Source organism: Girardinichthys multiradiatus, chromosome 3, assembly GCF_021462225.1.
Source record: "Girardinichthys multiradiatus isolate DD_20200921_A chromosome 3, DD_fGirMul_XY1, whole genome shotgun sequence".
Taxonomy (NCBI): domain Eukaryota; kingdom Metazoa; phylum Chordata; class Actinopteri; order Cyprinodontiformes; family Goodeidae; genus Girardinichthys; species Girardinichthys multiradiatus.
In genome coordinates this window covers 12,348,239-12,924,954 of record NC_061796.1, presented here as the reverse complement: position 1 = coordinate 12,924,954, position 576,716 = coordinate 12,348,239, and the positions used below count along the sequence as shown (strand labels likewise).

Here is a 576,716-nt window from a genome sequence, read left to right as displayed (position 1 = left end):
TACAGAGAAGCAGCACTGGACTGTTGCTCAGTGGTCCAAAGTACTTTTTTTGGATGAAAGCAAATCCTGCATGTCATTCGGAAATCAAGGTGCCAGAGTCTGGAGGAAGACTGGGGAGAAGGAAATGCCAAAATGCCAGAAGTCCAGTGTCAAGTACCCACAGTCAGTGATGGTCTGGGGTGCCGTGTCAGCTGCTGGTGTTGGTCCACTGTGTTTTATCAAGGGCAGGGTCAATGCAGCTAGCTATCAGGAGATTTTGGAGCACTTCATGCTTCCATCTGCTGAAAAGCTTTATGGAGATGAAGATTTCATTTTTCAGCACGACCTGGCACCTGCTCACAGTGACAAAACCACTGGTAAATGGTTTACTGACCATTGTATCACTGTGCTCAATTGGCCTGCCAACTCTCCTGACCTGAACCCCATAGAGAATCTGTGGGATATTGTGAAGAGAACGTTGAGAGACTCAAGACCCAACACTCTGGATGAGCTAAAGGCCGCTATCCAAGCATCCTGGGCGTCCATAAGACCTCAGCAGTGCCACAGGCTGATTGCCTCCATGCCACGCCGCATTGAAGCAGTCATTTCTGCAAAAGGATTCCCGACCAAGTATTGAGTGCATAACTGTACATGATTATTTGAAGGTTGACGTTTTTGTATTAAAAACACTTTTCTTTTATTGGTCGGATGAAATATGCTAATTTTGTGAGATAGGAATTTTGGGTTTTCATGAGCTGACATGACATTATGGAAAATAATGAACTTTATCACAATATGCTAATATTTTGAGAAGGACCTGTAATGTTGGGCTTAACTATATACACCACAGGCAGCAGCTAGCTCAAAAGCTTGAGAAAAACAAATTGCGACTCAGTTTTTAAGTGTCATGCTTGTCACTATGTGACGGGACTTAATAAAAGCCACAACTTTGGGTCAATGAAGCCCAGCTCACTGTGTGCAAATGATGGTCATAGCCTCTGGGTTTAAACCTTGAAGCAAAAGCAGAAGTACCTTAGACTGAAACCCCGCTGAGGCCAGTGAGGAGTTTACTCAACATAAAAAAATCAATGTTTGTAGTAGACTCTCATTCAAAAGCACCTGCTTCTTTCATGATAAACTAATAGTTGGTTTTCATTAAATGGTTCAGTCCGCTGTGGCTTCTACTGTCTTTTGTTGCCAGGCTTCTTCCATACACAAACTTTAGAGCTTGCTTATCATAACATTTCATCTTAAAGTCAACTGGGAAACCTCCACATCACGTGTAAAGCTTTTTGCCTGCTCCTAGAAAGTGTAGCTCCCTTTTTGCTGTTTTACTTCATTAGTAGTATATTTGTTTGTGTCTTCATCCATGAGCAAGATTCTGTATGTTAATATTTAATATTTAAGGGTATTGTTTGCCGCTATTGATGAAATGTCTGCAGACCTGAGCCAACTAACTGCTGGCTGTAGACCTGATAATTTACAGATCTGAAACTTCTATGGATTTTCTCATCTTCTTTTCGACAGGGCAGTGAAAAGGGCATTTCTTAAATGTCACTAAGGTATTTTAAAGTGAGTCAATAAAATAACTAACAGCTACTTAAGTTTGAAAAGGATTGCTGAATAGTGAACACTCAAAGATCATCCACAACTTCAGTTTTCCTCAACTTTCTCAAACAAGTTGTTGCCCTATAGGTTACTGTTTCGATTTTAAGGCCTACAACATCTTTAGAAATTGTATATCAGGTTCTTACTCCTTGTAGAAACTAAATTTGTTGTAAAATAGTATTTTTTCCAATGAAGCAGACTAATCAGCATTAGACATGGATATCGTTGAGATTTACTTATGTAAAAACATCACCTAAGTTGTTTTTCCATTAGTAGTGTTAACTAAAACCAACAAATTAATGAAACTTGCTTCTTAGTGTCGATCTCTCAGTGCTTACGAGTCCCTCTGACAAAAGCTGACCCGGATGTTCACTATGCAGAAATAATAGTGGGTTTTTTCAAGTGCAGCTTTTCAATACTCTTTATTTTTTGACTTGCTGCTTTGAAAAGTCATGCAGTTTTGTGTCCTACTGTTTTCAATTATAATTATAAACTTGGTGAAATAGAAATGCAGCACTGCCTTTTATTAATTTATTAAGAGTAATGAGTGGTGCTGATTTAGTTTTCATGCAATTTCTACATTTTTTGTAACCAGAAATAATTCAAACACCCATACTTTCTTTTCGTGTTCGATAGGGAAAGTACGGTAGTCGTGTTTCAGCCAGCGGCAGTGCCCAGCCACAAATGGGGGAGTGTTTACCCTCTACTCCATACAGACAGGAAAACACAGGCTCAGTCATTGTGTTCTGCTCGGGCAAGATACTTTACCCACCTTGCCTGCTGATGGTGGTCAGAGGGTCTGGTGGTGCCCAACTAAGGCAGCCTCACTTCTTTCAGTCTGCCCCAGGGCAGCTGTGGCCACAAGGTAGCCTACTACCGTCGGTGTGTGGATGTGTGTAATGGGTGGATGGCTAATTGTAGTGTAAAGCGGTTTGGAGTCCTCAGACTTGATAAAGTGCTGATTTACCTTTTTCTGTTGGCGAGGAAAAAGCATGAGAGCCTTCTTTCAGTCACCTAACTGTCAGCAACAAGTGAGGGAGGGGCAGCTCTATGTCGACTCTATGATCCATACAGCTCTCTGGCATCTTATTAAAAAGACTTTTAACCATAGGAACATTATGATGGAAAGTTTAACCTTTTTAATACCTTGATACCAGTAACTGACCCATTCTTGCTGAGTATACTGAATTTGTTAACTTTTTTTTTAGAACTACTATTTCAAAAACTTTTAAGCTTCGTCCTTTTTTGTTGACTTTTCAAAATTTCCCCACTAATGAAGAAAACGAGGATATACAAAACTGAGCCATTTATTATAATTCCTCATCGTCCTCCCTCTGTTCATTTTAAGTCTGGTGGTGCCAGGTTGCCCCGGGTGCAGTGATTGATGGGCCGCTCGTGACCTACAATAGACAGAGCCACAATTAAAGGGCGACTTATCTACCAGCTGTGAATCTCAAAGATAAATGCTGATAGCACTCAGCCCTTTGATGTTCAATCATGCACTCCACACCTCGGCCTCAGCTTGTGTCCCCAGATTGACTGATGCACATTTGAATATTTCTTTCCAGCAGGTAAACATTAACATTCAGTTCACCTCCTCGTGCACTCCTCCTCACTCTCAGTGTAATGTCGTCTGTCTGTTTCTCACAATGAAAAGCAGTACCTAATTTAGGTGTGTTCATCCCCCTACTGCGTGCCAGGATGAGTAAAGTAATGAACATCCCATTATTTTTGAATTATTCATTTCTCTGTATGAGATTTAGTTTTTTTTTTGCTTTATTTCCTTTTGCTGTCTCTGCTTAATGTTTAATTATTTTTTTGCTCCTTTTATTCCCTTGGCTGTGTCCCAAATGCCTTCGATCTCTTCAGGAGATCACACTGTTGCTTGCTATTTCCTCTGGGGACATGTTTGGCCTCAGATTGTTTTATTTGTCCATTTGGTTGTTTGCATCTACTGCCATTTTAGCACAACTACTTTTTTTCCAAGGTGAGAAAATTGATTTGGATTCTTTCACTTACTTTTACCAAACCAGTGCAGTGTCAGCGCTGAATCTCGTCCTCGAGGGAAACACTTTTTTTATTCAGAACCTTTTTCTTTTATTTGTAGATAGAGAACTTTTTTAGACATTTGGAAAAAAACTTGTTTCCTTTTGCTATACATCTACTATTCAATCCGAGCAACACGCACACATACTGATTTGATTTTGTACCTTTCAGCTTGTTTGACATAGTGTGCTGGTTAAACTGGTCTTTTCAGTTATCTTCACTAATAGACATGTCCATTTTCACAACTCCAGCACTAATGTCAAAATGTGGCTGAGGTGTTGATGCCTTTGATTTCAGCAATATTCAGACTCAATTCAGACTCAGTAATATTAGAGTTCAAGGTCATACTCATAGATTGCCTGCTTTACTGCAGCACACTGATAAGTCCAGAGTTCAGATCGATAAACAGTGTTCACACAAGCAGAAAAACATGTGCATCATCTACCAAACAGAAACAGGTATAAAAAAAAAGATGTCTGGTGCATGTTTTACTGATAAACGAGCATGCATGCACATACTGCTTTTACTAAATGTGTTTACGGCTGTCAGATTCAGCTCCCCCTCACCCTACCCCTAGGCATACAATCAAGTACCCAAACACTCCCAGTTAGTCCGTCCTGCTTAAAACTCAAACTGTTATCAGCTTGACCTATCAGAGACTTATAGACAGAAAGATCATTGATCTGTAACCAGTGTGAAACAGCAAGTTTGACTGTTTTCATCACACGATAGCTCCTGCCAAAAATAGGATTAAGAATGCTCTTTTTGTGTTTTCACTGTGTTTGGACTGTGAAAGGAAGTTGGAGTACCCAGAAACGTACTCTAGCTTACAAAGGGAGAACATTCAAACCCCAAGCAGACCCCTGGATGGGATTCAAGCCCAGGACCTTCTTCTTGCAAAGCAACGTTATTAACAGCTGCACCCCATGCAGCTGTTTTGTACAATCTCAGTGTGCAGTTATCCAATTGATCAGGTTTGATCAATGTGTTTTAAGTTTTAAACTATAATGGTAAAATACAATCAGAAATACAATCAGAAAACTTAATAAAAACTTCATAAAAAACTGAATTAGATCCCAAATTCAGAACAGCTATATTTTCTTACACTGTGCACAAGGGGTTGTGGATTTACCATTGACTTGTGATGCAAATAAGGTAACAGTTAACTTATATTTTCTTTTTTTGTCTTGCCACAAGTGCTTGCTTCTAGCAAGACTTTTATAGAAAGTTAAATTTAGATTATAACAAGGTATACAAGGTTTCTCCATAAAAATATTCTTTGGTGGGTGTGAGGAGCCACATACATGCCTCCCAGGACCCCAGATAGACACGGAGAAGATCGGAGCCACATCCGAAGGCCCCCCAGAGCACAGAAGCCCCAGGAGGACCACCGCCGGGACTACCACATTTGATTGGGGGCCTAAGATGATCCAGGAAAGGGGGTAGCCCCAGACTCAACCTGACTATTCTATTCTATTCTATTGTATTCACCCTGTCGTTGTTGACCATATTTCTTGCTGAAAGACTAAAACTCAACTAACTACCTATCAGATAAAAGGCTAGTGTGAACAAAGGTCATTGGAACATCCCACTGACATTAACATTATTATTCAGCACCATTTTCCCACCTTACCATTTGCTATTTCATCTTGAGGAAAAGCTTCAGTGAAGACTGATGAGGTCCTTGTATAATTTCAAAATTGTGGTCTGGGAAGAATGATGACATTCCTTCTAGTCTCTTTCTCCTCACATACTGTGCCACAGTTTTTGACCAAATGTCTGGTTAATTATCCAACTCCTGTCCCACCAAGATAAACCCAACATTTGGGTTAAAGAAATGACCCATCTGTTTGTTGTGTTTATACTTCTCCCAGGGTTTTTTTTTTCTCTGACTATTTTTGATAATCTCCTTTATGTTTTTCTTAACGCTGGTGTTCTGATTTCAGGACTGACTCAATCAAACTTTGCACGTTCTTTATATTTTCCTTTCTAAAATTTCCAATGACTGCTGTCACTTCACATTCTGTTAAATTGCTTCTGCTCTCTGCTTCTTCTTCGCATGGCTTTGCCCGACGACAAGTGGCTCAAATAGACTTTTTGTATGAAAATGATTAATTGAGGAAGTGTCCACAACCGCACATGGGTAATAATGAGAGCAAAAATCAGGCTATAGCACAGAAGTACAATTTCACAACCACTGGGATTTGAAAAGAAAGAACACTGTGCACCTCTGCTGAAATGAGCCTGTCTGTGTGAACACACACAGTTTTAGACTAACATCTGCACATAGATTTCATGCATTTCGAATAAGCAAATAGGGTCCCTTGGCACATCTGTTTTTCTATTTTTCTCATGATGTAATTTCGAAAATCCAGTAAAACATCATTAGGCATCTGAGAGAGAAACATGTGGGGATGTCATTTGCCTTATTCAATTGCAAACCACTCAAAAGGGGAGGCTCTCAATTATGATACTCCATTTGAAAGGGTAATGAAAGTACTCCTCCATTAGTATCTTTTGGGGAGTACTACAAAGTTCAATGATCATCTTTAGCATTGCAATGCCATCTGAATGCCACTGAAATGACTGTATACAGGGGCACGTCCGATGGAAAGCGCTGATCACATCTTTAAATACTGTACGGTTAATGCCCTGTCTTTTACTATTTCTACTTTCTGCCTTCGGATTTTCATCTGCTTATCTCTTTTCATTTATTTATGAAGCATCAAACTAGCATATTAGCAGAATTGAAGAGTTTCAGTCCCTCAATGGGTGTTATGTTTTGCTCTGTTTTCCTTCTGACAGAAATAATAAAAGCACTGTCAGTTCAGATCATTTTTTGCATGCAGTGATGTTAAGGAAATAAAGAGTTCCCACTGACCTTTTGGATGAATCCACAACATTATCTAACAGCTTGAGAGGACAGATTATTATACATTTGAACTAAGATTTACCTATTCCCCAGTTAAAATTTTTGTTTCAGTTTTCTCCTTTTCTCTCACTCAAGGGTCACATTTTAACCATAACAAATGTGGATACCCACGCTGAACTTTTTCATTTGCCTCAAAATTATTTCCTTTGGGGGTTGCATCGACTTCACTGACATTCAATCACATTATTTTTCCACAATGATTTGCCAGCCACCTGTGACCTGAACCACACATACCACAGTGCATGACAAATGCTGTGTAAATCAAAGCCCCAGGATGTCTCATACCTATCTGCCAACTGCCGCTCATGTTGAGAAGCGCTGTTCGGCAGCAGAGAGGGTCGCTTTTCGGTAAACAAAGCAAATGCTGTGGAACATGCAGCACTGTGCTCTTACTCCCTCCTACAATATTTTTTAAATGTGATTTCTTCCATGCCACTTGCGGGGTGATGCTGCAGCACCGAATGCAGCTGATGACCTGTTACTGTGGGGGTGTGATAAAGAGTAAGCTTATAGCAGCCGTAACAGGTTTTCTGTTAAGGGCATAAATGCCTACAGGTAAGTGATTTACAGAAAATCACGTTGACACTCTTGAATCCCCCAACTGGAGAGGCATGGGCCAAGGACAAGTGCTTGTAATTTTTTTGGAGTGTCAGCATTTCTCCAAACAGTTTAGCGTGGGCTCTGCAGAGATAAATTCTCACACAGTTTTCCAAGCTGAAATTGCTTAATTCAAACACATCTTTTGACTCCAGGACCTTTAAAATTGTCAGAAATTGCTGTTTGTAAGCTTGTCTCAACGTAACTTCCAACATAACCTCCAGCCTTATACGTTTACAGTGTATGATTGTTTAACCCTGTTTATATTGGACCGATTACAGTGTACATGGCTGATTTAACACAGTTTATAGACTTACCTTTATGCACTTGCCTATATTTTACACCAAGTTTATCATGTGAGATCATTCAAATTACTGGACAATTCCCCATGGTTATGAAGAAAGTGAGAAAAATCCAGCAAAAAATATAACAATGTGATCATAATACACAAAATAACATTTTAAAAAAACTTAAAATTCGAATATTTTTTCACAAAGTAGATACAAAATGTATAAATTATACTAAGGTGACTAATATGACTCTTACAATACAATTAAGCTCAGAAGTATTTGGATTTAGCAGATTTAGATTTAATTATTTTCATTCAACCACAAAAGTTGTTTCTGTTAATGCAACAGGCACCTCTCAAAAGATAATAAAACAATGTAAAAAATGACCATTTTAAAAAATCTATTTAAATTTTATTTAAAAATAGCATTTCAAAATGTTTAATACCTTTGCAGTGATAAAGAAAAATCTTTATTTGCTCCAAGTCTTTAAGCATGGAGGGCCTTGTTGCCATCACCCTAATCTTTAGCACCCTCCAAAGTGTCTCTGCCAGATTCAAGTCTGGACTCTGTCTGGGCCACTCCAAAATGTTAACACTAATTCCAGTCAGAAAAAAACATGCTGGTAAAATCTTTAAACCTAAATCTGCCATCTCTGAATAATTCTCGACTTAATCGTACATGTGTTTATACTAAACGGTTATTGTTATTCACCTCTAGGTTTTGCACACATGTGTACAGAACAAATATAGCTTTGCTTTAAACCCCCAGAAATGCAGAGTTTGTTTGACACTTGACTGTAAAAGGGCTTCACAGGAAGTAACACAATAATGAAAGAGCATGGAGAACAAAGACAAACCAGAACCTGCAGACCCCCTGCTAACATTAAAGTCGGCTGCTTGAGTTCCTTAGAGCTTCTCAGTCAACCAGATTGATGCTAAAGAAAAAGAAATGAAAGCTATATGTTGCCATAGTTTAACGGCAATAAGTTATGTAGATGACTCTATGCTAAATCCAGTTACTTTCTTGAAATAACATTATGCTAGTTTAAACATAATTGTAAAAAAGTATACATTTTAAATCTAATTTTGGGAATCTTCATTTCAAGACATTAAGATTTTATTTATTAAGAATAATCTTATCCAATCCAACAGGGCTGGGCCTAACAATAGGCAGTAAAGGCAAATGCTAAGGGTGCCGTGGATCTATAGGGGCGCAGTGAGGGTTGAGGTTGATGTCCATACTAACAGCACACTACTTTATATACTATTTTGTGTTATTACCAAAACCTACTACAACTTATATGAAGTATATTAGTCAAAAGGTACTCCTTCAGCAGTGTGTAGACTTCGGCTGGCCAGACAGCACACAGAGTACGCTGCTCAGTTTAACAAACGCTCAATGGCACGTGCAAACAAGAAAAACACACAGGTAATGGTTGTCTGTTAAAAATCAATACATAACATTCTCTTGCTAGGTAGCGTAATTGGAGCAGATGGTGGAGTACGCATAGCATTACATGCAGCAAGTGACTGATTAGTTAAAGCTAGTTTACTTTGGAGGACAACAGGGTAAACATCGCTAATTAAAAAATAACAGCAATAGTTTCCATCAGTGACTACCACCTTAGAGGAAGTTGGAAATAATTCAGGCGTAGAAATAGCCGACACTTTTTCTCCTATGTCCTACTGGATGTCTATCCAATAGGACATAGGATACCACCAGGTATAATGTTATGATTTTATCGACCAGTAGACATCCAACATTAGACTACTATGATCCGTAATCATATTTCATTTGAGGCTGGGGGTGAGGTAGCCTGTCATCATCATGTTAAAAGCACTTTTATTGAAACAAGACTGATCAAAATAAAAAGATGGTTTCATTGCCAAGTTAAATTTGATTTTGCAACATATTTACATAATGACATTTTTGATAAATATTTATCACTAAGGTTGATTATACCCATAATACAATAACTTTCCTGTCTCAAAACAGCTGTCTAATGATGATGTTATAGATAACTTTGCTGCAACAAAGGCAAGACGAGTGAGGCTGTAGATTAGAAGTACCAAGTCAGTTTGAGGCCTCAAGACTTCTCAAAATCATCTGAGGGAGCTGCACATGTTTAAGGAAAGGGCTTACAGCAGTGGGAACCGGGCCCTAAGCAGGCCAGGAACAAATTGACCAAGGAGATCAAAGCAGCAAAGAGAAGCTACATTGAGAAGCTAAAGAAAAGCTTCTCACATGGAGACCTTTCTGCTGTTTGAAATGGTTCGAAAAACCTGACAGCCTACAAGAGACCTTCCACCAACCTTGAGCAGAATCCTCTCCTGGCAAATCTGTTGAATGTGTTGTGGATTTTCTTATCAAAGTGGGAGAGAAGTCAACTCATTAACAAGAGAAAGACCGGACTTTGTCTTTATAAGTTTATTCAAAGGCATATCAGCATTTGAAGACCCTGTCACTGAGCAAGTCAGTGAAGCAGAGCCCCAAACAGAATTTACAGACAGTATTTTATACCAGTAAGTGGGTGTTAGCTCAACTTAAAAGAGTTTGGAAATATAGCCCCTTGACCCTCCCCGGGTCAGAGGTAACAAAGTTATTTATGAGGGCACCGATCTACCATCCCTTTAGATACAACACTTCAGGAAGTGTTTATCCATAAAACTCCTGATAATGAATTTAGAGCCCTTCTGCTCTTAAGTAACCAAACACTGAGGTCACAGGTGAGAGAGGTAAAGGAAAGGTCACCTCTGAGTAATAAAACACAGAGGTCAGAGCATTTTAAAAAGAATTTTCCATTACAAATGGCAGCAGTTCACACCTCAACCCAGCTCCTCCACATCCCATTCAGGCATAAATTCTTGCCATGAACCAACTACCCCCCTACCTTCAGACCCCTGCCTGCACTTAGGATCTCAGAGGAAGATGTGAATAGGATCTTTTCGCCTACCAGCGCCTGAAAACAAAGAAGGCCGCAGGACCTGATAATGTCTCCCCATCATACCCGAGAGCCTGCACTGACCAACTGGCCCCCATCTTCACTGAGATCTTCAACAAGTCACTGGAGCTGTTTGAGGTTCCCTCCTGCTTCAAACGCTCCACCATCATCCCAGTACCCATGAAACCCACCATCACTGGATTAAATGGCTACAGGCCGGTCGTCTGTGGTCATGAAATCCTTAGAGCGACCTGATGTTGAAGCACCTGAAGGACATCACAGGCCCCCTGCTGGACCCCTGCAGTTTGCTTACCGGGGAAACAGGTCGGCAGATGATGTAGTCAACCTGGGACCACACTTCATCCTGCAACACCTTGACCACCCAGGGATGTACCCCAGGATCCTGTTTGTGGACTTCAGCTCGGCCTTCAACACCATCGACCCAGACATCCTTCACCAGAAGCTCATCCAGCTCATAGTTCTGGCCTCCAGCTGTCAGTGGATCACCTGCCTTCTGAAGGACTGCTAGCAGTAGGTGAGCCCGGGGAGCATATTGTCTTGCACAAGAACCATCAGCACCGGCAACTCCCAGGGGTGTGTTCTCTCCCCGCTTCTCTTCTCCCTCTACACAAATGACTGCACTTCCGTGGACCCATCTGTGTAACCCCTGAAGTTTGCAAAAGACATCACTGTTATTGGACTGATCCAGGACAGTGATAAGTCTGCATACAGACAGGAGGTGGATCGGCTGATACACTGGTGTGGTGAGAACCACCTGGAACTTAACCCAGTAAAGACAGTGTAGATGATGGTGGTATTTTGGAGAACACCACCCCCACATACCCCCCTCACCATCCTCAACAACACAGTGTCTGCTGTGGACCACTTCCAGTTCCTAGGAACCACCATTTCTCGAAACCTGAAATGGTCTTCACACATAGACAATGTTCAGAAGAAGGCCCAGCAAAGACTGTACTTCCTGAGGCAACTCAAGAAGTTCAACCTTCCACAGGAGCTGTTGGTCAACTTCTACACTGCCATAATTCAGTCTGTCCTGTATTCATCCATCTCAGTGTGGTTTGGCTCATCCACAAAACAGGACAGGTCCAGACTGCAACATACAATCAGGGCTGCAGAGAGAATGATCAGGGCTGACCTTCCCTCTGTCCAGGACTTATACAGGTCTAGGGGCAGGAAAAGGACATCTGAAATCTCTGCAGACCCCACACACCCTGCACACAAATTGTTTAGGCTTTTACCTTCAGGTCGGTGCTACAGAGAGCTGTTTGTTAAAACCAGCCAGACAGTTTCTTCCCCGAGGCTGTTTCTCTGATGAACAGTCAGAGTTCCAGAACAACACCATGCATACTTGGACTGATCTCACTCTACATTCCATTGTAAAGTCAATTGTGTAAATATGTACATTTAAAAAGATTTCCTTTATTATTGAGAGCAAAGTGTACCGGAGTCATATTCCTTGTTCATCTGTAAAAATTTGGCTATGAAGCTGATTCTGATTTTGAAATGTAGACAATGTCAAGAGTCTCTGATTTCTGATCATAATGTTATCTCCAGGTTATCTTGTATATAGGGCCTTTAATGTAGGACATTGCTACAATATGCATATTATTGCATTGGTTTTTTTGACCAATTCTCTTTTTTGTTATATTTATATTTTGTTATGTCTACACTAGGTTACATTAGTTTATATTTTATTTTGCGCAATAATGTATTGTTTATATTGGGGTTCATTTTGTGTAAATGTTGCATGTTCTTTATTTGTACTGTATTTTGTAATATTTATTTTTGATTGTTATTGTCTTGATATTTTCTTTTTTGGTATCTAAATGTAAAATAAAGTGCAGTTGGATTGATATGGAATTGTGCCACTTTATTAAAACTGTGTTTTCATTTTTGTATTAATAACATTTTTGGTATTTAATTGCATCTAACATGGAGCTGTATTTACCCATGTGTGCTGTCGAACAATGCTGCATGATTTATTATATACAGTTTTTTTGTTTTTAATATGCTTAGTTGGGGGTGCAGGGATCGGTAGGGGGGCACCACACATAATTTTGCCAAGGGAGCCAAACGGTTAGGGCTGCCTCTGCAATCCAAGATATGTATTGGACCTGATACTGATGTCATGCATTCACAGATCCATCCATGGATCCAAATGCCATGGGTCTGGGTTGCAGGAGGTGATATTTTGAAGGATATTACACTAGAAGATTGCTCTCAGACATATAGTCAAGGCCAGTTCCTCCAAGACCAAGCCAAAGACTACATCCTTCAAACCCAAGACTGGACCTTCCAAGACCAAGGCCAAGGCCAAATCTTTAAAATTAGACTAATGTTTTTGGTCATTGTTTTTCTTATCCAAAAAAAAAATCTACACCCCAAAAAGCACAAAGTCATGAAAAACTGTTAATTACTCAACCAAAACAACTTCTTAGTGTAAAACTAATAATCATCATAATAGGTTATTAAATGCTGCCACACTTTGATACACATTCTTTGAAGTAAATTTATAAGATTACGTTACACAGCAGTTGTATGATATATTTAAAAAGCCAAACTGCATATTTGAGGGTTAAAGCTGCAGTGGGTAACTTTTGTTAAAATGTATTTTTTACATATTTGTTAAAACTGTTACTATGTCCTGCCATTAGAATATGGACAGATAATCTGTAAAAAAAAAATCAAGCTCCTCTGGCTCTTCCCACTGGTCCTAGTGTCATTTGCAGAAACCGCTCCGGACCCGGAACCAACTAATCAGAGCCAGGAGGAATGTCTTAACAGTGTCAGTCAGGCTCGTGTAAGCACTGCTCACAGGGCATGCTGTCTTTCTAGCTCAAGATTGTAGGTGGGCTGCAGATGTTCTAATGGTATGGGCAGGTCATAATCAATGTAAAGCATATCATGCATGTTTTTGTCCCTACCAGTGAATGTGCCATAGCACCCGCCACCCAAACAGAGGACCCAAAACTCCTTCCCTGAGACCCCACTTACCTCTCCTATCAGTGCAGACTCCTTTCTCCTGGATTTCACTGACAACATAAAAAACCTTTTTGAGATCGAAACCCAACTTTTGCCACATCTAAATCTAACATTTCCTCCACATAACCCCCCGTCATCATCCAGCCCCTGGCAGTATTATTTGATTGAAATAATAAATTAATCTCTTCTGTCAGGAGTTTTCCTCCAGGCCTTAAAAATGGCAGTTATCAAACCACTGTTGAAAAGAAACTGTAAACATACAAATGCAACAAGAAGTCACTGTCATAAGGTGCCATCTCTTTTTTCTGAGATGGCAGCATACAGCTGTGCTTTTATCCCTTCTATTGCTTTTTTCAAGATGTGGTCTGCAGGTGAAAATCAAAGGGAGTTATGTTTTTGAATATTTGACAAACTATAGTCCCCAAACGGTCTTGACCCAGGTTTCCGAGCCCCACCAATACAAGAGTGAGCCCATAACTGAGACATCACATTCCAAGACCAAGCCTAAGACCAGGAAAAATCTGTCTCAAGATCGGTCTCAAGTCCTCCATCCCTGCTTGCTCCACACTTAAATAATAAAAAAGTTATTGTGTCTCAAAAATTCAAATATTAATAGATGTTCTATTCAAATATTAATAGATGTTCTATTCAAATATTAATAGATGTTCTTCTATTTGTCAAGTTGCATATTACTTAAAGCTTAAATATACAGATGGAGCTTGTTGCAGAAGCCTGAGATTTTGGGCTTCACGGTGGTGCAGTTGGTAGCACTGTTGCCTTGCAGCAAGAAGGTCCTGGGTTCAATTCCCAACCAGGGGTCTTTCTGCATGGAGTTTGCATGTTCTCCCCGTGCATGCGTGGGTTCTCACCGGGTACTCCGGCTTCCTCCCACAGTCCAAAGACATGCCTGTTAGGTTAATTGGTCACTATAAATTGCCCTTAGGGGTATGTGTGTGTGGTTGTTTGTGTGTTGCCCTGTGATGGACTGGCGATCTGTCCAGGGTGTACCCCGCCTCTCGCCCATAGACTGCTGGAGATAGGCACCAGCTCCCCCGCGACCCACTATGGAATAAGCGGTAGAAAATGACTGACTGAAATACAATTAAAGCCATGGACACAAATTGCAACAGTCTTTTTTCTACTTTGCCTTTGTGATTTTTTCATGTTTACTTACAGACCTTTGAAAAAGTGCTTGCCCCTTTACAGATTTCCTCATTTTTGCTTTTTTAAAATCATCAAACAAATGTAAATATTAGACAAAGATAACCTGAGTAAATTTAAAATGCAGTTTTAAATGACAATTTAATTTACTAAGTAACTGTTTTTTCCAACCTTGGTGGCAACAGCTGCCATCAAGCATTTTTAACAACTAGCAATAAGTCTTTACATCACTGTGGAGAAATTTAAGCCTACTGCTCATTGCAGATTTGTTTTACTTAAGCCAAGTATGAATGGCCTGTTAAAGGCCATGCCATAGCTTCTCAATCTGATTTATTCTATTTTTTTCTGGGAAGAATGTGGATCATTGTTGCTATGGTTTACTGTAGTCTCAAAGCTTTAGACATTGTCACCCTTTGCAGACTGATGGATATGAATGTCTTTGTCACCTTTTCTTGAATGTCTTTAGATTGTCAGAATGGTCCCATTTAAGGAATTTCTTGATTCTGCAGGTCAGGCAGGAATCAGGCCTTGTTGCTGCTATTGAAATTAAAGCAGATAAAGGTGGTTAATTAAAAATGAATTTATACTTTTCACAACATTTTTATAGGCCCAGGTTTGTTTGGATAGCTTTTCAAACGAGCCAATTATTAATAATTTTTTAATGATTGATTCATTTGAAAACTACTTTTTGTACTCTGGTTATATTTGTCTGATATGAAATATGTTTGATCTAAGTGTGACACAAAAAAGGAAAAGCGGAAGAAATTTAAGAAGCAAAATAGCTTTCAGATAACTTTTTGCAACACCAGGTTGAAAACAACAATATTAGGTACATAAATATATTTCCTAAAAAATACCAACCAGGGAGCAACATGCGCAAGATGGTGCCGCAGATGGTCGCCTCGGCGTGTTGGTGCGCATTGTTTTGTTTTGTTTTTTGCTTTAAAACGGTCTTCTGTGATGGTACCCGGAGCTCTCTCACCAGAGAAGAACTCATGAACATCAGGGCTACTACACCAGAGGAGTTATTTCCAACTTTTCTGCCTACTGCTCTGGAATTTTTGGACATTCTGGTCAAAGGTGTGCTCACCTTTGTTCACGCGGTGAAACGCCGGAAGAGAGGGAAACGGGCTGGGGTGCTGGTACGACTTCGCCAGCGTGGACTACGAACACCGTTACCTGGAATGTTTCTCTCTAACGTGCGCTCACTTCCCAACAAAATTGAGGAACTACAACTGCTGTTGGGGAAAAACAGGGACTTTTATTCATCTGTAGTTTTGTGCTTCACGGAGACGTGGCTGTGTGGATTAATACCGGACTCTGCGCTGCAGCTGGCAGGATTCCAGCTCTACAAAGCGGACAGAGACACGGAACTCTCCGGCAAAGCGAAAGGTGGAGGAATCTGTTTTTACCTCAACAGTGGTTGGTGCAACGACGTGACAGTGATTCAGCAGCACTGTTCTCCAGACCTGGAATCCTTCATCATAAACTGTAAGCCTTTCTATTCCCCCCGTGAGTTCGCTTCGTTCATCCTGGTCGGTGTTTACATCCCGCCGCAAGCTAACGTGCAGGTCGCACAGCGCATGCTCGCCGACCAGATACTGAGTGTGGAGCGGACCAACCCGGACTCCTTAGTAATCGTCGCTGGTGACTTTAACAAAGGTAATCTCACCCACGAACTCCCCAAATATAGACAGTTTATAAAATGTCCGACCAGAGAGGACAACATTCTGGATCACTGTTACACCACCATCAGAGACGCTTATCACGCCGTCCCACGTGCTGCACTGGGCCAATCCGATCACATCATGGTCCACCTGATTCTTGCATACAGGCAGAAACTAAAGCTCTGCAAACCTGTTGTGAGGACAACAAGGAAGTGGAGCAGTGAGGCTGTGGAGAATCTCCAGGCGTGTTTAGGCTGTACAGACTGGGATGTGTTCAGGACTACAACCAACAGTCTGGACGAGTACACAGAGGCTGTGACTTCCTACATCAGCTTCTGTGAGGACAGCTGTGTACCATCATGCACCAGGGTGAGTTACAACAACGACAAACCCTGGTTCACAGCTAAACTCAGAAGGTTAAGACTGGATAAGGAAAAGGCCTTCAGGAGTGGGGACAAAGACATATACAGAGAGGCAAAGTACAAGTTTGGCAAGGCAGTGAAAGAGGCCAAACGACTGTACTCTGAGAAGCTCCAAAACCAGTTCTCAGCCAACGACTCTGCATTTGTCTGGAAAGGGCTCAAGCAAATCACCAACTACAAGCCGAAAGCCCCCCACTCCATCAACGACCGACGCCTCGCCAACAACCTGAACGAGTTCTACTGCCGCTTTGAAAGACAAAGGGACAGTCCTGCAACCATCCCCCACGACACCCCCCAACAGCTGCAGCCACAATCCACCACCCCCATCTCTCCAACCTCAAGAGGGGCCTTGGCACCTCCAACCCCCACCCTGAAGTTCCCCCCCACCAGCCCCCTACCCACGCCGAGGACGGCTCTTTCCATCCAGGAGAGGGACGTAAACAAACTCTTCAGGAGACAGAACCCCCGGAAAGCTGTTGGTCCGGATTCTGTCTCACCAGCCAGCCTGAAGCACTGCGCTGATCAGCTGTCTCCAGTCTTCACAGACATTTTTAACACCTCACTGGAGACATGTCATGTGCCAGCCTGCTTCAAGTCCTCCACCATCGTCCCTGTTCCCAAGAAGCCAAGGACCACAGGGCTTAATGACTTCAGACCCGTCGCCCTGACCTCTGTGGTGATGAAGTCCTTTGAGCGCCTTGTGCTCTCACACCTAAAAGACATCACCGACCCCCTCCTGGACCCCCTGCAGTTTGCCTACAGAGCCAACAGGTCTGTAGATGATGCAGTCAACCTAGCCCTTCACTTCATCCTCCGGCACCTGGACTCCACAGGAACCTATGCCAGGATCCTGTTTGTGGATTTCAGCTCTGCCTTTAACACCATTGTCCCAGCTCTGCTCCAGGAGAAACTCTCCCAGCTGAGTGTGCCCGACTCCACCTGTAGGTGGATAACTGACTTCCTGTCTGACAGGAAGCAGCGCGTGAGGCTGGGGAAGCACGTCTCTGACTCCCTGACCATTAGCACCGGTTCCCCCCAAGGCTGTGTTCTCTCTCCTCTGCTCTTCTCCTTGTACACCAACAGCTGCACCTCCAGTCACCAGTCTGTCAAGCTTCTGAAGTTTGCGGACGACACCACCCTGATCGGACTCATCTCTGATGGTGACGAGTCCGCGTACAGATGGGAGGTGGACCATTTGTTGGACTGGTGCAGCCAGAAAAACCTTGAGCTCAACGCTCTAAAGACAGTGGAGATGGTTGTGGACTTCAGGCAGAACCCAGCCCCACCTGCCCCCATCACCCTCTGTGACTCCACAATTGACACTGTGGAATCTTTCCGCTTCCTGGGAACCATCATCTCCCAGGATCTCAAGTGGGAGCCAAACATCAGCTCCCTCATCAAGAAAGCCCAGCAGAGGATGTTCTTCCTGCGGCAGCTGAAGAAATTCAACCTGCCAAAGACTATGATGGTGCACTTCTACACAGCCATCATTGAGTCCATCCTCACCTCCTCCATCACCATCTGGTATGCCGCTGCTACAGCCAAGGATAAGGGCAGGCTGCAGCGTGTCATTCGGTCTGCTGAGAAGGTGATTGGCTGCAGTCTACTGTCACTCCAGGAACTGTACACCTCCAGGACCCTGAAGCGGGCAGGGAAGATTCTGGCTGATCCCTCCCACCCCGGTCACAGACTCTTTGAAACTCTCCCCTCTGGCAGGAGGCTGCAGTCCATCCGGACCAAAACCTCACGCCACAAGAACAGTTTTTTCCCATCTGCCACCAGCCTGGTTAACAAAGCCCGGAAACCACACTGACACTCTCCCTTTCCCCCACACCCCCCCTTTTTTTTGCTGACAGGACACTTGTAAACTGTAACTCTATGCGTTACATTAACGTTCAGCTTGGACTCCTGCTTTACTTGCACAATGATCACCTGCACTGTTGTATTGCTCTTGCATCTTATACTGCTCTATACTTACTCTCACTCACTTAAAACTGTGCACATATATTTATATTATATTGTAGATATGTTTATACTGTTTAATTTGTACTGTATTGCACCGACTACGCCAAAACAAATTCCTTGTATGTCCAAAAACGTACTTGGCAATAAAGCTTTTCTGATTCTGATTCTGATTCTGATTAGCAGGTTAAAACTACCTTTTATTTGCTCTCCTGACATATTTGGCTGCTGTATAACACAAGTCAGAGGGAAAAAAACATGTTAGTGTTAAAGTCCTCTAAAAGTACAGCCTGTATTGTCTGTGTAGTCATACACAATGAAAGGATATGAAAACCTTGTTCTACTAGTTGTGCATATTTAATTGGATTTTCTGTAATTTCCACATCTAAGTCTGCTGACTACGTATCAGAGTTAACCAATAATGTCTCATTTATTTTCAGCCTGAGTTCCACACATAAGGGATTGAAGGGGTGAAAAAAACATGACAAGGATTGAAAGTCTAAGTATAAGGATTTAACACTTAAAGCACACATATCAGGTTAAAGCTATGAAAGGACAAAAGAACACAGAGTTTTTAAAGAGCCAATGCACATCTTAAAATGAATTATGTTGACATTTTAAGTTATAGAATTGATGGCCTAACCAGAATGTGAGGAAAAACCAGCTGGAGTAGGCTGTGTGCTTTAACAGAAAGAGCTGAAAAGCACTCAGCCATAAGTCTGGGTCTGTCCAAATGAAAAGAAATTCACCTTGCTGCACCTCCAACACAGACCCGTTCTAAGGCAGAGAGCTGCTATTTAAAGAGTAGAAGAACGAGGTTGGTGGGAGAATTTCAAACTGCCAAAGGTGTGATTGTAAGACACATGGACTGCCCCCCCCCCACCTGTGTGAGAGAACCATCTGCAAACATGGAAACACATCAGGCCAGTGGTGAGGCCAGTGATGGGTACATGCAAACAAAAGGTTTAAGTTATACTTTAAGTATAGTATACTTTAAGTGTATGATTTTATATTGAAGTGCTAGGTTAAATCAAAGGAGACGAGCATTTGGTGGTGACCAACTTTTTTTTTAACGATGACCACAACAACATGTCATGCTTGGTATGTTGAAGGTAGGACCAAATTGCAGACAGGAACATGGGAAGGGCACAGTGAAGGTTATTTAATTAAAACAGAAAATTACAGATTGTCCACAAGGAAAACAGGACATGGAGCATGGGTAGCATAATGGGAGGAACAGCAAAGAACAGCGAAAACCAGGGAGCTTATAGACTGAAGGAATGGTGGAGAATGACATTAAATGCGGGTGAGGTAATCAGGGGAAGGTGGAACAGCAGGGAGTGGAGAGTGTTGAGCAGTGGAACTGAGGGAAGGAGACAAATTAACACAAAGGAAGCTGAACTAGACACAAAGAAACTGCACACCAAGGGAACAAAACACTGATCTAAGAGAAATAAATCCAAATGCACAAAGATCAAAACACAGGAATGAACTAAAACAACTAAACACAAAGGACTGAACTAATATGGCAACATGTTAATGAACAGAGAAATTAACTGAATAAATGGATACAGCAAGACCCTTTGAACAATAATGAAGAACTTAGACGTTATCAGAACACAAACAACAAAGAAAACCAAAACCCAAACACCCAAGGATCATAACACAACCTAAAGAAGTACTTTACAACATTCAGGACCATGCAATGGGTTATGATCAGTGGCAGCTCGTGGTGATATTTGTAGGCTGGGCTAAAAGATATATAGTAAAACACTGCAGATTAGATTCCAACAACAGAAGCATCCAATTTGAAAAAAAGAAAACCTGCTTTAAAGTAAAGGTATGTACTCTTTAAGCACAACAACAATCAGACCTCCAGCAAAACCAATCTTACACAGAGCCTCTGTCACATTTGTCCAATACTTAACTTCCTTGCATAAGGGGTTTGAACTCTAATTTATTCCACTGATGTCTCTCTATCAAAAAGCTTTGTGTTGTGATTAATATTATAATTATATTATTTAATATTAATATTTTATCAAATAATTATTTGATCTGTTAAGTATTGTCCTGTGAATACCAGTCCAATGAGGCAGTGGTATTAGGACAATAGTGAACGGGGTGAGCCAAGCCTTGACATTACTGAACAGCAAAACTCTGCACACACATGGAATAAATTCACACAATTTCTTAACTGAAAGTCAAACATATTTGAATCGACAAACTCTTTGCTAGAAAAATACAACCAAAACTACCAAGCAAAATGAAAGAATAGAGAAGAATGAAAAATGAACTCTATATACAATATGAACAAAGATGGTTAAACTTAATGACCAATAAAATGACATTATCATTCAATGTTATTTATGTTTGAGAACCAAAGAATATCTTGAGGACTCTGGAAATCATGTTATATTAGTCTTGAAACTAATTTACACAATAATTGGTACCTTTAAATCACCAATCATACTGCAACAACAGATAAAACATTATTTAAAAAAAATAATACTTCAAAAAATGATTTGCTGAATAAACCAACCTTTTAGGTGATTGTCAGTGGTGAAAAATTTGCTGTCTTTATTTAGTACAATAATATTTAAAGAAATCGTAAAATCGTATTTACGGAAATACTTAGAATTAAACCAACATCCTAACTGAATAAATGATTCTTAACTGGTATTTAATTAACTATCACATTTAGGAAATTAATATTTGGGGAAATATTATTTTCCTATATTAGAGACTAACAATTATGGATAAATGATCCCTAACTGCAGTCCGGATACCTCTCCCTACGGTCGTTGGGGAAAACTGCTTCAATTACAGCTGGTGTGGGGAGTTCTCAGGAGCACAAGTCGCTCCTGTAGGCCTCAAAAGAGAATATCAAGCTTGTCTCAAGTACCCCTTTTTTGAATTAATGCTGGGTTCTCGAACAGCAAATCATTACTTAACTCTGTTGCATACGATCGGCATGTTTTAATGCAGCTTGAACCACAGGCATGGTATCCAAAACAGTGGAATATGTTGAAAGAAGTTGCACAGGATGGCACACTGACTTCCAAAAAACTGAGCGCAACGACTCATTCATTTCAGTCTTTGTTAGGTCCAGTAATGGTTTCACTTTTTCAGGGTTTAAAATGTTCCCACATCCAGGGCCCAGTTCTCCCAAAGCTTCCATATACTTGTGATTCTGTTCCGTGAAACGCACAGCCATCTCTCCAAGAATACAGTCGATAATCCCGAAAATCTGCCTCCTTGCATCCTGTTCGGTATCCCATTCTAGATGACCGAGTGTCTCCTCCACCACGTAGTGCTGCAGTGACGCAGGTGCCTGGCGCTGTCTTTGGGGGGAAACACAGTCCCTGCGTCGGCCATACTAGCGGACAAAAGTTTTAGAAACTCTTCTTCAGACCTCAGATTTTCAATGCAAACAGATGTGCTTTTGATAAGATGAACTGTGGTGATGAGGTTGGTGATTTGAGCTTGGAGCATTTTATTTGATGGACCCATCAGTCCCAAAAGTGTGTGTATCACATAGGCCTGAAATCTGAATGTCGGCTCTGTAATGGCTTGTACTGGCTTTATGAAGTTCGACAATTTTCACATCAGTACTTGTTTTCCAAGTGCCAATCTCATGCAGAAATTCCACGAAAATTGTGTATGACTTCAGCATGACAGAAACGGTCTCAAAGTGTTCACTCCACTGTTGCTCCAACGGTCTTTTTCATTTTTCTCCTTTATACTGTGCAGCTACTGTTGGCTTTTTCAGGAATTTGAGTAGCTTATTGCATACATCAAAAAGTCTTCAACAGTGGGCTCTGATGAAATGGCGAGTACGATAACCAGGTGCAGCTGATGATTAAAACAGTGAATGTACGGGATTTACCTCTGTAATGCATTTTGAATCAGTTTAAGCATACCTCTGCTCTTCCCAGATATCACGCTGGTACCATTGTAACACTGACTCAGTATTTTGCTTGTGTCAAGACCAACATTTGACAGCTCACCATGAACCAGATCAGTCAGTGATTGGACATCGCATTTGTCAGTTGTCAACAGTGACAGCAGTCACTCTTTGACGGCGCACATTTAATCCACATATGGAACAACAATAGACTTTTTCCTGGCCAGTTGGATCATTTGTTCCATCCACCTTAATTGTAAACCATCCTTCACTATTTCTTTTATGATTGTGCTCATCTGTTCAATCAGGTGGTTTCGTATGTCATGTGATGTGTATGTTACGTTTTTGGGAATTGTCCTGTAAGCCCAGGCAAGGTCCTCATTCTGTCTTAAAGTGTAGTCAAGGACATGAAAGGTCCGCTGCCTGCTTGATCTCTGTCATCAACTGAATCTATGGATCCTTTCAATGGTAATTGGTTTGAAACAAGAAATTCAATCACATCGATGATAACTGACACATATAGACGGTTTCAAGAGAGCTGGTCAAAATTAACCAGTATTGAAATTTCCTGAACACCGCAGCTCTCTTTCCTTCCATAGAGCTATGCATATCTGATGTCCTTTACTGTTAGTGTGTCTGCTAAAACCCTTGGCCTTATCTGTGGCGTGCTTCCAGTTGTTAAAGCCAAAGGAAGTAAATACACCATCACTTCCTTTATACTTTCTGCATGGATAGCAAAAAGCAGAATCTGCTTGGATGGGATATTTAAGCCAGTCTCTCCCACTGTACCAAGACAATAAAAAAGATTGATTACAGTCATTTTTGTATTGGCTGAGCTGGCGCTTCCTTACCAAGGTTTCCCAGCTGATCAGTTTCATCAACGCTGGCCTGGATATGACTGGGCTCTGTATTAGTCGGTAGCTCTGTGGAGGATCCTGCCATCTCTGCGTCATCAGCGGCAGCTGGTTGGTCAGAGATTGAGCTTGAAAATCCAGTATCTTCGGAGGTATTTCTTTTCTTCCATTTTTTAATGTCCGTTTTCTTTGAAAGCATACATGGTGCTAGCTTTTAGTTTGTTCTTTGCTAAAAGGCCAGGAAACGATAAGCTAGCTTATGATCCAACTAACCGATTTTGTGACGTCAAACTTGGTAGTTGGCCTGCATCGACCAATTAGTGGATGTAATGTACGGTTTGAAATTTTACCTGTCAACATATATATAGCATAGATATTTGAATATATTTGTTTGAGAATGTTGTTGTTAGGTATTAATTAGTCAACTCAGAGGCAAGAACGATACAGAGTCAAATTTACTTGCAGCAAGGGTAGCTCACACTGCAGTGCAGACTACAAAGTGTTGGCACCCCTCTCTCTTTATTTATACATGCTGGGGCACACACAGTTCAACAAACATTCAGGGTGTGTGTGTGTGTGTGTGTGGGGGGTCAGAAAGGTTAGGGTTCATGTGTCTTGATTTTAAACAGAGAAGGAGTGAGGACTTGGTAATCATAACTCACTCGTCTCCCACATATCCCTTTCTGTGGCATGTAGGAGGGAAAAGCACTTAGAGCAGACTTGAGTGATAAACAATACAAATGTTTTCAAACCCTAACAGTCCCCCCTTTTTTTATCACGAATAAAGTCATCATGATTAGATACATGTAAAAGAAAACACTCTGCGTGAGCGAAACACCCACGGACGGTAAGCAGATTATATTATGGGAAAAATACTCAGAGTACAATAATAATATAATAAATCAAAGAAAACAAAATGTAAGAAAAGTAAAAGAATTAAAACAAGCCTTGTTCATGTCATCATTGTACTTTTTCTCATTCCACTTAAATAGCAACTTCTTTCGATTTTCTGCTATAAAGTCATTTTATGAAGTACAATTATGAGTACACTCAGGCGTCAAAGATATTTTCATTTACAACATGTCATCATAGGAGTAGTGGTCTTTATTTTGTAGCTCGGTAAAATAAACCTTTTCTGTGTCATCATAGTCATCTGTCTTTGGGTTCAGTGTGCTGTCAACATTTACACACAGTATTTAAAGAGTATGTTGGTGTTATCTCAACTTAAAAGAGTTTGTGCTTTATGGCCTAGATCCTCCTCGGGTCAGGGGTAACAGACCATCTGCTTTTCCTGAGACATCACCCAAAAGGAATGGGTTTTAACCATCAAATGTCTGATACTGGTTGTTACAGCTTCCTCCTCTAACTCTAACACAGATGTTCTGAAGAAAGAGAGGTCACCTAAAGGTCATACACTTTGGAACACCTTAGAGCACCTAATACAAGAATTTCCATTACAACTCCTTTCTTCTGATTACAAGGTAATCACAATTAAAAGGAAAATTCTTCACAACCATCACCCCTCTCAGCTAACAGATAATCCAAAGCCATCCTACTTTGCAAACTCATGTTCTAAGAGCCTGCTGCTCCTTGGTCAGAACAGTGAAACCTTCGTCTCTAATAATGGGCTGATTGAATTATAAGTTGTGACTGTAGGTAGTAAATGAGCTAGATAACATACTCCAGACCAATTAGCAGGCAGATACAGATATGATGTATTTCTACACATCCAAACCCTATTCTTAGGACATGAGTACCAATCTCTACTAGGAAAAGTAACAAGAACCCTGGTTAATTTACCTGCCTGGCCATACAACTTTACTTCCATTTTGTAAGGCTGTAAGATTAAGAGTTAACACAAAGGGATCTGGGACCAAAGATCCTGAAATAGTATAAGCAGCAGTTCCAATAGGACATGACTCAAATTTATGTCTGTTGATTAAAGCACATGAAACAGATATAATAGTTTTGCAACCTTCTGTTTTTCCAAAGAAATAAGGCGTGTTTTCCTCCCAAGTACTGAGCCCTGTGTTAATCCGCAATTAACCCTGGAGTTTAAAGATGATTTATCATTTACATGAACAAACTGGAATCTGTCAGACAGATAAGATTTAAACCAGCCTAGTGCTGTTCCCCTGATCCCTACAGCATATTCCAGCCTTTCTAAGAGAATTTTGTGATCGACTGTATCAAATGCAGCACTGAGATCTAACAGAACCAGAACAGACACAAGTCCATTATCTGAGGCCATAAGAATATCATTAGTGACTTTCAGCAGAGCTGTTTCAGTGCTATGATGAGCTCTGAAACCTGACTGAAACTCTTCAAACAGGTCATTGCTGTATAAATGCTCACACATTTGATTAGCAACAATTTCCTCAAGACTTTTAGATAAGAATGGAAGATTGGATATAGGTCTGTAATTTTTCAAGTCATCTCGATCAAGCGAAGGTTTCTTAAGTAAAGGTTTAATTACAGCTAACTTAAAAGCCTGTGGTACATATCCATTTACTAAAGATAGATTAATCATATCTAAAATGTGGCTGGTAATCAGAGGGAACACTTCCTTAAATAATTTGGTTGGGATTGGGTCTAACATACAAGTTGAAGATTTAGATGAAGCTAATATTTCTGATAACTCAGGAAGCTTCACAGGATCAAAACAGTCCAAACACAAATCAGGTTCTACAGTTATTTCCAATGTTGTCTCACTTGCTGAGGATGAAGTAATCATCTTTGGGAGTATGTCAAAGATTTTCTTTTTAATAGAATCAATTTTATTTAAGAAGAATTCCATAAAGTCATGACTGCTGAGAGCTAAGGGAATGGATGGCTCAACACAGCAATGACTCTGTGTAAGTTTAGCAACTGTACTAAAGAGAAACCTAGGATTATTCTTGTTCTCTTCTATTAATGATGAGAAATAAGCTGTTCTAGCTTGGCGACGTGTCTTTTTATACAACAGTAGGCTATTTTTCCAGATTAAGTAGGAATCCTCTAGGTGTGTAGAGCGCCATATTCTCTCCAATTTTCTAACATTATGCTTTAAAGTAAATCAGGTCACTAACTAGCAATGTCTTTGAAGAGAGAGATCTTATGTTCAGTAAGCCACATTTAATTGTTTATTTTTCTTTTTGGTCTGAGTTGTGTTTATTTTTATGAGATTTTTCTGATTTCCTCCTTTTAGATTATTTTTTAATCTATTCAATTTTGGCCGTGGGCGAGACACTGTCTTAATAGGGTAATGGGTGGGTAGCAGTACAGAAGCTGCAGAGAGGAGTGTTAAACTACGACCATGATTCCTGGTCTGAACCCTGGGTTGTCAGAGTTTTGGAGAACTAATAAATTCGGCCAGATTCCTAGAAAGAAGAGCTGCTCCATCCAAAGTGGGATGGATGCCGTTTCTCCGGATCAGACCAGGTTTTCCCCAAAATGTTCGCCAGTTATCAATGTAGCCCACATTGTTTTCTGGACACCACCTAGACAGCCAGTGGTTGAATGACAGCATGCGGCTAAACATGTCGTCACTGGTCAGATCAGGGAGGGGACCAGAGAAAATTACGGAGTCCGACATTGTTTTGGCAAACTTACACACCGAAGCAACACTAATAAATGAACACAAGAGTAATAAAATACTTGCAATACCAATCATTAGCATCAGAACAGACCATCTTCCATATAGCTGCATCATGACCTTGAAGTGGAATGTCCTTTCTTCTGATACTGAAAGCAAACTGTTTTTTTTTTTTCAAAGCAAACAAATCATAAACAAAACTCAAAAATCCTGCTGCCTCTCCTGAGTGGCTTCTGTGCTTCAAGCTGCCCTGCTATGTTTAGAAACAGGAACTCTAACCTGCTGGTAGTTAGGCTTTCATAGTCCAACTAAACAACGGTGGAAATTAACACATTTCAAATTTGTACCATAATGATAGATATCAAGCAATAAACATAAAAGTTAGATAAAAGCATCCGAGATTTCCTCCTCAGAGTCAGTTTTGCTGTCAAAGTGGGAGAAAAGAATTTGGCTGACCTTTGCTGTCCAGGCAAAGGAGCGCCTAGTAGCCACCAAATGTTAAGAAATTAAGGAGAATAAGCATCATGGCGCATGTTTGACTGTCTCTCTGTTGTAGACGTCGCCAGTCCATCATCCAGAGAAAGGTTATGTGCAATGTGTAGAGGTCTTCCCTGTATGTTTCCTATGTGTCTCTCACTGTGGTGTGTGTGCAGTGAGGCAAATGACCTTATGATTTCTAACTTTCAGGCAATGCGATGGCCTTAAGTAGTTTCGGAAATAACGTTGCACTGCTCAAGGGATTATGCCCTTGTAAGAACAGTGTTCTTCAACCACCTCTTCAATCACTCGCCAGTGATCAGCTTACAGTTCTTTGTCTTGTGGTGGTCCGCAGTCCTCACACCTTTCAGGCCGTGGATGATCCAGTTGGAAGACGACTTGTGTCCTAGGTGACTAGTAGGATCTGATATGGGCCATTCCAGCGCTTGGGCTTCCAGTGTTTTCTCCTAGATTCTCCGACCAAAATCCAGTCGCCAGGAATAAAGGACTGGAGGGTGGAAGTGGCTGTGCCTGGTAATGCAGCCTTCACCGTCTGTGAAACTTGAGAAAACACAGTGGACAGGTTTTGACAGTAAAACAACATCCTATCTTCACACAAAGATGTGGAAAAAAAAAAAGATCTTGGCAATATCCTCATGTTACTTTATTCTGACATTCCCCTCTTCTGGCGCAGGGTCCAACCCATGCGACAATCCGGCAAAAGGTTTAAACAAAAATGTTCTAGTAACCAAGACCACATTACATAGAACCAAAGAAATGAATTCTGACATAACTATGTGTCCCTATGAATTTAACGAAAGCAACATAAAGAAAATCCAGATGTTTTTAACTGCAATTCAGTTCCATTAACAACAAAACACAAACTTTAGTTATTCAGTTCATCAATATTTCACTTAGAAATTAATCACATATCATCCTGATTTGTCTTGTATGAAGATAAGTATTAGATTAATGGAAATCTAATGTAATTCTGATGCATACACTCTACAAATTTAATCTAATAAATAATTCCTGTCAAGTATGAAATAATAACTCTGATTCTTTATCAAAAATATATTCCTTACTTTTGGCATATCTTGGACTGTCAGTTAGCTTAATGGCACCAGGGAAAACTTTCAATCTAATAAATCACCAATGATTCTGTATGCAAAACAAACAAAAAAAAAAAACGTTTTAACTATTTCATTAACCTTTTAAATAGTAAAACACACAAATGTAAATGTCATGCTACATGACTTTATCATTATACAAAAAAAAACAACAACATGTTTTTAAGGCAACAATCACTACAAACATTTTGATTCTATTGTCTCTTAAACAGTGTTAAAACTCAGGAAGGGAGGTGCTGAGCGTCACCATGAAAGTGAAGGCATGAGCCAACCTGGTAGGTGGGCGGAGTCAGGCAGAACTAACCTCTGAAGGGCAGCCTATGGGCAGGACCCACAGTTTCTTCATTCCAACCCATCTTAGTGCACCTTAAACTGCAAAACTGTTAACATGCACCTACCTCAGAAACAAGCTGCTTCTTAACTCTCCTGAAAACTTAAAGTTTTAATCAATCTGGGATTTAGAAACATTATTCTAAATATGGATTATTGTGTCATGCAACAAATAAACAAACATTCATTCCAACAAAACAAAGACAAAACATCAAAGACAAAACATCAAAGACAGACAAATGGCCAAATTTGAAGCTTCAAGAATTAAAATAAATTTTTAACAATCTCTTTTCAGAATATGTTTTCTCAGCCATATCTTTTAATGCTATAATTGATCAATTTTGTTATGACAATCTTCAGGATCCTTTTTAAAATGAGTGCACATAGTCCAAATAGATCTCAAACTATTTAGAAGCACAGCAACTGTTTTCTCTTAAATGAATCCAAATTTACTGATGCTGAAACCTTTTGCCAATTCTTTGTACTGTAACTCTGTAATAATAATAACTACAACCCTGAGAGTTGTTGTTATAGTTCTCTTTTTGTTTGGCTCAATTTGATCACAGCTGTATTACAGAATTTCTCTGCTCAGGTTAAATGCAAAGAAGTATTTTAAGCCGGCATTGACATTTTTATGGTATACCCAAACAAAACAAAAACTGCAGTGTTTGACTTAAGAAACTTGACTCCAAACTGGACTTTTTTCCACATAGCGTTTCAAAAGGAGGACACATATAATTTTCCTTAATTTGGGCTATTTAAATTTTGAGAGTTGGGGAGAAAATTATTACTACAACCCCTCTTTAATAATCCAGATGCTGATAAATGTTCCAATATTTTATGATTTAGTAATCTGAAATTACCTTATGTACCTTTGTACTCCTATATATTCTTTTAATCTTTAAACCCTAAGAAATCAAACAAGGAGACTGGAGTTTGAGCCAACCATCCTCTTTAGTGTTGAGAGATCCTTTATTATTATTTTTTCCCTAAAATGAAGGATTTTACTTGTCTTTATTCCGTTATAAAAATCCTAACCTTGGTTCCAAAACAAAACTCTTCAGCCCCAATCTGTGTCCAGCAGAGTAGAAATTTTGAGTATTATTGCATTTCAAAGCCACCAAATGACTGGAACCCATCATTGGCTTAGATCTGTTTTAATCTTTTGTGTGGTACCACTGTTCAATTAGATTCTTTCTTACCTTCAAAAATAACCCATTTTTTCCCATTCTCATTTTAAAGGTTTGTTTTACCAAGGAAAATGTGTGTAACAAAACCAATTACTTTCAAAAGTTTTAGCTGGTGATATCTTAGAAAACAACAAGTGTTTTAATATTCCTATGCAACACAGAACTGATTAGGTTTCCTTTCCTTCTCCAAAGGGAGAAAAAAGAACCTGCAGAACCAAGCCTTTCATAGTTTTTGTCAGGACCTGATATAAGGTACAGTGTAAATCAACACGCTGCATGAATCAGAAGAGGGAAGGATAAAAAACTAATAGAACCTCTTCCCAGCAGCTGCTGTGAAAAACAATGAATTTGTACTTTCCATAAGCGTCAGTTAGCAGTTGCGGACAAAAACTGCACCAAACTGTAAGTACTGTGTCAGAGACTGTATGAAGACCATCTGCAGTAGAACTAAGCCTGTTTTAATGAGGTCTCTACCCATTAGATTTATGGAATACAAAATCTGACAACAGAAAACAATGCCTGAAGGAGAAGCCCATCAGATGTTACGCATGCAATGGGTTTTGAAAATGCTCCTTCTTGAGATCTGTCCTGAGAATAACATAGAAACACATGGTTACTGCTGAGTTTTGGAAATGTTGTAACTTCCTCTGCTTTTTAATAACTTTTAATAACTAGAATAATTTACCCTGAATATTCCACGACAAAAGAGAGCTTGTTTCTCTAAAAGTATTAACTGGAAAGTAAGCTAAGTTATCACCCTTTTTACGATACTTTTCTAACCCTAAAATAATATTTTAACCCACTATATCTGTCAACGTCAAGCCAGCATGTCACATGAGCAGCGGTTAATAAGCGTTCTTCGTTGCAGAAAATAGGAAAAGATTTATGCAAATGTGTGTGTGTTTGTACGTTACCCCCCTCAGTTTCTTAATCGCTCCAGAGTCAGTCATGGCACACAGTCCTCTATCAGTCCAAAAAAACAACCCAGGCCCTTCCCAGGTCTGTTGGTGGGACATTCGCTCCTTTGTCCACTTTATCTTCTCCAGGAGGGAGAAAGAACTTTGATCCGGCCTGTTTCTCTTCTGCCTGCATAAATTGTGCTTTCAATATAAATCCAGTGTATTGCTCTTCTGGCTCTGACAAACAGCATGGATCGTTGTCCATCTCAGTTTGTTTGGGGCCAGACTTCTTCTGAGTTTCGTTCTGGTGGAAACTCACACTGTGATTTGCAGCAGGCAGGCAGACAGGCAGGCAGGCTCCCTCTCTTTCAGGCCGTGCTGAAGAAGCGTCTCTGATGGAGTAGCCATGGGAAGGGCAGGTTTCTAAAGTCCAGACTCAAAAACGCAGATGTTGCACTCAAATCCCATAAATGTGTGTATGTGTGTGTATGTGTGTGAGAGAGGCAGAAAAAAGTTTAGTATAGGTTCAGATTTTGCACACAGAAATATTATCAGTCAGTCAGTCAGTTGTCCACCTGCCTGTCACTTCCTTTCATAACATGCACTATACTCCTTTCTTTTCCGACTGATCGCAATATTTAAGACAAACGAAGCTTCCTGCAGGAAAGTTTTAACTCTTTAACAACTTAATTGATGCACTCTGTGCTTTTTAATCTTTTTCTTATGTTTTTTTTTCTCATCTCCATCCATCAACTGTTTTACTTGAAACTATTTAAACTATTTAACCTATTTACACTCAAATGTCCACTCTGTGAAAAACCAAACTTATCTTCCCAAATTAAAGCACAATTAACACAATCATCCCCACCTTTTCCTTTCATTTTTTAGGAGATGATGGTTAATGTGTATTAAAATAAAAAATAAAAAATAATAATATACATTATATCATACAGAGCAACTTCTCACCCAGATATATTTGTAGACAAATAGTTCGGATCCAATCGGCCAGAAGCCACAGGCGGGCACTAGGACTCCCCTCCGTAAAATGGAGGTGAACTGAGGACAACGTCTCCAGGCTGGCCAGGCGTCCGTGTCCCCTCCTGCGGTCTCCTCTGGCACGTTAAATCAATTATAGTATGAATGTCCCAGATAAAAGGTCACTGGCATGAGACTTATGGGGAGGACATTAATACGCCCATCTACTGCGACTAGTTCGCAGCGGTGTTAATTTTCTGGAATGAAATCCGACCTGAATCCCCAAAGTCACCAGTACGTAGTTTTAATCTGGGCAAAAGAAAACGCAGGACCAGCAGAATCTTGCTATGATTCTTCCAAAATGCTTAGTCCTCCAAACACACACAACAGCACTCACACAGTTAATATTTTGACATATTTATGTCCCTTCAGCATATATGTGGTTGACCTAGCTTAGTTTATGAGCTCCCTTATTATGCAACATTTAATTTCATTTCCTTTTCGGCAAAATGCTACCAACCAAATTATCCAGTTCCCTTACGGCGGAACTACCTAGTCGTTTCTGATCTTGCGGCGAGATCCTACCCAAATTTATCGCTATTTCCTTCCGGCAAAATAAAACCTACCCAATTGCTGTCTCCTTACGGCGAGACACTACCAACGACTTTTTCTTATCTTAGCGCTTATTCTATTTTAAAACTGTCTCACCTCGGAGTTGACTTCTTGGTGACTCTCTGGATCCTCTGAGAGTCTCTGTTAAAGCAAAGAAAATAAGGTTATTGAAATCTCTCCGCTCGAAGGACCAAGTTAATGTTAGGTATTATTTAGACAACTTAGAGGTAAGGAACGACACAGAGTCAGTTATACTTGCGGCAAGGGTAGGTAACACTCTGCAGTGCAAAACTACGAAGTATTAACTCTCCTCCCTCTTTATTTATACATGCTTGGTCACACACAGTTCAAACAACATTCAAGGTGTGTGTGTGAGAGAAAGGTTAGGGTTCATGTGTCTTGATTTTAGAGAAAGGAGTGAGGATTGGTGCCAGTCCCTAGATGTTGCTGATAATAGCATAACTCACCCTTCTCTCTTATCTCTTTGTCTATGGCATGTGGGGGAAGAAAGCACTTAGAGCAGACACAAGTGATAAACAATATAAAAAATCATAAAAACCCTAATAGTTCCCCCCTGTTTTATCACGAATAAGTCATGAGTAACTACATGTAAAATGAAACACTCTGTGTAAGCACAAACCCACAGGATGGAAAACAGATTATTTTGTGGGAAACACTTACACGGTCCCTCCGCCCAGGCGACCACCAATCATGGCAGAGTAAAACAATATAATAAAACAAAGAAACAATGTAATAATTAAAAATAAAAGAATTAAAACAAGTCTTGTTCATATCATCATTGCACTTTTTCTCATTTCACTTAAACAGAAACTTCTTTTGATTTTCTGCTATAAGGTCATTTTATGAAGTACAAGTATGAATACACTCAGGCATTGAAGATATATTTATTTACAACATGTCATCATAATCATCTGTTTTTGGGTCCAGTGTCCATCTTGTCCATCTCTTCTCGTGTGATGCTACATCCTGTGGCTTATCAGTCCTGTCCACACGTCACAGAAAGCCATGCTAAATTGGGCACAGGTCAGTTGTTTTCTTTGCCGGTTTAAGATGTTGGGCCATATGAGTCCAACCCCTTTGTACCCGGTCATTCCCCTGTTACCCCATCGGTTGGTTTGGCTCCTGTAACGGTGATATTAGCTTACAGTGGCTCTTGTGGATCCAGGATGGTCTCTCTGCGATTTTCAGAGCTGTCGGTGTGGTCAGGAGAACACGGTATGGCCCTCTCCAGCAGGGGGTGCTCCAGTCCTTTCTGTGAAGTGTCTTAATCAGGACCAGGTCCCCAGGCCTCAGGTTGTTCTGTGAAATCGGAGCAGAATTTACTGGCAGACTACTGGACAACTGTACTTCTTTTGTTTGTAACATCTTATTCATCCATTCAGCTAATGATGTTTCCTGCTGTGCTTTTCCTATGTCATCCATTTCTGATGGCAATGGAAAAGGTCTGCCATGTACTATTTCAAATGGAGTGAGACCAGTTTGATTTGGAGTTATTCTCATCCATAATTTAACCAGAGATAGACATTCAGGCCATGGCCTCCCTGTTTCTTCCATTGTTTTCTTTAATCTATTTTTTATTGTTCCATTTGTTCGTTCAACCAGCCCAGCAGATTGTGGGTGGTAAGAACAATGGTTTTTTAACTGAAACCCTAATGCTTTAGAGCACAGTTCTATTACATTATTTACAAAATGAGTCCCATTATCTGATCTTATGATTTGTGGGATACCATATGTAGGGAAGAAATGTGTCACTAAACTCTTCGCCACTGTGAGCGCATCACAGTGTTTGGCCGGGTACATCTCAACCCACTTTGAAAATACATCTATGACCACTAAACAATATTTCTTTCCCCCTGACCATGATAACTCTATGAAATCCATGTGTATCGTGTGAAAGGGATGAATTGCTGCTGGGAACTGGCCTCTTTTGGGTCTCATGTTCCCCTGTGGATTATGTTTGCAGCAGATAATACAGGTCCTTCTCAAAATATTAGCATATTGTGATAAAGTTCATTATTTTCCATAATGTCATGATGAAAATTTAACATTCATATATTTTAGATTCATTGCACACTAACTGAAATATTTCAGGTCTTTTATTGTCTTAATATGGATGATTTTGGCATACAGCTCATGAAAACCCAAAATTCCTATCTCACAAAATTAGCATATCATTAAAAGGGTCTCTAAACGAGCTATGAACCTAATCATCTGAATCAACGAGTTAACACTAAACACCTGCAAAAGATTCCTGAGGCCTTTAAAACTCCCAGCCTGGTTCATCACTCAAAACCCCAATCATGTGTAAGACTGCCGACCTGACTGCTGTCCAGAAGGCCACTATTGACACCCTCAAGCAAGAGGGTAAGACACAGAAAGAAATTTCTGAACGAATAGGCTGTTCCCAGAGTGCTGTATCAAGGCACCTCAGTGGGAAGTCTGTGGGAAGGAAAAAGTGTGGCAGAAAACGCTGCACAACGAGAAGAGGTGACCGGACCCTGAGGAAGATTGTGGAAAAGGGCCGATTCCAGACCTTGGGGGACCCGCGGAAGCAGTGGACTGAGTCTGGAGTAGAAACATCCAGAGCCACCGTGCACAGGCGTGTGCAGGAAATGGGCTACAGGTGCCGCATTCCCCAGGTAGAGCCACTTTTGAACCAGAAACAGCGGCAGAAGTGCCTGACCTGGGCTACAGAGAAGCAGCACTGGACTGTTGCTCAGTGGTCCAAAGTACTTTTTTCAGATGAAAGCAAATTCTGCATGTCATTCGGAAATCAAGGTGCCAGAGTCTGGAGGAAGACTGGGGAGAAGGAAATGCCAAAATGCCAGAAGTCCAGTGTCAAGTACCCACAGTCAGTGATGGTCTGGGGTGCCGTGTCAGCTGCTGGTGTTGGTCCACTGTGTTTCATCAAGGGCAGGGTCAATGCAGCTAGCTATCAGGAGATTTTGGAGCACTTCATGCTTCCAACTGCTGAAAAGCTTTATGGAGATGAAGATTTCATTTTTCAGCACGACCTGGCACCTGCTCACAGTGCAAAAACCACAGGTAAATGGTTTACTGACCATGGTATCACTGTGCTCAATTGGCCTGCCAACTCTCCTGACCTGAACCCCATAGAGAATCTGTGGGATATTGTGAAGAGAACGTTGAGAGACTCAAGACCCAACACTGTGGATGAGCTAAAGGCCGCTATTGAAGCATCCTGGGCCTCCATAAGACCTCAGCAGTGCCACAGGCTGATTGCCTCCATGCCACGCCGCATTGAAGCAGTCATTTCTGCAAAAGGATTCCCGACCAAGTATTGAGTGCATAACTGTACATGATTATTTGAAGGTTGACGTTTTTTGTATCAAAAACACTTTTCTTTTATTGGGCGGATGAAATATGCTAATTTTGTGAGATAGGAATTTTGGGTTTTCATGAGCTGTATGCCAAAATCATCCGTATTAAGACAATAAAAGACCTGAAATATTTCAATTAGTGTGCAATGAATCTAAAATATATGAATGTTAAATTTTCATCATGACATTATGGAAAATAATGAACTTTATCACAATATGCTAATATTTTGAGAAGGACCTGTACATGATCTACAAAAGTTTTTTGCATAGTCAGAAAAATTTATGGTATGGAAATGTAGATTTACTAAGTGTATCATTCCCCCTCTCGACACATGGGAAACCCCGTGTGTCGCATGGGCCGCCGTCTTGTATAAATTCTTTGGTAATATTGGCTTATTTCCCAAATGATAAATGTCATCTTTCTTTATGGCCCCTCTATTCAGCCAAGGTTTAACTTCTGCAGCTGGTGCAGATTGTTGTGAATCTTTCAGCACATCTGTATCTATAAATATGAGATCTGACATTTTCAAGTCTCTAAGCTATTTTAGCAGAAATATCAGCAAAGGTGTTCCCCTTCGTTTCCATGGTTTCATCAGATTGATGCGCTTTACATTTACAAAGTGCTATCTTTGCAGGTAGCTGGATAGCTAACAGCAGTCGTTTTAACAGATTTAATTGTGTCAATTATGTTCCAGCTGATGTTTTAAACCCTCTATTTTCCCATATTTTAGCAAAATGGTGAACAGAACCGAATACATATTGGCTGTCTGTATAAATGGTTAGGATTTTTCATTCATATAATTCACAGGCTCTGATAACAGCATACAGCTCTGCAGTCTGTGCTGAGCATGTATGGGGCAGGGCCTGTGATCCTATAATTTTAGTTTCAGTGGTTATTGCATAACCAACTCTGTTTTTTCCATATTCATCTTTTGATGCTGATCCATCTACAAAGATTATTTGTGAGTTTTCCAGAGGTGTCTGAGATGTATCTTGCCTAGGTTTTGTATCTTCCTCAACCTTTGTTTTGCAAGAATGTGGTTTTCCATCTTCTGCTGTTGGAATTAGCGTGCTAGGGTTCAGTGGACCACATCTTTGCAGAGTTATATTTGGTTGTGAGAGTAACAATGAGGTCAACGTAATATGCCTTGCATGACTCAAGAAAGGAAGTGAAGTTTGTAGCAATACAAGTGACACTGAATGAGGAACTTTCAGTGTGAGCGGGTGGAACAACACAATTTCAGCTGTCTGCTTCACAGCTTCTACTGCGGCGATGCAGCTCTGCAGACAATTTGGAAATCCAGAGGCCACAGAGTCCAATTTTTTAGAATAAAATGCTAAAGGTCTGTTTTTGGAGCCAAATGGTTGGGGTAATACAGCTTTCATATAACCCTTACATGCATCTACACAAAGTGTGAAAGGCTGGCTATAATCCGGCAGAGCTAAGGTGACTGTTGTTTGAAGCAGATTTTTTAGCTCTGTGAATGCTACTTCTCCTTCCTTAGTCTATATGACTTTGTCTTTTAATGTCATGTCTTTGCCATAGATCATAGATTGCAAGGGTTGTACAATGGCTGCATAGTCTGGTAGACATTCTCTGCAAAAGTTACACAGTCTCAGAAAGGACATCATTTGTTGTTTAGTTTGTGGTTTTGGGGCTTCCTGTACGGCTGTTTTTCTACTACTTAGGAGGGAACGACCATGTTGTGATAACATATGTCCCAAATAAATCACTTTCTCCTTGCAAAACTGCAGTTTATCCCTAGAGGTTTTGTGCCCCGTCTGGTAGAGATGTTTCAAAACTGTTATGATAGCTTCCTCACAGTGTTGTTGAGTGTCTGAAGCTATAAGAATATCATCTACATACAACAGGACTTGACTATGTTCAGGCACCTCACAGGTGCTCATAGAGTATCTTAAGGCTTGTGTATATACATGTGGACTTTCACTGAAGCCTTGTGGTAGTCTGGTGTAAGTGTATTTTTTCCCTTTAAACTGAAAGCCAAATAAATGCTGTGACTCTTCATGCAGTGGTACTGTAAAGAAAGCATTGCTAAGATCTACCACTGAGAAATATTTTTTATCTGGAGTTAATGAATGCAGTAATGTATGTGGATTCGGGACATCTGGAATCGCATGTCACACTATTTTATTTATCGGTCTAAGATCCTGAACCATCCTCCACTTTCCTGTGCTGGCTTTCTGCACTGGAAAGATAGGTGTGTTGCATGTAACATCAGGTGCTTCCCTTAATATTCCTGACTTCAACATATCCTGTATTACTGGCTTAATACCCTCTTCAGCTTCTGGTTTCAAGGGATACTGGCGAACTACTGGCCGTTCTTCAGATATTAATTTAACCTTATAAGGTGGAAACCACTTTATAAGTCCTACATGAGTCGATGATTGGGACCACAGTTCAGGTGGGACAGCAGCTAAGGCAGGGTGCCTGTTGCTCTCTTTGCTTTCAGCTAGGCCCTGTATCTGTCATTTTGCCTCATCCAAATGTGTCTTTGGATGAACTTTGACTATCCACCCTAGAGTGAGTTTCCAGATTCCTGTGTTAGGATTACTTTCCAGTCAGAGCTTGTTAATGCCTCATATCTCCCTCTTTCAGCACGCTGTATAAAGTTTTCTAATTCTTTCCACTGACCCCCCACAGGTTTAGTTAATGACAGATGAGGTGTACTGCCTTTAAACTGTTGAAGCTGTCTTCCTGACAGTATGATTGAGGTGGCGGATTTCTCTGTTTTGGGGTCAACATACAGGTGCTGTATGGTAACAGTCTGATTATTTTCTCTGTGAAAAACAGTGTCATACAGATGATCTGGCCCTGCAGTATTTTTATATCTCATGGTTACATGGAGCTCAGTACCTGGCATGTACTGTGCCTCCTGGGAAGTTTGTTTTTCTCTGGTTCTCCTCAGTAGTTCTCGAGCCCGTGTGGGGCCTAGATCGAGGGACCAGTAATAATGTGGCTGTGAGAGTTCATTTAGGATTAGGGCGCCTTCTTCCACTACAGCTTTCATACCTGTTTCTGTTGATACTATATTTATATGCAACTTTTGCATAAGATCTCTTCCCCAACAGGTTTACTGGACATTTTGACTTATCAGAACGGGAGCCTGACGAGTAAGTTTTGTCTCAGGTTCTGTTATTGTTACTGGTGCATTTAGGTAATGTACCTCTGATGTGCCAGCTGCTGATCTAACATGCACTGCGGTGTTAGAATATTTTACTCTGGGTGGAGGTTTAGTTAGCACAGTTCTACATGCCCCTATATCACACAAACAGCTATATACTTTGCCATTTATTATTATGTTTTTATATGGCAAATCTTGCATCCTACTTAGTGCTATAAGTTCTAATGCAGCTTGTATATCAACTTCTTCCATTTCACTACTGTTTTTCTCTGCTAGTGGGGGAGGAGGTGGGGGCTGTGGCTGTAATTGTCAATTCTGGGTAGAGTTGGGGTTATACACCCGCTTTTCATTACATTCTCTTGCAAAATGTCCTGGCTCATTGCAGATCCAGCAGTTTTCATCTCTTGCACCAGGGTTTTGTAAAATTGTCCTACATTCTCTAGCATAATGCCCTATTTTTCCACACCTCAGACACACATTGCTCTGTGTGTAGGTGTGTCGTGGCCCTCCTCCTCCTCCTCCTCTGTGACCTCTAAATCCCCTCCGTCCTCTTTGCCCGCTTGCCCCTGAGCGATGCAAAGCCATTAAACTGTCTTGCATTCCAAACGTATCTGTCTTCCTATCTTGCTGTGTTTTATGAGCGTGCTGCGTGTATTCTAAAGCTTGTGTAACAGTTCCTGTATTTTGATGAACCCAGTGTTTATCTATATACCGTCTGAGTTAAATTTTAAGGCCTTGCAAAAAGGCTCTCTTCAACTGTTGCTGATAGGCTCCTGCCTCTGCTTCATCATATGGTATAGCAGAGTTTGCTCTAAAAACACGTCTCATCCTATCCAATAAATCTTGTGGGTCTTCCTCCTCCTGTTTGCATTGTGAGATTTTACCATAATCTGCTGTCTGTATATAAACTCTTCGAATTCTTTCAAAGAGTAAGCATAAGGCGTCCCTTAAATCTAGTGAATTATGTGCCAATATGTCACCATTATCATCGCATCCAGTGAAACCTCCTGCTACTCTGCACCAGCGGTGGCCAAACAGCTGGGTAAAACACTGGAGCATCTCTCTGCCATTGAGATGAAAGCTTCCTCTGAGTTCTGTAATAGCTTCCAGAAATTCTTCCACGCCTTCTTGTATCGATGGGATACCTTTTAAAGCAGCAGTTCTGTCTTCCTGTGTCCATGGTCTATATACTAGAATAGTTGGCGGCTGTCGGTGATTAGCGTCACCTACATTTGGATTTGCTACCTCAACTAGAGGGAATGTGTCTCCCTCTAAATTTATTTCAGATGGATGAAATTTCTGTTCGTGAGCCATTAAGGCTTCGCCTGGGTACATGCTAGAAATTGTTTTCTTATCTTTACTCCTAGTTCGCACTCCTGTGTCCCACCAGGAATTAGGAGACCAGGGCTCACTAGAAGAGCTCTGTTCTTCTGTTTTAGAAGGATTGCTTAATTTTTTTTGCTTACTTATAGGAGTTGTAGGAACTGCTACAGCTAATTTTATCTCTCCTCCAATGTGTTGTGCTCCAGCCTCCTGTCCTGCTTGCTGCACGGCAGGGGGCCGAACACCTCGCTGTCTGGATGCGACCACTGTTTCCTCATGTGGGCGCACCAAGACTGCAGCTGTCAGCTTCTCCTTTCGTTTCTCCTTCTTATCTTTCCTCTGAATGTTTCTTAATTTACTTTGTTCCAGCCATTTGTCTGAGAATTTATACTCAACCTTTCTCTGTTCCTTTTTAGTTGGTTTCTTGGTATTCATTATTTCTAATTTCTGTCGGACCTCCAGAGTCACCATGGCATCGAGCAAGACAATAATCCACCGGCCAGATGCGAACGTCACACACCGGGACTTTCAACCACCAGGCCTAGATGCGGCTGTGCGGCAGCACTTAACTCAACGTCAGGCTGTTCCCGGAGATCCGCCAGTCACTGCAAAGGAAGATAAAATCAGTTTAGTTCTTATAATATCCGGCTCGAAGGACCAAATTAATGATAGGTATTATTTAGTCAACTCAGAGGTAAGGAACGACACAGAGTCAGTTATACTTGCGGCAAGGGTAGGTCACACTCTGCAGTGCAAAACTACGAAGTATTAACACTCCTCCCTCTTTATTTATACATGCTTGGTCACACACAGTTCAACAAACATTCAGGGTGGGGTTGTGGGGGTGTGTGTGAAAGGTTAGGGTTCATGTGTCTTGATTTTAGAGAAAGGAGTGAGGATTGGTGCCAGTCCCTAGATGTTGCTGATAATAGCATAACTCACCCTTCTCTCTTATCTCTTTGTCTATGGCATGTGGGGGAAGAAAGCACTTAGAGCAGACACAAGTGATAAACAATATAAAAAGTCATAAAAACCCTAACACCCAACCAAATGCAAGCTCCGGACCAGCATAGGCACATGCACACCCCCCAGACAATCGAGCCGAAACCCCCCGGGGCAGCCAAGAAGTCAAGCAGTCAAGCAGACAGACCCCGTGATGCACCACCCCGCCCACCATTGTGCTCAAGGGAAAGACACCAACCTAACAAGCAGAAGGGCGGCAAAGAAAGGCCACAACATGCACAGCAAAGAGGCCACACTCCCCCCTGAGATACAGAACCACCAACAGCCATGCCAGCCAAGCAGGAAAGACAGAGCCAAGCCAAGCTGCGGTTCCCCCGAGCCAACACCACAGCAACACCACACATCCTTCCATACCTGGGTAGGGGCATGGTGAAAACCATCAACCCCAAGCACGCACCACCCACCAGGAACCCCCCAGCAGACAAGTAAACCCCACCTCAGCATAAGGCTGAGAGGCCCGATGCAACTGTCGAGCCCAGCGACGCCCGCCCTGCCGTACAATACATGGAGCCCAGAGCCGCCACGCACCCATAGCATCCAGGTCCAAGAACATGCCTCGCCCCCCTCTCTGCCAGCAGAGTGCACTCCTTGAAGGAGAGAGCACCTGCAATGAGATGGTACCTACCCGCCAGTTTAGGAGGCCCTTACCCCCACCAATGCACCGAAGGCCCTCGGGCCGGTCCCGAATGCCAGAGCATGTGCCGGCCCAAAACCACGGTGACATCCCAAGTCCATCCCAGATCCGCCCAGCCACCAGGCCAGTAACCTATGTCTGCCGGTACAGGCTCCCCAAAAGCATCGCACGCAGCCACCAGATGCCGCCCCAGAGAGCTACCAAAGCCTCATCCCAGTTGGGGCCACAGCCCCCGGCGCCAGACCCCCCAGACAGCCCAGCCCAGGGACACCCCAAATGCCCTAAACCCAGACACCCCCCTACATCCGCCACAATGCCCCACCCCCTCTAGGTGATGGAGCTGATTAAAGGACCCCAGAGAGATTGATCTGATGAGGAGGCGGAGGCTGTCTCAAGACTTATATAATCCAACTGAAAGTTTCTGTACTGGTTAATATTAAGAAGGTTTTTATTTTTCCAATTCATGAGGATAGTTTTCTTAGCAATACATTAGGCAGTGAAAACCATGTGAGCTGAATTTGTCTTTATGGTGACATCATCTAAGTTGCCCAACAAGCAAACTGAGGGGCAAGGTGAAATATTACATCTCAGACACTTTGAAAAGTCTTCACATATCAGGTGCCAGAACCTCTGAACTAGTGTACATAACCATAGTGTGTGGATGTAATTGTCAGGTATATTCCCTGTGCAGTATAGGCAAGTATTAGATGGTGCAAAACCAATCCTGAACATCCGTTGACCTGTATAGTATACTCGATGAAGGATTTTATATTGTATTAATTGTAGACTGGTGTTATTTGTCATTTTAAAAGTTCTGGAACATATCACAGACCAAAATGTTTGGTCAAAGTTAACTGATAAGTCCACCTCCAATTTCATAATAGGAAAGGAAATTGATTCGTCTATATTAGACAGTGTCCTGTGTATCTTAGACATTAATTTGGGGGGGTTGAGTTTTAGGAACTCTAGTACATTTGTAACCCAATGTTTTTAAGCCTAAATTGATTTTTTATTATAGATTTAATTTGTAGATATTCTAAAAATGTATTCTTGTCCATCCCATCTTGTATAATTAATCTGTTAAATGGGATGAACTGAATTCTTTCAAATATATGTTCCAGGTATTCAATTCCTTTACTCCTCTAATCTGGAAAGTTTATCATATTATTTTTTTGTAGGTTGTCAGGGTTGTTCCAGATGGATGTGCGTCCGCATGAGATTAGTCCAGACCCTGTCATTTTTAGATATTCCCACCATGCTGTCAGAGAGGTGCTGTTATCGAGGCTTTTAAAGCCTTCATGTTGTTTTATATTTGAGCTAATAAATGGTAGATCTGAAATCTTAATATTATTGCATAATGTCTGTTCTACGTCTAGCCAGGGTTCATCTAGAGGACTGTGTTTAAACCATTTTGATATGTATTGTAGTCTGTTGGCTAAAAAGTAATGATGAAAGTTAGGCAAATCTAGTCCTCCTTGATTTTGGTTTTTACAGGGTTTTTAAGCTAATCCGCGGGGGTTTATCTTTCCAAAGAAATTTAGTGATGGAGGAGTCCAGAGATCTAAACCAGTCATATGATGGTTTATTTGGGATCATTGAAAATAAGTAATTGATTTTTGGCAAGACCATCATTTTTTCTGAAGCAACCCTGCCCATAAGTGATATGGGTAGAGATTTCAATCTAGCGAGATCATCTTCCACTTTTTTTAAAAGCGGGATGTGGTTTAAGTCTGCCAATCTAGGAGAAACTTTAATATCCATGTAATATTCCCTGACTGTAGTTGTATATTTAGGGAATTGTGGAAAGAACAGTTAATGCGAAGAATTGTCGATTTCAACCAATTTATAGAATAATCCGAAATTCTTGAGAAAGAATTGATCAATCCAATTACCTGAGAGACAGAGGTTTGCGAATGTTGGAGAAAGAGTAATACATCATCTGCATAAAGACTGATTTTATGTTCAATATTAATGCATTTTATGCCTTCAATGTCATTAGTTTGCCTGATTGCTGCTGTGAGCGGTTCAATAAAAATTGCAAATAATGAGGGTGAAAGTCAGAGGGGTACCAGGCATCCCTGCCTGGTACCCCTCTGAAGAAAGAAGCTGGAAGATGTTTGGTTATTGGTCCTGATATGTGTCGTTGGGGAACTGTGTAATATGTTTAACCATTTTATGAAAGTGCTTCCAAAACCAAATTTAGACAAGGTTGCAAACAAGAATTTCCAGTAAACTCTATCAAATGCTTTTTCTGCATCTAGAGATAATATATTGGTCTCAATATTTTTACTGTAGGAATAGTCTATTAAATTAAGTAATCTGCATGCATTTGTGGGTGAATGCCTCCCTTTTATGAAACCAGTTTGGTTAGGATGTATTATTAGAGGAGTTATCTTTTCTAGTCTTTTTGCGAGGGCTTTACAGATTATTTTGAGATCAACATTAATAAGGGATATGGGACGGTAGCTCGTAGGAAGTACTGGGACTTTTTCTGGTTTTAACAGGAGAGTTATGTTGGCAGAATTCATTTTTAGCGGAAGTATTCCATTTTCTTTGGTTTCCTGCAAGATTCTTTGGAATGTTAGAGCGGAAATATTCCAGAATTCTTTGTAGAACTATGTTGGGAATCCATCTGGGCCTGGAGCCTTTTCATTTATCTAATAGCCACATCTTTTAACGCCTCCCTTTCGGGTCTGGTACTGCCAGCAGAGACACCTGCTTTTTTGGTCAAAAGCTTTAGATTTAAAAACCCAAGACTTCTAATTTGGAAAGCTTTCAGCCACTGCGAGATACATTAATAAAATATGGTTTTATTTTGCTTCATTTTAGATTATTTTGTATATTGTATATATTTGAGCACATCCAGACCTTGATGGATACTAAGGCCCTTTCCTAGGTAGTAGATGAAACAAACATGCAGAATTGGTGTCAGCAGGTTTTGTTCCTGAAAAAATAAATATTAGCTGAGCATGAGCTGATGAATAACTATTCACAAAACAGCACACATAATATCATTACCAAACAGACCTCACACATGCTTAGCTATTTTTGATCATGTTAAGCCTTTTAAAGAACACCTGTTGGTTTTTGTGCGTTTTTGTGGCTTTTTGCCACCTTGCCATGACACTTGGATGAAAGATTCAGCTGTCATTTGGCACTGAGGTAGGTTATGATTTGTTTTTCTTCAGGTTAGCTGCCTGCCAACATTTGGAGAAAAAAAAGAAAAACTCATCTTGAGCCAGCCAGCTTAAAGCTTTTTTTTTCTGTGCAATAGAAAATTTGATGGCACAGGTGAAAACCTGTTATGTTTATCGACTGATATGAGCGATACTGATCTGAAAGCCGTTATTTTCTATCCACCAGGCTGTCATTTGGCTGGCTGTGTGAATTCAAACCCATGCGGGATTCTATTCTTTTTCTACCAGGTGGCTGGGTGATTTGTGCTGTGGCAATCCGAACTAGGCAGCTCAGTGCTATTTCCTGATAAAGGGGTCAGGCTCAGCCTCACACCCACCACCGGCCCACAGTGTCACTTAGTAGTCTGTTTCCTGTCAGTCTGCTCCCGATGAGCAATGGGTCACTCTCCCACCTTTTTCCTTACCAGGTCTTCGACAGTGCTGCTTGTCCATTAACTAAACCCCTTGTGCCACTGATTTCTCTTCCTGTGCAGAGCACCCATCCACTGCTAGATGACATTTTTAACTTGTTGATTAATCTGAGTCAACGTCAGAGCCAGAGAGCCAACTAAGCTGCTGTAGCTGCACTTTTTCATCATCTGCAGAGGGACATGAGACCACACAGAGGAGAACAAGGGTTTAGCTAAATAGAGACTGCATCAAAAATTTGGATCAGCAGAAAAAAAACTTTAATAGGTAAGAGTGCAATTGCAGAAGCATTGTGAGATAAAGCAGTTTTGATTGTCGCCAAAAAACAGATTTAGAGAGCCTAGAAAGGTTTTCAAAAAAAGGTTTGAGATTGGAAAAAGAGATGAGCTTCTTACCTTTTACTTCAAAAAGATAATTTACCACTGAGATATTGTTCTAGTCAGATTTCACTGGAGCCTGAAAGGCATTTTAACATCAGAATTTGAAAAAGGACAGTCTTGAAGCGGAACTCTAAACCACAACATGCCTGCCAGCTTTTATGCTGTCGGTTTCCAATTTAAAACTTTCCTGTTGATTCTGCTATATTTTGACTTCTTGTTTTCTCCATTTGAGCAGAAAGGCAAATCTTTATTCTAGAATGAAAAAGAAATATGTAACCCCTGTAAACTGTTGATCTCTCTGTAAATTCTTTTTGTAAGTTTAAATTTGTTAGTACCTTAAATGCCCAATAGAGAGCACTATAATCACACACCTGCAGTGTTGGTCTGAGACCAAGAGAAAAGAACGTAAAGCAGAAGGTGGAAAAAAGTAGGTAGAAGACTTCGTAGAAGGAGCAGGTCTCAAAGGAAGCAAACGATATAAAGTTTTCTTGGTTGAAACTTTCATAAATGGATGCGGCTGTGATTTGGAAATCCTGTTTATGAAGAGAAATGAGCCAAACTGGATGTTTGTTTTTTCCATTGATATCATGCACTTGGGAATGAAGGAAAACGTACCTTTCTTCAGCTCTACGTTGATTCACCTCATGTCCACCTGAAGAAGCCCTATAAGCATCCTGTTAGAGGTGCCTTTGTGACCTGTAGGATATCCGTACAGGTCACAACATAGGATATCCCCAATTCCAAACGGCACTCTTGTCAAGGGCAAACATTTACTTTAGCCACATGCAGGATAATAACGTTAAAAAGCTAGTGCTTCGGGTGGGTCTGAGGACTGAACAGGTCCATCGCTTTGAATGACACATTCTAACAGAAGTTGTACCAACACCACACTTCTCTAAGGCAGCATTAATCTCTCTGTTACATGACAATGGGCCTTCTCTCAACCCTGAACCAGGTCTTGAAGTACTTATTGAAGGAGCTTCGTGCTGTGTACACCAAGAATGAAGGAGTTGCAACGTATGCTACTTGCTGGAAGGCTTTCCATCTGGAATTTGCTCTGGAAGATAGGGCTGAGCGATATGGCCTAAAAAGATGCGATATATTAAGCAGTCATCTCGATAATGATAAATACATGATAAACACCCCCCCGAATAAAGAATGTGATAGGCCAGCATATATACATCACAGCTAGTTATATTGATGGTATGAATCCCCTGGACAATTATTTTTATTGCCACCTTAAGGGACTTTAAAACTACAGCGCCTGGATTTAAATGAAGTAACAATCACAATCACAGCTAAAATATCTCAATAGATGCCGCACACAATTACAGAATATAATAGCCAGTCACCCCTCAAAGATATCTCAATTAAGATGTACACACTTACCGACTGCCAGGTGCAGCCTGTGCACAAAACACTGCACTCGCATCTACCTATTTAGCTCCGCAGCTTTTACTATGTATGTGCTGTTGTCTGTAGTAATGGCAACATACAGAGGTTGGACAATGAAACTGAAACACCTGTCATTTTAGTGTGGGAGGTTTCATAGCTAAATTGGACCAGCCTGGTAGCCAGTCTTCATTGATTGCACATTGCACCAGTAAGAGCAGAGTGGGAAGGTTCAATTAGCAGGGTAAGAGCACAGTTTTGCTCAAAATATTGAAATGCACACAACATTATGGGTGACATACCAGAGTTCAAAAGAGGACAACTTGTTGGTGCACGTCTTGCTGGCGCATCTGTGACCAAGACAGCAAGTCTTTGTGATGTATCAAGAGCCACGGTATCCAGGGTAATGTCAGCATACCACCAAGAAGGACGAACCACATCCAACAGGATTAAGTGTGGACGCAAGAGGAAGCTGTCTGAAAGGGATGTTCGGGTGCTAGCCCGGATTGTATCCAAAAAACATAAAACCGCGGCTCCCCAAATCACTGCAGAATTAAATGTGCACCTCAACTCTCCTGTTTCCACCAGAACTGTCCGTCGGGAGCTCCACAGGGTCAATATACACTGCTGCTATAGCCAAACCTTTGGTCACTCATGCCAATGCCAAACATCGGTTTCAATGGTGCGAGGAGCGCAAATCTTGGGCTGTGGACAATGTGAAACATGTATTGTTCTCAGATGAGTCCACCTTTACTGTTTGCCCCACATCCGGGAAAGTTACGGTGTGGAGAAGCCCCAAAGAAGCGTACCACCCAGACTGTTGCATGCCCAGAGTGAAGCATGGGGGTGGATCATTGATGGTTTGGGCTGCCATATCATGGCATTCCCTTGGCCCAATACTTGTGCTAGATAGGCACGTCACTGCCAAGGACTACCGAACCATTCTTGAGGACCATGTGCATCCAATGGTTCAAACATTGTATCCTGAAGGCGGTGCCGTGTATCAGGATGATAATGAACCAACACACACAGCAAGACTGGTGAAAAATTGGTTTGATGAACGTGAAAGTGAAGTTGAACATCTCCCATGGCCTGCACAGTTACCAGATCTAAATATTATTGAGCCACTTTGCGGTGTTTTGGAGGAGCTAGTCAGGAAACGTTTTCCTCCACCAGTATTACGTAGTGACCTGGCCACTATCCTGCAAGAAGAATGGCTTAAAATCCCTTTGGCCACTGTTACAGGACTTGTATATGTCATTCCCAAGACAAATTGACTCTGTATTGGCCGCAAAAGGAGGCCCTACACCAAACTAATAAATTATTGTGGTCTAAATCCAGGTGTTTCAGTTTCATTGTCCAACCCCTGTAGTCCTCTTCCTTGATATCCCATGCAGAGAACATTGTGCTTAAAGCTTGTTCGACCATCTGCCCTGTATGAACGGCTGGAAAATATGCCGTGTCCAGCACTCTGGTGGGCAGTTTCCATTTGCTGCTGATGTGATATACAGTCAGACTAATATTTTCTTCCCATTGGACGAGGTGGTTGGATGTATTGCTTCGGTTTGTCGCCACAGTCTTTTGGCACAGTTTACACTTGACATTTTTTTGTTCAATATCATTCTAGCTGAACCCAAAATGTTGCCAAACGATTAATTATGCATTTTGTTTTCAGATTCAGCTGCTCCTCTTCCTCCTCGACCCACCCTACCGCCACCGTCTATTATTTCAACCTCTCTGTCTCTTTCACGTCTCCTCACAGACTGGATAGGGTGGAGTCACGTGACTACAGAATGTACATGTAGCGCAGCATCTTAAAGGGACCTGAGCACAGCCAAAAATAAAAAATTAAAACACAAGTTTTCTTTTAATTTTTTTTTTAAATACCGAAAATGCCAACGTGGGCAAAATGATGTCGGTTATTGTTGTAAATAAGGTATTGGTAAATTTTCTGTTCATTGCCCAGGCCTACTGGAAGAACTGCTCTTTGGGTGTCCTCTCTCCACTGCAGACTACATGCTCAGTGTAGGTTTGGGCACAAACACTGTCAACCCAAACAGTTTGACACACCCTAGGTTGCATTGGGCTTGCACCCTACAAAGCTGTAAGCGCAGGTGAAAAACCTCCGTTGCTAGATCATTGGACCAGGAATGACTTACAAAAGCAAGCATTCAGAAGATCTTTTCTTTATGTCAAACCCTGGAAGCAGCACCCTCTGTCACTGGTGTGGCTCTGTTGAAGTTATTGCTGTGTTACATCTTCAGAAGAAATACAGAGATTCCTATTACTGCTCTCTGTTAAGACGTTCCACCAGAAAGACTTGCAGGATCCCAAACTGTCGAAGTCCTCTGCAAAGGTCTGAGCACCAAGAAAAGCTTTCCGGCACCTCATACCTTTGGAAGGGCCCGTGCACTGCTCATAGAAGCCGAAAAAGATGTCCAACAGTGTCTACTGCAGGGGTTAATCTCAGAGAAGTTGAAGTTTTTTCCCTTCCATCAAGTTCAGAGACCTGAATGAATTACACAAAATCTTCTGGAACTGCAAAGACTACAATGTATTTTAAAGTGAAGATAATCCTACAACATTGGCAAGGGTTGCTTCAGCTACCCTGCAAGTTTGTAACAAGGTTGAGAAGAGGTCTCCTATGTACTCCAGAAATCTTGAAGAGTATAGAGAGAACTGAATGATGTAGATGGAGAAAGTTTTGGAAAGATTATCTTCAAAAACGAAAGTACATCTCCATCTGAAAGTCAACACGTTTTTCAGCTGTGTTGCACTCATAATTAATGGAGACTATGTGGATTACCAGCATCTCAGATGTCTTCTGGAAGAAATCAATCTGCCGGTGTCACAGTACTTTGTGGACGTGGCAAATTTTGTCAAACTTTAGCCGCCTAAAGTTTACAACTTCCTCATCTGGAAGGTCCATGAGGACATTCCATGCCACGTACAGTCAAAACCCAAATTCGCTGCTGTTGTCAAACCACCAGAGGCAAGAGAAGAAGAGTAAACATATGAGTGTTCAAGCAGTCGAGGTTCAAGATGACATTCAGCCCATGGACAGATCTCAAGCCATGTCATTGCCTGCTAACAGCAGAAGGACATGGACCAAGGAGGAGGATCTTTTCATTGTTACAGATCGAAGGGTTAAACACAAGTGGGCACATAATATCTATGTCAAGAAGGGCCATGAGACCAAGGCTCTCGTTCAAGAATTTTTGGCCTTTCGTAAATTTGGAATCTGGTAAGGGGTCACCTATACTATATTGACAATACATTTTTCATCATTTTACTGTAGATTTTTGGAGATAGACTCAAAGTCTATCTCCAAAACTGGTAATGCGTACCCAGGAAATTCCTTTGTGCCATCTTCAGAAATAATTGTTTCTCCCAAATCCTAAGAAAGGACAGCATATTCTCTTTGGATTTTGGTAAAGGGTTACCTATACAATACCCAGAATAAGTATTTCCTCATTTTACTGTAGATTTTTGGAGTTAGACTTAAAATGCTTGGTAATGTTTATCCAGGATATGCGTTTGTGTCATTTTCAGGAATTTTGATTTCTTCAATAAATTTATTGTGTTATTTTTGGCTGTCTGCTAGCTTAAGTGTAATGGCTATATAGCTAGAGCCAATGTTGCTCAGGTTTTTGTTTAAACTGGGAAAAATAAAAATAAAAAACCAGTGCACGATGTGTAGCTCTGTAAGTAACTTAGGGCTGTAAAGCGAAACTGTGTGTTTTATTAAGATGTGGTAATTGTAACTGCATCAACTAATGCTAAGTTGGTTAGCAATGGTTACACTTGGTCATAACAATGGCAAGGTCTTGCTGATTCCTATTTACCTGCATGAGGCATTACATGGTCTGCAGTAGGTAACTTTTGTAAAAATTTATTTTTTACATTTTTGTGAAAAGTGTCACTATGTCCTTGACAGTATAATATGAGACAGATGATCTGTGAAAAAATTAAGCTCCTCTGGCCCCGCCCTGTGGTCCTTCTGCCATTTGCAGAAATACCCCAACCTCAGTCAGAAACAACCAAGAGCCAGGAGGACTGTCTTAGCAGTATCAATCACGCTCGTGTACGCTCTAGAAAAGACTTGATAAAAGAACCACCCTGATACTTAAATATTACTTTCTTTTAATTGTAAGGTTGGACAGTTCAAGTTGTATTTCCTTGAGTGTTTGGTGAAAACAAAAGTTGTTAAACTTATATGTTTATCATCCTAATGACGTCTTTTGCATACTTTGCTATGTAGTGGTTACAAATTGAAAAAATCATGACACATATTTTAATACACAAAACAATTCCCCAGACAGTTTTGTTTCATTCTTTTCTATTGCTTATTATAGTAGTTAATACATTTTGTAACATAGAACAACATTTTTATAACAAATTGCAGTTTTTAATACCTAACAGTATGTCTTCAAATTCCTGAAGGTCACTTCAAAGCATCCAGAAGAACCGTTAGAGCGTTTTGTTTAATCTGTTTTTGTTTATCGTCCTCGTCTTCATGAACTCACAAACACACCATGAATTTAATCACATGCTTCTTCCGTTTGACGTGACAATGACAGTTGCTGTTCACTCCCTGAAGAAGTTTTTATTTATTTATTTTTTTTTACTTTTGGCATCACTCACAAGTGGGGAAATGCATCAAGTTGCCAGCCCGTTTCCCCAAAGAAAAATACGTATTTCAGCTCTGCTTTGAGATTCAGTCAGAATTCAGCCAGATGTAACTCCTCCAAGAATTAATTTTACTGTTTCATTCTCAATCATGCACAAAAACACCAACACCAAGGGATGCTTGCAAATGCTGAAGCTCCCTGGTTTCAGCTCTGCAGGCTCTTCAGAATGCATGGTTAGCATTATCTAAAGCTACCTCGTGCTTCTTACTAATTGATAAGGCAGTCACTTCATTATTTTTGTCTCCCTTGGCTGCTCAGATATCTGATACATACAGACACTTTGCATTTATTTTGCCTGAAGGCAGAACTGTAGAACGAAATGTAAGGATCTAAAAACATCAGTCCTTTCATATAAAAGTTGTCAATAACACATAATTCTTTGTCAATAATACTTTAGGGTTGCTATTACCCTTTGCACCAGAGGTTATTCAAAGAAAGACTGAAAGATGCAGTAAAATAACATGTTATATTTTGCTCTTTTTTTATTGATATTTTATTTATAAAGGCTACATGAGCAAATGTTAAGCTACAACATCATGTATTTACTTGTATTGTCAGACCACAACCAGTATATTATATTATCATGGCCTGTAATCCCATATAGAGGGTTATAGTTAAGAAGTTCCCATCCAAAGACACCCTTCTCATCAAGCAGATATTATTCCATTTTAGCTTTTACAAGATGCATAAAAAAAGAGCACAGAGGTGATAAACAATCGTGTGGCCCGCTAAATAGGAGCAGTAAAGTCCAGATACAGCAGCCAGTAATATGACCCTAAATGAAGCAAACTCCCCAGCTGTTGGCGACACATTAAGGACGAAACCAAAAACAATCATTTGGTCTTTGCCTGAACTTTAGTCGTCAGCAGCTATCTGAGGGACGTTTTCTACATCACATTACAGGCATGAAATCCTGTGTATTTAAGTGGGATTTTATTACATATGCCAAACTAGAACATAGGACAAAGTAGAGCGTAATTGTTAAGCTGAAGAGAAAATGATACACAGTTTTACAAATGTTCTAAAAGGTGTGAAGTACATCTGCATTCCATACTCTTTACTTTGATTGCTCTAACGCAACCAACACCTATCTAAAGTCACTGAATGCAGGTTTCCTTTTCCTTTTACTTCACAATTATGCATCACTTTGGGAGTGTTTGCCACATAAAAATCTCATTGACATTGAAGTTTTGTCATGATTTCCTTGCGTTTGGGTTTTGATTTTTTGGGGTTTTTAGATCATGAATTCTTCAGTTCCCCGTGTCCATTGTTGTTAGGTGACTTTCTCAGTTTATTCTTTGATGTCTTTACCTTTAGTATTCATCTGTCATTATGTTTGAAATAGCTCAGACCCACATACAGAGAACACTCAGGAGGAGGAAGTAAAATAAAGATTGTTTATTGAAGATATAGTCAGGAACGGAATGGACGAAACATCTCACTGTAAGGAGAGAAGTGAAGAGAATGGAGGAGTACAGGTAACGGAGGGAAAAACAAAACTAAGAAAAAATAGTTATTTTGATACTGAGATCAGCTTACTGAGTTATGGTGGTCAGGTCGCCAGGGGGAATGAGATTCAGGGTCCAGGTCTTAAGCAGGTATATCCGTAGAGAGTTCACTTGGTGCTGTTCTGTGGAGCTCAGGTTACAGTAAACAAGTTCGATGTGCGGTGGCTTACGTTAGAGGGTGGACAGGGTACACTTGTGGCTCGGCTCAGGAGACGAACAGGACAGGAAGCTGCCAGCTGGATGTGAATCCAAACGAAGGTAGATCACAGGATAGGAATCCTCAGAATCAAGACAGGCTTGATCATCCAGAGTAACTTTCAGAAATGTAGTCCAGAAAACTCAGTGACATAGATCCAAAGCTTAGGCTTTCAAAATCTGCAGAGGAGCAAAAAACAAAGTTAAACGAGGTCAAAGTACGAAGCATAACTTGGAGTGTGGCTAGAGTTTGTACCACTGTGGCAAAAAAAAACTCTCACATTGAAGTGCTGGCAGCCTCCTGCTTAAGTACTCCTCCTGGCAATCAGTGGAATAAGTCGCACCTGTCACCCAGAACACCTGAGAGCTCCAGCACCACCTGAGAATGAGCACATGTAGCAAGCACAAAAACACAAACACAAACCCAGATCCTGACATTATCTACATTTCTTAATTATGATTCTGCTGGATTTCCTCCCAGCACTTCTTCTTATTTACTCTTCTTCCTCATCCTCAGCTCTCTCTCTTCATTGGTCTCAGCTGTTCCTCATCTCCTCCTGATAACACTCACCTGTTTACCATGCTTTCTTTCCACATTTCCCTCTGTATATATTGCTGTCTTGTTGTCGGTCTTCGTTGCGTCCATTTTTGTTACTTGCCGCACGCTCTGTTCATCATGCTTCTTGGTTCCATGGCTCTGCCTGGATGGCTACCCTTGTTGCAAGCCTGTTTCTTGTTTGTAAGTTTTTCAAAGTTCTTCGTATTTTATTGTTAAATTACTTTATTTTGCCTCTACTATGTTCTGCTTTTTGGTCTTCCTTCAAACACATCATGACAAGTTTGTGGTTGTAAAATAATAAAATGTTAACATGAATTGAAGTTTTGCTATACCCTATACCTTTTAGTGGCAGACAAAGTGAAAATACCTACTCATAATGTGTGTATGTCTGCACAACGCGTCGCAAATGATGTATTGAAATTGTACAAGTAACTTTGTCAAACCTATGCCGCGGGCAAAATTTCAGTCAAGCAAAAAAGACTGTGTAAAGCTGATAAAACAAATTGCAAACATCAGGGATGGCACAGAATAGCTCAACCACACTGCCTCATCCAAAAGACATTAACACAGATCCTTTCATTATTTTAAGTATAATGACCATCTCCCCACCCACGCGCACCCCTACGAACTGCCAATATACAACGAGCAATGAGAGCATGAGGGGGAATTCATCCAAGCATATTCTTCAAACACATCAGAGCACATTGTCAGATTATGTGTAATAAGATCAGATGGCAGTGGTGTTAATTAATCTTTATTTTGTGCCGGTTGCTGTTTGCACCATTTTATCAGTTTGGTATTTTATCAGACTTGGCTAGAGAGTGTTTATAGATTGAAAATGTCATCCTCTTTGGTGAAAAATGACCTAAAAAGGATTCAGCAAGCAGGTGATGGAACAAAGCACTTTTATTTAATAAGACAAAACAGTGATGCTGCAGAAGTGGTGGGACCAAAAACACTGTGAAGGTACCAACACAGGTAATGTAGGAACACTCTGACAAAGAAAATCTGTCAAAGGAAACATAAACACTTTTGAGCATGAAAAACTAAGTGCTAATATTGTCTTTTAATCAAATGGAGACATGGGGATTTGGTCAAAGAAACCAGGGAACAAGTACATAATACCAAGCAATAAAGCTAAATACTAATAAGAAATTTCCAAAACTTGGAACAGAATTACAAACTAAAAGATCACGAATGGCAAAACCCCCCAAACAAACTCAGGATCAAAAATAACAATGAACCCATGAGATCAGGACAGAGATATCGCAAATTAAAATTAGTCACAATACAAAAGCTCTGATCTCTCAGGGATTTGTTAGAATAAATACTGACAGATCTTAGCGGCAAATTGCATCTAAATACAAGAACTACAACAAAGCATGAACCAAAAAGACTGACAAACTGTTTTACATTTTTTAAAGGTTTGAGATACTCCTGAGGCCTTGAGTACAGTTCAAGTCAGAAGTTTATGTACACCCATCAAACACAGGAAAATCATGTCAGTTTTGGGCTGTTAATGAATTGTTTGAACTGTTCTTCTTTTCTGGGTGGAATGACTATTCGATTTCAATTTATTTTAAAGACAAATACTAGGTACACATGTTTAAATTTATCATAAATTAGCCCTAATCAATACAGGGTAGAAAATGAACGCTTTCACTAAAATCTCATAAGTGGTGGTAATGGTTATAGAATGCCTTTTAAGATGACCGGACCCGAGTTTATTTACTTCTCATTTGGGATCATGATTGATTGCAGCTGATGGTTTCTCATTGCCAGGATCAAAATGATTTGTTTGAAAGCACTTGTCAGATTGACCAATACTCAGAAAGTGCAAGGAGATAATTTAAAGTCTTCTTAAACAACTATGGATTCCCAGAACATCAGTTCAAACAACTGTAAATAAGTACAAATTAATTAAATGAGTTATTACTTTGACAGCATCTAGAAGTAAACCCGAACTCTCACAAGTAGAAGAAAGGAAACTGATTAAAACTGACCCAGAAACCATTAAGTTTCAAGTCTATCATAAACTAAAAACTGCTGGAACACCAGTCTCATCATTGCACTATTTTGCCACAGTGACAAGAAGTATGTGTGAGGCTTTCAGACGTAAAAGCACTATACCACTGTCAAGAATAGTAGCAGTAGCATCATGCTGTGGGACCATTTCTTAGTGATACTGGTACAATGGATGGAATAATGTAGGAGGAAGACTAAATCCACATTCTTTAAATTCATTTTAGATCAACGACTGGATGGTTGATTTTTTTTTTCTTTTACACAATTATGTGGTTCTAAAGAAATATGATCCCAAACTTACTTGAAAACTGGTTTCGGAGAGGACAAATCACACTAACAATAAGCTACAGGAATGGCTCTTCCAAAACTCAACCCTACAGAAAATGCATTGAATAAGTATGAATAGGTGTGTGCATATGGCAGCAAAACCAATCAGTTTAAATGAACTCTGCCAATTCTGCCATGAAGGGAGCCAAATACCCAGCCAGAATTATTATGACCCTGAATGATGGATAACAAGTGTGTGGTAAAGGTACAACTAGATGATGGACTTTAACCAAATATGACTGGGAGTGTGTAAGGCTTCATGGATTATACAATTCTAACCTCTGGTAGAACCCATCTACAGGACTACTATGATGAAAAAGTTTTACTTCTAACTTCTCTCAGGTGTCTGTTTTTGTAAGAATTTCCCCATAGGCATTATTAAAACTCTAACTCTGATTAGAGAAAACACAATAAATTCCAACATGTGCACCCTGCTGTTTTCAGTTTTCAGTGAAGTTGTGTGTTGTAGAATCAGTCAACTGTTTGGAAACTACCTTAAATAAACCAATAAAAGCTCCAAATTATTGTCATTCATTGCCATTATGAGTATATGTAAAGTTTTGTTTAAAACATTAATGGGCAAAATGAAAATAAAGATGTGGTTATGTTAGAACTACTATATATATCCTCTCTCATTTCAAATCATGATAGTTCCACCGCAGGTGTTATACACTCGCATCCATACAGACATGACAGTCTCAAAGGGTAAATCCTTCATCCTTTCTGTAAGGTAACAGTACAGACCCAACACTGCAGTATAACTCACAGTTGTGTCAGTATGATGTAAATTTGTACGTCCGTGTGTTAAATCTGTATGTGCATATCTGTAGGGCTTTAAACTAAAATCAAGTGGATCGTATATAATGATAGGAACAGCTGTGAGTTTGGTGTGCCTGCAGTCGTCTCTGTATCTAGACAAAGTATACAGTTTACTGCAATTGCTGCATAAATAAAGCAGATTTATGCTCGGTAATTGCAAAACAAACCCCCAACCTCCTTCGAACTAAAAGTTTTTAAATTCCCCATGCAACATCCTAGTTCATTAATTTCTAATTAGTTAGCATCTCACAGCCTTAGAAAATGCAGTGCACTCTTATTGGGTAACTGATCAATTCAAAGACAAGATATACACACAAGGTATCTGCACAAAAAACATTTTTTTATTTTACACCAGTAGAAGATTTTGAAGAAGTGCAAAAGTGGTCGTTCTTTGCTTACAGTGCCGACCATATGTGCAGATAAATCATAGAGCAAAGCAAACTAAGAACTGAGAAAAAAGAAACAGTTTAACAGGAAAAAAAAGCAGTGACACATGGTCTGTATTTTTGTTATAATCTCTTTTCGAGGCCTAAAGATAAAGATAACTTATACATAATAACAGCTTTTGAAATCCAATCAAGCCGCTTCTTACTAATGTTTATATTTGAAATAATAATTGTAATTGATTTAAAGATGGCTGCTGACCTGCACATTTTTAGTTTGTATTGATTGTCTTTTAAATAGCTTTTGTTTTGTTCCGACTCTAAAGCTGACTGCAAAATTAGGATTTATTTACTCCAGTTCTTTGATTGTCTCAATCAGCAATTCAGAGACAATGTGCTTCTCGTTTGCTGCTGTTACTTCATCCCTTCTACTAATCTACAATGCAAATAGTGTTTCAATATATTTCAAATTAGTTTCTTTAGTCACTTGTACCTGAATAGGACAAAAAAAACATACACACACATTAGTTCAAACATGCAAAGCATACGCATGAGTTCTCATTTTTATTCATTTGCTGTATAGAGCCTCTACACGTTTCTGCTTTCATACATACTAACGGTTTTATCCAAAATGGTAAAATTTGTATGCATTTCGACCTCTAGAGTCAGCTTTCAAGCAACATATATGCAGCCAGACATGTCCTAATGGCAAAGATCGAGTTACGTTAAGTACCCTGATGTTTTTTTTAAAGTACTACTTCTCATTTTTTAATAAAGCAAAGAAGCAGGGCCAAGTTCATTAATTGCTTTTGGCTGCCTTTGCTCTGACTCTGAAGGTGTGTATGTTCTGCCAAGATGCAAAATTCCACATTGATCACTTTAAAGGCAAATATTTTAGGCAAGACGTGGAGCAAAGTGCTTGGATCATTGAATGTAAAACCTACAGACCTTTGAAGAATTATGCAGCAATTAAACCAAGTCACATAATGCAAGCGCAATTATCAGAGAGCATAGCTATGCAGCCATGTAGAGATAACTTGAAAATGATTACACAGCGGTATCTGTCCTTAGCATTTGTCACGATCAGAACAAGTGCCGCTGGAGAGTAATTATAGAATGAGTGAGCTTAATGAGTGGAGGTGACTGCTTAAAATGTAAGGCATGTCTCTATATACTAGTGATGGAAAAGGTCACTTAAATAATAAAGACAAGTATGTTCTTGAGGCATGCTCCAGTTCCAGAAGAGGGGATTTGAAATTTGAATAAAAAAACTAAAACAGGGTGGCGCTTATCAAGCCTGTTAAACATTTGAACTAGTGTGGGTAGAAAGGAAAGCAGGGGTTTTGTTTTTTATTTGTTGAATTTCTCCTAACTTGCGATATTATTGCTGTCTGTGCACTTAAAGAACAAATATCACACAGGTTGCTACTGATTTTGTAATAAAGTAGAGCTACTTTTACAGCACAGCTTCTTGGATGGAATCGAGACATTTTTAATACTAATGGGAAAATCCTGACCTATCCAGAGTTAGTTACTGGTATGTCAGACCCAGCTCATCCAGCTGCATGGTGTGCTGTGGAGTAATCCTGTTGTTCTCACCTTTTTCTTTTCTGCTGAGTCAGCCAAAGCCCAAAATCTCCAGCGATAACCTGTTATAGCTGTGACCAAAGTGCTGCAGAGCTCAGTGCTTCTCTGCACAATGGCTCATTGAGGACACCTTGAAATTTTTGTGACTCCCACAGAAAAAGGATTTTTTTTAGGGTCCTTGAGGACATTCTTGCTGTTGTCAGTAGCTGCTTATCTTATGAAGTCGGTTCATCTGCACCACATGACGCATAAATACGACTTTACAGTAATGAAATTTCTTGCTTTTGTGTACGCCTCTAAGCACAAGGAGTTCAAACATTTTCCAGACGAACAACTCAGAGAGCAGAGCACTCTTCATGCCAGGCTTGGCTAGAATGATTAAGGGAGAGTGTGACTTGGAGAGCGATGGAAAAAGCAGGTGCATGACTGCCACTGCCTCTCTGTGTCTGGGACACAGATGGACGTCATGAGAAGGGAACGTGAGCACAGCTGAGGCCTTGCAGCATGGAGCATTACAAGTCCGCAAATCAGAGAGCTCTGAGCGCTGTACTGATGACTCTGGCTTTTTGGGCACTCTGATCTCACCAGGAACCTAGGGGACGCGACACACTGGGCACAGTTGCAGCAGGATTAAAGACACTTTCCCCCTCTAAGATCAAACGTTTGCTTTGCTATGCTAAAAATGTCTCTGCTGAAGTTCGGATGCTATACTTTGATACGTACATAAACCAAAGTCATTGAAAATGCAAAATAATAAATTCAAGTGAACTCACAGCACATCTGAAAGGTTTGTTCTGTTTTAATTAAGCCTTTACAGAATGAGCAGAAGATATTTGGCTGGAGTTTTGCATTCAAACTTTTGCCGCATTGAATTACAATCATCATTACCCACTTTACATCAAGAGATTTTCAAAGAAAGAACATGTTATTTTTGCTTGTTACACAGCTTTGCAAAAGTACAGTACACCTACACACTTCTGTATATATTATTGGAATTTTATGTGAAAGACCAAAACAGAGTAGTGTAAAGAAAATGATAGATGTTTTTCTGACAGACAAAAATGAGAAAAATATAGTGCTGATTCATACTAGCCCCTTTTAATCTAATACCCTTAAATCCAGGTCAACTAGTTGCATTCAAAAGTCTTTTATGGAAAATAGAGTCTACTGGTGTGAAATTAAATCCCAGTTTAAATGCAGCTGTCCTGTGAAGGCCTTAGAGAATGAAGGTTAACTTTATGGAGATGGTTAAAGAATGGATAGGTTATAGAATAGTTTTTTCATAACTTCTCAGAGCATTGTTAAATCATTCATCTAAATAGGGAAAAAGTACAACTACAAAGACATGGCCATTCACTAAAAACCGCAAAAGACTTGATCCTGGCACAGAGGTTTACCTTTCAGGAGGAGAACGTCTCTAAACATACAGCCAGAGCTATAATAGAATGGTTTAGATAAAAGCATATTTATGTTAGAATGGGTCAGCTTAAGTCAAGATCTAAATTCAATTGACAATATGTGACAAGACTTGAAAATTGATGTTTTCACACACTCCGTCCAATCTGACTGAGCTTGATGGATTTGCGAAGAAGAATGGATAATATTTTTGCCTACATTATTGAGTAAACAGCACAATGAAAACAATCCTTACATTTGAAAAAAAAACCTTACAGACATAAACATGGGTTGTCTAGACCAGATTCATTTTAAGAACATTGGTGCTAGATGAACAATGCAAATGACATGACAAATGTCAGTTATGTTGTTAAAGTTATGTTGTTCAAAGTCACTGTAAAACAAAGGACAAAACATTTTCTACCTTAGCCCTGGAGTTTTGAAAACAACTAGTAATCTTCCACTGGGGCTTCAGCAGGAAGGAAAAGGCAGCAGACAATAGCATTATCCACTTCTGATCCATTTTGTTATGGGGAGAGAGTGAGAAAAGAAAATGAACACATTGCCTCGGTGGCTCCCCTGGATGGGAAAAGAAACCGAGAAACAACTTGACAACTGTGAAATTCCTAACGAGTCTGGTCCTGTGGATCTGCTGCACAATAACCTTTCTGTGTGTAATGCTGCTAATAAATTGAACTAGGAAATAAACTACATACAGCATTATGCATATGCATTGGTACTGATTTTCTGATTGCAGATGAAACTTAAAAGCTAAAGAGAATTTTATGGAATTTTTGGATAGAGCATTTCACCACTCTATTCATTTGGACTTCACCTCATCACCTTTTTACTCCTTTCAACTAAGCAACTTTCAGGTAGGGATTGTGGAACAATGTAAATCCAGAGACCAGAGCTCGTTTCCAAGGTAACAGCGAGCAGGCCCTTTTGGATCGAACAGTTAATTTTCACACCTGTACCCTCCCTGCATCTGCAGAGCTATACAGTACTTCAACAGGCTTTATGTCTGCTCGCCTCAAGCATTCTGTGGCCAACGAGTAAAAGATGAAATATCTGAACAGCACAAGGCCACCTCATTCTGAAAGTAATATCACAGTGACATGAAATATTGGCTATTTCTTCTTTACTAATCACTGACATGATCTCAGTTTGTGTTATGTCACTCTTTTCTTGGGCTTTCTGTCATCGGTATGATTCCTGATTCGAATTGTCTCTCTAGGGGTTCTTTTCTCACTGTCAGAGCAGCCTAACTTCCCAGTTTCTCAACATAAAATCTTATCACTAAGACGTCTCACTAAATACTAAAAGAGCTTCTTACGTTTACCAAATTTAAGATGTAGTTAAATGATAATTCAAGGTGCTATTTCAAATAATCAGATAACCTTGTGGCATTAAACAGATGTCTTGATATCTTGATGTCTTGAAAGACCAAAACAGAGTAGTGTAAAGAAAATGATAGATGTTTATAAAGTTTTTCCGACAAAAATGAAAGAAATATAGTGCGGATTCATACTAGCCCCTTTTAATATAATACTCTTAAATCCAGGTCAACTAGTTATATTCAAAAGTCTCTTAATTGGAAAATACAGGGGTTGGACAATGAAACTGAAACACCTGTCATTTTAGTGTGGTATCATGGCTAAATTGGACCAGCCTGGTAGCCAGTCTTCATTGATTGCACATTGCACCAGTAAGAGCAGAGTGTGAAGGTTCAATGAACAGGGTAAGAGCACAGTTTTGCTCAAAATATTGAAATGCACACAACATTATGGGTGACATACCAGTGTTCAAAAGACGACAAATTGTTGGTGCACGTCTTGCTGGCGCATCTGTGACCAAGACAGCAAGTCTTTGTGATGTATCAAGAGCCACGGTATCCAGGGTAATGTCAGCATACCACCAAGAAGGACGAACCACATCCAACAGGATTAACTGTGGACGCAAGAGGAAGCTGTCTGAAAGGGATGTTCGGGTGCTAACCCGGATTGTATCCAAATAACATAAAACCACGGCTGCCCAAATCACGGCAGAATTAAATGTGCATCTCAACTCTCCTGTTTCCACCAGAACTGTCCGTCGGGAGCTCCACAGGGTCAATATACACGGCCGGGCTGCTATAGCCAAACCTTTGGTCACTCATGCCAATGCCAAACGTCGGTTTCAATTGTGCAAGGAGCGCAAATCTTGGGCTGTGAAACATGTATGTGAAACATGTATTGTTCTCTGATGAGTCCACCTTTACTGTTTTCTACACATCCGGGAGAGTTACGGTGTGGAGAAGCCCCAAAGAAGCGTACCACCCAGACTGTTGCATGCCCAGAGTGAAGCATGGGGGTGGATCAGTGATGGTTTGGGCTGCCATATCATGGCATTCCCTTGGCCCAATACTTGTGCCAGATGGGCGCGTCACTGCCAAGTACTACCGAACCATTCTTGAGGACCATGTGCATCCAATGGTTCAAACATTGTATCCTGAAGGCGGTGCCGTGTATCAGGATGACAGCAAGATTGGTGAAAGATTGGTTTGATGAAGATGAAAGTGAAGTTGAACATCTCCCATGGCCTGCACAGTCACCAGATCTAAATATTATTGAGCCACTTTGGAGGAGCGAGTCATAAAACGTTTTCCTCCACCAGTATCATGTAGTGACCTGGCCACTATCCTGCAAGAAGAATGGCTTAAAATCCCTCTGACCACTGTGCAGGACTTGTATATGTCATTCCCAAGACGAATTGACGCTGTATTGGCCGCAAAAGGAGGCCCTACACCATACTAATAAATTATTGTGGTCTAAAACCAGGTGTTTCAGTTTCATTGTCCAACCCCTGTAGAATCTACTGGTGTGAAATTAAATCCAAGTTTAAATGCAGCTGTCCTGTGAAGGCCTCAGAGAATGAGGGTTAACTTTATGGAGATGGTTAAAGAATGGATAGGTTATAGAATAGTTTTTTCATAACTTAGTAGTTAAATGATAATTCAGGGTGCTATTTCAAATAATCAGATAACCTTGTGGCATTAAACAGATGTCTTGATATGAGGTTTTGGGTTGGGTTCTGTTTCGATAGTGTTGTGACTGTTTACTGCACTAATCACACTATAAGGTGATATGAAATGCTAAACACACTTTACAATGAAAAAAAAAAAAAAATCTTGTGTTATCAGAATCAGAATCAGCTTTATTGCCAAGTTCGTATATACAACAAACAAGGAATTTGACTACACTTTGCTCTCTGGGTTTCTTTTTTTTTGCGTTATAAGATATATTCTGCATTTATCTTTATGTCCTTAAATGCATATATACAATATACCAATATACACATATACAAGGTGGAATTGCGACTTCAGTATGAGGTTGTTCGATACTCTATTAAATGTTCATCAGAGAAACAGCCTGGGGAAAGAAACTGTCTCTGTGGCAGCTGGTTTTAGTAAACAGTGCTCTGTAGCGACGGCCTGAGGGTAAAACTCTGAACAGTTTATGTGCAGGGTGTGTGGGATCTGCAGAGATTTTAGCAGCTCTTTTCCTGACCCTAGACCTGTATAAGTCCTGGATGGAGGGAAGGTCATCCCTGATTATTCTCTCTGCAGTCCTGATTATTCGTTGCAGTCTGGACCTGTCCTGTTTTGTGAATGAGCCAAACCACACTGAGATGGATGAAGACAGGACAGACTGAATGATGGCAGTGCAGAAGATGACCAGCTGCTCTTGTGGAAGGTTGTACTTCTTGAGTTGCCTCAGGAAGTACAGTCTCTGCTGGGCCTTCTTTCGAACAGTGTCTATGTGTGAAAACCATCTCAGGTCCTCAGAGATGGTGGTTCCTAGGAACCTGAAGTGGTCCACAGCTGCCACGGAGTTATTGAGGATAATGAGGGGGATGTATGGGGATGCTGTTCTCCGAAAGTCCACCACCATTTTCACAGTCTTGAGTGGGTTGAGTTCCAGGTAGTTCTGACAACACCAGTGTACCAGCCGATCCACCTCCTATCTGTATGCAGACTCATCACCGTCCTGGATCAGACCAGCGACAGTGGTGTCATCTGCAAATTTCAGGAGTTTCACGGACGAGTCCGCTGAGGTGCAGTCATTTGTGTACAGGGAGAAGAGGAGTGGGGATAGAACACACCCCTGGGGGGCAGCAGTACTTATTGATATTGTTCAGGAGAAGATGCTCCCCAGTCTCATCTGCTGCTGTTGGTCCGTCAGGAAGCTGTTGATCCACTGACAAGTGGAGGCTGGGACGTTGAGCTGGGTGAGCTTCTGGTGGAGGATGTCTAGTATGATGGTGTTGAAGGCCGAACTGAAGTCTTCAAACAGGGTCCTGGCTTACGTCCCTGGACGGTCGAGGTGTTGCAGGATGAAGTGTAGGCCTAGGTTGACAGCATCATCTGCCAACCTGTTTGCTCGGTAAGCAAACTGCAGGGGGTACAGCAGTGGGCCTGTGATGTCTTTCAGGTGCTTCGACACCAGCCGCTCAAAGGATTTCATGACCACAGACATCAGGGCTACAGACCTGTAGTCATTTAATCCTAGGATGGTGGGTTTCTTGGGCAAGGGTATGATGGTGGATCGTTTGAGGCAGGAGGGGACCTCACACGTCTCCAGTGGCTTGTTGAAGATCCGGGTTAAGATTGGAGCGAGCTGATTTGGGTTTCAGGCATGATGGGTAGACTTTATCAAGTGCTCCAGCTTTCTTTGTTTTCATGCGCTGAAAGAGCCTATTTAGATTTTCCCCAGAGACCTTTAGTGCAGGCAGAGGATCTGAAGGTAGGGGGCTGGTTGCTTTATGTGAAGAATTTGGTCCTGAATGGGATGTGGAGGAGATCGTTTGAGGTGCAAACGGCAACTGTTATGTCTGCAGTAGAAGCCATTCAGACGGTTCGCCAGGCGAGGATTCTGTTCAGGATGGGTGGGGGAGCTCCTATAGGCAGTCAGGTTTCTCAGACCAGTCCATACAGCCAAAGCATTACCAGTAGAAAGGCTGTTCTTAAGCTTCTCACTGTAACTTGTCTTGGCTGCTTTGATCTCCGTTGTTAGTTTGTTCCTGGGCTGCCTGTAACGTGCCCAATCTCCACTGCTGTGAGCTTCTTCCTTATCCCTACGCTGGTTCCTGAGATGTGAAGTAAACCTTGGCTTGTTATTCCCAAAGGTGCAGAAGGTCTTGGTCTGCACACACATGTCCTCACAGAAACTGATGTATGATGTCACCACATCAGTTAATTGGTTTAAGTCAGTGGCTGAAGTTTCAAAAACAGTCCAGTCTGTGCAATCAAAGCAGGCCTGTAGCATCTGCTTTGATTCCTCAGTCCACTTCTTAACAGTGTGAACTGTGGGTTTGGAAGCTCTTAATCTCTGCCTGTAAGTTGGGATGAGGTGGATAAGAGAATGATCTGAAAAACCCAGAGCAGCCATGGTAACAGCATGATAGGTGTCATTTAAAGTTGTGTAACAATGGTTCAGTGTGTTTGTGTCTCTGGGGGGACACTTAATATGCTGTCTGTATTTGGGGAGTTCATTGGAGAGGTTTGCACTGTTAAAATCTCCCAGTATTATGATGAAAGAGTCAGTGTGTTTTTTCTCATCTGTAATCAGCTCAGCGAGATGTTTTTCAGCAGCAGAAGGGCAGCCATGCGGTGGAATATATGAGCAAATTATGATAAAAGAGGAAAACTCTCTCGGTGAATAAAACGGTTTACAGTTTATGGAAAATTACTCCAGATCAGCACTACATCTTTTCCCCAGCACTTTTATGTCTCTGCACCAACCTTCGTTTATATAAAAGCAGATTCCGCCTCCTCCCCGATAGGTCCGCGCTATGATCCGCTCTGAACAGCTGGAAGCCCGGCAACAGCAATGCGCAGTCCGGGATCTTTTCACTCAGCCATGTCTTGGTAAAGCAGAGAACCGCTGAGGTCCGTGTTTTTACAGGTGAGAAGAAGCAGCTGGTCCATCTTGTTACTTAGAGAGCGGAAATTTGCCAGATGGACTGAAGGCAGTGGTGTGCGAAGTCCTCTTTGGTGGAGCTTTATCAGCGCGCTTTCCCCTCCGACGTTTTCGGTGCAGTATTCCGTAGAGTGCCGTGGCTCCGCTCGTCAAGAGTTTGGTGAAGCTCGGATTGATGAATGATGGTAAAAAAATCCCAAGAGAGGACTCTCTGATGTTGAGGAGTTCTTCTCTGCTGAATGAGACCACAGTACTGTGGCTCGAAAAACATACAAAATACACAAAGAGAGAGCGAAGCTCCTAGGCAGCCATCGTCGGTGCCATCTTCATTCCAACTTATACATTATAAAGTGTACAAAAAAGTGAGCTGTGTGGTTGTTCTAGTAAGGTGTTTTTTGTACAGATTTCTCTGTTCCATAACATGATGGAAATTAATGTATTTCTTACTGTAGAGACCACTCTGTAACTTTAGGTTTATTTTAAGAAAATCATTGTTTTAATGTGAAGGCGGTTAAAGTTTCAATTTATTCTGAAAGTAAAACAAAAACACTCTGTTTTCCTCTATGTTGGTATCCTGTGTGACCAAGCTCGTGACCAGTATGAGGAGGAGGTGCCAGAATGAGGGAAATAACAATATAAGATTAATAGCCAAGAACATTGTTACACAAAAAATGACCTAAAACAAATTTCCTCAGTTTTTGTGCAGAGTAATTGTATATATTTACATAACAGTTGTTTATCTGTCAGACCCCTTGTCTCTTTAGTTATTGTAATTTTCCCCTCTTCTTCCAGCTTTATTAAAGTGACTGAGATGTTACATTCTTCCCTACTGTCCTGTTCCTGTGCTGGTGAGGCCAACAGTAATAATCTCAGCAAACAGATATGTTTGCGTCAATAGGCAGAATGTGTAGGCAAGGACAAAAATAGCATTTTAGTGTGGTAAACATGTACTGGAAAACAGTGCTGGAAGTCTTGATTTGGATATTTTCCTTAAAAAAAAAAAAACTAAGATAGGGGTTACACTGAAAATTACTGTGAGTTCGTAACAAGCTCTAAAATTGTAACAAGAGAAAAAACAATATGTTCCCAGATTGACAGTCAACCTGAACTAGAGCTCACCAAGATATTGCTCAATCAACAGTATCACCCACTGGTATTGGTTGATTGGTTATCTTGTTTACTCATAAAAATACAATAAATACATTTGTTCTTTTTGTAGGCTGGTTCCCTATTCATTCTCTAGCCATTACTTGAGCATAAGAATTTTAAAAATGTTTTGTTTCTCTATTTATCATTTAAAGGCTCCTAACCAGTGAATCATTCAACCATGTAAAGGCTTGTAAACCCCAGGTATGAACGTGTATTGTCCTCACACAGTGGAAATTCTAAGAAAAGATTCTCATTTTACCGTTTTGTTATTGGATTGGTGCAAATAATAATTTATTCAAATTAGTTTATGTGTATATCGTTAGCTACACAACACATCAAACCTCAATCACCATTGTAATTTCAATATGTGCAATACTGCAATTGAAAATGACAGTTTGGTTGCAATATTTGGTGGGCTACAACATTTCAGGAACTATGCTTTCAAACTTTGCTTGTCGGTAATATTTTTGGCCAGTTGGACGAGCTTAAAATTCTTTATCCCCACACTTGACCCACGTGCTAGAGTTAAAGGGCAGTGGTGGAGACATTGTGATCAAAAAAGATAGTGGCAAAAAACATATTGAGGAATGTGTGGGTTAAATGGGGGAGCTGCTGGGTTGATGAGGTGGGAGCTGCTGGAGGAGGTGATGAGCTGGTGAGAGTTGTGCATAAGTAATATGGTGGTATACTGGTAAACAAACACAAAACTAAGGTAAAACAAGCCAATAAATTAAAGCAGAACACATAAACGAGTAAAATACTAACCACTGTCTCATATTTTCCCAATAAAACAAACAGGACGAGGAAACCTTGGACAGCCTGGAGAGCTACGTGGACAACATTTTGATAACATTGTAATGGGCAAGCCACAAAAATCTCCAACCATGGCCACACCAACATCAAAACACACCCGTTCAGAGTGCTCGGCCAGCACCTCCACTATCTCCCCAGAGAAAAGCTATGCTGATGTCCTGGACACTACCAACAATAAGCTAACCAGCCTGGATGCTCGTCTCGACCTGGTGGAAGTTCTCGACAGGGAATTTCAAGCTCTGAGGGAGTCTCTGGAGTTTAGTCAGGAAAACCAAACACTGAGGGATAGTGTAAAAACACTTACTGATGGAATGACGCAGCTGGCTGGAGAAAATAAAAAAATTAAGGAGACCATCCTGGATATACAGGCTCGGGACGTGCGGGACAACCTTGTCTTCTCCGGCATCCCAGAACGGGCAGAGGAGGACGCCGAGTTCACAGTCCGTGAATTTCTCCAACGTCAACAGAAACTCCCAAGTGACGAGGTAAAAAACATCACTTTCCATCGTGTTCACCAGCTCGGAGGTAAGAAGCCCGATCACAACCAACCTCGGTCAATTGAAGCAAAATTAGAGCTCTATAAGCAAAGAGAGCAGGTCGGAAGTCGGGGCAGAGAGCTGCAGGGAACAAACTTTAGCATTAAAGACCAGTTCCCAAAGAAGATCCTTGATTGGAGGCGAGTTTTATTCCCAATCAGGAAGAAATATATCACCGAAGGCACCAGAGCTACAGTGGCTGTAGATAAACTTTATGTCAATGGTCAGTTGTTCAGGGACCGGGAGATCACTCCGTGGCTTTATTAGGAGCAACATGTTGTGACTATGAATCTGAATATATTATTTAATATTTAATATTAATACTTTAATATTTTATCAAATAATATTTCATTCTGTTAAGGGTTGTCCTGTGAATACCAGCCCAGTAAGGCGGTGGTATTAGGACAAAATTGAAAAGGGTGAGCCAAGCTCTGACATTATTGAACAGCAAAACTCTGCACACACATGGAATGAATTCACACAATTTATTAACATTCAAGAATTTATTAACAAAAATAAGTCAACTCAAAGTCAAACATATTTCAATCAACAAACTCTTTACTATGCTAAAACAATTCAACTAACTACCAAGCAGAATTAAAGAATAGGGAAGATTAATGGGCTATGTGCAATATATACAAGTTGATTAAAGATGGTTGAAACCATGACAGAAAAAGTGATGCAACATTACCATGCAATGTTTATGTTTGACAACCAAGGATTATCTTGAAGAATCTGTAAAAGAAGTTAAGTTAGTCTTGGAACCAACTTAGGCAAAAATCAGCAAACGTTTAGACAACCATTCACAAGGCAAGATCTGATAAAATATTATTTAATAAAATAATGTTTTAAAGAATGCGCTGCTGAATAAAACCAACCTTGTGGATGACTAATTCTCAATTCTCAAGTCTCATTAGCTGCCTTTATCTATTAAAATAATATTTAAAGAAATATTATTAAAGAAATAGTAAAATATTTAAGGCAATATTTTGGAAAAGAGCCAAATCTTTCTGGAGAAATGGGACTTAATGGTGTGTTTACTTAGTTATATAGTTATATAGTAAAATAATGTTTAGGGAACTATTATTTACTGGATTGAAAACTAACAACCTTTTTGGGTAAATATTCATTAGCAGGCAAGCACGTGTTCTTAGCTGTTAGCAGTTAAAGCTAACAAAAGAAGCTGATAGCTTAGCACCAGAATCAAACACACACCTTTAAAATACCGTTAATAAAAGGGTTAAAATGAGCGTGGACAGCGCGTTATGATCAATCTTCTGTGTTTAAAATCACCCTTCAATAAAGTTTGTCTTAACACACAAACTCAGAACACAAAACTGAGCACGTGCTGAGCAGATAGCCTGCTAGCACCAAGATAGCTGAGTTCAACACAAACAAAACCAAACTTTATAAAATTAAAAATGTTTAGATTATTTAATTCAAAATCACTTCTATCACTCTGCCCAAACCCTAACCTCGTATGTGAACCGTGCTGAGGAAAGGTTTTCCAGGCGATGACGTAGCCTGAAGAAAGCTCTGTGAACAAAGGGTTAGCTCCGCAGCTGTGGGTGAAGGACGGCTCGGCCGGCCAACTACACAGTTACTGTAACCACGGTGATGCGGTCTCTGTTGTCCTTCTTTCAGACCGGGAAACTGCTTCACTCGGCGTCGTACAGACAGCGTCTCTGCTTGGAACTCTCTGGAACACAGTTTGCTTCTGCAGGCCTCAGAGAGAAAGTCAAGCAATGCTTGTACCTTTATTATCCCGTTCATGAATGAATATACCAGATACACAAACAGTAATTCATTCGTACTCAACTTAGTGCATATGATCGATGATGACACTCTTGGATCCAGATTGAAGAGTTTTTGTCTGTTTGCCAGCAAAGAGACATTAGCGCGGGTGTCCCAACTGTCCCGGTCATCACTGGCGTGGAAGAGATCGATTCATTGAAAAGGTGGCAGTTTTATACGGACAGGGGCATCATGGGAAGTCCGCTGTTACCCCCCCTTCCTAATGTGCTGGAAGTCAGTTAATGTAATTTATTTTGAAAGTTCCGGAAAAGTCCGTACTGGCCTTTCATGTTGTAACCATGGCTGTGGTCCCAACAAACAGCAGGTTAATCTAAAACATGTAACACTGGTTAGATAAGAGGTTGATAATTGGCAAATGTAATCCAATGTAAAGCACAGCTCAGCATGTTGTTTACACTGTTTGATGTGGGCGTGGCCAAGGCTGGGCTTTTGGGTATCTGCTCCTTTTTTGTCTCCTCTCATCTTCCTCTCATTTACCGCATCTCTCTGTCACTCTTTTTTCTTTCTGTCACACACAAACATGCACACTCACACATAAACATTTCTTAACATAGCCTTATATCTCTTACCCCCAGCACCTTCTTAAATGTCTGTCTTTTTCTCTGCTATGTCTCTGCTTCTGGACTTTATATCAGGCAACCAAAAGCATTAACTATGATTTCACTTGGGTCTATCTGTTTCTGTGGTGACATGGGCTGTCCAAATTTAGCAACACATGCTCAACTATGGGTACACTAAGGTTTGTCACATGGAATGTGCATGGAGCCGGCACCAGAGAGAAAAAGTTAAACAGCTTAAAAGACTACAGGCAGACGTTGTCTTATTACAAGAGATTCATAAATTTTCCACAGCTGCAAATGATTTTAAATCACACGAGTTTCCTAATTTGTTTTCTGCCTGCTATAATTCTAGGCAAAGGGGAGTAGCAATCATAATTCACAAAAATGTTAATTTTACAGTATTAGACACAGTTACAGATCCAGAGGGTAGATATATAATAATGAAAATATCTATACATAACCAAAAGATATGTATTGACACTATATATGCCCCAAATGTTGATGACCCCCCATTCTTTCATTCTTTTTTTTCTATACTATCTAAACACTTGGATTGCTCACTTCTTCTTGAGGGCAATCTCAACTTTGGTCTAAATGAAGAATTAGACAGGTTGACCACAACAAGGACTCAGCGCATTTGGCATTCAATAACTATAGTTAAACAGTACATGAGGGATTACGGACTTTGGAATTTATGGTGATCTTCTCACCCTAATCACAGAGAATATACTTTCTTCTCACATGTCCATCACTCTTACTCCCGTCTGGATTATTTCTTAGTCAGCAGCTCGTTGTTGACTGACATTTCAGACACTGAGATACACCCTATAGCTGTCAGCGATCATGCTCCTGTCTCTTTAACTCTAATAAATAAGAAAGAAAACCCACAAAGCAAAAACTGGAGGTTTAATACATCATTGCTTAAGGATGAAGAATTTATCAAATATTTTAAAGAAGAGTGGACTTCATATTTGGAGTTTAATGACCTCCGGGGACATCAACTTCTGTTCTCTGGGAGGCAGGGAAAGCTGTGATGAGAGGTAAAATAATCTCATTCTCATCGCATAAGAAAAACAAAGAAAACAAACGTATTCAAGAATTAGAAGAAACCATTAAACTGTTAGAAGCTTCCCAGGAAGAGGAAATGCATAGTAAACTACGTAAAGCCAAACTAGAATTACATGAAATTATAGACAAAAAACCCAATTCTTAGTGCACTAAGTGCAGACTTTCAATAGAAAACTTTAAACATGGCAATAAATCAGGTGGTTTTTAGCTAACCAGTTAGAAATAAATAAATAAAAAACAACTATATTTGCTGTTAAAGACTCGACAGGGAATGGAGTTTATAATCCTGAAAGAATAAACAACACTTTCAGAGATTTCTATCAAGCTTTATACTCACAACAGATAGACCCGTCAGATAACAACATTAATCAATTCCTGGATAAAGTAACACTTCCTAATTTATCAGATAATCAAGCGATGGCCCTGGCTGTACCTCTGACTGTAGCCGAAATCCAAGAAGCTCTCACAAGCATGCCCAATAAAAAGGCTCCAGGCCCAGATGGATTCCCAACAGAGTTCTACAAAGAATTCTGGAATATTTTCACTCCAACAATCCAAAGAATCTTGCAGGAAACCAAAGAAAATGGAATACTTCCGCTAAATATTAATTCTGCCAACATAACTCTCCTGTTAAAACCAGGAAAAGACCCGGTACTTCGTACTAGCTACCGTCCCATATCCCTTATTAATGTTGATCTCAAAATAATCTGTAAAGCCTTCGCAAAAAGACTAGAAAAGGTAACTCCTCTCATAATACATCCTGACCAAACTGGTTTCATAAAAGGGAGGCATTCATCCTGTTGGAAAATATTTAAAATACTTAATAGGGTCTGCATTGCTATGCTCAAGTTAGGTTTAATAATGTGTGAAATGAAATGTACTGTGTAACTTAGTGGCTTGCTCAAAACAGGTGTGTGTGTGTGTTTGGCTTGGCTATAATCTGCCCTGCAACTGTGAAGATATTTCTGTACATGTCTGCAGAATAACAGGAATGTTGTGAAGGTCCAAAAGTAGAATAGCAGGAATGTTGGAAAGGTCGAACAGACAGCTAAATGCCAGGTGTAAGAGTTCAACAGACACTCGCTAAAAATATGTGTTTTTTCTTTGTAATTGTACACGCCTTGCTTTTGAACAAAAACCCTGTCTTTCGGGAGGAAAAGTCAGAAGTGCTCTGGTGACTCAGTTGACACGTATCCCAGGCCGGGCGAAAGAAACTGTGTTTCCTTTTATTATTTAGTTTTACTAAAACAGTAAAGCATAGGACTTAGCTTTACCAAAACAAACGAGCACGCAGGAGTTTCTGGGAACAACTCCATCAATCTACAAATGCACGCAGATTACTTAATTTAATAGACTATTCCTAAAGTAAAAATATTGAGACCAATATAATATCTCTAGATGCAGAAAAAAACATTTGATAGAGTTAACTGGAAATTCTTGTTTGCAACCTTGACTAAATTTGGTTTTGGAAGCTCTTTCATAAACTGGTTAAAAATATTATACAGTTCCCTAACGACACATATCAGGACCAATAACCAAACATCTTCCAGCTTCTTTCTTCAGACGGGCACCAGGCAGGGATGCCCAATTTCCCCCTCATTATTTGCTATTTTTATTGAACCACTCACGGCAGCAATCAGGCAAACTAATGACATTAAAGGTATAAAATGCATTAATATTGAACATAAAATCAGTCTTTATGCAGATGATGTATTACTCTTTCTCCAACATTCGCAAACATCTGTCTCTCAGGTAATTGGATTGATAAATTCTTTCTCAAGATTTTCAGATTATTCTACAGGGGTTGGACAATGAAACTGAAACACCTGTCATTTTAGTGTGGGAGGTTTCATGGCTAAATTGGACCAGCCTGGTAGCCAGTCTTCATTGATTGCACATTGCACCAGTAAGAGCAGATTGTGAAGGTTCAATTAGCAGGGTAAGAGCACAGTTTTGCTCAAAATATTGAAATGCTCACAACATTATGGGTGACATACCAGAGTTCAAAAGAGGACAAATTGTTGGTGCACGTCTTGCTGGCGCATCTGTGACCAAGACAGCAAGTCTTTGTGATGTATCAAGAGCCACGGTATCCAGGGTAATGTCAGCATACCACCAAGAAGGACGAACCACATCCAACAGGATTAACTGTGGACGCAAGAGGAAGCTGTCTGAAAGGGATGTTTGGGTGCTAACCCGGATTGTATCAAAAAACATAAAACCACGGCTGGCCAAATTAAATGTGCACCTCAACTCTCCTGTTTCCACCAGAACTGTCGGTCGGGAGCTCCACAGGGTCAATATACACGGCTGGGCTGCTATAGCCAAACCTTTGGTCACTCATGCCGATGCCAAACGTCGGCTTCATTGGTGCAAGGAGCGCAAATCTTGGGTTGTGGACAATGTGTAACATGTATTGTTCTCTGATGAGTCCACCTTTACTGTTTTCCCCACATCCGGGAGAGTTACGGTGTGGAGAAGCCCCAAAGAAGCGTACCACCCAGACTGTTGCATGCCCAGAGTGAAGCATGGGGGTGGATCAGTGATGGTTTGGGCTGCCATATCATGGCATTCCCTTGGCCCAATACTTGTGCTAGATGGGCGCGTCACTGCCAAGTACTACCGAACCATTCTTGAGGACCATGTGCATCCAATGGTTCAAACATTGTATCCTGAAGGTGGTGCCGTGTATCAGGATGACAATGCACTAATACACACAGCAAGACTGGTGAAAGATTGGTTTGATGAACATGAAAGTGAAGTTGAACATCTCCCATGGCCTGCACAGTCACCAGATCTAAATATTATTGAGCCACTTTGGGGTGTTTTGGAGGAGTGAGTCAGGAAACGTTTTCCTCCACCAGTATCATGTAGTGACCTGGCCACTATCCTGCAAGAAGAATGGCTTAAAATCCCTCTGACCACTGTGCAGGACTTGTATATGTCATTCCCAAGATGGATTGACGCTGTATTGGCCGCAAACGGAGGCCCTACACCATACTAATAAATTATTGTGGTCTAAAACCAGGTGTTTCAGTTTCATTGTCCAACCCCTGTATAAATTGGTTTAAATTGACAGTTCTTCCCATTATCTGTTATTTCCACAATTCCCTAAATATACAACTACAGTGAGGGAATATTACATACTTGGGTATTAAAGTTTCTCCTAGATTGGCAGACTTAAAACTAAACCACATCCCGCTTTTAAAAAAGGTGGAAGATCTCGCTAGATGGAAATCTCTACCCATATCAATCATGGGCAGGGTTGCTTCAGTAAAAACGATGGTCTTGCCTAAAATCAATTACTTATTTTCAATGATCCCAAGTAAACCATCATATGACTGGTTTAGATCTCTGGACTCCTCCATCACTAAATTTCTTTGGAAAGATTAATCCCTGCGGATTAGTTTAAAAACGCTGCAAAAACCAAAAATAAAGGAGGACTAGATTTGCCTAACTTTCATCATTACGTTTTAGCCAACAGACTACAATACATCTCAAAATGGTTTAAACACAGTCCTCTAGATGACCAAACATTTTGGTCTGTGATATGTTCCAGAACTTTTAAAATGACAAATAACACCAGTCTACAATTAATACAATATAAAATCCTTCATCGAGTATACTATACAGGTCAACGGATGTTCAGGATGGGTTTTGCACCATCTAATACTTTCCTATACTGCACAGGCAATATACCTGACAACTACATCCACGCACTATGGTTATGTATACCAGTTCAGAGGTTCTGGCGCCTGATATGTGAAGACTTTTCAAAGTGTCTGAGATGTAATATTTCACCTTCCCCCTCAGTTTGCTTGTTGGGCAACTTAGATGATGTCACCATAGAGACAAATTCAGCTCACATGGTTTTCACTGCCTAATGTATTGCTAAGAAAACTATCCTCATGAATTGGAAAAATAAAAACCTTCTTAATATTAACCAGTACAGAAACCTTCAGTTGGATTATATAAGTCTTGAGACAGCCTCTGCCTCCTCATCAGATCAATCTCCCCACTGCAAATCTACCAAGACCTGGCCGTCCCTCTAAACTTTCATCTCGAACAAGGAGAAGACTGATCAGAGATGCAGCCAAGATGCCCATGATCACTCTGGATGAACTTCAGAGATCTACAGCTGAGGTGGGAGAGTCTGTCCATAGGACAACAATCAATCGTACACTGCACAAATCTTGCCTTTATGGAAGAGTGGCAAGAAGAAAACCATTTCTCAAAGATATCCATAAAAAGTCTCATATAAAGTTTGCCACAAGCCACCTGGGAGACACACCAAACATGTGGAAGAAGGTGCTCTGGTCAGATGAAACCAAAATCGAACTGTTTGGCCACAATGCAAAACGATATGTTTAGTGTAAAAGCAACACAACTCATCACCCTGAACACACCATCCCCACTGTCAAACATGGTGGTGGCAGCATCATGGTTTGGGCCTGCTTTTCATCAGCAGGGACAGGGAAGATGGTCAAAATTGATGGGAAGATGGATGGGGCCAAATACAGGACCATTCTGGAAGAAAACCTGTTGGACTCTGCAAGAGACCTGAGACTGGGATGGAGATTTATGTTCCAACAAGACAATGATCCAAAACATAAAGCCAAATCTACAATAGAATGGTTCACAAATAAACGTATCCAGGTGTTGGAATGGCCAAGTCAAAGTCCAGACCTGAATTTAATTGAGAATCTGTGGAAAGAGCTGAAGACTGCTGTTCACGAACGCTCTCCATCCAACCTCACTGAGCTCGAGCTGTTTTGCAAGGAAGAATGGGCAAGAATTTCAGTCTCTGGATGTGCAAAACTGATAGAGACATACCCCAAGCGACTTGCAGCTGTAATTGCAGCAAAGGGTGGCGCTACAAAGTATTAACGCAAGGGGTCTGAATAATATTGCACGCCCCACTTTTCAGTTTTTTATTTGTTAAAAAAGTTTGACACATCCAATACATTTCATTCCACTTCACGATTGTGTCCCATTTGTTGTTGATTCTTCACAAAAAATTAGAATTTTATATCTTTATGCTTGAAGCCTGAAATGTGGCAAGAGGTTGACCAGTTCAAAGGGGCCGAGTACTTTCGCAAGGCACTGTATATAGAATCCAGTTCAGTCTAAATTCAATTGAAATTAACTCAGTTAAAAGGTCAGATTCAGATCCAATTGTATATGACCCAATTCAATGCAAATTATAATGCATAGTCCTTTTCAGTCTAAAGTTTTTTATCTAAAGAGGCCCAGAAAATTTCATAAAGTTTTTTTTTTTTTGCAGCAATCTTCTAACCAGGGCAAGCATGTGGTAACAGCGGAAACCAAATAATTTACCTTCTGTTCCTTTAGTTGCATCTCTAAAAACTGCTACATACTGTAAGCAAAACAAAACATTGCACCAATAAGGTGATTCGTAGAGGCATTTGCAAAATAGGTTGGTGTTATCCAAACAAGGACAAACAGAGCTGGCCAGAAAGGTATTAGTCACTACTGTCAGATGATGGTAACTTATTTGTTTATCAGGACAATAGCAGTCAACAAAAGACCAAGATCCTAGTGGATCGTTACATACAGACACTCAAACTTGACCAATTGCACATTTTGGTAGTTGAATAAAAGAAGAATAATGTCGAAGTGAAACTTACAAAGCTTTGAATCTGCTGCAACATCAAGTATAGGGAACAAAGGGTTTCAAGCAGATAATGAAAACACTGTAGAAAGTCAAAGCCTCAGTGGTTGCCAGTGGTCTTTGGAGCACTTTGGGTGATGACTGCCAAACTGGGAGTGAGGTTCCAGTAAATTCGTTCCTATTTTTTCCTTTTTACTTATCTCATGACTTTCAAATACAGCTTATCAGTGTCCAATTTTCCACTTGATTTATACACTACTGATCAAAAGTTTTAGAAAGCCTTTCTCATTTATTGGTTTTATTTATGATTATAACTATTTACATTGTACGCAGATTCTCACTGAAGGCATCAAAACTGTGAATGAACACATATGGAATTATGTGGCAATCAAAAAAATTGTAAAAGAACTTTGAATATGTTTTAGATTGCTTAAAGTAGCCGCCCTTTGCTGTGATGACTGAAATATTAACTTTGGTAATCTCTCAATGAACCTCTGGGACGTTCTTCCAAGACTCTTTGGAAAACCATTTCAGGTGACCACCTCATGAAGCTCATGGAGAGAATGCCAAGAGAGCAAAGCAGTCATTAAAGCAAAGGGTGGCTATTTGGAAGAATCTAAAATATAAAAATGAGTTATTTCACACTTTTTGTTTGCTGCATAATTCAATGCATGTTCATTCACAGTTTTGATGCCTTTGGTGAGAATCTACAATTTAGTCATGAAAATAAAAAGACCCATTAAGTGAGAAAGTGTATGTAAAACCTTTGACCAGTAGTGTATATTTTAAGAATGTATTGCACACTTTTCAAAATATATGTCAGTTAGTCAAGTGTGAAGAGTACACTGAAAATAAATATAAGGGGCATGAACTTCAAAATTGAAAACTTTGACTGCCCTTGAACGAAGCTTAGAGAGCTACTTGTTTGGAATACTTCAAAAGACACGCTTCACTCTGAAAGAGAACGCAGTGAAATAGTTGATGCCTCAAGAGTTTTGCAACATTGCTCTATTTAAACTAACCAAAAAACACTATAAAATTCTCAGGGTTTGGTTAGTCAAATAGTCTGTGATCAAAATAGACAAATATTTAAATTCCAAACTCATCCTTATGTCAGTTCATTAGAAGTTTACTTGCAAAAGTATTCACACCCCATGAATTGTTCCACATTTTGCCACCACAAACTTAATTTTATTTTACTTGGATAATATGTGACTGGCCAAAAGCTGGAGCAATTTTGCAAAGAAAATAAAAAACAACAACAAATTATACTCTCTAAATGTGCAATGCTGGTAGAGGCCTACCCCAAAAGACTCATAGCTATAATTGCAACAGAAGATGGTTTGATAATGTTTTAACACAGCACGGCTAAATACAAATTGCACACCATATACTTTATACTTATATTTGCAAAAATCTTTCAAATACTATTAGGTTAATTGGTCTCTCAAAATTGCCCTTAGGTGTATGAATGAGTGTGTGCGTGGTTGTTTGTGTGTTGCCCTGCGATGGACTGGCAACCTGTTCAGGGTGTACCCCGCCTCTCGCCCATAGACTGCTGGAGATAGGCACCAGCTTCCCCCGCGACCCACTATGGAAGAAGCGGTAGAAAATGACTGACTGACCTTTCAAATACCATTACATACCAATAATTTTATTTCCATTTCACAATAACGCCTACTTAATGTTTGTCAGTAACATAAAATCCCATCAAAATATAGCAAAATGTTTGGCAATGATATGACAATATGTGGAAAAGGTTTAAGGAAATACTTTAGTGTGGCGGTTTATTAAATACCTGGAAAGTAGTTTTAAGAGATTAATGGTCTATGGTTGAGATTCAAAATGATTCCAAATGGAATGAGTAAAATCACTATTAAAACATGTTTTGTAAAAATAAATACAGAAATAGAAAATAAAGATAAAAATATATAAAAACATTCACATTCCCACAGGAAACCATCAAAATTGAAACAGAAAGCTAAAAAGAGCAATTAGCCTCCAAGTGTTTAAATGTTTTGTTTAACCAAGACAGTTTAAAGAGAACTCTATGGAGCGTTTTAGTTTAATTTTCCTCAGGTTGAGTGCCCATCCTCCCAGTAACCACACACAACCTAATGGCACTGCAGATGTTCTAATGTGTGTGCATCCTAATGACTGCTTCGCCAAGCTTTTTGCTGTTTTCCTACAAGCCATGTAAAGGCCAACGTTAAAGGTGCATTCAGTTATTGGGGAACCTGAAATTTCAACATACAACACTCCTCATGTGTCTCAACCTTTTATGTAGGCCATTTACACTTAAAATTTGACATATTTTCCTCATGTGCACCTTTCAAGCACAGTAAAATAAGCTTGGACTGTCTGTCATGAGAATTATATCATATTGCTTTCACAAACAGGATGTAAGATGGGTTATTTTCTTCAGACAAGAGAAATGTGTTCTCCATACCAGGAAAGGTCCTTCTCATTTCTCTGGCATGCAGCAAACAAGGCTTTTATTCATTTTAGGTGTTGCACTGGGATCGTAAATTTTTATCACACTGGATGTGTATCTATCAATGTAAGTCATAACCACATGTTTAAACACATCTGGGAAAGTGCAATTAATATTATTTTTGGAACAAATCCATTCCCTTGTCATGAGTCTATTCTGCCTATAGCTCAGAAAACTTTTCCTGACTTTATGTTCCTTTTGTCACAGCGGGAAATCAAACAATGCACATGCTGAAAGGCTCCCTAATCAAGAAGAAAGAATTGGATATGGAGGTCCTCAGGTCAAAACTAATCTTTTGTGGTATTTTTTAAATATTCAAGCCGCCTAATTTAGATTAGGAAGACCAAGGTAGCAATGAAAAGTCACAGTTGCCAAATGGAAAAATGACTGCAGACATAATGATACAATTCTGCTCTAATTAACCTTGCATTGATCTCTTTATCCTGTAAGCGGTCCATTTGATTTAAATAAAAATGATGCATCTTTCCCTATCCTTTACTAAATTATAAGACACAAATGTTTTTCACTCAGACACAAGACCCTGCTCTTTCACATAATAAATAGAATGGTATAATTTAAAACTACATATTTACATATTTCAAACCTTTTATCATAATTGCTCACAAAATATCCTAAATGTATAATTTTACAGAAACTGGTCTACCTTGACTTTTTTCACTACCCTGGGAAGTAGAGGTTCCAGCATTTAGGGCCCCTCATTCTTTCCCCATTTACACAACAAAGACAGGCCTTAAACCCATCCAGCAAAAAATTGTTTTTTATTATCTAATTTATCATAAACATTAAGAACTTTGAAACATTGATCTAATCAAACTCAATGGTTGGATAGAGTTACCCAACATCAGCAAAAGATAGGAATTGGCCAGTTGTACCTTTTTTGATCTGGCAAAAAAACTTGATCAGTTTATCTCTACCATGAGACCCAGTTGTTCCTTTTTTAATAGAATTATAAACTGTTTTGAAGCATCTGTAATATAATTCTGCCCAGGCTTGGCCAATCAATGTTTTCTCAATCAAAGGTGTTTTTGTCTTGTGTGTGTGTGTATGTGTGTGTGTTTGTAGTGGTGCTCCTCCCTCTCCAGACTGTACCTGTCATAATCCACGGATGTTTAAATTTGTTGTTGTTTATTAATTGTCATTTAGATCTTTCCATATTAGTTTATTTATTTGTGTTAGTTTATTTATTTTCCTGTGTTCAGTTCTGTATATTTTAGTTTAGATTCTTATTTGAGTGTTTGTCCATTTCCTTTGTTAGTAAAACATTTGGTCTGTTGGTTCAGATCCTCCTAGGTACATGCTGTGTTCATAATTCATCTCTCTTCAGTGACTTTCTCCCCACTCAGCAGTCATTCATTCTGATGTTTATACTCACCTGGGGCCTCGTACGAATTGTGCGTACACACAAAAACCTTGCGTCGCAATATTTTACACACAACTTGGCATGTACAAAAATCCCATGTCAACTTTTTCAATTGACAATAAAAAACTGCAGAGCTAAAATTTACCTAAATCAGAATCATAAAAGCCTTATTGCCAAGTACGTTTTTGGACATACAAGGAATTTGTTTTGGCGTAGTCGGTGCAATACAATACAAATTAAAAAGTATAAACATATCTACAATATAATATAAATATATGTGCACAGTTTTAAGTGAGTGAGAGTAAGTATAGAGCAGTATAAGATGCAAGAGCAATACAATAGTGCAGATGATCATTGTGCAAGTAAAGCAGGAGTCCAAGCTGAGCGTTAATGTAACGCATAGAGTTACAGTTTACAAGTGTCCTGTCAGCAAAAAAAGAAAAAGGGGGGGGGGGGGGGGTGGGGGGGGGGGGGGGGGGGGGGGTGGGGGGGGGGGGATGTGTCAGTGTGGTTTCCGGGCTTTGTTAACAAGGCTGGTGGCAGATGGGAAAAAACTGTTCTCGTGGCGTGAGGTTTTGGTCCGGATGGACCGCAGCCTCCTGCCAGAGGGGAGAGTTTCAAAGAGTCTGTGACCGGGGTGGGAGGGATCAGCCAGAATCTTCCCTGCCTGCTTCAGGGTCCTGGAGGTGTACAGTTCCTGGAGCGACAGTAGACTGCAGCCAATCACCTTCTCAGCAGACCGAATGACACGCTGCAGCCTGCCCTTATCCTTGGCTGTAGCAGCGGCGTACCAGATGGTGATGGAGGAGGTGAGGATGGACTCAATGATGGCTGTGTAGAAGTGCACCATCATAGTCTTTGGCAGGTTGAATTTCTTCAGCTGCCGCAGGAAGAACATCCTCTGCTGGGCTTTCTTGATGAGGGAGCTGATATTTGGCTCCCACTTGAGATCCTGGGAGATGATGGTTCCCAGGAAGCGGAAAGATTCCACAGTGTCAATTGTGGAGTCACAGAGGGTGATGGGGGCAGGTGGGGCTGGGTTCTGCCTGAAGTCCACAACCATCTCCACTGTCTTTAGAGCGTTGAGCTCAAGGTTGTTCTGGCTGCACCAGTCCAACAGATGGTCCACCTCCCATCTGTACGCGGACTCGTCACCATCAGAGATGAGTCCGATCAGGGTGGTGTCGTCCGCAAACTTCAGAAGCTTGACAGACTGGTGACTGGAGGTGCAGCTGTTGGTGTACAGGGAGAAGAGCAGAGGAGAGAGAACACAGCCTTGGGGGGAACCGGTGCTGATGATCAGGGAGTCAGAGACGTGCTTCCCCAGCCTCACGCGCTGCTTCCTGTCAGACAGGAAGTCAGTGATCCACCTGCAGGTGGAGTCGGGCACACTCAGCTGGGAGAGCTTCTCCTGTAGCAGAACTGGGACGATGGTGTTGAAGGCAGAGCTGAAATCCACAAACAGGATCCTGGCATAGGTTCCTGTGGAGTCCAGGTGCCGGAGGATGAAGTGAAGGGCTAGGTTGACTGCATCATCTACAGACCTGTTGTTGGCTCTGTAGGCAAACTGCAGGGGGTCCAGGAGGGGGTCGGTGATGTCTTTTAGGTGTGAGAGCACAAGGCGCTCAAAGGACTTCATCACCACAGAGGTCAGGGCGACGGGTCTGAAGTCATTAAGCCCTGTGGTCCTTGGCGTCTTGGGAACAGGGACGATGGTGGAGGACTTGAAGCAGGCTGGCACATGACATGTCTCCAGTGAGGTGTTAAAAATGTCTGTGAAGACTGGAGACAGCTGATCAGCGCAGTGCTTCAGGCTGGCTGGTGAGACAGAATCCGGACCAGCAGCTTTCCGGGGGTTCTGTCTCCTGAAGAGTTTGTTTACGTCCCTCTCCTGGATGGAAAGAGCCGTCCTCGGCGTGGGTAGGGGGCTGGTGGGGGGGATCTTCAGGGTGTGGGTTGGAGGTGCCAAGGCCCCTCTTGAGGTTGGAAAGATGGGGGTGGTGGATTGTGGCTGCAGCTGTTGGGGGGCGTCGTGGGGGATGGTTGCAGGACTGTCCCTTTGTCTTTCAAAGCGGCAGTAGAACTCGTTCAGGTTGTTGGCGAGGCGTCGGTCGTTGATGGAGTGGGGGGCTTTCGGCTTGTAGTTGGTGATTTGCTTGAGCCCTTTCCAGACAGACGCAGAGTCGTTGGCTGAGAACTGGTTTTGGAGCTTCTCAGAGTACAGTCGTTTGGCCTCTTTCACTGCCTTGCCAAACTTGTACTTCACCTCTCTGTATATAGCTGTGAACCAGGGTTTGTCGTTGTTGTAACTCACCCTGGTGCATGATGGTACACAGCTGTCCTCACAGAAGCTGATGTAGGAAGTCACAGCCTCTGTGTACTCGTCCAGACTGTTGGTAATAGTCCTGAACACATCCCAGTCTGTACAGCCTAAACACGCCTGGAGATTCTCCACAGCCTCACTGCTCCACTTCCTTGTCGTCCTCACAACAGGTTTGCAGAGCTTTAGTTTCTGCCTGTATGCAGGAATCAGGTGGACCATGATGTGGTCGGATTGGCCCAGTGCAGCACGTGGGACGGCGTGATAAGCGTCTCTGATGGTGGTGTAACAGTGATCCAGAATGTTGTCCTCTCTGGTCGGACATTTTATAAACTGTCTATATTTGGGGAGTTCGTGGGTCAGATTACTTTTGTTAAAGTCACCAGCGACGATAACTAAGGAGTCCGGGTTGGTCCGCTCCACACTCAGTATCTGGTCAGCGAGCATGCGCTGTGCGACCTGCACGTTAGCTTGCGGTGGGATGTAACCAAGCTGAACGAAGCGAACTCAAGGGGGGAATAGAAAGGCTTACAGTTTATGATGAAGGATTCCAGGTCTGGAGAACAGTGCTGCTGAATCACTGTCACGTCGTTGCACCAACCACTGTTGAGGTAAAAACAGATTCCTCCACCTTTCGCTTTGCCGGAGAGTTCCGTGTCTCTGTCCGCTCTGTAGAGCTGGAATCCTGCCAGCTGCAGCGCAGAGTCCGGTATTAATCCACACAGCCACGTCTCTGTGAAGCACAAAACTGCCGATGAATAAAAGTCCCTGTTTTTCCCCAACAGCAGTTGTAGTTCCTCAATTTTGTTGGGAAGTGAGCGCACGTTAGAGAGAAATATTCCAGGTAACGGTGTTCGTAGTCCATGCTGGCGAAGTCGTACCAGCACCCCAGCCCGTTTCCCTCTCTTCCGGCGTTTCACCGCGTGAACAAAGGTGAGCGCACCTTTGACCAGAATGTCCAAAAATTCCAGAGCAGTAGGCAGAAAAGTTGGAAATAACTCCTCTGGTGTAGTAGCCCTGATGTTCATGAGTTCTTCTCTGGTGAGAGAGCACCGGGCACCATCACAGAAGACCGTTTTAAAGCAAAAAACAAAACAAAACAATGCGCACCAATGCATGGAGCATCAAACATGATGTTTTTTCTTGTGTTTGGGTTTTTATAGTTAAAATCCAAGCCATAAAACTGAATCACACTGAGCCTCATACAATAATGTAACATACCTCAGAAAATGATGGAAACCACCTCAGTCAGATGTAAACTTCCTCTGTTTCTGTCACCTGTAGATAGAAATGCGCATCGGTCTGTGCACTGAGGTGCATATAATGCATGTGAATTATCTTGGGCATTTTCATTCTCACTAAAAAAGAAAATGGTGTTGGATAAGCAGAATAATTCCTAACAAGTCAGGTTTGATGATTCATAAGGTGGACAAGATGTAGACAATCACACATGTCCATAAACAGCTGCATAAAGTTGCGCGTAATTGTGGAACGATGGCAGCTTTGGCCCAGCTGGAGGACATCGCCAATGGAAGTGGTCAGAGGGAACGTTTTTTTCAGAGATCATATTAACCTGCTGGCACACGATGGTTGTCCAGGGCAATCTCGGAGTTCTGCATGGAACTGACCCCAGTGTTACTGGGGATACCAGGAGGTACTGTGCATTGCTGATGCCAGTTCACGTTTTCACTACGCTGCGGTCCTTTCAACCGTAGCTTTTCAGAGGAAGCTGGCTGACAGGTCGGGTATTTAACAGTCATCCCTGAACTGGGCCATGCCAGCCATATGGACGACCTCATCTGTATGCTCCTGTGATATATATTGTTCCCCTAAGCTGGTGCTCTCATTTGGAGCAAGGAGCCGATATCTGAATGTAATCAGAGCTATGACTGCACTCATATTGCTATAAGGGCGCAACCTATTTGTGATGCGCAAATGTGTCTTACAAATGCAATGGCACATTGGCCTCATCAGTTCATGATTGCTTTATACTATAATAATTATTAGAATTGTTCTAACTATAATAGTTGTGTTGGGAACGAACCTCAGGCAGGCTCCGTGCACGATGGCTTCTAAGTAATTTTTTATTTATTTAATGTGATGTCCTGAATTGTTTTAAAGATTTAAAGTATTTCAAATAGTGTGTGTGGTGACAGTCTTCCTGTTAGAAATAGAGGAGGCATATTCATTCATTCATTCAGCCTTTTTAATGGTCAGCACTGAGCTGTAATTAAGCTCCATGCAGCAGCTAGACAGTTTGGATTTGATACACGCATTGTAGAACAAAACGGGCATGAGCCGACAAACTTTTTATTTTCAGCCAGGTTTGAGTCGCTTATGTCATTTGCATACGTATTTAGGGGCAGGGACCAGGTGGTTCAAGAGCCTGGTACAGCTGCGCCCATTTCACTGCAAAATGGGACATATGAAGCGAACGTGCGGCGACAAGTCTACACATGGTTCTATACATCTGAATTTTGTTTGTGCACCACAAGTATCAGAATTCTTCCCTACTGGCAACTCTTAGTATGAAAGCTGCGCACTATTTTGTACATGAGGGCCCTGTCGTCCATGTCACTATTCACACCTCCACAGTATTTAAGCTCCCCAGTTTCTTCATTGATGAATTCTAGTTTTGCTCTCATCATGGTTCCAGGTTCTCGTTTCCCTCTATGTTTGCTCTGCAAGTTGCATTATTATTATACAATCTTCTCACCACCATGCACTCGCTGGTGTCCGGTCTGCATTTGTGTCCTACAAATCATCAATATACCAAAACCACCATTGACCCTGGGATCATCTGAGATTGGATTTATCCCATAGCGTTTGCTACAGATACTTCATGTGTAACTTAGAAGTTCAAGTATATTGCATTTGCTAATTCTATTGAAACATGACAGTAACATTAGTATTTTATTAACTAATGCCATTTTGATTAACAAAGCGAGACACGTCAATGGCAAATGTTACAATCAGTTATTCACACATTCACACACTGACAGTGATAGGCTACGCTGTAGCCACAGCTGCCCGGGGACAGACTGACAAAGGTGGAGCTACCATGCAATCAGCGCCACCGAGGCCTCTGACCAACATCAGGAGGCGAGGCGGGTGAAATGTTTTATCAAAGGGCACAATGACTGAGATGGATGGCGTGGGGGGTTCGAACTGGCAACCCACTGGTACAAGTTTACAACAGGCAGCTGCTTGCTTTGAGCCGTTTTGACTGACAGACTTGACTGACTGGGTAATCTAAGACTGGCTTTCTTATTCAACACTATTTTTCAATAAAAGCTTTGGTTTTTCTAGTAGTATTAGACGTCCGTATTTGTGAAACTGATTCTTGCTGTCACGGTTTACTTGGAATTGGACCCCGGAATGCAGACGAGCAGGCAGCGTGATGGTAAGTGAAAAAAAAGAGGTTTAATTACGAAAACTCACTCACAGCAGGAGGCAGGAACAAAACAAACGGGCAGGCAAGACAGGCACGGCATGATAAAAAAAACAAGACTTGGTTTAAAAACAAGACATGAGCATGAGAATGAAAGATGTTTCCCTGAAGACTAACAGAAGAGGTGTGAATATATGGCGTGAAAACCAGGTGGAGTAAGGAGACAGATTAACTTGAAGCAGGTGAACTGAATTAACTTAATTAAAAGAACAAATCGTGACTGGAGCAAAACAGAGACTCTTGAACACAAACTAGAAAAACATGAAGCAAAAGCATAACCAGATCCGAAAGCCAAACTTGACAAAACATGAACAAGACGACAAAACAAAAGCATGACCAGGAAAATAACAGAAGCATGATTCAAAATCTAAGAATAATAATAACAAAAGAACGAGTTAAAACCGTAACTGTGAAAAACATAAGAAGAAACCCGAAACCAAAAACCAAACAACCCTACATCATGACACTTGCATCGTCTTTGTGAAATGTATGGAGGACCGATCCTGACAAAATTAAAAATAAAAGCAGAAATATATATATTTTGTTTTTCCTTTTCCTTAGACAAGCATTTTCATCAAGAAATGTATATATTTTGTTTTTCCTTTTCCTTACACATGCGTTTTCATCAAGAGATGTAAATGTTTTCTTTTTCCTTTTCCTTACACATGCGTTTTCATCAAGAAATGTATATATATTTTGTTTTTCCTTTTCCTTAAACATGCGTTTTCATAATGAAATGTAAATGTTTTCTTCTTCCTTTTCCTTACACATGCCTTTGTTCTTTTGACATTTCCTCGCCTCTCTTTTTCCTTTACCGTATGCATTTCTGCTTCATTATGCAAATGAGGGCCAGTTTATTAAGCTCAGGAGTGAGAACCACCACCTTTTTACTGGAGCTAAAAACTCAGCCACCGTGGCTTGGAGGTACAATAACAACATTCTTTGCAGTCAGTTTCTGTCCAGTTTTAATAACTCCTATTTTTCTAACTTTCATAAATATCCATCCAGTGATTAACATACTTCTTTTGGTTTTCCCTTTTTCCTTTTGCTTGTTTAGGACAATTCTGGAGAAGATGGTCCAACAGGGGAAGGTCAACCCCTTGCAGGCCAAAAAAAAGTGGGACAATATGAAAAGGAAATATAAAGTATGTTCAGAAGTTCTCATGTCACACACAAATAAAAAATATTTCTAAAAGTCTTATTGGTTTCTCTGTTTAGTCAACTCTTATTTTATTCCTTCTAACTTTAGGATTGCAAGTATCCAGGGTCAGGAGAGGGAGTCAGTGAAAAGCCCACTGCTGCTACTTGGCCCTGGTTTGTCCTTATGGATGAGGTGTTGGGACAGAGGTCTTCCACAACACCTCCTGTCCTAATTGCCTCCATCCCTGAGGACACTCCGGGGCCAAGCGGAGCGGTGGGCAACCAGACGGAGAAGGAAGACAGTGAGCCAGCAGGAAGGGGTCAGAAAAGAAAGAGGGACAGAGATGATGGATTTGATCAGGGAGGACATGAGGGCACAGAGAATGGACAGACTGTTTTCCATCTTAGAAAGAATGGTACTGAAATAAGGTGCTATATAAGAAATGTACAAGTATTTCCAATGGTGACAGCAGGATCAACCTGTGTGACCGGTTCCTGGAAAAACCTCTTCAACAGAACAAATAGGCAGATTTATTTCTGAACAGAAAGTCTCTGGCGGTGTGGCTAAATCTCTCGCAAGGTCAGAGACATGGATGGGACGCTGCAACTGAGACCTGTGGTTTATCTTTCTGGATGGTGAGCGAAGCATCACACAGGTGGTCTGCAGATATTTGTGATTCCTCTTTCCGCTGTCCACGTCATCAAGTTTAAAGGGCTGGCTGGACCACATCACAAAGATGTAATCAGAAATATGCAGAATTAGAAGATGGTGCTCACAAAATATTACAATTAGTTATACCCCTCAAACATTAATCACATCTATTCTATTCTATTCTATTCTATTCTATTCTTTCAAACTTTTCACTTCTTTACTGAGATTTGCTTGCATTTGAAAGTGTATTTCTCTTCAGCTGTACCTGGAATCACGAATTATAATGCTAGCTGAATTATAAATACACTTTTAAAAACACACATAGCACATTTCTTCATCAAAAATGAATATTTAAAAGCTTATTTATTCTCAATCACTCTCCAGCGATACGGTAAGATTACATACAATTGTCCATTTATTCAGGTTAACTTTAATATCACCTGTAATGTCAAATCGACTTACATGAACAAATGACACAATGCATTAAAATAATACTAACATAAACTGTTAGAAATCACTTGTGTTTAATGTTCACTGTGATGACTGCCAGCTGGAGCTCAGTGCCAATAGTCCGGTCAGATCTCTACCGGGTCTAGCTCGCCCCACCGCCGGTAGGGCTGGCGAGGCAAGCCGGCAGTTACTACAGTGGGAGCGGAAATCTCCGAACACGTCGGAGCACGTTTGAAATTAAGTGATGTCTTGATGAATCAAGCTGATTTTTCACGTCTACACAGTTATATTCCCGCACTAAAAACATTGTAAAAGTTCATTTGTATCACAGAAAGTGTAATTTTCACAGTTTACTCACAGCTTTTGCCAGTGTGGTCCGCCATTGCTGCCCCTGTTTGACCAAACCGCTTCGACCCGCAATGAATCATGGGAAAAGATGGACCGTGAAGGATACTCACAACTCATCCTTCAAATTGGGCAGAAGAAGGACACATTTGTCGGCCGCATTTCAGAGACCTTACGTGCGCTGTGACGAAATCAGCCCACAAGTACGGACTTGGAAGGATCCAGTCCCTGAATTGGGACACACCCTTGGCCTGCACATGGATCCTCCTCCTTCCTGTATATTGACCAATAGGAGAGGAGCTGGAGAGAAGAAGGCAGCCCTCCTCATTTGCATAATGAAGCAGAAATGCATACGGTAAAGGAAAAAGAGAGACGAGGAAATGTAAAAAGAACAAAGGCATGTGTAAGGAAAAGGAAAAAGAAAACATTTACATTTCTTGATGAAAACGCATGTGTAAGGAAAAGGAAAAACAAAATATATACATTTCTTGATAAAAATGCATGTCTAAGGAAAACGAAAAACAAAATATATATATTTCTGCTTTTATTTTTAATTTTGTCAGGATCGGTCCTCCATAGAACACCTTAGAAGTAAGTCAATGATAAAATATCCCCACAAGCCTGCACAAAATAAATGTTTAATTTCTGTCACATTTATCACAAATGCACCCAATAAGGTACAGAATCTGTCTTTGGGGTAAGAGGTGCACACAAAATTAAAAACACAAAACTATCCGACAACTAATGGTACACAGCTGCATCTTGAAAAATGTTAAATTAAAGACATAAACAGGGCTCTTGGTTTCTCATGTGAGGCTCTTTGAAGTACCCTTTGGCCAGTGTTTACACAACCACACATGTAGAAACCTCTGCTTATTTCAAATAGTTTACATCAGCCAAAAGGGGAATTACACACCGTGCTGGAGATTCTTTTCCAACATTGTTTTTTTGTTCAAAGGAAGAAAGCTCAACTTTAGAGCTGACTCAGTCCTATACGTCCAGTCAAAGCCCCTGAGAAACAAAATACTTGTCTGCTTGAACTTGTAATCAATAACAGAGCAGAGGGACAAGAAAACAAGCTTGGTTCTGACTGACACAAGACTTTCACGTTTCTTGTTTTGTTCTGGTTTAGGTTAAACTGCATTCACTTGAAAATCATAAATGCAAGTAAGGGTGACAGATACACACTTGCCAGGTGAAAAGGATAACATCACTCTGTGGCTTATGGTAATTTGACTGAGCTAACAGCTGGGCTGACCTCTGCTGAATAGGTGCAAAGCAAAGTGCTGCATGGCATTGTTAAGCCTATAAAGTCTAACAATGCACTGGATAGTCATGCTCAGAGGTGTTTGGTGTTTATTTATAAAATTTTGCAATGTGCATGGCTGCTTTTGCAGTTAAAAAGCTGTTTGTGGTGGTAATGGATATGTGCACAGTACAATGTTGAAGGCTGATGATTAGACATGGCTGTGTTGCAAGTGTGCATACTTATCCAAGGACAGTATTTGCAGTGGGGTTTTGGAGATAGGGTAGAGAATACAATAATCTAAGCAGTTGAATTGGCAGCTTCTCTCCATGGCTGCTCTGAACAGACTGCTTAATAAGGACTCTGTTGACCAGGAAAAGAGATGGAGCGTGGCAAAGAGTAGAGAGCAAGAGAAAGGCAGAGAATTGGTTACTGAGGAGGGTTACTACAGCAGAAGGTTAAAAAAGGAATAGGTGAGAAAGATCGAGAGACAAGGAGGTAAAAGGGAAGACAGGGGAGATGGACATAGAGCACAAAGCAATGAGGACAGTGAAGGATAAGGAAGGGTGAGAGTGTGAGAGTTGTACCTTGGAAAATCGGGCAGCCAGTCGATTCTCCAGAGAGGCAGAGAGCCTGGCTGTGGCTGACTGATCCAGTGCTGTGCTGCACTGTGTGAAAGGGGCCAATAACGGGCTGAGTAATGGGATTGTGCTATTGCAGATTGTGTGTGAACAGGTTTGGTTCTTGGGTGTTCCCTTATGTCATGTTAGCAGTGGCCTGAATAAGGCTGGACTGAAGAGCTCCTACGCTCAACATGGGAGGCTTTAAATAAAGATTGGTTGAAGAAAAAAATATTATACCAAAATGTATTACAAATGCTGTAAAAAAACAAGGTTCCCTTTCATTATTGTTGGTTGAATAATGTATGAAGCCTTTTAGTAGAATCAGAAGATCTCCATTGTTCATTTCAAATCACTAATGCTTTTGCATTGTTTTACTCCTATCAATTTTAAAATACAATTTGTTTTTCTATTTAGTATAATAACAAAACGTATTGCACAGATGTGAAGTGGAAAAAAATTATATATATTAAAAATTGTGCCGTACAGTTATATCCTGCCCACTTCTACCTGTGTGTAATTTAGTCCCAGTATGAATCCAGCTGTTCTGTGAAGGCCTAAGGGATTTGTTAGAGAACATCAGCGAACAAAGGAACACAGCAGACAGGTCAGGGATGGAGATGAATAGAATTTATATCCCAGACTTTGCATTTTGCATGCAACACTGTTTAATCTGTTGCCCCAATAACTGCAAAGATGTTAGGATATGGCTAACTACTTATGGTAGTTGAATACAAATACTAATCAAACATTTTTGTGAAAAATTTCAAAACCTTGAATCATTTTTCTTTCACTTAACATTTATTTTGTACTTTGGTTAGTCTCTCTCAAAATCCTAATCACAAACATTCTTGTTTGGATTATGACAAAATGTGAAAAGTGTTTGCTTATTTTAATTACATTCACAGAACAGAAAGAGCCCAAAAATAGCAATCAAAACTTCAGAGGTAAAAGTGATTTCCAGGAATATATACTTTGCATGTCCAAAATATCTGTTTCCTAAAAAACCTGCATAAAATACTTTTGGAAAAAGACAGGTTCAGTAAATAAAACGGGTATAGAGAAAATCTGTCATGGTAAAAGTGCATAATTTCCAATTTTTTGATTTTCAAAATGAGAGTATTACCACAAACAGATGCCTGATCATGCCTAAAATTAGGCCGATGTAACACATTCACACCATCATTATTTATTTATCAAAAGCTGGGAGGCAGAGGCAGTTAGAGGAAAACCAAATATGCATCAAGGTTCAGTAGCTTCTACAACTGCCCTGAGCTGCAGTACCTTTGAGGTAATTGTCTTTCGAGTGACCTTATCAGTCTCCCTCATCATTCTGGAGGAAAATGGGAAACGTCACTTCAGTTCCTTGAGGTTTGCCAATTCTTTTGTGGACAGCACCCTTAAATTCCAACCTAAGCAGTGTAAAATGTACTTTGAATCATTACTAAGCATGAATAGCCTGTGTTTGTGTTTCACCAGACTTGCTACTTTGTGATATAGCCATCTCAATTGCAGTGCTGCAAACCTAAGTTGCATAATGTTTTTTCCTGGCTTCCTAACTAGCTCTGTCATTTAACATGCTTGACCTGCAGAGTCTGTGCATATGGTTTCATTTCTCTGAGCATTTCAAGGCTCCTGGCTGATCATTTGTCTCTCTGTATTCCTAAAAACCCATAAAGGTTGTATTACAGCACAAACCCACCAAGACATGGCTGTTCACCTAAACTGACAGGCTGGGCAAGAATGGTGTTAGCCATAAAAGTAGCTAAAAGGTTATGTTAACTGTGGAGGAGCTCTAAAAATCAATAGCTCAGGTGGGGCAGTGTGTCAACAGGACAAATACAGTCATTCATCACAAATCTGATCTGAATGGAAGAGTGGTGAAAACAAAGCCATTCATAAGCTGTCCTTTTTTGCAATTTTCTTCAAACATCTGGGAGAAGGTGCTCTGGTCTATTAAGGCCAAAACTGAATTTTGTGGTCAACAAAGAAAATGCTATGTTTGGCTGAAAACTGCACATAGCTGAGAACACACCAACCCCACAGTTTAACATGGTGGTAGCAGTATTATGCTGTGGGGTACATTTATTCTGCAAAGACTTTAAAGCTGGTCAGAGTTGAATACAGGTAGACATATGGCAAACAAGGAAGGGAATCTGTTATATGCTGCAAAAGACTAAATAAGTAGAGGTTCACATTCTAGCAGGATAACCATACATCCATACAACATACAGACAGAGCAACAATGGAGAGGTTACAATCATAATATTTTCAGATATTAGAATGGCCCAGTTTAAGTTCAGAACTAAATTAAATTAGGAATCTGTAGCAGGACTCAAAAACCCATGTTTAAAGAAGCTCTTCATCCAACCATACTGAGCTTGAGGTCATTTGAGAATAAAAATTGCTGGTCGTCAGGTTACCCAAGCTGGTAAAGACATAGCCAACTTGTAACTGTAATGTTAGCGTAAGGTGAATCTACAAAACACACAGGTCAAATACATATTCACACTTTCCAGATGTTGAACGTACCATTTTCCTACTACTTTCCAATTATGCACCACTTTGAGATGATCTATCATCAGTCCCATTAAAATCATTGAAGACTGATGTTTACCGTGACAAAACGTGAAAGCATTCAAGGGGGACACATTTGCAAGGTACTGGCACTGTGTACTATAACTTGTATGAGGTTACATCTGCCTTATCTGTGACCTGAGAGAAACCTGTTGAAATTTTGTCTGTATCCCAGCTATTTGCAAGCTGTTCATCTTCTGCTCCAGGTGGATATTGAGCTTCAACAACCGCAGCTCATCTCTCCATAAATCTGACCACGTATCGAACCTACTCACCTGCAAATCGTTGTTCCAGTGGTAAACGCTCACCCATAACTGCTGTCAGGTCAGTTTTGAAACCTTGTTTGATCTTGATTCACTCGACCTTCGCTTTCTGTGCTCTATCCCTATGAATCAGGCCTACCTTTCATTTTGCCACTGAGATTCTGTCTGGCCTCCTAAACACTCTTCCAGAAATACTAATCTTTGTTGAAATTAAATCCCTGTACAGATCCACCCTGCCTCTGCATCTTCTGCAGGATCCTCCTTTTTGGTTTTGACAGAACCCAGTTATTTGTTATTACTATTTTCAGTTTAATTAAACCTTAAAGCTGATAGAGAGTAAAAGTCTCACATTATGACTAAAGTTAAAGCTGGATTGCGGTCTTCACTAAATGAGTCTGATCAATTATGAAAATACTAGCCTCTGAGCCTGCTCTTGAAAGATTCCAAAAAAGGAGTGCTAACTTACTTGTGCAAAAAAGTGTTGTGGGTCATCTACAAAAATTACATGTGCAATGGATAAAAGGTGCAAAAGTGATGCAGACGGCTGGTTTATACTAAGCAAACTAAATGGTGACTTGCTAACGGACAACCATGCAGCAGATAAGTGTTTTAAATCTAGGAACACTGTCTAGAATGGGCTAGCTTTGTCGGGGTTTTGGGTTCAGTGTGTGTGTCTGTGTTTTTGTCTGCACTGTTGATGTCGGTTTCCAGATGGTGCTGGAGTTTCTCAGGTGTGCTGGGTGACAGGTGCAACTGATCTGCTGATTGCATTGGAGGAGTATTTAAGCAGGAGGCTGCCAGCACTTCGATGCCAGAGTGTTTGCCTTCAGTGGTAGCAAGCTCAGCCACTTCTAAGCTATGCTTCCTTTGTCTCTAAGCTGATGTTGTTTATGTTCCTTCGCAGGCAGAAAACTGAACCTTTTGATGATTCTTCATTGAACTTTGACTTCGGTTCCAGAAGTTTCTGGACGATCAAGATTACCTATGTTTGGTGGATTTCGTTTCCAGGTACCAAGCTGGCAGCTTCCTGTTATCCTCCGTCTCCTGAACCAAGGCAGAACCGTACCCTGTCCACCCTCCAACACAAGTACCTGAACATTGAATTAACTCCTGAACTCACCAGAACTCACTCTACAGCTCAAGTAAAACCATCTGGATTTCTCCGCTTCGCACACCTGCGTCCCAACTCCCTCTACCCCTGGCGACCTGACTACACTCGCCTAGTAAGCCGTTCAACTGTTAATCATAGTTATTTCTTGTTTATTCCACAACATTATAGTTCTTGTATTCACCAGTTCTCTTCCCCCTCTTTTCATACAGTTGGCGATTCTACTGTTCACGTTCCAGTTTCACTTCTTGTAAATAAAACACCTTTTACTGATTCAGTTGTTTTTCTGAGTGTTCTTCTGTATGTGGGTCAGATCTATCTCGAAGAAAATGACAAATTTATCTTTAATGCTACATTACACAAGGTGGATGGCGTAAGCTAGGAGGACTACCTCCAATTTGTTTTATCTTACATCAAAACAACAGCTAGACAACTTGTTTATATCAGCTAGAAACTCTTGTCAGAAACCTGGGTAGAGTTTGTGTTCAAACAAGACAGTGCTCAAAAACACTTATTAAAACGGATTTTTGGAATGGACAAGCCAGTCTAACATTAAGCTCCTGATGTCTGCCCTTCTCCAGAACAACTTCATAAATCCTGTAGTAAAGGTGCACTTTCTAACATAATCAAATATTATTGGGGGTATTTTGACTTTTTGAGGATAAATTCAATCTTGTACATTAGGTTCTTCAATGTAAATGACATTTAAGCCTTATTTTAGTTTAAATACATAATTAAAAGCCCAAACTGAACTTGACCTTCATAGTCATGATGATGTAAAACTTTGACCTTAACTATATACCATTAATGACTGGGTAGGTGGAATTTATGAAAGCTTCCAGTTTTTATATTTTGATCTATATCCTGTGTCAGCAAATACATGGTCTTAAAAACAGGTTGTCAATGAAAAGGTTATGAAATAGCTCTCTAGTCGTCTACTGTTGTGATGTTGACTGATATTTAAGAATATTTTGTTGCGTACATCAAGATAGTAATGTCTTAATTGTGTTTGTGTATTAAAGAGAATTGTTGTACTTTTAACCTTGTCACAATAAATTGGGCTTTTGGAGGACTAATAGTACGTTGTTTCCTGGAATTAGGCTCACCCTCTTCCATCAAGGGACAACAAGGAAGAATATGTATTGCCCATCACTCTTCTATCAGTTAACTGTTATCAGTATGTGCTGTGTTCTAGTTGCGTATCTGAACAGCAATCTAATGTGTAGTTGCCAACCTAGGTAATATGTATTGAAATATACCTGTATTAAGATTTTAGGCCCTCCATGTTACTTTGCATTTCAGTGTGCCTGAAAGAATTATATCATCTAAAGTCTGATACATACTGAATGGCTTAGTTGCTGCAGTTTACACAGTGTCACTTTGGATTATACCTTCCACTTCTCCACAGTCCTGCTATAAAGCCCTTCTGCTTAATGTCCTGTTGGGGCTTTAGCTCACATTTACCACGTCCCATCACATTAGTCTCACTCTTCCCCTTACCTTGTGGCTTGGACCAAGATGGTGGTGCCCAACTGTAAATCTCTGTCAATTGCTTGCTTTGACATTTGATATTTCTGCTGCTTCTTTTTTTCCTTGAGAGGGGCTTTAGTGTGTGTCAAGAGTACACGTTTTAATTGTTAGCAAGACACGTCATCAAGGCTTACAGCTGCATTCAGTCAATTCATTTGGAAGTTCAAAGTGTTACTAATGCTTCTGACTCACAGCTTAGATCAAGGAGGCAGTGTGCAAACAACACAACAAGATGAATGTTGCCATGTGTGAGGCAACATGTCTTTTCTGCTCCATCACATAAAATAAAGACTTAGTGGTTAGCAGTTAGCGTTAGCTTCCGCAAATTTTGTTTTCTGTTTAGCGCTAGTGAAGCTAGTGTTTTAGTTAGCGGAATATGGGTTAGTGAAGCTAACGTTTTGGTTAGTTGTGCCCACCACTGCTGGCGAGCAAATAAAGCCACACAGCATGTCTTTTATCCTCATATTGATTTAAAAAGCTCTTCTTTGACTGCAAGCTGCGAAGGTCAATGCATGTCCAATCACATTTTCTCATTCGTTGTATGATTCTAATGGGTTGTGTGGTAGCAAGTGTTACTTTTAGAGCAAACATCAGAATCAGAATCACAATCTGATTTATTGCTACATTTGTACAGACAAACAAGGAATTTGACTCCGGTACTCTTTGCTCTCAGTGAGATTATTTTTTTTTTTGGTATATATAATACTGGAAATAAAGAATATCTTTTTTAAATGTACATATATACACAATTGACTTTACAAAAAATATAATGTGAGATCAGCCCAAGTATACATGGTGTTGTTCTGGAACTCTGACTGTCAAGTGTTCATAAGACAGCAGACAGCGCGCTGCAGGGCCGACCTGAAGGTAAAAGCCTGAACAGTTTGTGTACAGAGTGTGTTTATGTGCATGATAGAAAATGGGTTGTTTTATACCAACTGAATGATATGTGATTGTGTCAAGGTATTCAGCCAGGTCTTTGTTGTAAATAAAAACTTGTTCTTAATAGATGCACCTGATTAAAAAAAAAAGATCATAGAGCAGGGAATACAGAGTTACATCATTACAACCAAAGGTGTAATACTACATCCAACTCATGAGATGAAAAGATAAACAACACTAGTGTCCCAATTTTGTTTTCACAAACTGAGTAAAGGTTTAAAAAATCTCAAGCTGTTTGAAAGACTCTAATGTTTGTATAATATAGTCTGTTGTCCTTTTATTGTTGTTTTTATGCTTGTCCAAATCTATGACGATCCTGATACAAACCAGAGTAAAGGTTTCATAAATCTCAAATAGTTTGAAAAAAATCCATGTTCAATGTAAAAATATTTGATTCAGGTTTGATTAGGCTAAACATTTTAGATTGTGAATCAGCAATGCAAAACAAGTATGAAATATCCCTTTAGTTTGCCACAATAGGGAGCTATGAAGCAGCTAATGGTTTACCAGTCTAGCCAAGCATCTCACAGCACATGCAAATATCACAGCTTCTTTTTTCTAATAAGAACCCAAACGAACGAACGAACGAACGAACGAACGAACTATTTTTAATGTTGTTGATGTAACTCTGTACTAAACAGCCATACTTGAACCGATTTTAACTTCTGAATTGTACCCTTTCCCGAATACCCCGTGTACCTGTGTATGATTTCCAGAAACTATTTACAAAATGTTGCTCTTCTGACCGTGGGACAGTTTACTACTTCAGGTACTCCAGTTAAGATTTAAGATGGAGTTCAGAAAAGTGAAGTAATATGAGGAAGTCTGTATCCAGCAGGTGGAGTCTGTAGTAATTAGGTTCATAGGTGGATACATTTCATTATGCCCACTGAGTGACAAGCCTAAGCCCTGTGTTCCCATGTAATCCGTTCACCACGCTGCCCATTATGACTCATTCCCAATCCTCAGCACAGAAAGACATCTCGTTAGTCTAGTCGCAGCAGGCCGGATGAGCCGGGTGCTTTAGGCTGACTGACACCGGTCCAGTCCCTGGTGACTGAAGTCCCCTCAACCCAAAGTTGAAGTGGGCTCCTCTCAAGCTGAATATGAACAGAGGCTGCACGGCTAAGTTTCCCTTATTTAAAGATAGGATAAGGCTAACGAGTGTAATAGCTCTGCAGGGAAAGGGATAGTCAAGATAATTGAGATCTACTTGAAACATTAGATATATTGGACTGGGCAGAGATTTCTAGTCTGGAAGAAGTAGAGACTGTTTTGTATTTCAAGTGACTGTAACAACTGCAGTAACATTTATAAAGCATAGAGAGGAAATGTGACCACCTCTGAATTCTTTTTCATTTTGACTTGGTTTCTTGTACATTTCTGTTCTACTCATTGAGGGAAAAAAGAAGATATAATGAAAAAAGTGATATCAAGAGGCCCTGTGTGGTAAGTTGAGTCCAAATCGTCCCTAGTCTTTCTGTTCTTTCTCTTCATGAATCTTCCATAATAACAAGGTTCATTCTGAAAAGTCAAAGCTCTGCTAACAGTGTGGTGTGGAGACTCTCTGGAACACAAGTATAAATCTAGGATGAAGGTGTATCTCACCAAATGCCAAAGGGCTCAGAAGTAAATGAATTATGAAGCACTTGTTCCAGGTGACTTCTGTCTGATTTTTACTCCCCTTGCCTTCATTTGAGTTCAGAGCCTCTAAAAGACTTGCTAAATCAAGTAGGTCTTCTATGGTCATGTTTGCACTGTTGATAAAAATAGGCCTGTTGTATAGCTCCTAACAACACCTTTATAAATAATGAGTCAAACCTTGCCTTATATGTTATTCTACAGGGTACTCTTTTTTGGAATATTAATAAGTGAAAATGTTGCAGAGATAGCATGGGAAATAATAATTTTACCACATAGTTATTACAGCAGGTTTACCGCAAATTGCAGCATGGACATATAGGGATTTTCTAACAATCTTTGGTAGCAACATAAAATCAGTAAAGATTTGCAGATCACCACAGCACAGAAGCAAAGGAGATGAACAATCATCTAGCTTATCACTTTTTTGAAAGTCCTTTATTCAAAAGGTTAATAAAATACATATTGCTGTCACCTCTGCACTGAGTCAATAATTTTAACTTTTATATCCTTACAAGTTTATATAAGATTCTTTGTTTTTAGTTTGTATAACCTTTAGAGAGTAAATGTAATTATATATATGATGATTAGAGATGGAGTGTGGATTTTGTGTTTGATTTTTAATTGAACTATCAAATGTAGACCCTTACCTGAACTCTGCGCTTTACAAAAAGCTGCAAATATTTTAAAATCCAGAATGTTCAATGACAGAGTCTGAATGCTTTAAAAAAAACAACAGAGCAACTATGTATCTATGAACATTTACAATGGCTTGTAAAAGTATTCATACCCCTTGAACATTTCCACATATTGTCACATTATAACCACAAACATAAATATATTTTATTAGAAGCTTATGTGAGACCAACACAAAGTGGTATACAATTTTGAAGTGGAAGGAAAATTATACATGATTTCTTTTTTTTTTTTTCACAAATAAAAAACTGAAAAGTGCGGTGTGCAAACGTATTCAGCCCCCATTAACCAATTGCCTTCAGAAGTTGCCTGATGATTGCTACTGACTAAATAGAGTCCAATCTAATCTCAGTACAAATACAGCTGTTCTGTGATGGCCTCAGAGGTTGGTTAAGAGAAAATTAGGGAGCAACCAGCATCATGAAGTCCAAGGAACACACCAGACAGGTCAGGGATGAAGTTGTGGAGAAGTTAAAGCAGGCTTAGGCTATACAAAGATTTCCCAAGCTTTGAACATCTCACAGAGCACTGTTCAGGCCAAACAAGGAGAGCACTGAGATGCAGCCAAGAGGCCCATGGTGACTCTGGATAAAAAGCAGGGACAGGGAAGGTGGTCAGAGTTAATGGGAAAATGGATGGAGCCAAATACAGGGCAATGTTGGAAGAAAATCAGTTGGAGTCAGCAAAAGACTTGAGACTGGGATGGAGGTTCACCTTCCAGCAGGAGAATGACCCTAAACATAAAACGAGGACTACAATGGAATGGTTTAAAACAAAGCATATTAATGTGTTAGAATGGCCCAGTTAAAGTCCAGATCTGAACCCAATCGAGAATCTGTGGCAAGATCTGAAAACTGCTGTTCACAAACACTCTCCATCTAATCTGACTGAGTTTGAGCTGTTTTGCAAAGAAGATTGGGCAAAGTCTTCAGCCACTGGATGTGCAAAACTGGTAGAGACATACCCTAAAAGAATTACGGCTGGAATTGCAGCAAAAGGTGGTTCCACAAAGTATTGAGTCAGGGGAACTGAATACTTTTGCACAATACCCTTTTCAGTTTTTTATTTGTTAAAAAATCCATCTTAGTTTTAGTCTTAGTCTTTTGGACAAAAATGCTTCTTTAGTTTTAGTCACATTTAGTCATTTTTGTATATTATATTTTCTGTCCAGTTATAGTCGACGAAAACTCAAAAAGGTTTAAGTCTAGTTTTATTAAAAAATATAGCACATGGATACATAACAGTCAAATGTATGTATGTTTTATATATATATATATATATATATATATATATATATATATACACAAACACTACCGGTCAAACGTTTTGGAACGCCTTTCTTACTTTCTTACTTAATGCTTAATGGGTCTTTTTATTTGCATGACTATTTAAATTGTAGATTCTCATCAGAGACAGCAAACCTGTGAATGAACACACATGGAATTGTGTGGTAAACAAAAAGTGTAAAATAAGTTTAAACATTTTTATATTTAAAATTTTGTTATATTATATAGATTTTTACAAAATTGCCACCCTTTGCTTTGATGCCTGCTTTGCTCTCTTGGCATTCTCTCCAAGAGCTTTACGAGGTGGTCACCTGAAATGGTTTTCCAAAGAGTCTTCCTAGACGTTCATTGAGAGACAGCTAAAGGTTAATATTCCAGTCATAACAAAGGGCGGCTACTTTAAGGATTTTAAACTATAACATATTTAAGGGTATTTTACAATTTTTTGTTTGCTACATAATTTTAGATGTGTTCATTCACTGTTTTGATTCATTCATTGAAAATCTACGTACAATGTAAATAATCACACACAAAGAAAACCATTAAATGAGAAAGGTGTTCTAAAACTTTTGACCGATAGTGTATATATATATATATATATATATATATATATATATATATATATTCATCTCATCTTCTATTTCTGCTTCTTCAATAGTGGGTCGCAGGGGAGCTGGTGCCTATCTCCAGCAGTATACGCGTGAGTGGCAGGGTACACCATGACAGGTCGCCAGTCCATCGCAGGGCAACACAGAGACATACAGGACAAACAACCATGCACACACCCATTCACACCTAAGGGCAATTTAGAAAAACCAATTAACCTAACAGTCATGTTTTTGGACTGTTTGAGGAAGCTGGAGTACCCGGAGAGAACCCACGCATGCATGGGGAGAACGTGCAAACTCCATGCAGAAAGGCCCCCGGTCAGGAGTCGAACCCTGGACCTTCTTGCTGGAAGGCAACAATGCTACCAACTGCACCCATAAGAGGTGGAACCTGCAAATTTTACAGATATGATGAAAAACATTCAGCTGTCATGGTCATAGGTAAAACATTTGTTCTCTGATCCATTATGGGAGCCAAATGTTTTGTCAGAAAGGAATTTAGCATTTTTTTCTTAGGTGCCCTAACAGTAATTTAAGTGAGGATCTAACTTTTTGTGCTTTGTACAATACCAAACAAGTTTTTGTTTTGAAATTTTGTTTTAAACTCCAGCTTCACCCTTCCTTGAACCACCACCTTAACGTGGTGGAGTCAATGACGATTCTGGAGGCTATGTTTTGTGGGGCTTAAATGCCCCTGGTAGGGGCATCGGGGGTGCATGAGATCCGCCCTGAGTACCTCAAGTCTCTGGAAGTTGTGGGGCCTATCATGGGTGACACGCCTCTTCAACATTGCATGGCAGTCGGGGACAGTGCGTCTGGACTGGCAGACCGGGACGGGCGTCCCCCTTCATTAGAAGGGTGACCGGAGGGTGGATTTTAACTATAAGGGGATCACACTCCTCAGCCTCCCTGGTAAGTCCTATGTCAAGGTATTGGAGAGGAGAGTCTGGTCGACAGTCGAACCTCGGCTTTAGGAGGAGCAGTGTGGTTTTTGTCCCAGACGTGGAACACTGGACCAGCTCTACACCCTCTGCAGGGTACTCGAGGGTTCATAGGAGTTTGCCCACATGTGTTTTGTGGACCTGGAGAAGGCATTCAACTGTGTCCCTTGTGGTGCCCTGTGGAGAGTGCTCCAGGAGTACGGAGTTGGGGGCCCTTGATTGGGGGCATCCGGTCTCTGTACAAGTGGAGCAGGAGTTGGTCCGCATTGCTGGCACTAAGTCGGACCTGTTCCTGGTGCATGTTGGATTCCGACAGGGCTGCCCTGGCTATCACTGGTCCTTTTCATAACTTATGAACTTATGGACAGGATTTCTAGGCACAGCCAAGGGCCCGAGGAGGTCTGGTTTGGGGACCAGGGGATTTAGTCTCTTCTTTTTGCAGATGATGTGGTCCCGTTGCCCTCCTCTTGCCAAGACCTACAGCATACACTGGGGCAGTTTGCAGCCGAGTGTGAAGTGGCTGGGATGAAGATCAGCTCCTCCAAGTCCGAGGCCATGGTTCTCGACCGGAAAAGGGTGACTTGTCCTCTTCAGGTTGTAGGGGAGTTCCTGCTTCAAGTGGAGGAGTTCAAGTATCTTGGGGGGAGAATGGAATGGGAGATCGACAGACGGATTGGTGCGGGTGCCACAGTAATGGGGAGGCTGTGCTGGTCCATTGTGGTGAAGAGAGAGCTGAGTTGAAACGCGAAGCTCTCGGTCTACGTTTCTACCCTCACCTATGGCCATGAACTTTGGGTCAGGACCGAAAAGACGAGATCCTGGATACAAGCAGCTGAAATGAACTTCCTCCATAGGGTGGCCAGGCACTCCCTTAAAGATAGGGCGAGGGGTGGCGTTTCGGCTCTCTCAGGATCGATTGGATTTCCTTGGATCTCGGTCCCTGGCTTTGGTGTCCGGTCTGTCGGTTGGGAGGGACGCCGGACTCTGGCGAGGGGGTCTTGGCTGGGCAGTGTGTGGTGTTGATTGGGATGTGGCTTTGCTTAGGTGGAGGGGCTGGCCGGCCAGCCTGCTTGATGCATCGGGGTGTACCGTGTAGGAGTGTGGGTGGCCGGCATGCTGGGGTACCTCTGGAGTTTGGGTGTGGGGTTGGCAGGTGCCTGGTCCTTGGCGTGCTGTGGTGGCCTTCGGCTAATGCTTCTTTCTGTGGCTCTGGACCTGGCCGGGCTGCCAACCGGGCTGTATCAATTAGACCTGTTTGTAAAGTGCCTTGAGATGATGTTCGTTGTAATATATCACTACATATATATAAACTGAACTGATACATCCGTATCCATATATTCTTATACATAAAAAACTTCAAAGTTACTGGAAAAAGGACCTGTCAGATCACTGTATGATAATCTCTCTGGTAGTCTTGCATTTCTGCACTGACTGGTAAACATGAAAATACTGGAGACATGGAAGAGTTTCACAATGTTCTAGAAGCAACAAAAAATCCAAAGCTTTTGAGGAAGTCTTCATTAATGATTTAGTGCCTCGGTGCAATCACCCTGATTGTATGGGGGCCTGCTGTGAGATTTGTGGACCCCCTGACCGCCAACCTTTGTGTTATATAAACTAAAATGTCCTATCAAACCCAATGTTTGATGGGTCTCTTCCCTGCTGGATAAATACCCAGACAAGAACACACTGAGATCGACTTTTTTATAAATAAAAAAAACATAAATGTTATGGACCTCATTTTAACAAATAAAATATCTGTCTAAATACTCTTTAAAAAGATTTCAAAAGATATATGTTTGCATCGGTGAATAATTCTATATGCTTAAACCTATCCCTGGTTGTCTGTTTTCACACATCAAAGCCTCCAATGGTAGCAGAACACAACTATGTTTAGTATCAGCTTCGTGATTTTGACCCCAAATAAAGAGTTTTCCCCTTGAAAATATGAACTAAAGATGTATTCTGACTCTGTTTCAAAGTTTCAAAAGAATCCAGCTGTTTTGTGAGGTCATTGAACTTATTATTTACTTTGATTATGTTTGAATGGGAAAATTTAAAAAAAGGTGAGAATCACTTAATTTGCATAAAACCCCAATGCGCAAAGTTTGGAAGTAGCAGCAGATCTACATTTTCATTCAACAATGTTTCAGAAGTAGTAAATAAATCCAGCAGCCTATAAAACTAAAACAAGCCTCAAGGTCTGAATTCAAAAGGACCACTTCAGGCTGTTCTTTAAAAGCACCCACACAAGGAAAAAGCAAATTCAAGCTGCAATTTTGGCGAATTTCACAACTACTATTGGTTTTGTTACTCATTCATGTCAGTTAGGCAGACTAAAGTAGAGAGGAGAAAAGTGAGCAATTTTTCTCTTTCAATATCAAGAGTAGGGAGAAGGTACATTGTACAAAACAGTAAAAAATATATAGAAGAAAATGCAAAAGTACTTTTTGTGCCAGTAAATATATACTTGCATCAAAATTACCTTTTGATAAACTCCCCAAGTGGATCAGTTATCAGAGTACTGGGGTGTCTGCATTTTAACAGAAATCACAGTTATACAGCATGTTGAATATAGTAATTCAATAACGGCTTTAGGTTGTTTATTAGTGGAGGAGACAGAGACCATACAGCATTTTTCATACTCTTTGAGCTGTTTTACATTTTGTAATGTAATTGAGAGCGTCGGTTTTAAAGTCTTGTCACAGAGTCTCAATTAGGATTTCGATTTTGACTGGGCCTTTAAGCATGATCATTTACTGTTCACTAGAAAGATTGTTTTTATTCATAAAATGGTGAACCAGACTACTGTTCTCAGAATACAGTCAACTGGCTGAAGTAAAATACCACAGAATTATTCATGCAATAATCATGCATTGTTTTAAAGGATAGTTGAGTTTCTGTTAAAGGTTATAAGCAGTTAAGATCTTAACTACAGCAGGTAACTATTTCGGCATTTTCATTTGGTTGTAATTCAGATTAATTGGAACTATTCCTTCAAGAATTTCCCTCAGCCCTACATTTATACCAGCTAACACAATAACTGGGTTTATTCTCGAAACATATGCAGTATTAAATACTATATCGCTGTGACAAAAGTAAGTTTAAATATAGGCAGAAAATTCTCTACTGTTTGCAAACGTTTTCACAATAAAATCACAAAGTTACAAGTGTGAAAACCATTTGGCACATATACATAAAGGCAAAAACTTTTTCAGATTTAAATTTTAAGTAATATTTTTGAATTTGACCAAACAGTCTCTCCTGGTTGGAAGTGTTGATAATACAATTTTAGATTCAGGGACAAAATTGGATCTGATAGAGAAACCTGTTTTTTTCAAACAGAAACGAAAATTTTGTTTAAATGAAAACATCCTTAAATCAGGGGTATGAACAATTGAGGGGCCAACTAAATGTTTTTCCCTCTCTTTTCTTGTTTATGGTGATTTATCCGATAAATTAATTTATAATCCACCTAAAATATATTGATTTATAAAAGTATTTTCATCCATTAGTTATTGAAACCAAAATATATATCCACCCTTTATGTCTCTAAAAGGAATTAAAGGCCTCCTCTTGTGTTGATTTGTAACACCAGGCAGCCATGAACGAGTCCTCATGTAGATTTGTCGGAGCGGGTTGTATTCATATACATCACCTAGAAACATTGTACATATTTGTTCAGTAAATTGTTATTGAACTTCTGACCCCAAAGCACCACAAGACAAGTGTCTTCTTCCTCCTCTTGAATTCAAAAATGAAGACCTTGATAATAATCTTCCCATTTTTAAGCTCGATAAAAGGCTTTAAGGTAGACTGTATATTACTGATTACATACAACAGCAATGGTGAATTTACCTGGTCCACGGGGGAGTGATGAGTCTGGTGGGAGTCTGAGCAAAGCTTTGATCACCACAAGACACTTACAGCAGTGGGCATGTTCCCTACCTTTAACTCTGGCTATACTCCAGGAATATATTTGCATATTTTGTTTTAAAAAAGCAGTCATGTATGACTGCATGGCTGTAGGTTAACAATATCATCAAACATTTTTTAATTTATTGCATGAAACCAAAGACAGTTGTGTTTAAGCCTTCTTAGTTAGCGCAGCTGCTTCAAACAGTGTTGCAGCTTACTGTCTTGAGGGCCAAGTTTTGATTTAAAGCAACACGCATCAGCTCAGATCATAAAAAAAAAAAAAAACAGTGCAGCGATATTTGGCAGACTTCTGTTTCTGTTTTTAAAACTTATTGCAGCCAAGTGGGTCTTGATTTAAATTTTTATATAAGAGCTCAGAGTGGAATTGACCTCATACCCACTAACTTGACACCTACAAAATGGGCACAGACATCGGCAACAAAGGCTGTAAAGGTTTGCATGTTGGGTTCATAAATATGCAAGTTTGAAGCTTAAAATCTTTGCCCGAATGCACCGCCTAAAGCAATGTCAAGTTTATTATGCTTTGTTGTGTGTGTAAGGGTTCGGGTGACACACAAGGTTTGAGGAGAACCTCCTGAGGCTTTGATTATATCCGCCCATTCTTTTTGAAATGTTTGAAAAGTTTAGAAAATTTGGAACAATTTAAAGTTCATGCTGTCAGTGCTGCACAAAGCAGTTCATAGTTTATTGGAGGAGATTACTCATGAGACTTTTGGAAGAGAACATGTGTCCAAATGTCAAGAGCATCAGTGATTAGCCATTGTTCAAACACCTCATTGGCATTTCATATACCTGGAAAATAAAATAAATATGAGAGATCTCTGTAGATTCCGTCAAATACTCACATGATATGTTATTGGGCAATTTATTTGACTGGAGCTTTCACTCCTGCAACTCAGGTGGAATATCTTTATCCTCTGCATTGTTTAAAGGCTAGTGTTTAAATAGCATTGAGTAAGATCATTTAACGCCACATTGGTCATATTGTGTGATTGATCAAATGCTTATCTTAAGCAATGATAATCTCCTTTGCTGCAGGACCATAAACCGTGGAGACTCTAGAAATATTCACAGCCACACAACTCACTGCATTTGCACTTGAGGACATTGCTGAATCATGCAATTATGGTTTGGATGAGGAAAGTCGATAAGTCCCCTGGTGAATATGTGCTGGGATGGCTAAGGTCACACCTGTAATCATGTGGGAGCAGCACTCTCCTTTGACACAATGATGAGACTCCGCAGACAGGACTGAGACGGGTGCTGATTGCTCCTTATTGGAAGATTGAGCCGGGCTGTCATGAATGCTGCTGTCGAACAGATGGAGTTATGCACCGGCAGTCAAATGTTTGCACAGGTCAGGCTTTGACACTTTGCTGGTATATCTCATGGATCAGAAGCTTCAAGGCCATCCTGAATAGCCAACAGTTAAAGGAAGGGGGAAACAAGAAGGATTTTTTTTTGTCAAATAATAAAGAAATGTAGCTTTTTCGAGTTGTCAACAGAATTTGACTTTAAGTAAGAAACACTACACCAGAAAACAATGAAACTTTATAGTCTAGCAATTAAAATATAATTTACCTCTTAGATATATTATACAGTGCCTTGTGAAAGTACTCTGCCCCTTTGAATTGGTCAACCTTTTGCCACAGTTCAGGCTTCAAACATAAAGATATAAAATTCCAATTTTTTGTGAAGAATCAACAACAAGTGGGACACAATCGTGAAGAGGAATGAAATTTATTGGATGTGTCAAACTTGTTTAACAAATAAAAAACTGAAAAGTGGGGCGTGCAATATTATTCGGCCCCCTTGCGTTAATACTTTGTAGCGCCACCCTTTGCTGCAATTACATCTGCAAGTCGCTTGGGGTTTGTCTCTATCAGTTTTGCACATCGAGAGACTGAAATTCTTGCCCATTCTTCCTTGCAAAACAGCTCGAGCTCAGTGAGGTTGGATGGAGAGCGTTCGTGAACAGCAGTCTTCAGCTCTTTCCACAGATTCTCGATTAAATTCAGGTCTGGACTTTGACTTGGCCATTCCAACACCTGGATACGTTTATTTGTGAACCATTCCATTGTAGATTTGGCTTTATGTTTTGGATCATTGTCTTGTTGGAAGATAAATCTCCATCCCAGTCTCAGGTCTCTTGCAGACTCCAACAGGTTTTCTTCCAGAATGGTCCTGTATTTGGCCCCATCCATCTTCTCATCAGTTTTGACCATCTTCCCTGTCCCTGCTGATGAAAAGCAGGCCCAAACCATGATGCTGCCACCACCATGTTTGACAGTGGGGATGGTGTGTTCAGGGTGAAGAGCTGTGTTGTTTTTACACCAAACATATCGTTTTGCATTGTGGCCAAACAGTTTGATTTTGGTTTCATCTGACCAGAGCACCTTCTTCCACATGTTTGTTGTGTCTCCCAGGTGGCTTGTGGCAAACTTTAAATGAGACTTTTTATAAATATCTTTGAGAAATGGCTTTCTTCTTGCCACTCTTCCACAAAGGCCATATTTGTGCAGTGTATGACTGATTGTTGTCAGAGAGAATTTAAGTGCACCCTTCCATCAAACATTTTGACAGGTGGGCGGGACTTCCGGTGAGGGCGGGACTTCCGGTGGGGGGCATATGGGCGCCATGTGGTTGCCATGTGGGCAGGGGGGGTGTGTCCAAGGGGCGTAACAGTGGATGTTGATTGGTTGTCGTCATTAGGGGCGATACCTTAAATGAGTCAATTAAAACACAGGGGTGTGTTTAAGGGTGTTACGGGGAAGGCCTTAAATGAGCCAATTAAAACACACAGGGGTGTGTTTAAGGGTGTTATTAATAATCTGTATGTTTTTTTTTCAGGCGTTAATACATCTAAAAAACAAAACAACAAAAAAAAGACATGCATCCTTTTATATTTTTAAAGGTATAATCAACTTAATGTTGACCTATCACATGAAATCCTAATAAAGGAACTGTGTAACCTGACAGAATTGTAAGTTAATTTTTGCTTTACAGCAGGACCTATTTGTTGAATATATAATTTAAGTTACCTGTAGCTTTTCTAAAAAACATTTTTACTTTTTCATCTTAGAGTTACAGGGGGTTACAACTGTTAGGGGCAATGTCAAAGACATGCATCCTTTTATATTTTTAAAGGTATAATCAACTTAATGTTGACCTATCACATGAAATCCTAATAAAGGAACTGTGTAACCTGACAGAATTGTAAGTTAATTTTTGCTTTACAGCAGGACCTATTTGTTGAATATATAATTTAAGTTACCTGTAGCTTTTCTAAAAAACATTTTTACTTTTTCATCTTAGAGTTACAGGGGGTTACAACTGTTAGGGGCAATGTCAAAGACATGCATCCTTTTATATTTTTAAAGGTATAATCAACTTAATGTTGACCTATCACATGAAATCCTAATAAAGGAACTGTGTAACCTGACAGAATTGTAAGTTAATTTTTGCTTTACAGCAGGACCTATTTGTTGAATATATGAGCCAGTCTAAATCCGTTCAAAATAGAAAAGACCTAAAAAAGTAAATAAAAAAAAATTGTGCTTCACTACATCGATGGAACGAGAAAAACCTTCAGCTTCTGCGTCAACATACTGGAAAAGCAGCTGAAAATAGGTAAGACGAATATCAGATTAACAGAAAAAAAAAAGAACATCAGTATACTGTTTCCAAGTTACAAATTGACTAGCAATGATGTGTTTGTTTTTGAATCATGAGAGACTCCATTTTAGGAAAAAGGAATGATAATTTAAGTTACCTGTAGCTTTTCTAAAAAACATTTTTACTTTTTCATCTTAGAGTTACAGGGGGTTACAACTGTTAGGGGCAATGTCAGGAAAGGGGCAGTTACGTCTGTTTCTTAGATAACATATCACCTTTGAACTCAAGAAGGGTTTTGGTCTTAAAAACATAGGCAGCTGAAATAGGTAAGACGAATATCAGATTAACAGAAAAAAAAAGAACATCAGTATACTGTTTCCAAGTTACAAATTGACTAGCAATGATGTGTTTGTTTTTTGAATCATGAGAAACTCCATTTTAGGAAAAAGGAATGATAATTTAAGTTACCTGTAGCTTTTCTAAAAACATTTTACTTTTTCATCTTAGAGTTACAGGGTTACAGTTATTCTATATCCCAACTGTTAGGGGCGATGTCAGGAAGGGGCAGTTACGTCTGTTTCTTAGATAACATATCACCTTTGAACTCAAGAAGGGTTTTGGTCTTAAAAACATAGTCTTTGCAGTTGAGAGATAGAGGGGAGTACAAATGTTTCTGTACCTCTTAAAAAATCCAGATTGTCGTCATCCTCAAGCATTGACAGTGGATCAAAAAGGTGGTTTCAGGTTTCCAAGACTTGAGCTATCACCAAAAAAGTAATAGTAAGATCATTTAAACCCTCTAATATGCACTCAAACACAATCTCCTAAAGCAGTATACATTTCAAACTATGGCTCTATTAAATTTAATAGAATATGCATGGTAATCTCTGTTTAACTATAAATGACTTTTTTAAAGAAAATGAAATTGGAGTGCATCAGATTGTTAAAAAATTCTTCAAACTGTAAATAAGATAAATGTATACTATTAATAATGAATATTGTTTTGTACATAGTCCAGATTTATTAATCTATTGCATCACACAAAAGCAGAGGTCATTACAAGTTACTTTATTCTTTTAAATGTTTTTGTTTTATTATTATTGAATGGTTGTTGCATAGTCGTAACCAGGGTCTATTGAAAAGAAAAAACATTATAGTTGTTTTGTAGACAAATTCTTTTTATACACTCAAGCACAATTTTAATCAGTTATCAGTTTTGTATCAGTACAAGGATGTTTTTTTCTATGCTTCAATAGTACTCAGTGCAGAATTCTGTTTTTGCAGTATAATTTTGACAACATTCTGAAGATTCGCATTCTTGTACATAGTATAATTGCAACGACAATCGTTTTGGAAATTCTTTGAAATGCTGTGTGTACTGATTGCTGTCGCTTCATTTAAGAAAAAATTGTATCTGCTAAATTTCTATGTCACTGACAATAAACATTTATTTACTTTGTGTATTTTAAACTGGTTTCTTATTCCTGTCATTTTTACATCTTTACAGTAAGTAATCCTCTATATTTAATTTCATTTTGAAACTTTGTTTTGTATAGACACCAACTTTGGTCATGTTGCAGTCACTTTGTAGTGTCATCTATTGTCAAAACAACTTCTGTGCATTTAGAAAGTTGTATACAATTGATTATATTTCATAGAGTGCATAATATTTTGGATCCATGCTTTTGTGTGCATTCTGCTAAGTAAATGCAATAAACAGATTTCTAGAGTTTATTCTTGTTTTTAAACTTGATTTACAATAACTCAATTGACTGTGAGAGTCAGTTGAGGTATTAGTATTTTTTAATGCTATTACAATTTCTTTACACAACTATTTAGCATACACTAAATTGCTAAGCAGATATATTAGAATGCACATGCAGTACTTTTACATAACACACTGGGATTTTAAAAACAAAACAGCAACCCACACATGGCTTAATTCTTCCCTCTCAAACTTTTAAGTTCTAAGGTTTTTCATATTTTGTACATATCTAGTAATTATGGTGTATGTTATTTTTCAAACTTTTTCACTTTGAATTAATATTTGCTTAGTAAAATCAGTGGTCTAACTTTTTTACGATTAAGGTTAGATTTCAATTCAATTCAATTTTATTAATTTTAGGAATATAGCACCAGTTCAGAGCAAATGTCATCTCAAGGCAGATGATAAAACAGAGAGTTCTAAGCATGTAGCTACAGTGGTAAGTAAGGACTCCATATTAACAAGAAAAACCTCTAGTAGAACCATGCTCAGTATAAGTGGCCATCTGCTGTGATTGGCTAGCTTTAGAGGGCAGAAAGTAAACAGAAAAAAAAAAAACACAGAAGCACCAGTCCAGGAGTAGTTTATTTGGGAAAGAATACAGCACACACCGTTAGTGACATCACTAATACCATTAGTAGTTCCATCTAAGAAACACAATAAAACAAGAAAGCACTGAGCCAGTAGTAGTATCAATGGGATAAGAAAATTAAGAGTAAATACCTGCAGCAATAGCTCACTGGCATTATCCTTGAAAGAGACAGTTAAAGACAAAATCCCTAGGCAGAGTGTATCTTCTATGAAAACAACAAGAATGAGAACATACACTTTATTAGATTATGACACACAACACAAATACACCACACAAAGGTTTCTATTTACTGCTGCAATTTCTAGTTATGATTAAAGTTCCTTGTCAGGTTAAACACAATTTTGTGGCCTCACACATTTAAGATAATAAAAGGAATAGAAGTGTTGCACATATATTTATTCTGAACTTTTGTTATTTTATTTAGAGAGCACTCACATGTTGCATTTCTAATTTAACAAATAAATATTAAAATCGTTTAGAATTTCTTCCTTTAGGAATTTCTTTCTTTAGGAAGTGGCATAGAGAAACACTTTTAGAATTTTGACATTTTCTTATGAAGAGATGGTAAAAAATATGAGGACAAGTAGAAGGAAAACTGCAGAAACAGAATATCCACATGCTCTTTCTAGTATTTTTTTAAGGAAACATTGAACTAAAGCAGAACCATCTGCTGGAAGAGGTATGGACAGTAGAGGCAGACAAGCCATTTGGGTGCTTTCTACCAAACTGGTTTGTGTGGCTTTAAAAATGTTTTTTATTGTTGGCATTTGCCCTTTGCTTAGCTAGATGAAAGAACAATGAGCAGGTTAATGGAGACCATTAACATATAAAAATATAGTGACAAGCATGTTCATGTTATTTTTACTTGTAACTGTTTTTTTTTTTAAGATGAACCTAATAAGCTATTAAAAACAAAAGCAATTCAACATAAATATAATGTCAAATAAACATTGGTATAAGACAAAATTATTGTCTCTTGTCCAACTGCTGTTTATTTCAATGCCACTTACCTCATAGTGTATATATATGTCAATAAACTGATCTACACTTCAGAGTTGTGCTGATTTCAGTTTAACCTTCTTGCTCATCACCAACATTGGATATTTTGAAACCTTATGAAGTTAATAAATACTACTTGAAAAGGTGTGTGTTACTCTTCTGCAGTGTAGTTTGACATTTTTAATCAAATGTTATAAAAGCCGATAAGTGGTGTTCTCAAACGGCACTTGTGAGTTGCTCAGTAACAAAACCAATTACTATTTCTTAATTCTATTTAGAGTTACCTTCACTGGTATGACAAAAACGTGTTTTTATTATTGAAATGTCATTAGTTCTTGACTAATTCTACAAACACATTCTGAAGTTTCAAATAATTTCTATAAATGAAATATACAACATTTGCTTACAGTTAACTGACTACACACCAGAATCAGGACATCTCTTCATAGCTTATAATGTTAGGCATATGTTGTACGCAGACCATGTCAATTACTATTTTCACTTAATATTAAAAGTTCTAAAAATTACATTAGCTTAGGAATTACCCTAGCTAATCAGCAACATTCACATTTGCCAAGTTATTTCTTCGTAAATAAGAATCATGAAAATGTGTTTTTTCAAAGATATCACACCTTATAATCCCATCACACTATTGAGTATGAGCCTTTTGTTTTTATTGCGTTAGAAGACATGATTCCACAATAAAATAACACTAACCAATCCTCTTCCTTACAGTTGGGCCAAAAATTATTCATATCCTGGAAAGTATAGATGTATATTTTTTTTTCATTTAACTGAGAAGTTTGTTTCTCACATAAAAGGAAAAAGGCATCTCTCCAATGACAACAAAATAATTAAAATCTTTATAAAAAAATTGGCATGTTAAAATTTTTTTATGTTCTCAGTGTACATCCACAATGCTGAAAAGGAGTGTTTAAAACGTGGCAGAAGTAGTGGCAGAAGACATTTTGATGTATCCTAAAATCTCTTTAATGGCCTCATGTTTAGATTTACCTATCACGTGAATAGGATCCCACTACGGAGGCGAGAGCTGGTGTAAAGCAGCTGGTCTCCAAGCACTCTTTCTTCTCTGCCCCTCAATGTGTTGCAGTAGCAGGGCTTGTAAAACAAACCAAAAGTGTCTGAACCAATATAATCAGCACCTCTCTGACAGCATTCGTTTTTACTTCACTGTATGGCCATAAAAGTCGCATCTGAATTTGAACACAGCAATAGTGAATGACATCCGTGAATCAGTAATTCTGTGTTTAATTAATCTGTGGTTTCAAGGACTTTGATGTGTGACACAAAAAAAACGGAATTTTGGAACTGGAATTGAATTTTGGAATAGAAAATGAAAGTTATCAAATGGAATTTTCAATACATAGCAAAGCAATTTTCAAAGCAAACAAATTCAGTTTAAAAGCCAAGGAATTCAGTTTCAAACCATTAAGTGAACTGGTTGGGCAAACTCCCATGAACCCTCGAGCACCCTGTAGAGGGTATAGAGCTGGTCCAGTGTTCCACGGCCGGGACAAGAACCACACTGCTCCTCCTGAAGCCGAGGTTCGACTATCGGTCAGACTCTCCTCTCCAATACCCTGGCGTAGGCCTTACCAGGGAGGCTGAGGAGTGTGATCCCCCTGTAGTTGGAACACCACCCCAGTCTTTCAGTTTGAATTTTCGTCGAAACTCCATTTCAAAATGCTGTGCAGAAATATTTATGATGCAATATGCACGGCTGCGGCGGAATACTTCTAATCTGTGGAAGCACCTGCAGTGTTTCACCTACCACTATTCAAGGGGGGCACCCCGCCCTACCAACCAGACCGCCGTGCCCCCAAGAGGATCACAGCATGTAGTAATAGTTTAACAGTTAATGTCATTCGTTTTATTGGATCACGTCGTGAAGGATTTCTGTCCCTGTGTTGTCACTACTCTTCTTTCTATGGCCAAACATGGCAAAAGCTGGACGAAAACACACTCATCATACTCTGTGTCACCAACGGTGACACTGACACACTGAGTTAGGTGCACTCGAACGGAGGTGAACACATGCTCCTGACAGCGGACAGAAAGCCATGCCGCTAAAACCTAGAAAGCACGCAAGGATATCTGTGGTTTTAAAAAGCGGCAAATTTAGTTTTGATGGCAGCACTTCATCTCCTGCGAGCTAACTCTCCTACTCTTGGTACATTTGGCGAAGATAGAAGTAAACAAAATAGACCAAGTGATTCATGCCCTGACTCTGACACACAGCTAAAGTCCAGTCTCCACCAAATAAAAGTTTTTTACCTAGTTTCAAACCATTAAAATGAATTTAATGGTTTGAAACTGAATTCCTTGGCTTTTAAACTGAATTTGTTTGCTTTGAAAATTGCTTTGCTATGTATTGAAAATTCCATTTGATAACTTTCATTTTCTATTCCAAAATTCAATTCCAGTTCCAAAATTCCGTTTTTTTTGTGTCACACATCAAAGTCCTTGAAACCACAGATTAATTAAACACAGAATTACTGATTCACGGATGTCATTCACTATTGCTGTGTTCAAATTCAGATGCGACTTTTATGGCCATACAGTGAAGTAAAAACGAATGCTGTCAGAGAGGTGCTGATTATATTGGTTCAGACACTTTTGGTTTGTTTTACAAGCCCTGCTACTGCAACACATTGAGGGGCAGAGAAGAAAGAGTGCTTGGAGACCAGCTGCTTTACACCAGCTCTCGCCTCCGTAGTGGGATCCTATTCACGTGATAGGTAAATCTAAACATGAGGCCATTAAAGAGATTTTAGGATACATCAAAATGTCTTCTGCCACTACTTCTGCCACGTTTTAAACACTCCTTTTCAGCATTGTGGATGTACACTGAGAACATAAAAAAATTTTAACATGCCAATTTTTTTATAAAGATTTTAATTATTTTGTTGTCATTGGAGAGATGCCTTTTTCCTTTTATGTGAGAAACAAACTTCTCAGTTAAATGAAAAAAAATATACATCTATACTTTCCAGGATATGAATAATTTTTGGCCCAACTGTAAGGAAGAGGATTGGTTAGTGTTATTTTATTGTGGAATCATGTCTTCTAACGCAATAAAAACAAAAGGCTCATACTCAATAGTGTGATGGGATTATAAGGTGTGATATCTTTGAAAAAACACATTTTCATGATTCTTATTTACGAAGAAATAACTTGGCAAATGTGAATGTTGCTGATTAGCTAGGGTAATTCCTAAGCTAATGTAATTTTTAGAACTTTTAATATTAAGTGAAAATAGTAATTGACATGGTCTGCGTACAACATATGCCTAACATTATAAGCTATGAAGAGATGTCCTGATTCTGGTGTGTAGTCAGTTAACTGTAAGCAAATGTTGTATATTTCATTTATAGAAATTATTTGAAACTTCAGAATGTGTTTGTAGAATTAGTCAAGAACTAATGACATTTCAATAATAAAAACACGTTTTTGTCATACCAGTGAAGGTAACTCTAAATAGAATTAAGAAATAGTAATTGGTTTTGTTACTGAGCAACTCACAAGTGCCGTTTGAGAACACCACTTATCGGCTTTTATAACATTTGATTAAAAATGTCAAACTACACTGCAGAAGAGTAACACACACCTTTTCAAGTAGTATTTATTAACTTCATAAGGTTTCAAAATATCCAATGTTGGTGATGAGCAAGAAGGTTAAACTGAAATCAGCACAACTCTGAAGTGTAGATCAGTTTATTGACATATATATACACTATGAGGTAAGTGGCATTGAAATAAACAGCAGTTGGACAAGAGACAATAATTTTGTCTTATACCAATGTTTATTTGACATTATATTTATGTTGAATTGCTTTTGTTTTTAATAGCTTATTAGGTTCATCTTAAAAAAAAAAACAGTTACAAGTAAAAATAACATGAACATGCTTGTCACTATATTTTATATGTTAATGGTCTCCATTAACCTGCTCATTGTTCTTTCATCTAGCTAAGCAAAGGGCAAATGCCAACAATAAAAAACATTTTTAAAGCCACACAAACCAGTTTGGTAGAAAGCACCCAAATGGCTTGTCTGCCTCTACTGTCCATACCTCTTCCAGCAGATGGTTCTGCTTTAGTTCAATGTTTCCTTAAAAAAATACTAGAAAGAGCATGTGGATATTCTGTTTCTGCAGTTTTCCTTCTACTTGTCCTCATATTTTTTACCATCTCTTCATAAGAAAATGTCAAAATTCTAAAAGTGTTTCTCTATGCCACTTCCTAAAGAAAGAAATTCCTAAAGGAAGAAATTCTAAACGATTTTAATATTTATTTGTTAAATTAGAAATGCAACATGTGAGTGCTCTCTAAATAAAATAACAAAAGTTCAGAATAAATATATGTGCAACACTTCTATTCCTTTTATTATCTTAAATGTGTGAGGCCACAAAATTGTGTTTAACCTGACAAGGAACTTTAATCATAACTAGAAATTGCAGCAGTAAATAGAAACCTTTGTGTGGTGTATTTGTGTTGTGTGTCATAATCTAATAAAGTGTATGTTCTCATTCTTGTTGTTTTCATAGAAGATACACTCTGCCTAGGGATTTTGTCTTTAACTGTCTCTTTCAAGGATAATGCCAGTGAGCTATTGCTGCAGGTATTTACTCTTAATTTTCTTATCCCATTGATACTACTACTGGCTCAGTGCTTTCTTGTTTTATTGTGTTTCTTAGATGGAACTACTAATGGTATTAGTGATGTCACTAACGGTGTGTGCTGTATTCTTTCCCAAATAAACTACTCCTGGACTGGTGCTTCTGTGTTTTTTTTTTTCTGTTTACTTTCTGCCCTCTAAAGCTAGCCAATCACAGCAGATGGCCACTTATACTGAGCATGGTTCTACTAGAGGTTTTTCTTGTTAATATGGAGTCCTTACTTACCACTGTAGCTACATGCTTAGAACTCTCTGTTTTATCATCTGCCTTGAGATGACATTTGCTCTGAACTGGTGCTATATTCCTAAAATTAATAAAATTGAATTGAATTGAAATCTAACCTTAATCGTAAAAAAGTTAGACCACTGATTTTACTAAGCAAATATTAATTCAAAGTGAAAAAGTTTGAAAAATAACATACACCATAATTACTAGATATGTACAAAATATGAAAAACCTTAGAACTTAAAAGTTTGAGAGGGAAGAATTAAGCCATGTGTGGGTTGCTGTTTTGTTTTTAAAATCCCAGTGTGTTATGTAAAAGTACTGCATGTGCATTCTAATATATCTGCTTAGCAATTTAGTGTATGCTAAATAGTTGTGTAAAGAAATTGTAATAGCATTAAAAAATACTAATACCTCAACTGACTCTCACAGTCAATTGAGTTATTGTAAATCAAGTTTAAAAACAAGAATAAACTCTAGAAATCTGTTTATTGCATTTACTTAGCAGAATGCACACAAAAGCATGGATCCAAAATATTATGCACTCTATGAAATATAATCAATTGTATACAACTTTCTAAATGCACAGAAGTTGTTTTGACAATAGATGACACTACAAAGTGACTGCAACATGACCAAAGTTGGTGTCTATACAAAACAAAGTTTCAAAATGAAATTAAATATAGAGGATTACTTACTGTAAAGATGTAAAAATGACAGGAATAAGAAACCAGTTTAAAATACACAAAGTAAATAAATGTTTATTGTCAGTGACATAGAAATTTAGCAGATACAATTTTTTCTTAAATGAAGCGACAGCAATCAGTACACACAGCATTTCAAAGAATTTCCAAAACGATTGTCGTTGCAATTATACTATGTACAAGAATGCGAATCTTCAGAATGTTGTCAAAATTATACTGCAAAAACAGAATTCTGCACTGAGTACTATTGAAGCATAGAAAAAAACATCCTTGTACTGATACAAAACTGATAACTGATTAAAATTGTGCTTGAGTGTATAAAAAGAATTTGTCTACAAAACAACTATAATGTTTTTTCTTTTCAATAGACCCTGGTTACGACTATGCAACAACCATTCAATAATAATAAAACAAAAACATTTAAAAGAATAAAGTAACTTGTAATGACCTCTGCTTTTGTGTGATGCAATAGATTAATAAATCTGGACTATGTACAAAACAATATTCATTATTAATAGTATACATTTATCTTATTTACAGTTTGAAGAATTTTTTAACAATCTGATGCACTCCAATTTCATTTTCTTTAAAAAAGTCATTTATAGTTAAACAGAGATTACCATGCATATTCTATTAAATTTAATAGAGCCATAGTTTGAAATGTATACTGCTTTAGGAGATTGTGTTTGAGTGCATATTAGAGGGTTTAAATGATCTTACTATTACTTTTTTGGTGATAGCTCAAGTCTTGGAAACCTGAAACCACCTTTTTGATCCACTGTCAATGCTTGAGGATGACGACAATCTGGATTTTTTAAGAGGTACAGAAACATTTGTACTCCCCTCTATCTCTCAACTGCAAAGACTATGTTTTTAAGACCAAAACCCTTCTTGAGTTCAAAGGTGATATGTTATCTAAGAAACAGACGTAACTGCCCCTTCCTGACATCGCCCCTAACAGTTGGGATATAGAATAACTGTAACCCTGTAACTCTAAGATGAAAAAGTAAAATGTTTTTAGAAAAGCTACAGGTAACTTAAATTATCATTCCTTTTTCCTAAAATGGAGTTTCTCATGATTCAAAAACAAACACATCATTGCTAGTCAATTTGTAACTTGGAAACAGTATACTGATGTTCTTTTTTTTTCTGTTAATCTGATATTCGTCTTACCTATTTCAGCTGCCTATGTTTTTAAGACCAAAACCCTTCTTGAGTTCAAAGGTGATATGTTATCTAAGAAACAGACGTAACTGCCCCTTTCCTGACATTGCCCCTAACAGTTGTAACCCCCTGTAACTCTAAGATGAAAAAGTAAAAATGTTTTTTAGAAAAGCTACAGGTAACTTAAATTATCATTCCTTTTTCCTAAAATGGAGTCTCTCATGATTCAAAAACAAACACATCATTGCTAGTCAATTTGTAACTTGGAAACAGTATACTGATGTTCTTTTTTTTTCTGTTAATCTGATATTCGTCTTACCTATTTTCAGCTGCTTTTCCAGTATGTTGACGCAGAAGCTGAAGGTTTTTCTCGTTCCATCGATGTAGTGAAGCACAATTTTTTTTAATTTACTTTTTTAGGTCTTTTCTATTTTGAACGGATTTAGACTGGCTCATATATTCAACAAATAGGTCCTGCTGTAAAGCAAAAATTAACTTACAATTCTGTCAGGTTACACAGTTCCTTTATTAGGATTTCATGTGATAGGTCAACATTAAGTTGATTATACCTTTAAAAATATAAAAGGATGCATGTCTTTGACATTGCCCCTAACAGTTGTAACCCCCTGTAACTCTAAGATGAAAAAGTAAAAATGTTTTTTAGAAAAGCTACAGGTAACTTAAATTATATATTCAACAAATAGGTCCTGCTGTAAAGCAAAAATTAACTTACAATTCTGTCAGGTTACACAGTTCCTTTATTAGGATTTCATGTGATAGGTCAACATTAAGTTGATTATACCTTTAAAAATATAAAAGGATGCATGTCTTTGACATTGCCCCTAACAGTTGTAACCCCCTGTAACTCTAAGATGAAAAAGTAAAAATGTTTTTTAGAAAAGCTACAGGTAACTTAAATTATATATTCAACAAATAGGTCCTGCTGTAAAGCAAAAATTAACTTACAATTCTGTCAGGTTACACAGTTCCTTTATTAGGATTTCATGTGATAGGTCAACATTAAGTTGATTATACCTTTAAAAATATAAAAGGATGCATGTCTTTTTTTTGTTGTTTTGTTTTTTAGATGTATTAACGCCTGAAAAAAAAACATACAGATTATTAATAACACCCTTAAACACACCCCTGTGTGTTTTAATTGGCTCATTTAAGGCCTTCCCCGTAACACCCTTAAACACACCCCTGTGTTTTAATTGACTCATTTAAGGTATCGCCCCTAATGACGACAACCAATCAACATCCACTGTTACGCCCCTTGGACACACCCCCCCTGCCCACATGGCAACCACATGGCGCCCATATGCCCCCCACCGGAAGTCCCGCCCTCACCGGAAGTCCCGCCCACCTGTCAAAATGTTTGATGGAAGGGTGCACTTAAATTCTCTCTGTTGTCCTATGGACAGACTCTCCCACCTCAGCTGTAGATCTCTGCAGTTCATCCAGAGTGATCATGGGCCTCTTGGCTGCATCTCTGATCAGTCTTCTCCTTGTTCGAGATGAAAGTTTAGAGGGACGGCCAGGTCTTGGTAGATTTGCAGTGGTCTGATACTCCTTCCATTTCAATATGATTGCTTACACAGTGCTCCTTGGGATGTTTAAAGCTTGGGAAATCTTTTTGTATCCAAATCCAGCTTTACACTTCTCCACAACAGTATCTCGGACCTGCCTGGTGTGTTCCTTGGTCTTCATGATGCTCTCTGGGCTTTGAACAGAACCCTGAGACTATCACAGAGCAGGTGCATTTATACGGAGACTTGATTACACACAGGTGGATTCTATTTATCATCATCAGTCATTTGGGACAACATTGGATCATTCAGAGATCCTCACTGAACGTCTGGAGTGAGTTTGCTGCATTGAAAGTAAAGGGGCCGAATAATATTGCACGCCCCACTCTTCAGCTTTTTATTTGTTAAAAACGTTTGACACATCCAATAAATTTCATTCCACTTCACGATTGTGTCCCACTTGTTGTTGATTCTTCACAAAAAATTTGAATTTTATATCTTTATGTTTGAAGCCTGAAATGTGGCAATAAGTTGACCAGTTCAAGGGGGCCGAGTATTTTTGCAAGGCACTGTACATTAGACTGTTAAAAAATGAAGAAAAATTAATATCCCTACTTGCAACTTTGACTGTGTCAGTCTGCGCTATTTGTAGCAAGTTGGCACAATAATCTGTTAGTAAGAATAGAGTGAAGACAGGATTTTGCAGGTGTGTGAGGGGACCCAACCTGACCTCAGTCACAGTCAGATATTCATATTTGAATTATTTAGCCCAATCTGGACACAGTTGAGTAGTGTGAAGTAAACACTGACCCAACTCCACATATGTGTTGCTGACAGCCACTGAAAAATAGAGGCTGAGATACGGAAATAGCTGTGAGCTAAGTTAAAAAGATAAAGAAAATGTAACTGTACATTATGACCATAAACACAAAGAGTACTGGGCATAATACAAACTATCACCTAACTAACTACAATTATGTAGCAATAACAAACAAAAAAAAAATAAAAATGGAAAGATACCTTTTTTGAACTAAAACACAGTAAATAATCAAAGGCTTTATTGAAATACATCAAACAATTCATATTTTGCACATAAAGTTAATGGGACTTAATTTAACGAATTGACATCAGTCAATCAGTCATTTTCTACCACCTACTCCATATTGGGTCGCGGGAGAGCTGGTGCCTGTATCCAGCAGTCTATGGGGAGGATGGGGGGGGTACAGCCTGGACAGGTCACCAGTCCATCGCAGGGCAACACACAAACAACCATGCACACACTCATTCATACACCTAAGGGCAATTTAGAGACCAATTAACCTAACAGGCATGTCCTTGGACTGTGGGAGGAAGCCAGAGTACCCGGTGAGAACCTATGCATGCACGGGGAGAACATGCAAACTTCATGCAGAAAGGACCCCGGTCAGGAGTCGAACCCAGGAACGTGCAGCCCACAAATTGACATTTCTAAATAAAATATTTTCCACATAGAATAAACCTATTTGTCATAAATCCTTAATGTTTATTTGCACAATCCACACTAAACATTGTATTGTTGTCCTTAAAAAGAGAAGTAACATTTTTAGATGACAGCCAACATGGACAGTCATTCTAAAACCCACAAACAAATTACAACCTTAAAAACATGTTCCAAACTCACCAGTATCAGTGTTACCAGTGTTTTAAATTGAATCTCTTTAATTTTATGAGGGAGTGGAATAGAAACATAACCCATCCGAACTCTGAGAACATCCTTTATTACTGCCACCTACTGGTATTTTTGTCACTCTCTCGGGAGTTTCCATGAGTTTGATGCGCTCAGTTCGCTTAAGTTGGTCTGATAAACTGGTAAAATCCTGTAGTGTGTCCCCACCTTAAAGATCAACTAATTGCCAGTGAAGTTGAGCACTACTTTTTTTTAAATTCAGTGTACTGTATTCTGGTTCTGCTGTGTATTGCAGTGGTCTCTAAAATGTGTAATTTAAAATATGTTTAGCTTTCAAGGTACCAGCAGTATGAGTATGGTTAAAAAATAAAATAACATTCTATGTAAATGTGGAATATACATGTAAGAACATCAGTAATCAAAACTCTATGCAGTCATATTTAAACTTTCTGGTAATTATAATGGCTAACATTTATTACACAGGAAAGGAAAAATGCATTTTACGCTGATGATACTCAGCTTTACTTAACCATAAATCCTGATGAGCCCAACCAGTTAGATAGACTACAAGCATGTCTTGAAGAAAAACTTGGATGACTTTACATTTTTTGCTTCTAAATTCAGACAAGACAGAAGTTGTCGTCTTTGGACCGGAGTCTTTAAAAAAGAAACTGCTTAGTCAATCACTTAACCTGGATGGCATTAAATTGACCTCTAGTAATAAAGTAAAAAACCTTGGTGTTATTTTTGACCAGGACATGTCATTTAAATCCTATATTAAACAGGTTTCTAGGATTTCCTTCTTTCACCTCCGGAACATTGCCAAAATTAGAAATATCCTGTCCAGGAGTGACGCCAGGAAGCTAGTCCATGCATTTGTTACTTCAAGGCTGGACTATTGTAATTCTTTACCATCAGGATGTCCACAAAATGCAGTTAAAAGCCTTCAGCTGATTCAAAATGCTGCAGCAAGAGTTCTGATGAAAATTAAAAAGAGAGATCATATTTCTCCTATTTTAGCTTCCCTTCACTGGCTCCCTGTTAAATCTGGAATAGAATTTAAAATTCTCCTCCTCACATATAAAGCCCTTAATGATTTAGCTCCATCATACATCAGAGATCTGATGGTTCCATATGTTGCTAACAGAGCACTTCGTTCTCAGACTGCAGGTTTACTGGTGGTTCCTAGAGTCTCTAGAAGTAGAATGGGAAGCAGATCCTTTAGTTATCAGGCTCCTCTCCTTTGGAACCAGCTCCCAGTTTTAGTCCGTGAGGCAGACTCCCTGTCTACTTCTAAGGCTAGGCTTAAAACTTTCCTTTATGATAAAGCTTATAGTTAGAGTGGCTTCCTCCCTCCCTGTTGGTTGGAGTAAGGGGGAGTCAGGTTTAGCCTAAACCGGCTCAGTTATGGTTGAGGTGCAAATACACCCTCCATTTCTGCTACCTGTATGACCCCTTCTCTTTTCCGATGGTTGTGATCAGTCTGACAGAGAGAGGTATCCCAATCCTTGTGGTTTTTAGTATAACAATGACCATCAGTGGGACCCTGGCGGGGTGCCTTGAGATAACATTGTTGTAAATAAGCGCCGTTTAACTAAATAATCTGAACTGAAACTATCTGTGTAGTTATGCTGCTATAGACTTAGGCTGCTGGAGGACATAATGACCACTTTCACCCTCTTCGCTACATTCTTACACTACTCTCCAATTTTGCATTATTTGCTGTTATTTCAGCTTTTAACCTTGTTCTCTCTATTCTCTTCCTAGAAGCTACACCTGGCCTGACTCTGTCTACCTGTGACACCTTTCTGGAGAGGGGCATCTTCCGAGCTTCTGCTGGCAACAACTTAATGCTCACCCTCTACCGATGATCCACATAGCCCTGTCTTTTAGTGTTTAACCCTTTCTCTCTCCTAGACATGGCGATTGACTGAGCTTAACTGTAACAAACTCTATGTGCTCTCTTTCAGACTCTAACCTTGAAAACTGGCTCAGAGTTTATCTGTTCTTTCTTTCTAGGTGAAACGACTAAAGGAGCTACATCCATTAACATTTACTTTTCCTTCCCATAGAAAGTACTCCTGGATCAGTGCTTTTGTGTTCTTTTTGTGTCTCTGCTCTGTTCTCTCAAACCCCCAGTCGGTTGTGGCAGATGGCCGCTCATACTGAGCCTGATTCTGCTGGAGGTTTCTTCCTGTTAAAAGGGAGTTTTTCCTCTCCACTGTCGCTACATGCATGCTCAGTATGAGGGATTGCTGCAAAGTCAACGCCAGTGACTGTCCAATGTCTCTACATGCTCATCCGGGAGGAGGGAATGCTGCAAGTCACTGACTGGATGCAATCTCCTGGGTTTCCTTAGATAGGAAAACTTTTTATCCAATTTGAATAAAAAGCTAACTCCGACTGCACTGTTCAATTGTTAGGATTAATTGGAATGTATGTACCTGACTGTTGTGAAGTGCCTTGAGACAACATGTGTTGTGAATTGGCGCTATATAAATAAACTGAATTGAATTGAATTTTCTTCCCCTGAGTTTTCTTTGACCTAAAGTTAGCTAGCTATACAAGTAAGCTGTGCTAAGTTCTGCAATGTCCCTCTGCAACATTGGGGCCAGATATTTTTGACCAAAACAGCATGGATACAGCATTGTTTGTCAGTAACATTCCATCCTCATCAGTTGCCCAAGTTCATTGATTGGCACTTAGGTTTTTATAATGCCCTCCTGTCAGCTTATCTTTCTATGTAGAAAAATTGTCCATTTGAAAAGTCCTTTTTCCATGACTCAGTCTGAACTCATTGTGAGAGGATTAACATAATTAGTTTTTCTTTCTGTAGTTTTCTCTTTATTTGTGTAAGTAGAAATTGCTAAAACAAACAATCACATCAGCAACATTGTGTCCATAACAATTAAAGCTTTTTCAGTTCATCTGGAACCATCAAAGAGTCTCAATATTCTATAACCTGGAAGACACCAAAGAGAAGGTTAATTAACTGACAAAACCACAAATGTCAAGTTTCTTCTCTTATATCTCTTACACAAAATACATTTTGTTGGAATATTGTTATTAGATTATCAAAGGTGATCTATAATGTGTTTTTAAAAGCTTGCAAATGATTTGTTTTTGTATATAAACCGTAGCCTATCCTATCATTTTGGTGGAAACATCTTTGTTCACCTTTTTTCCTGGGTTACAGACTGCACAGAGCTTCATTAATTTAGATCGTCAACATGTCTGTAGATGGAAACAAAAAAAGAGATGAAGACTTTTAAAATGTTGTTTGTAGGAACACACCGCAGTAATGGTGGACGGGTTCTGTTTATTAGCTAGCAAGTCTGTGAGCAGTGTTACAACAGCGCAAACATCAAAGTCCGGCTGTTGCCATGCAGGTAGCAAAAACTGCAGGCAAAATGTATTTTTTTCTAATGGCTGGTAGCACTGGTAGAATGTAACAAAGGTTTTCTCACAACAACCTCAATCAAAATAATTTTAGCCACTTTATTTTTCTGTGTCCCATAAATCTAGGTGATGGCGAAGCAGACCCCTGTGGGCGTTAGATGTTTCCAAGACCTGTAAAAATTTAATTGGTTCTTACTGCTAATAAATGTGTAGGAAGACACTTGTCAACTCATCAGAAACTGCTGTGACACTTTACAACCTCACTTGGTAAATAACAGTTGGAAACTGCTTAAATGTACACAAGGCACTGGCAGCTTATTTCTATTTTGAATTGTGCATGTGTTCTGTTTGTTCAGGAGCCAATGCAAATCCTTTATCTATTGTACTAAAGTACATTGAGCCTAACAGCCTGAATCTACCAAGCGTATTTCAGGAGCTGTTGTTTCACTTGGATGACGGTCCTCCTTTGATCAGAGCAATAATCTGTCTCTCACAGTCTTGGAGCTATTTACGGAGGGGATTTATTTCACTGGTTCTCTGTGTACAATGCAGCATTTGCTGCCAGCTCAGGTAGAGAGGGTTTCTTCAGGCAAACACTTCAGTGAATATTTACTGGTGCCTCTCTAATACAAAGAGAGGTAAAAAAACAATCAAAAGTCCATCCAGTGTCCTCTGCATGCTTGATGGTGTGTGTAGAGCTGTGCTCAAAGAGTTAAAGTGGGAGCAAAACTTCCCAGCGTGAACACATCCCTCTTTTTATCTTTTGTTGTCAGCACTATAGCAAAAATACCTCAGGAGAAAACTTATATTCATTTTCTATCGATGGTGGATCCAGCCATGTTTTTATTCGCACCACAGTGACAACAAATAAATGAAAAACCTGAGAGGGGTTTTCCGTTGGACTTGTCTTTGCTTTTTATCTCTCAGTTCAAAAGTGAATTGCAACAGCCCTGAGCAGTGTCTGGCAGGCCTTCAGAGAATACCAGGCCAAAACCGCAGGGGTCAAGGTGTGAGAGCAAAGCCATAAGCACGACTTGAAATTCTGCCAGTGTTGACTCTCCCACAGGCTTTTACTCACTTCTCCACTCTCTACTGCTCTGTCTCTCCCTCTCACTTTCACATCTCTCTCCTGTGCACATTCCCTTTCCATCTGTCTCTCACTCTGTCCCATTTCTTATTAACATCTCTTTCACTTTCTTTTCTTCCTTTTTATTTCCTCTCTGTACAGGTGTAGGAGTCAGTGCAGTCACAGGACATTCTTAGGACACCATCTCTATTTGATTTTCTATTCTGTTCATAAATAAATGTAGGTAATTATCCGTATTAACTAGGCAATTGTTTTTCTTTGGGCTATACGGTGTCACGTTGTTGCATTGCAGCAAGAAGTTCCCGGGTTTGATTCAGATCCTGGGCTATTTTTCCATGGAGTTTGCATGTGCTTCATGTGCTTGCTTGGGTTCTCACTGGGCACTCCGGCTTTCCAAAACAGTCCAAAACATGATTGTTAGGGCAACTGATCTCTCTAAACTGCCCTTACGTATGAATGTGTGTGTGTGTTTGTGTGCATGTTTTTTTGTCCTGTGACTCTGTTGTGGATCTGTGTGTCTCCCAGGATGAACCCCAACTCTCACCCAGTAACCACTGGTGATAGCCACCAGCTCCCCTGCAAGGATAAGTGGATACAGACAAATGGTGGATGTTTTTCTTTCTTCTTTGTACCAGCTGATGAAAGCATATTATTTGTTTTTTATTGCATCTAAACCTTGGACCCTGACCTTTCATCTTTAAAGACTCCTTCTTCTTCTGCTTACTTTAACAGCCCGGTTAATCTTATGATTGAGTGGAAATTAACTCTCATATAGGTAAATTAAAGCATTAAAACAATTCACTAATGCTCTCAAATTAATGAGGTTTTTTCTGACATTCCCAGCTTTGGTTAGTGAAAGCCATCTGCAACTGGCTGGACTCTGTTATGAGACAAAACAAGAAGGTTAACCACTTTATTTCCTGTGTAATTAAACTATTCATAATTACTTCTCAAAAAGTTCAATGCAGAGTGTTCATTAAGTCAAAATGACGGCAGGAAAACGTATTTTATTTAGCAGAACAGTTAAGTGTTGAAATTCATTGAAAGTGGGAAACAGCACTCAGGAGACAGTTTGTTGTAGGTAAAACGTTTTTTATAAAGTCTTACATGTGTGAAGCTCCCTGATGAGAGAGAAGAACTCTGACTGGCTAACTTCAGGCTCTGTTTAGCTCAAAGGCCCAATGACGTCACATTGGTTAAAAATCTGCTCCTGACTGACTGCCCCACTTTTGAGAGTGGGAAAGAACCTCAGAACACAGCTTGCATCCAGGCAAGGATTCTGGTGTTGCAATCACTTTCATGGCTGCTGGTGTAAAGTTTGGTTTGGAGAAACTTGACTGGCCTGCACCTTTTTGAACACCTTTGGGATGAACTAGGGCAGAGGCTGCAATTCTGTTTTTCTCATCTACTGTAACTATGAACACACTCTTAAACCTTGAGAAAGATGTTTATAGAATAGTTAAAGTTTTTAACGGTGGGTCCATCAACTAATTGTACCTCAATGTTCATGTACATGTAAAAGTAGTAAACAAATACTTTTGGCAATATAGCGTTCATGGCAGATTTTCTACATGACCATACATCTTATTTATGCTTTGTTTACACTCAATTTAAATACATTTTATTTTTGCTCTGATCAATTTTTATGAACAGTAATTTTAATATGATTACCCTTGCTTTTAATTATGTTTACTCTTGCTATTATTTGTTTTTCAACAGTACTTTGACTGAAAGAGCTATTCAAATTTATTCACCTTTATTTCAGACAAAATTAGTCCATATAAAAACATATATATAAAATGAATCTATTATTACTAATAATTAAAATATCACTTTTCAATTTATGAACAAAATTAATTCTTTATACCATTAATAATTAAACAAACACTAACATGTGACAAAGTAACAGTTTTATTGTTTCTGTAATCTCATGGTAGTTTATTTGTTGGTTTAAAGGAAACATTACATGTTTTAATATCTGGGATTCTACAGTCATTTTAGCTTAATGCTGTAACTGATGTCCATTCTTATGTAATTGTTTGAAAGTTGTGGTTTTACTATATCTTTCTTTAAACTATCAGCGATATTAACATAAAAGTTGACATATTTACTTGTCCTCTTTACAGAAATCAGTTCCTTGGACAGATTGAATGAAACATTTAAGTTTTTTTCCTCAATATTATCATAGAAATTAGTTTGACAAACTATTAAAGAATTAACCATGGTGCACTATGTTGAATATTTTTACATATATACTTTCTAAGCACCTTGTCACAATGCTTTCTATGCTATGTTTCAATCTTTCACTTTTTTTCAAATCAGAGCAGATCACATATTGCATGCAGGCTGCCTAATAACAGTGCCATAAGCTGGTGATTGTGCTCTGAGTCATGAACTCCTCAGCAGGAGATCTTTGTTCATGTGCCATTATGAAACAAATGAAAAATTATTACATACTCTTTAGACACTCAGAGCCAAATATGTCAAGCAGTGAAAGACAATACATATTGGAAATCGCTCTCTGAGCAGCCCTCAACACCGAGCCTCACACGGCTAATAGGAGTTTATGAGTTTAAGCTATAAAAAAATGCAAAAGTGACCTTTGCTTTATTCAGCTTAGTTCAAATACAATGTTTAGTTATAAAAATAAGTATTGCACAAGAAATAGAGATTCCTAACACATAAATGCTTCCTCACTAAGTATCCTTACTATATTATACAGTATACAATATTTTATACACATACACATTTTAGGGGACTAAAAATAACTATTGTTTAAAAACTTCATTCCAGGCAGTTAATTTAAGAAACTCGTATTTAAGTGTTTGTCTTACTATAGGAGATTGTCTTTGACAGGAGCATACTTCTTTTTCCTAATATCAGGACAATAATGGATATCAGTAATCCTGTGTCAGTTCTAACCTTCTCATAGGACTTGCTCATGAGAGATGATACAGAAGAACATATCTACCTAATCTTTCATCAATCTTTTGAGGAAAAGTAAGTATCCCCGTTTTTTTTCACAGCAAGGGTTTCGTGATTCATAAACTGTGTTTCAAATAACTTATAAGTTTAAAATAATTCAGTTCAGATTTTACCCTTTTATGTGTTGCAGTTTACTTGCTTGTCCATTCTAAGGTGTTGCTAATGGCGGAAAAAAGCATACAATGTTTTAGCTGTAATTAAATTTAGACTGGTCAAACCTAGTAGCAAGTGAATAATAAAAGTAATAAAATCTATTTATGTAACACCTTTACATTTAAAAATAACAAATCTGTTAACAAAGAGGAAGCATAAAACAAAACAAAACAAAATATATGAAAAAGACAAACAGGGGGCGCAGCGGTGGTGCAGGGGTAAAACGCGATATCATATTTTATTCAGAGGCCTCAGTCCTTGATGCAACCACTGCAGGTTTGACTCCCGGCCCAGGCTACCGTTGCTGAATGTCTTACCCCATCTCTCCACCTCTTTCCTGTAAACGTAATGTTGATAAAGATAAAGATAAAGGCCATGAGTGCAGCAAAACTAAATAAAACCTTTAAAAGAAAAAGAAAATGAACCAAATATTAGGGATAATTGAAAAGTAAGATACTGTATTTAGGAAGATTTAAAGTTAATTCGTGGTTGAATAAGAATTAAAACCTCATTCCATAGCCACGGTGCAACACGGCAAGAGTGATCCTCTCACGATTTATATCTGCTTCTTGGGACTGCAAGTAGATTTTGGTTTGGGGACATGAGGGCTCAATTTACAATATGTGGCTTTAACAATTTACTGATATAAGAAGGAGCTTAGCCATGCAGATCCCTGAAAGTGAAACCCAGGATTACGGACAGGATGAGGAAACAATTATTCTCCATTAAATAGAAACTATAAAAAATTCAAGACTTTGAAAATGGGGTCTCAAGACTGGTCTTGGTCTCATGTATCGCAACACTATGTTTAAATATCGCAAGATCTCATTAAGCTTCCACTAGCTATGTTTGCATGCACAGATGTGTGGATACTCACAAACTGCTTTCACAACACTTTCAGGCCAAGCCTGAGACACCTTCTCACAGTGTGACTTTTTCAAGGACTTTATAGGGATCTAAAGTTAATCTACCAGAATCACGGCTCTGAGCCGCCAATGAAAGTAGTCACAGAGATAAATTAATAAGTAGGTGTGAAGTGGGGAGCAGAATTGGAAGCTCTCTGTTACAACCAACTGGTGTCACTTAGTCCACAAAGCCTATATATTAAGCACACATCAATGCAGGATATGGTTGATTTGTCAAAAACATCAAAAATGTGAAAGAAAGGCTGTTTGTTGGGCTATTACAGAACTTTATTTTACAGTACAAGTATGTATCGAGGAACTAAGCCTTCAGCTTAGCCAACAGGGATTGAATCAAACCCCCAGTTGTTGAGACAACTCCAAGAATAAAGTTCTTTTTCAGTTTTAGAAGATGAAGAACTTGAGACAGTCAAGAAGTTTATTTGAAATACTCTATCAGTGTGTCGTAAAGGTAATGGCACACTAAAACTATTGAGCATGTGAGAGGAGATTATATGCTATGGGGAAGGCTTTTGCATTTACAAGTGAGTTGCAAACTTGGAGTGAATTAGGCTTGTGCTCTGTGTAAATACAGACAACTGTGTTTTATGTTCCCATAATAAAAGAGAAGCTTTTTGTATAAGTAGGACATTTTGTGAAAACAAAGAAGCGAAGTGTTTAAATGCCTGTCAAAATACTATGTTTATGCCCTATACATACTATATATAAATACTATGTGTAGAGGCAACTGGGAAATGGAAAGAGTAGCTGTCTTGCCACCTCAAGTTGCCTACTGATCTGCGTATCGGTGTCTGAATGTGTGTGCGCTGGTGAGTGCGAATGGGTGAAAGTGGCTCTAGTGTATAGCACTTTAGGTGGACGGTACGACTACAAAGGCGCTATATAAGTTCAGTCATTTACCATTTTGTTTTCAATGGTGTAGGAGGATATAATGCCACAGGACGATAATACTTCAGCATTTCCTTACCAAGCATTCAACACTGTTGCATACAGTTTGATCTCCAGAGAAGCTGACACAGATTTATTTGGCGTGTCAAATCAAAAAAACAAAAACATTTGTATGTGTGGGTAAAGGTGAAAACATATCAGATGTTAGTTCTCTGTAAACTCCACCTTGATGAAGCTGCCAAACCAGAATAGGATATTATTTTTGTTCTAAAATGAATGCAGTTCATTTTCTAAATTGTTAAACAGAAAGTGTCAGTATGAAAAAGCATGTAACTCTAAATCTCTGCCACAGAAGCTTTTTAGGCATGTTGTGCATCAATGCAGATTAAGCCTTTATTTGTGGAAATCGGTGCGCATTGTCAAAACGATAACAATGTTTGATGATGAGAAGCAACACCAAACATCTCCCCAAAATATGTCATCAGTGTCACAGCTAGAATCTGAAGAAAGATTATTTGTAATTAAAAACTAAGTTGCTGAGAAGCAAGGCTTACATTTGTAGGACTATATTTACCTCCACCCTGAACATCTTTTATGTGGGGTGATTGAAGGTGCATCAAGTTAACCACTTCTATTAACTCCCTTGTACCTTGCAGTGGTAAATACCAAAAATAAATGGTGTGCTTCTGGAATCTGAGCAACTCAGAATCTGACATGTTTTATTTAGTTTTTCTTAATAACTAAAAGCAAATTCCTACTTTTGCTATAAGCAGCTGGACATTTTTTTTTTTTAGAATTTATGCCTTTATTTCTGGTGATATCTCCAAAATGTTTGGGTTCTATACCCTGAGCAGCTCTATTTATAACAATAGTTTGTTTATCATAGCCATCTGAACACAACCTGTACATAAGCAAGTTGTTGAGCTGAATGCAAGAGATAAATGCAATCCTCTATGCATATAAACGTAGCTACGGCAAGTGTTTTGGGTACCAACTGTTATCAGATGCTATTTTGGACACATTTTTCCTTAAGAGAGGGAATATGATCTTACTTGTGCAAGAGCAATGTCATCAACATCTTTTTTTTTAGATGTATTGTTGTTTCCTCTCTCAAAGAGTCAGCTTTTTAAATGCAGAAACAATTAAATGCAATAACTGAATATGAAAATACCTGCAACCTTTAGTGAGAATAAAAAGTAAAAACTTTTTATGGAGGCTAAGAAAATAGGTTGTTCTTTTTGAAAGGTCTGGTTTACTCTGAGTGCAGAGAGAAGACAAAGATTAAATGTTTATGAAGAAAAGTTTAATCTTATCCCTTGAGAGACATAGTTTAAGCTTTATTTTTAGTTTTTCATTCTTGCTAGAGGGAAATTACATGATAGTTGAGTAAATGGAGTACATTGTTTATCATAAGGAGAAGCAAAACTGTAAATCAAGAACAAATAAAACTGTATTATAGCAGCTAAACATAACATCATCAAATGCATATTGAATAAAGTTATATAAACATGTCAAAAATAACCACAGAAGCTCAGTTGTTTTACAGGAAATAAAAAAATAGAGTTCTGCTTGTGAAATATGCAGTCAGTGTTCCTGAGAGGAGCTGTGTATGAAGTATAAAGACTTAATTTAGTGATGCAAAATGCACTAAAATACAGCAGGAAAGTGATGAGGATGCGTCTTTCATGCTACATTGCACTAATACAATCAACAAATATGGTGCATGCTGACTTGATAATGTCCCTGTCAATAAACATTTACATTAGCTCTAACCATAGTTAGATACCATGGTCATATACAGTGTAGTCTGATATTTAGTTGAGGAACAAATGGTATTCCTTTTGTTTTTAAGGACCCTTCATTTACAGGATAAACTTGTGAAATTTATTGTATTTATCAGGATTTTTGGAGTCAAGAGTCGTTTAGCTCCAATTTAAAAGTTGTGTAGTCTGTCCCCAGCTTTAATATAACATTTTACCTTTGAAATTCAAGTACAAACCTCCAACGTTCTAAAAACTGCCCAAGTTATCAAGGTATTAAAAGCAGTTACATTCTGAAAATTAAAAAGTGTAAAGGCTTCAAGTTATGCACAGTTAAGGACGCAAGCACGTTGAATGACATTGATTGACACATGATTATCAGAATCAGCTTTATTTTCCAAGTTCGTGCACTCAAACAAGGAATTTGACTTCAGTTCCACTTTGCTCTCAACGATGACATTTTAAATATAATTATAAAAGAAGGGAATTGAAAATGAAAGATTTTTTGTAAATATGTGAATATGCAGTGTTTTACAAAAGCGAACGGCATCCATCCATCCATCCATCCATTCATCCATCCATGTATTTGCGTCAGGACCGGGTTGGGCCCTGTTGGACCCATGTACAGGTCCTTCTCAAAAAATTAGCATATTGTGATAAAGTTCATTATTTTCCATAATGTAATGATGAAAATTTAACATTCATATATTTTAGATTCATTGCACACAAACTGAAAAATTTCAGGTCTTTTATTGTCTTAATACGGATGATTTTGGCATACAGCTCATGAAAACACAAAATTCCTATCTCACAAAATTAGCATATCATTAAAAGGGTCTCTAAACGAGCTATGAACCTAATCATCTGAATCAACGAGTTAACTCTAAACACCTGCAAAAGATTCCTGAGGCCTTTAAAACTCCCAGCCTGGTTCATCACTCAAAACCCCCAATCATGGGTAAGACTGCCAACCTGACTGCTGTCCAGAAGGCCACTATTGACACCCTCAAGCAAGAGGGTAAGACACAGAAAGAAATTTCTGAACGAATAGGCTGTTCCCAGAGTCCTGTATCAAGGCACCTCAGTGGGAAGTCTGTGGGAAGGAAAAAGTGTGGCAGAAAACGCTGCACAACGAGAAGAGGTGACCGGACCCTGAGGAAGATTGTGGAGAAGAGCCGATTCCAGACCTTGGGGGACCTGCAGAAGCAGTGGACTGAGTCTGGAGTAGAAACATCCAGAGCCACCGTGCACAGGCGTGTGCAGGAAATGGGCTACAGGTGCCACATTCCCCAGACCTGGGCTACAGAGAAGCAGCACTGGACTGTTGCTCAGTGGTCCAAAGTACTTTTTTCGGATGAAAGCAAATTCTGCATGTCATTTGGAAATCAAGGTGCCAGAGTCTGGAGGAAGACTGGGGAGAAGGAAATGCCAAAATGCCAGAAGTCCAGTGTCAAGTACCTACAGTCAGTGATGGTCTGGGGTGCCGTGTCAGCTGCTGGTGTTGGTCCACTGTGTTTTATCAAGGGCAGGGTCAATGCAGCTAGCTATCAGGAGATTTTGGAGCACTTCATGCTTCCATCTGCTGAAAAGCTTTATGGAGATGAAGATTTCATTTTTCAGTATGACCTGGTACCTGCTCACAGTGCCAAAACCACTGGTAAATGGTTTACTGACCATGGTATCACTGTGCTCAATTGGCCTGCCAACTCTCCTGACCTGAACCCCATAGAGAATCTGTGGGATATTGTGAAGAGAACGTTGAGAGACTCAAGACCCAACACTCTGGACTAGCTAAAGGCCGCTATCGAAGCAACCTGGGCCTCCATAAGACCTCAGCAGTGCCACAGGCTGATTGCCTCCATGCCACGCCGCATTGAAGCAGTCATTTCTGCAAAAGGATTCCCGACCAAGTATTGAGTGCATAACTGTACATGATTATTTGAAGGTTGACGTTTTTTGTATTAAAAACACTTTTCTTTTATTGGTCGGATGAAATATGCTAATTTTGTGAGATAGGAATTTTGGGTTTTCATGAGCTGTATGCCAAAATCATCTGTATTAAGACAATAAAAGACCTGAAATATTTCAGTTAGTGTGCAATGAATCTAAAATATATGAATATTAAATTTTCATCATTACATTATAGAAAATAATGAACTTTATCCCAATATGCTAATTTTTTGAGAAGGACCTGTAATCCTTAGAAATTACAGCGTGGAAAATCTTTCCTTCCGACATTTTTTTAACTATCTAGTTGCGATGAGCACACTTGTTATTTTAGTAAATTGAAAGTGTATTATGAGCACTGAAATGTTACTTTGCAGGGTTTACAAATTGCCCCCCCACCCCAGTTTTCAGAAAAATTGTCATTCTCATTTCAGCTGCCATTTTATTCACTGACTTGATTTTATTTACTTTCTTTGTGTTCTGTACAATGAAAAACACTTCAGGAAAACAATGTTTTGCAACTCACATTGGAAAAGGATAATGCAATTCATTTCCTGGTCCCCTCTGTATGAATAAATATCAGTCTCAGTCACTGAAGCTGTGGTTGTTGTCAGAACATCGTGGAACTTGACTCATCATTATAATGACATGCAAACAGGCTGCTCTAACAGTGTACTCACAATGTAAAGTGAGTATGACTAATGATTATGGGTGATGGACGATGAAGCTTGTCCATTTGTGGCACGTAATTTTCTACCTTGTACCACCTTATGTTTTATGAATGTTTCCTTATTTTATGTATATCTGTAAAACCAGGTTGCACACCTTAAAAATGTCTTTGGGTTCGCAGATGAATCTATCTATTTCCTTTATTCATAATTCATAACTCAAATTGTATCTTAAAGTGCTTTAACTGTGACTCAGGTGTGCCAGTTTTTTTTATGTGCATGCTTTACTTGTCATACCCATTAATATGCCAAAGTATAGGCTGCAGATTTCAGATCAAGCTTTCATTAGTAGATATACAATAGTTATACCCAGAAAAAAAGAGTGCTGTACATTTCAATGGTTTAGATTGGCAGAGGAAGAAAATTCAAGTCCTAAAAACTTATTATCATTGCTCTATGAAATCTGTGCCATTCACTAGTTCAGACAAAACCTACTATAAAGCTATACTAAATGCTGACTGATGAGGCACGATAGAAAGCTTCATTTTTTGTTGACTGCTGCTTTCCAAGAACAATACTAAGTGATAGTTGCAAATGTTCCAAATAAACCACTAGTGCTGAAAATCTTTGCATTTGATCACATTACAACCTTAAACCTAATGTGTTTTGGAGGGATTTTATGTAATAGACCAGCACAAAGGAGGGCATACTTGTGAAATGAAAGGAAAATGATTTCATGATTTTATTGTTTACGAACAGAAACCTAAAAAGTAAGGGGCTTCTTTACTCTGATGTGCCTATAAAAATCCAGTCCTGCCAGTTGCCTTCAGGAGTCATCAAATGAGTAATATGTGAAATTGTGGAGATGTTTAAGCAAAATTAACAGTGTGGTAATCTTTAAACATCTCAAAGAGTATTGTTCAGTTCATACTCTGAAACTGACAGGTTGGAGAGCATTAATCAGAGATGCAGCCATGGTAACTCAGGAGGAGCTGCAGAGATCCACAGCTCAGGTGGGAGAACTACTAGATTAGATTAGTTTGTGTAAGGGTGGCAGGAGGAAAGTCCTTATTCAAAAAATGAACACAGAAGTGTGTGATGTGTAAAACTAGCCTCAGACATCACTCAGAGCAAACCATCTGCACTGTGGAAAACATAGAGTATACTGATTTTTATTTCCAAAAAGGTTTCAAAACCACATACCATTTTACTTCCTATTCATGATTCTGCACAACTTTGTGTTGGTCTGTCGCAAAATGTCCCAGTAAGATGTAATGAAGTTTGTGGCTGCAATTTAGCAAAATATGAAAAGGTTCAAAAGGTATAGTATGTGTTTGCATACAATGTATGTTTGAGGGGTTCAAAATAATGTAATTTTCAATTCAGTTTGTAGATAACATAAAATCTGCCACATTCTACATCAGAACTGGACATGAAAATATTTGTCTCCCCAGGATTGCATCTATCACACTAACGGTACGATTTAACCAAACATCACTAAGAGTAAACTGCAGTAGTTGTGAAGTTGTAATGTCCAAAATTCAACATTTGTTCCTATCTATTTAACACAAACTTGACCTTAGGAAATGAAAGGCATTTAATTGTCTTTTCTGTCCTCCTTCACACCTTGTTCTGCTCTAAGCTACTACATCTAATTTCCACCCTGATGATTATTATGTAGTACATGCTAATAGAATAATGGTGCAAGAAAAGGAGAGTGAAGATGTAATTAGGAAGCAGTGGGTCACCTTATTTGCCCGGGGGAAGATACAGAGTAGGGAATTACCAGGTTCGTAGATGAATGGAGGAAAGAACAAAGAAAAAAAAGAAAGCTGAGAAACAGTCTTATTTAAATGTGCTGGAAATGGAAAAAATATGAATAAACAGAGAAGCTCATGAAACTAGGCTAGAGAAGAGAGAGGCGACAAGAAGAAGAGAAATATTAGACCTTTTTCTCTTTGACATTATAGAAAGAAATGTGTGCCTCAAAGTTCTGTGCAATAGGCTGTCTTCTGTTCTCGTGCTCTGAAGGAGAAAGAAAAGGAACGAGGAGACAAAAGAAAGCAACAGAGAGCAAGAAACTGAAAGTATGTGTATGCATGTTTGTGTGATTGTGTGTGTGTGCTCATGTGGGTGTCTGTGTGTTTGTTTGTGTGTCCAACCATTACTTCTAAAAAGAGCATTAGTCCGCCTACTTTGCTGCATTCAGTGCTGTTTCTATCAACTTCCAGCACGACTGATTATGATTAAAAAAAAAAAAAAAGATTAGAAGATGGATCTGTATAGTCCTTTGTTGAAGAGAAATAGAAGCTGATGAAGTTCTCTTATTCATGTAAAATATTTTGTTGTTTCAATTAATCTGTGCTCCAGCTTTCTCATGTGTTGATTTCTTATCTGAGTATATATTTAGATCATTTGTTGAGTTCTTATTTGGACCATAAGCACATTAGCTATGACAAAGTTTTAACAGATTGTTGGATCTGGATAAAATAAGCAAGGCAGCTCTGTTGCACTGAAAACCCTAAGCTGAACTAGAAGTTTCTAGTTGTGTTATAGTACACTTATTTGTTTTAAAGTTTTTATTATAAGCATTTTGATCTCTCAATCACATGAAGCAATCAAATATAGCTTTGTTTTATGAACTGCCATCTGCAGAATGTTACTAATAAAAGTTTCTTTTTGGGAATATACTGTTTTTCCAGTCAACTACAGTGACAATAGAGATGACTAGATCCAAACCTTAATGTTGTCATTGTTTAAACAGTGTGTAGCACATTTTAAGTAGAACGTTTAGACATGACCTGAAAGGGCAAACCCAGATGCATGCAGTATTCAAACAACAGTACTTTGTTGTTGAAAACACTAGTTTTAAACAAAAATAAAATTTTCCAGAGTTCCCAGTTGTAAGAAGACTGAAAACTGCTGATGTGATTTCAAGCTCAGTTCCGTTTGTTTTTGTTAGTTTCTGCATGCTTTTTTTCTTTTTTTTTAAAATACAGTTCAAACTTAATACTACTTACAAAACATTTCCTATTTAGCTCAGTAAAGATTCTATGTGCTGAAGACCAGAATAAAAAATTTTTCAAATTCAAATGATGCCTTTAAACAATTTGGGAAAGCGCAGATGAGGACGTTATAGATTGGTATAGATGAGGAAACTTCTGAATTTTTTGAGGCTAATTCATTGAGGTAAATTATGTCATTTTAAGGCACAACTTCAAACACACTGCTTCCTTGTGTCACATCATGGAAAAATGTAAAGAAATCATGAAAGAAATTAGGAAAAGAATGATGGACCTCCACAAGTCTGGTTCATCCTTTGGTAAAACTTCTAGATGTCTGAGGATGCAACATCCATCCGGTCAAATAGTTATATGCAAGAATAATCCCCATAGGGATGTCCAATCTTCAGACCATTTAGGAATGAGAGGTTCTGCATCCCAGAGATGAATGTTTTTCTGTGTGAAGTGCGCTTATCAACCCTGGAACAAAAGCAAAACACCTTCTGAAGATGCTGGCAGAAGGTGGTAGAAGAGAGGGACTGGTGCACCTTACAAAACAGATGGCATCATAAACTAAGAACATTATGTGAAAGTATTTAATCAACATCTCAAGACATTAGCTAGGAAGCTAGTCTTGGGCAAAAATGGGTCTTCAAAATAAACAATGCTCCTAAGCATACCTAAATTAGTTGAAAAAAGACTTCAGGACTGAAGATCAATCTTTTGGAGTGACGAGCACAAAGCCCTGAGCTCAGTCTCATAGAATATTTGTGGGCAGAAATGGGAAGGTGTGTGTAAGTAAGAAGGCCTACAAACCTGACTCAGTTAACTTAAAATAAGAAAGATCTAGCATGATTTATTATTAGACAGACAGAAATTAAAAGTCTTGTGTCCTTTTCAAGAATACGCATAAGCATCTGCTTTTGTGTATATATACTGCACATTAGAACTATGTTTTTGTGTTTATGTATAGCCAAAGGCTGCTGATACCCAAAACAATTTATTTAGTTAGTTGATTTTTCTCTTTCAAGATGTAGTTTATTTCATTTTTTGAAATATCTCTTGTTTTTTTACTTTGTATTCAGTTCGCTATGTCATGGTTAAATAAAAAAAAGGATATTTTTGTTCATTTCCCTAAAGATAACCTTTTGGTGTGTGCACCAAACTGTGTTTTCTTTGTGTACAGTTACAGCACTAGATTTCACGGTCACTAATCTTGCTCTCTAATTCAAACTCAAGATTGGTTAGATAACTTCAGCACAATGAAATTGGAAATTTCTCCATTGATAAGCAATGCAGATATAGTAGTCCAATCTCATAAATGGTAAATGGCCTGCACCTGAATAGCGCTTTATGAAGTCCCCAGGGATCCCAAAGTGCTTTACACTACAATCAGTCATCCAAACATTCACATACTGACAGAGGTGAGCTACAATGTAGCCACAGTTGCCCTGGGGCAGACCCACCGAAGTGAGGCTGTCATACACAAGTGCCACCGAACCCGCTGACCACCATCAGCAGGCAACCTCACCGGTTAAAGGACAAACGTCTACCACTGCTGCCACCATCGCCCCAATATGTGTACAAAAAACAACGCTATAAAAACCCAATTCAAAAGAAGGCTCACTTGTGTCATAAAGTTGCCTCATTATTGGTTCTAATTTTGCTGATTTGAAGTAGAAAGAGCAGATTGTGTGGAATCCCAGCCAAAAAAGATACACCTGTATATTGTGGAAATATAAATGCCTTATCATTAGTAGCTAAAGCTAAGATATATTTGGGATTTGCTGCTTATAGATTGGTTATTATTAGGAGTTTTTAGTTATGCTTTTGAGAGTTAGAAAAATCCTTAAACAGTAGCTTCTAGTGTGGTCACACAATAAGTGTTTATTATTCAAGGTTAAAGCTTGCAGGTGTTTTCTGTCTGTATCGTGAGAAGCCGGCAGTGTATTAGGGAGGCATGGTACTCCTCTCCCTGAAGCTTCCTGAAGACGTGTGGGAAACAATTCTTTAATTAAATGATGAAATGTATCTGTTTCTTTGATACTGTTGCTGGGGAGACATCCACAGACAGAAGGATTGTGTATGTGTACTGCATGGCAGCGAGGGGTATATAAAGGTATTGTGGCGCACCCCCAAAGGAGACAACACACAGACGTTTCCAGGTACCCGTGTAAGTGTGTGTCTCCTCCCTTAATTCAGATTGGTTTTAATAAACTTGTGGAAACGTACAACTGATCTCTGACTGAGGATTGTCCTTTGGGGTGCCAAATAAAAAGAATCGATGAGGAGTAATGTAAGAGTTAACGGACGGCCAGTAAAGTTTTCCTACCTCGACAATATAACCAAATATCTATACCTTTATTATTATTATTTCTTGAGGACTGCATCTTTTTTGTTTTCAAAAATTCTGAATCCAGTATGTGTACATCTCCACATGCACCAAAAAATCCATATAGAGCAGAGATTCTCTCGCTGCCTCCAAAACAGCAACTCTGAGTTGAGTCCGTGGGAGACCGAGCAATGATCAAGGCTCAAACTACATAGATTCATTCCAGACCTGCTGTTTACCACAGAAAAATAACAGCAAGAAGCTCAAGTCAGAAGCATCAGAAAAAAAACCCAACAACTTTAGAGCATTTAAACATTTCAGGTTGTTGGTTCACAGAAGCCCAGAATGAAGCTTGTTTTCTTTGACTAATTGCAGCAAGATGAGCCTAAAGTTGTTTTTTGTTTTATTTCACATTATCCTGCTTGAAACCTCATTCTTGTTTATTTCACAATAACTTTAATGAAATGTCTCCATGTGAATTTCACAACTTCTTAAATACAAAGGTTTGAAAAGCTGTATTAAAAGTCTTCTTAACTAACGCTAACATTCAGGACATAAATTGGGATTTGTTGTGTCTGGGCGGTCTATGGTTTCTAAGCTGCAAATTAGTTGCATGATGCTGACAACAGTTGGGGATAATACAACTTTTTTGGACTGCTAGAAAAAGAAGTGTTTAGCAAGTCTGTTGAGCTTTCAGTGAGACTCTAACAGGGATTTAAATGGCCAATTTTCTATACACTAGAGGCTTTCACAACATGGATAATGAGGAACAAAAGCTTGAAAACAAATAGGTTTTAAAGTGAGAGGAAATACATAAATACATTTTGCTGAAAAAAATCAAACTGAACTCTGGCATCTAATTAAATTCCTGATGTAATTTGTAATCACTTTTCCTAAAGTCTTTTTTTCCTCTTTGATGTATTTTTATTTCTACAGTTGTAAACAGAACATTGAAAGCATGGTTAGTCCTGTTATTCACAACTAAAATTAAAATTAGTCTTTTTAACCACTTTTTTGACAGTTTGTCTTTTCAAACTGTCTGGCTTCTTGCTGTGACTTTAACCTAAGCTTCCAGGAATGTAGTTTTAAGTTTTCCTTTCCAAACATTTGTATTGTGTAGTGATTTTTTTATTGATTACATGCCAAATAAGATTTATTTTTCAAATTAAGCTAAACCTTAAACTTAACAAGCAAAACAGCAGCCCTAATTTGGACAACTGTAAACAGATAATTCTCATCATGCTTTTTAAAGGACATTAAACACATTTATCTATTTTAGACAGAAAAAAATGTCCCGTTTTTACTGTTTTTTGCCTTTCAAAGCACTGATGATGATACCTAAGAGGTCTTACCAAAGTATTTTTACTCTTTAAATGTCTTAACATATAGTCACATTACCATCTATCTATTGAGATTTTATGTGGTGGACCGGAACAATGAGCTACATAATAGTCAATTTGAAGAAATGGATGCATAGTTTTCAAAGATTTTAAAATTAAAATCTGAAAAGTGTTGCATGCAATATATTAAGCTCCTCTACGTAAGTAAGACTTTATTTCTATAGCACCTTTCAAGATATGAAATCACAAAGTGCTTCACTTTGTGAATGGATGAAAAACAGATTATGTAATCTTTGTAGAACCACCTTTAGCAGTTGCAGCAGCAAGTCTTTTGAGGAATGTTTCCAACAACAACTTTGCACATCTAGAAAATGAAACTGAAACGTGTCTATTTTTCTTGCAAAATAGCTCAAGGTCAGTAAGATTGGATTAAGATGTGAATTTTGACTTGGCCATTAAGACACATAACCCATTTTGATCTAAACCAGTCTCAAGTCTTTTGCAGTCTTTAACAGGTTTTCTTCTAGGATTGACCTTTGTTTAGCTCCATCTAGATTCCCATCAACTCTGACAAGCTGTTTTATGCAGCTGATACTAGAAACATCCCTACAGCATAATACTGCCACCATGTTTTGCATGTCTGGTGGTATGTTCAAGGTGATGAATAGTAGCACCTTTTAAGCACACATAGCATTTTGGATCTATGCCATAGTTAAAGGTCGTGACATGTATTGGACTTTATTAATCAAGTTTGGGTAGTTAAGTTTCTTGCATTTTGAGTTGTGTTTGGATTATTATTAGCTTCCTGTTTTATTTTGGTTAGTCCGACCTTTTCTGTTTTGTGTCCTTTTTACTTCCTGTTTTCGTACTGTTGCTGAGTTTCCCAGTTTCCTGTGTGTTTACCCTTTTCTTATTTCTTGTTGTTTTCTGTTTTTATTAGTTTCTGGTGTGTTTAGTCCCTGTTCTACCATTCAATCTCTGAGAATGAATGACAAGAGGTAGTCACCTGAAATGGTTTTCCAACAGTCCTGAAGGAGTTCCCAGAGATGCTTAGCACTTGTTGGCCCTTTTGCCTTCACTCTGCGGTCCAGCTCACCCCAAACCATCTCGATTGGGTTCAGGTCCGGTGACTGTGGAGGCCAGGTCATCTGGCACAGCACCCCATCACTCTCCTTCTTGGTCAAATAGCCCTTACACAGCCTGGAGGTGTGTTTGGGGTCATTGTCCTGTTGAAAAATAAATGATGGTCCAACTAAACGCAAACTGGATGGAATAACATTCCGCTGCAAGATGCTGTGGTAGCCATGCTGGTTCAGTATGCCTTCAATTTTGAATAAATCCCCAACATTGTCACCAGCAAAGCACCCCCACACCATCACACCTTTTCCTCCATGCTTCACGGTGGGAACCAGGCATGTAGAGTCCATCCATTCACCTCTTCTGCGCCACACAAAGACACGGTGGTTGGAACCAAACATCTCAAACTTGGACTCATCAAACCAAAGCACAGATTTCCACTGGTCTAATGTCCATTCCTTGTGTTCTTTAGCCCAAACAAGTCTCTTCTGCTTGTTGCCTGTCCTCAGCAGTGGTTTCCTAGCAGCTATTTTACCATGAAGGCCTGAGTCACACAGTCTCCTCTTAACAGTTGTTCTAGAGATGTGTCTGCTGCTAGAACTCGGTGTGGCATTGACCTGTTCTCTAATCTGAGCAGCTGTTAACCTGCGATTTCTGAGGCTGGTGACTCAGATGAACTTATCGTTCGCAGCAGAGGTGACTCTTGGTCTTCCTTTCCTGGGGCAGTCCTCATGTGAGCCAGTTTCTTTGTAGCGCTTGATGGTTTTTGCGACTGCACTTGGGGACACTTTCAAAATTTTCCCAATTGTTCGGACTGACTGACCTTAATTTCTTAAAGTAATGATGGCCACTCGTTTTTCTTTACTTAGCTGCGTTTTTCTTGCCATAATACAAATTGTAACAGTCTATTCAGTAGGACTATCAGCTGTGTACTGTATCCACCTCCTGCACAACATAACTGATGGTCCCAACCCCATTTATAAAGCTTGAAATCCCACTTATTAAACCTGACAGGTCACACGTGTGAAGTGAAAACCATTTCAGGTGACTACCTCTTGAAGCTCATCAACAGAATGCCAAGAGTGTGCAGAGCAGTAATCAAAGCAAAAGGTGACTATTTTGAAAAACCTAGAATATAAGATATATTTTCAGTTGTTTCACACTTTTTTGTTCAGTATATAATTCCACATGTGTTAATTCATAGTTTTGATGCCTTCAGTGTGAAGCTACAATATTCATAGTCATGAAAATAAAGAAAACTCTTTGAATGAGAAGGTGTGTCCAAACCTTTGGTCTGTACTGTATGTTTTCAGATTTATTTAGTTTCATGATCTTCAATTCACATTTTTGGGATTTTTGAAGTCTGGAGTTTGTTTTTGTAAGTTGCTTTTTGTTTTAATAAACATATTTACTTTTGCCACTCATCTGCCTTTCTTTTGCCTCCATTTGGGTCCTCCACAACGACTACCCATTTTGTGACAGGCCAGATATTTGAAGTCTACCAAAATGTGAAACAAAAATGTAAACAGCATGATTTAAGTGGTTAAACACATACATGATTGGGAAAACAGTAAGTACTTGACTGAAACAACCAATCTCTTATAAACACTACTAAAATTAAAGCAGGAGCATTCCCCTGTTATCTACAGAAACAGAAATCAGAAGAAGTGGAAGCATGACAGTGAGAGAAGAGTCGATAGAGGAGATGATGGAGGCAGAAGGAGCAGAAGCACCATGAGGGAGATGGCCAAACTTATCAAAATGAAATCAGTGAAAGACTATTCAAAGTTGTCACAATCCCTGGAGAAACTCTGCGGGAGGCTGGACTGAGAGTTCAGATGAAATAGGTAAAATCTCAGAAGTTATTCAGTGCCTTCAGGCATTTGAACATTGAGTAAAAAACACAAAAATAAATATCTTCCACATACACCAGTTCTGTGTCCAATACAGTATTCATCAGCTTTCTACAGCACAAGATTTACCAATTCCTATAACACAATAGACTGAATGTTTAAAGGGTTTAAGAATGAAAAGAAGTCCAAGCTCAAATTATCAATGAAGTGCAATTAAAACAGAGAGGTATTTTACAAAATTCAGATGAACATGAGTATTTTTACTTCAAAGTGGCATTATAAATTGTCACAGTGTGGTTTTGGGTTGGACCAAAGCGCAGACAAGAGCTTGGTAGCAGCATTGTGAAATCCAGAGCTTTATTCAAAGTATCAAAACGTAACAAAAACACACTGCAGGTACTGACCAGAGTCTGGATCCAAAAACTTACAAAAACCTGTAACACTGCAGGAACATGGCATGAACGAGGGTAGCGAGCATGAGCGAACAGGCAGAACAGAGTATGAACAAATAGAGGAGCCAGCAGAAAACAAAGAGCACAGATCAACTAATATACAGGGAGACGTGAGAGGAGAACAAAGGACAGATAATCAAAAAGACACAGAACAGGTGTGGCAAGGAGACAGGGAGGCTGAAAGGACAGGTGGAACTGATTAACCAATAAAGAGAAACATAGACCTAAGCAGAACAATAGACTAAGATAAAATAGTCAAAACATTAGAAATCTAGAATAACCAAGAGGTAAAGGAAACAGAGGAACTGGAAGGAACAGAAGAATAACTAGAACCTAAGGCCTAAGCAAAAGGAGACCATAAAGAAACCCTGACTACAAAAGTAAACACTGATAGACGAAACTGAGAATGAAGCTGAGGAAATGAGGACTAGAATAAAAGTAAACAGTAACTAAAGCTAACCTATAAAAGGAGGGACTGGAGAATAAAGATAAATTAGAGGAAACAGAGCTAAGAGGGACAATGAATGTAAAGGGGACAAAAACTGAGTAATTAACAACTAAAAGAGGAAAACTAATGACGAGAGGAGAACACACTGGGAGGCAAAAGGAAACCAGAACTGTCAGAACACAAAAAGCAATAAACATGAATACAAGCCCTCAAACAAGAAACATCTAGCAAAACAAAACACAAAACCACAAACAAAGTCCAAAATGTGACATATTGACAATAAACTGTAAGAGATGATCGGCAGATGTTGTTCCTTCTCCCACAGTTGCTGTCGTCCTGTTAAATATAATTATTATTTGTCTTGATATATATTTTTCTTATGCTATAGCAGTAAGAAAAATGAATATATGTCAATGTTAAATAACTTGAGCATATAGTAATAAATATAAATGTTCAGTTGTCAGGTGTCCTTCTGCATTCTCTAAATGCCTTACTTTTGACAATAAGAAGAAAGTGTTATTGGCGAAGTATAGTTTTTATAAGCCGGTGAATATTTTATTTGTCACTTTAATTTCCCCAAATATTTGGTCCGTTCTGCTAATAGGTTTGCGATTTCTAAACTGTCCTGAAGAATTCATAAAAGTGTAAAATACCAGAACTAATCTAGTTGGAGCTCAAACATGTTTAAAGCTTTTTAATTTTTTGGGAGTAATTTTTTTAAATTCCTTTAAATAAGTTCAGCATGTTTCTAAGAGTCTCACCCAACCTTTAGAGATAAATTACCTGTAAGGAGCCTGTTACTTATGACTTAATTTGAAATTAGGTATCAAAGTGTTCAAGCAAGAAAACTTCTTCAACATGAATTCTAATAATCCCTCAAGAACCAGGGCTCTGAAAATACTGATCTATATGTTAGTCAGAATCTGAAATAGCAGAAAACAAACATCCCTAAATGTTTTAGTGCACCAAAATACCAAAACATAAATTTCTCTGGAGGTATTAAAGGCACCTTAATAAAGTATTTGCAAGACTAGGAGAGCCGTTCTAATAAAAAAAAAAAAAAAAAAATCTTACATAAATATGTTTTTTGGAGAAAGTCACACAGCAAATTCAGGTTGATCTTAAAGAGACAGTTACTGGGAAGCTGAGTTTTTATACACCAAAAACGGCTTAGTTATTCGTACTCGTACTCGTCATCTTCCGCTTATCCGGACCGGGTCGCGGGGGCAGCAGACTCAGCAGAGACACGCAGACGTCCCTCTCCCCAGACACCTCCTCCATCTCCTCCGGGGGGAGCCATGGCGTTCCCAGGCCAGCCGAGAGACATAGTCCCTCCAGCGCGTCCTGGGCCGTCCCCTGGGCCTCTTCCAGGTAGGACGTGCCTGGAACACCTCCCGAGGAAGGCATCCAGGAGGCATCTTGTATAGATGCCCAAGCATTTTCAGCTCAGCTCTCTCTTCATCACAACTGACCGACAGAGCGCCCCCGTTACTGCGGCAGCTGCACCGATCCGTCTGTCGATCTCCCGCTCCATTCTTCCCTCAATTGTGAACAAGACCCCGAGATACTTGAACTCCTCCACTTGAGGCAGGAACTCAAGGCAAAAAGAAGAGACAAAATCCACTGTTCCCCAAACCAGACCCCCTCCGGCCCTTGGCTGCATCTAGAATTCCTGTCCATAAAAGTTATGAACAGGACCGGTGACAAAGGGCAGCCCTGCCGGAGTCCAACATGCACCAGGAACAGGTCCGACTTAGTGCCAGCAATGCGGACCAAACTTATTAAACAAAATTCAATTCAATTCAAAGATACTTTATTGATCCCCGAGAGGAAATTAGAATTCCAGTACAACCCATCCAAACATACATCATGACACAAGACAAGGGGGGGACGGGTCACCGAGGCTTTGCTGCCCACTCACAGGCGCTGCCCTTGCTAGGAGGCCACATTAGGTAAGTAGAGGGAAAAAATCATATTTCACACTTTATCCTTAGAAGGATACAGTTTGAGATTGCAAAACACCTCAGCACAAAGAAGCAACAAGTTGACAAAACAACATCATGCCGGGAACGGTGAAGGTGGTGTGAGGGGTGCATATGTTTATCTTGAGCTTGTGTGTGTGTGCAAGTGAGTGTGTGCAAGTAAGTCCATGAAGCACTGTCACAGAGGCCATTGTCCTTGATGGTTCGTTGGAATGTTCATCAACCGGCCACAAAGTTCTGAGCAGGTCCACAGATGTCCTCAGTGAAGGGAGGGGGCACAGGGAGCAGAGCATCATGTTTACATAACTTCCAGGAGAAGTTGAAGATAGCCAGCCATCAAGGCCGTGCAGGGGAGCCAGATTCAGAAAAACAATAATTATTTGGGTTAGGCTGACTCTTAATTTTCGGTCAGCCTTGAGAGTCTCGCTGGTGCTTCTCAAAGGCGAATCCAAACAGCCAAATTCCTGGTCTTTCTGCCAGATCCGAGCAAACAACTTTCTCCAAGATTTAATCCATTTCACCCCTGAGTCCAGGAACCGCAACCTGCCTGGGATCCTGTGTAAGAATCACATCCACTCTGCGATTCAGCTCACGTAACATCTCAGTCTGAGTGTTGATCGCTCTGAAGATCATATCACACATGCCAGGCAGCCTTACAATTGCCAGAACAGCTGCAGACATTCTCCGAATTTCTCGATATGCCAGGTAACCGCTGACTCCAAAAAGCAGAAATCCTGATATCAAACATCACAAACACAAACACACAATCCTCCACTTCTGCCAGGAGTCCATCGTGTATCCGGAGAAAAATGTCCTGTCTGGGCAAGTGGGCTCTCCAGACCCCTGTCTTCTCGTCGAGAAAATTTGATTAATTGCATTGAGAGACCAGCTGACCGAATCCATATTTTGGAAGAATTTGGAAAATATGCAAAAAAGAGGCTCCAAAAAAAGACAAGACACAGAGCTGAAGCAGGGCAGATATGGGAGGGGTGCGGGAGACAGAGAAAAAGCGTCCACCTCCACCGAGAGCAGGAAAAAAAAAAAAAAAACTAAACTAAAATACGGAAAAAAACTCGATCACTCTGAGGAGTGTGATCGACCTGTAGTTGGAACACACCCTCCGGTCCCTCTTCTTATGAAGGGGGACCACCACCCCAGTCTGCCAGTCCAGAGGCACTGTCCCCGACCGCCACCCAATGTTGAAGAGGCGTGTCAAACATGACAGCCCCACAACATCCAGATATTTGAGGTACTCAGGGCGGATCTCATCCACCCCCGAAGCCTTGCCACCGGTTAAAATGTTTTTGTTTTTATCATTTTACAACCAGGCTCCCTTAACTAGGCTTGAAACCGCAAAAGTGAATTGAAAAAATAACTCCAGAGTTAGTTTTAAAAATGTTTTTTTTTTCCATATTTTAGTTTAGTTTTTCCCAAAGTCTGGTTTTAACATTATGGCTCAAAATACAGGTTCCAATGTTAGTTGACAGTCTACATTAACAGTGGACAAAAAGAGGCACTGCAAATGTAGCAAATTTACTGTAGTGATTTATTTCAAACAAAGAAAATCTTACATTTACATTCTGCCCTGACGGGAAGTTAATCGGCTTGCTTTGGCTTCTCTCATGCATGATTCATTTGTAGTCTGGTGAAACTGAGAGGTATTGCTATGCAAGAATCTGGAGTGTTTTGGCAAAGGAAGAGGTCCATTGCAGCACTCACCAGAGATAGTGACTTGTTTGAGACATGACTTGGACTCTTTGCCTGAGACTCGAGTCCCAGTTTGTATCTTATGTAATGAAGAGTAAAAGGAAGCCAGTGTGTGAGCTACAGACTGCAGCTGCTTCACATGTTTTACTGATTTGATTATATTATTATTAGCCTGTGACATTTGTGGATTATGGGATGTTAATGGCTCATAACAATCTGTTTATGTTGGCTGTAGCTTCACAATAATGACCACATGAATGCCTTTCCAAATCACACAGTATTAAATCACTTTGGAACGTTTGGGAACAAAATAAATTTAATTTATCTGTGACCTTCTTTCGTTGTTAAGCTAGCTGCAATGTTACAAGGACACTTCGGTATGAAAATATCAAAATAAACGGACTTCCTGTTTCATTTATTCTGAAGTATAATACTCTTTCGTTCTTTACTTATGACACTTTGCCTCCTTCAAGATGTTGTAATCTAGTGAAATCAGGTAAACTTTACCTTGAACTTGAACATCTTTAATAATTTGATTTGAAAACAATGTTTTCAAATGCAGATTTGGAAAATCGCTTCTGATAATATTGCAAATTCTCCAGTGATGAATGATGAGAAGAAAACCATCCAAACCCTATTTAGTACAATATATAATGAAAAAGTGACTGGTGTTAACTAAGTCAATACAAGGACAAAAATAACTTTGTTTTGATTCATTCAGAAATGCCTATATTACACTTGATTTTCTAAATATTATAAAGGAGCCTTTCTCTGTTTTTTGTGATGAATAAAAATAATTTTAATGAATACACGACCAAAAAATATTTAAAAAATGTAACATAATCGGGGTGTACGGTGGCACAGTTGGTTGCACTGTTGCCTTGCAGCAAGAAGGTCCTGGGTTCGATTCCTGATCTGGGGTCTTTCTACATGGAGTTTGCATGTTCTCCTCGTGCATGCGTGGGTTCTCTACAGGTACTCCTTCCTACCACATTCCAGAAACATGACTGTTATGTTAATTAGTCTCTCTAAATTGCCCTTATGTGTGTGGTTGTTTGTGTGTTGGCCTGCAAAGGACTGGCAACCTGTCCAGGGTGTACCCCACCTCCCACCCATAGACTACTGGAGGTAGGCACCAGCTTCCCCGCGACCCACTATGGAAGAAGCGGTGTGGAAAATGACTGACTGACTGGCTTTGTAGATCCACCTTTCACTGCAAGAACGGCTCAAGAATAGCTTTAACTAGATTGGATGAAGATTCTAAATTGGATTTATCTTTGGACTTCTACTGGTCCAATTCAGTAGAAGTGCAAATCAGAACCATTTAGTTGATCAGAAAAATTTTATTCTAGCTCTGGATGGATCTTTAGGGTTGATGTTTTACTGAAAGGTGAACCTCTGTTTAAGTGTCAACACTGTTGAAGCTTCTAGCAGTTTTCTCCTGGGATTGTGCTGTAGTTTGCTTCATCTGTCTCTACATCAACCAATTTCCTGTCCTTGATGATAAAAAGAATTGTGTCTTTAGAATGTCATAGAGGTTCCTCCATATGTTCACAGAAAGAAGAGAAGTATTTTTGCTAAGTCTTTAGCTTAAAGTGAAACTAAACCAGATGTATAAGCTTTACCCCGCCCACAGACAAACTTTGAAAAATGCCACCAAAGTGGGCAGTACCAAGAGACACCGTGAGGCACGGCCAAGTGTGAGGATGAGCGGAGGGGCTTAAACAGGGGCGTGTGTCTGAGTAGAATGGTTTTATACCCGAAATGTAGCTGTGATGTAGACATGTACCAAGCTGTACCGTTTGAACCAATAGGAAAATTCAACTGCAGTAGTCACCATTCAGCCCAAAGAGGGCAGCACTTCGATGGTTTTAGGACAAATTGCTGAATTAATAAAACAGAGCCCTACAAAATGACCTCGAGCAGGCCACTTGTGTGAATGTTTCTCACTAAACCATTAGAAACATTAGAAGCAGACTTCATAATGGTGGCCTGAGGGCCCGACATCCTCTAGTAGGCCTAATGCTCATTGGCTGGCACCATGGAGCTCAACAGAGAACACTATAATTGGCAGGTTCGGCGCTGGTGCCCTGTTCTTTTCACAGATGAGAGCAGGTTCACTCTGAGCTCATGTGAGAGATGTGAAAGGGTCTGGAGAAGCTGCGGTGAACATTATGCTGCCTGCAACATTGTTCAGCATGATCGTTTTGGTGGTGGATAAGTGTTGGTCTTGGGAGGCACATCCATGCAAGGACACATAGACCTGTACTGGATAAATGATGCCACCCTGCCATATCGGGATGAAATCCTTAGATCAATTGTTAAACCCTTCGCTGGTGCTGTGGGTCCTGGGTTCCTGATGTATGATAATGCTGGGCCTCATGTGGCAAGAGTATGCTGGCAGTTCCTGGAAGATGAAGGAATTGATAGCATTGACTGGCCTCCAGGGTCCCCTGACCTAAATTAAATAGAACATCTCTGGGATTCCTCGCTTAGGTCTGTCCATCGCCACCAGGTTGCAGCTGAGACTGCCCAGGAGCTCAGTGATGCCCCTCTAAGGATCTAGGAGGAGATACCTAAAGACACCATCCATCATCTTATAAGATGCATGCCCAGATGTTGTCAGGCATGCATACAAGAATGCGGGGGCCATACAAACTACTAAGTACCATTATGATTTGCTGCAAAAATACATTTCAGCAAATTGGACCAGCCTGCTGCATCAGTTTTTCAGTTTAAATTTGTCTGTGACTTCAGAATAAGCCCTCTGTGGGTTGATCATTTTCATTTTCATCAAATGTTGTGGTGTCCTTTTGCTCATTTCCCATTCCATATCAGTACGGCTATCCAGCATGATTATTTTCCAAATGAGAACTGATGTGTTTTCAAAGTGTTCCTATAATGTTTTTGAGCAGTATTTTTTTTCATTTTAGTGCAATATTTTCAGTTGCCAGTATGGCAGATGGAGAACAAAACAGCATTACAGCTACACTCAACAGGAAGAGACCAAAATGCAAAGTTCACATACAAAATAAAAAGTATATAAAGTTATGGTGTGCTGCATGGTGGCACAGTTGGTAGCACCGTTGCCCTGCAGCAAGAAGGTCCTGGGTTTGACTTCCGGGCGGGGGTCTTTCTGCATGGAGTTTGCATGTTCTCCCCGTACATGCATAGGTTCTTTCCAGGCATTCCGGCTTCCTCCCACAGTCCAAAAACATCGCTGTTAGCTTAATTGTTCTCTCTAAATTAATTGCCCTTAGGTATGAATGGGTGTGTGCATGGTTGTTGTCCTGTGTGACTCTCGCCCTCGGACTGCTGGAAATAGTCACAAGCTCCCCTGCGACCCATTATGAAGGAAGTGGGTATAGAAAATGAACGGATGTAATGATATGCTTGTCAAATTCTGATGCTCATCTTAAACACATGGGTATGGCTGTTGTCTGTGGCGCATTGACGCAGATGCAGATGCTGAGAACCTCTTGATCACATGCAGCATATTTCCTACTTACCTAATTGTATGCAGTTCTCAGTGTCTTTTCAAATACATTTAGCTAATTTCTCAATAACTATGTTATTGGTCCTCTGCACAGCACTTTGATGACCTTCGGCTATTGGCTACAGAAGCCTTTATCCTCTCTGGTGAAATAGCTTCCCTTGTGTTGGAGCTATTCTTTAAAGGTTCCGTGACACTGAGAAAACATTGGATTCAAGTTTCGGATTTTGAGCCTTTTACACAGCAAAAGATAAAAACCTAAAACAGATCTCTATGGCAGGACCACATTAGTATTTATTCGTAAAGACAAACATATCTCTTTGGCTTTCTTAAAATACTTTTATCGTTTGGAGGTCAAGTCTTGATTTCTGAATCTGATAGTAAAGCAAACCAGAAGGTGAAACTTCATACTTTTCAGATTACACACTTACTTATATTGGCTGAAGGTGGAACTCAGTTAAATTAAATTTACAACCTAAACAATACAAAGCAATATTCTTTAAACATTTTGTTGCTTCTCTGGTAAGATTCTGAGTAGTACGAACATGACTGGGAGGTCAAAATTATCCCTATGAAGAACTCACATTATGCTTTGGACTTTTTTCTCCTTAGAATACATTTCCTCTCACAGCAAACACTTTCTCTGAATAATTTCAAATGTCTAATTTGTACGCTGTGCTTTTGTTCTCTCTTCTGTCTGCGCCACCATGTCACACAATTTTATAATACCTGCCTACAGTTTGTTTTGAATCACTCAAACAATAAATGAATTGCCGCCTCAAAGTTTTGAACATTTAATTGACCACAAAATCAGGCTGAGCCTTTTGGAAACAGAAGCTATAGTGTAGTGATGTTTTTTAAATGAAAAACTTTTAATGCACAGGTTAAGAAAACAAATGTGTTTTTACACACTAAAGAGGGAAAATCAAATAAAACCAAAAAGGTGGGAATTCATCTATCAAGCACAAAAATGTCAAAACATTACCATCAGAAGGGAGAAGCGAGAAATAATGTGTTTCTCAAGGTTATGTTCACATTTCTCTCCATTCCTCTTACAGTTCATTTAAGCTCTCTCTGTCTGCTGCCTAATCTTGCCATGGTCAATGGTTTGTATATGTCTTTAGCTTATCTTTATTGCTTTTTATGGTTCACTGGTGTCCACAACCTTTCCATGGTGTTTGTAGTGTATTTAGTTAGTATGTACATGTATTTTTTTGTTACTTTCCTAGGGCATTATTTTTTACTTCATTTTGTCTTGTCTCTAGTTCATGCGGCTACCCGTTGATGGTGTGCTGTCCATGAGTTTGATAGCCACACCAGCAGCAGGTAAACAGCCAGAATTTGCTATTTAGAAAGCATGGCTTTTTAATTTTTTGTTTTACATTCTGTATGTTTTTATAGCGAGTAAAACGGAATTATAAGTCTTGCTCAGTATTTTGCCAATCCATGTGGTTTTTTTTTTTTACCTTTCATTATGGCATTCAGAGTGGAAGAAAAATGGTACTGATTGCTGCTCTATGTTGTGTAACCCACCTAGTCATTAAATTTATGATGTTCAAAGCAAGGTGTTGTTTACGAAGTAAGTGAAGAACCTTTTCTGTAAGCTTTGTGTGCACACATTTAACTGGAATGGCAAATCACCAGGGAGTCATATCAAAACAGACCACAAACATGCTAGCATTAACTTCCCTTTGGCACGGTGGTCATCATGAGACATCGTGACTTTATTAAAGACGTGACTTTATTAAACACATTCAAAGTTTTTGTTGAGTCGGATATACTATACTGTATGTTAAAAAGTTTATTTTTAAGATTTACCATAAAGATACTGGACAAGCTTAACTTTCATGGAAGGTTGCATTTGCTATCGATGAAAGACATGAAGATAATACAAAATTTGCCAGAGAGAACATAGTCAATGACAAATTATTGGGTAAAAATGTGTTAGTGTGTAAGTTCCCTCAGTCTAGGATTTGGATCCATGAAAAAATTTAAATTCTTACTTTTCAACCATGAAAAACATGGTTGACATTCAAATATTGTGACATCAAGTCTATTTTTAATTTAATTTCTTTGTAAAGCTATAAAAGTAAATCTAAAGACTAAAATCCCTATCACTGTGATTAAGCTTCTGTTTGCATCACACACACAAAAGCAGGTCGTCATTCTCTGTCATTTGGAGTGAATAGTCACTAGTACACAAAATAAGTGCATTTCCATAAATAATGCCCATCTAAAACATATTCATGTGTTTTAGATTATAACTGCTTTTAACACAACATTTTATCATGAACCATATGAAGGTTGCCTGTACATATAGAGCAGTACTAACTATGGTGGCGAACTCATTTCTGTCCCCACACTACAGACGCATAGCAGGATTTTGTGGCGTCAAGTCCTCGTTTCATCTATTTTGGCAACTTCACTAGAACATGTTCAGCTGCCACCTGTTGAATTTCAGGCACAGATGAATTGTTTCTTCGTGAAATGTTCCGGTTTGTACACGTTCTAAATTTACTGAAATCTGCATAAATCTAATCTGTTAGAAAAACCAACCACAGTTTTGGTCAGCAGTGTGCATTAGATGATACATCCGGACTGATTACTGACTCACTCCCCACTCGTGCAATCACCAAAAACTCTGGCACTCAGAAGCTTTATTTAAGCTGGGACTTTTTAAAACCTCAGATTCATCTTTAAAAAGAGAAACTGAGTTGCATTACATAGAAACTTAAAATAATGACTTCCAAGTGAGTACATGTATTGGCTTCCACAGCTGCATTTTTAGCAGTTTTATCAGGTCTCTGTCTGCACGTCTTAGAGAAATGTAGTGGAATTTTCTTATCAAAGTGTGAGAGAAGTTGACTCACAACAAGAGAAAATCCGGACTTTGTCTTTATAAGTTTTATTCAAAGGCATTCAGCGTTTGAAGACCCTGTCACTGAGGTTAGTCAGTGAAGCAGAGCCCCGATCAACATTTACACACAGTATTTATACCAAACATGACAGTGTTATCTCAACTTCAAAGAGTCTGTGTTTTATGGCCCTAGACCCTCCTCGGGTTCAGAGGTGACAAAGTTATCTAGGAACAAACCATCGGCTCTTCCTGAGGCATCACCCTAAATGATGGGTTTTAACCATTAAACTTCTGATGATGGCTTTTACGGCTTCCTCCTCTAACACAGATGTTCTGAGGAGTGAGGTAACCTAAAGGTCATACACTTTGGAACACTTAATAAAAGAATTTCCATTTCAGAAACCACACAATTTTTGTAGCCATCGTTAAGCATATTAGATGACTCTTCTTGGCAGAATAGGTAGAGCTCATTTAAATATGTTGGTTTCCTGGCACAAACCTGTCTTTTAAGCATAGTTAAAAGATTTTCACTAAGGTTGAGATCTAGGCCACTTCAGAAGTTCAATGGTATTCTGCTTCACCTATTCCTGAATCAGTTTTGATGTGTGCTTGGGGACATTGCCCTGTGGTTCATCCAATGTAATCATTTTTTCACCCATCTCATTCGAACTGGCTGCCTTTGATGAAAGGAACTTGAATAGGACTTTCAAGAACAACCCAGGAATCACCTAAGTTCAGGCCTGACAAAAAGTGGAAAACGGTAAAACACTAGAAAGCATCTTTGTGGTCAAGTGAGTTTTACATCAACATAGACTGAGAGGGGGCCTGTTCCAAAATCAAAACCTACAAGGTTAACTGAAACGTGCAGCTGCCAACAACAATAAAGGTTTCAGAAAGGTTATGACAAGGCGTTTCAACCAAAGAACACTGTACCTACTCAAGCATGGTGGTTGAGGCAGTGGAAAATTTTTTCATACACTTTAATGATAAAAAGAAAGAATACCTCTAAATTTTTCAACTTCACTTCAGAACAACAGCTAGATGGGTTAAATGGACACAAAATAATTTTGACATGCTGGCTGCTAATTTATATACATATCACATTAGTATGTTTGAGTAGAAATCTGTTGTTACTCGTCATATTCAGTTATTGCATACAGTTGTAGTCTGTTCAATTTACTAAAGACTTGTTGTTTTTGTCTAGTTTTCCCACAATTGTTTTCCCCTGTGTCATTCTGAATTAATTTTTATCCACATTTCTGCTCAAGGAATTAAAGAATTGAATTTCCTTCACAAAATGACTTCTTTAATCACACGTGAAGCTGTGGTAAACATGACTAAGCTTGTTCAGGATAAGCCAATGCAATATCACACAACTGTTCTTGCTGAAAGCAGGAAAAACATTTTTATGATGTAATTTCACAGAACTATTGATTTCCTTCTTTCTCACCTGATATTACCCAATTTCTGAGTCACAGGAAGGATGAGCAAAGCGAGCACATTAACGACAACAGAAAGGATTGAGCTGAAAAGAAAAGTATAGATGGGATGCAAAGCTGTCAAGCCAGAAATACATACTTTATCCAGCATGTGGAGTCTGAGGCTCAGGTATGACATTGAACCACAGAGTTTGTACAAAGAGCTATTCTCTGACAGGCGGAGAGCAACAGATAGCCAAACTTGTTAAGCTGCTTTGCAGGACCCTTGGTTTAATTCAGCTTAAGAGCATGCTTGCAAATGCAATGATATTTCTATAAATAAACATGTAATATTTTACTTTTTTGGGATAAATGCTTAAACATGGAAGACTTCATGTTTTACATACTGTCAAAAGATTCCTTGAAATAATTGTTAACTTTGTGTGTGCCTGGAGAGAACCCTGAGGAGCTTTTTTTTCTTGCATGATGCAGAGATTTAGGAATAATCTAGTTTTTACACTCAGTTTTATAGAACTATGAAAGTATGGTATTTTGCAATGTTTAGGTTTACAATAGGACACCATTTTACTGTTTATTAAATGGTCAATTTCCCCTTTCCACAGATAAGAATAAAAAAAGAACTGAATATAAAGCGCCAAATGCATTACAGCAAATGTTTTGTATTAATGATACATACATTTTTCTTCAATTTTTCACTATATTAAAGGTATTTTTAAAGAATAGCAACACTTCAGTCAGTCTAGGTATGCCTGACATACCACACTGTGATTAGAAATCCTGTGAATGAATAAAAGATTATGTTGTGGAATATCTAATATGAAACCTCTTCCTCAATAAAACAAGATCATGTTTAATACTACTTCTGTATTTCTTTGGATCTGGTGTGCACTGACAGTCAAGCTCAACCAAAAGAGAAGGGGTTTAGTGTTATCTTTTCCTTGCAGTGAAGTGATTAAAAAAGCCAGTCTTTGCTTATTCTGTCATTTCTTTCAATCAGCAATTTCTTCCTTTGATCTTTTATTCTCATGATTAAGTGTTTGTATAGCCAGACCTTTCATTCTACATTTTAATGTATTATGAAAGCATCTTTGAAGTTGGGTGTGCTGGAGTCACTTTGGCAAACAGCTGTGTTCAGATTTTGTTAGGATGGACATTTTTGTTATTTATTCAATTCAATCTGAAATGACTCACAAAGAGAGGGATGGCAATTAGAAAAGTAATGATGAGAAATTACATGGTTATTTCTATGGCGCTCGGACCTGGGAGGAAGACATGAATGCTGAGAATGACATGAGCTAAGATGATCATTTGTAAGGCTTAGATTTAAATATGTCTTCCCCCTGATCCGACACTGGTGGTGGATTGCCGGCCAGGGAGCGAGGAAGCCAGGGGTAGATGTGAAGGAATATGGTGGAGGTGGGGTGGAGGAGGGATGAGCTCAGCTGACAAGCGAAGATGAACACGGTAGAAGCTCCTTTAAAAGCAAGGCGTCGGAAGGTGATTGGATGAAGAATCAGACGGACAGGATGCTGATTGGAAGGCCGGGAGACACACAGAAGAGTCATTGGAAGGTGGAGGCGGTGAAGGTGAGTCTTTCATTCTGGATTTTCGTCAAAACTCCATTTAAAATTATTTAAACCCAAACTGTAAATATAAAAATCAGGATTTGCCATGAATTTTCTGCGTTGTGATTAGGTTGTTTTCCCATATCAGCCACAGGAAAATGAAAAAGCTCCAGGCTTTCTAACAGGCTTTATCAGCTTATGTATGTGTCATTCACAACACTGTATCATTTTGTAAACAGATTTTTTGGTGTCCATATGGTTTAGAGGTGGATTACAGTTTCTTCTGCAAACTCTACCTCACAGACCTTAACAAGAAAATATAGAACTGCGGCACCTAAAGGAGGTTTCAGCAACTGATTTACTTTGTTGCAAAACAAACAAAATACAGATACAGTTAAGCCTAAAATGTACCATAGCCCTGGCAGATTTAGATTTATAGTTTTTTTCATTCAACCGAGAAGTTTGTTTCTGTTGGGAAACAACATCTTCCAGGAAATTATAAGATAATGTCTGAAGGGTTATAATTTTTGAAAAATATATATTAGCAGTTTCATTTACACATAAAAAGAAATATAAAAATTGACATGTGGAAAAATGCCTTCTCATTAATCAAATGCAAAATCTTTATTGGCTTTATAGCTATGTAACACTTCTTAAAATTGCAGCCAGCTTTTAGTGTGTCTTCAATGGTATTTTGGACTGTTTATTTTATGCCAAAAGCTCTACGTCCACGTGGCTAAAAAGCCTACTTTCCCCCATTCTAATCATCAGCTCCCTCCACAGTTTCTCTATCAGTTGGGAATGTACAGGGGTTGGACAATGAAACTGAAACACCTGGTTTTAGACCACAATAATTTATTAGTATGGTGTAGGGCCTCCTTTTGCGGCCAATACAGCGTCGATTTGTCTTGGGAATGACATATACAAGTCCTGCACAGTGGTCAGAGCGATTTTAAGCCATTCTTCTTGCAGGATAGTAGCCAGGTCACTACGTGATACTGGTGGAGGAAAACGTTTCCTGACTCGCTCCTCCAAAACACCCCAAAGTGGCTCAATAATATTTAGATCTGGTGACTGTGCAGGCCATGGGAGATGTTCAACTTCACTTTCATGTTCATCAAACCAATCTTTCACCAGTATTGCTGTGTGTATTGGTGCATTGTCATCCTGATACACGGCACCACCTTCAGGATACAATGTTTGAACCATTGGATACACATGGTCGTCAAGAATGGTTCGGTAGTCCTTGGCAGTGATGCGCCCATCTAGCACAAGTATTGGGCCAAGGGAATGCCATGATATGGCAGCCCAAACCATCACTGATCCACCCCCATGCTTCACTCTGGGCATGCAACATTCTGGGTGGTACGCTTCTTTGGGGCTTCTCCACACCGTAACTCTCCCGGATGTGGGAAAAACGGTAAAGGTGGACTCATCAGAGCACAATACATGTTTCACATTGTCCACAGGCCAAGATTTGCGCTCCTTGCACCATTGAAACCAACGTTTGGCATTGGCATGAGTGACCAAAGGTTTGGCTATAGCAGCCCGGCCGTGTATATTGACCCTGTGGAGCTCCCGATGGACAGTTCTGGTGGAAACAGGAGAGTTGAGGTGCACATTTAATTCTGCCTTGATTTGGGCAGCCGTGGTTTTATGTTTTTTGGATACAATCCAGGTTAGCACTCGAACATCCCTTTCAGACAGCTTCCTATTGCGTCCACAGTTAATCCTGTTGGATGTGGTTCGTCCTTCTTGGTGGACATTACCCTGGATACCGTGGCTCTTGATACATCACAAAGACTTGCTGTCTTGGTCACAGATGCGCCAGCAAGACGTGCACCAACAATTTGTCCTCTTTTGAACTCTGGTATGTCACCCATAATGTTGTGTGCATTTGAATATTTTGAGCAAAACTGTGCTCTTACCCTCCTAATTGAACCTTCACACGCTGCTCTTACTGGTGCAATGTGCAATCAATGAAGACTGGCTACCAGGCTGGTCCAATTTAGCCATGAAACCTCCCACACTAAAATGACAGGTGTTTCAGTTTCATTGTCCAACCCCTGTAGCTAGGCTACTACAAAACATAATATATCTTCTGATCAAAGGAAACATGTTGGTAAAATAAAAAGATTAGCTTAAATATAAATCTGTCGAGGATATGAATAATTTAGGCCTTAACGTTGCAGTAGAGAGTTCTGATAAAATCATGGACTTAGCCTAAAAATTTGAACAAGCACGCCTTACAGGTCCCTACCCTTTGCTCTCTATTGTGCTGCCACCAATGGCGACAGATAAACATCTATGGAACATTCATTGGTAGGGAAGAAACATCAACATTATGCTCTAGATTGACTACGGTCTGCCCAAACTTTGACTACAATCTTGGTCCTCAAATCATTAGCACAGGGTTAGGGTTAGGCAGTATTAACACAGCTGGAGCACTCTGGCAATCTTGATCTTGGACAATGATACGCGCTGAGCAGGACATAAATAAGAATGATTGACACTGATAAGACATTCCTCCTGGCTCTTATTGGTTGTTTCTGACTGGGAGGGATGTGTTTCTGCAAATGGGAGTAGGACCACCTAGAGGAGCAGGAGGAGTTTGGTTTTTTTTCACAGATCATGGTCTCATAATGTACTGTCAGGACATACTGACAGTTTTAACAAATAAAAAAGACATTTTTACAAATGTTACCTACTGCATGATATAACACTTGGTGAAACATTCTGGGTTTGTGTAACATACTTCCAAAAATAAAACAACGGTTTTATGTATTGAAACATTTGTTTCATAACGAGTTGTAGAAAAATTATTAAGTAAAACTCACAACTAGGTATTTTTTTAATTGTTGATGACTTTTCTGAAAGCCTAAATTCTTTGACCATGGTCTTAATGAAACACTACTCTTTACCAATCAGTTCCCAACATTTTTATATAGCAGTTGATAGAGCAAAACTTTTCATTTTCAGCTGAGATCCAGACTGCTGGCCGTGTCATTAATTTTGTCTGCCTGTCATGAAGAAAAGTTTAAATGCGTTTTGCTTGGTGGACAGTTTGAACCAAAACTACTTTTGATTGGTGAACTGAGAAAATGTTTATGTCCATATGCACATTCCCTGTAGAGAATCTCACTTTCATCCAATTATCCACATGACTGCCTCTCTTTAACCCCCTAGAACCTTGCTTTTTGCACACTAACAATAAAAAAAGAGCTGGAAAATTAGGTTTTACAAAATATGTAGTTTTTAAAAAGCACACTAAAGAACAAAACAGCTACCTCTGCTTTTTGTGTATGTGGATTGGTGACATCACAAGAAGCACAAGAATCAAGCCGATCAAATGTTAGAGTGGGGGATTTCTAATGGATTTTGCCATAGATGTTGAAGTATTTGAGTTGGATTTGAGTGGTAAGGGGTTCAGGTCTGTGTGCCTGAGAATGACTTTGAATCTGATGACCCCCAAGAAAATATGGCTAAAACATAGATGCCAAAGCAAACTGATAATTACAATAATAAACAATTAAATACAATGATATAAATATATTTAACTATCACTGATACAAGTTTGTTAATGATGGCAGCCTTGGAGCTTATGTGCGTTTTTATGTTTTTCGAGCCACAGTACTGTGGTCTCGGGCCACAAATCTGTGGTCTCATTCAGCAGAGAGGAACTTCTCAACATCAGAGAGTCATCTCTTGGGATTTTTTCACCATCATTCATCGATCCGAGCTTCACTGAGCTTCTGGCGAGCGGAGCCGTGGCACTCTATGGCATACTGCGCCGAAAGCATCGGAGGGGAAAGCACGCTGGTAAAGCTCCGCCAAAGAGGACTTCGGACACCACTGCCTTCAATCCATTTAACAAATGTCCACTCTCTAAGTAACAAATTGGACGAGCTGCTTCTTCTCTCCTGTAAAAACACGGACCTCCGTGTATCAGCGGATCTCTGCTTTACCGAGACATGGCTGAGTGAAAAGATCCTGGGTCGCGCACTGCTGATGCCGGACTTCCAGCTGTTCAGTGCGGATCGCAGCGCGGAGCTATCGGGGAAGAAGCGAGGAGGCAGAATCTGCTTTTGTATAAATGAGGGTTGGTGCAGAGACATAAAAGTGCTGGGGAAAACATGTAGTCCTTATCTGGAGTCATTTTCCATAAAGTGTAAACCGTTTTATTCACCGAGAGAGTTTTCCTCTTTTATAATAATTGGCTTATATTTTCCACCGCATGGCTGTACTTCTGCCGCGGAAAAACATCTTGCTGAGCTGATTACAGATGTGGAGAAAAAACACACGGACTCTTTCATCATAATACTGGGAGATTTTAACAGTGCAAACCTCCCCAAAGAACTCCCCAAATACAGACAGCATATTAAGAGTCCCATCAGAGACAAAAACACACTGGACCATTGTTACACAGCTTTAAAGGATTCATATCATGCTGTTACCAGGGCTGCTCTGGGATTTTTAGATTATTCTCTTATCCACCTCATCCCAACCTTCAGGCAGAAATGAAGAGCTTCCAAACCCACGGTAAGTAGACTGAGGAATTAAAATAGATGCTACAGGCCTGCTTTGAATGCACAGACTAGACTGGTTTTTGAAACTTCAGCCATTGACTTAAACCAATTAACTGATGTGGTGACATCATACATCAGTTTCTGTGAGGACATGTGTGTGCAGATCAAGACATTCTGCATGTTTGGGAATAACAAGCCATGGTTTACTCCACATCTCAGGAACCAGCGCAGGGATAATGAAGAAGCTCACAGCTGTGGAGATTGGGCGTGGTACAGGCAGGCCAGGAACAAACTAACAAAGGACATCAAAGCAGCCAAGAGAAGTTACATTGAGAAGCTTAAGAACAGCCTTTCTACTGGTGATGCTTCAGCTGTATGGACCGGTCTAAGAAACCTGACTGCCTAGAGGAGCCCCCCCACCCATCCTGAACAGAATCCTCGCCTAGCTAACCGTCTGAATGGTTTCTACTGCAGACATGACAAGAAGCCGTTCACACCTCAAACGATCTCCTCCACATCCCATTCAGGACCAAATTCTTCACATAAAGCAACCAGCCCCCTACCTTCAGATCCTCTCCCTGCACTAAAGGTCTCTGAGGAAGATATAAATAGGCTGTTTCAGTGCATGAAAACAAAGAAAGCTGGAGGACCTGATAACGTCTCCCCATCATGCCTGAAAGCCTGTGCAAATCAGCTCGCTCCGATCTTCACCCGGATCTTCAACAAGTTGCTGGAGACGTGAGTTCCCCTCCTGCCTCAAACGATCCACCATTATCCCAGTGCTCAAGAAACCCACCATCCTAGAATTAAATTACTACAGGCCTGTAGCCCTCACGTCTGTGGTCATGAAATCCTTTGAGCGGCTGGTGCTGAAGTACCTGAAAGACATTACAGGCCCCCTGCTGGACCCCCTGCAGTTTGCTTACCGAGCAAACAGGTCAGCAGATGATGCTGTTAACTTAGGTCTAGCAGCAAGTGAGAATGGGGGAGCATCTTCTCCAGCAGCAGATCAATAAGTACTGGTGCCCCCCAGGGGTGTGTTCTATCCCCACTCCTCTTTTCCCTCTACACAAATGACTGCACCTCAGCGGACCCGTCTGTGAAACTCCTGAAGTTTGCAGACGACACCACTGATCACTGTCTGATCCAGGACGATGATGAGTTTTCGTGCAGACAGGAGGTGGATCGGCTAGTACACTGGTGTCGTCAGAACTACCTTGAACTCAACCCACTCAAGATTATGGAAATGGTGGTGGACTTTCGGAGAACACCATCCCCATACATCTCCCTCACCATCCTCAACAACACCGTGTCAGCTGTGGACCACTTCAGGTTCCTAGGAACCACCATCTCTGAGGACCTGAGATGGTCTTCACACATAGACACTGTTCAAAAGGCCCAGCAGAGACTTTACTTCCTGAGGCAACTCAAGAAGTACAACCTTCCACAAGAGCTGCTGGTCATCTTCTACACTGCCATCATTCAGTCTGTCCTGTCTTCATCCATCTCAGTGTGGTTTGGCTCATCCACAAAATAGGACAGGTCCAGACTGCAACGAATAATCAGGTCTGGAGAGAGAATAATCAGAGCTGACCCTCCCTCCATCCAGGACTTATACAGGTCTAGGGTCAGAAAAAGAGCTGCAAAAATCTCTGCAGACCCCACACACCCTGCACATAAACTGTTCAGAGTTTTACCTTCAGGCCGCCGCTACAGAGCACTGTTTACTAAAACCAGCCGCCACAGAGACAGTTTCTTCCCCCAGGCTGTTTCTCTGATGAACATTTAATAGAGTACCAAACAACCGCATAATGAAGTTGCAAATGCACCTTTGTATACTGTATATGTATATTTAAGGACATAAAGATATATGCATAAATATATTTAAAATATATTCAAAAACCCAGAGAGCAAAGTGTACCAGAGTCAAATTTGTATGTATGAACTTGGCAATAAAGCTGATTCTGATTATTGTTTGAATATTTCTATCTGACTGGTCATTATCTGATTAGTCAGTACAATGGCTGGCTCTGCATGCAATCTGAAGTTGTTCTAATTTACCTTATTACGTTAACATAAGCACTTCTTTCTGACTGCCACATGATTCTTCTTGCCTCTTATGGAATGATGGGGGTGGTGTAGGCTGTAAATCAAGGGCAGTCAAAGTGAGGCTAAATGGTAGGATTGAGCTTATTATATTGTATGCCTACCTAGATAGTTTTCAGCAGAAGATGCATTTTTGTAGGAAAAATAAATGACACTTGAAAATCTTCATGGAATGTCGACTAGAGTATATAGTTTTATACCAACTTGGCTCTAAGCGATCGCTGAAGAACAGTCTGCCCCCATCCATTTCACAAACAGCTTTGTTGTGTTTTATTGCTGCAAAATGTTCCGGAAATATTCTTAAACACGGCTCAAATAATTTGCTGCTGCTGTACAGAATGTAGGTCAACACAATGGATGAATTTGAATAAAAGTATGACCAAAAAAAGGACATTTTAAAAAGAATACAAATAGACATTCTCAAAGTAGCTAATTTATGTGATGTCATCAAACTCATTTAAATGTAAAAGCTTTTTATGTGTGAGGGTAAAGTTTAGTTAAATAAAATAAAGACTTAAAACAAAAGATTAAAACAAATGGAAAAACTGACCATGACATGTTATCCTATAGGTTATAAATTCTTGCTAAAGTGAATTTGATTGATTTCACAGAAGAATCAGGCTTGTAGCTTTAATATTTACATTTTACTTTTCTGTACATTAATCCAATATCCTTCAGATCATTGCTCGCAGTTTTCTCACATACATTGACTCCTGTTTCTGTCAGGATCTGTCTGTGTTTTCTTCTATTTTGGTTTTTTCAGCAGGTTCAGTTGGAGATTGGAACTGCGTGCTGCCATCTCACACCTGTGAGCTATCGGGCTCATTAAGGTTTTTTAAGGAGTGGGTTGCTGAGCATTTGATGCCTGAGTGTTGTCCTCTGTGGAACCTCAAGCCCTGTATCCTGTCTTTGACTAAAAACCTTGTGAAAGATTCTTGTAACCTAAAGCTCTGCTCCTTCCTTAAGTTGACTCTTGAGGCAAGCTCCCTGGGTCCTCCTGGTGATTCCTGTGCAGCCTGATTCCGTTTACCTCCTGAGTTCCACTTTTGGATTGCAGGCTGAATGCCACCGGCTTGTAGACGCTCAGCCACCGAAACCTGTCCGCCCTCCAACGAACTTCTTACCTCTGGGAAAAACACAGACCTGTCCACCCTAAAACTGACCTCCCCTTCCAGACTCCTAATCCTCCTGCAACAGTAAGCTTTCCTCACTCTGACTATTCCTCCAAGTTCATGAAGCCAAGCTCACAGTCTGCTTTCCTTCTTCCCCAGAGGACGAACCGCCGGCACAGCCCTGAGTTCCTCACTCATGTTGTTGTCTCTTCTAAAATAAATATCTTAAACTTCCCTGGTCTCCTGAAAGTTTCTGCATGTGGGTCAAAAAGCTCTGAAAACAATGACGGTTTCTGCCCATGTGTCTTTTTCTTTCTTCTGTTGTACATTTAAGAATTTCAAAACATTTGAGTTTGAGTCTTCTTTCCTGATACTTTGTTTTCCTTCGTCTCTGTCTGTCTTTCCACTTTCTCAATTTTTCCTGTTTTGTTTGTATTTTCTGCACATTTAAAACATTTAGTTGCTTGCAAACATATCTTAAGACAATCTGCAATAAAAGGTTTGCTAATCCTCATGCTTTCCATTGTTTCAACTGAAAGCTCTCTTACATTGAATAATTCTTTTGAATCTACTTAATATGAAAAGAAAGGTGAACAATTAAATACCACAAAAAATTGTATTTCAAATTATGTTGTATATTTTGTCAAAAAGGAAAATAATAGACTTGGCCTCCAAGAGTTTTTTTTTTGTCCTTGCTCCTGTATTTTTCACCTCCTCTGTTTTAAAGAGCCTGCAACCTTCATTTACCCTTGTTCTGTCCTCCTTCCTGTTTGCCCTTACCTATCACTCCCTCAGTTCACATCTGTTTTCTGTCTGACACCTTTATGTTTGCCATCATCTCTCAGTCAATTCCCTTAACCCTTGTTTTCTCTGAACTCCTAGTTCTCTTATCTCCCATTCCCTGTAGCCTCTCTCATATTACTATTTCAGACATTACTCAGAAGATAAAAGCCTTAAAAATGTTTAATGTCAAATGCATGAACAAAGCATATGAGCGGGTTAAGATCGGACTGGAACTTTCATAAAACTTAATGAGAAAGAAGAGATAGCTTTATGTGTGAAAGCTAAGCGTACTAACTTAAATAAGTGTGATTTCTAAACAAGATGCACATTTTCATGTGTAAGTAATATGTTGCATATAAAAAACTACAAATAAATCAGACATGGTTTTTAAGGAATTGTTGTCTCTTTTTTTTTCATATTTACTCAGACTCAAGACTTTGCCATGACTCATGACTCTGAGTGTTGCCCTGAGCAGTGCTTAAACCATGCTAATGATGATCATACTAAATCTGTCAGGAAATCTGTCATTGCACAATTCTTTATTTCACCTCCAAATAGCCACACACAGCGAGGCATAAAGGAGTGATTTTGTTTAATTATCTTAAAAATTACACCTCACAGAGGTTTCTGTGCAAAGGGAAATGCCTGTCTGCATTTCAAATCCCACCTGTGTCTTTCATTTTTTCTGTTTCAGTCATAATCCATTTATGGCCTATCATCTCAAATCCCTGCAGTGGGGTAAAGGTCATCTAGTGAGGAAATGTGATTCACAGCTACTACAAATGTGAAGAAAAATATAAACTAAGACAGTGCCTTGCAAGTATTGACATCTCTTGAAAAATGTGAAATTTTGTGTCACATTACAATTTGTGCTTTAGTGTTTTTTTTGGGGAATTGTTTGTTATAGACAAACAAAGGTCAGTGCAAGATTGTGAAGTGGAATAAAAAGGATTTACAGTTTTGATTTTTGTTTGAAGTAAAAATCTGAAAATTGTGGCATGCATTTGTATTCACCCCCTTTAATATGAAACCATAAATGACCACTTGGATTTAGAAGACACATAATTATGAAAAAGAGCCTAGCTGTGTGTGATTTAATCTCATTATAAACATAGCAGTTCTGTGGACATTAATAAACAAAAATTATTATAGGGACCAAGGACAAAACCAGAGAGATTGGGAGTAAGGTTGTGGAAAAATTAAATGAAGGATTAGGATCTAAAACAACATCTCAAGATTTGAACATCTGACAGAACCCTGTTCAATCTATTATCTGAAAATGGAAAAAGGATGACACAACTGCAAGTCTACCAAGACATAGCCCTCAATCTTAACTGACAGGTCATATAGATACATCAAGAGGGTCATACTAACGCTGAAGGGGCTTAAGAGATTGTAAAAATTAATAGTTGGCAAATTATCCCACCTGAGCTGTGAAGTGGGATAATTTGCCAACTATTAGTTTTACACTCCACAAGTCATGTATTTAGGAAGCCATTGCTAAAAGAAGGACACAAGAAGTCCACTTTGCATTTTTGCAATAATAATAAGGGAGATATCAAACATGTGAAAGAATGTGCTCTGGTCAGAATAGACTAAAATTTTACTTTTGTCCTACATGCAAAACTAACACTGATGCATACCGCTCTGAATAAACCATTTCCACCATGGAGAATGATGGTGGCAGCATTATACTATGGGAATGCTTTGTTTAAGCAGTGACAAGGATGATGGTAATAGTTGATGGGAAGATGGATGAAGCTAAATACAGGGCAATCCTAGAGGGAAACAAGTGAGAGGCTGCAAAACACTTGAGACATGGACTGAGGTTCACTTTCCAACTGGGAAACCTAAAAATACACCCAGGACGACAATGGAATGGCTTAAAGTATGTGCATGTGTTAGAATGACCCAGTCAAAGTCCAGACCTACACCCACTTTAGAATCAAGACTCTCCTCATTCAGTCAGACTGAATTGAGATTCTGCCAAGAAGAATCTCCCAAACTTTCAATCTAGATTTGCAAAGATGGTAGAGACATATTGCAGAAGATCTGAAACTGTAATTGCAGCAGAAGGTTGTTTTATAAAGTACTGCCTCAGGTGGAATTAATATAAATCTATGACAAACTTCAGATTTTTATTTGTGAAAAATCTTGAAAAACAATTACTCTAATTAAATTTCACAATTAGACATTGCTTTTTGTACATAGAATACATGTTTGACAACATGTTAAAAGGTTCAAAGGATACAGAGAGTAGTGTTAGAAGAGGTGTCTCTTACGTAACCACGGTTTGTCCTTGGCACAGAAGTCAAGGGTTGGATTCTCAACCTCAGGACCTTTGCTCCAAGTCTTTACCTTTTGTTGCACCCTATTTCCTTTCTGAAGACTTAAAATAAACATAACTAGTACTACAATCTTGAATATAAGTTAAATGACTATGAAAACTTTTTCAAGGTCCTTTTAGATATTTATTTGAAATCATGGGCTTGAAACTTTAATTTGAAGAATCCTCATTGATTTCCAGATGCTCATTTCCTTCTCTCTCCTTTACATTAAATTTACCCTTAGCTCCTTTAACATATCCCCCACCATTTACCCTTCCTCCTTGTTTGCTGCATGCAGGTAAGTCGCAGGTAAGATTATGTGTGTGTGTGTGTGTGTGTGTGAGTGAGTGAGCAAGAGAGATAGGGTTAGCGAGGAAGAAAGGCCACTTTCACACAGATTCCACAGAAAACGAGTCATCTAATCCGACCCTACTGCTTACTCTGTTAATCCCACACCAGCTGCACTTTGCCCCAGAACTCCAAAATAAATAAACACACACAAAATGTAACTCATGTGTAAACATTTCCTTTTCAGTGTGTACGCCAGAGCATATACCACTGCTGCATGTGTTCATGAAAACAGACTTGTTCATGAAAACCTACATTAAGGGCCTCCAGCGTTGCAAACACACAAATAGATGCTTTTATTCATTCATTCATACACACACACATTGATGCTCACCATGCAGCCTCCATACATTTGAAGACTACTGTTGAGTGGGAAAGCCCCCTCTGGGAAAATTCTATGTTGGTCCGTTACACAGAAATGTTTCCAGCAAACATGGCCCCTGCTAATCAGAACATACCAAACAAACTCACAAGAGGAACCTTCTGGGACCCAGGGGGAAATTCAGAGTTAGTAGAGTCACTGTAGCAGTCTGACCGGCTGCTCGGTTGGTTGTCACATTATCAGGCTAGTTAGCTGACCAGTTATGTTCATTTAAATATAGAGATCAATGTTTCAAGGTGAACTAAACAGATGGCTTCTGATTCAGTATGAGGCACAACATGCAAATGATAGCAAAAATATCACACTGAACGACAGACTATGCATGCACATAGGGATGGGGCAGTAGCATTATGTTTAATTTGGATCGTATGAATTATCAACACAGACAAGGAAACACAGTTTCACATATATCAGCATGAAGGTCAAGCAGGATGCTGTCCCATTGCTCATCAAGCATCAAGTTGGAGCTGACAAATGGCATCAATACAGCTAGAGCCCACTCTCCTGGGCCCACCTGTCGATTACACTGGTAAAGACAAGCTGCCTGGTGCCTCAATCCATCGCCAGCAACTTCCACCGGGCCTGTAGACACCTGAATAATTCTGATATCAGGAGGGAATAAGGGACCTTCCACTTCACACTGCCGGATACACTGTGGCTCGCCTCTGCTGCATAAACCATTGTGATAAACAGCTCTTCAGAGGAATGGAGCAGGGATACAGATGTATCTCTATGTGGACAGTCAGTTTGTGCGCACCAAATGAGCTAGATTGATATCAAGCTGTTCAGAGAGACACGTAAAATGCGATTTTCACTAAGCTCTGAAGAATATTTTTTGAGCTGCTAAGAACTTAATGAATAATGAATAAAACATAAATCTGAGAAAAAAAGTTTCAGAAGTATTTATGCTCAAAAGGTCCTACGTAAATCTTACAGTATATCCCTCTTACAGTAGGTGTTCTATTTATTACTGATATTATTGTTTCTGACTATCTGTCAAATGACAACAATTCCATTGCTTTCTGCAACCTTTTTACAGTTCCCTACAAAAGTACTTATATATCTCTTTACGTTACATCATGTTACAACTTTCATGTGGCATACATAAAGTAATGCATATTTATGAAGACAAATGTGAAATCTGAAAGGTGTGGTGTGCATTTGGAGTAATTCCCTTTCAATCAACATTGCAGTAAGAGCTGCAAAACCTTTAGAGAACATCTCTACCAGCGTTGCACTTGTAAAGACAGATGTTTTGCACAGGGCACCAGTGCACTTCAATTTTCAAGACTTGTCACAGATTCTCAATTGGATTTAGGTTTGCTCTTTGACTGAGCCAATATACCACACAAACATGTGTGGGCCTAAACCATTCCCCAGTAACTCTGGTTATGTTTTGGGTCACTGTTCTGCTGGAAGGTGAACCTCCACTCCAATATTAAGTCTGCTGCCACCTCTAAAAGATTTTCTTCTTTTGTCCTTTACTTAGCCACGTCAATCACCCCACATACTGTAGTTTATTTAGCAATAACATTTTACAATTGATGCTACCTTTCTCATCTGTATTTTGTATTAAATTAAGTTTCATTCTCATGACTTGTTTTTGAAAACATGTCAAATTAATAAAAACAGAACTATTTCTTCACTGGTTCAGCACCCATGGACAGCTTCTCTGCTTCTTTTAGGATGTTTCATCACCACCACTCTGTAAAAAGCTACCCAATTACAGACTCTGTATGAACTACTCTTTGCTGATGTGACACATAAATCTTCCTAATAGAGCACAGGATATTGATTCCTATGAAGGTAATTTCAACTATAATTATTAACTGGGCAACATTTAAACACGAGGTAAATGGACAAAAAGGATTTAGTTCTTATATGGTATCATCTGCACCTCTCAAGTGGTAAAACCTTAAATTCAGACCTAAATTAAATTTATTTTTACAATCTCAATAATCAGCAGCTAACAAGATGAATTGAAAACAGAAACACTGAGCATTAGAGCTAAATAGCACTTGGACAAACTACAGAGCCTTGCAAATGTTTTCATAACCCTTGAACTTTTGAGACAGATTCTGATGAGACCAAAGTTGAACTTGTGGAAATCTAACACTAGACATCAGCCTGTATGTAGCATTGTCATTGTAAAACATAACATGGTGTTCACATGGTTTTGTTCATTTGATTTGATGAATGTAGTCATACACAAGGCAAGAAAACTTGTATGTAAATCTACGGCTACTCCGAAATCTTGCAGCTGGAATTGCAGCAAAGCATGGCTCCATAAAGTGGGATCTGAAAAATAACACCATGTATCATTTTATTCCACTTTCATGTGCCACTTTTTATTTGGTTAACAGAAAAATCCCAATGAAGTACTTTGAAATTTCTGCTTAGAGTGAAAAAATATGAAAAAGTTGAAGAAGTATGAACACTTTTGCAAGACAGTGTATCTGACTGACCGATTGATGCTTATATATGAGCAATCAAGACTTCACATCTGTCTGCCTCCCCCACCGTTTAGTTTTTACTCCCCGATTCAAAGCAAAGGTCGAAGACTCTTCTGAAGCTAGATGGCAGAAGAGCCACACAGCAGCTGAGCCGCGCTTCTTTGCGCCGTCATCATTCCATCTTTTGCATTGCAAATTGCCCAGCCCCATCACTCTCAATAAGGGATCCGCTCGATCTCCAAGATGGAAAAAAATCTGAGTTATGGCGGGATTGCAAACGAGGCGGATTTCTGATGCGCGTCTCTGAGTGTCACCTAACAGTCCGCTTCCTCCCCTGACACGCGCTTACATATGAACCACATGCTGCCATTAAACAGGATTCATTTCTCTCTAAAGGGTTTACATTCTGCTTATAAAGACTCCCTCCTCCTTTCGTTTTCCTCGCCACCCACACCTCACTGTTCCCACTTCATGATTTGTTACCCACAACCAGCCAACTCATACTTACACAGGACTCTCTCTCTCTCTCTGTTCCCATAAGCCCCCACCCCACCATCACAATTTTCCTAACTCAGACTCAGCTTTGTTCGATTACTGATCGATAAAGGTATAAGCCTTCATACTGCCTCAGCCGCTTTATAGGAATAAGAAGAGGAGATGCTGAAGAGCAAGTGTGAGAGCGCGCCTTCAGAGATCCTCACACTTGAAGCCCCTCTCAGCAGAGATGGTTGAGCCCTTGTCCAGGTTGCTGTGGTCCTCTCCTAAAATCCAGACTCTCTCACTCCTCTGCTCTCAGCTGACACAGCGCGGCGGGCGGCTCTGTCTGCTGCTTCTCCTCTGAGGAGAGAATCCACTTCCACCAGCCGACCGGCCGAGAAAAAGCAGGCTGAGCAGGCTTACATGCTGTAGTTGAGAATATGAAGGGGATTTACAGGGAGGGATACTACGGCGGATCTATTGAGCTGCGGGACGTTTTCAACAGGAGATGCGTTAAATGTGGCCGGGGGCACTTTGTTCAAGCCAAAACGATGGGGATTAGGACCGGAATTGTTTTCTGGAATCTCGTCTTTTCCTTGATGTTCACTTGTGTGAAAGGTACGAGCCACTGCAGCAAATCTCTGTATTTTCTAATGCGCTTCTTTAGTGCGTATGTGTGCACGGACATGTGCGTGCGTGCGTGCGTGTGTGTGTGTGTGTGTGTGTGCAGGCGAAAGATCAAAAGCTTAAATGTTCCAGACGTGCGCAAATGAGGCCACGGCTGCAGTTCTGGATCGAGTTTTTTTAAAGGGCGCAGTTTGGCGGATTTTGCGCTCAATGCGGGCTTTGACTGAAGCGCTCAATAGAGATTCTTGCGGTAGCCTACGCTTCTTCTAATAGCCTACGTGAGCTGCTTTGCTTAGTGGGCTAACTAGTGAATTGTTGGGGCTCAAGTGCATGCACTGCAGTTTTCCATTCAGATTCCGTATGATCGGTAGAAAAAAAAGTCTTTCCTACGGCACTGAGTTTTAAAGTATTTATACCTGATTTGCGAGAGGCCAGTGACACTGAAACCATGCGGTGGCTGAGGCAGTAAGTGGAACCAATTTGTCGGATGCTGTGACTCTCCACTGTAGGCAGGTGAAAGGTGGGCTCTTTAGTATTCAGATGGCTATTTCCAAAGCAGCTTGAATGTTTGCTGTGGCTGATGGCAAAACTACCGGGTTGATTCCTCAAACTACATAAATCATACAAATATTAAAAGATACTTCAAATATCCCCTCTGATTTATCCAGTGTCTAAAATCCAGAATTTTCTAATTTCCAGAAAATTAAGAAATCCAAATAATCCAAATGTCTAGCCTACTTCATCACTTTAATAACACCCCAGAAATGTAAATCTAGCTATTTACACACAAAAATATCTGTCAGATTGACAAAAAACAACTGTTGCTTGTATATGTCTAGCCAAGGACATCACTTGGATTGAAATACTTTGGAGGGGGAATGGGGGGTGGGGTTTGTTCGGGTGTGCTTAAAGAAGATTTGTACATGTTAGGCTTGACCAAAATGGTTGTGTTAAACCTAAAGCTTCATTAATTGTGTTACTGATAGTTGAACAATTGTGGAATAATTTTTCTGCTCTCTCTGGAAGACCTCTACCTTTCCTCTGCATTAATGGCTCCCAGGGTTGGCCCTTGCATTTGCACCCTTCTTGTATCATTTTGAATGTATATACAGTATTTTACAATTCAGTTAAGCTTGACTGGTCTAAATATTGCAGTTTTTATGCTTTTGTCAGTCTGAGGTTGTTATGCTAAAAAACAAAACAAAAAAAATCTTCCGTTTTGGTTTTCTCACATGTAGAATAAATTAACCTCAAACTGTGTTTGAATTTATTTTAACTGGAAATTGTATCTTATTAAGTTTAAGATTTTAGATTTTAAACTACAAATCACAAATCACATTGTCCTTATAATCCTTATAATCAGTGAAATATCCATTTAATTTAATACTTTCAATGGTGGCCATGAATCAGATGCCATTTTCAGTATTATTATTATTCAGAGTGCAACTAAGTGCTATTGCTGCCCCCTGACAGAAGCTCACCCAGGGTGGGGAGCCATGTTGCCTTATCAAAAATCGCTACTGCTCCTTAGTCTTTAGAATAAGAAGTCTAAATTAGCCCATGAGGTAGTATTATTTAAAAGTCTATATGTTTGGTTGGTTTTTATGAAAAGACAATGCTAACATAAACAGTCATGATAAAAAAAGCATAGTACAGCCTGTTTCAAGTCCAGGGTTTTACCTACTGAACAAAAATGTGCACAAAAAACACACCAGAATTCACAATTACATTATTTATTAAACAGGAGAGAAAACAACAAAACTGACCATCTAAATCAAATAACACAATTAGTATAATCAAATAACAAAAAATGAAATTATATTTATTTGACATCATAGTTTTGCTTCTTTATTTTATGTGCACATCTGCACTGATTTCTTGCATATAAAAATATTATAACTACAGTTATAGAGGTTATTCTGAACATTTTAGAGGGACTGTAGTTCAAGTTTTCAAATGTGGCAATACCTAACTGACAAAAACCTAGAAAAAATGGTTTTCATCAGTCAGGAGAAGCCTGTGTGTGCACTTGTGATGGCTGGTGTGAAAAGACTGGGTATAAACCAAAAAGGAAAGACAAATTCAATGACTGTTCCTCTTAAGCTTTTTGCATCCTCTGAACATGCGTGTGTGTGCATTCAGATGTAGAGAGAATGAGAGTGAATGGCTACTTATCTGTTGCATGCCTCTATCTGTTTAGAATATGAGCGCAGATATCAATTTACATGCAGATTTCTTTTTTTTTTCCTTGCTGTGAGTAATTCTCGTGTCTGTCTATTGGGGGTGGATGTGCAGCATAACGGCGCCTACCAAGAAAGAGCCAAGTTGAGTCGAGCAGAGTCAGGCACTGTGCTGTTTCATCACCACCCACATTGAGGCAATGTCAAACCTTGAGGCCAGTGCCAATCCTCCTAGTTCTGTTACTTATTAGGGAGGCAGCCAGCCGGGAACTGGCTAGGGAAGTAGGGGGAAAGGAGGAGGTGGAGAAGGCCTGGGTCCCATTTTTCTCAAAACTGTAGGAAATAGCAAGCAGCTGTTGTTCCTCTGCTCTGACAGTTGACACAGTGTTTGCAGAGTTAAAAACAATATAGACTAGATCTGGCCTATGACTCACTTTTCCTGCTAAGATAATGATGCCATTAAAAAAGATTCCTATGGAGCCGAGTTTGTGCAGTAGCATTTTTCTAGAGGATCTTTTTTTTTTCCTGAGTGGGAATGAAAGTAGATGAGGTGGGATCCTGATGCATGCTTTCAATTTGGAGTTGACAAAGTTATCGTCATCTCCGCAGGAATATTGCACAAAAGTGATACGTCCAATATCTCGTAACTCTGAATATCACTGCGTCAGCAAATCGTTGGTAGATTTATGAAACTGCTTGAACAGAAGCAAGGTACAGAAGAAAAACTGAATTAAATAGTATTTTTATTGACCTAAAAACCCTAAAAAAACAGCCAGTTTCCTCCATAGTATTTTTGGTAATTGGATCTGCCTCCTACTGAGTACATGATAGGGGCGCTTTCAGAAAGTTTTTCCAAGGGTTGATCAGATGGTAGGCCAATAAAATTCTTTAGGAGATACTCTAAAACCAAAAGCCTGACATATTTTCAGGAGTTTCATTCGATATGTTGCAGAAATCCAGAATTCAGGTGGAATAATCTTCCGAAGGGACAAGGTTATTTTTCGCAAATCTGGTTCTTATGGAAGTGCTCAAAAGAAAGCTCAAAAGAAAGACATTGTTGAATGTTTACCCCAAGCTAATTTAATAGACACAGCAAACATGTGGAAGAAGGTGCTCCTGTCACATCCTGGTGTACATGCAAATACTATATGTGAAGGAAAACATCTACTACTAACAGCCTAAACACATCATCCACACCCTGAAACCTAGTGGTGGCAGCATCATGCTGTGGTAATTATTTTCTTCAAAAGGGACAGGGAAGCCTGTCAGAATTGATGGGTAGCTGATAAGAACTAAATGAAGGCTAATTGTTGAGGCAGACCTGTTAGAGGCTTCAAAAGAGTTGAGAAAGGTCCAGAATTTCCCTGTAGACATAACCAGAGCTACAATAATGTGGTTTATAATAAAGGATATTTGTGGCTTGGATTGGCCCGAATTGGCCCGATCCAAAACCAGACCTAAATCTAATTGGGACTCTGTGGCAAGGCTTGAAAAATAATGTCCACAAAGACTGTCCATCCACTCAAACATTTCTTGAGACATATGGGCAAAAAGTTCAGCATCTTGATGTGCGATTCTGGTAGAGACTAGACTGAAGTAAATGACAATCATTATTAGGGTTGCACACTTTGAGGGATGAAAAATTGTGCATCATCTTTAGTATTAAATAAGTAAATGTGGCAAATGATCTTAGCTTGTCTTTTCACTAATAATATCATATTCATAAAATAAATTATGCACATAAGACTGTTTGGCCAAGGAGGCAGTGGGGAAGTGAGCAAGGTTGTATAGATGGCCATTGTACCCCTGGAGGTTGGTGGAACCATCAGAACATGAGCTGCAATTATTGTTGTTTTTTATGTTTATTTTTTCAGCTATATTGTAATTATTTAACACAAGAAAATCTGTCAGATTTTCCTGAAAAATATCATATATAGTAGTGAGTCCTTTATTCTTGATGGTGGCTATGGTTAGTTATCGTGGTCAAAGCCTTCTGCTTTGTGTATCTAAAAGGAAGCAAGACAAAAACCAGCTCAGTCTTCATGAGGAAGGTACCGGGAAAGTAGGTTCAGAAAACTCGTATTTCTACCAGTGAGCATAATATCAGTAATATAACACCTAAACTTTATCTTATACATCACACCACTTGGGTCATCACTTGTTTTTTTTTTTAAAGTGGGTTAATAGAAGAATTGACCTGATCTGACTTGTAGGGACTAATTTGTAGTTATCAGGTGAGTTCTGAACAGACTGGTCTGGTCAGTGAGACACTGATGAAGACTTTATCTCAGTGTGATTATGTAAACAGTCTGGAAGAACTACTGAAGGTAATCGGGATTACAGTTTGTCTCTGTAATTATACCCAATCTAAAGGGAATGCAAGGCCTTATCCCTATGCCTTTAAGGTTCTTGATCTCCAGACTATTACTAGCAGAACAGAAAGAAAGGAAGACAGAAAAGATTTTCCAAAAGAATCATAAATGGAGCTGTGGCCAACATCAGCCACCATCTCACCTGTTCTCCTGCACTTCTTATGTTTCGCTCAGTGCTAATACCTTCAAGAACAGTCCATATGGACTTCCAAAGTACAATTCAGCTCACTCACTGGCCTCCTGCCCATGCCTTTAGGCCTGGGCCAAGCTCTAAGATGTTGCTGATGGGTCCCAGTGAAGGTCGGATAGAGTTTACTGGCCCTGCTTAAGTCAGTTTGAATATAGGCAGCTCTCCTGGCGATGAGATATTGGCAATATCTTGTTTTCGGGAAGAAAAATAGCAGTTTGCTGAGATTAAATGTAATAGGTTCACTGGAGGCTGCTTCCAAAGACAAGGCCACAGATTCAAAGTGGATTGTCTCTTACACCCCAGGAGCCATTTTTGAGTGGATTAGACTGAGGCATATCTGATAGTAAAAACAGCATGTTCAACCTCAATCAAGCACTGCTTTAAAGGCAACACAGGAATATTTTAGGGCTACTTTGCTGGGACATAGTCTTCAAACAAACATTTCCTATGAATACAAAATGCAAGTTATACTTTTAACCTGTAATATAAATAATGGACTAGAAACTAATACAATACTAGACATGGCGCCTAAGATGTGTGAAAGCTTTGAAAAATGTATGTTTTTTTGCATTGGCATTTTTTTATTTAATACTTAACTTATTAAAGACAATCAGACAATCCAAAATTTAAATACAGGGCCCACATGAGAAGGGAAATAGGCCCAAGAATGAGTGGTCTGCGGTTTATTTAATGTCCCATGCCATTTGCCTATATAGGTTAATGCAGGACAACATGGATAAAAAGTGTGACCCATATGGGTCCTAAAAGTGCAATCTGAACTGATTGTCTTAATACCCCCTTAAGTCCCAGCTTAGACTCATGTTGGAGCTTGACTGGTTTTGCCAATACAGGTTCCTTTTTGTCAACCCAACTGGGTCCCATACAACAAGCCTATTGTAGGCACAGGCCTTAAGCACCCATCAAGCTTGTGCAAAATCTATGAATTTAATGGAAGTCCTAAGGACTAAACTTAAATGCCGGGGTCAGTGAAATTTTGGATCTTCGTGCCATCATCAAACTGAGCCTTTTTAAACCCAAATTGAGGACGTATTTGTTCAGAAAGGCTTTTAATGTTCCTTAGCACATTTCTTTTTAACTACATCATTTAGATTTATGTAATCTTTTTGAGCGCTTTTGCAGTTTTATTGTTATGCGCTTTGGTCCAATTTTTTGGTGTTTTAAAGCTCTCTATAAATCAATAAATGAAATGAAAATCTTTCTGTTTCCCTGGAATATGAATATGAAATGTGACAGAGGCCCATTTCTTTTAGCCACTAGGCTGAACACAGAAGCTTGTTTTTTTGTCACCATGAACAATAAGCAGGATGGTAAGTGAGGCAAAGAAAAACTTACTGAAATGCAACAAAGAGTGGCATCTTGGGGCCATGGCCACCAAGTTTTCATAACAACAATTAGATATAGAAAATGCCAAAGAGTGGTTTGGGAGTGATCACAGAAAATATATAATTTTCATATTTACTTAAAAATTTAAGTATGTGGAGTTTACAAAAGTCTACTGGCACTTTACTTGCCCCCATATGTTTTGGTCAGATGTGAATAAAATTGAGCTTTTCAGCAACAAATACTCTAAGTGGGTTTGGTATAAAAAAGGAGTAAAGGCACCTCAGGTCCATCAGAACCATAAGTCAATTTTTCTTACAAGGGCCCTTGAAACCTTGTTAGAGTGCATATCACAGTGAAAATTCTTTGAAATACTGGATGTTAAATAAAAACCTGATAGCCTCTGCAAGAAAATGTTATATCCATCATCACTGGGTTTTCAAACAGCATAATAATCCAAAGCATATAACCAAATCAACCAAAAAATAGTTTGGCAGACACAAAATCAACATTCTTCCATCGCCATCTCACTCTGTAGGGGGCTAAAAGGGCATAATGAAGGAGCTGGAACTCTGGATGATCTAGAGCGATTGAGCATAGAGCAATACTGTCAACGACCCCTCTCTCTGTTTGCTCCAATCTTGTGAAATGTTTTAGGAGAAACATAACTGTTCTCCTTTTGGCAAAAGGGGGTTGTACAAAATATTGACATCAGGGGTACCGATAATTGTGCAGTCACTGTATTTGTTCAACACAATTATTCGTGTATCTTGGGAATTTTAAAAAACTGAATAAAGGTCCTTTGAGATTGAAGTTTTTCAAAAAAATGTCAGTACCACTGCAGTAAAATATTAATTTATTTTAAATCTTTCACACATCTTTACCAGGGGTGCCAACAAAAGTGGCCGGCAATGTGTTTGAAAGTCTAACTGAAGTGCAACAAAAGCCACCTCATTACATTGCTTTTCATCTTGGTAAAAATTGCATCTATTGTATGCTATATTTTTTGTCTTATTTCGACATCCTGTAAATATGCAAATTCATGCAGCCTCATAAATCTTCCACCACAGAGCTCACAGCTGCTCTTTTTTGTTTCTGTGGCTGCTGGCTGTCGATTTGATGTGTGACAGGACAGCAGCCAGCGCCAGAGTATGGTCAGGGAAGCAAAGTGAGCTGATGCAAAGGTAACCAAGGAGGGAGATTACAGTTCAAGGTTCAGTGATTCCACAGAACATATCGGAATCAGTTGAAATGATAGGTGAGGATGACAGATACTATCTGAGACTCTCAACTAAAGCTGCCTCTGTGGTTTGTTTTGAAAACAAAAATTAATTATTTACAAAAATATTTTTTTCTGCTCTTTTTTTATGCCACTGCTAATCATACCCAACATTTATTTTATTTAACATTTAAACATTGTACCAACCAAAAATTGGACAAGAACTGACGAACACATATTTTTAAAAGTATCAAGGCAGCAATCAAAATGTAAAAAGAAAGTTTCTGGTATTTTTACATCAGTTTTCATTACAATTGTTTAGGTGATTTGGTCACATTGTCACAATAAACTGTCTTCTTGCAAAGCAGAATCAGGCAGGAAAAGGAAGGTACATCATGTCATCTTAATGGTTTTTCAGTTGCATACAGAGCAACATTTTGAAAAAGTGGTGATTTTTTATCGATGACACATTGCTTCTAATTAAATCAAGTCTTTCTAATTTTCCTGTGCTCCACCGGAAGGACGAAAGTCTTTTGTAACATAGTTAAAGTGTTTTTTTTCAGCCGAGAAAACAGTCAGACTTTTGCTGTGAGCTTTGAAAAAAAAAATCGATCCACTGTTAATGTGGTTTCAGGGTGCCATGCTGCGCACATTAGCCTTTCATCTCTGCCACTGGAGCCACATGTCTTAGAAGCACAGGCGTATCCAACCCTGTCCATTTTCTGCTAAAACCCCCAAAACAAACAGGTTGCTCTATTCACCTTCCTGCTGTAATTTATTAGCTAGAAATGTATCTTTTGGAAAGGAAATTTAAATCCCAAATCTGTATCACTATGCTTCACTTCTCATTTTCTGGTTGAAACAAGGTCTACCTTTGGTCATAGGAGCATAAACCTGGAGATGCAATGTCACTGGTACAGAGAGGCTGAACAACAGTCTAACCACTATCATCTCACTGCAGACTCCAAATGAATGTTAGAGCAATCATAGAGCTGTGCTTCCAGTCCAACCTTTGGAACCTTTAAGCATTGCAGCAGCAGCCGGTTGGAGGAGGAAAATAACTCCTTTTTTATTGTGCTACATATAGGAAGAAGAGAAAAGTAACAAAAGTAAAGCAATTAATGGTTGTGCATTTGATTTTTTATTTATGTGCAATGGCACTGCAGATGGGAGGTATATAAAGTCTCAGTAGATTTTAATGGAGTTCATACGTGGAACTAAAGTTATCTGGTTGAGGATGCCAGGAAGAGATGTTTGTGTGTATTGAAGCAGCTGAATTGAAGGTCACATTGAAATTGAAGCAACAGTGCACTATACATCAAAGTCAGTTAAACTAAAATGCAATTAAGTTTTTAGTTAATAAAAAAAAAACACATATTCATCAAATTATTTTAAAAAAGTTTCTTTACACCAATCATTGTGACGATATTTCTACATTGTAAAAAAAAAAATTGATCTACAGAAAGAGTTAGCGCCTGTGCTTTGAGGTCAGTGGAACTTGTAAATGCAAAATAGGAACTTGTGGTGACCATTACAATGTTTAATTGCTTAGATGCTGAAGCTGCTCTGGAGGGAGAACCTGTACTTCCAGGATTAGAAAATTCTAGTTAAACTAGCTAGGAACTGATGTCCCTGGGAAGATTTATACAATGCCAGTTTAAATTTACATTTTTAGGGAGGACATGAATGTCACATTCATTTGAGGCTTTTAAAGTTGTTTTTGAACTGTGGAGTGATAACAAAACACACATTTCAATGATTTTCTATAATATGTCAAAATAAGGTGAGATCTTGCCATGTAATCTATGCAGCATTCATTAACTACTCACAGTTAAATCAATAAAAAGTAAAAATAGGTATCTTTTTGTGTAATCCATGCAACAATAATTAAAGCACACAGTTGAAGCAACAGAGAGTCAAACAAGGATACTCTCACATTCTGGGACTGAGAGACTGGAGAGGCCTGTGTGGAGTCACATATTAACTGTCTTATCTTTTACAGAAGTATAAAGAACAAGCGTAACCAAAGTATGATGTATAAGTATAATGACTTTCTATTTTCTACATATATTAAGTGTAATGAATGAGCTTTGTTTATCAAGTCAAAACATGGTTGAATTTATTGTGAATATTCTTTAATTCACACAGTCAAAACTGTAAAAACAAGCTCAAGTACATACTTACACCTCCACTAATATTTAGATAAATGGCCCTTAGTTAGATGCGCCTTGACCACATACAGTATTTGTAGCAATCAACAATTTTCTGGCGTAAGTCTGGCTCAATGTCTGACCGTCTGACCCAATGCAATGCACCAGTACCACCAGCAGCAAAACAGAACTTTAGCATCTTGCTACCACCACTACGCTTGAGAGTTTGTGTTCAAAAGTGTGATTGCCTCACCTTGCCTCCTCCAAAACATCATGTCGTATTGGCCTCATAGCTCAATCTTTGTTTTTTCTGACCAAACATTTTTTTTAACCAAACAGTTATTCTCCAAAAGGCATTTGTAAATTTGAGTGGAGGATGAAGGGGTTGATTTTGGAACAGGATCTGATTTTTTCATTAGTACCCTCCCAGACTATGACGATGCAAAACTTGTTTTGCTTAACTTAGTTTAGGTGTGTGTATATATTTTGGTCTGTAATCCACATGTAATTCAAACAAGTGCATTCGAAGCTTGCTTTTTAAATTCATTTGAATAGTTTATTCCATGATATTTCCACCCAGGGAAAATAATGATTTCAAGGCACCTTTAAAGGGCAAAATTAATTTTACATTTAGGCCAATGATGAATTTTTGTTCACCTATGCCTGGAACCACACCTATACAGTAAATTTGGCATCTATATGTGGTCCATATTCTGCGAATAGGTTACAGCAAGTTTCAGATAAATCCTCCTATATTTCTTGAATGAGAGATAACAGGTTATGGTAACATTTTCAAAATGTAAATACTTGAAGCTTTTCTCTGCAGTGATCGATGGCACATAAAAATAATATGGGTTAAAAAATATTTATTAATGTTCGATTGATGATTATTTTTCAGATTTAAAAAATGGTTGTTATTCTTATTTCTATTACTCATGAGAGGCCCAGGTCAGCTGTCAATGAAAAGTGTTAATAGTGTAAAGGTTTGGAAAATAGCTATTTATTGCATTAGACTTGATACAATGGTTTTAAAGACCAAGAGTTAAAAACTTAAAGTAAAAAACTTAAAAAAGAGAACATTTTCCCAGCTAAACTTGATGCTTCAGGGTCCGAATTGAACTCTATTGAATTAATTACACAATAATATTCAGTTTTTACTATACATTTTATGAGGCTAACACACTCATGCAGTTAAACACAAACCGTACATAGGAAGGTTTTTAAAGGATTCATGGTAACAGTAGCCTGCAGGATGAGGAAGTGTTAAATCTGCTGCAGCTGTTACTTTTTTGCATGGGTGATCTAAATCTGCAGAAGTAAACTGCTGCCTCCATTACTTTTCCTTCCTGGAGGGGCAGCAGGTTGTATACAAATGGTCAAACAAATTAAGCAGAATATATAAGCAGCTAAACATTAACAAGGGTCTGTTTTTAGCCTGGAACAGTGTTTCCAGCAAGCTGAATGAGAAAACATGTCTATTTTTTTCTGTGAACAGGCTTTTAACTGGAAGTAGATGTTTACCTGGAGAGTAAAAACCGTCAAGTAATGCTTTAGCCTCAGCAGTTGCTTTCAGATAGAAGAAGATAGATTGTTTCAGACCTTCTTTCTTCTTCTCTTTTTCAGGGAAAAGGGAGAGTTGGTGTTATTGTTTGTTTGGGATATTGGAGGATAGAGAGACAAGCATCCTATTAGATGTGCTGTTGGCTCACAGTTCTGTGTTGTACAGCAGCTCTCACAGCGGTGGTCTGGCATCGGTTGCAACACAGCTCAGTACCACTTTGAGGAGGTGTTGGTGTCTAGCCACAACACACTGTATCTTTTGGGAAGTAGCAAAAGCACCGGGCAGCAAACAGACTTTGGGAAATAGTCATGATACTTGGCTACCCAGACACAGGACCTCTGTTATTTCCATGCAGTGGTGAGCACTCGGTGTGTGTATTTGTTTATGTGCCAGCTGTGTTAAGCGTGGCAATGTATTTGATTTTAGTATTTTTCACCTCAGTGGTTGGCAATTTAAAACCACCAAATGGAATATTTCTAAACCCCTTTTCCAAATTGCGCTGACACACTCATGAGGTAATAGCCGTTCGCTGGGAAGCCTCTTTTCTGTTTTTGTTGTGTGAAGCCCATTTCCCTTTCATCAAGCATGCAGACAAGCGTGGTGAGGGGCTGCGATTATGCACATTCTATCACAATGAATTGTGAGGGTGCAACACGCTCATGCAGATAAAATTCTTTTCTATGGGGACATCAGTTTAAGATTTCTCTCTACTAAGGTTGTTGATGCGGCTGCTGAAGTCGTCACTTTTGTGTTCCTGGTTGTGAGAGTGAAAAATAGTTTTCTCTTCCATCCTCATTTTATGTCTACGCCTCAGAGCATGATTTGTCAAAAATGTAAAAAGAAAGTTCTTGGGCCTCTAAAACCAAGGTTTCCATTAAATATAACTTCTAAGTGCTGCCTGACTGTAGCCCTGATGGGAACAAAAAGATTAATGATCTAAGGTCTATAAAAGTATTCATACCCATTGGAATAAATTCTCTAATATGACAACCACAAAATTCTATTTATTTTTCTGAGAATTTATGTGCTTGACCGACCCAAAGAGGTCCATACTCGTAAAATGGAAGGAAAATGATGCATGGCTTTCAACATTATTTACAAAAGAAATGTGAAACAGTGGGGTGTGCATTTGTATTCATACCAAACTCATTAATACTTTGCAGAACCACCATTTGCTGCAATTAGAGCTGAAAGTCTTTGGTGGTATATCTCTTCCAGCTTTCCACATCTAGACATTGAGTTCCATCAAATTAGATGGAGAGCATCTGTGAACAGAAATGTTCAAATATCCCTTCAGGTTCTCAGTTTGATTTACCTCTAGACTTTGACTGGGCTACTTTAGCACATGGATATGATTTGATCTAAACCTTTTAATTGTAGCTCTGGCTGTATTTTTAGGGTCTTGGTGGAAGGTGAACCTCCAACCTAATTTAATGTCTTTTACACTCTAATATGTTTTTCTCCGGGATGTTGTAGTATTTATCTCCAACCATCTGCCCATTAACTCTTATCATCTTTCCTGTCCCAGCTAAACAAAAGTATCCCATATCATTCATGTTTTGCAGCGGAGGATGGTGTGTTCAGGGCCCCTGCCCCAGCCCCCCACCCCCAAAAATATGAAACCTATGTTTCTCTTTCCACCCACTTCCATACTGTTCACTATGTTGTGATAGTCTAAGACATTAAACCCCATCAAAATGCAGTGACATTTGATGTGGTCATGTGACACAATGTAAAGAAGCAAAGTATTGGTAAGAAGGAAAAAGTTGTGAAACTCTGCATTTGCACTAGAGTATTCTAACTGGAATCATCTATATTATTAATTTCTCTTTCCTATTGTTTTTAATATTCTTATGAATTGTAGTGTGTTGTGCCTAGCTGACATTATTAGTAGAAAGGTGAAATGTCTTTGTTGCGTTTCTTAAATGGTGTGGATGCAACAGTGAAACAGCAACCTTTGCAAAAAATAAAGCCCACCAGCCTATGTGTTGACCTTTGTTTTGCTAAATAAGGGTTCTATATCTCTTTGTTTTGTATCCAAGGTTTCCTGATGGATATCTCTGTATTGGCTGAGTCAATTTTTAAGGTCAGGTGCAAATCAATGCAGCGTTTTTGGTTTTTTTTCTTAGCTTTTCTTTTCTGGTTTATGGCACCATGGACAGGAGAGGTGCAAAAATCTACCTTAGTATTTCTGACAGACTGTCATGATAAATCATGAAGAAATGCCATCTAGAGCACAATCTGATTAAGGATACACCACTATCGGTCTGGAGAAGGTGAAGTTTGAGAGAGGTGTATACACGAGATAATACATCCTAAATAAATAAGAAAAAACTAAAAGAAGACAGAAACAACAGCTTTAGCTGGAAAAGGACAATAAAATTGATAATAAGAAAATGTGTATTAATCTTGAAATGCCATCGAAATGGTGATTTGAGCACCCGTCTTGAATGCCCAGGGCTCAAAATTACAATATTTTCTTTCTAAATCTAAATATGTGCATTTTAGGGTTGTTTAGTTGTTCATATGATTTTCTATCATCATGTTAAACCCTAAGGGTTTTAGAAATAATTTCCCCCTAAAATTACATGCCAGAAATAAATCAAGTATAGCTCCACAGTTATAAGGTCTACATGCAAACATTTGGTACCTGTGTAAAGGTAAGACATAAAATAATATTTTTCAAGTGGAAGCACTATTGCAACTGTTGCTCTGTCTTTATTTGTGATCAAACTGCTGTGAATATGTATCTATACATGAACAGTTTGCATACATGAAGTACAATTCTCTCTCCCTCCTCATATTTATTACTGTTGATACTGTGATCCATTGTATTTTGCACAGTCAATATTAATTTAATTATCAATAAATAGACTCATGGATTCTAAGACGGGCAGATAAATTGACATCGTTGGTTTCAGCGATAGTAACAAGTTAATTACTGCAAGTTTTACCCTAAGCTAATAAGGCAATGGATGTAAGCACTTTGATCTTAGAAATGCGAACAGGCAAATATCAATCTTAGCTCCTTGCACAGATGAAAAAATGGCAAAGAATTGTAAAGTTAACTTTAACAGATCATTTAAAAAAAAGTCAAAGATCATTAGAACTGAGTTCTTTATACCTTTGTGCTGCAAGAAAGCATTCGGTAAAAGCTCAGCCCTCTCCAAAACTATGTGTAATAGGGCTTGAAACATCTTGCAAGAAGTCAGAGCTCATAGACGAAAAGAGTTCATCTCACCCATTCTCAGCTGCATGGCTCATGACACATGCACACAGTGCCTTCAATAACTCAGCGTGTGTATTTATGTGGAAAAAATGTCCCAGCATCAACCAAATGACTGTTATTTGGCATCGATTCTTCCAACATTGTAGATATTTTCAAGGGCCCATATTATGAAAACATCAATTATTTTGTGATTTAAATCACATTTTTTGGGGAAACCATTTTTAAGTCAGAAACTTACAAAATCCACAATTCTTTTTTTATTTTTATTTTTTTAAATCTTTTAGATTAGTAAAACATTTTCTCCATTCATAGAAAAACAAACACTATTGCAAAACATGATCTCTTCCCAGTGTTGACTTCAAATTGGGGTGAATTTACTACTTACTGTTATTCTGTGGTGGGAATTAAAAACATTTTTGGTTATGCTGTTAACTTCGCAATTATATGCAAGTTGTTATTAGAAGAATTCGGTTTCATTGTTTAGGTTAACTGTTTGAGATCAAATCTTGAAAGAGAACCCAGAGGGACTGAACAAAAGTGAAACACTATGTAACATATTTAATGAGTAATGGGTTGCTCCTCGCAGGACCCGGCCGGGCCAAGCCCGAACGAGAGATGCGAGGCCATCCCCCAGTGGGCCCACCACCTGCAAGGGGAACCGTGAGGGACCGGTGCAAAGAGGATTGGGTGGCGGACGAAGGTGTAGACCTCAGCGGCCCAATCCCCGGATGCTTAGGCTGGCTCTAGGGACGTGGAATGTCACCTCGCTGGGGGGGAAGGAGCCTGAGCTTGTGCGGGAGGTCGAGAGATATCGACTAGAAATAGTCAGACTCACCTCCACGCATAGCGTGGGCTCTGGAACCCATCTTCTCGAGAGGGGTTGGACTCTCTTCTACTCTGGAGTGGCCCACGGTGAGAGGCGGCGGGCTGGTGTGGGTTTGCTTGTTGCCTCCCAGCTCAGCCGTCTCGTGTTGGGGTTTACCCCAGTGGATGAGAGGGTCGTATCCCTGCGCCTTCGGGTTGGGGAGAGGTCTCTGACTATCATTTCAGCCTACGGGCCGAGTGCTAGTGCAGAGTACCCGGCCTTCTTGGCGTCCCTGTTGGGGGTGCTGGATAGTGCCCCTCCCGGGGACTCCAATATTCTGCTGGGGGACTTCAACCCCGCTCTTAATCCGAGGGGTGTTTTGTTATTGGACTTCTGTGCTAGTCACGGATTGTCCATAACGAACACCATGTTCAAACATAAGGGTGTCCATCAGTGCACTTGGCACCAGGACACCCTAGGCAGGAGGTCGATGATTGACTTTGTTGTCGTATCATCAGACCTTCGGCCGCATGTTTTGGACACTCGGGTGAAGAGGGGCTGAGCTGTCCACTGATCACCACCTGGTGGTGAGTTGGATCCGCTGGAGAAGGAGAAAGCCGGACAGACTTGGCAGGCCCAAGCACATAGTGAGGGTCTGCTGGGAACGTCTGGCGGACCCCTTGGCCAGGGATGTATTCAACTCTCACCTCTGGGAGAGCTTTGACCAGATTCCGAGGGATGTTGGAGACATAGAGTCCAAGTGGACCATGTTCTCTGCATCTATTGTCGATGCTGCTGCCCGTAGCTGCGGCCGTAAGGTCCGCGGTGCCTGTAGCGGCGGCAATCCCAGAACCCGGTGGTGGACACCGGCAGTAAGGGACGCTGTCAAGCTGAAGAAGGAGTCCTATCGGCTGTGGTTGGCTTGTGGGACTCCTGAGGCGGCTGACGGGTACCGTGAGGCCAAGCGTGCTGCGGCCCGGGCTGTGGCAGAGGCAAAAACGCGGCCCTGGGAGGAGTTCGGTGAAGCCATGGAGAAGGACTACCGGTTGGCCTCGAAGCGATTCTGGCAAACCGTCCGGCTCCTCAGGAGGGGGAAGCAGTGCTTCGCCAACACGGTTTATAGTGGGGACGGGAGACAGCTGACCTCGACTGAGGACATTATCGGGCGGTGGAAGGAGTACTTCGAGGATCTCTTCAATCCTGCCATAACGCAATCCGTGGTGGAAACAGAGGCTGGGGACTCGGGGTTGGACTCTTTCATCACCCAGGCCGAAGTCACCGAGGTGGTTAAAAAGCTCCGCGGTGACTTGAGTACCTCAAGTCTCTGGATGTTGTAGGGCTGTCATGGTTGACACGCCTCTTCAACATTGCGTGGCGGTCGGGGACAGTGCCTCTGGACTGGCAGACTGGGGTGGTGGTCCCGGAGGGTGTGTTCCAACTATAGGGGGAATCACACTCAGCCTCAGCCTCCCTGGTAAGGCCTACGCCACGGTATTGGAGAGGAGAGTCCGACCGATAGTCGAACCTCGGCTTCAGGAGGAGCAGTGTGGTTTTGGTCCCGGCCGTGGAACACTGGACCAGCTCTATACCCTCTACAGGGTGCTCGAGGGTTCATGGGAGTTTGCCCAACCGGTTCACATGTGTTTTGTGGACCTGGAGAAGGCATTTGACTGTGTCCTTCGTGATGCCCTGTGGGGGGTGCTCCAGGAGTATGGAATCGGGGGCCCTTTATTAGGGGCCATCCGGTCCCTATACGAGCGGAGCAGAAGTTTGGTCCGCATTGCTGGCACTAAGTCGGACCTGTTCCCGGTGCATGTTGGACTCCGGCAGGGCTGCCCTTTGTCACTGGTCCTGTTCATAACTTTTATGGACAGGATTTCTAGACGCATCCAAGGGCCGGATGGGGTCTGGTTTGGAGACCAGTCGATTTCGTCTCTTCTTTTTGTGGATGACGTGGTCCTGCTGACCCCCTCTAGCCAAGACCTACAGCATGCGCTGTGGCGGTTCGCAGCTGAGTGTGAAGCGGCTGGGATGAGGATCAGCTCCTCCAAGTCCGAGGCCATGGTACTCGACCGGAAAAGGGTGGCTTGTCCTCTTCAGGTTGGAGGGGAGTTCCTGCCTCAAGTGGAGGAATTTAAGTATCTCGGGGTCTTGTTCACGAGTGAGGGAAGAATGGAGCGGGAGATTGACAGACGGATCGGTGCGGCTGCCACAGTAATGGGGGCGCTGTGACGGTCCGTTGTGGTGAAGAGAGAGCTGAGCCGAAAAGCAAAGCTCTCAATTTACCAGTCAGCCTACGTTCCTAACCTCACCTATGGCCATGAACTTTGGGTCATGACCGAAAGAACGAGATCCCAGATACAAGCTTCCTCCATAGGGTGGCCGGGCACTCCCTTAGAGATAAGGTGAGGAGCTCGGCCATCCGGGAGGGGCTCGGAGTAGAGCTGCTGCTCCTCCACATCGAGAGGAGCCAGTTGAGGTGGCTCGGGCATCTATACCGGATGCCTCCTGCACGCCTTCCTCAGGAGGTGTTCCAGGCACGTCCCACCTAGAGGAGGCCCAGGGGACGGCCCAGGACACGCCGGAGGGACTATGTCTCTCGGCTGGCCTGGGAACGCGTTTAGCTCAATCTACCTTTCCATATAAACTGACTATCTTATCTGCACTAAAGAAAAGTATTGCTAAAACATGATGCTTCCACCACCATGTTGTGTGTATTCAGAGTGATTACATGTTAATTTTCAGACATAGCATTTTCGATCCGTTTGGGTAAACAGCCACGTCTATATTTGCCGTTGTACTGAAATATTTCCATTTTCAGATGATGTATCAAACAGGGCTCTGTGAAGTGTTCAAAGGTTAGGATATTATTTATCAATTAATCCTGCTTTAAACTTCTCCACAACCTTATCCATGACTGCCCAGGCATGTTCCTTGGACATCATAATGCTGTTTGAATTTTCACAGTTTCTATACTAATAATATATTATGCTTCTTTCCACATCACAATATTGTGGTCATTTGTGTTCCTTTATCAAATAAAATCCTTATACAATAAATTATAATTTGTGGTTCTAACTAAGAAAAAAAGTGGAAAACTGAAGGGTTATGGTTGTTATCGTGAGCATTTTATCACAAGTTTGTCCTAAAGTGTCCCAGAGTATTTGGTTTGTTGCGGGTCCTCATTTGAGATGTCATGCTGAACTTTGAAGGCACTCTTCAATGGTCACAGTTTTATTTGTAGGTGTACGATGTTCCACAAAAAACAAAAGTGAGGCAAAAAAAGAGGACAAGAATGAGGGCAAGTGTCATACTAACTCTTTGAAAACCATCTGGAAAGACAGGTTTTATTGGAGTGCTTTGCTACTGAGATCCTGTTGGATAATTGACCAAAGCATATCACACTGATTTCAACAAGCCCTCAGCAAACTGTCAGCTGGTGAAAATGGGGGGATAATACAGGGGTTGGACAATGAAACTGAAACACCTATCATTTTAGTATGGGAGGTTTCATGGCTAAATTGGACCAGCCTTGTAGCCAGTCTTCATTGATTGCACATTGCACCAGTAAGAGCAGAGTGTGAAGGTTCAATTAGCAGGCTAAGAGCACAGTTTTGCTCAAAATATTGAAATGCACACAACATTATGGGTGACATGCCAGAGTTCAAAAGAGGACACATTGTTGGTGCACGTCTTGCTGGCGCATCTGTGACCAAGACAGCAAGTCTTTGTGATGTATCAAGAGCCATGGTATCCAGGGTAATGTCAGCATACCACCAAGAAGGACGAACCACATCCAACAGGATTAACTGTGGACGCAAGAGGAAGCTGTCTGAAAGGGATGTTCAGGTGCTAACCCGGATTGTATCCAAAAAACATAAAACCACGGCTGCCCAAATCATGGCAGAATTAAATGTGCACCTCAACTTTCCTGTTTCCACCAGAACTGTCCACCGGGAGCTCCACAGGGTCAATATACACGGCCGGGCTGCTATAGCCAAACCTTTGGTCACTCATGCCAATGCCAAACGTTGGTTTCAATGGTGCAAGGAGTGCAAATCTTGGGCTGTGGACAATGTGAAACATGTATTGTTCTCTGATGAGTCCACCTTTACCGTTTTCCCCACATCCGGGAGAGTTACGGTGTGGAGAAGCCCCGAAGAAGCGTACCACCCAGACTGTTGCATGCCCAGAGTGAAGCATGCGGGTGGATGGCGTCAATGCCAAGGACTACCGAACCATTCTTGAGGACCATGTGCATCCAATGGTTCAAACATTGTATCCTGAAGGTGGTGCCGTGTATCAGGATGACAATGCACCAATACACACAGCAAGACTGGTGAAAGATTGGTTTGATGAACATGAAAGTGAAGTTGAACATCTCCCATGGCCTGCACAGTCACCAGATCTAAATATTATTGAGCCACTTTGGGGTGTTTTGGAGGAGCGAGTCAGGAAACATTTTCTTCCACCAGTATCATGTAGTGACCTGGCCACTGTCCTGCAAGAAGAATGGCTTAAAATCCCTCTGACCACTGTGCAGGACTTGTATATGTCATTCCCAAGACGAATTGACGCTGTATTGGCCGCAAAAGGAGGCCCTACACCATACTAATAACTTATTGTGGTCTAAAACCAGGTGTTTCAGTTTCATTGTCCAACACCTGTATGTCTCTCTTTAAATTGAAGCCCGTAACAGTGCACCGATGACCTGTATCTTTCATTTCTATTTTTATGAGCGGATTGATTCATGTGTCATCTGCAATAAAAACATGGTATAAAAAAATCAGGAAGAAAAAGAGAGCAGCTTTTAGATGCCCATGTGAAAGGGAGCCGTGGCTGTGTCTTTCTGGTGCTACTTTCTCCTTGTGTCATCATGACATTTAGACATGTTTTTATTAAAGAACCACAACACTAAACCCACTAATGTGTCTTTTGGAAATGCTCAATTCACAAGCTAATTAACACGGATTTTAAAGTGCTATTTACAAATTTGCAAACACTGATGCCATAGTGGGTGTAACAATATTTCTTGATTTGGCAGTCAAATGAATTCTATTAAGAGCAGAAAATGTTTTCACAAATTTTCTTTATGATAGCAAATACTGAAAAACAAAAGGTTTTGCCAGATATATTGTATTGCCTTACACAGGATTGTACTTAAAATAAGGAAGAATAGTTAACTGATTGAATACAAATGGTAGTGGATAAAATAAACGCACTCCAGAGACCTATAGAAAATATACCAGAATGAATATTCTGAAGTGCTGGTCTCTTTTATTAGATTTGAACTGTTTGATTGCAGACTAGAGATTGCTTAATGACTTGTGGGGTCAGTCAACAGTAAAATTAGATGAAGATGTCCTCAGATTTAAAGCCAATAAGATAAGGTGTGTGTCTAAACAACAGCTTTATGGATTCTAAGATGGGCAACTCTTATACAAATTTCAGGTGTTTCATAGAGTAGGAGTAACCACTGCAAATGAAATGATCAGCTTTTTTTTAATGTTTTGATTTTGTAAAAAGCTGCATAGTGGGACAGTTGTTAGAACTGGGTAACAGTTACTCCAGCTTCTGCCTTATATTCAGACACCATGTCTGTAAGGTTAATTGGTGGCTTTCAATTACCCTTAAGTGAGAGTGTGTCTGTGTGTGGTGGTCCTGTTTACCTCTGTTGGCTCTGTGATTGACTCGCCACCTGTCAGCTGGTGGTTGCTGGGATAGATTTGAGTCCCCTGTTATCCATTTTAGGATGGAGTAGGTGAATGAAAAAGGATGGATTTTGCAGCAACTAAGAACATCTCAGCATCATAGCAAGGAGAAAAATGACATAAGGTCCTGTAACAAAGCTGGAGCCAGTTATGGCCTACTGTTAACAATGATATCTTAAAATATATCTCATAATACTCATATCCCAAAACAACTTACTAAAAGATAACAGTGTAATTTATATATATATATATATATATATATATATATATATATATATATATATATATATATATACATATATATATATTTTAACTATGTGTTGAAATCAGAGCAGATGTTCTTGTTCCAGCTGCAGCCAGTGAATCAATGAATGATTCAAATCCACAACATGGAACTGCAAATATCTAGCCAGGAGAAAACAGGAGCATGAGTAACTTTAACATTTCTAAAAGAGAAATAAGTCTTTGTCTTGGCTTAAGGACCTCTCATAAAACAGCTTTTGATTTAGTATTTTCAACACTAGTGACAATGTTTATATATTATTTTCACTGAAATTAAAACAATAACAATATATCCAGGATTTTTTTAAGGGTAAATTTAATCTTTAAGTGCATTTTTAATCTATATTCACATTCAAAGCAAAATAGGATTTTCTACAGTAGTCTTACAGCCAATGTTCTCAGAGAAAGAGACAGGCCAAGAATAAAGCTTTGAGGAACTCCATCTGTCACCCTAAAGAAGAAAAAAGTACATTTGAAAGGAGAAACTCCTGCCTGTTAGATAATACCTAAATCAGAAAAGCGCTCTTAAGGTAAACAGAAGAATTTGATGGACTAATACTTTTAAAGATATTTTGTTTGGCACTAGTGTCCTTTATTTTTTTATTTTTTTGACAGTAGGCAGACAGGAAAGAGGAGTAGAGAGAGGGGGAGACATTTGGCAAATGTCGCCGGGTCTGGGACACGAACCCTGGACAGCCGCTTTCAGGACTATAGCCTCTGCATATGGTCGCATGCTTTCGCCCCTACACCATCAGTGCCACGCCCCGATGGACTAATACTTAAAACAACTCGTACTCGTACCCGGCCACCCTCCGGAGGAAACTCATTTCCGCCGCTTGTATCTGGGATCTCGTTCTTTCAGTCATGACCCAAAGTTCATGGACATAGGTGAGGGTAGGAACGTAGACCGACCGGTAAATCGAGAGCTTCGCTTTTCTGCTCAGCTCTCTCTTCACCAAAATGGACCGGCACAGCGACCCCATTACTGTGGCAGCCGCACTGATCCGTCTGTCAATCTCCTGCTCCATTCTTCCTTCACTCGTGAACAAGACCCCGAGATACTTAAACTCCTCCACTTGAGGAAGGAACTCCCCTCCAACCTGAAGAGGACAAGCCACCCTTTTCCGGTCGAGAACCATGGCCTTGGACTTGGAGGAGCTGATCTTCATCCCAGCCGCTTCACACTCGGCTGCGAACCGCCACAGCGCATTCTGTAGGTCTTGGCTAGAAGGGGCCAGCAGGACCACGTCATCTGCAAAAAGAAGAGACGAAATCCTCTGGTCCCCAAACCAGACCACCTCCGGCCCTTGGCTGGTAGGGGGTAGTCCTTCTCCATGGCCTCACCGAACTCCTCCCAGGTCCGAGTTTTTGCCTCTGCCACCGTCCGGGCCGCGGCACGCTTGGCCTCACGGTACCCGTCAGCCGCCTCAGGAGTCCCACAAGCCAACCACAGCCGATAGGACTCCTTCTTCAGCTTGACAGCGTCCCTTACTGCCGGTGTCCACCACCGGGTTCTGGGATTGCCGCTGCGACAGGCACCGCAGACCTTACGGCCACAGCTACGGGCAGCAGCATCGACAATAAATGCGGAGAACATGGTCCACTTGGACTCTATGTCTCCAACATCCCTCGGAATCTGGTCAAAGCTCTCCCAGAGGTGAGAGTTGAATACATCCCTGGCCAAAGGGTCCGCCAGACGTTCCCAGCAGACCCTCACTATGCGCTTGGGCCTGCCAAGTCTGTTCGGCTTTCTCCTCCCCCAACGGATCCAACTCACCACCAGGTGGTGATCAGTGGACAGCTCAGCCCCTCTCTTCACCCGAGTGTCCAAAACATGCGGCCGAAGGTCTGATGATACGACAACAAAGTCGATCTGCCTACTGCCTAGGGTATCCTGGTGCCAAGTGCACTGATGGACACCCTTATGTGTGAACATTGTCTTCATTATGGACAATCCGTGACTAGCACAGAAGTCCAATAACAAAACACAGCTCGGATTCAGATCGGGGAGGCCATTCCTCCCGATCACGCCTCTCCAGGTGTCATTGTCATTTCCCACGTGGGCGTTGAAGTCCCCCAGCAGAATAATGGAGTCCCCAGGAGGGGCATTCTCCAGCACCCCCGACAGGGACGCCAAGAAGGCCGGTTACTCCACACTAGCACTCGGCCCGTAGGCTGAAATGATAGTCAGAGACCTCTCCCCAACCCGAAGGCGCAGGGATGCGACCCTCTCATCCACTGGGGTAAACCCCAACACGAGACGGCTGAGCTGGGGGGCAACAAGCAAACCCACCCCAGCCCGCCGTCTCTCCCCGTGGGCCACTCCAGAGTAGAAGAGAGTCCAGCCCCTTTCGAGGAGATGGGTTTCAGAGCCCACGCTGTGCGTGGAGGCAAGCCCGACTATATCTAGTCGATATCTCTCTACCTCCCGCACCAGCCTAGTCTCCTTGTCCCCCAGCTAGGTGACATTCCACGTCCCTAGAGCCAGCCTAAGCATCCGGGGATCGGGCCGCCAAGGTCTCCACCTTCGTCTGCCGCCCAATCCTCTTTGCACCAGTCCCTCTCGGTGCCCCCTGCAGGTGGTTGGCCCACTGGGGGATGGTCTCGCGTCTCTCGTTCGGGCTTGGCCCGGCCGGGTCCCGCGAGGAGCAACCCAGCCACCAGTCACTCTCCGACGAGTCCCGACCCCAGGCCTGGCTCCAGGGTGGGACCCCGGCTCCGCCGTACCGGGTGATGTCACGTGCCTCGATTTTGTAGTCGTCATGAGGGGTTCTTGAACCGCTCTTTGTCTGACCCGTCACCTAGAGCCTGTTTGCCATGGGAGACCCTACCAGGGGCATTTAAGCCCCAGACAACATGGCCTCTAGGATCATTCGAGCACTCAAACCCCTCCACCACGTTAAAGTGGCGGTTCAAGGAGGGGTACTTAATGTACTTAAAACAAGAACATAAAAAATTCCTAAACAACAATAAAAATGTTTGAGCTGAGTCTTCAGTAAGGCAAATGGATGGTATTTGATAAATGTTTTTTGTAACCAGTTTGCAGCTTCACAATATTGTCTAAAATAAAATATCAGAGAGAATATCAGAGAAAAAAATGTTAGTTGTTTTTGAATGTTAATGATAGTTATTATATCAATGTTTAAAATGATAAATGAAAGCATCTTGCTTTCTTATTTTACAAGATGCTATGCGAGATAATGTTTAAATTAGAATGCAATAGTCATGGTGTCTTGTTCACAAGTGACGGTAGCATGGAGCGGGAGATGGACAGACAGATTGGGGCCTGCAGTAACGCAGGGATTGCTTTAGTCTTTCTTGCTGTAGAAAGACTGAAGCAAAGATCTCGACTTACTCGTCCTTCTACACCTATCGTCATGAGATATGGATTGTGACCGAAAGAACAAGATCCTAGATACAAGTGGACAAAAAGAGCTACATCTGTAGGGTGGCCAAACACAGCCTTAGAGATAGGCTGATGAGTTCTGTCATCCAGTGTAGACTGAAGTGGAGCCGCTGCTTCTCCCCATCAAAAGTAATATACTCAGTCTTGACAACGCTGAACACTGTGAAACCACCAGGTCCCCCTACCTAAATGAGGTTCTAAATTTTGGCAAAACCCCAAAATGAACAGCCTTGAAAGATAAAATCAACTCAACATCCACTTGAGAGTTCCACACCTATAGACCTTTTAAATGTCCTTATGTGCTGGTTGTGGCTTGTGGTAATTAATTTCCTGTGGAAATGGTTAGTAACTAATCCCGCAGGCAGTCCTGATTCATAATGTAAAATTGTTTCAGTTAAAACAGCCATTTTCCTCAAAAATCCTAAGCTCAGTTCCAGCTGTCTAAAACTATTTTCTACCTCAGAAGATAAACTTTCTCTTTTTTTTCTTTTCCATCTTGTCAAGTACCTGTCAAATTATAATAGCAAACTTCCAATTTAGCTGTTTAATGTTTTCCATTATATTTAGGCAATGATTTAATTTTACACAGCATATGACACATTTGTATAATCAGGCTGTCTAATCTTCAAAGTAAGCTGATGAAGTAAAATCACTCATCAGATATAACTTACACTAAAAAAATCATGGAAAATCTTCTGTTACTAAAAATAATGTATCTCAAGTACGAACAAATCATCCTGCGACACAGTTTGATTTTCTCTGCTGCACCGCAAGTTCATAAAGACATGAGTTTACCTGCATGACTAGACTTCTGGCATGGGAATTGAGCATATCCGACACTCAGATCCATATTATGACATTCTTGATACCAAAATTCTGGATAAACATGACAGCACAGCCATTTTTTTACCATACACATATATGATAAATGAGGGCTTAAGATCCAGAGTATCAGTAACAGACTCAGACTCAAAGAATGAATCAGATTCAGCGAGTCTTTGAAAAAGGTTTCCTGTCACAGTAGTGATGTTTATTAAAACCATAGACAATTAAAATATGTTTTTGTAAAGTAAACTTTATGAAGAAGTCCACTGAGTCATGTGAAAAATTATTGTTGGACTTCAGTGGACAACAAGCGTTTGCACACAGCAGAGAAGAACACAAGCTTATTTCAAGTAGCTGTAGTTCAGAGCTGAGGATATAAAATGTGACAGTAGCCCTCCATTTATGTCAGATGAATGAACAGTCCAAAAGAGGAAGTTAAGAGAGAGCTATCGCCTCGCCATCATTAAGCCAAGTTTCAACTGGACAAAGCAGTTTTTCATACTTACTGCAACATCAATCATGAGCAGTCTGTGGTCTATTTGCTCATAATAATTTGAATAGCAGTCAACTACTGCTAACTTCTGCTGCTGCAAATAATCGTTACTCCTTTATAGCTGAATATAATTCTTCAATGAGAAGTGTACCACATATTGGTGGTTTGAATATTTTATGCCTTAATGTGTGTAAAACAAAGCAAAAATGCTGTCTGCGTTTCTGTTCATGCTTTAAGTAAACCTTAAATAACCAATTTAATCTCAAACTAATTTGTTTAGGACTTGCAATTAAAACCATTCCCTCTATGATGCATAATGCATTTTGTTTACGAAATCCATCTTATTTCCCTTCCACACAGCACTGTGGTTCAATAACTGGTTCATTCTGCCCCAAAATCTCTATAGTCTCTGCAGGAGGATTGAGATCACATTCAATACTTGTGCCTCACCCACTGATTTAGCTGGAAGCATTCTCTCAAACAAGAACACACCTCCAGTTTAAAATGACACAAATCCTTAGACACGTCATTACAGAGTGGGAGATGAATTCTGTTATTTCTGATTGGGAGTGGCTCAGTGGTAATAATAATCTGTTGTCATCATCAAACATGTGATGTCTACAAATACTATTATTTCTGCATATATCCAAAGGAGCAGGGATTAAGGATTTCATACATACTTTTCAAGGTGTTATAGAAATAAAAATACAAAAAGTGTGGCGCATGTTAGGATTCAACCCCTTTTATTCCACTACCCCTAAATAAAATTAACTGAAACCAAAAGATTTGCAGAACAGCAAACCTACCAAGACACAGCAATCTAGGGCAAAGAGGGCATCAATCAGAGAAACAGCCAAGAGGGTTATGCTAACAACAGAGATCCAAAGATCAGGCTGGTGAATCAGTTGACACGACAACTACTATGAGCATTTGTTAAAAGAAAGCGATAAGAACTGCAATTTTCAAGCTAGAGGACACAGCAAACATGTGGAAGAAGGTGCTCTGTTTAGTTGAGACCAAAATAGGACATTTTGTGCTACATGCAAGACACAATGTTTGGTTGAAAACGAATACTGCACCTTATCCTGAACACACCATCACCACAGTGTGACATAGTGGTGGTAGCATCATGCTGTGGGGATGCTTTTCTTCAGCAGGGGTAGGGAAGCTTGTTAGAGAATGGCAATTTAGATTTTTTGTCAAGGGTTGAAAATTTGTGTTTAGACACACTCTCTGTCCAAGCTGACTGAGATAGGGATATGTGGCAAAGAAAAATTGGGTAGGAATTTCAGTTTTTAGATGTGCAAAGCTGGTAGAGACATACCCCAAAAGACGTGTAGGTGTAACAGCAGAGGCACATTGCAGAATTTATTTAAAAAAAATGAAAAACGTGTTATTTTCTTTTCACTTCACAATTATACCCACACTGTTCCTCCAGCCCATAAATCCTAGTAAAATACATGGAAGTATGTGGCTGTAATATGACAAAATGCAAAGAAGTTGAAGGGGTATTGATACTTTTCGAGGCACTGTTTTCTATGAAGCTTCCTGCTAAGGGGCTTTGTCTCTGCCTGACTCCAATAATTCAATGGCAATTTATATTTCTAAACCATATGTTCCCTACTGTGCAACCACAGCATGTTGTTAATTTGGTTTATAATCACATTGTGTGGACAGTAAGCCACTAACACAAGGTCAGAAAAGACTCCAGAGATTGGGTTTCACTATTAAATGACAGGTCAAAGTGTGCTCCTGAGTGGTGACGGCAGTATTTGAAGAAGAGATACTGTGAGTATAAGTGTCAAATTAATTTAATCCACATCCCCTCTAGCTTAAAAGGTAGCAGATGGTATCTCTATATTGTGCTTTATAGGGAAATAATTAATGTTTACGGTATTCTTTTTATAGATGCAGCTTTTAGAAAGCTGACAACGCATAACACATTACAAGCTTGTATGAAATCATAGCATTTGAAAAGATGGTTCAAATTCATACTAGAAAAACAAGTAGTAGGAAAAGGCAGTTTGCTTGGAGGTAGTGTTTCAGAGCATGAAGCATTGAGGAAGATAAAGATTCTGGAAACAATAGACCAAGCTGGCAGTAAGAGAAAGGGTTGAGTCAGACAGACAGATGTGAGGAAGAGGAAATAAATGCAGTTGGCAAGACAGTTGGCAATGTTTCCAGAGGGAAGATGTAGAATCGAATAATTCTGTTTATCTAAGGATGAGAAAGTTGGAATAAAGGAGACTACATTTTCACAGTGAGCATCTGCTCTGTTGTCTCTTGAACATCGTCACAGTCAGCCCCACAACCACTGGAGAACAGTTTACACAACAGGTTGCACCCAAATATTTAATCTGCATTCATCTATTGTTAATTACTATGACTTGCAAAAGTGTTTATACCTCTTAAGCCTTTACACATTTAGCAACCAAAATTGTTGTGATTTAATAGACTGACACAAAGTAGCACATCAGTGTGAAGTGGAAGGAAAACAAAACAAAACATTTTTATACAAATAAGTCTTAAAAGTGTGCAGTACATTTCAGTTCAGCCAGAGTCAATACTTTGTTAAATTACCTTCTAAAATAATTACAACTGCACGTTTTCTGTAATGTTTCTTTGCAAAGCTGAACACTAAAGTTAAAAAATTATTATAAAATAATATACCGTATTTTCCGCACTATAAGGCGCACCGGATTATAAGGCGCACCTTCAATGAATGGCCTATTTTAGAACTTTTTTCATATATAGGGCGCACCGGATTATAAGGCGCATAGAATAGAAGCTACTGCAGTCAAACGTTTGACTGGGGTTGCGTTATGCATCCACTAGATGGAGCTGTGCTAAAGAGAATGTAAACAAAACAGTCAGATAAGTCAGTCAGTCAAACTTTATTAATACACTACAAACCAGCGTTCTGATAACTCCATTCACTCTCATGGTAAGGTCTCCACTACATAGAATTCTATTGAATAGAGCCAACCGCACGTTAGGAATGCATTGGAGTCTATGAAGTTGAAGTTGAAATCAAACGTTAGTTAAAACATGAAAGGGAACTTTTCCCTGATTCAGTAAACACGTAAAAGAAACAGTTTGATGCACTAAATCAAACGTTCGTACATTCACAATATAGTAGCGTTAACTGTTGAATTCTCTCGCTGCTGCTCTATTCCCATGTTCGACTGCGTAGCTGACAGCCTTGAGTTTGAACTCAGCATCGTAAGCGTGTCTCTTGAAAGGTGCAATTTTGGGGTCGTTATACACACACAAGTGGTGTTGGACTAGGAGTAAGCACAGTACAGGTGTTTACCGCTATTACTTCGGCAACGCCCCTGACTACGGTAGCCATAATGCTGCAAGCGGTGCGGCTTTGTAGTTTACCAGTCGTACTGAAACATTTTGACAGAGCGTCGTGTACAACCAGTATGGATCAACCAATTAACCAATTGATCCATATATAAGGCGCTCCGGATTACAAGGCGCACTGTCATTTTTTGAGAAAATTAATGGTTTTTAAGTGCGCCTTATAGTGCGGAAAATACGGTATATATATATACACCCCGAAGCCCTGGTGGATGAGATCCACCCTGAGTAGCTGAAGTCTCTGGATGTTGTGGGGCTGTCATGGTTGACACGCCTCTTCAACATTGCGTGGCGGTCGGGGACAGTGCCACTGGACTGGCAGACTGGGGTGGTGGTCCCCCTTCATAAGAAGGGTGACCGGAGGGTGTGTTCCAACTACAGGGGGATCACACTCCTCAGCCTCCCTGGTAAGGCCTACGCCAGGGTATTGGAGAGGAGAGTCCAGCCGATAGTCGAACCTCGGCTTCAGGAGGAGCTGTGTGGTTTTGGTCCCGGCCATGGAACACTGGACCAGCTTTATACCCTCTACAGGGTACCCGAGGGTTCATGGGAGTTTGCCTAACCGGTCTACATGTGTTTTGTGGACCTGGAGAAAGCATTCGACTGTGTCCCTCGTGAGTCGGACCTGTTCCCGGTGCATGTTGGACTCCGGCAAGGCTGCCCTTTGTCACCGGTCCTGTTCATAACTTTTATGGACAGGATTTCTAGGTGCAGCAGAGGGCCGGAGGGGTTCTGGTTTGGGGACCAGAGGATTTCGTCTCTTCTTTCTGCGGATGACGTGGTCATGCTGGCCCCCTCTAGTCAAGACCTTCAGCATGCGCTGGGGCGGTTCGCAGCCGAGTGCGGCTGGAATGAGGATCAACTCTTCCAAGTCCGAGGCCATGGTTCTCGACCGGAAAAGGGGGGCTTGTCCTCTTCAAGTTGGAGGGGAGTTCCTGCCTCAAGTGGAGGAGTTTAAGTATCTCGGGGTCTTGTTCACGAGTGAGGGAAGAATGGAGCGGGAGATCGACAGACGGATCTGCCACAGTAATGGGGGCACTGTGCTGGTCCGTTGTGGTGAAGAGAGAGCTGAGCCGAAAAGCGAAGCTCTCGATTTACCGGTCGGTCTACGTTCCTACCCTCACCTATGGCCATGAACTTTGGGTGATGACCGAAAGAATGAGATCCCGGATACAAGCGGCTGAAATGAGCTTCCTCCACATCGAGAGGAGCCAGTTGAGGTGGCTCGATCATCTATACCGGATGCCTCCTGGACGTCTTCCTCGGGAGGTGTTCCAGGCACGTCCCACCAGGAGGAGGCCCAGGAGACAACCCAGGACACGCTGGAGAGACTATGTCTGGCCTGGGAATGCCTTGGGCTACCCCCGGAGGAGCTGGAGGAGGTGTCTGGGGAGACGGACGTCTGGGTGTCTCTGCCGAGTCTGCTGTCCCCGCGACCCGATAAGCGGAAGACGACGAGTACGAGTGTATATATATATATATATATATACATTATAAGTGTATATATATATATATATACACACATATGTATACAGTGCCTTGCAGAAGTAACACCTTGAACTCTTTCACATTTAGTGCATAATTATGAAGTTAGAGGGCACAATAAATCTGAAAATATTGGAACAAAAGTGTGATATGCACTTGTTTTCAGCTGCCTGATTAAATATTTTGTGGTAGCATTTTTTGAAATTATAGCTGCAAGTCTTTTGTGGTACAGCTCAAGATCATTCAGATTGAATAGAGATTGTCATTAAACATCAGGCTTTAAGTCTCGCAATAGATTCTCTTGGAATTAGGTCTGGACTTTGATTGTGCCATTTCAATACCTTTTCTGTTTAGAATGGTCCCGTATTTATCTTCATCCATCTTTCCATCAACTCAGGTAGCTGATTATGTTGCTTTCTTCACAATGTTTTACTGGTCTAGAGGTACCAGTGGTAGGTATCAAAGTAAAGGGGACTGAATGCAAATGCACACCACACTTTTCGGCATTTAAATGTAAAAAACAAGGAAAACCACATATCACTTTCCTTCCACCTTACACATATGCACTACTTTGCATTTGTCTATCACATAAAATCCAAATAAAGTACATTGAAGTTCATGACACAAAGTAGAATAATTAAGCGGTATAAATACTTTACCAAAACACTGCAGAAAAGTTTCAGAAAGTAATTAAGCTCCTTGTGTTGTACTTATTGTATACTAACTAAGCTTCAAACCACTAATGCTTTTCACGTTTAAACAGACTGTTTAATTAGGACTTACAAGCTTTTATTTTCTGATTCTCAGACTGGATCATCTAAACTCTATGTTACTATTTTACTCCACAATGGTAAGCGGCGTTTACAAAACTGTGGTCACACAAGTCAGGTCTGGTGAATTGGATTTGCAGTCATGAATGTGCATTGGTAATTAATATTGCATGTATCTGGTTTCATTTATTTTTTATTTGGCTGTTAACACTGCCTCACTCTAATAGTAACAGTGGTAGCCATCCACCAGAAGTTGTCATATTGGAGCTGGAGTGATTAAGCATACCTTGTAGGCTAGGAAATTCACAAGAGATACGAAGTGTGTAGCATGAAGCAAGAAAGATTAGTTAGCAAGGTACTGGCCTGAAGGCAGAATTTTTCAATGTCACATCACCACGGTTACCTACACTGTAGATTTGTAATGCCTCTGATCAAAGCTCTGCACAAAAAAAAAGGAATGCTTAGAAACCTTTATTTCACATAAGCACAGGAATTTTGGATGCATTCAGGTAGTGATAGGTTAATGCATCAAAAACTCCCTTACCACCACTGAAATTCATAATTTCCCCATTTTTAGTTTTGCAAATCCAGCACACTTTATTCATTAATTTTTCATTCCAAATCCAAATAATATGGTATAATACGTTCACATGTTCTTGATTAGTTCAGGACAAAGTATATAAAACAAAATATTTCATGTTCTATAATAAAATGAAGTTTCATGTTTCAAACAGTTCAGAGCATTAAACTTTAAAATTTCATCATATGATACAACCACCATATGTGTCCGTAATTCTAAGGGTTCAAAGATTTTATGAAATCATATTAAAAACACAGTGCTGGCCACTTTTTTTGGTACTCTGGTAAAGGTGTGAAATACGCCATAGAATAATAATAAATAGGTTGTATTGCAGGAGCATAATCTAGAAAAACCTAACAATAAAGGTAATAACATTTATTTTATGGTAGGAAAATCCAGTGGGAGAATTATGACCACTGGAACCTCTAACAATACACTTAAATAAATGTGACTTTTTTAACCTGTTTTACGTTGAGCCATGTTTCTTGGACATCCTACTTTGTAAATTCATGACTTGTTTCCATGGGGTAAAAATATTAGGCTGGAAGAGGATCTATGTTTGTCTTGCCACCACACAGTGAGGAGGATTGCAAGGAAGGTAAACAATCTCCAAATGTCACTGTTAGAGATAGTGGCATCTGGGAGTCAACAAGTCTCCATTGCAATATGTCTAGATGCCAAGCTGTTGTTTAAGAATGATGCTAGAAAAAAAGCGTCCTGACATCTCAAATGTATGTGGAGTTTACTAAACTCTAATAGGACTTGAACTGAAACATGTAAGTTTAGTCCAGGACTGGTGATGCTGTGGGCCTTTCTTCCCAAAGTCTGTGGGAATCCTTTTAGGGCACATTACATCCAGAAACTCAGGATAGTTTGGATACAAATCTGATGGTTGTCATTGAGTCTGTCAGCAGGATAATGTTTCAAAACATATGGCTAAATCAACATTGGACTGCATCACCAGATACCGAGCTTCTTCCATGGAAATGTAACTTCACAGACCTAAATCCTGCTAAAAACTTGTGGGTTGAGCAGTACAGGAAACAATATAAGACACAACCAAGCACTTTTGAGGATCTATACATTTTGCCCACAATAGAATGGTCACCTTGTGAAACGTTATGTGAACCTTTTAACCTCTAAATAAATGCTCTCAAATGAAATTATAATTAATTTGATTATACTACTGCAATGGAATATTTATTTCAACACCTTTACCTGAGTCAGGGATGTACTGGGCTTTGGGCGTAGCGGGCAATGCCGGGTATGGGGTATTTGTGGTATTTGTGGTATTTATATATATTTATACACTGCTCAACAAAATAAAGGGAACACTCAAATAACACATCCTAGATCTGAATGAATGAAATATTCTCATTGAATACTTTGTTCTATACAAAGTTGAATGTGCTGACAACAAAATCACACAAAAATCATCAATGGAAATGAAATTTATTAACCAATGGAGGCCTGGATTTGGAGTCACACTTAACTGCAGCTAACCTCTGTAGCTGTGGGGAGGGGCTGTTCTGTCGGCTGGCCGAACTGCACGTTAGTGCTGTAGCCATGGTGATGCGGTCCCATTGTCCCTCCTTCAGACCGGTAAAACTGCTCCACTCGGCGTCGTAGAGACAGGGTCTCTGCTGGGAACTCTCTGGAACACAGTTTGCTTCTGTAGACCTCAGAGATAAAGTCAAGCCACGCTTGTACCTTAATTACCCCTGTTCATGAATGAATACTGGATACACAAACAGCAATTCATTCGTACTTAACTTAGTGCATACGATCGCATGATCATATGACACTCTTGCATCCAGTTTGAAGAGTTATGTCTGTTTGCCAGCAAAGAGACATTAGCGCACTGTGTCCTTCCATCCAATTGCGCTGGGTCCCTGCGTGGAAGAGGTCAGTTTGTTGCAAAAGCTGGGTTTTTATTCAGACAGTGATGACACCGGAAGTCCGTCATTACCCCGTTTCTGGCTGTGCTGGAAGCAGGGTAATGCGATTTCTTTGGAAGTTCCATAAAAGTTCTTACTGGCCTTTCATTTTGTACCCATGGCTTTGGTCCCAACATCACTTCGTGTAAAAATGGATGCAAGGGGTGTGTGGAGAAGGCATGAAAAAATGCTCAAAAGTATAGAAGTGGACACGGCAAAATGTGCAAAAATGACCGACATGTTTGGCACCACAAATGCACAGGCTGCTGGAGTGACACACACCTGTCGCACAGAGGAAGATGTAGCTTTTGAGGCTGCATTCAAGCCAGCCTCCAGTTTAAGAGGAGGAGACAGAGATGGGAGACTAGACACAGCAGGGCTAGATAGAGGAGGGGGTCATGTTAGCTACTAACAGCCCGGTAAGATATAGCTGAAAATGCTAGAACTAGCAGAATAAATTAACCATGAAATACACAATTTTTCGTCTCATGATGAGACATTTCACCGTTACAGTAGCAAAAACGAGCTGTCTTCATGCTATAAGAAGATAGCATTTGTCACCATTTTGTAGAATTAATACCAAAGGCAGCTGTTAAATCCAGGCAGAGGGCTGTTGTAGCTATGTGTGAAGGGAGGGAAGTGAGTTCAACTTACTGTGGTATTTTAGCTTGCCCTAAAGTTATTTTATTTTATCATTTTGATGCAGAGGTGGATAGAACACCCAAAATCTGTACTTATGACAAAGTAGCTCTGCTTCAACGTAAAAAGTATTTGGTAAAAACGTTACTCAAGTACTGCGTAACTGTTTGATCATAATATCTGATTTAGTATTTAAAACTATGTAATCAAACAAACAAAAATATGAAGTTATTTACAAGTACTGGTTTTTTAAGGCCTGAAAAAAAATAGTACAGATGAATAAGATGATTTCAAAAAAATTCAGCCAATTGGTAATATATACACTAATGATCAAAATCTTAATTCCAGTAAAAAATTAGAAATTGGATTTTGCACAGTGTCAGATAAATCTGACCTCACCTGTCTCCTTCAGATTCCTAAGGTACATGCAGCCTTTTGTCAGCATGTGTAAGTACAAAATAAGCTATAATCTCTCTGTTCACGTAAAGCTTACTTAAACTATACTTTAACCGATCTCTTCTCTTTCTTTACTTTCTTTACCACATTGTTCTGTGGTGACAACCATGCAAAAATCGAGATTTAGTTAAGTGTGCTTATATTCATGTTTATAAAAATGGAGGAGATAGCTTTTAAAGGAAAGAAGGTGGACATTGGTATTCAGATAGCACCCCATTCTTGCATCTCAACCTCCCAGCATGTGAGTGAAGTAAATTAAGTCTAAACTGAAGCTGAACTACAACAAGGCAACTACAGGTGGACTCACCTTCAAAGGTGAAGATGTTTTCTTCAAATTTACATTAAAAGGCCATTTTTATTCACTATGGGTGACATCATTAGGTCTTTAGAACTTAAAGTGCAAATAAACTCTCTGAATGTTGATTGCTTTAGGTCCCAAATATAGATGTCGATTACTCTTTTGCAGACATGTTATGAAACTAACAATTAGACTATTTATGGGCAATAAATTTAAGATTGTCTAACTCGAATATCACATTCTGTATGCAATGATTTCAATTTGCTTCCTGTTCTTAGATCCATATGTTCTTTTTTATTTATTTTTTAATATTTTGGTTTAATGATTGATGAGTTTTTTCTTGAGGTGGAACATTTTAAAGAGTTCCTAAGGTGAGCCAAAGTGAAGCAGCACAAAACAGGCTTCTAGTTCTTGTTGGTCGTGTAGACTTCATGTCAGAAAGGACAAAATTTGCCATGACCATCCTGTTTGCTCTTTGGAGAGGAACCGATCAGAGCTCAGATGTGGGATTTTTGTGTCTCCCTCAAAACTATTATAAGCGTGCCCTATATTTGTAACGCTACATAGAAGATGAAACAGATGAATACAGCAAAGCAAAGTGGACTGGGAAAGTAGCAACAATCTAAACAACAGATGGAGGTGTACATTACATTCTCAGTCTGAGATTCTGGGTCAAGACCCATGTGTGTTAAGTTTGGACATAGAAATATAAATGCGTTTTTTTTTTTTTTGTTGTTTTCCAAAAATCTTGACAAAAAAAGGGTTCAGTTTATCTGCAAATTTTAAAAATGATCACTTTTTTGTCATTAGTTTACAGAATGGATGTTATTATGAAAAATTGCTACCATCTGTCAAGTTAGTGACCGTTTAAGTTGCATAGCTGGCCAAGTGATCTGTGTATTTTGTCTCCCTCCCCCATACTCCGGTGTGTGTGTGCGTTTGGCCAACTCAATGCAAAACATCCTTTACCTACCAAGTGTGAAAACCTGATTACACAAGGAGTAAATTGTGCAGGCAAAACCATGCATCTTAATTAAGTTCTGATTTCATTACACAACATGCAAGATGGATGAAGATAAAAAAAAAAAAAAAAAAAAAAACAGGACACAGCTTTTTGCACTGTGACGCAGTGTAAATGGGAGCATGTTAGAGTATTGTTTGTCTTAATGTGCCAATATAATGGATGTGGACGTGTAGAGGGAAGTAAGGTTTTTGTGAGAACAGGATTGCATATATTGCCTGGCAAAAAAATGCATACCTTTTCCGCGTTTTGTCATTTTACAACCACATATGTCAGTGTCTATCATTGTGATTTTATGTAATAGGTCAACACAAGATGGTTCATAATTGTGAAGTGGAAAGAAAAGACATGTTTTTCACTTTTTTTCACAAATAAAAGTCTGAAACATATGGTATACATCGAGATTCTGTGCCTTCTTCTCTGATACCCCTAAATGAAATGTTCTCCAAACCCTTTAGAGGTTGTGAGAAAACATTAGTGAATAAACAAAATCTGGAAAACCAAAGACATCACACAGAAATAAGAGGGATTTGTGGACAAATTTGAAACATGATTGGTTAAATGGCAATGTTCCAAACTCTGAACATCTTGACACCACTCTTTAATTCATCTGAAAATGGACAAACGGCCAAGAGGCCCACGGCAACTCTAGAAAAGCTGCAGAGATCCACAGCTCAGGAGAAATAATTTGTTGACTGAATAACTATCAGTCAGTAATAGTATAAGATAAAAGCCAATGTAGACAGAAAGGTGTCTGGAGTTTGCTAAAAGCCATGCAAGGAACACAGCAGACATCGAAGAAGGTACTCTGGCGAGATGAAACCAAAATTGAACTTTCTGGCTTCCGTGTTAAATGCTGTGTGCTTTGAAAATTTTACTCTGAACATCACCCTGAACTCAAAATTCAAAATGGCAAACTTGTTGGTAGCAGCATCACGATGTGGTTATTTTTCTCTTTAACAGCAACAGGGAAGCTGCTCAGAGTTAGTGGGAAGATGGATGGAGATAAATACAGGGCAATCCTGGAAGAAAAACCTAGTAGAGTTGGTCTCTAGATGTGCGAAGATGGTAGAGACATACACTCAAAGACTTGCTGCTGTAATTGTTGTAAAAAGTGGTTCTACAAAGTATTGACTCAGACGGATTGAATACAAAAGCACACCACAATTTTGAAATATGTGTTTTTTTGTAAAACATTTTCAAAAACATGTATCATTTTTCTTTTCACTCCACAATTATGCACTACTTTGTGTTGGCCTATTGCATAAAATCCCAATAGACTACATAGAAGATTGTGGCCGTATTGTGACAAAGTGTGAAAAGGTTCATAGAGCCACTGTAGATATATTTTTTCAGGAATTTGGGTTGCTTAGCACATATGCACAGTTCCATCAAGCCAAGCACTCAGATTAGTGTAGTTTGACAGTGATTGTATAATGTCAAACCTAATACGTATGAGGGTATTGATTTTTAGCAAGCTAGTGCATTAAGCTGCAAATAGTGTCTTGTAGGTGAACTGTTAACAGCTTGTGGAAGCAAATTGAAAGGCCTGGCTTGTTGCTTTTCTCTAGAGCTTTCTGATATTCTACAGAAAAATGAGCTGTAATAATGTATCTCCAGCTTTTTGTTTAATAAAATATATTTATGAAAAACTGCTACAATTATGCATCTTTCTCACATTATCACAGCAGCAGGTGTTCTGTCTTGTTTCTGTTTAATTTGAAGGGAGAGCAGGGAACGTAAGTGGAAATAAAAAACTTGGCAGACTACCAGCTGGTTGCCAGATTCTCTTCACAGCTTCTGCTAGCTGAGAGCTATGTGCATTTTCTGAATAATTTGTTCTTGTTTGAAGAAATATTGCACCTGAACTTTACAAGGTGTATGCAATTGTCTGAATAAAATCAAGTTTTGCAATGCATTCACACATCAATGTTATTTTATTTTGTGCAGGCTAGGTTTATTGAAATGAAGTATATATCTTGTAATGTTTCCTGCATTTTTTATGTATTCAGTAATAACCTAATGTTTGTTTTTTTTCTCTCTCCAGGTTTTATCCATACCTGTGGAGGCACACTAAAGGGGTGGAATGGGACTATTGAAAGCCCTGGATTTCCTTATGGATATCCAAATGGAGCGAACTGTACCTGGGTTATTGTTGCCGAGAAGGGGAACAGGATTCATATAGTTTTTCAATCTTTCGCCGTGGAGGAGGAATATGACTTTTTATCTTTGTATGATGGGCATCCGCAACCAGCTAACTTCAGAACGAGGTAAGGAAGCGGCCCTGAAGTCAAGTACCTTGAAGGATGCATTTAAAAGCTGGGAGGCAGGGATGGGCGAGATGGGAGGAAGGAAAGTCTTCAGTGATCATTTCTGACGGAAAGGTCAACCTTAATGTACACATGACAGAGACTGTTTATTCTTGTCAGGGAGGTGTCAGGCAAATCCGCTCAGTGAGACGAGCCAGGTCTTCTCTGACACAGTCTGGTGTAGACTGAGCTTCCTCCTAAAAAATCCATGAAGACGTTCATTGGAATCTCACATGTGAAATAACATGTTATGATTTATATTATGCTTTTCAGCCAAAAACAGTCTTGAAATGTAGCATATTGACTTCAGTTTTTGTGTGCTGAATTGAAAGTCTTAGGCGGTGTGTGTAGTAAATGTAACTTGTACAATAGCATGAATAAAAGCCAGAGACGCCACTTTTATGAAGAACACTTTAAAAAGTCATGTCTTTTGATTCCAAGATTCCAAAGTAAAGAGTCGTACCCCCCCCCACCACCCCCCCCACACACACACATAAACATGTTGGTTTGGTTTCAGTGATGGATGGGTCAAACTCTGTAGCTATCATCTTTTATTCTAATACTTCACAGGAGGAGACAAAGGTGGAGACATGTGAACATCAATCACAAAAAAAAAAGCTATTTCTTTGATTTGGTTACTGGATAGGCAAACAACTGATTCATTCAAAAGCCTGACATTTAAGTGCTGTTGGATTTTGGGGCACTGCATTGTCATGGCACCTTTTCAGTATTAGTATTTAGGATACTGTTTTGTGTTTTTTGTCTGACACTATAGCAAAGCAAAGTGCATAACTGAATTTTATTATTGAAAACATGATATGCAGATAGAAATATAAAAATTTAGTAACAGAAAGGACAGTTTTTTAATAACATCTCATCACAAAAACAGAATAAATACATATTCAGATCCAACTAATTAATTTACAAAGTTTCTGTGGTTACTACCTAACCAAGCAGTCAATAGGCTTTAGATGGGATATACCCAAAATAAGTCGCCAGAGGAAGCCAGAATGAACTGAGATTTAAATCTGTGATTTCTTGCTATGTGATAACACACCACACCACTTTTCACCCTGCTTATCAAATAATTTGAGGATTTTTGCTTAATCCAAGATATTCAACACTGACACTTCTAAAACACTTTCAAACTCCCTCAGTTTTTACCATTCAGTCACTTGACTTGTCAAAAAAGAAAGTACCCCATAAAACTTTGTACCTTTTAAAATTTTTGACATTTTGTCACACTATAGCTAAAGTATCAGTGTATTTTATGGCCATTTTTCAACACAAAGTTATGGTAATTATGAGGTAAGGCAAAAAAAAAATCGATGGTTTTAAAAATGTTTATGGATTATTGTTTCACATGCATTTGCTTTGAGCTCTCTAAATCAGTACTGTATAGAATCAGATTTTGGTGGAAATACAGCTGATAGTATTTTGAGGAATTTCTTCTTTGCAATATAGCTCAGGCTGGGTCGGGTTAGATTGAGAGCATCTGACCTATCTCAGATTTTCTGTTTGGCATAGGTACATGTCATGTGATGTGGTTTTCTGCCATAATGTTTTAAATGTAAGACAACATTTTCAAATGAGATCTTTTCTGACCAGAACAACTTGTTTCACATGTTTGTTGTTTCCCTTATATGGCTTGTAGTAAACTGCACGCTTGTTTTATTATGACCTTCTTTCAGCAGTGACTTTCTTCCTGCTACTCTTCCATCTAGGCCAGAATTGTTGAGTACATGGTAAACAGTTGGCTCACTTGTTTTTTCTAACAAATCTCTGAAGACTTATTATAACCTTTGTATTTATACTAAGGTAAACTTACACACAGATAGTCTCTATTTACTAACTGGATGACACTTTTAAAGACAATTGGATTGCATTGGATTTTATGAATAGGTGTCAAAGTAGAGTTAATCTAAATGTATGCCACAATTTTCAGATCATTTTTTATATAAAATATTTGAAAACTATGGATTGTTGTTCTTAATTTTCCTTCCATCTCACAATTTTCTACATCACATAACATATTTAAAATAAATTACACTAAAGTGGTACTGCATATGAATATTCTGTTGCTACCAAAAACTGAATGTGGAATTCAAATTTAAACTGCCACAGAGCATCCATGGATGGCTTTTAAATAAAAAAGTAAATAAATGTGTTTAGCTTTCAAAGAAAAGGCTATATATGTTTGAAAATTTTCCTTGACAAGTCAAACTGTTTTACAACCCTAACCCTTAATATTATATGTAATGTATGTTCCATCAGTTACAATGAAATGATCCAAGGTAAAAGAGAAATATGGATGCATAGTTTTCAAACCTGCAAACGTCTTGGTACTAAATACATCCTAACATGTACTCCAAGGTATGTGCCTCCAACAGTGCCTCGTGATTTCTTTGATATCTTATCTCTTCTGGAGCTCCAATGCGATGGAAGTGGGCTGAAGTCACAGGCTACTACAAAGATGGACATACTGTATAGTAAAGAATGGCAATAAGCAGCAACAACTCAAAAGCTGAATCACTGTTGATACTTCAATGTAGGAGATGAAACATATCAGTTTCTAAAGAGACTGCGCTATTTTGTTGCATAACACTTTCCTTTAAAACACAGGCTTGCCAATGTGTAGATTTAGTTCAATAAATCTCACTTAGAAGTTTCTAGTCTGAAATCTACAAGGTATTTTCAAGAACGTACAGCACTTTCTGCTAAAATCAACCACTCCATATGAATATTTTTAATTCTCTCTGGTACTTGTGGATGTGCAAGTTGTAGGATATAGCACACTCATAAAGTAACAGCTACTACTTGTCAAACTTCAACATTTCCTGGCAGATTAGGTAAGAGCTTTATGCATTTAATACCTAAATATATAAAGAATTATACCAGCCATTTTTTTCATCTTACATCTGTCAAATGTGCGATTATTTTATTTAAAAAGTAAAATCATCTATATTGCCATAAATACTCAACATGATGTTGAGTATCTATAGCAAATAAAAACTGTTCAGTTTCTATTCAAATCCCAAAACAGCTGTGAGATAGAAACAAATTAGATTTTATAAAATCCAAACCATGATATGTGATTTTGTGGAGGCAAGTTTAATGAGAATACAAACATTTCCCTGTTTGTCCAAATGCAGCACAGCTTCACTAGTCAGCAATCAGTTTTCACCAAAGAACTGCAGAAATGGTAGGAGTGGCAACCTCTGTTAATAACAGTGAGTCAGTTTATTTAGTTCTTGCAGTGTCTAAGTTATTTTTGATGTGTGTACTTATTTTACAGTGATAATTCTTAGTATTTTTTCTGTATTTTTTGAAAGTTACCTTTAAATTGGTCCCTTTAAAATCCCTTGCTGTTATTGGATATTAGTTTAATTCATGTTCCTCTTATTCTTTTTATTTGATTTTTTTTGTCCTGCTTCTTGGTTTGTTTCTTTGAGTTTGTGCCTTGTGCTCGCCATCGCACACCTGATCCTAGTTAGCTAATTACTCAACTGGCTCTGTGTCAGACCTCAATGCCTCTCAGTACAAACATGCCCTGATTTTAATTTGTTCTCTCATTTCTTCTCGTCTTTTTTTTTTTTCTATTACTCATAAATAATATAATTTGTGGTAGGAAAACTTGCACTTGGAACTTTCTACAAGAAAAAAACAATTTCCTTCAGTATTGACTTTTTAGAAATAGAACCATGTAAAATTTACAACATCATTTCAAGTGATAAAAAAGCTATTTCACGCAAGAGAGACACATAGTTGTCATATGTGTTCAGAAGTATAAACTGGTTTTGTGTCAAATGAAAAGTTTTTCGGATTTTGGAATTAAACTGAAGTGATATGAAATGGTGGACCATAGAGTTAAAATGGTGGAATTTACTCCAAAAATAATAAAAGTGATTAAAGAAATGATTGAACCATCCAGTACAGTGAGTTGCTCTATGATTCTCCCATTGCCTACAATCTAGTGAAGATTGCTAATTAAATTTAAGTGCATTATGAAATTTTTTCTCAAGTAGATATATACCCACACATCATTTAAAAGGGATATTGTTTTTTTTTTATACAACTATTGTTTTGTGGATTGAAACTGGACCTTTAGGCTGCAGTGTCCCTCTTCATCAGTGTTACATTTTCTGTTTCCTAAATGACTATCATCTAAATGTGGAACTATGCTATATCCTGCCTGAAAGGGAACATTTCATGACTGTTGTTACAACCCCTGGTGTCAGACAATTAATCCTCCCCCAAAAAACAAACTAGGAAAAAAACACACAGTAGGATGGACAGTATTTATTTTGCTGTTTTTCCTCTCTTTCCTATTTAACTTAATCATATATGATGCTGCATTTTGGGTGCATTTCCATCAAACCGGTTCCAGTGGTAAACTTGTGCTATTGCTCATCACCTACTGTTTGCTCTTATGTTATCACAAAGAAAAAGGTAGCCGCCACTGGCTGAATGCAGGTCAGTTTCGAAAGTGACATTTTAGAAATCCACATCCTAAAGTTGGCCGGTTTGCAAATTGAAAAATAGAACAGAATTTATTTTCATGTTTAATTCATACAACTGGCATGTGGCAGGGATCAGTGCACCTGGGCTGCTGCTAGACTGCTGTAAATGCCATTTTTAGCCAACGTGGCAACTGACATGACCCACACGGATAGGACTCCACCCTGTTTGAGCCTGACAGTTTTGTGAGAGAAACCTGAGCATGGTGCACTGCACTGCTATAACGCTAGTTATTAAGAAGTAGGGTGGCAACTAATGAATAATCTGGAAGTCAACTAATCTTTCAATATTTTTCCTGATTAGTCAACTGGTCAACAATCATTGTAATCTGTCTCTCCGTTCTATGGATGCAATTTCACTGTTAAAATAAAAAACCCACAAGAAAACATTTGTTATATCATTATTAAGATTGCTTTGTAATACAGATGGATTGTATGGATTTTATGTTGGTATTCTTGAAGGCTGCTTGGAACATTATTTTACTCTCCCAATAAATGTGTGCTATTTTTTTATTGCAAAAATACTGATGGATAAGTGACAGGTTACAGCTTTACAAAATTTATCACTACTAAATTTGGGTTTTTGTGGAAATTTCTATAATTAGTCACATGATTATGGAAAGAAAAAAAAAAGGAATTTTGGTAATTTTTGTATTTGGATCAAATAGTGGCTTCTGAATTGTATACCAGCCAGCGTCTGTGGCTAGTGGGCAGAAAATAAAAATGTTCACCCCGTCACCTCAAAGTTGCAAAGCCCTATTTTCAGCTAAATCCCGTAATGCTGTTTGTGACTCCATTCATAAACAGTCAAGTCTTTAAAGATGGCCTAGTGGTATCAGCAAGTCCTGCCTGAAACATTTCACTGCCGTTTGCAGCACAGATCCACAACATTAATCTGTGATCACAAATGACTGTTGGGAATTTACTGTGCAGTCACCATTGCTGGTTGTTTATTTTAAAACAATGTTTCTAGATCAGACTGGGGATTACAAGACATTCATTAGCAAGGATACTGGGGAAATTAGCCCAGAGTGCAGCACAGGAAGCACCAAACATTTAGTGAAATAGGCATTTTAGTGGACATCAGTGTTTTTATGGGAACATTTAAGAACCAGCCCTGGTTTTACTGGAAAAACTAAATCTGTTTACTTTGCCAATTTCTCCTAGGGAACTCAACTATGATGCTTATGTTTAGCATCTTAAATTGTTTTTTTTCTTTGCTTTTCTCCACTCCATGTATGATATGCTGTTTCCTTAGATATTACTTTGGAAAAAATGACTAATAAAGTGAACAAAAAGACAAAGAGCCTTGTTTTGAGCAGTTCCAGTCACACTTTTGGGATATGTATAAATAGAAACCTTGATCAAGATTAAAGAGCCCTTTTAATTTATTTATGATATTAATTAATTAAATAAATTAATTCCTTAAGGATGAAATTCAGAAGGCAACATGACAGAAGCAACTATGATTTTGTTTCTTTATTAAATGGACATTACCGTGATGGACCTGATTGGAGCGTTTCCCTATTAATCTGTGTATTCTCATTACTCTGTGAATTCCCCCCTCATCCCCCTAACACTGAAGCATTTACATTTTGCTCAATCCCTCATGCCCAAGAATGTCTGATTCAGTCACTCATTATTGTGTTGAAAATATATGCCGAGGATAGTGGAGTGGAAATAGTTTGGGTAATGATGTCTTTTATTTCACTGTTTCTGGGCTCTGACTGTGTTCTCATTATAGTAGCCTTTGCAGTGCTGTTTTTTGTTTACTTGTTTTGAGTCATTTGTTTAGATAAACATTTTACATTGTAAATTGGCTGTCCATTCTTATTATCATGCAACAGTTTGGTAATAGGTGATTCTTTCATTATTGTCCTTACATAAATGCACCAGACCTACATCATGTGTACGATCAACATTACCAGAAAATGTGTTGGGAAAAAATTATGGTTTCGCTAGCACTTAAGTAAGTCTATTTTGCAACACATTTTCCCAGAGCCTAGTTTGAACAAAATTAAAAACTGACAATAATAATTCAGATTCCTTGTTTATAATGTAAACCAAGGGTCCCCAACCCTGGTCCTCAGGATCCACTGTCCTGTGCGTTTTAAATGTTTCCGTGCTACAGCACATGTGTAAAATTAATGTTTCATTACCAGGTTTCAGCAAAACTTGCTGACATGTTGAGGAGGTATTTTGTCATTTCAATTGAGTTGGTTTAAACAGGGAATATCTAAAACTCCAGGGTTTAGGACCACTGATCTGAAAGACAGGAAAAAGCAAAAATGGTATAATGGGCGGAAAAAGTCAACTGAGAATTTGGCTGCGAAATATCACTGAGGTTCCTATTCCAAGATTCAGTAAATGCAGTTTGACGGAAGTCAAAGTGGGATGATATAAAGACAAGCAGTATTTTTTTTTTCTATTAACTGGAGAAGAGACAGATTTTCCCTGCAGATCTGTACAGCTCACTTTATGAGAAATCTTCAAACCTAAAGTCAGTGGCAGGTTTTCTCAGATGTGGCATTCAAGTGGTACCGGTTTTATTGAACTAATGTCAGTTGATGAATATTATTATATATTATCTGTTTGGTAAAATATTATCACATTTTTCTCACTTAATAGGCATTCAGGTTTTCTGTCTATTTTGTTTTTCTGGACTAAATATCAGTCTTTTGGTGTTTAGTAAAATCTGACACCAATGTACTGTTAGGATAGGGTGAACTTGTTAGAATTTGTTGGTCAAAGTTAATGTTAACCTCACCAAGCTTCTTTACTCTTGAAGTGTTATGTTAAATATGACAAAACAAAATCATTAAGAATCTAAACGGGTAACATTTTGCTACTAGGTTAAATGGCATTTACGTAGATATACAGTAACAAATGGATTGTTGACTAGAATTAAAGATAGTTAGTTAAAACTTGGATCCCATGAGATGGCGGTATACATATATATATATATATATATATATATATATATACACATATATATATATATATATGTATATACATATATATATATTTGTTTTTTATTTTTATTTATTTTTTATTCTTTTTTTTTATTCTTAGCTCGAGGCTGTTATGTTGGTCATTATTCACCTTAGTAACAGATAAAGCTTTATTTTCCTATTTAATGCTTGAAACAATAAACCAAAGTCAAGCAGTGTAATTTAGTTGGTTACTTGGCAAGACCAGTCAGAACATGTAGTCTGTTTTTCTTTCTCCTTTTCTCGATTGTACATCACAGAGATGACAGCATGACGTTTGGCGCGAAACAAAAATTCAAAGAAATAAGTCTAAAGGAAGCATAAACAAGAGAAATACAAAAATAAAAAGTTACAGATGATAAATGATCCCATTAAATGAGAAACAAACAAAGTGATTCAGGGCTACAGAGCTAATACAACATGGAGCGAGAGACAGATGGAGAAAGACAGACACTGAGTTAAACAGTGTCTGTCTTTCTCTGAGCTACATCATTTCCGTCTCCCTCTTCTGTTCCTCTATGGCACACTCCTTGCCTGACACACTAATCAGGTGGCAGGAATGTCTGACAGCTGCCTTCAGGGCTGATGTAGTGTGTTCAGGTGGAAGCAAAGGCTGCATCTGTCCAGCCAATTATTGGCCCTCTGTTCACAGGCACATACATTCATTCTTTTGCCACTGTTGTTGCTGTGATTCATAAAAAGGGGACGCTGTAGCTGTTCAGGCAGCTGGTGTCTCTAATCCCACATTGACATTTCTAGTTGATTTGGAAACCAGTACAGATGCATGACACCTGATCTCTTTCTCTCTGAATCACACTAGTAATACTGGTACTTTTTATTCATGAAGCTGAACACTATTTATTTTAGCATGGTTTTGTTGTGACTTTCATATTCACACAAAAAATATATACACATTTCTGACATTGGAACCTGAAGCTTCTTCTGCCACTTATGTTAGTTATTCAGTGGGCTTTTATCAATACCATGAAAGGCTTCTTCCCTAAGGTGTGTGGTTTTGACCTTGTATGACGTCTGATGCACTTGCTTTTGTCATTTGTTAAAGCAAGAAAGGTTACCGGTTTCTGACAAACATTAACTGATTTTTTCATATTTAAAACAAAATCTGAACAGACAGTATTAAAGCTGATAAGATGTAAAGCCACAGTATACAGTAGGATACTTTGCTCAGATTTAACCTAAATTATTGTGTGATAGACTCAAGTCATTTTCTCATGTGGTGAAAATATATGGCCTCACTGTCAGCAAAGCTCTTCCATTGAAGATTCCTGAGAAAGATTTACCCTCTTGTCATTTGATATCATATTCCAGAAAATAATATTAATTTCAAAATCAGTTGTATATTTGTGCCAGCTGCAAATTTGTTTTTAAATATTCAACTGCCTTTACAAGTTAAAAATGTGATTCCAAGAATTTATGTTTTACCAGTGATTTTAATTTCATTGACCTGTCAACACCAGTTTTATATGATTTTGATTTTATTTAATAAATATAATTACCAACATTCAAAATAACTTTTTTACTTTCTGCTTGTTTCAAATCCAATCAAGGTCACACATTTGTCTCACTGAAAACACACATATATAGTACAATCCTCTGGATATTGGAAAAAGTATCAAATTAAACCCAACTCAAAACAGAAACAGCATCAACTTAAAAATAAAATCTGATTCTAACTCCTTAATAACTGGATTTTATGCAAAACCTAAAATATTAAAGTACAACATATCACTATACTTTCATTATGTGCTTTAAGATTATTTGAACATAAATAACCAATGTGTCAAAGAGGAAAAAGTTCAGATTTACTGATAAATGTGGTAATTTAAGTAAGTCATTATGTAACAAAATAGGAAACTGAAGAAGTAGTTTTGTTCTGAATATCCATTATTATTTACATAAAGAGGAGATGAGTGATAAACCTTTGCTGCTCCCCTGACTTTATGTTTAAACACTAAAAATAGTGGAATCATCTTCTTTCGAAACCCAGGTGTAATTTTAGTACAAACTTGTGTCGGATGTCTAAATCACAAGCTCTTAGGTTTGAATAGACAGGGAGCCCATTGATGTTTAATTGTTTATGACATTTTCCATGTATTCCCCTGATGATCTTGTTGCCAAAGCAACAGGCTGCAGTCAGTGTGAGATCATTGGGAGTTTTCTTTTTGTTTTGTTTTGTCAGAGACATGCTTAGGTCACAGGGTTGGATTTGGTTTAAAACAAACTTGAACCTATTTATCTCACTGGTAACTAAAACCCTGTGAAAAAGAAGTTGGCATTTTAAATTTGTCTCAATGTGTTTAAAATGTCTTTTTAACAAACCAAGAAATACTTTAAAATTTAAACAGCTATTCTAGAATTTCTAATTCATACATCTGTCCGTATCTATACGAATCATTTTCAATAAGACCAACCTGTATATATTTGGAAAATACAATGGTTTCTTTTTTCATTTTAGGGTTCAGCATGACCCGTTTTATTTTTTGCCATTCCTTTTTTATTCTTGTCTATTAATCATCAGACCACAAATTCAAATTTTTGACATGTTTTGAATTTTGCATCCTGAAGAGCTTTGATCTTTTCCATCACACCAAATGTGTCAGATTAGCCCATTTACTGTATGTTGCTGTGGTACTGCATCAGTTCTCTTCTGTTTTTTCTGTATTTTGTACTGTTGTGCCCCCCTTTAAATAATCAGACCCCCGAATCCCAAAAAAAATGTCAAACTTGAAATAATATGCAATCACATATTGTAGAACAGTAATAATAATAAAGTTGTTTGTGCACAAAGGAAAAAACTATTTTTGGCAAAGATGAATCAGTCAATTTGTGCTAACTTACTTATCACAGTATTACTCACTACAGTGAGCCTTTTATTAACTGCTCACCTTTTTGATACAAGAACAAAGACAAGTGCAATTTTTTGGCAAAACATATTAAGCTCCTCAGTCATTGTCCTTCTTTGTCTTTGTTCAGGGTGTGCCTGACATGTTGCCTATTTTTCTTTGTGCCCCTGTAATAAATTTCTACACTTTACAGAGAGAAGACCCTGTCTGGATCTGTCCACTTGTTCGTATTGTGTCACCCCCAAATAAGTCAGAGTCCTCTGACATTCACATTAGGTCTGCACATGCATTGTATTCTCTGGACAAAAAAAATACAGAGCACGCACCCGGATCCCCCCCCTTCCCTCTTCCCCCTACTAGGCGTGACGCCATGCCCCAGATGATAAATGCTGGTTAGTTGTTTATATGTTCCTCCTCCTTGGAACTATTGCAGGTGGCAGCTATTTTCTGACTCCCTGTATCTGCACTGCACTCAAGTTGGTGGGTACCTTTGACAGCAATGTGAGCATGCACTTTACAGCCACTGATTGTCCTGTTCGGTTCTGTTGTTCTCAGCCGGTAATTAGTTTGCCCATGGGTCCTCCTCCTCAAACTTCGGAAAAGGGGGCAGCTTTAAAGACTTCCAAGCTTGACATTAATCTGTTACTCTTTGAAAATGTATTACTGTAATTCTGGAAAACGTACTGTGGGTTGCTCCTACTCTCTTGCCCCCTGCAGACACAGCAGTGAGTTTTGTTACTAAAGACAGGCTGAAAGCTCTCTGGAACATGACAAATCTTTTCAGTGTTACCTTTGTAGTTTGGAACCAAGGTCATCGTGAACTTCTATGTTGGTTCTTTGCAGTAGAGATTTCTACAAATCTGCAGTATGAGACAAAAAAAAAAATTTTATTCATGTTTGTAGGTTCTAACTGCTAGTCTGCTTTACTTGTTTAGCTTGATCTAGGTGTGGGCATTGCAGTGTGTGGAGCCTGCAAAGTAAAAACGTTTTTGTTTTTTATACTTTACAATGTGCCCAGCTTTTAAGTGGTTAAAGCAGATGCAACTGCTCAGAAACATTAGCAATTAAAAGGATTAAAAGTGACAAAAATAAATTGTGTCCTACCTCCTTCCTTCATTGTTTGTCATATAAAACACCAAACTAACAATGACTTATCTTGTAGACCACAGGCTTGCCTTCACTTTTATTTAAACCAAAGCTCCTTTTAAATTGAGTACAATGATTGTTTGAGTGATTGCGCTTCTCACAAGGTCACACTCACATTCTGCTTCCTGTGTTTAAAATTGCATCACTGCTTACAGGGGTTGGACAATGAAACTGAAACACCTGTCATTTTAGTGTGGGAGGTTTCATGGCTAAATTGGACCAGCCTGGTAGCCAGTCTTCATTGATTGCACATTGCACCAGTAAGAGCAGAGTGTGAAGGTTCAATTAGCAGGGTAAGAGCACAGTTTTGCTCAAAATATTGAAATGCACACAACATTATGGGTGACATACCAGAGTTCAAAAGAGGACAAATTGTTGGTGCACGTCTTGCTGGCGCATCTGTGACCAAGACAGCAAGTCTTTGTGATGTATCAAGAGCCACGGTATCCAGGGTAATGTCAGCATACCACCAAGAAGGATGAACCACATCCAACAGGATTAACTGTAGATGCAAGAGGAAGTTGTCTGAAAGGGATGTTCAGGTGCTAACCCGGATTGTATCCAAAAAACATAAAACCACGGCTGCCCAAATCAGGGTAGAATTAAATGTGCACCTCAACTCTCCTGTTTCCACCAGAACTGTCCGTCAGGAGCTCCACAGGGTCAATATACACGGCCGGGCTGCTATAGCCAAACCTTTGGTCACTCATGCCAATGCCAAACGTCGGTTTCAATGGTGCAAGGAGCGCAAATCTTGGTCTGTGGACAATGTGAAACATGTATTGTTCTCTGATGAGTCCACCTTTACCGTTTTTCCCACATCCGGGAGAATTACGGTGTGGAGAAGCCCCAAAGAAGCGTACCACCCAGACTGTTGCATGCCCAGAGTGAAGCATGGGGGTGGATCAGTGATGGTTTGGGCTGCCATATCATGGCATTCCCTTGGCCCAATACTTGTGCTAGATGGGCGCGTCACTGCCAAGGACTACCGAACCATTCTTGAGGACCATATGCATCCAATGGTTCAAACATTGTATCCTGAAGGCGGTGCCGTGTATCAGGATGACAATGCACCAATACACACAGCAAGACTGGTGAAAGATTGGTTTGATGAACATGAAAGTGAAGTTGAACATCTCCCATGGCCTGCACAGTTACCAGATCTAAATATTATTGAGCAACTTTGGGGTGTTTTGGAGGAGTCAGGAAACGTTTTCCTCCACCAGTATCACGTAGTGACCTGGCCACTATCCTGCAAGAAGAATGGCTTAAAATCCCTCTGACCACTGTGCAGGACTTGTATATGTCATTCCCAAGACGAATTGACGCTGTATTGGCCGCAAAAGGAGGCCCTACACCATACTAATAAATTATTGTGGTCTAAAACCAGGTGTTTCAATTTCATTGTCCAACCCCTGTACTTCTGGTAGTGTTTGGATATGCTGTGAGTACCTGCAAAAAGGGTAATTATTTATTGCACAGTTCACAGTGCTATAATTGAAAACTCTACTGAAACTGTAAATACAGTCCCCTCTTCTCTGCTGTCACTGTGAAGGTTTGGCCAGCCACAGACATTATTTACCTGGCTTATGGTCAAGTTGAGATTTAGTTTCAAATGGCTTCAAAACTAGCAATAAGAAGTAATGGAACATGAGGCAACTGCTGGACACTAGTTTTAGTTCATGTTCTGCTGCTCGGCTCACTGCAGTGAAAGGTCGATAGAATATCAGCAGCTGCTGCTGAGGAATGGTCAGCTACACATCTCTTTTACGACATCATGAAAGTAAATGGATTTGTTTGGATCTGCACCTAATTTGAAATGCAGCAATGAATCAGCCTGTTACAATGTAGCTGTGTGCCCTGAAACGCCTTCAACAATAGGGATTCCCACTTGGGCTTTGATAGAATAGTATCCTAGTTTAATATTGATGGGTACACTCTATCTCAGTTCTCAGTTTCTCTTTCTTTTTATTAGACCCAACAGTGCCATTATTTGTTATGAATTGTTTGTAGATTTATTTTTTATTTGTAATGTATAGAAGGCTGATTTTCCATATGGCAAATAGTACTTTAGGACTTTCCTTGTCAAATTTTCAAACATGGTGCAATTATTATTACAGGGAGAAAATACAGCGGCTTGCACAAATAAAGTGTGGCATACATTTGTATTCAGCCAACCTAAGTACCTTTTAGAACCATCTTTACATAAATTGCCACTGCAAGTTTTTGAGGGTATGCCTCTACCACCAATGCAAATCTGGTGGTTGATATGTGTCTGAGTCTTTGTTGCTAAATAGCTCAAGCTCAGTCAGATTGGATAGCGTGTGTCTATGGACAGCAGGCTCATCTTGTAATAGATTTTCATTTGTATTTATGTATTAAATTTTTGCTTGACTATGAGTATGCTTCTATCTTAGTAGTTTAAATGTAGTCTGGTTGTAAGTTTTGTGTTGTTGTCCTACTTGAAAGTAAACCTACATTTTGCAATCATTAACAGGTTTTCTTCCAGATTTACCCTTTATTTAGCTCCATCTACCTTCACATCAACACCAACCAGCTTCCCTGTAACTGCTGAAGTAAAGCACCCCCTTGAGCATGATGCTGCCACCACCATGTTTCATAATGGGAGTAGTGCAATCTGGGTGGTCCGCAGTGTCGGCAAAAAACAAACAAACTTGAAAACCATTTATCATTTTCCTTCCATTTAGCAATTAAGTGGTAATTTAGGTCTGTCACATAAAATCATCATAAAATATTTTGAGAATTGCAACTGAAGCATGACAAAATGTGACAAAGTTAAGGTGGTACGAAAACTGCAAAGCACTGTAAATCTGATGTTTTACATGTAATCTCAAGGAGCAATCCTTTGAGGTACAGTAGAGATGATTCTTGAATTGCATTGGTTTAGCGTGTAGGTTTCTCTAAAATTAATATGTTTACCCCCTTACGTTTTTATCACAAAAGCGGTTTATGAAATGTTATGTAATTTGATTTTTCTAACAACTAGTTAGGTATAAGCTGGAATTTCATCAACATGTAATGACAGTTATTGTGTTTACAATGTGACTGGACTGAAACATTCAGAACTGAGATCATCTTCTTTTATCTGCAGGTTAACAGGATTTACCATCCCTCCGCCTGTTACCAGTTCTGACTCCATTTTTTCATTGAGGCTTACCAGTGACTTTGCAGTAAGCGCTCATGGATTTAAGGTGGCTTATGAAGGTAAGAACAGCATCATTCCTGTTCTTTGACTCCTACCTTTAGAAAAAGACAGCCTTTTACATGAAATAGGCAACTCCTCATAAATGGGGCTCCATTTATAGGAAAAATACATCAACATGGGAAAAAGAGGCCACTTATTCCCAAGAGAGAAAGGTGTGATCACACTTAATCTACCGGATTATCTTTGGGACTTTGCTCTTAAATTATGGAACAGTTAGGGGCTTCAATTAGGCAAATCATTTTCATATTTTCTAAATCAACATCCCTCCCCCTAAAATTTCTGAACCTCATTTACAACTCCAGAGGTGCATCTAATATTGCAAAGCAGATGGCAATGGGAATTAGTTGAAGTAATTGATGAACCAAGATATCTTTGTTGAAGCAAAGCTGTATGCTGTGGAGAACAGCCTAAAAATGAACCATCCCACCGTGATCACAGGCCTCTGGTGTAATTCTCCTCTATCATTTTTTTATTTTTATGTTTTGTTTAATGTTGTATTTCTTTCTTTCTTAATTTACCACATCTTCTTGCTTGTTCTCCTAACTTTTTCTTTTTTGTTCTTGTCAGCATCCTACTATCTATACTATTTTTCAATTATTATTTGTGTTTTAGTTTTTTGTTCTGGTAGCCTCTCTTTCACAAACAACTTGACCCCATCTTCTCGTCTCAATCACCCTTCCTACCTCTCTTTACTTCATCCTCCTTTCCCCACCTGCGTCAGACTTTGCCACTCTAAGACCTTTATCCTAGCCATTTGCCCATTTGAACATTGTCTATCCTTTCAATTCTTTCGCTCCTGCTCCTTTCTCTTGTTTATTCTCTGTCTGTCTCTTTCTCGCTTTGGAAGGTTAAAACAAACTAATATTCAGTACAAAAGAATTCCAATTTGTTCTCTGGCCATTTTATTTGAGTTGTTGTGTTATCACTTTGAAATTGTGGGAGTCAGATTAAGGATTGAGCCAAAGCTTTAATATTAGTGGTATAAGCCCATACCACGTACTGCACAGCTCTGCTTTTTAGGTATATCACTCATTTTGTAATCTCCTTGTGTGGCTGCACATTATCCAGATTGGAGCATAAATTCCTCTTTAAAATGATGTATTAGTCACCATCAGCTCTGTTGCTTATGCTATAAACTCAGAATATGACACTATATTGTTAAATTATTAGAATTGGCAACCTAAATTCTATTGAAAATGTATCAACTTGCTTAAAAGGAGAGTTTGCGCCAGGAAACAAACCTATTTAAATGAGCGCTACCACTTCTAATAAGAAGAGTGGTCAAATATCCATCTGCAATTACAGCAGAAGCTTCTTGATTGCGACAAAAAGTGTATGGTTTCTCTGCAACTTGCTAATAGACAATTCATGTATTGCTTGTCCTGTCTAGATTACAAGAAATCCACATTAAAACTGATGCTTTTATTATAAAAGTTCACTGAAAAAAGAACTATTGAAATATATCATTGAAACCCAAACTTTATTCTGACATGTATGCCCATGAGTGTACCTTAACATCGGACTGACACTGGAGATATGCAGGTTTTGCAGATCCTCTCTAACGCATTTGCATTTTTGCATTGCTGTGTTTCAACACTGAGAACTAGAGTGTCAAGAGTGTTCATTTCACCTTTGTCATGGCCACCTTAGTGTGTCACACAATCATTTTTCTTTTTTTGTTTTTTTAGGGGGGGGGGGGGGGGGGGTGGATCCATTGTTTGCAATCAGCAATTAATCCTCTTGGTGTAACTAAGGGCGAGGAATTGAACTAGTACTAAACTTGGGCTTTCATAAGTTAATCATTTAGAGACGCATAAATAACCTAAGCTCATCCATAAAATATTTCCTCCTTGCCATGCTGACCCTCTAGATGCCTGGGCTGTTCTTTTTGTGCTAAAGTGGTTAGATTCGTGTTTCATATGAATATGTACATGCTGCTCTATCTTATGACTAAAAATGTGTGATGCTTTAAGACTGTTAGAGATGATTGAATCTTGACCAGAATTGGATTTTAATCTTTCCTCTACAAGAAGGACGCAATGAAGGACACGTTCAGACTGAATTTAATTTCTCAGTGCTCTGTCAATTATATCAAGTAGTTCTGTGAACTGTTTTACTGCTTACAGCCTACTTTTGAAACATTTTCTCTGAATTCAAGCAAATATGTTGCCTAGAAGATGCTGAAAAGATCAAGTTGCTTTTGTTAAGGTGTTGGGATGTTTGGGCTTTTGTGGAACGCATCCGGGCAATGGAGTCTACTGCTTATATCAATTAGACATATGTACCACAAAGCCTTTCCTTCACCTTTTGTGATGATTGAATATTTTTGTATTATAAAAACTGCAGCACCAGTCTCAAACTTGCCGTAATAAAACGTTTTTTTAGGATAGCTAACCCATAAAACGTAATAAATTTATTTTCCTCAAATCAAATTGTTTGTGTCACTGCAGATTGTCCATTGAGCCACAAAAGTGTTTGTCTGCATGTATGAGCATGTGTTGTTCACCAGCTGCTTTGTGCTGTGATCTAACACTACTTCAGTCAAGACTCTTTTCCCCACCTGCATGAAAAAACTCTGCTCATCTCAGCAACCAGTGAAGCATCTAGCTGGGAAGCCGGCCCCATACAAGCTTCTCCTGTGGGGAAAGTGTTCTCACAACACCGCGACTCTGTCAAACTTCCATCTTCTTCAAAGGGCTACAGAGTCATAAGATATACAGCCGAAATAAATGGCTCACCCCAGAGAAATCTCAAACTGAAATTCCTCATTCACTAGTTTATACAAGTCACTACTGCTCTTACGTAGAATAAGGCAAACCAGACCCACTTCTATTGTCTGAGAGGGTGAGTTAAGTAAAGTGTTTTATAATAATCCTGTAGCCGTTAGAGTTTTTTCCTTACCAGGAGTGTTAGTATTTGAACTAGTTAGATATAATGATGAGTTTATCATCAACTTTTTCACTGGAAGTATTATTTTCTCTCTGTTTCAGGAAAGTTATAGAAATTTAGGTTGGTAACATTATGATGCAGCATCATATTGTTTTGTTTTCTTGGCTTTCCTGTAAGAAGACTTCAGTTTGCACATCAGGTGATGTTTTGTGAGGCTTTAGATTAAATTGGTTTTGCATTGTTTGAATACATTTTTTCTCTTGAAATGATTTTTTTGCACATAGAACCATCCTCAAAATTTTCTGAGCTGCTGTTCTTCCAGGATTCAGTTAGATCAAGAATTAATTTAGGGACTTCTTGACAGCAATACTTGTTTGCTGAGGGCTAACACTGTATCTAAAACACTATTTAATGATTGGGTTCTCGTAAAATTTTAAAGCATGGTACAATATTAAGTGCTCATTGTTATTCTTGGGCCTATTTTTCCCTTATGTTTGACACAAAGTTATGCTGCATGCTTACACTGGAGAAAGGCTTTCTTTTGCTACGTTTTTTGAAAAAGTGTTTGAATCTTTTGCAGGTCTGTGGGCTGAATAGGTCACTCCATAACCTTAATGTGCTGCTGCTCCTTTTTAACATAGGCTGTATATACTGGGTGTCTGTCATGGTAGGAGACCCATTCATGACCCAAATTTAGCATTATGGTTGAGAGGAAATAGGTTCTTGTCCAAGATTTTACAGTATTCAGCCCTGTCAAAATTATAAAGTTTACACTCAGAAGATGTTCTTCAGGCTATACCTAGCTTTTTTTTCCACTAAACACATGTATCTACGTCATTGTGGGCCATATTAATTAATTAATTCAGGCAACAAAAATCTTAAAAGAGCCATCTCTTTTAAATTAGCCAAGTCTAGAAAGCTGGTTCTCTAAAAGGAGTGTAATATATATAATTTCCAATGTAGTTTGGTTTTGAAGTTAGTGTTATGGGTTAGGTGTCAAGGTTCTAATAGAGGCAACAGATTTATGAAGAGGAATCACGCTGACGGTGAAGGGGCCAAGTGCACAGTAGGGTCTCAGAATTATGTCAGCAGTAGGAGGCTTCTGTAAATATGTAAAAGAAATTAAACGGCTGTCAAATGAAAAGTGATGTTCTATGTTGCAACGCAGGGGATTGAGTAAATCTCCATCCTTTATCCCAACACACACACTGTACAAATGCAGGTGCATCAGGACACATATACTTCAAAAGTCCTATGAAACCTGATGTTACATAAAATGCTCTTCATTTCCTGGTTTGTAGAGCCACATAACATGCAACTTATGTTGAAAGATTGGGACTGATGTGAAGCAGCTTTAGGAACTGTTTAGATTGTGATTATTTTGATTTTTTAATGTGTTCCTTGTTTTTACTTGTATGCTCAACCAGTATCTGGCACCTATCTAGTCTGGACCAGCTTTGCGACTGCTTTGCAGATGGGTACCTTTGTACCAGCAAAGCTCCTACTTTGAAGTAGAAAAAAAATATTCTGGAAAAGCAGTTTAAAGCTGGATTCAGTTTCTGCAGTGTGGAGACAAAATAAGAGAAACTCTCTGACATTGCAAATAGAACTTTGAAAAAGTCTTTGGTCTGAATCCATCTTCAATTGCTGCAACATTCAGGTAGTTTATGTCAGCAGGAGTGTCTCAGCATTTGCAGTTGAAAGTTGATGAATAACTGGACGGCAATAAAAAATCCATCAAACTGCTATTAGAAAACCAGACTTCAAAGTCGTTCAGTAAATTTAACTTCAGCATCAGTAACTCAAATACATTCATCCTTACACATCTCTACATCTCTCTATTGATCATTGTAACACGGAGCAGTGTATGCATTTGTGAACACGTCTTTTTAATTTCTGGTTTGTTGGTTCAAATAATTAAACACAAACAGATGGGTGACATCAAAAATAATTATCTCACAAGGCAGCACAATTTGTCTGAAGTGTTCAGCAACAAGTTTGTGGGGAACTCTGCATCAAAAGGTTTGTGGTGATTATTACACAAAATGTCAATTATTCTGGGTTTCTTTGGAAAAATTAACCAACCATTTGTGTTTGAAATAACTTCATACATTCATATTTCTCATTAAGATAGGGTGAACGTCTGTCATGACTGAAATAAAAAAAACAAAAAACTATTTGTTAGACATGACTCGTTACTGTATTATACAGTCCTAGCCTCACAGGTGGTAAATGTTTGCCGACATGAACTCTAGTCAGCTCTCATTTTGCCCCAAGCTAAACTGTCAACACTTGGTGTCAGTTGCATAACATGCAAAAGTTGAATTGAAAAATACATGCATCTTTGTACCGGGGGTTGAAATAACCATTTATCAGATTTTTTGTGGCGATTACAGGAAGATTGTCTAAAAGGGATGCAAATTTACTTGAAGGTTGTGTTCAGTCAAAGAAATGGAGGATTAAATAGTCCTTATGGACTAGAGTTGCTCCTAGCAGAGCTTTGTATTTGATTTAAATTTTTTGTAAAGCTTTGACCTTCAGATTAAAAATATTCTTTGAGAAACATATAAGAAAAAATATTAAAACAGTATTCAAGAATATTTCCCCTTCTTGTCCTGAGTTCTCAATATTATGTATATTAGGAGCACAGGCAACGTCACAGCAGACATGTGAGAGAGCAGTCGCCATAAAACAGTTTACTATTTCAAAGCAAAGAATTATTACAAAGTTTTTATTTTATAATGCATCCCAGCATTAAAAAAACAGCAGTCTCTGTGTGTTTTGCCTTGAGAATGTAGATCCCTTACTTTAACTCTGAGATTTCCAAAACCCTGCCAACATTTCCAAATTCAACATGTTCCGTAACAGTGTGAAAGCTCAAAACAATAAAACAGGGCTCCCCTGCTGTAATACATTCAGCCTTGCTGTTATCTGTTGCAAATCTTGCCATCTCCTGCTTTTTCTCTGCCTGAATGAACCACGGACAGGTCTTGACATCTCATTAAAAATTATTTCATTTTAAGCAGCTTTTTGTGTCTTTCTGGTTCCTCTGAACTGTATTTACCTAAAAGATAAGTTTCAGTCTTCTTCCCCAAGGAACACTATCCATACCTAGGAGTGTTTTTGTTACCGTGACCTTGTAGTGTTTACCATAGGTGGTGTGTTGACTGATTTTGCTAATTTTTTTATCAGTCAATCATTAAAATATTTCTCTGTCTAAATCTGCCAGAGGTAAGGATAAGTTTTTGCTTAACTGTGTATAACTTCACTAATCAATGTCAGATTTAGGGCTTGTACGCAAAACACCGCAGACAACATGAATACATTTCTCTGAGATGGATAATCTGTTTTTGTCAAAATGACAAGAGTTTCACTTATAGCTGAAATGTAGTGCATGGTTATGCATGCAGTACTTTGGCATGAATAATGGATACATGCTTATTTTTTAAAGAAACAAAAATAAGGAATCAGACAGTTTAAAAATTTGGTTGACTCTGGTAACAAGCAGCAGAAACTGCTACTATGTAGAAATGATTTGAAGGATACTATGTCCATTTGTTTGTTAAATGAAAAGAAAGTTTGATAGATTCAGCCTTTGTAAAGGTATGCAGTTATCATAGAAATGCCAAACGTTTTCAAGTTATAAATGGTAAATCCAGTACATGCTATTTATTACAACTCATAATTCTTCTTCATAGCTACAGCTATCTTTAGGGCCTGTTTGTTGTATGATCTTAGTATGTTGTATGATCTTTAGCAATAAGAATTATCCTCAGACAGTTTTAGATCAGGGGATTTTCTGACTTTGGATATTGAATGTTTTTGGTTGTATCTATGGGGTGTATATACGCTCATACTAAAACCCATGTTTCAGACTCTAATTTGATTGTCAGGAATAAAGCTGCATTTTCATATTGTTGTCTCTCAAGCTAGACAAAAGTGATTATAAAACCACATAGAAGAAACAATGTCTTAAAGCTGCAATAAGACGTTCTGAGAAAACCGTGGACTTGGCCTGAACATTTGAATAAGCACACCTTACAGGTCCCTACCCCTTGATCTCTGCTGTGCTACAGCGTTCCCCCCCACAGCTTCTCACCCACAGCAGAGCCTGCTGTGTACAAGCAGGCTAGTACGCAGGGCCACCGATGACAGCAGATAAACAGCTAGGACACATTCACTAGTAGGGACGAAATATCAACAATATGCTTTACATTGATTATGGCCTGGCCATATTTTGTCTACAAACTTGGTCCTCAAAACATTAGCAAAGCGCTAATTTTGAACTTGAACGAGGGTACGTGTTATGCAGGGGAGGGCTCTGAGCAGTGCTTACATGAGCGTGATTGACACTGCCAAGGCATTCCTCCTGGCTCTGATTGGTTGTTTCTGACTGAGAACTTTGCATTTCTGCAAATGGCAGTATGACCACTGGGGGGAGCCAGAGGAGCTTGATATACAGATCATCTGGCTCATATTGTGCTGTCAGGACATAGTGACAATTTTAACAAAAATTTTAAAAATACCTTTCTACAAAAGTTACCTACTCCAGCTTTAAAGAAAGAAAATGTACAGTATATGAAGGTGATCAAGATTTTCAGAGCTTTAATCAGTAAAAAGATAAGAATACCACAGGGAAAGGCAATGCTTTAATGAGCTGCCTAGTATGTGATATATTAAGGATACACGCTTTTTTATTATTATTCATTGTTACCACATATTACGCTGTTGCTAAGTTCAATGTTTTCTTGAGAGGTGTTTCTTTTAGGCAGATGGTGAAGGTGTGGGCATTTATATTTAAGGGTTTGCTATGCATCAGCCATGTCTTTGGTTTGCATTACAGAAAGTGGCAAAGGGAATGTTTCACTGAGAGAATAAAGAATTAATTTAGACCCAAATGTCAAAGGAAAGATCACACCGTCAGGGAAAACAGGGAAAATGTAATATTGAAATAACACATCCTTTTCAAGATGATAAAGATCCTAAACACATTTCAAATTCTCTGTAAACAAGAGACAGACAACCGTAGTAGTGTGTTTGCTCTAGCTTAAATATCAAAAGATTAATCTATGCAAGAGAGACCAGAGCTGGCAGTGTTCTACAGAATGAGCAAAATACATCTCAAGCTTTTTTTTAATAATTTGATTTTAATTTTTTCTGAGCATACTGAATAGCCATCAGGTTTGAAGAGTGATGAAATATTCTTAGGGTTTCGTTCTTACCAGATGGGTATGGATCTCCACGGCTGTTTTGTCAGCTAATTCCGTCCTTATTTAAATGTCAATTTCCATCAGCTCTTGGAATAAAAGCAAATAAAATATCCCACATTTGGACCTGTACACTCTGGGCAGCATATGCTAAATACATTTTGAGCCAGGTCTCTACATGTTTTATAAAGTAGCCTAAAATAAAGGTTCTGAGGGACATAACTCAGCCTAAAGAGCAAATAATACCATCTGTCTGTGTGTCTGTACATCCCAATTATTGTGTCATTACACAATAATTAAAATGTGTCAGACCCCAAAAACTGATAGTCTCAATTGGATTTGATTTTGTTTAAACCATTTCTTCAACTTGTTCTTTCAATAAGGGCATTAATAAATGTTTATATAATTAATGCTATGTTGTATGCTTTTCAGCAGTGCAGTTGCAAAGCTAAATGCTACTGGTCTGCTGAAGATGCCTGTATGATAATGCTTTTTCTGCTCTGACATATGTAATGCCTAAAAGACTTATTACTACTTATCGTTATCACAATAAATATCAAAAAATATTGTGATTAAATTTTAAAATCAAGATTGCCTCAGCAGATTCCAACATCTTGACTCTTTTTATCTTTTTATCTCCTTTATGTTATGTTCCTTTATGTTACATTAGGTTAATGTACTTTGCTCTGTACTTAATTGCACCCACAACATTGGTGTGTATATGTGTATGTCTATGTCTGTTTATGTGTATAATTATTCATTTGCTAAAATATTGGCTTACTAAACAAATATATGTAATATGGTGTTTGTATTCACACTGAGGTATATGTCTGTATGTCTTCCTTTCTTTATTTCATTTCGTAGAGTTGCGAAGCAGCTCGTGTGGAAACCCAGGAGTTCCACCCAAAGGTATACGCAATGGCACCCAGTTCAACGTTGGTGACAAGATCTGCTACCGATGTGTCACAGGCTATGTCCTGGATGGCCATTCACTCCTCACCTGTGTGACCAGTTCAGCTGGAGTGTCAGTGTGGGATTTCCCAGTGCCAATCTGCAGAGGTGAGACTTTTTTTATCACAAAAAATTAAAAAGGCTGTTGTCCTTTTGTCTTAAACCTCCAGCTGCACGGTGTGCTTTGAAAGAGTACTTGATGCTGCTTTACTTTAGTGTTCCCTAAGAAATTTAAAACTTGGGGGTGTTGAGTTTATTCTAACCTCCTCTTATTAACTGATTAATGTTAATGGCTTTTTAATGATTGACAGCGTGATTGCTGTGAGATTGGCTACCATATCTGCTCTTCGTGTATTAAAGCAAAACACAACCCTTCATTAGAGCAATTCATATATTTGCAGTCAGATGGGATGGAAAGATTTTAATCATGTACAAGGAGATGATTAGAGATTACTTGGTTTAAAAGGTTAATTAAATATTTATTTCAGGTTTTGCAGCTTTTACTCTATACTTTGACTGAAAACAAGTGGAAGATTTTTAATCTCCTCAGTGATCATTCATTCAGTCATTTATAATGAATACTGCTGACATTTCAGCTTACAAAGCCTAAAAAAGAAATTCGCCATGTACAAACCTTGCCCATACTTTGCACACACATGGAATGAATTCACACAATTTCTTTAAATACAAGAATTTATTAACAAAAATAAATCAACTCAAAGTCAAACATATTTTATTTAACAAACTCTTTACTTTGCTAAAACAATCCAACTAAACTACCAAGCAGAATTAAAGAATAAGGAAGACTAATGGGTTATGTACAATGTAAAGAAGTTGATCAAAGATGGTTGAAAACCATGTTCGAAAGAGTGATGCAACAATACCATGCAATGTTATTTATGTTTGAGAACCAAGGATTATCTTGAAGAATCTGGAAATGAAGTTACGTTACTCTTGGAACTAACTTAGGCAATAATTGGCATACCTTTAGACAACCATTCACAATGCAAGATCAGATAAAATATTATTTTAATAAAACAATATTTTAAGAAGGAATAAAACCAACCTTCTGGATGACCAATTCTCAACAGTTTTTAATTAGCTGCCTTTATTTAGTAAAATAATATTTAAAGAAATATTATTAAGGAAATAGTAAAATAATATTTAAGGAAATATTATTTTGGAAAATAACCAAATCTTTCTGGAGAAATTGGGCTTAATGGTGTTTACTTAGTTATCAGGTTTAGTAAAATATATTTAGGGAAATATCATTTTACTAGATTGAAAACCAACAACCTTTTTGGGTAAATGATCTTAAGCAGGCAAGCACGTGTTCTTAGCTGTTAGCAGTTAAAGCTAACAAAATAAGCTTATTGCTTATCATCAGAGTCACACATATACCTTTAAAACACCACTGATAAAAGGGTTTAAAATGTATGAGCGTGGACGGCACGTTATAGCCAATCTTCTGTGTTTAAAATCACCCTTTAAATAAAGTTTGTCTTAACTTTCAAAGAACACACAAACTGAGCACATGTGCCGAGCAGATAATCTGCTATCACTAAGATAGCTGAGTTTCAACACAAACAAAACCAAACTTTATAAAACGAAAAATGTTTAGATTATTTCATTCTAAACTACTTCTCTCTCTCTGCCCAAACCTAACCTCTCAGGTGAACCGTGCTGAGGAAATGTTGTCAGGGCGACGAAGCTTGAAGAAAGCTTCCACAGTGAACAAAAGGGTTAGCTGCAACTAACCTCCGTAGCTGCGGGGAGGGGCAGCTCGCTCTGTCGGCCGGCCAAACTGCGCGTTACTGCTGTAACCACGGTGATGCGGTCCCGTTGTCCTTCCTTCAGACCAGGAAACTGCTCCACTCTGCGTTGTAGAGACAGGGTCTCTGCTAGGAACTATCTATAACACAGTGTGATTCTGTAGACCTCAGAGAGAAAGTCAAGCCACATTTGTACCTTAATTACCCTTATTCATAAATGAATACCGGATGCACAAACAGCAATTCATTCGTACTTAACTTAGTGCATATGATCACGGGATCGTATGACACTCTTACATTCAGTTTAAGGAGTTATGTCTGCTTGCCAGCAAAGAGACATTAGCGCACTGTGTCTCTCTGTCCAGACCCCGCATAGAAGAGACAGGATGTAGCAACACTTTGATATTACATGGAGTTTTTGTTCAAATATATTACAACCTAAATGAGCACACGTTGGAGCATATAGTAAGAAAAACCAGTCTACATAACTTTAGCTACAATATTGTTTTATATTTTGGGATTTATATAATGTTTATTGTTTCATGTGGTTGCAGAAACAAAGGATCATTTTGCAAGTAAAAGAATGGCCAGGAATTTGTGTCATCAAGCTCTTTCACTAGGCCATAGAGTGCGAAGAGACCCTAGAAAATTATGATTTCTGTCTGACAGCTGGTTGATGAATGATAGACTAGTGCGCTCTAAATCATACAATTTATTTCTTTCTGTTTTAAAATAAGCCCTATTGTTCACAACTGACCCAGGTAATCCTTTTCTACATTAGTTGAACGTCATAGTGAAATCTAGGTGTTCTTAGATATTTATAGATGCTTTAAGGACATGCTCTTAGATAAATCCATGTCATTCATAGGACATTCTAATTTGTCATAATCAGGAAATATTTAACAACTGAACTAAATAAATGTTTTCACCCAAGAAGTTAAAATTGTCTTTTTTGTGGTTATTTTCACTTCCCTGAAGCTTCAATGTTGAATCAAAGCTTTATTTATGGACAATTCATCTCAGTTAGCCTTTGCTTGCATTATTTATTATTGCAATTAAACATCAAACTTTTTCTTTCAACTTTCTTCTTTCTCTTTCTTTCCTCAGAAACCTGTAAATACAGTTTTGTTTAAAGCAGGATTGTCAAACTTAAATACTCAGTGGGCCAAAATTTAAAACTTGGACAAAGCCTTAGGCCAGCCTTCATATTTATTTAAAAAAGGTCTACAATTGGGGACATTTTAGTGAGGACTCTCTAGCTTTGTGGACTAAATTCCAGGGTTAATCTTTTTAATAGGTTTAGAATAATAAACCTTGAACCCCCACCTTAACGTGGTGGAGGGGTTTGAGTGCTCGAATGATCCTAGAGGAAATGTTGTCTGGGGCTTAAATGCCCCTGGTAGGGTCTCCCGTGGCAAACAGGCTCTAGGTGACGGGTCAGACAAAGAGCGGTTCAAGAACCCCTCATGACAACTACAAAATCAAGGCACGTGACGTCGCCCGGTACGGCGGAGCCGGGGTCCCACCGTGGAGCCTGGCCTGGGGTCGGGACTCGTCGGAGAGCGCCTGGTGGCTGGGTTGCTCCTCGTGGGACCCGGCCGGGCCAAGCTCGAACGAGAGACGCGAGACTATCCCCCAGTGGGCCCACCACCTGCAGGGGGAACCGTGCAAAAAGGATTGGGCGGCGGACGAAGGTGGAGACCTCGGCGGCCCGATCCCTGGATGCTTAGGCTGGCTCTTGGGACGTGGAATGTCACCTCGCTGGGGGGGAAGGAGCCTGAGCTTGTGCGGGAGGTCGAGAGATATCGACTAGAAATAGTCGGGCTCGCCTCCACGCACAGCGTGGGCTCTGGAACCCATCTCCTCAAGAGGGGCTGGACTTTCTTCTACTCTGGAGTGGCCCACGGGGAGAGGCGGCGGGCTAGGGTGGGTTTGCTTGTCGCCCCCCTGCTCAGCCGTCTAGTGTTGGGGTTTACCCCAGTGGATGAGAGGGTCGCATCCCTTCGCCTTCAGGTTGGGGAGAGGTCTCTGACTATGATTTCAGCCTACGGGCCGAGTGGTAGTGGGAGTACCCGGCCTTCTTGGCGCCCCTGTCGGGGTTGCTGGATAGTGCCCCTCCCGGGGACTCCATTATTCTGCTGGGGGACTTCAACGCCCACGTGGGAAATGACAGTGACACCTGGAGAGGCGTGATCGGGAGGAATGGCCTCCCCAATCTGAATCCGAGCGGTGTTTTGTTATTGTTCTTCTGTGCTAGTCATGGATTGTCCATAATGAACACCATGTTCAAACATAAGGGTGTCCATCAGTGCACTTGGCACCAGGATACCCTAGGCAGGAGGTCAATGATCGACTTTGTTGTCGTATCATCAGACCTTCGGCCGCATGTTTTGGACACTCGGGTGAAGAGAGTGGCTGAGCTGTCCACTGATCACCACCTGGTGGTGAGTTGGATCCGTTGGGGGAGGAGAAAGCCGGACAGACTTGGCAGGCCCAAGCGCATAGTGAGTGTCTGCTGGGAACGTCTGGCGGACCCCTTGGCCAGGGATGTATTCAACTCTCACCTCCGGGAGAGCTTTGACCAGATTCCAAGGGAAGTTGGAGACATAGAGTCCGAGTGGACCATGTTCTCCACATCTATTGTCGATGCTGGTGCCCGTAGCTGCGGCCGTCAGGTCTGCGGTGCCTGTCGTGGAGGCAATCCCCGAACCCGGTGGTGGACACCAGTAGTAAGGGACGCTGTCAAGCTGAAGAAGGAGTCCTATCGGCTGTGGTTGGCTTGTGGGACTCCTGAGGCGGTACCGTGGGGCCAAGCATGCCGCGGCCCGGGCGGTGGCAGAGGCAAAAACACGGACCTCGGAGGAGTTCGGTGAGGCCATGGAGAAGGACTACCGGTTGGCCCCGACGCGATTCTGGCAAACCATCCGGCGCCTCAGGAGGGGGAAGCAGTGCTTCGCCAACACTGTTTACAGTGGGGGTGGGGAGCTGCTGACCTCGACTGGGGACATTATCGGGCGGTGGAAGGAGTACTTTGAGGATCTCCTCAATCCTGCCATCACACATTCCCTGGTGGAAACAGAGGAGTCTTTGGATGTTGTGGGGCTGTCATGGTTGACACGCCTCTTCAACATTGCATGGCGGATGGGGACAGTGCCTTTGGATTGGCAGACTGGGGTGGTGGTCCCCCTACATAAGAAGGGTGACCGGAGTGTGTGTTCCAACTACAGGGGGATCACACTCCTCAGCCTCCCTGGTAAGGCCTACTCCAGGGTATTGGAGAGGAGAGTCCGGCCGATAGTCGAACCCCGGCTTCAGGAGGAGCAGTGTGGTTTTTGTCCCAGCCGTGGAACACTGGACCAGCTCTATACCCTCTACAGGGTACTCGAGGGTTCATGGGAGTTTGCCCAACCAGTCCACATGTGTTTTGTGGACCTGGAGAAAGCATTCGACTGTGTCCCTCGTGATGCCCTGTGGGGGGTGCTCCAGGAGTATGGAATTGAGGGCCCTTTACTAGGGGCCTCCGGTCTCTGTACAAGCGGAGCAGGAGTTTGGTTCGCATTGCCGGCACTAAGTCGGACCTGTTCCCGGTGCATGTTGGACTCCGGCAGGGCTTTGTCACCGGTCCTGTTCATAACTTTTATGGACAGGATTTCTAGGCGCAGTCAAGGGCCGGAGGGGGTCTGGTTTGGGGACCAGAGGATTTTGTCTATTCTTTTTGCAGATGACGTGGTCCTGCTAGCCCCCTCTAGCCAAGACCTACAGCATGCCGAGTGTGAAGCAGCTGGGATGAAAATCAGCTCCTCCAAGTCCGACGCCGTGGTTCTCGACCGGAAAAGGGTGGCTTATACTCTTCAGGTTGGAGGGGAGTTCCTGCCTCAAGTGGAGGAGTTTAAGTATCTCGGGGTCTTGTTCACGAGTGAGGGAAGAATGGCCACGAACTTTGGGTCATGATCGAAAGAATGAGATCCCGGATACAAGCGGCTGAAATGAGCTTCCTCCGTAGGGTGGCCGGGCACTCCCTTAGAGATAGGGTGAGGAGCTCAGCCATCTGGCGAGGGGCTCGGAGTAGAGCCGCTGCTCCTCCACACCGAGAGGAGTCAATTGAGGTGGCTCGGGCATCTATACCAGATGCCTCCTGGACGCCTTCCTCGGGATGTGTTCCAGGCACATCCCACTGGTAGTAGGCCCAGGGGACGACCCAGGACACGCTGGAGGGACTATGTATCTCGGCTGGCCTGGGAACGCCTTGGGCTCCCTCCGGAGGAGCTGGAGGAGGTGTCTGGGGAGAGGGACGTCTGGGCGTCTCTGCTGAGTCTGCTGCCCCCGTGACCCGGTCCCGGATAAAGCGGAAGACGACGAGTATGAGTACGGGTACGAGTACGAGAATAATAACAATAATGATAATACTTAAAATGAAAATCCAATCTTTTAATTCCAAATTTAAATAAATATAAATATTAAAGCTCAGTTTTGCACTCTCATAAACACTGGTCCAAGCAATATACTTGGCATCTCTTCTTCTACCTGAAGCTTGTATTGGATGTCCACAGTGGAGGGGGATTGTGGGTGCTGACTGAAATGGCAACATACCTGCTGATGATTCAGGGATTTGTAGTATTAGTGCATTGGCGGGCCAGCTCTAGTAGACATTTGGAATATCTTGTGGCCCAAATAAATTACAATGTAAAACAGCAGATTAGTGCTTTCTTTGTATGTATTCAATACCTGAAGTTCTGCGCTCAAAGAAAAGAAAAGAAACACTCCTATTTAATTTTACCTGAAATCAGACACCAAGATTAGATTTTTTTTTGAGTCTGGAGATTTTTTAACTGGTAATTTTGTAATTATTTGAGAGTCACTATTTAGTCTACTGTAATGAAATGGTGGTTTTAAGACTCAATTAATTATCTAAAAGCTATCCATATTTTTGCAGGCTGTGTATGCAGATGAATATTTTTTCAAGTTAATGTTTTACTGACAAATTGAAATCTTTCTAAAATTAAAAATGTTAGTCACAACATAAATTATTCATCCTTTAATATTCATCATATATTTTTACATTCATTCATCTTCTATACCGCTTATTCCATAGTAGTGCTTGTCTCCAGCAGTCTACGGGCGAGAAGCAGGTTAGGTCACCAATCCATCGCAGGGCAACACAAAGACATGCAGGACAAACAACCATGCATACATACATTCAACCCTAAGGGCAATGTAAAGAGACCAGTTAATCTAACAGTCATGTTTTGGACTGTGGGAGCAAGCTGGAGTACCTGGTGAGAACCCACGCATGCATGGGGAGAACATGCAAACTCCACACAAAAAGAACCCTGGCCAGGAGTTGAACCCAAGACCTTCTTGCTGCAAGGCAACAGTGCTACCAGCTGTGCCACCATGCAGTTACATATTTTTCACTTTCCTTTTAACTTCATAGTAAACAACATATATCCAGGAAACTTTACTCAAAAGCAGATGTGGGTACACCCAAATCTGCATTAAACAGATTTGGCTTGGCTAAATATAGCAAGGGTTTTTTTTAAAGAAAGAGTGACCCATATCCTGCTTTTTTAGCTTAAAATACCACCAACACTGGATCTACACTGATTTAAAGATCCATTTCCCCAAAGAAATAACACTATTTGTTAAACTAAATTATTAGAAGTTTAGTTTATTGTGAAGCAGATGAAAATAAAAAGAAAGATTCACAATTTGTTTGTGTTTAAATAAAACCCAAACAAAACAGAAGGTTTTTGTGGCCCATTAGCACTGACTTGATTTTGGCCCAGGTGGCAAAAGGTTTGGATACCACTGGTTTAAGGGAAATTCACTGCGGGAGCGCCACAATGGTTGTATCGATACACAAACATCAAATGAGGCCTGTTGTACACATTAAATGCCGGAGTGCGAAAAAACGGAACACATTATTGGACATCAGCTGTGGATAGTTTGATTATACTGCAGCATTAATGTACGTTTTCAGAAAATAACATGCACGTACATTATTTGTGGGGATTGAACTGTTGTTTTGTTACTGTTATCTCTATAATTCATAAAAATACTTGAATATCAAAATGGTACAATTTTGATATAAGTAAATGGTACAAAATAAAAGTAGCAAGGGAGGAAATTGTAATGGGAACAAAATATGGGAACAAATTGGGGAGGAATTTAACCCAGAGCTTTTTGAAATACCTTAATTTGAGCGATGAAAATGGTTTAATTTTACAATTATTCTGTGTTGTGCTTTTGCTTTTTCTGAACAGTTATGCAGGCATATCCATAAAGATAATGGTTTCCGTGAAAAGCAGGCCATATGTGCTTTTTATCAGAAAATTGTATTGTAGCTGCTGAGGCAATTGATTTACATGTGCAAGCTCTGCCAACCAGTGGTTAAACACCAACAGAGTCAAAGATCTCTCTCACCTTAATATTTAATGCTGAGAAATGTGAAAACCAAAAGAGCAAATGTAGAATTTCATTTTACAATAGGAAACACAAAACAAGGAAAATAGCTTGACATATGTTTGAAATATGGTGGGTATAGAGGCAGGCGAATGCTGCAGATGAAGGGTTCTTTTCCATTTAGGGTGGTAGCCTTGCTATGCTGACACCGGGGACAGCATGGTACCATGAGGATATGATCTGTTAATAGGCTGTCATTTTGGTTGCCAGCCAGTCTTCAACAAAATAAGAAAATTAAGCTACATAAGTACATGGTTACAAAAAAAGAAATTCAGCTATGCCAATTACAACCTGTTATGGAAAAGCTTTGCTGTTGTGCTAAATGCAACATGTTCCTTTAGTCTGAACTTGTTACAGGTTGTTCATTTATAATAAAACTGGCTAAATAGCTGACCACTAGAATCTAAAATATGATTGATAACCTGAATTTTTTAAATTAGGCTCCATGTCCAGTATAAACTGATTGTAGGTTTAATAATGAGATGATGGTGATTCAATTAATTAAGATGTACTTCATGAAAAAATTGGTCCTTTAATTTCTGATTGGTCATTGAATTATACCGTTCTTTTCTTAAAGTTTATTTCAAAATTGAAATAACCATAAGATGGCTGCTGTAATGAAATGAGCCACTACAATAGGCATGAATTGTACCTCTGCACCCATTACAGACCTATTTCCATTCTTCACCATAACTGGTGTTTGACATGACATCCTCCAGAGCAAATGAGAGACATTTTGTAGAACGAGCCACTGCTTTACATTAACACACATATTATCACAAAGGAAAAACCTTAGGGAGTGTTGAAAATTATAAACAAGTTCCTTCCTTTCCATCCTTGGGGGGGTGAATATTTCAAAGTAGAAAGACAAGTGCTGTATATCTGATCAAAGTCAAGGGGAGAGAGGTTTAATCCCTCCTCAAGTAGCATTAGATTGCTGATGCTGGGGATGTAAATGAGCTCAACTAAAGCAGTCCTAATCCTCACACCATCTTTTTTTTCCTGACACCATTTTTTTTAAAGGCAGACCCTTCTTCATTTTTAAATCCAGAGCATGCTCTATTGATTTGCTAAGCGTCACACCACCCAGCATTCAGTGTCTCGCTTATGTTAAACAATATTTGATAAAACTGTTCCTGAGATTTCATCATGTTACCCAGAACACCCTGCAAAGTCCTGTTGTAGTGAAGGTATTTAGAATATTGTAGTTACAAAGTTTTTTTTAAGCCTTTGGCAGCAGTTTGCATCTTATAATTTACAATGTTATGCATGGGTACTTCTCCAAGAAATAGAAAAGAAACCTGTCTTGCTCTCTCTGCATAGTCATGGATTTCTTTCTACTTCAAAGCATTGCTTTAATTTTTAGAGCAATTTGTCTTCACCTGTAGACACAATGGGTCATAAGTTGGGTTTTTATGATCCTTCTCAGGCGTGAACATCTGTTTTTTTGTCTTTAGTAAATCTTTAGTCAAAAATCTACATAAATTATTCAATGTTTATTCTTGGTAAATAGTGTTTAGTGTTGCTTGTGGTAAGTGGGCTATTAGCACGCATGTTTTTATCACTTAGGCAGTGTGCTGTCCTGTTGTAACCTTTATCTTAAATTGTTGTCTTTTAATCAGTTTGCCTCAAAAACCAACCTAATTTACTCTTCCTGATAATTTGGCAATTACTGTATTTTGACTTTATTTTGACCAATCATGGGTGATGCCACAAGGCCATAGCAGATGCCATACAAGCTGTTGATACATTCTTGAAACATGTTTTAATATTTTATATTATGTAAATGTTTGGAGGCTTTTAAGTTTATATGCAATTTGCATTTTAACCTCTGTCTCATTCAGAATACCAAAGGGAAATTTAGAAATCGTGGAATAATCTGCATAATTCTCTCTTTTCCTTTTACACTGACTGATTAAATGAGCTTTGCACAATATGTATTTTTTCTTTAAGTAGAATAATAACTGAATATCAAAATGCCATGGTATTTCACATGAAAAAGAAGTTTCTCTTGCAAAGGGCTGTTCAGTTGGTGTTAGCATGTGCCGTTGTCTGGTAAGGTAAGTTTAAGCTGGTATATTAAGCTCTGGATGGGAAGGTGAGCGCTTTAACCTTGACAACATGTTGTATCTATGCTTGAGCTTTCTACTTTCAAGTATAAAATATATTTTTTACGTTTTACCCTGTTTTGTTGACAGTCTGCAGTTTAAGACCTTATCCAGGCCTTCAAAATCTTTTATCTGGTGGCAATCTATGTACTTTTTAATAAAAGAACCAATGACAGAATGACGCAAGACCAAGATTTCTTTTATTTTCCCCCTTGGGAGAAATTTTCTTCTGGACAGGGGAAAGCTGCTACAACATTCACAACAAACAGTCCACAAAACAAAACGTTACAATGTCCAATAAATTGTATAATTACCATAAGAGCAAAACAAGATAACTCATAAAAATTCATAAACATTTGTCACATTCTCAGCATCTAATCGCCTTCACACACATTCCATTGAGTCACAACCATTCACATTCAAAGCTATTCATCAACAGGCCCTCAGAGGCCTGCTGTATTCGAGCTCATCTCTATTTCTTTTTTCCCCCTTTTTTTTAACATGTCCTGTCCAGCCGAATAGCACTCGGAATTGTTGTCTGAGTGACAAGAAAATGCCCAAGAGACTTACTTTCACAAGTGGAGCATTACAACTAACTGTACAAAACTCCGCTTGATATATATGTATAAAAAAACTACATGAGAAACTGGTTTGGGATTACTACTACTCTTATTTATAGAGCCATTTTACAGAAGACATGTTGGCTTAAAGAGGTTAAACTAGAGCACAGGTTTATTTATAAGAGTGTATTTTTAACACCTTTTAAAGCAGAAAGTTATTTAAGTGTAATGGAACCCTTATTAATAAGACCTCAGTCCAAATTTCTATTTTGAAATAGATCTGTTGGACAGTCTGCTGATTTACCACCAACAGGTGGTCAACTGTATCTGATGCATGCTGCCCACATTCATACTTAGTTAGTTATAAAGACTTATTTTACATGGCAAAGACAATAAAAATATATGTTTTTGGGACAATTTTGTTAAACCTCTTAATGCTGTTAACAAAGCAGCTGCTTTATGTTGAATGGTTTCCAATGAACTTCGTCTGACCTTGTGGCCCCTAATGGATAAACAGTCCATACGTGGACAATGGCAAATCTCACAAAATTTGTTCACAGAAAACAACCTTGATATTTCTATTTCCCCTCATTGTTTGACTCATTTTCTGTCTGGTTTGCCCCTCTTTTTGGTTTAAAGTAATTTTATTACTGTTGGCACTCACAGTAAGCAGGATCATAAAAATATGACTGCACTAATCCAATGAGTGGCTAGATGCTCCGTACAAAGGATGTAAGTTTCCTCAAGTCTGACAATTGAGTGGATGTTTGGATAGAATGAAATGAATTTGGCCTATAATTACTAAATCACGACTCATTGCAGATATACAGTCACTCCAGAGGCACATGAAAACACTTAAAATGTTGGTTGCTATGTCAAACTTCACAGTTGGACATCTGTAAATCCAAATTTTAAAGGAATCTTGGATCTACATTTAATTACCAGGTATGTGGTATCTAAATAGCACATACCTGGTAATAGCTGAGGTTGGTAAAATTAATCAGTGTGAGCCACTTCCTAAAACAAAATCTTTCTATGTGTATGCAGGTGTTTTGTTTCTGTCTTGTTCAGACTTCATTACTCTTTTTTTTAAACCCCATTTGTTTTATACACATCTGTCTTATTGTGCTTAAATCTTGGTTTTAAGTTTTATTTTAGCCCAATTTTTAGGATTCTGTGCTGTTCTCAACATTAATATGCTGGGCAGATTTTGCAGTGCTTAATATCAGTTTAGTCTCAGTTGATATACATTACTTTTCAAAAGCCCATATGGGTATTTGGTTTGTTGTTCTAAATGGTTATTTATCTTTGGTAAATTTTATGCTGCAAAGAGTCAAGTGACTTAAATTAACTAATTGTATGTTCACATATACTAATGCTGCCAACAAAGGAGCCTGGACTAAGCCTGTCCTTAGTGTATTCTAGAAATTAAAGTTTTGATATAAGTCAAACACGTGTCTCATTCATCAGTGTGTCAAACAGTCTCAGTTTCTCATATCTGCCTACCCTATAGGACTTTGATCAATTGCAATGCTTCTGCTAATGTGTTCAAAGACACGGATCAAAGCAAATGACTGCTTTGCTTGTCTATTTTCTCCCTTTGTTTTTTCTACTTTCGCTTCAGTTTCATACACCAACTTCCTTGTTTCTTGACCAGCCATTTGATGCAGCATACGGGAATAGTTTAAGGCTGGCATCTCTGACAGCTCTGAGTGCAGCACTGAGCCATCAAAGGTTTTAGCTGCCACATTCGAGTGTCACATATTAGTCTTAAATGATGTGAAAACTGTGAAAGCCCTGCCATCATTAGGATTCCTCAGAGAGAGAGAAAACCGATACAGGGATATATAGGAGAATGGTGACTTCTAGTAGAAAGAGTGAGGGGAATGTGAAGAGGAATGTGTAGTGAACGAGAGAGACCAAGCCACTGTTGAGGCAGAGTGCATTAATATTCAGCTGATGCACTACACTTCCCACATTGGATTTTTTTTCCCAGGATTATGAGATGTGTTTGTTTGTTGTTAGGAACCTGACAGGACATTGAGTAAAAAAGAATCAATTTCTAAAAATGGAAAGAGTGGAAAAAAGCATTAAAGACCACCTCTTCATTTTGACTGCATTGAAGACTGACGGAATTAACATTCAAGTATTCAGTTAATTAATTTGTTAGTTGATAATTTGTTCTCTTCTTTAAATTGGCAGCTTTTGTGTTAATGATTCTTGACAGTGGAAAAATGAATAATAAAAATTGTTAATTGTTTTTATTAACTGATGTATAATAAACCCTGAAGTAGCATTTAACACTGCACTTCACAACATTTTCATGCTTCATAATCAAAAGTGATTGTATTGAAATGTCTTCTTTAGCTTCCAGTCCTGCTTTCATATTCGTTTTTTTCATTTGTTCTGCATTAGTCCAAGCGGACAGTTGCATATGCTTTATGCCATCAAGCTTTATTTCCACCCATTTGAGTTAAAGGTCTAAAATAACCCAGAGTAAATGCATCTGTTCTCTTCCAATCTCCCTCCCTGTCCTTTTGCCTTGGTGATTGACAGCGGAAGACACGTGCGGTGGCACCCTGAGGGGCTCCAGCGGGCTCATCTCCAGCTTCGATTTCTCCAGCGGTGACTCCCCTGGCACGGCCGGAGGTGGTGGTGCTGGAGGCCTGGGCAGCAGCAGGGAATGTAAGTGGACCATACTGGCAGATCCAGGCGACACCATCTCTCTGGTGTTCACAGAATTTCAGATGGAGGAGAAGTCGGATTATCTGGAAATAGAAGGCTCTAAACAGCCAACCATCTGGTGAGTTGACCTTAAAGAAGGAGGGAGGTTGGGAAACATTTGTACTGCAGAGGTTGAGCATTTAAGTGTGTTTTATGATGTGCTGTTCAGAGTACATGGTATGTACCCGTAGTGTTGACACTGTGTGGAAATGAAAAGCACAGGTTTTCTAAAATCCCTGCAGAAATATGACTATAATACAATCTAGAAAACATAGTTCTTGTTCAAGGAAACACATTTTGACATTGTTTTAGGCTGGCAAAAAACATCACATTTGATAGAACTTTTAAAAGACAATTCTCAGATACACACAAACACAAATGTATGTCCACCTTTGGTAAGGATGTTTGAAATTCATCTTGTATTGCAGAAGTATAATCTAACTCTGGATAAAAAAAGAAATGTATAAAGAGATAATTATAAAAATCTGACCTTTTAATGGGAAACAAACCCCATGACAATAAATACACGTATTAAGAAGTACTGGTACCCTTTTACAGTCCCTTTAAAAGAAATGCAAGCCCATTAAGAACAGGGGCCCATTTCTTTTAGCTGTTGGCCAAAGGGCTGGGTGAGGAGACCTGTTTATCTTACCACCACACATGGTGAGCAGGATGGTCAGGGACATATAAAATCTCGAACATTCTGAGATAGAAAACTGCAGAAACAATGACATCTTGGAGTCACTAAGTCTCCATGACTACCATAATAAATTGTGTATGCCAAGTGGTTGTTCATGAGGCATGCAAGAAAAAGGCTAATTTTGCTCTACCCTCACAGACATAAATCAGTCGAGTATGCTAAACTCTACGGCAACCTTAACCTGAACTGAGACGGGGTTTGTTCGGCAATAAACACTGCAGCTAAAACAACAAATGAAAATGTGAAAAAGCACTTCATGCTGTCAAGTGTGATGGGGGATCTGTGATAATGTGGACCTGTTTCTCTTCAAAAGACCAAATGAACCTATTGGTAGTGCAGAACATCGTTAACTCTTTGATACCAGGACATTTTAAGAAAAATCTGAGGACTGTATCCTTAAACTGAAAATGGGTCTTCATTGGGTCTTACAGCTCGATGATGATTCAAAAATGGCCAGCCCAACACAGAAGTAGTTCACCTGACATACAGTTAGCTTTCTTCCAAGGCCATCTTTGTCCACAGACCTACATCTAATAGAAATCCTGTTGGGTGAGCTAAAAATAAGGAAGCATAAGAGAGGAGCTAGGAATCTGGACAATCTAGAGAAATTGTGCAAAGAGAAATGTTCAAAGATTCAAAGCTATATGTTCTAATCTTTTTTAACGTTATAGGAGAAGACAAACTGCTCTGCTACTGGCAAAAGGAGGCTGCATTTATCAATAGAAGGGATGAATAACATGCCTGTAGTGATCATTTAAAAAAAAAATTATTCTTTAACATGGCATTTTTTTCTTCACTTATTAAATGTACTCAGATGTTCAGTCTTATGTTTAATTGTTAGATTATACTGCTGTATAAAGATGAATTAATTTTATGTTTCTTGCACATCTTTACCAGAGCTCTCAACATAAACATGGATTATTTTGTCCATTTGTATGGATGATCTTTGAGTATCTTATTGATGGTGCCTTTTATCATACTTAATGTGTCAGTGGTCTTCGTAAGATATATATACATATATATATACTACTGGGATTTTGTAAAATTGGGTTAAGCTGCTGGACAACTCCGTAAGTATAGGCAGGTTTAAAATGACTAAAAGCAACCATAGAATAAAACATGCACAAGCTGCTGTTTTTCAAGCGCAAACTATATTTGCAAGCCTTTATGAGATTTTAAATAGCCTATAAATAGCCTAATATAGCCTGAAAGAAACAGCTGCAGCAGTCAAAGTCAAGAAGGAATGCTTGGATGCTTAAATTAGTAAGCTTAGTGTGACTGCCCCTAAAAGAAAGAAGTTCTGACTGAATTTTAAAGTGTGTGATTTTATATTATTAAATGCAGGGATAAATTGCAGGGATATTCTTGAGGCATGTATAACTATTATTTTCTAAGTTAAAAAAGATGTTTGGTTTTATTTAGCTGTGTTTTGAAGTCATAACATTGAATCATGTAGCAAGCTTGTGGAGCTGTATGGTAATCTAAAATGTTTCAGAATAGAGCTAAAATATTGTTTTTAACAAAGAAAATTGTAGTTTGAAATCGTATGAAATGAAAACAATGAATAAATGTTTTTTAATCATGTCAGTGTTTTCATCGCAGATGAGGATGGGTTTAGACAGTCTAACCTTTAAGCAAAAAAAACGGGGAATTTATCATCCTCCACTCATCAGTCTTTTTTCCCATCTTCCCAAAGAATCAATTGGTTGGAACGTGCTGGTGTTACACCAGTTTATCACCTATCTTAAATCTTACCTTCTTCAGAGCAGGAAGAAAATAGAATAAATGCTAAAATGTCCATGGTTCTGTAACACATTTTCATTGACAGCGTGTTACGGAAAACATTGTAAATGTGCCTTTGGGTTCTGCTCGAATAAAGTGAATTTGCAGAGAACAATTTTTATATATTTTAAATTACTAATTATTGGCAGATTTGTTATAAGGCATCCTTCATGCATGCATATTTCTGGCTTTTCTGCATACTCTACAATGGGTTTAACTCCTAACTTCGGGTTAAGCTAATCCTGAAAAAAAACGAGCATCTGCCTGATGTTTGGGATCCTCCTGGCCATTAATTATAATGCAGCCAATACAAGCTCTAATCAACCATAAAGGCAGAAGGGCTGTTGTCCCTGAGAGGTGTCTCTCATAGTCAGATGGAGAGAGAGAGAGAAGCAGGCATTTTGTAAGTGTGAGAATTTAAAGGAGAGATGCTGTGAGTGTGGCAATGACTGCTAAGTATTGCATGTTGACATGGCCAAGAAGAGTGTGATGGAGACTTCATCTGGGATGACATTAAGATGTACTGACAGTTCAACAGATAACCTTTTTCTCATAAGTATAACAACACTAAAATTAGTAATTTTATTGTCATAACTGCTGCTATATTTCAAATTCTTCAGAGAATCATTGTCCACTACTTACATTCATTCAGTTACAGTATATATTGTATACAACAATATATTGTTGCTATAAAAACGGTCATTTTCAAAGGAAATTCCTATGTTGGCCTAAGTGGTGATGTAATTGACTATTGCCATGTATGATGAAGTGTGGAAAAACATGTTAAATGTGCCTAAACATTAGGAAATGAAGGACATTTTAGAACATCAAATTGTATCAAGTCTTTTCAGTAGTGGTGTCCTTTTTAATGCCCCCAAAGCATGCAACTGTACGGATAAATGGTGTAGAGTTCAGTGTTCTAATTTGTCTGGAAGGAATACATTGCAACTTTTGATGTCAACATCCTCTTTTACAACTTTTTTCTGAAATATTCTAAGATCAGCTTACCATCTGGGAACTAAGCTTTAATGCTCAATGAGTGCTCACAAGTGCTGAAGTAGTATTTCAGAGAACTATTCAGAAAGTAGGTCGAGCTGCTATTAGCATTCAGCATTTCGAGTTGAATAAATCATCAGTGCAGACAGAGTCTCTGCATAGCGCATCATGAGGTTATTGTTATTTGGTCATTGTTGCAACAGTCGGGTAGCACTTGTGTAAATTAAACTGCAGTGGTGCACTTGACGCTCATGATACAAAATATGTCAGCTTGGCTTAGCTCAAGAACAAATTGTGTGTGCTACAGAGTTCAATGCATAGAAAGGCAACGTTTTAGTACTATTAACATATGTTTAACAAATCCTTAATTCATTCCATGAATGGAACATAAAATAAATAACTTAATACATCTATATTTATTTCAGAAAATACAATAAATGTTTTGCATATACAGTGAAATACAAAGCAGTGAAAAGTCAGATGATGAGTCATAGTATATCTGAATCAGGGGACACTTTAATAATGTTGAGGTGCTGTTTTGTTGTTGTTTTTTTTTTTTTTACCAAATATGTTAGATATTAGGTACAGAGGCTTAACACGCAGCATTTTAAGTTCTGTCAATTTTACTACTGTCTGTGGTGCCATGCACTGTGCATCATGTGAAACTCTAGATAGATTTTACTGTATGCCCCCAAAGGTAATAGGCCGTTAGACATCGTTTTCCTTTTAGGCCCTACAGTTCCCAAGGGATTCAATGAGCCCAAGTGCAGTGTGGCCAGCACTTTAGAGAGATGACTTGAACTTCTCCAAGGTAAACAAACAGACAAGCAAACAGGCCCAATTCAGGAAGACTAAATTCCTTATGCCTACAAAACTTATAGTTCTTGATCTTGATCTGCGTGTGACTGTGTACAAGGCCATATAACTGTCAAACATTCAAACACCCTGTATAGCACCAGCTGCAGGCAGAGACGAGCCAACTGTCAATTTAGCCTTGAGTTTTACAGCTGCTTAACAAAGATAGACAGTCTGGAACCGTACACTCTTTGAGATTTATCGTTGCTTTTTATCCTTTTCAGGAAAAATAAACTTAAAATGTGATCCACTCTGCCTTGAACGTCTCAATATGAGATAATATCAGTGTAAGCCATGTGGATACAGGATGAATTAGTTTCAGATAACAAAACACTTCAAGCAGAAGCTTTACATTTTCGGGGAGTTAAACGTGCAGAGCACCTGACAGTGCTGAGAACTACATTATTCAGATTTTAACAAACTTCTCAATATGTATTAGAAGAAATACATAGAAACAATAAGAATCACCTAATTCTGACTACTTATTTCCTGAAATTGATTGCTGACATTATTCACACAACTAAAAACCAGAACATTAGGACAAGACTTATTTTTGGCTGACTCATTTATGCACCTGGCTGCCTTTATCTTTCTAACAGTTAAACATTTTTTATCAGATCTTGGCAAATGAGTATTATTGATTTTTCCGTTGCCAAGCTGTTGAACTTTGATCTCAGGCTGCACATCAATCTCTTTAAAAAGAAGAAGAAAAAAAAAAAAACTAACTAACTTTTTTGTAGCAAAAAACATCTCTGGATAGGTTCAGAAAAAAACCACAATGTTATTCTCTTGAAATATGATTGTTCAGCTCTGATCACAAAGGCAAAAACAACAAGCAGTAAATCACATGTCATTCATTATTTCAAATATCTACACAGCATTTAAAACTTTAAAGGAATTGCAAATATCTGAAACAGTTTTTTGCTTATAACAGGAAATTCAACCAGAAAATGTAATTACTTGGTGAATCTTTTCTCTGGTTGCCTATCGACCTCATTTTCCACCTCCAGTCAGTATTCAGTCTCTTGCAGATGTTTCCAATTACTTAGCGCATCTTTTTGGATGCTATAAACATATTCAGGCAACTAGCTTTGGAATTGATTGTCTCCACACCAGACAATATTTTGCTCTGCTCAATAAGTATGAACACCCCTATTCCAAAAGCGCAGCTAAAAGATTGCCAGAGTTAGATTGCAATATTCAAAGGGTAGGCAGAGCAAGAGGTGTCTTGCAGCTAAATTACCAACTTCAGTAAAATTATTATGCATGTTATATTGCATTTCTTTGCTGTGGGATTTTCTATTGATCATCCAAGGCAAAGTAACATCCGTCAAATTATCTTAACAAGGCACACCTAACAGGGTACAGTCTGGGAAAAATGGAGCTTCTGTTCTAATGAAAGAATGTGAATTGAGAATTTACTCAGGTGTTACATATGAGCAATAAATATAAGGAGTTTCTGGCCATTCAGGAATCTGCTCAATGTTCTTCAAAGTCTGTGTGTTGGCAAACCATTATACACTAAGCTGTCTTATTATACCTTCTAATAAGAAAAGGTAATGGAGAACAACTCATTCTTTATTATTACATTTCAGTTTCCCACGATTATATATATATAAATAGATTTTATAGATATTTTAAATGGAAGGAAAAAGGACACCGTCTCCTAACCCTGATTGATTTTGCTTTCTACAGGGTTCCTAAACAGTCTTAAAAATTCTGCACAAAGTTTGGAGTTTACTTCAATCAGTATGAAGTATGGGATAATGAAGATTGTACATACAATTATTTTACAGATCTCTTCACTATTCCATTCTCTAAAAGACAAAAAACTGAATTTCTAAAAATAAATAGGTAGTTTTGTTATGTATATTAAAAGGACATCATTTTTGTCTATTTTGCTACATCACAACTCAAGGTAACCATTTTGGCATCAGTTTTGTTTGAGACCTCAAAAAAGGGCCAGTTTGCTGGCTTTTGGATTCTGCACTAATTTAAATCAATGTTTTAAACTGAACACCTTGAAGGTCAATGTATTAAAAACAACTTTTTTCACAAACACAATGAAGTTTTTAAAGATCAAAAGAATCTGAATTCAGTAAAGAAATAGATTTATAAACAGAACCAACCTAAGTTAGTTCTGACTGAAAAGTCTTTGATAATTGTGCCAAACTGACTGCCAAATCTCTGGCTGATTTGTTGAACATCAGGGAAAAAATAGAGAAAACCCTTACTATTTCAGGTTAATACTTGTATCTTCAATTTCCAGAATGTTATAACAATAAATAGTTATGTTTAGAAAATTAAGTATGGAAAAATGGGCAATCTTGGTAAATACAGTTACCACAAAATTGTTCATTCCCCTGCCAGATTAAGGTGTAAAATAATCTCCTTATTTTATCAACATGTTTCCTCTTACTGGAAGTAATGTTAACATTTTGGTGTGGCCTAGCCAGAATAAAGGTTATGGTGATGGCAAATAGACCATCCTACCGCAAGGAGCTCATCAACAAAAATAAATACTAAAAATATCAGTGAAAACTTGCAAAAAACTGAATGATTATTGAGAGTGGTATTTATAATGTTCTACATGCCTTTCATGTTTTTTTTAATATACTGTAGGTTCTCCTTTTACATTGTTTTTTTTATTTTGAGAAATATCTGTCCCAGAAGCAAACGACTTGATTGAATGAAAATACTTAAAATTAGAATCTGCAAGGGATATGAAAACTGTTCGACTTTATCTAGGACCCTTGCATATATTTTATCATAGAACCTGTTGAACTACAAAACCTGGTAGAGACACCGTTGTCAACTTATCACTGGGGCATCAGATACTCTTAATCAAGTATTTGAGTGTAAAAGGCAATGCACAAAAAAAATCACTGTTCAGTGACACAAATCAGTCCATATTAGGATAGCAGCTACATACAGAGGTAGGTCTTTTTTCCATGCATAGCAGGCGTTCTACTACCAATATCAATGCATAGCACATTTTATCTCTGTGCACCTTGCTTTTTTTCCAGGGAGATGTTCTCAGAGTGATTGTTTCACTTCAACTCCTAACAGGCTTTTAGCCTTTTTGTTGCTGTTAGACATTTGTTTGCAATTGACAGATGATGTTTTAATTTCTCTTAGACATTTGCCTTTGTAAAAAAAAAAATATATATATATATAGCTTTGGATTTGTCACATACCTTCCTTCTTGGGGTATAATCAGTGGGTGTAGATGGAAGCAACTCTATTATATTGATTCCTTTTCATAAAGACTTCTGAAAGACGTCTTGGGATAATTCATGGTCCCATTGCAGGAAATTTGAATGCAGTCTGTTCTTCCTTTAGCTACCAGGCAGCAGATCTTTTTAAATGTACATGTTTAGTGTAGAACTTAACATTTTGTCAATTACAAAGTGAGAGAAAATGTCTGATTTATGTGGAAATTGATTACCTTTACATTCCCATTTAGGAGGTACCATTCTCCTCATTTGTGATGGATAATGTAGACTTAAAAACCTGGTGGTCCAAATTTGTATTTAGTTTAGCTAATCAAATAAAAAAGTTCCTCTGTAGTTTACCCATCTTCCACTCTGAGATAATATTACATAAAAAAATATGAGATATAAAAATATTTCTAAAAATTAAACAAGAATAAATCAAATGTCAGATGGGATTAATAATACATTTCTAAAATTTGCAATGGCCACCAAATAAAAAATGTCACTACTCTCTCTGTGTTTGTCAGTCATAGCACCTGTCTCTCTCTTTTTCATGAAATGCCACTTTCACTTCTGCACTTCTACCAGTTTGCTTGTCTATTTGTCCCTGAGGTAAGATAGAGGTAGTAAAGAGAGAGTAAATGCCAAAGGAATCACATAGAAAGCTTATTTTAAATGCAACTGCATATACTAAAAGATGAACATGTGAGCTAGGACACATACACACCATAACTGATGTTTTCTTTTTGTGTGTCCCATTATGGGAACATAAGACTCAACAACACTATACTCATCCTACATCCTGTCCTAAGCGTCTGTTTAAACTGTACAATGACATTGTTATTCTACTGGCTGTACTATGACAGGACTTATTGTAAGGATTTGAAGGCAATAAAAAAAGCTTGTTAGCCCAACATACGAGAAGGCCCTTAGCAGCTTTAAACCTCTGAGATAATAGAGCATTCTTGATGCTGAATCTATATCCTGTAAGGAACCCGACAGAAAAAACGGAGCACACTTTAAGTCACACACACTTGTTTTGACAAACCGTTAACACACATTTAATGACACACCAACACAAGACTCAACACAAGGTATTTTCCTGTTTGGTATGTTTTGCTTTCTAGTTTCCCGCTAATGGACATTTTCGCAAATACAAACAGTTGGAATGCTTTTGTCACTGTAAATTAACACATTGTAACTAGATGCAAAATACTGTCTGCATGATTTACTGTATCTTTAAGTCTGGGACAGCTGTTTGCATGCCTTTCCTTCAGTCACCAGAAATAAATTATTTCTCCTTAATATTGATGGGCAAAGTCAGATATATCTAAAGAGTCTTTTTTAAAATGTTTGTAGAGTTTTTCAGTTTTAGGAAAATAAAGTTTCAGGTGGACAGAAAATCCTACACAAAAGCAAAAATTTTCTGAGGGTTGTTTGCAGCACTTTTTTTTTAGTAGCCTATGTTATTCAGGGATTCATGGAAGCTCAGAGCTGCCACCCAGACAAAAGAAAACTAGAGCTATATCATAGTATAAAAAACGTTATTGGACAAATGATATCTTTTCCTTGTTTGTACAATATATTATCATGTTATTATAATATATTTGTTACTATTTGAGCAAAATACCAGGTTTCACAGTAAACATATATACAAAAAAAAGTAAACTATAACATTTCCACATTGTCTAGGTGTTAAACGGTTTGTCCGCACCCCGACCAACTTCTTAAGGTTACAATAAATCTTTTTTTTGTTTTTACAATAAAAGTTATCATTTTATAACCTGACCATTTTTTATTGTTCTAACACTGTAATTTTCATGTCTGTATAATGTATTATCAAGTTTTCACAATATAATCATTCTATTTTGAGAACATGAAACGTTTTTTGTAAAAGCATGACAAATATATATTGTATTAACATATGTTGTTCAAACATGAAAATATATTATCAAAGCATGATTATATACTGTGCGAACAAGAAAATATATTGTTAGTACAAGAATGTTTTAATTTTATAGCATTATAATAGCCTTTTTATGTTTTTGTTTTTATTTTTGTTGGGGTTGAAGTTCTATGCTTCCATACATTTCTGTACCTTGCCATACTGTAGGTGGATTTGTTTTTAAATCACCACCATTCCTTGCACATTTTGATTTGAATACTTATGATAATGGAGTAAAACTAAAGCAGATGACCAAACTGCTTTGAAGATGGCTTAATGTTCAAACACGTGAAATATGTTTTGTCAGATATGACTTTTCACTTTCAGGCTGACTGGAAAGAATATTCCAGCTTCTATCATCAGCAACAAAAACTGGCTACGGCTGCACTTTGTAACTGAGGGTAACCACCGTCATAAAGGCTTTAGGGCTCAGTATCAAGGTAAGACACAGTTACTTCATTAGCACACTGTAATAAAAGCCCCCCTCCTTGATTATAAAGGATCATCTTAGAAAAAAGAAACAGTCTGAAGGCTAATTACAAAACATGTTTTTGATCTTCGTTAACTGAATATTAAACAGTTTGATTAACACCCTTTGTAAAGGGCATGAAGGATTTTTTTTTCTGCTTCAGACTAAGATCATCTTAATCAAATATTTGGTTGTTAGATGCTGTATATACCCTCTGGAAAATCCAACTTTATGAGCTCTATAATCCATTGCCCCAATATTATTCTCGGCATGACTTTACAGAGAATGTGCTGCATATGTTCTCAAAGCCTGGGCCCTAAACTAGATAGGAAACTGTAAACTAACATATCTAAAAATGTTTTTGTAAATATTCACCAACATGCTGTAAACTGCTGTAGGTAAAACATCTTGCTGTGTTCCGCTGAGCTTTTTTTTCCCGTCTGACAGCATGTGATAATTTCAGATTTTAAAGCAGAGACAAGCATTTAGCATTTTGAATTATAAATAAAAAAGCCTGACCACGTCACTTAATAGATTCTAATCACAATTAGGCATTGTCCCAGCACTTTCAAATTCAGATCCCTTTGTTTTAATTTAATACACCATTTATTGCTCTTAGCTGTTTGTTGGATGATGACATCCACTTGCATCATTTACAGTAGCTTTTGTCTCCAACGTGCCCCCTGCTTTGTTTGATTAGACCTCATTAAAATACATATTGTGGCCTGTCCTTGGCGTGCTCTTTTATTCTGCATCGTAGGTCCTTTGGCTATTTAATATAATCTCTCCAATAGGTTTTTATCCATTGTTGACACAAAATAACAAAAAAGAACAAAAACAATCCAACAACAAAAATAACTTCTCATATTCAGAATTGCCGGGGCGATAACTAAAAAAAAGAAGCACAGCATTAGCAGTTAGACCTTGATGTTCATAAAACCAAGTGTTGTAAAGAGAAAGAAATATTAGTACTGTATCTTCTCATATCTAATACTGTAACTTTTTTTTTTATCTAATGAACTCTTTCCATTGCTTTCAACCAGTGAAAAGCTCTGGAGAGCTTAAATCCAGAGGGGTAAAAGTATTACCAGGAAAGGACAACACTAACAAACTGTCTTTGAGTAAGTCTTTTATTTTTCTTATGCTACTGTGGTCATTGTTTGGATTTTTATTTTTGTTTATGTAGTGCTTTTGTCTCCGGGTCTTTGTTTCTTTTTGTCTCTTTATTTGCTGCATTGTTTGGTAAAGAAATTAAGCTACAGTACTAGATTTTGCAGAAGTGCAGTCTCTTTTTCTTTCTTATGACCCATTTTCCCCTGCTGTCCTGGACTTCCTGTCCTGACAAAAATGAACTCAAATAAATCAGCCCCAGTTATGTACCCCCAGCAGGAGGATAAACTGGACTAAACTCTGCTGTATCTCATTGTATTAATATGAAAGTAATGCCCCTATCTGACATATATGTGGCACACACACAAACATAAACAGACAACACCAGTTAAGGATGAGTGACCACTTCCTTGTCAGGTGATTTGTGTACTCTTCAGACCAAACAGAATGCATCCTAATAGCTTGCAGAGCTCAGTCATTAACATAAATCTGGAGCACAATTCCCTTTAACTCAGTGGAGTGCTAAAGACTTGGATGATAACAGGTTGTAATCTTTATTACCTTACACATCATAGATTCACCACTCCATGGAAACATGAATAATGCAGATGGCTGTAATCCTCCCCATGAGACAATGCTGTATATCATTAAAATACAACGTGGAAATGCTTCATATGCTTTGGGGATTTATTGCCCATAATTGAACTCACAACTGCATCATAACCTGGAAAAATTAAGTTCAAAGCTGATGAACTTCTTCAGAGAAGTCAACCTGTAAACACACGCAAATTAAGCTGCTAAATGAAAAATATATACTCTATGGAGTTTCCATACTTCAAAATATTACGGTTCCTTGTAAAAATATTAATTCCCCACAAACATTTACATTTTGTCACATTACAACAACAACCCTTATTGTATTTTATTGGAACCTTATATGACAGTTCAGTACAGAGTAGTACAAAGTCATGAAGTGGAAAGAGAGCGACACATGTTTTTAAAAATGTACAAATAAGAACCTGAAATGCGTGTCATTATGTATTCAGTCCCCTTGCTCATTCTATTTTGTAATAATGCCATAACTCTAATTCAATGGAGAGCATCTGTGAACTTCAGTTTTCAAGTCTTGCTGTGGATTACCAGTTGATGTAGTCCTTGACTTGGTCTATGCAATTTTGACAAATACATATGCTTTGATCTAAACCTTTCCACTGTAGGTTTGATTGTTTAAGGTCATTGTCACTTTGGAAGATGACCCTTTATCCCAGTCGAAAGTTGTTTGCAGCCTTTTAAGCCAGGCACACACCGTGCAATTTCAAAAAATCGTACAGGAATTGAATAAGTTACACTGTGAAAGTGCAATATGGTAGTATCATCTGTCACACTGCACAGTAGCAGATGACAGACTTTGTGACTTGTTGCTGCAGCAGAATCACGTTAGAAAACCTCCACAAATTTATCAGTCTAAATAGGAATGAACTGCAAGTCATAGGTGTTATTGTCAGAGGCCAATGCTTAAAAGATAGAGGAGGGTGAAGGAAAGGAGATGTCGGCAGAAGTGCTCATGGCTGGGCAAAAGAGAACAATAATGGCACATCTGATGCTGCAGCAGTCACACTACATGATTTTCCCTGAAAATGTCTTGCCCTGCTTGACATTTGTTGTAGGTCATCTTTTGTTGGGAGAGCGTTGAATCGGACACAGTGCTTCTGTCATTCTAAATGACGACAGACCATCGATTCAAACTCCCAACAAGAGGTTTTCTTCCATGACAAAACATTTTATCTAAGTCAACCATTAATCTCTGATTACTACTTCGTGCCAGCCCTGTCAGTAAGGTGTGGACGCCAAGGTCTTAGTAGATTTGTAGATTTAAATCTGTTAAAAAAAAACAATAATAATACTTCCATTTTACAGCTATGTGCTACCAATAAAATAAATTTACATTTTAAGATTGTTATATGGCAAAATGTGAAAATGTTCCAGCGGCATGAATACTGTATATAATAAATTTCATGAATTTAATTCAACTAGACTTACAAACTTAATTTTGGGAAATATTAACTGGTCGCTTGTCATGGCAACATCCACAAATATTTTATATTGCTCTCTGTCTTACCTACCTGACTACATTCCTGTCATAATAACCTCTATCTAAAACAAATTCTCAACAGCTTTTCCCGGTAAACCTATAAAAAACCTTATAATTATTTATTAAAAGTCTGACTGAGTGAGTTTTGTTGTTTCCCACAATCAATAACTCAAGGTTATTTAATCCCCTGCTAGGCACTGATAGATTTTTCTTTGTTTTTGATAGCTCAGGTAAAACTGTTTCATAGTACCTCGGCACCTGTGTACCTGTGGCTCCATCCACAAACAACTGTGCATTCAGCACAAACCTCCCATATAACAAATAATGAAACATCTCTTATCGTGAGAGAAGAGGTCAAATTGGAAAACTTATGTACCTTGCATGTGATTTTTTTCATGGAAGTTGCCCATTTTCTGAAAGTTTAGTCAAAGTGCCTGGCACACAACATTTTTGGTCTTTTTCCTGTGTTTAGTGAATGAAGGGGGGATCAAACAGGTGTCTAATTACTGTCCTGACCCTGGGGAGCCGGAGAATGGCAAACGGATTGGTTCTGACTTCAGGTTAGTCGATGTTTTATACCTAAAGCAATGAGCACAATGGACTATTAAAAGGGGGTATTAGGGACACGATACATTTAAGTAGCCCTGCTAATAAGTATTAGTATTAGCAGGGCTGGGTCCGGTCTCTTTATAATCATAAAATACTTAAAGTATTTATGAAATATTTCCTTTAACTATAATGAAGTAGATGTTTGATCTTTCCCCTACAATCTTCAGCATCTTCTAGGGGTGTGTACATACACAGCGCTGTAAAAATGCCAGGTATTTGTAAAGAACAAAAGAGACCTTGATAAATCACTTCAAAACCTTTACCACATATAATGTGACCTTTATCTTGAACAAATCAAATGAAAAATGAATAAAATAATACTAAAAAGAAACAAAAGTAAAATAGGTGCAATAATCTGGTTGCATAAGAGTGCACACCCTGCATGCCTCGACATACCTCTCAAGGTCCATGAACACGAGCTGCTTTTCTCGCAGACAAGCACATGCTTCATACTACTTATAGTTCTGCTGAACAACTGCCTTCTTCTTGGATAAATCTTGGATATAAGTGTTTACTACAGCCTCTTAGGGGACAACAATGAACTGGTTTAATAGGGTCAACTCAGAGGAGGAGGAGTAGAAGAAAATAACTGAAGTGAAGAACTGAGGGAATACTCATCAGAACAAGAAAACAGTTTTTCTATCCTTGCTCCCAAAGAGCTAAATGTACCACACTGGAAGAAACAGCAGATTTCTCCTCACCATTTTGCTGCTGTTGTTTTTCTTCTTTTTTTGATCTTGTCAACCTTGCAAATGTTTACTAAAGGTATCAGATTGTGGGGACATCTCTTGTCATGAGACCCCACAGATTTCCTTTTGGGGACTTAGTTCTGGACTCCTACCTGCCCATTTCAAAACTTACATTTTCCTTCAAATAAGTAATTTCTATTAGGATTTAGATGTATTTTTTTTTACTACCAGTAATGCTGAAAAGCAGATTTTTCTAGCAGAGGGTTTTAAATGAAAACTAACTGATATTTTGATTTGTTCATCATTTCAACCATCTTGATAAAAATCACAGTTCTTTCTGAAGAAAAGTTACTGCAGACCACGGTGTTGCCACCACCATATTTTACTGTAAGCATAGGGTGCTTTTGTTAATGCTCAGTGTTATTTTTCATTCAAACATACCTTTTGCTGCTTGTTGATGGCTTGTGTTCAGGCCTGTTTTCTTTGGAAGAAAAGCCTCTGTCTTGCAGCTTTACTCATCAGTCCAGGATATACAGGAGATTTTTGGATGTAGAAAACAGCCATTACTTGCTGAAGTTTCCTGCAGCTTTTTTAGTGTGAGCCTCTTGGCAGCCTCTCTGAAAATGTTCAGTCTTACCTTTTGATAAATTTTGGACAAATATATAAATATCTAAGTTTTCCTAAATAACTGATTGGTTTAGGGGTGTGTGCTTTCATGCTAAATGGTTATTGCAGCTTTTATTTGTTTATATTTTTTCCTCCAATTTTGTTGGTTTCCCTTTCACTTGAACTGTACAGAAAGGATGTAAAATTATATGTAGAAAAGGTTTTAAAATGATATATGTATGTCATTGTCTATGATTGACATGATATAAATAATGATTTTTTTTTTATCAGCAGTCATCTTTGGAAAATTGATTGCCTTTTTTAGGTGTTAATGGTATTTGTTATCTTCTCAGTATCGGAGCAACTGCTCAATTTACCTGCGATGACGACCACGTGCTGCAGGGTTCCAAAACGATTACCTGCCAGCGCGTAGCTGAAGTCTTCGCAGCTTGGAGTGACCACAGGCCCGTGTGCAAGGGTGAGCATGGCTTTCTGAAGAGCTAATAAAACAGTTTGATTAAGGCAGTACCTCTGGATATAAGCTCTATGCAGATAGAGGAAAGTTCATTTCTGTTAATTATGCATGAAAGCCTCTGCTGCTGCACTTTTCCTTTCCAAAATGCTTTCCCAGTTTTTCTGTGTTTCATATTACCTGGAGCAGCCTTTAGAATTTGATTAATGGAAGTACAGCTAATAGACCCTTTCTCTACTTGCGCAAACAATACATTATCCCTCAGTCATATTACAATGCAGAAGGCTGCAGTCTCTTCCTTGAGAACACCATTTCCCTTAGTATTTGCACTGGATTCTAGAAGGATTTGGGTTTTCTCAGCATATTACGGTAGATGATTGATGATGTAGATACAATAAATAACACAGTGAGATCGTGATGAACAGCACCAATGTTACTGTGAACGTACGCAAAGCTTTTACATAGCTGACAAGTTGTTCCAGGCATCTTGGAGAGATGTCTGGATTGGGAGATTTAAGGATTTATTTTCTTCTTGTAATCACAGACAGACTCTACGAAAATTAGTTCAGGGCTCTGTAGGGGCTGTAATATCTTCTGCGGATCTCCTTGTTCTCTCTGTCACAAAAGATGTTTCTTCATGATCCTGGTTGTGTATTTGGGGATACTGTCAAGCAGCAACAATGTCTTTGGGAATGATAAAAGAGACATCCCTGACAGGATAATGTGATAAGACTTTAACATTTGGAAAGCGTGAAACTTTTGTGCAGTACTGTATTTTGTAAATGACTTAATTTTCTATTTTGTGCTCTTGCAGTGAAAACATGTGGGTCAAATCTGCAGGGGCCATCGGGGACATTTACATCACCAAACTTCCCCATCCAGTATGAGAGTAACTCCCAGTGTGTGTGGATCATCACTGCCAGTGATCCTAACAAGGTATTAGAGCTATTTTCTAGTTGCTACTATATTGTTCTTTGGTGTTGTAGTGAGACGTCTCTGTTTTTTTGGTCATATTAAGATCCTGTGTTGAACAGGTTTGCAAGCAAATAATTTTTTCTGCATGTCTTAGCTGAGCAATAACATTTAAATATAACTACAAATTCCAATATATTTAATTTGGAATTTATATGATTTATGAACGGAGTATTACATAATTGTGAAGTGGAACAAAAATTACAAAAAGAGGCTTGGAAAATGTGGCACTCATTAGCTTTCAAGACCCCTTTGCAGACCCACCTTTCGATTTAATTAGATCTGCAGGTCTTTTGGTGCACATCTGTGCCAGCTTTGCACACATTTTTTGCCCATTCTTAAAACAGTCAGATTGGATGAAAAGCATCTGTGCATTTAAATTTTCTAGTCTTGCCACCAATCCTTAATTGCGTTTATGTCTGCACTTTGGGTAACTCTAACAAATGAGGAAGATGTCCCTAGGCCTTAGTCTTTTGTAGCCTGTAACAGGTTTTTGTCCAGGTTCACCCTTTATTTAGCTTCCTCCATCCTCCCATCATTTATGACCAAGTGAAGAGTGGCATCCTCATAGTGGGAATGGTGTTTTCTTGCGTGTCCCCTACATAGCTTGTGGCAAACTGCAAACAGGATTTAACAAGGCCTTTTTTTTTTTTCTCCAATATGGTTCCATAAAGGCCTGATTTGGGGAGTATATTGCTGAATTTATCCTGTCAACAGAATCTTCTACCAGAGCGGTGGAGCTTAGTTACAGTGTGGGTCATGACTACTTTCATTAATCCTCTTTTTGTCTGACTTTTTAGTTTAGCTAGAGAGTCATGTTTCACTAGGTGTGCAGTTGTGCCATGCTCCACTTTTTAATGTTTTTTGGAACTTTACTGTGTAATATGTTAAAAGCTTGGAATATTGTCCAGTAACCTAAGTATGCCAAAAACCTCTCCACAACTTTATCCCTAACCTGATGGGTTTCTTGATCTTTTTGCACTGCTGTTTTTTTTTAACTAATGTTCCAACACAAACCTCTGAGGGCTTCACAGAACAGCTGTATTTATATTAAGATTAAATTGCACAGAGGTGGGGTTTTTACTAATGAGGTAGTTGCACTGGATTTTTTTTAGGGGTGTTAGAGTAAAAGGCTGAGAAAAAATATACACAATACTTCTCATATTTTCATGTGCAAAAAATTTAAAAACATGTATATTTTTTTTACATGTATAAAAATACATATACATGTATATCTTACTGTTGGGAGTAAGTAAAACATACAGTCTTAACTAAGTGCAAGCCTCCCAATAACCAATAATCAATCAACAAAGGCAGTAAAACTTGGTCCATTATTGTTATTCGGTACATGTATATTTTTCAACATTATAAGTCACTTTTTAAGTCACTGTAGGTTTTGGCTTATTTTTCGTCGAACCGAACATGACGCATAACCCTGAATTACAAGTTTCAGAACCAAATGATTATGGCCACTGCTGCCTTTCTTGTACAACAGTCCCATTGCATATGGCTGTCATCATTTAACATTCTTTGAAATTTTACCTCTATGTCATGTTATATTCATTAACAATTATGAAACCTTTATTTATCGGAAATTATTTTTTTACAAACATTGCCAAATAGTCTTTTGTTTAATTGCTGCTAAGGTAAATTTTTTCATTCAATTTACCTTTTTTATTAGAAATGTTTACCTCTTTGTGGTGTATTGCCTTTGTTTATGCATTCCACTTCTGAAAATATATTTACAAGATCAGATTTACAAGGTTTTCCTAAGCTAGGAATTTAGTTAAATAGGCAGTTATATTGATTTAACTTTATTGGCACTGTCTCATCAATAAACATTGCTACTGTGGATTGTATTTTATTTTTACTTGTTTGACCTGAATGTTGACAATCGAATAACTGTCTTCATTCATTGAGAGTAACAAACAGACTGAGCAAAGCCCCTCAGAAAGAGGAAATCTTTACCCTGAAAGGCAGAGATTGTAGCTGTTTTTCCTGATGGTCACAAACACCTTTTTACCACATTCTCTCTATATCTTACTGTTGTGAGTAAGTAAAATATACAGTCTTAACAAAGTTCAACCCTCCCAATAACCAGTAATCAACCAACAAAGGCTACTATGACTGGCGGCAACCATAGCTTTGTGCCACTGTGCTCTCTCTTAGGCAAACAAGGCCTTGATTTGGCAGTAAAACTTGGTCCATTAGTGTTATTATGGTAATTATGTTTTGTGTGCATTGTAATGAGGCTGCTATATATGGATGTTGTGCAGACATTGTCCTTTCCCTGGCCAGAAAAAAGAGGGCCTAAGGATGAGCAGGCAGTCATCCCGTTTGTCATCAGCAGATGTGACATTAGTGTCATAAACACATCCTTCCTGCCACTGGTAATCCAGGCAAAGTCCAGGCTGAAATAATGTAGCTCCCTGGCAAATGTCTGTTCTGCAGGATGATTAATGTGATTATGTTAGCAGCTGTTGCCAAATTGATTCCTGAATATGCCATCCTTTTTAATATTATAGTATGTACATTTGTTAAACTGGATATACCAATGAGAGCCAACAAAGACATGTCCAGGGAAAAGCAGTCAAGCAAATATTTTACTCTCAAATGTGGTTGTTGGAGTGTGACTTATAGTCCTGTGTTCAATTTGTTTATTTACTTTGAATGTTGTTTGTTGTACAGTTATTTATGGAGTTGTGTTCGATGTAAACGCAGTCTTTGGAAAGTCTTAATCTGGTGACATTTAACATTGTGATTTGAGTTTAATGATGATTTTGCTAGCTCTTTATGCCTTTTTTTTTTGCTTGGAGTTTTATGGGTATTTTGTACACGTTTCATAGCTGCCTCAGAATGTAGGATGTTATGCAAGTATTTGATTTATAAGCTTGGGGGGAATCTTAAGGTTTTACAGCAGTGCTTGATCAAACATCTTGCTGTCTACCCCACCAAATGCAAATGATGAATGATAGACTTTTCTTTGTAGGATTCTTTTCACAGTATCTCCAGAAACATTTTAACAAAAGGGAATTTATGGGGAAGGAGCAGAAATGTAATGAATTTCACATAAATGAGATGCTCACTAGCTTGATAATAAAGCTTGAAAACAATTTTTTGTAACCATGCATTTGAAAGCATTACACAATTTAAATATGTCTGAATAAGTCTTGGGTTGACTGTGTGAATTATCCTGTCTATCTGTGCACGTTGGTGTTGCTGGGTGTCAACAAAAAAATCTCTGAGAATCAAATGGTGGACAGATGTTCAGATATGTTTAAAGGTGTAAAGAAATGGTAAAACATTGCTCCCACAATATGATAATTAGTAAGTTAATCAGTAATTACTGTCATCACAGTAATTGAATCTGGTTAATCTAAATCGATGTCAGCATTTCTTTCCTTTTAAGACTGTGGAAATCAACCATTTTTCATTTAATTAATTACAGGTTATACAGATCAACTTTGAAGAGTTTGACTTAGAAATTGGGTATGATTCACTGACCATCGGAGATGGAGGGGAAGTCGGAGACTCTAAAACTATAATTCAAATGTAAGTAAAAAACAATTGTCAGTCTGTATTAAGAAGATAGTTGTGTTTAAATTGCCAGATAAATGTCCCATATCAAATTACAGAGACATTACATGCTTTTGCTGCCATCAACAAGCTAATAGCATCATTCTGGCCAGAAATTTGACCACTCTTCTTGTCAGAACTAGTAGAGTACATTTAAACTGGTTGGTTTCCTTGAACAGACTTGACTGTTAAGCACAGTCTATAGATCATAAACAGAGTTGAGATTTGGCCATTCCAGAAATTTAATGTTTGTCTGTTTTATCCATTCTAAGACCAGTTTTGATGTGTTTGGGATCATTGTGCTGTTGGAGCGCCCTGCGGTGAATTTATTCTGGCAGGCTATTGATTTGAGGTAAAGCTAAGAATTCTACCTGTCCAGGGTGTACCCCGCCTCCCGCCCATAGACTTCTGGAGATAGGCACCAGCTCCCCCGTGACCCACTATGGAATAAGCGGTAGAAAATGACTGACTGACTGACTAAGAATTCTAGAGATAGTGTTGTGCTTTAGCAGTGCACTAGTATCTTACACAAAAAACAGGTCCTCAACATGATACTACCACTTGCATAACAGTTGATGCTGTGTTTTTAGGTTTGAAAGTCTCACATTGACCCCTCCAAACAATGTCTTCTCACCTAGGCCATATAACTCAATCTCTGTCTGGCCCAGACACAAAACCTTTCTCCAGAGGACATTTATGTAGCTGTAAATGTCAATTGAGCTCAAAAGTGTTGATTTTGGAGCAGGGTCTTTGATTTGGTCATCACCCTCTCAAGCCATGTAAATGTTAACCTTGCTTCACTGTGGACTTTGACACTAGTGTTCCAGCTGTTACCAGTTCATGGAGGGCCTGAACTTTAGCGGTTGTTAAATTGTTCTTCAACAACAATACAACATTTCCTTCCCTCAGATGGTTAAAACCTGGATCAAATTGACCAATTTTGGATCCAAAAAAAACATCAAAATTAATTTTGGAATGGATGAAATAGGCTAACATGGACCTTCTGAAATGGCCCTGACTTCAGCCCAATTACACATTTATGAAATGTCTTTAAAAGCCTTGAAAATGCCAGGAAACCAACCATTTTAAATGATATCTACCAATTCTTCCAAGAAGAGTGGTAGAGTATCCTGCCAGAATTATGCCTGAAGATTTTTGATGGCTTCAAATAGCATCTGGCTGAGGTGTAAATTGTCAGTGGGCATTTGACCAAATATAGGTGAGCATGTACAGGGGTTGGACAATGAAATTGAAACACCTGTCATTTTAGTGTGGGAGGTTTCATGGCTAAATTGGACCAGGCTGGTAGCCAGTCTTCATTGATTGCACATTGCACCAGTAAGAGCAGAGTGTGAAGGTTCAATTAGCAGGGTAAGAGCACAGTTTTGCTCAAAATATTGAAATGCACACAACATTATGGGTGACATACCAGAGTTCAAAAGAGGACAGATTGTTGGTGCACGTCTTGCTGGCGCATCTGTAACCAAGACAGCAAGTCTTTGTGATGTATCAAGAGCAACGGTATCCAGGGTAATGTCAGCATACCACCAAGAAAGACGAACCACATCCAACAGGATTAACTGTGGACGCAAGAGGAAGCATGCATTGTTCTCTGATGAGTCCACCTTTACTGTTTTCCCCACATCCGGGAGAGTTACGGTGTGAAGAAGCCCCAAAGAAGCGTACCACCCAGACTGTTGCGTGCCCAGAGTGAAGCATTGGGGTGGATCAGTGATGGTTTGGGCTGCCATATCATGGCATTCCCTTGGCCCAATACTTGTGCTAGATGGGCGCGTCACTGCCAAGGACTACCGAACCATTCTTGAGGACCATGTGCATCCAATGATTCAAACATTGTATCCTGAAGGCGGTGCCGTGTATCAGGATGACAATGCACCAATACACACAGCAAGACTGGTGAAAGATTGGTTTGATGAACGTGAATGTGAAGTTGAACATCTCCCATGGCCTGCACAGCTGCCAGATCTAAATATTATTGAGCCACTTTGGGATGTTTTGGAGGAGCGAGTCAGGAAACGTTTTCCTCCACCAGTATCACGTAGTGACCTGGCCACTATCCTGCAAGAAGAATGGCTTAAAATCCCTCTGACCACTGTGCAGGACTTGTATATGTCATTCCCAAGACGAATTGACATTGTATTGGCCGCAAAAGGAGGCCCTACACCATACTAATAAATTATTGTGGTCTAAAACCAGGTGTTTCAGTTTCATTGTCCAACCCCTGTACACGTTTCTATTATAGGCTGCATGTGTAATTTGACCATACGTGAATTAGAGAAAGTTCAAGCTTATTCAGCCATTCCCATCTTTAAAAATAACTTTAGTAAAATGTACAATCATTCCAACCTGGAAAAAGAATGATTCTAATAAATCTTTAAAAACCTAAATTAAAATGACATTTATGCCTGTGATAAGTGTGCAAACGTTTGTCTGGCGTTGTACAGGGTTTGTAGGTGTAACATCTAGTAATGTTGCAATATCAACTCATGGCTAGCTTGGTCGGAGATCCTGTGACTGATATTGCAATGACATGATGTTTGAAAAGTGTTGTTTGATCCCTTAGTTCTTGTGTCTTTTCTGTAGGCTGAGTGGGAGCTTCGTCCCCGACCTGATTGTAAGCATGTCCCATCAGATGTGGCTCCATTTACAGTCTGATGAGAGTGTGGGCTCAATAGGTTTCAAGATCAACTACAAAGGTACACAAACCTTAATGATGATATTCTACATGGCCCTTGTCTCTTTGTCTGTCATTACCAACCTCTCTGTTACTGTTTTTTTTGTATGACTTTAAAATACATTTCTCAGCCCAAATCTGAATCTGTTCTATGGACTCACAGATAATGTTAAAGAAAAAACGTTTTTCAAAGCACTTCGATTGACTGAATCCTCTACTTTCCGCTTCCAACCGTCCATCCATTCTGTTATCTCCCCTGCAGAAATTGACAAGGATAGTTGTGGTGACCCCGGTACACCTCTGTATGGTTACAAAGAGGGCAGTGGATTTTTAAATGGGGATATTCTTCGCTTCAAATGCCAGTTTGGATTTGAGCTCATTGGAGAGAGGATGATTACGTGCCAAAACAACAATCAGTGGTCAGCTAATATCCCCATCTGCATATGTAAGTGCTGTCCAATCTTTTTATTTCAGCAAATAAAGCAATTACTTGTACACTTTGAAACTTTACTGTGACACCAAGCTATTGGAGAATTAATAACATTAATGTTAATTAAACTAGCAGCACACATTTGGTAAAGAGCCAAAATAGAAATGGCAAACTTAGAGCGTCCAGTTTTGTTGTTGTTGTTTAGGCTTGGGTCGAAACAGAAGTAAATCATGATTCCTCTGTTTGTCTATAAAATAAAAGGCAACATGTATTATGCAGTACATCAACATTTGCATGGCATATTCCTGTCTTTAGTTTAGATAGATCATATCCAGACCATATCCAGACCATATCTATTACCCAAACCTCTGTTTTGCCACACTAACAGTGCCCATTGGGGAACTGTGCTGTATTCCCATGCACCTGTCCTGCAATGTGGCCATTCTCCATGCAGTCAGGTTTCTCCAGCTACTCTGTACCCATGGGAGCTGTGCTGTCTCCTGATTGCTGAACTACTTATACAATAGTGACATTGTTCTCCTGGAATCGCTGCACACAATTCTTTTATGGCACAATACACCCTTTAGAGAGGCATGTGGCCTGTTAGAGATGCTGTAAGACAAATCATTGTACTTGCGACATTGAAGTTTTATAAATCATTGCTGATTTCTTTTCCACGTTCTACAGTCCCCTGTTTCTCCAACTTCAGTGCACCCATGGGGACAGTACTATCCCCAGATTACCCAGAGGGCTACGGGAACAACCTTAACTGTGTGTGGCTGATTATCTCTGAACCTGGCTCAAGGATTCATTTGGCCTTCAACGACTTTGACCTGGAGCCTCCCTATGATTTCCTTACTATCAAAGATGGGGATCAGTCCGAAACCACAATGCTCGGACGTTTTTCAGGTGCAGAAGTTCCTTCTCACCTCACGTCCAACAGTAACATTCTGCAGCTGGAGTTTCAGGCTGACCATTCGATGTCGGGAAGAGGCTTCAACATCACCTACAGCAGTGAGTGACATTTTAATCAAACAACCATCTCTCTTTTTTAAACTTGAATCTTTCAGTCTATAATAAATAAAAACTTTGTTTGAAAAAGTGAAATTTTATGTTAGCGAAAATGTCTTAATGAACAGAATGTAAAAAAATATGAACAAATGGTAAAAAAAAAAAGGTATTCTGTGCTAACACAATAAATAATGTAAACCAAAAATAGGTACTTTCCATAATCAAAATACTTTTTTGCTATATTTTACCAGTGCTTCTTTTTCTTTATTTAAGTAGATTTTTAAAATAAGTGTGATATATAAAGTTTATAAAGATGTTAGTGGTTAAATTTATGTAGCACTTTCTTTACCCACCGATTTGGGGTTGTGAGGATCTGAAGAGTATACCAGCAGGCAACAGGTGAGATGCAGGATAACGCCTAAAGAGGTCATCAGTGCATCACAAGGCCACTACAGAGACTAACAACCATGCTCACATACAGTACAGACCAAAAGTTTGGACACACCTTCTCATTCAAAGACTTTTCTTTATTTTCATGACTATGAATATTGTAGCTTCACACTGAATGCATCAAAACTATGAATTAACACATGTGGAATTATATACTGAACAAAAAAGTGTGAAACAACTGAAAATATGTCTTATATTCTAGGTTCTTCAAAGTAGCCACCTTTTGCTTTGATTACTGCTCCACACACGCTTGACATTCTGTTGATGAGCTTCAAGAGGTAGTCATCTGAAATGGTTTTCCAACAGTCTTGAAGGAGTTCCCAGAGATGCTTAGCACTTGTTGGCCCTTTTGCCTTCACTCTGCGGTCCAGCTCACCCCAAACCATCTCGATTGGGTTCGGGTCCGGTGAATGTGGAGGCCAGGTCATCTGGCGCAGCACCCCATCACTCTCCTTCTTGGTCAAATAGCCCTTACACAGCCTTGAGGTGTGTTTGGGGTCATTGTCTTGTTGAAAAATAAATGATGGTCCAACTAAATGCAAACCGGATGGAATAACATGCTGCTGCAAGATGCTGTGGTAGCCATGCTGGTTCAGTATGCCTTCAATTTTGAATAAATCCCCAACAGTGTCACCAGCAAAGCACCCCCAAACCATCACACCTCCTCCTCCATGCTTCACGGTGGGAACCAGGCATGAAGAGTCCATCCGTTCACCTCTTCTGCGCCGCACAAAGACATGGTGATTGGAACCAAAGATCTCAAACTTGGACTCATCAGACCAAAGCACAGATTTCCACTGGTCTAATGTCCATTCCTTGTGTTATTTAGCCCAAACAAGTCTCTTCTGCTTGTTGCCTGTCCTCAGCAGTGGTTTCCTAGCAGCTATTTTACCATGAAGGCCTGATTCACACAGTCTCCTCTTAACAGTTGTTCTAGAGATGTATCTGCTGCTAGAACTCTGTGTGGCATTGACCTGTTCTCTAATCTGAGCTGCTGTTAACCTGCGATTTCTGTGGCTGGTGACTCGGATGAACTTATCGTCCGTAGCAGAGGTGACTCTTGTTCTTCCTTTCCTGGGGCGGTCCTCATGTGAGCCAGTTTCTTTGTAGCGCTTGAATGTTTTTGCGACTGCACTTGGGGACACTTTCAGAGTTTTCCCAATTGTTCGGACTGACTGACCTTCATTTCCTAAAGTAATGATGGCCACTTGTTTTTCTTTACTTAGCTGCGTTTGTCTTGCCATAATACAAAATAGGACTATCTATTCAGTAGGACTATCAGCTGTGTACTGTATCCACCTCCTGCACAACACAACTGATGGTCCCAACCCCATTTATAAGGCTTGAAATCCCACTTATTAAACCTGACAGGGCACACCTGTGAAGTGAAAACCATTTCAGGTGACTACCTCTTGAAGCTCATCAACAGAATGCCAAGAGTGTGCGGAGCAGTAATCAAAGCAAAAGGTGGCTATATAATAAGACATATTTTCAGATGTTTCACACTTTTCTATTCAGTATATAATTCCACATGTGTTAATTCATAGTTATGATGCCTTCAGTGTGAAGCTACAATATTCATACTCATGAAAATAAAAACAACTCTTTGAATGAGAAGGTGTGTCCAAACTTTTGGTCTGTACTGTACATTTGCTTTAATGTTAGGGTAATTTAGAGTTACTATTGAACCTTATACGTATGTATGGGGACTGTAAGCAATGAGTTACTGGAGGGAGAAAATCTGTGCATTCACCTGAAGAACATTCAAAGTTTCACACAGAAATGCAAAAGTTCACATATAAATGCCTTGGCTGTGAGACAAGAATGCTTATCGCTAAATCCATTGGGCAACCTCATAAAATGTGAAAACATCTTTAACTGGCAGCTCAGAACTAAATGTACTAGTTACCCAAATCATTTAAATAAATCTTTATTCTCAGTGCTGTGCTACATCTTGTATTCGCTCGCTGCATTCTGAAACATATGGACATTGACAAAGAATGGTTCTTTGGGGATGCTTTGCCAGTCCGTAACTGTGGTTGCATTTGGCTGAGTCTGTTCATGTAGTAAATCCTAACACGCTTGTGCCTAGGTTTGTCTTTTCTACCATTCTCAAAAAACATTGTGAGATAGGGCCCAGTTGATCCATAAATGTCCATTGGAGAGTATCCTAAGACTTCTTCATTCGTTTTTTTATTTCATCTAAGGATTTTTCAAGAACATATCTTGCCTTTGTGGATTTTTTTTTGTGTTCTTTTGGCAGTCTCTAGTCTTTTTTTTAAGCTTGAGGCTCATGAATAGTTGGCACCTTGTGGTGAGTCCACTCGATCTGCTCTTCTGAAGTCCTTCCTTCATTGAAGACTTGGATAATGACTACCTCCTGGAGAGTATTCTTCTCTTGGCTAGATCTTGTAAGGGCTTTATTTTTTCACAGAGATGGATGCTGTTGCCTTTGATGGACACCCAAGCCTTTTTATATCGTCAACCTCAGCACTGCCTTATTTTGTTTCTCACAATGTACTAAACAAAACACCTGGGTTCATAGTACCAGCTTTAAATTATACTTGATGTATTGTGATTGCCCAGTTATTAAGAAAATAAGCTGATACAAAATGCCAAATTGAAAAGCAGAACTATATTTAGAAAATAGTAGAATCTACATGTAAAACTACTGTAATTCTTAAAGTTTTTTCTTAAATTACAGCAGAAAGCCTAGGGTTTTCAATTTGTTAGTAGGCAGTTTGGAAGAGTTTTAAAAATAATGGATTTAGACTTACATTAAGTATTTTCCACATGGAAAAAGAAAATGGAGCATGGAAAAATATTTCAATTTCAAAACTTAATTCCATCCATCTGTCCATTGCAAAATGAAAATTGAGTTTGGATTTTTTATTAAAATGTATTTTAACTTACATGTAAAATGCGTAGGAACGCTGTGTTGAGCCCATATTTATAACATATTTATCCAGAACACCCCAAGGATGCTGTCTCAGCCCAAAACTGTTTGCTCTATATACCCAAGACTCTTTTTCTACAAAGGACAACAACCTCATCATCACACCACCATCCTAGGCCTCATCAAGGAAGGGGACGGAAGTGCATACAGGCAACAGGTGACAAGAGTCATCCAATATGGGGAGGACCACAACCTTGTCTTCCACATAGAGAAGACGAAGGAGCTTATAGTGGTCTTTAGGAAGAGAAGCAACCCCGCCAACCCCGACCCCCTCTGCACCCTAACATTATATAGTGAACTGAGGTAGAGAGGGTAGACGGCTGCAAGCTCCTTGGCCTTCAACTCTCCAACAAACTTGGCTAGACTAAACACACCACTACAAGTACAACAGCTCAGAGGTGCCTGGACTTCATACAGTTGCTGAGGAAGGCAGTGCTCAGGCAGCAACCTCTCACTGTGGCGTTCGGAGGGCTGGTCGAGAGCATCCTCACCAGTGGCATCACAGTTTGGTATGGTACACCCAGACTGAGGGCTCTGCAGCAAGTCATAAGGGCTGTGGAGAAAACCAACAGCCCCAGCCTCCATGGATAGGAAGCCTCCAGCCTCCTATTCTCCATGGACAACTTATACACACAGCCCATTAGGGGGAGGGCATGCAGCATAATAAAGGACTAAAACCATCCAGCATACACACTGTTCAGATAGGGAGACTGGAAGCAATCTGAGACACCACAGACCAGAGAGCATTTTCACACACACCACATGCTTCTGCAACAGTTTCCTCCCAGCTACAGTCTGACTGATAGCTGTGGAAATTAATCAGGAACACCCTTAAATATCCAGATCAATATACACACAACCTCACAGGACTTTCAATCTTGAAGGGCAATATGTTTCAGCAAACTAATTGTAGTAATGGAATGTTATTTATTGCTTGCTCTCAATTTCTTACTGCTTTCAGTTGCTACTCTATTTCAGTCATTTCTTGTTGACATACTTATATGTTCATGTTTCATTGTTCTTATCTATTTTTATCTGTTTTATTTGCTCTTTTTGAGAAACTGACTTGGGGCACACTGCTCAAAACTTGGTGCAAATGGCAAAGAAAAGACCTCTTGAACTCATTATTTAACCAGAATATGAGAATGTTGAACATATTTTTCATTGTGTTGCTTCCTTAATTAATATAGTTTATTACCTTATTCTTTTTAAACTAATTTATCATCAAAGCAGTGTGCACAAAAATAATTAGGCCACAGAAGTGGATATGCATGCAATATTAGATTACAACTGATTATTAATACACACACTATATTATTCTGGTAGAAAAATTTTATTTTCTACAAACTCCCATACCTCAGCTAACATAAAACTAATAGTTCCATAACAATTACAAATGAAAAACCACAATTTTATACATCTACTTTGATTTAATTTATACCACAAGACCATTTTTCTTTTTACCTATATTTTATTGCTTGATGCCAACCCATAAGAAAGTCTTGGAGCAGAAGACTTTCTAATATTTCTAGTTTTTTGCGAGGAGTACTGTCTTTTGTTTTACCTTATCTCTATAGGCTTAGTTCCCCATTGTTTTAACCTTGCTCGTGCCTTTGACATTACATTTTGTTTCTCTCTTCTTATTACAAGCTTTTGGGCACAATGAGTGCCCTGATCCTGGCATACCTCTAAATGGAAGACGCTTTGGGAACAATTTCCAGTTGGGTAACTCCATCTCTGTGGTTTGTGAGGAGGGCTTCATCAAAACACAGGGAGCTGACACCATCACATGCCATCTAGAAGATGGAAACGTGATGTGGAGTGGACCCATTCCCAGATGTGAAGGTACTGGAACGGACAAGTTAATTATTGTGTGGATTTGGATAAATCAGATATTTAGGCAGAAGAAGAACAGAGAAACAGGAATATCTGAGTAGGTGTCCTCCACTATAACCAGGAAACTTATTTATTTTAATCTATCTGTGTGGTTATAGTGCTTTGGTGATTCATGCTATGTGTTCCTTTCACTGTTTTTTATGTGACTTCAAAGGTCTTTGATTTATCAGACAATTTGCCCAGGTTTCTCCTCCCCTCTCAATCTTCTCCATCATTAAAACTATATTCTGTCTTCTTTGCTCCTCCAGCTCCTTGTGGGGGGCACTACTCAGGGCCATCTGGTGTCATTCTCTCCCCGGGGTGGCCGGGCTACTACAAAGACTCTCTGAGTTGTGAGTGGGTCATTGAGGCAGAGGCAGGACGCTCCATCAAGATTAGCTTTGACAGGTCTGTACAACACTACTGAAACAGTTGACACACTCTCACAAAAACATAAAGAAATTGATCACAGACAATATGAGTATATGAAAACACATATGCTCACACTTAAAGTAAATACATTTGCACATACAGCTTTTAACAAATACTCCACATGTACACAGCTTACCTTTCACTCTGGAAAACTTTGAGAACACAGATGTGGGTGAGATCCTTTACATAAAGTATTGCACAATTGTGAAGTAGATGGAAAATGATGAATGGTTTTCAAACGTTTTGCACAGAAAACCTGAAAATGTGGCATGTGTTAGTATTAAGCTGATAAACTTCTAGAGCCACCTTTTACTACAATTACAAATTCAAGTATACCCTTTCAGGGTATGTCTCTACCAGACATTGCTCATTCTTCTTTACAAATAGTTTAACCATGCTCAGATGAAATAGAAAGTGTATCTTGAATAATCCACATTTAAATTTGGCAACAGATTCGCAATTGGATTTAGGTGTGTAATTTGATTGGCCTTTCTAATAGAATATTCTTTGATCTAAATTCTTTCATTGTAGCTTTGATTGTATGGTTATGCTTGTCATGCTGTAAGGTCAACCTCATCCTTGTCTTAAATATTTTGCAGCATCTAGCTGGTTTACCTGCAGTACATCTCTGTAAATAGCTCCAAGGATCTTCTCATCACATTTTACCATCTCCCCTGAGCCTCCTTTAGGAAACCCATCCCCACATAATGATGATGCCACCAGCATGGTTTGCTTTGAGAATGGTGTGTTCAGGGTGGTGTAGAGTTTGATTGTACGGTAGAAAGTTAAGTTTTCAAATTACAGATTGGAGAGTTCTTAATGTTTGCTTTTTGATCTCTGATGTTCTGCAACATCTTTAAGAGGCATTTACGGAACAACTGTATTTATACTGAAATTATTTTATACACAGATGGATGCCATTTACCTCTTAGGTGTCACTCGATTTTATAGGAGGCTAAATATAAATAGAATGGATCTTTCAGATTTTATTTGTGAAATGATTTGAAAACGATGCATGCTTTTTGTTGCACTTCCCAAATATGTTCTATTTTGTGTTGGTCTATCGCATAAAATCCCATTAAAGTACATTATAGTTTGTAGTTGCAATGTGACAAACTGTAAAAAGGTTCAGGGGTTTTAAATACTTTTGCAAGGACTTTTGCTACCTTAAAGATATTTTATTGTTATGAATAAAATTAAAAGTCCAAATCCTTTTAGAGGTTACCATTTACTCTCTAAGATGATACAAGAGACACTTATATTGTCCTGTATTACTTTAAAAACGAATCAGTCTTTCTCTTTCTGACCTCAAAATAAAGCCAACTCATCTCATTACAACCACATTATATAATCTTTGGTGATGTACTGGTAATGCAACATTTTCTTGTAATAACAATATATTGCAGCATAAATTTCAGCGTGAAGTTATCTGTACTGTCTTTTTTTATTTATTCCCCAACAATATTGATTGATTTTTTTAAAAATCCTGTGCTAATGGCAGCAGTTTGACGTAGATACCAAAGAGCAGCTACAGATTCATATCATGTCATATTTCCAGGATGCTCATTGATCACAGTCACAATAATCAGAATGATTGCTGTGCAAGTTATGTCTTATCTTTCTTTATGGAAATAATCCGTTTTCTGTACGAAGCTAGAGGTACTGTGCTAAACACAATTATTCGTTCTCATTTTCCAATTAATCTCTGTCGTCTTTCTTATCCTAAGGTTTCAAACAGAGCTCAGTTATGATTTTCTGGAAGTGCACGATGGCCCGAATCTGCTTTCTCCTATGATTGGCTCGTTTAATGGAACCCAGGTCCCTCAGTTCCTGTTTAGTAGCAGTAACTTTCTATATCTGCTTTTTACGACTGACAACAGCCGATCAAATAGTGGCTTCAAGATCTTCTACGAAGGTGAGAACATTAGTTGGTTTACCTAGAATTGGGAATGTATTATATATGTTAATCTTGCATTGGTACAAAAATATTTGCTTACACAGGATCCATAGATTATTTTAAATGTATCTTTATAATGCAAGCTCAAATCAGATATTCTCAGAAACAAGTTATCCCGCAAAGATTAACTTTCTGAAAGGCAGACCCGGAGATCTGTTAAATGTTGCTATTTTTGTTTTCAAAATGCACAGTTTTTTTTAAAGTATTATCAGTAATAGAAGCTTGTGCTGAACTTGTAACATTTTTGTATTTTGCTTCACTTCAGCTGTTTCTCGAGGTAACAATTTCCTCTTTTACTTGTTTTTACATGAAGATGAGAATTTAGTGTAAGTTGACATGTGGTGCACTTTATACTGCCAGTCTTGCTACAGCTGTCATTGCTACAAGGTGTGGGTTTAATTAGGGGAGCAGTTTGTCTGTCATCTTTTTAAGATATGTTAATCTGTGTGTTTCTGCTGCTGAAAATGAAGCATGTTGTTCCTTCACTTGGCATTTTGATTCCAGAAACTGTTTCTCTTTGTTGGTGAATCAACTGAATCATGTAATCTTCTGTTTTCAATTGAATAAAATAGTTGACATAATTTGTTGACTCTGAGCCACCACATAGGAGCTCTGTGAATAAGATTCAAGGATATGCAGGTTTTTAAAGTTAAAAGAAAAAAAAAACTGTTGTTTTTTTATCTGGGCATTTATGCCTGCAGCTCTAACTTCAAATGACAAATACCAACCTATCAAAATGTGTTCTTGCACTTTGCTGTCACTTGTCATGAGAAACTTGTTTGTATGTAGAACAGTGCTCATTGGAGCTGTATCAACTGTTGGACCACTTGTTTGCTGAATATTGGACCATTTGCACATTGCTGGACGCCACTATTCCTTTCCAACGTCATCGGCGTAGGATAGTCTGTCCTACAAATCCCAGCGGCCACTGCGGCTGATAAGACGGGGCGTCCCCGTTCCGATGCCCCACTGAACTATATAAACGGACTATGAGACGGCCCACACTTTGCCTTCAGCTGGGGACCTCGACACGGTTACCACGCAACTGAAGCATTTCTCTGGAGAAGAAGAGGTCCCACGTGGATTCTTCATTTATTCTCCTTCGTTGGCCAATGAGAATTTAAGCGAATTAAACTTACAGCAATAAGAAGGCCTGTAAGTTTTTGACTTTACCGATCGAAGACATGGGTTTAACACATAACCAAAAAACCACGGAGTTTCAAGGAGACGCAATTTTCCCTCCTTGTTTTGTACCAGTCAACTAGTGACGGTCCGTCATAATTTTTCTACCTTTCTGCCACGGAGGCCACCAAGGAAGGAAACGGACGCGTGGGACTTTTCACCCCCCTCACTCTCCCTCTGCTCAGAGGAGACAATGACAAGTAAAATCCACCTTTTATTTCTATTTCTTTATTAGGAATAGCGTGGCAGGGTAGAGTAGGTTTTAGTGTGATGTAGAATCGCCACGTAGAGTCGAATGTGTTCTGAATGGTATGTGCATGCCATTGTTCTTATGAAACGTGATTATTGTTGTTTTCTGAGGCCGCCGAGTCTTGCAAGATTGTGCTTTCACCGTGTGAACACCTGAGTGCAGGTGCGCTGTGAAACTGGACTGCTATAATAACCTTATGGTGAAAATCAACCATTTTCTTTGTCTTCGACTTCATGTTTTATGAGTTGCCACCAAAAGTTTTATAACCCTTTGTGTTCTCGAACATCCCCAGTGGCGGGCGGGGGGGTTATGTTTTATGGCTCACCGTAACTAAGCTACACTTTCTGGCAGGCCACTTCCCAAAACTCCGTTCAACACCATATTCCTTTGTCATATTATCACCTTTGCCATAACTGCTGGTTTGATTCCATACACACCCACTGCTGTTTTGTTTTGTTTTATTTTGTTTAGTGAGATATTTTTTTTTCCTTCTGTGTAGAACTTTGCATGTTTGATTAGGTGAAGATTATTGAATTGGAATAGCGAGGGAGATCAGGCTGTTGATTTAATAAATATTCACATTGATAAAGAGAAGTCGTTTGTGTTTATTTTGTGCAAGAGTGATTTGTCAGTCAAAATAAGGTTAAAGTTCCCCACGTTTCAGCAGAAACGGTTGATTAAACAGTGACATCTCTGGTAATAGTTATCAATTATTACTGAGTATTTAACAGTTGTAATTATCAAAGGCGTTGAGCCACAATTACAACACCAGAAGACATCTCCGGTTGCGATTCATAACTGAGGATTTTGGTTAAGAAATTAATTTTTTATTATGATTTTTAATCATATTTATTGATAAATATTAATTAATCAATAATCATAATCCAAAAATTGACATCCCTGGGTGGGCCTTAAAAAGACAGACATCACATCACTGTTGCACAAAATTAAACAATTGTGATATCCGTGGCATTTAACTAGACATTTTATTGTCAGGTTTTCGAGTTTTGCAGAGAGCGTTTGTGATCTAGGGGTATCTTGACTAGAGTTTGCTAAGTACTGCTGCAGAGGATAAAATAATCTTTCAGAGGTGTTTGTTGTGGATACAAGGTGAAAGGTGGGATAGCTTGTGGAAAATTTAAAGATAATTTCCAGCCGGCCAGCCCTGCTGCATCAGCTGCAGAAAACCAGCGCTGATAAGCAGCACACCTGCCTCCAGTGTCCGCTGGGTGTAATTACAGTTCTAACCAACATCCTCCCAGTCAGGTAGAGAGCAACACCTACATCTGGTGGCCATTGAGTCAATTGCAGTTGCAGCCGGAGTTTCCCAAATTGCAGACCTGCACTCAGTACATCTGGTGGTCACTAGTGAGAATTGTATTGCTTTGATTTTTAATCACTCAATTCATTAACACAGGCAGATAATTCCATCACCTATGATCAAAAGGGCATAACTTAAGTTGAAAGTTGAAGTTGTTGATCATTCATTACCACTTTTGGATAAAATTTATGCATTTTTGCTGGGTTTTATTGTGTGAAGCATGTTTTGATCTGACTCATAAACTAACTTAGTTGTCTAACTAGAAGGTAAGTGATCCATATTAGAGAGCACTAACATTTATTTGAAGCTAAGAACAGCATTGAATGTTTTAGTTGCGTTTTCCCATTTTTTAAATTTTATTTTGAATTTGGTTTTGGTTTATTTCAAAATGTTTCTCTTCTTTCCTCTTTCTCTTGTTGTGTGTGTGTTTGCTTGATTACTCCCATTAAAGCATAGACTTGGGTAAGCCACAGTTTGAACGGTCAAACTTGTGTGCCCATTTTTTTTAGGCAAACCCATACACCTGCAAGATACATATCTGAATCAGACAGCTAGCTGAACAGCTTAGCCTGTCTGTGTTACTGCTAATTAATTCAGCAATCAGTTAATCACAGAACAGCTTAGCCTGTTTGTGGTGCTGCTAATTGATTTAGCTATCATTTAATCACTGAACAGCTTAGCCTGTTTGTGTTGCGGTGAATTAATTTAGCAATCATTGGTCACTGAACAACTTGCTGCGTTGCTGCTAATTGCTTTTAGTGGTGGTTCAGAGCTGAACAGCTTTGTAGTTGTGCATGTAGCCAAAGATGGAGGACACATCCCAGACTGCACCTGGAGATGTGTGTAGGTTAGAGGATCCCATAGGAATGCAGGCACAAGAGGCAATTGGGTCATTGATTCTGTTATCCCCAGAGGAGCGTAAAGGTCTCAATGATTATGGCATTGAGCAATGTGAGGTAAGGATTCAGGAATTGCTCCAAGTCATTAAAAACCCACCAAAAGACAGACGGGTCTCAGATGTGTTAGGACAGCTCACTCTGTTGTATCAGCGAAGATTAATGTTGGAAATTGACCTGCGTGTTAAACTGCAGTTCGAGCTGAATGATACTTTGCAGACGGTGGATGTCCTTAGAGGTGAACTAACAGAAGTTGGAAATAGGTTGGAGACAATTGAGGGTAGCCAGGCCACTCCCCCATCCTTGGAGGAATTGGGGGGCGAACAGAAACCCACCTCACAGGTTGAAACCTTTGAAGGTGAGCCACACCTGTGATACCCTGAGAGAACCTGCAGGTCAGATCTGGAGGATGTAGAAGCTGCTCTCCAGAGATTACCTTTCCAGGCTCACGGTGTTCCCCATACATCCACCGAGGCCAGAACAGGTGTAAATAGTCAGAATAGGTTCAGTGACGCGGTGTCCCGCCCCACAGTAATCAGCAGCCATGAACGATACCTGGCTGGGGATCCAGCAGGAGTAAATAGTTCAAGGCTTAGTGGCGAGCAGCCTTCAAACTTGACTCGCAGTACGGTCCTCTACGATCCCTCACTTCCACCAAGGCGGCAGGAGAGCCGTCCCTGGGATTCAGGTGGTTCCTCAACCACTGCCCCGTACCCGAGTCCAGGAAGCACAGGGCCCACCGTTGTACCGTGAAAAGCCTCCACTGCCTCCTCCGAGGATGAGGCATGATGCACTGACACACCCTGAGTGCAGCCAGAGTGAACTCTCCAATGATGACTCAGATGGGCCGGCACCAATCCCTGAGAGTGGATTGCGCACCCGCCAGCTTGAGTCTCTACCCAAAGACATAGAGCGTTTTGACCCTAATAATGCAGAATCAAACATTGATGATTAACTTAGGGAAGTTGAACGCTGTCTTTTAGATTTGTACTGCCCATCAGCACAGGAAAAACTGAAGCTCGTCTGGAAAACAACATCCAGGAGCATCCATGTTTTCATGGAGAGCCTGACCCCTGCAGTCCGAGACCGTTATTCAACCTCTGCAAAGCTCTAAGAAAAGAATAGTCTGTGTACACGGACCGAGCCTCTGCCACACTTGGTGCTTTCGCTATCCAGCACAAGAAAAGCGAAGCACCCAGGGAGTATTACCGGCACTTGAAAGCTGCTTATTTCCAAGGACGCAGTGCTCCCGGCATTGAGGAGGAACATGCTTTTAAATCCCTGTTCCTCCACAACCTTCATGAAAGTGTGCGATACAATGTTTCTATGTATTGCAGAACAAAGACCCTGAGCATGCAAGAGATCCGCAAATATGCTCAGATGACGTGGGAAACACGTGCTCGCCCGACCAAGGGATCAGAGGGCTAGGCTAGGGTTTTGCAGGTCCAGACTGAAAGAACCAGCCTTGTGTTAGAAGGTCAGAAAATGTCTTCAACAGGAACCCACGTTAAGAACAGGTTCAGGGAACAACGTAGGTTTGGTCAGCTGGACCGGGGGGGGTGGTACTTAGTACCAGTCATATTATCACCTTTGCCATAACTGCTGGTTTGATTCCATACACACCCACTGCTGTTTTGTTTTGTTTTATTTTGTTTAGTGAGATATTTTTTTTTCCTTCTGTGTAGAACTTTGCATGTTTGATTAGGTGAAGATTATTGAATCGGAATATTGAGGGAGATCAGGCTGTTGATTTAATAAATATTCACATAGATAAAGAGAAGTCGTTTGTGTTTATTTTGTGCAAGAGTGATTTGTCAGTCAAAATAAGGTTAAAGTTCCCCACGTTTCGGCAGAAACGGTTGATTAAACAGTGACATCTCTGGTAATAGTTATCAATTGTTACTGAGTATTTAACAGTTGTAATTATCAAAGGCATTGAGCCACAATTACAACACCAGAAGACATCTCTGGTTTCGATTCATAAATGAGGATTTTTGGTTAAGAAATTTATTTTTTTAATTATGATTTTTAATTATAACTATTGATAAATATTAATTAATAAATAATCATAATCCCAACATAACAAATCTGCAGGATTAGGAGAACATCCATTCTCTTAGGTGGGCAAATTTAGGGAAGATTGTATGCAAAGCTTTTTTCTTTCCATGCCATTATGCTTCTATTCAGTTTATTTATATAGCGCCAATTCACAACACATGTTGTTTCAAGGCACTTCACAAAAGTCAGGTACATACATTCCAATTAATCCTAACCATTGAACAGTGCAGTCAGATTCAGTTATTTATTCAAATTGGTTAAAACATTTTTCTATCTAAGGAAACCCAGCAGATTGCATCGAGTCAGAGATTTGTAGCATTCACTCCTCCTGGATGAACATGTAGCAACAGTGAACAGTCACTGGCGTTGACTTTGCAGCAATCCCTCATGCTTGCATTGCTAGCCTTTGAAAAATCTGATATAATAATATTCTGGACATAGTGTGATCTATTTTCACAATAGTTTGCACTAGCACCATTACCCGTGTCATTCTGATTTGATTCATAAGACAAACTTTGCTATTATGTCTGTATTATTGACTGAAAGCACGCCACAAGTGCCCTTGTCTTATTATGTTTTGCTCTCAAGTGCATTTCTCTTTTGTTGATGAGGCCATGGAAAAGCAATAACAGTAAGATCATATTAGCTACTTCCATTGCCATTTAGGATATATCTAATTGCTGGAATTCCAAGGGAAACCTTGCCAACTTCATTTGTAAAATTGGCCGTATAAAAAAATAAGGGTGAATTATGCAGTAAATAAACTGAGGCAAGGTAACACTGCATTGATTCAGTTTATGTGTAGGAAGTCTAAATTTGTTCAGTTACAGAACCAAACAAACAAACAAACAAAAAAAAAAACAATTTGATCAAATGAATTGCAGAACAAGACATTTAATGCACGGAACACAGTTCCTTTTATTTTTGGGGATTATTTTAAAGCCAATTTCCCAGAAGTGTGGGAACTGAAGCTAATCATATTCCAAACCTGAATTCAGCTGTGGTGGTCATGCATTTGGCTTCTACTCATAACAAGATCAATAGCCTATAGTTATTTATCTGTGTTGCCCTGCTTTTTTGCCATGCAATATGACCGATGCATTGTTAAAAGATGAAGGTTTTAAATCTGAGTGCAACCTTTTAATATATTTTATGACTTAGTAACCATAATTAGGTAACATGCACTTTACCTAAAAGCAGTTCACTGAGAAAGACTGTAAATCCTTCAGTTCTTGTGCTTTGTTTCAGTGCATTATACAACTGATCTGGTCTTTACCAAGTTTTAAAATATTTACAAAAACACTCAACAGATTTCAGTTGTTATCTGTTAAAGATTAATCCAAAGCCATTGCAAACCCTTAATATCTTTCTTTTTCAGGCATCATGTTATAGATTGGTTGGTATTGATTGTCCCCTTGTATGACCTAGTTGTAGCCAAGCTTGAGCTATAAGATACACCACCCATCCCTTGTCTTCTGATTATATGTAGTCAGGTTGTAGAGTTGAATCATTCAGGAGGCCGAATTCTCTTTCCTCTGCAACATCTTCCAGCTTATTTTGAGGGTATCCCAAAGCCAGCAGGGATGTATAGTCCCTCAGGCATGTTCTGGATCTTTCTTGGGGTTTTCTCTCAGTGGAACATTGTGTTTTCCACAGGGAGCCTTCAAGGAGGAACATTGTTTAAATGGGTGAACCACTTTATCTATATGTTGATATCAGGAGCAGGAGCACTAATCCAAACTCCTTCCTGGACAACAGAGCGGCACTTGGTCTATCTAAAGCCGAGTCGCTTCTAGCCCACATAGGAATTTCATTTCAGTCATTCAGGAAGTTTATGGTCGACTACATGAATGCAAGCTGCCCAGTTTCGGTGGCAGTTAAGCAACCCCAAGTCATCACCATTCCACCAGCATGCTTGACAGCTGATATTAGGCATTTCTGTTGGTATGCTGTGAATTGATTTCTCCATTCACGGTACTGTGCATTATGGCCAAACATCTTTAATTTGGCTTCATATGTACAAAGGACAATGTTTAAGAAGTCGTTCAGTTGTTGTAGTTTTTTTAGATGCAGCTCAGCATATACAGTAAGTCATACTGCCATGATATTTTTAAGAGAATTTGTCATTCAGCCCTTTCAAAAGCCAGTTATTTGGGCTTTTTCTAATTGTATCGTCACAAACTGTACATTTTCGCATGCTAAGTGAAACCTGTACAGTTTATGTGTTTATTGTTTTTTCCCCATCTCTAAGGGTTGCATGGCCTGATCATGAGGTGAATTTGCAAGGATTTTTACTCTTAAAATTGCTAAATCTCCTTAATTTTTTCCTCTTGGGTGAAACAATTGCTTCTTAAAGATATTGCGGACCTCATTCCTCCTTGGCATCATAACACAAACCTGTTTTCTTTAGGCCTGCAAATTGCCCAAACTCCTGGTTTTATAGATTTGGTAACACTTTTTTTATGGCCAGCTAATCAAGTGGCTTAATTAGCAGACCCTGGCTGCAACTTACTGCTTATATCCCATGGTAGCAGTATTCCGTTCTTTGTTTTTCACACACAGCTTCACTATTTTGGCTTAATTTCTAAATAATAAATTAGGACAGTGTGGAAACTGCTGTGGGTTTTTCCTATATTTGAGCTTATATTTACTTATTTTAGGAACCTAGTAAAGACCTAATCACTTATATTCATGTTTTTTAAAACTCTGAATGAAAAGAGCAAATGTTTTGTTTTCACAACGATGCTTTCAGTGAGATATAGTGACTTTGTACATTTTTTTCTTCAGAAACGGAGACTGATAACGGTTGACACAGCTTCTTTCTGGGTATCTGAGCTAAAAATAAAAGTCCTAAAAAGGCTCCTTAGAATATACTCCCTGCCAATGACCTGACAACTGCTTACACATCTGTTGCCAGTCATTGCCTATCATCAAAATATTTTTAGTGCTTCAAAAGCAACCTACCTGGAAGAAAGCCAAATGGAAGTCGTGAAAATCGGGGGAAAATTGGGACATCTTTTTCCTGCTTAAAGTGCTGAAATTTCCACCAGGGCACTCTGGAGGCAAAATAGCCATGAAAGTACTATTTATGAAAGCCAAGTGTAGGGGTCCAACTTTTTTAGTGAACAGACGTGAGTATATTTGTACAGTTTCTTGAAGGTCATAGCCTCAATTCTGCCTCCCCATGAAACAACTGCCCAGTAATGCTGAACAAAACCTAACAGGCAGCTTGGACCCTTTCTCTGTGGGCAACTTGCTGGTTTATCAACAGTAACGGAAAACAACCAAAAAAGGAGCAAGCTCCACTTTACAAAAACTGAAACAACCAATGGCTCTAGTGCGTTTAACATCTAGTACATTTAACATTTATTTCTTTTTTATTTATTGATTCAAGTATTTATTTATGTCATGTCAAAAAGCATCTTTATTGCAACAATGATTCTGAAATACTTTATGCAAAATGATAAGTTATATCAAATTTGATTATTCTGTATATATAGTTAATTTGGAGTGCCAGCACACAGCTGAATGAAGGTGCAATTTAAAGTAGAAACATAAAAACTAAAAGTAAAAAAAAAACAATACACTTTGTTGAGGTCGTGAAAAACCATAGTAGCCCAATACCATCACACTGCCTTCACCATATTATGTTTAATGTAATGAGAAGCATACGATTATGCAAAAAAAAGTTCCACTTTTGTTTACCCAAAAGTCTCAGGGTTCCTCAATATATTTTTTTGGGAAACATGAGGCGGGCCTTTTTGCTGTCCTTGGTCAGCAGTTGTTTCACCTTGAAAATCTTCCATTGATGCAATTTTTGTGAAGGCTCTTATGGTTGAAGCATGGACAGAGACTATTGGAGCCTGCAGTACTTGAATCCAGGAGGTCAAAAAGAACCCATTACACTATTCAGCAACACACTAATTAAAAGATCTTGAAATTTAGAAAAGTAATTTTGGTCAGCCAGTCAGTAATGGAAAGTTTCACAATGTTTCTTTCTTTCTTTTGTTCTTTGAATATAATGGCCCTTATTGTGGTACAATGGAGTCCCAAAACCTCCAAACATGGCTTTGTAAAACCTCTCAAACTGATGGATGTCAGTGAATTTGTTTCTCATTTTATCTTGTATTTATTTAGGAGTTAGAGCTGTTGCTTTTATTTAGCCTACTTCATGTTGTCATACATGTTCTTTTTAGGTGGTTCCTTGATTCCACAGCTCTGGCAGTAATCAGGCCTGGTGTGGGTAGTGAAATTGAATAAAAAATATTTATCACCTTTAATATCTAATTTAACAAGGTAAGCAGGTATTTGTTCACATAGGGTTATGTTGGTTTTTATAGCTTATACCCTTAACAGATAAAATCATTTTTGTAAACTTGTCTTATGTATTTGAGCAGAATAATTTTTAAGAAGGTCAAAAACTTCGCAGCACTGCAAGAATGAAAAATAGCATTTTCTGTGTTCTAACATGAGCACTTGTGCACAGACCATAGTGAGAATTTCTTAGATCATCGAGTTACAGTAACAGACAGCTCTTTCACAGAAAACCACAAACATGTAAGAAAATGTTAAAATTCCTGTACATTTTGAAAGTAACCCTTTAATACAAAAAACTAAATTTGCCTCTGTGTTATGGTTAATAAAGAATGTTTTTTTTATGTCCTGCTAGTGGTCACATTGGACACATACTCCTGTATGGATCCTGGCATCCCAGTGAATGGTTTGCGGTTAAGCCATGATCTGTCTATTGGCTCCACTGTGTCCTTCCAGTGTGATCCTGGATACAGATTAAGCCATGAAGAACCACTCATTTGTGAGAAGAACCACTTCTGGAGCCACCCACTGCCCACTTGTGATGGTATGTGAAAATGAACAGTTTTCCAGCATATGGATTAGTCTCATTAATAAAATACAGAAACTGCCACCTTGTTTTGTTGTTTTAGAACACATCAATTAAATAGGCTAACGGTATAATTACCAAATTGATTTGTGAAAAGAAAAATCAATAATATTCACATAGAAATACAAATTTCTAGCATGCATTATTAATCTTTTAGTTAGCAAATTCCTGTGTGAAGCATTATGTATAGCCTAGAGCAGCACTGCCTATGCAAATTATTTCTTGTCAGTGCTTTCATACGTGGTGTTTTATTCCGCAAAGAAGCCCAGCTTGTGCAAACACTACTTTGTGTGATAAATCATTCAAATAATAATAATAATAATATTTCGGTCTGTTAAGGGTTGTCCTGTGAATACCAGCCCAGTAAGACGATGGTATTAGGACAAAATCAAAAGGGTGAGCCAAGCTCTGACATTATTGAACAGCAAAACTCTGCACACACATGGAATGAATTCACAAAATTTCTTAAAATACAAGAATTTATTAACAGAAATAAGTCAACTCAAGGTCAAACATATTTCAATCAACAAACTCATTACTATGCTAAAACAATCCAACAAAACTACTAAGCAGAATTAAAGAATAACGAAGACTAATGGGCTATGTACAATATAAACAAGTTGATCAAAGATGATTGAAAATCATGACCGAAAAAGTGATGCAACATTACCATGCAATGTTTATGTTTGAGAACCAAGGATTATCTTGAAGAATCTGGAAGTGAAGTTAAGTTAGTCTTGGAACCAACTTAGGCAATAATCAGCATACCTTTAGACAACCATTCACAATGCAAGATCACATAAAATATTATTTTAATAAAATAATGTTTTAAAAAATGATCTGCTGAATAAAACCAACCTTCTGGATGACTAATTGTCAACGGTGTCTCATTAGCTGCCTTTATTTATTAAAATATTATTTAAAGAAATATGTCAAATATGGAAATAGGAAATGTCAAATATTTAAGGAAATATTTTGGAAAAGAGCCAAATCTTTCTGGACAAATGTGGCTTAATGGTGTTTACTTAGTTATCAGATTTAGTAAAATAATGTTAGGGAAATATTATTTACTGGTTTGAAAACTAAGAACCTTTCTGGGTAAATATTCTTCAGCAACAAGCACATGTCCTTACCTGTTAGCAGTTAAAGCTAGCAAAATAAACTGATAGCTTAGCACCAGAATCAAACACACACCTTTAAAAATACTGTCAATAAAAGGGTTAAAATGCATAAGCGCAGATGACTCGTTATGATCAATCTTCTGTTTAAAATCACCCTTTAAATAAAGTTTGTCTTAACTTTAAAAACACATAAACACAGAACACAAAACTGAGCACGTGTGCTGCAGATAGCCTGCTAGCACCAAGATAGCTGAGTTTCACACAAACAAAACCAAACTTCATAAAATGAAATCGTTCAGATCATTTCATCATACATATCTTTCTCTGCCCAAACCCTAACCTCATGAACCGTGCTGAGGAGGAGTTGTCCAGGCGACGACGAAGTTTGAAGAAACATCCACTTTGAACGAAGGTTAGCTTCAGCCAACCTCCAAAGCTTTTGAGGGGGGGGGGGGCGGCTCGCTGTCAGGCTGACCAAGCTGCACGTTACCACGGTGATGCGGCTCCTGTTGTCCTCTTTTCAGACTGAGAAACTGCTCCACTCAGCTTCGTAGAGACAGCGTCTCTGCAGGGAACTCTCTGGAACACAGTTTGCTTCTGCAGGCCTCAGAGAGAAAGTCAATAAATGCTTATACCTTAATCTCCCTTTTATATTAATGAATATCGGGTACACAAACAGTAATTTATCTGTACTTAACTCAGTGCATATGATCGATGATCGTATGACACCTTTGGATCCAGTTTGAAGAGTTAAGTCTGTTTGCCAGCAAAGAGACATTAGCACGCTGTGTCCCCCCTGTCTGGTCCCTCTGGAGGCCGTGTGAAAGTGATTGGACCATTGGGAAGGTGGGGGTTTTATACGGCCAGTGGCATCATGGGAAGTCCGCTGTTACCCCCCCTTCCCTTCTGAAGTTATGCTGGAAGTCGGTTAAATGCAATTTATTTTGAAAGCTACAGAAAAGTCTGTACCGGAGTTTTCATGTAGCAATCCATGGCTGTGGGTCCCAACATATACAGGGGTTGGACAATGAAACTGAAACACCTGGTTTTAGACAACTATAATTTATTAGTATGGTGTAGGGCCTCCTTTTGCGGCCAATACAGCGTCAATTCGTCTTGGGAATGACATATACAAGTCCTGCACAGTGGTCAGAGGGATTTTAAGCCATTCTTCTTGCAGGATAGTGGCCAGGTCACTACGTGATACTGGTGGAGGAAAACGTTTCCTGACTTGTTCCTCCAAAACACCCCACAGTGGCTCAATAATATTTAGATCTGGTGACTGTGCAGGCCATAGGAGATGTTCAACTTCACTTTCATGTTCATCAAACCAATCTTTCACCAGTCTTGCTGTGTGTATTGGTGCATTGTCATCCTGATACACGGCACCGCCTTCAGGATACAATGTTTGAATCATTGGATGCACATGGTCCTCAAGAATGGTTCGGTAGTCTTTGGCAGTGATGCGCTCATCTAGCACAAGTATTGGGCCAAGGGAATGCCATGATATGGCAGCCCAAACCATCACTGATCCACCCGCATGGTTCACTCTGGGCATGCAACTGTCTGGGTGGTACGCTTCTTTGGGGCTTCTCCACATCGTAACTCTCCCGGATGTGGGGAAAACAGTAATGGTGGACTCATCAGAGAACAATACATGCTTCCTCTTGCGTCCATAGTTAATCCTGTTGGAGGTGGTTCGTCCTTCTTGGTGGTATGCTGACATTACCCTGGATACTGTGGCTCTTGATACATCACAAAGACTTCCTGTCTTGGTCACAGATGCGCAGCAAGACGTGCACCAACAATTTGTCCTCTTGAACTCTGGTATGTCACCCATAATGTGTGCATTTCAATGTTTTGAGAAAAACTGTGCTCTTACCCTGCTAATTGAACCTTCACACTCTGCTCTTACTGGTGCAATGTGCAATCAATGAAGACTGGCTACCAGGCTGGTCCAATTTAGCCATGAAACCTCCTACACTAAAATGACAGGTGTTTCAGTTTCATTGTCCAACCCCTGTACATATATATGCCGAGCTCATCCTGGGTTCGGGACTTGTCTGTGAGCATTTCGTGGCGGGATTACTCGCGGGACCTGGCCGCTTAGGGAGCCTGAGCTTGTGTGGGAGATTGAAGATACTCGCTAAAAATAGACTGGCTCACCTCCATGCACAGCCTTGGCTCTGGAACATAGCTCCTTGAAAGACGTTGGGCTTTCTTTTCCTCCTTTGTGGCCTGTGGGGAGAGGCGGCACGCTGGGGTGGGTTTGCTTGTTGTCCTTCAGCTCAGTTGTCTCATGTTAGAGGGTCGCATCCCTGTGCCTTTGGGTTGGAGAGAGGTCTATGATGGTTGTTTCAGCCAACAGGCAATGCAGCGGCGAGAAGTACCCGGCCGTCTTTGCGTCCCTGGCGGGGGTGCTGGACAGCGCTCCTCTCGAGGACTCCGATATTCTTCTGGATGCCTCAATGCCCATGTGGGAAATGACAGTGACACCTAGAGGGGTGTGATTGGAAGGAATGACATTCCTGTTCTGAACCCAAGTGCTGTTTCATTGTTGGACCTGTTCAGGTCTTAGTTTGTCCATAACGAACACCATGTTCAGGCATAAGGGTCTTCATTATTTCACTTGGCACGAGGACACCCTAGGCCAGAGGTCGATGATTGACTTTGTAGTTATGTCTTCTGACATCTGCCCGCATGTCTTGGACACTCGGTTGAAGAGAGGGGCTAAGCTGTCTAACGATCACCACCTGGTGGTGAGTTGGATTCACTTCCAGAGCAGGAAGCTGGACAGACTCGGCAGGCCCAAGCGTGTAGTGAGGACCTGCTGGGAACGTCTGGTGGACCACTCGGTCAGGGATGTATTCAACTCCCACCTCTTGGAGAGCTTTTCCTAGATCCCAGGGGGAGGCTAATAGTCCTATCAAGCATGGCTGGCTTGTGGCACTCCTGAGGCAGCTGATGGGTACCATGAGGTCAAGCGTGACATGGCCCAGGCGGTTGCAGAAGCAAAAACTTAACTCTGAGAGGAGTTTGGTGAAGCCATGGAGAAGCACTAACAGTGGGCCCCAAACTATTTCTGGCAAACCATCCGACGCCTCAGGAGCGGGAAGCAGTGCTTCACTGTGTGGATGATATCCACCCTGAGTATCTCAGGTCTATGAGATGTTGTGGGGCTGTCATACCTGACGCTCCTCTTCAACGTTGTGTGGTGGTCAATGCACAGTTCCCCTGGACTGGCAGACCAGGTTGGTAAGGTAAGTTTATTTATATTGCGCTTTTCAGCAACGAGACACTCAAAGCGCTGTACATACAATTACAATACAATCACAAAGCAAATAAACACAGATACAGACACAGAAAAACAAATCAAATTATAAAATCAAACAACAGAGGTAATTTAAAAAAGTAAAATAAAATCAAGAGAATAGAATGATGGACAAGAAAATGAAAGGAAAATTGGCCTGAAAACGCAACTAATCATGCCTAGATGGCACAGTCAAAGGCCACTGTAAACAAATAAGTTTTTAGCGGTGGTTCCAATCACAGGGCGATCACCCTCCTTGGCCTCTCTGGGAAGCCCTGTGTCAGGGTGTTGCAGAGCAGAGTCCAGCCAATTGTCGAAACTTGTCTTCAGGAGGAGCAATATGGTATTTCCTCCTGGCCGTGGAACACTGGACCAGCTCTACACCCTTCACAGGGTGTGTGATGGTTCATGGGAGCTTGCCCAACCTGTTCACATGAGCTTTGTGGACTTAGAGACCTTGTCCCTCATGATGCCCTGTGGGGTGTGCTCCAGGAGTACGGAGTGTGGGGCCCTTTATTAGTGGTCATTTTTGGTCTCTGTACAAACAGGGCAGGAGTCTAGTTTGCATTGCTGGTGATGAGTTGTACCTGTTTCTAGGGCATGTTGGACGGGCTGCTTTTTGTCACCTGTCCTGTTCATAAATTTCATGCACAGGATTTCTTGGTGCATCTAAGGACCGGAGGGCGGTCCGGTTTGGTGACCAGCGGATGTCTCTGCTATGTGCAGACGATGTGGTTCTGCTGGCTACCTCCAGCCAAGACCTACACCATGCACAAGGGTGTGAAGGGGTGGGGATGGGAATCAGCTCCTCCAAGTCTGATGCCACGCTGCTCGAAAAAGTTTGGCTTGTCCTCTTCATGTCGGAGGGGAGCTCCTGCCCCGAGTGGAGGAGTTTGCAAGCATCAAATTGAAAATCAGTGAATATTTACAAAAACAATAAAGTATATCAGTTTGAACATTAACTATCTTGCCTTTGCAGTGTATTCAATTGCATATAGGTTGAATAGGATTTGCAAATCATTGTTTTCTGTTTTTATTTATGTTTTACACAACATCCCAACTTTATTGGAATTGGATTTGGATGCAGGCCAGGCTGTGTTGTGGTCTCACCCCCGAGGGTGGAAGGAAGGAAAATAGGAGGTGGGTGGGTAAATGCAGCTGTTGAGCCCAAGGCTTTTTTCTCTCAAAAACATCAGCTAATAAGTATTATTGTGATGGTATGTACAACATGCATAAGTTGTTTGGGAGACATTTGTGCCTTTTTTGTAGTTCTACTCTTAAAGTATTCAGGAAAAGATCATTCCCCGAAACAGAAGCTAGCAATGAAAGAAAATACAAATCTTGTCAATTCTCTGAACGCTCGATTTGACAACCATTGTCCTTAAACTGAAATTAACTTTTAATTGAATCCCAGTGACAGCATGAACAAACATTTCAGGTTCAAACTATATCCAATTACTCCACTTAACCCATAGGTGCATCTGGCATTCACCTCCCGGTGTCCATCAGCAACCAATGAGGGAAGACGTTTAATCTCATTAACTTCCTTTGATAAGATAAGGTGTAATTTGACAGTAAATTAAACCAACAATCAACCACTCACCAGAGTCATATTATTGTGGTTGTAGCAGCACTTTCCCTTTGACAGCATCCCCTGTCTTCTCATCTTTACTTGCTCTACATTAAAAGGTTACAGCTGGATTATGGAACCTAGCTGGATTGAAAAATAGCCACACAGTTTTGACATCTGTTTAAAATCACTGAAGATCCAATTTTTACTGAAATGTGTTTATTACATTCACAAAGTCAATGATTTGATGCAATTGGCTGGGTTTTACCAATTCGCATTTAGGATAAAATGAAATGAACAGTATTGTATTATATTTCTTAAATTAAATTCAGATGTATGGGTCACATTGATACAGGTGTGTTGTATGGTGCTACTGTTGTTGCTTACTACTGTTGGCTGCAGTGATGTGTTGGTCGCGAACTAAACTGCTCTTAGAAACAGCTCTTAGAACTGGCTCTTAGAATAGAAGTGAACCACAGGAGCTGGGTCCTGATTGGGAGCCGGCTCTCACTGACAGAGCGAGTCCTATCATTCAAGGTAAAGAGCCGGTTCAAAAGAATTAAGTTGTTTCTGACCGTCACATCACTAGCTCTCGCAGCAAATTAAATTAATAATTAATTTTGTGCATATATCTACATTTTGGTGGCCAATGAGAGTCATCTCTTTTAAGTGAGCCTAGCCAAAAGAACCAGTTCTTTAAATGGAGCTGGTGTTCTTATCTTAGGCTTTATACTATATTGTTCTTTGTCTTGTTTTATTCTACTTTTATTCTATTAAAATGCACCAGCAACACTGGGTGAAATTCCTTGTATATGATAACGTAAATGGCAATACATTCAATTCTGATTCTGGTTATTTGCACTGTACTTGTAGATGAATCTGACTATAAAGTTGGGTTGCATTGGAAAGAACTGGATTCGCTTGAATTGAATTCTGACAAAACTGAACTCTAAATAACTGCATGTGAATTGCTCTAGTTTATTTTGCAGTTTTATAAGAGACCTCTTGTAAATTGGCACTAGGTTAATGTAAATAAACAGTTTTAAATTAAAATGGAAGTTTTCTGATGATGTTTTCATCAAGTTAAAATTCCTTGACAGTAGCCAACCTGGATGTATAGTTGAGTTGGTCTCCTGACGAGGTAGGGTTGCTTTGGGAAGATGAAGAAAATAAAAAATTGTGTTGGCAGCTGTAGAGCAGGTGCTCATAAAAATATCAGAGAACATGATATGATTTGAATAAATGATTTACACCAAATTGAAACTTTGTCTTTAGGTGAATGATTTATTGGTTCAATTTAAGTTTATTTTTAGTAACACCTTTTTTAGTGACAATGTCCATCCATTATATTCTTTTTCTATTCAGCATCATGTGGTGGGGATATCAGGGGACCTGCTGGGATCATCCTGTCACCGGGCTACCCAGAACTCTATCCTAACTCCCTGAATTGCACATGGACTGTTGAAGTCAGCCATGGAAAAGGTAGGAAAACCCAATGTATTTAAAGAAAGTGGTGTTATTTATAGAGCCGAGCATCTGATTAGAGCAGAGCATTTTATACAGTTCAACTCAATTAGTTTAACAAGAAGCTTAACATTCAGTGGTGGTCCTCGATTCTCAGTTTTTATTAGAAATTAAGAGTTAATTTTATTGTTTTGGTGTTTATGTGAAGGCAGTCAACGTGCATTACAAGATCACTCACCCTTTATTGGTGGCCCTGTTCATTATTATTCGAAAAGGCCACTAAGCTTAATGTAGAGTGCTCAAGTTCTTTTTAATCCTTAACAATTTACACTTGTCCTTCACCAAATAAAACATTAGGACCTCTTCTTTCATGTTTTCTTCTTCTTTTTTGTTTTATCATTTAAAATTCTTAAAACAAAATCAGGTTTTGTTTTTGCTTTCAATTTGTGTTCATCTCCCCCACTTATGTGGTTGAAAATTTGTTGCATAACATAAATCCACTTACTCTCATCTGATTTATGGAAAGTTATTGCTTATATCGCTGTTTGGGTCTTCAGCGGTGAAACTAAGTGCTATAAACTGACACGATCTAATATTTTTCTATGCTTTGAATTAGTTGCACGTGCCATCTAATTTTTTTGTAATGACTGTTATAACAAAAATAAGTAGTATAAAAGTATAAACTTATTGACAGTGAAATCCACAAAACTCTACAGTGCAGATTAGAGATTAGGTTGACATGTCCATGAATGAAAAAGTTAATATAAATTAAAACCCAACAAACAGCAAAAAATAACAGAACTTCAAAACATTTTCACTAGATCACAATTGTTATCCTAACTGTATGCTTCAATTTTAATGTTTTTTTGTCAAATGTATTTTGTATAAGGAACATGAAAATGGCTATAAAAATAAATTTTCCTGCTGCTACTTCCAAGTGAATGAAGAGTGAAATAAAAAACAATAATTATTTTAAAAGCTATAAAATAATTTAAAATAAAAGCACCTTTTAAAATATAATACATTACAACAACCTTGATAAGTAAGTGAATTCAGGTGCTTGAAGACTAATATTAGAGACTAATAATGTTGTTTTCTATTGTTTGTAAATCCCACTGGCCTCTGGTTACATTGCCACATGGAAAACCATCTGAGGCAGACTGCAGGGGGAAACAAAACCAGCATTATTATCGTCATCTAGTCAATTCTCTATTTTGATACTCATAATATCCCACATAGAGGTGACTCTGATTATTGGTCTTTTGTCTGTATGCACTGTAATAAAATTATCAATCATTTGATTTTGTTATTTATTTAAGGGTCATTTGAGGCTTCTTTTATAAAGTGAGCTAAACATTGTGAAGGACATCACATAGTAATTCTGGAACAGATACAACAGATGGCATGGACATGGCAGCACTGATTGTGCTGAAAAGCAGCCAGTTGGCCATCATAGAGAGAATCAGGATGTTGTTATTGCATCTGAGCAACAGTGTGATAAACCAGAAGAATACATTTTATTGGGTTTACATACAGAGGCTTTTTTTGCAACTAGGTTACATAAATTACTACATTTATTCATAAAAGTATTTATTTTTCCTATTCATGATTACATATTTGGAATGGCTTCACTGCTATGCATTTAATTCTATTAATTATCTCCTAATTACATGCAACAGCCTTGATGCCAAGAGAAAGTGTAATTTTATTCCCCAACAATGTAAAATTACACTGTTTCACAACATCTGTACAATCACAACATTTTCCTTCTACAATTGCCAGATGACACTCAGATTATCTTTCTATGTAATGTTTTTGATGATGTTTTATCAGCGTAGACATTAATCCCACTTCTTTCGGCTAGAAATGCTTATAAGGAGTAAGAGGAAGCAGATCCTACTCTAGTGAATCCTGGCTTGATCACTTTTAATAATGTTGACAAGCCAGCCCATTTTAGTCATTGACTTTGGAGGAATCCCTTCTCAAGAGCATGCATGTGGCGACAATGGAAAACAACAACTACTGTATAACTAGGCATTGGCCGGTTACTGGTTTCACGGTATACCTCGATGTGAAAAAGTCACGGTTTCAAAACCACCCAAATTTTCTGTCATACATTACTTGCTGTAAAAGCATTTTTTAAATGTCTTGTCAAAGAGAAAGCAGAGGTCGTGTGCAGCTGCAGTATTACAACCCCTCCCCCCGTGTACCACTGTATAGCAGCTCTGCAGGTTGCATGATGGCCGAAGGAGGCGAGTGCCCCAGACATTCCCCCCCACCGTCTACAAGAATAAAATCGACTACATGGGAATATTTCAGCTACCGTAAAAAGACAGATGGCAACGGCTTAGAAGAAGAAGGTTGTCCTACGTGCAAAACATGCTTGTGGACAGTGACAGCCAGAGTAGGCAACAAGTCCAACCCATCGCTATTTGCTAAATTTAAGGTGAAGTTAATGAACAAGCTAGCGTCTGGCATTAGTAAAACAGATACAAACTTGTCCGTGAGAGATTTTTGGAGTTGGATTTTGTGTATATGATTAGTTTTGAGTAAAAGGCGAAAGTGCTGAGTGCCTCCATAGCTTCAGCTGAGCAGCTCTTTAGCTGAATGTGCATTATGTATACATGAGTTCATAAGTTGGACTAAAATAAATTTCTGTAATTGAGTAAGTCAACAAAAATGTTCAGATTCAGATTTAAATCCCAGCCTGCATCTTTTTTTACATGTTTAGTAGTTTAAGGATTAGAATTAAAAATAACTATGGAGATAATTATGGAGAAAGTTTTCTTTTTTTTTGTTTTTAAATATAGACATTACAAAATAACAAATTTTAGAGCTGTAATCATAATACCATAGTACCGTGATATTTTAGCCTAAGGTCATCATACCATCAGAATCTCATACTGGACCATGGCTATGTATAACAGTAAGATTTGGCTCCCTATAAATGGCCGTCTGTTGTGACCGACTTGGGCAGGGAAGGGTGGCCAGGGGAAAGATTATGTGTGAACGTCCATCTTTTTAAGATAAATGTGGCCATCCAGCACAGGCATTTGTTTCACGTTAAAACTGAAGAAATGCATACTTTTGTTTTAAAGAGGCAAATCTTTGACCGCCCTTTTATATTTTATACCTACAATTATTTACACATCACTATTATACAAAAAAAAAAAATTGTTTCATTAAAATATTCTGTGTTTTATTTAAAAAGAAAATGGAGAAAACAGAACAGGGCATTGCCCTATTAACCATTAATTGTGACAATTTCCTGTTACAATTTAATATGCCTAATGCACATTGTTGTTTTGAGACTGAACATAAATTAGATATAGTCTTTTAGGCTGTATAGCCACCTTACGACCTTTTAACTTTACCAAAGTCCAAGAATATTACTAAAAGACTGAAAACCCTGCTAGCATGGTAATGGTAAAAATTAATTATTAAAAGGACACTAGAGCACTGATGAAGCATGGGGTCAATAAATCGTATCGCAAGGCTCAAATGGCAAGGACAAATTATTGATTTTGCAAGATGGTACAACCCAGACAGGGATCCTGCAAAGATAAACAAAAATCAACAGTAAATTGTTCGAAATTTGTTATTAGAAAACCAAACCTTTTTGTGAGGGAAGAACAGACAGATTTAACAAACAAAAATGCTTCATAACCAGCATCACATCAAACTTGACATTTTGAAAACAAAACAGAGCTGAAAACAAACCAAGATCTACAGGTCCTTCTCAAAATATTAGCATATTGTGATAAAGTTCATTATTTTCCATAATGTAATGATGAAAATTTTACATTCATATATTTTAGATTCATTGCACACTAACTGAAATATTTCAGGTCTTTTATTGTCTTAATACGGATGATTTTGGCATACAGCTCATGAAAACCCAAAATTCCTATCTCACAAAATTAGCATATTTCATCCGACCAATAAAAGAAAAGTGTTTTTAATACAAAAAACGTCAACCTTCAAATAATCATGTACAGTTATGCACTCAATACTTGGTCGGGAATCCTTTGGCAGAAATGACTGCTTCAATGCGGCGTGGCATGGAGGCAATCAGCCTGTGGCACTGCTGAGGTCTTATGGAGGCCCAGGATGCTTCGATAGCGGCCTTTAGCTCATCCAGAGTGTTGGGTCTTGAGTCTCTCAACGTTCTCTTCACAATATCCCACAGATTCTCTATGGGGTTCAGGTCAGGAGAGTTGGCAGGCCAATTGAGCACAGTGATACCATGGTCAGTAAACCATTTACCAGTGGTTTTGGCACTGTGAGCAGGTGCCAGGTCGTGCTGAAAAATGTAATCTTCATCTCCATAAAGCTTTTCAGCAGAAGGAAGCATGAAGTGCTCCAAAATCTCCTGATAGCTAGCTGCATTGACCCTGCCCTTGATAAAACACAGTGGACCAACACCAGCAGCTGACACGGCACCCCAGACCATCACTGACTGTGGGTACTTGACACTGGACTTCTGGCATTTTGGCATTTCCTTCTCCCCAGTCTTCCTCCAGACTCTGGCACCTTGATTTCCGAATGACATGCAGAATTTGCTTTCATCCGAAAAAAGTACTTTGGACCACTGAGCAACAGTCCAGTGCTGCTTCTCTGTAGCCCAGATCAGGCGCTTCTGCCGCTCTTTCTGGTTCAAAAGTGGCTTGACCTGGGGAATTCGGCACCTGTAGCCCATTTCCTGCACACGCCTGTGCACGGTGGCTCTGGATGTTTCTACTCCAGACTCAGTCCACTGCTTCCGCAGGTCCCCCAAGGTCTGGAATCGGCCCTTCTCCACAATCTTCCTCAGGGTCCGGTCACCTCTTCTCGTTGTGCAGCGTTTTCTGCCACACTTTTTCCTTCCCACAGACTTCCCACTGAGGTGCCTTGATACAGCACTCTGGGAACAGCCTATTCTTTCAGAAATGTCTTTCTGTGTCTTACCCTCTTGCTTGAGGGTGTCAATAGTGGCCTTCTGGACAGCAGTCAGGTCGGCAGTCTTACCCATGATTGGGGTTTTGAGTGATGAACCAGGCTGGGAGTTTTAAAGGCCTCAGGAATCTTTTGCAGGTGTTTAGAGTTAACTCGTTGATTCAAATGATTAGGTTCATAGCTCGTTTAGAGACCCTTTTAATGATATGCTAATTTTGTGAGATAGGAATTTTGGGTTTTCATGAGCTGTATGCCAAAATCATCAGTATTAAGACAATAAAAAACCTGAAATATTTTAGTTAGTGTGCAATGAATCTAAAATATATGAATGTTAAATTTTCATCATTACATTATGGTGATGATATAAAAAATAAATTAGTATATCAGATTATTTATTATGATAAAATTTAAATCATATGACTAGATTATGTCACCCTACTAACATATAGGTATTAGATTTATGACATCCAAATATTAAGGATGGCCTTAATTGTTTTGTGTGTATTCCTGCAACCCTCCAAACCTGGACTTTATTTTCTCCTCCAAGGTGTCCAGTTCACTTTTCACTCCTTCCACCTGGAGGATCACCATGACTACCTTCTGATAACAGAAAATGGCAGCTTCGCTCAGCCTCTAGCTCGACTCACTGGCTCAGAAAGACCTGCGCCAGTTAATGCCGGCCTGTATGGGAACTTCAAGGCCCAGCTACGCTTTATTTCTGACTTCTCCATATCTCTGCGGGGATTCAACATCTCCTTCTCGGGTAAGAAAGCGCATGTTTGTTGGGGAAAGGCATGTGAGGAGTATTGGTAGGTGTATTTAAGTGAATTTATGAGAATAGAGAATAAATAGTAGTGAAAGGGGTAGAAGTAAAAAATGCAAAATATAGGGGTTAGTCTTTCAATATAGGATGGTGAAGGGTATGACAGGCAGACAGAAAAAAAAAGAGAGATGTTATTTTTTTCAAAGAAGAGATGAAAAGCACCAAGCCTCTCTGAAGCCTGCATAAAGTAACATTTAATGGGTGTTTTGTTGGTCATTGGGCTGAAGGTAAATTCTGCCTCAGGGCTCGTTGGTAAGAAGAGGATAATTACTACACAGAGAGGTTATGCAGGCAGTAGGCGTCTGACTATGATAATAATACTCATCAAAGCATGTGGGGCAGTGACCTGAGGACTGGGTAGACTACAGTGCAAAAAAAAAATGGGCCCCATGCTGAGACCAAGGAATGGATAATTACAGAGAAGTGGAAATAGAACTTGAATAGACGGAGAGAGAGGAGGTGAAACAGATGGCAATACTGAATGAGTAAAGAAGATAGTGAGGGCGGAGAAAGACTTAGGTAGTGTGATAGAGTGAAATACACAGTTAAGAGGAAAAAAGAGAGAGAGGGTCTGTTTCTTGTGCATTCTTGCCAAGTATTTGCCTGCTCTTTGCTGACGTAAAGCGTAACCTATGTAGCCATGAATATTCAGAAAGCGGTTGCTGATTGTGTGTGTTTTTGTCCTTGCATTCTCTATAATTAGCATCTATAGATTTCCTGATTGGAATTCATTTTTTGACCTTTTAAAACCTTTAATCAAAGGCTGCTGATTCTCTCAGGCCACATCCTAAAGCTGAGCTCTGCTATAATACTTTGCTGGGCTCAAATCAATAGGCCTACATGGTTTTCCATACTGCCTCTTACAGACTGCATGGAAGAAATGTGGATGGCGTTAAGATGTTATTCCTCAAACCAAGCTTGAGTTGCATCTTCTTAAATTTTAAGGCCACCAACAACAACTCTCTTAAAGGATTTGCACCCCAGGTGATCTAGTTTTTCAAACCCATCCTTCATTGAGACATCTTAAGCTTTAGGCATGTATCCCAACAGAATGAAGCTTCCGTGAGCAAGACTGTTTTCTTTTTATGGCTGAATGTACAGGAAGAGGGAAAAAAAGGGATTGCAAGGTTCTTTCAGAATCAAGTTTAACAAAACATATTGTCTATCTGTAATATACTTTCCTAAGACAATGTTTGTATTTGTCTAAACAGATTTGTGCATGCAATTATTTCTTGGTGTCCTTTTTGCAGAATATAATCTTGAGCCTTGTCAGGATCCTGGAACGCCTCAGTTTAGCTGGCACACAGGTTCCAGATTTGGCATCGGCGATTCGCTGTTGTTCTACTGCAACAAGGGTTATCGTCTACAGGGGGCAAAAGAGATTGTGTGCTTGGGAGGTGGCCGCCACATGTGGAGCGCCCCTCTGCCAAGGTGTGTGGGTACGTGATCAGCTACTTTTCCCTTCTTGTTTCTAAATGTGTATTTTATAGTTTAGGCACTAGACTAGACAAAGTCAGCGAATAAACATTCTACAGTGCCATCAGAAAATCACACACTCATCGGCTTGAATGCTATATTAATTTTAGGCTTTGAGCAAGGGTGGAATGATAACAAAACAGACAACTTCAATTAACTTTAAAAATTAAAACTAGCTGCCCAAGTTTAAATTTAGTGCAAATTTTCTCTAAAATGACAGGTTAGAAATTATGCACATAGGCTTAAATTCATACACCATATTTTCTTAAATGTCCCTTTTCCAGTTGCAAAGAAACCACACACCCTATGTTACAATGCCTAGGGAATTCTGGCTAAACATTTGATTGTGTTTTTAAAAAAATTTACAGATTGTACTGTTTCAGTAATTCCATTCAAAATCCATTTTGGTCAGACAGACCGACTGGGCTGTTCGACCAAGTTCGACATGCGCAGCTCAGCAGTTGTCGTAGCGTTGGACATCAAAGCTGAGGACATCGGAGCTATACAAAGCTGAGGAAACAAAGTTTTTGCAAACAATTTCCAGTGTGTCTCACGGGACGATGCAACGGAGGCACATATGTGGAGTGACAGATACCGAGTTACCTTTTCCTCCATAGAGCTTGAAAGCTGGAATTCTGTCTTGTACAAGAAGGTCAGAAGATTAATAACATCGAAGATCCCACCAACACCCGGCGCAGGTGAAAACCCACAGAGGTTTTATTTCCAAGGAGACCCCTTGTTTTTCAGTCGACTGAAACGAAGCTCTCGATTTATCGGTCGGTCTACGTTCCTACCCTCACCTATGACCATGAACTTTAGGTCCTGACCGAAAGAATGAGATCCCGGATACAAGCGGCTGAAATGAGCTTCCTCCGTAGGGTGGCCAGGCACTCCCTTAGAGATAGGGTGAGGAGCTCGGAGCATCTATACCAGATGCCTCCTGGACGCCTTTCTCAGGAGGTGTTCCAGGCACGTCTGACCGGGAGGAGGCCCAGGAGACGGCCCAGGACACGCTGGACGGACTATGTCTGATTCTGATTCTGATTTTGATTCTGATTCTGATGTCTCTCGGCTGGCGATGTCTGGGGAGAGGGACCTCTGGGCGTCTCTGCTGAGTCTGCTGCCCTTGCGACCCGGTCCCGGATAAAGCAGAAGACAATGAGTACGAGTACGAGACACTCAGTGCCCATATGTTTCATCTTATTATTAGTTAGGTAATCATTTTACTCTTTGTGTAGAATAGTGTTTGTTAGTTAAGTGAAGGTTTTTGGACAAGAATAGTAATTATATCAGGTATATATGGTTTCAATAAGTGTTCACACAGATAAAAAGAAGCGATTGTGTTTATTTCGTGCAAGAGTAATTTATCTCTCAAAATAAGGTCAAAGTTCACCCACTGTTCGCTGAAGCAGCTGATTAAACAGTGACATTTAGTGGCTTTGGTTAATAATTATCAGTTATTAATGATAAATAACTAATTGTAATTATTAAGGGCTTTGAGCCTAGAGGACATCTCTGATTTCTTTTCATAAGCAATGATTTTTGGTTAAGGAATTATTTTTCTGAATTATGATTTTTAATTATAATTTTTGATAAATATTAATTAATCAAGAATCATAATCCTTACATATTCATTCATTACACACAGACTGATATATTTCAAATGTTATGAGAGCCCAGGTTGCTCTGATAGTGGCCTTCAGCTCTTCTGAATTAGCTGGGCCTGGCATATTGCATCTTCCTCTTCACAATACCCCATAGATTTTCTATGGGGTTAAGGTCAGGCGAGTTTGCTGGCCAATTAAGAACAGGGATACCATGGTCCTTAAACCAAGTACTGGTAGCTTTGGCACTGTATGCAGGTGCCAAGTTCTGTTGGAAAATGAGATCTGCATCTCCATAAAGTTGATCAGCAGCAGGAAGCATGAAGTGGTCTAAAACTTCCTGGTAGATGGCTGCGTTGACCTTGGACCTCAGAAAACACAGTGGACCAACACCAGCAGATGACATGGCACCCCGAACCATCACTGTTGGTGGAAACTTTACACTGGACCTCAAGCAACATGGATTCTGTGCCTCTCCTCTCTTCCTCCAGACTCTTGGACCTTGATTTCCAAAGAAAATGGTAAATTTACTTTCATCAGAGAACATAACTTTGGACCACTCAGCAGCAGCCCAGTCCTTTTTATCTTTAGTCCAGGCAAGACACTTCTGACGCCGTCTCTTGTTCAAGAGTGGCTTGACACAAGGAATGCGACAGCTGAAACCCATGTGCTGCATACGTCTGTGCGTGGTGGTTCTTGAAGCACTGACTCCAGCTGCAGTTCACTCTTTGTAAATCTCCCCCACATTTTTGAATGGGTTTTGTTTCACAACCCTCTCCAGGGTGCAGTTATCCCTATTGCTTGTACACTTTTTATACCACATCTTTCCTTCCCTTCACCTCTCTATTAATGTGCTTGGACACAGAGCTCTGTGAACAGCCAGCCTCTTTAGCAATAACCTTTTGTGTCTTGCCCTCCTTGTGCAAGCAGCAGTCTCCCACATGATTGTGTAGCCTACAGAACTAGACCATTTAAAGGCCTTTGCAGGTGTTTTGAGTTAATTAGCTGATTAGAGTGTGGTACCAGGTGTCTTCAATATTGAACCTTTTCACAATATTTAAATTTTCTGAGATACTAAATTTGGGGTTTTCATTAGTTGTCAGTTATAATCATCAAAATTAAAAGAAATAAACATTTGAAATATATCAGCCTCTGTGTATTTAATGAATATAATATACAAGTTTCACTTTTTGAATGGAATTACTGAAATAAATACATTGTTTCATATTTTAATTTTATGACCAGCAACGTACATTTAAAAATATATTTTTGATTTACATTTAATATATGAAAACAATCTTCACTGAGAGAAAAGCGTACTGGAGTCGGATTCCTTGTTTGTGTCATAAACTTGGCAATAAAGCTGATTCTGATTCTGAAATGGTTGGTTTCCTAACATATTTCTGGGTTTTAAGCACCATCCTTTAGTGTTTAATAGGAATGGGATTAAGACTTTGAGGAGGCCATTCAGAAAGCCCTTCTAAACTAGTTTTAATTTTTGGGATCATTGTCCTGTTAGATCACCAAAGCTCAAGTTGATAATAAACAGGAATATTAGGACAACATTATCAACATCTACTGTGAAGCAAGTTTTATATAAACAAGTACTGAGAAGGTCCTGACCAAGAAAAAAACATCAAGACCTTAAAGCATCACTGGAATGTTAAGCTGAAAACCAAAATGTCTACATTAGAAAGGTTTTATGATGGATGACGCAGATGACGCAAAGATGGAGCTATGTGGCCACAATAACAAGAAGAATGTTTAAAGGCGTTAAGCTGAATCTTTCAGAAACTAAGCATTACACAAGCAATGAAGCACAGTAATGGTAGCATCATGGTGTGAGGCTGTGTCCTTTTCAGTGGTCCATTGCACAAAGTGGTGGAGTGAGGAAGGAAAAGGGCTACCTCAGAATTCTCCTGAAATCATCAGGTAGATGGTTGAAACTTGGGCAAAATTGGGTTTTCCAACAGGACAATCGTCCCTTTCACAAATAAAAACAAATTTTGATTGGCTAAAGCAAGGTAACATTAAGTGTCTGGACTGGCCCCAATCTCAACCCCTTTGAAAATGTATGGACTGTGTTGAGAAGTTGTGTCCATGTCAGAAAAGCAACGAGCTTGAAAGAACTCTACCAATAATGTGAAGAGGAGTAGTAAATAAAAGTATGTAGCCCAGCTGCAACTTAAATTCACTTTGATACGTTTTTCAAACAGATAATAAAACCACAGTTTATGGTTAATATAAGTAGTGCAGACAAAAATAAAACAGTTTTTTGCTAGGTATCTGTCACTTTAGATTAGATAATTCTGCTGAGTAATCCTCTACGGTTTAATGTCGCAAAGGAATCATTTATTGTTTTTACAGCGATTGTTTAATACTCTACTCACTATCTTGTAATGTGTAAGTGCCAGTTAATAATGATTTTTATGTCACCAAAATTATCATTGTTCATCCAAGAAACACAGTTAACTTGCAACTTTATCTCTTTAGGTTATGATTCAGCTAGGCACTGTCTACTTCATCCTATATGTGCTCTATATTGTTATATAACTGATGGTGTCTGTGTGTTTGCTTTCTTGCAGCGGAGTGTGGATCCACAGTCTCCAACAATGAGGGAGTTCTTTTGTCGCCAAACTATCCAATGAACTATGACAACGCCCATGAATGTGTATACAGCATTCAGGTCCAAACAGGAAAAGGCATCAACATCACTGCCAACACCTTTCAGCTCTCACAAGGGGACATTCTTAAGGTAAAGAATGTCTTTGTTTCTTAGTTAAACGTTGATAACCCACTTCTTTGAGTACAATACATGACCAAAATCTTGGTGCTTACATCACTGTTGTGATTAGAAAAAAATTAAGCTGACAACAACTGCAGCTGCACTTTTTCTGTTAAGAAAGAATAATTACTTTAATCAAATGCATTTTTGCATTTTAGGATAATGCCACATGGATGAAAATAACTGTGTGGCAAAAGGACTACATGGTCCCCATTTCACAGCTGAAATGCACTCTTAAAAACACGGATGCAAATAAATGTCTAACATGCCAATAAACAGCACTGTAAATCTGCCAAAACACTCCAGACTAGATTTCTATATTAATTTCACATATTTACAAGAAATAAAGCTTGGATATTCTCTGATGCCACAAAGTTGTAAATTTGCAAGAAAAAGACAACCATTTTTATATGATTAATGGCCTAAATTTACGATATTAAAACTAGGGGGACCGAAACCAAAAAACTCTTGAATTTATCAGAAGAAAATAAATATTTTCCAAAATGTAAGTGGTAAATTCGGGCTCTTCTCCTGCATCAGAACATCTCCCAGGTGCAGACTCGATGCAGCCATGTTGCAGCTTTTTCGCATTGTCTTAGGTGTGAATTCTGTATCCCGTTCAAGGTGTTGATGGTGAGTCTGCACTTGGAAGAGGACATTCTGATACAGGAAGAGACACTGGAAGTATCACTTACACTTTGGAAAATATCCAGATGCACATCTCATAAATTTACTACTTTAATCTTTGAAGACTTCTGACATTTTTTTTCATGCTAATTTTTGACCCTACAAAGTGAGTGAATATATTATTTTTAATATCATAAATGTATGCCTTTAAACATGAAAAATTATCCTTTTTGTCTGGAAAGCTTATAAATCTTTAACAACAGAGAGTTTCCAAGATTTTTCTTGAAAACGTGAAATTAATCTCGAATTTTCAGAGTTTTTTGGCAGAAAGGAATTCTTCTGTTGCCACATAATTGTTTTGTTTGACGACCCAAATACTCCATTGCAGTAAAGACATGGTTGCTTCTGAAGAAAACAAAACTCTTTTCTTCTGCATTTTGTAGAACGTCTTGAGGGTCAGATGATGAGGTCCGAATGAGGTCAGAAATAGGTCAGGGAGGGTGTACACAGGTTTTTAACCGATAAGGTGCCTTGCAAAAATATTGGAAATTTTATGTGATAGACCATAACAAAGTAACACATATTAGTGAGGTAAAAGGAAAACAGTACACGATTTTGAAAACAATTTTATCTAAAAATCTGAAGAGAGTATCATGCATTGGCATTCAGCTCTTCTGACTCAATAGTGTTTTGGAACTACTGCTTAGGGTACCAACTTTTCATGTCTAGAGACTGACATTTGTCTATTTGCCACTTTAGGCCTAGCTGCTGATTCTCTTATAGATTTAGTCTGACCTCTGACTAGGCCATTTTGGTACATCATTATGTATTGCTCTTATTTATTTAATTGCCACATTATGTGTTTAAGGCCTTATGGAAGGTGAACCTTCCTTCACCATCTCTAACAAGTTTTCTTATAGGGTTATGCAGTGTTTAGCTGCCTCCATCTTCACACCAACTTTGACCACCTTCCCCATTCCAGCTGAAGAAAAGCATTCCCATAGCATCATTCACAGCTTGGAATGGTGTGTTCCGGGAAATGTGCAGTTCTACTGTTCCACAACACAACTTTTTGCATGTAGTCCAAAAACCAGCAAACATGTCCTTCTTTGACATGTTTGCTGTGTCCCCTACATTGTTTGTGTGGCAAATAGGACATTCAATTGCTTTCTTTCAACAATGGCCTTTGAGAACCATGTATTATTGTCCTTTCACTTCTCAGTCATCAAGCTAAAGTAGTATGGGTATTTGGCAAGGCACTATGATTCTTTATAGCTGTATTAGGCAAAAACATGTAATGTGTTCTGCCAAAACAACAACAAAGAAAATTTAATTAAGCCTTAAAAAAGGTTTTTATTTTTTGAGAATCCCAAAAACATTTTTTTCTAAAATTCATCACATCCATTCAATAAATTTGAAACAATTAGGTCTGTTTAAAATTGAAAGGGGCTTCAAAATCTGTTAAGAACATTCAAAAATCAAATTCTAAAATGCCTTGAAATTAAAATGTGGAGCTATTCTTTATATTCCCTGTATTAGAATCAGAAAAATCTAATTTACTTGTCTGTCTTTGATTAGCTTTACGATGGTAAGGATGGAACGGCTCCTCTCCTTGGGACTTACACAGGCACAATGATGCAAGGCCAGTCCCTCACCAGTACTTCCAACTATTTGTGGCTTGAATTCAACTCAGACCATGAGTCGACAGCAGCGGGGTTCCGCCTCATATACCACAGTAAGTCACATTTCATTTCCCTGGTGAGGGAGGGCCCGAAACCTTATCCAAATGAGTGAATTTAGCCTCATTTAGAAGCCTGGCATTTCAAGTAACAGAGTTTAAAAGAAGGTTTTAATTGACCCTCACCCTGCCTCTGCATGTCTTTCACTGTCAGGGTATCCATTAAGCACAGCATGGTGTTTCTGCCTTTCTCCAGCAGGAAAATGAGCAATTTTCTTTCTTTTCTTTCTCTTCCTCTGTCTCTCCCTGTGTGAATTCCCTTTGCTTCTTTTCTTTTGGTCTCTACTACTGCAATTAGTGTCCATGTCTGCCAAACTGTACCTTGTTATAACAGGTGAATTATCTCTGGGACTGTTTGAAATCACTGTGCGTGTCCAAATGTATGTAAATGGGTGTTTGGCTGTGGTAAATGTGTTTTATTTCCCACAGTATTTACACTTCGTGGTTTTTTTTGCATGCATAAGTCCATGTCTGTATTGAAAGTTTTCAGGCCAATAATAGATGGATAGGGTAACGTTTTGTCCATAATTGGCGTGCAGACTTTGTATTGTTGCTAACCATTTCTAATTTATTGTGGCGGTAAGCGGATGCTCTAGTGAGGCTGAATTTTGCTGTCCAATTTAAAATGTTTTTGTGTTTCACCTGCAATTGAATTTTTTTTTGCCCTTCTTGGTGTTCCAGACAGACATCAACACGCAGTAGTTAACAAGAACCTCTGTTTTGACTTTTTAACAGATTTGAACACACATGAAAACATTACTTTTTATCTTTTAGGTGGCTCGCGCTTTTATTCTGTGAAGGTTATACCAAACATGCCAGGTGCAAACACTACACTGTTTTAAGATCTGAAACAATTCATCAATCAGGACTGGATGCTGATTTGCAACCACAAAATTAATGGCCATCTGTATATAAACTGCAATTAGCAAGGAAGAAATGTCTTTGTTACAGACTGCCTTTTGAGTTAGAAAATTATTGGTTATATAGAGACACAGACGGTGATGGGAGTTCTTTGTAATTTTTTTCAGGGTTGTGCACAAGGTTTAAAGCATAATGTAAGCTTGTATCTTTAATTCGTCTTGGAGTTCCTCCTTCCCTTGGTCTTTTCATTTAGGATGAAGCACTCTTTTTTAATTTGGGTAGAGCTGACTGATGTGTGAATTACCATCAGGGCAAGAAGAAGGTGGGATATGTCCTGCTTAAATCTAGTCTTAACATGAAATCTGATCATGTTTTCATAACATTTCTACCCAAAGGCCCACGGTAATTTTCTAAATGTGAGCATTAACTGCTGGGGATTTATACTGGGCATGGCACTTGCAATACCACACCACTATAACACCTGGCATGGGCATGAACCTAGCTGCGAGAACAGACTATAAATCAGTCTTGCTACGTTTATGTGCAGCTACTGTTGCTGCACAGCAGAGCACTTACGGTTTATACCAGGGACAGAAGAGCCCAAATAAAGGCCATGGTCATGTTCAGACAATGCAGAGCTAAAGAGTTACTGCATCACTTTCTGGTCTGTGGCTGTTATTTAATGTTGTCTCTAATCCTGAAGTGAGCAGGCTGTTTCTCAGTTGTCGTAAATGTCCATAAGTCCAAAATTAATTAGGACTGTCTACTTGTTGTCTGCGTCCAAAATAAATCCTCTCCTGCCAAGTTATAAAAAAGGACCATCAGCCTGCATCTCTGTTAAACTGGAAATTAACTCTCAATGCCCAATCTATACCTCTTTAAAATACACATCAGCAGAATGCATTATGCTGATGAGGTTAGTTTTAAGTTATTCTTCATTTCTGTTTGCAGGTTTTGAGCTTTCGCATTGTGATGATCCAGGAGTGCCTCAGTTTGGCTTCAAAACTAGTGACCACGGTCATTTTGCAGGAAGTGACATATCGTTTGGCTGTGAACAAGGCTACACTCTGCATGGCAATGCCACACTCAAATGCATGACTGGAGAGAGACGAGCATGGGACAACAACCTCCCGTCATGTATAGGTAAACCTTTGTCTTCATCACAGCTATACCCTGTGTCTGTGCTTTCCAGTTTTAAATGAAATAGGATTACCAATATTATTCCTAAATGACAGAATAATGAGAGAGTTAGTTTTTAAGAGAACATTTTCTATTACTTTCTTCAACTTCAGAGGTTTACAAACATTTAGATTACTATGTCTTTCAAAAATTAGGATAAATCCAGATATGTAATTTTTTTGTAAGCTTCTGTTAATTAAGAACATTTGATTTAACAAATGAGTGTAACAATGTGGAGAACTCAAAACAAATTATTCAATTTATCAAGAAGAGAACTGCCAACCTTCCTAAGTCTGGATCATCCTTGGTGACTGAGTTTCTAGATGCCTGAAGGTGCCACATTCATATATTTAACTAGTATATCAAGCATAAACACTAAGGTAATGTCTAGCCATCATTGGTTTGAAGAACAAGATAAATTAATGTGTTTTGGTGCAAAATCTGTGGATCAACCAAAGTAAAAGACATTTTGCAGATTAGAAAGTTTTTTTGCCCGAAGTGAAATAAGTCCTGTACTGAAAGGCAACTCAGAGAGGAAGAAGCCATCATTTCAAAAGCAACATAAAAGCACAGTTTGCAAACTGATCAGGAACAAAAGCCCTAAATCTTAGAAACATTTCCTGTGGTCTGATGAAATTAATGTTGAAGTGTCTGCCCATATCGACCATTGCTAAATAGCAAGGAAAATGGTGGAGGCTCTTAAACCCGAGAACACCATTCTGGTTGTGATATACAGAGATTAAAAAAATTATTTTGTGAGGGTATTTTGTTGCAGGAGGAACTTGGTACACTTCACAAAATAGATGGCATCATGAGGAAAAAAAAAAGTAGAAATACTGGTACAGAATTTTAAGACATCAGCCAGGAAGTTAAAGCTTGGGAACAAATTGATCTTCCAAATGGAAAAATGGCCCTAAGAAAGGACACCAAAGTCGATGTTTTGGAGTGGCCGTCACATAGCCCTGATCTCAGTCTTTTAGAAAATTTTGAAGCAAAGTTTAAAGTTCTGCGTGAACAAAGGCGGCCAACAGACTTGACTCAGTTTCACCAGTTCAGCCTGGAGGAAATCATGCAAACTATTGTAATCAGCTATTGAAAGGAGACATAAAATGTTTGACCCAAGTCAGTTTAAAGGTGGTGGTGCCAAAAATAAGGAAATGTGTAAGAAAAGTAAAGAAATTTCCAACAATAAAAATTTGACAAAAGGATCACCACACTCTGAAAATAATAATCTTTTTCATTATTTTGTCATTTAGTGAATATAAATAATTTTAGTAATCCTAACTGACCTGAAACGAAAAGTATTAAGTATGATTTAATGTCAGACACTGAGGAAAAAAAAGTTATTTTTATACACTGACTATAAAAATCTGTTTTCAACTGTATATACAGTCTTCAGGTCATTTTGTAGCTCACAGTCCACCACTCTGACTACCTTCTAGTGTCGGTGTCTTATTTTATCATTCAACACAAGCCGTCATTGCTCAGCTAGGTGTTAATCTAAAGGATTTATCCCTACATGGTTTCCCCTAATTGCTCTGTTTTGAATTGGCACACACTGCTTGCCATTTTGTTGGAGAATATAAACACCTGCAACATGTCATTATTAATCATTAATATATCTGTTGGCTCCTCATGCAGAACTGAATCTATTCAGTTATTACCAACTGTACAGTGAAGAACTCTGAAATTGATATTGAGCTTTCACTCTGCTTCATTTGTACAGTGTGAAATGTGTTTTAATCATCATTTAATTATTTTGCGTCTTTCGTAAACTGTAGACCTAATTATAGGTATGCTCTACCTTATTGATACCTGTACATGAAACTCAGCCCTGACTATACGTTCATAACAGAATGTGCTAAGACAAGAAAACAGAAATGGGAAAGCTATTACCTGAACACAGCTTGAGTCTAGAAGGTGTTGAAAAGCAGAATATGCTTCTTGGTGTCTACCAGTGATGGATTGGCTAAAAAATGATTTACAAATCCTGAACGTGGGGAAAATTGTACTTTAAATGCCACTGCTTTCTTCTGCCTTTTTTTCAACGAGGTGCATTTTATGTCTGCTAAAAACAAGGCCAGGCGAGAAAAAAAACGACAACAACAAAAGACCCCTCTAAATTAGGTTATTGACATTTAAAGAGGGTGGATCACTGAATGGTCAACAATAATTAGGAGAATTTTTTTGTGTCTGTTCAATGGGAAAAGGGTTTTCCTTCCATTTCTCTAAAATCACATCCTTGCTCACGTACTTGGACCATCACCCCGTGTTTTGGTAATGATTATAGCTTTCCACTGTAGCAGTCCTTTTTAATTAAAAGGCTCTCAATTCTGTAACGTTGATGGTAGGATGATAATCAGGTAGGACACAACAAAATGGAGGTATGATCATTAGATTTTTATTTAATCAGCGATATGTTAGCAGTAATCTCCATACAATTCAAAATCCAACCCTGAATTTGTTTGGACAGTCTTTGTACCAACGTTTTGCTTTTATAAATATCTGTGGTCAAGAGATGTATTATTTTTAGGATTTTGAGCCATAATGGTTGTTGTTGTCTTCTTTGCCCTGCAGTAAGATAGAATAAAAATTTAGTTTTTGCTCCGATATATTTTGTTTGCGAGTTCATGCTGCGTAATTTACCTTGATGTGAGCGTTTAATGTGTTTTTCTTCAATATGTTTTTGTGCATGCAGCGGAGTGTGGTGGTAGTTTTATGGATGAATCTACAGGGCGAATCCTCTCTCCAGGGTATCCCTTTCCCTATGACAATAACCTAAGGTGCACCTGGACAATTGAAGTCAACCCTGGCAACATTGTCAGGTAACTCCTATCTGAGATGCATTTCCCCATAAATATGTTATTTGTATTGCCCTATAATAGTATTTATACTCTTTGAACTTTTTCATATTTCTTCATGTTACGAGCACTATTGTATTACGATTTTATGTGATAGACCAGTACCTAGTACCTCATAATTATGATGTCAAGAGAATATAATACATGGTATAATTTTCTTTCTAATGTAAAACACATATTTGTATTCATTTCCCTTTATTCTGAAACCCCTGCATAAAATCCAGTTGAACCAATAGTCTCCAAAAGTTACCTTAATAGTACAAAGATTCCACCTTTGTGTAATTTAATGTCAGTATAAGTGCAGCTGTTTTGTAAAGCCTCATAGGTTTGTTTGAGAACATTAGAGAACCAACAGCTGCAACCAAAACAAATAGCAGACAGGTCAGGTATAATGTTCTGGAGAAGTGCAAGTTGGAGCTAAGTTCTGAAACATTATCTGAGGGTTTGGACATCCTAAGGAGCACTTTTCAATCCATCATCTGAAGAACAAGCACAACTGGAAATCTCCCAAGACAGAGCCATAAATCTAAATCTGCAGACTGGGCAGGTAGAGCATTAATCAAAGAACCACCCAGAAAGACTAACAGTAACTTTGGAGGAGCAGCTGAGATTCACAGCTCAGGTGAGATAACATGTAAGGTAAGGTAGGTAAGGTAAGTTTATTTATGTAACGCTTTTCAGTAACGAGACACTCAAAGCGCTGTACATACAATTACAATACAATCACAAAGAAATTAAACACAGATACAGACCCAGAAAAACAAATCAAATGATACTAGAATCCTTCTAAGAAATCTAAAAATCTATGAATCCTTCTGAGAAATCTAAAAATCTATGAATCCTTCTGAGAAATCTAATATTCTCATCATTCCACTGAATTCTAACTAGGGAAGCTGAGTCACTGGTACAAAACAGCTTTAATCCACATTTTCAGGTGCTAATGATATATTGCTTTTATTGGTACTGAAGTTGAACTAAGTAATAACAGTCCATTGTAGCCTAATTAAGAAAGCTGGGTCATTGGCGTAAGAGCAGCTAAAGTACAAATTACTAATAATATTTGGTTTTCGCTGGTAATCCTTCTGATAAAACTAAAAATCAATGAAATACTAATAATAATTGGCTTTTGCTGGTAATCCTTCTGAGAAATCTGAAAATCTATGAAAAGTAATGAAATCACACATTTAGGTAAAGAAAGAAAGGAGGAAAAAAAAAATAATATTTCAGACTATTCTGCTAAGAATAGTCTGAAGTAGTACAAAAACCTCAGCAGGGGTAAGCAACACACACATAAGGAAAGATTCAGCAAGGGTACGGTGGAATCTTGAGAGTGCAAATATATATGTCTGAGTGTGTTTGCAAGAATTAGACTGTCAACACTGTTAGAAGCGCCATCGTCCTTGAGAAGAGAGGTGGAAGTTTTATCAATCAGCCACATAGTCCTATCAGCACACAGCTGGTAGGGGAGTGCTGGGGAAGAGCGTCGTGTTTATATAACATCCAGGAGATATTTTGTCGATAGCCAGTTGGCAAAAGTTGCCAAGGCCAGATTGGGGAGCCAGATTTAGAAAAACAATAAATGGTGTGGTTCAGGCTGCCCACGTTTTGCGAATCACTCGATAAGCCAGGTAACCACCAACTCCAAAAAGCAGAAATCCTGTTATCAAAAGTCCAAATATGTACACATTTTCTACGTCCTCGACCGACATCGTACTCAGGCACACAATCTTCCACTGCTGCCAAGAATCCATTGTGTATCCAGAGAAGAACGTCCCGTCTGGACAAGAGGGTCTCCTTTACCCTGTCTTCCAGTTGAAAAGAAAAAAAAAATTGATCAATTACTTTGAGAGTCCAGCTGACCAAATCCATAATTTAAAAGTTTGGAGAATATGCAAAGCGAGGCCCTGAGAAAAATACAGACAAAAAGCAGAAGCAGGGATCTGCAGGGAGGGAGGGAGAGAAAATGTGTGTGTCTTCCACCGAGAGCAAGAGAAACAAAAACAAAAAAAACGTTTAGTAACTAGTAGGCGTATATTCATCAAATCTGCCCCTTATGGAAGAGTGGCAAGAAGAAAGCAGTTGTTGAAAGACAACCATATAAGGTCCAGTTTTCATTTTACCCAAACCCTGTTGGGGGAGCAAACTAGTGGGAGAGCCGTTCTAGTCAGGTGAGATGAAAATTTGACTTTTTGGAATGCATGCAAAGTACAATGTTTGGTAGAAAACTGACACTACATCACACCAAATACACCATCCTTAGGGGCTAAAGTTGTGGTGGCATCATCATGCTGTTGCGCTGCATTTGTTCAGCAAGGCCAGGGAAGCTGGTCAGAGTTGGGCAGGAAGATGGATGGTTCATTAACAGTTCTCTGCAGAGCTAGGTGACATGCTAAGGAGGCAACCATCTGAACCAGGTGTGTTGGAGCGAGGACTATTCTAAAAACTATTGGGTACTAGACCCTTAGGACTGGTGTCCAACAATCCTGGTTTAGATCAAAGCATATTTGTGTGTTAGAATGGCCAAGGCAAAGTCCAAACTTAAATCTAATGGAGAATTTGCAGCAAGAGTTCAGCATTTTATGTTTACAGGTGCTCTTCTTCCAATCTGAATCAGCTTCAGCTATTTGGCCATTTTCGCTCTAGATATACAAAGCTGGTAGAGAGATTCCTCTAGTGACTCGTTGCTATAATTTTATTTTTAAAAAAAGGTATTGAGTCAAGGGGGCTGAGTACAAATGCACGACAAACATTTCAGATTTTTATTTGTAAAAAAATAAATAAAAAGAAAACCATGCATGATATTAATTTTACTTGACAATTTAGACTTCTTTGTGTTGGTCTGTCTCATAAAATTTTAAAAGCATTCACAGAAGTTTATGTTTGTAACATGATGATTTGGTGAGGGACTGCGATGGAACCTAGGGGAATGCTCCAGAGACATAATGGCCTTTTTTTGTTTTGGTTGAAAGTGTCTTGTGTTACTTTGTAATACAACTCATCATGGCTTCTGGATGGAAGTAAACATGTTACGCTTTTATAAAGTCAGGCCAAATGGCCGTATTTGTCAGAGAAGCTGCTTCAGGCCATCTCTTGATAAAATTGCAAATCAGTCAATGGTCTTCTACCACATTTCTTAACTTTGTCAGAAATTTAACAATAATGCCTTAACTTGGATAAACTGCCCAAAACCTAGTTACTATTTCAAGGTAAATTGGCCTGTTGCCATTAGTTTACTTTTGCTCATTTCTATCAAATTTTTTCAGACATATCATAGATATAGATGTTATAAATTCACTTTTTACTTTTGAATTCACCTTTTACAGTCTCCAGTTTCTTGCATTCGACACAGAGGCATCTCATGACATCCTGAAAGTATGGGATGGGCCTCCAGAGAATGAGATGTCTCTGAAGGAGGTCAGTGGTTCGCTGGTGCCTGAGGGAATCCACTCCACTCTAAACATTGTCACCATTCAGTTTGAGACTGACTTTTACATCACAAAGTCCGGTTTTGCCATCGACTTCTCAAGTAAGTATTCCTTCTGTATTTTGCTTGCTCTTAGAGAGAATTGTTGAAAAAGAGTAAAACTCATAAGTTTAAACTCATGCAAGTATACCAGGCTTTGGGGTTGTGAAAAAGCTTACAGTTTGTTATAATTTGTCACTGTCAGCATTTATATTGCAAAGCATCCGTTTATCAATAACATAAGTGAATGTGAAAGCAGTGAAAGCTCAGAGTGTTTTACACTTCATTGCTGACTGTCTGCTGCTTGCTGCTCAGATATTAATGCCCTCTGAGTTCTGCTAATGACTAGTCTAAAAGCTAAAGCACCTGCAAGAAAGTGGAAAATGGAAGATTGTGTATGCTGTGTATATGATGATAAGTTGGAAATGCTTTGACTTTAGCATACAAGCATAGCTGGCTAATGTAAAAATCAATTATATGCAATTTAGTGCAGCATAAAATAGAATTGATTCTTTTGATACTCACTGTGTTGGTGCACTGTTTTGCTTAAGGCTTCTCATTTCAGATTCAAAAAATGAGAACTGCACAAGCCAAATCATTCTATTGAGATTACTTCCACTGTAAAAGATTTTTGAGTGGTAGTTGAGATTTCTGTCGGTAGAAATGCATGTGAACTTTAGTTGTGATTCTGTTAAGCTTTAGCATGTTTAAAGCACTGTTGTTTTGTTTTTCATGACTTTGAATTTAGGATTTGGTGTTTTTCTTTTTTAATTTTAGTCTTATTGCTATATGGTCTGTATTCTCATTGCTTTACATTGGATTATTTGCTGTTTTCCTTTCTATTGGCATGCTGTTTACTCTTTGCAGAGAAAATAGCAGTGTTGCCATTCATCACACCTGATTTTTTTCTAGTTATTTATACCTTCGGTGCATTTAGTTTTTGATTTTCACCCACTCTAGTTTGGTTTCGAGTTGGTTACACCACATGTTTGTGTATGTTCAAACTTGTGTTCTTTTGTTTTTTGTAGAAAAGCAGCAATCAGAATGTTGTGGTCTTCAGATTTCTAGTTTTTGTAAAGATTTGACTTGCTGATACCAATTTTTGATGTATTTGATTTTCCTTTAGGAACTATAATATAAGATTTAAGAGCAGCACTTAGTTTATTTTTGCAATTAATTATATTGGAAACAAAGATGACACATGGGTCAGTTACGATAAATCAACCTTTTCTTGATATTTTATAACAGAAACAAAATAGAGTTCAGTGCCATAGGTGAGGGTAGGAACGTAGACCGACCGGTAAATCGAGAGCTTCGCTTTTCGGCTCAGCTCTCTCTTCACCACAACGGACCGGCACAGCGCCCCCATTACTGTGGCAGCCGCACCGATCCGTCTGTCGATCTCCCGCTCCATTCTTCCCTTACTCATGAACAAGACCCCGAGATACTTAAACTCCTCCACTTGAGGCAGGAACTCCCCTCCAACCTCAAGAGGACAAGCCACCCTTTTCCGGTCAAGAACCATGGCCTCGGACTTGGAGGAGCTGATCTTCATCCTAGCCGCTTCACACTCAGCTGCGAACCGCCCCAGTGCATGCTGAAGGTCTTGGCTAGAGGCGGCCAGCAGGACCACGTCATATGCAAAAAGAAGAGACGAAATCCTCTGGTACCCAAACCAGACCCCCTCCAGACCTTGGCTGCGCCCAGAAATCCTGTCCATAAAAGTTATGAACAGGACCGGTGACAAAGGGCAGCCCTGCCGGAGTCCAACATGCACCGGGAACAGGTCCGACTTAGTGTCGGCAATGCGAACCAAACTCCTGCTCCACTTGTACAGAAACCAGATGGCCCCTAGTAAAGGGCCCCCGATTCCATACTCCTGGAGCACCCCCCCACAGGGCATCACGAGGGACACAGTCGAATGCTTTCTCCAGGTCCACAAAACACATGTAGACCGGTTGGGCAAACTCCAATGAAACCCTCGAGTACCCTGTAGAGGGTATAGAGCTGGTCCAGTGTTCCACATCCGGGACGAAAACTACACTGCTCCTCCTGAAGCCGGGGTTCGACTATCGGCCGGACTCTCCTCTCCAATACCCTGGCGTAGGCCTTACCAGGGAGGCTGAGGAGTGTGATCCCCCTGTAGTTGGAACACACCCTCCGGTCACCCTTCTTATGTAGGGGGACCACCACCCCAATCTGCCAATCCAAAGGCACTGTCCCCGTCTGCCACACAATGTTGAAGAGGCGTGTCAACCATGACAGCCCCACAACATCCAAAGACTTGAACGAACGAGATCCCGGATACAAGCGGCTGAAATGAGCTTCCTCCGTAGGGTGGCCGGGCACTCCCTTAGAGATAGGGTGAGGAGCTCGGCCATCCGGGAGGGGCTCGGAGTAGAGCCGCTGCTCCTCCACATCAAGAGGAGCCAGTTGAGGTGGCTCGGGCATCTATACCAGATGCCTCCTGGACGCCTTCCTCGGGAGGTGTTCCAGGCACGTCCCACTCGGAGGAGGTCCGGGGGACGACTCAGGACACGTTGGAGGGACTATGTCTCTCGGCTGGCCTGGGAACGCCTTGGGCTCCACCCGGAGGAGCTGGAGGAGCTGTCTGGGGAGAGGGACGTCTGGGCGTCTCTGCTGAGTCTGCTGCCCGCCACCCAGTCCCGGGTAAAGCGGAAGACGACGAATACGAGTACGAGTACAAAATAGAGTTTTACATCATGTATTAGCTGCTATTGTTGCTAGCGTTACTAAAACAGCAGTCTTTGTTCATTGAAAAAGGTAGAGTCTTACTACAATTCAGAGATGTCTAAAAAGGTTAAAGGCTCAAAAGGCTAAAACCGAGCAACTTTGCTATATTCCATTCAGCCCTCCTGTTATCCACTCTCTCACTTGCTAAATTAACTAACACATCTTGATGAGTGCATATATGTAAATAATAGTTTCATTTTAAATAATTTCTCACATCTCTCTTTCTCCTCTGACTTCATTTTTAAACACCTGAAAAAATCATCTGTGTTTAAGTTTTTCTACACTCAGTGATAGTGTCCATACTCAAGAGTGTTGTTGTCAGCTGTACTTGGGTATGATCCGTTCACTGATAGGAAAAGGATTCTTAGATTTCCGACTGCCAGGTCACTTGTCAGGTCCAGTCGAGCTACAAATCATGGAGATGGTGCTGCCAGACGATGTCTCAGTCCAGCTTTCTTTTTTTCTGTCACATAGGGTGTTTGAAATGTTCATAAGTTATCAGAAATGGTTATTTGGGGTATATATCATTTGCATATCCTGAGATATCTGTTTTTTTTTAACCTATATATGAAATCAGAATGCTGCCTGCATTGAAGACTCATGGTCCCATTGAACTCATTTTTATTATATAGGTCCAAAACAATATCAATGTCTTTACCTTTTAATTCACCCTTGAATTCTTTGCATTTTTTGATTAAATTCACATTTTGCCACCTGAACATCTAATTTAGTGTAAAATCCTTAATGGAGTTTTTGAAGATGGAATATATGAGTGTTAGGTATTATTTAGTCAACTCAGAGGTAAGAACGATACAGTCATAGTTACTTGTGACAAGGGTAGCCCACTTTGCAGTGAAACTACAAAGTTTTGACACCCTATCTCTTTATTTATATACACAGTTCAACAGACAGTTCAGACAGGGTGTATGTGTGTGAGACGGAAAGGAGGCTGGTTCACACAGAGATAACAATGATCTCACACACACAGGGAGGAAGGCATAGTGCAGGTGCCTTGCAACCCAAGGTTTTTACATGAGTGATAACAAGTCCTCACACCCATCCAACAGTCCCTCCTTTTATCACAAGTAAAAACATTTAATATAAAAACGAGTAAGAAAAATACTTTGTATGAGCGAAAACCCACGGACGGTAAACAGATTATATTTTGTGGGAAATACTCATACGGCCCCGCCGCCCTCGGCGACCATTAAAAGTTAAATGTTGATTAATACTTGAAATCATAAAAATAAAAGAATAATACTTGAAATCATAAAAATAAAAGAATAAGAATAATTGAAATCATAAAAATAAAAGAATAAGAATACTTGAAATCATAAAAATAAAAGAATACTTGAAATCATAAAAATAAAAGAATAATAATAATACTTGAAATCATAAAAATAAAAGAATAATACTTGAAATCATAAAAATAAAAGAATTAAAAAATCTGCCCTGTTTATGTCATCATTGTACTTTTTCTCATTTCACTTAAGCAACAACTTCTTCCGATTTTCTGCTGTAAGGTTATTTTATGAAATACAATGTATGAGTACACTCAGGCTTTTGATGTGATTTATTTACAACATGTCATCATAATCGTCCCCTTCATTTTCGTGCATTTCTACCTGGTTCAGTGTTGCATATGCCACCATGAACAATACCAGAAATTCTGTAGGAATGGATGTGCGTCATGTTCTTCCGTCAGTGTTCTGAGATGGGACCCGTCTGATGTCCATCTCTTCTGGTTCGGTATCACCTCCTGTGGATCCTGCTTTAGATAGAGAAAGAGTCCTGCTACCAGAATTAAGCTCAGGCTTATCAGTCCTGTCCACATGTTACAGAGAGCCATTTTATAATTGGGCGCAGATCAGCTGTTTTCTTCACCGGTTTGAGACGCTGGGCCATCTTTGAACCCGGACTTCCTCTGCTACCCCGTCGGTTGGTTTGGCTCCTGTAACGGCAAAACTGGCTTACAGTGGCTTTTATGGATCCAGGAAGGCCTCTCTGCTATTTTCAGAGCTGTGGGCGTTGTCAGGAGTATTTGAAACGGCCCTTTCCACCAAGGAGTGCTCCAATCCTTCCGGTGGAGTGTCTTAATCAGGACCAGGTCTCCAGGCCTCATTCTGTGGGATAGGAGCAGAGATTATCGGCAGACCACTGGACATTTGTTCTTCTTTTGTCTGCAACATTTTATTCATCCACTCAGCTAATGAAGGTTCCTGTTGTGCTTTCTCTATTTCATTCATGTCAGAGGGCAGAGAAAACGGTCTGCCATGTACTATTTCTTTGAGAATACAAATTCACATCAGCAACTTGGTGTCATGTGATCTCAGGCTCAGAACACAGTGGGTGGAGTTATTCAATGATGTACAGTAGGTGGCAAATGGAGTAAGACCAGTTTGATTTGGAGTTATTCTCATCCATAATTTAACCAGGGATAGGCATCCGGGCCATGGCCTCCCTGTTTCTTCCATTGTTTTCCTTAATCTTTAACTGAAACCCTAATGCTTTAGAACTTAGTTCTATTAATTTATTTACAAAATGAGTTCCATTATCTGACCTTATAATCTGTGGGATACCATATGTGGGGAAGAAATGTGTCACTAGGTTCATCTATTACAACTAGGCAATATTTCTTCCCCCGTGTTTGCAACAAATTATGCATGATCTGCAAAAATGATTTGCATAGTCAGAAATATTTATAGTGTAGCATTAATGCTTTACCAGATGTGACATATTCCCCCCTTGACACGTGGGTCTTCCCAATGTGTCACTGTAGCCGCTGTGTTGTATAACTTTTTTGGGAGGATTGGTTTATCTTCTATCTGATAGATGTCATCTTTTTTCTCTGCTCCTCTCTTTAGCCAGGCCTTTATTTCTGTCTTGGGTGCTGACTGTTGGGCGTCTTTCAGCACGTCTGTGTCTATAAATAGCAGATCTGACATTTTCTCTTTAATAGGTTGAAATGAGTTAGTTCTGTCCCTGATGATGTTTTAAAACCTCTATTTTGCCAAATCTTAGCATGGTGATGTACTGATCCGAAAACGTATTGGCTGTCTGTGTATATAGTAAGTATTTGTCCCTCATGTAATTCACATGCTCTTACTACAGCATATAATTCTGCTGTTTGGGCTGAGCATGTATTGGGTAGAGATTTAGCTTCTATTATCCTATCGATGGTTGTTATTGCATAACCAACTCTATTCTTTCCATATTCATCTTTAGATGCTGAGCCATCTACAAACACAACACATGAATCTGGTATAAGGGTTTGAGAAATGTCTTGTCTGGGTTTGGTGTCTTCTTCAACTTTTGCTTTATAAGAATGTGGTTTTCCATCTTCTGCAGTAGGTATTAGAGTACTTGGATTTAAAGGGCACATCTTTTTAGAGTTATGTTTGGCTGTGATAATAATAGCGATGTCAGTGTGATATGTCTTGCATGTAGCGTCAGGTGCTTCTTTTAATATTCCTGACTTCAACATATCTTGTATTACTGGCTTAGTACCTTCTTCAGCTTCTGGCTTTAAGGGGTATTGACGGACTGATAGCCTTTTTTCAGATATTAGTTTAACCTTGTATGGTGGGAACCCCTTTATTAATCCTACATCAGTTGATGATTGGGACCACAGTTCAGGTGGGACAGCAGATAGGGCAGGATGCATGTTGCTCTCAGCTAAGCCCTGTATTTGTCCCTCTGCCTCATCTAAATGTGTCCTTGGATGGACTTTGACTATCCACGCCAGAATGAGCTTCCAGATTCCTGTATTAGGATCTACCTTTGACAGTGTCAGTGCTGTTCCTGCAGAGGTTTAAAGCCTCTGTTTTTCCAAATTCTTATTATTCTTTTTTATCATATTTTATAAAGTAAGTCCTTATTACATTTAAAAATGAGATCAATATTTTTGGTATTTGCTATTATTATAAATAATGCTTGGTTTAGTTCTTATTAAAAATAAAAAATAAAAACTCACTCACTGATGAACACAAAAAATGAAGGGCATATTATATCTTATAATCTTAGTTTATCTTACCCAGTTTTATAGATACAACATACAGTTTCAGTCAGCTTTGTATTTAATTCAAGTAACTAAAGTTTGTTTCAATTAACTAAAGTTTTATCTATTTCAGTCCAGTTCAGTAATTCTGTTAAGGTTAATTTAATCTTATGTTAAGTTTGAGTCTAATTCAATCATTTTGAACCTGACTGGAAAACGTCTAAACATCTGTTAAAATCTTTTTGTTTTACTATAGAGAACTGACCTAATATTATTATGGTATGTTGAGGACTCTAATTTTTACATAACGTGAAACAGACATTTATTTCACAAAAACAGAAAGTCAAACACAGACATTTGGCCACATGAAAGTTTAAATAACCTGTTTGTAAAAGAATTAGGAAAAATTCAAGACGGATCTATGAACTTTCTTATGGTTATCAGTATTTTCAGTAGAGGTAGAACCTTTGCCATCTTTAAATGATTTTTTGAAAAAGATTCTGGAAACCTTATTAAGATATAAATTTGGCAAAGATCATCAGAACATCAGACCTTTATTAGCGCTTTTAATGTCCCTCAAAGATGCATTACAATGAAATCAGTCATTCCCATTCACACACATTCACACACTACTTACTTACTTCTCTGTCAGAGTAATTTTATTTGCAAAAAGTTGAACATAATTTGACTTCTATTATTCTTAAAATGCACATTGTTTCCTCATAACCCCTTTTGTTTCCACAAGGTCTGTTTTGAACGCTTCAATTCTTTTTTTATTCACCAAGAATCAATAAGGTGGTCTTAGTGGGTCCACCTTAAAGGTGTTATCTGTTGGGTGTCATGTTATCATTGTCAGGTCAGTGAGGTTCATAAGTCAGTCAGAACCTTGGTCATTTGGTCTGTGCACATAATGTTTCATAGATCCAGCCTATGATTAATCAGCAAAACGTCCACCTATAGGAGAAAAAATGATTGTTAATGAATGAGCTGCATTTCCTAGGAACACTGTCTTCCTCCTGGATGAGCATCACCTGTTGAAAAACTTTCATCATTGTTTGTTTCACATATTCAATCACATCTTTATATTATACCAGTAGGTGAAGTTGTTAGTATCTCATGTAGACTGACATATACTGTTGCATTTGGAGAGGATCTCAGATTAAATAAACATAGTTAGAGCTTCAATCCAGGTTCATTTTGTGTCTGCAGACTTTAGCCAATTTTTCTTTTCTTTCTTTTTTTTTTATACATAAAGAGCAAGATTCAAAACATTTTCAAAAGGCAGATTCAAGCACACAATCACCATATTAAAAGGCTCTACTTCTAGAGAATCACTAAACTTCTGGGGTCCGGTTTTGGCCCGCGGACCTTGAGTTTGACACATGCAGGGTAGAGTTACAATTTTTTTTTTTTTTCAGACCTTTCAGCAGAGACAGGCTTCTGCTGTTTGCAGAAGTTTTATCTTTGTTTTCAGGCAGCTGCATCTCTTTGTCAAGGTCGTTTCACAGAGCTGAAATTTAACTTCTCTCAAAGAGGAAAAATGAAGAATGCACACAATCTGAGCCAAATATGGAATTATTTCCCTGTAAAATGAATCTTTTGCATTTTATCATGATATTGTTAGTAGTATAACACCATAGAATGATTTTTAAAGCACCTGTTTCTCACTAATGCTTGCCTACAAAATCTTTTACTCTCAGATTACTTCTTTAACAACATTCTGTTCTCTCTTCTCTAGTCATTGTTCACTGGGTTGTCCAGTTGGACAGTTTCCATGTTGTCCACATTGTCACCTCCTCTTTTAACTTCTTTTACCACGTCCTCTAAAACCATCTCTTAGTCTTTATAATCTAACCTGGGATGGGTGGCGGTCCGCCCCCCTTTATTTGTTTTCAGTTAAGCTGAAAGTTTTTTCCTGTGCTTTTCTTAAGGCCTCAGTATTATGGCTATGTCAGTTAAAAGCTGCTCTTATTGTTGTTTTTTTAATTTTAATTCATCTTTTTGTTTTAATCTGTTTATCAACTGTGAGCACTCAGGGACTGAAAAGTCCCCTTTGAAATTATAATCTGGCAAGGTTTTTTATTGTCTCTTGAATCTTTTGAATGCATAATCTCCAGTTTAAGATCCCCGTGTAGTTTTAGGATTTCAGTGATAATTAAGTTACCTGAAAATCCGTATTTTTATGCCATCGTGCACATATTTCTGTTAAATCAGAGCTTTTTCTCTGTTCTTCCCCCATTGTTCTTTGTTATTTTTCTCTTTTTAGTTTTCATTATTTCTAATTTTAGATCCCCTTGTAATTTTAAGACATCCTTTGTATCTAATTTGCCCAAAAACCCATGTTTTTTATTTTTTATTCCATCTATGACAGATCATACCTGCTCCTTTTACATAGTTCTCCATAAACTTTACCTCCCCTTCTAAGTCAATTAGTTTACTTTGTTTCTTCCCCATTATGTTTTATGTTAGTTTAATTATAGTATAAATGTCCCAGATAAAAGGTCACTGGCATGAGACTTTAAGGAGAGGACATTAACACGGCCTTCTACTGCGACTAATTCGCAGCGGTGTTAATTTTCTGGAATGAAATCCGACCTGAATCTCCAAAGTCACCAGTACGTAGTTTTAATCTGGGCAAAAGAAAACACAGGACTAGCAGAATCCTGCTGATTCTATTAAAATGCTTAGTCCTCCATATACACACACAACACAGTCACACAGTTAGTTTCAGGTACCTTGTAATTTTTCTAAGTTAACTTGGTGTTATTTTATGAGCTCAATTTACTCCGTTCTTTTTACTTGTATAGCGCTTATTCTATTCCCTCGCAGGGGAATAACCCTTAGTCGTTTTATTTGGCCCCCTTCTTGGCGGGGCCCTACCTTAATTTGTCACTATTCCTTTCACGGTGGAATAAAACCATCCCAATGCAGCGTCCTTACCGGCGACGCACTACCAACGACTTTTAAGTACTTTTCTTCTTTTATTTATATAGCGCTTACTCTATTCCCTCGCAGGGGAATAATCCTCAGTCGTTTTCTTTAATCCCCTTCACGGCGGGATTGTACCAAATTTGTCACTATTCCTTTCACGGTGGAATAAAACCATTCGAATGCAGCGTCCTTACCGGCGACGCACTACCAACGACTGTTAAGTACTTTTCCTATGAACTGTATTTTAAAACTGTCTCACCTCGGAGTTGACTTCTTGGTGACTCTTTGGACCCTGTGACAGTCACCCCGCGCAGAGGAAGGCAATAACCCACTGGCCAGGTGTGAATTCACACACACCGGGACTTTCAGCCACTCCGGCTAAAGGAGGCTGTGCAGCGGTGCTTCGCTCGACGTCAGGCTTCCCCCACGGATCCCAGAGTCACTGTTAAAGCAAAGAGAAATAAGGTTATTGAATTAATCCGGCTTCGAAGGACCAATAAATGTTAGGTATTATTTAGTCAACTCAGAGGTAAGAACGATACAGTCATAGTTACTTGTGACAAGGGTAGCCCACTTTGCAGTGAAACTACAAAGTTTTGACACCCTATCTCTTTATTTATATACACAGTTCAACAGACAGTTCAGACAGGGTGTATGTGTGTGAGACGGAAAGGAGGCTGGTTCACACAGAGATAACAATGATCTCACACACACAGGGAGGAAGGCATAGTGCAGGTGCCTTGCAACCCAAGGTTTTTACATGAGTGATAACAAGTCCTCACACCCATCCAACAATGAGAGAATCCATTTTTTTTTTCACCAGGCCACCCTTGAAGCGCCTGAACTGCTGCACAGCTGTGGTCTGACTGATATAAGTCAGTAATTTACTCAGCGTTGGCTACAATTTCAGCCTAACAGCTGTCTACCATGAGTCTGGGTGCATGTGTTCTTCAGTAATTTCCTGCACACTTGATTCTTATATGCATATACGACTGTATTCATGTGAGTTACATGTGTGTATCTGTATGTACGTTTGCCCTTCAGGTTCGCTTGCAACAGCCTGCAGAGATCCAGGTATTCCCATGAATGGCAGTCGCAATGGAGAAGGGCGGGAGCCTGGTGACTCCGTGACCTTCTCTTGTGATCCAGGATATGAATTGCAGGGAGAGACTAGAATCACCTGCATCCAAGTGGAAAATAGATACTTCTGGCAACCCAGCCCTCCAAGCTGCATTGGTGAGGAAGAGGGGAGATAGTGTGACTTGCAGAGAGAAGGATGTATGTGGGGAGGAGATAGAGAGGGCTGTATGGATTGAAGGAGGAAGGTAAGGGATCAGAATAAATGACAAATGGTGAGAAAAAGAGGTTGAGTAAGAGTTAGTTTAATAACTGACTGCAGTTCTCTCTCACCAGTGTCTTTTAAAATACAAGAAGGTTAAACAAGACTCTTTAGATGTGTTTGAGCTGTTGCCAGCTCTTATGTGGACAAATCCACTTCAGTTGCTTGTTAAATACTGAGGGCTAGAGTCTCCTGTCACACTGACGTATTAGAGCTTAACTGCTAATTACTTAACAATGCAATTAGAAATAATTACACTAAGTAGTTTAACAGAGTTAAAGGTGCTGGTGGCTTATCTAAAGACAGTGGTATTCTGCGTTGGAAAAACCTTTTTGTGTCTTCTGGTCTTCTACAATCATTACAATTACACAATTCAAGACAGTTAACTTAAAAAATGTAAGGCTGCAGTAGTGTGTGATAATAACTTAGGTGTTGAGGCTGCAGGTGAGGCAAGGAGCACATTTCTAAGCCAAAGCCATACGCTAAAAGTGACCAAAAATAGCAAAGTATGGATGCCTTAACATGCTTGAAGGCAGTCAGAAGCTACAGGCTGAAGAAGCTAAATTTGGAAAGTGTGTGCTCCTTTAGAGGAGACTGTGCTTATTGTTGGAGCTATGTGCTTAGAGGTAATGAAGCCAAATATGGAAAACTCTGTGTGTGCTATCTATACACCTATAAAGTGAGGCTGTGTTTATAGTTTCCGGGGGAATCCTTCTACAATCAGCTTACTTTATTGTCTGTCCCAGATGGTGACAGAAATTTTACTTTGACAGGGCTCCAACAGCAGCTCTCCTGCACTTAAAATAAAATAAACACTTTGAGACGCACATAAAAAAACACATTAAAACATAAATAGGCATTGTTAAAGCAACTGTTAAATGTGTAAAAGTACAGTTCTTATTTTAAAGTGTTCAAAATTGGATATTGCACTGATAATAAATAAATTTTTATAAATGGCTTTCGAAGGCAGAGGGACTCTAAACCCTCTGCCTGATGGGAACAGCTAGAATGATTGATGGAGGGGATGAGAAGGATCTTCTGTGATCAGGGTGGCCTTCCTGATCACGGAGCGGTTGTGCAGTTCTGAAAGGGAGGTTTGAGATAAACAGATTATTTTGCTGTCCTGATTTGTGATCCGGGACAGTTTGGTTTTGTGTTTCACAGTGAGAAAGTTTTATGAGATTAAAATGTTGAAAGTGATGACAGATTCAATGAGTGATATATAAACCAGCATTAAAATGTCCTCCCTGATATTAGAATATTGCCGTTTTCCTAAAAGGAGGAGACTTTGTTGTGCTTTTAAAAAAATGGAGCCTGTGTTGTCTTTAAAAGACAGCTGAGTGTCAAATTCTGTCTCAAGGTATCCAAAAGACTCCGCCTGCTCCCCTCGCTGGACCTGGATGCTGAGTGGCTGAATGACAAATGACCTGGTATCTTTATCTTTGCCCCCGCAGCGCAGCTTTGTCACATTTAACTCCAAGAAATTGTCACAAAAAACTTTGGCCAAGTTGTCAACTGCCTGTTGGTACCGGGCTGAGTATCAGGGCCAGTCATGTGAGCTACCAGGGCCATGTCATCTGCATATTTAAAAAGTGACATCCCTTCACCGTTGCAGGAAATGCTGTTGGTATGCACAGGAAGCAGAACAGGAAATGACACTCAACCTTGTGGGAGCCCTGTATTGAAAACCTGCTTGCTTGATTTAAAACCATAAAAAAGAACTGTTGTGGTCTGCTCTGTAGACAACTTTGAGACTATAGAATTAGTGATGGGTGAACCTGTAGGTCCTAAAGGTGTTCCAGTAAAATGCTGATATTTACAGTTTTAAACGCAGAAAATCCATACATAAAATCATTGTGTGTGGCTGGGCAAAGTCCAAGTGTTTGGTGTTTCGCATCATTCCCCCCACGCCTCGCCTTATAAATAAACTGGAGTGGGTGCAGTTTATCTGACACCATTCTTTTTAACTGGTATACAAGTTCTCTCCATATGAATATTCATATGTTAAGTTGAGCCTACGGAGAATGCTATACATCATGTGGCAACGCTAGCTCAGGTGGTAGAGGTTCATCCTGGAACTGGTGGTTTGGTGGTTCAAACCCTCACTCCGTCTGTCTCAGTCAAGACATTTCACAGACTTTGCCTGCTGATGTTGTCAGAGGGGCCGGTGCCCGGTGGTGTTAATTGTATGGCAGCCAAACATCTGTCAGTCTGCCCCAAAAGCAGGTGGGGCTACAGTGTAGTCTACCACTGACAGTTTGTATGAATGGGTGGATGGCTGATTGTAGTGTAGCACTTTGGGGTCCTTCAACTTGATAAAGCACTATACAAGTACAAGCCATTTACAATTTGTAACAAGTACACTAATGCAGTTGCATAGGCAGACTAGAGGATATGCATCTGATGAAAGAATATTTATTTAATTTGTGAATTGGACTTGTGAAGGTATCTTGTGTTTATTATTTAGTTGCCAGAGCATAAGGAAATTTGGCTGAAAAGATGCCAACCCAAGTTATAAAGCTTTCACTGAATGACCTGCTGTCATTTTTTTCAACTGTCTCAAACTAAATACTGCTTGTCTTTGCAGGAGGACAGGAATGTTGAAAGCCTTTTTGTGCTCACTGTATCTCTCTTATTTCTTCTATTTATTTTACCACTCAAGCTCCATGTGGTGGGAATGTGACTGGGTCTTCGGGGTTTATCCTGTCTCCAAACTACCCACACCCGTACCCACACAGCAAAGACTGTGACTGGCTAATTGCAGTTCACTCCGACTATGTCATTTCTCTGGCTTTCATCAGGTAAACTGACAATGTCATAATTTAAACAGATTATGAAAACAGCCTTGTGCCATGTTAAGCTTAATTGGGACAACCATGTAATGTAGTGTTAATTGCTGTTTTTCACAAAATAATTGTTTGAAGCTAATTTGACTTGGGGTTAACCAATTTGTACTAAATCATTTTCAATATATAACAGAAAAATATTGACAACAACTGCATCAAAATGTAAAGGTTTAAGCTTTCTGTGTCATACGAACTGGATAGACGAGACTGGATATTAAAAAACATATATTCTTTGCTTTGAGGACATGGTTTAAACCTGTTAGGTTTGTAACCTGCCTGTAACACAATGAGCCCAGTTTGCCTTGGGTGCACAGCAGCTCACTGTGTGCCAGGGAAATGCTTGTTTTCTGCGGTGGAACCAGCTGTAACATAACCGTATGGAGCACAGTTTGAAATGTGTGCCATGCAGAGGACCGTGTTTAAATCCAGGTGTGTTTGGAGATAATGCAGTGCTGAATTTTCTCAGAAGACAGCTGGAAGACATTCCATCCACTTTGGTCAAATATGGCAACACTGGATTTCTGGGTGAATACGTTATGGTGGAATTGTGATATGATGGCAGCTCATTTCTTGTGCTGAATAAACCCCAGACCATAAACTTTACATTGTTAATTGCAAACCATGCATGCGGCCAGACTCCAAAAATTTCGTAAGTCTGCTTCTTTCGCAATTTTCTATTTTCATTTGACTTAATGACTTAAAAGCCGCACAGGTTTATCTACTCAACACCATCCTTACTTTAGCAGCTTTGTGGAAACAAGTCTCCAGATTTCTTTTCTGCAACTTTGTCTTTCCAAACGAACCTCTAATAGAGTTAGCACAATCCTGGCTCTCTCTTGAGAATGCCAAATGAAAGGATGGAGATATGATTTTAAATTGGAGCTGCCTTGATCTAACGCAAACGCAATTATTTCCAAGCTATTTACATTTTTGTCATAAGCCATGCTCATTATTTTGAAAACAAATGCTTCCCTCTCTCTTGGTGCGGCGTATGATTTGATATATACAGCACTATAATATGAAACGATCTTTTCACACTGCATTGCTGTCACGGTCTGGGAAAATGTTTTGCCACTGCCGTGTCACGACAATTTAATCTATTTTCACCTCTTAGGTGAGATATCTTTTTTTTTTTATCTCTTTGTGTCAAGGAACAAAACAAGGCTCATGGCATGACTCACTTTTTGCACAGCAATGTATATTCTCATTTTGCATTCTGGTTTCTGAGAATGAGCAAATTAGTAATCTGTTTTTTAATTCTTTTCTTTGTTGCAGCTTCAGCATTGAACCCAACTATGACTTTGTGTACATATATGATGGGCCTGATAGCAGTGCTCATCTGATTGGCAGTTTCCAAGACAGTAAACTTCCAGAGAAGATTGAGAGCACTTCCAACTTCATGTACTTGGCATTTCGAAGCGATGGCACTGTGAGCTACACTGGCTTTCATTTGGAATACAAAGGTACTGTAATTGCCTGTGTAAAGTGGTATTCTGCATATATTTTTACTAAATAATTTTATATGTTGGAGCAAAAGGATTTTAGTGTGATGAATTATAAATGAAATAATTCTAAATTGAAAATGTACACAGCTACAGTATGTTATTTAGCCTTGAATTTATCCTTTCGTTTTTACTTGTTTACCAAATTAATACGTAATTAGTTTATGGAGTTTTAGTAATTCTGGCAAATCTTTGCTTTCTGTATAATAGTCTACATTAAATTTAATTTATGCCCAACTAGGAGCTTACTCATGTTTCATAGTTGTTTCTCTTGTGAAAGCTGTGTTATTTTGATTGACAGCAAAACTGCGGGAGGCCTGTTTTGATCCTGGGAATGTAATGAACGGCACCAGAATAGGCGCAGACTACAAGCTGGGATCTATGGTGACATTTCATTGTGAGGCAGGCTACCTCCTTCAAGGCTACTCCACACTCACATGTGTCATGGGCAACAGCAAGAGACCAGAATGGGACAGAGCCAAACCTACCTGTCAAGGTAAGAGACAACATTTCCGCTATGTGACTGTTGGGGTCATCCATTTTGGTCGCACATTTTGACACACACAGCTCAACAGACGTTGCAGCTCCGACGTCACTGGGAGTATAAACCGGCTGAGATGGAGAGTTTCGGGGCCATTTCCCGCCTGTCACAGGACAGCACATCGGAGGCGCATATCTGGAGAAACAAAGCTCACAGGCGAACTTTTGCTCCACAAGTCCATTCCCGGACGAGATTGAAATCTGGAAATCTGTCTGATACGAGAATATCAGAAGATTTATTTGCCGATCGAAGACCGCGCCACGCCCGGCGCAGGTGAAAACCTACAGAGGTTCTATTTTCCAAGGAGATGAGTTTCCTCCTTGTGTATGCAGTCGACTAACGGTTCTTCATCTTTTCCCTTCCTGGACGGACGAGAAGTTACCGTTTTGTTTTCATAATTTGATCACGGACGCGTGATCCCTGCCTCCCCTCCTTTTTCGTCAGATCTGATCCATCCTCAACCGGTGGAGAGAAGAAATCAAGCTCAAAGTAATTTCGTTCTTTTTATATTAAACCGGATAGGTGGATTTAGATGTTTGGGCTGGATGAGGCATAGTGAAGGTGATTTATAATCACCAGTAGTTAATCTAAGGCATTAACTTGTTGCATGCAATACTGATGGAAGTATTTAATGCTGAGCTGTGCTTTGATTTGTCCAGCTGATCTCGAATCAGCCAGGAGTTAGAAGTCTGACTTTTAAAAGTTTTTCATTCAAAGCAACTGTACCTCGTGGTCTGACCCCTCCTTGTTCCAGTTTTATTGCTGGAGTTTTTCCACTGAGTTCTCAGAGTTTATGACTCTTTGTTAAAGATTTGGGGCTTTCAGCTGGTTGTGGCTAAAGGGGCATGGCCCCACCGTTTCATCAGCTGATTGCTGCAAGCTTGACATCAGGACACCAGGAGGATTTCTCTTCCATTTAACCCAAGTTACACATTTTGTCCATAAAACTGCTGGTTTGATCTTCATAGACACTAAATGCATGTATTTGTTTCTTCTATTATTATTGTTAGGTAGTCATTTTTATTCTCTTTGTGTAGAATGGTGCTTGTTAGTTAGGTGAAGGTTTTTGGACCAGAATAATGGTATATCAGGATTATTTGGCTTCAATAAATCTTCAAATATATAATTAAGAGAAGCATTTGTGTTTATTTCATGCAAGAGTGATTTATCTGTCAAAATAAGGTCGAAGTTCCCCAGCTTCGGTGAAGCGGTTGAATAAACAGTGACAGTTTGTGGCTTTGGTTAATAATTAATAATTATTAAAGAGCTTTGAGCCCATAATCACAACACCAGAGGACATCTCTGATTTCTATTCATAAGTAATGATTTTTGGTTAAGAAATTTATATTTTCCAAATTATGATTTTAAATTATAATTCTTGATGAATATTTATTGATCAATAATCATAATCCTTACATGACAAATGCCTGAGGTGCTTAATTTGTTACTACTTGAACCAGCTTTAGTACAAAAAATGCTTTAATGTCATGACTTTATGTGGATGAAGTGGGGTCTTGTTGTTTATGTAAAATACCTCATACAAAATTTACAAGCCTCATGTATCCAAAGTATGGACATTGATGTGTATTTCTTTCTGCAAAGGAATGCATAGAACACAGTTAGACATTTTATTAGTATTTTTCTGTCCTTTTCCAAAGTGTATATTCTTTCTTTGTATAATGTGATACAGCTCCTCGTAGGACATGTCAGGTATCGAATTGGGTGAGATGCAAAATCCCTCCAGCAAAGTCTTGGTGTACTCTGGGGTATAGCATTCCTATCACCACAGATGGCTTGCCCACCTGTCCAGCTTTTCCTCCATTTTTGTAGCATTGTGAACAAGATTTTGAGATTTAAACTCCCTTACTTGCTTAGTTCCAACATGGAGGACATAACACTCTGGCTGAGAACTGTAGCCTTAAATTTCAGTTCATATCCAAAGCCTTCTTTCAAAGAGGCAGACTTGAGTCTTGCATTTAGAGTGGCAAAAACATAGATTTCAAACTTATTTATTTAAATAAATTTTTTGGCTCCAGTGGCCTTTATTATTTTATTTTTATTTTTTGACAGTAATCAGACAGGAAATGGAGTGGAAAGAGTGGGGTAAGGGAGTGCAGAAAGCATTAACGGGCCGGGATTCAATCACACGACCGCTTGCGTCAAGGACTGAGGCCTCCATACATGGGTCACGTGCTTAACCCCCTACGCCTCCAGACTAGCATCCATAGATTTCAGGCCCAATTCAAACTCGTACTATATATAAATTAATCTTGTCATGTACAGCTAGCCCCCACAATGTCCCATTATAAAAAAAAAAAAAAAAAAAAAAAAAAAACACGTGCTGAAGAGGATACAATTTGCCAAAGAACACATCAACTGGCCAAAAAAGAAATGGAGAAGATGGTCGTTGACACCCTTGCTTCACAAGGCTGAGGCTGGAATTAGCACATAAAAAACTACATACAGGTGAATCCTAAGCATGAGCTTCAAATGTTGCATTCATTGTATCAAGCCTCTCCTGAAGTAAAGACTACATTAAAAGTGTCTTACCTGGGCTAAGGAGAAAAAGAACAGACCTGTTGCTCTGTGGTCCAAAGTTCTGTCTTCAGATAAATATAAACTTTGCATTTCATTTAGAAATACAAACAAATTGCAAATCCCAGAGTCTGGAGGAAGAGTGGGGAGGCAGAGTCCATGTTGCTCTGAAGTCCAGTCTGAAGTTTTCACTAATCATGATGATTTGGGGTGCCATGTCATCTACTTGTGTTTGTCCACTGTGTTTTCTAAAGTCTACAGTCAACACAGCCATCTACCAGGAAGTTTTACAGCACTTCATGCTTCCTTCTGCTGACAAGTTTTATGAAGATGCAGATTTTATTTTCCAGCAGGACTTGGTACCGGCCCACACTGGGTACAAAGGTGCCAAAAGCTGGTTAAATGACCGTGGTGTTACTGTCCTTGATTGGCCAGCAAGCTTGCCTGACCTGAACCCCATATACTCCTTTTCCACCAAAGCGGTTTGGGGCCCGTTCCAGTTCCTGAACGTAATTTCAAACCACTGACGTGTGTTTCCACTGACAAAAAGAGGTACCAGGGCGCAAACTCTGGTTCAACTCAGATACCGCACAATACTTGTTTTTCTGCATGAACCGCATCGTCACACATTGACGGGTTGAAGCTGCAAACAATAGAAGCAACAAGTAAGGAGGCGAAGACGAAGAATGTATCATATAAACATTATTGTTATGCTTGGAAAAATACACTGAACATGCATTGTATAGCTACTTGTTTCTGTTACACTTGCTGATGCTGAACATATGGAAAACATTGTACTTACCATTGTTCTTGCATGATGTCCAGTCTCCATTTCCTTATTAACTATAGTTTATGGATGCTTTTTTTTTGCATTAGAAGGAACGCTGCTCAGCTCAGTAAGCTTTGCTGTCTCAAGTTCCCCACGCGTTGTGTAACGCCTACTGTTGATGAATCAGGATTTCTGAAACAGGTGGAAGCACGCATCTGTGCTCCATAAAACACCAAGGCACCCAAACCAAACTAGTTCAAGAATGAGAGTGCTTTCAGTGAAAAAAACGCTGAGAGAGAATCTGTCAAGTATTATCAAGAGGAACATGTGAGATACCAGACCCAACAATGTAGATGACCTCAAGGCTGCGATCAAAGCAACCTGGGCATCCAACACACCTCAGCAGAACCACAGACTGGTCTCCTCCATGCCACGCCGCATTGATGCAGTAATTCATGCAAAACCTGGCCCAATCAAGTATTGAGTTCAGAGAAATAAACATGCTTTTTGGAAGCCTGACATTTCTGTTTAAAATATATTTTTTTATTAATCTTATGCCATATTCTTTTTTTGAGAAACTGAACTGTTGGTTTTTACTATTTGTAAGCTATAATAATTAAAATTACAAGAAATAAAGGCTTGAAATATTTTACTCTATCAGTTTCTAAAATGAGCCACAAAAATATCGAACTTTTTCACAATATTCAGGTTATTTAAAATGTTCCTGTAATCAGGTACATGCTAGGCCACAGGTCTGACACATGATGTAGATATTTTGTTTTGCAAAAGGTTGTATTTAATTAAATAGCAAGGGACATTCACCAAACATGTGCAATTAGTTGCTCATAAATATTCCATTTCAGAATCAAATACCCTACAAAATATATCATCTTGCTGTAAGCTAGCATCATTACAAAAATGTATGTCTGTTGGCTTGTCACAATTAAAACACGTTTTCTCATTCACTTTCTATGTTGTACCTTGCTATTTATTTTGTAATTTATAATGCATCTTGGACCATGTAGTGTTTTTAATTTCATAGCAAGTTTTAAATGCACATTTAGAACATTGTTGCCTTGTAATCTTGTAATTGACATCCTCGGAATAATAAGAAGAAACGCCCCCCATTCCTACATAATGCAGTATAAAGTGAAGGAGGTCATAATTTAAACACAGGGTTTAACACTGTCAATGGAAAAAACACCCATGGTTCTTCAAAATAAAAGATCCTATTTTTATTTAAGTGGAACCACAACATTGAGGGGTGGTAACCTGTCCCTACAATTTTGCTCTGAACATAAATGTACCAAACGAGTTAAATATATGCTTTAATTTTTAAACCAATTACAGTAGTTTATGAGTTTAGAAGAAACAGCTCTGCTTTCAATTCAATTTTAATATAACCTGAAATTTCCCTAACTTTCAGAGGATCACATTACATCTGTCTCCCTTTTGCCATAGGTGGACCTTTGTCCTTTGTGTCTCTTTAGAATTGAGATCCTTTACCAAGCCCTGAGGGAACATTTGACTAAATTGCCAAAAATAATTGCCTAAGAAGAGCTCTTCAAGCACAAAGAATGGGTCTATTATTCAATTATTACAATGGAACACACACTGAATCTGTAATTCACCATTCAGTGTAGAAATTAGATGTCGACCATATCTAAACATTTCTAATCCACCATCATTACACAATGACGTTTGCTGAGCAGTTTCCCATGCCCTCTAGTCCATCTAAGTACTGGGTGATTAGTTGTCTGAGACATATGGCCTTAAACTAAAACAAGCAAACCTATGAGGCTTCTTTTTGATTTTTGCTTTTTGTTGTGGCCCGTCAGAGTTTGACACTTTCACAGTTTGGTTCTGTACATTTTAAGCGGTTACAACTAGAACTGAGGTGGTATTTAACAGAGTTCTGCGGTATCACAAACTTAAAGAAGAAGAGAAAGGATTTAATGTGTATGAAGGAACTACACAGTATTCCTCTACACAGTTGAATTACACCATTAAATGTATTTTGAAGGTATTTTATCAGTTGAGGTTAATTTAGAATTTAGTTCCCATTTCCTTGTGAAATGGGATCACCCACTTTCACCCCAGGGAGCAATGTATTACCTTTACAGTTGGAGCGTGGGAAAGTTCACTAATCAGTGCTGAAGATAAGTACAGTACTAAAGAGTCTATCAGCATCTCTCCGTAACAATTGTCACTCAGAGACGAAGTCTGAAAAGATCACCGAACTGAGCTGAATGTCATGCACCAATACACTGAAGGTCAAGTGACTGTTCCACCATTTTATTTAGAGATAAGCTGATGTAGCTGGCATTTCTAATACTTAAAAAGGTTAAAAGCATGCTGTATTTGTTTTGTTAAATGGTATTATCACCAGCTGCATTCTTTACAATCTCAATCTCAATTTAATGTGTTCAGATCTAGTTAAGTGTCATATGGTTTGCATCAAAAGGGAATTTTAACATACTGGAATAAGAATACGTTTAATTTCTGTGTAATGATGTCAATATTGCCAAAAAAATCACTAATAAGGCGTTTAACCTTTATTATTCTATTCTATTCTGATAAATAAAAAGTGTATACATTTTTACCATATACCCCCTTATGCTCATAGAAAATGGTTTGCATATTCTTAAATCTTTTTTTGCATATTTCTTCTTGGATTTTGGCCCAGTCTTCTTCTGTAACTGTCTCCAGTTGCTTGAGGTTGAAAGGGTTCCTCATGACCACTTCGTTACCCTAATAAATAATTTTTGACATCTTTTCTATGTAAAAATGGAAGTTTAAAACATTCTGGCACACCTTACTTTTTCATGCTGAAGTCATTACTATTATATGATATAGATAAAATATTGCCACAAATTCCAAATATACTTTTTGGTCTCTACAATGTTCTTTTTACCTGCATGAAAGGCTAGCATCAGCAGTATATGTCTGCCAAAACTGAGAGCAAAATGACAGGAATTCTGTAAATTCCAAAGGAGGTTTTTAGCAGAGTCAAGATGATAACGTTGAATTGGACATGCCCCACAGTGTCAGACACTGGGAACATTGTCCTTAAAGGCACAGTTCGTGAGGATTCGTGATGTGAGGTTTTGTTAGAAACAGTTAAAGTCTTACCTCTAATAGATATCTTATAATCTTCACAATATGCCTGCTAGTATATTGATGCAAAGTAAATTATCAAATCAAAATAGAAATGGCACAAAATAAAGTAAATAAGGAATGTTTGAAGTGCACACTAGAATCATACAAAATGTTTATGAAGAGGATTTAATACTTTTGCATAGATTAAAGGTAAATAAAGTCTTGCACGTAATTGATTTTCTTTTAAGCAAAGAGTACCTCTCTTTGCTGTGTCAGGCTGACTAAGAGACGTTTAGCAAAATAAATATTTTATATATAATGAACCTTTTTCTAAAATCTAGTGATATTCATGTTGATATTGCATATCATAAAAACATATTTTGTGTTGCTTGCTTAGGTAGTTCTTTGTAGGCATGAATTCAAGATTTCTTAATGTTGGCTTTGCTTAAACCATCAAACAAGACAAAAAAAAACCAACAAAAAAAACTATTTTACATACAATTAAGCATAATTCTGGCATCACATTATGTTCTAACATTTGTATTACTGTGCTCTACTAGTTTCCCCTGTCTGTGAAAGTGCTGCACATTTAAGTGGTGATAAGATTCTTCAAATATAAGCAGCTCAAAGTCTTGGAACACTGAACATCTTTATTCACAGCTGCTGTTCTCTGAGACTTTTGAACTTTGAAGATCTGATCTGTCTTGAAATAAAACCTCAGACACTTAATTTAATCACTTTAATCTTAAATCAAAGTTTAAATAATGTGCAAATTAAATAAAAAGTGTATCTTTTTCTGAGCAATCAATTAATGGCAGCACACAAAACGACTTGAATTTAATCTACTCTCTTGTTTCACTGTTAGATGAAAATCATTACACCATGAAAACTCTGCTTTTTTTATAGCTTCTTTTACCTTGAGCAGATAACCAGAGCATTGGGTTACTTTCTAAGAGCAGTTTTCTTAGATTTCCTTTCCTAGTCCCATGTGTTCATTAGCATAACTTGAGTGAGTGTCCCTTTTGCCAATGTCACATACAGGTCCTTCTCAAAATATTAGCATATTGTGATAAAGTTCATTATTTTCCATAATGTCATGATGAAAATTTAACATTCATATATTTTAGATTCATTGCACACTAACTGAAATATTTCAGGTCTTTTATTGTCTTAATACGGATGATTGTGGCATACAGCTCATGAAAACCCAAAATTCCTATCTCACAAAATTAGCATATTTCATCCGACCAATAAAAGAAAAGTGTTTTTAATACAAAAAACGTCAACCTTCAAATAATCATGTACAGTTATGCACTCAATACTTGGTCGGGAATCCTTTTGCAGAAATGACTGCTTCAATGCGGCGTGGCATGGAGGCAATCAGCCTGTGGCACTGCTGAGGTCTTATGGAGGCCCAGGATGCTTCGATAGCGGCCTTTAGCTCATCCAGAGTGTTGGGTCTTGAGTCTCTCAACGTTCTCTTCACAATATCCCACAGATTCTCTATGGGGTTCAGGTCAGGAGAGTTGGCAGGCCAATTGAGCACAGTGATACCATGGTCAGTAAACCATTTACCAGTGGTTTTGGCACTGTGAGCAGGTGCCAGGTCGTGCTGAAAAATGAAATCTTCATCTCCATAAAACATTTCAGCAGATGGAAACATGAAGTGCTCCAAAATCTCCTGATAGCTAGCTGCATTGACCCTGCCCTTGATAAAACACAGTGGACCAACACCAGCAGCTGACACGGCACCCCAGACCATCACTGACTGTGGGTACTTGACACTGGACTTCTGGCATTTTGGCATTTCCTTCTCCCCAGTCTTCCTCCAGACTCTGGCACCTTGATTTCCGAATGACATGCAGAATTTGCTTCCATCCGAAAAAAGTACTTTGGACCACTGAGCAACAGTCCAGTGCTGCTTCTCTGTAGCCCAGGTCAGGCACTTCTGCCGCTGTTTCTGGTTCAAAAGTGGCTTGACCTGGGGAATGCGGCACCTGTAGCCCATTTCCTGCACACGCCTGTGCACGGTGGCTCTGGATGTTTCTACTCCAGACTCAGTCCACTGCTTCCGCAGGTCCCCCAAGGTCTGGAATCGGCCCTTCTCCACAATCTTCCTCAGGGTCCGGTCACCTCTTCTCGTTGTGCAGCGTTTTCTGCCACACTTTTTCCTTTCCACAGACTTCCCACTGAGGTGCCTTGATACAGCACTCTGGGAACAGCCTATTCGTTCAGAAATTTATTTCTGTGTCTTACCCTCTTGCTTGAGGGTGTCAATAGTGGCCTTCTGGACAGCAGTCAGGTTGGCAGTCTTACCCATGATTGGGGTTTTGAGTGATGAACCAGGCTGGGAGTTTTAAAGGCCTCAGGAATCTTTTGCAGGTGTTTAGAGTTAACTTGTTGATTCAGATGATTAGGTTCATAGCTCGTTTAGATACCCTTTTAATGATATGCTAATTTTGTGAGATAGGAATTTTGGGTTTTTACGAGCTGTATGCCAAAATCATCCGTATTAAGACAATAAAAAACCTGAAATATTTCAGTTAGTGTGCAATGAATCTAAAATATATGAATGTTAAATTTTCATCATAACATTATGGAAAATAATGAACTTTATCACAATATGCTAATATTTTGAGAAGGACCTGTATGTTTAATTTCATGCTTCTTGCTTCCTCAAAATTCAAATATGGATAAATTGCTGATGAATCATTTTAAATAACCTTTTCTAAATACTTCTTGTGTGTTTCGCTTTCGGAAGAACTGGCACAATGTGTGGAGGTTGAGGAGGTCCAGAGCAGCTGGTGAAAACTTTCTATTGACAAATGAGAGCATGTTTGTTTACTGTTGGGGGTCCCATACCTGATGGCTCCATCCATGAGGTCTGACATAAGCACATAAGGGGGCCACTTGGCAAATTAGGTAGACAGTGAACAGCTTAAGATGAGATTCTAGAATGTGAAACAAATGCAGGGTGGACTTCATCTCATATTACTGAGCTATTTGCCAAATTAATACATGTCAACAGTAATTTGGAGAAGTATAGTAAATAAAGGCATCCAAGGGTATGATTATTGACTATATTTTTAAAAAGTAAAAATTTAAAATAAGTACATGTAAATTAATAAAACAACAAATTTAAGTACACAATGATTATCAAAAACAACATGCCAAAACCGCTTGTTTCATACATTTACAATATCCAGTCCAGTGTAGAACATCTTTCCAGTAGTCTCATGTGTTTACTAGCACCGGCTCTGACTGGTGTCAAACATACCACCTGGGTTTACTTACAAATTTTTAATGAGGACATTGCTTTCTGAGCTGCAACAATCAGCACTGTTCACCTTATTTGACAGTTTTCTTTAAGGTAATCCTGTGTTTTCTTAATCATTTCCTTTGGTCATTGTTCTGTTGAATTGTAAAAGCTTTTCACTTATGATAGGTATTTTTAGTAATAATCCTATGTTCTGTTTGATTTGAATAGACTTTGTGATTAAAAAAATAATTTATCAACCATAGGTTTGGATAAACATCACCATTAAATAAAATGTTTCCCTGCAAGCTCAACTTATCCAGACGGATATAGCTCCCCCTGTACTTCTAAATGTCTAAAGCATTTTTCACAACTGAAAATATTATTACTGTGCTGGCAAAAAGTATAAAATTATTAATTTAAATTATTTGTCAGCAGCTTAAAGTTCAACGGATTTTCTTTTTATGTCTTTTTTTTTCTTCATTTGCACTGCTTACCCTGCATCCTTGCCTTAAAAAGGAATTGGACTTTACTGCCTTATTTCTCTGGATATTACAACGTTTGTTAAATTTGCCTTTGTGTTTTTTGCCTTTTGTTCCTGTAGCTCCCTGTGGAGGTCATTTTACGGGTTTAGAGGGCACTGTTCTGTCCCCAAACTACCCACATAACTACACAAGAGGTCAGAGTTGTGTTTACGACATCTTTGTCCCTGGAGATTTTGGTAAGAGTTTTAAGCTTTATTTGCATGCATGAAGTTCTAGAAAAAAATAGTTTTTAGGTTTTTTCTGTCCATTTTTATACAGTAAAGTTGTAGAGAAACATGTTCAATTCAAAACTGAAGAAAGAATATTAGGCTCACAGAGATTATTCAGATTTTTCTGTGAAGTTTGTCTGATGAAGATTGGGTATATTGTATGAGGAAATACGGGCTTACTGTCAAATTTGGTCATAGGTGACAGTGAATTACCAATCAAAACATTCAGACTGCATTATTCATTACTCTGAAGAGGTATGCATTAACAGAGATTTAATCTCTGTTAATACATTGCTACTTTGAATGTAATATAATGTGTAATGCTGAATCACTGTATACCATGCCTATGTTTGAAACAGAGCAAACAGAAATTGAGTATATTAACATGAAAAATGGTCTTCGCAGCAGTAATAGAAAGGTCGGTCCCACCGTTTTCTCCAAGTAGGTGGAGCATTGAAATTGTCAGCCGATCTGAGCATTTCTGCTTATGCAACATTCAGCAAAATTCCATGAAGACTTTGACATATTTATGCTCAACAGTCCATGTTTTTCATTATATGCTGCAGAAATTCAGGCAGCTGTTTTTATTCACTAAAGCCCCATGCTCATGAAACACATTCATCCCTTGTGTGATGATCCTCTCTGACTGTTTACATCTTTTGCTCCTGCTGCTCGTGGTGTCCGGGAACCCAGAGGTCTTTTTTTAATAAATAATGCATCAATATGCTGTCTTGCCTAAACTGCTGGCACAAGCTTAATTGTGTGTGGAATTTGCCAACATTTCCACCTGTACCTGTGAATTTTCTGTTTTGGGTTGTGCTGTACAAACGAAGGCTATAGGTGGATGAGAAAGACTGCTGTGATGTGGCTTGATTAAAACGAATTCTGAACAACCAGGTTAGAGACACGTAAAAACTTTGGGTTGAAAACTCAAGCATGATATTTTACATTTCCATAGCACATGGCATTATTTTGTTGACAATGCATCATGCCTTTATAAAGAAGCTAAAATCAGATAAATGCACAGTTTTGAAGAACTACCATCAGCTTTATAACAGCACAAAAGAAGCTCAGTTTTGGTATATTACCCTTCAATAAAGTTGTGACCAACACATGCTTTTAAAAAATCCCATACTTGTGCATCTTAGTAAATTATAATACCTATCAAAAGTTAATTTAATTCAATTCAAAAATTGAGTCGTATATAGATTAATCATACACTAACGGCCTGATCTTCAAAAGGTTTGTGTGTTCAAAACCACATGCAAACCTGTTTGCGTCTGCAAAGTTGATCTACAAACGAGGTGCTTATCGGATTGCGTTTGTCAAATCAGTGGAACAGTAGTTGTAAACATTTTAGCGTATTTGCCTTTATGAATATGCAAAACATAAGGTAATGACCCCAAACGCACACATTTATGGGAGGGGAATATGCAAATGTAATCCCTTACCACCCACAACGCAATTTATCAAACCTGAAACGGATTGAGGTGCTGTTATTGCATCTAGATTTAGCACGTTTGAATGCAGGTGCAAACTGGGATGCAAAAATGTCTGCTGTCACCAGAAGGAGGCATCGATAGATAACAGATGACGGGGAGAAAGAATCTTCTGTACATGTGTCAACAGTACAAATTTTTATTAATAAAATGATAAAAATAGAGGATTCAATGTAAGATTATCTAAGCTCTGATTTGGAGCTAATCACAAACACCAGCCATGACAATCTCCCATGATAAAACTCTTTGTAACACTTTTTTCTTGCGTCTGGATCAGCGCACCATCGCTGTCGGTGAGATCATAATCTGCTGAAACACACACAAACCAGGCGAAGTACGCACATAACTGATAATCAGCCAGAGAAGTGCACACAGCTTAACTGTAATTGCACATCATGCAACAGAAAAAGAAAGAAATAGTCATAAAGCAGATTAAATTCTTCATTTACAAACTGAATGCTAAAATCACTTTATAGCAGGAGAAAAATCACAATTTTAAGGCGGCCTATTCCATGTGGTGAAAAAGAGTGTATGCTTTAACAATGTCACTAAATAAAACAAATTGCATTATTGACAGTAACATTGTGTCATTACAGAGCAATCGGAGCTGGGTCTGTTTGATTATGTGTTTAAATGTGAACATATGCCAAGGGCAGGTTTTGTTTGTCTTTTTTATTGTTATTATTGATTGGCCAGTTATTGCGAGTTACGTTGAGCGACACGGTTAACAAGCTGTGCACCCCCCTGTTGTGTTGTCAGCTCAGACGCAGCACTGAACATCTACCCCATGTTCGCACCGATGGCACACAGCTCTGCTCTCCTGCGCAATACCCTGTAATCTAATATTTTGATTAAAGGCGAAGCAGGATGTAGTCTTTGCGTCATTGGGTCCGCCCTGAACCACAAGCATAAAACATCTGAACAACTTCAAACTCAGCCTTCTGCACGCGTAATTCTCACTCAGAGGTGCCCTGCGCCAATGAATAGATAGGAGAAATGAACTCATCAGAGAAGAGGCTGTGATGAAAAAGCTGCTGCTGTGAATACCAACGAGAAAGATTAACAAACTGTAACTCTCCAGAATAGCCAGAGCAGAACGGAACAGAAGGAAAAACAAAATCAACAATTGGATTATTCATAATGATGCAGCCTAACAACCCTTGCATGTTTGAATTGCCACAGCAGAGAGGATCTGTTTGCTTTTCCTCTAGTACCGCCGGGGGCAGTAGCAGCCAGCCATTAGCACACGCAATTTCCTCATTTAAATAAGGCAGTCTGCACCTCTTTTGCAACTGTTACCCTTTGCACATGCAATCTTTAAAAACTGCATGCAACTCGTAACACATGTTGCATGTGCAATTTTTATTTTGCGCAGGCAATTTAGCACCCCTTATTTGAGATCTTTGAAGATAAAACCCTAAGTGATACAGGTCCTTCTCAAAATATTAGCATGTTGTGATAAAGTTCATTATTTTCCATAATGTCATGATGAAAATTTAACATTCATATATTTTAGATTCATTGCAAACTAACTGAAATATTTCAGGTTTTTTATTGTCTTAATACGGATGATTTTGGCATACAGCTCATGAAAACCCAAAATTCCTATCTCACAAAATTAGCATATCATTAAAAGGGTCTCTAAACGAGCTATGAACCTAATCATCTGAATCAACGTGTTAACTCTAAACACCTGCAAAAGATTCCTGAGGCCTTTAAAACTCCCAGCCTGGTTCATCACTCAAAACCCCAATCATGGGTAAGACTGCCAACCTGACTGCTGTCCAGAAGGCCACTATTGACACCCTCAAGCAAGAGGGTAAGACACAGAAAGAAATTTCTGAACGAATAGGCTGTTTCCAGAGTGCTGTATCAAGGCACCTCAGTGGGAAGTCTGTGGGAAGGAAAAGGTGCGGCAGAAAACGCTGCACAACGAGAAGAGTTGACCGGACCCTGAGGAAGATTGTGGAGAAGGGCCGATTCCAGACCTTGGGGGACCTGCGGAAGCAGTGGACTGAGTCTGGAGTAGAAACATCCAGAGCCACCGTGCACAGGCGTGTGCAGGAAATGGGCTACAGGTGCCGCATTCCCCAAGTCAAGCCACTTTTGAACCAGAAACAGCGGCAGAAGCGCCTGATCTGGGCTACAGAGAAGCAGCACTGGACTGTTGCTCAGTGGTCCAAAGTACTTTTTTTGGATGAAAGCAAATTCTGCATGTCATTTGGAAATCAAGGTGCCAGAGTCTGGAGGAAGACTGGGGAGAAGGAAATGCCAAAATGCCAGAAGTCCAGTGTCAAGTACCCACAGTCAGTGATGGTCTGGGGTGCCGTGTCAGCTGCTGGTGTTGGTCCACTGTGTTTTATCAAGGGAAGGGTCAATGCAGCTAGCTATCAGGAGATTTTGGAGCACTTCATGCTTCCATCTGCTGAAAAGCTTTATGGAGATGAAGATTTCATTTTTCAGCATGACCTGGCACCTGCTCACAGTGCCAAAACCACTGGTAAATGGTTTACTGACCATGGTATCACTGTGCTCAATTGGCCTGCCAACTCTCCTGACCTGAACCCCATAGAGAATCTGTGGGATATTGTGAAGAGAACGATGAGAGACTCAAGACCCAACACTCTGGATGAGCTAAAGGCCGCTATCGAAGCATCCTGGGCCTCCATAAGACCTCAGCAGTGCCACAGGCTGACTGCCTCCATGCCACGCCGCATGGAAGCAGTCATTTCTGCAAAAGGATTCCCGACCAAGTATTGAGTGCATAACTGTACATGATTATTTGAAGGTTGACGTTTTTGTATTAAAAACACTTTTCTTTTATTAGTCGGATGAAATATGCTAATTTTGTGTAATAGGAATTTTGGGTCTACAATTCAATTCAGTTTTATTTATATAGTGCCAATTCACAACACATGTTGTCTCAAGGCACTTCACAACAGTCAGGTACATACACTCCAAGTAATCCTAACAATTGAACAGTGCAGTCAAAGTTAGCTTTTTATTCAAATTGGATAAAAAGTTTTTCTATCTAAGGAAACCCAGCAGATTGCGTCCAGTCAGTGACTTGCAGCATTCCCTCCTACCGGATGAGCATGTAGAGACAGTGGACAGTCACTGGCATTGACTTTGCAGCAATCCCTCATACTGAGCATGCATGTAGCGACAGCGGAGAGGAAAAATTCCCTTTTAACAGGAAGAAACCTCCAGCAGAACCAGGCTCAGTGTGAGCGGCCATCTGCCACGACCGACTTTTCATGAGCTGTATGCCAAAATCATCCATATTAACACGATAAAAGACCTGAAATATTTCAGTTAGTGTGCAATGAATCTAAAATATATGAATGTTAAATTTTTATCATGACATTATGGAAAATAATGAACTTTATCACAATATGCTAATATTTTAAGAAGGACCTGTATATCTTAAGCATTTCCTTCTATTAATTTAGTTGAATATGGCTTAGTAAAATAATTTAGCCTTTGAGAAAAATTTGAAAATTACATAGGACAAATATAAATGTATTTTAATTTTAATCTCTGTCAAATTACTGATGCCCCACTCAAAGGGAGATATCTATTAAAAATATCCAATATTAATGGAAGTTAAGTGGAAGAAATAGTAGAAAAAGGTACTTCAGCAACAGGGATAAAAGCTGGCCGTGAAGGAATTGTTTTCAAAGCCACAGGGCATGAGCTGTGGTTGTAGTCGGAGCTTCAAGTGCCACCACACACACACATCAGGACATCTGAAAGGATTATTACATTCCTTGTGTTAAGCCACTCCTGAACCAGAGCCAACCTTAGAAGCCTCTTACCTGGGCTAATGAGAAAAAGGACTAGACTGTTACTTAGTGATCCAAAGTCCTCTTTTTAGATTAAAGTACGTTTGCATTTCATTTGAAATTAAGGTGCCAATGTCTGGAAGAAGAGTAAAGAGGCACAGAATCCAAGTTGCTTGAGGTCCAGTGCCTCAAATGGAGAGCCACGTCATCTGCTGTTGTTGGTCCACTGTGTTTTAATAAAGTCCACTGTGCATAGCCATCTGCCTGGACATATTGGAGCACTTCATGCTTTCCTCTACTGACAAGCTTTATGATTATGCTGATTTCATTTTCCAGCAGGATTTGTAACACTGCCCACACTACCAAAAATATGAATCCCTAGTTTCGACCATGGTATTGCTGTGCTTGATTGGCCAGTAAAATTGTCTCAGCCAAACTATTGTTTTAAAGTAGAGAGACACCAGAACCAACAATACAGAGCTCAAAGGTACTATCAGAAAAACTTTCCTTTTGAGCTTCCTTAACACCTCAGCAAAGCCACGGGCTCATGTGTCAGAACTGTTAAGTACATGTACATACTCTTCAGTACACTGACATTTCTGTATTAATAATCTTGTTATTCCTCTTGGCATTTGTATTTGTTATTAAGAACAATGTAAGAAAAAAATGCCATAATTTTATTAGTTTACTTCATTATGTGTGCCTAATCAAATATAACGGGTTGATTTCTACATACTAATCCGAGCAGTAAAGTTGGTGGTTTTAACCTCCAGATAGGACTGATTGGAGAAAAATGAGTTTCTCTCTGTAGCAACTTGGCAATAGAGTCTGGCGTTTAGGCAGTATTATAAAAGGAATCACATTTCAGTGCCTAGTACACAGGTGATTGAAATTTGTAACCGCCCAGGGTGGGGTGTCAGATGTGTGTCATACTCTGTCCTTCTTAGGATCTGTAGCATACCATAATCCTTTGAGACCTTGTGTCAGCTTGGTTGCAGTTGCAGAAAAAACATCATCTCCTCACTCTGCTTCAGTGACCTGAGGGGTTATATACAGGGTTGAAGGTTAAATTACTATGTTAGTCTATTTCTTTAGGGGTCGATGTGTAGTTGGAATCAAGGCAACGAAAAGATTACATGACCATCCCTTAGCATTAAATTCTAATGTAAGATCTGAATGACAACGCTTTACATTGACTTCAGTTACAGTTACAGATTTATTTAGCTTCGTGATGCATCTCGCTAATCTCTGTATATTTTTTTTTTCAAGATTGCAGATTTTCTAAAGTATTGCAGATCATAAAAAATGATAAAGCAATTAAGATTTTAAAAGAGTTATTAGATTGTGTCTATAATATGCACTCGTCTGGAAATCAAATCCAGACAAAATGTATAGCCTTACATGGCAAAGCAAGAGGATTAGAGCTTTTATTGAAGAAATGAAAAGAAACAAAGCCCCATTCCACCAACATGCTGTGTTTTGTTGGTGTCATTGTCCTTTTGCTTTGTTTCTATGGTAGTGGCGACTTTGTGTAATACTGTAATGTAGCATATATTTTTTGAAGTTGTGCAGTTTCATTAATATTTCTACTGTGTTTGGTAAATATGAGAAACACCAGCTTGTTTTTCACAAACACTTTTGGTCGATTGAACAAAAGCAGTAAAAAAAACATCTGTACCTGAAAAGTGTCTGTATCTGAAATGTTATACACACTTCAGATACTAAACATTGGTGTTTTGTTTCTGCTTCCCTCTGCGTAAATTATTAAGCATATACAGTGTTCAAATCTTTAGTTTGTTAAAGAACATTAGTGAACAAACAGCATCGCAAAGGCCAAGGAACACAGCAGACAGATCAGCGAAAAGGTCATGGAAAAATCTAAAGCAGAGTTTGGTTATAAAGCAATATCCAGAGCTTTTAACATCTAACAGAATATTTATCTGAAAACAGAGTATGGCACAGCTGCAGACCATCCAAGATATAGCCTTCCACCTAAACCGATAAGCTGGGATAGCAGAGCATTTGTCAGAGAAGGAGCTAAGAGGCCCATAGTAAATCTGAAGGGGCACAATCTGTTGACAGGACAACTTTTACTCATGCACTAAGCCCACAATTTTGGTCTTCATAAAAAAGTGGCAAAAACAAAGCTTTTGTTTAAAAATGGTATAAGAAGTTGTATTTGCAGTTTACCATAACCTATGTAAGGGCCACAGCTAACATGAGGAAGATGGTGCTCTGTATAGATGAGACCAAAATAGAACTTTTGAAAACGTTTTCCTTTTCCTTTCCCTTAACACTTATGCACATATGTTGTTTTTAGTGTAACCTGACAAAATGTAAAAATGTTTAAGAGGCATGAATATGTTTGATTGACAGTGTCACTGTTTTTTATAGGCTTGTTCTCAGTTTATTTTGCTATTTATCATTTGTGTTCTGTAAAATGTAGACCATACATCTTGCTTGCCCTTTAACATTCAATTATTTTGTCAGAAATGGTCTTATTTCTATTTTAGACAAAAATTCAGACCACTTTTATGAATAGATTAAATATTCATTGCACTTAAACTTTGCCTTTGGCACTTCTTATAAATATACATAAATGTAATACCCTACAAAACTCACTTTTGTTTACACCAAGTCCAGCAGCTAGTGCATGACATTTTTATCACATCTAGCAGGGTGAAAACACTCTTCATAATATAGGAAAACAAGGTCCAATCTTGTTTTGTGTGATGTTGCACAAAAGGAAAAAAATGATATTTATAGATGACAAAAATATCTAACTGTGCTTCTGCCTGTGTTTACATTTACCCTGGAGTATTTGTTTGTGCAGTCAGCCTTCTTTATGAAAGCTGAAGGCTTCAGACATGGGCTTCACTCTGTCAATTAGTGAAACACTCTAAAGCACAAGTTTGCAAAGGAAAATTGGGTTGTTTCATTTTTATTTAATTCTGCAATTAATTATGTTTAATGTTATGTTGATGGACTCCATCTCCAAGAAAAATCTTGGAAATGTTGCTGATTTGATTAGACTCGAGTTAAAACTCACGGCAACTATTGATGGAGATTTTATTTAAACACCTTTTTTTATTATTTGCACCAATCAGGGATAACATGACAGAACAACTGAATTACACTCAACATAACACCTACTGGTCGGTGGGATATGTTAGGTGATGTCCAGTGGTCAGTATCTATCATAAGTGGCCCAAGGGATTAACAGCAGTGAACCGGTGACAGGGTCATGGCTATTTGATGTGCATGGGGAGTAAAAGCTGTCCCATGTAGTCACATCCAACAAACACTCTACCTTAACCCAGAGCCTAATATTTTTCATAGCAAATGTCCACTTCAGTGATTTTTTTAACCTGTTATTAGCTTTTCAAGGTTCATTTCACCCAACTATTTTTGGAAATGAAATACACAATATGGTCAAATGTATTGAGTCACACCACCAAATCAATGAAAGCTGGTGTTACAATCAATTCCATGACCTCAACCTTCTCAAACACTTTTGGGATAAATTAGAGCAGAGGCTGGAATTCTGGTTTTCTCTTCTAACTATGAACACACTTCTAAACCTTGTGGAAGATGTTTGCAGAATAGTTAAAGTTGCTATTGCTGGCAATGGTGGGTCCATCAACAAACTGGACCTTAGTTCATGTACATGTAAAAGTGGACAGACAAATACTTTTGGCAATGTAGTCCATTTCCCTAATGGGCCCTGGTGAATTAGATTTTATAGACACAACATTTATTCACCTGTGTTTATCTGCCTGAGGCCTTTTATAGCTCAAGCGTACATGTCTATAACAACAACATATGCATAATGGTTACCGCAGAATATGTCAGTAGGCAGGACAGGAGCACTGACAGATTGCTGTAATAAATCTAGGCTGTAACAAGACGGACAGAAAATGAGCCAGAGAGAGTCTGTTGAGACTGCAACGGGTACCAGAGTCTGACAATACAAAAGAGGCATATAGATCTTTGTGGAATGCAAAAGTCTTTAGGAGAACAAGTTAGATGGAGAGCATCATAATAGGTGAGAGATTTATAATGAACGACACAGAAAATGAGAAGGAGACTGGAGTACTGCTGAGTATGATTATAAAAACGGTGACCCCGGAGGCTTGCTGTTGACTCATCAGTGATGTTTGCTGAGGAGTGAGATTATGCCTCGAGCAACCCTGGCAAACACAGAATAACACTTCTTTGTCTGTCTACATCTTTTTATGATGTATAAACCTCAGTAAAATAAACCTAATATGAGCAATGAACTATTCATTGCTGTGGTAAAGATGTGAAAGGTGCTTTTTTTATTGTTCTTAATAGGCACCTGTCTACGGGTGTGTAAATATACATTCTGCCTTTGTTAAATTCCAGTGTCAAACAATCCCATGAGTGACAGCCCTAACTGATTTTGACAACCTGTGGTTTTCAAGGTGATGGCATTCTGGCAGCATATTGTGTCAGTGTGTTGGCATGTGTTCACTGTCAGAAACAACCTTGCAGAGAATGGCATTGGCACATATCAAGTCAACAAGTGCAAATAATGGTAAATACTGAATATGAAGAAAATCAAGCATTTGTAAAACTACAAGCAGCATCATTATTTTCTCTCTCTTCATTTCTGTGACCAACAAATTACAGTTGAACTATAGTACGTTTTTGGCCACAATTAAATCTTAATGAACTGCAAGCTGTTTATGCCAAAGTGCAGTTACATACCTGCTGCCAAAAGGCCTAATACAATTTCACTGCGATAATGGGTCTTTAAATATATACACCTCTCTGCTGCTGTATGGGACCCTTGGTTTTTGTAAATGAGGTATGTGTATGCTGTCACCAGCCAAAATCTCTGAGGGCATGTGCTGCCACAAAGCAAATATGACAGGTTCCTTTTCCATAATTCATATGCAGGAGAACAAACATATGCTTAAATTTTTCTGTACCTCTCACCAATCCACTATGCTGTGAGTGTCTTTGACACCTTATCTGAGCTACGCCTTAAGGTACATGTAACCAATCCGGTGGCTCTGGGTCAAAACGGACTTGCATTACATTCCAGTTGCATACTGATGACCTAAGCAGTTGCATTTTAGAGCAGTTCTTCTTAGCTTTTCACCTTTATCACATTTTTACAATCCTTTGAATGTAAAAATAGTCAGTGGAATAAGGAGCATTTAATTTGACAGGCGGAGTTTGGTTATTTTAGATGTCAAATAGTTTAATGGCTTCACTTTAAGAAAAAGGTAGAAGAAAAAATAGATATCTAGCAGCTGTGTACTACTTGAAATGTTTTCAACTCAGCTGATGCAGCTTTTCATTTTGACATGATAATGTACTTGCCTTTTTAAACCTAATCATGTCTTATCTGAGTTGAATTTGGGGAAAGGTCAAGCATTTTAGGAAGTGGACATGCCAAAGTACTCCAGTTTTGATGTCAGGATGGTTGTGGCCTCTTTAAAGAGAATGAAGCACCCCACCAGATGGCAAAAATGATTCAGAAATGGTTTTAGAAGCAAAACAAGTTTGATTTGTTGACTTAACCTTCAAATTCCCCGAATCTCAATTCAATCAAGATTTTGTGACATGTGCTAAAGAAACAAATTTGACCCATGGAGACCCTACCTCACATCTTACAAGGCTTAATGGTTCTGCTGCTAAGATCTGTGGGATACACAGCGTCAGTGGTCTGGTAGAGTTCATGCCTTGACAGATCAGGGCTGTTTTGGCAGCAAATGGGGGAGCAAGGCACTATTTGAAAGGAATTGTTATCCCAAATTGGTGTAATGTGCCCATACATTTATTTCCACTATGATCAGCAGAATCTATGGCTTGAAATGCTACCATTATATAATGGTTCCATGTTAGGTACCCAAATTGTAATCGCTCTGAAAAACGATATGCTCTGCAGTCTGTAATTTAAGAAATAATATAACTATACACCATACATATAATCTGACCGATGGCCTTTTCTGTTTTTGCTAAAATGAGCTAGGGTTTATGTGAAAAACTATACTGAAGAGGAGTTAAGTGGTTATTTAATACCAATACAGCTGATGAGTCATATATAACACACTCACAATTCGCTTGTATGGATGCATGAATCACAAGTTAGGTGGGTAGTTGGGCTTAAAATATCTGTTCAGTTTTTCTTCAAATAAATTGTCTATATTACATATGCTAAACCCTTAGACACATTACCATATTCTTTCTTCATCGTCTCGAAATAAGATTCATATACTAAGTAGATAGGTTCTTGACATCATTTTGGAAATATCTATACTGCACCTATACAGTATATTGCATGCATGAGTCTTTAAATAAGGAGTAATTATGAGTAGTTGGTATTTTATCTGCAGTGAATGACAAAACCATTACTGTAATTATTTCTTTAAAACATGCAAAACAACTATTTTAAACACAAACCATAATACAGTATATCACCAAGAATTACAATACGCTTGATAAGTGGAGGAAGAGAGGTGACCTTTCAAAGAAGCATCTACTACCTGCAGTTCTTAACATGGGGTGGTCCAAAGCCAGTTCTTAACTGTTTGGTTTTCCACAGCCAGAGCTCCAGCTCAGTGCCATAAGAAGGTCTCTTCTACCAAATAAGGGAATCATAGGGAGATAACAGCCCAGGGAGTAATTTTAACTACACACATCAATATAATCTCAGTATAACTTCAAATATCACCAGAGTTATTTATTTTAAACAAATACAATTTGTTGACTCTCACCAACTCACTGGCTGATCTTTGATCAAACCACCAGTCCTGAAGACATTGGATAAGCACTGCATTTCTTGCATGATTTATTAAGATTTATGCATGATTTTAAAATACCAATGTTAAAGAATATGGATCCGAATAAAGATAATTGTTTCAAGAGAAGCTCTATGAAGTGCAATGATTCACTGAATCTATGGTGTGGGTGCTATCAAAATAAACAGCAGATAAGTTGGAAATGTTTTTCAAAATTGACATTTGTAAATGTTGAAGCTAAGTGTTGTTGCAATTTTTATCCTTAAATTAGGCTACCCAAAAGCAAAAGTACTAGAAAGTTTTAAAATTGAAGCTCCATGAGTCTGCCTGCAGCCCCTGGTGAAAACAATTATTTCGCCTGGCTCAGCTAAGAGTTGGTCCCAATATAGAACCAGTTTATTAGTGCTGTTGGGACCCCAGCCATGGATTTCAACATTTAAAGGCCAATTTGATCTTTTCTGGAATTTTCAGGATGAATCATAGTAACCTACTCCTAAGTCTGCTCAGAAACAGAAGGAGATTGGACTTCCTGTGATGTCACTGTTTGAATAAAAACCCCGCGATTCAACAAACAGGCTTCTTCCACGCATGTGCCTAGCAGAGCTGGAAGGAGAGACAAAGAAATATGTCCCTTGCTGGCAAGCAGACATAACTCTTCAACTTGAATCCAGAGTGACTACGATCACATGCAACAAAGTTACTGTAAGTAATGATTTGCTGTTTGAGTATTCGGCATTCATTCATAGAAAGGGTGTAATAAGACAAGCGTGACTTGACTTTTCTTCTGAGGACTCCAGAAGCAACCCTAATCGAAGCGGATCTCCCCACGGCTTAGAAAAGAAGGCCGGGACCGCATCACATGCCTTCCTGCGTGCACGTCCAGGTAGCGAGAGCTACCCCGCCGCCTCGTTGCCACTTAAGAAGCCGAACGTGCCTTTGTCGTACGGTTTGGTCGGGGCAGCATAATGCTCTTCCCCACAGCTACAGAGGTTAGCTGCAAGTTAACCCTTTGTTTAGAAAGGGCTAACTTTGTAAACAAATCAACACGTGGATGTTTACTCAATGCCCAGAACAACTTCTCTTCAGCACGGTTCACGTTAGAGGTAGTGATTTGGAAGATCAGCTTACAGTTAATCAAAATAACGTTCGTTTAATGACATTTGTTTTTGTTTGTGTTGAGAAACCCAGCTAATAATGTGTTCTGTATTGTTTTTAAAGTTAAGACAAACTTTATTAAAAGGGTGATTTTAAACACAGAAGATCGGCCATAACGCGGCAACCACGCTTATGCATTTCAACCCTTTTATTAGTGGTATTTTAAATGTATTTGTTTGATTCTGGTAATCAGCTATGAACTTCTTTTGTTGGCTCCAACCGCTAACGGCTAAGAACACGTGCTTGCCCACTTTATGAGTCAGCTGAAGATCATTATCCACATTATCCAGAAAGGTTGTTAGTTTCCAATCTAGGAAATATTATTTCCTTAAATATTATTTTAATAAAGGTGATAACTAATTAAACACAATAAAGACCCACTTATCCAAAAGATTTGGTTCTTATTAAAAATAATATTCTCATAAATATTATTTTGATGAATAAAGGCATCTAATTAAAGAATTGAGAATTAGTCATCCAGAAAGTTGGTTTTATTCAGCAAATCATTCTTTAAAATGTTATTTTTCTAACATAATGGTTTATCTGATCTTGCATTATGAATGGTTGTTTGAAAGTATACCAATTATTGTCTAAGTCAGTTCCAAGACTAACCTAACTTCATGTCCAGATTCTTCAAGATAATCCTTGGTAATCTCAAACATGAACATTGCATGGTAATGTTGCATCACTCTTTGGTCATGGTTTTCAACCATCTTTGATTCACTTGTTTATATTGTACATAGCCTATTAGTCTTCCTTATTCTTTCATTTTGCTTGGTAGTTCAGTTGCGTTATTTTAGCATAGTAAAGAGTTTGTTGATTGAAATATGTTTGACTTTGAGTTGACTTATTTTTGTTAGTAAATTCTTGTATTTTAAGAAATTGTGTGAATTCATTCTCTGTGTGTACAGAGTTTTGCTGTTCAATAATGTCAGAGCTTGGCTCATCCCTTTCAATTTTGGCCTAATACCACTACCTTATCTGGCTGGTATTCACAGGACAACCCTTAACAGACCAAAATATTATTTAATAAAATATTTAATTGTTAATATTAAATATTAAATAATATATTCATATTTATCGTCACAACAGTGCCCAAAGCCGTACATTCATTGTCGGGAGCATCACTAGCACCAGTTCCCCCAGGAACACCTGGTTCAGCAAAAAAGCCACTAGTCTATTATCAGAACAAACAAATAAACTAAATTTAAGAATGCATTTTGTTTTAAACGTGGAGCAACATTCTATAAACTGTTGAATGTTTCTTCTCATTTGTCAGTCATGATGTGGATTCGACTATGTCTCAAGACGTATTACTGCTAGAACAACAACTAACATTTTTACATCAAGTCAAATGTATCAAAGTTTTGTGAAGAGCAATTTAATATGCCTTTAATCCCAAATGCCAATTGAAATTTAAAAATTAAAACTCACGTTAACTGAAATTGACCAGAATGAACTCCTGCGGCCTCCTGCTGAGGATAAATACACTTTGCATACGTGTAATAAAGTGAAAACATTAGATCTGCATGATGCCACTTGTTTCATTAAATTAAAAACTCCACCCACCAGTGTAGTTCATGAAATGCATAAGTGATGTTATACATGATATAACATCACTTAAAGGTAGAACAGGCATTTTACAGGAATAATTCTGCAGCCCACACTCTGTGTTGTGCAGTGGAGACATTTTTAAACTCACATTGGTCACCTTAATAGCAAAAGGCCATCTGAGTGCTGCTAACACTATACAATGTAGTTGCTGACCAGGTGCACCCATCCATTGCCATCCATTGTCGGCACTTTTTCAAATGGATGCTTCCACAGCATTGCAAATGTTGTCACCAAGTACTCATCCTCTCCAAACGACTCCATGAGCACGACATTGATTTTAATTTACTTCACTTCCCTGCACTCTTTACAGAGCTAAGCCCAGTAGAGCACCTTAGAGATGTGGAACAGGTTTTTCAAACTGTTGATGCCCTGGCGAATATCTGCACTCAGTGTTTGTTTGAACTTTTTCATAACTAAAATCTCTCATTTGGAAATCTTTTGAAGAAGTTTACTTCTATGACCGTACTCTTATGGTTTTGATATATAAAAAAAAAACAATGCAGATTTATCTCTCACAAATACCAACAGATATAATAGAAACATTTACAATATTTGATTGATGTATCAAAAAAGAATTGTTATGCGTCTGAAAAGATGAACATATTGCAGAGCATCAATATATGCTACATCTTTGAAGTATGTGTGTTCCCTCATTATTTGTTTTCTATTTTTAAAGATCCATGAACATTTAGTCCCTAAAGTTTAATGCTGCCTGAGTGCCCCAAAGTGGTTGGATAATTATTAACTAAATTGATTAGCATGCAGGTTGGGATGCTTGCTGTTTAATAGTCCAGCAGATGGAGGTAAGAGGATTTTAATCAGGTCATACAGAGTCTGTATGACATAAAATGAAATAAACAATGTTATTATCAGGTGTTTACTGTGACATTTGCATTGTGGAAGTAAATTTCATAGAAGTGGAGCAATTTGTGTGGTATATGTGGCATCTCAGAATTGCAACACTCAATCAACAATTTTTGGCGTGCCCCAAAATGCACATCAGGACTTTAGAACCTCCATTTTATCTAACATGCATGTTTTTAAATTGTGGGTGGAACCCGGAGTACCCAGAGAACTTCTGTGTATGCATAGGGAGAAAGTGGGAACTCCCTATAGAAAGACTGCACCCCAGCCAGGAAGGCGATAGCGCATAAAACCCTAGCTTTAAAAAGAGTTCCTTCTAGGGGGACTTCCGGGATGACGCTGAAGGAAATAGCTGCTTGAAAATCGGACTCCTAACCGGTGGGAGATAACTCCTTGGAAAAATACATTAAGATATTAAAAAGACCACCCTGAAATTCTGAAGAAAACAAAGGCATATTTGCAGATTCTGAGAGAGTTCAAAGTGAAAGGTATCTGCTCCCAGATGCCATATAAAGCTAAACTGAGGGTGTTTTTTGAAAGTGGGATTCAAGTATATGAGAGCACAATGGAGGCTGCTGCAGATTTAAGTAAGAGAGTTTTTTCTATTGGGTGATTTGAAGAGTCAGACCCAGCAGTGTTGAAGCAGCCCAGCCTGGTGACATGGTAGAAGGCTGGCATAGACCACTGCAGAAAGATAGATCAGAGTTGTTTAAGGGAGAAACCGCAGAGCTTTCAACGTACTCAACCCAATGCACTGACGAAGGAGAGTGAAGTATGGAAGTGAGCATTTAGACCATATGAGATGGCTGGGTGGGTGGCAGCAGAATTGTGCCTCCACAAATGAACAGTAAGTCTAGCAACTGATAATTGACTGACTTATTGACCCACACCATGCGTCTATTGGAAAATATTAATAACTCATGTGGAAAAGTAACTATTACGGTTTTCCAGTTAACTAGTTGTGAATATTAATACAGCGTGCGTCGGGATGATTGAATAGAACTTATAGCCTATCTTGTTCATTCTCTTTTGATTGGTCATGAAAAATGATCTTAGCTAAACCAAATGAATCAACCTAAGCTAAAATTTGATGACATAGTTGTGGGATTCTCTTTCACATGGTAAGACTGATCATTTGCCTATGTTGGAATTTAGAAGGTTTTTTGCAATTAAATTCCAGAAAGTAAATTAAGCATCCTATTACTTGTTAGTGATTATTTTCACTGGTGTTTTGCTTCAACCACTGCAGTAATGATAATGATGATAATACATGTGTTTCTGTATTTGTCGTATCGACAAAGAGACTTGCTATCAGTGTTTGTTGAATGTTGGGACTAAACATTAATGGGCCATACAATCCAAATAAAATAAGTATAATTATAGCAAAAAAGAAACAGGAGACATTACAGGTAATTTTCTGGCAGTAGACACAGCTTTCTTCAATAAACCTGGGTTTCAAAATACTTTCTACTCATCTCACAAGTCAGGACGAAGAAGAGGGGTAGCAATATTAATCCCTAACGCTGTAAATTTTGAATTTATCGCAGAAATCAAAGATAAGGAAAGGAGGTTTGTTCTAGTTAAGGGTAAATTAGATAATGTAATAGTAACACTGTTTAACATATATACTACCCCAAGGAACAATAAATTGTTCTTTAAGAAATTTGTTGATTTGATAGCCAGGGAAACAGGGAATTTCAATTTTTGCCCGTGATCTAAATATCCATTCTTCAGCCTAAATTAGATACATCTAACCAGTGCCTAAGGCTCCAGATGGCTCCATAGTTAGACAATTGCTGGCTGAAATGAATCTGATAGACATATGGAAAGAGACCCACCCAGGAGAGAAGCAATTCACATATTGTCCCCCCTGCCACTCAGTATATTCAAGAATTGTCTATTTATGTACAAGTCTGATGGACATAGAATTAGGGATTGTAAGATAGAAGTTAGAGATTTATCTGACCATTCGGGAGTTTACTAAACTTACACCTGACAAGTGAAATAAAAATACTGATAATAAAACTTTGGAAACTTAATACAAGTATCCTGAATGACAAATTAATCCAGGAGCAGATCAAACAGGAATTTATATTACGTAAACAAAATACTGATAATGGTGAGGTATCTCCAAGCACTTTATGGGATGCAGCAAAGGCAGTCATTCGAGGTAAATTAATTGCTCTCTCGGTTTCTCGAAAAAGGAAAAACAGAAAAGATTGTCAGAATTACGAGAAGAAATGAAAACATTAGAGACTGAACACAACCAGCAAAAAGATCCTAGGATATTAACAAGAATAAACAAAATTAGGTAATATATAAATGTGATATATAACGAGGAAGTTTTATAAAATGAGGAATCCTAAAAAACTAAATGTTCACAGTGTACCAGAGGACATTAAACATGCATTTGAAGTATATCATAAAGAACTATACCCCCAACCAACCAGGGTAGCTATAGTAAAAATAGAAACCTTCCTACATTTGTTAGACCTTCCGTCCATTGGAGAACAACACAATAAAGCCAAATATGGAGGAAATAATGGCAGAAGAATTTTAAAAAGTGATATCAAAACTGAAATCAAATGAGCCTTCGGGCTCGGACAGATACGGTATAAAACATTTAAATTTAAACAGTTTTAATTATACTATGAAAACAGAAAAGGCCCCCCAGTCATGAAAATAACCATTTATCTCTACCATCCCGAAAGAAGGCAAGGATCAGATGGATTGCAGTTCCTATAGACAAATATCGATCCTAAATGTCGACTATAGATTATTCACTTCGAACTTGTCCAAGAGACTGGTATCCATTATTCTGGAACTGGTTTAGGATAAAACAGGCTTTGTACAGCATAAACAGGCACAAGACAATCTAATGATGCATGTGATAAGTCATGTTAAAACAAAAAACATTGGTGCAATGTACACCTCTCCTACGGTCAGGGTCAATGGTAATTTGTCACAGACAATTCAGCTAGAAAGAGGTACATGACAGTTGCCCCCTGAGTCCGACTTTATTTGCATTATTTATTAAGCCATTGGCTAAGGGGTATCAGGCATTATGATCAGTAAAGAACAAAAGACTTGTATGTTTGCAGATGATGTACTGCTTTTAACCACAAATCCTAATTCAAGTATCCCCAATTTAATGTCTCTGCTAAAAACATATGATTTCTATTCTGAATATAAGTTAAATCTTCAAAAAATTCATTATGGCCAATCTGAGCAGCTAGCCTGCCAACACTTAGTTGAGTTTTCTCAACACAAACAAAAACAAACGTCCTTAAACAAATATTATTTAGGTTCAGGTCTTGGCTTTTTAGGTGGTCTGGCCTAAATGTACGACAACGGCACTTTGTGCCAACTTCAGTGGAGGTAGCTTTCGCTACCTGGACGTGGATGTAGGAAGGCATGCGATGCTGCAGTCTCCGGCTTTATTTTGCAGGCTATGGGGGGAAATCCACTTCGATTAGGGCTGCTTTTGGAGGCCTTGGAAGAAAGTCAAGCCAACCTTGTCTTATTACACTCTTTATATGAATGAATGCTGGATACACGAACAGCAAATCCTTACTTAACTTTGTTGCATACCATCAGCGTGATCGTAGTCACTTTTGGATCTAAGGATTCTTTGAAGGAAAGCCTTACTCGCCCCTGAGTTCAAAGGTTTCAGCTGATGTGTGCTCTGGTCCCTTCTTTAGCCGCTATCCACAGTCAGACAGAGGCCGTGCAAAGGGGGAGAGGTATCTTTGGGTCAGAGATTCCAGCAGTGACTCCTCCTCTTCCTGGGCTGTGTTAGAAATAAGTTAGTGTTATTTTGAAAGGAGTAGAGATTCACACAGGCCTTTGATGATGTATATTTCACAGTCCATGGTCATCCATGTTTATCCATGACTGGGTCCCAACAGTAGAAAGCCTACGATACATTATAAGACACTGCAGTCGAAAAAAGAGAAAGGAGGGAGAGCCTTACCTTGCCTACAGGATTATTATTATGCAACACAATTGAAACCTTTAGTATACTGGTGTGCTCCAGACTGTGAAGCCAAATGGAAAACTCAGGAAACAGTCATTGTTAGGAAATAAAAGTAAAGTTGAAAGTAATTATAGCACATTGAATTAATGGATAACATTTATTCTTTAGCTATGGTTTAAGGTTCTAAACAAAAATGACCTAGAGAGACAGGCAAGTGGTCTGAATGGGGATTTTAAACAGTGAGTCAGAAGAGGTACCATATGGCCTGAAAAAGTAGGCTTTTTATAGATACTTGCAAATCAGAGAGTCGTACTCGTCATCTTCCGCTTTATCCGGGACTGGGTCGTGGGGGAAGCAGACTCAGCAGAGACGGCCTGACGTCCCTCTCTCCAGACACCTCCTTCAGCTCCTCCGGGGGGAGCCCAAGGCGTTCCCAGGCCAGCTGAGAGACATAGTTCCTACAATGTGTCCTGGGCTATCCCAGGATGTGCCTGGAACACCTCCAAAGGAAGGCGTCCAGGGGTCATCTGGTATATATGCCCAAGCCACCTCAACTGGCTCTTCTCAATGTGGAGGAGCAGCGGCTCTACTCCGAGCCCCTCCCGGATGGCCGAGTTCCTCACCCTGTCTCTAAGGGAGTGCCCAGCCACCTTACGGAGGAAGGTCATTTCAGCCGCTTATATCCGGGATCTCGTTCTTTCGGTCATGACCCAAAGTTCACAGCCATAGGTGAGGGTAGAAACATAAACCGACCGATAAATAAGAGAGCTTCGCTTTTCCCATTACTGCGGCAGCCGCATTGATCTGTCTGTTGATCTTCCGCTCCATTCTTCCCTCACTTGTGAACAAGACCCTGAGATACTTGAACTCCTCCACAACCTGAAGAGGACAAGAAACCCTTTTCCGGTCAAGAACCATGGCCTCAGACTTGGAGGAACCGATCTTCATCCCAGTCATTTTCACTCTGCTGCGAACCGCCCCAGCGCATGCTGCAGGTCTTGGCTAGAGGGGACCAGCAGGACCACGTCATCCGCAAAAAGAAGAGACGAAATCCACTGGTCCCCAAACCAGACCGCCTCCGGCCCTCTGCTGCGCCTAGAAATCCTGTCCATAAAAGTTATGAACTGGACCGGTGACAAAGGGCAGCGCTGCCGGAGTCCAACATGCACCGGGAGCAGGTCCGACTTAGTGCCGGCAATGCGGACCAAACTCCTGCTCTGCTTGTACAGAGACCGGATGGCCCCTAATAAAGGGCTCTGAAATCCATACTCCTAGAGCACCCCCAACAGGGCACCATGAGGGACACAGTCGAATGCCTTTTCCAGGTCCACAAAAAACATATGGACCGGTTGGGCAAACTCCCATGAACCCCCGAGTACCCTGTAGGGGGTATAGAGCTGGTCCGGTGTTCCACGGCCGGGACAAAAACCACACCGCTCCTCCTGAAGCCGAGGTTCGACTTTTGGCCAGGCTCTTCTCTCCAATATCCTGGCGTAGGCCTTACCAGGGAGGCTGAGGAGTGTGATCCACCTGTAGTTGGAACACACTCTCCGGTCACCCTTCTTATGAAGGGTACCACCACCCCAGTCTGCCAGTCCAGCGGCACTGTCTCGTCCACCACGCAATGTTGAAGAGGCATGCCAACCATGACAGCCCTACAACATCCAGAGACTTGAAGTACTCAGGGCAGATCTCATCCACCCCCGAAGCCCTGCCACCACGGAGCTATTTAACCACCTCGGTGACTTTAGCCTGGATGATTAAGAGTCTAAGCCCGAGTCCCCAGCCTGTGTTTCCACTAGGGAATGCGTGATGGCAGGATTGAGGAGATCCTTGAAGTACTCCTTCCACCACCTGATAATGTCCCCATGCGAGATCAGCAGCCTCCCACCCCCACTATAAACAGTGTGGGCGAAGCACTGCATCCCCCTCCTGAAGTGTCGTACGGTTCGCCAGAATCGCTTCGAGGCCAACCGGTAGTCCTTTTCCATGGCCTCACCGAACTCCTCCCAGGCCCGGGTTTTTGCCTCTGCCACAGCCCAGGCCGCGGCACGCTTGGTGTCACGGTACCTGTCAGCCACCTCAGGAGTCCCACAAGCCAACCACAGCCGATAGGAGTCCTTCTTCAGCTTGACACATCCGTTACTGCCACCGGGTTCGGGGATTGCCGCCGCAACAGGCACCACAGACCTTATGGCCGCAGCTACGGGCAGTAGCATCGACCATAGATGTGGAGAACATGGTCCACTCGGACTCTATGACTCCAACATCACCCGGAATCTGGTCAAAGCTCTCCCGGAGGTGGGAGTTGAATACATCCCTGGCCGAGGGCCCTGTTCCCAGCAGACCCTCACTATGCGCTTGGGCCTGCCAAGTCTGTCCGGCTTTCTCCTCTTCCAGCGGATCCAACTCACCACCAGGTGGTGATCAGTGGACAGCTCAGCTCAGCCCCTCTCTTCACCCGAGTGTCCAAAACATATGGCCGAAAGTCTGACGATACAACAACAAGGTCGGTCATCGACCTCCTGCCTAGGGTGTCCTCGTGCCAAGTGCACTGATGGACACCCTTATGCTTGAACATGGAAATGGAAAATGCGTGACTAGCACAGAAGTCCAATAATGAAACACCACTCGGATTCAGATCGGGGAGGCCATTACTCCAGATCACGCCTCTCCAGGTGTCACTGTCGTTTCCCACGTGGGCGTTGAAGTCCCCCAGCAGAAGAATGGGTCCCGACCCCAAGCCTGGCTCCAGGGTTGGACCCCGGCTCCGCCGTACCGGGCGACGTCACGTGCCTCGATTGTGTGGTCCTCATGAGGGTGTCTTGAACCGGTCTTTGTCTGACCCGTCACCTAGAGCCTGTTTGCCATGGGAGACCCTACCAGGGGCATTTAAGCCCCAGACAACATACCCTGTAGGATCATTCGGGCACTCAAACCCCTCCACCATGCTAAGGTGGCGGTTCATGGAGGGGAAGTCAAAGACTACTATAACAAAAAGTTGCTAATTAAAGAGGAAAGATAATGCAATATGATTTCCATAAATCAAGATGCATGAAAAAAGGATAATAAAAAACACAGGTCTCAAGAATATACCAAAGTATAAAAGCCTCTACAAAACACTCCACTATATATATATTTTTTTAAAAGTGTATCTTGCTTTGTGTGCCTTGACATTTAACATATGGGTCTAAATCCCATATATCAGAGGAGAACCTGTTTGGGATATGCAAGACACACGCTTCCACTGCAAACTCAAGATCATTGGTGGAATTTTGCTGGAAGAATGTAATGAGATCTTTTATCCCTCCTAAAATACAGCTCTGCAAACAGGTATTCAGGAACATAGTTTCTGTTGAAGGGAGTGTGGAACACAAATGGCTATCCATTATCATATATTTTGGCCTGTCCAATAATCCAGTTGCAATGGAGGATGGTTGTCTCTGAAGTTAATAAAATAACGAGAGTTGGGATAGATTTTTCTTTCATGACTTTATATCTGGGTAGAATACCTGACACAGTCCTATAGAAAGATAACTATCTTCTTAAGATTCTCTTGGCAAGTAGCAGAAAGGCTATAACTCAAAAATGGCTGCATAATAACCATAAAATGTACCATATGTTGGGAAAAATGGATTGTGTATGCAAATTACATTGATTAATAATTACTCATATTTAATAGAAAAAAAATGATGTATGGGAAAACTCCTTGTGATTAGATCTTTGTGCTTTTTCTGTTTTGTAAGGTTCATGTGTATATATATATATATATAAACATATGTATGTACATCTCTTTTGTTTATGCCACACACTTGTCTGCATGTTCTTTGTTTCAAAGTTGATAAATAAAAAGTAAAAAAAAATAGTACTCTTATAACATGGTTCGAGAATTTTTAGGCGTTAACTAAAATAATAGCTAAACATCAAGAGATTTGTGAATAAAGTGACTCAAGTGCTTTAAGATAATTCAAAATGAAGGCTTAGACATAAAAATGTTTGCTTGTGGTCAAAGTGCATCAATTTACGCTACCATGACAAGGACAAGAGGACAATAGATTCATCATAATCCTGCATAAATTAGGTGACAAGTTTCCCATGATTTATTTACTTACTATCTGGACATGATTACAGCAAAAGAGCCGACTGGAGTTATGCGTGACTGGTTTTGGATTAAAGTCCAAAATGACAAACACTGTGCTTATGAACATATATATACAAGGATTCATGTTTGAGGTTGCGTGGTTGTGTTCACAAAGCAATAAGGTGTGAACTATCCAGTTGAGCATGGGTGTTCTAATATCACAGCAGAGACCTGTCCTGAAAGATAAAACTCTCTTATTTAGACTTGGTTAAGCTATAGGCATTCTTATTACTAATAATAAAATAAACTGAGTGTGCACTGTTGGTTTGTGTGAAACCAACACAAAAAACCCCACAAAAAATTCCAGCCAAAAAATTCCAGCAGAAGCTACAACACCACTAAGCAAGAGGCATCACACCATGAAGGCCAATCAGCTCTCCAAACAAGTCAGCGACAAAATTGATGAGAAGAACATGTCAGGGTGGGTCTTATAAAATAATTTTTCCAAATCTTTGATGTTCCCCCCATGGCAAGATGTAACAAGCTCATAGAGACTTGTCCAAAATGACTATAAGGTGTAATTGCCACAAAAGGTGGGTCTAGAAAGTACTGACTTTAGGGGGTGAACAGTTATGCTAGCTTAAGTTTTCTGTACATTTGTCCTCTATGTTGTTTGCTTCACAAAAAAATAAAAAATACATCGTCAAAGTTGTAGACATGTTCTGTAAATGAAATTATGCAAACTCTTAAACAATCAATTTTAATTCCAGGTTGTGAGGCAACAAAACATGAAAAATGCCACCAAAGGGGTGAATACTTTTGCAAGGCACTGTATTTTAAGAATGGCATATGTTCTTCTTCTCGCAGCTCTGATTTACTGTGTGAACTCTGATTTTCTCCCATAGTATAAAAATGCGTGTGAAGATATGCAACAAAGATACAGAGAAATTCCTTGCGTAGTTATTTGTCTTTGTGTTGTCTTATGATAGACAGATAACCTTTTCAGGATTTACCCAATTCAGGCTGTATGACATTTCAAATAAGATTTTAATATTTTCTCTAAATTAAAACATACAATTGTTAATTGTTAATTACTGTTAGCTTTGTCTTTTCAGCCATCCTCATGGTGTATAATTGAAATTGAATACGACATATTTTATGCACCCTTTAAATGAAAAAAATGTGGGGGTTCATAATTTATTTTTATAACTTATGCCTTGTAGAAACAAAATGTCATTTCTGTTTGGATACCTGGTATGTGACTGAAAACAATCATATTGTTGCCTACAGCAACGAGTGCAGGCTTGGTGGGTGTTTTTTTTTTCCCATATGCCAGAAATACCACAGTGTAAGGTATTGATGCTGCCATGATTTTTTGTTATCTGTTGCTAAGATTAGTGAATATGAACAGAAAATCTGTCAACTTTTATGCTTCATTGTCTGTTACTGTACGTGTAGACATCTGCTGGTGTTTGTGAGCCAGTACCTAATACAATTATACAATGCATAAAAACTGTAATGCAATAAGCCAATTTGAAAAAAAGTGGAGAAGGATAAAAGAGAAGCCCACAAGGGACATTAAGTTCTTAATGTTCACCAAATGACATGATTTAGGCTGTAGTTTTTACTACATAATTTTAATGTATCATTCCCATTCATACAGCACCTCCACAAGCACAGACACACATGGTTTCACAAATTCAAACGTGTTGTGTCTCGACTAGTGATCCATTCTGCCAAGTCTGTTCATTTGGTTAGGGAATTACATTATTTTCAAGGGCATGTACACACTGATATAATCAGGAACGCTGCATTGAAAAGGTTTATAAATGACATTCTTTAAATAATCCCTCATTTATTATTCCAATTTTTCCACACTTCTAAATGGAAACAAGACTTAGTCATTAATTGAGTGATAAATGATAAGATTCTAATTTGCATTTTATCAAGCAAATGTTTAATTATGTAATGTAATAATCTAATGTCTGTGGTAGCCATTCTGTCTTTGTATTCCTTCAATGATTATCTTTTCTAGTCACCAAATACGAGGAGGGTTTACACTAAACATTCAAAAATGACCTGGAACAGCATGTTACATACCTGCAAATCACAGCAATACCAATTGCTAGAATAGTCTGTTGATTTTCTTCTTTACTACACACAATTTCTTTGGCATTAATCCATCAATTTGCTTAGCTAAGTTTCATGTTGTATAAATGGTAAACAGATCAACAAATTTAATTAGTTTAGACCATATTTAGATGAACTATCTGACAATCGCTCCAACCAGGATATTTAATTTTGTTGTTATTGTACTGACAACACAATCTATGTCCCCTCTTGCCTTTTAGCTCCTTTTAGCTTTTACAAGCATTCTGAGACATCTAGACAAGACAAGATAACTGCATTAGAAAGTTTGTGGTTGGAATAGACATTACATAGTCAGCTCCTGCACATTAAAACATGTGTAAACTTAGAAGGAATTGCTAATTATATTTGTTCAGGTGCTGGCCCGTTTTGTAAGCTACAGCTCTGTTTATGCTTTCTGTTATCATCTTGGCGGTGCTTTACCTGGTGACTTCCCCTATGTGAGCTTCTAGCAGCAACTAGAAAAATCAGAATCAGTGTGCCCAGTCTCTTTCTATACTTCTAAACAAATGTGAGTTGAAGGTCCAACAGACAGCTTCCACCAGGTATTCCCAATTCACCCTGACTGCTTGTTTGGGTTTACCAGGTCTGTCCAGCAGCATCTGCTTGCACCATGCCTTTCTTACTACACTCAGTTGACAGCTCTGTCCCTCTCTTTACCCGGGTGTCCAAACCATATGGCTGGACCTTAGATGGTACTTCTACAAAAGTGATCATTAACCTTTGGCAGAAGATGTAACATGTAACACTATGTATGGGCATGGTGTTCAATTTGGACAACTAATGGCTACCACAGAATGCTAAAAGTGAAAAACAACTTGAATTTTAATTCAAATGGCTGTTCCTCCCAATCACATCAATCAACACTGTTCATTGAACTCCTTCATTTGGTTTGAAGTCACAGCACGAACCTCAGATGCCACACCTTCCAGCACACAATCTAGAAACTGCAAAAAAAATAAAAATAATCTAAGATGCATTTTACTCTTTAAAAAATACCAATCAAAACCTTCTCTGCTACAATTCAAAGTTGCTAGGACACGATCCTTCCATTCACAGAGGTGCTCAGCTGTGCTCTACACAAAAATATCCTCACATCCACCTAATGCACCTAAAGTTATATGTTGTATTAGCTGCAGTCAAGCCCACAGTGACCCTCAGTATCATTGCCTGCAAGTATGGGCCCGCATTGTGATTCCTGTTGCGATTTTTGTCCTGAGCCTGACTGTATCCCTAAAATCAAGGCTCAGTCACCTTCCTGGCATGTTCATCTTCATGCCTTGCTTCTGGAAGGTGGCCCGGTTTCCCTATTCCAGTCCACTGTAAAGTGGTGTAAAGAGTACTTTGAGGATCTTCTTATTTTGGTCCCCATGTCTTTGGTGGAAAAGGTAGAGTCTGAGGACTTGAGGGGGAAGGTGAATCCATCACCTTGGTGTAGGTTATTATGGCGGCAATGTGCCACAACGGGATGACATGCACCCTGGGATGATAAAGGCTCTTTACATTGTGGGGCTGCATGGAGGTGCAGGGCACCACAATTGCAGTGACAGACTGGGGTGGTGGTCTCAATGTTTAAAAAAGGGTGCTGTGGGAGTGTTGGCGTCAGGGCTGTTTCTAAGGGGGTATCTGCATAATCAAAGCAAACGCTCTGTTTGCAACCTTGGTACAAAGTCATAGTTGTTTCTGCTGTAGGTAGGACTGCATCTTGTTGGTGTTTGTGGTGTTTATGGACAGGATCTCAAGTCATATTTGTTGAAAGAATGCTGTCTGGTTTGGGAAACATGGGATTCTAGCTTTTTTAGATTTTGTTTTGTTAGTGTTTTCAAGCCATGACCTCCAGTATATTCAGGAACAGTATGCAAACAAGTTTGCAGCGGAAATGCAAAATATAGAATGCTGCCCCTCGGTCATAGATGGTCATTGCGCTAGGTAGCGGAGTTCAGATATTTTGGTGACTTGTTCTTGAGGGATAAGAGGATGTAGTGGAAGATGTACAGTAGGAATTTCATCTGCATGAATGCATGCGATACTTAGCTATGTTGTGGTAAATGATAAATGGTGTACATTTATACATTGCTTTTTTAGTTATAACACTACCACACCACCACCTCCCCAGTATAGATGAAGAAGCTCTTGATTTACTTGTCCATTTGTGTTTCAACCTTCACCCAAGGCCATAAGATATTGATCATAACCAAAATAATGGGATCCTGCATACAAGCAGCTAAAATTAGCTTCTGCCTTTAGGTGCCTGGGCTCAGTGTTAAAGATGCAACAAGCTTGGGCTTTCTTGAGGAACTTGAAGTAGAGCCACATTTCTATTCCATTTCAAACGGAGTTAGCTGTGGGCATCTGCTCAGGATGCATGTTGGACAATGCTCTTTTGAAATTATCTGGGCATATCACTCTGGGAGAAGTCCTCGGAGCAGAACAAGCATTTGCTGAAAAGATTATGGTTTTTGCCTGGAAATGCCTAGGGTTTCCCAGAGAACATACTGGAGAGTATCCCTGCTTATAAGGATGTTTAGGTTTCTCTGTTAAACCTGGTAAAAACACAGCACAACCTTAAGATGGATGGATGGATGGATGGATGGATAGGATTTGTTTCATCAAAATTATGCTGTATTTTTAGATCTTTTTAGTGTGCAAAGCTTTAAGAATACTGTTAATGTAACATTCTCGCAACAAAAGACAGTCTAATTACAATTTTTTTGTATTGTCTGAAGGTTATTTTCCATATGTTAAATGTCATGGCACACCAAGCAAGATACAAAATTCAAAGAAAGAACTAATTAGGAATTGCTCAGAAAATAGCGCAAAAAAAGGTTTATATTCAGGGAGCAATGTCCAATAAAAAGTAGTTTTTTAGAACTGAGATTACATTGAAAGTTTTTACTGCAGCTCTAAAGGTTTTTAAGCAAATTCATGATGTAATGAGTGTTCATTTTAAATACAAGATATTGTGTTCAGAGTTTTCTGAGGAAAAACATACAGGTCATCTTACCAATAAAGCAGGTGAGAGACTGTCGACAGGTTGAACTTAAGTTTAGTGAGTTTATTGCTTTCGTGGCTGAAACAAAAAAGAGAAATAGTCTGGAGACAGAGGTATTACACAAGTTGGGGGCATCTTTTTAGTGATAAAAAATCACCACAGGGTAAGACAAAACTTAATGATAATCAAATTAAATAAACAGGACAAGAATTGTAGATAAAACAGGCTTTGTAGTACTTGTACATGGGTAACAAGTGTTCAGTTTGCATGTAGCATACCCTTCACCAATCATTCATTCAGAATAAATCAGTTACAGGTGAGCCTGCATACATGTACAAAAAGACACACTGTATTTTAAAACTTTTGCCGCTATGTTTAAAGTCTGAAGTGATGGATTTATTAAATCAGTAGCAGGAACAATGATAAAAAATATATATTAACAAATATGTTTATAATAATGGAATAAGCGGTAGAAAATGAATGACTGACTGACTGACTGTTTATACATTTCTTGGCAAAGTTTCAAACCACTCCAGGTTCCTTTGCCTTAAAGAAAGCTAGACTTTCTTGTAGTCTTCTAATGTACTCTTGATAAATATTTCTTCAAACGTTTTGCTCTTTCAGGTCTTTCAGTTTTTGTTTTACCTTTAGTTCCTTTTTCTTCCATTTTTTGTCCTATTATTGTAAATCACTGTGTTTAACAATGAAGGGTGGCAAGTGGAGAAAAAAAAAGAAGAGTCAAACAATAAGTTTTCTAAAGCAGTTGAAAAGTATCTGGAATGTATGACTTTAAGGAGTAAGACGAAATCCATCCTTCAGTTGATCATTTACTATGGTTTTTATGTTATTGTTGCTTGTGTGCCAAACTTTATATTTGGTGGTTTTCTATAGATAAATAAAGAACTAGAACCAATTGTTGATTATATATAAAATGATGGTTTTAAGTTGCCTTTTTGTGTACAAAATTGGTTCATCCCATGAGTTTTCTAACATTTTTAGGGTTTGAATGATCCATATGTCAGAATTAAGTGGCTTACTAAACAAACATATTCCTCTAAAAACAGATACAGGATTTAAATGAGTAAAAAAGCAGCCAAAGTCAAAAGAAAAACTCTCATCCTGAAGGCTTTCTTTCAAAAGCTTTCATATTAAGATATTGTTCCAGACCACTTCAAAGATACCAAGAAAGTCTGACTACCAGAAAGCAAATCATAAAGAATCAAGGAATGAGTCAAGCCCTTTGCAGAATAATATTGTTAGTTTATAATGGCCTTTAGGGAAGGCATTTATTAATAAATACAATTACTATTATTATTTTTACGAATGGGAAAGGCCTCAATAAGCAGGCACAGTGTCAGGTGTTTTCAACTGTCATCAGCTCTCCCACATGTCGGGATATGACTTATAGTCTTCTGCTTTTTGTCTCCTTCCATGTCTCTCTTTATAGTGCTCTTTGGTCAGTTTGTGGTGTTCCAAACTTTGCCCACTGATGTGGTCGAAATCTATGATGGGCCTTCAACAGATTCAGCTCTTCTCTCCTCCATATATGGATCTCACTCAGGTAGCCACATTACCCAGACCTTGAGGATGGATAATTCAAGTCATTTAAGCTTCTTTCTCATACTTTATTAGAACTAGGAATTTGACATCTTTGTCTTCTAAATTTTTATCAGATAACTCTTTTCCTAGACAAATAAAACGTTTAAACAGTTTTGTATTCTCAAAGGTAAGGTGTTTCATTCATCTTTCCTTGAACATCGCTTAAAATACATTAGAAATTAAATTATGTATTGTCTTTCTTGTATGAAAATGTGAATCTGTACCAGGAAACAAGTTAAATATCTATTTGTTAAGAAGTTATTTCAGTTAGATATTGTTTTTAAATCTCCCCTTTGAAACAAGTGGGATAGGGGTATTGTTTGTGTTTGAAAAATAAATGTTAAACAACACAAATAAAAATCTTCTAATGATAAATAACAAAACTTTCAGTGAAAGTTAACAATGCAAGGGGCATTTTCAAGAATCTTGTTTAACTTATTCTTGTGATTTTGTTTTCCTCAAAATTTGCGTCTGTCTTTATGATGTCTCCTTTGCATTTCTGATTTAGGGGAGACACTCCCTTTAAGTTCAGGGAACAAGATAACACTCAAGTTTACTGCAAATGGAACATACACAGCCAAAGGATTTCATTTTGTTTACCAAGGTAAGGTATAGCTTTTTTTCTTATTTTTACTTATCTGAAGCAATGAGTGCATTTGGTCTTGCAGGTATTATATAAAGGTGGCAGTGGAGTGTCAATAGATGAGGCTGGCCATGACTTAGCAGAGCAGAATGATGTGGAGTCAAATAGCCTGTCTTGGCATGGAGGATGAGGGTGACTAATAATGCATTAGAAGATTTACAAGGGCTTTCTGTATCCTTTTGCCTTCGTTGTCTTGCCATCTCCTCTTCTCCCTGTTGCTTGTCTGCCTAACATACCCACCACTCCTTAGCTTTCTTCCTTTGATTCTTGCTACCTCCCCTTTTATCCATAGCTGTACCTCGGACAAGCGCCACTCAGTGTAGCTCAGTCCCTGAGCCCCGCTTTGGGAAGCGGATAGGGAATGACTTTGGCATCGGCATGGTGGTGCTCTTTGAATGCAATCCAGGCTACACACTGCACGGCTCCAACGGCATCAGGTGCGAGGCCGTGCCCAATGCCCTGGCCCAGTGGAATGGCACTGTGCCCACGTGTATTGGTAAGCACCCTCATCTCCCAGCCCTTGCTGTACTCCCTGCATGTGCTCAGAAACCCACTCAGAAAGAGAAAGTAGGTGCACAAAATACTTTTTTAGAAAGGCTTGTTTTTGATAAATAAGCCAAAAAGAAAGTTAGTAGTACAAACAGGTAAAGACCAATAACTCCTGGTACTATCTACAATTTACTGTTACTGTTTGATGCATGTTGTGACTATGAATATGGATATATTATTTAATATTTAATATTAATACTTTAATATTTTATTAAATAATAATTCGGTCCTGTGAAAACCAGCCCAGGAAGGTTGTAGTATTCGGACAAAATTGAAAGGGTTGAGCCAAGCTCTTTCATTACTGGACAGCAAAACTCTATACACACACAGAATGAATTCACAATTTTTTTTTTTTTTAAATACAAGAATTTATTAACAAAAATGAGTCAACTCAAAGTCACACATATTTCAGTCACTTTACTTTGTTTGAGTTTTCAAATTCTTTGCTATGCCCAAAAAATCCAACTAAACTACCAAGCAAAATGAAAGAATAAGGAAGACTATTGGGCTATGTACAATATAAACAAGTGAATCAAAGATGGTTGAAAACCATGACCAAAAGAGTGATGCGACATTACCATGTAATGTTATTCATGTTTGAGATTACCAAGGATTATCTTGAGGAGTTTGGAAATGAGGTTAAGTTAGTTTTGGAACTAACTGAGGTAATAATTGGTACCTTCAAGTGACCAATCACACTGCAACATCAGACAAAATATTATTTTAATAAAATAATATTTTAAAGAATGATCTGGATCACTGATTCTCAACAGTGTTTAGTGAGCTTGCTTTGTCTGGCTGATGTGTTTTTAAAAAACACTTTTTAAATAAAGTTTGTCTGAACTTTAAAAACACAACACAGAACACATCATTAGCTGAGCAGCTAGTCTGCTAGCACTTAGCTGAGTTTTCTCAACACAAACAAAAACCAAACGACATGAAACGAACATTGTTTAGATTATTCTAAAAACTAAATCATCATTCTAAACTAATCTTCTAATCTTCTCTGCCCAAACACCACCTCTTACATAAACCGTGCTGACATTGTGCTAGGCGCTGAGGAAAACATCCATGTGTGACTGCTCCCTAAGGGTTAGCTTGCAGATAACCTCCGTTGCTATAGGGTGGCGGCGGCTCGTTCTGCTGGCCCGGCGGAACTGCATGTTACTGCTGTGGCCATGGTGCTGCAGTCCCATTGTCCTTCCTTCAGGCTGGGAAAACTGCTACACTTGGCGTTGTAGTAACAGGGTCTCTGCTGGGAACTCCCTGGAACACAGCTTGCCTCTGTAGGCCTCAGAAAGAAAAATCAAGTCACACTTGCACCTTAATTACCCCCGTTTGTGAATGAATACTGGATACACAACAGCAATCTATTCCTACTTTACTTTGTACATACGAACGCGTGATCGTATGACACTCTTGGATCAAGTTTGAAGAGTCATGTCTGTTTGCCAGCAAAGTGTACGCTGTCTCTCCTTCCATCTCCGCTGGGGACCTGCGTGGAAGAGGTCTATTTGTTGGAACACAGGGTTTTTATTCAAACAGTGACATCACGGGAAGTCTGCTGTTAGTCCTCCTGTTCCTGGCTGAGTTAGGGGTAGATTACTGTGATTTATTTTGGAAATTAAAAAAAAGATCAAACTGGCCTTTAAATGTTGTAATCCATGGCTGAACTCATCATGCATAACTGGATTCTTTAGCTTCACTCAACTGAATCACATTTAAACGTTTTGGTTTGCTTAGAAAGTGTTTTGCTCAGGGCTTGTTGATACTTTCAAACTAAAACAAAAAAAGAATAAACAAAAGGTAATTACTACAGATGATCATGGAAATAGTCTAGTGTTTGAAATCTGCTGATTTTTAGGCTTGATCAACCCTCTAAGATGCTCAAAGATCCATTTTTTTCTGATCAGTTATTGTATCATAAAGAAATGCCACCAGTTCAGGATGAGTACATCATTCACAGTGATTGTTTGGCTATTAGCAACTATAAATAATCAGAATGATCAAATATTAACAAAATTACCAATAAAGGTAAACTATACAATTTTTGTCAGACTAACCAATCAGTTCACCAACTTATAAGGAATCATTAGCCAAACAACTTTCTGTTACCCTGTATCTGTCAAGTATTGTCCCATAAATACCATCCCATTATGGTGTGGTATTATCGAAAAATAGATGAAGAGGTGTTTGGTGAAAGCCAGCTCCGCTGATCAGAAGGGTACATAAAACATAATTTCAATGAAATAATATTTAAAAAAATGATTTGCCATATTAGAAATTCAATAATGTTTTAGACAATTGATTCTTAATGCTGTGTTGATTAGCCCTCAGTAGATGATTTTGGATGGACTGACAGTCACAAAATGGCAACGAACCAGATAGAACTATTTGACCTTCCTGACGGCAGGCGTGATAATGTTACATACGGGTTAACGGTTTATGCTAACAAGAGAAAGCTCAGCAGGTAGTTTGCGAGCACTCAAATGGTTTGACTTTTATAACAACAGACGAAACCAAACACCATGAAAAAAGCAATATTTAGATTTTTTTATCCTAAACTAATTGTCCCTGCCCAGACACCACCTCTCACATGAACTGTTCTGATGAACAGGAGTGAAGAAAGAACAAAGGGCATGATGTTGTGTAACAGAAGTGGCTTGGTCTGGCTGCTTGATTGTGTGACGGGTGGCTTACTCTAGCTGCTTGGGGGACCTCTGCACGGGCTGGCACATGTGGCAGTCGGAAGGAATCCGTTCATCTACATCATTTTGGGGAATCTGTTATGCCTTTAGGATATTTCTTGCAGGAGCTCAGACAAAACAATTTTAGGGAGTTTGTCTTATTTTTGGACGTTATACAGTTGTCGGATTGTATTGGATCCAGGGGTGGACTGACATACGGGGACTAGTGATTTGGCCCCATAGTCATGTAAGATGCTCTTGGTTTGCGGCGCCACGATGCCTCAATTGCCTCCTCTACATCTTCTCTGCTCCAGTCAGGCAGATCAGCTCAGTGCGCAGCCACAGAGTGGACCTGTAAACACACGAACGAGGGCTACAGGGCCGGCGAGCTGACAGTGAGCAGCGAAAATCAGAAAAACTTGTCCCATAAAGCCCAGCTTACAAAAACAAATGGCATATAATGCAGCAGTCACAAGAAAAGCCTTGTCCCAACTAATGCCACATAAATTAAATCTCCCTGTTTATCTCTCCATCCAACAGAGTGATGTGCAGTGCTGCGGCTCTAGTTCATCATGGCAAGTTACCTGTTAATCGCGGATACTATAAGCAACTATGATAAATATGTATTTATATATATGTTGCATTAAATTACATTTGCCATCTAAGAATTAAAATCATCACGTTAGCATTGTAACTATGCATTTATATATGTATTTATAGGCCTATAGTTTTCATAAAAATTTCAACCCAGCAGTTGAAAGTAGGTCTCTCTGTCATGAACTCCCAGGCGGCTTTTTCTGGGATAGAAAAAGAGGCCCACCTGGGAGCAGTGTTTGGTTGATAGATGACATCACAGGAATTCCTGCTATGAGTCCTCCTTCCTAGGGCTGGCATAAGAAATAGGTTAATGCTGTGCAGTATAGATAGTTCCCACAAGACTGGACTGGAAGTACTCGTACTTGTACTCGTCGTCTTCTGCTTATACGGGTCGTGTGGGCAGCAGACTCAGCAGAGACACCCAGAAGTCCCTCTCCCCAGACACCTCCTCCAGCTCCTCCGGGGGGAGCCCAAGGCGTTCCCAGGCCAGCCGAGAGACATAGTCCCTCCATCGTGTCCTGGGCCATCCCCTGGGCCAAGGTGTCCAGGAGGCATCCGGTATAGATAACTGAGCCACCTCAACTGGCTCCTCTCGATGTGGAGGAGCAGCGGCTCTACTCCAAGCCCCTCCCGGATGGCCGAGCTCCTCACCCTATCTCTAAGGGAGTGCCCAGCCACCCTACGGAGGAAGCTCATTTCAGCCGCTTGTATCCGGGATCTCGTTCTTTCGGTCATGACCCAAAGTTCATGGCCATAGGTGAGGGTAGGAACGTAGACCGACCAGTAAATCGAGAGCTTTGCTTTTCAGAGATTTGAGGTACTCAGGTCAGATCTCATCCACTCCCGAAGCCCTGCCCACCGCGGAGCTTTTTAACCACCTCGGTGACTTCAGCCTGGGTGATGAAAGAGTCCAACCCCAAGTCCCCAGCCTCTGTTTCCACCAGGGAATGCATGATGGCATGACGTAAGTGACTACAAAAAAGAGCCATGCTGATAATATACCAGTAAACGGTTTTACATAGGAAAAACATTACGAATGGCATTACTGCGGCTTTTATTCGTTTTTTTGTTTTGTTTTTTGTTTTTTGGTGAGCTATAGCTTTTTTAAGTGCTGTAGCACGTTACAGAAATATGAAATAATTTCTTGTTCATACACATTGTGAAGGTCCACTAAGGCTCTACCTGTGTTGTACTTGTCCTCTGTGTGACACCGGTCCTTAACCCTTTCATATTTGTTGTAATAAGAAGAGCACGTAATGCCATTATCAATAGAGAAACAGGAATCATTCAGTTATTAAAGCACAATAACAATAAATGGATGAAAACTATCAAATAATGCATTACACCGACATGGCTCTGAGTGACCAGCATTTTTTTGGTATTTTATTAATTATAATGCAATAGAGTTTATTAATTCAATATGAATCATTACTGTCACAAAACAGCATTATTTTTCTATATATTGTACATCAAATTACCATTACTACATTATCTGATTCCAGGTACAAAATGTCATGGACAAAGCCTGTACCTTTTCAAGTTAGTATCCTTTTGCAGACAGTTTCTGTGGGAGTTGCTGTCTCAGTCAGCCTGGGTTGGATCTGACATACAAGTCTGCAGCTTTCACAGCTTTTATCACAGCTTAACCAGTGGCTCGTTCAGTGCTCGGCTTGGCATCAGTGACACGAAGCACCTATCGGTGACATGCCTTGTACACAGTTGGTCTTGGGTGTAGGGTCTGCATCACAATCCAGGAGCCAGGATTTTCCCATTTCCCAAACCCAAACAAATGTTATCAAAGTGAACTGGGTTACTATCGAAACACCAGTTCTCTGAGTAGCAGGAGTAAGTGTCTCACCCAGCCACCCTTCTTGCTCGTTCATTGCGAGGAAAGGGGTGTGACTTTTTTGATTGATCTGCCTGTGCAGTGCCAGGCCTATATATAGGTCGGGGGTGGGATATGGCCCCCCTTGACACTGACAGACTTGGCCCCAGACAATGATGGCTGGCGGAGCTACCAGAACCAGGGTTACGAAAGTAACCTGAAGTTAACATTATCTGAACTGCTAATGTGAATAACAATGACCACTCACACACCACAGCAGTGTTCCTTTCACTGGAACTAAGGGACCAAGCCCAGCTCCTGAAAACTTTACACCTGGTACAATACAGTCAGACAAGATGCGTTCTCCTGGCAACCGCCAAACCCAAACTTGTGCATCAGATTTCCAGATGGAGAGCGCAGTTCTTCACTCCAGAGATTGCTCCTTCACGGCTCTAGAGTCCAGTGGTAGCGTACTTTAGACCACTGCATCCATCACTTTGCATTGCACTTGGTGCAATGATTTTGCATGATTTTGCCCAATCCGCTTAAACAAAGTTGACGATTGAGGAAAATGTTCCCATTCTTAAGACATGTTTGTCTAACTCAAAACATATTTTCATTTCAACATAAGACCACACTTTGCTCAGATGAAGTTCACTATTGCCATCTTATTTATATGTAACAGCAGGAACATTTGATATCATCATTGTTGTGTTTAATTGATCAGTTATCAGTTTATTGTTGGGTCAATGTTACCATTATTATTGGTAGTAGTAGTAGTAGTAGTTGTAATTTTTTTTCATCATTTGATCACACCAACATGTTTAGAAAACCTTTTGTATTAAATGATTTATGTCAGGGATTAATTGCAGCCTGCAGCCTCAACACACAATGCACCCAGCATTCAAATATGTGTTTTTTTGTTTGTTTTTTTTATGAATAGAGAGGGTACTGTAAGCGGTTTCTATTAGCTTTATGCTATTTAAAGTTCAGAGCACTTAATACCAGAATAAGCCTCTTTTGTTAAAATTTGCCACATTGACACTATAAATACAGGCATACATCGTTATTGTTTTGACTGTCTTGTCAAATGAATTCAGACCTTTTAGTTACAATGTTGGCAGTCAATTAATTCTGACGAGCTGGTAACAGGACCTAACAGACAAACCAGACCATCCAGCTAAATGTTTACTAACTCACAAGCAGCCAATAGCCGCTCAGTAACTAGTAGCAGCTGGAGGCGAAGGCTGCTACTGTAGTTTCCCTCTGCACATAGTGAAGATCAAAGATCTTCAAAAACTCTTCCTAGTTCAGTTGTTAAGTCCCAAGGACAGCTATATGTAATACTTGGTGCTCTTAGATGGTTCAAATATCCCTGCCTTACTTTCACTGCCTTCTGCTCGTGTCTGCTGCAATGCACCAGTGTGTTTGATAAACAATCAAAAAACAAGTTTTGCAAATGATCTCTCTGTTTTGGGAGAAAGATTGTGAGATCTACATAAATGTATGACCAACTGAGAGGTCAAGTGAACACCACAGACTATCTCCTTATCATGGCCCGTCTTTGTGAGTGGGATCTATTAGACAGAATTTTGGTTTTCATAAAACAGATTTTTTTTGGAAGCAGAAAAAGTGGGCAAGGATCTGACCGAAGGGCCAAAAAAGATCAGTGGTGAGCCAGTGACAGGCTATAGAAATCCAAAGTTCACTAATGCAAATGGAGAATGAAGACTGGCTAATCAGGCTGATCTATCAGGTGAGCTACTGTAGCTGAAATTGCTCTGACGCCTCTGACACCTTTCTGATGGTGTCAGAATAAACAATGCATTGCATTCTGTTGCTTATGTGACAGCACGCCAGAAAGCAGTTTTCCATTAATGATGTCTATTTCAGCAGGATAATTTCATACCAATTATCAGAAAATGATCAAGAATGGCTTAATGAGCACAACACATTTTTGTTATTAACTTCCCCAGATCTTGATCCAACCAAGAATCTGGGGTATGTACTGGACAAACATGAGATATCCATGGTACACCTAAGTTGCAACTTACAGGAATTAAATACTCTTCTGCTTATATATTGGTGCCAATCAGCAAAGTACAGGATCTAGAGGAATCCATGCCTTAATGGGGCATGGCTGTTTTGGCAACAAACACACTATTTGACATGTAATCATAATGTTTTGTATGATGTCTAAATTTATTTGAACAGTACTTGGTGTTGATTAAATGGACTATCCAAGCCTGACTTTAATCATCTTAACACCTGACCATTTTGCTAAATTTTAAACGGTCTAGTAAATGCCAAATTTCTCAACATAGTTTTCTGGGCTAAATAAAGAATATGAATGAGCAACATTAAATTACCTTTAAAACCTTTACATGTGGGCTAAGGTTTACCAGTCGTTTTGTAGTATAAACGAGGGCAAAGGGTCATGGCCCTCTAGTCCTTTGAATAATTCTCAATTTAGAATATTTACCATAATGGCAGTCATTATTATGTGTTTTTCAATGCATACAAAAATATTTTTCTTGCAATTTTTTATTTTTAAAAACAATCAAAATAAGGAAAATAAACGTCATATTTCTCGGTTAAACAATGTAATGTCTTGTCTGATGGACGTATTCAATTTTGAATTAAATTTTGTTCTTTCCTATCAAGGATAAAAAATTGTGTATTCTAAGATATTTGCTGTATGATTGCTGGCTGTTTACACGATACATATAGAAATATTACGTCACGTTATTTAACATACAAGTAATTGACTGTGGCGTATAAGTTTCTAAAAAGATGTCCCATTTCTCCGTAGAACATATCTGAAGAAGAGTAAGTGTAAACCTTGGAAATTGAACTTACTGGAAGCCTTGAATTTTTTTTACCTTAGAAACTGAAGGCAATGGAAGTAACAATATTGAAGCTCTAGTATTTAAAACAGTTAACAGTTTATGTCTTAAGCTATGAATACTTATTCCTGAGAGCTTAATATATCTCTTCGCTTGACTAGCCAACCTTGAGACATGTATGCAGAAAGAAGTCGTCACATAGGTGAGCACTTGTCACGTTCTCACTGTAGATGTTGTTTTCATTCCTTCTCTGTACATGCTGTTTTTCCAAAGATGTGCAGTTAGAAAGCCGTGCTCTCTGTCCCACAAAGAAACCCACACAACTGCTTTGGAAAGATGCATAGCTATGATGAAGTGAGTCAAAACCTATTGAAATACGGCCCCATGCCAGCAAGCAAATAATCCAAGACGGTAAGTGCAGCAGATTTCAACCGAGGGTTCATCCGAGTTTCCTGCCAAGCAGTGAGGGAATAGCCATGGCATGCGCAGTTTCCTTTTAAACACAGTGATTTTTATTTCAAGATTGAATCTGGCTGCAGCATCTCCCTCAGCGACAGTGTACTCATTCAGAATAATGGATACAATCTTATAGGTGCTTGACGAAAAAAACACTATGCTAAATTACTCAAGCTGTATTTATTGGTTGTGACAGCATCAGTTGTTGTTTCAAAAGATAAATTTGTATTTCCTCAGCCTGCTGTGACTGACCTGGGTCATAATGCAGCATAGATTTGCTTTTGATTTTACAAAAAACAAATCAATTACATCAGGATTTTTTAGGAGAATTTGAACAATAGTTTTGGATGATTAAGTTTTCTTCACCTGAGAGGATTCATAATGCTTAAACGGTCTTTCATTGAGAGCAATTGATTTTCTGCCAGTACTTTAAAGGATTTTTAAAATGTAAAGCAATGGTATTCATGTTGATATTTTCCATGTGCAACTGACGGTTTTGGTAGTTAACAGGGTTCATTGTAGACTGATGAGGTAAAGATGAACTCAAACAGACAGCTTTGTTTTTGTTTGTTTTTTGATAACCACAAAAAATGGCAACAGCATCTGATAAAAATACAAAATAATTTCTGAATTTAAACCAAGTCATCACTGTCCAATCTTACATAAGCTCACAGATTTCTGTGATTCATGCTCAGTGTACCCACATTGTGGATTTCACAGTTGACTGAAACACTTGTTTAAAGGTGCCAACAAGTAAACAGTGTGGCACAGTGCTTGTTTTTAAACTGCTGAGTCTTGTTCTGAAAGAGCCTCCCTAGACCAATTAAAGTGTCTCAGTCTGGGGGAGTGGAGGAGGACCAGGCCAGAGTTCTGCTCCTTAAGACACAATATTGGAAATATTTTGAAAGTTTAATGTACTAAAGAGGAAAATGATCCCGGTTTCAATAACTATCCCTGACTGATGTTCTCATATATATTGTAAATTCCGGACTACAGAGCGCACCTGATTAAAAGCCGCATGCTCTAATTTTAGAAAGAAAACCAATGTTGTACTTGTACAGGGCGCAATGGATGTTAAGCTGCGGGTGTCCCACGTTGCAATATGATTTACACAGAAAGATGTTACACGTGAGAAATGATTAATTTTAAACTTAATCCGTATGGTAAAATAAACAAATGCATATTGCAAATGCTTTTTTTCGAACACTGCCTGTAACACGGCTACCTTTTAAATATACGTACCTTATCAGTAACACACAAATTACGTTGCTTATGCTTTTTTACTGAACAGTGCACGAACAACATTCCAATATCTCCTAACTGATTTACACTGCAGCCTACCAGGTCAAAAGTCATTGATCGCCATCTTCATCTTCTTCCTGCGCACTGAAACCATCAAAGTCCTGTTCTTCAGTGTCCGAATTGAACAGCCTCAGGATGTTGACACTCACTTCAGCCTCTTCGCTGACGCTCTCACTTTAGCGCTCCCGGACCCCTTAATCACGCAGCAGTCCAGCCTTTCGAAACCCGTTGATGACTTTCCATGTTGATGAGGGTGAATATAAATGTCTGATTTATAATACCGGTAGTTGAATTGTGAAGGTGCTCTTGATTTATCACACAAGTTTATTGGACCTCTTTGAACTACTTATCAATTTGATTGGTCTACTGTTCCCAGGCAAAATGTTTTTGGCGGCATGAAAAAAAACATGCATTAGCCGCACCGTTGTACAGGCCGCAGTGTTCAAAGTGTGTGAAAAAAAAAGCGGTTTATAATCCGGAATTTACAGCATACATATCTGCTCAAAAAATAAAGGGAACACTCAAATAACACATCCTAGATCTGAATGAATGAAATATTCTCATTGAATACTTTGTTCTCTACAAAGTTGAATGTGCTGACAACAAAATCACACAAAAATCATCAATGGAAATCAAATTTATTAACCAATGGAGGCCTGGATTTGGAGTCACACACAAAATTAAAGTGGAAACACACACTACAGGCTGTTCCAACTTTGATGAAATGTCCATAAAACAAGTCAAAATGAGGCTCAGTATTGTGTGTGGCCTCCACGTGCCTGTATGACCTCCCTACAATGCCTAGGCATGGTCCTGATGAGACAGTGGGTGGTCTCCTGAGGGATCTCCTGGACAGGCTGTGGTGCAACGTGACATTGGTGGATGAAGTGAGACATGATGTCCCAGATGTGCTCAATCGGATTCAAGTCTGGGGAATGGGCGGGCCAGTCCATAGGTTCAATGTCTTCATCTTGCAGGAACTGTTGACACACTCCAGCCAGATGAGGTCTAGCATTGTCCTGCATTAGGAGGAACCCAGGGCCAACCGCACCAGCATCTGGTCTCACAAGGGGTCTGAGGATCTCATCTCGGTACCTAATGGCAGTCAGGCTAAAACTGGCGAGCTCATGGAGGGCCATGCGGCCCTCCAAAGAAATGCCACCCCACACCATCACTGACCCACTGCCAAACTGGTCATGCTGAAGGATGTTGCAGGCAGCAGATCGCTCTCCATGGTGTCTCCAGACTCTGTCACATCTATCACATGTGCTCAGTGTGAACCTGCTTTCATCTGTGAAGAGCACATGGCGCCAGTGGCAAATTTGCCAATCCTGGTGTTCTCTGCAAATGCCAAGCGTCCTGCACGGTGTTGGGCTGTGAGCACAACCTCCATTTGTGGACGTCGGGCCCTCATACCATCCTCATGGAGTCTGATTCTAACCGTTTGTGCAGACACATGCACATTTGTGGCCTGCTGAAGGTCATTTTGCAGGGCTCTGGCAGTGCTCCTCCTGTTCCTCCTTGTACAAAGGTGTAGGTTGCGGTCCTGCTGCTGGGTTGTTGCCCTCCTACGGTCTCCTCCACGTCTCCTGGTGTACTGGCCTGTCTCCTGGTAGCGCCTCCAGGCTCTGGACACTACGCTGACAGACACAGCAAACCTTCTTGCCACAGCTTGCATTGATGTGCCATCCTGGATGAGCTGCACTACCTGAGCCACTTGTGTGGGTTGTAGAGTCCGTCTCATGCTACCACGAGTGTGAAAACACCACCAACATTCAAAAGTGACCAAAATATCAGCCAGAAAGCATAGATACTGAGAAGTGGTCTGTGGTCCCCACCTGCAGAACCACTCCTTTATTGAGTGTCTTACTAATTGCCAAATATTTCCCCCTGTTGTCTATTCCATTTGAACAACATCATGTGAAATTGATTGTCAATCAGTGTTGCTTCCTAAGTGGACAGTTTGATTTACTTGGAGTTATATTGTGTTGTTTAAGTGTTCCCTTTATTTTTTGAGCAGTGTATATATGTATATGTGTCTATATATATATATATATATATATATATATATATATATATATATATATATCATCAGTCATTTTCTAAACTGCTTCTTCCATAGTGGGTCGCGGGGAAGCTGATGCCTATCTCCAGCCGTCCATTGCACCCTGAACAGGTTGCCAGTCCATCGCAGGGCAACACACAAATAACCAAGCACACATTCATTCACACACAATTTAGAGAGACCAGTTTACCTAACAGCTTTGTCTTTAGACATATATATATATATATATATATATATACACGTCAATATGTCTTTGCAAGAAGTTAATACTGTGATGGTTTTGATATAAAAGTACGACTCCACAGTGTGGTGTGACTGCTGGAGGTGTAACAAAGAAGTAATTTTCTCGATTGTCTCACTCAGAAGGATAAAAAAGTAGTCACTGTGGAACTGCTCTCTAATTGTCTCTCAAAAGGAAAAAGGCATCACTAAGAAAATCTTGATGTTAACTAACTACTAAAAGTCTGACCATCAGATAGATATTTGTTCTTTGTCATACCTGGTGTTTCTATTTTTGTTGTTCTTTTCACACAGTATCCTTATATTATTTTCTCCATCGCGTATTTGCTTATACACTAGAAAGCAAAACAATGATTGTTGTAGACCTATACAGGATAAATTCTTGTCCTTCACAAATCAGGTTCCTTTGTCAGACAAAACTTTTATTAGTCTGCTGAAGGTTGCCTTTGGATGACATCTATGCTATCTTTTTCACACAAGCTGAATGCCAATACTTGCTCACCTATGATAATAAAATTTTTCAAAACTTGGTACTGAGCTGGATGATGAGGGTGAAAGTCTGTTATTTCTCTTACTTTATATCACTTACTTTATATACATTATATCTTTAGAAATAAATTGTAACACTTGCAAAACAAATAAGGAAGTTGGCCCACTTCATTGTACTGCTTAGATTATGGCTTTTATACTGCTCCTTTTTTAATGCATTTTGTTATTAATTATTGAAATATATGCCAAAGTTTACAATGTCTATCTCTTCTGAAAGGAAACAAAAGGATTCTTATAAAACCCTTAATGAAGAAAATGTGAAGCCAAGCTTGGCAATGTTTTAACTAAACACAATTACACTTGGCAAGTATCCGAAAAGCTGTGGAAAATACTGTAGCTGCTGCTGCCAAAAGGCCCCCGCTTTATTATTTAGTTTTTAACTCGTGCTCAAATGTCACAGTATCAAACTATGTCAGCACCACCATGTCAAAAACTTTACCTGTGGAACTCCTGGGAATAGTAGCACACCAAACTGTTTCAGCAGTTGAAAGAAATACTTTGCTGAGCCTTTCGAAAACTGAAATTACAAAAACTCTTTAATCTGAGTCAATGTAGAGTTTGTAAGTGTGCAACTCATTCTTAAAGATGGAAAGATTCTTTTACAGTGCTTTGCAAACGCATGCATACTCTTTTTACTTTTTTTTGCCACATTACAACCCTAACATTTAGGGTATTTTGTTGAGGTTTTATATGATGGACCAACACAAAGTAACCCATGATTGTGAAATGGAAGGAATGTATTCAAAGTTTGTTACAAATCAAAATCTGAAAAGAGCAGTATGCATTTTTATTCAACTACTCTGGTTGCTTTTGATCAAGTGCAACAAAGTTGCCTTCAGACATCACCTAATTAGTGAATCCAGTTCACATGTGTGTATTTTTATCTCAGTATAAATTGAGCTGTTTTGTCAAGGGCTCAGAGGTTTGTTAGAGATCATTAGTGAACAAGCAGCATCATAAATGCCAAAGGACACAGCAGACAGGTCAGGGAGAATGCTGTTTAAAAAAGTTCAAAGCAAGGTTAGGTTGCAAAACAATATCCTCAGTTTTGAGCATCTCACTGAGCACTGTTTGGTCCATCATTGAGAAACGGAAAGAGTATGCCATAAGTGAATATATATTAACAGGGTGACCAAGAAAGGAATGAATCAGAGAAGAAGCCGTTAGGCCCATGGTAACTGTGGAGGGTCTGCAGAGATCCATCCAGCTCAGGTGGGAGACTTTTAGTCATGCACTCTTCTAATCTGGGCTCCATTGAGGAATGAAAGCTATAATTAAATGCATGCCTTTAAAAGTCATATTTTTTATTTTGCCACAAACCATGTGGGAGACAAAACATGTGGAACAAGGTGCTTTGGTCAATTCATTTATTCATCTTCTATACTGCTTATTCCATAGTGGGTCACAGGGGAGCTGGTGCCTATCTCCAGCAGTCTATGGGCGAGAGGCAGGGTACATTTGCTTTGGTCAAATGAAACCAAAATTTTACTTTTAGCCTACATGGAAACCACTATATTTGAAGGAAAACTAAAACCAATGCTATGGTAATGTGTTTTTTGCAATAAGGATGCGGCAAAAAATTCAAAAACTGGTAAAGACATCCCCCAAATGACTTGCGGTTGTAATGGCAGAAGCTAAATGCATGCCACAATTCCATTATTTGTATTAAGAACGTCAAAACTATAATTTTCCTTTCACTTCACAATTATGCACTTCTTTGTGTTGGTCTACCACTTAAAATCCCTAAAAAGTACATTAAAGATTATGGTATTAATGTGAAAAAGGTTTAAGGGGTATAGATATTTTTACAAGGCATTATGATTCCTAAGCAATTTATTCTCTCCTCACTGAAATCACTACTAACCTATCTCTTCTTTTCTTTTTTTTCTTTCCCAATATGCTGTCTTTTGTCCAGTTCCCTGTGGTGGAGTGTTAACTGAACGTCAAGGCACCATCCTCTCTCCTGGATACCCTGAGCCATACTCAAATTATCTGAACTGTGCTTGGAGAATTTCTGTTCCTGAGGGGGCGGGCATACAAGTGAGAACATTCAAATATTTTTTTACCCATTTCAATTAATAAAAAAAATAGTTTTGGGAAAGAATTCTTTATTTTGAAATGGGCATTAAATATTTTTGGTTTTGCATTTGTATTAAGACGGTTTTCTCATTCAGATCCAGGTTGTGACCTTTGCCACGGAACATAACTGGGATTCACTGGACTTTTTTGATGGCGTGGATAGCAATGCTCCAAGGCTTGGGAGCTACTCGGGTAAATCTGATATAGCTAAATTTTAGTTGTCAGCTCCCACTTGAATTTCAATCAGATGTCACAAAACTCTAGAAGCAGACAGATGTGGTGATGGGGCTGATGGCATTTAGCATGTCCTTTGAGAAGGCTGTATAAAATCCAGTTTAAGAAGTCAAGAGAGAGAGAAAAAAAATCCTTTTCCCTCCCACAAGGCTGTCTTTGCTACAGATATTTTCATTATATTAGCCCCAGTTCAGTCAGGAATTTTACAGATATAGCATTGCTACTGGGCTCGCATTAATGAAAATTGTGCACTTGCCACATGGTATCCAACAAGAAACAGGCTATCCCATCATTTTTGATGCTAAATCCCGCTATAGGAGGGACTGGTGCAGCATAATGACTTCTGCTGCAATATCGGTTTTATAATATGAGCTGTCAAAATTTTCAAGAGGTGAATATTTCATTTAGAACAAAGCTCTTAGAAGAGTAAAATAGCTCTCTTGTACAGTCCCAGCAAGGCAGAACAGAAATGCAGAGTGAATAGGTTAAAGCATTATGAATGGCTTGAAATCAGCTTTAGCTTGGCCTAAACAGATAAACACTGTAATCATTATACTGCATGCCAAAATCTGCTTACAACTTTCCAAAGACATGTCCCTCAAATTAAAAAAGATATCCCTGACGCTAGCGATGCCAAATATACCAAGTCTTCTGTAGCAAGTGATGACTGTACGCCATTTTAAGCTATCATTTAGGACATCTTAAGCAATTATTTAGATAAGTTATTATTAAATAATTTTCATGGTGATAGTATAACATAAAGGAATGTGATCCTTACTAAAATGGGCTCGTATTAGATGATATACAAAAATGACATGTATTATATAATCACATTATTATACCATTAAAACAAAAAAGTTATTTAAGATGTTTTTGCTTCTGGGGCTTAGATTGCAAAATCCATTAGAATGTTATTTAAAAGTCACACTATGCAAAACAACTTGTCAAAATAAATTGTCCAACATTCATATTTATATTTTGTCAGTTTATTTATTAATGTTGTGGCACCTTTATCAAGAAATAATTTGTCACATGTGATGAGGAATAATTGTATAAAGATTTGGGATTACAGGCACCCAGCTGATCAAATCATTTTCACCTGTGATCTTGTTAAATGGTAAATTATATTAAAAAGTTAACACACTTATTAATTGCCCCATGTCTTGCAATCTGTTTAAAGGTTAGAGACTGAAGTTGATGTCAACCAATTAGAAAAGTAACCTGCCTCGCTAGCAAACCAGCTGCAATGTTTTTATTTTATAAACAGACATAGTAAATCTCATAGAAGACGTGTTACTACTGTGGACTTTTAAACCATTGGTCCCACAACATAGATTTTTTTGGGGAAATTGTAAACAACCTAAAAGTAGATTCATGTTTTAAGTACCTTTTTACCACATGTTTTTTGCCTCCCACTAATTTTAGTTTTATAATTTTTAAGTGACATGATCTCTGTGTTATTTGAAAAACAAAAAGTATTAGTTGTAGTTGATAAACCTCAGTCAGCAAATCCCAGTGGTTTTCCCATTGATAAATAGATCATCCTCTACTTTGGTGTGACAATATTTCTGAATCGAAACACCAACTTCCAAAACAAGTTGAAGGCACCAATACAAAGCTGACTGACAGCTCCCAGTAACCACTGGGCGAAAGGAAACAATCCATTATGCTCCATTCCACCAGAGAAAATCCACCCCTCTATCTGGCATCTCATTAAAATATATTTGAACCACACGGATTAAAATGTTACATTTTAAGTTGCTTTTATTTCTAAAATCTTAGTAATGACTGTGCTAATAGTATTATGTAAAACCATATTTGTTACTTAAAGATAATTATGGTTTGCACACTTGAAAGTAGACTACATGGAGTGTAAGTGCATTCTCTATATTTCATGATACAGGTACAACAATCCCCCAACTGCTGAACAGTACATCCAACAATCTGTACTTGACCTTCCAGTCTGACATCAGCGTATCTGCTGCTGGTTTCCACTTGGAGTACACAGGTATGAGAGATGGCATGTTTGCTTGCTTGTAACTTTGTCTTTGTTCGCCTGCTGTAACATGCAGCTGCAGCTCAGGGGTAAAAGAAATAAGCGGTGCAGCTGTCCTGGACCGCACAGTCAGTCGTAGATAGAACATTTATGAGACAGGTAAAACAAGTAAAACAGAGAGTGATTTTTTCCCTCCATTTATAGTTTAAATTCAAGTCTTTTTGTTTGCATCTTTCCTATTCCAGCCTGGTATTCCCCAGTGCTGCTTTTGCTTTTTAAATTTGTGCATAGCCTCAAGTTACTGGACTCACATCCCTTTTCATTTATGACCTGAATTTCCTCATCTCTCAGTGGGGTATTCACTCACAGGCTTTTTTCCAAAAGGAGCATTGTGTACTAACATTTAAAGAGTGGGGCTGGCCCCTGTGGAATGACTCATTTACTGTGTCCCCTCAAGTCAAAAATGTGTGCAAATGAGAATAAGTTTGATTCCTAATAAAACAGTCCACACTTATTAATATACGAAGTGCTTTTCTTTCTCTTGTGTATTCGTCAGATGGATTTTAAATCGTTTTCCTTACTTTTTCTGTTTCTGAAATTTTTGGTCCTATGAGTTTTTTGTTTTTTTTATCAACAAGGCACTGTCTCTCAGTGACATACCAATGTTAAGAATGACTTCATCATCAGCAGATGTCAATCTATGCATCTTTTGTATTGCGTGGAGATAATCGATAGTAACTATTCTCCCTCATGCTCCCAGCACCAGTTGCTGAGAATCAGTTCAGTGCCATGTTTTTCTGTTAGCTTTCTGTGCCTGCTCTTTACTTTGAAGCTGCCCCAAGGTATGTGCAAAGCCCTTAAATATCTCAGCAAGACACAATTTAAAACTTATTTTTATTGTATAATAATAAAGTTTATTAAATAAATTATTTATAGGTAGCAACTCACTTTGCATGATTTTAATGAGCCAAAGACAAGATTTTAAATACCTATTCAGGTTTATATACCTTAGATGTTGCAAAGTAAAGAAGGGCTGTGGTGCTTGCATATTTTTCAGTTTTCTCTCCTAAACAACAGATCCATTTGTCTGTAAGCATGCACCAATTTTATGTATACAAAACTTTTTAGACAGTTTATTTCATTGCATAAAAGCTACGACCATATGTAGAACACGTGCAAAAAAAACAAGTTTTGTATACCAACTTCTGGCTCCTCTAACTTTGAGCAATTGTTTGCCATATGACCTTGTCATTCTCTTTCACTCTTAGATGATTTTTGGCATAAACCTCTATACAACATTGATTCAGCTCTTTGAGGCTTGCTGCCATTCATCTACTCAGAGCAGGATTTTAATCAGGTTAAGGTTTGGACTGTGACTGGACTATTGCAAGAGCCTAATTCTTAACTTTTTCAGCCGTTCTGTTTTAGATTAGCTTCTGTGCCAGGAATCAGGACTCAGTTTCTGTTGTTAGACAGACAGTCTCAAATGTAACTCAAGAGCGCTTTGGTAGTTAGTAGAGTGTTTTAAGTAAAAAAAAAAAAAAAAAAGTCAAAACAATACTTTCTCAGTTTAGCCACATGTACATGCAGAGAACTGAAATTGCCTTTCTCTCAAACCCTCAAACAAAACACAGCTAATACATTCTAAAAAATATATATATACTAAAAATAGAAAAATAATAAGATGTATAAAGAGACAAATCTGCCAAAGGCACATACAAGTCTGTTGGTTCGAAAAAAAATGTTTTGTGAAATTCCAATACTGTTGCTGTGCTTTTGTCAAATAGGTTGCTGCAAATTATGGCTTGTTTCCACATTGGTCTGTTGCGTAAAGGTAATTCTTTCAGAAATATTTTATTTTCTTATATGTTAATATATGCATAAACCAAACCAGTGACCAGTGTTTTTTTGTAAATAATTTTCTTTTCTTGTCATAGACTTTATTATTTACCCTGAGAAAAGAGGCCAGCAGAGTAAATCTGAATTTTCTGTCTTTTTTTGAGCATTGCTAAGACCATGCTGTCTGAAAACCATGTGGGACATCCCCTCCTGGGAAAATGAATGCCATCTGCCTTGAATGTTTTCGCTTTTTAAAGTCTTTCTCATTGTAGAATGATGGACTTCAACTTGTTTTAACTATGTACAATTATTTGAGACATCTACCTACGTATAAACATCATTATTGCTAACGATCTTCATTTATAACATTATTTTACTACACATGATTGCTTTAGACCAATCAGGTAAGTTTAGCTTTCAAAGGTCAAATTTGCTGTGCATAAAATACGGTATGAAGCACCCACATGGTGCTACCTAGCCTCCTACATACAATCGAAGCAGTGACATTCATTGAGAGCTTCACTCCTTTCACATTTTGGTGTTTATTTTTGTAAACTAAACATGACAGTGTAATACATTACATGAAAAACGATAGGAAGCAAGATCAAACTTATACAGAAAACATCATACTTTTAGAGGTATATAACTTTGCAATGTCTTTAAAGTAACATATGCAGGCTTGAACAACAGCAAGGCATTTACCCATTATGCATACTGTGATGTAAATATAACTCTTTGAACTGAAGGACTCTTTTGATAATCTTCTTAATTGTAAAACTAAGCGCTTCTTTTTTGCCAGTAACATTTATTCAGCAATAGCCTGGTAGTAACAGTGTTTTCCTAAAGTTAATTAAGGAAAATCTTAAAGTTAATTAAGGAAAATTAAGTATTTTAAAGAAAATAGAGTCTGGTCATACAGCAAATGCATCCCAAAACTTAGATTGTATTCTGTTTTTTCAACAAAGTCATAGTAAACATAAACTGTAAGTTGTTTCTGAAGTGTGTCGTATGTTGTTAATATAGGGTTTTAACCATATATTTTAAGAAATTGTTAAAATAAATAAACAATATCTTTATCTCTATATGCCAGGTCTTGAGAAATATAAATAGAGCCTGTACATATGTAAAAAAAAGTTTCAATTTGACCAAGAGAACTGTTGGTTATTTTTAATTTTTAAACCACCCTTCCTAATGCCCCCTTCACACTGGATTAATACTACCTTAGATTCTGCAGGACCTCTCACATTGCTGAATCAAAGCAAATTTGTAATGACAAAAAAAAAAATATTACACTTCAGTTTCAAGGCAATCTTGTAATCAGCAACGGTTTTTATTTGCTCCTTTCTAGGCCTTTTTACCAACATGCTATAGGTAATATTCTGGATTAAGTTTTAGGTTCAGAATATGCAGTATTTTGCTATTTAAATTGAAGGTTTTTGTGACTCCAATATAGTTTTAGGGAGGAGGACTGGGTTGTTTGTAGGATGAAACACCATCAGTATTTTCATAATTTTAGCAGGGGGAAACGATGCAGGTCAGGGGGCTTTATGAACAGAGTGCTTCCAAGTTTGTCATCTTGTGCAATAATTGTATCCTGAGGCTCTGGAGCTCTGAAGTGGTTTTCATAAGCTGTGTTGTGGCAATTATATATGTATATTATAAACTTTATGATCTGCGACTCTCACATTTTACTCCTCATCATCCCAATTCCTTAATGCTAAATATGGTGCCAAGGGTTCTGACAAATACATTTTGAATTTGAACAACAGTCTGAAAAAATCACAGTAGTGTGCAGCAGTTATTGGGATGTGGCTTTGCTTTGATGGTGGTTCTGGCCAACCTGCTTTGTGCGGCGGGTTGTGCGGTGTGGGAGTGTGTGCTGAGAGTGTGCTGACATGCTGGTTGCGGGGTTGGCAGGGTTCCCCATCTTTAGCATGTTGTGGGGGCCTTCCACCAATGCATCCTTCTGTGGCTCTGGCCCTGGGCCTGGCTGCGGTCGTGGTCGAGTGGGTGGGGCGGTGCTGCACGTCTCGCACCTGCACTTCTTTTTCAGAAGTAGAACATAAAAATGTACAAGTACAGCATTAAAAAAGTTAGCAGTCTTACTGCTTTTTCCCTAGGAACCTGAGATCCTTACCATAACTGTTGTTAGATTGTCAGAAGGCTGAGCATCTGTCATGGCTGCTCAATTTGAAAAAGCTGATTTTTCGGTCCTTTGTTAATTATGAAGGTTGCTAAATTTGAGAATATTAGTGAATGGTTAAAGATTGACAATGTGAGCACAGTTACTGTTATTTAATTTTCATGCCTTTGGAAAGAAATTTGCCTGATAATCAGCTTCATCTTCAAATTGCCTCTTAATTAGCTTTAGGTTGAGTCATCTTTGCTTTCATGTTCATGAACATTCAGTTTGTCCTTAATATTCCTTCCTCAGTGGAAAACCATTCGATATTTGCAATGCATGTATGGTCTTTTGTATTTACTAGGTAATTCTGTTTAGCTCTGATTTTGATTTAACTGCTAAACAGTTCGTGTTATCTTCCCTGGTATAATACGTTTAAAATGGTTAATGTAACTGTTAGGCTTAATATGTAGGCTTAAATGTTCAAGTGTAAACAAGAACATATAACCCTGTCTTTTAAGGTGCATTCCGTCTTGGCATGGATGCAGTATTTGTGACACACATGGTTCAGAACTAATTGGCTAAATACAGTTGGCACGGCTTCCTGTTTAAATACCAATCCTGCTGAACAAGGATGGGACTCATTCCAAATATGTAAACCTTTGGACAGCAGGAAGGCCGTACCTGCAGGAATGTAAAGGTCTTCGCCAAAAGATTCACACAGTTTCATTGGAACTTTTGTCATATTTTGCTGGACACTTGTTCCTAACCTGAGCACCAGTTTAAATGGTGCCCCTGCGGTTTAATGCCTAATTATGGAAATTAGGCCTAAAAGTGAGTTGCTTTACTGCAGAGAGGGTTTTGTTAAAAGCTTCCTGACATGTAGGAACGTCGTACAGGATTAGTTGATTTAAATAAACAGAACACATTTAGATTCAGTGTTTTGATTTTTAAGCGTTGAAAGAAAATTCCAGTCTTTCTCTTATCATGAAAACACATTTCACAGAGCAATGTGCTATTGGAGTGAAATCAGTAATGCACTGCTTTTTGAAATAGTATGGTCTTTTTACAGAACAGTGGAATAGGAAGGGTGGCTGTTCCTTATAGTGTGGACATATGGTAATTGCATAAAACCGTTTAATTTATATTGGCGCTGTTCTTTGATGTCATACTTGCCTCCTGGCAGCCTAATGCTATGACAGCAGCTTCACTGCTTTTGTGATATGAAAAACCAAATCTCCTTGATAACAATTGCAATTTTCATAGTAATATTCTTATTTAAACTCACAATTGAAAGAATCCCCATGATTCTCCTTTGCAGTGGCTCTTCTTTAGCTGAATTATTGCATGTGGATGCTTTCATGCACCTCTATGCTCTGTGCCCCTTTAGGTTACCATCACCTCCCACACAAATATTCTATCTAACTTCCCCTAGGTGTTCAGTGGAGTCATCACTTGTGCTATTTTCTGCTCTGATGACTTAGCTCTCTGTTTTGAATATTCTATAGCTACATTTGTTCCCAAGTTTACAGACATCTATCCACCTACTTGTTTAGACTTGTTGACAATGAGTGGGCTTGAATAAGAGTGTACAATCATGAGCACTTTACCGTCTTTATTGTTAGGTAAATAGCAATAACAGTACAACAATGGAGTTTTTGTGTGTTGCTACCAACATTTGGTCCAGTTTTCATTCTCCATTCTAAAATCAATATTTATTTCTACTTTCTGAAAAAAAATGTAAACATTTATGTTCTAACAATGAAACAGTGTTTCTCTACATATACAATAAAATCCCGCAGGTTAAGGGAGAGAAGTATCTGTACAAATAAAATTCAAATAAAAATAGTTACAGCTCATCTCATGTACCCCTGTAAATGAGTTTTTTTCACACATCAAATTGTTCTAGTGCACAAAATCACAAGATATTAGATATCTTTCCACCAATCAAAATCAGCATTTGAGAGAAGTAAGGCCATCATTTACTGTTTTATAAGTTTATTCAACATTATTGCAACTACAGTGATGCCTACATGAGCATTTATGTCATGATTGACCACAGCTTGTTATGTATTTGGACCAGAGGTGGAACTTTCCTGGGTGTATGAAAAGGATAATCAGATTCCACCGCTGTGCAGTTAAACACAATTTAAGTATCATTTAAAAACGAATACAAAATTATTAAAGTTTTAATATTTAGCTGTCTTTTCCGTCTTTTTTAAGAGGTTAGAATGAGTAGCATTGCTAAAGCAGCCTCTTAGTGAAAGATTTGGAAATTATAGCTTTTAGAGTTAAGGTACTAAATGGGGTCTACATTCTGTAAGGTGGTGTTTTTCAACCCTGGTCCTCAAGGCACACTGCCCAGCATGTTTTAGATGTTTCTTTGCTTTAAGACACCTGATCCAGTTTACTGCAGTTCAGCAAATGTCTGTTCATCAGCCATTATTTGAAACAAGTTGTGCTGAAGCAGGAAAGCATCTAAAACATACAGGGCAGTGTGTCTTGAGGACCAGGGCTGTACATGTCACAACTTCTGCACCAAAGAGTGTTTTGTCAGTGCAACCTGGAAGCATTAATGTATAGTGTGTTCACTAATTAGATAAAGATCAGTTTCCATCTTATTCAGGTTAGTAGCTGATTGCTCAGTGCAACGCTACAGTGAACCTATTTCCATGGAATGTGAGGCATTCAAATGGCAATAAAATAATAAATGTAGGAATACTGAAATGAAATACTAAAGGTAATCTCTTCTTTTATTTTAAAAGGTTTAAATCGAACTATATTTTTGCTTGTTTTTTTTCTGTAAGAGTAAATGTAGGTTTAATTGTTCCTAAAATGTTCCACACTCCTGTAGCCTAAAACATTACCATTGCTTTAAACCCAATAGAACACTTAATGAGTCCTGGCATGTGACACTGTAATCATTTTGTTCAAATAGAGCTTAATGGTTCTGTCAAGCATTACTTTAGAGATCTCTCTGTAATTTCACTCTGATTGTTCATATCACAATCAGATAGACTTTGTTACATGCACAAAGAATAGCTTTATGCTTTCCCCTGGTCCAACTACTGTACTAAGAAGGATAACAAAACTAGGCTTAATTGTTGTTTGATTATAAGTACATTCTATTTTAATTAACCCAATTGTCTTCATAGATTAACACAGATTAATTATACCCTGAATATTTTAGTGACATTTACATTGGACAAAGATGATCAACTTCCAGTTCAATTATTGTTGTATGTTATGCAGAAGAATGATCGCTGTCCACACTTGTGTGTTGTGACTCTGTCATAAGCAATAGGTTTGGATTCGTGCCCAGAGCCGGTGCCTCCCAATAACGGCCAAAAAGTGGGGGATCGCTACACCGTGGGTGACATGGTCTCCTTCCAGTGCGATCAAGGCTTTTCTTTGCAGGTAGGTGAAAGCATACATAGCAGATTTTTGTTTTGTCCATATATGGGGGCATTCTTTAAAATAGCTTTTTTCATATAGATTAGCAATTTTAAAGGATGGCTCCTAAGGATGAGTCAGTCAAGGCAATGTTCCTGACATGTATGTTTATGTTTGGAGATGTAGATACACAAGTAACTCTCCTTTAATTTGCCATATGCTTGCAACCCAATTTCTAATGGTGTGTACACTTTGCTTTCATGTTTCCCCACCAGGATGTCAGGGTTTAATGTGCAACTGTGTGTATGTTACAAAGGGGCTTTAACATTTTCCAATCCTAGATACTATAGCAGAAAAGTTTTGAGCTGTGGAACTGTCCAAGGCCACAGGCGATGGATTGTGTGAGCAATCGCCTCACTAATCCCACACTGATTTTTCTCTGCGTGGCTTGGGAATTCACCTCGTTTTACATTCTCTCTTGACCAGCCAGCAACTTCTTACACACATCTTCAGGCTAAGTGTCTGAACTAGAAATAGACTTCAGGCCATTATTGAAAAAGGAGCACTAAAATAGCTGAGTCTTTTGTGATCATTTGTGTAGTGTTGTACAATAGTGCATCTGCACTTCGGAAATTAATAGTTTTCAGATATATTATTGTTAATATTTCATCTAATAACATATTTATTTTCGAAACAAGTGTGTATTATTAATATATATATATATATATATATATATATATATATATTTCACAGCTGTGAAGATTAACTTTTCAATGGACAACTTTTCTCTCAGAATGAGCTGTTTCTCCGTTCTTTCATCGTTAAAGGTGCATCTCCTATATTATCCCCTTTTCATTATTGCGTATCTTGCTTGCATTTCCATGGCAGGAAGATATGTGCCCTCAAGTTAACAATTCTCCATTATGTCTTTTCTTTGCATTAGGTATTGTGGCTTAAATATCTTGATTTCAAGGGATTTTTATTTGGTACACTGGAACGAAAGTCTAGTGGCGTGAGTGTCGAAATTGAAAGATGCTATAGTTACAGCACTTAGGCACCAGTGCTATGGAGTGCTACTTGTATGACACAGGAATATTAATATATAATATTGCTAATAAATCTCTGGCTAAGTTAAGCAAACATGTCTGTGCTGATAAAGATTCACATCAGTATGCCAAATGCTTGGAGTGGCACCCACTGGCTTTTGGATAAACCAATACATGTAGCAAGATAAACAACAGTGTCAAAGCTGCTTGTGAAAAACATAAATAAAGTAAAAAAAAACAACAAATCTGGTAATTTTGGTAAAGGATCAAATATTAGCAAGAAATATGTCTCATCAATCTGCTCTATTATTTTTGTATTTTTACTTTATAAATAGGTTTTGTTTTCTTGAACAGGGTAATGCATATATTACCTGCATGCCTGGCCCCGTCAGGAGATGGAATTATCCCGTACCTTTGTGTATAGGTAATGTATTCTTCTATATATTATTATACACAGGATTTTAATGAAGTGCTAATGTAGGTTTATTATATCATGGGCTAGTTGGTTCATATTTTTACGCTCACTCTTTGTTGTTGGCTCGCTTTACCCTTAACTCCCTGTTTAGATATTTTTCATCCTCATGTTTTGCCCATACAAAATGATATAGTATCAGTGGCCTTAAATAGGACTGCTTTTTGTATAAAACCATGCAACAGTTTCATTGTAAGACTGGGGTAAGGGACAATGTCTGTACTGTTAGTGTAGAGAGGTTCTGCTTTCTATTTCAGTTGAAAACCAGTAAGATTTTGTATCATCTCAGAAGGTTGCTTGAATTCTGATTCTCCCATTGAGAGTCTCTGGTCTCCCTGGCGCTTCTTTTGATGTCGAGTGCCACCATGATAAAGTTTAAAGATTACTAAGGCAGTACTATATATTTTCTTTCACCACCTCGTAGTGTTTCAGGCCTCCATTGTACATATACACAAGTAATCTTATAATCCCAAAAACACACACGCACACAGTTTTGCAAGTACTTCTCCAGTGGCTGAAACCGCCGACTACAGTGCCAGCATGTACACTGCTTTCCTCGTGTAAATGTTCTATGCCTCCAGTCTTTAGAGTTAAGCAAAGACATAAATCCCAGCTTTGCTGTTGACAGCCATGTTCATAGCTGCCCTTATTCACTTGTTGGTTTAACTCCTTTGTTGTTTAATGCACATAACCTCACTCAAACACCCCAGGATCAGTATTCATTTTGTTGCTTATGAGCCCACATCAAAGCGCTTGCGTGCGCCTTCACAAACAGTACAGCATCCTTAAAAGTGCCTCTCCTCTCCTTTGCTTTTTCTTTCATTTCAAAAACACATGTAGGTCAAGCAGGATGCCCCCACTACCAAAACATTTTTTTCACTATATTAGCTTTTCACTCATCTGGCCTTGACTCTCAAATCACTTAAAAAACATCAGCAATACAGGGAAGTGATTTAGCAGCCAGCTAATAAAATTATGCACCATGCTGTTTATGTAAGGCTTGGTATATGTCACAGGGGGAGGGAGGGATGAGTGTAACCTTCACAGCAAGCTAAAGTGTTCTCCAACACAGTCAAAAGAGCATGAAGAGAGAGAGAGTAGAGTAATCACATCCACTCCTGAGCAAAATGGTGTTGGGGTGTTGAACATTGAAGCCTTCATTTATTACGATTTAAAGCACCATCAAACAAGGAGTGCGCCCAAGTATTTTTGCATGAAACATCAACCACCCGGTCAAGAAGAGATGTAGCGCCAGTTGAAGAAAAGCACAAATGAAACAAAACATTTGTTTGCTCCACATACAATTATCTCAACTCATTTTTTTACACAGCTGTCACAGACACATCCTCTTTTTGTGAACTTGCTGAGCAGTGATGCATGCACTGGGATTTATATGAACCCAAACATTAGGACAATATGCTCTTTGCCCTCGCAGCATATTTAGCTCACAAGCCATTGTTTTGCTTTGTTTTCCCTTTGAGCCGCTGTGTGGAAAAGTGACATGTTCTTTCTCTTTGGTTGGTCTCCCTCAGCCCAGTGTGGAGGCTCCATGACAGACTTCAGCGGCGTCATCCTCAGCCCAGGCTTTCCAGGGAATTACCAGAGCAGCCTGGACTGCACCTGGGGAGTTCAACTCCCCATTGGCTTCGGTCTGTAACCCGCCCACTATCCTCCTTCGGTTTTCCCGCCTCTACCCCTGCTCCTCTGTCTTTTTTTCCCTCTTTTTGTGCTGGTCCTTATGTTGTTTGTGCCTAATTCCTTTGGTTTCTTCATTCTTCTCTTGTCTTTTCCCTTATAGCTCTGTAAAAAGCAAAATTAGACAAAACGTATGTCTACCCTGGAACACTCATGATGATTGTGCAAAACCTTTATAGCGCAGGCAGACTTCAACAGAATAAATACAAATATGTGGATAAATAACCTAAAAATCGAAACCAATATATGGTGATTTCTTTCGTTGGTATACTACGAGCAATACTGCCTATTAATTCAGTAATTTTAATAGCTCTTTTAGATCTCCTCTTCATTAATGTCATTATTTGACGTCATTACTATTATTAATAGATGGTCCATCTGCCTCACTGTCTAAATTGGGTTTTTTGTAGCAGGTTGCGCACCACTCTTGAGGCTGGAGATTACCTTTTCTAGATTCTGGCAACAGTCAGGTTATATTTTGTCGTCCGCTACCTTGGTTGTAACATGCCAGATTTGATAAATGGACACCTAGAGGGAAATATACTCTAGTCTCTGGTCTGAGACTCAAAGAAATACATGAATGTGTAAATCGGCGCAGCAAATTATTTGATGAACAAGCCTTTTATAATTAAAACTTTATCTTAGTGTGAGGGGTCTTGTTTTTTGCTTGTCTGGAAGATTACAGTGATGGACAGAACGTTTCAGAATTGCATTGAGATGATGTTAATTGCGGTTGCATAGTACCAAACCTAACCCAATTGAAAACATTTAAAATTAGAGCAGCAGCTAGTGGGAAAACCTTGGCATTTGATTGGCTTACTAATGGTGTGATGTCATCACTGTGTTTGCATGTCAAAGATTTTCCATGCTGTGTCAGTCCAGCTTCAAACAGCATTTAAGCTCGTATGTAACCTGAAAAGACATATTAGGGCAGATGTTCATCCACAACCCCTCACAATGACTTTACCTTCTTTCTTTAGGGATCCACCTGCAGTTTCTGAACTTCTCTACAGAGCCTGTTCATGACTATTTGGAGGTGCGCAGTGGGACCCTTGAGACAGGAACATTGATAGATCGTTTCAGCGGCCCTGTGGTGCCCAATTCTCTCTTTAGCACCACGCATGAGACCACACTCTTCTTCCACAGTGACTATTCCCAGAACAAGCCTGGTTTCCACATTGTCTACCAGGGTAAGAAGTGAAGATTGGCTTTGTTGAAATTGTTTTTTGTAACAGCAACAGGTGAAGTGGAAGAAGGGTAAAAAGTCGTAATTTAGAATAGACCCGAAAGAAGACTTTCAGATTTTCACAGAGGCAACCATAGAATGAAAAAATGAAGTAAATTAGTTCAGCATGAATGTGTCCTTACCCATAAATATCGTTCTTGAAAATTAACATTTCTGAAAATATTTAAACGAGCTTTCACATTTCAAGCAAATCTGGAATAAACTTTTGTTATTAATATTCTATTTTGTAAGTTTTTACTTTATTTGTTTTAAAACATCAGCTCATATGTGTCTAAGGTAACTTGTGCTGCAAACTGTCCCTTGCAAAGGTATTGACATACATTGCACCTTTCCAATTTTGTCATATCATAAACTGAGGCTTCAAATTTTTAAGGTGATTTTATGTTACAGACCAACACAATGTATCACACAATTACTTCATATTTATTTACAAATACAAATCTGGTGTGCATGTAAATCCCTCTTTAAGCAAGAATACTTATGATTTTTTTTTTTTTAACAATGTCTTTCTTTTTGTCAATTTACCAAAAAGGCCAAATTTATTAAGTTCACTACCAATAATTGTTAGATCAAAAGATGATCCCACCTAGGCTGTAGATCCGTGCTGCTCCTTCAGAGTTCCCATGAGCCTCTCCGCTGCTTCTCTGATTAATGCTCTTGCCTAGCCTGTCTGTTTAAGTGGACGGCCATGCTTTGGCAGTTTTGCAGTTTTAGCATACCTGTTTAAATTTTTGGATAATGGATTAAACAGCTCTCCCATGAGTTTAAAGCATGGGAAATTGTTGTATTTATACTGTGTATATATAAATAGATCCATTTACAAACAGGTGGATTCTACTTCCAATCTTTGTGACTTTTCAAAGCAATCGGTTGTATATAGGGGTATCAGAATAAACGGGGAAAAACAAATATGCAGCATACTATTCAGATTTTTTTCACCAAAAAAATCCTTTTCCTTTTACTTCACAGTTATGCACCTATTTTGGTGAGTCACGTAAAATCCCAACAAAATATATTTGGAAGTTTCTGGTGGTAATGTGCCGAAATGTGTAAAGGTTCAAGGTGTATGAATCCTATACACATGCTGTCTGACACACTACATATGTTATGTGTCATTTGAATAATGTATTTATGTCATTTGTATTGTTTCCCCAGCATACGAGCTGCAGAGATGTCCTGACCCTCATCCGTTTCGTAATGGCATAGTAATCGGTCAGGACTACAGCGTGGGGATGACTATTTCTTTTGAGTGTCTGCCGGGTTACACTCTGATCGGAGAGGCCTCTCTCACATGTTTGCATGGAGTCAGCAGAAACTGGAATCACCCCATACCTCGCTGTGAAGGTGAGGGCTTGCTGTGTCTTTCAAACACTATTTGTGTCCTACTGTTAGAGGCTCTCATCAACAGAAGCATTGTAAAGGAAGCAGCACCACATCTCCATTATTGTATCACACCATGAAAGTGTTTTTTCTCCAAATGATTGCAGCTTCATTTATAAATTAAAAATGGGCTTATTGTGAGTACCTTTAATGTGGCAGTTTCAAACTTTGTGGGTAAATATTTATTAATCTATGAAAACATTATACAACTTCTTCAAATGGGGACTAAAATAGAGCATACATGTCTTTCTCTCATAAAAAACCTACAAAAATATATCTTTGAAGTGATTCTTTAAAAGAGTATGGGTTCTTATGTCTACTTGTAGTCATATTTATTCTTTATTCCTTGGAGATAAAAGCATCTGACTCACCAAAAACATATCACCGCTTTGCTGAAAAATAAAATGCAACATATTATAATAATTTGTGGAGCATCTGCAAGTCCTTTAGGACAAAGCTGCAAATACTGGGTACATGGTAAATCTCAAGTCTTCTCAAATGTCCCTTCGATATGCTAAAATGTCTGTCAACAGATAAGTGAAGCAATAAGGAACACTTTAGTTGGACATCAGTGAGTCTCCATTTTTTAGGCTTTGTTAATTACTTCTGTTTTGCTTGTAACATATCATACCTGGCCACCTCACAATCCGTTTTTCAGTCCTAAGGTAGTATGTTTAGTTTAGATCATGACAGAGGTTTTATTTTTAAAGTAATTTAGAGTTATCATGTTGTCAGTGAGCAGAGGTTTTCCTATGGAGTTGGATCTGATGGGTACATTCCCTTTATAGTTCTCAGTGACAAACCAAACCATGCTGTTATGGTTTGTTTTTAACAACAATACAGCAAGAAAAGCAATTTTTACAACAAGAGGAAAAGAGTGGCTTTATATTTTTTATCGATCATCTTTACCCACCTTCCCTCCCCTCAGCTCTGTGTGGTGGGAATGTAACATCCATGAATGGTACAATTTACTCGCCTGGTCACCCTGCCGAGTACCCACACTTCCAGGACTGCATGTGGACTGTCAGAGTACCTCCAGGATACGGCATCTACATAAATTTCTCTGTTATCAATACGGAGCCTATCTACGACTACATCACTGTTTGGTGAGTTCCAATTTATCCCTTAGTTTGAATTTATTCCTTGTCATGCTATTGGACACACAAAAATGTTTGCTATGAGCCTTACTGGCAATAGCAAGGAGTCTTTTTAATGTACTTGCAATGTTTGAGTTTGATAAAGCATTGAAATAGATTTGTCATAATACTGGTTAAGAAGGTTTTTATGTCCTAAATTTTTTTGAAATAGAGTCCTCCTGAAGGTGAGAGTTCATCTTTACAGCTTAGGTATTCTATGTCCTCAATGTTGGAAATGTAGAAGTCCATCACTCATGGTTTTGTTTATGGGTGGGTGTCAACATTGTCAAAACACGATTTAAATTTCTTTCAGAAGCATGTTCAGATTCTGAATATATTGCTGTTTTAAAACCATGTTTCAAGTGTCGCTAGGTTGTTTAATCTGCAGTGAAAATTGTTTTTGTTCCCCTTTTAACAGTTTATTTACTCAGACCTCTGTTTTCACACGAGCCACAAAAGCTTCCATACACTGATGCTGGAATATTTGTCCGCCTTATTGCTAAGAACGAATATATCTGATCATTTAACCTTCATCTCCATGTTGTAGACGCATCGGTAAACACAACATGCATTGTTCATGTTTGTGTAACAAATTTTGATATGCATCATTCCGCACAGACTTCAGCTAATCAAAAAATCATTTTACAACCTTCTTATAATAAAAATAAACAGAATCAGTAATTTGTTGGTACTGATCTTAGTATGGTTGTACCATAAACAGACATGATAAAAAACTTAAATATATGCTTTGTCAGTTTTATAATATAAATGACCAGGTTTTCAAATAAAAAAAATCCAAGTGTATAAAACCATACAGCACAGTTTGCACCACGTCAATATTATGTGAATAAAGATGAAGATCAATTTGAAATGTTTTTGAAAAACTAAGTAATCCCAAAGTAACCCTAGATACATACAAACAGGCCTGGGTTGGTATTAGATTCTCATGGTATGACAACCGGCTGCAAACAATAAACTTCGGTAACATGATTTAATTGATTTTATATGAAACTTAAAAGAGTGAAGAATCCTCATTACTGCTTCAACAATATAACTTGTTGATTATTACAGTTATAGTATAGAGCTTTTATTTGTTATATTTTTTATTTCAACCCAAAGATTTAGGAAAGAATATAGAAATAACACCTGTTAAATTTGGTGAAGTTTTAAAAAGGGAATGACTATTGTTCCGAATATTATATATTTTTGCTGATTTCCTCTTTCTAGAAGAACACAAGTCTTACAGGCTGATATTAACCGGCCAGGTAGCCTATCTGCTTGGGAAGCCAGCCTGCCCAAACACAGACAAGATGAAGGCAAAATCCTGATGAAGTGAACGTAACGGTAAAAAAAGGAATTTGACCAAATTCTATTGTTACTTAATTTGATACAACCCTAAAGAGGCCTCACTCTACCCGGTATGGTGGATGCTTACTGGCAGCATGGCTTACTTTCTGATTAATTTGGATCTTAATTATCTGACTACTTGTGTACTCTCATAAAGGATTTAAATTTTATTCTCAGGCAATGATTTAAATGTTTGAGATAAAAAAAAACGTGATATGTATTCTGCTCTCCTTGTGTGTGTCTAACACAATTCAGCAGTAAGGCTAACTCCAGTCGAATTAATACGTGAGTTAGGGTGTAGCTTCCTTAGCTTCACTTTATTGTGATGAACCACGTACACGTTTTAACATGGAGTAAAAAGACGGTGGTGTCGATGGCCTAAACAGAAAGTAGATTGCAGTGGATGAACTTCCTCACATGTGGCTGACAGAAAACTAAAGAAGGTTGCTCACTTCCTGTTTCATGCCCAAGCTCACCTTCAAAATAAAAGACTGGATAGACTGAGACTAAATTAACATTAAACACCTATCTCACAACAGATTAAATGGCAGAACACTCCCTGCCTGGTATCTGTTAAGATGCCACATATCAATACTTTTATCCATGAACTTATAAACCTGTCAGTCCTCATTCTTGAGAAGCACAACAACTTCTGTAACAGGCCAGAGAAACTTTTTGACAGTTCCATCCTTGACAACCTTGACCTCAATACTGCGGACCTTTCCATCACTCCCTGGGAAGGTGTCTGTAATGAGAGCCATGGGATAATCATTGTGGCATGTACGATCATCCTTCAACAAAACAACGTCACCCTTTTTAATGTTGGGACTTGACTCTTGCCATTTGTGGCAAAGTTGTAGTGTGTGCAGGTATTCGCGTTTCCAACGATTCCAGAATTCATCAGCCAATCTTTGAACTTGGCGCCACTGTTGCTTATAAAGGTCCTTCTCAGTGAATATCCCTGGAGGAGGTAAAACATTATGCTTCTGAGTGAGACGCATTGTTGGGGTAAGTATCTGTGGAACATCTGTATCTGAGGAGACAGAAACTAGGGGTCTCTAGTTGATGATGGCTGTTACTTCTGACATCGGGGTGCACAGGACTTTATGAGACAAGCTGGAGGAGGCAGTATGCATCAACATTGAGTCTAAGATTCTCCTTGCAATTCCAACCATACGCTCCCACACACCACCCATGTGCAAAGAGTGAGGTGGGTTGAAACGCCACGTGCATCCTTTATTGTTTGTGTACCTCTGAACTTCTGATTCTGTCACCACTTTATGGAACTCCAGCTCTCAAGCACCAATGAAATTGGTCCCACAGTCTGAGTGTAGCTGTTTGGAAGGATCACGGATTGCAAAGAATCTTCTTAAGGCGTTGATGAATGAAGAAGTGTCTAAGGAATCAATGACTTCTATGTGGACCGCATGTGTGCTCCTGCAAGTGAAGAGTACAGCCCAGCGCTTACTCTGAGCCATCCCTCCTCTTGTGCACCTAGCTGTCACAATCCAAGGACTGAAAGCATCCAGACCAGTGTAGGTAAAAGGTGGTGAAGTGCTCAGTCTTTCTTGTGGGAGATCTGACATCTTTTGCTTCTCTCATTTTTTACGGAGCTTTCGGCAGATACATGCATGAAGAACAGTACTTATGCTGCGCTGGCCACCAACTAGCCATATACTAACAGCTCGAACGGCGCCTTCAGTATATGTCTGACCTTTATGCTCAACCTACTCATGATAGTGTCTGATAAGCGACGTAGACACATGATGTTTTCCTAAAAGAATGACTGGATGCTTTTCTCTGTTGCTTAAATCAGCAAGTTTAAGCCTGCCTCCAATCCTTTGTAGGCCTTCGGAATCTACTGTCGGATTTAGCTTAGTCAGTGGGCTTCCCTTGGAAATATCATCTCCCTTCGAGAGAACACCTAATTCTTCAGAGAAGGAAGCTCTCTGTACAGCAAGAATAGTTGCTGTTGTGGCTTTCGACAGCTCATCAATGGTAAAAGGTTTTGGACACCAGTGCTAACCATCGCATGCTGTGGTCCTTCTATCCTTCTTGAAGGAATGCTTCTGAACTTTGTTGTGGCTGGAATGGTGAGGGCCAGCAGTCTTTCACAATATACTCATCTTTATTAATGTACTCGGTTGGTGGTTGCGAAGTATTCTCAATGGGATACTCTGATATCAGGGATATATTGACGGATTCAGTGCATTGATTAAGCTGCATAGTTTGGTTTTTGATGTAGTCACTTACACGCTAATGTGTGTTCTGCACCACATTCGGGAGGCTTTTCCAACTATGGTGTTCTTCGGTCTCTAATTCTGCTGCTGCTTCCAAAACCTAAGCTTGGGCGATAGTAGCTGCAGCTTCTTTTTCAAAATTTAGTCCTTCAAGGTCGGCTTCTAGTCTTGCTTAGTCAACGTTAATGCCAATCTCTCTTTGGGCGAATGAATCACGTGCACAGGCCGCTTCTGCTTTGGCCCTAGCACATGCTGCAGCAGCACTGACTGATGATGCACCTGAGCGTTTTGAACTTGAACCAGCACTTTTACTGCTTATGGCTGACACTCCATCTTGAGGAGGCTTCAGGTCTTTCAGTCTTGCACCTTCGACGTGTGCTTCATCCATATCTGTTGATGTAGCTGCCTTAATGCTGTTCAGCCAGCTGCAAATCGTCTATTTACTATTATGCTCTCCTTGTGTGTGTCTAACACAATTCAGCAGTAAGGCTAACTCCAGTCGAATTAATACGTGAGTTAGGATGTAGCTTCCTTTGTTCCACTTTATTGTGATGAACCACGTACATGTTTTAACATGGAGTAAAAAGACGATGGTGTTGATGGCCTAAACAGAAAGCAGATTGCAATGGATGAACTTCCTCACATGTGGCTGACAGAAAACTAAAGAAGGTTGCTCACTTCCTGTTTCATGCCCAAGCTCACCTTCAAAATAAAAGACCGGAGAGACTGAGACTAAATTAACATTAAACACCTATCTCACAACAAATTAAAGGGCAGAACAGTATGAAATCACAGAAACAGCAGGAAACAGTGTGACAGAAGCTTAGCTAAACAGATGATGAAAGAATATCCTAAAGGTTAAACTGGGAAGCAATACTAAGCCTCAAAACATGGTGAATACTGAGAAAATGCCAGAGGACCAAGGCATTGAACATAGAAAACATAAGAATACACTGAAACAAAAGTAAAAACCAAAATCCAAATTATCATCATAGATGAATGGCACCCCTTTAATTTCCACACCATGGATATATGTTTTACTGACCTTCAGCCAGCTGACTGGCAGTGCATGGCAACCGATGAGGAAGGGGCATAGAGTCATCATTCCACTCTCTACACACCTGGAGAAAACTGATGTCACTGACAACTTATCTAAAATCTCATTAAAAAGTATTTTAACCATGTGAATGATATGCTGCAAAATGTTTGTAGTTTTGAAACCATACTTTTTAAAATCTTGATATACCTTGATAACCTGGTAACCTGTTTATGCCTACTTAAGAATAAATCTAGAACATTGTGTAATTTTAAAGGGTTGGAACTTTTAATAATCTTAATTAGATTTGAACGTAAATTAGACACTCCCTTTATTGCAATGCAAACCGAAGAGTTACACAGAAAGGATTTAACAGCTGACAAAGTGCTAAGGGCAGAGGCCAGTTGGACATGTTGTGCTCACAGCTTGTGATATGACACCCGGATTAATTGAGCCAACAACTATTCAAAGATTTTGACCTTCGTTGCCATTTGTGGCCTCATTTTTTTCCCCAGCTTCCCAACCAAAGAGAATCTGAGTTTTCCTGTCTAATCCAACTCACAAACGTCTGTTTAGCAGTGGATATACCAGTGAGTGTTGAATAAAAAGACAGAAATGTGTATCAGCACAAAAACTTCACATTTAAGTCAGTAAACAATGCTATCTCTCGCCTGTCGCTCCAGCAGCTGCCTTTCCTTCTTCCTTTACCTCTCTGTAGCCTGTCTGATGAGTAGTAAGCCTCCGGCAGTTATGGAGCTGTCCCCCTGGGTGATAAAGAATAAAAAATGCCTCACTGCACTGAGGTCATCATTCATACTATATGAAGAGAGAACTACTGGTGTTACTGGTTTTAAATGAAGGGCTGCATAAATAATCTGTCCCTCAATGGCAACATTTCATTTCCTTGCTCAACTACACCCTCCAATGTTGCTGATCACTCTGAAATGAAACTGACATAAGCCTTTTTTTAAGGACATAGGATATTAAAGGCACACATACATACAAGAAAAGCATTTTGTGTACATCATTTTGCTGATGATGGTTAAAGTTCTCTGAAAGAGGGAGTAATAAAATTGCTTTCCCCACTCCATTTGAATTTCTATGTCTGTTGTAAAAGAAAAATCCTTTCTGGATTGTTCTTAACTTACTGTCTTACAGGAGTTAAATATGTAATCAGCAGCTAATGCATGCCTTATATATGGCTTTACTGCTAATGGCAAGGTCTCTTATTACCCACAGCAATCCACCTGTTCTTTCAGCTTTTCATCCACAATCGGGGACAATGTTTTGTGTTAATGTAGGTTTTTGTTGCAACTCAGACACAAATAAATTTACACAAGAGAATCAATTAGCAAAATCTCTTTATATGAAAGTATAAAAAACAATTGCAGATTGATTTATTTTGGCTTCCTGCAAGTTATGGAGCGGAACTTTCATACCCTACAAAATCTGTCACTGTATCATTTCTTCTTTCCAGCTTTATCTGGGTAATCTTGCAGTTAACCCATAGAATGCATATTTAGGGGTTTACCTCAGGTTTCCTTTCAGTCTAACTTGCCTGATGTAGCCCTTTAAGGAAGCACCCTAAAGGTGTCCCAATTAGATGTCTGTGTTTCCCCGAGTAGCTCTTTGCTGAAGAATTCTTGAATATGCCTGCTCCACGTTCAGCACCAAAATATCTGGCTTCTATACGCTCTGCCAGTCGCTTATTTGCACTTTTGTTTCTACAAATTTACTATTTCTTCCTCACACCAGATTTCATTTTCAACATAGCATTTTATCCTTGAATCATTTTAAGCTCATTTAGGAGCAACACTGCCTTGCAAGCATATTCATCCTTTTGATTTTCCACATAGTTTTTATGTTATAACATCAAACTTTACTGTATCTTATTAGGGTTGTCTGTGATCTAAACAGCAAGTGTATATATATGTATTCACCCCCCACCACTTCGACACCCCTAAATAAAATCCAGTCCAACCAATAGTCTTCTGAAGTCACCTCATTACCAGACCAAGTAAAAACTGGACAGGTCAGGGATAAAGTTGTGGAGAAGTTCAAAGCTGGGTTGGTCTTTAAAATAATTGCCAAGTTTTGAACATCCCAGAGTAATTTTATTATTCATCATCTAAAATGGAAAGAGTATGGACCAACTGCAAACGCGTCCACCTAAACTGACAGCTCAAGTGCAGAATCTGTTGATAGATAAGAATTTGCTGTGCACTGCACAAATCTGGCCCTATTAGGATGCAATACATTCAATAGTCATTTCTCCTTTAACAGTTTCAATGATGTGTTTGACACTACATTTTGTTTTATAATTTCTAGGCTTGCTAGTCTTTCTCCTATCACCTTAGAATAACGTCTAAATTTTTTATCTGTTATGAATGTGTAGGAATACTAACATTTTAGAAGTAACCTTTTCTTAGAACTGATAGCTCCACTATCGTAAGATTGATATACATGATCACAGAAGTTGCAACACGTCATTGCTAATCAGCTAAGGATAAAAATCATAGATAGAGATGCACCAATCAGATATTTGTGGCTCCTTCTCTATCTTTCTTTTTTGTATTGCTTTGACCTGCTTATACCAAATATTGTCTGTTCTGATCTCTATAACATCATTTAAAATATTTTTTCCAGTCATTTTTCCTGCAATAAGAGGTAATTATTAATTATATCAGGAGCAGAGGTGAAGACAGGAGTTGGTATAAATTTGGATTTACTATAATAAAGAAATAATTTGGATTTGACACACATAGTATGCTTTGCTTTAGTAACTCTAAACAGCAGTCACTCTGTGTATTTTCTAGAATGTAGATCATTACCTTAACTCTGACATTTCCAAAAGGCTGCAAGCTTTTCTAGATCCAGCACATTCCACAACAGAGGTTGAAAGCTTAAAAAAACTAAACGGAGCAATTTTTCTAGACTAAGTTCAACCTTCTTACCATCTACTGAACTCCAGACCAACTCCGTCCTAGCCTTTAGGAGCGTCGACAAGATGGCTCCTGAGTGTTTTTGAATATCAGAGAACAAAACAAAACTGACAAAATGACCAACAGTTGTCTACTGTAGCAGCTTGAAAGGAGTCTTAGTACCACCAAAGAAAAATACAGGTTTGTTTTTTTTCTTTTAAAAGCATCTCTGTCTTTCCTCAGATTTTATTTTGTAACATCTCACTAATTCTGAAAACAGTTGACTCAGAGCCCTCTTCCCACAATAACTTACCGACAGAACTACAGGGGTTGGACAATGAAACTGAAACACCTGGTTTTAGACCACAATAATTTATTAGTATGGTCTAGGGCCTCCTTTTGCGGCCAATACAGCGTCAATTCGTCTTGGGAATGACATATACAAGTCCTGTAACAGTGGTCAGAGGGATTTTAAGCCATTCTTCTTGCAGTATAGTTGCCAGGTCACTACGTGATACTGGTGGAGGAAAATGTTTCTTGACTCGCTCCTCCAAAACACCCCAAAGTGGCTGAATAATATTTAGATCTGGTGACTGTGCAGGCCATGGGAGATGTTCAACTTCACTTTCATGTTCATCAAACCAATCTTTCACCAGTTTTGCTGTGTGTATTGGTGCATTGTCATCCTGATACATGGCACCGCCTTCAGGATACAATGTTTGAACCATTGGATGCACATGGTCCTCAAGAATGGTTTGGTAGTCCTTGGCAGTGATGTGCCCATCTAGCACAAGTATTGGGCCAAGGGAATGCCATGATGTGGCAGCCTAAACTCAGCCTCAAACTGTTGGTGACTGCTGATTCTATAAGACTGCTTGTTCCCACCCCTCCATCCACTACCTCTTCTCATATCTGTATCTTCATATCAGGGATGGACCCGACCAGACCTCACCTCAAATTGGCCAGTTTAGTGGCACCTCTGTGCAGGAAGGTGTGTCCTCCACAGCGAATCACGTCCTAATTAAGTTTCACAGCGATTTCAGCACCAGTGGCTTCTTCGAGCTCCACTATTATGGTAAACTTCCCTTTTATACCAGTTAGGAACACACTTTGTTCTCCACTTCTGTATGAGCTTATTCATTTGATCTTTATGATTCATCATGTGGACATGAGCACATGAAATAAGTAGAGAATGAATGCTCATCTTTTTCTGATATTTAAAATTCCTTAATTTCTCTTTTTTCTTTGGGGCCTGTCATTCTTTTTATTGTATTACTTCCAGTTATGTACAATGATAAATGATGGATGGCTTCTTATGTCTGTTTTTGTCTACAATATAAAAACGCTTTTTGAAGGGAAGTTGATTAATAAGAAAATGCTCCTTTCACAACTAAGTTAGTTATAGTTTTTTGATGATCATGAACAGTGCTAGGTCGCAATTTATGATCTAATCAGCTTTCAGTGTAATGGGTGAAAAGAAATGTGTGGGGCCAGATAGAAAATGTGCTTACGCTGTCTGTGTGCATGAATCTCTCTCCCTCTTTTTGTTTTCAAGTGCACACATACACTCTTGTTGCAGAGTTCAGTGTTTGTTCTCTCTCCAACAGCTTACCAGCTGAGAACTTGTCAGCAACCCCCTCCTGTCGCAAACGCCACTTTCCTAACCAATGATGACGAGTTTGAAATAGGTTTGTCTCATTTTATTTTGGTCGTTTACAGGCCTGGGACGATGTATAATAGAATCAGCTTTCATTTGATGAAGGTGCATCTGCATGGACAGCCAGAGAAAGGAGAAACAGAAGCAGGCATAGGCATAGGCATAACAAATGGTTGTCCTCAACAATTTATTTATTTATTTCCCTGTTGGTGTATTTTGAGTTGTTCTGCAGTTTAAATCTTTCTTACGTTGTTTTTCTTAATAATGTTAATGATCTGAAAATGTTTTTTTTCAGTTTTACCTGTGTATTAGACCAAATGCATTTATTCATATTAATGAACCTAGGACAGATGTTTATAGTAGCCTATACCATCTCATTCTTTCTCCAGTCTGTGTCTCCTTCTCTCTGCTCATCCTTTTAAGTGTTCCCATCTATTCATGCTTCATGCATTAAAATATTAGTTTGAAGGCAGGGCTAATTAGATGTACTTATAAGCTGTTTGTGTTTTCAGTGTTCAGAAGTAATTAGTAAAGTGAAGTGGAAGTCATGTGGCCAGTGGCTGACTTACTTTGAGCCTTTGAATTTGTGTGTAGTTTATTTTTTTGCCTGTGCTGGTGTGCAAGTTTATGACTGTGCAATTTAATGAAGTGCCTTGAGTTCTAAGGGATGTCAATCTTCATTAGAAAATGTGCAGTTGATTACTGTTTCAAGTGGTGTTGCAGAGGAGTGTTACCGACATAGTTGTGTGTTTCAGTGAGTGGGTGTGGGTGGGCGCTCATATGATTGTGCCTGCGTGGGTCGATGAATTGATGGATCTGCTTCTCATGTCCACTTTTTGCCTCTTGTGTTTGCGTTTGCATGATCGCTGATGTAAACGACCCCACAGGAGACATAATCCGGTACTCATGCCAGCCGGGCTTCACCTTGGTGGGCAGTGAGATCCTGACCTGCCGACTCGGAGAGAGGCTACAGATGGATGGGTCGCCACCAGTCTGTCAAGGTGGGTTTTGCACAATGCGAGTTTACGGGTGTATGGATATGTTTTTGTAAAGGTGTTGAATGTTTTTATGTTTGGTCCTGTAAGCTTTTTTATTTATGTGTAATTATGCTGTTAACAGTGCATTTGACACCACTCTGCCAAGGTTGGTTTCAGTCAGCAGCACTCACTGTTGATGCATCATTTAACAGACAGACAGCCAGCAGGCCGTCCTCCAGCATTATCCTGGTGGCAAACGGCATCTCTGCTCTTCATCATGATCAGGATATGCGGGTTTTTTGGAACAAAGTACCACAATTTGACCCAATCTGGCCACTCAAGCTCAGTTTGAGGCCACTTAAAGATTTGCAAATATTTATGTTTTTCTCTGAAACCTGAACCATAGCATTGAACCTGTGATCCCAGCATGATAGAAACACATAGTTGACAAATCCAGATCCAGTGTTCATAAAAGAGCTTGGGACACAGCATGAGTAATTTGGAACCTATTTGTTCATCTCTAACTGTTAATACTTGATACTTGATGTGATGTTTTGGTTTTCTTCCTGAGACTTTTTTGTTTCTGACAGCATTTTATTGAGAATTTGAGTGGGCTTGTTTTCATACGTGAATAGGATCTCAAGTAAGGTAGTACACAGTAAAACTAAAATCAAAAGTGTATTGTTTTATTTGCCATGTTCGTAATTAATTGCATGCAGTCAGTAAGAAGCTGTGCAAGAAGAAAAAATGGATAGTTAAAAAAAAGTCATAAAAATCTATACACCATAACTGCAGTGCCTTGCTGAAGCATTCATCTCTCTTGAAATTGTTTCACATTACATTCGCAAATATTGTAATTGTAATGTGAAGTGTATTGAGCATTTTTTTTCAATACCCTGAATCAATATAAACAATGTTTCTCTCATATTATTATTAATAGTAATTATTGATATTAATATTATTAAGAATATATTTTTTCTTAACAATTTTTCAATATGTAGATATTCTAAAAACTGTGACTGTAGTCATACACAAGGCACATTTTTTACATTTTTTTTTAACCATTTCCAAGTTATCTTTAAAAGTCAAGAAATTTGAATAGAAAGCTCAATTATATTCTAGTTTAGTATGAAGAGGGTTTTTTTTTTTTTATCTCATCATGGTGATTAAAACAGCAGATAAATTATACTAGCAGATACCAACTGTCTTTCAGCCAAAAGAGGTGCAGTCACATGGGAATACTAGGACACTGAATTTTGCCAGTTTATTTCTCTGAGCTCTGCCAAAATCTGCCAGCTCATATTAGCTGGAGCTCATATAGTGGTAATTGTGATAAATACCCACACTCATATTTAAATGATAAAGTTGACCTGCCAAATGCACTTGGCCGATGCACGTTCAAACATTTTGACGTTCTCAGCCTCTCAAAGAAAGTGTCCAAAATGTCAGGTATGAATAATTCAGGAAAACCCGTACAAGTTGTAAAAAAACGCAGATCCTATCCAAAATAAAAAGAATAGAGACTGCTTTGATTAAGAATCATGCCCAAAGGGGGAGATGGTGGTGTAGGGGTTAAGCATACGACCCATGCATAGAGGGTACAGTCCTCAATGAAGCTGTCACTGGTTGGGGTCTGGCCCTGTTGATCTTTGCAGCATGTCTTACTCTCTCCCTCCACCCCATTTCCTGTCGGTCAACTTCAAAATAAAGGCTACTAGTGCCTCAAAATTGAAAGAAAAAAACAGAATCATTCAAATAACTGAGCAGTTAAACTGCTGACGTAGTGAAGTGCATATTTAAATGCGTACTGTCTGTGATAGACTTGTCTGTTTATATGTCAGATGACTAATCATCTTGTTCAAGTATTTCCTAAAACTGGCCTCAAGTATCACATTGGCGTAGTTAGCAAAATTTTAGAGCTGGTAATTTGTTGCTTGACATTTTCATGGATCACCTCATTTTTTATTCTTAAGAATTCATTACATTTTCTTGCATTGGGTATGTTATGCCCTTGTGCACCTCTAGCATGAAACTAATTGCTCTCCTTGGGACATGTAAAGTTGAACTTAATTTGAGTTGACCTGCTATTCACAGGCAAGAGACTGCTTCTGCTTGCTCCATCGCCAGCTTGCCGACAGGCCAAGAAAGAGAATCCTCCTATGTTTTTTTATTCTGTTTTTATTTATTGTCATTTCATGCCTTAAAGACAACGCTTAAATGCCCTTGCTTGGCTATGAAAGCCAACCAAATATCCCTCGTTTTAATGATATATTTTCCCAGGCCCTGTCAACATGAAAGCATATGAAGTAGATTATACACCAGCCTTAACAATAAATAGAACAATGACTGAGTTAAAATGCAGTTCCTTGCAAAAGTATTTCCACCCCTTTCTACCCTTTTCTACCCTCTTTATGTAAAAGATCAACACTAAGCTGGGCATAACTGTGAAGTGGAAGGAAAATAATTAATGGTTTTCCAAATTTCTTTCTGAAACTTGCTGTTAGATGGTAGGGTATCCTAAATTTGCCTTCAGCACATTAACATTTAAATATTTTGCTTAATGAGTGGTATTAAAAGCAACAGTAAAAAGTGTATAAAAGTACAGTTCTCATTTTAATTATTTTATTACTGGTGTTTACCTTTAATAAAATAATTAAATCATTGTCTACCATCTGTGGTGTGCATATGTATATAGCCCCCTTGAGAATAGTACGTAGAACTTCCTTATACTAGAATTACTACTGCAAGTTGTTTTGGTTACATCTCTACAGGCTTCACACATCTTCCGAGTAAGATTTCTGCCTAGTCATCTTTTCAACATATCTAAAGCTCAGTCAGACTGGATAGAGAGCATTGGTAAACATAGATATTCAAGTGACAGAATTTAGGTCAGGACTTTGACTAGACAATTCTAAATCAGGAAAATGCCTTGATCTAAAGCTTTCCATTTTAGCTCCGGCCTCAAGTCTTTTACAGACTCTGACATGTTTTCAGAATCAGCTTTATGCCCGCAAACAAGAAATTTTACTTTCGTCCATTTCGCTCTCAATGAAAAACATTAAAATAAAAAGGAAAATATTTTTTGTATACATATACAGGTCCTTCTCAAAATATTAGCATATTGTGATAAAGTTCATTATTTTCCATAATGTAATGATGAAAATTTAACATTCATATAATTTACATTCATTGCACACTAACTGAAATATTTCAGGTCTTTTATTGTCTTAATACGGATGATTTTGGCATACAGCTCATGAAAACCCAAAATTCTTATCTCACAAAATTAGCATATCATTAAAAGGGTCTCTAAACGAGCTATGAACCTAATCATCTGAATCAACGAGTTAACTATAAACACCTGCAAAAGATTCCTGAGGCCTTTAAAACTCCCAGCCTGGTTCATCACTCAAAACCCCAATCATGGGTAAGACTGCCGACCTGACTGCTGTCCAGAAGGCCACTATTGACACCCTCAAGCAAGAGGGTAAGGCACAGACAGAAATTTCTGAACGAATAGGCTGTTCCCAGAGTGCAGTATCAAGGCACCTCAGTGGGAAGTCTGTGGGAAGGAAAAAGTGTGGCAGAAAACGCTGCACAACGAGAAGAGGTGACCGGACCCTGAGGAAGATTGTGGAGAAGGGCCGATTCCAGACCTTGGGGGACCAGCGGAAGCAGTGGACTGAGTCTGGAGTGGAAACATCCAGAGCCACCGTGCACAGGCGTGTGCAGGAAATGGGCTACAGGTGCCGCATTCCCCAGGTCAAGCCACTTTTGAACCAGAAACAACGGCAGAAGCGCCTGACCAGGGCTACAGAGAAGCAGCACTGGACTGTTGCTCAGTGGTCCAAAGTACTTTTTTCGGATGAAAGCAAATTTTGCATGTCATTCGGAAATCAAGGTGCCAGAGTCTGGAGGAAGACTGGGGAGAAGGAAATGCCAAAATGCCAGAAGTCCAGTGTCAATTACCCACAGTCAGTGATGGTCTGGGGTGCCGTGTCAGCTGCTGGTGTTGGTCCACTGTGTTTTATCAAGGGCAGGGTCAATGCAGCTAGCTATCAGGAGATTTTGGAGCACTTCATGCTTCCATCTGCTGAAAAGCTTTATGGAGATGAAGATTTCATTTTTCAGCACGACCTGGCACCTGCTCACAGTGCCAAAACCACTGGTAAATGGTTTACTGACCATGGTATCACTGTGCTCAATTGGCCTGCCAACTCTCCTGACCTGAACCCCATAGAGAATCTGTGGGATATTGTGAAGAGAACGTTGAGAGACTCAAGACCCAACACTCTGGATGAGCTAAAGGCCGCTATCGAAGCATCCTGGGCCTCCATAAGACCTCAGCGGTGCCACAGGCTGATTGCCTCCATGCCACGCCGCATTGAAGCAGTCATTTCTGCAAAAGGATTCCCGACCAAGTATTGAGTGCATAACTGTACATGATTATTTGAAGGTTGACGTTTTTTGTATTAAAAACACATTTCTTTTATTGGTTGGATGAAATATGCTAATTTTGTGAGATAGGAATTTTGGGTTTTCATGAGCTGTATGCCAAAATCATCCGTATTAAGACAATAAAAGACCTGAAATATTTCAGTTAGTGTGCAATGAATCTAAAATATATGAATGTTAAATTTTCATCATTACATTATGGAAAATAATGAACTTTATCACAATATGCTAATATTTTGAGAAGGACCTGTATATTATACAATGTTTTTACTAAAGAAAAGGTCATGATGGAAATATGCATGGTATCAATCGATCTGGGGAAAGAAACTGTCTGTAACAGCTGGTTTTTGCAAATAGTGAAATGTAGCACCTACCTGAAGGTAAAAGTCTAAACAGTTAGTGTCCAAGCTGTGTGGGGGTCTGCAGAGATATTAGCTGCCCTTTTCCTGACCCTAGACTTGTACAAGTCCTGAGTGACGGAAGGTCAGCCTGAATGGTTCTCTCTGCAGACTTTTCTTTCGGGCTTTGTCCTTTATTTAGCTTTATTCCTCTCTCCATTAACTCTGACCAGACTATTTGTCTCTTCTGAAAAAAAAAGCATTACTGCATCATATAATCCATTATGACTTTTACCATGCATAAGACAGTGCTTGAGGAAAATGATTTTAAACAGGCTATAGTTGCAAAACCCTACCAGACATCTCACAGCTATAAGTAAACAGTAGGGGAAAGCTTTCCTCAGACCAATGTCAAAGAATGGTAGATGACAACAAGAATCATCTCCTAGTTTTGTAAACCAAAGGAAATAAGACTTGCTGTTAGGTGGTAGGGTATCCTAAATTTGCCTTCAGCACATTAACATTTAAATCTTTTGCTTAATGAGTGGTGTTAAAAGCAACAGTAAAAGGTGTATAAATGTACAGTTCTCATTTTAATTATTTTATTACTGGTGTTTTCCTGTAATAAAAATACTAAATCACTGTCTTTTTCATAGATGAATAAAAATGTGATCAGACATGTATGTGAACATTAATCAATAAAGAATTGAATGTTAATGGATGGATGGACGGATGGATGCACAGAAAAAGTAATCATCATTTTTATATGCCCTAAATGTACTCTCTAGTTCTGCAGCCAAACACCCTTGACCAATACCTTGTAAGCATTTTCTGGTCTTAGGGTAGCTTCCCATCCATATTACAGTGCTTTAGAGGCCTATCTTTTGAAGTATGAGTATTGAGGGGGGTTGAAACATTTTAAGCCTCTCATGAGTCATTTTTTAATGCCTGCACCAAAAGTTAAAATCAAAACGTTTAAGCTCACTGGATCTACTTGTGTGTGTTGCCTGGCAACATTAGTTTATTAAACAAGTAATGGAGAATATAAATATTATGTGTGCTGCTTAATTAAATGGCACAATACCCAGCTTTGTAGATTGCAACGGTTGTGTCATGTTTACTTTGCAGGAAGAAAGGCTACTGGGCGGTGGTGTGTGCAGTGTGTGGCTTTACAAATACAGCAGTTCTAAACGTGCAGAAAACCCAAAAGGTAGTTTGCAAACCCTTTGAGCCAAATGTTTTATAGTCAATAGATCTATCTAAATGATTGACAAACTGTGGCTTCCTGTTAAGTTCTATAATTTGATACAATGTGCAGTTTTTTCTACTTCGGTTAAACCAACATTTCTTATCACAGATCTTACTAAAAAGTCAATAAGAGAATCTTGCTGTGTATTTAAACATATTTCAAAGCATACTAATATTTAGCCAACATTTATTATAAATTAAGTATTAACAATACTTAAAAAATCACCACAATCTTTACTGTTAAACATTCATTACTCCAAACAGTCAGAGCCTCACAAAAACAATTAAACAAAAAAACACCCTGAACATAAAACACACAGTATCACCTCATTATTTTCAAACATTATTGCTGCCACTGCTGCTTTTCTCATGGAAACAACACTAGAAATTTTTTTCAAACGGCAATCCCAATTACACTACCAGTTTTTGGCTTTTGCAAATGTCTTCAATTAGAGTTTATTTTCACAGGATGACTGATTATCATTGCTGTCATTTGTTTTGAGAAAAAATAATCTATATTGTACTTGTCAGTCCTTACTAAGCATGCGTTTAAAAAAATGGATGCACTTTAATATTGCACTACAGTTATGGCAGTTTAAACAAAATCCTCCTAATTCATGTTATGCTGTTTTGTCATTGTAGAAGGGTTGAAATTGTATTACATTTTAAAATACACATAAATACACAGAAAAGTCTGGGGTCAGCTAAGTGCAGGTAACTATTTAAAATGAACAGGCTGCTTTATCTAAGCTACTATGTCAACAGTTATGCACAACAGCTCTTTGATCAGGAAGGCCTCTCGTATCACAGAAGATCCTCCTCACTCAGTCATTCCAGCTGCTCCAGTCAGGCAGAAGGCTTAAAGTCCCTCTGGCCCAGAAAGGCATTTACACAGTCATTTATTCCGCTTGCACTATCCACTTTGAACACTACAATGAGAACTGTACTTTTACCCACTTTTTACAGTTACATTTAAAAGTCCCCTTTAATGTGTTTTGATGTGCTTTTTAAGTGTGTCTCGAAGTGTTTATTGTATGTTAAGTGCAGGAATGCTGTTTATGGAGCCCCAAATGTCACCATCTTGGACAGAGAATAAAGTTTTCTTTTCTTTTCTTCTTTTCTTTTCTTTAATACCTTAATAAATAACAAAACACACTTAGCAGGCATCAAAGACTGCAAAAATCTACCTCCCTAAAAAGATTTTATTTAAAAAAAAAAAGTTGCCACCTGGATTTAACCAAGCAAATTAGTACGAGCCTCCCAATGATAATTACTGCATGGGCGATTATGTTTCATCTGGCAACAAGTTATTTAACCCCAACTGCTGCAATTAGTTGCTTCTCATTTCTTAAACAACCATGTCGAAAGACACATCCTGTGTTCGTGGGAAAGATGTCAGTCTGTGTCAGAAGAGTCAAATCATTGGCATGCATCAAGCAGAGAAAACATCTAAGGAGATTGCAGAAACGACCAAAATTGGGTTAAGAACTGTCCAAGGTATTATTAAAAACTGGAAGGATATTGGGGAACCATCGTCTTCGAGGAAGAAATCTGACCAGAAAAAATCCTGAATGATCGTGATCGCCGATCACTTAAACGTTTGGTGAAATTAAATCGAAGAAAAACAACAGTAGAAATCCGGGCTATATTTAATAGTGAAAGTAAGAACATTTCCACGCACGCACAATGTGAAGGGAACAGGGATTAGGACTGAACAGCTGTGTAGCCTTAAGAAAACCATTAATCAGTGAGGATAACTGGAAAAAAAGGCTTCAATTTGCTAGGAAGCATAAAGATTGGACTCTGGGCCAATGGAAGAAGGTCATATGGTCTGAGTCCAGACTTACCCTGTTCCAGAGTGATGGGTGCATCATGGTAAGAAGAGAGGCAGGACAAGTGATGCCCCCATCATGCCTAGTGCCTACTGTACAAGCCTGTGGGGGCAGTGCTATGATCTGGGGTTGCTGCAGTTGTTCAGGTCTGGGTTCAACAACAGTATGTGTTCAAAGAATGAGGTCAGCTGACTACCTGAATATACTGAATGACCAGGTTATTCCATCAATGGATTTTTTCTTCCTTGATGGCAAGGGCATATTCCAAGATGACAATGCCAGGATTCATCGGGCTCGAATTCTGAAAGAGTGCGTAGCGATCAGACTCTACTGTCATTAATGCAAGATCTTGGTGAAAAATTAATGCAACCCTGGGTGGAAATCAATCTTGTGACATCAGAAGCTTATCGAATCAATGCCACAGTGAATGCGTGCAGTAATCAAAGCTAAAGGTGGTCAAATGAAATATTAGAATGTGTGACTGTTTTTTTTTTTGGTGGCAACTTTTTTTTTGCCCAGGCAGTGTATTTTCTACACACTCATTCATACACCTAATGGCAATTCAAAGAGACCAATTAACCTAACAAGCATGTCTTCGGACTGTGGAAGGAAGCCGGAGTACCCGGTGAGAACCCACGCATGCATGGGGAGAACATGCAAAAACATGCAGAAAGACCCCCGGGAGTCAAACCCAAGACTTTCTTGCTGCAAGGCAACAGTGCTACCAACTGCACCACTGTGCAGCTTATTTATGCAATCCAAATGAAAACTAGCAAATATTTTAGTCTTCAAGAATGTGTTTTTTATTTAAATTGCATTGTGTCGTTGACTTTGCAGCAAATCCTCATACTGAGCATGCATGTAGCTACAGTGGAAAGGGAAACTCCCCTTCAACAGGAAGAAGCCTCCAGCAAAACTAGACTTAGTGTGAATGGCCATCTGCCACCTCCAACTGGGGGTTTGAATTATACACAAAAAAAAAGAAACACAGAAGCACTGATCCAGGAGTACTTTCTTTGTTTAAAAAGGTAAAAACATTAATGGCAGTAGTAGCTTCTTTAGTGGCTTCATCTAGGAGAGAAACACAGCTAAGCTGATAAGCTCTTAGCCAGTTTTGGAGTCTATAGGATGGAAAAAAGCACATAGTCTCAATAAAAACCTAGCCAATAGCTATGTCAAGGAGAGTAAACACTGAAAGACAGGGCCAAGTGTATCATCTAATAAAGTGTGTCGCTTCAATGATAAGAAAAAACAGAGAAAATAAAAGGTAAAAGCTAAAATAACAGCAACTAAAGCATAATTTGAGAAGCAATAGAATTTACTATAACAGAGTGAGAAAAAGTGATCATTATGTCCTCCACCAACCTAAGCCCATAGCAGCTTAACTACAGAGATAGCTCAGGTTAACATAAGCCAGTCTGACTATGAGCTTTACCAAAAAGGGAAGTTTTAAGCCTAGTCTTAAAAGTAGACAGAGTGTCTGCTGGTTCCACACTGCTTATACTTTTAGAGACTCTAGAACAGGGGTCACCAACACGGTGCCCGCGGGCACCCGGTCGCCCCAAGGACCATTTGAGTCGCCCGTAGACCTGTTCTACAAATAGCACAACTCACTACTGAGCTATGTCTAAAATTTCATTTTATTCAGTTGTTATTCTTTTTTGTATTTATATATATTTTAAAATGTCTATCTTAAAAATATGTTCATTGTACATTTTTAAAAATATAAGCTTTGGTGAACTCTGACCTAATCTAGTTCAAAGAGCAGTATTGTGCGAACCAATCAGTGGTCGTGAAAAGTATGCTAGCGGGTGCCGCAAAGGTAATCGGTGAATGCAGTTTCCTACACCCCAAAAAAGGCAGAAAAAAGAGAGAAAACTTATCATTTTCACAACGAACGGGAGGAGCAGTTATTTTTTACAACTGTGAAAGGAACCTGTGTGTGTCTTATTTGTGGCGACAGCGAAGCGACACAATGTGGAGAGACACTTCACTACATGTCATAAAAGCTACAATGCTAACTACCCACCGGGAAGCGCATTACGGACAGAAAAAGCCCGTGAGCTAAAGGCAGCTTTGGGTAAGCAACAGTCTTTTTTAACAAGACCGACAAAATAGTCACAAAAAGCAACGGAAGCCTCGTTTAGAGCTACACATTTTCTGATAAAGAAGAAGAAGGCATTTTCAGATGGAGAAGTTGTCAAAGAAGCGATGATTATTATTGCTAACACTGTACTCAAGGATGAGAACAATGGAACCGATCTGATCTCTACTCTCTCTGACGTACAACTGGGAGCAGCTACGATGGCTAGACGAGTGTCAGTTATGTCTGGTAACTTGGCTGATCAGCTGGACCAGGATCTTGCGAGGTGCAGGTGGTTTAGCATCCAGTGCGACGAGAAGGTGGACAGCAGCAGTACAGCGCAGCGCTTTGATTTTTGTCCGGATGGTCTTCGAAGATTTCACAACCAAGGAGGAACTCCTGACGTCACTCCCCTTAAAGACAACCACGAGGGGAGCTGATATTTATAAAACGGTGAAGGAGTTTTTTGTACACAGAAAAGTACTGATGGAAAAGCTGGTAGCATTGACTACAGACGGGGCACCTGCTATAATCAGCCGACATACAGGTTTCATCGCTCACTGTCAAGGTGACCCAGACTTTCCTACATTTCTGCATTATCACTGTGTCGTTCACCAGAGCATGTGATGACTCCTATTGTAAAAATCATAAATAGCATCCGATCCAAAGCAAAACAGCACATAATTTTTAAGGTGCTATTGGAGGAGATGTCAGATGAATATGGTGACTTGCTGCTACACACTGAAATCAGATGGCTCAGTAGGGGGCGAGTTTTACTTGTTTTTTTTGTCACTTTTGGGTGAAATCAAAGGGTTCATGCTGTCCCGAGGTGAAGATGTCTCACTACTAGAGGACACAAAGTGGACACTTGACCTTGCATTTTTGTTTGACATTACTGGGAAACTGAATCACTTGAATTGCGAGCTGCAAGGCAAAGACAAGACTGTTGCTGATATGATAAGTGCATTCAATTCATTTAAAGCCAAGATGAACATTTTCACATGTAATTTACAGAGAAAAAATTTGGTGCATTTTCCCTCTGTGCAGTTGGTGCTGAAAGACAACACTTCTGCATCTGAGACATTTGAAATAGTTGCAGAAAAGTACTGTGAAGTCATCAACAGACTTGGGCAGGAGTTTGAGAATAGGTTTTGTGGCCTTGATCTGCTTGAGACGTGTGTGTCATTTATTTCCAATCCTTTCATGAATGTAAACACAACAGGCTTTGCTGAGCAACTTAGTGCAATGTTCAGCTTGGATGCTGGACAGGTGGAGATTGAAATCATTACATTGCAAAATGACCTCCACTTCTATGCGCCCACAAGGCTGGACCAAACGTTTGGTGCCTTGTTGACACAGAGAAGTACAGTGGTGTATGCACAGCAGCTATGAAGGTTGCCAGCCTGTTTGGTTCAACCTATCTCTGTGAATCAGATGTTTTCTGACATGAACTTCATTAAGAACAAACACAGAACACGCCTCACTGATGCACATCTGAAAGACTCACTCACACACACCAGATTACAGTGCACTGGTGAACAGCATGCAATGCCAGTTTTCCCACTAACAAGGACCAGATGTCAGTGGCAACATGGCAGTGCCATGGCAAATATAAGTTAAAATACTTAAGAATTTTGTTCAATTTAAACATGTGTTCATGAAATGTAAGTTATAATTTTCTTAAAAATGCAGCAGATTCAGTAATTGGTGACAAGATTTATTGAAAAATATGTATTCATGAAATATGTGATTTTTATAAATATTTGATTGTCCTTTAACGTTATATAATTTACAACTTTCTGAAACATAAGACATGGTTTGTTAAAAGGATTTGTTATTGGCTTATGAAAATGGGAAATTTTTTCTACGAAATATAGTGATGTAAGTGATTATCTGAAAATGTATCAATTACTGTGATTAATAAAGTTTTGAATATTGATATCTGTTTCCCGCCTTGTTGTCATTGCCATTGATTGTGAGAAATCATTAACATGACGTGTCTTCGTATAGATGATTGTCATTATTCATTAATAATGTATAATTAAGAGGCAAACTGAGCAAATTTGTTTTTTCAGAAGAGTTTATCAAACTGGTAGCCCTTTGTATGACTCCGTACCCATAAAGTATCTCTCGGTTTCAAAAAGGTTGGTGACCCCTGCTCTAGAACTACTAATAAACCAGCAGTCTGGGAGCAAAGTGCTCTTTTAGGAAGATATGGAACAACCAGATCTCTGATGCTTGATGGAAAATTTTAGGCCCTGTTTAAACAGTAACATTTTCTTGGTTAAATTGTAAAAGTTTGGTTTCTAGTGTTTGTCTACATGACAATGGTGTTTGCTTTCTCTGAAAACAACACAATATGAAAATGGGTTCCAGAGTGTCATGTTTTAAAAACGTCCTGATCTCCGTTGTTGTGTACACAGAAAAAATGTAATCGTCCTGTTTGGGGAAGACCTGGCTCATGCTCAGTATGACTGTTTTCAGTAGAAATTGATGTGCACATGCACAGCTTCATGGATGCCTACCAGGTTGACCTTACAAAAGAAGAAGATATCAACAATAACAATGACGGATTGCAGAGTAGTGTTTGTGCTGCTGACTCATTTGAATCTAACATGGATTCTCCAACAAAGTGCTCATGTTAATTCTGGTTTTTTTTGTTTGTTTTTTTTAAGCAGGGAGTGTTTATATGCATGTGCATGTTGAGCAGCAGCGCAAGATTCATTTTATAGGTGGGAGGGCCGTGCGGGTGTTGCGCCGCACATACTCAGTTTTGTCACACTATAATGTTTCCGTGTACTTAAGGGGCGTTTTTAGGGTCTTGATATATTGGGAGCTTTAGTACAGAACCCTCCTTCCTCCTGTCCCCTCTTTAAAAGTTGCCCTTTAGAGTCTCTATGTATTTTGACCACTATGTTTACTCCTGCTACCTACTGAGCGGGCCTCACCCCGGTCTCAGCATAAATGATGAGACCGGACAAACGGTTCCCAAAGAAAATGTTTTTTCTTCAACTCTTAGGAACCAGTGAAGCCCAGACCTTAAAAGGCTGTGCCTATTCTCATAGAATCTGGGGTTATTTAACCCCAGATTCATAAGAGAGACGCATGAAGAGAAGCGTGAAGGCTTTGAGTGCGTAAATACGCAGTCAGAGGCGCCCTGCGCAAATGAACAGGGAGGATAAATAATCTTGTCAGGGTGGAGGCAGACATGACAAACCTGCTGCTGTGGACAGTGACGACACAGCTTAACAGACTGGAACAGTCCAGAAAAGCAGGGGCAGAACATAACAGAAGGAAAAACATCAGCAGCAGGATCATAATGACAACAACAACTTCCTGCGTGCTTCAAGCGGCCAGAGCAGAGGGCAACTGTTCGCTACACGGGAAAACGTGCAGTGCCAGGCCAGCTGTGGTTCTCACTGAGTCCACAGGAGGATCCACCGTCAGAAGTGGACGACTTTCCTCACAATCCATGGCCGAAGATGCTTCTTTGTTATTTTGCTCCAGTTCAGCTGAACCCGCAGCATCTGGATCGGGTCACTTTTCCTCCTGCAACCCATGGAGCAGCCGCAGGATCAGCGGAAAATAAAAAATAATTTTAGATAATCAAATTTGACCTTATATTAAATAATTAGTTTTTCTTGCTATCGTATTGTTGAACAGTATAGAATTAATTAAAGCATAATTAAAAGCTTTTAAAATAACTACATTTTTACTGAGTTAAAAACAATTAAATATCAGTTTCTGTATGGGGTTCATATATTTGTACATCCGAGTCTAGAGGATTCAGGGCTTCACCAGTCCTGGACCTCACCGCATGTCACTGAACTGAGATCTAATATAGCCCGGGAATTTCGTGTTTTTTGTTATAGAGTTCATGCCCCCCTATTCTTTTTGAGCCAAAGGCAGAAAGTTTTGCAATACATTTGCAGCATGATTCTTCTCTCTGTTACATTATTTTCAATATGTCCCTCTTTTTATTTCTTTGATATATGTCCAAATTTTTGCCTGACCTTTTTATCTGGAATAGTTGTTCGCATTAACCTTTTATATGCACCATGTTATTTCACTGCTAGCCCTCAAGACCTGCTTTCAGCACTGACAAAGCAGGAAAATAAAGTAACAGGACTGTCATTATTTCACATGCCAGCCACCAGGAAATGAGACACACACACACACACACAGACAGACAGAGAGATCATTTTCCATAAAAAGTTAATGTCTAACCTACTCAGTCTTATTATTTGATAGATTGATTTTAAAGGAGCCCAATGACAACAGCAGACTCACCAGTTTTTGCCTAAGGTGGAATATCAGTCAGTCGGCTAAAATGTGATTAGTTCATGACTTTGTTTATGTAATGTATTCATGTATACTGCATCTGTAATTTATCGTAATCTTTTCTCTCTAGTCCAGCCTTTAACCACCCTTCTACTTTATCATCTTCTGTTCCCCTTGTTTCTGTCTCTTTTTTGACCTTTTTCTGTGTGCACTCTGTCTTTTTGCTTTATTTCTTTCTCTGTTGATGTTTCTCTTGTCCTACATTGCCTGTTGACCCCTAATTCCATATCTGTCTCCACAGTGCAATGTCCAGCATATGAGGTGCGCTTTGACTCAACGGGGGTGATCTTGAGTCCTGGCTATCCTGAAAACTACTCCAACCTTCAGACGTGCTCCTGGCTGATTAACGTAGAGAAGGGCTACAACATCACTCTGCATTTTGAACTTTTTGAGACTGAAAAGGAGTTTGACATCTTGGAAATATTTGATGGTGGGTAGCAATATGAACCTTTTCTTTTTCTTTGATAAAATTTGTTTAATCAAAGTAAATGTCACATCATTGCTTATGTTTACTTGCTTTATTGTGGATCAATCTTAGGTCCAAACATCTACAGTCAGAGCCTTTCAACACTCAGCGGTGACATAGAAACCCCCTTCAATCTGACAACCACAGGCCACCAGCTGCTACTGCGCTGGTCCACTGACCACGCCACCAACCGTCGCGGCTTCCACATCAGATATGTGGGTGAGTATCAAAGTATGTATCCATCTTATAATCATATTCTCTTTTTATGAATGTTGTATTTAACTAGATTTGGGGCCAGATTTACTAAATCTGAGAAATTCAATTTGTGGCTGAAAATCAGAAATAGTGCCAACGGAGTGTCCAGTTCTGCACCAGAGATTGAAAAAAATAAGGCTGATTCGTTTACGCAGGTGAAACCAGTTCCTTAAATTAATGAGTAAAACATCTTATATGCATGGAGATCAAACCGGAACAGCTATTACTTTTATTTTGTTAAGTAAACTCAAAGATGCACGTGTGCAGCACAATTTAGCCACATTAAAATGGTTTTGTATAAACTGTTGTTTCTGTTGTTGGTTTCGAATCAGCCAACACATATGGCTGATGAAGAGTCATTAGAGTCTGACACGTAGCCATAACTATCCTACCCTGATAAATATGTTTAAAAAGCCTTAAAATAAATTCATCTTTTTTTTACTGTAGCATAAAAGTATATTAGAAAACTGAAAAGTATATTAGAAAACATTTGATTTTAGTATTCAAGAGGGAAAAATAAAATATAATGGGAAGCAATTGTTTTCTACAAAATCATCAGTCACACAATAATAAGTATTCCTGACGATACTTTGTCCAACCCCCTTTGGCCTATAGGACAACACTTATTCTTCTCATTTAACGAGGTTGGAGCAAACAGAAAGAAGGATCTTAGATCATTCTTTTGAACAGTCTTTCCAGGTCATCCAGGGTCCTTCTTGATGCTCACACACATTTTTCTATGAGATTTAGGTTTGGGCCTTAAATAGCCATGGAAAATAGTTATTTTTGTGAACCATTTCTATGTTATGTTTGGGATCGTTTTCTTGTTGAAGAAATAAATAATCTACTTTCCGTTTCTGGTGAAGTCCACCAGATTTTTATTTAAAATGGCCTGGTATTTAAAAGAGTTCATGATGATATGCACTCCAACGATTTTCTCGGGCTTTTGCGAGACTAAAAGGCCCATGGCATTACAGAACCTCCACCTTAATTAACAGTGTGCATGAGGGCCTTTTAACATGTTTATTTTTTGCTCCATGCCAAATTCACCTGGAGTGAATATTCAAACATTACCAGCTAAAGTCCCTGAGGATGTAGTATTCTCCACATGTTTATATTGGTGATTGTATAAAAGGAAAGTCAGCATGTAAAAAATATCTTTAGCTTGTTATGAAAACCTGGTAACCCCAAGATGCCACTCTTTCTTAACTAAGATTTCTTCCCCTCTACATAAATGTACTTAAATTACAAGTTGAACTTTTCTGAATTGTCAAGTGTTAGATTATGCTGCTGCAATGAAAGATTATTTATTTTAAGTCATTTTACACATTTTTACCATGGATGCCAAGGAATGTGGCTGTGCAGTGTTAAAATTGCTAAATACAATTGTAGCTACAAACAGCTACAATTCATGGAAATTAGGGCTTGTGATTACACATTGAGCCTGAAGGATATCTGGCCATTCATCCACATTGCAAACCTCTGTACTGGGGAACAATGCAGCACAATGAAATCCCCAAAAGACAGAAGAAAAAAACTGTTCAAAATGGGAAGATAAAACGTGCACGACTGCAAAACATTTGGCTCCTTCCATGAATCATCTTAACTAAAGGTTCAAGGTTATACAAAAATATTTCAGTCAAATTAGATCATTGTGGTTTTGCAAAGTTTTTGTGATAAAATCTAAAATACAATTTGAATGCAACAACAACAAATGCAGATTTTAAACATCTCTTATTCACAATTTCTCCTCTCTTTTCTGCCGTGCTACTTCTGTGCCACATCATCAACAGAATGTTTTGCATTTTCATTTAGAGCAAGTTCTAAGTCTATCTAAGTCTATCTTTTTTTATTTCAACATCTGCTTCAATTTAGCAGTGGAATCAAACACGTGACCAAAACTCACTCATAATGTCAGTATCAACACTCCCTGAAATGCACCAAAAATGTCTCTGTTCAGGACTTTCAGGCACTCTGAGAACTGCTTTATTTGTGAACCTAGTAAAACTGGCCCTTTGTTCTTAAACAGCAGACAAGTGATGCCCTTTATGGGTCTGTAATTGGGACATTTTATTTTGTGTACTCTTTGGTGTCTATTCACCTAAATATGTGATAATAATACATAAGGTTAGGCTCAGAAATATTCACATTCCTGGTAGATTTAGATTTAAATAAATCTGTTAGTTTTGCCAACAGGTTCTTGTTATTTAAAATATTAACGTTTTGAAGTGTCCCAGCCAGAATCTTGATTTGAATCTGATAGAGAATCTGTACACAGAACTCAAGATTAGGGAGATGGCAATGAGATCAACCTCAACAATCTGGAGCTCATTACAAAAGATGAATGGTCAAAAATACCAGTGGAGACATGCAGAAACAAACGAATTAAATGACTCAGTCTAAATCTTCCAGAGTTATGAATAATTTTGAGGCTAACTGTAGTTGTTATGATTTAAATAAACTAAGACTGGATGTGAAACATTTTCTTATAAGCTTCACGATAAACGTTGATAACAGATCCAAAAACAAAAAATGTCATAATGTGTTTTTTTATTAAGTAGAATGTACTACAGGAAGTATTTCAGGGTAGAGACGCACTGATGAAAATATGTGGCTTATTTCCAATCTCCGTTATTTTGTAAAGTTTTGACCGGTTGATATTGATTTTGTCTGTTTCTGATTTGTCTTTAAGAACTAAAATGTTAGAACATATCAGAACAGCACTGAAAATGTGTTGTTTTTCTAGCTTTTCTGCCATCATCAATTTTTTATATTAGGAGCAGATGCGACTGGTGTGAGAGCGATTGATGTAAAAACAGGGTTGTAATATTTGTTGTAAGCAAAAACATGCTGCTATGTTTAAACTGTCTTTAGCATCTCAGATTACTGATTAGTAAAGTTAGTGTGACTAGCATTATTGAAACAGCACTTGTTGGGTTTATTGCCAAGGGAATATAGACCCTTACCTTAAGTCAGAGATTTCCAAAAGGCTGCCAGTATTTTCAAATCCAGCATGTTCCATTACAGACAGAGATTGAAAGCTCAGAATAATGAAAAATAGCAGCTTTAATCTGTTCAGCCTTTTGTTTATGTGTTGAAAGTATTGCTCTTTGTCACTTTCCTGCAACCTAAAAGAATCACAAGCATTTTAGTTGAACAATTTTCTTTCAAACGGCTTATCACATCTGTGTGGTTCTACTGTCTTCACATTTAAACACCCAACTGATGCTATTATCTAACTTGAAGTCTTCTACCCCTCAGTAACAACCACTTTACCAAAGAAGGTTGCTGTCAACTTGAAGAACATGTCTATGGTGCATTCACTCATTAAAAAAAAAAAAAAAAAGATCTGAGTTTTGAGTTTCTAACTGACTGGACAACAGTCAGCCGTTTTCAGCAACCAAAGGTTTTCCTGATGCATTTCTACTTCAAGGACATCATGGTGACTTATACTGAGAGATTTATTTTTTTATTTTTTTATTTTATTTACACTGTTTAATTATGGTTCTATTGTCTCATACCAAGGTGAGTTTATTTGCTGTGAAATATTTATTGGACCATTTTAACTACAGCTTTTTTAGGTGAACAGAACATGACCACACGAATATCATCACAGTCTGTTGTGAATATACAGAAATATTATGCTCTGAGGTTTATTACTGTTTTAAAAACCCATTTTCCACAAATAATAGATCACAATGGGAGATACTTTCATGAACAAAACACAGGAAGGAAGTCACTACTAGGCCTGCATGCTGTTTTGTACTCCCTAAAGTTCAGAGGATTTTAATTCTTAAAGCAAGTGCTGCTAAGAAAGAATAGCACAGACGTCTTCTCCTGTTTGAAATGCATCAATATAAATGTGAAGAGCACATAAGAAATAAATCTTTTAAAGTTTTTTTCTGTATTATATTTAATACACAAGTGCGTTCCTCTGCAGGCAAGTTGGTGTGATGAATTTTGTAAAGGGAACTCCTTCTTGCCTTGATTGACTTTAATAGGAACTGATTTCGGCTCCAATGTGTCTTTTCGTCTTAAATCCCCACTATCTTCCAGCCATGCAGATGTGAAGAAATGGTTGACAGCTATTGGAATGCGCAAAGCTCTCTCTTAAAATGTCTGTCCCATTGGCCATTCACGAGTCATATTCTAGATATCAAATTAGTTTTTTTTTAAGATTGATGGCCTGTAAGATGAGGGAAGGGAATGTTATGGTATAAAAAACTGCAGGATGCATCAGTACTGTGAGTACTGATGCAAACTGAATATGTGCGTGCCCATAGGCTGGCAAGGAATAGTAATAATGTGCTTTTGAGGGCTTCCTTTACTGTTTGGTACACAGCATGAGTGCAAAAATGATGTGGCTCTCCTAAGGCATTGGCGCTCATCATGGGTCTGCATTTAAAACAGAGCTTTGGCGTAGTAAACAAATTTTCATTTAAGTCTTTCTTTAGAGATAGTTTGTTAATGTCTCCCATCCTTTTCTCTGCTTTGTTTATCTTTCTCTTTCTTAATGTCTACCTTTCTACCTTTTTTCCTTCACTCTTTCCTTACTCTTGCTTCTGTTGGCTTTTTTTTCTTTCCTGCTCTCCACTGTTCCGTTATCTCTTCATCTATTATAGCCATGTACTGCAGTACCCCAGACTCCCCACATCATGGCTCTGTAGTAAGACAAACTGGGGGTCATCTTAACAGCATGGTGACCTGGGCCTGTGACAGGGGGTACATACTGATCGGAAAAAGCACAGCTGACTGCAAGAAGACCTCCTATGGCTACTATGCCTGGGATGCACCAGTCCCTGCATGTCAAGGTAAGTTCTTCATCCTGGCTATTAACATTAGCTAGCTTATATCTCCAGTCTTCTGGTCATTAGCTCTGCAACCCTGTTTTTTTGCAGGTGAAAAGATGGACACATAGAGCACACAAGAGTCTCAGCTCAAATCAGCTCAATTTGTCAATCACTTGCCATCAGCACATGGAGTCTGCTGCTATTGGCTCTCCCTCATCAATCTGTGCTCCTTGATACACACATGTCAAAATTGTGCATTTCCTGTGCTTTGTGGTTGCAGGCATTTACAAAGGCTGAAACACACACACAAACAGATGTAAACAGCAACAGATGGTGTAATCAATTGCATTTTATCTTGATGCAGTGAAATCAAAATATGTATTTTAGAAGATTTCAAAACATTTCGCACCTGTGATTTATTCCATCAGTTTGCTAATTGGGCACAGCTTTTCCATAGCACGGAGAGCCAGTCATCCCTGCAGAGGAACTGGTATATTCATACAGATGATGCCCATCTGGTGTGAGTTTAGATGCCAGCAATAACATTGTAGTGATCCCAGAGACAGCACATTACAAACGTTTCAATTTTCTGTCGTCGTAGGAAAAAAATGTTTTACTGCTTCTCATTCTTATCTGTTGAACTGTCACCAAACTGGTACTGCAAATAACTGTCAGCTGAATCTCTATTTTCTCGGCTCACCCCCTTTGACTTGAAACGAGTAAAAAGTACCTTAAAACTGACTAGCTCAAGCAAGTTTGCTCCTATATCCACGGCCACAGTAACCCAATTTTACTTTGTCTTTCTGTTTTCCAGTTTTGCAGTGTCTGAATCCCTCTTACTTTTATAGGTTGGGAAAAGTCTGTGTTTATCAGCTGATGTGTCATTTGCATGGTTTTAGATTACCTACTGGCTCACACTTACACAAGGAAGTAAACAGCCTTGCAAAAATGTTCACAGCATTTGATATTTTCACATTTCTTGCAACAACAAACATAAGTGTATTTTATTGGAATTAAATGCAATAAGACAAACAAGATAGCACAGACTCATGAAAAGTTTTTATAAATAACCACCTGAAAGTGTGTTGTGCATTTGTACTCGGTGACCTTCACTCTAATACCCTAAATATCATTCAGTGCAGCAAATTTCAGACATTACCTAACTGGTAAATGAAGTCCACCAGGCACCCCGGTATAAATTCAGCTGTTCTGTGAAGGCCTCAGAGGTTTGTTAGACAACACTGAAGGACAAGCAGCATCATGAAGACCAAGGATCATAGCAGACAGGTCAGAGATTAAGTTGTTGAAAAGTTTAGTGTAAAGCAGAGTTAGGTTATAAAACAATATCCCAAGGATAAAGACATAGACCTGAAAAGACATAGTTATCCACCTAAACCAACATGCTGGGCAAGCAGTGCATGTTTCAAAGAAGCAGCCAACAGGCCCATGGCAACTGTGGAGGAGGTGCCGAGATCCAGATCTCTGGTTGTAGAACGTGTTGACAGGACAACTGTCACAGTTGAAGGGCAAATATTTAAACCTAAAGTAAGCAATGTTATGTTCTCATAATTGAACATTATGATACTTATATCTAAACAGGTGGATTTTAATTTGATCACCCACCTGAATGTATTTTACTTATCCCATATGTCATTTTCTTTTTTTGTCTACCTTTTAAAATTTTATGAGCAGGTGTATAGACCCAAAGGCCAAATACATAAATACCATAATCAAATGTGTTAAGTGTAAGGGCACAGGATTTCCTGCAGTACTGTTATAAAGGCAGATGTTAGAGCTGGATGGCTTTCTCGGAAATGTAACACCTTAAAATAGAGGTTTTGGCAGGTGCAACTCATTTGTTCATGATATAACTCAGTTCCATTAAGTGCTTCACTAAGCAACCACATTGAGGCATGAAGCACAGTACCAGGTAACTAGCACTGACTCAATTTTCTTCAATGGAGATGTTATTAAGATTGCTAATAACACATGAGTTGTCCCTGCTGTGATATCTTCAAGGGTCTGCCATGAATGATGGTTGTCAAAATTCTGTTGGTTGCTGCAAGTTGAGAAATTATATCTGTTGAATTTTTAGTCCCTGAAATTGTTATCCTTAGAAAGTAAGAGAGTTAGCTTCTTGTGTAATTTATGAAACCTGACAGTGCTTGTGTGCTACAACAGCCTTTACAACACGTGTGTTTTTCTGCACGAAAATGTAGCTGTCAAGCCAATGTGTTCTACCTTTTCTAGACTTCTATCTAATACATGTCTTCTGCTCTGCACAAATATGTGCCGACAATGGTCCCCTTGCTGCCTCTAGCTGTGTCATGCGGAGTGCCCAGTGCGCCAGTGAACGGAGGTGTGCTTGCTGCTGATTACTCCGTCGGCACACGGGTGACCTACTTCTGCAACAGTGGCTATCGGCTCTCCTCCAAAGAACTGACGACCACAGTCTGCCAGCCAGACGGCACCTGGAGCAATCACAACAAGATACCCCGATGCATCGGTGAGTCCAGAAGGCTGCTTGGAGGACTGAAAGGGAGAGGGAGGATGGACAGTGATTTAGGAAGATGTGGTAATCTCAAAAAAACACATGGATGTGCAGTAAGGAGCTGAGAGATGATATGAAATTATTTTCTCTGAATGAAGTACATTTATAAATCTTCCAAAATTTATTGAGAGCTATAATCTTGATAAACCTCCCTGTAGTTTCTTACTTACTGAAAAAAATCTTTCTGAAAGCTTGTAGAGAATAATAATTTAACAAAACTCTGTCATAAAAATATGGAGTAGGTCCTAGAGGACATTGATTAAATATATTATAATAAAAACATCAACTTGTTGGAATATGATGAGAGAGGTGAATAATAGTTGATAGCAAATCTGTATTTCACAGGGGAGTAAGGGTTTGATATTCCAGGGCACTTCCTTCAAGTTAGAAAGTCACAGCAAATCTTGATTGACAATATTGTTTTCTTCTGAGAACGGTGTTTTTTCCTGTTTGTGTATATCTCACACTGACACATGGAAGCAGAATTTTATAAATCCTATTGGACTAGAATGTGATTTTGGTTTTCTCTTTGATTGGTTTATTGCTTTGCTTCTAAATTTGTCTTGAAACTGATTCTTCTTTTAACCTGCTTTGTTTTTCACCCATCAGTGATGACGTGCCCCAGTCTTAGTTCCTTCTCTCTGGACCATGGGAGATGGAGAATAGTCAATGGTTCGCACTATGAGTATGGAACTAAAATCATCTTCATCTGCAACCCTGGGTATTATCGGGTCGGCCCTGCCAACATCCAGTGCCTGGCCAGTGGAGCGTGGAGCTGGAGAAATGAGAGACCTCGATGTAGAAGTGAGCATATTTTAGTTTTGCAATACATACAGGACTGGTGAAAAGTTTACATACAGATTTTTATTAGTTCTTTAGGGATGAATTTGAACTGTTGTTTTGGGGGAGTGGAAGGAGTGTACACAAAAAACTCCAATTAATTTTAAAACTAAAAATAAAGAATTTGGTGCTCAAGGTTGAATTTCTTATAGATTTTCTCTAATCCACACATAAATACAGGCTCAAATAAAAACCTTTTAATAGGGTTGAAGTGAGCACCATTTCTGAAGCTTAATGTAAGCCTGGTTGAACTATTCCAAAATTGGTTTTGATGTGTGGACCATTGTTCTGGTGGATCACTCACAGTTTCAACCATCTAGTTGTTGAATTGCCAAGTTAAACAATTCTGGATTCTTTGTTTGTACGCCTACATTTGACTCCTCCAGCTATATCTCTCGTCATTATGGTCAAATACATTAATTTGTTATCATTGCAGACCATAATACTCTTTTCCCAAAGGTATTTGGATTGTCCATGTGGGACCTGCTAACTTTAATCAAGCTTGAAGATGTCAATTTTGGATCTATCGCTTGATTTTTGGTCTTTACCTTGTCATGATGAATGTACAAATATTTATGTGAAAAAATATATACACTATATTGCCAAAAGTATTCAAGCCTTGACTCGCATATGAAGTTAAGCCACATTCCATCCTTAATGCATAGGGTTCTATATGACATTGGTTCATCCTTTACAGCTGTGACAGCTTTAACTGTTCTGGGAAGGCTGTCCACAAGGTTTAGGAGCATTTTCATGGGAATGTTTGACCATTCTTCCCACATTTGTGAGGTCATAGACTCATGTTGGACGAGAAGGACTGGTTCTCAGTCCCTGCTCCCAAAGGTATTCTACCAGGTTTAGGTCAGAACTCTGTGCGGGCCGTGCTCTCGTCCACACCAAACTCTCTTATCCATATCTTTATGGACCTTGATTTGTCATGTTGGAAGAGGACGGGACCATCTACAAACTGTTCCCAATGAGTTGGGAGCATGGAATTGTCTGAAATCTCTTGGTATGCTGAAGCATTCAGAGTTCCTGACCTCAACCTTCTTGAACACCTTTGGGATGGTTTAGAGCAGAGGCTGCAATTCTAGTTTTCTCATGTATGAACACACCACTAAACCTTGTGGAAGATGTTTACTATTGCGATGAGTTGCTGATGCAGACAATGGTGGTTCCATCAACAAATTGGACCTTATAGATTAAGAACAGGATGTCATCAAAGTACATGTAAAAGTAGACAAAAAAATACTTTTGGCAATACAGTGTTTTAAATGAAAGTCTGAGTAGGTGGCCATGGCCCCAATGACTTATGGGTAATGTGGATCATTATTGTAATTGTCAGTCTGTGTTTATGCAGAAACGCACCCTAACAGTTATGATGAAGTTATCTTTATGTTTGTTCAGGCGTTAAGTTGACTATTTCAATGAAAGATTAAACTTTTCTGCTGTGTTAACACATGCATTAAAAATTGAATCATCGTGAGTGAGAAAAGTGTAGTAGGTAGCCACTTCCCCATCGGGACCTGTTACTGACAACCATGTCATGTAAAATTTTGAACAATGCTAAATTGTCACAAACATAAAACTTACACAATAATATATGTTCCACAACATATACTACAGCACTAAAGTTTGGATAAATTGAATAAGAGTCTGAAAAACAAGGATAAAACACTAAATTCTTTGTGAACCAAATGTGAATGTAATTTATGAAAGATTGAAGAAATATAATGAAAGTCAGACTATATGGACTGAAACTGAATGTGACACCATTAAGTGGAGGCGTCATCTTTAAAGATATTTGGACCTAGGTATTCACTTTTTTGGGAATGTGCACTGCTTAGTGCATGGGATTTTTAAGTGAAATATGAGCGACAAGTAAAAAAAAAAATATATATGTTAAAAGTATTACATTTCTTATCCATTTAGCTTCTAACCATATTTTGCTTTTGGCAAAGGAATAAAAAAAATGAAAAATTTTTCACAACCAATCAGGACACATCTGAGTCTAGTTTTTAATGTGACAGTCTGCTACATTATTTAATTAATATAACATGACTTAAAAAATGTATATAGGGTGTAATGTGTCTTTCAAGAAAAGGTACTAAAATACTAAAAATGGTCTTGCCAGTGTCACATGTCACCTCGGCTACAAAACTTCAGTTTACAAGATATATCACAAGGCTTAAAAAATATATACTTTTTTCATATTGTACCTAAAACATTATCCTACTGATTCAGTTCTGTTTTTCACCTATTCTGCTCCCAGTCTGTGTTAGATATTGTTTATTGCGTTAAAGGACACAAACGTTTTTTCTGCTGCCATGGGAACTGGATTTTTTTGAAGCAAAAGAGCTGAATGGCTTGTGTAATGGAAGAACAAGATGCCAGCAAGTGTGATGAAAGATGTTTGGACAAAGAAAAACACCATCATTATCTTCCCAGTGAAATAGTACAGGTCAGCTTTTATCGCATTAAAGTCGGTAAGATGGGTGTAAATGACTGTGCTCTCCCATTGACTTCCAAGATGTAAGCCAACTTCCATCACCTCTTACATTCTGTCTTTTTTTTGCTACTCACTCTTTCGGTGCCTCCTCTTTCTCCTTCCTCTTCTTTGTACCATCCTCTTTATCTTATTGCAGTTATTTCCTGTGGTGATCTTCCTACTCCTCCTAATGGGAAGAAAATCGGGACGCAGACTACGTTTGGAGCAACAGCTATTTTCAGCTGTAACCTTGGCTATGTTTTAACCAGATCTACAGTTAGAGAATGTCTTCTGTCTGGCCTTTGGAGTGGGATGGACACACAGTGTCTGGGTAAGCATGTTGTAAATGTTCTTGACCTAGGTCAGAAACTGTTGGCAAGTTATTTAGACTGAACATGAGCTTTGTTGGTTGGGCCAACTGGAATAGAAACAGAAGGGGAAGCAGAAAGTGGCTATAATTGCCTCTGTTGCCAAGTGTGTACGGCTAGTGTCTATAAAAACTTTGGAAGATGTAAATTTTTTTATGGTCCACAATTGATATCACATTTGCTCTCAATGAGGCTTCTTTTACACTTCAGACTGTTACAGAGCCTGCAGAGAAAATAATACAAACATTCAGCAACTACCTGCAGAGAATTATATTACATTACCATATGATGCAGGCTTCAAGTTATACCCCCTAATGTCATGTTTGTGAAGTATATAATGTATAGCCACAGCCTGTCTGAATCTGTTGAGCACCATCCAAGACATACTGGCAAAGTTACATTTACTCAGTTTGTGTTTTTAAACAAGAAAACATGACACGGCTTCGCTTACATCTCATCACAGCTTTGCATTGTGATAAGTACAGTTCCTCTGAGCGATTTCTCATAGTGTCATGTTACAACCACACATTTCAATGTATTTCATTAGGATTTTTTATGATAGACCAACACGATTTAGCACATATTAATAAAGTAAAGGGTGGATGGTTTTCATTCCTTTAGAAACTAAATTCTGAAAAGTGTGGCATGTAAAATTTAGCAGAATCAGTTGCCTTGAAAAGTCATCAAATTAGTAGATAGGTGCAAATTCTTGTTGATAGGTTCTTACCTATACCCTAACTCTAGAAATGCACTCAGAGAGCACAGACCTCCCCCAAGGCCACTGCATGTCAGCTGCTGACATGGGCACAAACCATGTGGGTATTTCAAGTTGTTGCGCCATGGCCAGGAAAAAATAAAAAATCCTTCAAAAAAATACTGGATCCAGATGGTACTCTGCATCACCAGTCGAATCATCTAATTCTTCTACTAATACGCACCTTTTCTGAAAATTTCATGAAAATAAATCTTTTTACTTTTTGAGATATTTTGCAAACAGATGGACAAACTAACTCAGACAAAAACATAACCCCTTTGGCAGAGGTAAGAAACAGCTTCAAGTAGACCAAGGAGCACATGAGACAAGTCAGAGCAATATCCCAAGGTTTCCACACATTATAGAGCACTGTTTATTCAATCATCTGAAGATGAAAAGAGGTACCCAATTGCAAACCTACCAACACTTAGCTCCACCTAAACTGATAGGCATTGCAAATTCTTCGGCAAAGCTGTCAGGAGACACTTTCTAACTCTGGAGGAGCTGCTCAACATGATGATGGCAGCATCATCACGTTGATGCATTGGAATGGTCCAGTCAAAGTCCAATCAATTTGACTGAGCTTCACCTATTTATCAAAAATGAATAAACTAAATTTCAGCTGTCTCAATGTGCAATCCTGGTAGAAACATAGCTTTAGCGGGACATATCTGGATACCAATGCAAACCAATTGTCTTAAATTTTTATTTGTAAAAAATGTTAAACCATGTAGAACAGAACAAAATATGAAAAAGTTCAAGGGTTATCAAGGCTTTTGCAATGCACCGTACATAATTTGAAAATCGGATTTCAAAGTCATATTGGCGCAGATTGCAAAGGTTTTCCTTGAGTTAGTGGCATTAGTACATTTAATACTTGTATGGCACCAAGTCTCCTAGCTTAGCTCAACTTTTGATCAGTTCATATAAAGAGAGGCACCTTTTACTTGGCTTGTAATCTGACTGGTGAGGTCAATATACAGGGGTTGGATAATGAAACTGAAACACCTGGTTTTAGACCACAGTAATTTATTAGTATGGTGTAGGACCTCCTTTTGCGGCCAATACAGAGTCAATTCGTCTTGGGAATTACATATACAAGTCCTGCACAGTGGTCAGAGGGATTTTAAGCCATTCTTCTTGCAGGATAGTGGCCAGGTCACTACGTGATACTGGTGGAGGAAAACGTTTCCTGACTCGCTCCTCCAAAACACCCCGAAGTAGCTCAATAATATTTAGATCTGGTGACTGTGCAGGCCAATCTTTCACCAGTCTTGCTGTGTGTATTGGTGCATTGTCATTCTGATACACGGCACCACCTTCAGGATACAATGTTTGAACCATTGGATGCACATGGTGCTCAAGAATGGTTCGGTAGTCCTTGGCAGTGACGCGCCCATCTAGCACAAGTATTAGAACAAGGGAATGCCATGATATGGCAGCCCAAACCATCACTGATCCACCCCCATGCTTCACTCTGGGCATGCAACAGTCTGGGTGGTACGCTTCTTTGGGGCTTCTCCACACCGTAACTCTCCCGGATGTGGGGAAAACAGTAAAGGTGGACTCATCAGAGAACAATACATGTTTCACATTGTCCACAGCCCAAGATTAGTGCGCCTTGCACCATTGAAACCGATGTTTGGCATTGGCATGAGTGACCAAAGGTTTGGCTATAGCAGCCCGGCCGTGTATATTGACCCTGTGGAGCTCCCTACGGACAGTTCTGGTGGAAACAGGAGAGTTGAGGTGCACATTTAATTCTGCCATGATTTGGGCAGCCGTGGTTTTATGTTTTTTGGATACAATCCGGATTAGCACCCGAGCATCCCGTTTAAGACAGCTTCCTCTTGCGTCCACAGTTAATCCTGTTGGATGTGGTTTGTCCTTCTTGGTGGTATGCTGACATTACCCTGGATACCGTGGCTCTTGATACATCACAAAGACTTGCTGTCTTGGTCACAGATGCGCCAGCAAGACGTGCACCAACAATTTGTCCTCTTTTGAACTCTGGTATGTCACCCATAATGTTGTGAGCATTTCAATATTTTGAGCAAAACTGTGCTCTTACCCTGCTAATTGAACCTTCACACTCTGCTCTTACTGGTGCAATGTGCAATCAATGAAGACTGGCTACCAGGCTGGTCCAATTTAGCCATGAAACCTCCCACACTAAAATGACAGGTGTTTCAGTTTCATTGTCCAACCCCTGTAGCTGAGCACCTCGTGGTAAAGACGCCCACCTCAGCACTATCTTCATAGAATCTTGTTGCTCTCAATTGAAGTGTGATAATAAAATGCTCCACTGAGTTTCTGTGTCCAGGAGTGAATTAGGGAAATGAGGTTTCTCAGGTATTAAATGGCAGAGGAAATCTCAGAAAGTAGCCTTTCTTCTTTAAAAAAACAGGATTTATTGTGGCTGTAACATGATTATGTGCACAGAATTTCAGGGATTTCAGATGTGCATCTCTCTCTGTCTCTCTAGTAGATTAGGCAAGCATAGTATTCACAACCAAGGCCAAAGTCAGTATGAATTTTGATATAACATTTCAGGAATAATGAGTTGAAATATGCTTTCCAAATACAATACATGTTGTGACCAAACTAATTTAACGTGCCTGCATTAAAATGTATAGACCTTTAAAAAACATGCCCCCTTATCTAATTTATTTACATTGTTGTCAAAATTGTATTTAAATGTGAAAGTGCAATCATAATTGTGTTTGTGCCTTTTAGCTATCATCCATTAATAGTAGAGCCACTGGAGGTCATTGTTCTCATTGATAGAAAGTTGAAGTGAATTATTGAGTGCAACTGCATCTGTTGTTTTCAAGTTTGTTCTATTTCCTGCAGGAAGTGCAGCACCTTATTAGTGTATACTTTGGTTACATATCAGAAAAAACACAAGTAATATATTTATTTTGTTTTTCATAGAAAATATCCCTTTGAGAAAAAGAAAAACCATAAATTAAGAGAAAAAAAGAACAATGAGTAGGAAGAAAAGGTTAACACTAATTTTCTTTACTCCTCTACAGCTGGTCACTGTGGCATTCCTGAGCAGATTGTTAATGGCCAGGTTATTGGGGAAAATTTTGGCTACAGAGACACTGTGGTTTACCAATGCAACCCTGGGTTCAGGCTTATAGGCTCTTCTGTGAGGATCTGTCAGCAGGACCACAACTGGTCTGGACATCTCCCAGTTTGTATATGTAAGTGGTCTTATGTTTATTTTAGAGAGACAGGTTGAGAACCTGTAATACATTGTGTATGTATATGTTTTGAAAAACTAAAGGATATTTTTTTGAAGAGATCCACCATTTAAATCGTCGGCATGGCTCTGCACCACTCGGTTTCGCTCTGCACGGTAAGGTAACAGTTGTGTTTCCACTGACCCCACAACAGCTGAAGCTATGGCGACTGAAGCCCCGCCTCCAGCCATAAGTGTAGAGCGCTGTGCTGTTATTAACGTTACTGTGTTACATTGTCTCAATAAAGTAATCTGTGTGAAATGATAAAAAATAAATAAAAAACAAAAACATAAATAAAGTACATACTAAAAACGTTTGTATTAATGTATATGCAAGAATGTCTTATTTATGTTTTTATGTCTAAAATGATCCACTGGCATAATTATCTGGACCACAACCCAGCCAGAACTTATAAAATAAGGGGTTCTGATGTTAGGGGCTGTGGCAGGAGGAGCAGAGAGGAGAGACGCTGCTGTCTGGATGGTGAAGGTCCAAGGTTTGCCTGAAGAAGTTAAAATTTTGGGTTTTATGAAAATGTTTTTGTCTCAGCAATGGCAATAACGAGGACAAGGACTTAAAAGTGCAAAACCGCAGACTTTTGACTTTCGAAGTAAGTTTTTGGTTGGCTATTGCATATTCGTGCTCTGCAGATTCAGCGGGCCCGTCCTCCTGTTTGGTTCGATGCAAGCAGTCTGATTACGGGCAGCTGCTCTCTGCCTGCTCCCTCCTCCTGCAGACGCTGGTTCACTAAATGTCCGAACCAAACACGTTTCATGATGGTTTTGTTTTGTGTGTTTTGGGGGAAATGTTTGTGCCTCTGAACAGCTGATTTTATGTGTGATCAGCTGGTTTAAGATGTTATTACATACAGTGCTCTGCCTGCATGTAATTCAGAAAGGTGATTTGTCCTTTTTCTTTTCTGTCAGCTTTCAGGCATGGTTTATGACCCGTAAATGGTGAATTACATGTATGACCTGCTCTGGCCACTGTGGTCCTTAATATTATTGAAGTTGCTCTTGAGTTTTATTAACTTTTACCTGCACCGTCTCAACGAAAACCTTCTCATTTCTCCTCCTCCCACGGCCAATCAGTGAAAAGCAGTCTGGTCATGTCACATCTAGTCCCTACTCAGCCCCGGTCGTACCTGCTCAGGAGCAGGGACCAAAAAAGTCTGTACCAGTTTTTTCCATACTGTACCAGTATGGAAAAAACTGTAATGGAAACGCTCGCAAAGCGAGCCGAGTGGAGTCGAGTAGGGCCAAATCGAGCCAGTGGAAAAGGGGCAATATTTGTTTTTGATCAGACTTCATTAACTTTGAGTTTTCTTCCTTCAGTAACAACTTCCACACCAAAGAGTGTTGTTTTCAGCATGAACTGGTCTGGGTGAGGTACATTGCTTGGAACTGACTGGAAAAATATTAGATTTTTGAGTTTCCCTCTATCCGATCAAGGTTCAGGGCTGATCAAGTCACCAACCAATTTCTCTGTTGACCTCATGTTTTTTGTGTGTCTCTATTTTACTCTAGGCTTTTCTATTTTGGCTTGAAAGACTCTAAAATGTTTGGCCTAAACATGAATAGCTTATGTGATTCTCAAATTCCTCATGCTTTCAGTGAACTGAAATTTGCCATGTTACCTGGTTATGACTTGAATTGTTATCCCCTCATTACCCTCTGAGTTTGATTAAATGATGAATACGATAACAGTCGGCAAATTGTGTGACCTTAATCATGGTGATGCTTTTCTGCGTTTTATCTTAGACACTTTTTATGTTCTCTCTCCAACACGTATCTTCTTGATGTTTGTGAACACAGCTGTCACTTGTGGCCACCCTGGCAGCCCTATTTATGGCCGCACCACAGGCGATGGCTTCAACTACAATGATGTTGTGCGCTTCTCATGCAACAAAGGCTACACCCTGGAGGGACCCTCTACAGCTCAATGCCAGGCGAACCGCCAGTGGAGCCATCAGCCTCCGACATGCAGAGGTAAGGTCCCTGCCACAGAGCGCCTGCAGAATTTATAAATACAGTCTGACAGCATTTAGGTATCAGAGGGACACGTTTGCACTTTGATCGTTGAACTCAGCTGTCTCCACCATATCTACTGTTGGCATTGAATGCATTGTTTATGGATGTAAAACAACCCAGACTCAAAATCAAAACATATTTGAAGGATTTTGATTAATTAGATGCAGCTTAAACAGCTTATTTACCATCCAAAATGGAGCCATTTCAAGAGCAGGGTATTACATCAACTACAGCTGTTTTTATTTATTTTTGTTTGTTTCTTTTCCATAACAAAGGCCACTTTTATTTAATGCTTCTCCCTGTGTGTAAGGCTAGCCAAAAGGAAAGCAGGTAGTTGCCAGATAACAGAAATAGGATCCAGGCAATGTGCTGGAACAGAATGAGAAAGTATTTCCAGGTGTTGTGGGATTATTCCTTTATCTGAAGATAGGGTTACCACAAGAATGATACATCCTGCAGATGTGTCAAAATCATTCAACAATCAGTAACTGGCAGATAGCAACTGGCAGCTTGCTTTAACGTAAGCAAAAAAAAAAATTTTTTTTCTTTTTCTTTTTACACACTAGTGGCCTTTATTTTTCTAAATTTATTTTTAAAAGTGAGCTGACGGGAAATGGGGTGGAGAGAGGGATTTGCGGCAAAAGTCAACAGGACCAAGGCCTCCGTACATGGGTTGCCCACTTTACACCTGCACCACCACTGCCCCCTACAATGAATTTTCAAAATAGATATTGGGCTAAATGAAAAAAAGAAAACAGTTGTACTAATATACATAACAATTTTTATGTATCCATTTTTTTTTTTGAGCCATAGCATCAGAGATGAGGAATCTCAATAATGATATCAGATTGCATGGAAACTAGATCATAATTTAGGCTTTTTCTTCATCTGCTCTTTTTTAGTGAAACTGCATACAGTTCTTATTTTAAAAGAAGGAAAGTGCAGAATATAATAAATGAAATACAGCACAGACATCCTGCAAGATTATAGATATGTTTTTATTGTTGTGGAAGTGTGATTTTGTCCAACTATAGCCGAGAACAGTCTTTTACATGTATTTTGCTCTGTGTCTAGAATTGTGTCTCAAACATAATAGATGTTGATAATGTAGTCCTGACAGAATACCAGAGGTATTTAATTATTTAATTAATTGAAATTTACAAGGAAAACTAACTTTCTTGTTTACTATTTATTGATACCCTGAAGTGTAATCTGGTTTGATTTTCCTAAAATGGGAATTTTGCATATTAAAAATAAACATTTAATTCATATTGGATCTAGTGACGCTGTGACCTAAAAGGGTTGCTGCATCAGGAACTTGCAAAGCAGAGATTGGGCAGGGCAACAATAATTCATTTAGACAAACCATGTCTCATTGACTTCAGTTTTGTTGACAGTTACACATTAGGCAATACAGTTTTTATTTAAGTGAATAGCACCACAGCGTAAAGGATCAAAGTCTCATCATATGACACATGACTACCTTTGTCAAAATATGTTCCCACAAATATGTTCTGACATGGAGGGAGGTTTGTCACTCATTTTAATTTTGATGACACTTTAGACTAATTCACCTTCATCTGATTTGAGCTGAGCCACTTTGTCAGTAATGAAGTTTTGTGAGTGAAGCTTTTTCTGCATTTAAAATAGCTTCTTTTTTTGACAATATATGTTTATTTGGTTTTAATGGAGCAGCAGGAGGAGCTATTGATACTGATGGCCTAATATTTTCATTATTTTCATAGTAGATCTGACCCACATACAGAAGAACACTCTGAGGAAACAACTGAATCAGTGAAAGGTGTTTATTTACAGCAAGTGAGTCTGGAGAGGGAAGAGAACTGGTGAAACACGGAACTATTGTAATCAGAAGAATGGCTTACTAAACAAGTGCAGTCAGGTCGCCAGGGGTAGAGGGAGTCGGGGTCCAGGTGTGCGAAGCGGAGAAGTCCAGATGGTTTTACTTGAGCTATAGAGTGAGTTCTGGTGAGTTCAGGACTTAGTTCAATGTTCAGATACTTGCGTTGGAAGGTGGACAGGGTACGCTTATGCCGTGGTTCAGAAGACGGAGGAAAACAAGAAGCTGCCAGCTTGGTCCTTGGAAACGAAATCCAAACGAAATCCAGCAAACGTAGGTAATCTTGATCGTCCAGAAACTTCTGGAACTGAAGTCAGTGTTCAGCGAAGATAATCAAAAGATTCAGGTTTCTGCCTGCGAAGGAACATACACAAAGTCAGCTTCGAGGCAAGGAACAAAGCATAGCTTAGTAGTGGCTGAGCTTGTTACCACTGAAGGCAAACACTCTGGCATTGAAGTGCTGGCAGCCTCCTGCTTAAATACTCGTCCTGCAATCAGCAGATCAGTTGCACCTGTCACCTAGCACACCTGAGAAACTCTATCACCATCTGAAAACTGACAACAAAAGTGCAGACAAAACACAAACACACACTGTATCCCAGACCCCGACAAATATACTTTTCATTCTGTTTGTTGAATAAAGAAAAAGCCACTGTTTAGGTCATAACGACAGTTCTATTTTTAACTCGCAAGCATATGTGCTGACAGATAACATTTATGCAAATTAGGATTCAAGCAAAAAAAATGCAGTGTGAACAGTTTCCAGGAAATATCCCTTGTGAAATGTGTGGATGGATTTAGGCAGATTGCCACATTAAGATTTTGTATTCACTTAATGCCATGTTAAAGACAAATCTGACAATTTGCTGTTTTATAGCAGCTTAACAAAAGCAGGGTGCAATAAAAACAGAGTAGATATATCTAGCACACCAATTTGATCAAACATGTATAAATAAAAAGCATATATTACAGGATATGTACATTTAAATAACAATATTTGTAGGATTAGTTAATTAAATAATCTTTTAGGCAAACTAATAACTCTTTTTGCAGGTGCTAAATGTGTGAAATCCTTCAATTTCTTAAACTAGATGCAACGGCAGATCTCCATCTACAGTATAACAGCTCTGCCAGGCAAACAGCCTCTTGGTACTGTTGCTGTTTGCCCTAATTTAAATGAGGCTATGTACATGCTTTTATGGGAAGGTCTTGCTATGTTTATGTTTATTTATGTAAATTATAGACAGAGTAAATTACAGTCCTAAAGACCAGAGCTGTTTGCATTACACAGCTTGGCCAAAACCAATTGTAACAAGTACAGTTTGGAAAAAACAGGACGGAATTTTGTTGCAGAATAAGAAAAAAAAAGCCTGACCTGCTTCACTAGTGGATTTACACCACACAGCACAGGGAAGTCACATCTTTGAATGAATCATCAAGACCGTTTGTTACATCTAAATGGTTATGATGAAAGTGATTCCTCCCTTATGCAGTCAAATGGCCATGTAGTTTTGTTGAGTGCAGCATCAGGATTATTTATTTAAAATAATAATTAACAAAGTTAAATATTTGTATCTACTTCACCTTCTGCATTTGCTGTGTTTGTGGATGAAGAGAGGAAAACTATGATTTGACACCAAAAACTAGGTGCCGGTTGCTTGCATCTTGTGGACTAGATAAGCTGTTTGCCTCTGCATATATTTGATGCAATCTGCTTTTTAAAACCTGTACGAAAGCCAACCAAACAGTACGTGCTAAAACATTAGGGACATTGCAATGCTTTGTGAATTCACCCCTCTGCATTTTGATTCTTAGAGTGCATTGGCAATGAGTGCCATATGCTTGTCTGTGCCATGGCAGCAAAATACAGGGTTGGTGCATTTATATAAGCTAGGTTTGGAATTAATGCAAATAAGTAAAGTTTGGCTTTAATGTGTGCTGTCCACTGCAGAACATCAATAATGACCTTTAAATAGCACATTTAATAGATGTTTAAGGAAAGGGATCAAAACAGGTTTTGCAAACTATTTTTAGAATATACAAGCACGCATGATAAGGTGGGGCCTGTATATATCATAAGATCCATAAAAAGAAAGACTAAAGGCAAAAGATTTCTAAGAAAAGAAAAAAAGACCCTTTTTCCCTACATTTATTTATTTGGAGTAAATATATTTTCAGTAAAAACATGCTTTTATGCTATTAGTGTTTTTCTGACTTTCCTTAAACGTGGTTAAACTACTTAAGCAATTATTGAAGGGTATTATGGGTTTGATTGCATGTATTTTATCCACAGTGGTGAACTGCACAGATCCAGGCATTCCAGCCAACTCTATCAGAGAGAGTAAGATCGAACATGGGAACTTCACATTTGGCAGTGTTGTGTTCTACGACTGTAACCCCGGATATTACCTGTTCGGCTCATCCTTGCTCACCTGCCAGCCAATGGGTCACTGGGACAAACCTCTCCCAGAATGCATTGGTAAGGTGGAAACTTCTTTCCAGTATAAATAAGGCATTTATGTGTTTATGTTTCTAATCATATTTCCCAAGTATCCCAAGCCTTGTTCTGTTTACGTTTGCTTCCAGTTTTAACGGTAGAAGTTTCTACGGTCGCTGATTGGTAATATCTGTTCAGACTTTTTAAATCAGTTCTTATAATGCTTCTCCAAAGCTAAACACTTAACTTAAAACAACTGTGTAGTGTGAACTGCAGTGGTTTCCTGGGTGTGTAATTCTGCAGCAAAACCCCTGGGTTGTTATGCATTCCGTCAATGCTTGAGTCTACTAACAATAATCACCTATTTCTATTGAAATTATCTGAAGTATAGCTCACCCTTTTCCACACAGGCTGAAAAAAACACTTAATTTCATGGTAGAGAGACGAAGCTCATCATTTATTTGATCAAATCAAATACTAATTAAAGAGGCAACCCAGAAGTCACGTGTTTAGAAACTTGCTTCAGGCATCATTGACAGTTTGGTTGTGGTTAGTGTTTACTGAATTATAGAAACTTGCTTTGCATTAGGAAACCAAGCAGATTCAGTAGCAACTCAGACAAAATGCCAATAAGCATAGAAAGTAGAAAAATATTGCAGCCTTGTGTAAGTTATTACAATGTGTGTTTTGCATAATTTTTCTGCTTGCTATTTACAGGCAAATTAGATAAAATAGATAAAATTGCATCACATTAAGTGCACAGGACATATTTTAATCCTTGAATAATACCTCTGCAACTGATCGATATCAGTTCAATGCTGGGAGCCCAGAGCAGTTCACGTTTAACAAGGCCAGATAACTGGACACAGTGAAAAATACAGCCAGAGAAACAGTTGACACAACCTCGGATATGAAAGGTCCAGTTTCTTTTAATGTTTGGCACCTATTAAATATGCATTATTTCCCATTCTGTCCCCACAGGTCCATTGGTATGTGCAGCTCACAGCTATACAGACTTCCATGCATCTTGTGACATTGCTGAACAAACAACTTAGAAAAGCAAACAGACCACAGCGACTGCAGTAGATGTTACAGTTTTTCAGTTTTTCTTCACTTTGAAGTAGAAAATGATAAATACTACATTAAAGTGACAAGTCTCAGCTTTGATGTCACTTCCTTTGTGCAAGAAGAACTGTGGATGGCACTGCTGCCTGAACATGAATAGTTGTACTAAATTTGGAAAGTCAGCAGACACCTGGTTATTAGAGTTTTTCTTAGAAGGCTGTGTGTTTTCTCAACTAAGATGGCGTTCAGTTATTCTAGAGCATTTAAGATTTACAAATCTACTAAAAACCAAAATCTCCCCCAGCAGTAATGTAACCTTTTTCAAATTCAAACAATGACTTGACAATTTGATGACCCATTCACGTGTTATTTATATGAAATAACTGAAACGAAGAGCCTTTGGAACAGAGCTCTTTAAATATCCAAAGAACCTTCAGTGTGAAATATAAATCAAATGGTCTCATGAATGTGTGCTCAAATTGCTCCTTCTATTTAGGCTTTTCTGAATCTAAGTCACAATCCAAAACTGTTTACTAGAGGGGTGCTTGCTAAATTTAACAATTTCCTTGAGCTTTATATAATTTTCTGTGCTGCAAGACAAGGTTGAAAAAAGAAAAGTAAAAATGTTAATATATCTCTAAGTATTCACGTATTCTTCCTCCATTAGACAACACAATATGTGTGTGTACAAGTGAACGGGAATTTTTATCAAGTATGTTAAGGTATTCAGAAATAAGCTATCAGTTTGTTCACGTTTATCCCTTTCCTGCTCCCCTCATGCAGAAGTTGATTGTGGCCACCCAGGCACACCGCCCCACGCAGTGATGACTGGGGACAAGTTTACGTTTGGCTCCACAGTGCGCTACTCCTGTCGCGAAGACCGTCAGCTCATTGGAGACTCATCACTTACCTGCCAGCTGAACGGACACTGGAGCGGTCCACTGCCTCACTGCTCAGGCACGTTGACCCACACAAATAGTTTGTGGTATTTTACACCCCGACCACAAAAGCAATTATTTTGGTGCTTTGTTTGTGTTCCCATAGAAAATAACATAAATTGCACCAATACTGATAGCTAAAAAGAAACAGGTTATTGAGCAAATGTGCAAAAGAACATTTTCTTTACTTCCTGAAAATAATCACATCTTTCAGCAGCTCAGTTTGCAATGCAGTGTTTTAGCAAACCTAGCTAGATGTGCTTAAACATTAATGAAGAAAATCAAATAAATCTAATAACCGAAACTCATATATTTAATAAAACCCAGACACAAACATAATATTTGTCCGTAGAACAAAAAGTGGTGTGGAGCTGGAGTGTACTTGGTTATATGAAGTACTGTAGAATCCCTTATTTTTCAGCAGTAATAGTGTATATCCACTTCGAAAGCCAAATCAAATTTTTAAAGCCTCTGTATAATATTCAGTAGTGGGCTGCAAGTGACCTGTTCTTCTCTGGCTCTGAGTTGGTAGCGGTTCTGATTACTAAAAAGGAGCTGCTTAGACTGAGGCTCAATATTTATGCATGCCCTAACTGTCTGAGGTCTGCAGAGGATACGTGACAGCCCACAGATATAACTGATATATTATGGTACAGTAATACTCACTGTTTATCATTTGATGAACAGTCTAATTAAAAAAAGGCTTTTACAAAGTATAAATCTTTCATTTTAACTGTCAATAATAACGATAATGTCTGAAAGTACAATATGTTGGACTAGAGATTTTTAAAATTAGTGGCATTCAGTCAAAGTTTTCAAAGTATATAGACAAGGCCCTGAGAAGACGTAGGCATAAGATAGTCAGTCAGTCATTTTCTACTGCTTATTCCATAGTGGGTCGCGGGGAGCTGGTGCCTATCTCCAGCAGTCTATGGGCAAGAGGTACACCCTGGACAGGTCGCCAGTCCATCACAGGACAACACACAACCATGCACACACCTAAGGGCAATTTAGAGAGACCAATTAACATAACTGAGATGTCTTTGGACTGTGGGAGTACCCGGTGAGAACCCATGCATGCATGGGGAGAACATGCAAACTCCATGCAGAAAGACCCCTGGCTGGGAATCGAACCCAGGACCTTCTTGCTGCAAGGCAACAGTGCTACCAACTGCACCACCGTGCATCCCTGGCATAAGATAGTGAAATATTTTATTTAAAAAAAATGTAATAAAGGACAATTATTAAAGGAGGGCTTCCCTTTGAAACAGTGGGGTGAAAGAACATGAGGCAATGTTTACTTTCTGAGTACTGTGTGTTACAGCTCCAGTTAATTTTCTTGCTCTTCCAACCATGACATCACATAGGCATAATTGCAGTTTATCTCAAATATTGTGTTTTTGTTTTAGCAGGTGTTGTCATTGATGGTTAGATTTTTTTCTGTAGAGGTGTTTAAAAGCAGTGTTAGGCACTGTAACACAGTATAGGTGCTCATAACTGAAAACAACAGCAGTTTTAAACTAAACAAGGAAGTCCAATTTTTACCTCAAGCTGCCACTTTGGCAATGTATAGGCAGATTAGACCCATTTGCCACATACAGCATTAATTCAGTGATTTTGCATTACGTGGTCGCAACCCAGTTTAGGCCTGCACATAACCTAAAACATATGCTGATGCAATTAAAAAATGCCCTTCATCTCTGAATGGAACCGGTGGTGATAACGCTGGTATGCAACTAAATTGTCTGCAAAGGAACCTCTGACTGAAATGTGAAACTACTGGAGCTGCTGACATGTTCTAGTAATCATTTAATACTTTACATTTTGTTTTCACTGAAACCACATTGTGTCTCAGTAGTTAGAAAGACCGCTGAATAATGCTGTCAAGATTTGTTTTTTTTTAAGAAACAGTCTGTTTTCTGACAGAATTTCCCTAAAAGGCACCAAAATGAAGTCACAGTTTGGCAGGGTTGAAAACCGCTGCAGTAAGATGAGCCAAATATTTGGAGCCCACCTACGATATTAGAAAACATTTTGAGTTCCAAGCAAACTGAGCCAATTTAATACCATCAAACTCTGAACAGAGACTTTCCCCCCCCTTTTTTTAAATGACTCGCTTCTGTCCCAAAATACTTGACCTTTTGCTACCTAAAAACTCACCGTGTACTCTAAAAGGTTTTTAACATTTTTGAGCTGGCACTCCTGTGGTTTATCTGATGCCTTTGCATTTGGCAAATGAATCTTTGAAAAAGATGGAAGATAGTAAGCCAGTGCCAAACAGAAACCAAAGACTTTTATTCCTCATTGTTTCAGTTCAAGGGATTCTTCATCTTAAAAGAAATTTAAGGACAGTGGAAAGGTTGAATCTAAATGGTCTGAAGAGGTTGCTTTGCAGGTATAACTCATTTAAATCCAACTCCATGGGTCTGCTTAAATACCATAAATTGTAGTTTTTCCTTTTGATGTTTTTTGTGAAAGTGAGAAAAATGGTGTTACATCGTATAACTGCCTCTCAGCCCTTTCCATGCCTCTTCCCTCTCATCACACTTAAACAATACTGACTATTTAAGCGGATCTTTTTCTCCATGTCTTTACTTGGTTTGTTAAACTAACTGAACCAGAAGTACTGTTTGTAAGCAGACTTAAATTACGGTTATTTTCTCTTTCTCAAAGGGCAGTTCAGTCTTTCTTCTCACTTCGGATGTTTTGGATTTACTCAGGCAGTTTGAAGGTTTGGAGATCTTTAGATACTAAGGAAATGCACTTGATTGTATCTTTTCAGCTCTGTCTCCTAGTCAGAGCTATCCTCACATTTCTTGCTGGACAGTGACAGCCAGCGATAGAATCATGGGCGCCATAGGCTCATTATTAACGTCACTTTAGTGATTGTAATAGAAAGGCGCTTTGATTTGACACATGTAAAATCTCTACACACAGAACCTGTTTACGCTTATCCAGTGGAGCTTTGTTTCTTTCTATGTTGGATACCTTGTGGTAGAACTGTAGAGGTAACGCTTTGCAGGAAAACGCAAATGCCTAACATTTGCGTGGATTACTTTGACATTTACCTTCCTATTTTAATATTCTTTCACAGTAGGTACATCCTATCATGGTAACATTTTTTCCAAATGGCAAACTAATAGTTTAAAGTGTTGACTTGGCCTCCCCGGGCTCAGTTCAATCATACATCTTAGGAACAGATGGGAGATAGTGGCCCACCTCAAAACGTTTAGGCTTTTTAATCTGCAAGGCTGCTCAAGGCTCCAGAGTGCAACCAACTTGCCCTCTGACTAAGTCTGTCGCTTGTAAACGTTTTTTAACATTTTTGCTGCACTGGTGCAAACATTTCACATTTTATGTCTTTTTCTATGCAGTCAAGCCTGTTTTATTTCAACTATATAATAAGCAAAAGGTAAATAAAATACCACAAATTTAAAACATTAGTTTTAATATTAAAGTACATTAGTTTAATATGTAATGGTACTACATGGAAATGTTCAACACTGATAAAAAGCCATAGAAATATTAACTGTACTAAAGTTGTACAAGATAATCATGATACAACATTTCAGATTGTTACATCCCTATTAACCTTTATTTAAATGTGCGTGGAAAATGATAAAAAAGTATATCTTCTGAACATGATGTAATATTATGTTGTTAAAGAAGAGGAAAGTCTGGGTGAGGTCTATGCCCTGATGTTGATTATCATGAGGAAACCTTTAAGACGCTGTCATTAAACATGTTGGGACTGCTTTGCTTGTATTTTGAGACCTTAATATTATTGGTGGTGGTTTTAATGTTCTGGCTTTTCTTTGCATTATAATGATTTTTTTGGTAAGAAGTGAAGATGAAGCAGTGCTGCTTGCAATTCTTTTGTTTTTTAATCACCCATTACTTAAGTTAAAGAAGGGTTTCCATTATTAAGAAGATTTGATCAACATCTTGGTGTTTTGATCAATGAGTCTCTGCTAAAATAATGATGAGTAATTTTAAATCTTATCTCTATCTGTCAGTCATTCTGAGCTGTATGCCAGCATGGCCCCTTCTGCAGCCATTTCTTTTAGGAAACGCAGTAAACCCATATGGTTTTACTTTAGGGATTAAAATATCTAAACATGAAACAGATTCGATGGAACAAATTAATCTTGTTCATAAATTTATAAACTCTTTACTTTAAAAGAAAATGAATGTATTGAATCTATCAGCTAATAAGTAATAGCTGTTTATAGAATAAATGCACTGAGGGAATTTATAGTTAATAATTATGTAATTTAGGATAATTTGCATAATGGGTTTCACTATTGCATAGTACTCTATATCAAACTGAAGATTTAATCAATGTTGAATGTAAATGCATCTTCTTTAGCGATTATACTGCATCAGCACTTGTGATTAAGTAGGAATTTTGCAGCATATGATGGAGAGAAGAAGCCACTGTAAATCACCGGCTTGCCACTAAAAGGCTTAATGGATTCACACTTGGCAGTAAACATCTGTTACAGTTATAGCACTAACTGGATCTGTGACACAGCTGGAGCTCATCTGTTGCTTACCAGATTAAAACTTGTGGTGCTAAACACATCTGGACAATGAAATTGGTTCAAGTATGCATTTTTGCACCTAGTTTTCAGCATTCTGGTAAATAGGCAAAGAAAAGGAAGTGAAGTTTTGCATGTATTGTGGATGTTTTGTTCTATTTTGTTTCTCATTTTTGAATACCTATTCTGTTTATCCCCCCCTTGTGTATTATGTATTCAATAGTTTTGTCAAAATGTCAAAATCTTTGATTTTAAGTGCCAGTCTTTTTTTTTTTTATCTTTTTTAAATATTTTTAATCTTTTTTCCTTTAGATAATGCATAGAAATTACTAAAAAGAAATACCACTTAGCCAAAAACAATTGCACTGTTTCATACATACCTGTCCAGGATGTACCCTGCCTCTTGCCCATAGACTGCTGGAGATAGGCACCAGCTTCCCCGCGACCCACTATGGAATAAGCAGTAGAAAATGGCTGACTGACTGTTTCATACATAAGTACTTAAATGATTTAATATTTTCACATTTTGTCACTATACATATGCTGACATCAGTGTTGTTAGGGGGATTTTAAAGACCAAGACAACGCAGTATATAATTGTGAAATGGAAGAAAAAGGATCTATGATTTTTAGTTATATTTTTACAAATAAAAATCTGAAAAGTGTGGTGGGCATTTGTATTCCTCCCGCTTTACATTAATACCCCAATTTAAATCCCATGCAACCAGCTGCCATTAGAGTAATCTAATTAGTAAAAAGAATAATCTATTCTGTAATTCACTTAGCATAAATGCAGCTCATCTGTGAAGGCCTTAGAGATTTTTTTAATGAGAGCAATAATGACCAAAACAGCATCATAAAATCAAAGAATACACAGACAGTCTAGAGATAAAGTTGGGGAAGGTTTCAAGGAGAATTAGGTTATAAACCAACATCCCAAGTAATAACTTCTAACAGAGAACTCTTTTGCTTATCATCTGAAAATGGAAAATATATGGCACATCTGAAAACCTACCAGAACATAGTCATCCACGTAAACTAATAAGCTGGGCAAGGAGAGCATTAATCAGAGAAGCAGCCAGGAGGACCATGGGTGATCTCTTAGAGGAGCTGCAGAGCATAGGTGAGAGAATCTGTCCACACGACACGTAGTGCACCTAAGAAATCTGGCCTGTACAGAAGAGTTTCAAGTAGAAAGCTCTTGTTGAAAGCAATGCATAAGAAGCTATGTTGGAGACACAGCAAACTGAAAAGGGGACCCTGGTCTGATGGCACCTAAACTTATTATTTTGCCTTGCATGTGTGGATGAAAAGTATCACTGGATAGTGAACAACATGCTGTAGCAATATCTTTCATATGGACTGAGAAGCCGGTCAGATCTGACAAGAACCTAGACGGAGCTAAATACGCGACAGTCCTGAAATAAAACCTGTTAGAGGCTGCAAGAGACCTAAAACTTGGGGGCGGAGGCTCAACCACCAACAGAAGGACAATGACTCCAAACATGACAGGTCTACGATTTAATGTTTTGGTTGAAAGCATTTTCAGGTTTCAGCATGACCCAAAGTCCAGACTCAAAACCTATTGGAAATTTATGGAAGACAACCTGCTAGGTGCTGAAAAGCACTTCAGACTGAGTCTCCTTCAATCTCACAATTATGTGCCCATTTCTTGTTGGTCTATCACATAAAAATAATAATAAATTAAAGTCTGGGCTTGTAAGGTGACACAATGTGAAATAGTTCAAAATGTATGAGTACTGAAGCAAGGCACTTTTTGTGTAAAGTTAGACATTTTAAAATTAGCAAAGTATAATTCAGTAGTAACAACAACAACAACAAAAATGAATTACTCAGAAGTCCAACCTGGCATCAGCAGCAGCTCTCGTTCATGCAGCCATTCATGCATTCGCCCATTCAGTCATCTGTCCTGACTTGTTAATTAGCGAGATGGCGCATTGCACTGCTTGCCAGGCTGTTCCTTTTTTGTTCTCCTGTTGCATGGCTGAGTTTAAGGCCTTATTATTTCCTCACAAAGGGATCTTGATAAATGGACAATACCTGATATTTAAGCCAAAATATGGCCACCACCCCAATTAGGGTGATTATAGCTGTCCCATTGCATGTGGAGTCAGTCCACCTCGCCTTTTCGAAAGAGAGTAATGAGGCACCAACAGCTGCAGTAAGACTTGCAAGTATTAACAGGCACAGTTGTACACACCAAGATAAATGCATATCGGCGCTTATCATGTTCTTATCTCTGCAAATGTATGCAAGTACATGCTGGGAGACGCACAAACAGTTCAATCTCTCCGAGCCAGACCAATATATGCAGCCATTCAGCACCAACCCAAAGCACGTACAAACTTCACTTCTGCTGTGAGTCATTGACCTGACAAATGCAGTTTGTAGTCTTATGAGCTGGCTGAGGGATGTGTGTAGATGATACGAGGTTTGTGTTTGTGCTTTAAGACTTTGTCAACAAGTCCAGTATTACCACAGCTATTTGGTGCTATGTACACAGACAACAACAAAAAAATCCCCTTCGGAGTGGGGCGGGAGGGTGGTCCAGGATTTGTTTGCGGCTCAAGAAACACAGTCTTAAGCCCAGTAAGGCACCAGTCCCACACAAAGTGAGTTCGTTTTAATGTAAAGTTGAACATCTATGTATTTCTATAATTGTATATCTGGCTGTGATACATTTGTCTTTGAAGCTCAGCTGTTTTTTTTTATTGTTTTATTTTTGTCAGAATTGAAGCAGGAACAGTAATATTTTTGGCTGGTGTTATGTGCTACTAAATGTGCTTTTGTTCCCTCCCCTTAGGGTGACCCCATTGAATACAACCCCCACCCCATAGACTATCCTGGCAAACAAACCACTCAACTGTTCATTACAACATGAAATCTTCAGCACTGCCCTGATTCCATACCTGTCATCTTTATTTTCTATCTCATTTCCTATGGCTTAGATTGTGAGCATGTCCTATTTCTCTCACACATAAGAGGCAGGCTTAAAGGGGGCATGAAGAGAATTTATAAAAGGCACATTGTCTTCTGTATCTGATTGAATATACAGTTAAATGTAGCAGATGCTGCAAGGTGATGACTCTGAAAGTGCTGTAAGTTCTTTCACAGAGAAAGAGAGTGGGAATAATTCAGGATACGGTATTTTTTATGGGCATAAAAGCTTCTGGTGTAAAAGCTAAAAGAAGTGTTGGTTTGCTAGCTTGTTGGCACAGTGACAAATGGGAAATTTGGTTCACTTATAGAGGTCCTTTTAACCTTAGCACTTCTAAAATGAAAGCTCCACACCTGCCCATTGGTGCATTTTGTGTTTTATTGCTGTTTTTAAAGGTTTACATGTCCAGACCAAGGCTCTCCATGTATTTTCTGTGTACTTGACGGGTTGGAAGCCGATGCTGTAAACCGCTGCCATGCCAGTTTAAAAAGGATCCATCAGTGCACACATACACAGTTGAAGTGGATGGACTCTCCAGTCTCTGGTTTTCATTGCTCCATGTCTGGTTATCTCATGTTGCAGGTGACTCTTCTGGCACATGTGGGGACCCTGGCACACCTGCCCATGCCAGCAGGGAGGCAGGGAACTTGAAAGTGCGCAGCAAGGTGCGCTTCACCTGTGCAGTGGGACACACGCTGTACGGCTCAGCAGAAAGGATCTGTTTCCCCAATGGGACGTGGTCTGGCAAACAGCCATTCTGCAAGCGTAAGGGCACTGTTTAAAATGTCTGTGGGATGTTTTGTATAAATGGTGTGAGAGAGGGGAGGAGTCATGTAGAGAAGTAACAAACACAGTTTTGACAGGACTGATAAGCACCCCTCCATATGTACACTGAGATGCATAGTTGTTTTAGGCTGGGCTTTGACTGTCATGATTGTTTTTTTTTTTAAACTACAGTGCGTTGCAAACGTATTCATACTTCTTGATGTTTTACATGATTTGTCACATTACAACCACAGATTTAACTTATTTATTCAGATTGTATGATATTGGTCAAAGTATCACATGTTTATGAAGTGGAACATTAAGGATACATTATATTCCACATTTCTTGTACATAGAAATCTTAAACGTGTGGCTAGTCAATACTTTCTAGAGCTACTTTTCACAAGTCTTTTAGGGCATGTCCCTACCAACTTTATACATCTGCAAACTGAATTTTATGTCCATTCCTGTTTGCAAAAGAGCTCAAGCTAAATCAGATTGGTTGGAAAGCAACTCTGAACATCAATTTGTAGGTCCTGCCACAGATTACAGGCAGGGAATTCATACACAGCAGTATATATAACAAATGTTTAGATCAAAACCCCATATTTAGCTCTGGCTGAATTTTTAGGGACATTGTTGCTGGAAGGTGAACTTTCACCTTTGTCTCAACTCTTTTGCAGCCTCTTTTTTTTTACGTGAATTGCTACAAATATTTACATCTATTATCCCATCAACTCTGACCAACTTACCTGACCCTGTTCAAGAAAAGAATTTCCACAGCATGACACTACCACCACCATGTTTCACTGTGGCGATGGTGTGATATGACCTTTTGGTTATTCACCTTGTGTTCATGTTGCTGTTTTTTTTTAATTAATGTGGGAAAATACAGTTTTTAACCTGGGTTACATAGGCGAACTCTGTTTTCTAATTAGATAACTTCTAAAGGTAATTAGTTGCAATACGTTTGCTGTAAGGAAATCAAAACCAAGGGCTGAATGTAAATACACACAAAACCTTTCAGAATTGTATATATAAAAAATAGACCATGGAAGACCATGTAACCGTGTTTGTGGTTTTAACATGGCAAAATGTATAAAATCACAGAGTAGATCCCTTTGCAAAGAACTGCATGCCCATAAAACTGAAAATGACCAGCTGTCCAGTTTGAAGGAATGATTTAGTTTCTTCTATCCTTAGCTTGGAGTCTGAGCTCCTACCTGAAAATATCAGTAGTTTTGTTCATTATTACAAACTAGTGAAATGCTGTTACAGTTTGAAGAAGAAAATAAGCTGAAGAGAACAGGTTTACTTAATATGGAAATGACTAGATAGAAAAGATAATTGAGGTTGTTTTATAACACAAATAAAAACCAAAATGTATAAATGTGCTTTTAAACAGAATACAGGGAGCACTGTTTTGGTATTGTACCAAGATTTTCTCAGTTGTGGCTTATAAAAATGTATAATAGTACCAGATTCAGTATAAACTCACAGACATTGTCTGCAACATATTGGCTGCATTAAAACACAATGATTTGCAAAGAAATCACAAAAGCAGTACCTCACCAAATGGAGAAATATCTCTCTGTTGGGGTCTGAGTGTCTTCCAGCCTGTAACCAAAATTGTTATTTATTCCAGACACCTAAAGCCACATTTTTTTGGATTGTGATAAATTAATCATTGTGGGTTTTCAAGATATAAACTCTCAGGCCCAGCTTCACATCTTGCATAAATTACCCCCAAGGGTCAACCAGATATTGAGGCAAATTTCTGACTGCATCCCTTTCCGTTACTTACTATCCACTAGCCTGGCACAGTTTCAGAGTCATTTTTAATATAACTGGCCAGTGTTTGGTCTCTCTGAGCTCCTTCTGCTTTTTATTGGGTCTTCCTTTCTTCTTTATTCTGTCTGTTTCAATTCTTTTTATGTCTTTATCTTACTGTCAATCAATCTCCCTAACTCTTTCCAGTTTTCCATCTCTCCTCCTGTATCTTACTCTTCCTTTTGCTCATATATCCCCCTCCTTTTTTTATTCCACATCTCCCCATCCCAGGCTTTTTATCCTTCCATCTCCCAGCTGAAATCCTGATTTAAAGATTGTTTTAACCATCTTTCCAACTCATGGGGGAGGGAGCAGGAATCCACTGGAGCCTGAATGAGTTTCATTGCTCCCTGTCTGTGATCTAAGGCCCTGTCTTGTGTTAAAGCCCATCCATCCATTATTCACAGCCCTTTACAGTGCATGGAAAATGGTCACTGTGAATATTCGGCTTAATAACTAACTTAAATGAGCAGGGACTGCTTTATGCAATTTCAAATATTAAGAAAAGAATCCAGGCTTTATTATATGTATATGCACACAGAATTATATGCAAGGTGTTTGCATGCATGATTATAGGCTTGTGAGTGCGTTTATAGGACAGTAATATGAATGTGTTGAAGCTCTGTGTTGGGAGGTACAGTATGTAGCTCAGAAATGTGTTTACTCAGTGATAAGTTTGTGCACATGCGTTAAAGGTAATTGAGAAATCTCCACAGCACGTCTGTCTCCTACAAAGAACCAGTATTTTAGATTTTCCAGGCAATTAGGTGATTGAGAGAGCAGATCAGTTTTGTAATGAGACATGATTTGCAGGAGGAAAAGGGTACATAAACAAACTAGGTTTTTTTCTATCCTTTAGTTGGCAGATTCTAAAAGAATATGCAGCTTTCGACTCAATTGTTACAATTCAGCTTTTTTTTCTGCATGTGACCTTTTCTTTTATCTCCCTGAGGATTGTGCACCTAGGTTGTTAGCTTAGTCGTTATTAAAGGAATTTTTGCATCTTCACGCTGTATCTGCAAAATGTAATTACTCCTTTAATCACTTTGTTTCTAAGCAGCAGCAAACGCCATTACCACAGAGAGCAGCTGATAACATGAAGACTGTACCTTATTTAATGGGGATTTATTAGTATTGCTGATGAGTTTTGTCCATCACTGCACCATCTCTGCTTATTGGTCTCTTAAAATAAAGTAGTGATGTAGAGATTGGGGGTACTGGTTTGGCTCACAGTTTCTTTATGAAGAAAATGCTCTACATCAGATAATGTAGAGCACACAAAAACTGTGATTTCTGTTCAATTTTTCCTTTCGTTTTGCTTAGCTCACAAAACCATGTCCGAAACTGAGAAATGGTAGAAAACGTGTGGCAGACAAAAAGTGAAGGGAAGAGTGATGATGTTTTGATCACTAAATCAATCCACAAAACACAATGTCCACCCAAGATAAAGCTAGTGATACCAATGTTTCCAGCTTAAATTTGAAGCCATAAAATGAAGATCTACGGGGAATAATCCAGTTTAGAGGAGGAAGTCAGGAGTTGTCAAATGTTGTCTGAGATCAGTAGCTTGGAGGCCTAACAAGCCAGCACCTAATTGAGAAATTTAAAAGTGCTCTTTGGTGAGACTAATATTCCTGTAATTTACTACAATAGCAAATGACCACTTAGGAAAAAACAAAAATGATAAATATAATAGCCATAATTCGAAAAACTAAAACTCTGACAGCGTTCAGTTAAATGTTGTATTATCTGTGCTGGTTCTGACCAATATTGTCATTTAAAAATACTTGTGCATTTTAAAAAGTGTAGAAAAGCAAGATTTGGGGATTTCCTGGCTATAAAACATGAAGTATGTACTTTAACACCAGATAAGGATTTTTACCAAAAGTATTTATAAGGTCAATATCAAAACAGAATTTATTTCATTGAAGAATCTTAGTATGCTCACAGCAAGAGGGGAAAGAAGTAACTGTACGGCAGTTTTGTCACCTTGAAGTATTCTTGTAGCCTCCGTGGGGGCTTCCAACCCCTAGACTGTGAATCATTGATATAGAAAATCCATTACTATTTTACACCTCTGACCTTCACATTATCTGTTTCCTCTGTTGTATTGCAGCGATACAGTGCACAAATCCAGGTACCCCAGCTCATGGCCACGTTTCCCGTATGGACAGCACAACTTTCTCCCACTCCATTCTGTATTCCTGTATGGAAGGATTTTTCCTGACTGGATCACCCACACGCCAATGCCTGGCAAATGGCACTTGGTCTGGCACAGCTCCAAACTGTACAAGTGAGTATTGTGCAGATGCATGGCATGAGGGTTGAACTGTTACTTTGTGTTTTAGACTTTGTCTAAAAGTCAACTCCATTGTCAGTGTTTGCATTATGAAATGCACAGAGTTGAATACTCTATCTGAAATCACTGTAAAAAAGTACAGTGACTGGTAAGATAGTATTATATAGATTTAACTAGTGCAATGAACAGAGCAGTATTTTACATGAAATTTACATGAATCAATGGAGACTTTATCCAGGCTATGGAAACATATGTAGGAAATTTGTATTTTTTTCCATAGGTGGTTTGGGTGCATACTGGGTAAAAGAGAAGGATTTTACAGTGGCCGACCAACGCAAATGCACAGCAAACGGTGAAACGAGCTGCAAACACATAAATGATGCAAACACACAAACACGGAAAACAACTTTAAGCTACGAAACAAATATGAAGGAAAATTGCTGCAATTAGCAAAACAACTGCATGTTAAGAAAAGCTGCAAACTAGTCGATGACCAAGTCCATTGCAACCCGAGTCTTAGTAAGGAAAACTTGAACAGGAGATAGGTACTTTTTCATTTGTGCCTTTTTAAACACGTAATCTTTTACAATATTATAGAACAGCATCATATTTATGTCCCTAGTATTAGCATTTGAACTGCTTTGATTTATAATAGTTTGCATTTATCTATTATATGTAATAGTAACAATAGTTACTGTAGCAATCTTCATGTGTTGTGATTTAATTTCAGTTTAGTTGTTTTTGCTATTTCCAGCATTTTTCCATTGCATTTGTTATGTAACTTGCAGTTGTTTTGCTAATTGCAAAATTTTTCCATTGCATTTGTTTTTTAACTTGCTGTTGTTTTTTTTGTTTGCAGCACGTTCTGTGTTTGCAGCTCATTTAACAGTCTGCGACGCATTTGCACTTGTCGGCCACCGTAGGCTTTAAGATCATAAATTCTGAGAAACTGAGATTTTCTGCTCTTTTGCATCTACCATCACACATTAGAAGTTTTTACTGTGAGATCTCTATGCCGGAACATTTTAACCATGTTTAAAAAATCTCCTGTTTGTAGGATTCCAATCAATATCTATGCTCCACTAGCAGGTGGTGATAATATCAACATTCACTTCATCAGAATCACTTAAAAAGGTCCTGAGCATGGCTAAAGCAATGCTAGGCTAAAGACAAACAATTGTAGCAGTGTTTATCGTTCCTCTCAGGCATTGACTTATTTTGTTTACATTTGAACTTTAATGGAAAACAGTTTATATTAAACTTCAAATGTAACCTTTAGAAGTTAACAAAGAGGAATGGGAAAAAAGTATAAAAGAAGCGCAAGCTACAACTGTTTTTGTAAAAGCACTTCGTTTGTCATGTTCAGTATTTTTTCGTTTAAAATCTTATACAGTTAATAAGTACATTATTGCCATCTGCTGGCAGAGCATACATATTACAGTGTTTTAGAATTCAAGACATTGTGTCGATGAAAATTTTTTTCGAAAGCAAATGGAGAACAAATCAGTTCAAGAATGTCTAAAAAAGTGTGGCTGGGACCTTAGCTTCAATTTATTTATTTATTTTGTATATTAAACTGGAAATGTATAGTTTCCTTTCTTTGTGTGAAGTGGAGTACTTAAAGTCAATGTGAAAAAAAAAACTGTTGTCAGCAGATTTGTTCTAAAGTGAGGCATTCTGGGGAATTAAGTGTCGTGCTAAAATGAACAAAAAAATTAAAAAACCTAAATCTCTGAATATTTTCTGTCATCAAAGTATCAAAGCTGGCATTTTTATGGTCTTGATCTTAGCAAACGATTCTTTGAGTAATTAAAACCTCTGCCTGTCTATATTTAATTTGTACCAGAACCTCTCAGAGAGAATTACATTGTCCCTCTCTCTGAAAATCACCATATTCTTTTTTCCCCTCTTCCTTTAGGCTATTATTGTATCACAAAAAAGATAAATGGTATGGGCATAATTTTCAATTTTGGAGTAAAATGGGTCTCTGGAGGGATATGCACAGGGAATAAGGCAAAGGAGAGTAAGTTTGAAAATTGGATTGAATAATAATGATCAAACATCCTTGAATTCAGGGGAGCTTTCCAGCCTCTTGACTTGAAATCATGCTCATCACCAAACTTATTCCCCTTTTAACTATTGCCTCACATTAAAGTTTACTGGTCAGTTCAGGGACATCAACGCTTAAGATGCTGGGATTGGTTCAGTGTGGCTTCATTAGGGAGGCACTCATTTTCATGGTTCATGGAAAATCGATCATTTCGGTTAGCAGTTCAAAATCACAAAAGATTTTCAAGGGGAAAACAAAAGGTTGTTTTTTTTTTGCATAGCTTTTACTTAAGTATAAATTATAGAACATGTTGGGGAATTAGTAAAAGTGAGTGAGGAAAGCTAAAAAAAACATGTCATGTAATAAACAAAAAATATATTTTTTTGTTGAAGTTTGTTTTTCTTTCACAGTCTCCTATGAATAAATTGATTTATGTCCACAATCAGTTTCATGTTATTTCGTCCTTAATGGTACGGACAGCTGTGAAAAACTCAGATAATATCTAAATGTATTGATGTAGAAGTCACTGGGTTCAAGACTAATTTCCAAAATGGCCTCATCCTGTAGAATGCAGTTGATACATCCTAGATAACTAAATCTAATGCATGTGTAAAAATTACTAAATATGACAAATCATATTCTCTAATGGAGTTTTAATGCACTGGTAGAATAAACAAAATCATAGGGATACAGCATCAGTAGTGTGCCTAAAACACATAGCATAGCTAAAGATACAGAAATTGAACAATATATAAACAGGAAAATAGTATTTCAAGGCAGGCAGTTTGAAAGGTATTTGTAAAAATTGTCTCTCATTTCCTAACCTTCTTACCTCTTTAACAATTTTTGTTTAAAGAAAATGTATCCATATTGTTGGGTGCACACTTGTATTCTCTATGTAAAATGTTCCTGGATTAAAACAAGGCAACATTGCATGTAACCTATCTACATTGTACTGATTTTATGATTTATATTCTGCAAATTTCAAGAAACATCTAAACATTTACACAAATAGTGGGTTGTTTTCCTGTCTTTTGTATTATTCACCTCCTTATGAGAGGGATGTATCTGATATTTAATGATAGTTAGTCATTTACCCATACCAGCTGTTATTTCGTTCCAATGTTTTGAGATAAATGTTTCACTTAATGTGTAGACCAGAATGGAAGTGAACAGGCCAAGAATAAACGATGATCTACTGAATACCGTAAATAGGACATATAATGCAAAATCCACTTATTTAGCCCTTAAATAAATTTTGTTGTGTACTTGGAGTCTAGGAGTGCAGAAAAGTTCAATTTAGTCTTTCCAGGTGCTGCTTTGATATCTTTATATTCTGTTTGGGTCATATTTTTCAGTCTGTTCAGTTTTCTTTCGCACAGAAAAATGTAGTAGGGAATATTGGGCGGGGTGTGAAGTGCCTCATTTGCACTTCATTTGCACACCGCACCAAAATGAGTTGCTCTCAAATGCACCTCAGAACAGGAGTAAAATAGGGTCCTGTGGAGCTACAATAACAAGGAATTCAGACCAAAGCATTGCAGTTCCATTTTATATAGACCACAACTGGATGATTTAAATGTGAAAAGTAAATATTTAAAAGCAATGTACTATACCAGTAGCTCCTTTTTTTTACCACTTTTAGTTTGGCACTTCGCACTTGAATACCAAACAAGAATTTAGTTTAGCCCTTTTCAATAAAAATCTGGTTGTATCTGGTTCAAGTCTCCAACTGCTGCTGGCAGGCCTGTAAACCCAATCCAAGCAAACACAACAAAGCTGAATAACAGAAACAGCACAGATGACTATGTCCAGTGTTACTATTTATAAACAATGAGGCTCTGTATGAACTTCTTTAGGAATTTGGACATTTTCGAAACAATTATTGTAGGGCATCTGTGTTTAGAATAATGACATTGAATGTATCCCTTGTTTTTCAAGGTTTATACTCACAGTAGTACTTTAGCTCATTGAAGCTTACATGAGAATCAAAAATGGTGAAAATTCACTCAATAGTCTACAATTAACAACCTCTCCAGCCTTTTCTTCTAAAAGTCTGCTGTAATAGAAATTGAAGGCTTCATGAACATTTAAGAAACTTTCTTATAACCTTGACTTCTCAGGGTACATCCTGATAGCTTTGAAATTGCTTCACTTAAAAAATATATAACAAAGTTTCTCATTCTTAGAAGTGTTCCCGTGACCGAGGTCTATGAGGCCATTGATCATACAGGTAAACAATGACTTTCTGTCATTTATGTAATGATTGTAATTTACAGATGAAATACTTGGTCATCTGTTAACAGAGTTTAACTCCCAAATTTGTCGTTTAATTGTAAGGCATAAATCAACGGTTTCATGTTCCTTTATAAATTTCACCAGCTCAGGCTGGAAATTAGAGAGCAATCCTTCCCTTTGATACTGAAAACACATTCTATAAAGCTGTTGTATCGGAAAAACAAGTCACTATAACTTTCTACATGAACAGATTCTGCCCTGTGTGGGTGTAGAAATATGCTCATGTATTTTGTGGGAGACGCAAAAAGTTGTTTACTACCCACACTGCCTGTACTGTCAAAGGAAAAATCAGATATGGCTGACAGGTTAGTTTCTGTGTGCACTGGACGCATATTATAAACGACTGCTTATTCAGCATTAAATAATTGCACAGCCATTTATTCTTTTGACACATAACACAGGATGCTGGGTTCAAGTACCTTTTGTTAAGGATGCAGTGTTGGATTGGTCCAAAGAAACAAAAGACACTCAACAAATAGCTATACAGTGTTGGGATTATGAATCTGAGAATATTATTTAATATTTAATATTAATACTTTAATATTTTATCAAATAATATTTCAGTCTGTTAAGGGTTGTCCTGTGAATACCAGCCTAGTAAGGCGGTGGTATTAGGACAAAATTGAAAAGGGTGAGCCAAGCTCTGACATTATTGAACAGCAAAACTCTGCACACACATTGAATGAATTCACACAATTTCTTAAAATACAAGAAATTATTAACAAAAATAAGTCAACAAAGTCAAACATATTTCAATCAACAAACTCTTTACTATGCTAAAACAATTCAACTAAACTACCAAGCAGAATTAAAGAATAGGGAAGACTAATAGGCTATGTACAATATAAACAAGTTGATTAAAGATGATTGAAAATCATGACCAAAAGAGTGATGCAACATTACCATGCAATGTTTATGTTTGAGAACCAAGGATTATCTTGAAGAATCTGGAAATGAAGTTAAATTTGTCTTGGAACCAATTTAGGCAATAATTGGCATACCATTCACAATGCAAGATCAGATAAAATATTTTAATAAAATAATGTTTTAATTAATGATCTGCTGAATAAAACCAACCTTCTGGATGACCATTTCTCAATGGTGTCTCATTAGCTGTCTTTATTTATTAAGATAATATTTGAAGAAATATTTAAGGGAATATTTTGGAAAGAGCCAAATCTTTCTGGAGAAATGGGGCTTAATGGTGTTTACTTAGTTATCAAATTTAGTAAAATGATGTTAGGGACACATTATTTACTGGATTGAAAGCTAAACCTTTCTGGGTAAATATTATTTAGCAGCAAGCACATGTCCTTAGCTGTTAGCAGTTAAGCTAACAAAGAAGCTGCTAGCTTAGCACCAGATTCAAACACAAACCTTTAAAAATACCGTTAATAAAAGGGTTAAAATACATAAGCACAGACGGCGCGTTATGATCAATCTTCTGTTTAAAAGCACCCTTTAATAAAGTTTGTCTTAACTTTAAAAACACACAAAGAACACAACCTGAGCACGTGTGCTGCAGATATTCTGCTAGCACCAAGATAGCTGAGTTCAACACAAACAAAACCAAACTTCATAAAATGAAAAACGTTTAGATCATTTCAACCTAAATCCCTTCTATGTTTTTCTGCCCAAACACTTAACCTCCTGAACTGTGGTGAGGAACGTTGTCCAAGCGACGAGGAAGTTTGAAGAGAGCTTCCAGCTAACCTCCTTAGCTGTAGGAGTGGCGACTGTTCTGTCGGCCGGTCTGTGAACAAACGGTTAGCTTCTAGCTAACCTCCATGGCTGTGGATGAAAGACGGCCCGTTCTGTCCGCTAACCACACTACACGTTACCGTTACCATGGTGATGCGGTCTCTGCTGTCTTCCTTCCAGACTGGGAGACCACTCCGCTCGGCTTCATAGAGACCGCTTCTCTGTAGGGGTCTTCTCTGGGACAGTTTGCGTCTGCAGGCCTCAGAGAGAGAAAGTCAAGACAGGCGTGTACCTTAATTCCCATTTTTATGAATGAATACTGGGTACACAAACAGTTATTCACTCATACTTAACTTGTGCATATGATCGCGTGATCTTATGACACTCTTGGATCCAGTTGAAGAGTTTATGTCTTTTTGCCAGCAAAGAGATATCAGTGCGCTTGTCTCCCCTACCCGGTCCCTTTTGAAGGCCGTGTGGAAGAAGGCGGATGTAGCAACAGCTGTGCTTTTATTTGGCCAGTGGCGTCACAGGAAGTCCGCAGTTATCCCGTTTCCTGGCTGTGCCGGAAGAAGGTTAATGCACTTTATTTTGAAAAGTTCCAGAAGAGTTTGTACCGGAGTTTAATGTTGAAATCCATGGCTGGGTACCAACAACAGTACATGTCACGCAAACATCAGTGTTTCTGATTTTCTGCAACTTATTGATATGTAATTTCCTACTTGTTAGTGTGGAAAAATATATCCATGTAGAATTACATTTATTTATGGCCGATCCAGGCAATAAGTGCCATTCATCCAAGACTATATTCAACATCATCTTTTGTCTGCATTCAGAAAATAATTAAATTTGTTCAAGCGGATCCAATGACAAACAACATAAGTGTTGAACTCCTTGTCAGCATTTGAAAGTAAACAAACCAGTTTAAGGGAACAGGGTTTGGCAGAGACAGACATGCACAGAAAAAAATAGTATGTCTGGTATTTACAAATCAGAGGCTATGTGATTTAACAAGTAAAATAGTGAAGTCAAAGACTGACGACCATAATTTAATCAGTGATGGCGCTGGGTTAAGGCATGACTACATAGTCGTCCAACACTCAGCCATCTGTTTGTTTTGAGAAAGCTGAGCCAAGAGAAGGAGCCAAGAGCAAACATGTGAAAAGGAATATTCAACAGTACCGTTTTATTTCAGCTTGGCCCTCAATTTTCATTAGAAAAATTAGATTAACAATAGAAGATTTAAAATTAGGACATATGAAAAAACTTTGCACTATTACTATGTAAAAAAAGCACAGATGTCTCTCACTCAGGTTATACAGCACAGTTAAAGCAGAATGTTTTCAGTGCTTTATAGGAATTTATGATGGCTTTAGCTAAATCACAAACTATGGTTATGTATTATCTTTACACATCAGTGTTAGATGGCTTCATAAACTGTGGCACAAGTACCCCTAGTTGTACTGAGGCTGCATTTAGGGATACTCAAAGGAGATTTTGGTATAAATATTTTTTTTAGGATAATTTAGAAAGATATAAATGTGATGATGTAGCACCAAGAAGCACCAGTAGCCATAAGGTGAGGTGTTCAAGCATACTTGTCATTTCTGCATCAGAAACGTCTGACAAGATAGGCAGAGAAGAGAAAATTCCAAGAACCCCCTTTATTAACTCAGGCAGAGACCAGTAAGCCAGGACCAAGTACTTTTGCTGTGCTCCATTTACCTCTGAAGTCTTAAATGGGAAATTTGGAACAACATCAAATATCAAACCCAGCTTAACGGTGTTCCAGTTCCAAATTAGGAAACCAGCGGGATGTGTTATTTTATGTATTCAGATATTAGATGAACTACTATGGGCAATACAAAGTAATCACAGTGTATTTCTCTGCATCTTTAACTTTCAAACACTGTAGGAGCATATTGACTAAGCATACAAAAATTCATTTTAACTATATAATAACCTTTACTCAAGATATGATTTCATAAGATTTACACAAAAATGTAAAACAAAAATGCACTAAATGATATAATCCCATTAATCAAGTAATATGTATCCTGCTGCAAAAAATATTGTAGTGTTATTAATATGGTGGGTGTATCAATATTACCTATAATTTTTACCATTATTTGGATTTTAAAACATTAAATACAATTATTAGAGTGAGTCTCAGGTGAATTAATAAATATGTTCTGTTCTGTTTTAAATCAGAGTCAGCTGCTATTGTGCATGGACTGTCTTAATGCCAGATTTTGTTTTATTTTTTTTAGGGGAAAATACTAAAAATAAATATTAAAGTTGAATACACCATGAAATGATAACAATATTAATTTTGATGTATTATTTTTTGAGCAATGAGAGTTTAATGCAAAAACTACTTTTTACCCCTAGGTCTCAAAATGGTACCTATTATAAAAGTGTAATAAAACTTTCATATTTAACTTATTTTTTTCATTTTCAATGCATCAGACTTATTCATAAATTTAAAGTTCATATTTCTTAAATCTTTTATATAAAATCCAGATTTTTTGAGGGGAAAAACACAAAATATGCAATATTTTCCAAAATAAAAACACTAAAGTAGAATATTTTTGGTGTGGGTGTTACAACCTTGACTAGGTAAAAAAAAAAAAAGATAATTTAGATTTTGATGCATTTTTATTTTTGGAGCAATGATAGTTTATTTTCATAAATTGCACTTTTTATGTTTAGGTGCCAAAACAGCAAACCCTCTAAAATTGTAATAAAAATTGAAATAAAAAAAATTTTGAAGTTCACAGCACAGAATATATTTAGAATTTGTGCCATGCATTCACGCCCTAAAGCATAAATCGTAGATTAGAGTAAGGTGTGTTTTGCATGCATGTGGTCCACACTTGGCACACTGGTTTTACACAAGACCTTCCAAAAGACAGTGACAGACAGTGGGTCTACACTTTCTGGAAGGTCCTGGCAGTGGTTCATTCACAAACCTGTGGGTTTGTGAAGTGCGGAATTAGCTGCAAGATGGCATCATGGGAAAAAAAGGCCAAATGCAGTCTCAGGGCTGCTGATTCTGGCAAGTGAGAAGTGAGTTGGTCCTGGAGTCAACATAGGAGGAGGAGAATATGGCAGTACCTCTTCATGTGTGGAAGACCAAAGGAATTCTCAATTTTCTTATCTTCATGGCGATCTCTCAGTCTTCATTGCCTCCTCTTCTCCTTCCTCCACATTATTCTCCACTGAGCTGCAGGGTCCCCCTATGCCAGGCACCCATTTCTTTGGCGTTCCCTCCTGCCTCTCAGATGAATTCTCACTGCTGATAATATGCTCCTCAGAAACCCTCTTCTTACTCTCCTCAGACTGCTAGACTGCTGCAGCCGCCTCCTCTGGAGTTAATGTTCTCCTCATGGCGGTCTCCTGGAGAAATGTCTTCAAACTGCAGGCTGCAAACTATTCGCAGAGAAGATTCACGTGCATAAACATGCTTGCTACACATCCAAATTGAAGAGAGGGTACTCTCTCTTGATAAAGTTAAATGGACAGAGTCAAATTGGACGTTTATTGTCAGATGCACCTGCGTAAGCATGCTTGCCGCACACCCAATAGCAGAGAGGAGTCTCTGTCTTGATAGAGATTACGTAAACAAAACAATCTTGGCTTTTGAGCCTTCAAATTACACACACATATACACACATAAACAAAAATATATTGTCTCAGCTACGTTCATACCACTCCTTTATATCATTCCCAACACACCAAGAGTATTTTTGTCCTGTTAAATATTTTCTATGTAATGCATTTTGAAAGGTAAAAGAACTATTTCCCCCATTGAAACTATAGTATGTGAAGAAGCAATAGTGCCTGTGGTAATTTAAGGCGGATCATCACACCTAAAGGCAGTTTTCCCTGTAGTTTGAAGGTAGAGCCTTAGATTATTTTTGGTACTTATGGAAAATGTATTATAAAATGCCAGGATTACAGTGCATCAAAAATATGTGGTAATAATGGGAGTCAATGGGACCTAATCGGTACCGAGGGTAAAGGGTTTATGCAAAGTGCCTAGCTCTTGTTCTACATACCTTGCAATCAAAAGGATAAATAATTTTTTTAAATAAATATAAAAAGCAAATCCAGGCCAAATTTCAAAGAACTGACCTTTAAGCTGAATGAGATATTGAGAATCAAAAACACCATATAAACAGAAAGTATCCGTTTAGTACCCCAAGGTGCCTCAAGAGTTAATGTGGATTAAAATAGAAAATTTAAAATTACACATAGAAAAAAAGACAACTACAAGTGAAAAGTTAAGACAGAACTAAGTGCAGCCTAAAAAAAGTGCTATTTAGAATAGCTTTTACTTTAATTGTAAAATATAGCCTTTGGGTTTGCTCTCCAATTGTGTTCAACAAATGCTGAGCAACCTAAACGTATTCTCCATTTCCTTACATGAACATAAAACCACAAAGGAGGGACAGATAGGAACTACAACCTTCAGTTTATAGGTTGTACACATTACTTTTGTTTTTTTGCACTGAACCAGTTGTTCAGACAGACAAGTCTGTTGACATTTTGTGATGACATAGCTGCTCGCTAATAATGAACAACATGCCCAAATATTAAAAATAATCACTCATGGTACAGATGTGGCAGCGGTTGCCAAGAACTTGCAGGCAAGGTTGCCCATCTCACTGTGTGCTCCTTTGTGTTAGGGCCACCATTGTTGGGGAACGTCCTCCATTTCTATAGCTGACCCTGCCCTGTATCACTCCACACATTTCTCCATGGAGTCCTCCTCTTCATCAGATGGAGACTCTGGGGCAAACATGAGAACTTGTCTTTTCATGGACAGCTCAGACGTTGCTGGTTCATGCTGTACAGGCCTCTGTCCCTCCTTTTTCAAACCAATGACGAAGCGCCACACCTCAACCCTCTTTGGTCTTGAGACACTTGAGGTCCTTAAACCATGGATCAAGTGTTGTGGCAATCCCTAGCCAAATAATATTCATTTTTACTTTGCGTTTCCCCATTTCTGTTTTGAAGATCTCCATAAATTTTACCATGTATGCTGGGTCATCTTCATTGTGTCACTTGTTGCATGACCTGCAACAGACGACACAATGCTGGCAGTGTCACTGATCAGGAGACAAACTTCTCTCCTCCCAGGAGTTCAGTAATGTACCTACAATTAGAGAAAAGTGAATCAGTGACTTGTTACTTCCATTCACAGATAGACACACATACAGACATCTAACCTTTACACACTAGGACCTTATTCACTCATGCTCACACATCCACCCACACACATACTTCTGACAATGACTCATTTTCAATAAGAAACAAACGTGAAATAAATGGCAGTGAATTACCTGCAGTGCTCCAACACAGTTTCCAACTTCCAGCTCTGCATGCGTTGGCATTGTGACAATGGTTGCATGTTGAAACAGTGCATCTCTCAGTGGTTCCTGATTTCGCAGAACATGCTTGATCATCTCTAGTGTACTATTCCATCTGGTTGACATGTCATGTGTGTATCTTTCTTTTGGAAATGTTCAATTTACTACTTTCCAGCTCCACGTTTGGCAGACTGTGTTTGAAATGACCTAAAAGCTTTCTACATTTGGGTAATGCGCTATTGAATGGACTTGAATGGACTGCTCTGTTGAAAAACGGTGATGGCTCGCTGGAGGCTATGCGCGACACAAGGCATATGTTCAAAGGGAAGCTGCCTGGCAGCAGCAATCATGTTGCATGCTCTATTAGTGGTCAGTGTGCTCACTTTATGTTCCATGTCCCACTCTCTGGCCACTAGCATTAAGTGCTCAGTGCACATGTCTGCAATGTGTCTCTCCTCTACCTTCATAACAGTCAGAGCATATGACCAAAGTTTCCACTCTGGTCCAAAATAATGGGCGGTTACCCCAAGTTAACTGTGATTACTTACAGATGTCCAATTGTCCCTGGTTAGTGCCACAGTGTTGGTCCCTCCCAAAGCCTCTTCCACTTTGGCTTTTTCCTCTTCATACAAGCTATGTATCTTCGCTACAGTGGTGGCTCTTGATGGTAATTTATACGTGAAGTCGTCGGATGCTATGCGTCTTATTTGAAGTAGACCCTTAGCCTCCACAATGTTAATTGGCCAGCAGGCTGTAGTCACCTATTTAGGTATGGATGTTAAAGGTTTGTTGCATGTTGCATTATCAAGCAGTCTCTCGAAAGCTATCCAAATTGGTTTGTCGCTGGTGAGGAGAACTGTCAACATCAGCTATATGCTTGGCCAGCAGGTGGTATGCTAGACTCGATCTACTATTCACTTTGTTCACATCAACAGTAAATACAATTGGCTTTGGTCTTGTCCAGGGAACCATCTAGCAAAACTTTATAGCTAAACTTTCCATTTAAAAGACCCGTTTCTTTATCCATTACTGCTTTGCAAGCACAACATTATTTCTGCCTCACTTCCTGATAAGCGGGGTGGGCTAAAGATTACGAAGCGTGCGTGACGACGATCGCGTCAACTTTGACAGCCCTAGTTAATATACTTGTGTACTTCTCTCTCTTTGCTCTCTTTTAACTAGTCTAAGAAACTAATAAAAGCTGGTTAGTATGGCTATCTGCTCCAGTAAAGACTGCATTTTGATTCTAAACAGACATGCTGCTTGTAGCTCGCTAACTGTAGTTGTCGAACATTACCTTAACATGAGTTATAAGTGGTTCAGCTGCAGGTGGGGGAGGGGCAGCACTATTACTTTATTTTTCATATAGCCAGAGAAAATTGCAGATCACCCCAGCTCTTTTTTCTCTCAATATACACCTTTAAACTGTAGGAACAGTATGATGGAAAATGCTAGCCAGATATTTTAACCTTTTGAACCTTTGCATACCTTGATACCAATTATGAGACCATGCTTAATATTAACTAAAGCTTTAAAGGGATACAAGTTGTCAGAACAGCAAATCAACAGTTTCCTACTGTGGTGATCACTAAGTTTTAAATACAAGGCAGTCTAACTGGATTTTGAATTTGGGGTTGGTTGTCTCCACTTAGAATTGTGACTTAATGTGACCCTTCTGTTAAGTTTTTGTGAACTTTTTGTTTTCAAAACATAGCAGAACAAACTCAAAGAGTCTAAATCTGGTGGTAACACTGTTTAGAAATCTTTGTAAAAAATATTTACTATTTTCCACGTGTCAATTTTATGTATTGAATGTATGTGTAAGGTCTCAATCTTAGCTATAATTTTGTAATCATTACATCCAAATATAATGAATAATTTAGAAATTAAAGCCTCTGCTGGTTCTCTGACTGATTTCCGCGCTTTTGATCCAACACATAGTTGCACTGAGAACTTCTTTAATTACATGTTTTACATTCGGAGTAATAACTTCCAAAGCACAAACGCCACACTGTGACTTAGTCTATCGATGTTGCAGCTTTTGATTTGGTAGTCCAGCTACATTATTTCAGTGCACTGACAGAGGATTTAAGATAACAAAAAGCTGTATTATTTAAATCCTCTCTTTTATGTTGTTACGTCTCTGTACTTTTTAATTTTAGGTTTCTTTATTCAGGGAAGCTTTTTAAAATGTACTCAGCGTCCTGCACTGATCCCGTTCACAGCATGCGGGAAACATAAGGATGTTTATTTTTACTGTTCATGAAGGTAGAATTATTATTAAAGACAAACATTTAAGTTTTTCTTGGAAGTGTTAATTATACAGTACTTTGATTAACACAAGAATTTTTATCATGATTTTACATGTTTGCATCCTCTGTATATTTATTTTTCCTTCACTTTGCTATAATGATTTGATTTGAATGAGCTTGACAAAGGTTAATTTGAATGTTAGAAATTATAATAAAAACGCTCTATTAACACAGCATACATATGTTACCTAGCCTCTCCTATGTCCTTAAATACACCACATTGATAAAAACTAAAATACTTTTTGTGTTGTGAAAAACACAGAATAGTTGCGGCGCAACATCTCCCATAGGTCAACAAATTGCTACTCAGTCTTTTCCAGCAGCTAAATAATGACCTGTCAAAAGCACATAAAAGGCGACACCCAGCGCAGCACTGCATACAGCATGTTGAAGCAGAGACGAATCTGTTAAAGTGGCTCACAGCTGCTCTAAATCACTTTTCACAGCAGAAGTGACAGACAGCAGGGGAGCAATTAGCACTTATTAATCATCACAGCATAATTACCACCTATTCATTGATAAACTTTGCTGTACAGATTTTGGTGTTCAGCCATTCTTCACTGTAACAATATATACTGTTGCAACAGAATAAGTATAGGTGCTATTTCAATATTTGGTTTACAGCTACATAACACATCTCAATCACACAGATGAATATTTAGCCTATCATTAGAAATTTGATCTAACCCCAATGCCTATAGAACCTGTCTTTGTCTCAATGAAATAATAGAGAACAATAGACTTGCATCCTTGATAATAAAAAAATGGAAAAACTACAGGAAGGTTTCTTCAGCATTTATACAATGCATTTGCAACATTTTTTATAAATAAAAATTAAGAAAGTGTGGTGTGAGTACAGTTAACCCCAATATTCATACTCCTGGCAGATTAAGGTTGGCTCTCAGTAAGAGTCCTGAGTTGAATCTGACTGAGAAAAATTGGAGGGAACTAAAGGTTAGTGTGATGACAAGGAGGCTTTTCAACCTTAAAGACCTGGAGCTCATGACTAAAGATAAATTCTCAGAATATCAGTGGAAACGAGTAAAAAGGTGATCAGCTATTATAAGAATGGTTTGATTACTGTTAGTTTTTAATATGCCATTTCCAATTGAATGTAATTAAAATGATATTTCTTTTAAATGTCTACTCCTTAATTTATACTACTTAGATTATTTTATTTGGCAAACTTCTAAGTTGAATGAAAATAATTTTCAATCAAAAGCTGTCTAAGCTATGAAACATTTGCACAAAACACTGTATTTAGTACCCCTGAGTAAATACTTTCAATGTTTAAAATCGTTTTAATGCTGGAAAGTGAACATCTGGCCCAGTGTAAAGCCTTTTGCAGCATCTAAAAGGATTTTTGTTGTCAACAGATTATCCAACCTAAGCTGTGGAGTTTTGCAGATCCTCCAGAGTTACCATGGAGCTCTTGGCTGCTTTTCTTTTTAATCATTTTCTTGCCCACTCTGTCAGTTTAGATGGGCAGCCAAATCTTAATAGGTTGATTGGTATGTAGAGTTTTTTCCAGTTTTGAATGATGGATTGAACAGTGCCCTGTGAGATGTCTGAAACTTGTGATTTTGTGTTATTTGCTAACCCTGCTTTAATCTTCTCAACAACTTTATACTTGACCTTCCACTTCATAGTTATGCCCTACTGTGTGTTAATCTATCAAATAATGTCTCAATCAAATACACTGAAGCTTCTGGTTATAACCTGATAAAGTGTTGAGTATGAATGCTTTTTCAATGAACTGTTGGCCTAAGATTTGATTATACAAAAACAAATGTATTTAATTAATTAGATTATTTTTCATTTTTCCGCTCAATGCATTTTTATTCACTACACATTATTCAGTTTGTTTTCTAATGCACCCTCTTTATTTTTGTCTACCAATGGCAGTGATCACCTGCAGTGACCCTGGCATCCCAGCAAATGGACTAAGATTTGGTGACGATGTCACGGTGGGCCAGAATGTGACATTCACGTGCCAGCCAGGATTTGTGATGGTGGGAGGTGAAAATGCCATCTCTAGGACCTGCACCAACAATGGGACCTGGAGTGGAACAATGCCAGCATGCCAGGGTAAGCCCATTTTATTCTGTACACCACTTGTTTTGCATTACAGTCAATCTTGATAACCATCAGGGTCTGTTACAACAACCTTGGCACACTAGCACAGTGTCACAATAAATTACTTCTTTAGACTTGATAAGATTAGCAAGAAAGGTGACAATGGACCTCCTGTGTGTCAGATAGTGGCAGAGTGTTCATTTAATGCAAGTGCCTCTGATACATTACATCAGATGTCTGCAAGTTCACAAAGTCATCAGTACACAAGTAATACGTTCTATTTATGACTGGATACCTGCATAAAGATGTGACCTTTTTATAGTTCTAGGGGTCTACATAGCAAAACATATAAAAATTGTCTTAACCAGGTTCTAAAATTATTTACATGTGTATTTAAAGGTGTTGAAAAAACACAAAACAGATTCCTCCATTATTTATTTGAATCAAACCTATAAAAGGTCAAAGTTAAAATGCAGCATGTGAAGAACTAACTGCACATCATGAATTATGAGCTTGTAAAACCACTTTTGCCAGCAATAACCTAAAGCAGTCATTTTCTGTTTGAATTTATCATTCTTGTTTTGGAAGAGTTGCTTCTGTTCATTGAAGTTTGTGCTGGTATGTTACTTTGGTTTATTCACAATTGGTTCTGTACATAATGGAATCTCAACAATGTCAGGAATCTCAACTTCGGTCTCATCTGTCCAAAGGAAAATGTTCCAGTTGTCTATCAGTGGTAGAAAGTCGAGGAAGCTGGCTTAGTAGTTGTACGCCCATCAGCACTACATCAGTCTATGATTTATGATCCTGGAGTGGAGGTATAGATTAGCATTTCTGCTGCTGACACTATAAAGTAGGTGTTGCAAGAAAGATTAACTCGGGCAGAAAACGGTTTAGATGTACAATGGGAAATATCAGAGCCTTCAAGGCAAATGGTGGCTTATTGTTGCTAAGGAACTGTTTGCAGGCTGCTGTGTCAGTGACTGTACAGAGAGGCAAACTGTTATTATGTTTGCCTCTTGAGAAATGGCAAGGGACAAATTAAATGTGAGAAAAGGAAGCAGAGTTTGAGAGACTATCATGTACGCATGCAAACCTAACAACTTGTTGGAGATATGTATGCACAGAATGGCTGAGAGTTGATGAAAATCACATGCAGGCCTCTTTTTTTCTCTCTACCTTTGGGTTGCTTGTTGTTTTTTCAGCTGTCTATGTATAATGTACACCCAGGAACCTATATGGCTCCTTTCTCTCCTTTCCTCAGCCTCTGGGTTTTAAGCCACATGCTTCTCATTGTTTTCAAGCTCCTTGTGTGACCTTGGTCCGGAGTTTACAACATCCAAACTGACACTGAGTTGAATTATTTAACTTTTGTTTTTCATTATTCACAAAACTTGTTCCATTATATGCTGAAGACGTCTGATGAGTTGATAGTCGCCCAACTGTTACCCACATCTGTTTAAATGGGGAGAGTGAGAGACTGTGCTTATAGGTGCACTATGTGTGCACCTATAAGCATGTATATGGACGTTTCTAAATCGCCAACCTCCAGCTGACAGCTCCTGCTGGAGCTCTTACACTCTGCCCTGCTCCTGCTATCCTACCTGGGGTTTATTTTAAGAGACAACTGAGGACTTTAAGCTACCCTGTCACGCACGCCACGATACATTCATACAGTCAAAAGACCTCTTGCAGTTATGGGCTTCTCTCTCATGCATACATATTTACAGACTCTTCACACATGCCCATTTTTTTTTTCTCCCATCAATGTTGCTATGGCCTGTGTACTGTCGGCTTATTTTGACTTGCACACATTAGCAAGTGAACCATAGGGTCCCTCCTGCCTCTTCTCTCACTCTCAATCCTCCAGTAGCATATATTTATCTCATGAGGTAAATGAATAAAATAGCAGAAGAGGGAAGTTTGATTACAAAGTGGGTGCCTTACATCAATTTAACTATTTCTCAATATGGAATAAGATATTAAAGCAAAATGCAGATGTTACAAGCCATTTTTCCCTTTATTCTCATTCTAATTTAAAACCATGTAAAACAAGCAATGAGAAGCCAGTCTGTTAGTTGCAGAATTTTTTGTACCATCGTTTTCAACAGCCTACAAAACAGCATGTTTTAGAAAGAGTAAGGAAAATATCTACACTACAGGTCAAAAGTTTTAGATACAATTTCTCAATTAATGGGTCTATTTATTTTCATGACAATTTAAATTGCAGATCCTCACCAAAGGCAACAAAACTATGAATGAACACAAATGGAATTATGTAGTAAACAAAACGTGTGAAATAATTCTGAACATTTTATGTTTTAGATTCTTCCAAATAGCCACTGTTTGCTTTAATGACTGCTTTGCTCTCTTGATATTCTCTCCATGAGCTTGATGAGGTGGTCACCTGAAATGGTTTTCCAAAGAGTCTGGAAAGAACTTCCCAGAGGTTCATTGAGAGACGTCCAGAGGTTAATACTTCAGTCATCACAGCAAAGGGGCGGCTACTTTAAGGAATCAAAAATATAAATCATATTTATTTATTTTACTTTTTTTTGTTTGCTACATAATTCCATATGTGTTCATTTACTGTTTTGATGCCTTCAGTGAGAATCTAGGTACAAGATGAATAGACATAAACACAAAGAAAACCATTAAATGAGATAGGCGTTCTAAAACTTTTGACCGGTAGTGTATTTCAATTTTTATGAAAATGCTTGTTATTCTAGGAGGATTGTTTGCCTTTTTACTTTGCATTATTGGCTTTAAGTTAAAGGTGCATCATTCAATCAGTTTGAACTGCTTAAAACTGACAGCAAGCTGAGCATCTGTCATCTTGTGACAGATTGGGAAGATGTGCCAAAGGAATATTAGCAGAAATGCAAGGGAGGTGGGGGGTGGGGAGTAGAAGAAGGAAAGACATAAAGAGACAAATAGAGATTCAAGGAGACAAAGAGGTTTTACACTGTGCATAATTTTGCACATAATGTGTGAATGTCAGTTCTAGCTGCTGAGTTTTTGTGTAATGTGCATACACACAGATGACGCATTCAAAGTGTCATCCGGCACAGGATTCAGTGTGAATCCCAGGTTTGGCATGTTCAGCTAGGAGGGACTAATGCTCTAATGCTGCTTAAATTACTCAGGAAAATGGGGCCAGTCTCTGCTTCTCAATCAGCTCTGTTTACCACCCAGACCTAAAGGTTTAATTTTTTTCTCACGTTTTCACATAATTTCTAAAGCTGTGCTTATGAGGTTAGAGAGCCCTACTCTATAATCAGTGTAATTCACCTACTTGCATGATTGCTCAAACATTTTTCTTTGTGTCACTTCTCCACTGCTTGAATGTCTCTTGTAAATGTAGTGTAGGATTATGTATACAGATAGTCTAATGTACAGTAACCAACTTTCAGAGTCCCAGGACTTATAAATGTCATCACAGTTAATGACGTCGTGGCCTAAATGTCTTTCTAAACATACCTGTGACGCATATATGCTGTCTAAATGTCCATATGGAAATTGCTCTGGAACCACAGCCAACCAAGAACAAAAGATGCTTTCCCTTTAGAGAGAATGAGTGAACATCCCACTGTGGTCTGTTCCATATTCATTGTTACTCATTGTTCAGAAAAACAAACAAGTAAGCAAAAATGTGGCAAGAAAGTTGTGCCGGCCTTAATGTCTCTTTATAACAGTATTCATACCCTTGAACTTTTTCACAGTTTTTCAGTTTACAACAATAAACATCAATGTATTTTATTGGGATTTTAAGTAATAGACTGACCCAAGGTGCCAAACACTGAATTAAAAATGAAAAAAAAACAGCTGTTCTGTGAAGGCCTCAGAGGTTTGTTAGAAAACATTAGTAAACAAACAGCATTATGAAGACCAAGAAACACAGTAGACAGGTCAGGGAGAAAGGATGTGTAGGTGTTTAAAGCAGGGTTAGATTGTAAAACAACATGCTGATTTTAGAGTATTTCATAGAGCACTGTTCAATCCATCGCCCTTAAATGTAAATAGTATGACGCAATGGCAAGCTACGAAGACGTGGCTATCCACCTAAACTGACAGGCTAGGCAAACAAAGGTTTAATTAGAGGCCAAGGTAACTCTGGAGCAGCTGCAGGGATCCACAACTTAGGTAGGAGAATCGATCGACAGGACAGCACACGACTAGTCATGCACTCCACAAATCTGGCCTTTATGCGGGAATGGCCTTAAGCAGGCCATACTGGGTTCAGTTCGCTACAAGCCATGTAGGGGACACTGCAAGCATGTAGAAAATGGTGCTGTGGTCAGATGAGATCAAAATGAAAGTTATTGGCTAAAACTATCACTCTACATCATCCTGATAATACAATCCCCAGTGTGATACAGTACATTTCTTAAGGAGGGACAAAAAAGGTGACCAGAAATGTTCATAGGATTGAGAGCAAGGTTCACTTTCAAGCAGACAACACTAAACACACAGCCAGAGCTACCAGATAACAGCACATTCATGTATTTGAATGCCCAAGTCCAGTTAAACTCTAAACCGAAATCCAATTGTAAACCTTTGGGCAGACTTGAAAATTGCTTTTCATAGATTTTCTCTATCCAATCTGACTAAGTTTGAAGTATTTTGCAAAAAAGAATCTCCAACAGTTTTAGTCTCTAGATGCACAAAGCTGGTAAAGACATGCCCTACAAGATGTATTTCTGTACCTTGCAGCGAAAGACCTTTAATAACTTTTTGTATGTAAATGTATGCTGGACTTTTCAGTTTTTAAATATAAAAAATCAAAAACCATGTATCGTTTTTCCTTCCCAATCTAAATTATGCACTACTTTGTGTTGGTCTACAACCTACAATCCCAATAGAAATCATTATAATTCAGAACTGGAGCTACACACTCTCATACACTGATCATTCTAAATAAAATAAAATATCAGTAAATAGTTTGGTCATATTTGGGTCCCAGTTTGTTTTCACTCTACATAAACTTCGAAGTTTTAATAATAAACTAATAATCACCATCAGAGGTATAGCATGGAAAGCCTGTAGTCATTTTAACCAATGTAATGGAATTGTCATGCACTGATTTCCTGTGGACGAGTTCACAGATCCTCTCTATAGAAAGTGGATGTAAACTTGGTCTGTACTCTGAGCTGCTGTAGATACGATTTTCTCCTCTAAATAATACTTACTAATGCTGCTGGGGAGAGCCCATATTAACTTTATTAATGTTTGTTGAAACCTTTCACTCTAAACAACTGTGCAAAGACAGAATGACTTGAGGAAATGAGGGTTGCTATAGGAGGGAGTTACATAATTCATCCCCATGGGCTCATCTGCTAGTGTTTGAGAACAAATTCAGAGCGTTATTATGCATTTATTTATTACATTCATTGAGCAGAAAGTTTATGGCTTACACAGCCAGAAAATGTCCCCTGATTTCTCACAAATATTCAGTTAACTCTAAACAGAAATGGCAGAAAATTCCTCACAGTCAAAACACAAGTTTCGGTTTGGTCTGACTATAATCACTGTGTAAAATGGTAAGTGTGTGTCCCTGCATTTGCTTTTTGATACATTTGAAATTTGCTTTATTGCTTTATTGCACTGAGTCTGATTAACGATTAGGAAACATGGTTTTTGTTTGTCTGAGTGTCTCAGTGATCTTAGGGGCTATGTTGTCAGGGGCTTTATGCCCCTGGTGGGGTCATCCAAAGCAAACAGGTCCTAGGTGAGGGATCAGACAAAGCGCCCACAGACCCCTTATGATGATTGTCACAAATGGAAACAGTGTTCCCTCGCCCAGATGTGGGTCACCAGGGCCCCACTCTGGAGCCAGGCCTGGAGGTGGGACACGTTGGCGAGCGCCTGGTGGGCGGGCTTTCATCCATGGAGCCCCTTCCGATGGGCTCACCACCGTAGGAGGAGCCAAAGGGGTCGGGTGCGATGTGTTATAGGTGGCGGCCGAAGGCTGAAACCTTGGCGGTGTCACCTCTCTGGTGGGGAAGGAGCCTGAGTTGGTGTGCGAGATAGAGAGGTTCTGGCTAGAAATAGTCAGGCTCACCTTGACGCATGGCTCTGGCTCTTCCACTCTGGAGTTGCCCCTGAGTTGCCAAGCTGGGGTGGGCATACTTGTTGCCCCCAATCTCGGCACCTGTATGTTGGGGTTCACCCTGGTGGACGAGAGGGTAGCCTTCCTCTGCCTACGGATGGGGGGACAGGTTCTGACTGTTGTTTGTGCTTATGTACCAAATAGCAGTTCAGACTACCCACCCTTTTTGGAGTCCTTGAAGGGAGTGTTGGAGAGCAGCCCTCCAGAGGACTCCCCTGTTCTGCTGGGGGACTTCAACGTTCACGTTGGCAATGACAGTGAGACCTGGAGGGGTGTGGTTGAAGGGAATGACCCTCCTGTTCTGAACCCGAGTGGTATTTTGTTATTGGACTTCTGTGCTCGTCATGGATTGTCCATAACTAACACCATGTTCAAGCATGAGGGTCTCCATATGTGCTCTTGGCCCCAGGACACCATAGGCTGCAGTTCAATGATTGACTTTGTTGTTGTGTCATCTGATCTGCGGCCACATGTCTTGGACACTCAGGTGAAGAGGGGAGCAGAGCTTTCCACTGACCACTACCTGGTGGTGAGCTGGCTCCGATGGTGGTGGAGGATAGGTATAGTTGATAGCATAGCCATCATTTTCATTCATTTAATAATACATGCTGTGCATAACCATCTCCTTAATTATGGTTGGAAAAGCCAATTGGTTTTCTAATATTTAAAATAGCCAAAACTATAACTATATGTTATTCCCAAGGATTATGTTATTGCCTACTATTACATAATTAATTGCTACATTTCTATTAATCCTTCTTTGATAAGCCTGTAACAGTGTGCTCTCCACAGTGGTGACCTGTCCCACGCCACCCTCCATCCCCAATGGGCTTCTGGAGGGCTCAGTCCTGGAGTGGGGCTCCGGTGTGAGCTACGGCTGCCTACCTGGGTATGAACTCTCTTTCCCTGCTGTTCTTACCTGCACAGGAAATGGCAAGTGGAGCGGAGACCTGCCTCAGTGTTTGCGTAAGTCACTCTTTCGAACTTAAATTATATATATTATGAGAGTAATTACAGAAGTCTGCAGGGGCATCTCTTTGTTTTTAGATTGAGTGTTTCTGGGTGGGAGTTCTGTCGCAAAATGGGATTTTCTCCATTTAGCTGAACTCAGTCTTAAAAACCCCATTTTGAACTTTATCATTTATATGGAACCAGCAGTTCCTTTGTCTGTTTATAAAATCATATTAGCTGTTTAAATAATAAAAGTAAAGGACTGTGTTTCACCTTTTGTACCATATTTGACCAAAATTCCCAACCTTTCCTTTTCCCATGAAACAGTGAATTTAGGACTAAAGTATTTCAGTCAGCAAAAGTCGTTATTTTCTTCATTTTTCTTTTGGGATTTTTTGAAATAAAATGTAACATTTAAATGTCCCTTGACAGCAATACACAGCTCTTGCATTTTTTATATATTTTACGGCTTCTCTCACAGTCTTTGCTTTAGCATCACGTACCATTTTATAAGGTATGCTGTAAACTACTGGCAACTTTCAATGTTTTTTTTTTTTTTCTTAATAATGAAAAAATTGTAATTCATGAATAATGAATAGAAGTCATAATAGAAGCCAGAGGAAAAGCTGACTAAGCTCAGTTTTTTTCCATAGAACACGAAAGTCAGAAATTGATATTTTTGGTGTTGCTGTTTGTCTTTGTTTTCTTCTGTTTTTTAAAACAACATTTCAAAATTTTAATGTGATAAAGAACATGAATTTCCATTTATTTATAATGAAAAATTTGATCAATTCATCATCAGTGCATAGAATAAATCCTCTAAATTATATGTAGATTAAAAATAAGTAAATTGCCTTTACCCTCAGGGTGAAAGCTGCAGTGTTGATGGAGATGATCTGTGAAGACTCATGAATAAATAGTCTTATTCTCCTTACTCCATTACTACCTTCTCAGGGACGTCTTTGCAAGAGTACTAATAACCTCTGCCATGCATGACTGCTCAAACAGTGTCTGACTGTCATCTGAATCAGTCATGCATTACGTCACAATGAAGTAAAATATTAAGTGGTAAAGTACTTACATGTGTTTGTTTCTCTCAATGTTAGGACTCTTGAATGTTAATTATAAATGAAAGAAAACTTAATCTCACTTATCTAAACACGAATAACATTTGAAATTTGTTTTTTTTTTATTACTTGCGTATCGTCACGTTAGCTGTCATTGTCGGCGGTATGCTGTTTGGACAGATGAGGTTTACAGCAATACTGAGGCTTAAAGCCACTTACAATAGTTTAAGGGTTTGATATAAATAGCTGTTGTTCAGTAGCTGTCAATAAATAACAAAACAATTAAAATTGTCAGACTGCAACAGAAGTTAATGGATGTTGGTGTATCCAAAGACGCAAACACAGTCCCATGTGGGTCCATCTAGGACGCAGATAATGGACTGCTATGTTTTTTATTGGTATTTTATTTGATAGGCCAAAACAAAGAAGAAGCCAAGAGGCCCATGGTAACTGTGGCCAGGACAACTATTTGTAGTGCACTTCACAGTCCGGCCATTTATTGAAGAACATGAACAAAGCCATTGTTGAAAAGCAGTGGTTAGATTTGTAGTTTGCCACAAGTCATTAAAGACATTTATTGCACATCACACTAAACACCACAATCACAGTAAAGCATAGGAGTGGCAGCATCATGCTGTGGTACTTTTATTTGGTTTTGTTTTAGTAGGGATAGGGCTGCTGGTCAGAGTTGATGAAATAATAGATGGTGCTAAATGCAATCCTGTAAGAAACTTTGGGATCATTCAGTTTAAATCTTTGTTCTGAACAATCACAAAACAACGTAATCATTAAAAAACTATTTTTTTTTACAATATTGCTTGGCCTATTTTGCATTGCAAGTGTGATCTAATTTGGAAATGTCTCCAGACTGATGTTCGGCTTCACCTCTTTTGGAGGCTAAATCACTCTTGCTAATTTAGCAACGTTGTTGTTTCTATATCTTGCGGCTTTACGGATCCTCTTGCAATTTTCTCTTGTTGCCAGCAGCAATTCTTAGGATGGTTTCTGGTGTCACTGAAAACTTCTGGAAACTTGTGAAGGCGCATATTGTGCTTACTCTTTCTAACAAGTTGCAGGTGCTTTTGTGGGTCTCTGACCGGTCCCAGAGCTGAGTCCTTGTGTCCTTTCCCAACTAGAGCCAGACATGTTCCCTCAGGATGCAGAGCACAATTGAATTGTGCAGGTGTAGAGCTGTCACTGGCTGATTCCCACTCTGATTTGCACTCAGAATAAGAAATAAATATAAATTTATCTCTGTCTAAAACAAATCACTGCATTTCTAATTTCTATTTCATGATTGTATATACAAATGATAATAATAAAAATAATCATAAATATCTTGTAGATGCCTGAATGGACCACAGACCTAAAAAGCAAACCAAGAAAGTATCAGAAAAAAATAATTCAAGATACATTATTTTTCTGCCCAAGACTGGAATAAACATTAACCTACTAACAGGAAGAAAATGTTAAACAAACAACCAAATTGAATTCAAATGCACTTTGCACTTTTCAAAATTTTATTAATAAAAACACTTTATAAATCATGTGACTTCTGCCTCACAGTTATGCTACACATGTGCCCCAGTCCACTTCTTGAGCGTTACTATCCTGCAACTTTTAGATGCATCCCTTCTTCAACACACATGAATCAAAGTGCTGAATTTCTTCATCAGCATGTTATTTAGGCCTGCAGAGGCCTGGTAACAAGCTATTTGGTGTGATGGAGAAGGGATACATCTAAACGTTGCAGGATAGTAGCCGTCGAGAAATGGACTTGGGCACCCCTGATTTATCACAAAAAATTAAAATTAATTTTAATTTTTTTTGTTTTTGGTTGTAATGTTACAGAATGTGAAAAAGCTAAAAGGCTATGCAGGGCATACTGCATTCCCACACTGCAGTGTAGAGTACAATACATTCTCTTATTAACATAATTGCAGTATTAACACGTATTTTAGAACCTAATACCAGTTTGTGATGTCCAGATTTATACCTTATTAAAGTTTTGTAACCAAATGTGTGTTTACATTCAGCTGCCCAGGTACCAGTTATTGTTCCTGTTTTGCCAAACCTGTCATCTGGTCATATAATGGATAAGTTTCCACGTGGTAAATGTACCATGTCCAGACACTGCCCACCTAAATCATGAAGAGCAGTGACATCCCTCAACATACTGCAATAATTTTTCCACATCAGTTCCTTCTGAACCACCTCCTTCAGCGATGTGAGCAAGAAACCTTTCTGTTCCTGTCTGGTGTTTGGCGTATCTGAGCATAGAACTGTTTCTAACCTAGTAATTACATTTAATAGCTCCATCAGTAATAACATAGATGCAGGTTTTGACAGTTGTGCAATGCTGACACAAAATGAGTGACTACACATACAACGTCACTGCATTCAGTTTCTGCAAATAACTTGATTCCTCTGCTGCATACTCAAAGTGGCAAATAGTTGCTGAATCACTTTATTTTTATACAAGCAAACACACCAGAATGGAAGCAGTGAACAAGGGGTATAAAATGCTGGTCATATTTAGTGTAGATAAGGGTATTTTCTGTTTATTAAAATGTCAGTGAAGCACTATCTACACCAGTCCCCGGGTGTTAGCTATTGTAAAGAACGGAGTCATCATTAAACACTTAATCCTCAGTGTTAGCTCATTACTGTATGGAATGACTATACTCTGTCCAACTTGTGTTGCAGTATTAACACACACATTTGTCATTGAAAGCCTGGAAGTGCATTTAGGTAACAAATGTTTTTGTGTCTGCACGTTACATAAACATCTACAAAAAAATCGTTAATAAATAGATCATCAAAGCACAAGGAGTTTAAGATATATGCCCCAATAACCATCAAACCACTAACAGGATGAATAAGTAGATTTTCATTTAGTTACATTCGAGATATTTTCTGAAAAATCTGACAAGTGTATCATTTGCTTTTTGTGCAAAATTATTTATAACTTCACAACTTTGCTTTTTCCTCCTGTTCATACCTTGTATAGCAAGGCTGCATAGCTGTGTATTACAGTTAAATTTGTAATTCATCTTCAGCTCAGCACATTTAAATACAGATTATGAGATTCTGCAAACACAAATCTTTTATCAAAATTTGCAGACGAACAGGATAAAGATTCATGGTCATGCTCTCTCTAACTTCACACAGGGAAGTGCTAAATTCAGTGTTTGAGAATGCCAGTTTTTAGTTGTCTGCTGGGATAGGTCTGTGATCCCAACTTTGAATCTGTGAATCTGGCCTCTGCATACTGATGAGTTCAAAGCATTGATAATTCATCAAAGCAATGAGAAAGTAAGAGAGAAAGTTTGACATGTCTCCATCTTACTCCTACACACATTCATACACATATACACACTGGCACAAATATGCTGAGCTTGGTTTGGCTTTGGGCCATTTTTCTTATATATCCATAAAGCAGTACACTATTTTCCTGTGGTTTGAAGTTTATGACTGATGTGCATGTCACCTGTTCGGCCTGCATTGTCAACACTCCAAGAAATACGAACAGAATACTAAGCTTTACGATGCCATTTGAGAAAGGCACAAGAATTGTTTTCTGATCTGTCCAGAGGTTTGCATATTTCTGTGCTGTCATAGCAAAAGACAAGTTTTGGCATAATGGTGGCGCACACAGTTGGCTTTCCCAGTTGGTGTTTTAAATGTGTGTTTATATGGGTGTTGCTTCTCGTTTGACACTCATTCAGTACAGCAAACAACATCTACAGTCAGGTGATCTTCTTAAAACAGGAGTTTCCTTTGAATGGCATATTGAAGAGTTTTTCAAAGTACACATGATCCTGGCAAACATAGCTAGGAGTCCCCGATCTCTGTGGATTACCATCCCTGCATGTAGGAGATAAAGGTGGCATCAGCAGCAGAAGTGAGGCTATAGAGCCGGGGCCTTAGCTAGACTAAGGTGACAGTCACACAGACCACCCCTTCTCAGCCTTTTTCTCAAAAAGCGAGAGCCCTTGCCAACAGGATGAAAGAACTACAGGTAATTACAAACAACATTGTAAGATAAACCTGCTTTCTGTTGGTCACAGAGACCTGGTTACACTCAACCATCCCAGATTGATCGCTATCGAGCTAGCAGGCAACGCTATGAGCACCAGGACAGGACATGGGACTCCAGTAAGAGCAGAGGAGGGGGGTTCTGTTTGTACATTAATAACAGCTGGTGTACTAACACAGTGACTGTAGACAATCACTGTTCCTCGGACCTTGAATATGTGACTGTTAAATGCAGGTCCATCTATCTAACAAGGTAGTTCACCATAGTTTTGGGCCCTGTCCCAAAATCCACAGTACCAACCTACGCCCCTCTATGAAGTGTGTACTTTTTAAAAGTGCACGTAGGAGTTCAAGTGTGCAGGTTACAAGCATGCACATTTGGAGAATTGGGAGAGTAGGGGGTTACGTCATCGACTTGCACCTCTGCATCAAAACTGCGACATCAAAAATGGCAGGACCCATCGCTGTTTTTGCAGTCTTACTGCTAAAAGTTATTTTTAAACTGCAACAAGCAATTGTTTTGAGGAGAAGAAAGCACAGGAACCAAAGGAGGCTTATACACAAGACTTTTGCCGCTATGCCAGTGTTTGTTCGATTGGTCCTCTCAATGTTATGGGCTACTGCAGGGATACCCAAAATCAGTCACCCTAAAGCCGGGTGGCGTCTAACAATGTTGAGCTTAGAAAACTAATAAAAAAAAAAATATATATATATATCGTTGGTTTGCTGTCTACAGTTTAGGTAGTTAACCTGATTTGATAGTTGATTACACTGATGGTTGTGATTGGTTTTTGCTCAAAATGTCACATGCAGCAATGAATTGTGGTTAATATACTTTGGCAAAGTCCACTTAGATGTGCGCTTAGTTGAAGTGTTGATCGAGGATGCAAAGGAGGTGGGGCGAAAGACTGCTCTGGAGAATTGGGATACACTATGCACTCACCCATCAACAGGTACGCGCAATTGAGGGACACCATGGTGGAAGTACAAGTATTGGGACAGGGCCTTGGTAACTGCTGTATATATCCCACCGGATGCTAATGCTAGTCTGGCTGTTGGACTTCTACATAGCAGCGTTAGCGACCAGCAGAGCAAGCACCCTGATGCTGTGCACATTATAGCAGGAGATTTCAATGCGCACTTAAATGCAGAGCTGTCCAAATTCCACCAGCATGTAAACTGTGCTACCAGAGTAGCTAAGACACTGGACAAGGTCTACAGCAACATCAAGCGTGGTTACAAGGCTAGGCCACACCTGGGCCAGTCTGACCACTTGTCCCTGTTTTTTATTCCTGCTTATACCCCCCTCAGGAAAACTGCTCTTACCACCACAAAAGCTGTTAAAACGTGGCACAACGATGCCTCCCAGCAGCTACAGAACTGCTTTGATAGGATGACCAACTTTACAGCAACGACAGCAGGCAGGGGTGGCAGGGGATCCAGCAGCTCACTAACTACTAGACCAATGATAGGGATGCCTTGTTGGCAGAGAAGCTGAACCTCTTCTTTGCATGCTTTGAGTTGGTGCCACCACATGCAGCTGCACTTCACCCTAAAGCCCCCAGCAGCTTTACCCTCACTGTGGAGAAGCATGAGGTGAGGCGCACACTGCGGGCTGTCAAACTAAACACGGCTGCTGGACCTGACGGTGTCCCCAATTGGGTGCTGAGAGGCTGTGCGGACCAGCTGGCAAGAGTCCTCACCAGGATTTTTAACCTTTCCATGGCCCAATCAACTGTCACACACTGCTTGAAATCCTCCATCAATGTCCCCCTGCCCAAGAAAAAGAGTATATGGAGAGGGTGGCTGACTTTTGCCTTCCGGGAGTCCACATTGAGGAGGACCTGACTTGGAGCATGAACACCTCTGAGCTGCTGAAAAAGGCCCAGCAGAAACTGCGCTTAGAAAAAAATATAATCACATAGAGACTGCTGGTGCCCTTTTTTTGTGCTCACCTTTTGGTGCTCACTTGAGAGCATAATGGCCTACTGCATTTGTGTGTGGTACACCAGCTGTACAGTGGATCAGAGGAAAGCGCTCCAGAGGACTTAAACATCACTTGCTGCCCTCTCCCCACACTTGAAGATCTTCATAGTTCCCGCTGTCTCCAAAAAACTCATAACATCATAAAGGACCCTTGTCACCCGATTCAAAAACAGTTTCTATCCAACAGCAACAGTTAGATTCAACACAGCCAGAATGTAATGGGAGATGCAATAATGGGAATGTACAATCAGGATGAATGTGTGTATATGTTGAAATTGACCTTTTAACAAACTGGTTCTATGTTTCTATTTTATAACTTATTTATTTTTCTATGCACTGACCAGAGAGCTTTTTCAAATATCATTGTACTTGTGAAAATGACAATAAAAGGATATTCTCAAAGTATTTGTATGTGGAGCTTAAAACACGTCATTTTCATAGAAGACTTGCTGTTTCAATAATTCCTTAATTCCCAAATTTTCTAGGGGAGCACATGAATACAAAGATGTTTGTGAAATATTCTGTTTAATGTTTATGCAGTCGTTTCAGCACAATCTAGATTTTAGTCTCTTTTCTTAGAAATCAGTTGTGACAGGGATTGGCTGTGGGAAGACCCTGCTTGTGTATGACTTGCAGGAAGAGTGAAAGAAGGAAAGTATCTCTGTCTGCACACCTCCATGCAGCAGCAAATGTCAGGTCTGGAGAAGCAGCTGCCACATTATTAGTTTGATCCTGCAGTGCTCTGGCTGCGTGTTTCCCATCTTCCCCTCTGCTCTCTCACATACACCATGGGATCTGAACCAACAACAGCTAACAAGCAACATTTACTGATCACTGGGGTCATAGGGGATTGATAGATGAATATATGAATATAGTAAGTAATAGATAGAGCCATTGGAAGATTAGAGGATGGCTCACTTGTCCTAGCATCAAACCCATTCTGCCTAAATTATTTGAGCCAGTTTGATTGGATGTCTTTAAGCAATAAATTGATGGAGCAGCAGTGGAAATCCATCAGGATTCTTCCGCTGAGGCTCTGGATGGAGTCCCATTAAAAAAAGCAATGTCATACACGAGGCTTAGAGAGCAAGAACGGCAGTAAATGGTTCCAGTTGAGTTAACGCCTAGGCTCTGTCAGGAAAATTAATATTTCACTTGCTAATTATTTTGATATAAAATTTAGAGCCATGACCTTCCGAAACTCCCTGTGCTGTGCCAACATGAATACTCACACACCTACTGTAACTACTAACCCACATGGCTGATTGCTGGAAACAAAAAAGAGATTAGACGTGCACAATCCATTCTGCGACAAGGATGTCCATGTATCTGCCCACAAAACTTTCTATAATCCAAGTAATTTCAAAGCAATTTGAATAGCCCTCTCTTTGAAGATGTTCCAAATCATATTGGAAGATGATTATGCGAAAAAAAACTTAAGGAGCACTCCGTTTAACCATGAGTGTAAATGGTAAAATGGTAAATGACGTGAACTTGTATAGTGCTTTTATCTAGTCTTAGGACCCCAAAGCGCTTTACACTACAAACAGTCATGCACCCAATCATACACACATTTACACACTGACCGTGGTAGATTACATTGTAGCCACAGCTGCCCTGGGGCAGATTAACAGAAGTGAGGCTGCCATACACAGGCGCCACCGAGCCCTCTGACCACTATCAGGAGGCAAGGCGGGTGAATTGTCTTGCCCAAGGACAGAACTACTGAGACAGACAGAGCGGGAGTTTCAACCAGCAACCTGCCGGTTACAGTACGAGCCCCTACTACTGCGGCCATCGTCGCCCTTAAAAGGGTGGGTGTACACTAAGGCCCTGTTTACATGACAACGATCCATTGAAAAATGGATTGTTTTTCTGTTTCTGTTAACACATCTACATGACAGTGGTTTTTGATCTCCATGCACATGACACTTGCAGAAATGTGAAAACAGTGTAATGGCCCTGCTACGCCACTAGTAGGTGTATGTATTTTTCTTTGACACTCAACGTGCAAACACTCTGCTTACATTCAAATGAGTCAGCAGTACAAACAATACCCTGCAATCCACCATTGTTACTGTTGATATTTTCTTCATCTGTTGGTTTTCAAGTGGTCGGCATACATTATGATGTGCAAGTGCGCATTAATTTCTGCGAACTGCAGCTTCCCCATACAGGAAGATTGCGTTTTTCCTGTCAACATGAAAACAGAGACCAGGACGTTTTCAAAACATTACACTCTGGAACACATTTTCAAATGGTGCCATTTTCAGAGAAAACGTACACTGCTGTCATGTAAAGGAACAGTAGAAACGCACCAAAACTGTAGTGTAGAAAGCATCTGGTCTCATAACCCCACCATCTGATTCTTCATTACTTGGCAACTTGACAATTTTGTTGATTTTTTAGGGACAGTGAATCTAGTCATAATCCCTTTGTTTCTCAGGGAAATAGTATTTCTTCTAGTCTGCATCATACCTGTGTTAGCATATCTAAAATAAAAAAAAAACGTTTGCCTGGTGTAAACTTTAATTACAGGACATTATCACCACCTAGTGTACGGAGTGTGAATGGACAAAACTCCACATATTTTTTTTTCTTGTTATTTTTTTCCCCAAAAATATCTGTGACCCACTAAGAACAAGTCTGCTACCTATTTTTATGCAGATTCTTCTAGTTGACAAAGACTGCCACACACAGTCAATAGAAACAAAGCAGTATGGACATTTTTCCCCAGACAGTCACTGACATCTTTCAGAAGGAGGGTAGGCCACAAATGATTATTGCTTAAATGTATCCTGGTATAGTATTAGAATGTTAAGTGGAAGAAAAAATGTAGTAGAAAAGGGTTGAAAAGCTGCAGGATTAAATGTAGCCTTACGAGGATTGTGAAACAAACTCCATTCAATGCCATGTGTGTTTCACCATTTCCTCAAGTACAAAGTCAACTCAATCATCTGCAAGGATATTTTAGAGCACTTCATGCTTTCCTCTGCTGAAAAGCCTTATGGAGATGCTAATTTCATTTTCCAGCAGGACTTGACCTTTTTGATGCTGCCTAAAGTACCTATAAGTGGTTAAATGGCCATAGTATCACTATGATAAATTAGCCAGAAAATTGACCTGACCTAAACCCCATTCAGAATCTATGCCATGCCACATTGATGTAATTTATGCAAAAGGAGCCCCGATCAGTGAGTGCACTTATCCCAGTATGCAGAACTACTTTAAAGAAAGTCAACATTTCAATATTAAAAATCTTTTGTAATATTAAAAATTTCTGGAAAACCTAATTGTGAGTTTTCTATAGCTGTTAGTCATAGTCAACAAACTTACAATCAATAAATGATTGAAATATATTACTGTCTGTGTAACAATTTTATAGTATGATTTCCAGTTTTTGAATCAAATTACTGAAATAAATTAATTAATTAATTAATTAAACCACCAATATGAGCACAGGGGTTTGTTCAGGGTTGTAGTGATGATGGTGTTTGCAAATGTTCAACAATCAGTTGGACCTGATTTTCTTTTTCTTTACATGTCTACGACATCACTTTGTTTGTGCAGCCAAGTTCTGCGGTGATCCTGGTGTGCCTTCCAAAGGACGACGAGAAGGACGCAGTTTCATATTCAAGTCAGAGGTGACATTCAGTTGCAGCACACCCAATGTGCTTGTTGGATCAACGTCACGTATTTGCCAGAACGATGGCACTTGGAGTGGGTCTCAGCCTCGATGTATAGGTATTGCATTTCTTATATAGTATCCATTAGGATTAAAAACTTGTTCATTATTTTTTAAGATTTGTTTTGCAGCACTAGTGGCCTTTATTTTGTCATTTTTTGAAAGTAGACAGACAAAGTGTGGTGAAGAGAGGGGGAAGACATGCTACACAGGTTGTCTTGGCAGGGCTCGAACCAGGGAACAACCACGTCAAGGGCCAAATGCCTTTCTATACATGGGCCGTGCGCTCTACCGCCACGCCCAGAAAGTCTGTCAATTTTTATTTTGACTAAAAACGTATTATAAGATTTTTATATTCTTCTACAAGAGCAACCCAGTGAAGATGGACTGTAGCTCATAACAAAAGAATTTATGGCGGGTGGTCTCGATGTCATCGATTATCATTATATTAATGTATTTAGGTGCTTGTCTAGAGTGCTTGAAAGGAGTTTCATCACATTCAGATAATAGCTAAATTAACATTCATTTCACAATGAATTTCAGAGGCACAAAATTCATTGCGAAAGGAATAAATCATTCCCAGATTATTTGCTCACATTAGCACCCCACGTCAGTAACTGTCTACCTGCACAAAACACTACTAAGAAAAACAACTATTTTCTATCAATCTTTTTTTTGTGGTCACATTCTCCACTTTGCTCTATTGCATATTGCAGTCTCTTATTGCCAAAATGTTTTCTTGTTTCAGAGCCTACAAAAAGCACATGTGAAAATCCAGGAATACCTGAGCATGGCTTCATGAATTACTCTACAGGTTTTAAGGTAGGATGTGAAAAAAAGATCCCTTTTGAGACGTCTTTATGCACTTTACTTTTAAGATAAATGCAAAATGTGTTATAGGAAAATCTCAGCCGCTGTTGTCAATACTAATAGCTAAATTTTGAGTGAGGCCTTACAACCTGATTTCCAGTTATTTTACGGCTGTAATATTTGCAATTCAATCTATGACTGCTCTCACATTTTTAAACCATCTTTCAGTAAGACTCTGCGGGTAACAGTTTGGCAGGTATCTCTGTCTGCACTGTTGGGCAAGGATGGGAACACACACACGCTTTAGGTTCTTTTACAAACTTTATACTTTGTCCTGGTATCATCATTTTTACAGGAAAATGCTTATTTTGTACCAAATAAAATTAGAAAGTGATCATGCAGTGCAAGCCTAATAACTAGTTAATACATTTCAGATAATGATTTGTTAGTTTCCATTGTAACATAGAAGACACTCAAATATATACTTGGGTACACAAAATTCCTCTCCTAGGTTTACATAGACTCATCATCTACATGAATGTCGTATTAATTTTAGCCTTTTAGTGATTATTTTGAGCAGCTTTGTTCCAGGATGGAATGAATTTAAAACATACAAATTAAATTGGTTTTAAAAACAAGACATTTGTGCACAAGTTGGAATTTACTGTGCATGGTCTCAAATAGACATAAGGTCAAAATTATACTGACAAACTTATTATTAAGACAGTTTTTCTTTTGAAAATTGATCTGGTCAGTTGTTTAGTAAAATGGAGTTGTTAATCAGTGTCAGCTGATTTGGTATTAATGAAATTAACAACAGTTGCACTGAAGAGGTGACAATGAGAGAACTCCTAAAACAAGGATGGTTTTGCAAGTGGAGTCCACAGGCATTTTTCCCTCCAAATTTTTCTGACCCTACAGAGGTTGCACAATCCTGGACATCTCCAGGACCAGTCTCTGCTCCTTTGAACAAGGAGATAGAGGATGAGTACTGGCAAAGACCTAAGAAGTGACCTCCAATGGGCCAATTTTGTGAATGAAGCATTGGCTCCATGCCTCAGGCTACCTCATGAGGAAAAAAAAAGTCAAGCAATAGTCAATGTCAAACAAATCTATATTATAACGTGTGTGTTTGACAGCTCTGGAGAGTTGCTCTTACTCTGTGTATTTCTTTTTTTTTTCTCACCCATTTACTTTCTAAGCGTCACAAGTTAAGTGTACACGATGTCTTAGCAACATTCAGCAGAATTTCTGACATGAAAGTGTCACAATAAAAGCAAAAGCAGCTTATACGATTATACGGATTAGGGGTTGTAATGGTGTGCAGTCTTGCATCGTTCTGCTTTACTGAACAACTTTCACCAACATCTTGACACCACCAAATGAGAAAAATCTGTCTTAATGCTGTCTTTCAGTAATTGCCTAGAATGGTTGCTGAAAATAAAAACAAAACTATCCATTCATCTTCTATACCGCTTATTCCATAGTGCGTCATGGGGAAGCTGGTGCCTATCTCCAGCAGTCTACGGGCGAGAAGCAGGGTATACCCTGGACCGGTCGCCAATCCATCGTAGGGCAAAACAGAGAAAAACAACCATGCATACACTCATTAACACCTAAGGGCAATTTAGAGAGACCACATTACCTAACAGTCATGTTTTTGGACTGTGGGAGGAAGCCAGAGTACCCGGTGAGAACTGTGCCACCGTGCAGCCCATAACTGTCCAAACACTAGAAAACAGATTAACCTTTCTAATCTATGTGTATCAGATCAGAAAACAAAAATAGGACATCTACTTTAAAATAATTATCCATTTACCACAACACACTACAGATAATCATTAAAAAGGAGAAAGGAACATTGAGTGTTCAGTATTATTTCCAAGCTCTTTAGATTTAAAGCTGGGAGCTTATTGGCATTTGCATCAGTGTATTGATTCTTTCTTTGTGTGTTGTCTGTCTACGGCCAGGTGGGGAGCAGGGTAGACTTCCAGTGCCAACAGGGATACATACTGCAGGGCTCCACAACAAGGCTGTGTTTACAAGATCTTACCTGGACTGGGATCCAACCTACCTGTGTCCGTAAGTACATATTCTTTATGCTCTTACTGTATCTTCAGATCACTTTTCCTGGCTTTGTTTATCTCCAACCCTTCAGTCTTTTTCTTACTATTTATCTGGGCTGCTGGTTACTCAGGGTCTCTTTACGCTCTTCCTCTGCCCTTCACCTCCTCACCCTCCCTGTGCCTCTGTCAATGCCAAGTTCTCTCATTCGCTTAATCCTCATCTAACCTGGGACCTTCCAGTAGATTGCCTCTCATACCTCAATTAACCTGTCATCATTCTGATAGTGAAATGTTGACCAAGATTACTGTCATTCTGTTTGAACAAGCTGAACTGTCAAGCAACATCAAACCAGGGCTGTGTGGTATATCCCATTCACTTTGCCAAGAAAAGTGGTTCTCCGAGTTGTGATGAAATTTGGTATTTCTGTGAGATTCCTTTCTGCTTAAGCAATTTTTCTGGAGCTTTTCCTTCTTAAATCGAACCAAGACTGTCGGATGGATGGATGGATATTATCTTCATAGTTTTTTAGCATATGCAAATGCCTCACATTTGGAGGCATTTACTATTATTAACCGGTAAGGTTCCCATGATTTAAATCAGCTCTTGTTTCAAGGTGGCCCGGACAATATGCAGCAGAAAAAGTCATTTTTATGTTGCAGCATGATTTTTAAAGTATCTCTGGGTGTTTTAATAAAATAAGGGGAAGTTTCAGAGGGACTCTGAAACCTTTCCTTTTTGCTTGCTACTCTTTTATTGTGCATACACTCACTGATTTATTGGGCTGAGCCAGCCAGAGCTAATACTTTGTATTATCACATCCCTCCATTGAATTGCTATATTTACTATGGACTTTTGCAACATATTGCTTCAATGTCATATTTATTTCAGATGTTTCGATTTTAGATGCTATTCTATTAGAGCATGTTACGCTCATAGTTGTCTCTAATAGTTTTTTAATGTACCTTACTTACAACATAAACATGCACAGATAGGATTGAGGTCTTATCCATATACTGGAAGACAAAAACAGTGAAAACCTTACTTGTGAGCCTTTCACTTGACAGTTCATAGCTCATTCCCCCTCCACCTTTGTTTTTTAAATGTTGACCCTGTAACCATGCTCCTCTTTGAATGATTCAGGAGGCTGTGCAGCCCCTGACTATTTAATAGCATTTATTGCTGAGCTAGGATAAGATCTTCAAATAAAGCAGCAGCCTGAGCAAATGTATCCTCATGTAACTCCAGAATAATGCTGTGGCAAATTCCAAAATCTGCCAATAAGCAATTTCAATCTGACCAGAAAACTGTGAGTTTAGATGCAACTCTGTCAGGCATATGATCTTTGTGCAGAGACAACGACAACACAGTCTGCTTTCACTTCTATTTACTATATTACTGGTTGAAGTGGTTTGAGCCTGTACAATACTGTCCCTTGGGACTGGAGATTTTCTTTTTCCCTTCCAAGGGGAACGCACTATAACAAAAGAGTAAAATGGAACATCAGTTACTGAACTTAAATTTAAAACTTGAACCTTTGAAATGGAAACCTCTTACCGCCACTTTGAAGTTGTTGAACACCATTTCTCTTTATATCCCCCAGGGCAAAGGTTGTTCAAGGTAATAGAGCTCTCATTATTATGGAAATACAACTTACGTTGGTTTAGGGTCGTATATTACAGCCGCTGTATCTTAATGCTTGCACCTCCAAGTGGACACCAAAAGTAAAACTGATGAGTCATATTTGTTTTTTCCCATTATTATTTCGCTCCTTATTAAATTGAAAAGTTATGGTTTTAGACTTATTAGTCTGCACATTTGTGTTAGTAAATGCTAAGCAGAGATTCAAATGTTTCTTTTGAAAAACCCATAACGAAGTTAGATTTTTTTATATTGTCATAATACTTAATTCCCAAAATTGTTTTGAATATTTTATCCTGTAAATGTTACATGAAACTCCAATAATAAGGGATTTTCTGTAAAATAAATTAATAAATAAAAACAAAAGTAATTGTCTATCTTGATATATATGACAAAATCAATGAGACTTAAAGTTTTCAGGTTATAGAGTTTATGTTGTTGTCTCTGTGTTTGGCAGGTACAGATTGTTGCTGGGTAAATCTGTTATCTTAAATGAAGCACATCAGGAGCTACTATCTAGCATTGCTTCATCACATGTAGTGGCCTGACAATCCATTGATTTTCCCTCTGCCCTTGTCTTGTCATTGTTACTGCTGGAATTATTAGAGAACAATGTACTTGATCTTCTCTAGATTCTTCTGCCACTGCTTGAAAAATTAAATACAATGCTATGAAAAGTAATTGCTACCTTGCAGATTTTCTTTGATTTAGATTTGTTTGTCACACTTATGTTTTTCAGGTCATTAAACAAATCTTGATATCAGAAAAAGGTAACCTCAGTAAATACAAAATACAATTTTTTTATTATCATTCATTCATTGAGGGGAAAAAAGACATCCAACCTAACCTGGCCCTGTGTGAAAATATAATTGTTCCTCTTGCGAAATCTTGAACCAAGAACACACCTAAACAAAACCTGTATGACAACACAAAGTAGACTTATGGAGTTTAAACAAAAATTCAGAATGAAAGACTCACCCTCGCCGTCTCCAGCGTCCAATGACTTCCCCGTGCGTCTCCCGGCCTTCCAATCTGCATCCTGTCCGCCTGATTCATCATCCAATCACCTTCCGACGCCTGGTTTTTAAAGGACCTTCTGCTGTGTTCCTCCTCGCTTGTCAGCTGAGCTTATCCCTCCTCCACCCCACCTCCACCATCTTCCTTCACATCTACTCCTGGCTTCCTCGCTCCCTGGCCGCCAATCCAACACCAGTGTCGGATCGGGGGGAAGACATCTCTAAATCTAAGCCTTACAAATGTTCATCTTAGCTCATATCATTCACAGCATTCATGTCTTCCTCCCAGGTCCGAGCGCCAGAGATATAATTATGTAATTTCACATCATTAAAACTTTTCTAATTGCCAACCCTCTCTTTGTGAGTCTTTTCAGATTGAAATTAATCTTAGTTTCATTGCCACTTCTCAGGTAAGGATTACAAAGCAATTTCTTAGGTGTGGGTTCCCAGCAGATCTCAGAGAGAGACATTATCCACAAAACATGGAAGACTGATGAATTTTCCCAGGACTAGCAAGCTTACCAAAAGTAACAAGATAAAAGTGGCATTTTTTTTATTTTATTTCGCCCTAGTGGCCTTTATTGAACATTAGTTTTTTGCAGGAAAGTGGGTGGAGAGAGAAGGGGAAGACATACAACAAATGTGGCGAGACTATGAATCAAACCCAGGACAACCATATCAAGGACCCTAGCCTCTGCACATGGTGCACCTGCTCTACCAGCTGAACCCCCCAGCACCCTAAAACTACGATACTTTGATAGGTGTGAGTCCTATAATGGCTGGCACAAAACAGAAAACATCTTAGTAAAAGAACATTATGGCAACAGTTAAGCATAGTGGTGGGAGTGGGATGATTCTGGGCTGCTTTGCTGTTTCATGACATGGATAGCTTGCTGTAGGTTATGCAACCATGACTTCTGCTCTTTAGCTGAAAATCCCAAAGGTGAATGTTTGGCATTGCCATTGTAAGGCGGCCATTAGGTGAGAATCAGGGTACACCCTGGACAGGTCTTAGGCAACACAGAGACACAGGACAAAAAACCATTCACACATACACTCAGGCTTAAGACCAATTTAGAGAGACCAATCAACCTAATTTTTATGTTTTTGGGCTGTGGGAGGATGTCGGACTGCCTGGGAGAACCCACGGGGAGAACACACAAACTCCATGCAGAGTAGCCCTGCTGAGATTCAAACCAAAGGCCCCCTTGCTGTGAGGCAATAGTTCTAACAACTGCTTTTTAAATTTATTCATGTTTTCTTTGTGTGAAATAAAATGTTCTTTCATTATCTAAAACTTTAAAGCGTGATGAAAAACACCCAAAACAGAAGAAAAATGTAAAAAGGCAAATACGTATACAACATTGGTCACTTCATTAGGTACATTTGTTAGTTTGCAAACAAATGTAGCAAATCAGCAAACCACACAACCACATGGCAGCAACCCATTGTACCTAGCCATCTAGATGTCTTCTAGGTGAAGACAACTTGGGAAGAAAGAGAATTTAATTGACTTTGAACATCGCATTGTTACTGTTGCCTGATGGCTTGATCTTACTATTTCAGAAACCGCTAATTTACTTGGATATGCTTTATGGAGAATGGTTTGAAAAAGAGAAAATATCCATTCGGCAGCAGTTGTGTGGACGAAGAGGCCTTGTTAATGTCAGAGGACAATCAACAGACTGCTTCAAGATGACAAAAAGGCAACAGTAGCTCAAATTATCATCTGCGGAAAACATATGTGGAATACCATTTCTGGGTGCACAACACATGGATCAAGATAGGCTACAGCAGACTAATACCACATAGGGTCAGCTAACAAGAAACTGAATCAAAAACAGATTGGAAACATGTTGCCTGGTGCCACAAGTCTCAATTTGATCTTCAACCTTTAGGGTCAGAGGGTCAGAATTTGTCAAAAACAACATGAAAGCATGGATCTATCCTGCCTTATATCAAAGGCTCTGGCTGATGATGATGGTGGTGGTGTAACATTGTGAGTGATATTTTCTATGCACACTGTGTGCCCCTTAGCAGTTGAGCTTTATTAAAATACCACAGCCTACACGGGTACCTCCTTTTCACTCTGATGACACATGGCTGCTGTCCCAGGTCCACTTCAAAACATTTCTAGAAGTTTGTGGAAGACAACAGCAGTGGGCCTTATCTGTGATGATGATGACACCCCTAAAGGGAATAGGTGAAACACCTGGTGTAAAGGTGGAAAACCAGCAACCTCATCCTGAATGTCAAAAAGACCAAGGAGATTATCATTGGCTTCAGGAGGAGCCAGTCCAGTCACACATGTCTCATCATCAACAACACAGCAGTGGAGAGTTAGCACCACTAAGTTTCTGGGGGAGCACATAACAGACGCCCTGACCTCCATTACATCAAAGTTCTTGGGGGGGGGGGTACAATATGTGTACAGATACAGAGTATTGCTGCTCAGTTTACCCATCTGCTGATGGCTACTTCCATCAACATAATGCAAAATGTTGTAAAGCCTTTATTCCAGTGGCCCTCCACGGTCACCTGATTTCAGTCCAATAGAGCACCATTGGAATGTGGTGAAACAGGAGACCGATGGCCACAATTGATTCACACAACTTTCTGGTGAAAGTTTGCTTTCCTGACCTTTTTTTTTTCTTTTTAAAGTTTTTTGGCACTAGTGGTCTTTATTCATCAGTAGCTGGACAAGAAGTATGGTAGAAAAGAAAGGGAAGACATGCAGTAAATGTCCCAGGGGAGGGGTATCAAACTCAGGTATCAAACTCAGGGCCCGGAATAGAACCTAGGACAGCTGTGTTGAGTGTTAAGTTTTGCGAGATATAGGACCCCAGAATGCAGATGAGCAGGCAGCGTGATGGTAAGTGAAAAAAGGTTTAATAACAAAAACTCACACTCAGCAGGAGGCAGGAACAAAACAAACGGGCAGGCAAGACAGGCATGGCATGATAAAAAAAACAAGACTTGGTTTTACAGCTTTCTGCTAACACAGAGTTTCAGCTATATCTCTCATTTTGTCTTTGTAAAGTGCATTCACAAGACCTATAAACATATTTTAGAAAATGGGTTGCAAGTGTTTTAGCTTAGAATCCTCTAAGATGTGATATAGGTTTGCATTATGTCTTCATATGGATTGTAAGGACATATTCCTTAAGATAGCCTGCATTTTTCATTATGGTGTTTTTGTGGATAACAGAGTTGCTTTCATTATGCATTAGTCTTTGCTATTAAAAAACGCATTTATCTAATGATATTTTTACCCCTTAAAGTATGCACTTAACAAAATCGATATTAATGAGCAGTTTCATCTACCATCTGTTACATGCTCTTGACATTAAAAAAAAGTAAGATTCATTGTTCTAAAGTACACTCATGCTTTTTGAAAACAGTTTTTTAGGAGACTTGCTTGCTAGTGTGAACATGACGTCTCCACAAATGGCCAGGCATTTGTCATGTTACATGCTAAAACTCGGCAGTGGTAATATCCAACAAGAGTATTTTTCCATTCACCATTCTCTTCCACTAAGTCTAGAAATTGTGTTTCATCCTGGCATTCCTTCCGCTTCCTATTTCCACTAATGTTATTAAAATGCTATGAAGGACCGATTTGGTACTGTGCAGCTGTCTCCTATTTGACAGCTGGCAATATGCTTTTTCACTCGCAAGCATCAAAATTATTTCACTTTTTTCACATTATTGTTGATGGCTTGGAGCCTGAATGTTCAACCCTGCAGTGTTTTTTGTTTTTGGGTGATTTACATATGGTTTCATTTGGTAGAGTGAGTTGTTGTTGGAAAACATTAAAGTAGACAAAATCCACTAGAGAGAAAATGAACGTATTTAATATAGACTATAAAAGGTCTGTGTTTTGGAAACGCAGTTAAATTAACTCATGTCATTTCTCCTTCAGCCAAAGCTGTTTTCCTCTAAAAGAATGAAAAGATCTTGTCAGGTTTAGCGTGACCTGTTAGGTAAATTTTTTAACCCAAAATTTCAAAGTTAGCATATGTTTTCATTTTATATAAAAGAATACTTTAAATGTAAACCTATAATATTTGATGTAGAAAAGTGCTCACATACCCTATTCGGTCATTGCAGTTGCAGCTTCAAGTCCTCTTTTAGCAAGTCTCTTGGAAAGCTTGAGGCACCTGCATCCGGACTGTTTATCCCGTTTCTCCTGAGGATCCTTTCAAGTTCCATCAAACTATCTGGGAAGAAAATGTATACTGCCATCTCGCTTCATCACCCCAGATGATCTGTGGGATTAAAGCAAAGGGTTATTGTAGGACAGAAAGAGATTTGCCCAAAACTGATTGGCTGTTTTGGATTACTGCCTTGGAAAAGTGAAACACCTGTATCAGTGTCATAGTGTGGGCTCTTTCTGTTTGTCTCCTGTCAGAACAGTTGTAATTTTATCAATTCTGACCAGTGTCTCTACTCCTGCTACTGAATGGTGCTTTTATTATGACACAGTATAAGCCATATAATAAGCATTTTCTACAGTTATTTAGACTTTTGCCCACATACTGTACAGTCATAATTAATAAATCAGAATATGTGCTTTGATTAGGCTTGTTTGTCAGATTATAAGTACATTTTTGAAAATAACAAGCATTAATCAGCTATTAAACATAACTTTTATTAAGCCGACATTTCTGTATTAAAAAAATTTTTGATCTGATGTAATAATCAAATGTCATTTTTTCATTAGCTGTAAATGGAAACTTGTCATAATCAACAAAAATAAAGGCTTGAAAACATCAGTTTAGTTGTAAATAATCTATATAGTGTTTCACTTAGTGAATTAAGTTGCTGAAATAAATTAAGTATTTTGTATTTATTTTCCTTTTTGTCATGTATCATGTTACAACCATGCGTTCAGTGTAATTTATTTGACAGACCAGCACAAAGGAGCACACAATTGCAATGTGGAAAGAGGGTGTTGTATAGGATTCAGTTTTTTTAATCACAGACTGGAAAATGTTGTATGCATTTGAATTCGGTCACTATGAGTCAATACTCTGTAGAGTCATTTTTTTTTTTTTGCAATTTTTGCTTCAACTCTTATGATGTATGTTTCTACCAGCTTTGCAAACCTAGAGACAGAAAAAAAACCAAAGAAAATTGTGATAACCTTGTTGCATAAGAGTATCCACCTCTTATCTAAAACATGGTTGAAGCACATTTTGATTTAATTTCGAAATTCATTTTGGCCATATCTCAACTTAGTAGTATTTGTCCACTCTACCCTCCAAAGGTTCTCCAAATTTATCAAACTGTGAGGACATCTCCACAGATGTTCTGTCAGATTTAGAGTCTGGACTCTGGCTTGGCCATTCCAAAATGGAATATCTTGTGAAAATATTCTTTTGAATGTTTAAATCAAAATTATTTGGAACTGTTTCTAAATGTTATCAATCTTTACAAAACCATTTCCATCTAAAGAAAAGTAAGAGAATGATGAGAGAATGATGCCACAACTGCCATTTTCACAGTTGAAATGACCTTCGGTTTGGTGAAATGCACTGTTGTTTTAGCGTCAATCATTCTTCTGGGGATTGGGGCTCTAAAGTTTCTGTTTGGTTGCTTTAGAGCATTACACATTCTCCCACCATGTTTTAGGTATTGGTGACTATCTTCCCTGCCATGGTCTGTGTGTGTATATGCAGCATTAGGAAATGGGGAGCAACCTTGAACATACTTGTTTTTACACAGTTGTATACATTTTACCGTTCTGACCTCTTTAATTTCCACAAACTGTGTGACTGATAATGTCCCAAAAAAAACCAAAAAACTAAAGACTATGAATGTATGATGAAATGTTTTAAAACATTTAGTAAAATTAAGAATGCATCTAAATACATGTCAAAATGAATTATTTTTTTCAAGCAATGATTTTTTTCTGCTAAGCTTTAAACTCAGTCAGTATAATATAAACCATCCATTTGCTGAGAATACCAAAGTGCAGGTCTTAGATGTTGAATTAGGAATACACTGCCTCCTGACATTGATACTCCAATCCAACATGTAATGAATTTCCTTTACTCTTGAAAGAAAACAAATGATTTTGGAAAAAACAAATAGTGGAATCTATCTTTCCTCATGGCTATCTAATGAAGAGTTGAAATGTACAGACTAGATAGAAATTATAGATGGAAAAGTTTAGAAAATTATTTAGCAATTCAAGTTTTAATAACCTTGAATTAAAATGGTGTATGTGTAACTGGTGTGACTTCATTTGTGTATGAATTTTTGAGTATTGCAAAGATACTACCTAGACTGGTGCTTTTTTTCTAAATGCACGTACACACGTCCTATTCCAGGACCCTGCACAGATTTGTTGGACAGGAATTCTTTGAAGAGTTCTAGTGGTCAGGGTCAGTGTGGTGATAGTCAGTGCTTTAGAAATGGGTTCATACCCCTGTCTTGATCAATATTGTACCACAGTTCCTTGTAAACTAATTGATATGGGGATCTGGTACAGTGCTAATCCCCTAAAGCAATATAATAGGATCAAGTCTTCATAAAAATATAAAACTTTGTTGAGAAGTCATTTGTCTGAAGTGAAAAATCTCATTTAAACAAGTTACGTTTCCAGTAATGATGGGTTAAATTGTGGACATCTAGCTTCCTTCCTCATTCTCACCTTATGGAGCAGAAGGAAAGTTAGAGTTCAAGTCAGGTTACAACAGCTAAGCTGAATCAGTTTAAGACACTTAACATTTTTGACTTTATCGATATATGAAATGTCACTATTCATTTGTCTTTTTTTGGCATACAACCTCTTCCTGTAATGTAGGCCTAAAAAATGCTGCCACATTTAAGGTGTCTTATTGTTTATAAGCTTTATGGGATAGTTTTGTATAGAACTGTTCTGATCACCAGCCACTTGCTGTCAGCACTCCACACCTGTTTCCTTGATTTCAAATCATTAAAAATCATCTTCATTATACATCTCCAATCCTTTTTTATTGTGTTGTTGGTGACCCTGCATTTGGGTCTTCAACAATACTATAACAGGACAAAATGATCTGACCACTGGGAACCAGCAAAGAGATTTCAGAGACTGCGTGGGTGGTCAGGACATAATTGACGCAGTGGCTCAGCTCTCACTTTAATAAGCTGTGAAATTGGGCTCCTCTGCTATTTTTCATTGGCCTTGTGGAGTTGTTGGTGGAGACAGAGATGGATCACAGAGACAATGGCCGAGATCCGGGGTCCCAACCACCATCCACTTCACCTCTCGAGCCTCTCCTCTCGCACCTGCAATTGCCTCATCATTACGTTTATCATCACCCTCAGCTCAATTCTGCTTTAATGTGTGTGACTGTTCCTCTGCAGTCTGAGAGACTGAACAGCAAAGTCTCACCAGGCACCGGGTCATCAATTAGTAAAAAAATGGCTCATTCTATGCATTGAGCGCCCCCTGCAGCTTCTCCTGCACCAGAAACTGTAGCAGCTACTTTCGTCCAACCAGAGTTTTACCTCGACTCCCCAGAGCTGTACCTCCATGTTCCTGTCCCAGTGTTCTCCGAGAGGATCAAGGAGGATCATGTTCTGGGCCCTCATGTACGAAAGAGTGTGCAGCATTCATACTAAAAGTTTGCGGTAGGGAGAAATTCTGAAACGGTCAATTATTCTAGCTGCATGTGGCGCTTGGACTGCCCGGTCCCCACCCCTAAATACATATGCAAAGTAGTATAAATAACTGGAAAGCACCCACCATGTGTCCAAATAACCATGGCAACGGTGCTGTGACAGTCCGAATCGGTTCCTTTCAGCGGAAAAACGCTAAGAGAGACTGTGTCTACACACCCTGAGGGCTATTTGTAGTCAGTTACAGCAAACTAACACCTACTTGAATGACATCAGCGACTCATACCTGACTGAAAATAAAACATTTGTCCCGTTTAGTTCTACAATGTGTGTATTTAAACCAAGCGGCGCTGACTAGCTGCTGCATTGAACTTATTCAAAGCTCAATGCTGATCATTATAATGACGTGAATATTTCTCCCATATTTCTATTTGGAAGGGTGTCACCACACACACTATGTGAAGTACTTTAAATCTTTACAACCATTCAAGATGTCACATAAAAAATTGAAAATTACCTTGTAGCCAGCCATTATGCAAGTTTGTTACCAACACTACTATTATTATTAGATTAAATATTATTATTTTGATAGTAGAAAGGAATTATGAGTTGAGGATTGTTGAGGATTTGTGTGACACATTTTCGTATCACAAATAAGTTGCACATATATTGAATGACCATGCCTTTTATTCACAAATGTATATTCACGTACAGATGGGGCACTAAAAGCAGTATAGGTGCAGTCCATAGCTCTGATTACATTCAGAAATCGGCTCCTTGCTGCAAATGAGAGCTACAGTTTAGCAAAACCTTTTATAGATGAGAAACGTACGGATGAGGCCATGGCTGGCATGGCACGGCTCAGGGATGACTGTTAAATACCCGACCTGTCAGCCAGCTCCCTCTGAAAAGCTCGTTGAAAGACCGCAGAGTAGTGAGAATTGGAATTTGCACCGGCGACGCACGGTCCCTCCTGGTTTCCCTCTGTAACACTGGGGTCAGTTCCGTGCAGAGCTCCAAAATAATTGTCCTAGGCAATCTAAACCAGCTAAAAGCCCTGCATCATCGTGTGCCAGCAGGTTAGAATGATCTCTGAAAAAAACACTCCCTCCGACTTCTTCCATTGGCGGTGTCCTTCAGCTGTGCCAAAGCTGCGATGGTTCCACTATTACGCGTAACTTTACGCAGCTGTTTATGGACATGTGTGATTGTCTACAGCTTGTCCACCTTATGAATCATCAAATCTGACTTGTTAGGAATTATTCTGCTGATCTGACACCGGTTTCTTTCTCAATGAGAATGAAAGTGCCTCTTAGATGATTCACATGCATTATATGCTCCTCAGTGCACAGACCGATGCGCATTTCCATCTACAGGTGACGGAAACAGAGAAAGTTTACATCTGACTGAGGTGGTTTCCATTATTTTCTGAGGTGTGTTACTTTATTGAGACCAAATGTGATTCACTTTCATCGCTCGTATTTAAAACATAAAAGCTTTGATGCTCCATTGATTAAATACAGTTGAATGGAGTCATATTTCAGTGTATTTAGGTGAGTTTTTGTTCTCTGTTTATTATTGACAATTGAAAAAGTTTCACGGCATGCCACAAATTTGCGTGGATTTCCGTACACTTTTCGTTTCCATTTATGCCAAGTTGTGCGTCAAACATTGCCTCGCGAGGTTTATGTTTGAAGTACACTTCATACATGAGGCCCCTTGTCACTAAGAAGACCTACGATTGTCTGACTCATGTTTCTATCTCAGGGTCAGCCTCATGTTCCAGTCTCTCAGATGCCCCAGGGGGGTCTCCTTCACGTTCTGGTCTCCCACGGGGCACAGTAGGGTCTTCCTCATGTTCCTGCCATCAACAAGGAGGTTGAGGGTGGCCTGCCCCTCAAGTAGTCCTGTTCTTCTCATTAGGCCCTTTGTATAGGACACTTGGATGGAAACGGTGGCCTCCAGAGAAGCTCCTACATGGGTTCATCATGTACTAGAGAAAAAATTAGCTTAAGTCCAAATCCAGCTGCCTGGAGCATTCAATTAATCCAAAACGCTGCACAGATGCAACAACACACTGGGGATTTTTCCAACAGCTACGCTTTAGTGTTGCATTTAAGTACACCTCATTCACGGGAATGTCAATCAAAACACTCCGAAGTGATTTAAACCTTTTTTATTCACAAATGTCTGCACAATCCTCTAACTTCCTAAACCTCAATCCATACATCCATCCATCCATCCATTGTGGTTATACCTACTTATCCTTTATTCAATAAAAATAAATCAAACCAAATCTTCTATATTGGTCACTTTTTAGTTGTTTCTTTTCATTGAAGCAAATTGAAAATGAGCCAAACCGTGATTTTAAAACCAAAGTCTGTGCCAAACTGTATTGTATTTTTGTGTATATCTTTATGGACTGCTTCTGGCCCTTCAGAAGATAGAAGTCTGCTTTGGTCTGGACCCACTTGGACTAGCTAATAATGACAATCTTGATCTGGATTTGTACTAAATCAGTTTTCTACTCAAAGTAAGATAGTGACTGCTTATAATCTTTTAAAGGCTTTCTTCATCCTAAACTCTCCCTTTAAGTTTGCGTACATTTTTCCAAAAATAAATTCTTAAAACGAATCTTTGTATGTTTTGCTACAAAAAGCACTGAAAACACGATGCAAGAGGGAGCAGTGTTAGTTTATTGGTAAATTATGCAAATGCTAACTAGCTGAAGCTCAGAATGTCATTTCACTTTGGTGTTTTTATTATGAATATTTCACAACAGGGCATTGGCTTTAAAAGAGGCTCTTCTATCAGTCTACTATCTTTTTTTAACCTTGCCATCTCTCCTCCTCACTCTTGAGGACTTAATTATATATCGTCTATCTTTACAATTGTGTTTGTGTGTGTGTATTTGACTCTATTTATATTGTGTCTCCCTGTAGATGTGTGTAATAACACATTTGCCCTCTGCTTAATCTCCAGCTCACTCCTGCAAGCAGCCAAGGAGCCCAGCCAACGCTGATGTCATGGGTCTAGATCTGCCCTCCTATGGGTACACCTTGGTGTACACCTGTCAGCCAGGTTATTTCCTCTCCGGGGGTTCAGAGCACCGTGTCTGCCGCTCTGACGGCAGCTGGACGGGCAAGGTGCCTGTGTGCAGAGGTATGCTGTTGGCAGAGGTCTGCAGGGGCAGATGATGTAGAGGGTGGTGAAGTAAAACTGAAAATGTTCAGGGGAGGGTTTTGAATAAATGTAAAGGGTAAGAGTCGGGGAGTCCGGTAGTGTGTTGTTCTGTTGCATGTGTTATCAGCCAGTTTCTATAAGCCTGTTTGGATCTATTTTTTTCAGAAATGTTGGAGCTGTAAAAATATGGGAAAGCTTAATACAGACAGTGTGTTACATTCACCAGTGTTTCCACAGCTTTAAACCTGGCAGTGCATTGCCACATCTCAGTGACATACATATTTATGTTGATTTTCAGTTGGATCGAAATCCCAAGAGAAAATTGTCAAACCCATACCAGGGACAGCAAGCCCTAAGATGAAGGGTGAGTATTTACAAAACATGCGCTGCTTGTAAAAAAGGCATGTTGTCTTCTGGATGAAACTAAATTTAAAGTCTACTTTCTTTACATTGGTTAATCCACTGTAAACAATGTATTGTTTGTGCTCTATTTACCTTCCAGGTAGGTTTTGTGCTCTTTCTTTGGCAAACAATAAAGCTTTGTCAAAATCATGGAAATTACTTATTTTGCTGTTATCCTGTTTTAGCAAATATTTGATAGGTTCAAACAATTAAAATAGTCTATTAGTAGACTTTTTGTTTTTTTTATGACTAGACTTTGTAACTTAACCCCCCTTGTGCAGTTTTATGTTTAAAATTTAAAGTCATCAAATAGGAAAAATTACTACAAAAGGATAATTACATGCAATTAGTACCAGTTAGCTTTTTAAAAAGAAAGCTAAATTAGCTTACCTGTAAATTATACTATACACTATGCATGTTACTGGTAATAACAGTATTTATAATGGAAAGAAAGAAAGAAAGAATTTGGCTCTGCAATCTAGAAACAATAAAAGCTATAAAATGCATCAAATGTAGAGTTCAGAACATTCTGACAGATAATTAGATTGTAATGGGGCCGTTTGTATGTTTTTTGTACCTAAAATCATGTATGTAATTTCAGTGTTCTGTTCTCCACTGTCATCACATTTTTTCAGTAGATGGGATTGCTGCAAAGTCAATGGACGTCCTTAGAGAAACAACATTTTACCATTTGGCATATATGATCCATCCGACTTTATTGTGTTGTGCTAAAATAGTATTAAATTTAGACTATATGTTATGGCATCTGAATGATAAACGATGATTTTATTGTATTGGAACAAACTGCATAAACTTAAACAGTATTTGGACCCATACACCTGGAAATGAATTGGACCTGGTTGTCTTGTAAAATGCCTTAAGATGACATTTGTGTTAATTTGGCAACACATAAATACAACAGAACTGAACAATATTTCACCATTTTTAAGAGCTGCTTTCCTGCCATCTGCCAACATTTTAATGGTTTTAAAAGAGCAAAACAGCCAGCATGCATACACAATTATCTCAACATAACTGTTATTATGGAAACAGTGAGAAATAATTATTCATCCTATTAAAAATAAACCTTAATTGATGATGTTTGTGAACCTTTAAAACTAACAGGATGATTGGGGTCCTTACGTTTGCTTTTTGAGCTTTTTTTCTGAAGCTGTTTCTATGAGACAATAAATTAATTCTACATTTACATTTCAAAATATAAATGTAGAAATTGGACACAACAGACATGCTCTTTAGCAGGACGGTAGAACTACAGAATACACATTTTATTGACCATTTTTGATAGCTGTTGTTATGAGGTTTTGACTTTAGGCAAAATATGTGATTGATTATATATATATATATATATATACTGTATATACTTTTGTATATATATACTTTTTCCTGTTTTTTTTTGTCATTGCAGTAAAATAACAAAAATAGTTTATTCTTTCTACTAGTACTAGTACCTAACCATGACTTTGTTTTCACCTTTGTGTACTTCTAATAGACTCCTCATTTCCAATGATAAAATATGATTACCTGCACATAAATCCTGAGTTGTAAAATGGTGAAAATGGTTTTAGCATGACTGAAAAGATTTAAATTGTTCTCCTCAGTTCACAGTGTCTGCCAGGACCTATATTTGTCAGGTAGTTAATTAATATTAACTGTTCATGTTTAAGTATAAAAAATCTTAGCAACTTAAAGATTATCAACCCTTTTGGCATAATTCTTCCTTTGCATGTCTAATATCTCTTTGGTAGTGTCAAAACAAATATTCAGCATTAACTAAACACTGATTGGATGCATAAAAGCAACATCTTGTACACATCTTGTTGTATTCACTTGTATTATATTTTGCTAATGTCTTTACATTTTCTTTCCTTAAGTTCCAGACGATGTGTTTGCCCCTGATTTCATCTGGAAGGGTTCCTATGATTACAAGGGGCAGAAACAGCCAATGAGTTTGACAGTCACCAGCTTTAATGCTTCAACTGGAAAAGTCAATGTAACTTTAACAGACAGTAGCACAGAGTTTCTGCTCTCGGGTGAGTCATCTATAAATTATCAGTCTCCTACTTCCTACCCTGCACCTCCCCTCTCCTCCCCCAGCACCTCTGTATGTCACTTCCATTTATTTTCAGGGTGCCTCGTGTCAATCAGTCAATCACCAAATGATCTCATGCATGAGACTGGAAATTAACTATTGGCTTTAAAGACGGATGAATTAGTCGGAACTGACTGTCTGCCCACTCAAGAGTTTTATGCCTCCTCCCCTTCTCTTTTCCTACTTGTTTTTCTCTTTCCTTAAGCCTTCTATGTTTCTCAGTGTTTTCTTAATTCTCTGCTGATGCTTTCTTTGTTGTTTTAATTAATTCGTTTTTTTTACTTCATTTTTTGTTTGTCTTTTTGCATTCTGCCTTGTAGGTGTCTACAAGCGGCAGGAGACACGGTTAACGCTCTTGTTGTATCAGATGAGAACATTGACCTACAGCTCTTTCGGCAGGATTATGGAGGAGTCCTGGGCAATGGATGGATTTGTGAGTATATCAATTAAAAATGCTTAAATGATACCTGAGAGCTGCATACTTATTTAACTGTTGTTTAAAATTGTTATTTTCAAGTAGATGTTTCAGGCAACAGGGCATTATTTATGAGAAAAAACTGGACCTAATTGCAGCAAAGTCTTCTCATTACAACTTTTATGATATTGCTCAAAGTTCTACAAGAAAGTAAGAATGCAAACAAAGAAATGGTCATTTCTGGCTTTACAGTGTGTTTAAATGTACTTTAATCCAAGTAGCAGTATACTATATGCATCTCATTCTGGTAATGAATCTGTTTTTTGTACCTCAATTTCTCTGTTGCTGAATAAGTTCAGACATAAATTTGACATCTGGCAGGCCTCCAACATTTGTATGACAATTTAACTTTTTTCACATTAATGAGCTTCAAGGTCCAGCAAATAAAACCTGTCAACAGGCAACTGCACACCACAAACAGCTATTTATGGCATATTGCATGGCTTCTATCATGAAATGTGATTTTGAAAAATAACTAAGGTGTTATTTCACCTTTTAGAGTGATTGAATGTCTGGACTGTCATACCTAATATAGTGTAAGATTTCGAATACACCTCATACTTTCTTTACTAAAGCACAGCGTAGTTATGCCTATCAAACTTATATGCTGCTTCTTAGTGTTGCATTATGTTTTCCTGGTAGGTTTCAGCTGAGCCCGAGGGTGGTAGCTACGTATTTCAGGGCTTTATACAGGGTAAAGACTATGGACAGTTTGGACTTCAGCGACTTGGTAAGCAATTATGTAAAACACCCCAAACTCCCATTGCCATTTGTCACACATACTCATCTCCATTATTCACAACAGAAGAAAGAAAAGGAATGACATTTTATTCCAAGTCTCCGTTTTGTTTTATTATTTCCTCATGTGGATGTTTAGGCTTCACAGTTTATTGCGTGGTGTCATGCTCTGAAAAATGTGTTGGTACATTCTTGATGCAGCAGCAGCAGGAGGAGTATCCTAAGACATTAGTTTGAGTCCTTGATCAGTAAAGTCTCTCTAACTCACATTCAATCTCAGTGGTACAGGTTCCTTTTGCTGGGTAATGGATGATTCTAGTCTCCACTGACGAAGTAAGTATAAGCTATTATCATAGGCCTGGAAAAGAAAGTTTGTGCTTTAAGGTAGATACTCGTAACTATGTTATTATTTTGAGAAAGAGTAGAAGTAGTTCTAGAGTTGCTTTTTGGTGTTGACAGGGTTGACTAATGGTGCATTCAGACCGAACGTGAATGACGTGACCTGAGTGAGTGATTTACATGTTATCCCTATGTAGAAGCACATTCAGGAATGAAGCGATGTGAATTGATGCGGAGGACGTGTTTCTAGTGATGCGAACAGGGCAAATAGAGTATAGCAAGAGCGAAGCGAAACCCGCGATGGATGCCAATTTCGCTGGAGTTGAAAGATCTGAAATTTTCTGTCAATTTTACGTCGCAAATCAGTCAGGGTAGTCCCTGCAAAGAAAAAAGGGAAAACAATACCTACAGTCTGCAAACACCACATACATAAAAAAGACAGAAACATTCATGTACACATAGGATGAAGGAATGTTTGCTCTGAGGTAGTTTTTGTGGGTGGTTGGCTGTGGGTGACTTTCAAAAAAGCCATTGAAATTTAGTCCTGAAAAGGGCTGTTTAATAAGGCACACATGGAGTTGTGTAGCACACATGTGGCCTTCACACACAGCGTTCTACTGAGCTGAGAGTTTCAGCGGGGCTGGGTTTTGTCTCTGGAGAGATGTCAACGCCGGTGTCGCAGCCTTCTATGAATAAATCACCGTGACTCACTCTATAAAATCCAGGCCCGCCATGTTGAGTTGAAACCGGCAAGCAGCAGATAGAAGCTCCTCCTATTTGATGACGCAGTGAAGCGAGTGGAGTGTTGTCACCCGTTGGCCACACAAATTGCTGCCAAAATACCAAAACTATGTTGTGATGAAACAACTCGGACATCTAGGTCCACAAAAACCGTGTCATCCCAAAAAGATGTTTTGCACAATTAGCCTTTTCATTCAAATCCATCAAACAATGGAATCAGCTTCCAGACAGTCTGAAGCTGTCTGTAGATAATTTTCTCAAAATCTAAAAAAATACATTATGAATAATCAACTGTGCCAACATAAGTCCTAATACTGTGTTTACTTTTTATTCCTTATTACTTATTGTTGGTATATTTGTACCTAGTATTTTTAGTATTAATTAATTTAAGCAAATTAATATTTTTAGGAAATGTGTTTTGGATTGTATATAAAATACAAAGTACTTTTTTAACATGAGCTAATTATGTATTGTGAATTGTTTTTAGTGTGCACACCTGCCAGGATTCATGCTCGATACCTTCATAACCCCTGGGAAACTGCTCAAGTAGCTCCCGTGGGCTGATGCGGTCTCTTTACAAACTAAGCATATGCTTGGCTACTTATTCAATCAGTGTGCCTGAGCATGACTCCTATACTGAGTACATGCATAAGCCACTAACATCTGCTTCCCTGGATTTCACCTTTGCTCTTAAGAAGGTAGACCATCATCCTCAGGCAATTTGAATGAGGTGTGCTGTAAAGTCAATGAGCAAAGGGCGAAGGCAAATTTACCAGCTAGCTAGCTGTCAGATGCAAGCCAGATGGTTTTGTTGGCTAGTTAGACAATTTTGGCCCTAAGTGTTTACATAGCATTGGGGCATGAATCGTTGTTTTACACCAGCGTCACAATTTATTTTTACATTTCTCTGAAGCATCTGCTCAGTACAAGTCTTCTAAGTTAAACAACCTGATGTAAAGCAGAAATATTTTAGCAGATCAGTTTCTGTTTGCAGTGTGTACAAGTACTTCCCTGTCAGGGAATGTGGAAATGTACTAAATGAATATGTTGGTAACATTACAGACTAAAATGGTGGTGGCTATGCTTATCAAGCCATTTTTAATAACTAGCTGTTTGTTGCATGATGAGTTGATATGCAATAACTAAATATAAAATCATTGAATGATTGGAAACTACAGCACATACTTTTCATCCAGAAAACTTTTACCCTACAAACTTGTTCTCTAGAAATCGTGGGGTTTGTACCATAATAGGAACATTTGCATCTTTTTTGTTCCCGATAACTGCTGTCAGCCATGTCTCATTTAGCCACATTCATGCAACAGACAGGAGATTATCCCCTTCAGCATCATTGTGCTTCATTCCTTTGTGCTCATCATCTCTGCTGTCATTATCACATGATTGTTCTCAACTCCATTATCACAGTCACAGTGATGATTATCAGTGTGATCAGTGTGGCTGGCTCTTGTTATCAAGTGGCTGCTGAGTCTTGTCTGCATTATGATCCTCATCTTCATCACCATCGCTGTCATCATCACAACCAAGATATGTATCCTTCTTTCCTCACTTTAATTTCATTGTTTGCACTTTAAGTTTTTATTGATTGCATTACACATTAATGACTGAAAGTAAAATGCTGTCTTTGTAGGTTTAACTCTGAGAGAGAACATTACGCTTACGGACCAAGAAACCAACGGCTCCACCAACAGCAGCTCTGTTGCGATCGCTATACTCGTGCCTTTCTTTGCTCTCATCTTCGCAGGCCTTGGCTTTTATCTTTACAAGCAGAGGTAGGTGTTGCCTCCGGAAAATCCTCGAGTCTCAATATGCTTTATGTTAGGAGATTTTAACTGATTTCCAAAGATCTGGTTTTAAAAGAGGTTAACAGAGTTCTGGCAAATTCTAGAAAGGTATAGAATTTGACTGAAGTAGTTTTCAAGTATAGAGATGTATGGAAGCATAAACCATAGAAAATTTTTTTATTTCCATTTTATTTATTGCAGAATTATACCCCCTCCCCATTTATCCATGCTTCTGTCAATCTGTCCATCTATTGAGACATATGTCTGTATGTGTTAATGTATCTTTTCCTTCATCTACTTGTTCAACCAGCAATCCCTTTGTCCCCACATCTGTCCATTCATCCGGCCACCTATCTCTTCATCTATCTATCCCTAGTTCCATCCATGCACTCATAAATCCATAAATCTGCCATCCATTAATTCATCTGACAGATTTTCTATCCAGCTGTTTGTTTATTGATCCATCCATCCATCCATCCCATCCATCCATCCATCCATCCATCCATCTATTTGCTCATCCAGCCCTCATTTATTCAGTTGTTAAAATTATCCATTCATCCATAAATTCATCCATCAATCTAATAATCTGTCCATGAGTCTATCCGTCCATTCTTCTCTCTGTCATGCGTGCCTTCTCTCGTATATTGTTTCCTTTTTTCGTTCCTTCCTTCGGTTTTCTATATTCCATAAATAAAACCTGGCTATAAATATATCAACTAGTATTGTGAACCTTTGTATCTGTACTTCTAAAATGGGCTAAAAAGGACTGAAAACATATGAAATTTGAGTCTGGAAAGGTATGGAAATTAATAATGAAAAATGTGCATGATCCCTGAGTTTTGAAATGCCAGTTTGTGTGGAGCTACACTTAAAGTAAAAACTGTATTAGAATGATAAAGGTGATCCACTAAGGCCAACTCACACATCCTACTCTTCTGCAGTCAGGCTCCTCACTGAAACAGTCACACACTCGTGAGAGACTTCAAAGCATGATGCAATGTTAGTCAATGTATTACCTTCGGAATAGAATTACACAGTGGCGTACATCAGTGCATTTTAATGAGAAACACTTTAATGCAGTATGTCTTTTGCCCACGGTTCATACGCCATTTTACTGCACAGTGTACGTGTGCACTGTGTGCACATGGACACATTGTGTTTTAATTTAAAATGATTCATTTTCTGAACAGTTCACACATACAGAGTCTGTGACATGCAAATTCTGCTCGCAATATGTTCACTACCACTAAAATGGCACAGGGCTACTCTGACTGCTCTTTTCACTAGTAATTACATCACAACCTCATTTATCTTTAGCAGCTTTACACACCAAGATAATAGAAACACGTGATGGAAAGGAGTATCTGGGAATTGGAGGTCTGTATTTCTGCTAACATGCAACTTCATTTTTTTTGTTCTACAGAAAAACCGATAAAACTCAGTATACAGGATGTTCCGTCCATGAGAACAACAATGGGCAGGCCACATTTGAGAACCCCATGTACAACACAAACACGAAGGCTGCGGAGGGGAAAGTTGTCCGCTTCGACCCTAATCTCAACACTATCTGCACCATGGTTTGATGTCTGCTAATTATGGGAAATGCTTAGAGATGGGTGGAGAATTAACTGTATAATTATTATCTTTTTTTTTATTTAACAATATATACAAAAAATGCTTTTTGTCAGTTTCAGTTGGCACGCGGCAAGACTAATGTTTTGCTCAAATGCATAAAGCACAGTTTTAGCTACAGTCAAAGTAGCTGATTCATAAAGAGGAGGAAAATTAAGTTTCCTACCTTTTCAGAACTTGTTTTTTTGCACTCTGTGAGTGTAGACTCCTTGAATAAAAGACCTTCTAGCATAAAGATAAAACAGAGTAATTTTTGCTCAGTTGTAAAAATATAGAGTCATTATTACACAATACCAAATAAACACTATTTTTTTTTTCAAAGAGACATCCCAGATCTACCCATTTCTTTTTACTTTTCTTTAGTCCTAATGAAAATAATTTTGTAATCCGGGGAATAAGAGACTATCAACTGTGAGTTGGTCAGTGTAATCTATTTTCCATTTTACAAGTGGTCATGGTGAAGGAGGAGCAGCAGCTGGAGAAATGTAACTGTCTCTCATTGAATTGTGTCAGTGCTGTAGTCTACTCAAAGTTATACGGTCAATTATACCTCTTAATTGGATGGTACCTCTTACTGAAGAGATATATGGGCGGGGATTTAACTACAGAAGTGCAGTACAAATTGTGAGGGCCACTGGGAATGCTAGGGCTTTTATTGTTACAGTGCAGCTTCTCTGAAAACAGCAGAATACATTTCCCTCACCAGTCACATAGTCTGCATTGTATTTACTATCAAGCTGGGTGCAATCAATTTGTCGAAAGAAATTTAACTACAACCATTTTGAATTGCTGACTACCTTAATAGACAAGTGGAGGCAAGTAATTCCTTCCTGTATGTTAGTCAACCTGTGTCATAGATGTTCTGTTTTTGTTTTTTTGCTCAGAAATGTTCTGTGTTCCAAATAAACAAAATTTGGAGCAGATAACCTAGCCTTAAGTCTGTATATCACATGAATCTCAAATTAGGAGTTTTCTTGCTTTCACCTTTACAAGTTTTTGTTTTTTTTTACAAGGTTTTGAATCTCTAGAGTGCACAGACCCTACTTGTGGCAAGGTTTCCCAGAGGTTTACTTAATTCTGGACGTCATCACATTAAAGCAAAGGTGCATCAGCAGGGGTGCTTGAGGTGGGATGAGGCTTATTGTCTTGTTTTGTGCTCATGACAAATTTTGCCTTATTTTAGAGTAACTCAAAGACAGAATAAGCGCAACCACTAACTCATCCCTAGTGTTCCCAAACTAGCATGGTTTATTTTGGGAAACTGTGCCTTAGATAGACAAATTTGTGATTCATCCTCCTACTCTAAGACACTTCATGAATATACAGGCTTGGTCTATTTGGTTAACCCCTTTCTGACACAAGTTGTCATTTTAGTGGCTTACACAGCCATCAGCTTCTGCCAACAAATGTACAGTACACATGAATGAATTTGCACACTTTAACATGAACCACCGTCACTCAAGACCAACTATGTTTTAAAAAAGAAAAATGAGTTTAACACCGCCATCACATTTCTACATCATTGGAGTGCCTTGAATACTGTATAGGCATAAGTTTTGAAAGACAACCCGACTCTTGGTTCATTAAAGCTGCACACTCATGTCACATATCTGCACAGTTTGCAATGATTTAGTGGAGTGATGTTAGATGTTTTAAGTAACGAAGGCTAAATGCAGCTCATAGTTTCATAATTGTGCATGTTGGCAAAAAAGTGATCCTGTATAGCAACTGCTGCTACAGTACTTTATACCACTATATTGACCCCTTTCATTGCTATTCCACTTTGTACATTTATACAGTTTTGATACTTGATGGCACTCTTTGGCGATGTCTTGTGTTATCAATATGTAATATATTTTGAGAGCTCACTTTTCCTATAGATGAGAGAAGAATTGCATCTGGTACTCACAATATACAGCGAGTCTTGCATCCGGGGACTCTAAAAACAGAATGCTTTTAAATGTGCCACACAATTGTTATCTAATTCAAGAACCTGTGTATGTGAATATGTACATATTACAAATGTTTTGGTAAAGAGATCTATTTTTTATGCAGATAAAGCATTTGTAAGTTATTGAATATGTTGTGTAAAATTCCACATGTAAATGTCATGTAAGATCAAAAAGATTTTGTATTTTTTCTTTATCAACAATGTATAAATCGTTAATTTATATATAAAATATAAAATAATTCAGTTGTCACTTTTTTCTTATTTGTGCACGGAATTTGTCCTTTTGGCACCATGAGCCTTGTGGATATTTTGTCAGATCGAGGGTTGTCAGATCATGCTGTAATAGCGGGGTTTGGGTTGGGGGGTGGTCCACATGCACTTGAGAAGGTGAGATGCTTCTGTTTATTTTGTAATAAAACGTCTCGCAGCAGCTGTGCATAACAAAAGGTATATACCCAAATGTTCTTAGGAATACCCTGTAATTTCTGATCAACAATGTTATTTTAGCACTCCCTTTTCTTTCAACTGTTTCCCAAGAATACTTTATTTTATCCAACCAGGCAGTGGTTTTGTAAAACATGGGGCTAGTAGTAGGAAGCAGCTGAAAGTCTCACTTTTCCACTCATAATATGTTCATGTTTTACTCATGTGTCTTTATCTGCACTACTGCGCAGCTGTCAAAACAATAATTCACATTTATCACACCACTCAGTCTGTAGGTTTACAGTTTTCTCACATGAACATGCCATCTGGCCCTTAAAAGTTACTTCACACTAATACTACGCATGGTGGTTGGAAGGGAAGTCAAAATACTGATATACAGTACAATTGGACAGCGGCTGCAGTCAAATATCCTCCTTTGACTCAAACAGAAAAAAGTGAGTCGCTGCTACAGCTAATTACAGGGGGTAAACATGCAGGAGAAACATTTCAGAAAAATAAGTTATTGATTTAGTTTAATAACAATCCTTGACCGCCTTCTAATGTTTTGTACTGACAGAAGGTACAGAAACAGAAGAAACCACCTTAATTCAATTCAATTCAATTCAGTTTTATTTATAAAGCGCCAATTCACAGCATATGTTGTCTCAAGGCACTTCACAACAGTCAGGTTCATACATTCCAATTAATCCTAACCATTGAACAGTGCAGTCAGATTCAGTTATTTATTCAAATTGGATAAAAAGTTTTTCTATCTCAGGAAATCCAGCAGATTGCATCAAGTCAGAGATTTGTAGCATTCCCTCCTCCTGGATGAGCATTTAGAGACAATGGACAGTCACTGGTGTTGACTTTGCAGCAATCCCTCATACTGAGCATGCATGTAGCGACAGTGGAGAGGAAAAACTCCCTTTTAACAGGAAGAAACCTCCAGCAGAACCAGGCTCAGTGTGAGCGGCCATCTACCACGACCGACTGGGGGTTTGAAAGATATATAAAATATATCTTTACAATATATTTCTTTACAATTTAAATTTGAGAAGGCAAACAACAACTGCTCTCACCTTTGTGGCTGCAGAGGCATAAACTGTGTTGACTTCCTTTTCCTTACCTTGATGCCAAGATTCCAGTTGATTGATTATTTTATGGCAATGTGTTTTAAACTAAACGATCCAGCTTTTTCTGCATAAAGGATCTCTGAGAAAACTGCAAGTGCTCACTTAATCCTTTTATGATGTTGCCAAGATGTGACAACACCTGCATTCTCACAACAACACAGATGGTCTCCTTGATGATTTGGCTGATAAATGCACTAGACTAATATTCTTGCAATGTTCCTGACCTTGAAGCTGAGATTCTGCATAAGTGTTTATAATGGAGAACATTGTTTTTGGTGGGTGAAGAAAAAAAATGCCTACTTCACTTTAATGAATCTTGCTCACATTGCATATGCAGCAGGACCTTATGGAAAAGTAAGAGGTGTCATCCCATCCTTTTTTCTGTGTTGCTATAGTCCATTTTGGTCAACAGAACAATCCAGTTTCTGTTAAGAGTTATTGTACGTTGTGTTCTGCTGGATGTATATATTATTTAATATTTAATATCAATATTTTAATATTTTATTAAATAATAATTTGGTCTGTTAAGTGTTGTCCGGCCCAATAAGGTGGTGGTATTAGGACAATAGTGAAAGGATTGAGCCAAGCTCTGACATTACCGAACTATTTTCTAAAATACAAGAATTTATGAACAAAAAAAAGTCAATTCAAAGTCATATTTCAATCAAAAAACTCTTTACTATACTAGAAGAATCCAACTAAACTACCAAGCAAAATTACATAATAAGGAAGACCAACTGTATACAATATGAACAAGTGAATCAATGATGGTTGAAAGCTATGGCCAATAAAGTGATGCAAAATTACCATTAAATGTTATTTATATTTAAGAACCAATGATTATATTGAGGAATCTGGAAATTAAGTTAAGTTAGTCTTGGAAATAACTTGGGCAATAATTGGTATACCTTTAAACAACCATTCACAATGCAAGATCAAATAAAACATTATTTTAATGAGACATTTTGAAGAATGATTTGCTGAATAAAACCAACATTCTGGATGATGAATTCTGAATAGCGTTTAATTAGCTGCCTTTATTTCGTACAATGATATTTAAGGAAATATTATTAAGGAAATATTAAAATAATATTTAAGGAAATATTGTTTTGAATAAGAACCAAACCTTTCTGGGTAAATGAGTCTTAATGATGTTTAAATAGCTATCACGTTTAGTAATATTATATTTAGCAAAATATTATTTTCCTAGATTGGAAACTAACAACCTTTCTGGATAAATGATTCTTAATAGACTTAATAGATGGCGGCCATAAGTCACGTGTTTAGCCTTAGCCGTTAGCAGTTTCATCTAAGAAAATAAGCTTATAGCTTGTTATCATCCCTTCAAATCAAACCTATACCTTTAAAATTCCATCAATAAAAGCATTGATGGCACATTATGGCCAATCTGTGTTTAAAAACCACCTTTTAAATAAAGTTTGTCTTAACTTTAAAAACACAACACAGAAAACATAATTTGCTGAGCAGCTTGTCTGCTAGCACTTAGCTGAGTTTTCTCAACACAAACAAAAACCAAATGTCTTTTCTGCCCAAGCATTACCTCTTACGTGAACTGCTCTGAAGACAGGATTTCCTGGGCGAAGAGTTGAGGGAAGCAAAACCCGGTAATACATGTGTGGGCATTAACAAAGGGACTAGCGTTGCAGCTAATCTCATTAGCTGTAAGGGGTCAGCTGGTTAGCTGGCCCGGCCTAACTGTACAACAACAGCACATTGCGGCAACTTCAGGGGGGTAGCTTTTGCTACCTGGATGTGCACGCAGGAAGGCGTGCAATGCTGCGGTCCCACCCTTTTTTGCAGGCCGTGGGAGAAAATCCGTTTCAATTAGGGCTGCTTCTGGAGGCCTCGGAAGAAAAGTCATGCCCCGCTTGGCTTATTACACCCTTTTTATGAATGAATGACGAGTACTTGAACAGCAAATCATTACTTAACTTTGTTGCATACGTCCGGCGTGATCGTAGTCACTTTTGGATCCAAGGATTTTTCAAAGTAGAAGCCTTACCCGCCTGCGAGTTTCAAGGCTTTCAGCTGACTGAAGCTCTGGTCCCTCCATTGTCTGCAGCAGGAATGAGCCCAAGCAGAGGGGGGGAACGTGCCCTTGGGTCAGAGATTACTGCTCTGACTCCTCCTCTTCCTGGGCTGTGTTAGGTATAGGTTAGTGTGATTTTGAAAGGTACAGAGGTTCATCCATGGCTGGGGTCCCAACAATACAATGGGTTAGTTTAAGGAACACAGTCCATAATGTCCATACTGTCGATTTCCTGTTTTAATGGCCTGCTTCTAAAGGCCCTAACTGTATAGGAATACTTTGTTAAAGTAATTATCTACTTGAAAAACAACAGAAACCCCCATTGTTATTTATTACATTTGTGGGCATTTTTAGTCAACTAAATGTTTGTACAGGAAACAGATTGCTGCATTTGGTATTCAAAGCTGTTCTGGTTTCCAAGGTGATAGGACTCTAGTGTTGACATGCATGTTGCCTGCATGTGTACGAACATTTGAACCTTACTGAAAAACCAAAATGAAATGACATTTGGATCTACTTTATCTTGCATGCAATATGTGGAACAAATAATCTAGATACATATTATTTCTTAGCATTTTAGCATTTATGATGCTAACTATTCTAGGGCTGCAAAAAGAAAAAAAAAGTGTGATTTTTATTCTGTGCATTTCATTATACTTGGGGATTTTGCAAGGAATGACTTCCCATTTGGCTACTAAGGGCATTGCCATGTCATGCACATACGGATGTGTGTGTGTGTGTGTGTGTGTGTGTGTGTGTGTGTGTGTGTGTGTGGTGTGTGTGTGTGTGTGTGTGTGTGTGTGTGTGTGTGTGTGTGTGTGTTTGTGTGTGCATATGGTAAAGTCTTTGTGACAGACTGGATGAAAATAGATGGATATGGCCGACAAAACCATGATCATCACCTAGGTAATTGTAAGGATAACATGTTTTGGGCAAGACAATGCAAATTGTAGTAATTATGGCACAGAAAGTCTTTGAGATAGAGTGATGGAAATAACAGCAAAGCATGAAAAAGAGCAGAGCAGTCAAACGTCTGAATAGCAGTAACTAGTTTGATTTGAGGCTCAGGTTAAGCACATGCTTTAATGTCTAAGCCTGGGATTTGTGTGTGCATTACTAATATGTGCCAGAAGGATTTCCAAATAAAATTACACTGAAGCTACACCAAGCAGATTTCGTCAAAAGGTTAGGGGTGTGAGGTTAGCTGGAGATGTCAGAAAGATCAGGGTGTTTTCTCACTGTGAGTGTACACTCATTGCATACAACACTGACTTAACCTGTGTTTGTTCCTCGAACATCGCACTGCTTCATTAGCACTCTGGTTTCTGTGTCAGGGAATCCTCCAAGGAGCTCCTCTGGTGCTCGGTGACAGGTTCGTGCAGCAGTTTCTGTATCATGTCATCCCTACAAATACTCTCTTCAAATTTGTTGACTGAGCAGGATGGTGCAGTAAGGTGCTTACACTGGCCTGTCCACGCAGGCGCTGGTGGTTTTGTGCCATGTGACTGGTAGAGAAAATCTGTTTAGTCCATGCATGGTTACAAGGCTGGAGCCGCTAAGCTGTCCTCACGATAAGATGACTTTTTGTCAAAATGTTTTTCAGCATCATGGTATTTATGCTAAATGTGTTGCATGAATTATTTATATATATCATATATATATTTATTTGTTACCTATAACATTTATTTATTCTTGTTTAATATGAGTCTGGTCACTTCGTCACCTTTTCTGGCATCTCATTTAAAGGACTTACAACTTTTTAAAACCTTTGTTTATTATATGACAACAATAACCGGCCTGTGGTTATGTTCTTTACCATTTCAGAATCAGCTATATTGCCAAGTTTGTGAACACAACCAAGGAATTTGACTTTGATACACTTTGTTCTCAGTGAAAATTTGTATTATTATTATTATTATTATTTTAATATAAATAAATGGAAAATATATATATATCTTTTTAAATGTCTTTACAAGAGAAAATAATGTGAGATCACTCCAATATACATAAATATAAATTTACTATAAATTAAATATACATAAGTTTAAATTCAAATTTTTACACATTAACACTCCCTAGTATGACTGAGTGATGATAACAAACTCCTCTGACAGGCTTTCTTTGTCTCATACCATCTTGTGTTTATAGTGAGAGGCACAAGTTAGTCAAGTTGTTGGCTTTCCTCCCCTGCGCACGTTAAAGCGTAATGACTTGTGTTTGCTTTCATGAATCTTTTGCCTGTAATGTGCTGGACTGTCAGTTGACTAACTAGCCGCTTTCTCGGTGTGTATTTCAGTCTTCCACTAATGAGCCATTTTGCTTAGCGCTCAGTGGCCAGATGTCCTCGGGGTGGTGGACTGTTCATGAATCAAATGGGAAGCTGTTGAGAACAGAAAGCCCCGAGGAACTATCAGTCACAACTTATGACTATCAAACTGCAGGTGAGGCACTCAGAATTCAAAAGAGAAAATGTGTGGTTTTACTTTTCTCCACAAATTAGACTGGCGTCTCTGACTAAAGGATCAAACCAAAAACATTACATTCTAGAATATTTTAATGCCTAATGATACATTGAGTGAGTGGCAGCATTTTGCACAGATTTTACTTTATGTTTAACAAAAGGAATTGTTTCTACAACCATGGTCTAAAAGAGTTGTAGTATTTGATAAATTATTTTTAATCTTAAAGTGAATGAATAATGTAAAGTCTTACATTACTGTTTAAGGAAAATCAATTCTTAACCCCCAGTTAAATTGCTCTGGGAAATATCCCACAGTAGACTAAGCAAGTTGGTATAAATTGAGGGGCGTTAAACTGAGGTCAAAAGGCATGAAGAATGCTATCATTAAACTAGTGAGGGGCTCAAGTGTGTTCAGGGTAGAGACACAGGATTACTGTCAGTTTTTCTGTTCTTCGGACAAACCTACAAGATGATTAATAATCTTGCAACTCTCATCATAAATCATGAGAAAATGCATAATGTAAAACAATCTTCCTCCTCTCTCTGTAAGATCACTAGCACATCACACACTGAGCTGGAATAATTAGAATATATTTTTCATGGACTTTTTCTACTTAATCTTGAAGCATAACCAAAAAGGAAAGATTTTTGCTCAAATAAAAAAGCAAAGAAGAGTAGCATGACAGCTAGGGAAATATCCATATCCTCACAAGAGTGAGATGAGAAGATATCCGGCTTGTTCTTGGTTGTCACTGTTGGGTGTCCAGGCAGCCCAGTTTTGTTTTTTGACTCTTCTTTAAGTGTGCTTTCAGTCTTAGATGAACTAAACCCTCATGCCCTGCAAGGATTACTGAATGAAAAAAATAAATAAATAGGGAAACACAACAGGAAACACCTAATGTCCAACATAAGTTTGTGTAGTTTCTTCTGTCTTTTAGCAATTATTATAATTTGAGACATTTAAAATCTAAACACATGATAATTTATGTAATCTGTAATAGTTGGCTGGTTTTGTCCCACACTGAGATGTGCGGACCATTTTTTGTGAAAGCAGTTGTGCAGTATTTGTACTGGACACTAATGTCTGGACATATTTTTGTGTGCATACTTCTTTTTTCAAATATGTATTTCTATTTCTTAATGGGTTTTTAATACACCCAGCATTTGTTCTTAGTTAAGGCAACTATAACAAACCATATTCCATCCATTTAGGGGAGATTATACCTCATGGTTTGTAAGTAGACAAACAGTTTTAAATGTTTGCAAGATCTGGCAAAATATTTAAAGGATCTCTTAAAAAGTAACTCAGGATCTTACAAAAGCTTTGCTGGATCTTGTAAGCATAGCTCAGTTCCCATAAATATTTTGTGGGATCTCATAAAAGTAATTTGGTTTCTCTGAAAATGTTTGCCATTATTTATGGGATTCTGCAAAATTATATTTTGTTTTTCTTTGCTCTTTGTGTTCCTTGCAATGCACAATAATATAAAAAACTAAAAATACCCAAAAAAGCAGGAGTTATTTAAAACTTAAAATACATCTTATTTTAAGGTTTTTTCAATGTCAGTATACTAAAACCCCCACAGATGAGGTATTTTCCACTTCTATATTATTTCACCCAGTTTACACACAAAATAACACTACTGATATTTTAAAAGGTGTCTTTTAAAGCAATTGAATCACAGTATCAGTAGAGACAGTTACAATAAATATAGTCAATTTGGTCTGTGTCATGTTACAGTGCTTCACAGGAATATTGGTCAATATCGAATCCAAATGCATATTAATGAAATACATGAAACCTTTAAGCCATTGAGAGTTTGATGCATAACAGTATATCCCTGATTGAAGAAGAGAATGTTAACAATTGAGTCGATGGACCTTTTTTAAGTTAGAAACACAATCTGCAAGCATTGTATGCATAAAAAAAACTATAATTGCCACATGCTTAGATGTTTTTATCTGTGATTTGGAGGAATTGCTCATCAGAGAATGTACACAAGGGATCAAAAAGCCTTTAGCCAATCCTGTGTGACCTTGATGAACTGTAGCCACACACAATGTGAACCCAAATCTCCTTTCAGAACATGACAACATCAGCCTATTTGCTCACAGGGTGTCCAGCTTAATAACCCCCACCCCTGTCTCCAGCAATTAATTGTGGAGATTTTCTTAATTAGCTCCTAATTCCTTGTGACATGCACCTGAAGGAAGCAGAGTCAGTCTGATGGGGAGAAAAACAAGCAGCTGCACACAGCAGATTATTTTTGTCTTTTGAATGTTTGAAAAAAAACAAAAAACGCCTGTGATCACTCACGCAGCACTCATGTAACATAAAATCCCTAAAAGGTGTAAAGTGGTTACGGACACTGCTGTAGCATCCAAGCCTTTACAGAGGATTTCATACAGTTTGGATTTTTTTTAAACACTGCATTGTAATTTGTAACAGCACTCCTGTGAAAGATAAATGTCCTATATACAAGAATTTCCCTCCCAGAATTTTTCACAGAAAGGAAATCCACAAAAGAGCCTGAGCTTGTGATGGATTAATTGGACTACATAAATACTCGGGAAGCTTTGTTAGCAAAAAAATTTGTAAAAGCCTTAAAATAAATTAATCTTTTATTGTTTTAGCATAATCTCACACTGAAATATTCCAAAAAATCCAACATTTAATTTTGCATGATTGCTGGGACCCCTGCTGTTGATTTCTTTTTGTAAAAAGACAGAACGTATGCAGTCTTTTTCCATAATATTTCACAAGAATTGTCTAATATACAGTGAGCGTGATACTTGACAAATCCTATTTTCACAATCTGTGAAGGTAGATCTTATGTTATGCTCTGTTGTCTTCAGCTGACCCAACAGATATTCCCTATGAATTAAGTATGGGGACTCAAATGGGGTTGGAAAGGTTTATTTTGTGTCTGGTGAATCATTTGTGTTGAGTTTACCATATGTTTTGAATAGCTACCCTATTGTTACATGACCTTTGATCGAAAAACAGGCCCACCTTGTAGGCCCACAGCATCATGCATCCTCCACAAGACTTGACAGTGGGCATTAGGGTGTTTTTACACATGCTCACACATACTTTGTTCATGCTAGATTTACCATGATTGGTTATTGCTGGAAAGCTCAATTTTAGCCTAATCTGACCAAAGCAGGCAGTTCCAGGTAAAGTCCCAGCAAAGTTTAGGAAACTCCATGTTCACGTTTGTAATGCAGGACAGAGAAAGCTTGGCATACAAAAAATAATGGTTGCTATGACCCCACTGTGTACCTCTTTGAAGGCAATTCTGGAGGTTTAATCTGGAGATTTTTCATCTTCCTTACTATCCTGCTCACTTTTGTGTGGTGGCAGGACGAGTTTGGTCCTCATCCAGTCTTTTGGCCAACAGCTAAAAGAAATGTGCCCCTTAAGCAAATAATGCAAGTGTTAAACATCCCCGTTTGCTGTTTGTTCCATATACCAGCTGCTTATTTGAGTGTTTTTTTGTTGCACTATATTGTACAGAAGCACATGTGGGGGAAACGTTTCTTTAGATTTCAGAGAGAATTTGATGGATCACCCAAACAGCTCCTACAATCTGCAGCCTTTTCTGTTTGGCTGTTTTCTTTTTCTTTTCTGACCAGAGAAAGTACATGACAATATGTGTTCATTTCTTCCCAATTAGATATAAATAAGGACTCCATGTACTGATTTAGGTCACTCTTTCACAACCACAAGGACAGGGAATTCTTTTATTTTGGCACTGCGATAACTATGCCATATCTATTGGTAACCATAAATGTCTAGAGGCTCTGACTGATTAAAAAATATTTCAATTTAAATAAATGACTGAGTTCCAGAGCTTTATTATACAGTGCCTTGCGAAGGTATTCACCCCCCTTGAACCTTTCAACATCTTGCCACATTTCAGGTTTCAAACATAAAGATATACAATTCTAATTTTTTGTGAAGAATCAACAACAAGTGGGACACAATCATGAAGAAGAATGAAATTTATTGGATGTGTCGAACGTTTTTAACAAATAAAAAACTGAAAAGTCTGGTGTGCAATATTATTCGGCCCCCTTGCGTTAATACTTTGTAGCGCCACCCTTTGCTGCAATTACAGCTGCAAGTCTCTTGGGGTTTGTCTCTATCAGTTTCTAACATCGAGAGTCTGAGATTCTTGCCCATTCTTCCTTGCAAAACATCTGGAGCTCAGTGAGGTTGGATGGAGTGTGTTCGTGAACAGCAGTCTTCAGCTCTTTCAACAGATTCTCGATTGGATTCAGGTCTGGACTTTGACTTGGCCATTCCAACACCTGGATACGTTTATTTGTGAACCATTCCATTGTAGATTTGGCTTTATGTTTTGGATCATTGTCTTGTTGGAAGATAAATCTCCGTCCCAGTCTCAGGTCTCTTGCAGACTCCAACAGGTTTTCTTCCAGAATGGTCCTGTATTTGGTCCCATCCATCTTCCCATCAATTTTGACCATCTTCCCTGTCCCTGCTGACGAAAAGCAGGCCCAAACCATGATGCTGCCACCACCATGTTTGACAGTGGGGATGGTGTGTTCAGGGTGATGAGTTGTGTTGCTTTTACGCCAAACATATCGTTTTGCATTGTGGCCAAACAGTTCAATTTTGGTTTCATCTGACCAGAGCACCTTCTTCCACATGTTTGGTGTGTCTCCCAGGTGGCTTGTGGCAAACTTTAAACGAGACTTTTATGGATATCTTTGAGAAATGACTTTCTTCTTGCCATTCTTCCATAAAGGCCAGATTTGTGCAGCGTACGACTGATTGTTGTCCTATGGACAGACTCTCCCACCTCAGCTGTAGATCTCTGCAGTTCATCCAGAGTGATCATGGGCCTCTTGGCTGCATCTCTGATCAGTCTTCTCCTTGTTCGAGATGAAAGTTTAGAGGGACGGCCGGGTCTTGGTAGATTTGCAGTGGTCTGATACTCCTTCCATTTCAATATGATTGCTTGCACAGTGCTCCTTCGGATGTTTAAAGCTTGGGAAATCTTTTTGTATCCAAATCCGGCTTTAAACTTCTCCACAACAGTATCTTGGACCTGCCTGGTGTGTTCCCTGGTCTTCATGATGCTCTCTATGCTTTGAACAGAACCCTGAGACTATCACAGAGCAGGTGCATTTATACGGAGACTTGATTACACACAGGTGGATTCTATTTATCATCATCAGTCATTTGGGACAACATTGGATCATTCAGAGATCCTCACTGAATTTCTGGAGTGAGTTTGCTGCACTGAAAGTAAAGGGGCCGAATAATATTGCACGCCCCACTTTTCAGTTTTTTATTTGTTAAAAACGTTTGACACATCCAATAAATTTAATTCCACTTCACGATTGTGTCCCACTTGTTGTTGATTCTTCACAAAATATTAGAATTTTATATCTTTATGTTTGAAGTCTGAAATGTGGCAAGAGGTTGAAAAGTTCAAGGGGGCCAAATACTTTCGCAAGGCACTGTAGGTAGCAACAGTTATTCCACAAATTAGTTTGTTAAAAACTATTATTTCTGTATGTGTATTTTTTAACCAACTGAATAAATTTGCTAAAGATAAAGGTTGCATTTTTCTAACATTTTTCATAGAAAACCTACTAATGCAATACAAGTTGAATAATTCTTTAAGGCTTTTTACACTTTTTGATGTTAAAACAAACAACAGAAAACTGGTGTGATGTTTGTGAACATCAGATGAAGCATTTTTTATGTATTCCTGAGTTGAATACTTGAACATACTGATCAGAATATTCCTACTGCAGCATTCTGGCAGACAGAGGAGGCAGGACAGCTGCATTTATATGACCATGAATTAATGTGTGACATTTAATCTTGTCAATGAAAAGTTTGGGCTTAATGTACAACCTCTCAGTAAAGCACTGTGACATGAATCATCGGACAGTGACATTTTGGATCTGTTATCAGGCAAGCTCTGCAGACACTGCAACCCATATTAGCATAAAATTGAAGAGCAGGGAAAAAGTGTGCAACAAATGATGCTATCTAAGCCTATGACTGAGCACATTCGTCCTGTGCAGAATAATTACATGGTGCTCTGTTGACACTAATGTGCCACATTGTTGCCAGCAGTGACTTTTAAGAGAGGAACTTGTCTGTTAAACAGGCTATGGAGAAAACACCTGGCTTTTCACAGCAGGGATTTGTGTCAACTAAGTGGCAAGACTAAGCCTGGGTTTTGTTTTTTTGTCTTTATTTTGGTTTATTTTCTGCTCCTTTAGCTTGACTGAGCATTTTAGTCACAAATTGTGAACCTAAATACGTCTCAGTGGGAGGACGGATACTAGATGTAGTGTGTCAGTAGCTGTTAAGGGGCAATTTTGGTGTCAAGGATGACTGGCTGGGTGATCAGATAAGGTCAAAAGCAGAAAAAAACTGGCTGCGTGTAGGATTCAGGAACATTTTGCCAATCTTCTGTATGGATAACTTCGGAAGAAAGATTTTTAAGCAAATAAACATCCCCACTTGCGGTTTGTTCCATATACCAGCTGTTTATTTGAGTGTTTTCGTGTTGCACTATATTGTACAGAAACACATGTGGGGGAAGCTAGAACTTTTCTTTAGATTTCAGAGAGAATTTGATGGATCACCCAAACAGCTCCTACAATCTGCAGCCTTTTCTGTTTGGCTGTTTTCTTTTTCTTTTCTGACCAGAGAAAGTACATGACAATATGTGTTCATTTCTTCCCAATTAGATATAAATAAGGACTCCATGTACTGATTTAGGTCACCCTTTCACAACCACAAGGACAGGAAATTCTTTTATTTTGGCACTGCGATAACTATGCCATATCTATTGGTAACCATAAATGTCTAGAGGCTCTGACTGATTAAAAAATATTTCAATTTAAATAAATGACTGAGTTCCAGAGCTTTATTATACAGTGCCTTGCGAAGGTATTCACCCCCCTTGAACTTTTCAACATCTTGCCACATTTCAGGCTTCAAACATAAAGATATACAATTCTAATTTTTTGTGAAGAATCAACAACAAGTGGGACACAATCATGAAGAAGAATGACATTTATTGGATGTGTCGAACGTTTTTAACAAATAAAAAACTGAAAAGTCTGGTGCGCAATATTATTCGGCCCCTTGCGTTAATACTTTGTAGCGCCACCCTTTGCTGCAATTACATCTGCAAGTCGCTTGGGGTTTGTCTCTATCAGTTTCTAACATCGAGAGTCTGAGATTCTTGCACATTCTTCCTTGCAAAACAGCTGGAGCTCAGTGAGGTTGGATGGAGAGCGTTTGTGAACAGCAGTCTTCAGCTCTTTCAACAGATTCTCGATTGGATTCAGGTCTGGACTTTAACTAGGCCATTCCAACACCTGGATACGTTTATTTGTGAACCATTCCATTGTAGATTTGGTTTTTATGTTTTGGATCATTGTCTTGTTGGAAGATAAATCTCCGTCCCAGTCTCAGGTCTCTTGCAGACTCCAACAGGTTTTCTTCCAGAATGGTCCTGTATTTGGCCCCATCCATCTTCCCATCAATTTTGACCATCTTCCCTGTCCCTGCTGACGAAAAGCAGGCCCAAACCATGATGCTGCCACCACCATGTTTGACAGTGGGGATGGTGTGTTCAGGATGATGAGTTGTGTTGCTTTTACGCCAAACATATCGTTTTGCATTGTGGCCAAACAGTTCAATTTTGGTATCATCTGACCAGAGCACCTTCTTCCACATGTTTGGTGTGTCTCCCAGGTGGCTTGTGGCAAACTTTAAGCGAGACTTTTTATGGATATCTTTGAGAAATGGCTTTCTTCTTGCCACTCTTCCATAAAGGCCAGATTTGTGCAGTGTACGACTGATTGTTGTCCTATGGACAGACTCTCCCACCTCAGCTGTAGATCTCTGCAGTTCATCCAGAGTGATCATGGGCCTCTTGGCTGCATCTCTGATCAGTCTTCTCCTTGTTCGAGATGAAAGTTTAGAGGGACGGCCAGGTCTTGGTAGATTTGCAGTGGTCTGATACTCCTTCCATTTCAATATGATTGCTTGCACAGTGCTCCTTGGGATGTTTAAAGCTTGGGAAATCTTTTTGTATCCAAATCCGGCTTTAAACTTCTCCACAACAGTATCTCAGACCTGCCTGGTGTGTTCCCTGGTCTTCATGATGCTCTCTGCACTTTGAACAGAACCCTGAGACTATCACAGAGCAGGTGCATTTATACGGAGACTTGATTACACACAGGTGGATTCTATTTATCATCATCAGTCATTTGGGACAACATTGGATCATTCAGAGATCCTCACTGAACTTCTGAAGTGAGTTTGCTGCACTGAAAGTAAAGGGGCCGAATAATACTGCACTTTTCAGTTTTTTATTTGTTAAAAAAGTTGGACACATCCAATAAATTTCATTCCACTTCACGATTGTTTCCCACTTGTCCCACTTGTTCTTCTCCCATCTTAAGTACAGTTTTGCTAAAATGCAAGCTGTATTTTTTTTTATGGGGGAGGAAATCATTGTCATTTTTTTTTTATATCACTGTAATGCTTTCCAAATAAAACTGTAATAGCTGAACAGAAGTGGAACAGGTTGGAGATGTATTTATTTTTTGTTTGCGGTGGATGTGAAGAATCGTGCCAGCCTTGAAAGCAGAACTGAAATTGTCTAACAGCTTGGTTTATTACAGGCACATTGTGGTACCCGTGTTAGGAACAGGTGCTGATGAGTTTAAAAATGTATCAAAACACAATAACTTTTTTAAAACATTTGATTATTTGAGCATTTGAAAAAAATTTATGCACATTCCTACAGTATTAAATTATCACCAGCATCATTGAAACTTTCAAACCTTGTTTCTATTGGCCTGTTGGCATGATAACTTCCGCAATTAAAATTTTGGATCATCTTAGAGCGTCTTGTAGAAGTATTCATACCTCTGGAACCTTTTCACACCTTGTCACATGTATCATATTGGGATTTTGTGTAGTAGAATAATAAAAAAGTAGCAGACAAATGTGAAACCAAAAGAAAAGGTCATTTTAATTAGTAGTTTCATTTTTTTTTTTCAAATAATTTGAAAGGTGTGACAATGTTGTATTGTATGTTTTTAGTGCCCTTTAAATAAAATCCATTGCAAATCCCTACACAAGTCACCTTATTAAAAATTAATTATTAATAAATTTACAGGTGACTGTGTGTAATTTAATCTCAGTATAAATCCAGGTTTTCCTTGATGACCTCAGTGGTGTGGTAGAGAATATTAGTCAACAAACAGCATCATGGCGACTAAGGAACACAGCAGACAGGTCAGGATTACAGTGGTGGAGAAGTTTAAAGGAGGATTAGGTCATAAAACAATGTGCAGAACTTTGAAGATCTCACAGAGCACTGTTCAATCTATTAAGGAAACAAAATGGCACAACTGCAAGCCTACAAAGACATGGTCATCTACCTAAAATGTTTTGTTGTCCGATGAGCTAACCCCTCCCTCCTACTTCCCTATGTCTAAAGGGATTGCTCAATCCAGCTCTCCATCGTCCGGACGTCCCTAAACCTGAAAGGTCTTACTAAGCAGGTTTACTGAAAGTTCTGTTTAAGCTGGTGTTGGGAAATGACTCACCTAGCCTCTGACAGCCTTCATCCAAAAGTCTCGCCCTTCTTCAACTGGAGATCTGGGCGACCGAGTAGCCTATTGCAGTCATCCACACTTTCAACATTCACTTTTGTTCACGACTGCTCATTCCCTAATTTTACAACTGGCTCTTGGTATATGGGCTAGGTTATTTTTAGTGGCTCGGCACGAGCCCCAAGGGCGCTGTTTTTACAAACTTGGCTAAGGCAACCTATAAAAACCTCCTAAAATATCTTAGAACCAGGCAACAAGACTTTTTACCACCAATGAAAAACCAAACAATACGGTGACTCAAATAATTGAATGTCCACGACTTAACTAGAATTTTGTATGCTTTCTTTAATTAGTAACGCAGGGGTCAGTAACAGCTTAAATTTCAATAATAAAAATGAATCAATCAACTCAACCTGTCTTTCCCTGATGCTGAAACTAGTGAGTTTGGAGAGGCTTTGAAGACGGAGGCTCATCCATGCACCTGATGGAGAAGATTCTTCTGGTAACAACGAGTGGTTTCTTGAAGGGAATATGACTTAATCTTCAGTTTTCTTCCTTTAAGTGGCAGGCACTGATGCTCCAGGCTTCGATGGTTAAACAGGATCTTTGTTGTCATATGTCTCCGGAGAGAGTAGTTTCCAGAGGCTGAAGAGTTGAAGGAAACCCGGAGAAATAAACGAGGCTGATTCAGGACTTCCAGAAGCCTGAAACTTAGAGCAAATGGGGCAAGGAGAGCCTTAAATAAAAAGGTACCCAAAAAGCAGAGAGTTACCTTAAAGTTTTCAGGTTTGCAAACTGTTCACAGCACAACCATGCACTTCACAAATCTGGGCCCGTATAAAAAAGAAAACAAATGCACACAATTAATGGAGAGAAATTAACCGATGATAGAATTTAGACTGAATTTAAAGTCATGATGGTAAAACTTAAATTAAATTGAATTAATTGTCACACAGCATCAAAATGTTTAACGTAGCTACATGCTGAACTTTATTTTGATTTGCTTATTATGTTTATTCGCCATGCTGGTCATTTTCATACTGCATCTATTTCATATTAATTAATTTCATATTAATAATACAATTCAGCATTTTACTGTGATCTCCTTCTTGCATAATGAGGTTTAGTTTGTTAAAATTACCGAAACAAACCGGAGAACAAAAGGTGGAGAAAATCAAACTGAACAGGAGGAGCAGAGCCTGCTGCTGGAGGAGAAGAGAGGGGTGTTGAAAAGTAGATTTGGTCCTGAGATCAGGGTGCGAACAAGCAGGGATTCTCGAGCAGATCAATGTCTCTTTCCCTCTGATTTCAGCACAAGCCTGGAATGTGAGCAGTGCTGGTAACTGCTACAATCAGAAGCTAGAGAGGAGATGGCAGCACTCCAGAGAACGTCTCCACAGTCAGAGGAGCGTTGTAGATGACCATTTAGGCTTAGGCTGCTGACATCATCATATACAATACAGCAAATACTTATTCACCTCATTTACATCTTTCCTCTATGCATATCGTTCTCAGATTATTGTACTGTGTCTCATGTAGAGTTTTTATTTATGTGTATATGTATATATTTTTGAGTTTTTCCTGTTCCTTTGCGAATACGGGCCCAGGTCTTTATGGAAGTCTTTGTTGAAAATGGTCCTTTTTGCAGTCTGCACTTATGTCAGATGAGACCAAAATGTAACTTTTTGGCCTAAATGCAAAATCCAATGTGTGGAGGATAACCAACACTCCACATCACACTGAACCCACCATCTCAATGGTAAAACATAGTGGTGATAGCATCATGCTGTGGGGATTCTTTTTTTCAGCACAGACATGGATGCTGATCAGCGATGATTGGAATATGGATGGAGCTAAAAATAGGGCAATAATGGAAGAAAAGCTGTTAGATGCAGCAAAATAGGTTCACCTTGAACCAGAACAGTGAACTTAAAAATATAACCAGAGCAACACTGGAATGGTTTACATAGGGGCATATTCATTACAATAGTCCAGTCAAAGCCTGACTGGACATTTGTAAGTAAAAAAGCCTGATGTTCGCAGATGATGTCCTTCCAATATTAATTAGCCTGAGCTTTTTAGTGAAGAAAATTGGGCAAGGCTTATTATGAAATACCCCAGAAGAAGCTGTTCTTGTAGCTAAAGGTGCAGCTAAAAGTTGACTAAGCAGGGCTGACTGTATGTCACATTTTATAGATTTGTATTTTTTCAAATTTCAGAAGACCATTTAGCATTTTCTTTTAAAATACAATGAAGTTTGTGCTTTTACTATGACAAAAATGTAACAAAGAAAACAATCAAAGGGTTTCAATTCTTTGCAAGCCACCTTCTTCCCTGGAGCAGTTTTTCCAGAAAAGGAGCTGTCACCTCAAATTTGTGCCACTTTTATGTGTTTTTACAAACCATGAAAATGCTGATTTCAAATAATTTGGACGTCTTTGTATTTCCCATGAGTTCTGCCATGCTAAAACCCATCTGTGTCTTTGGCACTCTTTTCTTAAGGCCTTAATGAGCTCTTAAGATCTTTGTTTGATGACACTACCACAAAGCAACAGCAGAGACAAATCCAGAACAGAATATCAGAAGTCTAAAGGAGATGGAGTCTAAGTTTTAATTTAAAGGACAGTTGCTTTCACAAGTTACTGAGTTTCTTTCGTTAAGAGTTTCACTTTTAGCAACTGCCTTAGCAATGATGACTGAGTTACTTTTCTAAATTTGTAAAAAGAAATTCTATTATTTCTACTTTTTCACATTATTTTACATTTTCACGTTATTAATGTCCAGTTGTTTAGGTAGTGGTTTGGTTAACAATTGTTGAACTTTGGACGTGGCGGTGGTGCAGAGGTAAAACGTGCAACCCAAATACAGAGGCTACAGTCCTCGACACCAGCTGTCGCGGGTTTGAGTCCTGGCCAGTTGACCTTTGCTGCATGTCTTCCCTCTCTCTTCACCTCATTTCCTGTCAGTCAACTTAAAAAACAGAGGGCACTAGTGCCCTGTATTTTGTTGAAAATTAAAAAAATTAAAAACAAAAGATTATTCAACTTATTTAATACCTGATTTGCAAATCAGTGCTTTCAGTAAGCAAATGTATTTGTTTGAAAGCATTTTCTTCATATAGAGAAAGACAGTTTTAATCTGTAAATTAGATTGTTACCATATCCAACAGGTTATCCAAAGAACAGTATTATCACTGTTTATCTACATTTTATTAAAATGTCAATATCCCCTTGAAGGTAATAAAAAGGATGTTGTTTCTGCATTTTAGGTGAACTATGTTTATTCCAAAATCCTTTGATGAAATATAAATACAGGCGCAGGTGGAAGCTGAATATGATCTTTAGTTGAACTGGTCCTCCTTCTATGGTCTGCTGCAGACCAGTGGTACATTTTAACCTCTTTTTGTTTAATATTCTTTTTTTTTTCTTTTCCCAGATGGTGTTTTGCACTCTAATCCAACACTACACCTTCCATGCTCAAATGTTTGCTGCTTAAATTAAAAATGTGTAAGGCTTCCTCTGGTAGCTGTTAGGTGCATCAAAAACATTTTGATGCACCTCTTTGAAAAAAAAAAAGGATTCTTTCCCAAGGGAATTAATGAGAAGTCAGTGCAAAATGATTTGGACACTTCACAGAGCCGCCAGCTGGTGATCTGTTAAGTATCTTCTTCTCTCTTCCACTCTATTAGTCTGTCAGTTCGAGTACTGGTTCAGTCAAGATATCTTGACAACAGTTGGCTAGGTTACCATGCAGTTTTTTGGGAAATCTTAGCTTGGAAAAACATACTTTTTTAAAAGATTTATTTGGCACTAGTGGCCTTTATTGACAGTTACTAGACAGGAACAGAGAGAGAAGGGGGAGAAGACATTCAGCAAAGATCTCAAGGTCGGGAATTGAACCCAGGATGGTTGCATCAAGGAGTATAGTCCACTCTACCGCTACACCACCCAACACCCTGGAAAGATCTACTTTAAATAGCCACTTCATCCTATGCTACTCTGAACCTGCCATTCTTCTATTTAAAGTGTTTGTTTCTTGTTGACATTTTTATAATTTGGAGGATTACATTATATAATTCAGTACATGTCAAATGTTTGATAATTATAGACCTTTTCTCAATTGTGCTGGCCATATATTGTGATACATGATACAAATTCTCTAGAATGACATGGTGATGGGTGTTTAAAAACATTTTTGAATGCTTTCAAAGCATATATTGAGGGGCTAAGTAATATAAAATTGCAGGCAATACTACTATTTACATAAACTCAGCAGTTACATTTTGTGAACAAGCAACTGAACCAGTGTACCTTGAGTATACCTGTTCAGCTGCTTGTTCACACAAACAGTGAATCAGACAATCACATAGCAGCATCTTAATGTAATTAGGCATCTAGACTTGTTAAAGACAGCATGCTGAAGTTCAAATCGGCCATTGGAATGGAAAAAATGGGGGATTTTAGTTACTTTGAACATGACATGTTGTTGGACCAGACAGGCTGATCTGAGTATTTTAGAAATTGCTGATCTTTTTTATGCAAAACCACCTCTGAGTTGTTCAGAGAGTAGTCAAAAAAATGAGAAAATGTCCAGTTAGCTGCAGTTCTGTAGGGTGACAATGCCTTATTGATGTCAGGAGAGAAATAGGAGAGACAGGCTCAAATGATTACTCTTTACAAACAGTAATATGTGGAATACCATGTCCAAACACCATATATGTTAAAGCTTTGAGTGGATGTGCTACAGCAGCAGAAGACCAAACCAGCTGTCACTCTCTTCACTCTAAGAAAAAGAAATTCACACAGGCTTACCAAAATTCTACAATAACAAATTGGAAAAACATTGCCTGGTGTGGTGAGTTTCAATTTTAACTACGACATTAAGATGGTAGGTCCAGAAATCTAGAGTGGACAAAATGAAATCATGCATCCATCAACAATGCAGATTTGTGTTGGGGTTTTAAAGATATTTTCTTGGCACACTTTGGGCCACTTATTACCAAGTGAGCATTGTTTAAATGCCACAGCCTAGCTGATCGTTGTTGCTGCCCATGTCCATCTTTTTATGAGCACAGTGTGATCACCTGTTGTTGGCTACTTCCAACAGGATAAACCATGCAAGAAATCTCAAATCTTCTCAAACTGTTTTTTCCTAACATGACGAGTTTAAAGTTTAAAGTCCTTCAGCGGCTGCACAGTTACCAGATCTCAAGCCAACAAAATACATTTGAAGAATGGTTGAACAACAGAGCCATATGGTGGATGTGAACATGACAAATAGCAACAATGTGATGCTATATAATGTTAATATGGGCCAAACTATCTTAGGATCCAATAATTTGTTGATTATATGTTATACAAAATTAAGGTAGTTCTGAAGGAGCATGATGGTCCTAACATTGTGGCTGGTAAGTGTTTTTTGTTTTTAGTTCCAACTGCACAAATAAAAAGAATTTTACCTTCATTTTACTTGGTTTTCTTATAGCAGCAATTGTATGTATGATTTCCACAATACTGTTCAACTGTGTTTTATATTTTTGGACAGGCTGACGTTTTACCACCATATGGTGGCAACAGCACTTCTTCCTGTCAGAGCCATAGCAGTGGAAAAATCCTGCTGTCAGTTATTGTTCTGTTGCAATTATGACTTATGTGAAATCCATTTTCTCAGTTTGAAGAAATTAGACTTGGCGGGGAAAAGGACCAAATTCAAATCTTATTTGCCCATTTATGGACAAAGAGCTTTGGACAGCAAATGGCTGTGTGGCCTCTTCACAGACAAAATGTCCATCTGTCCTTGGCCTGCTGACCACCTCTCACTGAGGCTTAATTTTCCTTGCAGTAGTTCTAAAATACTTTGTTCCTGTACTTTTGATCCTATGCTACAACGGGGGAAAAGACTAGTACTGTCCAATCTCAGTTATAAGAACACCAATGGATAGTTTTTTTTTTTTTTTTTTTTTATTCTGTGAGCATTCTTAAACTGTGGCTACCTTTGAGACAAAATGTCTTTATATTTATTAACTAATAGACATAAATATTGCTTTTTCAATTCTGCTATCAAAAAGATTTCTCTGTACATATCACAATAAAGGTGATTACTAACATAAAAGAAATAATGATAATGAAAGTAAAAAAGTGCATCACCACTGTGTGGGCTGTGTATCTACAAAGGCCTGAAGAGTGCCCATGTGACCCTTTTAGCCACCTGGTATGGACATGCAAATGTCAGAACAGGAGCATTAGTGCTTCAGCGTGATAAATAATATTCCTTTTTTATCATCTGAATTTCATTCTTTGTTGGGAAGCAAAATGCACCGTTAGAAGAAAGGAACCCATCACAGTCTGGCACTTATGTGGATGTTATTTGGACATGCACCTCATTTGAACATCACCATAAGGTGCATTTACTTTCTAGCACGGTTACTCCCTGGTGGCTAAATCTCTCTCTGCTGTATAATTTACTTTGTCACACAATCTCAGACTACATGTATAGAGAAGATCTGAGAAGAATGTCACGCAGTTAAAGCAGTTGACTCGGTTGCTAAATTCCTTAGACTTTAGTCTGATGGTGTGTGGAAAAACAAGTCCAGTCCATAAAGACTTTGCAGCAGCTCCCAGCACTTAAAGGAAGGGCTCCAAACGTCACAGTGCCTGATACCCTTTGAGGTCTTGGTGCAGTTCAAACCTTGACAGGTCTGTTATGTTTTGGCAGCATGAGGGTGGTCAGCACTGCATATGTTGTGTTCTTTAATGTTCTTATTTACTGTTGAATTTAGTATCATTAGTCGCCGTTCATTCAGTAATAATCATCAATAATTTGATCATTGTTTGGTGTGTCTGCTGCATAGAAATGGAGCATAAATAAGGGAGAGAGTTATCTGTGATGACCCACAGGGATTTCACAAAGCTCCAGCCTGTATTTGACTTGGCAGCATGTTCTCAGCTTGTCAGACTCTGCAATGTCTTTGAAGAAACTTTCCTCCCACCCTTTTTGTAGTATGGCACTCCACTCCAATATGAGTCAAAGCAAACATCCCTCAACAGCTCAACATCCTGACGTGGTTGGAAAAGAAAGCAGTCACAATTGGTTCAGATGGTCAGATTAGGACTTCATAGACTTTAATTATCAGGATGACTTTATGCTCTGGAAAATTAGAAACTGTATCAACAAGGAGACAAAATTGGAATAACGCCTGTGCAATCTAATGAAAAAGTTACATTAACGTAGGTATTTTTCCAGTTTAATTATTATCTTTGATTATTCATCCAAATAACAAATAAAGTTGGGATCAAATCTCCATAGTGTCCTAAATCCTTGATCAACAGTCGAATATGTTTCAATGTGGGGACTAAATCGTTTTCTTGAGAATTATTGAGACAAGAAAAGTCCTATTTATTGAAGACTTTTGCCACAAGTACTTTTAATGTCAGTGCTGGTGTTGATGTTATTGTGGTGAAATGAACAAGAAGTTTGAAAGTTCTGAATATCAAACATTAATTTTATGCAGGTGGTGTTTTCAAACAGAGAAATAAATTTGACAGTGAAGAAAGGTCATCTAGTTAGATAGTGTAAACTCAAAATATTTTTTGAGTTTTGCTTGAATGGCTTCATTGAATTTGTTTGTGTCTCCATTTTCCATTTCTTATTTTAAAGATGTTTTTCACCCTGAGGATGTTCTAGTACTAAGGATAATAAGTTCAGTTCAATTTAGTTTATATAGTGCCAATTCTATTCATCTTTCTAGTCAGGTACATATTCCAATTGATCCTAGTTATCAAACAAGTCAAACTCAGTTTATTATTCAAATTGGTTTAAAAGTTTTCTATCTAAGGAAACCTAGAAGATTGAATCGAGTCAGTGATTTGCAGCATTCACTCCTCCTGGAGGAGCATTTAGCGACCGAGGACAGTCGCTTGCATTGACTTTGCAGCAATCCCTCATACTGAGCATGCATGTAGTGCAGTAGAAAGGAAAACTCCCTTTTAACAGGAAGAAACCTCCAGCAGAACCAGGCTCAGTGTGAGCGGCCAGCTGCCATGACCGATTTAGGGTTTGAGAGGACAGAGCAGACACACCAAAAGAACACAGGAGCACTGCACCAGAAGTACTTTCTGTGTGAAAGAAAGTAAAATGGAGGACAGTATCTCCTTTAGTGGCTTCATCTAGGACCACATGCAGTTAGTTATAGCAAAAGCTCTGCCAATAGCTATGTCTAGGAGAGAGACCAAGTTAAACACTAAAAGACAGGGCCAAGTGTATCATCTGTAGGGGGAGTACATTAAGTTGTTGGCAGCACTAGCTCAGCCAAATCCCCCCCTCCAGGAAGGTGTCAAAGCTAAACAGAATCCCAGCCCAGATGTAGCTTCTATGGAGAGAAAAAACAGAGAGAGAACATACAATTAAAAGTTAAAATAACAGCAAATAATGCAAAATTGTTGAGTAGTAGGATAATGTAGCAGAACAAAGGAAAGTTGTCATTGTGTCCTCCACGCCACATAAATCTATAGCTAGTTATTAGGTGTTGTTTTGGCCCATTCTTTAAACTTCAAACAAGTCTCAATGTTCAGTTCCAATAAAATGAGATGGCACTTATAAAACAACGAACAGTCACATATGTGTTGCACTTGTTGCCCATATGGTTTAGAACCATATTCAATATTTTCTCGAACAGAAATGTTCCCACTAAATGCTGTGTTTATGACTTCACCTTTAAACAGACAAAGCATAATTTGTGGCTTAAGCTGTTTAACATGCAGACAAATGGAAACTGCATGAATTCTATGACCAGTAGATTATATTCCAACTGTTGCCAACAGACAAGGAATCAAGACAGTTGTGGCTGAAGAAATTTAATCTTAAAGTGACCACTGAAGGCCCCACATCTGCCTTCTTTTGACTTGTAAAGGTGCGTTCAGACTGATAACGATTCCAGGGAATTTTTTGCCTCATTGGTGTGCTGTCGCTCGCCTGACATTTCGCCAGCAATTTGTGTGGCCAATGGGCGACAACGCTTCACTCGCTTCACCGCGTCATCAAACAGTAGGAGCTTCTATCTGCTTCTCGCCGGTTTCAACTAAACATGTTGGACCTGGATTTTATGGAGCTAGTCACGGTGCTTTATTCATGGAAACATCTCTGGGTTCACCAGTTTCTCCAGAGACGGAACCAGTTTGGAGAATGCTACAACCTACTCCAGGAGCTGTGGCTGTATGACGGTCACTTTCAGCGGTACTTCGGTCTATCCAGGACCCAGTTTGAGGACCTGCTGCCCGTGTTGGAGGACGAATCAGCCTCCGGGACACCAACTACAGGAGCTGTATCCCTGCTGCAGAATGCCTGCTCATCTGTCTTCGGTGAGTAAATAAATCTGAGCTCAATAGAAAAACAGCCAAATTATACAGTCCAAATCTAAGTATAATAATCATTTTTGTGCCAAAATACACTAGGCAAGAGCTGATATGACAACAGAAAGTAGCATGGTAGCATATTGAATAATTATGTAATAACGGCTGATCAGTGACCTAGAAATAAGGTTTGCTGACATATGCATCTGAAAATGAAATACTTTTTAATAAAATACAATTTAATACATAAACATAGATGTACCCTGAGCAACTGCTGTGAGTTTCTTACTTGTATACCAACTCTTGTCCTGAAAAGAGGGCTATAGACGCAATGCGAATTGACAATCAAAAAAAGCCATAAACTGTCAGGTACAACCAGACACAGAGTTAATATCAGCAACTAAGTCATATAAACTGGCGTAATTGAACATTAGATCTCTGTCAGGAAAATCATTTTTAATCAATAACTTCATTACTGACCACGATCTTGATGTTATGTTTTTAACAGAAACATGGTTACATGAATTTAATAAAGCTCCCATTCTGATAGAGGTGACTCCGAACTACAATTTTCTTTGTGAGAGCAGACAGCAAAGAAAAGGTGGCCACTTTGTTTAAAGATTTATTAGAATGTAAAAAAGTATTTCTCGGCAAATTTGACTCTTTTGAATATTTGGTTCTCCAGGTAAAGAGCCCGGTCCGAACAATGTTCTTGAATATTTACAGGCCTCCTAAGTCCAAAACAAACTTTTTCAGTGATTTTAATTAGCTTTTATCTGTGATATGTGTTGATTATGACTGTTTAATCATTGTGGGAGACTTCAACATTCACATGGACAATCCTGAAGACAGTACAATAGATCTATGTGACACTCTTAGAAATTTTGGTTTGACTCAACATGTTAAAGAGCAAACTGTTAAGGTTTGCGAGATATAGGACCCCAGAATGCAGACGAGCAGGCAGCGTGATGGTAAGTGCAAAAGGTTTAATAACAGAAACTCACTCACAGCAGGAGGCAGGAACAAAACAACAAACGGGCAGGCAAGACAGGCATGGCATGATCAAAAAACAAGACATGATCTGAGAAATGTTTCCACGACGACTAACTGAACAGGTGTGTATATATGGAGTGAAAACCAGGTGGAGCAAGGAGACAGATTAACTTGGAGCAGGTGAACCAAATAAACTAATTGACAGACAGAACAAAACGTGGCTGCGGCAAAAACAGAGACTCTAATATATAAACAAAACCAAACTTGACAAAACATGAACAAGACTAAAACATGACCAGAAAAATAATAAACAGAAGCATGATTCAAAACATGAGCAGTGAAAAACATAAGGAAAAACCAAAAACCAAACAACCCCAAATCATAACACAAACGCACAAACAGGGACTTTTTTTGGACTTGATCATCACTAAGGGTCTAAACATTTCCAAGGTGTCTGTAACTGATGTTGCCCTATCTGACCCCTTTTCTGTTATTTTTGAAAGCATCATCTGCAATGACTCAGTTTGCAAAGAGACATGATAAGAAAACGCATCTTTAAGGACGGTGCTGCTGAAACCTTTAACCAGATTTACTCTTCTACCTCCACTTTGCCCTGTAACACTGTAGATGAGCTGGTAGAAAACTTTCATTCTAAAATCTCGGACACCATTGATTCAGTTGCTCCAATTAAAGTGAAAGTCGTTTCTGGGAAGAAAATGTTTCCATGGAGAAGTGCTCAACCAGTCAGAAGTGAACAAAAGGAGTGTCGAAAAGCTGAACGCAGGTGGCGAAAGACTGGACTCCTGGTTCGCTATATTATGTATAAAGAGAGACTATACAGATATAACCTACAACTGAAAAATGCAAGGGAATCTTTCTTTTCTGAGATCATCAGCAAAAACATTAGCAATGCTCGTGCAATATTTGCCACGGTCGACAGGTTAACAAACCCTCCTGTAACTGTAGCTTCTGAACTCCACTCTACCAGGGCCTGCAATGAATTTACTAACTTCTTTACTGAAAACCCCAAAAGATCAGAGAGGCAGTCAAATCATCCACATCAACTCCAGTACCAATGTTGTCTCCAACTAGAACTGATTTTGACAAAATTTCCCAATTTCACCACATAAACTACAAAAACTCAGAATAAATCGTACACCAACTAAACTCTTCTTCCTGCTGTCTCAATCTTTTACCCACAGCTTTCCTTAAGAAAGCTTAGCCTGTAATAACATCTGATTTAACACAAATAATATGTCAGATGTTTTCCCCCAGGCCCTGAACAAGCTGCTACTACAGAACTACAGGCCTATATCAAACCTCCCCTTCATCAGTAAGATTATTGAAAAAGCTGTGTTTCAGCAGTTAAACAGCTTCCTAACAACGACCAACCGCTTCGATGTCTTCCAGTCAGGCTTCCGTGCTCACCACAGTATAGAGACTGCTCTTGTCAAGGTGTTCAATGACATCCGTATAAATGCAGACTGTGGAAGAACCACAGTGCTGGTATTATTGGACCTTAGTGCACCATTTGACACTGTTGATCACTCCATTTTATTAGAGCGCCTGGAAAACTGGGTCGGCCTTTCTGGTACAGCACTCAATTGGTTTAAATCCTACTTGAAGGACAGGGACTTTTTTGTGTCAGTAGGTAACTTTACATCAGAGATCACAAAAATCACATGTGGCATTCCACAAGGGTCCATCTTAGGGCCCCTTCTATTCAATATCTACATGCTCCCCCTAACTCAGATTTTAATAAACAACAACGTAAGTTATCATAACTATGCAGACGACACACAGCTATACGTTACGATGTCACCAGGTGACCATGAACCCATTCAAGTGCTGGGTAAATGCTTAGAAGAAATCAATGCATGGATGGGCCAAAATTGTCTTCAGCTGAATCAAAACAAAACTGAAGTAATAATCTTTGGACCAAAGGAAGAGCGTTTAAAAGTTAGCACACAGCTTCAGTTAATACAGCTAGAAACCACCAGTCAGGCTTGAAACCTGGGTGTAGTGATGGACTCAGACCTGAACCTTCAGAGGCACATAAAGACAGTAACTAGGTCAGCCTTCCATCACCTAAAGAACATCTCCAGGATTAAAGGATTAATGTCTCAGCAGGACCTTGAAAAACTAATTCATGCATTTATCTTTAGTAGAATTGATTACTGCAACGGTGTCTTCACAGGTCTGCCTAAAAAGTCAATCAGACAGCTGCAGTTGATCTAGAACCCTGCTGCCCGCGTCCTCACTAGAACTAAGAAAGTGGAGCACATCAACCTGGTTCTAAAGTCCATACACTGGCTCCCTGTAGCTCAGAGAATAGACTTTAAAATACTTCTGTTAGTCTATAAATCACTGAATGGCTTAGCACCAAAATACATGACAGACTTGTTGTCTGTGTATCAACCACCCAGACCTCTCAGGTCTTCTGGCTCATATCTACTCTGCATACCCAGAACCAGAACCAAACATGGAGAAGCAGCTTTTAGTTCTTATGCTCCACTAATCTGGAATAAACTCCCGGAAAACTGTAAAAGCGCCAAAACCCTAAGTTGCTTTAAATCAAGATTAAAAACCTATTTGTTTAGAGTGGCCTTTGACTGTGCCATCTAAACATTATTGGTTACGTTTTCAGTCCAATTTTCCTTTCATTTTCTTAACCATAATTCTATTCTCTTTATATAATTATTATTTATTTATTTATTTTTAAATTACCTCTGTTGTTTGATTTTCTGTATCATTGTAATGTTTTTCCGTATGTACAGCGCGTTGAGTGCCTTGTTGCTGAAAACCGCTAAATAAATAAACTTGACTTGACTTGACTTGACAGAAAAGTTCAGATTTTTCAACTCCAGCGAAATTCACTTCACACCCATCGAGGATTTCACTTTGCTCTATTCGCGGTAATCAGAATTAACAAGTAACTTAGTAGGCCTTTAATAATCAGTAATAACTATTTAGTGCATGACACCCTTGCTTTCCATTCCTGATTGGATTTTCAACCTACAACAGAAAATACAGCTTAGAAATAGTAGTGAACACAACTACTGAGCTCTCAGCAATTTAAAAGACTGACCACACCATGTAAATATTGAATTATTTACCCCCCTTCTTCTCTGTAGCAGTGGAGTTGATAAGGCAGATAAATATGTTGGTTTGTATAATCAGAGGCAATTTTTACCCTATTTGCTCTGCAAGAGACAGTTTGTTTATATGTAAAAATGCCAGTCCAGACACTGCCGAGAGAATTCACAGGATTGAGGCATACAGCGAATAGTTTTCTGTAGTGGGAAGTTCCATCCAGACTGTGGAGAAAATGTTCAGTTCAATACATTTCAGTCTATTTTATCATTTTATATTTTGAGTTTATATCTTTATTTTTTCTTTGTAAACCTTTAGGTGATATGTGTGAATGGAACTTGGAGTTGTAGAGTTTTTAGTACTGTTCCCTTCCTCCTGTGGCTAGGTCAGTTGTTCTTACAATGTTCTGACCCAGCCTCTCCATGAAAGGAAAAAGAAAACTGACCTCCATCTCAACAAAACTGGAAAAAAATTAAGCACAGAAAATAAAAGAAAAATATTATTTTCTGCTGCCTTTCCATTTAATTTTCTCTCCTTTGTGCTGTCAAAATGTTTAGGTTTTAAAGAACTACACCTTCATATCTTTTCTTTCATTAGTGAGCTGCTGATGTTACTTTATCATGGTTTGGCAGCCCAATGCTTCATTCTTTTCTGTTGGCAATTTTATAAAGTAATTTCCTGCTTTGGCAGACTTCTGCTTTTCTCTTTAAATCACTCTGGGGCCCACATGAGGTGTAATGTTTCAATGTGACATGCTTTTTTTAGCTTCATGCTTTCAGGTGCACAACAGACAAAGAGGTCTCTGTTTTTTTTATACTTCACTGTAACTTTAAAAATAAAGTATCTGTTGTCATTTCTCTACTTCATTTTTACATTTCTTTCTGTCCTCGTCTCTAAATGGGTTTGCATGTACATGTCAACCCCAGTCCCAGACTCATTATGAGTCTGATGGGCCCTGAGCCTGACTTAAGGCCACACCTTTTTATGTCAGGAGATTTTTCGCTCTAGTACTTCAGAGGAAATAAACTCCTCCAGTGGTGCAAGTTATAAGGAGGCAAACTTAACAGAGTGAGCTGGACAGACTCACCTTGCGAGAAGCTGGCAGTTGATGACAACTGCCAGGATATCTTGTGGCTCGTCACTCTCTGTCCTGTCACGGTTGAGTATGTTTTGCAAGATAGGATTGGACCCTAGGGGCTGCATCCCACACTTTGAGGATCAGAGGGTTAAAACAAAGTAATTTAATGGCATTTCATACAAATCAAAGACATAATAAAATAATATTACATTTTTCTTGCCCAAAAATATATTGATTGGGTAGAACCTTCTTTCAGATATATTTTACCAAACAGCCCCTGGGAGGAGACCAGCTCCTGTCACATTTCACATTACATCTAAAGCATCTGGAGAATCTGCTCAAGACATAAGCATTACTCCCCGATCAACTATGGCTGTCTACAGGCCTGTGTCCAGTCCCCAGGGTATATCTCTAATATTTCACAACACCAGCAGGTTTTAAGTTTCACACTAAACCCATCGATTCCTAACAGAGATATCTGTTAATGCTGCTTACCAGCGAATACTGTGTACTTGCAGTTGTAAATAATCCATCCTCTTATCTAGAGGATGAGCACTAGCAGAAAAAAACTGTCATATTTGTTCATATATGGTTAGCTTTTAACCAAGCCTTGCTACTGACTCTGCTGCCCCTCCTCCATCTTCTCAAAGTACAGCCCATTCCATGCATTTTCACCCAGTCTATTGGCTCCACAGCAGTTGGCCATGCAGCTCCTCCTCCATTTCAAGTAATCTATTATCTTCCAAAAATCGTCAAAGGTTATCATAAACTCCATTGAGATCCAAATGGAAACTCGTACGTCATAGTTTATGGAGCTGCATATAAATTAAGCACTACCTAACATGCTGTCACAAGCATCTTTGTGTCAGCAAATGTAGTTGTCACAGCTATTACCAAAACTCCTTATACATTCAGTAATTGTTTTGCACACCAAATTCTTAAAGGTAGTTGACAGTGTAGTTCTGACAATTTTTCAAGAATCCTGAAATTTGTTTGATTACAAGCCAATTTGAAATGGTAACTTTTACTTTCTAGCTGTTGTGAAATTGCTTCTTTTCCAGACTGCCTTTGTAATATCTCGCACACCAGAGTCCAGGAATGTATGTATATTAAAAAAACAAGGCTGACAAAACTAAGCAGAGAGCATCTTGCCTTGCTACTCTTTGAAATGAAATGAAATTCTAAGTTAATTTAAAACTTCACTACTGCATACTGTCCTAACCTTTTTTTTTCTCATCTGGTATTGTAATGCGCTGCCAGTCTGAAAGCATGCAGCTGAAAAATCAAGCAGAGGTGATGTGACACTGCTCATTACTCATTTACCAGCCGCTGCTCCGACAGTTCAGCATGGATGAAGCAGCAGCCATTTCTGAACTTCAGCTGCTGCTTTGTTTTAGTCGTTGGTGCTCTGGAGATATCCAGATGTCTGTGTTTAAACAATGGGACTTCAGTGATTTAACCCTTTGAGCTAAGGAACAGATCAGACTGCATACGGCCTGTACAACCACACAGCTGCTGTACGTAGTCATGGACACCCATTAAAAACAAATGTCACAGCCAGAATCACAAGCCAAGCTCTGTCATGGCTACAGTCGCAGTGACAGCTGTGTCAACCCCAAGCCTGCAGTCATGATCACAGCTACAGTCTGTCCCAGCTGTGGTCAGGCATGGAGCTCCTCTTGTTTCTAACTAAAACACAGACCTCCTCCTGAGACTCTCATTGTAACAATAACCTGCAAGATTCTATAAATACAAATGAATACAGGTTAGTCTTTATGCTTAAATGAATAATTATACTTTGAGTGAACATAAAGCAAATGGTGAGATAAGATAAACACAGATTGTTCATCGTCTTGGCCTAACTACGAACAACTTCAGTTGCAGAGATTTATTCTTCATAGTTGTGTTTTATTGCCTATAAATATTGACAGTTTTTGTAGCTTTAAGAGATTTTTGCTGCTGTATGTATTATCTGGTGCACCAAAGAAAAGAATTGATCATTTTCAGCTTTGCTGTATTTAACATGTCACAGACACTCAGATATCCGAAGGGTCCAAGTATCATTAGCTTAATAAATTCAGAATAAAATTAGTTTTCAAGGTTAGTATTTTTATTCTGGGCCTTGTTTTTATTTTTATGCGATTCACAAAAAAAACTAAATAAAAGCCTCTTGCCATAGTCTAACAGCTAATCTTTAAGCAGTCACCCCCCACCCAACCCTAACACTAACCCCCACCCACCCCTGAGCGCCGTAAAAACTTCCTACTGTTGCCGTGGAATACTCAAGTCAAACTCTAAAACTTCCACGGAGAACAACTGTAATGACAGTTTTTCAAATCCATCTGTACCAGCCTGAGCACAAACCCAGAGTGGATTATGAGAGCTGACAGCATCAACTAGAACATAAAGGCACATCTCTGCCTTCCATCATTCTGGCATCAACGAAACGTGTTAATGTGATATTTAAATGAGTGTCACGATGCTTTTCTGTTACAGCTTGTGACAGCAGTCCTAATATGTCAGACACAGCCTCAGTTTCATCGCAATGCGAGTCAGCACCGCGTACTGTCTCTTTAAAGGATGGGCATACTCTGTGAGTGGGATTTAAATTTTGAAGGATCAGCTGTTTGGAGAAATTTAACAGATATGAAGCAAATAACAGGTTAACCCAAATGTTCTCAGAGTTTCTTTGTATAGCACCTGGTGTTTCTTAGTGGCTGCTGACCCAAAACGGCTGTAAATTCACTGCAGCGTTTTGGGTTATGTGGGCAGCACCAGCTTTTCTACTTTTCTCTTTTCATAATCTCATTGGAGACTTTTAGTTTGACTTATTAACTGTAGATATTCATGTTTTGCAATGTGCATTGTTTCTTTTAAATAAATATCAATTCCCTATATCTGTGACTAGTACACAGCACTTTTGTTCACTGCAGTGTAAAGTCTAATCTTTTGACTCTCACACATTTCATTTTCTCTTACTAACCTCATTATTTAAAGTTTTTGCCACAGTTTTACAACCTTCTGGCATTTTATGATTACATAGTATATGGGTCCCCGTGAACCAGTGTATAATAGCATTAATTTTGCACTGTTTAAATACTGAAGCGTTGTGCCAAAAAAGTCTGGGACCAGTATTTCCTATCAAGTACTTAAGATGAAGGTCAGCCAAGCCGCTGCAATTCAGATGATGTTGCTTTTCAGTAACGCTTCTCAGTTTAAAACTATCTGCATTTACATTGTTGGCTGGGCCACTTCAAAGGGATTGTAGTGTGCTCAAAATAAAGGCAGTGTGTAAAAATGTGAGTAAAGCTCAAAATCCTTAGAATAGTTGTTATTTCCATGCAATAAAACCACTTCACGTTATATTCTAAATCAAACCATGAAGAAAACTGTATCAATCCTTTAATCAAATTACAGAAAATTAAGAAAAATGAACATTGGGCTTTTCAGCAGAATAGCAGTATCTGCATTTTTTCATTACAAACTCAAATATTTATTATATAAAATGAAAAATCTTTAGAATTTATCATTCTGGTCAATCACTAAGCTAATATTTAGCTGTATAACCACTATTTCTGTGTTGCATCGAGTTGATCAACTTCTGGCACCTTTGAACAGATGATTTGATGACATTCCATAATTCCTCTGCATTTCTTGGTTTTGCCTCAGAAACAGCCTTTTTGAAGTCACACAACAAGTTTTCAATCGGATTAAGGTCTGAGGTTCAGGCTGGCCGCTACATAACTTTGATTTTGTTAGAACCAAGATGATGCTCGCTTTCTGGGGTGTTTGAGGTTGTCGTCTTGTTGAAACACCATTTTAAGAGTATTTCCTCTTTGGCATAAGGCAACATGACCTCTTCAAGACCTATTCAAGTTTTGATATGTGAAAACTGATCCATGAACCCTTGTATGCGATAAATAGGCCCGACACCACAATAAGAAAAACATCCCCACCTTATGATGCTTGAACCACTATGCTTCACTGTTTATAGAGTGTTTGTGGGTTGTCTCACAAACACTCTGTGGGCCTTGGACCAAAACAGAAAAATCTTACTTTCATCAGTCCACAAAATGTTTCTCCTTTTCTCTTTAGGCCATTTGATGCATTCTTTGACAATTTGTATCCTCTTCAGCACATTTCTTTTAGCAGTGGGACATTGCAGGGGAGGCTGCACGGTGGCGCAGTTGGTAGCACTGTTGCCTTGCAGCAAGAAGGTCCTGGGTTCAATTCCCAACCTGGGGTCTTTCTGCATGGAGTTTGCATGTTCTCCCTGTGCATGCGTGGGTTCTCACTGGGTACTCTGGCTTCCTCCCACAGTCCAAAGACATGGTTGTTAGGTTAATTGGTAACTCTAAATTGCCCTTAGGTGTGTGAATGAGTGTCAGAATCAGAATCAGAAAAGCTTTATTGCCAAGTACGTTTTTGGACATACAAGGAATTTGTTTTGGCGTAGTCGGTGCAATACAATACAAATTAAACAGTACAAACATATCTACAATATAATATAAATATAAGTGCACAGTTTTAAGTGAGTGAGAGTAAATATAGAGCAGTATAAGATGCAAGAGCAATACAACAGTGCAGGTGATCATTGTGCAAGTAAAGCAGTGCAAGTAAGCAGGAGTCCAAGCTGAGCGTTAATGTAACTCATAGAGTTACAGGTTACAGGTGTCCTGTCAGCAAAAAAGGGGGGGTGTGGGGGAAAGGGAGAGTGTCAGTGTGGTTTCCGGGCTTTGTTAACCAGGCTGGTGGCAGATGGGAAAAAACTGTTCTTGTGGCGTGAGGTTTTGGTCCGGATGGACCGCAGCCTCCTGCCAGAGGGGAGAGTCTCAAAGAGTCTGTGACCGGGGTGGGAGGGATCAGCCAGAATCTTCCCTGCCCGCTTCAGGGTCCTGGAGGTGTACAGTTCCTGGAGCGACAGTAGACTGCAGCCAATCACCTTCTCAGCAGACCGAATGACACGCTGCAGCCTGCCCTTATCCTTGGCTGTAGCAGCGGCGTACCAGATGGTGATGGAGGAGGTGAGGATGGACTCAATGATGGCTGTGTAGAAGTGCACCATCATAGTCTTTGGCAGGTTGAATTTCTTCAGCTGCCGCAGGAAGAACATCCTCTGCTGGGCTTTCTTGGTGAGGGAGCTGATGTTTGGCTCCCACTTGAGATCCTGGGAGATGATGGTTCCCAGGAAGCGGAAAGATTCCACAGTGTCAATTGTGGAGTCACAGAGGGTGATGGGGGCAGGTGGGGCTGGGTTCTGCCTGAAGTTCACAACCATCTCCACTGTCTTTAGAGCGTTGAGCTCAAGGTTGTTCTGGCTGCACCAGTCCAACAGATGGTCCACCTCCCATCTGTACGCAGACTCGTCACCATCAGAGATGAGTCCGATCAGGGTGGTGTCGTCCGCAAACTTCAGAAGCTTGACAGACTGGTGACTGGAGGTGCAGCTGTTGGTGTACAGGGAGAAGAGCAGAGGAGAGAGAACACAGCCTTGGGGGGAACCGGTGCTGATGGTCAGGGAGTCAGAGACGTGCTTCCCCAGCCTCACGCGCTGCTTCCTGTCAGACAGGAAGTCAGTGATCCACCTGCAGGTGGAGTCGGGCAAACTCAGCTGGGAGAGCTTCTCCTGTAGCAGAACTGGGACGATGGTGTTGAAGGCAGAGCTGAAATCCACAAACAGGATCCTGGCATAGGTTCCTGTGGAGTCCAGGTGCCGGAGGATGAAGTGAAGGGCTAGGTTGACTGCATCATCTACAGACCTGTTGGCTCTGTAGGCAAACTGCAGGGGGTCAAGGAGGGGGTCGGTGATGTCTTTTAGGTGTGGGAGCACAAGGCGCTCAAAGGACTTCATCACCCCAGAGGTCAGGGCGACGGGTCTGAAGTCATTAAGCCCTGTGGTCCTTGGCTTCTTGGGAACAGGGACGATGGTGGAGGACTTGAAGCAGGCTGGCACATGACATGTCTCCAGTGAGGTGTTAAAAATGTCTGTGAAGACTGGAGACAGCTGATCAGCGCAGTGCTTCAGGCTGGCTGGTGAGACAGAATCCGGACCAGCAGCTTTCCGGGGGTTCTGTTTCCTGAAGAGTTTGTTGACGTCCCTCTCCTGGATGGAAAGAGCCGTCCTCGGCGTGGGTAGGGGGCTGGTGGGGGGGAACTTCAGGGTGGGGGTTGGAGGTGCCAAGGCCCCTCTTGAGGTTGGGGAGGTGGGGGTGGTGGATTGTGGCTGCAGCTGTTGGGGGGCGTCGTGGGAGATGGTTGCAGGACTGTCCCTTTGTCTTTCAAAGCGGCAGTAGAACTCGTTCAGGTCGTTGGCGAGGCGTCGGTCGTTGATGGAGTGGGGGGCTTTCGGCTTGTAGTTGGTGATTTGCTTGAGCCCTTTCCAGACAGACGCAGAGTCGTTGGCTGAGAACTGGTTTTGGAGCTTCTCAGAGTACAGTCGTTTGGCCTCTTTCACTGCCTTGCCAAACTTGTACTTCGCCTCTCTGTATATGTCTTTGTCCCCACTCCTGAAGGCCTCTTCCTTATCCAGTCTTAACCTTCTGAGTTTAGCTGTGAACCAGGGTTTGTCGTTGTTGTAACTCACCCTGGTGCATGATGGTACACAGCTGTCCTCACAGAAGCTGATGTAGGAAGTCACAGCCTCTGTGTACTCGTCCAGACTGTTGGTAGTAGTCCTGAACACATCCCAGTCTGTACAGCCTAAACACGCCTGGAGATTCTCCACAGCCTCACTGCTCCACTTCCTTGTCGTCCCCACAACAGGTTTGCAGAGCTTAAGTTTCTGCCTGTATGCAGGAATCAGGTGGACCATGATGTGGTCGGATTGGCCCAGTGCAGCACGTGGGACGGCGTGATAAGCGTCTCTGATGGTGGTGTAACAGTGATCCAGAATATTGTCCTCTCTGGTCGGACATTTTATAAACTGTCTGTATTTGGGGAGTTCGTGGGTCAGATTACCTTTGTTAAAGTCACCAGCGACGATTACTAAGGAGTCCGGGTTGGTCCGCTCCACACTCAGTATCTGGTCGGCGAGCATGCGCTGTGCGACCTGCACGTTAGCTTGCGGCGGGATGTAAACACCGACCAGGATGAACGAAGCGAACTCACGGGGGGAATAGAAAGGCTTACAGTTTATGATGAAGGATTCCAGGTCTGGAGAACAGTGCTGCTGAATCACTGTCACGTCGTTGCACCAACCACTGTTGAGGTAAAAACAGATTCCTCCACCTTTCGCTTTGCCGGAGAGTTCCGTGTCTCTGTCCGCTCTGTAGAGCTGGAATCCTGCCAGCTGCAGCGCAGAGTCCGGTATTAATCCACACAGCCACGTCTCCGTGAAGCACAAAACTGCCGATGAATAAAAGTCCCTGTTTTTCCCCAACAACAGTTGTAGTTCCTCCATTTTGTTGGGAAGTGAGCGCACGTTAGAGAGAAATATTCCAGGTAACGGTGTTCGTAGTCCACGCTGGCGAAGACGTACCAGCACCCCAGCCCGTTTCCCTCTCTTCCGGCGTTTCACCGCGTGAACAAAGGTGAGCGCACCTTTGACCAGAATGTCCAAATATTCCAGAGCATGGTTGTATGTGTGTTGCCCTGTGATGGACTGGTGACCTGTCCAGGGTGTACCCTGCCTCTTGCCCATAGACTGCTGGAGATAGGCACCAGCTCCCCTGTGACCCACTATGGAATAAGTGGTAGAAAATGACTGACATTGCGGGGGCTGATAGATTAGCTTCACACAGGCATTGACTAATTGTCACAGTGCTTACTGTTAACTTCAAGACTTTTTTAATCGCCCTGGAACTGATCATTGGCTGAATCGTTGCCATTCTAGTTATTCTTTGATCTATTGGAATGGTAGTCTTTAGTTTTCTTCGGCATCTCTCTGGTTTTGCTTTCTATTTTAAAGCATTGGAGATCATTTTAGCCAACAGCATATCATGTTCTGCACTTACTCATATGTTTTCCCCTCTCCAATCAGCGTCTTAATAAAAAGTACGATGTTCTGCTGAACAATGCCAGGAACAACCCATTTTTGTCAGGTTTGCATGTACATGTGCTGGTGTCATCCTTAAATAAGGGTCCCCTGATTGGCGCCTGTTTCTTCACAGCATGAATAACCTCAGTAATTGAACTCCACACTGCTATTATTTTGATCACACCTCTTTCAATCAGTTATTTAATTACAAAGACTCAGGACCATGCATATAATAAATGTTGGTTGTGTTGTTTTTTTATGACTCTGCTTCACCTACCAGTAAAGTAATTGCCATGTAGTAATATGATTTCTACCAAAAACGGTGATTGATCTGCTTAGTCTTGCTGGTCTGCAATTATTTTTGAACACAACTGTACTTAAAACTGGTTTGCGTGAGTTTTTCTGTGTCAGACACATCAAATGATTTTAGTTCTGATATACAGTACCTTGCAAAAGTACTTTGAACTTTTTCATATTTTGCATCATTACAACTACAAACTTAAATGTATTTTATCGAGTTTTTATGGCAGCATAAACATTTGGCAACATCATGATGTGTGGGTTCTTCTCTTTAATGACAGGGAAGCTGGCCAGTGCTGATGACACTGTATTTATTTAGGGGTATCAGTGTAAGACATATTGGATAAATCTGCATTCCACACTATTGATATTAAAAAAATAAAATAAAATAATGTCCAAAAACATGATTATTAGATTAAATTGGTGTCTCTAAATTGACAATAGGTGTGAATGGTTGTGCGCATGATTGTTTGTCCTGTGTGTCTCTGTGTTGCTCTGCGAAGGACTGGCGACCACCAGCGGGTAAAGCAAATGGATGGTACTTTCACTGAATGCACTATACATATCTCTGCAGCACAGCTAATGATAATCCAATAAGCCTATTGTTAAATATGTCTTAATTAAGTTTCTCTGGGATTATTTATATTTAGTAATGACATGCTCATGGTAGACCAAGCTAATGCAAACTCTGACTCCAGTTGGGGTAAATTCATCTTAAGTTCAATGCTCATTGCTACAGTGATGTAATACAATTATTCCAAAATGGAAAACAATCATTTATTCGCTTAATTATGCTCATTTAGTTTAACTGCAGCTGTGTCTTTTGTATTATACTCATTTGCTTAACAAGATAATCTAACTTGTTCTAAAATCCAGTGCTGTGCTGATTTGGCTGCCATTGAGAGTTAAATGTTTTGACTTGAAAACCTTTCCTTATGGTTGAGCTGATAGCATTAGGTGTAAATCAGTGCAGAATGCCATGCAATTTACAGTAACTCACGGTGTCACATGAGCCGTTGCTGAACATTCTCATCAGCAATACATCCTGGAGAAATTCTACATTAGCAGCTCCAGAAGGGACCTGCGCTAGGGCTCTCTGAGGCCACACAAACAACCGCTTCAATTCCTCAAATGAATCCTTCTGTGGCTAGCCCAGTCATGAAGCAGTTATTCACAGCAGCATGCGAAAGCAGAAAGAGAGACTCTCATGATGGCTACATCTCTTCTTCTCCGTTGACACCATAACACTCCCCTCGGCCTGTCCCAAAGGTCCCAAAGAGCATCACAGTAGACAAAACAGGGCTGTCACTAAACGCTAGAGATACACCATTGTATTTCTTTAGTACTTTCTGCCTTTCTTTGCTTCCTCCCTATTCGTCATATGTAGACAGACAGACTGATGGATGGATAGATAGACAGACCCCATCTCTCTGTTCATCACACATTATGCTTCATGAGCCCCGCATTCCACTGGTTTGGATGGCACTGAGGCAATCTGATCCATTTTAAATTTGGCCTCACACTGATTGGTATGTCAACACAGGCTTGATTTCAACTGCCTGCTCAAATGTGACTGTGTTTGTTGTGCCGCCCATTCAAATCCAGCCGAGATCTGATGCAGAGGTGGGAGCGGGGCTCATCAGATTGGAGCATTGTAAATCCAGCCTGTGTTGACTGACACACCAATCAGCCGCGAACAGAGCAGAGACCCTGTGTTTGTGGCAAAAAAACATTGTCTGTGCCTTCAAATATGACGTCTTCATTTTGTTCTTCCTTTATGTTATTTATTTATTTATCGCTGTGTGAACACAGGAAGCTGAGTGATTTGTTTTTTATTTTTTTTATTTTGGCAACACTTTGAAAAGAGCACAAAAATCACACAGTGGCGAATGAAATGAAGGATTTGATCCGGCAGATAAGATGAAGAGGCAGCCGGGTTTTCAGAGAGCTCTCTGGAGGATTTGGAGCTGTTGGTTGGGTGGGTGGGGAGATGACAGCATGAGAAGGGCCAGAGCCACAATCAAATG

The 576,716-nt window shown here is 39.0% G+C and overlaps 1 protein-coding gene and 6 long non-coding RNA genes across 8 annotated transcripts; 4 read left to right on the top strand and 3 right to left on the bottom strand.

Annotated features, from left to right (window-relative positions):
* Nucleotides 1–111,639: 111,639 nt before the first annotated feature.
* LOC124865321 lies at nt 111,640–115,215 on the top strand. The gene is made up of 2 exons (XR_007037545.1): nt 111,640–111,697; nt 113,808–115,215. It is a non-coding gene; the product is annotated as an uncharacterized LOC124865321 (long non-coding RNA).
* LOC124865320 lies at nt 114,014–116,490 on the bottom strand. Its single transcript, XR_007037544.1, has 2 exons — nt 116,053–116,490; nt 114,014–114,244 (listed from the first exon to the last, which is right to left on the bottom strand). It is a non-coding gene; the product is annotated as an uncharacterized LOC124865320 (long non-coding RNA).
* Nucleotides 116,491–116,637: 147 nt separating this feature from the next.
* Nucleotides 116,638–119,834, top strand: LOC124865300. Its single transcript, XR_007037537.1, has 2 exons — nt 116,638–117,797; nt 119,604–119,834. It is a non-coding gene; the product is annotated as an uncharacterized LOC124865300 (long non-coding RNA).
* On the bottom strand, nt 119,270–122,205 carry LOC124865301. Its single transcript, XR_007037538.1, has 2 exons — nt 122,148–122,205; nt 119,270–120,039 (listed from the first exon to the last, which is right to left on the bottom strand). It is a non-coding gene; the product is annotated as an uncharacterized LOC124865301 (long non-coding RNA).
* Nucleotides 122,206–169,901: 47,696 nt separating this feature from the next.
* On the top strand, nt 169,902–170,358 carry LOC124864330. The gene is made up of 2 exons (XR_007037291.1): nt 169,902–170,208; nt 170,284–170,358. It is a non-coding gene; the product is annotated as an uncharacterized LOC124864330 (long non-coding RNA).
* A 6,658-nt stretch (nt 170,359–177,016) lies between these two features.
* On the top strand, nt 177,017–536,446 carry LOC124865431 (CUB and sushi domain-containing protein 3-like). Of its 2 annotated transcripts, XM_047360499.1 has the most exons (71): nt 177,017–177,512; nt 215,885–216,107; nt 230,776–230,888; nt 239,850–240,044; nt 253,395–253,641; nt 263,383–263,495; nt 264,568–264,645; nt 267,199–267,286; nt 268,984–269,108; nt 269,917–270,038; nt 273,523–273,626; nt 276,255–276,367; nt 276,608–276,790; nt 277,463–277,789; nt 282,843–283,037; nt 283,337–283,475; nt 285,227–285,414; nt 295,833–296,021; nt 303,430–303,546; nt 309,011–309,226; nt 310,537–310,725; nt 314,952–315,121; nt 317,357–317,513; nt 319,329–319,520; nt 322,255–322,381; nt 325,741–325,943; nt 336,607–336,798; nt 339,564–339,702; nt 341,023–341,210; nt 341,551–341,745; nt 352,054–352,170; nt 382,538–382,651; nt 383,198–383,293; nt 383,625–383,828; nt 398,364–398,488; nt 398,623–398,719; nt 400,665–400,769; nt 408,017–408,135; nt 409,512–409,581; nt 411,162–411,278; nt 412,305–412,514; nt 413,726–413,914; nt 414,879–415,056; nt 423,560–423,705; nt 424,238–424,318; nt 425,175–425,288; nt 439,803–439,991; nt 440,100–440,246; nt 444,905–445,093; nt 447,393–447,578; nt 448,233–448,427; nt 451,109–451,282; nt 455,109–455,282; nt 457,136–457,309; nt 461,503–461,688; nt 463,495–463,668; nt 471,732–471,914; nt 475,861–476,037; nt 491,685–491,867; nt 498,757–498,930; nt 509,577–509,750; nt 510,440–510,513; nt 512,472–512,583; nt 525,813–525,992; nt 526,312–526,377; nt 528,308–528,466; nt 528,846–528,958; nt 529,643–529,730; nt 532,244–532,363; nt 532,467–532,608; nt 534,044–536,446. In XM_047360499.1, the coding sequence occupies exons 1-71, from the start codon at nt 177,335–177,337 to the stop codon at nt 534,201–534,203; spliced, it is 10,980 nt and encodes a 3,659-aa protein (XP_047216455.1). In that variant the 5' UTR covers nt 177,017–177,334; the 3' UTR covers nt 534,204–536,446. The 2 variants fall into 2 exon arrangements, with proteins under 2 accessions (XP_047216455.1, XP_047216456.1); XM_047360500.1 differs by lacking the exon at nt 532,244–532,363 and having other exon boundaries at nt 440,100–440,258.
* Nucleotides 225,212–227,810, bottom strand: LOC124865434. The gene is made up of 3 exons (XR_007037588.1): nt 227,622–227,810; nt 227,308–227,377; nt 225,212–227,228 (listed from the first exon to the last, which is right to left on the bottom strand). It is a non-coding gene; the product is annotated as an uncharacterized LOC124865434 (long non-coding RNA).
* Nucleotides 536,447–576,716: the final 40,270 nt, after the last annotated feature.

Coding starts and splice junctions, on each gene's coding strand:
- LOC124865431 (XM_047360499.1), top strand. CDS start 177,335: ATGAAGGGGATTTACAGGGAGGGATACTACGGCGGATCTATTGAGCTG. Junction 303,547..309,010: donor TGAAGTCAGCCATGGAAAAG/GTAGGAAAACCC, acceptor TTCTCCTCCAAG/GTGTCCAGTTCACTTTTCAC. Junction 322,382..325,740: donor AACCCTGGCAACATTGTCAG/GTAACTCCTATC, acceptor CACCTTTTACAG/TCTCCAGTTTCTTGCATTCG.